This window comes from Rhinatrema bivittatum, chromosome 1 (assembly GCF_901001135.1).
Source record: "Rhinatrema bivittatum chromosome 1, aRhiBiv1.1, whole genome shotgun sequence".
Taxonomy (NCBI): Eukaryota; Metazoa; Chordata; class Amphibia; order Gymnophiona; family Rhinatrematidae; genus Rhinatrema; species Rhinatrema bivittatum.
This window is the reverse complement of record NC_042615.1, coordinates 389456848-390033563: the sequence shown is the minus strand read 5'-3', so window position 1 is coordinate 390033563 and position 576716 is coordinate 389456848. Positions and strand designations below refer to the sequence as shown.

Below are 576716 nucleotides of genomic sequence, written 5' to 3'. Positions count from 1 at the left end.
TTGAGTACTGTGTACAATTCTGGTCGCCACATCTCAAAAAAGATATAATTGCACTAGAGAAGGTACAGAGAAGGATGGACAAAATGATAGAGGGGGTGCAATGACTCCACTATGAGGAAAGACTAAAGAGGTTAGGACTTTTCAGCTTGGAGAAGAGATGGCTGAGGGGGGGATATGATAGAGGTCTAGAATGGGTAAATGTGAATCAGTTATTTACTCTTTTGGATAATAGAAGGACTAGGGGGCACTCCATGAAGTTAGCAAGTAGCTCATTTAACACAAATCAAAGAAAATTCTTTTTTACTTAATGCACAATTAAGCTCTGGAATTTGTTGTGAGGATGTGGTTAGGCAGTTAGTGTAGCTGGGTTTAAAAAGGTTTGGATAAGTTCTTGGAGGAGAAGTCCATTAACTTCTTATTAATCAAGTTGATTTAGGGAATAGCCACTGCTATTACTGGCATCAGTAGCATGGGATCTACTTAGTGTTTGGGTACTTGCCAGATTAATGTAACCTGGATTGGCAACTGTTGGAAACAGGATGCTGGGCTTGATGGACCCTTGGTCTGACCCAGTATGGCAACTTCATATGTTCTTAATACCAGCTAGATTCTTCAAAACATTAGCTTCTCTGTTTTGTAAGTCAGAGTTTCCCAACTCTCTCCTGGAGGCACACCTATCCAGTCAAGTGTTCAGGACTGCCACAATGAATATGCATGAGATAGATTATACATACATTGAGATTCAGTGCATGCAAATCTGTTTCATGCATATTCATGATGGAAAGGGTTGGGAAACACTTCTCTGGGTCTTATCTTTATGTCACTTTTCTTTTCAAACCTGATAAGATTTTATTTTTTCTGTTTTCAAACTTTTCTCATACATACTCACTTTACATTATGTAAAACTTTCTTCCCTACTCTGTCCTTATTTTAATGGCCCAGACTACTCTTTGTTATACATTTATAAAGTGTGATGATTGCTTGGCAGTATAAAGGCACCCTGATCTATTTAGCTTCACAATAATGGGAGTGGCTAAGTAGGAGGAGCTTTCATATTGCTCAACATACCCAATTTGAGACCCTGGGGAGTAGTTATTTGTTTATTTGCTTATTATTTGATTTACATTCTGCCTTTCAGACTCTTCAAAGTGGATTCCATTCTGGTACAGTAGGTATTTTTATTCAGGAAGACCAGCAAATAAAACTAATTGTTGTCAAAGATGAAGCATAAACTACATGGGAAGCTGTATAATGGAGATCTGGATGGTAATGAGCAGTTTATGGACCTGTCCAGTTCAGAGCTGTGAAATACATTACACTACTCCTATGCCTCATTATCCAGATTCGGACATGCAACGTTCCTCGAGTAACTTCTTTCCCCATACAAAAAGGTGGGCCATGACTTCAGCATGAATTAAAAGTGAGAGGTCAAAAATGCCTGCACGCTCTACACTACCTCATTTGCATACTGTCCGAAACTCTTATTTAACCTGGCTCTATAAGATTCAATGGGGAAAATCCCAGTATTTACACAAGCTTAAAAGAATGCTTATTATGGTCAGATAAGAAACCAACAATGCCTTAGCAAGCTGCAGAGCATGAGGTCCTGCTAACATACAAGGCCGGCAAAGATCCACATTAAACAAAACATTTTTATTTTACACAATCTTTATTCACCATCTCTCTCTCACAGCTGGCATCTTCATGAAAGGACAGGCTTGACAGGACACTGCACTCACCCTTCCCTTATGCACAGTATGCATTTCTCAACCCCTCTCATGGCTTCACTGTTTCACATATCAAGATAGGAAAACAAAGCTAGAAGCAGTAGGCACTGAAGGTTCATCTGCCATACACAAGGGCTTCTTCACTGCATCATCTAATCTGCATTTCCAACAGTCATTCATAATAGAGGAGATTCTGCCTTCATAAATCCCACTCTTGTAAGCATCCTGCCTACAACACACCCATTATACTTATTAACTAGTATAGTGCCTTCTAGGATGGCATGTCCTGCATATCTCCTGCTCTCACTGCTCAGGGATGCTTCACAGAAGTAATGATGCCATGCACCAACCCATGGATACATCTGGAAGCAGAAGAGTGACAGTTCTGCTCATTCTTGCTGCATCTTTTCTAAAGCAAAGTGTTTAGAATCACTAATGAGCACATGATCCCTGTCAGCACTTCCTAGGCAGCACAAACGGATTTGTGCTTTTTAAAGTGAAACAGCCTTGTTTGCTTTGTTCATCAAGATCAGAGTTAGAGCTGACAGGGGCCCTGATGCTCTGATTGTGTCAACTAACATGCCATCAGCTTATGATACTGTTGATTATCAACTGCTTTTATAGCACCTGAGTGACTTAGGAGTTTAGGATCAAGTTTTATCTTGGTTCAACCCTCCTATCTTTTAATCATTCCTATTGGGTTAGCTGGGCTGATGACCTGTCAGATTCTAGGCTATTAAAATATAGTGTGCCTCAAGGATCTATTTTGGCCCTGTTACTATTTAATCTATAAAAGTCTTTGATTAAAAATCCCTGAACTGCTAACACTCTGATTATTCCACCAATTGCATTACAGTACCTGGAATTAAGATTGATGATAGATTTACTTTTGATATTCAGATTTCCTTTGTAATTTGATCTTCTTTCTTTTATCTATACTTTGTTTGGACATGCATGATGTATAGACATTGGTCCAAAGTTTATTATTGTAACATTTTATACGAAGGTTAACCTATCACCTCTCTCAAGTGCTTGCAATTATTACAAAACAAAGCCACCAAATTGACTTGTGGTTTAAAACAGTTTGATCATGTGTCACCAGTTTTGGAATAATTCTATTGGTTTCTTGTGTTTGAAAGAGTGAAATTTAAATTATGGCCCGTATTTACGTGCGTAGGTGGTCTTGCGCACGCTGGGCCTATTTTAAAAAGGCCCAGCCACACACGTAAAGCCCCAGGACGCAAGTAAGACCCGGGGCTTCGGAAAAGGGGCGGGGATGGGGGTGGTCCAGGAGTGGGGTGAGGCAGTGTCAGAGGCTCCCAGGGGGATCGTGTGCTGGCAGGCTGCCGGTGCGCGCAATGTGCGCCTGCCCCGAGGCAGGCGCAAAAGGTAAGACAAAGGTCGGGAGGAGGAGGGTCTAGGTTAGGGCTAGTGGGCGGGGAGGTTAGCAAAGGGGGTTGGGTAGTTCCCTCTCAAGCCGCTCCGATTTTGGAGTGGCCTGGGAGGGAACGGGGGAAGGCCGTGGGTGCCGGTGCATGTAAGTTGCACTAATGTGCACCCCCTTGCACACGTCAACCCCCGATTTTATAATACGTGCGCACCTGCGTGTGCATGTTATAAAATCGGGCGTCCATGTGAACACACCGGGTAGAGTGCGCACATGGACCCCCATGCGCAGGTCTTAAAATCTACCCTTATATATCTAGTTTTTAAGGCCTTAACCAATGCTAAAACAGTTTATTTAGCAAATCTTTTGATTCCCTATGCTCTGTTACTCTCCTCCCAATAAGGTTTTCTCAGGCTGCCAGACCCATCAGAAAGACTGGAAAGTGTGTGGGACTCATCTTTTTCACACTAGGTTCCATTATTATGGGATGTTTTTCTTATGTATCTTTATTTTAAAAAAAGGATTAGAAAGTTGGTACATTATACAACTGAATTTTTCTCTGATTTTATTGTTTTTAAAATACATTTTTAATTGTGTGATTGAGTTTACTCCTTTAAAAATTGATTGCTACTGTGAGGGTTTTTTTTGCATTATTTTATTTATATTTATTGTTTTGTTAATTTTAATTGAGAACCACTTTGATTTGAAATGTGGTATTTTAAAATAACTAAACTATACATCTAATAATGTGTTATCCTAGCAGTGGAGTTGGATACAAAGAGGTCCATATTTAACTGTGGGTTGCCAGATAAGTTATCCAGCTATGCTGCTGAATATATCTAAATAAATCAAAGTTATCCAGATAAAGTTATAACTTTAGAACTGTCTTGCAGCATGACCAGACATAGCTGTATAACGTACCTGGATAACTAATTATTGGAGTTATCCAGGTAAGTTATTCAGTTAAGTCAGCCTCAACCCAGAAAAATCCTGGAATGCCTTTGACTTATCCAGATAAGTTTTCATCTGGATAACAACTTAGCAGGAATAGTTGGAGGTGTCATGAACCTGAGGGGTGGACCCTGAGTATGCTGATTGATGGGTCAAGAAACTGTACTGAGTTGTGAAGCAGAGATATGGTAGGGAAGACAAGGTCAAGGCAGGTGGATTTTGTGCAGAGGGAGAGGTCAGGAAAGAGTCTGGAGAGGCAGCTACAGATGCAGATTCGAGGTCAGGCAAGAGTCAGGGCAGGCAGAAATCAGAAGTAGAGCTGAAGTCAGGCAGGCAGGTAGCAAACAGAAGCAGAGCCATGGTCAGGCAGGAGTTTACCCAGGTGGTAAACAGAAGCAGAGTCATAGTCAGGCAGGATTAAAACTGGGAAACAGCAACTGAAATAACTATTAGCACAGGAACAAGGGAAGAAAACCTGTTGCTCAGACACTGGCCCAAAGCACTAGGCTTCCCTTTATGTTGCGGTAGTGATGACATCATCAGCCCATGCCACTAGGAGCCAGGATTGCTGGGTCTATAAAATTGGTGAGTTCCTGTTCAGCCTGTTCAGAGCAGCCAGATACTGTGGAAGGGCAGGATGCCAGGAGCCATGCCAGGTGACTCCAGCAGATCACAGGACACCAAGCCGAGCCAGGGACCAAAAGGTATAGGACACCTACCGCAGAGTGGTGGCCCATGGTCACCGGCATGTTACAGCTGGTAAATGCAGAAGAAAATTCAAAAATCATAGTTTATCCGACTAAGTCCCAAGCTTAGCCAGACAAACTATTCTAATATTGGCCTCAGTGTAAACATGCCGGTATTACATTGATTGAGAGCCATGATGCAACAGCCTTGGCCATCAGCTTTGCTACCTCAGTCACCACCCATCCTCCTTTCAGCTGGTCCTCCTGAAATGAAGGGGAATACCCTGGCAGGTTCATTGCCAATGCCAGTTGTTAACATGTCTTATCTCCTGTCATTCTATATGGAAAGTGTAGGGTTCAAACACTTTGTTGTTGGATCCAATATGTGCTGCTACATTGTGAATGAGTTTTTTCTCTAGACTAATTCTTTGCTTTGCACTGGAGGCATTCAGTCCAATAATAAGTGGATTCTTTATTTTGATAATTTTCAAAGCTGGACCCCAGGAGTTAGTTGCTTCTGGTATGGGGGATCAGATCAGGGGACCATGCCTCTTGGAGACTAGCTGAAGGGGCTGTTGGCTGCTGAAGGGCTCTCAGGTGAACAAGGGCCTAGAGGGTATCCAAGTGGTATTTCCCTGTATGTGTCTGTTTGTGTCCATCATGGCTGTGTGTGTATGTGTGTCTGTGTTTTTTATATGGTGTCCTTTTCTCTCTCTGGTTCGTGTTGTGCCTGTTAGGCTCCCCTGGTTTATTTGTGTGTGTAATTTATTGCAACTTTTCCACAGTACCTGCCCTCCACTTGTGTCCCTCTCTGTTGTGCCTGGATGTCTTGTGCCATTGTTTTCTTTATCTGGACTAGGCAAGGTCATCTTGGTATACTTTTTCTGTGCTCCCTCTCTCAGGGAACACAAATGTTCCCTGAGAGAGGGAGCAGATTATGAAAGGAATGGTCCTTACTATTAAACCAGGGTATGTTGGGTACAATCTCAATCTCTCAAATCTACTGCTAGTGCTCTTAATATCAGAATTTTCCCAAACAAAGCTTCCATCTGGCACTTACATGGTGTAGTATTAGAAAAAAGGGATTTGGCGAGGTCCGAGCTGCTGTGTTAAACATGACCATAGGCCATACACTATGGATGGCCTCAGAGCCCTTCCTTGGGTTTGGTGGGCAAGGATGAAAGGAAAAGAAGCAGAGTAACTTCTGGTGATCCTAGACCCTACACAGCTATTGTTTACTTCAGTGGCATAACAGAAAAACCAGCACTGATTGGTGAGTGGCCATGAGGGTTCCCAGGCTAGGGATAACTGGGGAAAATAAAGGGTAGGTCTGCAAGTAAGAGTCCCTCCTTTTCCTGAGGTCAAGTGGCCATTATGGAATCTTTCCCTCCCTCCCATCTAGATATGAACTTTGCGGGTTTATTGCTCTCTTATTATATACGGTAGATTGTTCGTAAAAGTATATCTGTTCTTATCATAGCTTGGTGTTAGATACGGGCAAGTATCTTAGCTTGGGCATTTCATTTTTGGAGGGGGAGAGCCATTTGTTGAACTGTAATGGTTCACTACCATCTTTGGCAGTAGCCTATGGGCAGCCAAAGGGGAACTGGTATTAATATCAGGTGAACTAGATCATCTACTATAACACCAAATCTTAGGGGTGCAGCAAAATCAACATTGCTCGCCCTGGCCTCCAGCAGAATCCATCCTACCCACAGCCAATGAAGATGGAGAGAGACCCGGCAGGGCTGCTGGCAAAGCCTGACCCACCAGTGGCTAAAGAAGATGGAGCAGAGCCCAGGTGACTGCCAGTGGAGCCCATCCTGCCAGCACCAGAAAAAAATGGAGAGGCCCAGCATGAATGATAGTGTGAGAGAGAAAGCTGTGTGAGTGGGAGAGGGAGTGTGTGTGTATGAGTGAAAGAGAGAGGGAGTATGTGTGTGTGTGTGTGTATATATGTGTATATATCTGTGAGTGAAAGAGAAGAGGAATGTGTGTGTTACTGAGGGAGAGTATATGTGACACAGCATTTGCGAAAGAGAGTAAGTGTGCGAGAGAATCTATGTGAGTGTAAGATTGTAAGTCAGAGAGGGAGAGAGTGTGAATATGAGTGAAAGGTGTCTGAGTGAGAGAGAATTGTGATTGAATTAAAGTATGTTTGTGTGAGTAAGAGAGAATGTGAGTGAGAGTTGTGTGTTAGAGAGAAAGTTCGCTTGAAAAAGAGAGTGTGTTTGTGTGAATGAGATTGAGAGAGAAGAGAGTATGTAACATAGTAACGTAGCTATTCCTTCCTGATAATTCATATAATGCTGCTGCTTAAATGTGCTTTGTTTTTGGATGGCCATAGAAGCAGTCTTACGCTTTTTCCAAAATGTCTGCATATCAGTACCCTAGCCTGTAAAAGTCAGGGCCCAGTGATAGTTGTCTGAATCCAGTTCCCCTTTTCTCCAGCACCTCCCCCCTCCCCCCCACCATCGAAGTGCAGAGTGATACTGCAGTTGCATCAAAATCATGCATGCTAATTGGTTAAGGGCATTAATCCCATGTGTCAAAATCATATATGCTAATTGTTTAAGGGCATTAATCCCATGTGTCAAAATCATATATGCTAATTGTTTAAGAGTAGTAAACCTCATGCCTTCTGTTAGAGGTAGCAACTGCCGTTCCATGTTGGTTACCCCTGTGCACCCTTTTCTTAGTTTCCAATTCTAGCCTTTAGGTATCCACAATGTTTATCCCATGCCTTTTTAAATTTGTTTAACACCTTTGTTTTCACCACCTTGTCCAGAAAGGTTTTCCAGGTATCCACCACACTCTCTGTGAAGAAATATTTCCTGTCATTGATTCTAAGTTATCCCCCCTGAAGTTTCATATCATGACCTCTAGTTCTACTGTTTGCTTTCCTCCGGAAAAGATTTGAGGAACATGCAACATTAAAACCTTTCAGGTACCTGAAAGTCTGTATCATATCTCCCTTGCCCCTGCCAGAGTAAGTGAATGTGTGAGAGAGGGAGTGTATGAGTGAGAGTATGAGTTAGAAAGGGAGTGTGGGTGTCAGTTTGAAAGAGCATGTGTGAGTGAGAGTATTTGTGAGTATGTGAGAGGGATAGTGTGTGAGAGAGAGAAAGGGAATGTGTTAGAGTGTGTGTGTGTGTGAGCATGAACATGTGTGTGTTAGAGAATGTATGCCAATGAGAGAAAGAATAGAAATTTTGTGTGCTCCCCCCCCCCCCCCCCCACCCCACACACACACATTAATCCATAACAATTTCAAGGTGACTAGAAATACAAAGTTTTCCAAGTATGGAGAGTGGGGGATTTTTTTTTATCCTTGTGAGTTTTAATTATTGGGTGTTATTTAATGTGTTTGCTGTTTTGAAATATTTTATTGGTATTTGGGAAATATGAAAATATTTTTATGAGTTTGAATTATTGGATGTTCTATTCATCAGTTTTGAAACATTCATTCTTTTTATTATGGGTTTATTATTATGATTGATGTTTTATATTTCTTCATTTTATTGTTTGATGTTTTATGATGAATGGTGATTTCTGTTTTTTCATTGTTACAGTACATACAATCAGGCTTCTTGTGATTTCCAGTTCAGTATTCGTCTGCACATTTCTTTTTATACTTTATGATCACTTTATTGGTGTGTGTGTGTGTGTGTAAAACCTGTCCCAAAGAGGTTAAACCCAAGTTAGGGTTCTTCAGCTTGAAGAAGAGGGAACAGAGAGGATCTGATAGAAATTTATAAAATCACTAGTGGAGTGCGTGCAACAGGAAACAGTTATTTACCCTTTCAAATGGTATTAGGCCTAGAGTAAACACCATGAAACTAGTAGGCAGCAGATTTAAAACAAGTTGGAGAAAGTATTTATTTCAGTTAATGTACTATTAAGCAGTGGAATTTATTGCCAGGAGTCATGGTCATGGCTAGTAGTATATCTGCATTTTAAAAGGTCTGGACAAGTTTCTGGAGTACACATTTGTAGCCAGATAGGCATGGAGGAAGTTGTCCTCTCTTACACCTGGGAATCAACAACAGGAATGGGATCTCCCTATTAGGTTCTGCCACTGTCTGAGACAGGATGCTGGATTTGATGGACTATTGGTCAGACCTAGCATGGCACTTCTTATGTGTGACCTAGGTGAGGTATTCTGCTAGCATCTAGCTTCGGTTTAGGGATCTATAACAGCCTGGTTTGTTATGTTTTCCTAACAGGAGGTCTATTGCTGTTTTAGGGCGTGGTGTAATATTTGCGGTGTTGCTTTTTCATAGGTAGGGTTGTTACTGTTTGAGTGTTGGTAATAAGTGATGTCTTGGTATAGGAAGTTTGCTCTATTGTACGTGTAATTCAGTTTGAAGTCCAACAAGCCACACTGAACATGCAGTACAACAGGCCTAATACCATATGAGTTTCAAGTGGGTTTTTTTTATCAGGGTTTTCTGATTGGCACCACAGCAATGCTTATAAATATAACATATATGGTGCTGTCAATGATATTTTTACCTCAGAAGATTGTACTTTGAATGTTTTCATGTAAAATCTGTTATAAATGGATAATTTTTAATTGTTTGTGGAGAGGACTGTGAGGGGAGAGCGGAGACGAGGGTGCATGGCTGTAAGATTAGCCTAGGGTACTTAATGTTCTTGTAGCAGCCCTGAGTAGGGGGCATCCACACCCAATAAGGACCCTAACTGGGATGAGGCAGGGGTCCAGGTCAAGGAGACACCTCTGGATCATAATCTAACCCCCACTGGGTTGGTGAGAAGGGAGTCCCACCTTGCTGGTGGGTGGCCAGTGGATCTCCCTAGCCTCCAGAATGGGCAATGTTTTTGGCATTTATGGCTCAGGTTGCCTGAGTTTACTAAAACTGTGGCCCTTATCCAAGATGATAGTGTTGAGTTGTTATTTGAGAAGCATGAGGTGCAGGTACTACGAGTGCTGTCCAGCTGGGTGTGCAGCATGCTTATGTTAATACAGGCTACAGATTGAGATGTGTTGTCTGAGGATCTGTCATGTTTATTATTTCATATGTCTTCTCTCTTCTGTGCACCCTGCCTTTGCAATCTTTATTCATGCTTCTTGATGTTATCCCCCCCTTTAGAGAAACCATTTACATGTTTTGACTGTGTTAAAATATCATTCAGAAAATCCATTTCACAAGAAAATCTAAATTCCAACCACCAGCAGGGAATATTAAAAAAGCTTAAGTAAAGAAAATTACTTATCACAACTCATTTTATTGTGCTGAATCTGACAACTGCAAGTGAGCCTCAACAGAATAACTGGCATCTCCCTTGCCACCCTGCCTTGCTGCTATACCCCCCAGCTTATACCTTGGGAATCTTTATGTCACTCAACCTTGCTGCCATGCCCACATTTAACCTTGAGGTATTCCTGCCCTTCTAGGAGTGTGGGGGAGGGGCTGTTTTGCACCTCTCATGTTGATTTGGTGTCTTGATGCCACTCTTTGTGCTACTTTGATCCTTTATTGGTGCTTAGGTGTTTTTCCTGCCACGCCTTAGGATGCTGATGCCAATTTGGGTGCCAGTTTGCCTCTCATGATGCCATAAAGGGTTTATGCCATGTTAGTGCCCTCTTTTGAAGGCTTGGGGTGTTCATCCCACACTATCTTTTATTTATTTATTTTAAAGTATTTATTACCCGCCCCTCCTAAAAGATCAATGTGGGGTACAATAAAACATACATAATTATTAAAACAAAACATAGAACATATACAATCTAATGTCTATATGAGATGGTATATAATGATATAGACAGTCTATATCACTAGCCTTCTTCTTTGATCCTATGATAATGGCTTGAAGAACTCCTGCCAATGCTGGCACAGTTTTGCCCCTTTATGGAGCCTTAGGCTATTCATGCCACTTTTGGTGCCATTTGGCACAGACTAGGTACCTTAGAGTTCTTTCCCCCTTCTGATGATTTCTTCCATGAAAATTGATGAGAAAACCCCAATTCTGGAGCTCAAAATAAGCTGCAATACTTCCCTCATTGACTTTAATGGCAAATGAAAAAAAATGAATCAAATGAATAAGCAAATATTTTTTTTTGTTTTGAAATTAAACAAATTGGGGTCCCCATGAAACAAATGGATGAAACAAAACATTTTTTTCCTTTTGCACATCCTTAGAAGTTAGATGGGCAAAAGGAAGGCTACCTGGAATTACTCCTGCTCTGAAAAGGAGTAAATGCATTCAGCATAGATTCTAGGAGGTAAACAAAAACTGCACATCTGGGTGTATGACTACCCCTTTAGGGTAGTAGAGTCAAAGATGGAGTGCAGTCTGAGAATAGTGAATACAATGGGTATCTCTTTCAGATCCTTCCAAATATCCTATTAAGTGTTTAAAAACAGCACAAATGGGAGCCAGTTATCCCCTTTAATGACATTACATTTTTGGGAACAACTGATACTCAGCCAGGAAGGTGTGGAAAACATGAGGATGCTAGCAAAGCTTGAAGAGTGGTCTAGGGTCTGGCAACAAAGATTTAATGCTAAAATATGCAGTTGTTCCAGATGGTGGCTATTAAAATAATCAGTGGTCTTCATTCTACAGCATAGGGGGACAAAAATCTAAACATGTGCCCTAGAGGAAACGCAAGATAGGGAAGATATGATAGAGTTATTTTAATACCGTCAAGGTTTCCATGCAGAGCCTCTTTCAACAAAAGGGAGGAGATTCTGGGAAGAGGGCAAAAGGGGATAGACTCAGGAGTAATCTAAGGAAATATTTCTTTACAGAGAGGGTGGTGGATGTATAGAGCAGCCTCCCTATGGAGGTGGTGGAGACAAGAGCAGTATCTAAATTGAAGAAATTATGGGATAAATACAGAGGATCTCTGAGGAAATAGTAGGGATAGCAAAGCTGAATTAGTTGGTTGGATAGGTAGACCAGATAGGCCATATGGTCTTTTTTTGCCATCGTATTTTTAAGTTTCACTTGTTGCCTCTTGGAGACCTAAATGCTAATATCTCCTTAGGAATAAAACACAAAACAGAACAAAGGACAATCTCCAACATTGCTCTGTCCTTCAATGGTAAGAGATAAAGGGGAATTTGACTCAGACAGAAACCAACAAGGGCCCTGACTTTAACGGTTTGGGAAAATAAATATGGGGTGTAAATTGCAAGGCAGATACCACCCCCCTGATGATACCTTTATAGGGGAGACCTGTACGGCTGATCATCATCAATCAAATAACCTATTTTTTAATGAATTATTGTAACAGAATAAGATATTTAAATAAGCTCAACCATTATAAAATTAGTTAAAAAGTAAAAATAGGAGTAAAACAAGAGTATAGGAATTGTTCAAATAAAAGCCTCACTGGTATTAATGTTTTTCTTGTCAAAGTTTGCTTCCTAGTCGTTGTCATCTCCATGCCAGTAGTGTTATTTTATTCCTGTTCCTGTTCCATAATATGCTTTCTTAAATAGCCATGTCTTTAATTCTTTTTTAAAAGTTTTTAAATTACTTTGTAATCATAGTTCAGTTGGTAATGAATTCCATATTTTAGGGCCCGCTATCGATATAGTCCTGGCTCTAACCTCGCTCAAGAGAGCAGTGCGCATTGATGAAACTGTTAACCTTGTATTTGCTGATCTAAGGTTACGTTGAGGCGTATGTAAATGAATTTCTGTTTGCTCTCCGTAAAAAGGCTTAAGACATGGTTATTTAGACAAGCCTTTCCCGAACCCAACTGACCCACTTAACTTTCTCAATAGACAGACTGCAACTACCTATAAGATACCTGACAGCATAATGTAAATAATTTATTCCTCATTGTTATTGGTTAAACTACTCCTTCTCTTCTTCCCCTAGTTCCAGCTTCCCCTGTTTTATTGTAAATTTTACTTTTTTGCTTCTCACCACTTGTTAATTGTTCAAAGTTATCACTCCCCCTGTTACCTGTAAACCAGCATGATGTGATTGTATCATGAATGCCGGTATAAAAAAGCTCTAAATAAATAAATATTGTTTTGTGTATCAGGCAAAGTACTTTATAATTGATCTGATATTTTACGGGTAACCAATGTAATGATATTAATACTAAACTTTTTTGCTCCTGTTAATATTCTTGCAGTTGCATTCTGAAGTATTTGTAGCGGCTGTAGTGTATTATTAGGGAGTCCGAGTAATAAAGAATTACAGTAGTCAATATCTGAAAATATTAAAAGTTGTAGCACTGTGCAAAAGTCATCTTGAGATTGCTAACTCTTAGGCAGATGAAACCTCTCCAATTTGAAGTATCCTCTTAATTTTGAATTAATATGTTTTTTCAAGTTCAACTCGCTGTCAGTAATAAAACCGGTGGGGTAGATTTTTTAGAAATGCGCGTTCGCGTACTTTTGTTGGCGCATCAGTCGCAAACAAAAGTACGCTGGATTTTAGTAGATACGCGCGTAGCCGCGTGTATCTGCTAAAATCCAGGATCGGCGCGCGCAAGGCTGCCGATTTTGGGCAGCCTGCGCGCGCCGAGCCGCGCAGCCTGCCTCCGTTCCCTCCGAGGCCGCTCCAAAATCGGAGCGGCCTCGGAGGGAACGCTTTCGCCCTCCCCTCACCTTCCCCTCCCTTCCTCTACCTAACCCACCCCCCCGGCCCTATCTAAACCCCCCCCCCACCTTTGTCCGCGGATTTACGCCTCCCGGAGGGAGAAGTAAATCCGTGCGCGCCAGCGGGCCGCTGGCACGCCTAGACGCGACCCGGGGGCAGTTCCGGAGGGCACGGCCATGCCCCCGGACCGCCCCGGGCCAAAACCACGCCCCCGGGCCCGCCCCCAAAATGCCACGTCGATCGGCCCCGCCGACACGCCCCCGACAAAAAACCCCAGGACTTACGCGAGTCCCGGGGCTCTGCGCGCGCCGGCAGGCCTATGGAAAATAGGCGCGCCGGCGCGCAAGGCCCTGCTCGCGTAAATCCGGGCGGATTTACGCGAGCAGGGCTTTTAAAATCCGCCCCTAAGTCTCTTGCATCGATGGTCAGTTTAATATTTGTATTTGGGACATTTGTTTTTAAAATAGGGAGGTTATTGTCAATATTTTTCTATTTAATATGATTTCTGTTTTTCCAGCATTAAAGATCAGTTTCATCTGTGTTAGAAGTTGTTAAATAATTGACATTTACATGGCTACCTCTTTTAATGTATCTTCAGTTGTGTTATTGATGGGAATTAGTAGTTGAATGTCATCTGCGTAGATGTAATGAATAATACCTAGACCTGCTAAAAGATGGCAAAGGGGAAGCATATATATGTTAAATAGTGTTGCCGACAAGGAGGATCCTTGTGGGACTCCAGACTCTAGGCATTTTTTTTCCTGATAGTTTAGAATTGATGTTCACGTGGAAAAAAATGATTATTGAAGTATGATGTGCACCATTATAATGTTGCACCAGATAAGCCAATTTCATTAAGTCTATCAATTAAAATATATTATGATTCACTGTAATGAAGTCTTCAGAGAAAATCAAGGAGGACCAAAAGTTACGATTCACCACAATCAAATCCTCTAAGGATGGTATTAGATAATGCCAGAAGTAAGGATTCTGTGCTATAGTATTTTCTAAACCCGAATTGTGGGGGATAAAGGATATTGTTATTTTCAAGATGTTCAGTCAGTTGGATTTGGACAAAGTTTTCCTAATAACTTTGAAATAAATGAAAGATTAGAGACCGGTCTATAATTGAGATCATTAGTATCTACATTTTGTTTTTAAGAACTGGTTTAACTACTGCAGTTTTTAATAAATCTGGAACATTTCCCTCTTTAAGTGATAAATTAAGGATTTCTGCAATGGGGATTGATATTATGTGAGCTACTGATTTTAAGGTAGCTGTAGGAATGTTGTCAATTGGGTGTTTGTAGGATTCATTTTTTTAATTAAAGACTCAATTTCTGATGAGGATGTATTTTCAAAACTGGACCAACTATTGCTTTGGTGAGCTTTAAGTGTAATTGTATTGCCATTTGCATCTGGGATATTCTTTACAATGGTTTGAATTTTTTCTTTAAAATATGTTACCATTTCGTCACAGCCTGATTCTGCAATTGATAACTGTTCAGTTGCATTTTCAGTCAGAAACTAGAAAAGGTGCAGAGAAAGGCAACAATAATGATAAAGGGGATGGAACAGCTCCTTTGGCTAGAGCTCTTAAGACTTGAAAAGAGATGTCTGAGGGGATATGATAGAGGTTTATAAAATCATGAGTGGGGAGGAATAAGCAAAGAAGGAACAGTTTATCCTGTCCATTTCATCAGATGCATCACTAGACTAACATGGCTATCCCTCATAAGCTTTCTAAAACAGATATGCCTTCTTTATTGATTGGAAAGCTCATCTACATCATCTTCGGATAATTCTTACATCGGTTCAAAGCAAGTTATCACAAGATGCAAAAAATCCAGTTTACTGCAGGACCTACATAGCTACCAGAAATCTGCACCTTTAAAAAATATAATAACGTTTATTTGTTTTCATTTCCCCTTTAAATGTCAAATAGAGCCCACTAGGTTCTAACCTTCTATTATGACCCTCCTGATTGTCCCAGCAACAGATTAGAGCCAGGCAAAAAGAGAATTAATATCTCCTGATAGGTGTCAACCAGAAGTAGAGTGGGACATAGTATCTTTATTAAGAAAAGTTAACTGTGACGCATGCAACGTGTTATAGTGTAAAATTATCCAGGCAGAGCATTTTAATACAGTCAGCTTCCATGCTGGCTATTCTGAAATGCTGTTTGAATCCCTGACATACCTGATCACTTTCCTGAGGTCACTTAGAGGTCGATGCAATAATTCTGAGCAGAAAACGGGTACTCAGTGTTGAGTACCTGCTTTCCTGCCATCTCTCCTGGGCATGTGATGGAATATTTAAATAGGTGTCACGCTGCCATGGAGGCACCTGGGACAAATGCGCACCCATAGTGCCTCCTTGGCAGCGGGCGCCCAGGAGAGGTGGCTGTCAGCGGACTAGGAAAGCAGATGCTCAGTTTTACGAGTGTCCCTTTTCCTAACCTGTGCACAGCCATGGGTTAGGAAAATAGACAATTATTACTTGAGTATCCCTTTTCCTAACTTGACTGTCGGCACCCTTTTTAAAAAATTTTTGGTCCTTTTGTTTCCTCTGACTTATTGCCACAATATAGTTAGAGGAAGTATAAAAAAAGCAGTATTTTCTGCTTTTCTGTGCACTTTTTTGGGCTGCTCAGAAATTTATGCCAGCTCTGGGGCAGGCATTAATTTCTGAGCGTAAAAATGTGCGGGTCAGGCACACATTTGCTTTTAATCTGGGCAGAATAGCTAATAGTCTCATCAACATGCATTTGTATGCAATGGGGGGGGGGGGTTGGATGTGCGTTTTGGATGCGCTAATCTCCTTATAGAATAAAGGGTTGTGGATGTGCGTACAAAACCCACATCCAACCACAGTTAAACAGTGCGCTCGGCTGAGCGCACTGTATTGCATTGGCCCCTTATTAGGGTGTATTTCAGAAGATGCCAGCTTATTTTTTCTGAATATGTCCCAGAGGAAATAAGTCTCAAATATGAAGCTCTTTGTATATGTTTACTAAACAAATTATCAAACTAGGAAGCAGGCTGTGTGCATTTAAAATTGCCAAAGATTGAAGGAGAAGAGATCAGTTTTCAATTCTGTATATATAAACAGGAATGAATTTAGGATTTTGCCATCCCTAGACACTTTTGGTGCTTTCACCCTATTTCTTGTAAGGGTCTGTTACAAGGTAACAGTGGGCTACTGTTTGCTGAATGAGATTCAGCAGAGCTGGAAGGCAGCAAATCTTAGCCAGCCTGCTGCCCCCTAAATGTTTTCCACCCTAGGCACAGGCATAATGGGTGTCTATTAACAAACCCAGAGCTGAAAAAAAAGTAATATTTAGCTATTAAACATGTCTCAAATTCTCACAACTGTTTAAATAATGATTTATCAGCGAGTTACAAATACTGACCTAGATTTAACATTTTGCTATAAATTTTGCAAGAATAGTATCCAATACCGCAATGCACGCTATTTTAGCACAACAAGCGTTACATTTATTACATCTGCAATATGATAGAGAGAGACACTCATAAGTAAAATATTTATACCACTATAGGAGGGGCAACTAGTAACTCGGGGTAAGGTTTTGCTGGTGGCCTAGGTTTTGGGGGGCAGTTTTACATGCACAGTCAGAGGTACGAACAGCACAGTACACATCAGTGAAGATCTGATGTGATTTGGAGTGAGGAAAGGAACACAAAGATGAGATTTGTACACTGTACTCTCAACCTAGCTTGATAGCAGTTAGAGAGTGCATCAAACTAGGTCGAGAATACAATGTACAAATCTCATCTTTGTGAACCTTTCATCACTTCAAATTACATCAAGTCTTCACTGATGTGTACTGTGCTGTTCGTAGCTCTGTGTATGTAAAACTGCCCCCCAAACCCTAGGCCATCACCAAAACCTCACCCCGATTTACTAGTTGTCCCTCTTAGGGTGGTATAAAATATTGACTAAGATGAGTGCCTTCCCAGAGGTTCTCTCTCTCTCATGTTGCAGTATCTAATGGGTGCTATTCTTGTGAAATTTATAGCAAAATAATAAATCTAATTATTATAGCAAAATAATAAATCTAATCATAATTATCCTGAAGGAGAGGAGTTCTTCAAACCATCAGGTGAAAGAATAGGATAAGAATTACAGATTTAATAAGCCATCAAACCCCCCCCTGATCCTGAACCATCATGTTATGAATACTACCAAGGAGGGCAAGATTTTCATATTGTATGTATGTCCCCACTCCTATTTTTTTTTTATACCAGGACTGATCTTAGACTGAACATCAGCTGACCTATGATGATATTGATAATACATTTGGAAAGAAGTTGAAAATAAAATCCAAGCTAATAGGCATCCATAAAATATAATGCATGTTTGTTTTTTTTTCACTTTACAATATTTAGTACTGGCATCAACACACAATGTTTCCAGGCCAAAATAAATCTGTTAATATCTCAATGGTGCTATAACTTATTCTGTAGAAAATTTTCTCTTCACAGTGTTGCTGATTAATAAAGATATGTTATGTGCTCTTTTATATTCTGCTTGCTCTTTTCCTGACTAATTCAGCAATGCCACAATCCAATGCTTATGATATCACAATCCATTAATTTGGAAAAGACTATACAGCTCCAAGCTTGTTTGTTGACACAAAAGAATGAATGAACTGATAATAAGGAAGCATTTCTGCTTTACAACAAAGTCTTAGCAATCAGTGACAGGAAATTATATAGACAATTGAAAAATAAATTTAATTTAAAAAATCATATCTTTATATCTAATTTGAATATATTTATAAAATTAAAGATATGCCAACATAAACAGAGTAAGTGGTGAGGAAACTTCTGTCAGTATGTATAGAATATAAGTGCAAGGTTTAGGGCCTTGTCCAACCTGCTGTCATTAAAGTGGCAGCAGGCAGGCATTCCTCTCGAGGCCTCAATCTGGATGGGGGGTGCATCGAAGGAAGGTGGGGTTTCCAGGACAACTTGATTTTGAAAGTTGCCTGTGCCCTGATTGACCATTTTAGTGGTGGTAGTGTTATGTGGGAATCTCGGCCGCTAGGGTTCTCCTTCAATGGTTATCTCAACTTTTCTCAGGTTGCCGTCAGGTAGGTTTTTCTCCCTTGCCTAGTTTTTCAACGTTCTAGTTTCCCTTGTTTCCTGGCATTCCTATGAAGGGTGAATCCTCTAGTAGGTCGGGTGGAGGGGTATGGCCATGTTGGTTTTAGCGGGTGAGGGTAGTGATCTGCACCATCCCTTTGTCAACGTCAGGCACAAGTGAAGTGCACGCGCCATCTCAGTTGTCCTTTAGGCCTGAATGTTACTCCCTTGCCAGCGGGACCATGCTAGTCCATAGATTGAGGCCAAGCTCCCCAGAATTCGAGCGATGGGAGTGGGTGGTCCGGATGTCAGTGGGTCTAGTGATACCTAGGAGTGGGGTGTTTGGCAGAGTTGTGGACAGGCTCAGGTGGGTCTGAGGGGGGCCCTGGCCCATCTACACTGGACGTTTTGGTGGGAAGGCTGGGAGCAGCTCCAGTGAATTGGGATTTGGCTTTAGGCAGCTTGCCAGCAGGGGTGGCAATAGCGGCAGGCCCTGGGGCTGGGGAAAAAGGGGAGGAGGCTATGTCAGGAGCCATAAGGAGAGGATTGAGAAAAGGTGGGTTGACTTTAGGGAAAGGACCAAAGGTAAGAGGGAAAGGACCAAAGGAAGGAGGTAAAGGCAAGGGGGAAGGCTTTTCCTTCATGTTTGGCAGGTGGTCCAGTGGCAGGGGTAAAGGTTAGCAGGGTTCTGGGGGAGGAGTACAGGTCTGGAGCTCCTCAGTTTCCTGATAGCGTACCTTTGCCATTGGGCTGGCAGCATCTAGGGGGAGTAGAGGGGGAATACAGGGGTCATTCACCAGCAAGTGGGGCCCCCATGGGGAAGATGGTTTGGGATTCAATGGACAATGATGGGCAGAGGTGAGGAGGGTGGTGGATGTAGGATGCGATCAGGTACGCAGAGAGGGGTGAGCCCATGAGGTGGGGATTCAGGGGTTCAGCAAGTTTGGGTAGCTGAGAGGGTGCTGGTGGGTGGATGAGGGGTGGAGGTGTCTGGGGGTGTTCAGCTGATCTTCCTTCTGCTGTTGCAGGTGTTACTTCAAAAGATGATCAGCCAGGGCCTTTGCATCAGGAGAAGTAGAGAGGTTCGGCAAGCAGTGCGACACAAGAGGGAGAACAATGCCTGCAAGCAGGAGATGCTGGGGATGCAGTTCGGGATAGTGGAGAAGACAGAATGCAGCGAGCTGAGGATCGGGCAGGACAGGATTCAGACCTGAGTCTTGTCCAGCAAGGAGTGTTGAGTAAGACACAACGGATAAGAGAAAGATCTAGAGACAGTAGTGGGTCATCCTCTTCCTAGTCTTCAACGTCATCCTCAGACCAGTTGAATGTGGGAGTGAGGAGGTCAGGGGAGAGTGGTTCAGGGCAGGACATGGAACATCCTACTTTTGTGGCTTTAACAGAATTAAAGCCATCAAATGTTTTTTCCTGCAATACTCTAGCCCATTTATCTCCTCCCCCCCCCCCCCCCCATTTTGTTTGATCCAAGTTTTGCTCTCCCTTGTTCAATGTAATGCATCCTTTTGCAATGGATATTGTTAGAATGAAAACCGAGGTGATTTGTAACTTGTTACATGAATATCGGTATATAAAAGTGCCAAATAAATAAATAAAGGAGGGGGTCCTAGGCACTTAAGAAGAAGGATTTAGAAGAGAGATACATGGACATTTTTAAGCTGTTGGAAGGCAGGAGAGGGGGCAAGAAAAGGGGTAGGAAGGGGAAGAAGAAGAGGGAAAAGGAGGTTTCCACACCCAAAAGGGTGCCTAAAAATATCATCAATTGGGTTTGTTGTTTCTTGTGGTTGGCAAGTGTAGTTGGGCACTTTGATCCCACTCAGTATGGAGCATTACTACCATATGGGGATAGTATCATAGGGGCATTTAAGGACTACGAAGGGTGGGCTTGGCTGAACTATGATGAATGGTTTCAGGACAAGATGTAGGAAAAACGGTTCATGTCATGGGGCATACAGGACATTAATGTCTAGATTAACCAGAGATTAACCAGTGTCCTCTGATTGTTGATATTTGTAATCTAGATGTCTAGCAAGGCTCTCAGAGGGAATGATAAGGCAAGTGGTTTGGAGCAGCAAAGTAGTTCCTTTCATGAGTCTGGAGCACAACAAGCTTCTTAGTCAGGTTCCAAAACAGGAACTCAGGGTAAAACCCAGCCCAGTTTGGATGTTTGTTGGAGATTCAATAAGTCTTCTTGCTTGTTCCCGGACTGCAAATTATACCATGCTTGCTCAGAATGTGGTGAGACACATCCAGCTTCCAAGTGTGGTAAGCAGATCGGTGGGGGAGTCTAGGGGGAGGTAAATAGGGAAGTGTTGTAAATTAGGGCACCCATGCCAGTTAGTCAATATAAGCAAGTGGCAGGGGAGGTATCCTACAGTGTTGCAGTGGAATTTTTGTGGGAGAGTTTTGATAAGAGTTTCATGATCCCTTATGAGGGTCTGGGTCTTTGTGAGAGGGGCAAGGAATGCTAGGTCAGCAAGTCATTTTGGGAGGGTGGTACAGGAGAAGCTAGCATCAGAACTGGGTTTAAGATGGATTGCTGGCCCTTCTGTAGCCCCGCTTTGGAGGCCATACATTTATCTCCACTAGTAATGGTCCCAAAGAAGGAAGCAGGCAAGTTTAGACTAATATTGAACTTATCTGCTCCTTCGGGTTTGTCTGTGAACGACTTTGTGCCCACACATTATTATTCAGTGTGGTACGCTTATTTCGACGAAGCTGTGACCTTAGTGAGGACAGCAGGGCGCGGTGCCCTCATGGCTAAAGCAGACACTGAATCTGCTTTCCAGCTGCTTCTGAGTCACCTGGAAAGATTCTCCCTGCTGGGTTTTGTTTTTCAGGGCCAGTTTTTTGTGGACCGTTGCTTGCCAATGGGTTGCGCAGTGTCCTGTGCATTTTTTGAGGCTTTTAGCTTATTTATTCATTGGGTGACAGTCCAGGTCATGGGGCTGGATTCCATGTTACATTATTTGGATGATTTTTTATTTGTGGGGCCCAGGAGTGGGAGAGTTTGTAATGAGATTTTGCTAGGTTTTCTAGGGGTGGCTAAGGATTTTGGGGTCCCGATCTCACACAGTAAAATGAAGGGACTAGTGTCAAGGCTCACTTTCTTAGGTATCGAATTAGATTTGGTGGATATGGTGTGTTGTCTGCTGGCAGATAAAGTTCGGAGGTTGAAGAAGTTGGTCAGTTTAGAGCACTTTGCAAAGAAGGTGACCTTGCACCAGATGCAGTCTTTGATTGGTTCCCTCAGTTTCGTTTCTCAGGTTATCCCAATGGGTTGTGCATTTATTCGCAGACTTTCATCTGCGATATTAGGAATTAAGGCCACACACCATTTCATTTGGATAACAAAAAGGATATGGAGGGAACTGGGCACGTGGAATGCATTCCTGGATTCATTTAACAGTTTTAATTATGTAAGAGGAGCAGGTGTCTAATCAGCAGCTGGAGCTGTATTCTGATGCAGGGAGCACTACGGGTTTCGGGGTGTATCAGAGGGGAGCATGGTGTGCAGCATGATGGCCAGATGCATGGTTTGAAGCCGGGGTTACCAGAAACATTTATTTATTTATTTAAAATTTTTATATACCGACATTCATCCAGGATATCATATCGGTTCACATTGTAACGCAAAAACAAACGCACGGCATGGCGCTTTACATTGAACAGCTCAAGGAAACATCAGTTTCCTTGAGCTGTTTCCCATCGTGGTGGCCTTGTTTTTATGGGGTTAAGGGTTATATTACAGGAAGGATTTGTTCCGGTGTAATAACCAAATGGTCATGGCTATAATTAATAGGCAGTCACCTAGGCATCAGCTGGTTTCAGCTCTCTTGTGGGAATTAGTACTGCTGTGCTTGAGATGGAATATCCCCACGCAAGCTAAGCATGTTCCTGGGGGTGGACAATTTAATCGCAGATGCCCTTTCTCGCTGTGAGTGGGATTTACTCAGGCCTTTGGCCCCACATGCGAACGAGGAAGGAGCAGTGGTCTCAGATTTCCTGTGGCTTCTTGGCCTGCAAAAGCATGGGAGATGATAAAGGCTTCGATGGTGCCAGCAAAGTGGGCATCTTATTCTAGAGGTAGAGGTGCTGTTTTGGAGTTTCTTTTTTCTAGAGGGTGGAGGGGTGATCTGGTGCATGATTTTGCCATCATGCAGTACATGGTTTGGGCAAGGAAGGCTGGGTATTCTCTGGCTTCGGTGAGGGCTAAGATCACTGGGTTTTTCCTTTTTTCAAAACATCGCAGGATGGGGCAACCCTGGGACAACATTAAAAGAATGTTGGGTGTTGGAAGAGAGAAAGGGGTAAGGTGCGGGAGGCAAGGCAGCCTATACTCTACAAGGAGCTTAAGGTGATCTTAGGGAGGTTACCGGCTGTTTGCTGGTCGTATTACAAAGCTGTGCTCTTCCGGGTTGCTTTCTTGTTTGCACTTTTTGTAGTCTTGAGAGTGGGGGAATTGGTGGCTGATTCGAAATCTCACCCCGGTGAGTTGGGTTTGTTAAGGGACAGCGTAGAGATCACTGACAAGGGTGTTAAGTTTTCTTATATATAGTTCTAAAATGGATCAATTGGGCAGGGGGAAAAAAGTGCGATTGAGTAGTGCGAGTGATGAATTGGTCTGCCCAGTTTGAGCAGCACAGGCTTTTGTGGGGCTGAGGCCAGCAGAAGGGGGCCTTTTTCTTAGTACATCAGGATGGATCCCCATTGACACTTTCAATTTGCAAGAGTGCTTACCCTGGTTATTTCAAGTCTGGGTTGGAACCCAGATGTTTACAAAACACACTTTTTTTGCATAGGAGTGTTTACCAGTGCAGCTGAGAAGGGCATGTCTGAGAAGGACATTAAGCTCATTGGTAGATGGAGGTCAGGAGTATATACATCTTACATTTGTTAACTGAAGGGGAGCATTGGGGGATTAACATTGATTGTGTGTTTCTTTCAGAGATTCGGGAGGGCGCGGTTGAAATTAGGTGTGCCTTGATCATGGGCCACTCTTTTGTACACTGGGCACATCTTCAGGCCCTGTCTTGACCTTATGGTGTTCATCTGAGCCTAGAGACGGATAGTCAGTGAGTGCTTTGAATGGGACTTTGTGGAATAAAATGGGACCAACTAATTCAGGTAATTGTGGAACAGTTGAGAAGGACAAGGAGGCCAGAGGTCTTGGCCATTCATCTGGAAGGCAACAATGTGAGAAAGGGGTCTTGCCAGGATTTTATAGCCACAGCAAGGAAGGACTTATGCTATTTAATGAATATTTTGCATGGTACTAAGTTGGCCTGGTCAAATATAGTCCGACCTAAGTTTAGGGAGTCGCCTCTGTGGAAGCAACAGTGAGAGGTTAAAAAGGTAAATAAACAAATGGGTCCTTGGCTGGCAACCCAAGAAGGGTTTTGGGTGAAGCATGAGTGGTCATAGGATGGCAGCCCAGGGCTGTTCAGATCAGATTGGGGTTCACTTATCTAACATAGGGATAGACCTTTTTAACAACTCATTTCAAAAGGCTTTCGAATCTGAATTTATGTTTTAGATGCAGGCCGCAGTGGGCGGGAACAAGTATGCTTGTGGTATCCTTGCTGTGACGAGTAACCCGAGCCAAGGGGTTGTAATGTAAGGAACTACTTATTATGTTTGTGGATGAAGGGGGGAGGGGCCGCTGCACAGCCTGTTTGATGGCAGTAGGTCATAGCTTCAGCTGCTGGGTCTCTATGGCTGGGAGGTGGTCTAGGGGCCCATGGAGGTGGCAGAGGTCCGTTGCTGGGGGAGGTGGAAGGAAATGCAAAACGGGCCACCACTGAGGCATGGTGGTAGTTGGAAGTCATTCTGCAAAGAGGGTGTAGTGGGGGGAAAAGGGGGTTTGATGGGGGGGGCTGTTTTATGTATCTGTTAGGATTTGGCTCAGTTTAGGTGTTCAGTTAATAAACTGCAGCCTTGGTTGATCCCGTTTATTGTATGGAGTGTGTTTTGTCAAAGGGCGGAGTGGACTGGAATGGTACAGGCGTCCCGCATGCCTTAGGAAAACAGTGTTAAATGACTAAATGTCTTCACTAGAAGAGTACTTCAAAGACACAAAATCTTAATGATCTGAACATGCAAAAGATGTCACTATCTAATTACTCAGACACTACTTTGTAAAATTATACACATATATTTCAAAAAACTCAACAATTAAACTGTAGTTAACCCTATTGATTGCCTCATATGATTATTTTGTAAAAGTCTCTTTAATGATTGATGGAAAATTCCTTCGGCATATTTTTTACATTTACATGCCTGCATAAGGGCAGCATACTTTATTAATAACTAACATGGATATAGAATATGCTGAGTGCTGCATATTTGCACACTACCTCATCTCCCCTCTTCCAAAACAATATTTGAGACAATATTTGAAAAAACAGTTTTAATGTCTAAAATGTTTAGTCATATTATAAATTTCATATGGGTAACAAAGAAATGCTGGAGCATTTAATTGTCATTTCTTTATCAAAATGAGCCACTGTACATTCTATGAAGTCTAATTCTTCATAATAAACAAACACGTATTACTTATTTTATGAGAACTGATTGAAACACAAGTTGTTTTGAATTCAAAGGTGAAGAGGGCTCATATAATTTAAATGGTTCATACCTATACTCTTTCCTTACTGTTTATAGTTAAATATTTCAATTGCACATAATTGCAAACATAACATTTAGAGAGAAAAAGCAAACTATGTAAAGGTTATGTGCTTAAACATTATATTCTGTGATGAAATAATTAAAAAATAGATAAATATCATATATTAATAGCAATGCCTAAGTGACTGGTATGTGTCTAATTTAAGTTTTTTTTTTAATTACAATCAAAATGTAAAAACATGGTTTTCTTTAGCATTGGATTTGCAGCAGTGCTTTATTCAGCCAGTTTGTGAGGTCAGCTGGTGTTTATGACATGCACTGATGACTATTTCCATAAGTGAACAAGTAGGCTTTGGCATGTTTATTTTGAAGCTTTTATTAGTTCAGCAAGGACCAATAAATATTGCTCTATTGTAGAAAAGGTGATCTAGCTTATAGTCTCTTCACCGGAAAATTATAAACTACTTAACTGCATATCATTCATGATCAATAAATTCATATTAGTCTATTGAGTGAAGGACCTCTAATTTTAAGAATGTGTGGGAATCTAAGTGTTTTCCGTACAAATCATGGTACTTTGTTTTAGTTCAGTTTTACCTTGCTTCATTATCGGTGCATGTCCACATAACATAATAAAAATCACAGCTTAAACATAAAAACTCTCGTGAGTTTAATCGACATACTGTCCAAGATGTTTGATTCTGGTATATTGGAAATGAAAGGTCCCTATCTGGCATGTCTAAATCCAAAATGGGAAAAGGGAAAAAATGAAAAAAATGAAAACCAAAGTGCTTTTTATTTTCAATAAACATTAATTCACTTATTCAGACAATATTTTTATGAAACTGCATGTAAACGCAAACTAGACCTTTAGGCATCGGGTTATTTACATTCATGGTAATACAGGAGCTAATACAATTTCTATCAAATAAGTAGTCCAATATCACGCAAACGTATTCACCCTGTCAACAATAGTTCCCACAAAGCACAGAGACTCTTCACCTGCCATATATTAGGGCTGGGCCTAGTCTGTAACAAAAGGAAAATTCCTTCTCTCTTTTATCATATCATCATAAATAGTACTACTTAGGTTTGGACAGACACTTTCATACTACAAAAGAACATAAAGATATTGTACAACAATTGTTGGCTTTTGTTAGCTAATAAGACGGGTTCTATCAGGGTATTCTCCGTGTTTCATAGTGACATCTATCAGCCAGTGCTGGGGAATCCCAGCGTCATTCAGGTTTCCTTGAGATGTGAACAGCTCCCTACAACATACAGCACTCTGCCTCAGCCGCCACACACCGAGCCTTAGAAACCCAGGCACTACATACCTGTTTTGGAAAGTTTGTTTTTCTACTTTTTCAAAGGTTTCTCAAATAAAGAGATAACAGGGAAATAACTGGCTAAGAGCAGAGGTGCCTGTTATCAGCAGATTGAAACAGAATTACTGTTTATGCCCCGGGCACCTAATAGAGCAACCTTTATATCCTGTCAATTACTTGAACTATGAAACACCACATGGTGCTTCACTAAGAAACTATTGAATTAACCTCAATAATCTTTTTACTGCAGTAATACTGCAGAACCTGAAAATATGTATTGTGTCCAGGAAAATATATCTGGTGCATTATTCGCCAAATGTTTTAACAGAAATCCTACTGAGCTTCAACCGGCGATGATAAAATGATGCTATCATGTCAAATGTCATTTTGAACAGTAGGAATTTTTATGTAACACTCAAAATATAAAAACATGATAAACACAAACCACAAAATCAGATGAAGTCAAGAAAGTAAATCTTATACAGTACTTGGTGTTTTCCAGGCTGACAAAGCAACATCATGAAAATTATATATATTTTTTTTAGGTTAGCATTCGTAAATCTTCTTTGAAAGCACTGATTCAGAAGCTGTGTAAGTACCTCACATCTGTTCCATTTAACAAAACAGCAAACATATAATCTGATAGCAATCATTCTTTCTGGAAGACCCCCAGAGGCCCCCAGAAACTCTACAGCAGGTCTTAATATTCCCTGGAACAGCCAGGGCCCTCATTACACAATAATACTGAAAAAATCTGCATTGGTAGAGAACAATGTCAGTCCTTCAGCTTGGTTTCTTTGGTAGTGCCACAAGTACCTGAAAGTAACACACACATCTAAAGGCAAACAAACGTCAAAAAGTCAGCGAAATTGAAGACAAAGCTTGAAACACTATTTACTCCCAAATTAGAAATAAGCATCCACCAGTAAATAAGTCAAAAAGTTTAACATCATGGGTATGAGCTCTGCCAAGTTTCAATCATAGCCTAATTCAACCAGACGTTTCCCCTCTGCACAGCAATCTACAAAACGCACAGGAATGTCAGGCTACAGAGAGATCTATGCCACAATTTCCTCAAGACTCGGAAGCAGTAAACCGCCACCGGACCTCGACAACACTGCAGTCTTTCTACTTCACACCAGAATGCTCCAACTATTTCCCTTACGTGAAAAAGACAGACTTTGGAAGCGCTCTCCGGCAACAACCACGCAAAAGCCATGGGAGAGAAGGCACTTACCGCATCCCCTGCACAGCACCCTGCCCACCTCCTTCTTGAGGTTCCTGCCGGTCTCCAGGGGCGGGGAGGAAGCCCGGAACACGGAGCTGCTGTTGGTGGGCTCCATGAAGAAGATGTACCTGCTGTCCTCCTTCAGCCTGAAGCAAGAGCCGAAATCCCCCAGGACAGAGATGAGCGAGTCTCTCTCCAAGCCCCCTGCTTTGGCCGCCCAGACCTGGTGCACCCGCACCTTCACCAGGTGGCTCTCGGCGCTGCTGCTGCTGCTGCTGTTACTGGGGCTGCTGCTGCTGCTGGTATTAGTGGTGCTGGTGGCAATGGTAGTGCTGGTGCTGCTGGTAGGGGTTGTGCTGCTGGTAGTTGCGCTGACGGCGGTGGCAATCCAATTGCTGACAGCCAGCAGCTCTTCCCCGGTTCCCGGGGTGGCCACTTCTACCTCCTGCTGCTGCTGCCCCTTCTCCTCGTTCTCCGGCTCAGCTCGCCGCTCCCCGCGGCTGGGAGCCTGCTGCACTCTGCCTTCCACCACCACCCGGGCGCGCTGGGCCAGTTCCTGCACTGAGCCCACACTGGGCGATGAGTAGCAAACTCCGGCCGGGGCAGCGGGGGCAGGAGGGGAGGGGTCGCGGCTACTACTCACCGCCGGGCTGGAGCCCCCGCTCACTCCCGCCGCCACCGCGGTCCAGAGGAAGAAGAGGAAGGCGCCGCAAGATCCCCAGCAGCAGCAGCAGCTGCCACCCCCGGCCAGGGCGGCCCCTGGACTGGGCAGCAGACAGGGGGGCTGCCCGGCAGCCAGCGAGGAAGAGGAAGACAGCGTGTACTGCAATCTCATGCTAACGCTGTTTGCTGGTGCAGGCTTGGCTTTCAGCCTCTCCCCTTCTAAATTATGTTACAGATGTATGAATGTCTCTCTATAAATTTAGTGGGATCTTGCTTTGGAGATTTAATAGCGGATCAGGAGCTGGAGATGAGGAAGAGCAGAGGTTTGCTGGAGCAGGAGGAAAAAAAGCAGCAGCGACAGATGCCCAGAGGGTGAGTTCAGGTGCAAAATGAACAGGAGCTGGCGGCAAGAGGAGCCGGTGCTGTCGCCTTCGCCGAAGCCCAGTGCAGCTAGTTGACTCTGCATGCAGGGAGGAGGAGATGCTGCTGCTGCTGCTGTTGCTGGCTGCCACTGCTCAATGGTTAGTAAATCCTCTCCCTGTGTGTCTGTGTGTGTGTGTATGAATTGTAGGGATGCTGCAGATGCTGCTGCTACACCGATAGAGGAGGAGCCAAGAGGTGGAGTTGCAACCCTGAAAATCACTTCCTAAAGCCATGTGTTCCTCCATTTCTGTTTATGTTCGTTTTTCACTCTTGCTATACGAGTTTCCTTTTCCACTGGCTTCCTTTTATTTTTTTATTGCTCCTAGTTTGTCTTTGTGTGCAGGGGTATTCCTCGTCCCTTTGCTATCCTTTTGCTCTGTTTCTCCATGCTGCATTGCAAGAAGAAAAGAAAAACAACCTTCGGCTAGATAACTTGGCCAAGCTGTACACAGCTGCTGTAGTCACCCTGGGTAGCCAGAAGCACATAACCGGGCCACAATGTGGGGCAGTGTAAAGGCTGCGTTTACCCCCCCCCCCCCCCACACTTCCCAAATACTGCACAATTTACATAACTTCTTCCGAAAAGCAGATTTTATTGATTGGACAAAGATGGCCGCAGCCCATAGACATTGAATAATCAGCAATTAGCAAACATATCAATAACATCATTATAACTGTACAAAACTCCATAACAACTCGTAACCAAATTAGTGACCAGCGAGCCCCCCCCCCCGCTTCTATGTGGTAAGTATAAACGTCAGCTGAGGCGGGCGCACACCCCTTGGCCGTATAAGCCTTGGAGCTGTCCTTTGACACCTGGCCGTTAAAGCCATAGCGTCCGGCGACCCGACCGTGGAAGTCGGGAACGTTTGTTCTAATCGCCCCAGCATTTCCTTCTTCTTCCCTCTTGGCCGTTGAAGCGTTGAGGAATTGCGCCGGATCTGTTAGGCCGCTTGCCCAGTCCGAACCGCCTGTTCGATCCTCCTAAATGCGGGGGGGGGGGGGGGGGGGGGGTTGTCACTTCTGCCAGTCACCATGCCACGGTTCCCCGGTAGCGACACTGCTTACTGGGGACCCCCCAACAATCCACCCAGGCTGCGGCCATAAGGTGCAACACCACTTGAACCTGCAGATCAGAATTAAAATGTCTGAGCCGACGTCCGATAGATGTACACCATCAGGTCGAAAACATCCCTGGACTCCTTTATAAATTCGTGTGTAACAGACAAAACAAAGACATGCATTAATTTTCCCATCCCTTTGTTAATCTTTTCCTAACCTTTTCCATCGCTGAATGAGAGCGCTCACCTCTCCATATTCTGCGAGGGGTGATGCATAACATGTTCCCGCAGTCGGTGATGGTCTGGTCCTGCAATACCATTAAATTTTTCTGCATTTTTTGGATGAGTGCGATGCTTTTGGTATGGGGCATATCATTACCGCCGAGATGTATGCTGACTGCCGAAGGAGTGTCAGGGTTGCGATTGCGTAGCTCCAACACACAGTCGGTAATAACTGGTCCCACAACATCCCTTTCCAAATCAAAAACAACCCTTTCCAAATCAAAAAGGGTCGCTGAGGTGCCATCCCTAGGTGCTCCCCTGTCGGGCACTGCAGGGCCCTCCTATGTGCCCACCGCATTTAAGAGTGCCCAATCATCCACGCAAATGACATCCTCCACCCACGATCTGCGCAAATTAAAGCAAGAGAAAAGAAACACATGAAGCGGGGAGGGTCGATAATCCCGGCTACCCACTACCTGTAAAATAACCCGGCGGCCTCACATATCTCCTGAACCTTCCAGAGCGCCAATTGCCATGACCTCGCCAAACTAGCTGCCGCTGTCGCCGCCCCTATGCGGAAGGAGTGCGATGAATAGCCCTCTGTGCCCAGACCCAAGGATTTTAAAGCCATTGCAATCCCGACAAAACTGGTATCTCGTTAATGGTACCCCAGACGCGTGTACCAACAGAGGACCTCCGTATGTTGTACACCGTATCTGCCAATATGCTATCGAGCAACGAACTGGGCAAGTGGGCTCGCCATACCATTCACGGAGGGTGATATTCGCTCCTTCTCTCAATTGATCTGTTTTGGACCTGTGAATGCGAGGGGTCAGTTTTCCCTCTTCAAGCCTTGTATCTAGCATCTCCCGAAACGCTAGGAGGTAGCTCTTCCGTGTGTTCACTGACAAGGACCACAAAATCATGCTCCAAAGTTCGGAGGGCCAAGTAGCCAAACCACCTTGGGTGTGGGGGTCAGGTAACGGTCTGCCATTGGTGCTAGGCTGTGAAATGTTGTGAACTGCAAGCGGGAGAGTCAGCAATGTTATTGAGTCTACCTGGGACATGGGCCGCTCTAAAGGTGATATTGAAGCACAAGAACGTGAGCATCAAATGCCGGATGAGAGCATTCGATTCAAAAGTGCATGCAGACAGTGCATTAATCACTTCACCGCAGCCATGTTGTCGGATCTGAACACAATGTGAGACCCCACAAGTGACTCTCCCCAGATAAGAAGGACAACCACAATTGGGAATAACTCGAGGAATGTTAAGTCCTTGGTGACTTTGTGCCGGCACCACAGATGTGGCCACCGCTCAGCGCACCAAGTTCCCCAGAAATAAATCCCGAATCAAACGCCTCCTGCCGCATCTGTGAATAACTCCAGCTCACTGTTCTGCCTAGGGGTCCTGCCACAATGCAACGCCATTGAAGTCCTTTCCAAAGGTCTCCCACACAACCCGGTCACTCTTAATTGTACTGGAAACCCTTAGACGGTGGTGTTTTTTCACGCACCCCAGCCGTAGCAAGTGATAACCTGTGTAAAAAAGGCCCTGCCCATAGGAATCACCCTTGAAGCGAAGGTAAGTAACCCGATCAGGGACTGGAACTGCCTCAAGGTGGCCTTAAGGCAGCGCATTTCAGAGATTGCCTCCCTAAGCTTAAACACTTTATCCTCAGGCAACCTGGACCGCTGGGCCACCGCATCCAGCTCAATCCCAAGGGAGGTAATTGTGGCAGCTGGTCCCTCCGTTTTCTCTTCAGCTAACGGGACACCGAAGTGTCTAGCTACCTCTTTTGCGATGACCAGTAAGGTTAAAGCAGTCAGGGCCGTTCCTCCCCACCAACAGGAAATCGAGGTATCTGCCTTCTATCCACATGCTGTTCGATTACCCAATGCAAAATTAACTGAATAATTCAAACAATGCGCCAGAGATTGAACAGCCCATCAGTATGCAGCGGTCAATATAAAACTGCCCCTTGAAATGAAAACCCAGCAAGTGGAAAGAGTCCGGGTGCACCGGCAGAAGGCGAAATGCAGACTAATGTCTACCTTAGCCATGTGTACGCCGGATCCTGCCTCCTTGATCATCTGAATTGCCGCGTCAGATGAGGAGTACAACACCGCACATAATGAGGGACAATTTGGTTGATGACTGAATTACCAGGCGGGAAGACAGGTTATGTATCAGCCGGAAGCGTCCCGGCTCTTTTTAGGGAACCATACCCAGGGGATAATACCAAATTTGGCGAAGGTGGATAAGGGAAGGGGCCCGCTATCCTGCCTAAAGCTAATTCAGCTTGCACTTTTTTCCTTGCCTGCTCCTCATGCATCGCTATTGAACGTGCATTGCATGGAGGGGGTTCCAGCGTAATAGGGGCTATAATTTGACTAGGGATCCATGAAGCTGTGCATGAAGCCAGTATAAATCCGCTCAGCCTCGTCCTGGTAAGGATAGCCATCAAGCCATGGGCACATTGCCTCAACGCTGACCGGGGTTGGGGCCCGTGAACTCAGCCGGGCGTCCCCCCCTGCTGCTGCTGAAAATTGTCTGTGATCTCTGGAGGTGCGACACTGAATGGCCGGGTGTAAACCGAAACCGCAGGTGGAGCAAATGTGTTTGAACTTACAGTTTTCCACGTGCAGTGACCAGCGTCGAACTGTTTGCATGTGTCTCGCCTCCCCGCACCCTGAAATGAACCACTCTCATGTATGAGCCCCTATCTCTCGAATAACTGTACGATGGAACCGCTCTATCCACCCATGAGGACGTCTGTAAAGTCATCTCATCCAACTACAGGTCAATCAATCTGTGCTGCCAAGAGATGGCGGGGTTTTGGGCCATGTTTTTCTGAAAACAAATGTCGTAGTTCAGCCAAGTCCAACCTCCCCGCCTCTGTGCTATCATGATGGTGTCCATGTATCTTATGAGGAAAGGGGGATGTTCAGGCTTGCGTTCCACAATCCCAGTCATGAAAATGTGGAAAGCCCTGATCCAATTCTGAATGTTCTTGGCCACTTTGGGTCTCTTTTCTTTCACCTCACTTGATCCCCCCCTTTCTCTGGCTTAACTTCCATATCAATAATAAGGAGCAAAAAATATATCAATATAATCCCGCTTCCATATTTTCTCTTTAATTGATGCTGGCACACTGTGGGCTAAGGATGCGACCCCACATAAAACATCGCTCACTACTTGTGGTGCTGGATTTTAAGAAGCCAAACTGGCGGGGGCTAAGGGAAGGATTGACGTCTACTGGCAACTGAGGAGTGCGAACTAAGGCTGGCAAACTGTTAACTGTTGATTGCAGCACCGGAATCGAGGGTAGGGTTGACAGGCAAGGGGTAGCCTGAGTAGTAGGGATCCTTTCTGCCTCAGTAACCACTTGCCCACTACTCATGCTCATTCACAGGATGAGAACCCCAGACTACCGCTGCCGAACCTCTTTGCCTCACATTCTTCCCTCTTATGAGGAACAGAACAAAAGCAAAGCGACTCGGCTAACACCCTTTCGGTATCACTGCAATCAGACGACTATAAAGTATCACAATTCGAAGGCTTACCTCGTCCCCTGTCATATGAAGTAGCCTCTGTGCTAGGAGCCATGGAACCTGTAGCCAATGGGTCAGGGGCAGACGAAGCTTCCCTGCAACCTAAGACCATCATGGAAGCCCCAGTGACGCATCAGGGCCAATTAATAGCTTTTCTGGGGCCCACAGAACGCCTTTCCTTGTCCGCTAATGCCCCTAGCTGCTGTGATTTGGCGCTCCTTTTGCGTAACGCTGACCACCGACCCTGCAGAGCTGAGGAGAGTGCTGTTATATCCTGCACTAGTTCGTCTCCTGGTGAGCACTCGGGCTCTCCTGACGAAGCACCTTTGCCCCGTCCGTGAGACAATGAAGGGGGAGACCCCGCCATGCGCTGCTTTACCCACTCCATTCCGTGTGCAGCTGCATGCTCTTTAATTTCTAACAGCCACTGATCCGTGTCACTTACAGCTGGTGCTGCAGTATTGGATGCCCCCTGCTTTTTGCGCCTGCACTGCCCTGCGGTCTGCTTGCTCGCTTTTGGCTTGATGATCCTGTTCTTAACCTCAGTCTCTCTCACCGCCGAACCTTTTGAGCCTGCTACCCCAAGGAGGGCCTGTTGATGTGCCGAGGACCCTTCTGCCGCTGCTGACCGCTGACTTGTAGACACTATCCCCGACTGACAATTACTGCATTGCAAAGTTACATACTGCATTGCAAAGCTACAATTAATCGATAAACCATTTTTTTTAAACCCCTGCTGTTTGTATCCTCGGTAATATGGCCGTAGCCATGTGGCCCAGATGACTTAAATGGCAGCCGTCAAACCCTGCTCCCCAACCTGGCTGCCGCCCTGTGTTCCAAGTGCAGTCCCCAAAATGATAACCGGCATAATGGCTGTTGCCATCTGCTCCCCCCCCAAAATGGCTGCTGCCATGTGCTGCCCCCCCCCCCCCCAAAATGGCTGCTGCCATGTGCTGCCACCCCAGGATACAAAGACATGCACTGCAAACAGGCCGCTGGCCCTTTAAACACAATGTGCACTGCACCGCTGTGGCCTTTGTCCTGTGCTGCTCCCCAAAATGGCTGCTGCCATATGCTGCCACCCCAGCATACAAAGACATGCACTGCAAACAGGCCGCTAGCCCTTTAAACACAATGTGCATTGCACTGCTGTGGCCTTTGTTCTTTTAGGACGCTAGTAATTATAATATAAATGATACCTCATACAACAGCGGGGAGGGGGGGGGAAATCGGTATATACTATATATGTGATATGAGATGGCTATTTAATAATACCAGATGGCTATTTAATAATACCTTTAAACATACCCTGTTTCCCCGAAAATAAGACAGTGTCTTATATTAATTTTTGCTACCAAACATGCACTAGGCCTTATTTTCAGGGGATGTCTTTTTCCATGAAGAAGAATTCACATACCGGTATATTGTTGAACAAAAAAATGAACTCGCTCCTCGAGGGCCTGCTCTCCCTGCCTCGGTGCCTGTATTCAACTACTTCTGCCTGCTGGGATCATTTTTAACTTGCTTCCTTTTCTCCATTGGGAAGAACTGAAAGGTGGAGGCTGCTGCTGACTCAAACCTAGAAAATGACCACGGATGTTACTGAATCCTGAGAGAACGGGGCACATTGTCCATTTCCATCCATTCTTCTCCATTAATTTGTTGAACTTTGAGAGAATGCAGAAGAAAGGAAACTCAGACTAATCTTGAAGGGGTCTGAAGGCTTCAACCTGACAAAGGACAACCTGAAACTCCTGCCAAACAGGACTTCATGTACCAGAATTCCCTGCTTCATGACGGGTTTACTTACAGTCTGCAATACAGCTGTAGTTAGGACATTGAGAAACTCTCTGTCAGCACATTTTCATTTTTTTGGCTTCGCTGTTCTTATTCTCTGATAAGCTTTCACTGTAACCTAGAATAGAACAATGGATGTATTATGTGAAGGGCTGTATTACTATAGACTCGTGAATTCCTTTCCAGAACTGCAAGTCCCAGCAGCCTCTCCTGCAGAAGCTTCACGAAGGTTCCAGGTTGTCTAAGGAGGGGGTCAGTAGCCCCTCAGCTGGGATATGCTTGCTCAGCAAGGCGTATAACGCATGTGTAAAAGATAAGAAATGTAGAATGTATAAAAGCCAGCTCCAATCTGATTAATTTGATTCCTTCCTTCTTATAGCAATTTGTATGAGATTTTATTAATCTAGATGTCCAATTATATCACCAATATATAGGGCAGTTGCTGAACAAAACAAAACAAAGCTTGCATTCTCTTCCCTTTTGGGCTTGCGTGCTCACAGAATCACAGATTGACTGAAAAAGAAGAGTGACACTCTTTATACAGTAATTTAAAAAAATGCAAGCTGCGTCTTCGGTAAGAAGCGTCCGTGAAGCGTTAGGCCCACGCAACCCATTTTACTGTATAGAGCGCTATACAGTATCCTGGGTGCGCTGGCCTAACGCTTAACGGACACGCTGGTACCGGTATCTGTCATTTCAAAAGTCATTTCAAATGACAGGTACCAGGAAGTGGACGGTTCTCCTATGCTTGGGATTGCCAGTCCTCTCTCCTCTCCTCCCGAAGCAAGCAACGAAAGCGGAAAAAAAAAAAAAAGCGAAAAAGTGAAAAAAATAAAAGTTGCAAAAGAGAGAGGAGAGAGAGAACAGGCAATCCTACGGTACGCTCAGGATTGCCAGTCCTCTCTCCTCCTCCCGAAGCAAGGCACGAAAAGCAGCCTTGCTCCGGGAGGAGGGGAGAGGACTGGCAGTGTACGGTAAAGCAACGAAGTGACTTACTTTTTTCACAGCCCTCCTCCGGAGACGGACATCGACGGATCGCGGTTCCCCTGCCTCCTGGCAAAGATGGATGCCTGCACGGGCGAATGCGGCCCCTGTGCGTGCGATTGGGCCGCTCAATGCGTGACGTCACGAAGTTTGGCGTCACGGCATGTGACGTCACACATTGAGCGGCCCAATCGCACGTACAGGGGCCGCTTTCGCCCGTGCAGGCATCCATCTTCGCCGGGAGGCAGGGGAGCCGCGATCCGTCGATGTCCGTCTCCGGAGGGCTGTGAAAAAAGTAAGTCACTTCGTTGCTTTACGCTGCCAGTCCTCTCCCCTCCTCCCGGAGAAAGGCTGCTTTTTGCGCCTTGCTTCGGGAGGAGGGGAGAGGACTGGCAATCCCGAGCGTAGGATTGCCCTTCCTCTCTGCCCTCTCTTTCGTGCAACTTTTTTTTTTTCACTTTTTCGATTTTTTTGCGCTTTCGTTGCTTCGGGAGGAGGGGAGAGGACTGGGGCTGCCCCGGAGACCGGCACCCATGGACGCAGCCAGGGCAGGTGAGCGGGAGCTGGGGGAAAGTTTGCCGCCTCCTCTTACCCCTGCCTCTAACGCAGGGGTAAGGGTATGCAGTAAGTTAGCAGGTTAAATGCGCGGCAAAACAGCAGGGGCGCGCGTTACTGTATGGGAGGGAATACCGTAGCTAATTCGATCTTTTACATGTAATATGTGCTAGGTCTTATATTTAGCAATTTGGCAAAACCTCTATGAGGTCTTATTTTCGGGGGATGTCTTATTTTCGGGGAAACACGGTATATACCTATGTATTGCTAATCCTTGAAATACCAAACCCATATCTAAGTATGCAAATACCCATTACACCAGGGCCCTTGGCCTTAAAAGAATAAACAGGCCACTAGCCTTTTTAGCCGCCCTAAATACTAATTAGTAATGTAACAGGGGACATTACCATGGGGCCGCTGGCCCTATAACAAAACACTTCTAGCTGAAATAAATTTAAGTACATATGGCCCTTTGCAAGGGGCAACAGCAATTTAAAATTACCTGGATTTAACATACTGGCTGAATGGTGGACATATATTGCCGCTAGTCTTTAATTACCCGATTCTATATATATAAATATATAAGTTTATATCTTCTACGTGCAATAAATTAATTAGAACTGTAGTGAATTTAACATTACACCAGGGCCTCTGGCCCTATAGTATGGCAGGCTGCCAGCCTTTTTGATGCCATAAATAATAATAAATAAGCGGAAAAGAATTACCATGGGGCCGCTGGCCCTATAAACAAATACTTTAGATGCAATAAAAGTTAAAGACAGATTTGAGGGCCGCTGGCCCTTAAACATAAGCAATAATAGTACAATTAAACGTATAATAATAAATACAGGAACACTGGCCCTTTAAGGATATAGAATTAAATACCTTTGCTTAACTGTTCAGCTCGGTTCACCAGCAAGCTGTAGGCTCCAGCTAAAGTGGAAGTAAGGAGGAAAGAACGTCATGCCTGCCTACCTGATTTCAAAAGTGAAACTAAAGGGAAACATTCTGCCGGCTGTGCTAGTGGACTGGCTGCATCCCATGCTGTGCCTAGCAGAAAGGCAAGTGCCCTGTTTTTCCAGGGCTGATTCAGGAAAGGCTAAGCCCTAACAGAAAAGGAAAAAGCTGAAATGCTGTACGGGTTGCTCCCAGCCCTGCCATGCCTGGCAGGAACATTAACCACTGCAATGCTGAAATGCTGCCTAAGCTCCTGAAATGTATTCAATGTTGCTTCTGCCGAACTCCCCCCCTCCCCTCCTGAGTCTTAAGCTTCCTCCTTCACATGAACTGCAAAACCCTACAATTGTTTCTAAATGCTGCTGGAGCCTGGCAGAAAAGTGCAGAGCCCCAGCATGGGCCTGGCCAGAACAAAAACTTAAAGTTACTCAGCCACCTGAACTGCAAAACGCTACTATGTTTTCAATGCTGCACAAGGGAAGAAGAAGCCCTGCTGATGAAGCTGCTCTGTGCCTGGCCGAAAAGGGAGGGCACCCAAGCTGGCTCTCCCTTTTCTACCTGCCCCCATCCCACCCCTCCCCTTGCCCCTGCCTAGCCCTGCCTACCTTGCCTTCCACGCCCCCATTGTGTCCTGCTTCCTTAGCTGAGTCGCAGGCTCTTTGCTTTCGGCCACCCCCATAGTTCACAGTTGAGTTAGGATGGGTCCCAACTTCCAACTGTTGGGACCCCTGGGGTGCAAACAACAGAGGGCTGAACCCGATTCAGGAGGAACAGGTACAGGAGGGGGGATTAGCATAGTAGGAGCCCGTTCAGGGCAGGTATAGGAATGGATGTGAAAGATAAGGGGATTAAAAAGTGCAGGCAGGGGGAAGTTAGCCATTGAATGCTTCAGTGGTAAGGCAGAAAGAGGCTGGAAGACAACAAAGGTTTTTTTTATTTTTTTTCAGGGGTACAGCTGGGAATCCTGTTTGTTTCGTGTTTTATAAGGACAACTAGGCCGTGCTTATAAATCAGAAGGAGTGTGGCAGTCCCAGTACAGCTCCCACTTGAAGATCTTTTGGACAGTGTGCCAACCTGCTTCAGAACAGGATAGGAGATTGATCCACGGTGTAGGAAAGGCATAGCATTTGAATATAAGGTACACGGGGTGGCCCATCCAGCAATCCTCAACCTGAGAAAGAGATAAATGGACCTGGAAGAAGGTGATTGCATATGTAGTGCATGTATTTCTGGAACCAGAGAGGTGCAGTAGACTGGACAGACTGGGATTTTCAGTTGCCACCTGAATTTTTAGTTTCATTACATGGCAATAGTGCCTGTGGAGTGGAAATGTGTGTGTGTGATGGGAATAAAGAAGATGCAGACAGCGAGGGACTGGAGGAGAGACAGAGAGAGAGATCAGAAGGACTAGCACAGGACATTGAGGGACCAGATAGCAATATTGACAGAAGAGGAACAGCAAGGGACTTGAGAGAGATCCAGACAGACAGTGGCAAGGGACAAGACAGAGATGCAGACAGACAAGGAGCAGACGGGGACAATGGGAGAGATTCAGACACAGAGCAACAAGGGGCCAGATAGAGGCTCAGATAGATGCGGAGCAATGAAGGACCTGAGAGAGATGCAGACAGATGAGGAGCAGCATGGATATAAAGAAAGTGGTGCAGAGGGCCCCTGTTGGTTCAGAATTCAAGTGGACTGCAACAACAGAGAATGTGAGGATGTTGTGTATGTTTCTGCACACACACACACACAACAGATTCACGAGGCAGTGGCATGGTGGGGTGCCAGAGAGAGATGCAGAATGCAGCAGGGATACAACATGGTGATTGAAACCTGCTAGGTGGTGGTGCAGAAGGCCCTCTCTGGCCCAGAGATTAGGTGGACATCAGGAACAGAGAACATGGGTATGTTGTGTGTGTGTGTGTTTGCGCGCGCACACACACATACACACAGCAGATTCATGAGGTAGCAGATCAAGTGGACTGCAGGAACAGAGAACGTTAAGTATGGTGTGTGTTCATGCACACACACATATAGGCTGGGAGAAGGCTGAGGGAGGGATACTTCTAAGATGATTGTCCTCTTTTTGAAAGAAAAATGCTGTAAGAGCTATAGTAGTAGCTCAGTTTTATAAAAAGATAATTTATATCAATTAATTTATATCAATTAGTTTAATGTAGGAGCAGAGATTTACAGATAGTTAACTGAGGCAGCATGTGGAATGGGCTTTGCAACTAGCCAGGAGCAATAAAGCAGGTAATATTCTGAATTGCTAGTAGTGTTAATGCTTGTATAAAAAGCTGGTTTAGATATACAAAGACTGGCAAATGGCTGGGTTCCCCAGCAATAATAAACTGCATTTTTCTATAAAAGGATCTGACTAGTAACAAATTCACCAGTTAGGAGTTGCTGGAATAATCTGATAACACCAAGCACCACAGGGTCTCTAGGTAGGGGGAGAAGGGAAAGAGGTTGTAGGTATATGTATATGTGTGTAGACAGATATATAACTAGCTAACAAATGCTGCATGCAAAAATTACATAGTTAGGATGAGATATAGTTAATTAATTTTGGCTAAGTTTGTCTACAAGTTGTAACTTCAAAGAGTTAACAAATGGCAATAGCATACAGTACAAGAAAATAATAGTTCAATTACATTTTGCTAAACTTGTAGAGATGGTTACTTTGATGTTAAATTATAACTTAAAGGGCAATGTAAGAAATATGTGTTTTAGTTCTAAAAGTTTCTAGAGGAGATTAATTTATTTTATAATTCCAACAGTCTTAATGAAGGAGTCTGAAGGCTTCAACCTGACAAAGGACTTCATGTACCAGAATTCCCTGCTTCATGACGGGTTTACTTACAGTCTGCAATACAGCTGTAATTAGGACATTGAGAAACTCTCTGTCAGCACATTGCACATTTTCATTTTTTTGGCTTCGCTGTTCTTATTCTCTGATAAGCTTTCACTGCTGTAACCTAGGTTAGAACAATGGATGTATTATGTGATGGGCTGTATTACTGCAGACTCGCGAATTCCTTTCCAGAACTGCAAGTCCCAGCAGCCTCTCCTGCAGAACATGGGAGAAGTTTCACGAAAGTTCCAGGGTGTCTAGGGAGGGGGTCAGTAGCCCCTTCAGCCGGAATATGCTTGCTCAGCAATGCTTAGAACGCATGTGTAAAAGATAAGAACTGTAAAGTGCATAAGAGTCTGCTCCTGGAGGGGAGGGGCATGCAGTTGTACTAAGCCTTTGTCTTAGCTGCATCTTGCTGGCAATAAAAGTCTATCTTTACAGATCAGTTGTCTGGACCTCCTTACTGACTAAAAAGAGACGGTTACATTTGGCGAGCTCAGCCAGGAGGTACCGGGGACGCTATTTTAGCCCCCCAGTTGGTCCAGGGGATTTTGTGGCGGAGTGATCCCCCAGACTTGCCTGGTGAGTGGCCACCGCTGAGTTCAGTGATCAGGTATCTGAGGGGGTCATTCCACGGAGATCCTCTGAGACCTTTGGGCTGGTGATCCGGGAAGAAGGCTTTCGTGATGATCGGAAGAACCCTGCAGGCGAGTATTATGGGGAACAGTGAAATAAGTGAAGAATAGATAAAAGAGTAACAAATAACCGGTCCATCCCCGGCGGACCGAGGGGGCTTTGATCATACCCCACGCAGTGTGTTAGTAGGAATTACGTTCCGAAGACCACGCGCATAAAAAGGAGAAAATTATAAGTGAAGCATACGGTAGTGGGAATAAGTTTCTTGTTGTGTGAAAGAGAGTGAATGGCCTCGCAGTTCTAGGCCGGGCTGACCGCGTCCTAGTCGGGGCGATTGTGACCCTTTTGTGTCTGACGGATACGGACCCCTTACCTATCCGTCTTCCCTTCCCTCCTTTGTCTGTGATTCTATCCTAATGGGAGGGGGCTATTCAACTCCGCTAAAAGCCATGACGGAGCACTATAGTGAAGTGTTTGATAGACGAAAATGTACAAAACCTGGAATGATTCAACGATGCACCCATAGGTGGCCCAGTTTGTGTGTAAATTGGCCTCCGGTAGGAACTTTCGATTTCCAAACGGCCACAAGGGTCCAGAATATGTACCAGGGATTTTTTAATTGTTTTAAACCCTAATAAGAAGAGATTTTGGTTTACAGATGCTGCACAAGACTACTATACAACAATTTAATTTACAGTGTTAAGTTAAAATACTGATTTGATTACTGGAGAATGCATTTACTGGTGTTGAAGTTTAGAACTTGATGGCAGTTAAGGGTTAACGGCAGAGATAATTACAGGAGAGAGGAGGGGATCGAGCCAGAGAGAGAAGAGAAAAAAAAAAGGGGTTGAGCCAGCCTGGGTGAATGAAGACAAAGGGAAATTGTCTGTAATCTGACAAAGGATTGCTACTTGCAAAGAAATACCAGAACCAAGGGTCCCTTACAAATCATTTAGTGCCTTATGATGCAGGATATTTTTAAGACATTTTATAGCAGCAAATTCATTGTTACAGTACAAAAGTGTGATTGTGGAATGGTGGTGCATTCCACTGCGTGTCAGTACGTAGTGCATTCAATATGGCTGTGCGTTTCAATGCTGGCGTTGTTAATCAGAAGTTTTTAGTTTTCTCATATCTTCTATCCCAGTGTCCTCCCTATGCTTATCTTTCACTCGATACATCCACAGGTTAGTCACAGGTTAGTCAATTATTCTCTAATACCATGTTAATTATTGTTCGTACTTGTCTCCTATATATTATCTGTTATTTAAAAGTTACATTGGAATGCATGATAAAGTATGAACTCTCTTTTGCTGACGCAGTTTATTTTAAAGCTGTCTCTGGGAAAATTAGAGGAGAAATGATTAAGAATGGGACCTTTGTTAAAGCTTTGTTAAATATGCAGGGCATAGCAAGCGGCAAGATAGGACAGCTGCAGTTCTGACTGTGGGAATTACAGGATGCCGTTTGTGTTTTTTTTTTTTTTTGTTTTTTTTTTTTACAGAGAAAACGAAGACTTAATATTAAAAATTTTGATTCAGTGGTAGTGGCCCACACACACACACATATATATATATATATATTGCAATTATGTTCTTTTACCACTGGTGGGGGCTGGGCTCTGGCTATTACCATATGTTCTTAGTGTTTGCAATGTAATTGATACAAGGCTTCCAAGGGTTTGATCATCACTCCTGCACACCTAAAGCGCCCCCCCTGGATCCTTGCCTGCAGATCCAGGTTAACTTTATTGAATTAACCCAATGCCAAACTTACAAGTATGAAGGAAGCAATGTTTTGCAGCTTCTCAGCCTCGTCAGAACTGATTTGCCTCCAGGCGCAGGTCACCTATTCAATTTCCAGATGGACTGTGATCTTTTCATCGTATTTTGAGATGTATGGGAACAGGGATCAGGAAGAGAAGAAAAGGGCCCGTCCCTGCAACCAGGAACTTAATAATAGAGACCCGACATCCGAAAGAAGCTGCAGAAGGCCGAAGGCTTTGAGGGCATGAGCCTCAGCCAGTTAAAAGCTATAGCAGACCAAGTAGGTGGAAATAGAGAAGTGGAAGAGAAAAGAGAGAAGCAAGTAGACATATGAAGGAGAAAGTGACTGTTAGCCGCCGCTCTCGAGGACACTCGGACGGGAAGGAGCCAAGACAATGGCAGACCGCGAAGAGGAGGGGGAACAAGACCCCCCCTTTTGGGAAAGAATCAGTGTGCGTACTGCAAAAATGAAGGCCATTGGAAGAGAGACTGTGAAGAATGGCAAAAGAAATACGGGAGCCCTGCAGTGAATACTAACAACAAAAATGGACCTGCACCGACACAAAGGGACCGAGGAGGAAGGAGATCGGACAACCCCCACTGGCAGATGGCGGGGGAGGCGACAAGGAGCATACAGCCTGAAGAGACCGGGAGGGAAGAATCCCCACTGACCCTCTGGTGGAGATCCACGAGGTAACAACAAAAATCAGGGGCCTGTTGGACTCAGAGGCCAACGATCTGTCATGACTGCACCAATCGGCCCCCCCGACGAAAGAGACTGTTTCTATAGTGGGTGCCTCAGGTCAGGTACTCACTGCCCCTCTGCAGAAAGAATGAACTATACAAGTAGGCGGGACCATGGTATCCCTTATCGGATGGAACCTGCTGTGTAAGCCTCAGACCACATTGAGATTTCAACCAACAGGGGAAGTTAAAGCCTCTTTCGGGGACCATCCAGTGATACTCATCTGTCCCCTCCAAGAAGAATGGAGACTACATCTTCCCACAGTCGAACGAACCATCGAACATCGATATGAAAACAACACCCCCCTCAACGAAAAACGAAGACAACTGATGGATAGAGATGAAACAGAATGCACAGGTGATTAATCAACCTCAATACCCCATTCCATATATGGCCAGGCAAGGAATCCAGATACATCTGCAGAGACTGTATGATTTGGGCATTCTCCGGCGAATCCGATCTGCTTGGAACACCCCTTTGTTGCCCGTAAAGAAACCTGGTTCTACTGATTACCGACCGGTACAGGATTTATGGAAGGTGAATAATCAAGTAGCAGATCTAGTAGCCCTCGTACCAAATCCATATTCAATCTTGGCTCAAGTCTCTCCTGCGTCAAAGTGGTACAGTGTCATTGATCTCAAAGATGCCTTCTTCTCCGTCCCGGTGGCGGAGGAATGTCAGAAGATTTTTGCTTTCACATGGGAAAATGCACCTACTGGAATAAAGCAGCAGTACACATGGACTCGTTTGCCTCAAGGGTTTAGGCACTCGGTGAGCAACTGGCAAAAGACTTGAAGATGTACCAAGTCATGTATGGGCCAGTAATACAATACGTGGATGATCTTCTGTTGTTTCGAGAGACGTACCTCGAATGTGAAGTATCCACTCTTCAGCTGCTAAAGACGTTGTACGCAAAAGGATATCGTGCAAGTAAAAAGAAAGCGCAAATCTGTGAGTTGGAAGTAGAGTATTTAGGCTTCCAGATCCGTGGAGGAACCCGTTGTCTGGGAATTTCTCGCACCAGTTCGATAAGAGGTCAACCTGTACCCACTTGCAAGAAAGAGCTCCGAGCGTTCCTTGGAGCTGCAGGATACTGTAGACTGTGGATTGCTAACTATGCAGTTATTGCCCAACCCCTGTACGACAAGTTACGAGGAAAAGAATCGGAATCTCATCCCTTCCAGTGGGAAGGACATGAACTAGCAAATCTGCATCAACTGAAAGAAGCCTTGATCTCACCCCCTGCTCTAGGATTACCTGATGTAATGAAACCATTCCATCTATTCGTCGATGAGAAAAGAAAGGAATGGCCATTGGGGTATTGACTCAAACTTTTGAATCATAGGAGCGACCTGTTGCATATCTCTCAAAAGGAATGGACAATGTAGCAAAAGGATGGCCTGGGTGTCTTCGGAGCATCGCGGCTGCATGCTTACTCATTCCAGAAGCTGTCAAATTAACTTTTGGTCAAACTCTGAACGTAACAACTCCCCATACTATTCAAGGACTACTAGAGACTCATGGACCAAAATGGATGACTAATTCACGTCTCGTCAAGTATTAAGCCTTACTGTGTGAAACACCTGAACTTCAAATACAAGACAGCAAAAACTTGAACCCGGCCACTCTTATGCCGGCACCTGAACCAGTTGCCCATGATTGTGAAGAAGTCATGACTACAATATATTCCAGTAGACCAGACCTGAGGGATCAACCCTGGCAAGGAGCTTGGACTTTATTCACTGATGGGAGCAGCCAAATCATTCATGAGATACGTTCTGCTGGATATGCTGTTGTATCCGAAGATGAAATCATTGAGGCTCAACCTCTTCCCCCAGGAACGTCTGCACAAAAAGCTGAACTAATTGCCCTTACTCGAGCTCTGCAGTTGGCAGAAGGACAAACTGTAAATATCTATACAGACTCTAAATATGCCTTCCTTACAATTCAAGTGCATGGAGCATTATAGAGGGAAAACAATTGAACAATGCATCAGAAGTACGTGAATTACTAGACGCAGTTTGGCTACCTCGCAAGGTGGCTGTAATGCATTGCAAAGCACACACCAGGAAATCAAACCCTATTGTCAAGGAAAACAGAGAGCAGATGAAGCAGCAAAAAGGGGCAACTCGGGAACCCTTCCAAGCAGTATTAATTGCATCGAATCATCAGGCTTCAGGCAGTCCTGGAGCTCATCACCAACGACTGCTTTCGCTCTTAAACTCTGGGCAAAACAAAATACCAAAATTATGACTGCAGTGTACCAGAATAGATTGGTTTTAGATTACCCTCTGGCCCAGGAAGGAGGGTTTGTGGAACATTTAACCTCTCCAATTGTTGTTTACAGGTAGATGACCAAAACAAGGTTATCCAAGACATCACTGATCGCATGGTCAAGATGGCACACGTCCCTGTCCAGCAATGGAATAGTGCTTGGGACTGGACCAATGGATTCCGTGGTTGGTTTTCCATGATCGGTGGATTTAAGAGCTTGTTTGTTATCCCAGCCAGTTTAATTCTGTTTTGTCTTTTAGGACCCTGAATTAATCCTTTCTTGCTCAAACCGCCTTCGTCGGGTGATGAAGGACATTGCTGAACGCAAAACAGCCACGCAGCTTCTGTCACTGTACATGTATTCCTCTGAGCCTATAGAACCTGTTTAACTATCCTCATGTTTTATCCTGGGCCATCTTCCCATACATGACAAGTTCGGGCTACAAAGGGGGGTGGAGCCATTAGGGCCCATCCGTCTCAAACCCGTGAAGAAACCAACGGACTGTTTGGGAAATTAGGGCCCCCTGAGAACTCAAATTGCTAATTTTTCTTGTTTCTGTTTCTTTCAGCTCCACAGTTGCGTTGTGATGGTGTGATACTTTTCATAGAGAATGATAAGTATCAAAGGGGGGAATGAAGGAGTCTGAAGGCTTCAACCTGACAAAGGACTTCATGTACCAGAATTCCCTGCTTCATGACGGGTTTACTTACAGTCTGCAATACAGCTGTAATTAGGACATTGAGAAACTCTCTGTCAGCACATTGCACATTTTCATTTTTTTGGCTTCGCTGTTCTTATTCTCTGATAAGCTTTCACTGCTGTAACCTAGATTAGAACAATGGATGTATTATGTGATGGGCTGTATTACTGCAGACTCGCGAATTCCTTTCCAGAACTGCAAGTCCCAGCAGCCTCTCCTGCAGAACATGGGAGAAGTTTCACGAAAGTTCCAGGGTGTCTAGGGAGGGGGTCAGTAGCCCCTTCAGCCGGAATATGCTTGCTCAGCAATGCTTAGAACGCATGTGTAAAAGATAAGAACTGTAAAGTGCATAAGAGTCTGCTCCTGGAGGGGAGGGGCATGCAGTTGTACTAAGCCTTTGTCTTAGCTGCATCTTGCTGGCAATAAAAGTCTATCTTTACGGATCAGTTGTCTGGACCTCCTTACTGACTAAAAAGAGACGGTTACATTAATGAATTAACAGATTAATTCAGGGATGATTTCATTTGCCATCAGCGCTAACTAATGTACTCTTTGATAAAGCTGGGTAGGCACAGAGGCAGAACTTGTGAAAACAAAAGGTTGAGAATAAGCAGTTCTCAGTTTGTGATGTGTAGGAATGTTAAAGTTGGAGAGGTTCACATTCAGGCCGATACAGTACAGTGCGCTCCAATGGAGTGCACTGTTAGCCTATCATTGGACGCACGTTTTCCCTTACCCCTTATTCAGTAAGGGGCGGAAAACGCACGTCCAACCCACCGGACCTAATAGCGCCCTCAACATACAAATGCATGTTGATGGCCCTATTAGGTATGCCCGCGCGATTCAGTAAGTAAAATGTGCAGCCAAGCTGCACATTTTACTTTCAGAAATTAGTGCCTACCCAAAGGTAGGAAAGTGCACAGAAAAGCAGTAAAAATTGCTTTTCTGTGCACCCTCCGACTTAATATCATGGCGATATTAAGTCAGAGAGGGTAAAAAAAGTAAAAAAAAATTTGAAGTCGGCCGACGGCTGTCGGGTCGAAAACTGGACGCTCAATTTTGCCGGCGTCCGGTTTCCGAGCCCATAGCTGTCAGCGGGCTCGAGAACCGACGCCGGCAAAATTGAGTGTCAGCTGTCAAACCTGCTGACAGCCGCCGCTCCGGGCCAAAAGGAGGCACTAGGGACGCGCTAGTGTCCCTAGCGCCTCCTTTTGCCCGTTTCTACCGCCAGACCTAATTTAAATACTGCATCACGTGCACAGGCAAGTGGCCTGTGCGCGTGCCGGGAGAACGGGCGTTTGCCCGCTCTCTCGCGGACTTTACTGAATCGGCCTGAATATGCGTTAGGAGCTAATACATGAGGAAACTGGAAATGGCTTTTTTCTGCTTGCTTATATACAATAAAAACCGTTCTTGGAACTTTATGGACATTGTAGAGTATTTGATGTCTTTTCTCCTCTATTTATTTCACTAATTTCTATCCCATCATTTTCAATACATCATGTGACTGGGCCAAAGTTCGATCTCTGGACATTGCCCCAGTAACATGACAACGGCAATATTTTCTAGGCAATAAGAGAGCACAGAGGAGGTCAGGAAATGCCATAGGAAAGTGCAGTTATAAAATGGATGGGGCCATAGAGGTGTCAGGGTGATCAACTGATTCCCATCACTCTGGCTGATGACAAAAGCCACCCCAAGATAGATATCATTGTCATACACTTGTGGAGAAATGATTTAGAGATGCGAAGAAGGAGTCAATTCATTGTTCCCTATGGATACAGTCAAGACTACTTTCATACTCTCTCTACTGGATGGGAAGGCTCTGACCTGGGCCCCCCCCCCCTTGTGGGAGTGAGCAGACCACCTTCCGCAGGATCTACAACAGTTCATCCAATCCTTCAAACTGGTCTTTGATGAGCCAGGCCGGTTGGCCACAGTGGGTTCAAACCTCCTCCACCTATGCCAGGGTAGTTGGCCCTTAATAAACTTCGCAATAGAGTTCTGAACGATGGCCATGGAGTTGAACTGGGGAAAGGACAGCCACTGAAGTATTTTCATGGAGGAACTGTCTTTGTGGATCTAGGACAAGCTAGCTGCTTGTGAGTTCCCTGAATCTTTGGATGGTTGATAGACTTGGCCGGGAGGATCGATTGTCACCTCCAGCAACAGGCACAGGAACTCCGCACCCATGCAGACCACTTGCACTAGTCCCCTTGTTTTCGGTACCCTCTCTGCCACTGACGCCAAACGCTATCCAATTGTGAATGGAGGAACCAATGCAACTTAGTCAAAGGCGCCTGACCCCCGAAGAGAGGCTCCACTGACATCAGCTGGACTCTGCTTTTAAGTGCTGGAAAACTACCAAGCCTACAATCTAGTGGGAGGTGATCCTAGGCTTCATGACCCCCGCTCCTCAACTGACACTCCCAGTAACCATTACGGTGGACAACCAGGAGTTTCCCATATTAGCTCTGGTTGATTCCGGCGCTAGGGAAAATTTCATTATGAAAGCCTTCGTCAACCCCTTGCTCCTTCCTATGGTCCCCCAAAGTACACCCCATCCATTCATGGGGTACCTCTGCCTGGGCAGATCACTCTGGCCACAGCACCCTTGCAAATACACATCAACATTCTCCACATGGAAAACATTGCTCTCCACATCATCCCTCCCCTTTGTGCACCCCTTCGAGCAATCCGTAGTGCATGTTCCAACTAATATCTTTGCAATTGATTGTCTCTCTTTCTTATTTAGTATGCTTCCTGGTATGCCTTTTGTTCAATTGTTAAAATTTCTTGCATTTTGAAATTTTGTAAACCGTTATGATGGCTTTACCGAATGACGGTATATAAAACTAAAAAATAAATAAATAAATAAATTGATAAAGCAGTACACCCCATTCTACTGGGACTTCCATGGATACAACTCCACTCATTGCCATTTGATTGGGCTTCTTTTCAGCTGTCCAGTTGGGGCTCTCATTGCCATGGCGCCTGCCTGCAGTGAGTTGAACCACCAATCTGTTTGCCATTAGCAGCCACCCTCATGGGATTACCCCCACTGTATATGGATTATGCAGACATCTTCTCCAAAAAGAAGGCTGAGATACTACCCTCTCATAGGGTATATAACTGTGTCATTGAACTGCTCGTAATTCCATAGAAACATAGAACTGATGACAGAAAAGGACCCAATGGCCCATCCAGACTGCCCAATAAGCTTCCATAGTTGTCAGTTTCCATACTTATCAGTTACTCAGACCGCCAAAGTCAGGGCTCTTGTTGGTTACTGTTTAAGTCTAATTTCCTCCCCCCCCCCCCCCCCCACCACCACCATTGAAGCAGAGAGCAATGTTGGAGTTCCATCAGAAGTGTAGTATCAGGCTTTTTGGTTAAAGGTAGAAACCGCCACATCAAGCACGTTACGCTCATGCTCTTGTTGGTTACTGTTTGAGTTCAATTTCCTTCCCTTAACTCCCACCCCCACATTGAAGCAGAGAGCGATATTGGAGTTGTATCACATCACCCTTTCTGTGATGAAATATTTCTTGACATTGATTCTGAGCCATTCTGTCCAGAGTTTCATTTTGTGACCCCTAGTTCTACTGGATTCTTTCCAGTGGAAAAGGTTTGTAGTTGATTGTTCATTTTAAAACCTTTCAAGTATCTGAAGGTCTGTATCATATCTCCTCTGCTCCTCCTCTCCTCCAGGGTATACATATTTAGGTCTTTCAACCTCTCCTCTTAAGTCATTTGATGGTGACCTCCCACCATTTTGGTCATCCTTTTCTAGACCGCCTCCAACCTGCCTCTGTGCCTTTTGAGATACAGTATCCAGAACTTAACACAAAACTCCAGGTGAGGCCTCACCAAGGACCTGTACAAGGGGATTATCACTTCCTTTTTCTTACTAGATATTCCTTTCTCTATGCAGCCAAGCATTCTTCTAGCTTTAGCTATCACCTTATCACATTTCTTCGCCATCTCACTAGACACTATCACCCCAAGGTCTCTCTCCTGTTCTGTGCAGAGAAGCACTTCACCCCCCATTGCATAGAGTTCCTTCAGATTACTGCACCCCAGATGCATGACTCTACACTTCTTGGCATTAAATTCCAGTTGCCATATCTTTGACCACTCTTCAAGCTTCCTTAAATCACGTCTCATTCTCTTTACTCCTTCCAGCATGTCCACTCTGTTGCACATCTTAGTATCATCCGCAAATAGACAAACTTTACCTTCTATCCCTTTCACAATATCTCTTACAAAGACGTTGAACAGAACTGGTTCCAACACCGATCCTTGTGGCACTTCTCTTCTCTTCAGAGTAAGTTCCATTTAACATCACTCGCTGTCTTCTATCCATCAACTAGTTTGTAATCCATGCCATCACCTTGGCGCTCACTCCCAAGCTTTTCATTTTGTTCATGAGTCTTCTATGCAGGACCATATCAAAGGCTTTACTAAAATCCAAGTAAATCACATCGAGCGCTCTTCCCTGCTCCAATTCTCTAGTAACCCAATTAAAGAAATCAATCAGATTCATCTGACAGGACTTTCCCCTGGTGAATCCATGCTGCTGGGAATTGAGCAAGCCACCAGATTGTAAGTAGTTTACTACCCTTTCTTTCAGCAGTGTCTGCATTAATTTTCCTACCACCGAGGTGAGGCTAACCAGCCTATAATTTCCAGCCTCCTCTCTGCCCCCACTCTTGTGAAGCAGGTCCACCACCACTCTTCTCCAGTCATTCAGCACCACTTCTGTTTCCAGGGATCTATTGAACAGTTCACTCAGCGGACCACCCAGCACATATCTGAGCTTCCTTAGTATACTCAAATGAATCTCATCAGGCCCCATGGCTTTGTCCTCTTTCAGTTTTCCTAGCTCTTCCCATAAATTCTCTTCTGTAAACGGGGTTTCATCAAGTCCACCCCCATCTGCAGCCTTGTTAATCTGCAACGGTCCTTCTCCAGCGTCTTCCCTTTGAACACCAAACTGAAGTATTTGTTTAATATTTCTGCATTTTCTTCGTCTCTTTCCACACATCGATTCTTTTCACTTTTCAGTTTCACTATACCAGTTTGGACCATTCTCCTTTCTCTGATGTATCTGAAAAAAGTTTTGTCACCTCTCTTTACCTCTTTGGCAATCCTTTCTTCCACCAAACCTTTTGCTTTCCTGATTACTTTCTTCATCTCTCTCAGTTTAACCAGATATTCTTCCCTGTGTTCCTCTTTTTGGGATCCTTTATATTTCTCAAATGCTGTTCTTTTTATTTTTATTTTTCAGCCATCTTCTTTGAGAACCTTGCTTTTGTTTACTTTTATTGTTGCAGTTGGGTGCTGCAGGCAGGATAGTGGACCCTTGGGCCAGACTACCCAGGGTGACCGGGTAGGCCGGGAGGCGGAGCCACAGGCTAGCAGTGTTCACCCGGGAGCCAGGAGCCCCCCAGGAGGAGCCCGTAGGGTCCTGGAACCTTGGGACTTGGGATATCAGCTCAGAGTCAATGGTAGATAAGCCTGGGCAGAGAGTGAAGTAAGAAAAGTCCAAAGAGTGAAGGATAGTCTCTAGGCCGGCAGTGCAGGTCGAGGGCCAGCCGATGACAGGACAGCGGGCGGCAGCGATACCTGTAGTAAGCCGGACCGTGAGGCAGGGTTTGTAGAATACTGAAGCGGGAACAGGCTGAAAGCAGAGGCAGAATCGATAGTAGACTGTGGACTGGAACAGGCTGTAGCCTGGAATGGAGTCTGTAGCTAGCTGTGGATTGAAGCAGGCTGTAGACTGGAACAAAGTCTGTAGCTGGCTGTGAACCGGAGCAGGCTGTAGACTGGAATGGAGTCTGTAGCTGGCTGTGAACTGAAGCAGGCTGAAGCGGAGTCAGGAACGGACCAAGGTCGGAGGCAGGAGGCAGGCTGAATCGAAGTCAGGAACGGCCCAAGGTCGGAGGCAGGCGGCAGGCTGAAGCGAAGTCAAGGCAATCCAAAGGTCAGTCAGGAACGAGGAACAAACGAAGCGCAACTCAGAACTACTAGGCAGTAGTGAACCTCGTTGCAAGGCAGCGAGAAGGCGTCCGGACGCCGGTTATATCAGGCTTCGGGCGTGGCGTAATTAGCACAGGCGGGGCCAGACTTCCGGGAACTGTGCGTACATAGTGTACGTCCTCACGCGCGCACGAGGCAGCGGGGAGACGGGCAAGCAATGGCGGCCGCCACGAGGAACCAGCAGAGCCGTAGGCGTCCCGGGCATGCGGAATGCGGCGTTTCCAGCAGCAGAGGTGAGCCCTGTTCAGAGCTAAAGAGGGGGAAGTGGTGGAGACCGCAACATTTATAACATAAAGATTTGTTGCCTTTGTAATTGCTCCTTTTAGTTTGGCCCACAGTTATTCCACCTCTCCCATTTTTTCCCAGTCTTCAAGTTTCATCTCCAGGAATTTTCCCATTTCAGCAAAGTCCATATTTTTGAAGTTAAAAACTCGGGTCTTCATGTGACTTTTCCATATCCTATTTGCAATATCAACCATACCGTTTGATGATCACTGGTGCTAAGGTGGGCCCCCACCCATATCCCTGTTTGTGAGCATTAAGTCGAGAATAGCTCCCTCCCTCGTGGGTTCCATCACCATTTGTTTGAAAAGAGTCCTTTTCAGGGCATCCACTATCTCTCTCCTTCTGTTAGATTCCACAGAAGGGATCCTCCAGTCTATGTCCGGCAGATTAAAATCTCGAACAATCAACACATCTCCCTTCTTTCCCACCTTTAGGGTGTCTTCAATCAGCTCTCTGTCTAATTCTACCATTTGAGTAGGAGACCTGTAAACCACTCCAGTAAAAATGGATGCACCATCCTCTTTTTTTTAGGACGGCCCAAAATGCTTCTTCTCTACCCCCTATTCTTTGCAGTTCAGTTGCCTGGATATTGTTTTGATATAAAGAGCTACTCCTCCCCATTTTCTGTCCTCCCTGTCCTCCCTGTCCTTTTTTAACAAGTTATAGCCTGGTGTGGCCATATCCCAATCTGGAGATTCTGTGAGCAATGTCTCCGTAACAGCAGCAATGTCTAAGCCCCCCTCCACCATTAGGGCTTGAAGGTCTGGGATTTTAGTACCCAGACTATGAGTATTTGTGCTCATAGCCTTCCAGTTTCTCTTGTTCTGTTTACTGCTTTTCTTGGACTTGTTTTTTCTCTTATTCATCTGACTTTTTTTATCTCCTTCACCCTTTTCCTTTGCTTTTGTATTTGTTTTTGTTTTTGATGTTGGGGGTGACGTTCCAATGTCCTCCTGCTATCCCCATCATTTAGTTTCCTCATAGCAGGGTCTACCCATTAACTGTCCCAGAGACTCAAGCTATGAGAGAATATATAAAGGAAAACCTCGACCGGGGGTTCATTCAGCCTTCTACTTTCCTGGCTGCGGCTTGCTTCTTCTTTGACACTAAGAAGGATGGCTCACCATGCCCATGTATCAATTAAAGAGGACTAAATTCAATTAAAAGAAAGATCAGTACCCTTTACCACTCAGCTCGAGCTATTTGACCACCTCCAAGGATCTAGAGTCTTTACCAAGTTGGCTCTCCATGGTGCCTATAACCTCATTCAGATTCGGCCGGAAGACAGCATTCAATACGCGAGATGTGCACTATGAGTGCCTCTTAATGCCTTTTGGGTTATGTAAAGTGCCTATGGTATTTCAGAAGATGATGAATGAGTTCTTCAGAGACCTTCTCTGTGTCTGTGTCATTGGGTATCTTGATAACATCCTCATTTTCTCTAAGGGCCTTGATTCTCACTGCAGAGATGTACATCTATTCCTCCAGAGGCTGAGAGACAACAAGCTGTATGCAAAGTTAAGAACATAAGAACATAAGAAAATACCATACTGGGTCAGACCACGGGTCCATCAAGCCCAGCATCCTGTTTCCAACAGTGGCCAATCCAGGCCATAAGAACCTGGCAAGTACCCAAAAACTAAGTCTATTCCATGTTACCATTGCTAATGTCAGTGGCTATTCTCTAAGTGAACTTAATAGCAGGTAATGGACTTCTCCTCCAAGAACTTATCCAATCCTTTTTTAAACACAGCTATACTAACTGCACTAACCACATCCTCTGGCAACAAATTCCAGAGTTTAATTGTGCATTGAGTGAAAAAGAACTTTCTTCGATTAGTTTTAAATGTGTCCCCATGCTAACTTCATGGAGTGCCCCCTAGTCTTTCTACTATCCGAAAGAGTAAATATGTTTTTGAGAAAGAGTAAATATGTTTTTGAGAAAGAGAACCTCCCCTTTCTGGGATACCTAGTGCCCAGTAAGGGCTTCCACATGGATCCAGATAAGATCAAGAGTATCCAAAACTGGCTGCAGTCAACTGAGCTATGGGCTATGCAAAGATTCTTAGGCTTTGCCAACTATTACCAACACTTAATTCCCAACTACACTAAGGCTGTGGCTGCTCTTATTGCCCTCACCCACAAGGAACACCAGAAGCCTTCATCACCTTCCAAGAATTGAAGAAAGCCTTCCTGCAAAAACCCTGCTCCACCATCTTGATCCCACTCAGCCCTTCATAGTTGAAGTGGATGCCTCCTCGCTTGGAGTAGGGGCAGTTTTGAGCCAACACTTGGATAAGGGCGTTCTCCATCCATGCTCCTTCTTTTCAAAAACTTCTCCCCAGTAGAGCGCACCTATGGCCATTAAGCTCATACTCGAGTAGTGTCATTGTCTTGAAGGTGCTCATCATCACATTACTATTTACACCATTCATAAAAACTTGGAACATCTCCAAAATGCACAATGGCTGAATGCTTGCCAGTCTGGCCCACTGGTCTCTATTTTTTGCATGCTTTGACTTAGAGATAAGATACCGACCAGCCACCAAGAATATTTGAGCTGACGCTCTATCCCAGTTCTTCCTGGGGGAGGATGCCTCCAAGCCTTCCAGACATATTATTGACCCTACCACCATGACCATTCCACCAGGGAAGATGATTGATCCATGCGAGCTCAGAGAAAAAGTGTTAAAGTGTTCCCACGACTACCATGTCACAGGTCACCCTGGGCGGGTCCGAACTCTCGCTGTGCTCCAGCAGTATTACTGCATCTGGTGCCCCAGATGCAAAGAGATGTCCAGGCCTACATAGACTTTTGTTCCACCTGCATACAGCAGAAACATTTGGTAGGATGACCCTGGGGTTTATTGCAGCTGTTACCAGCCCCTAGGGAACCCTGGACCCATTTATCCACCAACTTTGTGGTGGATCTCCCTCTCTCAAATGCCTGCACAATCTAAGATGGCTCATTTCATCCCACTTCCTGGACTTCTCATGGCCCCGAAATTGGCCTGTCTATTCATGCACCACATCTTCTGCCTGCAGTGTCTGCCCAAACATATTGTATCTGACTGGGGTGCTCAGTTTATGGCCAAGTACTTCCTGACATTGGGTGACCAAAAATGACTTATGAGGAGAGTTTGAAGAACCTAAGCATGTATACCCTGTAGGAGAGGAGGAGCAGGGGTGATATGATACAGACTTTCAGATACTTGAAAGATTTTAATGATCCATGGTCAACAACAAACCTTTTCCGTTGGAAAAATATCAGTAGAACTAGGGGTCATGATTTGAAACTCCAGGGAGGAAGACCCAGAACCAATGTCAGGAAGTATTTCTTCTTGGAGAGGGTGGTAGATGCTTGGAATGCCCTTCCGGAGGAAGTGGTGAAGACTAAAATTGTGAAGGATTTCAAAGGGGCATGGGATAAACACTGTGGATCCATAAAGGCTAGAGGATGGGAATGAAGAGAAGAGCCATGGGGGTGGCTTGCTGGAGTGGTGGCTACTACCTGGTGATTACTACTCTTACTCAATAAGCCTTCACATGGTTAATGCAACTCCAACATTGCTCTCTGCTTCAACAGCAAGGGGAAATGTCGAAAAGAAGATTTGCATTCAGACAACAACCAACAAGGACTGAACTACACAGTCTGGGTAAGCGAATAAGTGTGGGGGTAGCTTGCTTATTACGGCGGTTACTACCCTAAACCTATTAAGCCTGATATTTCACTTTGAATGCATATACAGCATTGCTCTCTCCTTCAACGGCAGGGACAAATGTGGAAAAAAGGATTTACATTCAGACAACATCCAACAAGGCATTGATCTGTGCAAACTGGGTAAACAAGCATCGGGGTAACTTGCTTGATGTGGCGGTTACTACTCTTAACCATTAAGCCTTATGCTCACCTTTGATGCAACTCCAACATTACTCTCTGCATCAATGGCAGGGGGTGGCAGGAAATTTGAATCAAACAATTACCAACAAGGGCCCTGAACTTGGTGCCGGTGAAACAGATTTGTATGGGAAAATAAGTGTGAGAGCTTACTGGGCAGACTGGATGGGCCGATTGGTCTTTTTCTGCCATCATTTCTATGTTTCCATGTTTCTATGACCATTGCCTGCTCATCGTTTTGATTGAACTGTGCCTGCCTAAACCATTGCCTGAAGCATGACACTGAGCGAACTCTGCCTGTCTTTGACCACAGCCCGAACCTGATTCCATTCGCTTGCTACCTGACTCCACTTTCTCTATGCTGGCCTGCAACCTCTTCTATGTGATGGATCTTTACCATCACAGAGGCCTGCGCCTAAGTCCAGTTGGTCCCGGCACCCGAGGGCTCAACCTAAGGGGAATGAGGGCTGGCATTGGTGAAGCTCCAGTTGGGCCTCTGCTTCAGTTAGCTCCACTTGCCAATGATGGGAACCTGCAGGGTCCTCCCTGCAGTTAGCACCAACTCCCCCTCAGCCTAAGAGTCCATGATTTCAACAGTAATTGGATAAGGGACAATATCTCTTTTTGAATACTAAGAAAACTGAAATTGTACAAATGGGAACCCATTTGGAAAAATATCAACTCCAAACTGAGATGCAGTCAGTCACAGCTAGTGATTATGTGAGATCTTTTGGGGTCACGTTAAACTCTAATTGGTCATTGGAAAGTCAAATTAATGCTGTGCTCTGCTCTGCTTATGCTCGATTGAGATTAGTGTGACAATTAAAATCCTTTTTTAATTTTCAAGTGCTAAAATCATTAGTCTATGCCCTAGTTATAGCGGTATTAGATTACTGGAATCTCATTTACTGGGAGCTTCCAAGTAGTACAAAACATTTATTTATTTATTTATTTATTTTTAGGTTTTTATATACCGGAAGTTCCTGTATACAATACATATCACTCCGGTTCACAATTAACAGAGAAAACTATCGCAAAAACATGGCTGCAAGATTAGTTTTGAGTTGTTCAAAAAGGGAATCAGCTGCATCTCTTCTTGTGAAATTGTGCTGGTTATTGGTGAGGTTACAGTGTAAATTCAAAGTCCTGTTGCTTACTTTTAAGATCTTGTGTGGTCTCTGTCCACCACATATGTCTGATAAGATCTTATGGAAATCTCCAATAAGAAGCACACATTCACAACATGGTTTTCAACTCTACCTTCTTTCAGTCAAAAGATTTTGATGTGACAATTTGCAAAATCGATCATTTTCTAAGACATCACCTAATTTATGGCATGATCTCTTCTGTCTATCAGAGAGAAACTGACTTGATGCAATTTCAGCGTAAAGTAAAAACATGGTTGTTGATAATTGAGCTTCCAAACTAAACTAGGGAGCAGCTTGTTTAACATTGTTTTGGTAGATTTTGACCTGATAGTTACAAACCTGTTAGATGTTAAAGGTAGAGAAATCATTAGGAAGAGAAAATAAGGATGGCTGTATTGTGTGTTTGGTATTTTGTTTTTATTTGTTATTTTATGTTTTTGGATTTATTGGTTTAAATTTTTTTTTGTGATTATGACCATCAATTTGGAAGATTGTATTATAAAAACTGGAAAGTGATTAACAAATCTAATAAATAAATAAATAATGTATCCATTGTCAGGAACGTTTAGTGCTAAGGCTTAACAAATTAGTATTGCCATGTTTCCTAATGTTGGTGGTTATATATGTGGGATAATAAAAGCTTAAAATGGAATAACAAATGGCATGGTGTCTAATTGGGGGAGGGAGGGAGGGAACAGATGAACAGGGGGTTGGTCAAATGTGTATGGCATGCCAGGATTAGGCAGTGATACACACGCTTCAGCTGCTAAATTGGAGAGTCCCATATGCTGAGTGAGACCTGGGCAATCAAGTATATCTAGTATAAGTATATAAATACAATTTCTATAATCCATACCCAGTAGGACCTGATTCATGAAGGCCTTTTCCTATTCTGTGTAATTGATAATAAACTTGACAAAGCAGGCCCTTAGTAGTTTCAAAACATAAGTTGTGAATAAAAATTATATCTACGTATCTACACACACACACACACATACACACACACACACGCACACCCATGTGTACTACGTTTTATCCCTATAGACACCAAACATACCACTCACAGTGTGCATAATTTGCAATTTCAGTTACTGGAGGAGTAATAAACAATATTTAACACCTTTGATAACAATCCCATTGCTCCACAAACCACTGGACACATGATGAATTGTTAAACTTTGTAATCTATCATTAAAATCATCCATTGTACCTGAAGACTGGAGGGTGGCCAATGTAACCCCATATTTAAAAAGGGCTCCAGGGGCAAGCCAGGAAGCTATAGACCAGTGAACCTGACTTCAGTGCCAGGAAAAATAGTAGAAACTATTCTAAAGATCAAAATCACAGAGCATTTTGAAAGACATGGTTTAATGGAACACAGTCAGCATAGATTTACCCAAGGGATGACTTGCCTCACAAATTTGTTTCATGTTTTTGAAAGGGTTAATAAACATGTGGATAAAGGTGAACTGGTAGATTTTCAGAAGGTGTGTGACAAAGTCCCTCATGAGAGGCTTCTAAGAAAACTAAAACGTCATGGGATAGGAGGCGATGTCCTTTCATTGATTACAAACTGGTCAAAAGACAGGAAACAGAGAGTAGGATTAAATGCTCAATTTTCTCAGTGGAAAAGAGTGAACAGTAGAGTGCCTCAGGGATCTGTACATGGACTGGTGCTTTTCAATATATTTATAAATTTGCAGAAGATACAAAATTGTTCAGAGTAGTTAAATCACAAGCAGATTGTGATAAATTGCAGGAAGACCTTGTGAGACTGGAAAATTGGGCATCCAAATGGCAGATTAAATTTAATGTGGATAAGTGCAAGGTGATGCATATAGGGAAAAATAACCCATGCTGTAGTTATACGATGTTAGGTTCTATATTAGAAGCTACCACCCAGGAAAAAGATCTAGGCATCATAGTGGATAATACATTGAAATTGTTGGCTCAGTGTGCTGCAGCAGTCAAAAAAGCAAACAGAATGTTAGGAATTATTAGGAATGGAATGGTAAATAAAATGGAAAATGTCATAATGCCTCTGTATCGCTCCATGGTAAGGCTGCACCTTGAATACTGTGTACAGTTCTGTTCACCGCATCTCAAAAAAGATATAGTTGCACTGGAAAAGGTATGGAGAAGGGCGATCAAAATGATAAAGGAGATGGAACAGCTCATCTATGAGGAAAGGATAAAGAGGTTAGGACTAGGGATGTGAATCGTTTTAGGACGATTAAAATTATCGTCCGATAATTTTAATATCGTCTTAAACCGTTATGGAACACAATACAATACAGATTCTAACGATTTATCGTTAGTTAGAATCGTGAGCCGGCACACTAAAACCCCCTAAAACCCACCCCCGACCCTTTAAATTAAATCCCCCACCCTCCCGAACCCCCCCCCCAAATAACTTAAATAACCTGCGGGTCCAGCGGCGGTCCGGAACGGCAGCGGTCCGGAACGGGCTCCTGCTCTGAATCTTGTCGTCTTCAGCCGGCGCCATTTTCCAAAATGGCGCCGAAAAATGGCGGCGGCCATAGACGAAAAAGATTGGACGGCAGGAGGTCCTTCCGGACCCCCGCTGGACTTTTGGCAAGTCTCGTGGGGGTCAGGAGGCCCCCCACAAGCTGGCCAAAAGTTCCTGGAGGTCCAGCGGGGGTCAGGGAGCGATTTCCCGCCGCGAATCGTTTTCGTACGGAAAATGGCGCCGGCAGGAGATCGACTGCAGGAGGTCGTTCAGCGAGGCGCCGGAACCCTCGCTGAACGACCTCCTGCAGTCGATCTCCTGCCGGCGCCATTTTCCGTACGAAAACGATTCGCGGTGGGAAATCGCTCCCTGACCCCCGCTGGACCTCCAGGAACTTTTGGCCAGCTTGTGGGGGGCCTCCTGACCCCCACGAGACTTGCCAAAAGTCCAGCGGGGGTCCGGAAGGACCTCCTGCCGTCCAATCTTTTTCGTCTATGGCCGCCGCCATTTTTCGGCGCCATTTTGGAAAATGGCGCCGGCTGAAGACGACAAGATTCAGAGCAGGAGCCCGTTCCGGACCGCTGCCGTTCCGGACCGCCGCTGGACCCGCAGGTTATTTAAGTTATTTGGGGGGGGGTTCGGGAGGGTGGGGGATTTAATTTAAAGGGTCGGGGGTGGGTTTTAGGGGGTTTTAATGTGCCGGTTTTTCGATTTTTCGATTTTTAACGATTTTTAACGATTTTTCACGATATTTTACCCCCCCAAACGGCAACAATACGATTCCCTCCCCCTCCCAGCCGAAATCGATCGTTAAGACGATCGAGGACACGATTCACATCCCTAGTTAGGACTGTTCAGCTTGGAGAAGAGACGGCTGAGGGGGGATATGATAGAGGTCTTTAAAATCATGAGAGGTCTTGAATGAGTAGATATGAATCAGTTATTTACACTTTTGGATAATAGGACTAGGGGGCATTCCATGAAGTTAGCAAGTAGCACATTTAAGACTAATCAGAGAAAATTCTTTTTCACTCAATGCACAATTAAACTTTGGAATATGTTGCCAGAGGATGTGGTTAGTGCAGTTAGTGTACATCGTGCCAGGAATCGACTACTGAATGACTGAGTATACAATTATTTTTCTCTAAGCTCGCACCTAATGGGTGGATAAATCTCAAATTCTTGTTGTAATTAACTACTGCTGTTACTCTTTCAGTTACCTCGGGACCTCAATCAGGAACTCAGGGATGGGACGGGGGTGGGGGGAGGAGGATTAGGGGGGAAGTGGCTGTTTCTGTGTCATAAGATATGTATTATTTGTTGAGCGTAACCTGGGGGGTGTTGCAGTATCCCGCACCTGTTGCGGTCCCGGTCGCCAGGCTAGCAACAGGGTCCCCCGCTCGTGCTACGATCCGCTGAGAGCTAGGCCTGCCTGGCTGCGTGGCAGTGGCGTCTCCCTCATGGAGATGCCGCCGAGGCCCGAACCTGACTCCTCCCCCCGCCAGGGAACGCACGCACAAAGGGACGCTTCTTGTAGGTCCAGCACCCGGAAGTGCTGAACTGCCCCTCTCCTGACATCAGACACCGGCTGGCTATTTAAACCGGCGTCTGTCTCTCCTACCTTGCCTTGCAACGAGGTCGCTCCCAGTGAGTGCTAGTTGCTGTTTGTTCCTGCCTGGTTCCTGATTTTCCCTGTCGTGCCTTGGTTCCTGCTTGTTCCTGATTGTTCCTGCCGTGCTCCGTTCCTGCCTTTCTCCAGTCCCGCCTGTTCCAGCCTCCGCTTCCGAGGTTCCGCTCCAGCTTCTCCAGCGCCCTGCCTTGTCTTCAGCCCGACTCGACCACCGGTCTTCTTCTCGATTCTCCTTGTCTTCAGCCAGCCTCGACCACCGGACTTCTTCTCGATTCTCCTTGTCTTCAGCCAGCCCTGACCACCGGACCTCTTCTCGATTCTCCTTGTCTTCAGCCAGCCTCGACTTCCGGATCTCCTAAGTCCCAGCGACCCGGATCCCTACGGGCTTCTCCCGGGGGGGTCTCGGGTTTCCAGGGCGAAGACTTCGTCACCAGCTTCAGCCTTGTTCTGCCTCCCGGCTTCCTTACCATCGACTGGAGTCCTTTCTCCAGTCAGCCGGCCCAAGGGTTCACTAACAGACTCTTCTCATAACAGTTTGCAAGGCCATGGACCCGGCGGACCCATCTGGCTTGCAAGCCATTCCCGGAATGGCCCAAAGAATCCAGCAACAGCAGCACTGCTTGGAAGTGCTAGCAGCTACGGTGGACCGCCTGGTGAACCGCTTGGAAGCTAACCCTCCAGAGGTGGTACAACCTCCACCTCCGGTGCCAATGCCACAGCCTCCCATGCAGACCCAACTTCCGGCCCCTACTTAGAGAATAGCCACTGCCATTAGCAATGGTTACATGGAATAGACTTAGTTTTTGGGTACTCGCCAGGTTCTTATGGCCTGGATTGGCCACTGTTGGAAACGGGATGCTGGGCTTGATGGACCCTTGGTCTGACCCAGTATGGCATTTTCTTATGTTCTTATGTTCTTACTCGTTACTCCGGGGACGCCAAGACGTGTAGGGCCTTCCTGAACCAGTGTTTCATCCGGTTCTCGTTGCTGCCAGGGCAGTTTCCATCAGACGCCGTCAAGGTGGCTTATATCTTGTCCCTACTCGATGGGAAGGCCATGCTATGGGCATCACCCATGTGGGAACACCAAGATTCCATACTGCAAGACCTGCAAAGTTTCGTGGCTCATTTCAAACAAACCTTCGATGAACCCGCTCGCTTGACTACTGCCACAACGGAAATTCTACAGCTGAAACAAGGGCCTCGTTCCCTGGCGGATTACGCAATAGAATTCCGCACCCTGGCCATGGAGCTAGGTTGGCAGGATGACTGCTTGCGAGGCATTTTCCTGGAGGGCCTCGCAGGTCGCATTAAGGACGAGTTAATGACCCGGGATATCCCCACCACCTTGAATGAGGTAATAGATTTGGCTGGGAAGATTGACCGGCGCCTACAGCAACGTGCCAAGGAAGGCCGAGTTCTTCGTCGGCCGGTTTCCCTGGCACCCACCTTTTCGAGACCTCTAACCTCATCTCACAGGACACAGCCTCCTCCCAGCAATACCTCTTCTAAGGAGCCCATGCAGATTGGGCGGACACCTTTGACCAAAGAGGAGAGGAGGCGACGCCGTACTCAAGGACTATGTCTATACTGTGGCACCAAGGGCCACTTCCTGGCTCAATGCCCGGAAAGGCCGGAAAACGCTCGAGTCTAGGGAGGAAGGAGGAGATCCCCCTAGGCTGTATTAATGCTGCTCCTCAATGTACGGTCCCGGTCACACTGGAGTACCCAGGAGGGTCCTTCCAGACTCTGGCGTTTGTGGACTCTGGAGCTGGAGGAAACTTTATTTTGAAAGAACTGGTGTACCAGCTTGGACTTCCTACTGAACCCAGAAAACCTCCGCTACGGGTTACCTCCATCCGAGGAACCCCCCTACCCGGTGACATCTCGGAGACCACGAGGCCCCTCACTCTACGAACTGGGACACTCCACACCGAAAGAATCTCATTTCTGCTGCTTGAAAAGTCAGTGCATCCTGTGGTCTTAGGACTCCCCTGGCTGCAGCAGCATGCCCCTGTGACTCACTGGGACTTGCTTCAAATCGCCCAGTGGAGCACCTACTGCTTTCAGAACTGCCTTGAGATCCCTCAGAGGCCTTTAGTCCCTCTCTGCCAAGCAGCTTTTAAACTCCCGCTGCCGTACCAGGACTTCTCTGACGTATTTTCAAAACAGAAAGCGGAGCTTCTTCCATGCCACCGACCCTTCAACTGTGCTATTGATCTTCTTCCGGGCACCACTCCTCCGCGAGGCACCACTACCCCCTGTCGCTACCAGAAACCCGAGCGATGTCTGACTACATCACAGAAAACCTCACTAAAGGCTTCATTCGCCCTTCACACTCCCCTGCTGGGGCGGGCTTCTTTTTTGTAGCCAAAAAAGGACGGCACCCTCAGGCCATGCATTGATTACCGAGGGTTGAATACCATCACGAAGAAGGATCGGTATCCGCTCCCTCTGATACCTGAACTACTCAACAGACTACAAGGAGCTAAAATCTTCACGAAACTTGATCTGCGTGGGGCCTACAACCTAGTCCGTATCCGTCTGGGAGACGAGTGGAAAACAGCATTCAACACTCGGGATGGACATTACGAGTACTTGGTAATGCCCTTTGAGTTGTGTAATGCCCCAGCTGTTTTCCAGAACCTCATGAATGAGGTACTCCGGGAGATGCTCCACTCCTTCGTTATAGTATACCTCGACGATGTCTTGATTTACTCTTGAGACCTCTCCACACACCGCCAACACGTCAAACGCGTGCTGCAAGCACTAAGAGACAATCACCTATACGCCAAACTAGAGAAGTGCCAGTTTGAGCGTGAATCACTTCCTTTCTTAGGATACAACGTCTCTTCTAATGGCTTTCAGATGGACCCCGAGAAGGTCTCCGCTATCACTAATTGGCCCCATCCTTCGGGCTTAAAAGCTCTACAATGATTTCTCGGCTTCGCCAACTTTTACAGGCATTTCATACCACACTACTCCCGAAAGGTAGCCCCCCTCACCGCACTTACCCGCAAAGGGGCCAACGCCCATGATTGGCCTACTACCGCTTGTCTAGCCTTCGAAGAGTTAAAGCAGGCATTCTTGGAGGCCTCATGTCTACGTCATCCGGACCCACGGCACCCTTTCATTGTGGAGGTTGATGCTTCTAGCCTAGCGGTCGGGGCCGTCCTCAGTCAACACGATTCTTCTGGCAAGTTAATGCCATGCTCGTACTTTTCTAAAAAATTCTCGCCTGCCGAATGCAATTACGGCATTGGAAACAAAGAACTTTTAGCCATCAAACTTGCCTTCGAAGAATGGAGGCAGTGGCTAGAGGGAGCTAATCACCCGGTGACCGTATACATGGACCATAAGAATTTGGAGTACTTAGCTCAAGCCCAACGACTGAATCCTCGTCAAGCGAGATGGTCACTTTTCTTCAGTCGTTTTGACTTCATCCTCAAGTATCGACCCATGGAGAAGAATGCTCGAGCAGATGCCCTATCTCGCACCACCCAACCTGAGGAAGAGGAAGGACTACAACATATTCTAGATCCTGCACGTATCCAACTAGCTCTCACCCCACTTGACTCCACGACTAAGACCACCGTACCTAAAAGGCTCCGAAAGAGAGTTTTGATCTGGGGACACGACTCCTTGTCCGGAGGGCACGCGGGGAGACAAAGAACACTAGATCTCATAAACCGCTTTTATTGGTGGCCTGGACTTCGGCGGGACGTCTCGCTCTACGTCAACTCTTGCCCCACCTGCGCTCTGCAAAAACCGCTAAATGGTCCCCAGAGGGGGTTGCTATAACCATTGCCTGTACCTATGGAACCCTGGACACATATCGCCACAGATTTTGTGGTGGAACTCCCACCTTCTCAAGGCAAGACTGTGGTATGGGTCACTGTGGACCGTTTCTCTAAAATGGCCCACTTCGTGCCTTTAGCCAAGCTACCCTCTGCAACTGAGCTGGCTTCCTTGTTCACTCATCATGTATTCCGCATCCATGGCCTGCCTCAAGATATTGTCTCTGACAGAGGCCCACAGTTCACTGCCAGGTACTGGAGAGCCCTATGTAAAAAGTTTAAGATACAACTAAGCTTCTCCACCGCCTTCCACCCGCAGAGCAACGGCCAAACAGAACGCATGAACCGGTCTTTGAAATTGTTCTTACGAGCATTTACCAACCACAAACAAGATAATTGGGTGGACCTATTACCTTGGGCAGAGTTTGCCTACAATAATCAAGTACATGCAGCAACTGGGAAATCACCCTTTCAAATTGTGTACGGCAAACAGCTCAAACCACCCTTGCCATTGCCAGTACCTGTCTCCTCACCTGCCGCCCAGTTAACCACTAACTAACTGGGTAAGCTTTGGATTTCCACCCAACGCTGGCTCCAAAGGGTCACACTCACTTCAAAGCGCTATATTGATCGACATCGAAAACCTGCACTCACTTTTCTCCCAGGGGACCGAGTATGGCTCAGTACCAAGAATATCCATCTGAGACAAACCTCTAAGAAGCTAGCACCTAAGTTTTGCGGTCCCTTTCGTGTAGCAGAGAGAGTGGGTCTGGTCTCCTATCGCTTGCGGCTACCTACCACACTACGCATTCATGATGTATTTCACGTCTCTTTGTTGAAACCGGTGGTTCTCTCCAGGTTCCATCCTAAACCACTCGATTCCAGTTCAGCTCCGACGGCCGAGGATCCCACTTTTCAGGTACGAGAGGTTCTGGATACTTGCTTTGTCAACAGACGTTGGGAGTACTTGCTTGCATGCGAAGGATGTGGGGATGAAGACAATACCTGGGAACCTGCCCGCAACATCTTGGATAAGTCCCTCCTGCGACAGTTCCACTTAGACCACCCTGACAAGCCTGGTCCTTTGAAGAGGGGGCGTAAGAGAGGGGGTACTGTTGCGGTCCCGGTCGCCAGGCTAGCGACCGGGTCCTTACCTTCATGCCAGACCCCCAGCTCATGCCACGATCCGCTGAGAGCTAGGCCTGCCTGGCCGTGTGGCAGCAGCGTCTCCCTTGTGCCGACGCCCGAACCTGACTCCTCCCCCCGCCAGGGAACGCGCGCGCGTGAAGGGACGCTTCTTGTAGGTCCAGCACCCGGAAGTGCTGAACCGCCCCTCTCCTGACGTCAGTCGCCGGCTGGCTATTTAAACCGGCGTCTGTCTCTCCTACCTTGCCTTGCAACGAGGTCGCTCCCAGTAAGTGCTAGTTGCTGTTTGTTCCTGCCTGGTTCCTGATTTTCCCTGTCGTGCCTTGGTTCCTGCTTGTTCCTGATTGTTCCTGCCTTGCTCCGTTCCTGCCTTTCTCCAGTCCCGCCTGTTCCAGCCTCCGCTTCCGAGGTTCCGCTCCAGCTTCTCCAGCGCCCTGCCTTGTCTTCAGCCCGACTCGACCACCGGTCTTCTTCTCGATTCTCCTTGTCTTCAGCCAGCCTCGACCACCGGACTTCTTCTCGATTCTCCTTGTCTTCAGCCAGCCCTGACCACCGGACTTCTTCTCGATTCTCCTTGTCTTCAGCCAGCCCTGACCACCGGACTTCTTCTCGACTCTCCTTGTCTTCAGCCAGCCCTGACCACCGGACTTCTTCTCGACTCTCCTTGTCTTCAGCCAGCCTCGACTTCCGGATCTCCTAAGTCCCAGCGACCCGGACCCCTACGGGCTCCTCCTGGGGGGGTCTCGGGTTTCCAGGGTGAAGACTTCATCACCCGCTCCAGCCTTGTTCCGCCTCCTGGCTTCCTTACCATTGACTGGAGTCCTTTCTCCAGTCAGCCGGCCCAAGGGTTCACTAACAGACTCTTCTCATAACAGCACCTCCTAGTATGTTTGTACTGTTGCTATTGCAAATATCAATAAAACGTTCATACAAAAAAAAAAAAGGTTTGGATAAGTTCTTGGAGGAGAAGTCCATTAACTGCTATTAATCAAGTTGACTTAGGGAATGGCCTCTGCTATTACCGGCATCAGTAGCATGAGATCTTCTTAGTTTTTGGGTACTTGCCAGGTTCTTGTAGCCTGGTTTGGCATCTTTTGGAAACAGGATGCTGGGCTTGATGGAGCCTTGGTCTGAGCTAGCATGGAAAAGTTTTATGTTCTTATGTACCCCTAATTTATGGAAGAGATAGACCCTGTAGAGGCCACTTCTCTATGGACAGTTTGTTACATGCTGGGAATATGGTAGCAAAAGTGAAGAAAATATGTTGAATGTCATTTTTAAACTGCTCATTTATATTTATAACTGAGTATTTATCATACTCCACTATGCATGAGCTCATTGCTTAAAGTTTACAAGCCACAGCTGATCTTGAGATCAACTGACCACAGTTTATAAGACATTCTATCTACAGGTCAGTCACAACTGAATGAAACCAGGGAAAGAATATTTTATGTAACAGGATCTGTTATGACTGGGCAGTGGTAAGGCAAGAAGTGGACCCTTGGGCCGGCCTGCAAGTACTACACAGAGCAGGCCGGGAGGCGGAGTCAGTGCTTGGCAAGGATACCCGGAGCCTGGAATCCCCCCGGGAGGGGCCCGTAGGGACCCAGGCCCTGGGGACTAGAGCAGTTCAAGATAGTCCAGAGAGGGTACGTCCGAGGGTGGTCTGGAGAAAGGTCAGAAAATTCAGAGATGGCTGCCATTGGAGAGGCAGAGGGCTGGCTGGCAGGCAGGTCACAGAAGAAGGCGGGGTCTGAACCGGCAGCGGGTAGGAGGCTAGGCCGCGAAGCAGACCAGAGCCATAGCAGGAGGCGCATTAGCAGAGAAGGCCGCGAGGCAACCCGGGATCAGGAGTGGCGGCAGGCTGGCACAGGAGTCCGTGGCAAACCGGGGTCAAGGCAGGCGACTGGCTAGCAGAGAAGTCCGTTAGGCAACCAGGACCAAGGCAGGCTGCAGGCTAGCGAGAAGTCCGTTAGGCAAACCGGGATCAAGGCAGGCGGCAGGCTGGCGAGATGTCAGTTAGGCAAACCGGGATCAGGAACCAGGAGACAACGAGAGTCAGCAAGCAAGGACAGGAACAGGAAGCAACTAGTCAGCAGGAAACCTCGTTGCAAGGCATCTAGTGTGGGACTGGACGCCGGTTAAATCTGGAGCAGGGCGTGACGTCAGCAGGGGAGGCGGAGCCGAGTTTCCGGGTGCTGTGCGCTTAAGAGAACCCTCCTCGCGCGTGCGCACGCAAGGCCAGGCAAGGGTAGGCCTGTAATGGCGTCTTCCTCGTGGGAACTCCTCGGGCGGAGGCCCTGTCGAGCCTGGATTCAAGCGGATTCCTGAAAGAGCTGATGAGACGGTAAGCAGGCCTGACCCCGAACATGAGAGGGGCGGTCGGGACCGCAACAGTACCCCCCCCCTTTACGGCCCCTCTTCAGAGGACCAGGCTTGTCAGGATGGTCAAGGTGAAACTGCCGAAGGAGAGACTTGTCCAGGACGTTGTGAGCAGGCTCCCAGGTATTATCCTCATCGCTGCAACCCTCCCAGGCCAGGAGGTACTCCCATCTTCGATTGCAAAACCGCACGTCAATCATGTCGCGTACCTGGAATGTGGGATCCTCGGCTACGGGCGTAGCAGGAGTGTCCGGGAGTCGACGGTGGAAGTGAGAGAGGACCAAAGGATTTAGCAGAGAGACGTGGAAGACATTGTGGATCCGCAGGGAGGACGGTAACCGTAATCGGTAGGAGACGAGGCCCACCCTCTCGGCTACCTGGAAGGGACCACAGAACTTGGGCGTGAATCTCTTTGAGGGCAGCCTCAGGTGGATGTTTCTTGTACTGAGCCAGACCCGGTCCCCGGGCTGGTACACCGGGGCAGGTCGTCGATGGCGGTTGGCCACTTGCCTGGCCGAGGTGGCAGAAGCGCCCAGCTTGGTCTGGGTGATTTGCCAAAGGGTCTATAGTTGCTGAGCGGTGAGTTGCGCAGCTGGAGAAGCACTGTGTGTGGTGATGGGTAGCAGAGGTTTGAGCTGTTTCCCATACACCACCTGCAAGGGCGAGGCTCCGGTAGCGGCATGGCACTGGTTATTGTACGCGAACTCGGCCCAGGGTAAGAGCTCAGTCCAGTTGTCCTGCCTTTCGTTAATGAACACGCGCAGAAAGGTCTTTAGGGTGCGGTTCATCCTTTCGGATTGTCCATTGCTCTGCGGATGAAAGGCGGTGGGGAAGCTGAGTTGGACTTTAAAGCATTTGCAGAGAGCCCTCCAGTAGCGAGCGGTGAATTGGGGGCCCCGGTCTGAGACGATGTCCAGGGGGCGCCCATGGATTCGGAAGATGTGTTGTGCAAAGAGAAGGGCCAGTTCGGGTGCAGATGGCAACTTGGGCAAGGGCACAAAGTGGGCCATCTTGGAGAAGCGATCCACGGTGACCCAGATTACGGTCTTCCCGTGTGATGGCGGCAGGTCCACCATGAAGTCCGTAGCGAGATGGGTCCATGGTTCCGTGGGAATCGGAAGAGGTTGCAGGAGGCCGTACGGAAGTCCTGGACTGGGCTTCTGTTGGGCACAGGTAGGGCAAGAACTCACGTAGGTGCGGACATCCTGCCGCACATTGGGCCACCAGTAGTACCGGTTAAGGAGCTCCAATGTTCGTTCTCGACCAGCATGGCCCCCGGTAAGAGAGTCGTGGGCCCAACGCAAAACCTTCAGTCGTTGGCGTCGGGGAACCACGGTTCTGTCTTGCATGAGGACGGACATGGCAGAGAGTCGGACTTTGTCAGGGTCCAGGATGAACTGTGGATGCTCTGGATCCTCCTCGGACAAGGAGGATCGGGACAGGGCGTCAGCCCGGACGTTCTTGGCAGCAGGGCGGTAGTGGAGAGTGAAGTCGAAGTGGCTAAAAAACAGGGACCACTGAGCCTGACGGGGGTTCAGGCGTTGGGCTTGGGACAAGAACTCCAAGTTTTTATGGTCGGTATACACTGTGACCGGGTGGTTAGCCCCCTCGAGCCATTGCCTCCACTCCTCGAAGGCGAGCTTGATGGCTAGCAGTTCTTTATCCCCAATGGAGTGGTTGTCCTCGGCTGGCGAGAACTTCTTGGAGTAGTAGGAGCAGGGTAAGAGTTGGCCCGATGAGGAATGCTGGCTGAGAACGGCCCCGACAGCAATGCTGGAGGCGTCAACTTCCACTATGAAGGGGCATGCCGGGTCCGGGTGGCGGAGACAGGTGTTGGCCAAAAATGCTTCCTTCAAATCTGCAAAGGCTTTGATGGCAGCGTCGGGCCATGACTTGACTGGCTCCCTTACGGGTCAGAGCAGTAAGGGGAGCGACTCAATGGGAGTAGCGAGGGATGAAATGTCTGTAAAAATTAGCATATCCCAGGAACCTTTGCAGCGCCTTGAGGCCAACCGGGCGGGGCCAGTTTGTGATGGCAGAGACCTTCTCAGGGTCCATCTGGAACCCCGTGGATGAGATGATGTACCCCAGGAAGGGTAAGGATTCTGCCTCGAAGACGCACTTCTCGAGCTTGGCGTAAAGGTGATTGTCCCTGAGGGCTTGTAAAACTTGCCTGACATGCCGACGATGGGATTCCAGATCCTTGGAGAAGATCAAGACGTCATCCAAGTACACGATGACGTGTGAGTGTAGCATCTCACACAAGACCTCGTTCATGAGGTTCTGGAAGACTGCCGGGGCATTGCAAAGTTCGAAGGGCATCACCAGGTACTTGTAGTACCCATCCCTGGTGTTGAAGGCAGTCTTCCATTCATCTCCGGGACGTATGCGAACAAGGTTGTAGGCCCCTCGGAGGTCTAGCTTAGTGAAGAGTTTGGCCCCTTGGAGCCTATCCAAGAGCTCGGGGATCAGCGGAAGTGGGTAGCGGTCTCTCTTGGTAATGGCATTTAGGCCTCGATAGTCGATACAAGGGTGGAGCGAGCTGTACTTCTTTCCCACAAAAAAGAAACCGGCCCCGGCGGGGGAGCGAGAGGGGTGAATGAAGCCCTTAGCAAGGTTCTCGGCAATGTACTGGGACATGGCGGTTGTCTCTGGCAAGGACAACGGATATACCCGGCCCCGAGGAGGTGTGGTACCGGGGAGCAGGTCAATAGGACAGTCAAACGGTTGGTGTTGCGGTAGGATCTCAGCCATCTCCTTGGAAAACACATCCGCGAAGACTTGGTACGGCTCTGGAAGCAGAAGGGATGAGCAGAGCTGGATCGGTGACGGGGGATGCGGTATCTGCAGACAATGTGTGAAGCAGAAGGGGCTCCACTGGGTCAACTGGAGAGTGTCCCATTGAATCACCGGGGAGTGGCGGCACAGCCATGGTAGTCCCAGGATCAGAGGGTGTACAGCCCGTTCCAAAACCAGCAGCGAGATTTCTTCTGAATGAAGCAGGCCGGTCTGGAGAGTCAGCGGATCCGTGCAGCAGGAGATGGTCCCAGGAAGCAAGGTGCCTCGGATAGACGAGATGCGCAGCGGGGGGGTCCTGGAGCCGTGTGGGTAACGATAGTTGGTTTACCAAGTCCGCTACAATAAAGTTACCCTCGGCCCCAGAGTCGATGAAGGCTCGAGTCTGAAGTTCCCCTCCGGGGTATTTGAGTCTCACCGATATGGTGCATTGAGGAGTTGAGCCCGTATAGCCTAGGAGTAGCTCCTCAGGATGACCTAGGCACGGTCATTTCCCAGACGCTCCGGGCATCTGGCAAGAAAGTGACCCTTTCCTCCGCAGTAGAGACAAAGGCCCTGGGTCCGGCGTCTCCGCTTCTCCTCTGCAGACAGCGGAGACCTGCCCAGTTGCATTGGCTCCCCGGGTGTGGAGAATGCGGGTGGTGCCCTGGGTATCATGGGCCGGGCGTGTCCCTGAGGAACCGGGGGAGACCTTCGGGAAGAGCGTGTCTCCTTGTCTCGTTGCTGGAGCCGGCGGTCCACCCTACCAGCGATGTCGATTAAATCATTGAGGTCATCCGGAAGATCCCGACCGGCCAGCTCATCCTTGATGCGGCTAGCCAGGCCCTCAAGAAATATCCCCCGAAGGCAGTCATCCCGCCAACCGACCTCCATGGCAAGGGTGCAGAAGTCTATGGTATAGTCCGCCACTGAACGCACCCCTTGCCTGAGATGCAGAAGTTCAGATGCGGCTGTGGTTTGACAAGCAGGGTCATCGAAAGCTTGGCAAAAGTTAAGAACAAATTCCTGGAGGTTATGCAGAAGAGGATCCTGCCACTTCCACATGGGAGAGGCCCAGTCCAGTGCTTTACCATCCAGTAAGGAAAAAATGTAAGCCACCTTGACGGAGTCTGAGGGGAACTGTGCCGGCAGCAGGGTGAACCGGACGTAGCACTGGTTCAGGAAGCCTCGGCATGCTTTGGTGTCCTCAGCATAGTGAGTCGGGGCAGGCAACTGGGTCACCGGCATGGGGCTGGAGACCGGAGCGGGAGGCAGAGCTGGACATGGATCTGGCGGTGGTGTCTCCAGGCGGGAGACCAGCTGTTCCACGGTGGCAGCAAGGGCGTCAATACAATGCTGTTGCTGTTGGAGGCGCTGCGCCATTCCTGGGATTGTCTGTAGAGTGGGGGCCTCCGCCGGGTCCATGGCCTTGCAAACTGTTATGACTGGGCAGTGGTAAGGCAAGAAGTGGACCCTTGGGCCGGCCTGCAGGTACTACACAGAGCAGGCCGGGAGGCGGAGTCAGTGCTTGGCAAGGATACCCGGAGCCTGGAATCCCCACGGGAGGGGCCCGTAGGGACCCAGGCCCTGGGGACTAGAGCAGTTCAAGATAGTCCAGAGAGGGTACATCTGAGGGTGGTCTGGAGAGAGGTCAGAAAGTTCAGAGATGGCTGCCAGTGGAGAGGCAGAGGGCTGGCTGGCAGGCAGGTCACAGAAGAAGGCGGGGTCTGAACCGGCAGCGGGTAGGAGGCTAGGCCGTGAAGCAGACCAGAGCCACAGCAGGCGGCGCGTTAGCAGAGAAGGCCGCGAGGCAACCCGGGATCAGGAGTGGCGGCAGGCTGGCACAGGAGTCCGTGGCAAACCGGGACCAAGGCAGGCTGCAGGCTAGCGAGAAGTCCGTTAGGCAAACCGGGATCAAGGCAGGCGGCAGGCTGGCGAGAAGTCCGTTAGGCAAACCAGGATCAAGGCAGGCGGCAGGTTAGCGAGAAGTCCGTTAGGCAAACCGGGATCAAGGCAGGCGGCAGGCTGGTGAGACGTCAGTTAGGCAAACTGGGATCAGGAACCAGGAGACAACGAGAGTCAGCAAGCAAGGACAGGAACAGGAAGCAACTAGTCAGCAGGAAACCTCGTTGCAAGGCATCTAGTGGGGGACAGGACGCCAGTTAAATCTGGAGCAGGGCGTGACGTCAGCAGGGGAGGCGGAGCCGAGCTTCAGGGTGTTGTGCGCTTAAGAAAACCCTCCTCACGCGCGCGCGAGGCCAGGCAAGGGTAGGCCTGTAATGGCGTCTTCCTCGTGGGAACTCCTCGGGCGAAGGCCCTGTCGAGCCTGGATTCAAGCGGATTCCTGAAAGAGCTGACGAGACGGTAAGCGGGCCTGACCCCGAACATGAGAGGGGCAGTCAGGACCGCAACAGGATCTACACTGTGAAGCAATTTATCAGATGGAATCTGCAAGATACATTGCTACACTACATTTAGAAAACAGGTAAAAACATTCTATTTTAAGCAAGCATTTGATAGAAGGAAATATTAGGATAAGAGAATTATAATCTGTTTGCTGTTTATTGATAGAGAAGAGAATGATGTTTGTTCTCTTTATTTTCTGTTACTTCTTTAGATTTTAATTTTATTTGATTGTTAATTGTCCTTTTATGTTTCTAGATTTTATTATATATGTAAAACTGTTTCTGATCAAGTACCTGTTGCGTTCGTGCCTCTTCTTGCCCCTCGCTCCACCCTCTCTACCTGGGATGCGACTCCCTTCGGCTCTGATGGACAGATGCAGCTGCGGCTTCTCTCCACCTCTTGGTCCAGGTGTCCCCGGGCTGGCTTGACGCTATGGATCCACCATGTTCCCGATGACGTAAGGACGCGCGAGCGCTCCAGGCTTTGTATCAGCAAGGGCGCGAACCTTGGGGGCGTCCCCTCGTAGTGAGGTCATCCATTCGCACTTTAAAAGGTCTTTGATTGCTAACCTCTAACGAGTTATCAAGGAACTCCAATGGGACTTGCTTCGGCAGTCCACGATACTTGCAACAACAATCTGAGTCAGCTAGGGGAATCCTTCTCCACTGCTCGGCCTTTTCGGGCTTGCCAGGAGTGCCCGCTCCACGGGGGCTCCACTCTCTCTTCTTGATTTCAGATTGCTAGAACACTCGGAAGACTCCTCATTGCCTGGAAGCGATCGCGGACGTGAACACGGTGAGTTCTGTTACATAGGAATCGGTACTCACTCCATGAGGGCTTACATTCCTATTGCTCTGAAGACTCCCTTCCGTCCAAGACGTTATCGCAGGTACAAAGATTAAGAGTTACATTGGCAAGATTGCAGATAGGAACCGGTAATCGCTCCACGAGGGCCCATGTTCCTAGAATCCTTTACAGACTCTCTTCTACTCTAGAAGCCATTTCATATACAGCATTGTGAGTTCATATTCAGACTGTTTGTGGGAACCAGTGCTCGCCTACGGCTCCTGTTCCTGAATGTAGTGAAGACTCTCTGTGGCATAGAGACCATTGCAGACATCTACTATTGTGAGTGTACCATCTTGTATCTAGTATACCCTGTCTACTCACTACTTCTAGTCTCTCTCTACAGCTCTGCGACCCAGAGATTATATTCCAGTATCAGAAGGACTTCAGCCTTGCCAAACACAGCGACTCACTACTGCCACCCCTGGTGGTCCAGCTTGCAGTCTAATAAAGAACTATTGTGTTTATCTCATATTCTAGCCTAGCCGGTGGTTCCTCTCAGGATCTCCTCCTGGGGCGCTGTCATCCCCCATCGGCCCAGGGATTCACCATTTCCTTCAAGTGGTCATTCTTTTCCCTATTGTCACTCTGTGGGAGCCAACAACTACAAACCACTAACTCCGCTCACGGAAGTATTATATAGACAGCTACTCCTCTTTCTTTAAGACTTGCCAGCAGCTTATATATATACAGATTGCTACTCCGTAGCGGAGGCATGATACATTGCTATCTCAGTAGCGAAGTACAATATACTTATTGTTAGCTCCTCTCCTCAGAAGAGTATCATTATACAGATTGCCAATTCCTCTTCCTTGGAGAGTTGATCCATAAGAGATTGCTACCTCCTTTCCATACAGGAGCATCTAACAGCAGTTCGCTAACAGATCTACAGATAGCTAACACCTCCCCTCTGGAGGAGCAGGTCATGTCATATCGCTACTCCTTCCCCTTTCAGGAGAACAGCAGAACTGCTTGTTAACTCCGCCCTCCTGGCGGGGTGAGTGACAGCAGATTGCTAACTCTTCCCCTCTGGAGGAGGAGAGCATAACAGATTGCTAACTCCCTAGCAGATTGGTAACAGATTGCTAACTCCAGTGAATCCGGCTAATGATATGGAATACATTTAACTCCAGTGAATTCTGCTTTCAAGAAAAGAATTGGAGAAGCCTAAACTTGAAGCCAGTTTAAAAAAAAAAAAAATTTTGGAGAAGCAGTACTCCTGAGGATTCAGCTCAAGGTATTGGATGTTTGTAGGTCATGGAACCGGCTCACCTTTCTGCCTTGCAGGCTATACCGGGCCTGGCTCAACGCCTTTCAGAATAGCAAGAAACCCTGGAGAAACTTACTGCAGCCTTTCACCAGCTTCATACACAAAAGGCACAAAGCACAGTTTCTATACAAGAACACCAGTTACCAGAGATAACTTTAAAGTCAGCTGTTCCACTGGCGGCGCCTGTTCGATTCTCCGGAGAACTCCAGAAGACTCGAGGTTTCCTGAACCAGTGCAGCTTACACTTCACCAACCTTCAATGTTTCCCACAAGTCTCTCCAAGATCAGTTACATTCTGTCTTATTTGGATGGGAGAGCCTTGTCGTGGGCTTCTACCTTGTGGGAACATAAGGACCCTATCTTGCAGGACATAGAAGGATTTATGGACTTGTTTAAATCCATTTTTGATGACCCTGCTCGTATGTCTGTTGTTGGATTTGCTTTGGTGGATTTAAAGCAAGGCAACAGATCCCTGGCGGAATTTGTCATTGAATTTAAAACTCTAGCAGCAGAGCTGTGCTGGGACACCAGATGTCTGAAGACGCTCTTTTGCAGAGGCCTGGACACTCGCATAAAAGATGAGCTTGCTGCTCATCAGACACCTGACTTGCTGGAAGAATTGATATCCTTAGTCACTCAGATTGACTGGCGGCTTCGAGACAAGGTAAAGGAACTCTGGCCTAAGGTGTTACCTGGGTGAAAACCAACCAGTACTCTTACACTAACAAGGGGAACAGCACCTCCTGCTGTGGAGAAGAAAGAACCGAAGGAATCTGGCCATGATCACTTGACGTCTAAAGAGAGAAGATATAGAAGGAAGAAAGGCCTGTGCATGTACTGTGGTCAGCCAGGCCATGATGTTTCTGTTTGCCCTAGTCGTCCAGAAAACAGACAAGCCTGAGTCCCGCGGGAGGACTGTTCTTGGGCCATACAGCAATATCTCCTCCACTCTCTCATCCAGTCTCGATGAACCCTGAACCAGTGACGGTTCAAACCTTTGCCCTGAAGGACTCAAGGGCAAGAGACGACTATCATCTCAGATGTTTTGTGGAATACCTGAGGAGTCCATGTGGTAAATTCGAAGATCCAATATTGTATCACACTATGAAGTGGGCCTTGGATGATTCTTTTCACCACCAATTCTTTTGTGGATCTTATCAACATCACCAGCAGTTTTTCAAGTTCTTGCTGGTAGTCATAGCGGTTGCTATGCATGCCATAAGCTAGGTGGTGCTCTTCATCTACAATGTCTTCTTGGATTACAATTTGAGAATACTACTATATCCTACCTACTTGGAAGTCGTGCTGAAGGACTACAGCACTGTTGATTCTGAAGTAGAAGTCTTCTCTACCTCTCAATTTTGTGATGATCCACTCAGAGATCGTGCTGGAGGTTTACAGCACTGATGATTCTGAAGAAGAAGACATCCCTAGCTACCAGTATTTCGATTGGCCTACTCGAAAGTCGTGCTGGGGTACAGCACTGTTTGATTCCGAAGAAGAAAAAGAAGATATCTCTATTCATCAACTTTACAAAGGATTTCTTGGAAGTCGTGCCCATAACCTATGGCACTGGTTGATTCCGAGGAAAGAAGAAGAGGTTTCTACTCATCAACTTCGTTGGAACATTCGGAAGTCGTGCTGGGGGTTTACAGCACTGTTTGATTCCGAGGATGAAGATTTATCCATCCATCAGCCTGTTCATTTTGCTGGTATTATCATCATCTCTCTTCCAGCATCCTGCGGAAGAGCTACATCAGAAGTGGATATTGGACCATTTCTACATCACCACTTCCACTGAAACCTCAGTGATGTCCACAGCAGCCCATCTCATTGCTGCTGACATCATTATACATTCTACTAGATTCTTCAAATCTACATCTATCTGTGTTATACGAACTTGAACTCAAGACTTTGAGACCTTGAATGTTTGAACAGAGACTGAACTTTGTTGGCCTGAAAAGGCTTCGACCCCAAGAACCATCTTTGGGATCCTTAGACCTATTGGATAAGAGATGCTCATCAGTTCCACCTAGCGCATCTCTGATACTTAATCTGGTACCCGAAGAGGAGATCGCCCTTTGAAGGAGGATACTGTTGCTTTCGTGCCTCTTCTTGCCCCTCGCTCCACCCTCTCTACCTGGGATGCAACTCCCTTCGGCTCTGACGGACAGATGCAGCCGCGGCTTCTCTCCGCCTCTTGGTCCCGGTGTCCCTGGGCTGGCTTGACGCTACGGATCCGACATATTCCTGATGATGTAAGAATGCGCATTTGTGCTCCAGGCTTTGTACCAGCAAGGATGCAAACCTCGGGGGCGTCCTCCCTTAGTGACATCATCCACTCGCACTTTAACAGATCTTTGTTTGCTAACCTCTAATGAGTTAGCAAGGAACTCTAACGGAACTTGCTTCGGCAGTCCACGATACTTGCAACAACAATCATAGTCAGCTAGGGGAATCCTTCTCCACAGTCCGGCCTTTTCGGGCTTGCCGGGATTGCCCGCTCCATGGGGGCTCCGCTCTCTCTTCTTGATTTCAGATTGCCAGAACACTCAGAAGACTCCTCATTGCCTGGAAGCGATCGCGGACATGAACACAGTGAGTTCTATTACATAAGAATCGGTACTCACTCCACGAGGGCCTACATTCCTATTGCTCTGAAGACTCCCTTCCGTCCAAGACGTTATCACAGGTACAGAGATTAAGAGTTACATTGGCAAGATTGCAGATAGGAACCGGTAATCGCTCCACGAGGGCCCATGTTCCTAGAATCCTTTACAGACTCTCTTCTATTCTAGAAGCCATTTCATATACAGCAATTGTGAGTTCATATTCAGACTGTTTGTGGGAACCAGTGCTCACCTACAGCTCCTGTTCCTGAATGTAGTGAAGACTCTCTGTGGCATAGAGACCATTGCAGACATCTACTATTGTGAGTGTACCATCTTGTATCCAGTATACCCTGTCTACTCACTACTTCTAGTCTCTCTCTACAGCTCTACGACCCAGAGATTATATTCCAGTATCAGAAGGACTTCAGTCTTGCCGAACACAGCGACTCACTACTGCCACCCCTGGTGGTCCAGCTTGCAGTCTAATAAAGAACTATTGTGTTTATCTCATATTCTAGCCTAGCCGGTGGTTCCTTTCAGGATCTCCTCCTGGGGCGCTGTCATCTGCCATCGGCCCAGGGATTCACCATTTCCTCCAAGTGGTCATTCCTTTCCCTATTGTCACTCTGTGGGAGCCAACCACTACAGACCACTAACTCCGTTCACGGAAGTATTATAGAGATAGCTACTCCTCTTTCTTTAAGACTTGCCAGCAGCTTATATATACAGATTGCTACTCTGTAGCGGAGGCATGATAGATTGCTATCTCAGTAGCGAAGTACAATATACTTATTGTTAGCTCCTCTCCTCAGAAGAGTATCATTATACAGATTGCCAACTCCTCTTCCTTGGAGAGTTGATCCATAAGAGATTGCTACCTCCTTTCCTTACAGGAGCATCTAACAGCAGTTTGCTAACAGATCTACAGATAACTAACTTCTCCCCTCTGGAGGAGCAGGTCATGTCATATCGCTACTCCTTCCCCTTTCAGGAGAACAGCAGAACAGCTTGCTAACTCTGCCCTCCTGGCGGGGTGAGCAACAGCAGATTGCTTACTCCTCCCCTCTGGAGGAGGAGAGAGTACCAGATTGCTAATTCTCTTGGTAACAGTACCCTGGTATTGTCTAGGAAATAAATAAATAAAATAATATATATTATTTTGGTCAGGACATGTGTTTCACCTATTTTGCAAAAATATGTCTCTATGAAATATAAGAAATGTTCAGAAAACATTAGATATATAAACAACAACAACAACAATATAAACCCTAAAACAGAGATAAACTGAAGTATGATACATTCCTTGGAAATGTCTTCAAATGCTAAAATCATACAAATCTTCAGGTAAACGTATAAAAATAAAAGTGTAGAAATGTTAGACAATAAACAGACTGCCATTTTTAATTCAATGTTGGAATCTACAAACATGTGTTACCATTGATAGAGATAAACCTAGGAGAGCAATGTCTCTGAATAATTACTGGGCAATAAATGCCAAGTTAAAATACAGAGACTGTATTTTTACTAACATTACCTGTGAGACTTGCTAAACCTGGAAAACAGTGAGAATTGAAGTAAGTACATGCATGGTCCCAATTATAGCCTTAAAAAGTAAGAATTTCCTATGTCCACATGGGATATCTTCTGAGGCAAACACATCTGTACTGAGCTAGTAGATTATGTTTGAATAGAGAAAGCAGCATCTGAATAGTGAAGCTGAAAATTAGACAAAACTGGACTAAATAGAAAAGAGACAAAGGGACTAGCCACCAGCAAGTGACACTAGCATATACACCCCTGGAGAAAGAGAAAGTAACTAAGAGTTGTGGAAATAAGAAATAAAGAATAAGGAACAATCCAGAAATAAACTTCTAGTCAGTAACTGCAGTCACCAAGTGCAATATGTTCTGAGTCTACACACTAAATTGAAGGAATCCATCTACTCTAATGAAACTCACATAACTAGAGAAGAACCAACCATTACTAATGGCAGGCAGCAAAATAAGATGCAAAAAGAACTGTAGGCAAATGCAAGAAGCATGACAGATACAATTGGGGGAGCTAAAACTAGTATCAGCCAGAGATGGATACCATAGAATCTCATGATTAGAGGTGAACAGAATTATTTGCATTTTATTCAGAAAAGGTTTTTTTTTTCCAATCATATTTATTAGGTTTTAGGAAAAGGGGACTTCCTATACAATAAGATCTCAGAGCATGCAGGAGGATAATCAGAGGAAGGATTTGAGATAGTGTACACCACAAACAAAAAAAAAATAGATGCAGCTAAATCAAGTGCACTCTACCATCAAATATCACAGAGTAGAAATAAATTACTTAGCCAGATGGGGAAAGCAGCCATACTAGATAAGTAATAATGATAATAGGAAACTTGAATAATCCAGAAACAAACCTGGAAAAGGAAATAGGTAAATCAACAAGCGGGGAAGAAATGTGGCCAATGTTTAAAAAGGGCTCCAGGAACGATCCAGGAAACTACAGACTGGTTAGCCTGACTTCAGTGCCAGGAAAAATAGTGGAAAGTGTTCTAAACATCAAAATCACAGAACATATAGAAAGACATGGTTTAATGGAACAAAGTCAGCATGGCTTTACCCAAGGCAAGTCTTGCTTCACAAATCTGCTTCACTTTTTTGAAGGAGTTAATAAACATGTGGATAAAGGTGAACTGGTAGTTGTAGTATATTTGGATTTTCAGAAGGCATTTGACAAAGTCCCTCAAGACAGGCTTCTAGGAAAAGTAAAAAGTCATGGGATAGGTGGCAATGTCCTTTCGTGGATTGCAAACTGGCTAAAAGACAGGAAACAGAGTAGGATTAAATGGACAGTTTTTTCAGTGGAGGGGGGTGGGCAGTGGAGTGCCTCAGGGATCTGTATTGGGACCCTTACTTTTCAATATATTTATAAATGATCTGGAAAGGAATACGACGAGTGAGGTAATCAAATCTGCAGATGATACAAAATTATTCAAAGTTGTTAAATCACAAGCGGAGTGTGATAAATTGCAGGAAGACCTTGTGAGACTAGAAAATTGGGCATCCAAATGGCAGATGAAATTTAATGTGGATAAGTGCAAGGTGATGCATATAGGGAAAAATAACCCATACTATAGATACACAATGTTAGGTTCCATATTGGGAGCTACCATCCAGGAAAGAGATCAAGGCATCATAGTGGATAATACATTGAAATTGTCGGTTCAGTGTGCTGCGGCAGTCAAAAAGCAAACAGAATTTTGGGAATTATTAGAAAGGGAATGGTAAATAAAACGGAAAATGCCATGGTGAAGCCACACCTTGAATACTGTGTACAATTCTGGTCGCCGCATCTCAAAAAATATATAGTTGTGATGGAAAAGGTACAGAGAAGGGCAACCAAAATGATAAGGGGAATGGAACAGCTCCCCTATGAGGAAAGACTAAAGAGTTTAGGACTTTTCAGCTTGGAGAAGAGATGGCTGAGGGGGGATATGATAGAGGTGTTTAAAATCATGAGAGGTCTAGAAGGGGTAGATGTGAATCGGTTATTTACTCTTTCGGATAGTAGAAAGACTAGGGGGCACTCCATGAAGTTTGCGTGTGGCACATTTAAAACTAATCGGAGAAAGTTATTTTTCACTCACCCAAGGATCCACCAAAACACACATAACCACAATACGGAGTTAGCGCGCACTAACAAAAAAACAGTTTTTGTTACTTTTTGTTAGTTTTTGTTAGTGCGCGCTAACTCCCGTTAGCGCGCACTAAGCTGAAAAATGATTTTTCACGAAAAAAAAAATCACGATCCGTGGGAATACGAGATTTTCCCTAGGCCACACGAACCTGAAAGCTGAAACGAACGAGCACCCGATGCACATCTCTAATAGTTAATGTCTTCATTAGCATGGAATTTCCATGTGAGGGTACTAAGCTGACCACATATTTTTGAACGCTCATTTTGTGAGCGTAAAGCTACAATGGCAGTATGGTTTACACTCACAAAATGAGTCTTAAACAGTAGGTAAACCTGTGTGTTTGGCTGAATGCATCAGCTCCTAAGTTTGTACCTGAAGCAAGGTAAGATGAATTGACTTGCCCAAAAAGAAACAGTAGGATGTGAATTGTGGTTTCTCTGGTTTGGAACCCACTACTCTAACCACTAAGCTACTCCTCCATGCCAGTACAGCCACAAACGAGAAAAAAAAGCCTTCCATATTAAAACAGCAAGCTGCAGAACAGAATTTTATTAAGCTGTTGCATCTTATATTTATTTATTTATTTAGTTTCAAGATTTCTGGGTTGTACCATCCTGCACTCTGGGCGGCTTACAGAATTCACATACATAAAATTATTAAGAAAGTAATTAAACTTAATATAAAACATATTTAAATATAACAATAATTTAAACAATAAATTAAACATAACCATTTAGACAAACCAAAACAATCAAAATTTATGAATTTACAGGTCTTATGATCTCTAATTATAAGCAAAAAGCTGTAAAGATGAGTTGATGAGTTGACGATTGAGATATACAAATCCGCTTAAAGCAAGAGTCTTAGCCAATGCACACTAAGATATAAATTAGTCGCTAGGATGCGCTTCTCAACAAAGTCAATCAAATGCAAGCCTGAATAAATGGGTCTTTAAATCTTTTCTAAATGTTTTTGGACAAGCTTGCTTTATAATGGCCATTGGCAATTGGTTCCATGGTGTCGTCCCTGCTATTGAAAGCATACGTTCTTTACTTTCAGCAAGACACATGAGTTTGTGGCTTGAGATATAAAGTAAGCATTGATCTTCTAACCTAAGATTTCTTACTGGTCTGTGTAATTTGATTACATATGGGCAGTCATTGTTTAATGCATTATTTTTAATTGTTAGGGTCTTAAACTGTACATGGTGATTTTAGAACAGGAGTGATGTGCTCAAATCTACAGGTAACTGATACTGTTCTAGCAGCTGAATTTTGATTAGCCTGAATTGCTTTCATGGTGTACATCAGGAGGCGCAAAAAAAGAGACATGCAATAATCTAAACACAGTAGCATGAGCGACTGTACCATCATCCTAAAGTCACCATAATCTAAGTACTGTTGTGTGTCCTGGCTGTATGGGTACCACGACTGGGCCTGCTCACCTGGCATTACCGTCCACTAGCGCAGGCTTGCCCGCTGCCGTGAACCCCCGGCATCCCCATCGCTCACCCTACAGGCCTCACAGCGGAGCTCCCTTCGGGGCTCCGAGTCCTCGGCCGGCTCGGCCCCACCCCTAGGCACATGCATGGCCGACCATTCTTAAAGGGAGCAGTGTGGGAAAACCCCAGGAGGTGCACGCTGATGACATCATTCAGGCACCATATATAAGGCAGGGCTCAAACCCCTGATCCCTGCCTTGGCAATCAGGTCGACACCGTTGGTGTAGTGAGTTTGCCTTCGTGTTCCAGTGTCTCCTGTTCCAGTGTTTCCTGCTTCTGTGTCCTTCTCAGGTAGTACCTATCCGGACTGATTTCTTGGTACTGACCTCTGCCTGCCTGACCATTCTTCTGCCTGCCACCTGGATCTGACCTCTGCCTACCTGATCATTCTTCTGTCTGCCGCCTGGAACCGACCCTCGCTTGCCACGACTACGCACAGAATGACTCTGGTATTGACCCCTGCTTTGGCTGACCTCTCTTGGAGTGATATTCTGGCCTTGTCCCTTGCACTTCACTCGGACACTCTCTTCCGGCCCCCGGTGACCATCGGGCCTACGCATTTGGATAACAACCGCAGCTTCCACGTGGCTGGACCTGCAGGCGCTGCCTGCCTCATCCGGAAGACCTCTATGAACTGTTGCCTTCCTGAGGTCTCCGGAGCTTCCGGTTCTGGTCTAGTCCACTCACTCTGCATCAGCCATGCACCCTTGCTCGTGGTGGGCACATCTCTCCAATACCTCTCTGGGAGGTCATCGGAGGCCCACCTAAGTGTAGGCGGCCAGGGTACCTAAGGGTTCAACCTGCAGAAACCCCGGACTGTTATTGGCGAAGCTCCAGCTAGCCTCTGTCTCCTTGTGTGCTCCACCTCCTGGTGGCAGGCGCTCTCTGGGTCCCACCAGAGAGCCGTACCAATCCTGCACCAGGCCAAGGGTCCACCTCCAGCACAGCAAGTAGGGCTTTAAACATCATAGCATGCAAATTTTCTAAAAGGATTTTCCCACCAAAAGTTTAACATAAGATTTGAGATTGAGATTAGAATCTATAATAATTTATATATGTCTAGGTTGTGAGCTGATTGATACAGAATGTTCTCTAAAACTGAATACAGATGAAAATAATTTTTATTGGACCAGAATAAGTATAAGCAAAATATATTGCAGTGCTATAGCTTTTCATAGAACATAGGTTTTTTCCGAGGCTTATTCTTATATTGGTTCAATAAAAGATATAACAAATTATTAAAATTCCAGTTGTCTCCAGGGCCACTATAGATACTAGAATCCTACACATTAAGGAATGTTCTTTTTGGCAAGTAATCTTCCTCAATGTATTCTTTTTTTTTTTTTTTTAATTCTTTATTTATCAAGTTTTATAAATTATATATTATAATCTGCAAATAGGAAATACATGGCTATAAAAAAGGAATTTAAACAAATCTGTTAAGGCAATAATACCAGCTCACAAAACATTATATCCATTTTAACCAAAAATCATATAACAAGGAGGGATCCTATGAGAACAACAAGAGAGGATTATTTTATCAATAATTTCAAGGAAAAGCCCTAAAGCTTTATCTCCAGCATTACTATTTTCATTTCACGCTATTATAGGAGTTGGAATAGATGGATTTTTTGCCTCAAGAAAAACTCTTAATTGCTCAACTGAGAAAAATATGTATAGTTCTGGTCTCTTTCTCAGAACACATTTACAAGGGAATTTTAATATATAGGAAAAATCTAAATCAATTGCTGCTTGACGTAGAGTTAAAAAAACTTCTACATTTAGCTTGCGTTGTAGGGGCCAGATCTGGATACATTTTTACTGTCGCACTCATGAATATCACAGGAAATAATTGAAAATATTTTTTCATAACAGTTTGAATATCCATTGAGGTAATAAAAGACACCAGTAAAGTTGCTCTATCTAATATTTCTATAGATGAACTTTCTAGGATCTCAGTCAGATTTTCTTGCAGGTTCAGTCTAGTAGATGATATCCAGGGTTTAGGTAAGAAGTAACATTTATTAACAGAAGGCATATTTTCCTAGTTAAGCCAAATATTTCTTGGAAAAACCTCTTTAATGTTATAAACAGTATTTCTCCCAATACTTTAGGGAAATTTAGGATCCTTAGATTTAAGTGTCTAGCACTGTTCTCCAAGTTCTCCACCCTTCTGTCTAGTGCTTCCCTGTCCTTGACCATTGCAGCCTTGAAGTTCATATTTTCAGTGTCTTTTCTCTCCAGGGTGATCACCTTTTGTGATAATATGTTTACTTGAGTTTGAATTTCAGACATAACTTGATTATTTTGGCAAATCGAGTGGTTCAGCTTCATATTTAGCGTATTCACAGCAGTCATAAGTCCAGCCATTAAGTCCCATATAGCGTCTAATGTGACGACTTCAGGGCATACCGGGATTGCTAGGGGTGTAAACTCAGGAGGGTTTTCTCGCAACAGCTGCAGGTTTTCTGTTGGGAGTTCCCCCACTACGGCCCCTAATTCCAGCCAAGTACCTGAAGTTCCAGCGTTGTTCAATTCACCCGGGACGACTCCTCCTTGCACTAAGGCTTCAATCACAGATCCCTTCTCTGCAGGTGACCCGGATGTGGTGCTTTCGAACTGCGATCCGGGGTAGGACAGCAACCCTGCTCTGAACGTTGGCACTTGCCTCAGGTCTGGGCTCAACAACGTCTCCTCCGGTATCAGCGGTCCTCTCTCCCCAGCTGACACAATGGGTTCCTCAACTCGCAGAGTTACTGCTGGTGAGTTAAAAAAATCATGTGATTTCCTGCTGCATCATTGGTGAAGGTAGTGATACAGTTGGGTACACACGTACCTTACCCTTTCGCTTTGCTGGCATCTGTTTTATGAGGTAAAAATTCCAAAATCGGCAGGACTCTCACTCACTCTGAGCTCAGTGTATGGCCATCTTGGATCCCTCTACATCCCTCTACCTTCCTCAATGTATTCTGAAGCTCTGGGGGCCTTCTAGTTCCCATCCTTTCACTCAGGAAAATTAAAGGGCTGGATCCTAGTATTGTCTTCTCTGAGGTTTGGACATTGTTTAGTGTGAGATTATATATTTCCTGTTAATAATGCTGCTCTGCTAGTATGCATGTTTACTGTTTGACTAATAATATCTATGAATGCTGTTTTATGTTCTGAAACTTCCAACAAAAATAATTTAAAAAAAATTAAGGGATGTTTAAACAGTTACCTATCTTGGGATAGAAGTCTTACCCCATCCACGTTTCTCAAAAGCACTGCATTCAAAATGCATTATAATAATCCCCACGTTTTGTCTGTCTGGAAAATGCAAGAGGCTGCAGTATCTGCAGAGGCCACAAGATGTCAGCGTCTTCTATTATACTAATAGATTATTTATGTCTGTCTTCAGCAGGCATGCACATGTAAAGTTGAGTTGCAGGGCACACATGTAAAGTTGGGGTGTGGTTTTGGGCTGCATCAGGCCGCAGTGTCATAGCACTGGAGCAAGTCACATCAGAGACAGGATTGCCAGTAATATGTAGTGGGGAGAGGAAGGCTTTGTTGCAGGGAAAGTAGACTTGAACCGGCAGTAGTTTTGGGACTAACAGAAGCATGCTACATCAAGTATGATGGTGATGAAGGTAGAAGTGAGGTGCTTGGAGTTGGGGCAGCAGCAGAAAAGCATGTGGCTTTGGCAATATTGTGCTTCAGGGAAAGTGTGAGGTCGTGGCTGGTGTGCCATGGGGATGGTAGCAAATGCCCTGTCAGTTGTAAAGGCAACAGGAGATGGGCATCAGGAGAAGGCATTGGAGGGGCTGGGAGATTGATGGGTGTTTGGAAGAGTGTGAGAGAGGGGATTGGAAGGGGAAATAAGAGTCAGTTGAAGGGAGTGGAGAAGAGATGAATAGATGGAGTTGGCCTGGGGGCTGAGAGAGGGGATCAGCTTTGGGGGATGATGAGAAGGAATCAACTGAGTGCGTGTATGTGTGTGTGTGTTTGTGTGAGAGAAACCCTCCCTCTCCCCAAATCCTGGTCCTCTTTCCCCTCCTTAACTGGATGCTTTCCTGAATGTTTGAGTCTCATAGTCTTCAATTAAAGAATAATCCTATATTTACAGAAGTATTGTTAAAATAAAGATATTACTTTGACTGCAAATGTTTTGCAGCTCTCTGCAAGTATTAAATTATAAAAGAGTTATGAATTTCACATTTATTGATCTTCCTTTAAAAAAAAATGTTTTTTAAATTATATTTTTATTTCACACAGTGGAAGGAATTGGGCGAATAATGCTATACTTAAGCACTACTTTTTGTCTGAAGCCACTGATGCTTAATGATCAAAATATATTGATAGCAAGTCAGTCTGATGCAATGCCCCTTCCTACATATTAATATGGCATGGGAGCCAAAGATAGTGTTTTACTAAGGAAGGTAATTAGTAATCATGAGAGAGTATAATGAATGTGGGATAAAAAATGGGAGAGAGGTGAAACTTATTTCAAATTTTGAAAGAATCCATTGAAGGCTCTGTTAGTGTATGAAATGTACTATGGGTCAATGTTTATTTATTTATTTTTTTATGACATCACTACCGAAGCCCAGGACAGTTAACAATAAAATATCCATAAAAGAGATAAGTAAAATTGCAATTAAAACAAAGAAAAATGTAAAAAAAAAAAAAAAAAATAGAAATAGAAATAAAATACATTAAAACAAGGACAACAAAAATTGTTGTCAAGACCATCTCATATAAATCTCCCATTTGTGTAAATAATTATGGCCTACATTACAACAGATAATAAAACCATTTCTGGTTAAAAACAACCTCAAAAAGCTAAAACAAAAAGATTGTTTCCTCGCACAGACCGAAATCTGACCACAGCCAAAAGCCATTCTAAAAAAAAGAGGACAAAAATCTGCAAATACTGTAATCCTCAAAACACACTGGGGCAGATTTTAAAAGGGTTACACGCGTAACCCTTTTAAAACCCTCCTGCGCGCCAAGCCTATTTTGCATAGGCTCGGTGACGCGTGCAAGCCCCAGGACACGCATATGTCTCGGAGCTTGAAAAAATGGGCGGGCAGTGGGCGGGAGAAATATATCACACTGCATGTACTTCTGAGGTGACACCAATGGGTCTCTCACTCAGTTGAGCGCCCTTAGTCTGACAGCCTTTTCAGGAGTAGACTTTAAGAAAAAAAAAAAGAGGCAAAGTGGTTGAAGGACAAGGGAGGCTCGGCAGTGAAAACATTTGCCCCCCTCATCCCCCACCCCACCCTAGCCAGCTACAAAAGGCTAATTTAAAAAAAAAGGGAGGTTTTCTTTTCTCCATTCTTCCTTACCAGATCTTTCTCTCCCAGAATGCTTTGTTGGCATCTTTCCCTTCTTCCCTCTCACTTCTCTGGGGAGTTTAGTGATATGCGGTGATGGCACAGGCACAGTGGGTTGAGCAGCCTCTGGCTAGGTCCCACTCACAGGCTTGGTTCTTCTAGCTGTATGGTAGGCCGCGCTGGTGTTCTCGTGCACTTGTTTGTGCGCATAATTGCTACATGGCAGTGTGGTAATGTAGCGCAAATGCACACTTATTTGAGCGCACAAGGCCATGGCCTTTATTTTCAGAGTGCCTATTTGAGCCTTAGTGCCTACTTGAGTGCATGCTTATCACCTACTCGAGCACATTCTGAGTGCCTACTGGGTGGCTACTTGGGTGCGTGCTAAGCACCGACTTTTGCGTGCACTGAGAGCATGCTTGAGTGCACGCTGAGAGCCTACTTGAGCTCTCACTGAGAGTCTACTTGAGTGTCCGCTGAGCATCAACTGGAGCATACATTGAGCACATGCTTGAGCTTCCTCTGAGCGCCTACTTGGGTGCAATAGCCTGATCACATGACCCATAAAATCCTCTCTTCTCAACACACAAACACAAACCCATTTTCCCTCATTCTACTTTGGGACAACTCTCTGAAGAACAAGGATACTATTTATTTGTTTATTGATTATGATTAACTGCCTTTTTGAAATTTAACTTCCATCCAATGTGGTGCACCATATTAAAGCACTGCGAGGAAGTAAGGAACAAACACAATCTTGTGTATGTATAGGGACCCTGAAACTTTATTTGTAACTATCAGGGATTTTCTTCTGCGCTTCCCCTCATTTTAGACCCCTTCCCCGAATCCAATCCAGCCATTGCAGCAACACTTCTCAAACAGAGGCCACAAAGTGCAGCTTCTTCTGAGGCCTGTTACATGTGTCGTCTTAATCTGGTCACTAGGGGCCTCATTTTCTAAAGTATCACAGGCCTGTGATACTTTAGGTAATGAGGGGCGGGGGGCCGAAACAGGGGGTGGTCCTGCGCTAGCCGGCAGCGATCGCACCGCCGCGGTGTGATCGCTTCCGGTTTCGCACCCTATAGCACCACCATAGAAGGTGTAGTTATTGGGCGCGAAATAAGACGCGAAAAGGCCCTTACCTTTTCGTTGTCTATGGCGTCTTCGCGGAGTCGGCCCCGGTGACGCCCCGACTCCTACTCTTCCGGGGCCGACTCCGCCCCCATCTTGGTATTGCATGCGATAAGGGACTTTTCGCGTGTGAAACGTCCCTTATCGTGTGCGATCCGTCTGGTAAATGACCCCCTAGGTGTCAATATTGCCTGATGATCAGGACTCCCTCCCCTCAGGACTGTGAATATTGCTGTGAATTATTTTTATCTTGGTCTGACAAAACGGTATCACAACTTGCAAACAATCCAGTATTATTCTGACCAATATCTCATTATTCTCATTTCAAAGAAAAACCAAATAAGAGAAATCCTACAAGAAGGAAGGCCAAGAGAAACATACTTTCATTCCTCACATTCAACCTTAACACCACTTTCTCATAATATTCTTTTTTGGAGATGACCATGTGATGTGCTAAAGTGATCAAGTCATTGACTTGGACAAGAATTATTTTGAATTTAAAAGAATGCACCATTCAAATAATGAGGCCATTGTACTAACCCATGGGATTTCATGTGGGTTAGCAGCTTCATTCACACAGAAGACTTCTAATCATTCACTTTAGTTGTGTAGAAAACGTCAATGCAAAAAGGGCTGAAAACATAACCTAATTGAGGTGTAGTTACCTTTTTTTGTGAAAACCAGTGTGCAAAGATATCTCCACATCGCCTTTCCCAAAATTCTGAGATAACAAGCTGCTTTCTATGATATTGTAACATAGCAGTTCATTATTTCAGAATTTTTGTAAACATATATTTAGTGGACTAGAGTACATTTTCAAAGGGGTTTCATGTATAAGAATAGCATATATGCAAATTTTAGATACATGCAGAAAATAAATTGTTAAAATAAATAAGTAAATAAATATGCACGCATAAGTAACATGTTCTCATGGATATGCTATCTTACCATGGGAAAAAAGGGACGTGCTCAGGGTGTTCCATTGTGAGGTTTAGAAGAATGCACAGTACTTACCTTTTTGAAAGAGATACACATGTATACATTACACAACTTATTTGTACACCTGCTAATTGACTTGTGCAAGTGAAATTGGACTTGTCTGCAGTTTTTGGGTGGCAGGCCTGGGTGAACTTGTAAGGGTTCAGGATGAACTGCTAGAGAGTATAGATGAACTGGAGAAAGACTGGAGAAGGTGGAGGTAAATACTTTCAAAAAGGTATACACAAATACTTCATAAAATACCTGCCTCGGCATAAATCTGGGTAATTATGCATATATGTTATATTCTTTAATGCACTTAAAATATATGTATGTATAATTATACAATAGGTAAAGTATGTGTCTAGGGATCTGTGGTAACGGGCAGTCATGGCTTGGGAAACAGACGGTGGGATAAAGGAGGTAGACTCTGGCTGTTTCCTTATGTGCAATTTTTACAGTGAAAAGCAAAACAGAAAATAATGCAGCACACTTTATTTATTTATTTTATTTTATTTATTAATTTTTATATACCGACATTCATGAACCCATATCATATCAGTTTACACTTGAGGGCAAATATACATTTAAAAACATTTGCATTTCAAAGAGATAAAAGAAAGGTATAAATACATAGTTTCTTAATAAAAATAATAAAATAAAAATAAAACAAATAAAAACTAAAAAAAGTTAAAATTTTAAAAGATAATAAGAGGCAATTAAAGTTAAAATTTTAAAAGATAATAAGAGGCAGTTAAAGTAATAAATATTAAAAGAGCATAAAAGTCGAAATAGGTTATTGGAAGGCCTGCTGGAACAGCCATGTTTTTATGCCCTTTTTAAACATTTTCACATCTGATTCCATCCGTAGGTCTTGTGGCAGGGAGTTCCATAATTGGGGTCCGGCAATCGAGATTGCTCTTTCACGAACAGTATACAGATGTGCACTTTTGGGAGATGGTATTGGCAAGATCCCGGTACCAGTCAATCTTGTCATTCTTGAAGGGGTATGGAAATGTAAGGCCGAAGTTAGCCATTCGACCTTGTCATTATAAATTGTCTTGTGTATTAGCGATAAAGTATTATGTTGAATTTGATATCTGATGGGTAACCAATGGAGGTCCTTCAGTATGGGGGTAATGTGCTCAGATTTTCTAGTACCAGTTAAAAGTCTAGCTGCAGAGTTTTGAAGTAGTTGCAAAGGTCTCATAGTATTAGCAGGTAGGCCCAAAAGCATAGCATTATAGTAATCTAGCTTCGAAAAGACAAGAGCTCGCAAGATAGTTCTAAAATCATTCAAATATAAAAGTGGTTTCAATCTCTTTAGAACACAGGTTGCCGGCATGTGCAAAGCCCCGGGGTGCGCGTAAGCCCCAGGGCTTTGCTTGGGGGCATGTTGGGGGTGTGCCGGGGGGCATGTCGGGGGCGGCACGGCAATCGGGGCGTTCCGGGGGCGGGGCTGTGGGCATGGTGATGGCCCGGGAGCATTCCAGGGGCGTGGCTGAGGCCTCTGAACCAGCCCCCGGGCCGGGGAATGGCACGCTGGTATCCAGCCGGCACGCGCAAGTTATGCCTGCCTCAGGCTGCTTGGCTCAGTATGCACAGGTTGCACAACTGTGCACCCCCCTGTACATGCCGACCCTGGATTTTATAACATGCGTGCGGCAGCTGGGTTGCGTGAACAAATCTATGCCCACGCATAACTTTAAAAATCTACCCCAATGAGTTTTACTATTGCACATTTAAGTATGTCAGGAAAGATGCCTTCAGTGATTGAAAGATTAACAATATCAGCTATTGGTCTGGAAATTATGTTGGTGACAGGCTTTAGAAGTTTAATAGGAATAGAATCAATGGGATATGTTGCTGGATTTAGATTTTTTATGATGCCCTCAATTTCAGTTGAGGAAATTGTTTCAAAAAATGTCAAAGCAATTTTTGTTTTAGAAGGAAGAACTATCTGACTTGATTCACATAGAGGAATGTTTTTTAATAGGTTAAGAGTTTTGTCTCTGAAGTCGAGGGCAATTTCGTTACACTTGCTATCAGGGAATTCATGTGAAGATGAGTTGTCAATGGAGTTAGTAAAATCAGTTACATAGGAAAAAAGTGCTCTGGAATTATATTGATAATTATGTATTTTATTTGAGAAATAATCTTTTTTTTATTTATTAGTGGAAGCATTATATTTATGGAGAAGTATTCTATAGTTACTTAAAGAAGTGACGGTGGGAGTTGTTCTCCATTTCTTTTCAGCATTTCTCAAAGAGCGCTTCATTAGCTTAAGCTCGGGTGTGTACCAGGTGGATTTCTGTTTACAATTGATAATTGTTTCTTTCCTAATTAGTGGACAACAGATATCGGCTACCTCTTTAGTAATGGAATACCAAGAAGTTGTGGTATTATTACTATTTAATATATCTAACTTTTCCAGAGCTTTTGGAAGGTGTTCAATTAAATCATCTAATCGTTTTGTTAGGCCGAGTTATACGGTTTGGATACTGAATCTTAATGTTAGTGCAAATTAATCGGTGATCTGACCATGGGATTGCAGTAGCAGTTGGGATTGAAATATTGTCTATATGAGAATTAATAAATATAAGGTCTAATGTATGTCCGGCCCTGTGGGTAGGGCAATTTACCAGTTGATGGAAGCCAATGGCTGTCATCGTGGTAAGAAAAGCTTCACAGTTATGAGACAGAGGATCCATATCTACATGCAAATTAAAGTCTCCAAAGATAATTGTAGGAATATTCAAATTTAAATTTTTGACAAAAAAATTCAATTAGTGGGGAGACATTTAATTCTAATAAACCAGGAGGAGCATAAATTAGACATATTTGAAGTACTCTTGATTTCAAAAAGGCAATTTCAAAATGAGGTGGAGAATCCACAGATTGTAATGCAAATTTGAATTCTTTTTTGGTTAACATCATAATACCGCTGCCCCTTTTATTAATCCTAGGGATAGAATGAATGTCATAAGTACTTTTAGGCAATTGATTTAAGAGAACAGTATCAGTATTTTTAAACCAGGTTTCCGTTACTCCACAAAGGTCAAGTTTTTTTTCTAATAAAAGGTCTGAAAGGACAGGCATCTTTGACAAGGGATTGGGCGTTGACTAGAATTAAGGATAACATAGATAGGCCTAATAAGGATGAATTGGAAATTAGGGGGACAGAAATAAGCTGTCTTGGTGTAAACTGGGATTTTGACTTTCTTGAGGTGTGTTTTGCTCTGGCAAGAGAGATGATTGTGGGTATATGCATGTTCTCCATTGTAATGATCAGTTCTATTTGTCAAACAGTCTATGAGAAAAGGAAGCTAAAAACATAGCTTAATGTATAGTTAGAGAGAAAAATTTCAGGGAAAAACAAAGGGGCAAAACCAAGGGGCATGCCCCTTTGTCTCGCTCCTTCAGCACGTGGCACCTCCAGCCTTTGCTATTGCTGTAAACCTCCTTGTGGAGCCGAGATGCGTTCACGTCTGCATCAGCATCATCAGCAGAGAGGGGGGGAGCACTGCGAGTCTTCCTGGTGCCAGGAGCTGAGGCAAATAATAGCAGAGAAAAAACAACGGTAATCTGGGCCTCAGAGGAGGCAGAGGTGAGTCCTACCAGCAGATGGAGAGATGCGGATGTCTGCTCCGGCCCTTCGCTAGTGCTTTAAACCTCCTTGTGGAGCCGATGACGTATTCACGTCAGCATCATCAGCAGAGGGGGGGGAGCACTGCGAGTCTTCCAGGTGCCGGGAGCTGAGGCAAACAATAGCAGAGAAAAAACAACTATTGAGTAACACCTCTCCCATGGCATCAGCTTCCAGCTAATGTATGTCACAGGACATTCTTTGTAACACTAATACTTATACATAAACCACACACATAGAGAAAAATTATAGTGTCAGTTTTTGTCTATTCATATAAATACATGAAAACATATCTAGACAATTAAAACTATCTATCACACTCACACATATACATCCATCCACATCCAATCATATCATTAAAGATATACAATTTGTCTTAATTTCTCAAACAAATATTAGTGTAATACGTCAAATCTTGTACGTAGCTCCTCCAACCAGCTTCAATCTCATCTATTTGTCTTATGTACTCATCGCACTGTCCAACAACCTGTGCGCTCCTGCAACCGGTTTCAATCTCATCTATTTTCCTTATGCTCTCATCACACTGTCCAATGACCTGTGCTATCCCATGTTGTTCTCTGTCCAACAAAGATCTTTGTTTCACCCTATTTTCTAGGGCTTCATCAGGGACTAATATTAAAATATTAGCATCACAGCGATAATCTTCAAAATATTCTGCAATTATAAAGACACAAAAAATCCTCATAATACTATCAATCGCATCTACACTAACACCTTTTGATCTCTAAGTTTAGAAACTCACCGCTATGCATTCTTCTTAATAATTAAACATGCTTTTTCACCCTGCACCTACAAACCCAAAAACAGACAATGCATTATTACTTGAGCAAAAGCTAGCTCAAACTCAAAACAGACAGTTCTGGATAAAAATAGATTGTATATATCATCTAGATAAAGGGAGGAGGAGGAATAATGGGGAGGAGGAGGAATAGCCTAGTGGTTAGAGCAGTGGGCTATGAACCAGAAGACCAGGGTTCAAGTCCTGCTGTTGCTCCTTGTGACCTTAGGCAAGTCACTTTACCCTCCATCACCTCAGGTACAAAACTTAGATTGTAAGCCCTCTGGGGATATGGAAATACCTACAGTACCTGAATGTAAACCAATGTGATATCTCAATTGATTGAATGTCAGTATATAAAAATAAATAAATAGATGGACACCTCCTATTCCACTGTTACAAGCCTTTCAGACATTGGTCTTAAATGATCTAGATGGGATAGATAAATAAAATGAGTTTCAATCATATAATTTATCCAAAGATCAATGGAAAGTTATTAGGGAGCTACATGAAGATTCAACTATTAAAATAGTTTCTGCAGATAAAGGTGGTGGTATTGTTGTGTGGAATGAAGATGACTATGATAAAGAAGTTTTGAGACAGTTGGAAGATATTAGATTTTATGAGGAATTGGATATTAATCCCATCTCACAGCTTCATCTAATGGTGAATATGATTTTGGAAGAGGCTGTTAAGGATAAGGTAATTTCTAGTAAGGAGTTTAATTTGTTAATGGTGCTTCATCCTACTATACCATATTTTAATATCATGCCCAAAATCCATAAGTCTGTTTCTGCTCCTCCGGGTAGACCCATAGTTTCAGGGATAGGGTCAGTATTAGAACCTTTGGCAAAATTTATAGATTATATTTTACAACCTAGGGCATTGCTTATACCCTCTTATGTAAGAGACTTGATTGATTTTATCAATCAGTTATCTGCTTTGCTTACTGTGGAAGAGAATTGAATTTTGGTTACATCTGATATAACAGCTCTTTATACTAATATCCTGCAAATGGAAGCATTAGATAATATTATTAGAAAGGAGATTGGTGATATGGATGTTTCAGAGAAGTGATTTAAGTTTTTATGAAGATCGCGGAGATTACCTTAACTTGCAGTTATTTCTCGTATAAATCCAGGTACTTTTTACAAACAAAAGTTATCCCTATGGGGTCCCCTATGGCACCCACTGTAGCCTATTTATATGTTGTGCGTTTTGAAGAACAGTCTATCAGTCTGTATGGTTTAAACAGGTAGTATCATGTAGTAGATATAGATGATGTGTTCCTGATTTGGCAAGGTCAGATTGAAGATCTTCAGAGTTTTTTTTACAAGAGGTAAATCCAGGTGATCAGAATTTGATGTTTACTGTATCCATGAGTACAGAGTCTGTATCCTTTTTGGACATTCGAGTTCATATACATAAATCTAGAATAGTCATGACAGTGTATAGAAAACCTACAGACAAGAACACCATATTACACTATCAGAGTTTTCATTCTCGGCAACTTAAAAATAATATCCCAACAGGACAATTTTTATGTTATAGGCGATTATGTTCCACAGTTGATGAATTTAAGATGCAGGCTCAAGATTTGAGTCATAGGTTTTTGGCCATTGGATATACTAAATCTGTTATCAAAAAAGCTTATAAGTGTGCATTGTACGCTAACAGAGAAAATTTACTCAATAAATCTCAGCATGAGGTTCCTTCTAGGACAATTTGTTCTATCCCATATTCTAAGTTCTCTAGTATTAAAGAACTAATACTGAAATATTGGCAGATTTTATCCCCATCGGGCAATTTTTTGGAACCTCCTATATTTGCTTTTAAAAAGTGCTGTAGCTTATGGGACAATTTGAGACAACAGAATGACCATAGAGATAAGGGTGATTTGGATCATGGACAGGTTCCTTGCAGCACGTGTTCGGTGTGTCCGCATGTGTTAAGTTTAAAATCTTTTCAACATCCTAATTTAAGTTGTCCATATGTATTACCTGAATTATTCTCTTGTGATATTAGTGGGGTTATTTATGCTGGGTCTCACCCTATTCTCCCTAACTCTACTGAATGCACAGTCACTGGCGAAAACCCCCCAGCTCTTATATGACTATCTCTTGGATGAGTGGCCAGACCTGTGTGCCATCACAGAAACATGGTTAAAACCTGAAGACATGGTCCTCCTCAATCAACTCCCCTTACAAACCTTCGACGTCCTCTCCATTCCCAGACCGAAAAAAAGAGGAGGCAGCCTACTACTCGCAGCCAACAAAAAACTTGGTCTGTCGCTTCATTCAACCACCTCATCACATTCTCTGGAATTCACAGTCTTCAAATCCTCCCAATTACAAATAGGACTTACTTATGCCCCCCCTGGATGCCTGGACTCAGACCCTTCTCCATTAATAGAATGCATTGTAAAACATATCAACATTGATGCGCCGGCCATCCTGTTAGGAGACTTCAATCTTCATGTGGACGCCACCCCTCGTTCCTCCAATTGCGAATCCTTCCTCAACACTCTCAACTGCATGGGATTCAAACAGCTCATCAACGAACCCACCCATAAAGCAGGACACACTCTGGATCTTATTTTCATTAACCAAGGCCTTACCCTTGCCTCGCACATCGTCTGTCTGCCAATTCCCTGGTCGGACCACAAACTAATCTCCACTTCTTTCCGAAACCAACAACCAACTCCCTCGGCTACACAGAAATCCACAGTCCAATTCAGAAAGCTATGTAACCAGGAAACTCTCATCTCTCACCTAGCGTCTGAGTTAAACCAAATTGACCTCATGGATGCAGACACTGCTTTATCCTCTTGGTCAAAAATCACAAACAAAGTGGCAGACGTGACCTGCCCTCTTATAACCAAAGTCATCCACTCCAACAATGACAAAAAAAACCCATGGTTCACCCCACATTTAACAACCTTGAAACGTGAACTCAGAAAAAAGGAACAGAACTGGCAAAGGAACCCCTCGTTTTCTAACTTATCGGCCTTTAAATCTCTCATGCACCAATACAGGCTCGTCATTCTCCAGACAAAGAGAGACTTCTACTCTCAAAAAATCCACCACTTCATCTATGACCCAAAAGCCCTCTTCTCCCTGGTCTCTTCGCTCACCAAACCACCAACATCAGCTATTCCAGATGACAAAGCCGCAATCAAAGCCACCGAACTTGCCACATACTTCAAGAACAAAATAGTTAACTTACTCACCTCCCGTACAGATAATAAAGTTCCGGCCCAACCTCATCTATTCTCCTCCGCTCCGCCGCTCAGCTCCAATCATTCTCAACTTCCCACAGCCTCCTCGCTACGAACGGCAAGCTTAGAGGATTTCGAGCTTACATCCGCTTTAGAGATAGAAAACCTACTAAAGAAACTCAAGCCAGCTTCACACCCACTTGATGTGATTCCAGCTAATCTTCTTATAGCAAGCGCCAAAGATGTTGCCAAGCCTATCGCTCAGATCATCAATGCCTCACTATCTCAGGGTCTTGTCCCTGACCCTCTCAAACTTGCCATCTTAAAACCCTTATTAAAAAAACCAAATCTCTCTTCAGACAACCCAGCTAACTTTCGCCCGATTGCTAATCTTCCGATCATTGCTAAAATCCTGGAAAGAATTGTCAACAAACAACTCTTTGAATTCCTTGACAATAAAAACATCCTCTTCCCGGCGCAACTTGGTTTCCGCAAATCCCGTAGTACCAAAACACTTCTTTTATCACTGTCAGACAACATCCTCATGAATCTAGAAAAAAAACAGCCCTGCTTGCTCATCCTCCTTGACCTTTCGGCCGCCTTTGACACAGTCAACCATGAGTGTCTCATCGAAAGATTATCCGAGATCGGCATCAAAAACAAAGCCCTATACTGGTTCAAATCTTTCCTCCAGAACAGGTACTACAAAGTCAAGATTAACAGCAAAGAGTCTCCACCGTTTAATTCCACCCTAGGAGTCCCTCAAGGTTCATCGTTATCCCCAACTTTATTCAACATCTACCTTCTCCCGCTTTGTCATCTCCTATCTGAACTAAAGCTAACCCATTACCTATATGCAGACGACGTCCAAATCCTCATTCCGATTACGGATTCACTACACAAAATCGTACTCTTTTGGAACTCCTGCTTACTCTCTATTAATAACCTCCTATCAAACCTCAACTTGATTCTCAATGTTGACAAGACAGAGTTCCTCTTGATCACTCAGGACGGCAACCTTTCACTAAACAGCTCACACCTTACAACTCTCCCAGTTTTTTCCCCCCAGGTCAGAAACCTTGGGGTCATCATGGACAATCAACTGAGCTACACAGGCTTCATCAACAACAAGGTAAAAGAGTGCTACTACAAACTCCAAGTTTTAAAAAGGCTAAGACCCCTCCTCCATTTCTTTGATTTCAGATCAGTGTTACAAGCTATCATTTTTTCGAAAATCGATTATTGTAATTCACTCCTACACGGCCTTCCAGTCAACTCCCTAAAGCCTCTCCAGTTGTTACAAAACACAACAGCAAGGATTCTCACAAAGTCCAACAAAAGGGACCATATTACTCCAATTCTAAAGAAGCTCCACTGGCTCCCAGTCAAATATAGAATCCTCTACAAACTTCTATCAATCATCCACAAAGCCATTCACAACAACACTCCACTGGACCTTAGGATTCCTCTTCAACTTCACACTTCCTCCCGTCCACTAAGATTAGCACAGAGAGGCACTCTTCACGCACCTTCTATCAAATCATCGTTAAGAAAAAGAGCTCCCTCCACCGCGGGACCCAAACAGTGGAATTCGCTTCCACCTGAGCTCAGGCTGGTACATTGCCCAATCACGTTCAAAAAAAGACTTAAGACATGGCTGTTCAGCCAAGCTTTCCCATAATTCAAGATTCTTCCACAGCTTCCACAGACTGTCCCTACCCAGGGCCTATGTTCATGTTTTAATCAGACATAGTAACTTGTCTCCCTTTCCCCCTCCATTAGTTAACGTCCCTCCCCAGTTGGCTTGAAATCCCTCAAGTCCTTCTTTTAACTGTACACATTATTATTATTTTTTTTCCCTAGTTATGTTTATCCAAGTTGTTCTCATCCTTGTTCATTGTAAGACATTTTCTGTCATTATTTATTGCCTGTTGGAATGTAAACCGGAGTGATAAGTAACTCTGTTACCTGAACCTCAGTTTAAAAAAGTTATAAATAAATAAATAAATAGTGTGCCCTGTCGTTTGGTTTATATAGGACTGAATGTAAGATCCGTTAAAGCACAGATTATTGAGCATAAAAGTTGGATCAGACAGTTAAATGAGCATGCTCCATTAGTAGATCATTAGGTGGAACTGCATCATACTCTGGAAGATGTTAAATTTTTTGTAGTTAAAAAAGTCAGATTGGGCATGGCAGGGATTTATCAGCAAAGATTTATTTTTAAATGGCATATGTCCATACCAGATGGTCTCAATGGTCCTATAGAATGGACTGCTTTTATGGGATAATTTAGAGGTTTTTCAGGTATGATGGATATTTAGTTGTTCTGGTTTGATGTGTAATGTGGTTATGGTGCTTTAAATATGTTAATTACAGGTTGGATAGAGCAGTGGACATTGGGCAGGTCTGTGATGGACGGTTTTGATGTGTGTAATAAATATAAATGGTTGATTCCGTTTTTGAAATGCCTTTCTTCATATTGGGATTGGGATTGGGATTGGAATTCATTGGCACTGTACAGTTGATGTGCGTAGGTAATAGAATGGAGATAGTTATTAGTATGAATAGGCGGACAGGTGTAGGTCATTTTAATTTGATTACTAGTAGAAACGGGGGATAAAAAGAGGAGTAGGGTGGGCGTGTAGGCAACGTGCAAGAGATCATCTGTGAGGACGTCATTTCCGGCAATACGTGAGTAACGCGACTATGGCATCGTTGTACAAGGTATGAGTTTTGAGCTAGCTTTTGCTCGAGTAATGCATTGTCTGTTTTTGGGTTTGTAGGTGCATGGTGAAAAAGCATGTTTAATTATTGAGAAGAAATTCAAGTGAAATGTTTGGTTTTGAGATACCATGATGAGACGAGTATTTATAAGTTGATATAAGGAAGTTGATAAGGACGGTGAATACGTAGCGGTGAGTTTCTAAACTTAGAGATCATAAGGAGTTAGTATAGATGCGATTGAGAGTATTATGAGGATTTTTTGTGTCTTTATAATTGCAGAATATTTTGAAGAGTATCGCTGTGATGCTAATATTTTAATAGTAGTCCCTGATGAAACCCTAGAAAATAAGGTGAAACAAAGATCTTTGTTGGACAGAGAACAACATGGGATAGCACAAGTCGTTGGACAGTGCGATGAGTACATAAAGAAAATAGATGAGATTAAATCTGGTTGAAGGAGCTACGTACAAGATTTGATGTATTACACTGTATAAATATTTGTTTGAGAAATTAAGTCGAATTGCCAAATTTGTATATTTTTAATGATAGTGATTGGATGTGGATGGATGTACATGTGTGAGTGTGATAGGTAGTTTTAATTGTCTAGATAGGTTTTCATGTATTTATATGAATAAACAAGTACTGTATTGAACAATATTTTTGACACTATAATTTTTCCTCTATGTGTGTGGTTTATATACAGGACATTCTTGGCCATCTTTTTCTTGGATTTAGACTGTGCCCAAGCTTACTTCTGAGGCATCGGTCTGCACCATGAAGGTTTTGGTGAATTTTGGACTTTTCAGGACCTGTTCAGAGCATAATGCTTCTTTCAGAGCCCAGAAGGCCTCCTCTGCTTCAGCTGATCACTGGACTTCTCTGGTGCTTTCTTGAACAAAGCCTTGTAAGAGGCTTCCCCTTCTCCGAGTAATTGTGAATAAACCTTACGTAATAACCCGTGAGGCCTAGGAATGTTCTCACTTTCACTTTTGTTTGGAGGAATGGCACCTGGGCGACTACCTCAATCTTCTGGGTCTATGGATGGACCTTGTCCTTTCCCAGGGTGTAGCCAAGATACTGGATTTCTTGCCCTCCTAGCAAGCACTTCTTAGTGATGGCCATTAGTCTTGCTTTCTTTAGACTGGTTACTTCGGCCTGGAATTAGCTCAGATGTGTCTTCCAATCTGAGCTGTACACCATGATGTCATCCAAGTAGGTGGCTGCATACCCTTGATGTGGGAAGAGCAGGCAATTAGCCAAGCAGTAAAACATTTTGGGGGCACCATGGAGTCTAACAGGGAGGACGGTGAACTAAAAAGTCCCCCTGGGGTTGAGAAATCAGTCTTCTCTTTCGCCACTGGTGTGAGAGGCATTTGCCAATACCCTTTTGTAAGGTCAAGGGTAGAAATGATATCAAATCTTCACCAAGGTGTACTGTTCTGTTTGTATGTCTCAGTCTACATGAGAAACCCCTAAACCCTAAACCACCACCAACAGCTCACCTCAACCTATTAGATGGCCCTCCAATAGAGATATAAATAGTTGCACACTGTAAGGCCCTCCCCAGAGGTGCTCTCTTTCTCCCAAAACTGCCAAAATGCAATTCAAAAAATGTATTGCAAATTTGCATTATAGGCATATCACACAACCATTTTGGGCATATTGCACAGCCTAACACCTGGAAAAAAAAGTGTAGTTATTTCCAGCGTTAAAACCGTGCAATAGCATGCATTATGCTATTGCATGGTGCAATATTGCCTCTCATTTTACTAAATCCCGCCCAAACCCCTCCCTGATCCCTCCCCTCACAAAAATTTGCATTTGCACCATGCGTAACTCTTCTCATCGAATGCGTTATGGCATTAACACGTGTTAATGCATTATTGCGTGCGTTAACGCCATAACACAATTTGATGAATGACCAAATGGGTTAGAAACTGGCTGAGTGAGAAGCAACAAAGTAAATTGATAAATGGGGGTTTACTCTGAGGAGGGGGGGGGGTATTGCTAGTGATGTGCCTCAGGGATCAGTCTTGAGACCGGTTCTTTGAGGCAGTGAAGAGAATTGTAAGGGCTATATAAATTGGATGGATGGGCAGACTAGATGGGCAATATGGCTTTTTTCTGCTGTCATGTTTCTATTCTATTATCTCATTGCTCGGAAGTCCTCTAGTTCTATACCCATGAAAAAAGTTATTCCTGATTAGTCTGACAGAGTTTGGGGAGTGGCCAATGCATGCAAACAAGCTCTCATTAGCCTTTATTAGTCATGGACCAGTAACTGAATACAAATAATTTTCTGCTCTTAAAAGGACCTTGTAGAGTTCTCTCATCATAGATTTGCCAACTGCAGGAGCATAGAAACATAGAAACATAGAAATGACGGCAGAAGAAGACCAAACGGCCCATCCAGTCTGCCCAGCAAGCTACACACTTTATCCATTTTTTTTCCCTTTTTCTCTCCCAGTCTGTTACTATTGGCTTCCAGTACCCTCCAGCCCTAATTCCCCTCCACCCCACCACCAATTTAGAGATCAGCTCCGTATCTGCATCCAAGTGACATCCAGCTCAATTAGGCGAAGCAACCGCTGTAACAAGCAGGCCACACCCTTGCCCCATATTCTTACCCACCCCTCTTTTTATTTTTTTGTTTGTTTTTTTATTTTTATTTTTTTGGAGATAGCAGCCCTCCATCCTTCTGCTCCGTGAAGGTGGAACACTAACTACTGGCCACTGGCATCCCGTTCCGTGAATGCCTCTGTGGCTACTGCCGCTCCGTGCAGTGTTTGAATGCCTCTGTGGCTTCTGCCGCTCCGTGCAGTGTTTTGCTGCCTCCACTTTATTCACGCCCTCTAGACTTGATGGATCCACAGTGTTTATCCCACGCCCCTTTGAAGTCGTTCACAGTTTTAGACTTCACCACTTCCTCCGGAAGGGCATTCCAGGCATCCACCACCCTTTCTGTGAAGAAATACTTCCTGACATTGGTTCTTAGTCTTCCTCCCTGGAGCCTCAGCTCGTGACCTCTGGTTCTGCTGATTTTTTTTCTGACGGAAAAGGTTTGTCGTCGTCTTTGGATCATTAAAGTTTTTCAAGTATCTGAAAGTCTGAATCATATCACCCCTGCTCCTCCTTTCAGGGGTGAGCATCATAAACAAGCATCATAAACATAATGGATTACAGCCCCTTGTTTGTAACTCTGCAGAGAATACAAAATATCTAATTTAAATAAAAATTGCAAAAGGCAAGTATGCAGTTTTCCAATTTCATACACACTTATAATCATAGAGAAACAGAATGTTCTATTATTATTGATCTTTTGTTTCATACATGTGCATGCGATTAATGGCCATCAAGATTCCATTGCTAAATATATTGCATAGAAGGAAATATGCATTTCCACATTAAATATCTGGAAGAATACATTTCTAAAACAGACATTTAGGGCTCAGTAAAACAAAACAAGAAAAAGTTAATCAATTTTTGAGAAATGTGATGAATGAAATACATTATTAAGATGATAAAAACAAGGACAATGTGATGACTGGTTACCTGAAGATTCATTTTATTCTACTTATACAGAAGTTCCTTGGGCGGCAGATTTTGGTGTGTAATGTGTTGTGTTCCATGGCTGCGGACAGCCGCAACCGCGTCCCCCTACCTGACCTGGACCGGCAGGCCGCCACAGCAGTATTGGGTAAGTCGCGGGTAACTGAGGCCTGTAGTCTCCGCGCGCCGGCGCAGACATCCGCGATGGTCCCCAGGCTTGGGAGCCGTCCCTGCTCCATCCTCGCGGCGTCGAGCGGCTTCCCCCAGGGGCCGGGAATCCAAGATGGCTGCCGCCATCTTAGGCACGAAGCCACGCCTCCTCACCAGATTTAAAGGGACCTGGTCCCTTTAACTATCTACAGCTGTTTCCAATGAGCCAGAGCAGAGGAAGTATAAAAGGAGGCTTCCTCTGCTCGTTCCTTGACTTGGCAATGTCTCCTGGTAACGTTGTTTGAGTCTGCTTGCTTCGGTGAGTCTTCTTGTGCTTTGGATCCTTGCTTCTTGGTTCCTGTCTCGTCTTAGTGATTCCTGGTTCCTGACTTCAGATTGGCAAGCGGTGATTCCTGGCGTGTGACTTCGGACTGGCAAGTGGCGATCCCTTGGTGTGTGACCTCGGACTGGTAAGCGACGACCCTCTGGCACTTGACCTCAGACTTCTTCTGAACATCGTCTCCAAGGGCCCACCTAAGTCCCAGTGGCCCGGGTCACTACGGGCTCCTCCCGTGGGGACTGCGGGCTTCCAGGGGTGAAGCTCCAGTTAGCCCTTGCACCGATCTCATGACTCCTTGACCTCTCAAAGGTCCACCTAAGTCCCAGCGGCCCAGGTCCCTACGGGCTCCTCCCGGGGGGACCACGGGCTTCCAGTGGCAAAGACTAGGTTGTCTCCTCAACGTCACGACTCCTCGTCTGCCTCCACAGTCACCTCAGTCTCCAGTGCCGAGGGTCACCTACTCGCATCTTCTGTTCTGCTTCGCCACCCGACGGGAGAACCTACGGATCTACCTCCTAAGGTATTCCATCCTCCCATCAGCCCAAGGGTTCACAAGCCTGAGCATAACATAATGAAGGACTGGTTTGGTTTAAATAATGTCTCATGGATGCGTATGGAACGGGAACAGGCGGCAGAAGTCAATTTGACAATGCTTCACTTTTTGTCTCCGATCTCCCTTAATTGCAGTCGCATCTCCAGACCGAATCCAGTTTTAGCTCACACTCTTCACATATGGGATCTAGTTACTAAATTCCTTGACAAAGATCGGGAGGTTATCTCTCCTATTACCCCGTATATGATAATCCCACCATTTCGGGATGTACTTTTGTCCGCATAATCAAGAAATGGAAAGATAAAAGGCAATCTTTAGCGCTCAGTTATGGAATGACCTGAAGTTTCAGTCTTTTCAATCTCTTTGCCAGGAGTTTGATTCACATGCCACATATTTACATGCCACATATTTACATCTGAAATTAGCACTAGGGACTCATCTTGATGCTTCAGCTAAGGGTGCTGCAGCTATATACCAGGGCATTTTCACAGACAAATATGGTAACAAGACCCCACAAACTATTATAGATGCCTGGAAAGCAGACTTAAATGTTACTGTAGATACTAGGGCCTGGAAATCTATATGGAAGTCAGCTCAACACATCTCACCGGATGGATCGAATTCATGTTCGAACTTACCACACTCCTATTTTTTATTCTAAAGTTTTTTCAGGGGCTAGCATTACCTGCTGGATGGGGTGCGACGAGTCAGGCACATTTGTTATGGTTTTGATGAAAGTTGTGAACCCCGGGCTCGGATGAGTGATGTCTCCGCCCACAGGGAGGAGCCCTGTGGGCCTCACCATCGGTGAGTGTGGTCTCAGTAACGTAGGACACAGCTGTGAGAGAGACTTTATTAGGGAGAAAAGATAATGCCTAACCCAAGGAGCGGGTAATGCAATAAACACAGTTCTTGAGCAGATAAAGTAGTCAAGATGGTAATGTAGATAAGAAAATCCAGTAGTGGACCGCAGCGTAGGGTACACTAGGAGATTCCTGCAAGCTGATGGAGATACCTCTGAGTGCAGATCTGGTAGTGGCCCGCAGCGCGGGGTATCCCAAGGAAACTGTATGGTAGGTGACAAGGAGGCAGAGGTCTGTGATGCAGGAACCAAATCATAGATCTTGCATAGAAAGAGCAATACCCTGAGGTACAGGATGAGTAGAATCGAGATGCTGAAGAACGGTAGTGGCCCAAGGCATGGGGTACACCGTAGAGACTTCAGCAATGTTGAAAGAGATGAAGATGGTACTCACACAAGGAAGTTCCAGCAGAGATACCCGGGGAGCAGGTCAGGAAAGTCCAAGTCAGAAAGGCCCTCCGAGGAGCGGATAGCCAAGACGCGGAAGAGCCCCCGTGGAGCGGGTACTCAGAGCGTCCAAATACCATGAGGAAAATCTGGAACAGAAGATCCAAGTTAGAGCGGATTTAACAACAAAAGAACTCCTTGCTAACTCGTCTTAGCAATGGGCCAGTCGGTTTAAGTACACTAGCGGACTGAAGTCATCGAGAGGGGATGCCCTCGAGGTTCTCGCCATGACGTATACATAAGGAGGCTCTGTATGTGTGCGCGCGCCTAAGAGATGCCAGAAGTAAGATGGCGGTCGGCAGCGCCCACCGTGTCCCGGGGACACTGGGGAGGTCGGCGTTGGTTGGCGGAGGCTGCCATTCTCCCAATGATTGACGGTGCAAGGAAAAAAGAGGTAAGCATGAGAGGTCACAGCCGTCTACGACCGATGGGCGCAACAACATTTTTCTATATGTGGTGGAATTGCCAGAATATGCGTGCCATTTATTTACATCTGAAATTAGCACTAGTGACTCATCCTGATGCTTTAGCTAAGGGTACTGCAGCTATATACCAGGGCATATTCGCAGACAAATACAGGATTGCAGATATCCAAGGCCTTCCTATTTTTACAGTTCCGGTTAAATATCGCTCTCTGGTAAATCAGCTCCTTTTGGCAGCCCATTTTATCATAGCCACTTTTTGGAAATCTGATCCTAGTTTAGAATACTGGCAGGCCTAGGTACAGGACATAGCAGATGTAGAGAAATTGCTATATGCTGTCAAAAATGAAATCTTTAAATATAATATGGAATGGGGTCTCTATCGCACATTTTATGGTTTGACATAAGCTATCCATATTCCTGTTTTGCATAGGAACTGTTTGCAGAGTATATTGTATGGTAGACTTTAACGATCCACTTATAGTGGAAACATTTATTTTTCTTTTATCTTATGCCTTTTCAAGTTCTCGTATTCTATGAACATTTGTATGGATTCAGTGTGCTGTATTGTTCAGAGATTAACAGTTGTATGCCAAAAATTTGATTATATAAAGGCTTATTTAAAAAAGTACATTCATTAAAATGATTTAAACAAAGATTTTAAATGGGACAAGTTTATTCTCCAGTTTTCACATTAGTCAGATTTCCCCCTCACTTGTTACTAAGCAGCTGTTTTTATTAGAAAGCCTCATGATGCTATCTGAATGTCAACCAATAGGCTTCCCATGAGCTTTTTATAACTCAACAAAGCCTCAAGCAAGTATTTAGTCAACTATAAGTGTAAACACTGCACCTTGTCTCAGAAATCCATTCTGAATAAAGTATTTCAGGGGAGGGGTAGAAGAACAAACATTGAACGCAACTAAAAGATTTGTGTTCCCTGCATATGCACAAAGCAGCTGCTGAGCTCGGGAGCCATTAGAATGCCACCAACCAACAAATCCAATCAAGTTCTGTGTTTGTCCTATTAACGCGGCAAACTGATGACTAGAACAAAAAATAATAGTGTAGTCAGAACAAGATAATAATAGACATTCAGATCAAAGAGAGATGATTAAAAACTGTTCCTTCTAACCACCATTTCTTTGCATGCAGCTTGCACCACATTGGCAAGTCTTGACAGGTGGCAAAAAAGACAATTAAAGGACACACTTGCTTTTTCAGCCATCAATCTTTTTTAGTTAAGGAAACTGCAGCAGATCTATACTGTTCCTAATTTCTCTGCCAAGCTGTATGTTGTCATTTTCTAGTCCGCCACTTCTTTTACTCCTTTCTCCATGTCCGTGCCCCTTCTATCCTTTCTCCTTTTTATTAGTTTCTGGTGCCAGCAACCACAGGTCATGGTAGTATTCCTGAGCAGAGTCACATCTTTACCCTCCACCCCAGGGCAATATGTACATACACAAGAACATCAATGTGCAAAACAGATTCAGAAGGCTGGGCATATTACAAATGGATCTACCAAAGCAACACTTTACTGATCTAATGTGGGTGGAACCAGAGGACAATGACTGATGTATACGTAACACATTACTTCGTTGCTTCAGTGGATACTTTCCTCATCCTTGTGAGATGAAAGCTGAGCATGTGGCTCTATTACAAATACTCCATCATAACATGCCATGCAAGCTGCACTATCTCTAGCAGTTTACTACTGTCAATGAAGTCCACAAAAAAAAAAAAAAAAGGCATCATGTCATGACTAGGTTCTTCACTCTTGGTTAATGGCCAGAAACGACCTTTTAAATTCCCCTTCAATCATAGTCTGTGGGAAATTATTGCAATTGTGAAAATGGCAATTTGCTGTAGCTCTTAGGCAGTGCATATAAGAGGCTAAGGAAGTCTAAGCCTTGCCTAAATAATTTGCCTAAGAAATTAAAGCTCTAAAACAAAGTCACAATGAAAAGACACTAGTATTTAAAAAATGTTGTTGGTCTACTACGTGCTCCTTTATTTTAAATAACACTTAAAAATGAAAGGAGAGAAAAGTGTGTGGCAGATGGCATCTGTCGGAGCATCTCATGATGCCTGGCCTAGCTCTCCTCTGAGCCATCACTTCTGTTCTTCCACTACTGCCAAATGCAAGCACCGTCCCCCAAACTACCAGCAGTGTGTACACTGCTTGCAGCTTTCTCCCTGCCACAAGCCCTGGACCAGCAGCCCATGTTCAGCAGCCTCTGAGTGGCTGGTATCTAGTGCTGCATGTGCCAGAAAGGCACAGCATGCACTGACCGGTACTGCAGAGCAGGGGTTGCTGCAGCCCAGGATCCCCTTAAACCACCTTGAGTTTATGTGCAGAAAGGTGGTATAAGAAGAAAACTAAATTAAACCACTTCTGTCTTCCTAAGCTTGTAGGTATCAAGAGCAGCAGATGACCAGAGTATTGCAGGGCTGCTAGGGACTGAGCATTAGGGATGTGCATTCGTTTTGAACGTATGCGCAATCCGCAACGGATAGGTCCTTTTTTGTTGCATTTGTGGGTCTGTGAAACGTATGGCAAACCCCCACGAATGCAACATATCATTACCAAATTTTTTGTGTATCTTAAGGAGTGAATATAAAAAAACTAACTAAAACCCCCAACCTTCTGCCCCCCCCCCCCCCCCAAGACTTGCCAAAAGTCCCTGGTGGTCCAGCGGGGGTCCGGGAGCAATCTCTTGCACTTGGGCCATCGGCCAGTATTCAAAATGGCGCCGATAGCATTTGACCTTACTATGTCACAGGGGCTACCAGTGCCATTGGTCAGCCTTGTTACATGGCAGGTGCAATGGATGGCCGGCGCCATCTTGTGCTCCTACCATGTGAAAGGTAGGAGCAGCCGACGGCCCGAGTGCAGGAGATCCCTGCTTGACCACCAAGGACTTTTCGCAAGTCTTGGGGGTGTCAGGAGGGTGGGGGGATGTAGTTAATTACATTTAAAGGGTTGGGATGGGTTGTTTTTTTTTGTTTTTCCAACTTTAATGGAAAACGAATACTGCATGCAACTAATGGACGAATCGGGTTTCCCCCTATGAAAACGGATGCAATGGATTTGGGACCCGGCGCAATGAATACCGAATAGCAACGTATCTTTTCCTTCTGCACATCCCTACTGAGCACCAGTCTGAGCAGCAGCATCAGGCAGCCTGCACAGGAGAATGGTCTGTTCCTGAACCCCTGTTACTCGCTTCTCAGGAGACCCCCTTTTGTGGAGGGGCTTTCTCAACCAGTGCTGTATGCACTTCTCGCTACAACCAACTTACTTCACTAATATACTGGCCAAGACTACGTATATCATGTCTCTTTTAGATGGGAAAGCCCTGGCCTGGGCTTCACCTCTCTGGGAATGCAATGACCCAATCCCCAGTGACTTGCCAGGTTTTCTTGCTTTCAAGTCAGTATTTGACAACTCAGCGCTGGATCAGCTCTTTTACACCTCCAAAAAGGAGCTAAGCCACTTCTGGACTATGTTATTGATTTTAAGACCCTGTCTTCAGAGCTTCATTGGGACCTGGGGTGCTTACGTGCAATTTTCATAGAGGGTCTTCACTCCCGCATCAAGGATAAATTGGCAGCACATGATTTGCCTGACACCTTGGACTCACTCATTGACCTTGCAGGCAGAATTGATCACCACCTGTATGAACGTTCATCGGAGGTAAAGAAACATCCATCAGGGAGTATGCGCTCACGACTAACACCTGCAACCCAGACTCAGCCTTCTCCTATCACTGAAGAAGATGAACCCATGCAATAAGGCCATAACCATCTAACTGCCAAGGAGAGGCACTACCGTAAGAGATCAGGTCTCTGTATGTACTGTGGACTACCTGGCCATGCGGTTCAATCCTGTCCCATCTGTCCAGAATCATGCAGACCTAGGATCCGCGGGAGGACTCTTCCTAGGTCTTACTACACCATCTCCTCCACTGATTCTCCCAGTCTCAATCATTTCCGGTACTCTTGAATTTCAGACTCTTGCACTTGTTGATTCCGGAGCAGGTAACAATTTTATACTTAAAAGACTTGTGGAACATCTTTGGATTCCTATCATTCCGACACCAAGTCCGCTGCTTCTCTCCTCTATTCATGGCGAGCCACTACCAGGAGAAGTTTCCTACAACACGCAACCAATATGCCTGTGCACTGGTTCTCTTCATACCAAGACCATCTCATTTTTGGTCCTTGACAAAGCCATTCATCCAGTAGTACTTGGCCTACCATGGCTGCAAGACCATACACCCCAGTTTGACTGGAGCACCCTGGAACTATCACAATGGGGAGTGGCCTGTCAAGACAGATGCTTGAAGAAAGTAACACCTGTGCCCTGCATGTCAACCACCACTTCTCTCCCAGGTTTACCGCCACAATACTCGTCATTCCAAGACGTGTTTTCAAAAAAAGCAGCAGGCGTATTACCATCACACCAGACCTTCAACTGTGCTATTAATTTAAAATCTGACTTGGAGTCCCCTAGAGGAAGGGTATACCCACTATCTCTCTTAGAGACTGAGGCCATGTCGGCTTATATTCAAGAAAATTTGCAAAAAGGATTTATCCGGCCTTTCAAGTCACCTGCCGGAGCCACATTCTTTTTCGTTGGCAAGAAGGATGGATCCCTTCATCCATGTATAGATTACACAGGACTTAATGAAATCACTATAAAGGACCCTTTACCTCTGATTTCAGAGTTATTTGACAGACTCCAGGAAGCCAAGATTTCCACGAAACTAGACCTAAAATGGGCATACAATCTGGTCCACATTCATCAAGGGGACGAATGGAAGATGGCCTTTAATACTCGCGATGGCCACTTCGAGTACTTGGTCATGTAATGCTCCAAAATATGATGAATGAGATTCTGCAAGATATGCTTTACCAATGCATGGTTGTGTATTTAGATGACATACTAATTTTCTCCCAAGATCTACAAAGTCATCAGATAGATGTTGCCAGAGTCCTGCAAAGAGTACAGGATAACCGTCTTTACGCTAAGCTTGAAAAGTGTGCCTTCCACCAGGAGTCCAGTAGAGGTTTCCAGATGGAGATTTCCAGATGGAGCCACAAAAGACCAAAAGCATACAGGACTGGCCTCAACCCATTGGTCTCAAAGCACTCTGCTGCTTCCTCGGCTTCACCAATTATTATCGCACATTCATCCACCACTACTCTACCACTTACTCCCATGACAAAGAAGGAAGCCAACCTTTCGCAGTGGTCTCCAGAAGCTGTTGCTGCCTTCCAAACCCTCAAGAAGGCTTTTCTCAAAAAACCTTGCCTTCGCCAACCAGACCCTTGACGTCCATTTATAGTTGAGGTTGATGCCTCCAATGTCAGAGCTGTTCTTAGCCAGAAAAGTGATACCCATACACTGCACCCTTGCTCTTTTTTTCCCCGGCGTTTTTCTCCAGCCGAAAGAAATTATGGCATAGGAGATAAAGAGCTGTTGGCTATCAAGCTCGCATTTGAAGAGTGGCGCCCATGGCTTGAGGGGGCACAACATCAGATAACTGTATACACAGACCACAAAAATTTGGAAAATCTGCATCATGCACAGCGACTCAAAGACAAGCCCGATGGTCTTTGTTTTATAATCGGTTTGACTTTCTTCTCAAGTACCACCCTGCTGACAAGAATACATGTGCAGATGCTCTCTCACGCTCCTTCAGTTCTGAAAATGTTCTGGATGCACCTCGCCATATAATCAACCCTGATGAAGTGATTCTGGCCGCTACCCATTCGGTTACAGCTAGGAAGATGGTGGAACCTCAGACCCTGAGAAAGAAACTTCATAAATGGGCTCATGATTCCTGATTAGCCGGTCACCCTGGGCAAGCCCGTACACTATCCACCTTAGAAAGATACTACTGGTGGCCTTCAATGAAGGAAGACGTATGAGTGTACGTAGAATCTTGCGCCACCTGTGCAAGACAGAAGCCTCCGGCCGGCCGCCCTTGGGTACTTCTCCAGCCTTTACCAACTCCATAGGAACCTTGGACGCACATCGCGACAGACTTCGTCATTGACCTGCCGGTATCCAACGGTAACAACACCATATGGATCACAGTAGACCGCTTCTCGAAAATGGCGTACTTCCTGGCCTTACCCAGACAACCATCTGCCCCAGAATTGGAAAAGCTGTTTGTATGGCATTTCCGTTCTCCGCTGCCTGGCACCTGTAACTTACAGCTTGCAACTACCCACTTCCATGAAGATACACAACGCCTTCCACGTATCTCTCTTGAAGCCACTCATCCTCTCCGAGTTTTCAACAAAGACTCCAAACCTACAACCTCTTACTGCTGAAGAGGACATCACGTACCAAGTAGATGACATTTTGGATGTTCGCAAACGTGGAAGGCAATGGGAATACCTCATATCCTGGGAAGGATATGGGCCGGAAGAAAATAGTTGGGAGCCTACTAAGAACATCCTTGACAAGGATCTAATTCAACAATTTCATCTAACTCATCCAAGGAAGCCGAAACCCCCTGGGAGGGGCCCTAAGAAGAGGGGTACTGTTGTATCCGTCGGTCGCAGACGGCTGCGACCTCTGCTGCTCACCTCTCTTTTCCCTGCACCAGCGATTCTCAGAGCCATGGCGGCCTCAGGCCGCAAACGCCGCCTTCCTTGGCATTCCCGGGATGGTGTGGGCGATCCCGTCTGCTATCTTGAATCAGGGATTACCTAGGGCACGCGCGCGCGCAAGCCAGGGCCTCTCTTATTCACGTCATGGCAGGAACCTTGAGGGCATCCCCTCTGTATGACGTCACCCACCAGTGTATTTAATCCATCCAGCCTATGCTTCCTATGAGTTAGCAAGGACTTCCTACCTGCTTATTCCACTCCTCCTGGATTTAGAACACCTTAGGTACCCGCTCCTCGGGGGCCTTTTTACGTTCTGGCTATCTGCTCCTCGGAGGGCCTTCCTGCTTGGAGAATCCATCTATTCATGTTCGGGATCCTGCCTAGTTCAGCCTTGTGCGTACGCTTCTTGTTTCTACCATCTTGCTGATGGAACCGCCGGTGTACCCCATGCTTCGGGCCACTACTGTGCTCATCTCAGCTACCTTCGACACTTCGGAGTGAGTACCATCATCTACCTTGCTCTGCTGATCTCCTGCACTTCTCTGAACTACTACTTGCTGATTCTCGGCATACTCCGAGCTGCGGGCCACCACCAGATCTACCCTGAGAGGTGTGCCATTGGGAGAGGAGTTCCTGGTGTACCCTGCTCTGTGGGCCACTACCAGGGAAATCATCATTGAGCAACATTACTACTCTGGACGGTGTCTTCATTCCACTCGATGGGTATTACCCACGTTCCAGTCTAATAAAGTCTCTTACTTCTGTGTCCGTCTCAGCTGAGGCCACGCCTATTGTAGTGAGTCCCCACAGGGCTCCTCCCTGTGGGTGGAGTTAGCTCTCACTACGATCCAGGGGCCACAACCATACCAGATTATAACAGATTGCCAACTCCATGGACCCGGCTCAGGTCTCAGCCCTGCAGGCCATTCCTGGCCTGGCCCAATGTATTGCTGATCAACAGAGGACCTTAGACATTGGTTAATGCTTTTAATCAGTTGAATTCCCTACTGAACAGTTCTATTACATCTGATAAAGATGCTTTGTTGCAAGTGGTTTCCGCACGAACTGCAGTATGTTTACCAGCCCCCACTCGCTTCTCAGGAGACCCCCGTTGGGTAGGGGCTTTCTCAACCAGTGCTATATGCACTTCTTGATAAACCCGCCGTCGGTTTTCGTGACCGGCGTGGGGCAGTCACGAAAACCGCTTGGGTTCGCGTTAGCAAGGATGCGACCCTGGCACATCCTTGCTAACGTGATCCCCAAATTTGAATATTGCATGGCGCCTCCCTTTGGGGGGGCCATTCGCACGTTAAGAGAGCAGGCGCTGACTGTTCATCACCCGCTTTCTACGCGCCTTTATTGCATCGGCCCCTAAGGGTGCCATTGACCAAGCTGTGCTAGACATTTATCATGTGGTAAAATGCCTTAATGCAACTGTGATGGTGAATTGGCAAACCTCGCTAGTCTTTTCTCTTGCGACAGCTGTTTTGGGGATTTTTACATTTTTGAATCTTCCCCCATCTTTTGTCCATCCCACTTTTGGATGGCCCTAAGTCTCTTTATAAGAGAAGACCATTTTGTTTGGATGGAGTTCTTGGGGGGTCTTGGAGTTTTGGAGCTGAGGAAGGTGTTTTGAGGTGGTATTCCTAGGTAGGTCTCATGGCTCACCAAGTCGAGAGTTTTTTCTTGCTGGAAGGGCTGGATTTCCAGTTACTTTACTCCTGTGACCAGATATAACCCTTTTATCATGTATTTGTATTGTTCCATTTTGGCCTGGATACTATTTTTTCAAGTTGAAGTAAACATGTTTTTTGTTTTTTTGGAACACCACTATAGTCTACTAGCTATGTTTTCTCCACGGATATCCTGTCTTTAAGATCTTCTAATGTGACTGAGAGGGTAGTTGAGCGTGAGCAACTGAAAGTCCCTCCTACAGCACTGATAGCTCCAGAAGTCTATACCTCCTCCCCACCAATGGAACCCCAGCATCCCAGTGGCTATCATTGTGGTGCGATAGCAGAGTGAAATAGGGGTACATGGCATTAATAGACAGCCATGGGAACTGTGTGGCCCCTTTATTTAAACAAAAAAATGGAGGGGATTACACAGTGATTAATGTGTGGCATTTCAAATACCACCCGTTATCCTCCCCCTGAGAACATGAGTAAGGTAATGAGCAGACTCACATCCAAATTCATTCAAATCAGCTCATTACTAGCTTATTTAATGCATATAAAATAACATGGTTTGTTGAAAATTTGCAAGCAGCATTATTCTCAGGAAAGTCAGCTAGCTGTAACCCGTTTTTGGAGGATTGCTACTTCTAAGGGCATATGACTCATTTATCTCTTCTGGGGCTGCTCTGGCTAACTATTCCATCCCATGCTGACTCTTTATCCCTGGTGGGGGGTGGGGGGGACGACTCTTTTTATGGGAGGATTTCTCGCTTATGGCTCAGATGATGAGAAAAGGTTACAAGTATACATGATGTACTTAGGTGCGTCCCAGAAAGTGAGAGGCTAGAATAACTCAGACAGGACCAGGTCTGGTGTTAAAATAAAGTTTACTGATTGGTAAAGTTAAATAAAGTCAATTTGACCAAATTGATGAATATTCATCTGAATGGTGTTACAAGATAGTTCTGGGTAGGTAGGTATCCTTGTCATTGACCTCTGCGAAGAGCGCCACAGTGATTTTAAATGTGCATAATTCTCCCAGTAGCTGCATGGGAATCCTATTGGAGGTGCCCCATCTTTACTGAAAAATCCCACCTTTAGTCATCTTCTCCTGGACACCCAGCCTATCCTGGACCCTCAGGTGGAAATCCAGATGGGATCTCCTGATTTTATTCTTCCTTCCTTTAGTCAGTTCTTTCATCCTTTATTCTCTGATGTTTCTGGGAACTTCTCTTAAAGATAAGTCAATGGGATCAGGCTATAACCCCTGTATTGAAATCCCAGTGGGGAGGTGGAATCCAAAAACTTCCCCACTTAACTCAAATCCAAAAAATGTTTTAAAGCTTAATGGGATACATCTTTCTAGACTGACATTCATGCTGTCACAAGTAGGGATGTGAATCGTTTTTCTGACGAATTAAAATATCGTACGAAATTTCTTAATTCGTCAAAAATTTGTGAAGAATGAGAAACGATCGCATTTCCCCCGAATTTTCATCAAAAATTGTTTTTTCGGCTTAGTGTGCACAAACTCCCGTTAGCGCGCACTAACAAAAATAGCAAAAAATAACAAAAAGTAACAAAAATTAACGGGTTTTGTTAGTGCGCGCTAACTCCCGTTAGCATGTACTAAGCCGAAAAAATGATTTTTACTAAAAAAAAAAATGCTGATCCACGGAAACCGAGATTTTCCCGCGGCCACACGAACCCGATAGCAGAAACGATGGGGCACCCGATTCACATCTCTAGTCACAAGTGCTTGCCACATTCAGGTTGTGAATAGGCACATTGGTCTTCAGCCCCTGTCCTCTGAGTACAGCCAGCAAGGATGACTTTCTCCAAAGAAACAGGGTGAAATACAGTCCCTTCTAAATCCACTAGCCTTCACTGTCTCTTGCAGCAGGATCTATCTTTGGTGCATGCCTACCAAGGGTTTAGAGTAAGAACCCTTTTGCCCCTAAAGGGTATTAGGCTTAAACAATCTACCTCGCTGTAACTTAAAATGAGAAGGACCCTCTGGCAGGGAGTGCATGATAAGGTATCTCTTCTAAAAGAAAACTCCTTGGGACAAGGCTAGGAGGCCCTACCAGAGTGTGAAAAAAATACATCCTGACTCTCTGACTACGTCCTCAAACTGAACCCCATAGTGCATTAACATGGCTGGGCTAAATAGCAGTGAATCATCCAATCCAGAGCTTCCAGCTGGGAGGGACTGAGAGGTATGGATGGCTTCTTGCAAAGTGTGTTCTAATGCAGGGACAGTGACATCTGGTGGCCAAACCCAGTAGGGGTGCCACATATTTAACTTTCTCTGGGAGCATTAGGATGGCTAAAATGTGTTCGGATGCTCCCAGGTCCATCATTTAAAGGGTCCAAGTGGCCCGAGGAATCTTCCACCTCCCTCCAGTATGAGCATACACCCTTGTCTAAACCCCACCACTACCACCACCACCATGCTCATGAGGCAGCTGAAGTAACAAAAAAAAATTGTAACAATTTTCTGACCTGGGTGTAGGCCTTTCCCCCTCCTCCAAACCCCTCACCTTTTAGTCAACCACTCCTAAGAAATAACCCACCCCCTAACCCCAGCCAATGCTTACCGATTAAGCCCTGGCATTCCAGCAGGGCCTGAAGCACCACCTAGGGCTCTGGATCCAGGCACCGGGATTTTTCAAAATGGTGCCGGTTGAACATGGTCAAACGTTTTCCCCTATCACATGAAAAATGGCAGGACTGGGCCCAAAGCTCTAGAAGATGCTGCAGGCCCTTCTGGACTGTCAGGGCTTCATTGGAAAGGACCAGGGGTTCGAGGGTGACCTAGAGTGAGCTCTGGGGAGGGAAGTTGACTAAAAGGGGAGGAATTTAGGGGAAGGGTGGGGCCTTCACCTTTGGGGGCAAGGTTGTTAAATTGTTTTACATCATGGATGTTTAGGGGAGGGAGACGAGGGGTTTTTTTTGAGACCCCCAAGATTTTGCTGATGCTGGGGAGGCAAGAGATTTCTCATGCCATTCTGGCCTTTAAAAGGATGGTGGCTTCAGGCTGTGGGACCATCATCCTATGAATTGTACTGGGGGCAGCTGTGGTTTTTATTGCCATGCAAAATATCACGTTTCAGTAAAATGCCATACCAAGTATTGCAGCTTAGTGAATCCCATGGTATTTTCCCTTTAAGGCCTTACTAAATGACCCCCTTAGTTTGCACCAGTAGGCTCTACCAAGGGAAGGGATGCAACACCTGGCTATAGGAAGTTGCAGTCAGGGATGGGGCATGCTTTACCCTGCCAGGAGAAGCAGTGACACCATGAGTAGTCTTAGAGTAACCAGCAAAGCCGGGACCAGCTTTTTCTGCTCCCAGGGCAGATATTCAGAAGAATTACGCCCCCTCCCTTTCAATTACCAGTGTCTGCTTTGAAACAGCACTTTCTCGTTTAGCAGCAAAAGCACAACAGTCCTTCTAGGAGTGGCAGCTTCAGCAAGAGCCCCCCTCTCTTTCCTTCTATCCAGCATCCCCCTCTTTCTCTTCGCCCACGCCATGCCCAGCAGTCCCTTTCTCTTTCCCTCCCTCTCCTTCCTCCCTTCCCCTGTATTCTCCTCTCCCTCCACTCCACTCTGTGCTTTCAATCTTCCTTTTCTCCACTCTTTGCCCTGCAGCCCCCTACCACCTGCCCAAGGTCTTTCTCTTTGTCCTCTATCCCACTACTTGTCTTGCATCCTCCTTTCCCACCCACCCCCAGCAGCCCTCTCCCTCTTTTTACCCCCTTAATCTATTGCACAGCAGCAGTCCCTTCTTTGGTTCCCCAAGCACAGCCCCCTCCCCTCTCCCTCTTTTTGTCTCTCCTCCCTCCTATACTCCTCCGGCTGCAGTGCTGTAGATCTTTCTGCAGTGGGAGCAGCAATAGCTGAAGAAACTTAAAATCAACAGGGCCAGTGAGCCATGAGGCAGCCCCTACCTTTCTTCTACACAAGCTTATTCATTGCAGTATCCTGAAAACATGAGTGGCTGAGGGTCCCTCAGAACAGGTCTGGGAACCATTTCCCTAGGTCCTTCAGCCTTGTGCACCCTTCTCATAATTAAATAATGAAACTCAACTATCATATGTCCCCACCACAACCCTTTCCAGAACATACCTGTAAGATCACATAACTTGACATCGTACTTTAAAATATTAAACTTTGTTTTGCAAAATATGTTTCAGAAATCATGGCACAGTGTCTGATGAATATGTGCTCTGTGATTTTTGAAAAAAGACTGCAAAAAAAAATAAAATCTCAAGGACTACCTAAATTAATCAATGAAAAGATATTCATACAACTTTGGTTGAAGGTAGTTTCTGAAATGGCTGGGCTGGGCTGAACTGGAATATTTTCCCTTTATGAATCACCATAGGAAAAACATTCAAATTAGGTTTTCATTTCAATTACAGTGAGACAAATTCCCTCAATTAACAGGCATTCTGTGAAGTAACACACAAACCCTGCAAAAAGCCACTCAAAATCTATATAGCAAGCCTGCCATACCAATACAGCATTAACTCCCAGAACTCAAACAGCAACAACCTTACATGAAAAGGCAACACTGCAAATATTCCACCTGGGCCTAAAACACCAATACACTTTCTAGTGGGGAAAAAAAGAACAAGCTGGACTATTCCAGATCCCTAACAGAACCTACCTGCTAATAGAATATTTCACCTCCCTCACACAGACAGACCCTCATCAAATACTGAAAAAGGGGTCAAAATTAGAAATAGACATATGCAGATAAAAACTGTGCCCCCCTCCCCAAACACACACCTTTTCAGTTCCCTGCAGATAGGAGGTGAGGAAGGGGAACAAGAGAGGAGAAGGGGCTGGATTAGGGAGGGTCCTTCTTTGCTTAGCACTGAGCTCTGTCTACTCCAGGCTCACATCCACCCTTATCCAGTACCTTGCATGCTGCCTGGGAGTGGAGAGGCTTGAGTAGGAAGCAGAGGGCTGATCTCTGCTGCCTGATTTTGGGCACTGGCCAATACAATCATTGGGGCAGAATCTCTTGTGCTTATGTCCATAGGTAAAAGCAACCTTGCTGATGATACCCCCTTGGACTTGAATCTGGGTCAGCTGCCTCACCCCCCCCCCCCCCCCCCCCCCCCCGATCCCTGCCCTCCCCCAGACTTGACTCTGGTAACAGATTCAGGCTGGACTCTGACAGAAATCTTGCATAAAATTCTTTTTTTTAGTTCAGATCTTTTTCTTACAGAAAACCAAAATAATACATAGTAAAAACAAACAAACCAGGAACCATAAAAAAAATGTACAAAAGAGAGAATTACAACTGTAACATCATTATACCAGCCCCTTAAACAGGCTCAAATTATGAAATTGACAAATATATATAGTAAATATTAGGTAAAGAAAACTTGTTAGAAGTACTAATCTACCAACTGCCACATGTTACGAACAGGTTAGTGGAACCAAAAAATAGAAGACCGCCTACCTTGCCTTGTAGAGGTTCAGGAGTGCAAGGAACAGTCCGGACCGGTTCAGGCAGCAGATGACAGAATCAGAGCAGCGTAATCCAAAGGCAGGCAGCAGGTAGCAGATCCAAGTAACAGTCCGGGTCGGGGCAGGCAGCAGACAACAGAACCAAGGCAGCAGAATCCAAAGGCAGGCAGCAGGCAACAGGAAGACAGGTCCAAACAGTCCAGGTCAGATCAAGAAGCAGAAACAAGTAGCAATCCAACACAAGCTAACCTGTGGTCGAAGCACTGCTGTGCTGGAGAGCTCCTCTTAAATATGGCTTTTTTCCCGCGCTTAGCGGGGACTTCCGCCGGCAGCCAACATCAAAAAGGGGGCGGAGTCAACCTGCGATTCGCGCGGTGCTGCGCCGGATCAGAAGCATCAAGCAGGGATGCCGGCGTCAACAGGAGTCTTTCTGCAGGTAACACCACATTGCTAACAAATTAGCAATCCTATAACAGCATCCCGCTGCCACCTTTTCATATTTGTAATACATACTAACTGTATTCCACCAGAAGTGGACATTTAGTTCAGTTACTTTCTTCCAATTAAGGAGAATCATTTTAAAAGCAACAGAAAGTAAAAAATCCTACAACTTTGCCTTCGGGCCTGGTAATTTAGGCTGAATGGCAAGAGATTAATTAATAATAATAAAAATAATAATATAAGCTCTAGGAGTAGCAAGGTGTAACATGTGCATGATTTTTTTCCCAAATATCCTGCCAGACAGAATTAGTTATTCTACAAAAACGTAATAGATGAGAAAGCATGGCTTTAGCTGCACCACAGGATCAACAGGCATATATGAAGTAGAAAATCCTGCTTTATAAGGTCCAGAGAGTCCATGTTGCATGGTGTGCTAGAAAAAGCATAGATTGGGTGATATGGGAGAAAATATACTCCAATAGTAAATCCATGGAAAGTCATCAGCCAACCCCAACTCTTGTTCTATATCTTCTCCAAGCTGATGCATCGAACAAATTTTGCTTTTTTCAAATGTTTCTAAATATGGCTGTGGTATGGCCATGAGGAGATAATGAAGGCAGAAGAGGGAGCACTTGTGACTTTTGAGAAAACAATCCCACATCTAATTTTAAAGCTCGAACACAGGATTGTAATTGCATCCATTGAAAATTTAGGTTGTGGGGGGGGAAGCAAGTTTAGCTATTAGTTGTACAAAGGACAAAAAGTGTCTTTTTGCCATCAGTTGATTCAAAGTCCATATTCCAGATTGGTACCAGTTAATTGATTTTTGACTTATCATTAAGTCACATTAAACCAAATAGGTGTTACGACTGATGTTTTCCAAGTTGCATAAACTTCTTTATTAACTATAAAAAACCCAAACAAAAGCAATTCTGCTATTCTTTGCAGTTCAACAACTCAAAGGTACTTTTTAAACTTACAGTTTAGTTGTGTTTTCTTTCTGTCCCTGGGCCTCCTGTTACCTCCTAGGCCTGGCTAGTTATACACCTTCCCAGGGTCCTCTGCCCAGACCAGGATTCTCTGCTGTCTTAGGCTTGTTGTCCGGGCCAGATCTCTGGATCTGGTCCTTTAAGGTGTTTTGGTGTTTTCTTCTGTATTCTCCTTCATATATCCTCCCCCAGAGCTCAGACTTCTTAGGCTGAGCACTTGCCCTTAACTAGGGGTATACTCCAAAGAAACCCGCATTTCTTTCTTCCTTCCCAGCCCTGTGCTGGGATTTTTAACCCATCTAATGTTTCTCCTCTCTATCCCATTTGGGAAAGCACTCAAGAATTTGTGGGATGCCTTCTGTTCCTCATTTGTCCAAGTAAGTTCCTTTACTTTGTATACCAGTATCCAAAATACCCCAATTCCCTTTGGCAACAGTGCCATCAGGTTCTTGGTGTCAAGTCATCTGGACTGACACAGCTGACTGTAAGCTAACCCCATAGGTTTTTAAACTGGGGCAATTGCACACAAAAACCACTGGATATGGGAGCTTAAGAATTATTCTCACATTCATAATGGTTTTTCCTGCTGGGATTGCCAGCAGAACCCAAATAATTGGGTACTGCTAGTGCTTACTGGTCACCATGTACACAGGTGAGAGTCGCTTTCCTCTTCTAATTAATCCATCCTCTCTAGGCTAAGTCTTTACATATGAGGGTCTTTTCACATCCCAAATTCACTAAGGCCTGGGTGGGCACCTCATTCAGCTCCACTGAAATTACAAAGTCTGAAGTTCCCCACATGGCCCATCTACCAAGCTTTGCAGTTTCACAAAAATATTTGCCCAGCCTTGCTCCCACTCTTCATTCTCCCGTTGAGGATATTTCTTCTACAATGGGACCATGCCTGTGGGATTTATTCCGTTTTGATTTCGACACTGCCCACAAAAGTTTGAGCACTCCCTTCCTCTGGGTGACTGCGTTTTCTCTTGTGCTGCTCCGCTAACTTGCACTCCCATTCCATGTCCTCCAGCCATAGACAGTCCTTGTTAGTATGCTCTTCTGTCTTCCAGTAGGCGCATGCTCACAAGTTCTGTTCTACTTTTACTTCCACACTTCCTACAAAGTGCTCCTCATTCTTTTCCTTACCATACGGGCACTGTTCCTCTTTATGCTGCCCAGCACAAAGCAAGTAGAAAAGGAAAACACCTATAATCTCATTACTTGTTTGGGCAGACACCTTCCAAACCAGCGATCATCTTCCCTTGGAAGGGTTCCTTTACTATTGGGAACTTTAACCTTTGGGGCTGGTTGAGTCACAAGGCTGACCTCTATCGGTTTGCCCTTTCGTAGTGGCAGTCTCTGGCCAAGTGGCCTCATTTCCCACAGTTGAAACAAGAAGAGGAGCCTGACAGCTATGCTCTAAGTATGGCGGCAGAGCTGTCCTGCTCTGGGAACTGTTGTTGGTGTCCTGTTCCCTCACTGCCACAATAGGAAGCCTGAGTGGGTTGTCTTTCCAGCCTTCGCACTACTGGCCTCAGCTGAGTCTAATGGAAGGCATCTGTTACTGTGAATGCTTTCTCTAGAGTGAGCCCTATGAGTCGACACACCCAATTCCACATAGGTCAGTGAAGCCATCCAGGAACTGTTCAAGAAGGCCCTGATTGGCTACCTCGAGGTCTGTCTTCACCTCTGGGTATAATCATTTCCATCTGGTTTCTTTTAGCTGATGAAAGAGAATATGTGGGGTTTCCCCAGACTGCAGAGTACTTCAGAACTGCTGATGGTAGGTCTCCCACTCTTTCCAGGATGGCAGTTTTGATCGCAGAATAGTTTGCTCTCCCATTGGGATTGGCCACTTGAAAGGCTGCTTGACTCTTCCAGCAAGTAGATTTGCTAGGTATGTGGCCCATCTGGCTTCTGGCCAACCCATCAGGCAAGCAATTCTTTCAAAATTCTTCAAGAACATATCTGGGTCTTCCCCATCTTCATTTTAAACAGAATAGGAAGTGGGGGCCAAACCTGCATCATTGTGGCTTGCATTGTTTCTGCCAGCTGGGTCAATACTGTTTCCTGGTTGCTCATTAATGCCAGCTGTTGGGCCACTTGTTCAGTCAGGAAGTTGGCTGCCCCCAGGTGTCCTGTTCCCCATTTGTGAGGGCCTGCATGGCTCGCTCTATGTGAGTCCACTGACCCCGTTCCCTTAAAGGTTTGCTGAAGGGCTCAGTCAAACACAACTCCCATTCTTCTTACAGAAAAAAAAATAGAACTAAACCTACCTGTTTGGCACTGACTCACTATAAATATAAGTTCCTGACTCCAGGTGAAGCTATCCTTCTTAGTCTGTTTTTAAAATAAATTTTTGGCTGCTGCTGCAGCAAGGCCCAATAAAGGAGAAAATAATGGAAGGAAAAAATGTCCCCTTTTTTTCATCTTTTGGCTTGGTTTCCTCTGCATGTGCAAGCTTTAGCACAGAAATAGAAACAGAAATAACGGCAGAAGAAGACCAAACGGTCCATCCAGTCTGCCCAGCAAGCTTTCACTTTTTTTTCCCCATACTTATCTGTTTCTCTTGTCTCTTGTAAGTTACTTTTTGTTCTATTTCCCTTCCACCCCTACCATTGATGTAGTTAGCAGTGCTGGAGCTGCATCTAAGTGAAATATCTGAAATATCAGTGCTGGAGCTGCATCTAAGTGAAGTATCTAGCTAATTGTTTAGGGTTAGTAACCACTGTCATAGCAAGTTACTCCCACACATGTTTATCCAGCCTGTGCAACTCAGTCCTTGTTGGTTGTTGTCTTAATATAAATCATCTTTACATCATACCCCTGCCATTGAAGCAGAGATCTTTTCATCATTCCCCCTGCCGTTGAAGCAGAGAACTATGTTGGATATCATTGAAAGTGAAGTATCAGGTTAATTTGGTTTAGGGTAGTAACCGCCGTATCAAGCAAGCTACTCCCCTGCTTTTTTGTGGATGCAAATCCTTTTTATTTTTCCATTTCCTCTTGTTGTTGAAGCATAGAGCAATGTTGGAGTCACATTAACCATGTGTATGTTTATTTAATTAGGATATTAATCTCCAGGTAGTAGCCATCATTCCCGCAAGCCGCCCCCATGCCTCTTCACATCATTCATATCCTCTATACTTTATGGATCCACATATTGACACCATATGTGGCAATCTGAATAGTCTTATAGTAACCAAAGGACAGATTCAGGCTGGACTTCAGTGGAAATCTTCCATAAACTTCTTTATTACTGACAAAAAAGTAAAAAAAAAAAAAATAAACTCTATTTTTCGAAGTTCAACAACACAAAGGTAGTATTACAACTTACAGTTCAGTTGTGTTTTCTTTCTCTAGGCTTCCTTCTCTCTCCTGGGCCTCCTTTCCCTCCTGGGCTTGGCTAGTTATACACTTTCCCAAGAACCTCTACCTAGACCAGGATTCTCTACTGTCTTAGGGTTAAGGTGGACCGGGCCAGATCTCTGGATCTTGTCCTTTAAGGTGTTCTGGGGTTTTCTCTTTTACAGCAGAGATGAGGAGGGCATTACCCTGCAATCAAGAGCTGCAAGGAGCAGATCAGGAACTGCATCAAGAGACTATAGCTATGCTCTCTGCCTCCAGAGGATATGGGCGCAAGACCGTGCTCCAGCAGCAATTCAATCTCTGATCATCACTGACCATGGGGAACAGGAGAACTGGAGAAGGCCAGGAGATGGAGGCAGTGCATTTGTAGCTCACACCACAGAAAGCCAGCAATGACAAGGAGGAAGAAAGAGGAGGGGAGAGGTTGCCACCTTCTCCACTTCCAAAAGATACAGTACTCTTCTAGTGATTCTCTGCTAGTATGTGTATTGCAGAACTCTCATTTAGTTAGCTGCATTGCTAGTGCTATACGTAAGCACTGGGATGTATTATCTACACATCTTATTTTTGAGAAACCGCCGATAGTCGTGTGCAGAAGAGGGAGGAATATTAAAGATCTTGTTGTACGTTCTTATGTACTGACAGAGTATTTTTCAGCATCAGCACCTGTCAAGGGACAAAAAATGTGCGGTCAATGTAACTATTATGTTCAGGCAATTACCAGCTCTTGGTGGATTGAACCAATTATCTATGAGATAATACTGACTGTTCTTCCACTTTTGTTATTTATTTTTTACAATGCCCCTGTGATAAGGTTTACGTGAGCCGCAACTCACACCCAGTAAGAAAATGTTTGACAGAGCATAAGAGTCGTTTACACACACACACAATTTCTGCTTCGGTGGTACCTCATTATCAGCAATACAACCAGAGTTTTAAGGTCTTAAAATGGGGGATATTAGAACATATTCCAGTGGATTTTAGGAAGAGTAATCATGATACTCGTCTTAATTTTAGGGAACATATAGGGAAAACATTTAGGGAAAAATAACCCATGCTATAATTACACAATGCTGGGTTCCATATTAGGTGCTACAACCCAAGAAAGAGATCTAGGCGTCAAAGTGGATAACACATTGAAATCGTCGGTTCAGTGTGCTGCGGCAGTCAAAAAAGCAAACAGAATGTTGGGAATTATTAGAAAGGGAATGGTGAATAAAACGGAAAATGTCATAATGCCTCTGTACCGCTCCATGGTGAGACCGCACCTTGAATACTGTACAATTCTCATCGCCTCATCTCAAAAAAGATATAATTGCGATGGAGAAGGTTCAGAGAAGGGCTACCAAAATGATAAGAGGAATGGAAGAGCTCCCCTATGAGGAAAGACTAAAGAGGTTAGGACTTTTCAGCTTGGAGAAGAGACGGCTGAGGGGGGATATGATAGAGGTGTTTAAAATCATGAGAGGTCTAGAACGGGTAGATGTGAATCGTTTTTTTACTCTTTCGGATAATAGAAAGACTAGGGGGCACTCCATGAAGTTAGCGTGTGGCACATTTAAAACTAATCGGAGAAAGTTCTTTTTCACTCAACACACAATTAAACTCTGGAATTTGTTGCCAGAGGATGTGGTTAGTGCAGTTAGTATAGCTGTGCTTAAAAAAGGATTGGATAAGTTCTTGGACGAGAAGTCCATTACCTGTTATTAATTAAGTTGACTTAGATAATAACCACGGCTATTACTAGCAATGGTAACATGGAATAGACTTAGTTTTTGGGTACTTGCCAGGTTCTTATGGCCTGGATTGGCCACTGTTGGAAACAGGATGCTGGGCTTGATGAACCCTTGGTCTGACCCAGTATGGCATGTTCTTATGTTCTTATGTTCTTATCGTTTTGGTCACCTGTCTGTGTATCTTTTCTAATTCTGCTATATGTTTTTAAGATGCAGTTACCAGAACTGCACACAGTTTTCAAGTTGTGGTCAAACCATGGAGCGATACAGAGGCATTATGATATTCTTTGTTTTATTCTCCATTCCTTTCCTAATAATTCCTAGCATTCTATTTGCTTTCTTAGCTGCCACTGCATACTGGGCAAAAGATTTCAATGCATTATCTATGATGATGCCTAAATCATTTTCCTAGGTGGTGACTGCCAATGTAGAGCCTTCTATTGTGTAATTGTAATATGGATTCTTCTTCCCTATGTGCATCACTTTGCACTTGTTTACATTAAATGTCATATGCCATTTGGATGCCCAGTCTCTCAGTCTCACAAAATCATCTTGCAGTTTCTCACAGTCCTTTTGTTATTTAACAATTTTGAATCATTTTGTATTATCAGCAAATTTGGCCATCTCACATGTTATTCCCATCTCGCAGTCATTTACAAATATGTTAAAAATCATTTGTCCCAGCACAGATCCCTGGGGCTTGCCACTATTCACCTTTCTGCAATGAGAAAATAGACTATTTACTCATTTAGCCCTACTCTCTGTTTTCTATTTTTTAACCAGTTCTGAATCCACAATAGAACATTGTCTCCTATCCCATTACTTTTTAATTTCCTCAAGAATATCTCATGAATTACTTTATCAAATACTTTCTTCAAGTCCAGATACACTATATCAACTGGCTCACCTTTATCTACATTTATGTATTTATATATTTTTCAAAATTTATAACCCGTGCCCTCCAATAGTTTGAGGCAGCTAACAAAAAAAACATGCATAATAAAACAAATCACAATATTTATTTATTTAAAATCTTTTCTATACCGTCGTTTAGTAATGTACCATCACAACGGTTTACATAGAGGCACGTATATTTAGTTTGGTTAAAAAATGTGTCTATGAAATTTTTTACAGTGTCGGTACAGTGTCGGTACATGCTTATATAATATAAGATAGGTGACATGGATCTAGTCCATTTATATGATTAATAGGGAACTCATACAAGAATGTGCTTAAACTGAAGTTCTCTAACATCTGAGACTCAAAGATATATACATTTCATTTTCATCCTGCAGAGAAGAGTGACACACTGATATTATTAGGGAGAAGAGGGGAAAAGAAATATTAGCAGTCAAATACTTTTTTGAAAATAAATGTTTTGAGTGCTTTCTTCAATAGTACTGTATCTGTAATTTTGCTCATATCGTGGGGTAAGGAATTCCAGAAGATGGAGCCCACTATTGAGAAAGCCCTTTCCCAGGTCTCTGATAGTTGAGGTGGCATCTAGAAAGTTCTGACTGGACAATCTGAGCATTCATATCAGAGTATGGATTTTTAATGAAGGATTGATCCATGGACTATTGACATTATGGAATAGATTATGGATTATGACTGCGAGTTTATAAAGAATCCGTATTTGGACCAGCAACCAGCACAGAGACTGGAGAATGAGTGTAATGTGACTGTTTATTTTTACACCAGTAAGGATGTGAGCAGAAGTTTTTTAAATTAATTATCAGATTTATAAGGTGGTTTGAGGGAGTCCAAGGTATTACAGTAGTCTAAACCAATAAATATGAGGGACTGTAAAATAGTATGGAAATCACTGGGATTTGAGTAGCAGGCAGATTTGGCCTAACATATGAAGTTTGGCAAATGATGATTGTACTACGGTTTTTATGTGTGATTTCATTGAGAGGGCATGGTCAATGAATACTCCTAGATTTTGAACTTTGGTAAGAATAGGTATGGAAAATTTCTGAAAAAAGAGGAAAGTAGGGGTGTTATTACGAGGAAAACATAATAGGATAATAATTTCTATATTTGATAGATTCAGTGATAACCTATTAAGGTGGAGCCAACTGCGAACAAGACTATTCACACCTTCAAAAAACACAAGCAGATTAGTGAGGCAAAACTTTGCTTGGCTAAAAAACCCATGTTGGACTTGACCCATTAAAATATGACTATCTATATGTTCCATAATTTTGTTCTTCATAATAGTTTCATTCATTTTTCCTGGCACTGACGTCAGGCTTACTGGTAGGTAATTTCCTGGATCACCTTTGAAACCCTTTTTAAAAACTGGCGTTATATTGCCCACCCTCCAATCGCTCCATAGTGAGACCGCACCTTGAATACTGTATACAATTCTGGTCGCCGCATCTCAAAAAAGATATAATTGCGATGGAGAAGGTACAGAGAAGGGCTACCAAAATGATAAGGGGAATGGAACAACTCCCCTATGAGGAAAGACTAAAGATGTTAGGACTTTTCAGCTTGGAGAAGAGACGACTGAGGGGGGATATGATAGAGGTGTTTAAAATCATGAAAAGTCTAGAACGGGTAGATGTGAATCAGTTATTTACTCTTTCGGATAGTAGAAAGACTAGGGGGCACTCCATGAAGTTAGCATGTAGCACATTTTAAAACTAATCAGAGAAAGTTCTTTTTTACTCAACGCACAATTAAACTCTGGAATTTGTTGCCAGAGAATGTGGTTAGTGCAGTTAGTATAGCTGTGTTTAAAAAAGGATTGGATAAGTTCTTGCAGGAGAAGTCCATTACCTGCTATTAAGTTCACTTAGGGGCGGATTTTCAGAGCCCTGCTCGCCTAAATCCGCCCAAAACCGGGCGGATTTAGGCAAGCAGGGCCCTGCGCGCCGGTGAGCCTATTTTACATAGGCCTACCGGCGCGCGCAGAGCCCCAGGACTCGCGTAAGTCCCGGGGTTCTCCGAGGGGGCGTGTCGGGGGCGGGCCCGGTCGTCGCGGCATTTAGGGGGCGTGTCGGCAGTGTTTTGGGGGCGGGTATGGGGGCGTGGCTACGGCCCGGGGTGGTCCGGGGGCGTGGCCGCGCCCTCCGTACCCGCCCCCAGGTCGCGTCCCGGCGCGCAGGAGGCCCGCTGGCGCGCGGGGATTTACTTCTCCCTCCGGGAGGCGTAAATCCCCCGACAACGGTAAGGATGGGGTTTAGACAGGGTCGGGCGGGTGGGTTAGGTAGAGGAAGGGAGGGGAAGGTGAGGGGAGGGCGTTAGAGGATTCCCTCCGAGGCCGCTCCGATTTCGGAGCGGCCTCCGAGGGAACGGGGGTAGGCTGCGCGGCTCGGCGCGCGCCGGCTATACAAAATCGATAGCCTTGCGCACGCCGATCCTGGATTTTAGCGGATACGCGCGGCTCCGCCCGTATCTACTAAAATCCAGCGTACTTTTGTTTGCGCCTGGAGCGCCAACAAAAGTACGCCTATGCGCGCTATTTGAAAATCTACCCCTTAGAGAATAGCCACTGCCATTAGCAATGGTTACATGGAATAGACTTAGTTTTTGGGTACTTGCCAGGTTCTTATGGCCTGGATTGGCCACTGTTGGAAACAGGATGCTGGGCTTGATGGACCCTTGGTCTGACCCAGTATGGCATTTTCTTATGTTCTTATGTTCAGGTACGGTACCTGATTTTAATGATAGATTAAGATCAATAATAATAGGTCTGCAATTTCATTTTTCAGTTCTTTCAGTACTCTAGAATGTATACCATCCAGTTTGTCAATTTGCCCTATTACATCTTCCAGGTTTATTGAGATTTGTTTCATTTTGTCTGAATCATGACCTTTATATATCACTTCTGGCATGAGTATCTGCCTATAGGTAAAAATTAAAAAAAAAAAAAAGGGAACAATTTGTCTACACTACGAATTAACTCACAAACAAAATGTAGAAGCAAAGATCCTCACATCAATTTATATATATATATCTACAAACAAATTTTTCATTCACATCCAATCATTACCACACATTTTATATTTAAATTTTTATGAAAAAATATATTTGGATTTTTTAAAGTGAAAGGGCATCAAACAGACAAGTCAAGGGATAATTTTATACTCTTGACTCTGTCCTGACCATCATCACATGCCCAAAATGTCAAATTATTTCTATATTTTTTTCAGACAGTGAAAACAGCTTTTAAGTGTCTTTCTGTATTTTTTCCAAACAATAAAAACAACCTTTCAGTATCTCCAACATAGCATGCACAATTCTAATGTCCCAAAACAGCATCAGCAATCAATAAGCCCCATTGTACTTATCTTTTCATTCAAAGTAGAATAGCTTCTTATCCTTGTCTTTTACAAGTTATTCCATCTTAGATCTATTTATTTATTTATTTATTTATTTATTTAATATTTATTTATTAACTTTTATTTACCGACATTTGTGAAGCACATCATGCCGGTTTACAGTGAACTTAAAGGAGGAAAATTACAAAAAACAATAAAAACAATAATACAGTAAGACGGGGGGAGGGGGAAGTGGGAGAAGGAGGGGATCAGAGAGGCAGTAAAGATTGAGAAAAAAAATAATAAATGAACTATATACAATTGAAAATATGTACAATTACAATCAGCTTATGTATTACTAAGAAGGTGCTCTAAAAGACCAGCAATATTTTATCAATTTGACGGTTGTTCTCTTAAATATAAAGTAGTTAGGGTCGCGTGGAGGAATAAGGGGAAGTGTGGGGGGGTGTAGGGGGCAGAGGAAGGATAGGACAGGAGAGGGGGCAAGCGGTTTGAAAGACAAGGATAAGAAGCAACTTTACTTTGAATGAAAATATCAGTACAATGGGACTTATTGATTGCTGATACTGTTTTGGGACATTAGAATTTTGCACACTATGTTGGAGATACTGAAAAGTTGTTTTTATTGTTTGAAAAATATAGAAAAAAATTGGATGCTTTGGACATGTGATGATGGTCAGGACATATTGCACAACTAATGGTCCAAGTGAATCCCTCGCAGGCTTTTTGCTTCAAATATTCCTGAAAAAGTTGTTGTTGTGAATTTTTGCTTCTTCAGCAAGCTTTATTTCAGATTCTGATAAGGAAGGTTATCAATGTTTTGAATATAACTTGCCACTGCTTATGTTTCCTATTTATTTATTTATTTTAAATCTTTTCTATACCGTCATTAAGGTGGGTACCGTCACAACGGTTTACAGTAAGGCACAAATAATAATGTTATTAAAATTTATCAGTTTACACAGGTGCCATTAGGTTCGGTAACATAGTTTTTTAATCAATGCTAGATGTTAAATGAGTGTGATCACTATTCTGTCCAGGTCAATTCTATAGCAGTTTGAGTTCAGGACTCATTCTATAAATGTAACTTATCCTTAGTGATGAATTCTATTAAAAACGATCACCCTTATTGATTCCTGTTTGTGTGGGTGTTTTGTCTCTTGCACTTCCCTGGTTTGAACCTTGCAAGTCCTTGGAATCTATTCTCCCTTCTCTTTTGAAAGGCTTGTTTAAATAGCCAAGTTTTTAGATTTTTTCTGAATGTTTTGTTTTCTCGTTGTAGTCTTAATTCCAAGGGCATGGAGTTCCATAGTATGGGTCCCGCTAAGGATAACACTCTCTCTCTTACCTGGGTTAGTCTTGCTGTTTTGACTGATGGAATAGTTAGAAGTGCCTTGTTGGCTGATCTTAGATTTCTGTTGGGGATGTGTACACGAAGGGCCGTGTTGAGCCAGTCTGCGTTTTCATTGGGGCGGATTTTAAGAGCCCTGCTCGCGTAAATCCGCCCAAAACCGGGCGGATTTACGCGAGCAGGGCCCTGCGCGCCGGTGAGCCTATTTTACATAGGCTCACCGGCGCGCGCAGAACCCCGGGACTCGCGTAAGTCCCGGGGTTTTCGGAGTGGGCGTGTCGGGAGGCGTGTCGGGGGGCGGGGCCGGAGCGCGCGGCATTGCGGGGGCGTGTCGGCAGCGTTTTGGGGGCGGGTACGGGGGCGTGGCTACGGCCCGGGGGCGTGGCCGCGCCCTCCGTACCCGCCCCCAGGTCACGGCCCGGCGCGCAGGAGGCCCGCTGGCCCTCCTCCGGGAGGCGTAAATCCCCCGACAAAGGTAGGATGGGGGTTTAGACAGGGCCGGGCGGGTGGGTTAGGGAGGGGAAGGGAGGGGAAGGGGAGGGGAGGGCAAAGGAAAGTTCCCTTCTAGGCCGCTCCGATTTCGGAGCGGCCTAGGAGGGAACGGGGGTAGGCTGCGCGGCTCGGCGCGCGCAGGCTATACGAAATCGATAGCCTTGCACGCGCCGATCCAGGATTTTAGCCGATACGCGCGACTACGCGCGTATCTACTAAAATCCAGCGTACTTTTGTTTGCGCCTGGAGCGCAAACAAAAGTAGGCTATTCGCGCTCGTCTGAAAATCTACCCCATTGTGTATTAATTTGTGTATGGTGCATAGTGTTTTGTACTGTATTCTTTGTTCAATGGGAAGCCAGTGTAACTCGTCCAGTGTTTCTGTAATGTGGTCTCTTTTCCTTTTTCCTGTTAATACTCTTGCAGCCGAGTTCTGTAATATTTGTAGTGGTCTTATGGAAGTGTATGGTAAACCTAGTAGAAGGGTATTGCAATAATCAGTGCTTGCAAATATTAGCACTTGCAGTACTGATCGAAAGTTGGCGGTTGTTAGAAGTGGTTTAAGTTTTCTGAGGACCATGAGTTTGGCGTATCCTTCCTTTACTTTTATGGATATATGTTGTTTTAAGCTTAGTTCTGTGTTGATTATTACTCCTAGATTTCATACTTTCTCTGCAAGTATTATTTGTTTGTTGTTAATGAGTGTGATTGGGTTGTGTGAGATCTCCATGTTTTTTTTCCTTTCTAAATGAAGGAATTCTGTCTTCTCTATGTTAATTACTAGCTCCATTTGATTTAATAGTTGTTTGATAATGTCTTTTCTTCATTTGGATCCCTTTTCTTCATTTGGATCCCTTTTCCATTTTTTGGAAGATGTTCATCATGGCTAAACTGGAAAATGTATTAGAGTTAACTGACAAGCTTAAACTGTTATGGCTGTCAGCTGTGGCGGTCTGCAACTGGGGCCGACTGTCATGGCCGCCGGCCGCAGCGGTCTGCGGCCGGGACCTACTGCTTACCCACGGGGTTGGGCTGTCTCAGAGGCTCCTGCTGGAGCAAGCAGCCTCCCTCGACGCTCTCCCCGCAGCCTTGGCCGCTGTTGAGGCCGGTCGCATGGCCCCTGCTTGGCCGGGATGACTCCTCCCCCTCCGGGTTTGTTAGAGCTGCGGCTGAAGTTTTTATTTAAAGGGGCCATGACAGGAAGTTGTCGTGGCTCCTTCCTGAGACACCTCCCTCGACTCTGGAATTTAAGGCAAGGTCTGCACCTCAGACCTTGACTTGGTATTGAGGCTCCTTTGATGGTTCCGTGCTCCTGGTTCCCGCTCCTGGTCTTGTTCCTGCTTCTCGTCCTGCTTCTGCTCTCCTCCCTCGTTGGACTGATTCTTGGCATCTGACCTTTGGACTGGCTTCCATTCTTCTCTTGGCTCGACCCTGGACCGGCTTCTGACCCTTCTCCTGGATTGCTCTTGGACTGGCTTCTGACCATTCTTCAGCTTCCACTCCTGTACTGACTATGACCTGCTGGAGGCACCAGCTGTCTGGAATCCACAACCTGCAGGCAGCGCCTGCATCCAGACCTATCTTCAGTCTTCAGTGAGTCTCCTAAGTCCCAGCGGCCCAGGTCCCTACGGACAACTCCTGGGGGGACCACGAGCTTCCAGGGCGAAATCTTAGTTCAGCTGCTCATTCACCAGGGCTTGCCTTCTGACGGTAGGGACCTAAGAGGGTTGACTCTCTCTTTGGTAGTACTAACTCTACCTTGGAACAGGGGTCCACCTTCTGATTCGTAACAGAATACCAAGTCCATGGACCCGGCAGAGGTTTCAGCTCGCCAGGCCATTCCTGGACTGACCCAGTGTAATAAAACTGCTGTTAGTTAGACTGCAGAGTAGCAATCTGTTATTAATGGCTCCTAAAGAAGGAGGAGTCAGCAATCTTGTAGTGTCTCAGATATCGTCTTGCTAAGGAGTAGCAATCTGTAATGAATCTGATATAGTTGTGGGTGGATCCCTGGGCCGGTGGCAGATGACCACGCCCCCGGGAGGATATCCCAAGAGGGACCACTGGCTAGGCTTGAGTATGGAGATAGACACACACCAGAGGTGGCAGTAGTGAGCTGATATGCCCAGCAGGGCTGTAGTCCCTCAGGTACTGGAACAGCGATCCAGGATGGCTGAGCTGTTGAGAAACTGTAGAAAGTGAGTAGGCAGAGTAGGCAGAGTTCATGAACAGAACTAGATGACAAAACTCATGTAAGGTCTCAAGGAAGCTCAGGAGCTGGAAGGTTTAGGCCCTCAAGGAGCGAGTACCTGGTTGCAGGGAAAAGCTCTGAGAGAGCAATGGTAACTCACAAATGTTTGTAGCAGGGATAGCTTCCAGGCAGTAGAGTATCTTCAGAGTGTCCAGGAACATGGGCCCTCGAGGAGCGAGTACCGGTTCCTATCTGTAATATGAAAGTAAAGAAAAAGAGCGAGGCCCCCAAGGAGCAGGTACCTCTGGTAAGTCCGAGGAGGCAGAGTAGCTTGGACAGCCGAAGTGAGTCCATGCTAACTCAGTTTGTTAGCGATATAGAGACCTTTAAATATTGGAAGCGTATGACATCATCTCAGGGGGACGCCCCTGAGGTTCATGCTCTTGCTGGTAGTTCAATCAGAGCGCGCGTGCGCGCGCGCCCTAGGTCTTCAGGCAACATGGCAGATCTGCAACGTCAAGCTGGTCCAGGGACGCCAGAGGGAGATGGCATGGAGATGCCGCGGCAGCCAGTCGTCCATTAGACCCGGAGGGAGTCACCACAGAGGTAAAGAGGGCAGAGTGAGGACGTCGAGCAGCGACGGTCGCAACAGTACCCCCCTTCAAAGGGCGATCTCCTCTTCGGGTACCAGGCTTAGATTTAGAAGGATGCGCGAGGTGGAACTGATGAAGCATCTCTTTGTCCAAGATATTGGTCTGAGGCTCCCAAGAGTTTTCTTTGGGGCCGAAACCTTCCCATTTTAGAAGATATTCAAAAGTCTTGCCTCTTTTACGAATATCTAGAATCTCTTTGATCTTAATTTCTAAGTCATCTTCTGCATAGATGATAGGTGGATCTTGAGATCTGGAAGAATCTTGCAGAGTGTTATAGATGACATCAGCAGCAATGGATTGAGCAGCTGTGGACGTCACTGAAGGTTTCAGTGGAAGTGTTGAGGTACGTCCAAGATCCACTTCAGTAGTGACTCTCCAGTAGAAGTTGCCGGATGAGAGATGAAGTAGAATTCAGCAGCAACAAGTAGCTGCTATGGACGCTGCGGCAGCCAGACGTCCATCAACCGCGGGAGGAGTCACCAAAGAGGTAAGGAGGGTGGAGTGGAGACGTCGGGCAGCGATAGCCGTAACATTCTGGCACTAGTACATTACCCTCATTTCCTCCAATTTTATTATGACAAAGTCACCTTGCAAACTCATCCTTCCTTTGACCCCCAAGATAGCCTCAGCCTTCCATTTTAACCAAACAATTACTCTACCAATTTTCTTCCCAAGACTTCATGCCTCACAAAGAGAGTCACTGTTCCGTATGCTGGATTGTAAGAGAGCTTTAGCTTACTACAAACAGAGAACTAACTGCCCTGGCAGACTGTCACAACTTTTTCTTTCTTACAATCCGAATGCTACAGGACTACCAGTGTCCAAACATGCACTGTCTACTTGGTTGACACAATGCATGCATTTCTGTTATAACAAGCAACCAATCACTCTATCTGCAAAGCCTAAAGCCCATCAGGTGCAGATGGCGACTTCCATTGCCCACTTGAAACAAGTTCCTCTCCAAGATATTTGCAAAGCAGCAACATGGTCATTCCTACATACTTTCACTTCCCACTACTGCCTGCAACAACAAACTAAATTGGACGCCCTAATGGGCCATGCAATTTTAACTCAAGGCACTAACTCACAGAGATGTCCACAGAAATACAGGCTTCTTGGCAAAAAAAGAGGGACAAACAGCTCACGCGATATTTATGCATTATAATGAGCAGATGGTCACCATGACCTATTTTCGTTACCTCCTCTCCCTCCAAACATACCTACTTGCCTATGAAGTCTTAAGCTGGGGACTCCCAGAAAGCATTCACCCCTGCTTATCTGTGGAAAAAAAAGCAAATTTGCTTACCGAAAACGGTGTTTTCTGTAGATAGCAGGATGAATTAGCCATACATCCCCACCCACCTCCCTGGATACTGTATGTCTTCTTTCTTTCTCCTCTCTTATTACTAATCCTTTATCCTTCTATTCTATGCTTTGGAATGAACTGGCAGGAGACCGTTGGCTGTGCGAGAAAGGCACCACGCAGGTGTGAAGCAGCAAATAAAAAATTAGCTGCAAAAAGAAGTTCCTGCCAAGAGCCGCCAGGGGACGCTCCCAGAAAGTATGGCTAATTCATCCTGCTATCTATGGAAAACACCATTTACAGTAAGCAAACTTGCTTTTTCGGCATGGAAATAGATCAGGGAAACTATTGGCCCATCTGGTAAAGTCCTGGGAGGGGAGGACTCATATCTTAGCTCTGAAAGAAATTAGGGGACAAGTTAAGACCTCCACTAAAGATATAGGAGATATCTTTTATCATTATTATCCGGAGCCATGCGAACCTCCGGCAATACAGGACTATTTAGCTAAAAAAGATCTGCACCCGGTACAGGAGAAGGATTTAGAGCATTTAAATGCTCCAATTCGGTCAGCAGAATTGGCTATGGCAATCCAGCCTTCAGCACAATCACCAGGTCCAGAAGGACTGCTTAATGAGTTTTACAAGATTTTGTCAGACCAAATTTGTCTACCTTTGGTGGAGGTCTTTGGTTCCTTGTCGGACCCACTGTTCACTATGTGGCGGGTTAATAAAGCTACATTAGTAGTCCTCCCCAAACCAGGCCACGATACTACTTTACCCAGCTCATATAGGCTATATCCCTTATAAATTGTGATATTAAACTTTTGGCTAAGGTGATGGCAGACCGCTTGGCATCTATTCTCCCTAATTTGCTATTACCAGTCCCAGGCGGTCATTAATGTTCGGTGGGTTCTAGCATCCTTGGATCTTTCTCTCAAAAGGAAATTGTATTCCCTATAGGTCTGTTTTGATGCCGAAAAGGTATTCAATAGGATAACTGGCTCTTTTTATTTGAGACTTTAAAAAGGTATAGCTTTCAGGGCCAATTTATCTCTTTCCTCACTATATTATATTCAAATCCACAAGTGGCAGTGCTAGTCAATGGGGAGTTTACCAAAGAATTTGTGTTATCCAGGGGTATCCCCTTTACTTTTTGTGATATCTTTAAACCCTCTTCTGCTGCTAATAGACTTCAACTGAAATTGTTGGGATAAGGTTTGGAACATCGTCCTTTAAAGTGGTAGCTTTTGTTGATGACGTGTTGATTCATGTAGCAGACCCAATTAGATCTCTGTCGAGCACTGTGGTGGTAATCACACAATATGAGCCCCCCAGCTGGATTTAAATTGAATTTGGATAAGTCAGAGGCTATGATGATTGGTGCAGGGGGGAGGTGGAATGGGGATATACGTTCCTATTAAAATGGGTGGGGGATCAAATTAAATACTTGGATGTATGGCTTCCTAAGGATATTTCTGCCTTATATGCTGTTAATATTTCAAAGCTGCAGGTGAAAATGGAGGCGTCGCTCTCCTACCATTGTCCCTTACAGGCTGTATTCACTTATTGGAAATTACTTTTACCTCGGTGGTTATATGTCTTAGAGGTACTCCCATTTACTTTGTGCAACTTCACTCTTAAGAAGTTTCAAGGATTGCTTAACTGGTTTCTTTGGAGGGGGAAGAAGCCCAGATTGGCCCTTAAAGTGTTGATGAAACCAGTTTCTAAGGGGAGGGGGGGGGGGGGGCTGGGTGTTGTATCTCTGCTATCTTTTTCTAATATTTGTAATAAATATGACATATCTCCCAAGGACTTTTTTCTTACTATCAAGTGAGATACTACATTCGGACCCTCAAGTTCCTAGAATTGGGCAACCCAAAATAGCATTTTCTTCTGGACTGTTGTAATGTGGAAGAACCCCAATGCCACTCCATAACCTTTTTTTTATAAGTCTTTGAAAAGCAATTACAAAATGTGGTCTTTGGAGATGGCTTGGACTTAGTGGCAATAGGAACTGCAAAGTATTTTTTCACTCTCCACTTTTATTGTCGCCTTCATGGATACTTCTAAAATTGCGTGCAACATTTTGCTTAGAGAGACTAGATACAAGGTATTTTACAGATTGTACTTCTCTCAGCATCGAGCTTATTTAGCCAAGATTTAAGACTGATTTCTTTTTAAAGTGCAAAAAGGAGGTGGCATATATGGGTCATTCTATTTGGCAGTGTGAGCATCTCCAACCATTCTGGAAGAAAGTGTTCCATTTTGCTGCCCGGGTGATAGATCTTCTGATCCCATTTTCTTCTCACATAACTTTATTTGGTATCTTCCCTTTCTCTTTCAAGGGCACTTTATCTCACAAACTTTGGATCAACAAAGTCCTTCTACTAGCAATTAAAGCAGTGCTGCAGGTGTGGCAGAAGCCCGAGGAACCGTCTACCATGCATTGGCACACCACTATTATTCATCTTCTCATTATGGAAATGTTGTCTAATAGACATACATCTTTCCTATCTAGGAAAAAGATGAAATCTGTTTTTGATGTTTTACCGCACAGATCATGCAGCAATTTTCTTAATTACTTGGAATATTGAAGGACTCTTTATTTTCTTTTAATATGCCTTCTCAGCAGTGGGTGGATGTGGGGGAAGGGGAGGGTTGGGTGAAAAGGGGGTGTTGGGGCTTAGAATATATCAAGCACAATCTTGTTTATGATGCATGTGGTAATGAACAGAGTCCATTATGTATCATATGCTGAGTTCTGTTTATATATGTGTTTGTAAGTTGGAATAAACAGATTAAACATAAAACAAATCAGAGAAAATTAATTTTCACTCAATGCACAATTAAGCTCTAGAATTCATTGCTGGGTTATGGCAAAAGCAGTTAGCGTAGCTGGGTTTAAAAAAGGTTTCGACAAATTCTTAGAGAAGTCCATAAACCAGGTAGACCTTGGAAAAGCCAGGAAGACCTCGGTATCCCTGGGCAATAATAGCATGGGATCTATCTATTGTTTGGGATCCTGCCAGGTACTTGTGACCTGAATAGGACATTTTGGAAACAGGATTTTGGTCTTGATGGACCCTCAGTCTTACCCAATATGGCAATTCTTATGTTCCCAGCAGCCCTAGCAGAGGACACTGTGAGCAAACTAGGTTCAGCTTTTACATCCCCTGCATTTTTTTCTAACAGCAGAGGACCTGAAGGCTCATTTGCATTCTTTTTCTAGCAACCCCAACAGAGAACTCCAATGAGTACCATGAGCTATCTAGTCTTTAGCTTCCTCAGCCCACACACTGTTTCTAGCAGCTGAGAACTGGAAGGCTCATTGGTATACTTTTCCTAGCAGAAAACACTGTGGGCCTTCTAGGTTTCAGTTTTCACAGCCCCTTCAGTCTTTCTACCAGCTGAGGACTAGAAGGCTCATCCGCATACTGTTGAAATGTGGATCCTTGGGCCAAGGCGGGGTTGACGCTACCTACAGGGGGCGAAGCCCGCTGTAGGTCCCCACTGTAGGCAGGCAGCCTGGGATGATGCGAAGACCCTACCGGACCTTCACCACTACCAGTCTCCATTCCCCATGGGTTGAGCCCTTGTGTGCTGGGGCTGGCTGGACTTAGGCACGGGTCTCCATGCAAAGGTTCCAGGTGAACATTGGACAAAAGCAGTCAGACAGCCCAGAGTCAGGGCAGGCAGCGAGTAGAGGAATCCAGGAGACTAGGCAAGGTCAGGGCTGGCAGCAAGCAGGGGAATCCAGGAGACAAGCCGAAGTCAGGTCAGGTAGCAGATAAGAGAATCCAGGAGACAAGCCGAAGTCAGGTCAGGTAGCAGTCCGAGGAGCAGAAGGGGAGCTAAAGCACGAACTGGATCAAGAACTGAGGCGGCAGCAGAATCAGGAACTGAAGCGGGAGCAGGAACTGAAGCGGAGTCGGAGCAGGAACTGAAGTAGGAGCAACACACTACCCATGCGGAGCTAAGCTGTTGATGAGGCGATTCTGGGAGGGCTGAGCTGCTCTTATATAGGGCCTTCTGCTGATGTCATCAGATGGGGCCGCGGGTGAGTTTCCCGCCATTTAAAGGTCTGGGTGAACTGTGCACCTAAGGGATGCTGTTGAGGAAGGCACGTAGGCGTCGGCATTGGATTGCTGCGGAGGAGGGCAGCAGCGGCAACTTCCTCGGGCTGCGTCCATGGGGCAAGGTACATGGCATTGGCGGGGTGGGGGGGGGGGGGGGGTGAGTAGGACTGGCTGCGGAGCATGGCAGCCAGCCAGCACAAGACATACTTTGCCTACCAGCCTCAGCAGAGAAATCTAGGTTTCAGCTCCTGTAACCCAGTTTCCCCATGCCCCACTTCTTCTTTCCAGCAGCAGAGGGTCAGAATGCATGTGGTAAAACATCACATCCTATAAATTTTCAACAATACATTTATTTATCGAAACACGGGTCAATAAAATGTGTAACTGTGTGGTTAGATTTTTGTCTCTGGTGGATCATTGATAGGCAAGTATAAAATAACCAATAGATTAAAAGTACTTTAGATTAGTTTGAACATGCCTACTCCCTTGGAGATTTTAAACAAAATTAAGATGCAGACAGCAGGCCAGCACTGAGAAGTGGACTATCCAGTTTTTTGTACTGACTGCAAACTGTGATGGGGCTGAGTAGGTTGTACTGGGGTTTGGAGCAGGAGAGCAAATTGTGCTGGGGCTAGCAGGAGATGCAATTCATAGGGCCTCTGGGGAATCTCCACAGGTGTCAGCTAGCACTTTATATGTGCTTATATAATACTGAATTATGTTGTTGTAGATGATGGAGGGGAGGAGGAGGAAGAAAATGGTGTGAGGAATGGAGGCTCTTTGGGATGTGCATATGGTTGTTCCTTTTTTTTTCTTTAGAGTTGGCAGTTCTAGATTTATCAAACACAAAAACAAAAATGTGGCGAGTTATTCCGCTTAATGATCTCTGTTGCTGGTATCTTGTGTAGGGGTCCTGACCAATCTTCTGGCTACAACCCTCAATTTATCCTTTTTAAAATGGTGTCCCTTTTTTTATATACATCCAACATCATTTTTTTAAAGTCTTTTTCATATATGCAAGTAAAATTCTTCTTAAACTAGAAGTCTACTTATCCGTTACTCTCTCTGTGTTACCAGCGCACCTCGTATTACAACATTGTACATGTTTAAGTTGTATGACTTGTCTTATATGGGGCCCGATGTGCCATCCTGTTTGGCGCTCTTAGCTCCCCACATTTTTGTTTTTGTGTTTGATGTATTTCTAGGGGGAGGTTTGACGGGGCTCACAGTATTTTATAGTTCTAGATGTATGACAGTTTATTCCTTTCTGAGAACTCAAGTGTTAATGAATGGATTTAATTGTTTTGTTTTTAAATATTAAACATGATTCCATAGCACAGCAAATATAGTATATTACAGTTTTTTTCTTCTTGAAATACATAGCAGTATTTTGGTTTGTATATTTAAATGTGTAAGTATTCACTGCCTGTCAGTTTGCAATGGATACTGAATTCCAAACAGATCAGGGCTTATTTTGACATTGTATGCAAATGAGCAAAGCGTAACTCTGTCACATATTCATCCTTCTGAGAGCTGGCATTTAATCAGTTTTAAAATGTCTGAAGTGGTCTGAAAAAAGAAAAAATAGATGATTTTACAATCTTTAGTTTTCAATCACTCTTTAAATCTTTTTTGCTTTAAAGAGAGAACTAATTAGAACATTTCCATTCTATCATTCCCAATGCATGACTTTATTATGCATCTCTCTGTTTTGTCAGAGAGCTGTGACACTATTTCTCATTCTTGCTAAACTGTAGTATAACATTCTCCATAATGTTCTACTCTAGCAGGAAGATACTCTTTTGAGCATTGGGACATTATCATTTGGTTTCAATTTTTCATTTGTTTCAGATTTGTATTGGGTTTTCAAAAGACAGAGATGAAAATGAATTAAAACGTTCAGGGCTGAGCTTATCCTTAGAAGTGTCCTATGTGAGTGGGGGGAGGGGGGGTGATAGTGCTTTATGGGGGTAGCTCCTTTCTGGATATCTGAAGAGTAAGGGAGTCCCCAGTAGTGAGTCAGTGGAGTTTGGCCCTCAGGTTAGCCCTGCTTTTCCAATACCTCCATGGTCCCTTCCCAGTTCCTGCTCTTGCTCCTCCACATCCCTCATGGGCCCTTCCAGGTTATCTCTCCTACTTCTACACCTGAAGAGTTTCCTAGCCTGCTGGCATTGCACAAAAGTTTTTAAAATTCATGGATCAGCTGTGATGATATCACGATGAATGAACTTAGCACACTTGATCTGTGAGTTGAAAACTACTTGCATGGTGCCAGCAGACAGTCTTCAGCTACAATGGGAGGTGGGATGGGTTGTACTGGTCATCCCCTTCATCTTCTCTTCAGTGGCTGACAGGATGGGCTCTGCCAACCATCCTGGTCTTCTCTTCTGTTACTGGTAGGATATGCTAAAATACTTTGCCCAGCCTCAGGACCTGTGAGCCAATGTGTGCTCACAGCCCTGCAGTGGCCCACCTCTTGCATGAATTTATTTATTTAAACATTTATATTATGCTATTTCTGACCAAGTCATCCAGAGCAGATTACAATGATAGTCATAAAAATTCGTAAAACAGACATCAAAATAATCATTCAGAATTTTGAAACTACAATCAGATAAAACAAAACTGAAAATATATAAAACCACATTGTCCAAATGCTTCTTTAAAAAACAATGCTTTAATGTGCTTTCTAAAAGATTTCAAATCTTGCTCTTCTCTTAACTGCACAGGTAACATATTCCATAGGGTCCCAGCTGCCAATGTGAATGCTCTTGTCTGTGTTTGCTGCCATTTGTAACCTCTAACAGGCAGGATTTGCAAGAGTTGGCTTCCTGCAGAGTGTAGTACCCTGGTTGTGTTGATCCAATTTATACCCAAGGATGCTCAGAGGTCAAAAATTTAAAGATGACTAACATCCTAAATTTAGACCTCCACTTGATAGGCAGTCAGTGTAGGTCCTGCAAGATGTGGGTTATATGGTCACACTTATTCGCCACAGACAGAAGACGAGCGGCGGCATGTTGGACTAACTGTACAACTCATAGGAGTTTGTTAGAAAGACAAACACATAATGTGCTGCAATAGTTATGGCTATAATGCTGTTCAAAACAGATTTCTCAGTGGTCGTTACATCTTCAATTTGTAGAATGCAAGTTTGCCACATGTTGAACATTCTTCACTATCTGCAGTGTCAGCATGCTACTAATAGCTAAGGGTGTCACTGTGTATGTGTTGGCTCTCTGTGTGTCCTTTCTCCACTGTGGTACTGGATCAACTTTTTTCTCAGTTGTACTGCTAGTGGTAGGGTCATTTCATTGTCAGTTGCAGTCAGACCTTTTTGTACTGTTGAGTGCAGAATCAGTAAAGGTTCTTCATATTATTTCTGAGATAGCCTTTGGGTCTCTTTTAGGGTTTTTTTTAGTTAAATTATCACTCACTTTTCTGAGTTATTCCAAGTCCTAAAGTATTAGACTAGACTACCTGAACTGAACTCATTGCAATGCTTGCTCACACTTACAGTGCTTCTGTTATTGTGATTATGTGTGTACTGCAAATCCTAAGTGGGCTGTGCTGAACACTCAGATGCTAGACAAGATCCATAGCTCAGAAAATATTTTGGAGGCAATTGAGGGAATGATGGAAGGATGGCATGAGCTAGTTAGAAGCAGTGAAATGGATTTCAATTGATTTTTTTTTATTACTGATAATAAATATTACCAAGGCACTGGCTGATGGTGGATTTAAGGGCATCTGATACTTTCCACATATGTTACACCTGGTAGTAAGGGATGCTTTGGGGCTTGGAGGTAAGGAAGATGGCAGCTAAGTCCTGACATGGTTGATTGAGAAGTGCTGCAAAGTAGCAGGCAATTTCAGTTGGAGTGGGAAAAGTGGGAAGCTGCTCAGAGACAGGCAAATAGCTGTTGGGGTACCTTTGCACAATCTTGGTCAGGGAATTCCACTTGTCTTTGTTGCAGAAGTTGTATAAAAAACAAGTAAAGCAACCATACATACAGGAAACTTTTTCACTTGGATTTAATAAGAACATGCGCTGTTGCTTGGTCTTCCGGCCTCTTCTACCAAACCTCTTCAAATGCTGCAAAACACTGCAGCCAGGATCCTCTCAAACTCCCGCCGCATGGACCACATCACCCCAATTCTAAAAATACTTCACTGGCTACCCATTCGCTACAGAATTCTCTTCAAGACACTTACTATTATCCACAAAACCTTATTCCAGGAATCCTCGCTCCAACTTACTATACCCCTCAAACCACACTCCTCTGCAAGACCCACCAGATCTGCATACAGAGACTCCATCCAGGTTCCCCCCAAAAAATCCGTTTTGCACAACACTATTCAAAAACGAGCACTATCAACTGCTGGGCCGCATCACTGGAACTCTCTCCCACCAGATCTCCGCCAGGAACATTGCCACATCACTTTCAGAAAAAAATTAAAAACTTGGCTGTTCGCCCAAGCATACCCTTGAAGAAGCCTCAGGGTCACCCACACAGTCACATACCCCACGGTTGCGTCCCTTTCCGCAACTCAAAGGAACTGTTTTTCGCCTTATTGCACTTTGATAAAATTTGCCTAATCGTAGACACAATGTAAATTTGTATATAATTACTACCTTGTAAGCACTTTCTCCTGCTTATATGCCCTTCTCTCCAGTTAGAAATTGTTTAACCTATCCTCTTCTAACAGCCTAGTTCCACTTTCCCTGTTATAATGTAACTTTTTGCTTTCTTTGTTAACTGGTTCCCCCTAGTTTATTGTAAACCGGTACGATAAGACCTTGTCTTGAGTATCGGTATATTAAAATAATTTAAATAAATAAATAACATAAGAATATGCAATACTTGGTCAGACCAAAGGGTCCATCAAGCCCAGCATCCTGTTTCCAATAGTAGCCAATCCAGGCTACAAGTACCTGGCAAGTACCCAAAAACAAAGGGGTAGATTTTAAAAAAGCGCGCCTTCGCGTACTTTTGTTGGCGCATCAGGCGCCAACAAAAGTACGCTGGATTTTAGTAGATACGCGCGTAGCCGCGCGTATCCGCTAAAATCCTGGATCGGCGCGCGCAAGGTTGCCGATTTAGTGTAGCCGGCGCGCGCCAAGCCGCGCAGCCTGCCGCCATTCCTTCCAAGGCCACTCCAAATCGGAGCGGCCTCGGAGGGAACTCGCTTTCGCCCTCCCCTCACCTTCCCCTCCCTTCCTCTATCTAACCCACCCCCCCCCCCCCCGGCCCTATCTAGACCCCCCCCCTACCTTTGTCGGGGGATTTACGTAAATCCCTGCGCGCCAGCGGGCCGAGACGTGACCTGGGGGCAGTTCCGGAGGGCGTGGCCACGCCCCCAGACCACCCCGGGCCGAAACCACGCCCCTGGGCCCGCCCCCGAAATGCCGCATCCCGCCCCCAAAACGCCACGCCGATCCGACACGCCCTCGACACGCCGCCCTCGAAAAACCCCGGGACTTACGCGAGTCCCGGGGCTCTGCGCGCGCCGGTAGGCCTATGGAACATAGGCACACTGGCGCGCAAGGCCCTGCTCGTGTAAATCCGGGCGGATTTACGCGAGCAGGGCTTTTAAAATCCGCCCCTAAGTCTATTTCATGTTACCATTGCTAGTAATAGCAGTGGCTATTTTCTAAGTCTACTTGATTAATAGCAGGTAATGGACTTCTCATCCAATAACTTATCCAAACCTTTTTTAAACCCAGCTACACTAACTACACTAACCACATCCCCTGGCAACAGATTCCAGAGTTAATTGTGCGTTGAGTGAAAAAGAACTTTCTCCAATTAGTTTTAAATGTGCTACATGTTAATTCATGGAGTGCCCCCTAGTCCTGTTATCCAAAAGTGGAAATAACCGATTCACATCTACCCATTCTAGACCTCTCATGATTTTAAACACCTCTATCATATCCCCCTCAGCCATCTCTTCTCCAAAATGGAAAGGACCTTATACATAAAGGATTGCAAACTTTTAAACTTCACTGATTGTGGTTAAACTCAAAAAAGCTTTATTGTGAAAACTTCACTTTGAGATACCACAAAGTACATCTGTAAAATCTATTATCATAGGTCCTCCATTTTTCCATTTTCAACACTTGGATTTACAAAAGAAGTTGTCTAAACTGCAGACACCTCTTCATGATTTGGCTCTGACCTCTGAAATTGGGTTAGAATGTCCTCTTGAATGTCAGAATTGGGCACACACTGAACAAATGGTGTATGTCCTCTAGCCTTTCAAAGAATATACTGATGCACTGAGTTTAGCCATGGCCACTTTGCGTGGCATCATCCCCGTAGTAAACTATCTGGAGCAGAGGAATTTCTATATCAGCCAGATTTGTCAAATGATGTGTTGGTGCTTGTTAAATGTTTAAAGGAGCAAGTTGTTAAAAGGTTAAAACTTCTCGTCCAGCAGGATTGCTATATGTTTGCCACTATGTGTGACCCATGTGTGAAAGGCAGTATCGCTGTCACACTCAAGTAAAATGCTCTTACACACTGGAAAAATAAATTAATTACAAGAGTCGAAAAGATATTGTCAAAGAGGATCAGTGGCAGTGAAGAAGTCAGTTCCATGTCCAGCTCTAGTAGTATCAGCTGCTCCCCATTAGTTGCATTATCATCCACTCCCTTGAGAAAACAGTCTCATCCTATCTTTGCTGAACTGGCTCCCATGTCAAAGGCGACAGCATCAGCAGTTGAAAACAGAAGCTTAAGTGAACACTACCCTCAGGAGAAGCTTTCAGGGATTTCAGTCAAGCATTACCTGTCTGAGCTAATTGAGAACATGCCTACAGATCCCTTGGTATATTGGGCACACAAGGCTTTAGTCTGGCCCAACTTGCCAAAGTAGCACAGCACTTTATTTATTTATGTGTTTGTTTTATTTCTTTCCTGCCCACCAACCATTGTGCCTAGTGAAAGGGAAATGTTGTGAGTCCACATCACTCACATTTGTCTCCAAATCTGGTAGAACAATTGGTTTTCATCAAAATAAACCTTCCTTTGCTTGGTTTACCAGAAATTCCCTGTGATTGGCAAGAAGATTGAGAGAAAGTTTACCAAAAGGATCAGGGAGCACACAATTCCTGATCCTAAAAGGCCCTTCTAACATATTTCCTTCCAAATGTTATGACCTTCTCCTTTCAAAGCCCCTGGGGTAGAAATCTCTCTTTCTCATCTGTCCTCTCTGGGTAGGCAATCCCTGAAATGCCTCTTTTTTAATCTTCTCTGGGGTGGAACTCACTCTGACACATGAAATGCCTCTTTGTAAGCCTCCCTGGGTAGGAAATCCTCCCTCTGACAGACTCTGTCTGCCCTGAGAACCTTGGGTCACAGACTCGCTGCCCCGATTCCTACCACATTGTGACTCTGCCTCTGTTCTGAGAAACCTGGGTCAAAGACTCACCGCAAAGATTAGTTTCTACATTGTGACTCTGTCTGCCTTGAGGACCTTGTGTTACACTCACACCTCATATTAATTTCTGGATTGTGACTCTGTCACAGGTCACAGACTCAGACTCACTTCCAAAACCAATGAATGAGTGAATGAAGCATCAAGCATGAATGATTTTGAAAGCTATGTGAATGGACAGCAGCAAGGCTGAATCTTTGACTGTTGCTCACAAGTTTGCAACTTGTGCTAATTTAAGAACATAAGAACATAAGAAATTGCCATGCTGGGTCAGACCAAGGGTCCATCAAGCCCAGCATCCTGTTTCCAACAGAGGCCAAACCAGGCCACAAGAACCTGGCAATTACCCAAACGCTAAGAAGATCCCATGCTACTGATGCTATTAATAGCAGTGGCTATTCCCTAAGTAAATTTCATTAATAGCCGATAATGGACTTCTCCTCCAAGAACTTATCCAAACCTTTTTTGAACCCAGCTACACTAACTGCACTAACCAGATCCTCTGGCAACAAATTCCAGAGCTTTATTGTGCGTTGAGTGAAAAAGAATTTTCTCAGATTAGTCTTAAATGTGCTACTTGCTAACTTCATGGAATGCCCCTTAGTCCTTCTATTATTCGAAAGTGTAAATAACCGATTCACATCTACTCGTTCAAGACCTCTCATGATCTTAAAGACCTCTATCATATCCCCCCTCAGCCATCACTTCTCCAAGCTGAACAGCCCTAACCTCTTCAGCCTTTCCTCATAGGGGAGCTGTTCCATCCCCTTTATAATTTTGGTTGCCCTTCTTTGTACCTTCTCCATCACAATTATATCTTTTTTGAGATGCGGCGACCAGAATTGTACACAGTATTCCAGGTGCGGTCGACTCTCCGAGTAACTAGTTGCTGTCCCTGCATTCTCCAGTTCCTGTGTTCCTGTTCCAGCTCCGCTCCTGACTCCGTGCTCCTGTTCCTGCTCCACTCCTGACTCCGTGTTCCTGCCTTGCTCCGCTCCTGCTCCCAAGTTCCTGGTCCCTCTCCTGTTCCTGCTTTGGCTTGACTTCATGGTTTTGACTTCGGCTTGGCTTCTGGTTCTCTCTCTGCTGCCCGTCCTGACCTTTGGCTCATCTTCCGACCTCGCTAGACTTCAGCCTGCCCAGACATCTGGCCTGGATCTCCTTCTCGCACCGCTGCTGCCTGCCACGACCTCTGGACTATCTTTGTCTCTCCCACGCTTCTGCCTGCCTCGACCCGGACTGCTCTTTGGATTCTTCATTGCCAGGAGACCCTCGCCTAAGTCCTGCCAGCCCCGGTACCCAAGGGCTCAACCTGCGGGGAATGAGGGCTGGTATGTGAAGGTCCTGCCCAGTCTCCTGGTCCAGTACCGCCTCCCGGCTACGAGTCCCGCTGTAAGCCTGTTAAACTCCTCCCTGAGGGCCCCCCCTCCCCCAGGCTTCATTATATTCTTCTAGTGAATAGTAAATCCTCCTTTGGCAAGATCAGACATGCAGGGAATCCTCCCTAGTGAGGTGGGGCTTCTCAGACTGCACCATCCTGGAGCTGGTCATGGATGAGGGCACATGAGTATCATCATCAGCTATGATACAAACTAAATGAAACACCACCACCCCCCCAAAAAAAAAAAAACCAAAGTAAATGAAGATCAGATCAATTGAAAGTGATTTTGAATGTCATTTGAATGAATGAATACAACCATAAAGATGAGGTGTGTAAGAGAACATGTGTGTCTGTAAATGTATGTAAGAAAGAGAATAGAATCTGTGTGACATCCCTCACCCCAAACCATGACAACCTCAGGGTAAAGAAAGTGATGTGAAGGCAGGTAGTAGATTGCAGTTTGTGCTCTGTTGCTGCTCGTCAGCCCTCTCATCCCCTCCCCACTTACTGTAAATATCTCTGCCTTCCTCCTCTTCCTCCCTCCTCACCCCCACCCCCACCCCCTCATCCTTAATCCTTCCACCTCACCTGGCACCCTGTCACATCCCTTTTAGCTGCTGGATCATGGTACTATCTTACCACACCTGGTGGTTTCCAACATTGCTCTGATAATTTCCACCACTTCCTTCATTCTTCCCACCCAAAAACTGCAGGAAAAAAAGAGAAAGCAGGTTCAACATTTGAGGGGTTGATTAGCAGGTATACAAACATGCACACATGTTTGATGTATAAACCTACTCCATTTATAAAATGCATAACTGTGTGAGTACTTCCAAATCCTGCCCCAGACAGCCTTTGTTTATTCACATACATTTTGACATGGCAGCAGCAGTACGCACATACTCTTGCCCTTTTGAAAATGTTCTTACCACATGCGGAGGCTACTAACACATCTATATGCCGATTTTACACACCCAGCCACCACATAATTCTTTGAAATTTGACCCCTTAAAACCTCAAAGAAAGCAATTAGAATGCTAGGAGTTTTTCAGAAAAGAATAGAAAATAACACTGTAAAAATTGTAATCTCTGTATGGATCCATGGTCTCGCCCTCTCATCATGCAACCACACTGAGTATTGCGTGCAGTTCTGGTTATCCCATCTCAAAAAAGATAGAGCTGAACTAGAAAAGGTGCAGAGGAGGGCAATAAAAATGATAAAGGAGATGGAATAAATCCCTTATAGTTAGGGCGTTTCAGCTTGGAGAAGAGATGACTAAAAGGGTTAAAATCATGTGGTCTGGTCAAATTAAAAGGGCAGAACTTCCCAAACCTCTTCTGAGGACCCCCACAGCCAATTGGGTTTTGAGGATATCCACACTGAATATGTATGTGATAAATTTTTATATACTAGATATCTTATACAAATGCAATTTTATCTCATGCATAGTCACTGAAACCTGTTTGTTGTGCACAAGGACAGGTTTGGGAATCCTTGTAATAGGGAATGTTTGAGAAAATTCCATACAGGACCTTAAACTGCTTTTTTAGTAGAGTTGCAACCTGGCTGCAACTGAATTGTTTGAAATTGAACAGTGAACCCCCACCCCCCAGCAATTTAGTAGGTGGGATCCTCTCCTTTTCCAGAGAGGTTTTCCAAAATTGAAATCAGGAATACATTGATCAAACTTTCTACTGAGATAAGAAATATGGAGTCATTTTGAATGTCAAAATATCCATGGCTATTCAAGCCTAAGTCTTTGCCCATTTTAGATTAATTAAGCAGCTTAGACCATTTCTACTGCCATAGGACATAAGAATAGTTATGCAGAGGGGATTGCCTGCTCGAGTGACTGCATGTTGCCCTCTGGCCAGACCATTGGGCACAGAGGAGGACAACCGGGGTCCTGATTCTCATCAGGATATCAATGGCTCGCCTACAGCGTGCTGCTGACGGCACGCCAAAGCCGCGTGCCAAAATGGTACGCCCCTTCTGACATTTTTTTCATCTTAGTTCATCGAATGACTTATGAGGAGAGATTGAAGAATCTAAATATGTACACCCTGGAGGAAAGGAGGAGCAGAGGTAATATGATACAGACTTTCAGAAAGTTGAAAGGTTTTAATGATCCAAAGTTAACGACAAACCTTTTCTGTTGGAAAAAAATCAGCAGAACCAGGGGTCACGATTTAAAACTCCAGGGAGGAAGACTCAAAACCAATGTCAGGAAGTATTTCTTCTCGGAGAGGGTGGTGGATGCCTGGAATGACCTTCCGGCGGAAGTGGTAAAGACCAAAACTGTAAAGGACTTCAAAGGGGCGTGGGATAAACACTGTGGATCCATAAAGTCTAGAGGATGTAAAATGAAAAGTGGGTGGCTCATGGGAATGACGGTTACTACCTGGTGATAATACCCTTATTCAATAAACATACACACAGTTAATGCGACTCCAACATTGCTCTAAGCTTCAGCGGCAATGAGGAAATGTGGAAAAAAGGATTTGCATTCACAAAAAAGCAGGGAGTAGCTTGCTTGTTACTGCGGTTACTACCCCAAACCAAATAAGCCTGATACTTCACTTTCAATGCATATAAAGCATAGCTCTCTGCTTCAACGGCAGGGGAGAAAGTCTGACACTTCACCCATATCCAGCATAGCTCTCTGCTTCAAGGCAGGGGGGAATGAAGAAACGTGGATCTATATTCAAGCAACAACCAACAAGGACTGAATTACATAGTCTGGATAAACAGATAAGCATGGGTGTAGCTTGCTTATTGTGGTGGTTAATACCCCTAACTAATTAAGCTATTTCACTTAGATGCAGTTCCAACACTGCTCTCTACGTTAATGGCGGAGGTGGAAATGAAATAGAATAAAAAAGGTTACTAAGAGCCAAGAGTAACAGATAAGTATGAGAGAAAAAAAAAGTGCGAAAGCTTGCTGGGCAGACTGGATGGGCCGTTTGTTCTTCTTCTGCCGTCATTTCTATGTTTCTATGTTTCTATGTTAGGTTGGAATGGAGAAAAAACACAAGGGAAAGCTGAGTTTGGTTTCCCAAGTTGCTACACCTACTCAAGGAATGCTGGATCATCATTTTAGAAAGGTTTCTGCCCAAATGGAAGATCATGGGAAGGAAGATTTGGGAGAAACAGGTGAGCTTTCCTTAAGTGGAGGTGGTCGGTCTCCTCCCTCAGCACCCCATTTGGGATCATCCAGGGTTTTAACATCATCTGGAACCTCTATTAAAACTTTACAAATAGACTCAAATTTATAACAAGGATCTTGGTATCAGATTCCTGTGTCTTTATCTATTAGCTCTCCGATTGTTCAGTTTTATGAACAATTTTATTCTTTGGATTTGTAAGAGCAGTTGGGAGCTGAAGGTTCAAAACGTATGATTCCGATTCCAAAACCTGTTAATCAGATTTTGGACAGTAAGTCATATTTGTTAGGTGATGTGGAAGAACCTTTGAATGTGACAGAGACATCTGGAAGGCAGTTTCAATAATGGAATCTGCTTTGCTCCATCCTGTCTCACAGTAGTGTTGTTTATATTCTTCAGTTACCTCTAATAAGTTTCTAGATTTGGAACACAGAGTAGCTGCGATTGAGAGTTGGATGGCTAATAATAACCAGTCTATAAATAATTTGCAATCTATTAAAATTGCAAATCTTAGATAGTTTATTGCTGAATAATAAAATTGAACAATGGGATAATGCTATGAGGTATAAAAATTTAAGATTGGTGAATTTTCCTAAAACTTAATTAGTTTCACCGATGGAATTATTTAAAAAGTCTATAACTGAAGTTTTGCAGATTGTTCGGAATACTCTAAATGTTATCTTCCTGAATTAAAACAGGTGGAGGGTCCTGAAGGGGGAATTGATGTTCTTGCTATAAATGATAGTGTTGATTTATCGGCATATCTCCAGGATCTCCAAGATACAATACCTAATAGAGCTACTTTATTGGCTCTGGGGTGGATTTTAAGAGCCCTGCTCGCCTAAATCCGCCCAAATCCGGGCGGATTTAGGCGAGCAGGGCCCTGCGCGCCGGTGACCCTATTTTACATATTCTCACCGGCGCGCACAGACCCCGGGACTCGCGTAAGTCCCGGGGTTCTCCGAGGGGGGTGTGTCGGAGGCATGTCGGGGGCGGGCCCGGTCATCGCGGCATTTAGGGGGCGTGTCGGCAGCATTTTGGGGGCGGGTCCGGGGGCGTGGTTACGGCCCGGGGCGGTCCGGGGGTGTGGCCACGCCCTCCGTACCCGCCCCCAGGTCGCGTCCCGGCGCGCTAGCGGCCCGCTGGCGCGCGGGAATTTACGTCTCCCTCCGGGAGGCGTAAATCCCCCGACAAAGGTAAGGGGGGGGTTTAGATAGGGCCGGGGGGGGTGGGTTAGGTAGAGGAAGGGAGGGGAAGGTGAGGGGAGGGCGTTAGAGGATTCCCTCCGAGGCCGTTCCGATTTCGGAGCGGCCTAGGAGGGAATGGGGGTAGGCTGCGCGGCTCGGCACGCACCGGCTATACGTAATTGATAGCCTTGCGCGCGCCGATCCAGGATTTTAGCGGATACGCGCGGCTCCGCGTGTATCTACTAAAATCCTGCGTACTTTTGTTGGCGCCTGGAGCGCCAACAAAAGTACGCCAACGCGCCTTGTTTGAAAATCTACCCCTATATTTGTTATAGATATAAAGAATTAATATTCAAGCAATATTTCAAATTTAAAGAAGTGAAATTTTGTGTTCAATAGGTATTTATGTATCCAAATGTTTCTCGTGAAACACAACAATGCAGGAAGTTATTTATTTCCCTTAAGCAGCGAACGGTAACTTTGGGGGCTACATTTTTCCTTAAATTTCCCTGCAAGTGTATAGTAACCTACCAAGGTAACACTTTTGTGTTCCTGGATACATCTCATTTAGAAACTTTTTTGATTGATAGAAACTTTTTTGATTGAAACAGTTTGTGAAACAGACCTGAGCAGTCTGTTTCACAAACTGATCAGGTCACTTGATTTGGGATAGGAGCCAGAATTGTATTTATTTTTGCAGACTTGAGTTTATTTATAGTAACTGTTGCGTCCGTCGGTCGCAGATGGCTGTGACCGCTCTGCCTTACCTCTTTTTCTCCCCTTTCCCTCTCTTTGGGCAAGATGGCTTTCTCCGGTGCTGAGTGCCGCAGGCCTTGGCGTTTTCAGACCAGCATGGGCGCCCCCATCCGCCATGCTCACTCCCGTGGTCTCCTAGAGCACAAGCATGCACATCTCTGATGCTCAAATACCCATCATGGTGGGAACCTCGAGGGTGGCCCCACCGCATGACATCAGTACCTCCGGGTATAACTAGCCTCTGCTTCCCCTACCAATTTGAGTTAGCAAAGACTTCGCTTCGCTACTCTGCCTGCTCTAAGCTGCTAGCTTAGATGCCTCCTTTCGCTAAGGGCCTCGCTCTAGCAGAAGCTCTAGACACCCGCTCCTCAGGGGTCTTTCGCTTCCAACTCCCTTCGGGGTCCTCACTAACCTAGACAACCGCTCCTTGCTGGTCTTTTCTCTTATTCGTTTCCAGGATATTCGACCATTGGGTACTCACTCCTCAAGGGCCTATCTTCTTCATATCCTGCATCACAGACCTTTGGTCCCTCCATTCTACCATCAGGAAGATGCCTTTACTCTGTGAGTACCTCTACAAACCGGTGCTCCAACTCCACCCACCAGTCAAGGCATTACCCGTACTGTGGGCTCCTGCCTATCGTGAACATCTGGGTGAGACTATACTTCTGAGCCTGTTGAGCGTATATGGATCAGTGCTTACCTTCCTGCTTTACCATCTATTTACAGCAGTACATTAAAGACTCTATCCATTCTGTGTCTGCTAACTGTGTCAGCCTATCGCAGTGGTTCCCCACGGGGCTTCTTCCCGTGGGCGGAGTCATCTCCATTGCGATCAAGGGTCCACAATGCCTCAAACACAACAGATTGCTAACTCCATGGACTTGGCTCAGCTCGCAGCCCTGTAGGCCATTTCTGGCCTAGCCCAGCGGATTACAGAACAACAAAAGTCTTTGGAGAACCTTGCTACTGCCTTCAATTAGCTACATGTTCAACTGAACTCCTCAGCCCTTCCTGTGAAGGAGTTGCTGTCACCAGTGGTAACCCTTAAGACCACTGTGCCTTTATCTACACCTACCCGCTTTATGGGTGAAGCCAAGATGTGCAGAGGGTTCATGAATCAATGCAGCATGTATTTTGCTTTACAGTCTACCCTCTTTCCCACTGAGGCTTCGAAGACCACCTACATCCTGTCATTCCTTGAAGGACGAGCCCTGGCCTGGGCTTCACTGCTATGGGAATGTGAAGATCCTATCCTGAATGACCTATCAGGATTTCTACAACTTTTTAAGTCTGTGTTTGATGATCCGGCTCGCCAGATCATCGCTGGATCTGCCTTGCTCAACCTTCAGCAAGGTAATAAGCCATTTTGCCATTGAATTTAAGACTCTAGCATCCGAACTGCATTGGGACACTGGATGCCTATGTGCCATATACATGGAGGGTCTCAACTCTCGCATAAAGGACAAACTAGTGGCTCGCAATTTGCCTGAATCCCTTGAGTCCCTGATGGAGCTAGAAGGGAGAGTTGACCGCCGTATCCGCGATCGTACTCAAGAGGCTAAGAGTCCACGAAAGTCTACAGTTGGGGCTAACCGTCCAAAACCTGTGCCTATTGCTTCTGCACCCCTAAAGAAGGAAGAGCCTATGCAACTAGGTTGAAGCCACTTGACCTCTAAGGAGAGACGTTACCGCAAGTGCAAGGGCCTGTGCATGTACTGTGGCCAATCGGGCCACGCAGTCCAAACCTGTCCCATTTGTCCGGGAAACTGACGGGCCTGGGATATGCAGGAGGACTTCTCCTGGGCCTTACCTCTCCTCCATTATCTTTACCTGTATCCCTGCTCTGCGGAGGTCTCGAGTTTCAGACTCTCGCTCTCATTGACTCCGGTGCTGGAGGTAATTTTATTCTAAAGCGCTTGGTCGAACATCTGAGGATTCCTACCACACCAATAGATAAGCCTCTGCTAGTGTCATCCATCCATGGAGAACCGCTTCCTGGAGAAGTTTCATTAACCATTCAGGCCACTGGCCTGCGCACTGGAGCCCAACACTCAGAATCAATTTCCTTTCTAGTGTTGGAAAAAGCCATGCATCGGTGGTGTTGGGTCTGTCATGGCTTCAATACCATATGCACAATTTAATTGGGCTACCTTGGAACTGTCCCGGTGGGGACCAGACTGTCATGGTTGGTGTCTTGCTGAAGTTTTACCGCTCATCTGCATGCCTACCACTCCATCATTACCTGGCTTGCCTGCACAATATACCTCCTTTCAGGATATTTTCTCTAAGTAAGCAGCCGATGTGCTTCCTCCACACAGAGAGTTTGATTGTGCCATAAATCTGAAACCAAACTCTGAACCTCCCAAAGGAAAAGTCTACCCTCCTTCTGTAGCTGAGACCAAAGCTATGTCTACCTACATACAGGAAAATCTGCAAAAGGGATTTATCAGAACTTTCAAATCCCCTGCTGGTGCAGGCTTCTTTTTTGTAGGGAAAAAGGATGGCAACTTATGCCCCTGCATCGACTACAGGGGTCTGAATGAGATTACCATCAAGGACAGGTACCCCCTGCCCTTAGTATCTGAACTGTTTAATAGACTCCAAGGGGCCAAAATATTCTCCAAATTGGACCTAAAAGGAGCTTACAACTTGGTGCGTATTCGAGAAGGAGACGAATGGAAGACTGCTTTTAACACCCGTGATGGACACTTTGAATACCTTGCCATGCCCTTTGGTTTAAGTAATGCACTTGCAGTCTTTCAAAATATGATGAACGACATATTACAGGACTTACTGTATCAATGTGCAGTAGTATATCTTGATGATATACTGATCTTTTCTCAGGATCTGCAAAGTGATCAGGAAGATGTTAAGATAGTCCTAAGATGCCTGCGTGAGTACCACTTTTACGCAAAGCTTGAGAAGTGTGACTTTCACAAAGAAGCTGTACCCTTCCTGGGATATATAGTTTTGAAGAACAGTTTTCAAATGGACTCCAAGAAATTTGAGAGTATCCGGGACTGGCCTCAACCCACAGGCCTGAAGGCATTATGTCGCTTCTTAGGATTTACCAATTACTACCGATCCTTCATTAAAAACTACTCATCATTGACAGTCCCTCTAACTGCTATGGCCAAGAAGGGAGCCAACCCTGTCAATTGGTCTCCTGAAGCCATCTCAGCCTTCATGACACTCAAAGAGGCTTTTCAAAAGAAGCCGTGTCTCTGCAACCCTGACCCACACCGTCCTTTCATCGTGGAGGTTGATGCATCCGATGTTGGTGTGGAGGTGGTTCTAAGTAAGTACAGTGAATTCAATGTGCTCCATCCTTGCTCCTTCTTTTCTAGGCAATTCTTGCCTGCTGAGAGAAACTATGGGATAGGAGAGAAGGAGCTTCTCGCAATCAAACTGGCTTTTGAAGAGTGGTGTCCCTGGCAAGAAGGCGCACGACACCAAATAGTAGTATACACCGATCACAAGTTTCTAGAGTAACTTCGACATGCTCAATGATTCAACCACTGTCAGGCAAGATGGTCCCTGTTTTTCAACAGGTTTGATTTCTTTCTGAAATACAGTCCAGGAGAAAAGAACACCCAGGCTGATGCCCTATCATGCTTCTTCTTACCTCAGGACATGCCAGATGAACTCCGTCATATCATCGATCTCGCAAGAGTGGTTCTCGCAGCCACCTACACGGTACTTGCTGGGAAGACGATGGTGGCCAGAAGTTTAAGAAAAAGACTGTTGAAATGGGCACATGATTCTCATCTGGCAGGCCATTCTGGACAGAGTCACACCTTAGCAATGTTGAAAAGATACTATCGGTGGCCAACCATGAAGAAAGATATGCAAGCGTACGTTAGTTCCTGCGCTGTCTGTGCCAAGAAAAAGCCACCACCCGGGCGACCTTGGGGTTTATTACAACCTCTATCATCACCGGATGAACCTTGGACCCATATCGCTACTGATTTTGTGGTGGACCTGCCATCATCCAGCGGCAACAACACCATATGGGTTACGGTTGACTGTTTCTCTAAAATGGCACACTTTGTAGCATTACCAGGATTATCCTCTGCTACTGAATTAGCTAAACTCTTCATTAAATACATCTTCCGACTTCATGGGATGACCAAACATATCCTATCTGACAGAGGAGTGCAATTTACTGCAACGTTTTGGAGAGCATTATGTCAGAAGTTTGACATCGCTTTAGATCTAACCTCTGCCTACCATCCTCCATCTAACAGTCAGATTGAGAGGATGAATACGACGCTGAAACAATTTTTTGCAATCCTAAGTCAACTCTAGACAGAACGACTGGGCTGAACTGCTGCCTTGGGCAGAATTTGCCATCATTTCACATCCTGCTTCTTCAATGGGGTCTTCCCCTTTCCAACTTGTCTACAGGAGACAACCTTTACCTCCGCTGCCTATTCCATTGACAGTAGCCTCTCCTGCTACCCAGGCTACCGCAGCAGAATTATCCCAGCTTTGGAGACAGACAAAGGAGCTCCTTTTTAAAGCAGGACAAAAGGCAAAGAGAACCTATGATGCCCATCATCAAAAGGCACCCCAGTTCCAGCCAGGTGACAAGGTCTGGTTAAGCACAAAATACCTCCGACTCAAGCTCCCTTCTGCAAGATTTGCTCCTTGCTTTGTGGGACCTTTCGCCATCCTTCAGCGATTAGGAAATTTAACATACAGTCTCAAACTGCCTCCATCAATGAAAATGCACAATGCATTTCATATGTCTCTACTAAAGCCAGTGATACTCTCCGAGTTCTACAGAAAAGAACCAGAGCCCACCAGCTTGGACAGAGAGGATGACATTGAATATGGCGTAGATGACATCCTCGATATACGTAAAAGAGGCAAGACATGGGAGTACCTCATATCTTGGGAGAACTATGGCCCAGAGGAAAACTCCTGGGAACCACTGGCCAATATTACAGGCAAGGAGATGCTACGCCAATTCCACCTGGCACACCCACACAAGCCCAGACCACCTGGAAGAGGTCTTGGAGGGGGCCCTTTGAAGGGGGGTACTGTTGCATCCGTCGGTCACAGATGGCTGTGACCACTCTGCCTTACCTCTTTTTCTCCCCTTTCCCTCTCTTTGGGCAAGATGGCTGTCTCTGGTGCCGAGTTCCACAGGCCTCGGCGTTTTCAGACCAGCATGGGCGTCCCCCATCCCCCATGCTCACTCCCGTGGTCTCCAAGGGCGCGAACGCGCACATCTCTGATGCTCAAATTCACGTCATGGCGAGAACCTCGGGGGCGGCCCCACCGCATGACGTCAGTACCTCTGGGTATAACTAGCCTCCGCTTCCGCTACCAATTTAAGATAGCAAAGACTTTGCTTCACTACTCTGCCTGCTCTAAGCTGCTAGCTTAGACGCCTCCTTTCACTAAGGGCCTCGCTCCAGCAGAAGCTCTAGACACCCGCTTCTCAGGGGTCTTTCGCTTCCAACTCCCTTCGGAGTCATCACTAACCTAGACAACCGCTCCTTGGGGGTCTTTTCTCTTATTCATTTCCAGGATATTCGACCATTGGATACTCACTCCTCGAGGGCCTATCTTCTTCATACCTTGCACCACGGACCTTCGATCCCTCCATTATACCATCAGGAAGACCCCTTTACTCTGTGAGTATCTCTACGAACCAGCGCTCCAACTCGACCGACCAGTCGCAGCGTTACCCGCACTACGGGCTCCTGCCTATCGTGAACATCTGGGTGAGACTATACTTCTGAGTCTGTTGAGCGTATTGGCATCTCATGGATCAGTGCCTTACATTCCTGCTTTACCATCTATTTACAGCAGTACAATAAAGACTCTATCCATTCTGTGTCTACTAACTGTGTCAGCCTATTGCAGTGGTTCCCCACGGGGCTCCTCCCCGTGGGGGGAGTCATCTCCATTGCGACCAAGGATCCACAATGCCTCAAACACAACAGTATCCTATTTGTATTTTTCTTCTTTTTTTTCCCCCTAGATGTGGACTTGTATTCTTTTTTTTATATATAGAGACATATTGTATGTAACGATCTTTGCTTGATATATTACTTCTTTTATTTTTGCCTTTTGTAATAACCAGAATTTACCTTATGTTTTTCATGTTAATGAAGAATAAAGTAATAAAAAGAAAATTAAAAAACAAAAGATTAGTTATGCAGGAGCTGACGCTAACTCATTTAGATTACTGAAATATTATTTACATAGGGCTTCAGAGAAGAATTCAGGGATGACTGCAGATATTGCAAAATACTGCTGTGAGGATCATTACTGTCAGTATTCAATGGGGTGGATTTTCAGAGCCCTGCTCGCGTAAATCCACCCAAAACCGGGCGGATTTACGCGAGCAGGGCCCTGCGCGCCGGTAAGCCTATTTTACATAGGCCTACCGGCGCGCGCAGAGCCCCGGGACTCGCGTAAGTCCGGGGTTTTCGGAGGGGGCGTGTCGGGGGCGGGCCCGAACCGCGCGGCGTTTTCGGGGCGTGTCGGGAGCGTTCCGGGGGCGGGCCCGGGGGCGCCCTCCGGACCCGCCCCCAGGTCGCGTCCCGGCGCGCAGGAGGCCCGCTGATGCGCGGGGATTTACGCCTCCCTCTGGGAGGCGTAAATCCCCCGACAAAGGTAAGGGGGGGGGTTTAGACAGGGCCGGGCGGGTGGGTTAGGTAGGGGAAGGGAGGGGAAGGTGAGGGGAGGGCAAAGGAAAGTTCCCTCCGAGGCCGCTCCGATTTCGGAGCGGCCTAGGAGGGAACGGGGGTAGGCTGCGCGGCTCGGCGCGCGCCGGCTATACAAAATCGATAGCCTTGCGCACGCCGATCCAGGTTTTTAGCAGATACGCGCGGCTCCGCGCATATTTACTAAAATCCAGCGTACTTTTGTTTGCGCCTGGAGCGCAAACAAAAGTAGGCTATTCGCGCTCCTTTTAAAATCCGCCCCAATGTGAGCAAGCATCACCTTGTTGTTAACCCTTCAGTGGCCCCGTATTGCATCCATTATCCAATTCAAAATCCTATCACTGGTATTCCACTCCATGACAAATATTGATCCCACCTACCTGGCAACTAAGATCACCTATTATTTTCCTTCAAGAGCATTATGCTGTAGTCAGGAAAATTGATTACAAATTGGCAAAAACCATTGGCAAAAACCTTGGCAAAAACCATTACTAGGGTTAAGACCAAGAATGATCTTTAACTAGTTTAGCACTTAGGGACTGACATTCAGGAGAAACCAAATAGGAAATGAGATGAAATTTCCTATTTTGTTTCATTTCATTCTCAATGCAAAACGATTGAAAATCTGACAAAATGTCATTGGTTTATACGTTTCATTTTGAGAACAAAAAAATTGATCCAATGGGCCTAAGCCCAGGCCAGAATCTAGGGCCTCATCTAGGGAATAGGCCAAGGCTCAAAGCAGGGGCTTTGGTATAGACCTGAGCACGACACTGGGGGCCTGGACCTGGGCATGGGCCTAGGACCAAAGCCAAGACCTGATTCAGAGGCTAGGTCTCAAAGCCTGGGCCTTGGCCTAGGCCAGGACCTGAGTCCAGGCCCAACACCAGAGCCTAACCCGGAGGCTAGGTCCTAACACCTGGGCCTTGGTCTATACTAGGGTCTGGGTCAGGCCTGATGCAGCAATCCAGTTCAGAGACTGGTCCCGACACCCAATTCCAGGGCCCGACCCAGAGGCTGGGTCCTGAAGCTTGATCCTCAGCCTAGGCCAGGACCTTGGTCCAAGTCTGGAAACCAGGTCCCGTTTAAACCGGGCGACAAGGTGTGGCTCAGCACCTGGTTTATCCGACTCAAGCTGCCATCTGCTCGCTTTGCTCCCAGGTACATTGGCCCTTTTCCGGTGTTCCGCCGGTTGGGTCCAGTCACCTACAAACTCCAGTTGCCTTCCTCTCTCAAAATCCACAACGCCTTCCACATTTCACTACTGAAACCATTGGTATTGTCTGACTTCTCTAAAAAACCACCGGATCCTCAACCACTGTCATTGGAGGCGGACTTGACATACCAAGTTCAAGACATCCTTGATTTATTTATTTATTTATTTTTAATTTTTATATACCGGAATTCCTGTATGCAATACAAATCAATCCGGTTTACAAGTAACAAAAAGGTTGCCCTGGTCTGGGAGGTTAGACCGGGGTTTTTTACATAGAACTTTGAACAATAACAATCAACCAATGAACATTTTTACAAGGAACAATGAAAGTATCAATAATATTTAACAAATAATAAATAACCTTGTTCGTGTTTTGAATAGTATGTGTGTGTTCCCCTTTTTTTACAATGGACTTTAGTAGTGTATATCGACTGCAGTAAACGGTTATATAATATGTCCTCTGTTAAATGACTGTTAAATAGGCATTGCGAATAAGCAAGTACGTGTAAGAAATTAAGTGTCAAGCTATTCGTGACACCCTACAATGGTTGGATCTGAAATTCAGGAGGAGGTGCTTAGTTACACTCTGTGAATTGGAATGCTTGCCTGAAGAGCCAGGTTTTTAACCTTTTTTTGAATTCTGGTAGATTGGGTTCGAGTCGTAGGTCTGGTGGGAGCGCATTCCTTTGGTGTGGTCCTGCCGTGGAGAGTGCTCTTTTTCTTAGTGTTGATTTGGCAGGAGCTGCGACTAATGTGCCTTTGTAGGCGCTTCTGATGGGTCTGGAAGATAAGTGTGGCTGAAGTTGAATTTGTAGAGATATAGGTGCGGCGTTATGGATTGCTTTGTGAATGATGGTTAAGGTTTTATATAGGATTCTCTGTTTGATGGGTAGCCAATGGAGGTTGCTCAAGATGGGGGTAATATGGTCTCTTCTATTAGTGTTAGTTAGGATTCTGGCTGCGGCATTTTGTACCATCTGTAGGGGTTTGATGCTGTTAGAGGGGAGGCCAAGTAAGATTGAGTTGCAGTAATCAAGTTTCGAAAAAATAATGGATTGAAGAACGAGGCGAAAGTCATTGAAGTGAAGGAGTGGCTTTAGTTTCTTTAGGACCTGTAGTTTAAAGAAGCAATCCCTGGTGGTTGTGTTAATGAATTTTTTTAGGTTAAGTTGGTTGTCAAGCCATGCTCCTAGATTCCTGACGTCTGCAGAGAGCTCCATGTTTTGTGCCAAGCTGGGTGCGTGGGTGTTCGGTTTGTGAGAAATCAGTAGCAACTCTGTTTTGCTGGAGTTTAGAATCAGGTTCAGGCTGGAGTGTAGATGTTTAATTGGTTGAAGACAATTCTCCCAGTAGGCGAAGGTTTTTTGAATTGATTCTGTGATGGGGATGAGGATCTGGATGTCATCTGCATAGAGGTAATGAGTAAGCTTGAGTGGTGATAGGAGATGGCAGAGGGGGAGGAGGTAAATGTTGAACAGGGTGGGAGAGAGGGATGAACCTTGTGGTACACCTTGGTCTGATAGGATGGGGTCAGATTCCTTGTTGTTAATTCTGACCTTGTAAAACCTGTTTGATAGGAACGATTTGAACCAACTGAGAGCTGTGCCTTTGATTCCTATGTTTGATAATTGTTCTAGTAGTTGTGAGTGATTTACCGTGTCGAACGCTGAAGATAGGTCTAACAGGACCAGTAAGAAAGACTGTTTTTTCTCCAGGTTCAAAAGTAAATTATCAGTGAGAGAAAGCAAAAGAGACTCTGTGCTTAGTAATTTACGAAAACCATATTGTGCAGGGGAAAGAATGTTGTGCTCCTCGAGATATTCGGAAAGTTGTTTATTTACGGCTTTTTCCATCAGTTTGGAGATCAGGGGCAGGTTTGCAATGGGTCTGAAGTTGGCTGGGTCCGTGGGTGATGCAGTTGGTTTTTTCAGTAGGGGTTTGAGGATTGCGAGTTTTAGTTGATTAGGAACTGTGCCCATGGCTAGAGAGGTATTGATGATTTCAGCAATAGGTTTTGCGACGGTGCTAGGGATGGCGGTGAGCAGATTAGTAGGGAGTGGGTCCGAGGGATGTGCAGATGGTTTAATTTTTTTAAGTAAATTTTCAATCTCCATGGCTGATGTGGGCTCGAATGACTCTAGTCTAGAATTCAGCATGGGTAGGTATGTGCTATGAGGTGTTGGAAGAGTTTGATGGGTTGTAAGGGAGCTAGTAAGGTTTGAGATTTTTGTCTTGAAGTAAGTGGCTAATTCGTTGGCTTTGCTGAGCGCTAGTTGGTCTGGAATGGAAGGTGGCGTTGGTTTGGTGAGAGATGAAACGTAAGAGAATAAAGCTTTAGAGTCGAAGATGAAGTTATGAATTCTTTTTGCATAGAAGTCCTTTTTTGTTTTATGTATGGCGTTTCTGTAGGTGTTGAGGGTGGCTTTGTAGTCCAGTCTGGATGTGGGTGAAGGGTTGTTTCTCCAGCTTTGTTCTTTGTTTCGTAGTTTTTGTTTTAGGGTTTTGAGTTCCGGGGTGAACCACGGTTTTCTGTTGTCTCGTGCCGGTTGGATTACTTTTGAGGAGGTTGGGCAGAGTTGGTCCGCTATTTTGTTCGTGAGTTTGATCCATGAAGTGGTGGCTGTGTTGGCGTCTGAGAGGTCTATTTGTTTGAGATCTTTAGTGCATTGTTCGGTGAGTAACTCCAGTGAGCATGGTTTCCTGAAATGAATGATGGTTTTGGATATGTTTGGTGGTGGTGTGTTTTTCATTTTGAGGGTTGTGTCTATGATCTGGTGGTCTGACCAGGGGATTGGCGTGCAGATGTGATTGGTATGGATGGACCAGCTCTCGTTGATAAATATGAGGTCTAATGTATGACCTGCTTTGTGAGTGGGCCCGCTGATTATTTGTGAGAATCCAAGGTGACTGAGGGAGGTGAGGAAGGTTTCGCAGTTAGTGGATTGAGGGATGGAGTCCACGTGAATGTTGAAGTCTCCCAATATGATGGTTGGTTTGTCTGAATTTAAGTGTTTGGCTATCATCTCTATTAGAGGGGAGGGGTTAGCCTCTAGAGTTCCTGGTGTGGCGTAGATGAGGAATATTTGTAGATGTTGAGATTTGAATATGGAGCATTCTAGTTTTGAAGTGGAGTATGATAGTTGTAGGGTTATGCCCAATTGTTTTTTTGCAGCAAGTAGAATTCCTCCTCCTTTCTTTTTCGGTCTAGGTATTGAGAAAAGGTCGAAGGATTGTGTTGGAAGTTGGTTTATTAATGATATGTCAGTGGGTTTTAACCAGGTTTCTGTTATTGCACATATGTCAGGGTTGTTGTCAATAAGGTAATCATTGAGAAGGTGCATTTTTTTGGAAAGTGACTGTGCATTGAATAAGGTTAAAGTGAATAATGAGAGGCCTAGAAGTTGTGTAATGGGAGATGCCATGATGTTGATGAGTCTTTGTTGTCTGGGTGTCTGAATGGGGTCTGGTGGAGAGTTATTTCTGGGTTTTCTCTTGAGTATGGGGATGGAGTAGCTGTGTATCATTGTATGCTGATTTGCTAGGGTTATGAATAGGGGTACGTCTGTAACTGGGTACGTTCAGATTCTGCTAAGATGGATGCTGGAACTGTTGGAATGGAATGGATGCATTGAGGGTTGGAGTGGATGCTGGAACTGCTGGAATGGATGCTGGAATGGATGCTGGAATGGATGCTGGAACTGCTGGAATGGATGCTGGAACTGCTGGAATGGATGCTGGAATGGATGCTGGAACTGCTGGAATGGATGCTGGAACTGCTGGAATGGATGCTGGAATGGATGCTGGAACTGCTGGAATGAATGCTGGAACTGCTGGAATGAATGCTGGAACTGCTGGAATGGATGCTGGCATGGATGCTGGAATGGATGCTGGAATGGATGCTGGAACTGCTGGAATGGATGCTGGAATGGATGCTGGAATGAATGCTGGAACTGCTGGAATGGATGCTGGAACTGCTGGAATGAATGCTGTGAGGGCTGGATTGAATGCTGATTTGTTTTGATGGACGCTGGGGGTTAGTAAAGGGTGCTGTATTGTGGCTGGAATGGATTGGTTGAGGTGATTGGCAGGGGTTGGTGCGTGATGGCTTTATCCGGTCCGAAAAATCCGTTTGTCCATAGCCGTTGGCATTTGTGTAAGTTATCGTGTCATCTGTGGACAAGGATCGTGGCTTCCTTGGGGCTGAGACGAAGGGGCGAGACAAAGGGGCAGGCCCCTTTGTCGCTACGTTCTCTCTACTGAACTACAGCCATGTTCCCTGCTGCAGCTGACCTCGCCTCCTGATGGTGTGGACCTGTGGGGCTCCACCCCTCAGGATGTAACAACCCTCACCTCGAGCCAAGGGTCTACAAAACCCTTGAATCCTAACAAGTGCTTTGTTAAAAACCTGTAGACTGCAAAGAAACCTATGATCTGCTAATTGCAATCTGTTAGATGTCCCCCTCACCTCAACCAATATATCTAGACAAAACACGTGAGCGAACTTTCACAATAGCTAGCCCTATACTCTGGAGCAACTTGCCTGACATTATTCGGATGAAACTCTACTTCAACTCATTTAAGAAATTGTTGTGATTCTGTTTGCAGGAGGGCCCCATGAATGGCTCACTTACCTCTCTGCACAGCTTTAGGCCACAACTCTCAATGACAATGGTGCCATCGTCTTGCCTCTCTGCACAGCCGAGGAGTCAGTGCCACTGCCTGTTCCAAGTAGCACTGAGACACTGCTGTCACCAAAATGTCCTCCTGTGGCCTGGAGTACCTCCAATGCTGTCGTCTGTTTCCTTTGCAGTCTCTCTCTTGCCAGCATTTTCCCTAGGAGTGTACGTGTGCCTCTGTTGAAAATTTAAAGGGCCCACAGCAAGAAATGCTGCAGCGCCCCAATGATGTCATCTCCTGCCATCCCTATAAAAGGGATCCTATGTCTGGCTCCCATCACCTTCACAAAGGTCTGCTAGCACTTTCAAGCTCCTCCATGTTGCCTATTCTATGTTTCTGGTCTTCTGTTCCTGTGATATGGTCTCTTCATTATGTTTCTGAATCCAAGTCCTTGCTTTATTCCTAGTTCCAAGTCTTCATCCTTACCAGAGTCTTCAGAGTCTTCATTTGTTGGTTCCTGAGTCAGAATTCCGAGTTCCTGAGTCTGAGTTGTGAATCCAGGTTCCTCAGTCCTGTCCCGGTCTTCGGAGTTCTTGTTCCAGCTTCCAACTTGTTCCTAAGTCTAGTGCCTGCACCACTATTGTCGTCTGCGACCAGCCCACAGGTTATATAGGGCACGCAGCGGTGTTGGACCTCCTCTGAGCCTTCGTCATGTCCCAAAGCCCTGATGCCACATCCTCGTTAAGTTCCAAGTCCAGAGTCTGCACTGCCATTGGCGTGATCCATGGCCATCCCAAGGGCTGTGCAGGGCGCGCTGTGGTGCAGGGCTGTTTCAGAGTTTCATCATGTTTCCAAGTCTTCAATGCCTTCGTCAGTTCTCATGCTCAATCCACTTCCAAGCAGCAGTCCAAAAGGCTTTTGAGTGGCCGGAGGGCTAACCTAGAGACCAGCTTTGCATTGCTGGGTGTTACGATTGCCACCCAAGGGAAGCTCGTGGGTTGGCCCTCTCACCTTCCCAGATGGACCTCAGCACTCAGTTCTCCGTCGTTCGTGGCAGTTGGCCGCCGGCTCCGTTCTCGGGCCCCTGCCAGTTTCCCTGGCCCTGCCATGCTGCCCAGAACCTCCAGCCAGGATTCGTCCTCCAGGCAAGCCTCTCCACTTACTCGTGGAGAGACGCTGCCGACAGCACCGTGCCCTTTCCTAGGCACACACTCGTGCAACTCTAACGCGGGTCTGCGGCGGGAACCTGGCTGCAGACCCGGATGCTGACGTCATCCCCTCAGCGTACTTAAGCTCGGGCAGTGCTCCTAAGCATTGCCTTTGCAACAGGTCTCCTCAGTTCCCTGTTGATCGAGTGCTCGTTGCTTCTAGAGATTCATCTCTGCCTTGTGTTCTTGATTCCTCGTTGTTCCTGGTTCCTGTCTCCTCGTTCTTCACAGACTTTGACCCTGCTTTGCCTGACTCTGCTTTATGCCTTCTCCAAGCCTGACCTCTGCTACGTCCGACCTCACCTGCCTTCTCAAGCCTGACCTCTGCTATATCCGACCTCGCCTGCCTTCTCCGCCTGACCACACCTGCCTTCTCCGTACCTGACCATTGCTATGTCTGACCACGCCTGTCTTCTTCGTGCCCTGACCATTGATATGGATAACTTTGCTATAGACTTTTTCTTGTCCAGAGTTCTACGTTGCTCGCCGCAGCTTCCATTGGCCACCAGCCTCCATCTGAGTTTGACAGCGACGCCTCAGCTTCTATCCTCTGTCCATGGACTTTCAGGGCTTCTGCCTTTCTTTGCTCAAGCACCTTCAGTTGCTTCTTGTTCCCTGGTGCTTTGGTTCCAGTTCCACAACCCATTTTGTATAGACTTATGCCACCCGCTGGCTGCTGTCTCTGGGCTGAACCATCTGTCCTCAGTATACTATCTCGAGGCCCGCCTAAGTCCTGCCGGCCCCAGCACCCAAAGGCTCAACCCAAGGGGAATGTGGGCTGGTATAGGTGAAGCTCCAGTGGCCTCTAGCTTCATCCCACTATACCTGCTGATGGTGGGGACCCGAGGACTCTTGCCACGGGTTGCATGAACCCCACCTCAGCCCAAGAATCCACCTCCAGCACAACACTGGGTCTCCCTTCCTGGTGCATGCTGGACATCCAAGTGTTCCTGTTCCAAGCCAAGTGTGTTCCTAGTTCCAAGACAAGAGTATTCCCATTCCATTCAGCCATGCCTGGATGCGTTCACCTGCCAGTGGTGTGGACCACGGCTAGCCCCGGGGTTGTGCAGGTTGCGCCACGGCCCCGGGGTTCACACTTTCAAGTGTCTGTCCGCACTCTCAACAGAAACAACTAAAAACCTTCCTTTTTTACAGAATCATTCAGAGAACAGCTAACATTTACTCAATTACCAAGCATTTTCCCCATAAATACAGAATGGAAGAAAACCATAGTAAATCAGGCCCTAACTTGCAGGGTCATTCTTTATTCTGCGATAGGCAGTTATCGCATGCGTTAGGGCCTTATTGCACGTGATAAGGCCTACCGCACGCAATAATGGTCACATCGCAGAGTTGCCATGCAAATTAGGGGAAGGGGAGGAGTGGGGGTGGGATTTGGGCAGGGTTATGGTCCAGTAGTGCTGCCAGTGATAATGTTTTCTACATTATCGCCGGCAGCAGCATGAGAAATAACACCACCTTTTCCCATGGTGCTATGGGGGTGACAGTGTGCGGTGTGGTTGCACTGTGGCAGGTGAAACTGCAATGCCATGATGCGGCCAGCTACCCACTAACACCCTGCCCCTCTTTTTTTCCGTGACTCATCATTCTGCTATAAATATAGCAGCATGATGAATCTAGGGATTGGCATCCAATTTTGGCCTTACAGGAGATAAGTTTATAAGAATGTTCTCCCTTTTTGAGTTTTTAATGCAGTATGGAGCTCTGATATTGTTCTGCACCTTGATATTGTTCTGATATTGTTCTGCACTACTGTTTTAGCATGTTTTTTAAGTAAGTATGAATATTTTTTTATGAATCTCACCAGTGTTTAAATCTCAGTTATTATGCACAGATTGTTACAAATATTACGCATATAAAATTATGTGTATTTTTAGAAAATGGATAGAGAAAATATGCTTGAGATGTGGGAGAGGAGAGAGAGAGAGGGAGAGAATGTGTCTGTAACACGCCCCTCCAATTCCCAATTTACCTCCTGAAAACTCACCCCAAATCAAAGTGCCCCTTACAATGGTCCATATATTAAGGGGCGGATTTTCAGACTCCGCGAATAGGCCTACTTTTGTTTGCGCTCCAGGCGCAAACAAAAGTACGCTGGATTTTAGTAGATACGCGCAGAGCCGCGTGTATCTGCTAAAAACCTGGATTGGCGCGCGCAAGGCTATCGATTTTGTATAGCCGGCGCGCGCCGAGCCGCGCAGCCTACCCCCGTTCCCTCCCCTCACCTTCCCCTCCCTTCCCCTACCTAACCCACCCACCCGGCCCTGTCTAAGCCCCCCCCTTACCTTTGTCGGGGGATTTACGCCTCCCAGAGGGAGGCGTAAATCCCCGCGCGTCAGCGGGCCTCCTGCGCGCCGGGACGCGACCTGGGGGCGGGTCCGGAGGGCGCGGCCACGCCCCTGGGCCGCCCCGGGCCGTAGCCACGCCCCCGGGCCCGCCCCCGGAATGCTCCCGACACGCCCCGAAAACGCCGCGCGGTTTGGGCCCGCCCCCCGACACGCCCCCTCCGAAAACCCCGGGACTTACGCGAGTCCCGGGGCCCTGCGCGCGCCGGTAGGCCTATGTAAAATAGGCTTATAGGCGAGCAGGGCTCTGAAAATCCGCCCCTAAGTGTCAGGCTGAGACTTATAAAAAGTCTTTATTTCTCTTTCTCTCTCACTCACATCTCAGGCCCTTCCCCAGCCCGAATTTGCATTATGGGCTTAACACTATTGAAAAAGGTGTAGTTATTTTCATTGTTAAAACTGTGTGATATCATGCATTATGGCGTTACGAAGCCAGCCCCCTTTACGAAATTCCTGCTCCCCTGACTCCTCCCCAATCCTCCCCTATAAAAAATTTGCATCGCACCATGTGTTATGGTGCTTTTCCCATGCATTAAGGCATTTTTTGCATGTGAAAACACCATAACGCAAGTTGATAAATTACCCTGTAAGTTTGCTTTACAGCCGCATTGCATTATAGCCATATTACTTTACAGATATAAAACTAAATTTTTAAAGTGGAACCAGTGAGGCAGGAATGCCTGGGGTTTGCTTCTGCCCCTTTTACCCTTGTACCAGGCCCACAGAAGGGGTAAGAAGGAATGAGGAATGCAGGGTCTGTGTTTTTCCTTTTCTTTTTTATTTCTCGGCAAAATTTTTGCTGAACCAAAAAACCTGACAATTTTCCGGTTTTTTGGAGCCAGAATGGATTCATTTCATTTGAAATGAAACAAACAAAAAATGGGCACTTTCAGTTTGGATTGCACATTTTGTTTCAAATGAATACACATTCCTATTCTGTACTCAGGAGAGAAGTGGAAGGAATGTCTTCTAGAATATATGACCTGTGGATTCTCAGATGACAAATAACAGAAAAAAAAAAAAAATTCATCATAGACTTGTGATTCCAGTGGAAAAGAAAAAATTGTTAGCTTTATTTAGATACCAAAAGAGGGATTTTCACATGCAAGGTCTCTCAAGAGTATCCTGCTAAATGTGTGGGAGTCAGAGAAAACCCCTGGTGCTGTTGGAGAAGTACTGATTGATGAACAGATTTCTGTGACTGTTTGGAATTTTTTATCCTATGGATATGATAGAAGAAGGTGTACATTTTGCCAAATTATCAGGTCACAAGTAATTCAGTAAGGGGTCAATTTTAAAAGGAGAACGTACGTGTCCATGTGCGTGTGGTTCCCGGCATACGCACATGCTCGCACCGATTTTATAACATGCGTGCGGATGTGCGAGCGGCGCGCACAGGGGAGGATGAATTTTAGTAAACTATGCGCAGCGACGCATTCAGGCCTCCCCTAGTTCCCTCCCAGTCCGCTCCAATTAAGGAGCGGACTGGGAGGGAACTTTCCTATTCCTAACCCTACCCTTCCTACTTCTTCCCCTCTCCTCCCCAACCCCTAGGGGTCAGGAACCTTTTTGGCTGAGAGAGCCATAAACGCCACATATTTTAAAATGTAATTCCATGAGAGCCATACAATATGTTTAAAACTAAATACAAGTAAATGTGTGCATTTTATGTAAGATCACACTTTTAAAGTACAATAAGTCTCTGAAAATATTACACCAGGCCTTAAGACACCAATACATCTCCTATTAGGAAAACGGACCAAGTCAGGCTGCTAGAGTCCTACACAGAAACTACACGCCAGCAGAAAACCTCACCTGAATCACGTGCTGTCCCTCACCTAACATAGAATAAAGAGACCAAAACGCATAACAAGAAGCATGCAGACAAAAACTGAATTGGAAACTGCAACAAGCCAGAGTCTCTGTATGCAGTGTAACAAAGGAAAAAAGAAACATCACACATCCTTATAAAACAAATCAAGAAATATAAAATCATCAGCAGTAAAACTGTACTAACAAAAAGAACATATTTCGAAACAGCTGATGAGTGGAATATCCAATAATTAAAAACTCATATAAAACATTTCCAGATACCAACAAAATATTTCAAAATAGCAGACACAAAGATCCAGTAATGAAAAATAATAAGGATACAAACATTTTTTTGCTCTGCATACCTGGGAACATTTGATATCCAGGTGTCCTGAGATTGTTCTGAATTAGCAGGAGGTGGGGTGGTTTGCTTGGAACTTTCTCCTCTCTCAGTCACATACCAGCGCTCTCTCTCACACTGGCTCTCAATGACACACCTATACACACATGCTCTCAGTCACTCACATATACAAATGTTTTTTCTCTCTCACTTATATAGGCTCTTAATTACACATTTACACAAATGCTGTCTATCTTTTCACGCTTACACACACACAGGCTTTCAATCACATAAATACATGCTGTCTTTTTCTCTCACACACAGACTCTCATTCATATGCTTACAAACATGTCCTCTCTTTCTCTCATTTACACACAGGCTCTCAATCACATACTCACATGCTCCCTCACCTAAATCAGCTCTCAATCACACACAGACACACATGGTCTCTCTCTCTCATTTAAACACAGGCTCTCAATCACATACTCACATGCTCCATCACCTAAACCAGCTGCCAATCAGACACAGACACACATGATCTCTCTCTTACTTATACACACAGGCTCTTAATCATACATACACATGATCTCTCTCACACACAAAGGATCTCAATCATACACACATACTCTTTCAAACAAACAGGTTTTCAATTACAAACTTACACATACAGGTTCCCAATGGTAAACTTACATTCATGCTCTCTCTCTCACAGGCAGGATCTCAATCACAGACATACTCTCTTTCACATATACAGGCTCTCAATCATTCACATACATGCAATCTCTCACTCACACACACAGGATCTCAAACACACATGCTTGCTCGCTCATTCACTCTCTCTCTCCCCCTTCCCGCCCCCCCCCCCCCCCCGGGAACTCGCGGCAGCAGCAGCCACCTCCCAACGCTAACCTCCTTCATTTTCAGCCCTCGCGGAGGCGAAGGCGGAGTCCCATCGGCCGCGGTTGAAGATTTTCATTTTCCTCCGAGCCGCGCTGCAGTCTTCTTCCCGCGCAGGCACCCGATGCTCTCCACTTCCTCTTCCGGGCCGCGGGAAGAAGAGAGCACCGGCGTGCTCTCTTCTTCCCGCGGCCCGGAAGAGGAAGTGGAGAGCATCGGGTGCCTGCGCGGGAAGACCCGCGCAGGCACCCGATGACTCCAGCGCTGGCACCCGGCTGACACCCGATGACTCCCGCGCAGGCACCCGGATGACTCCAGTCGGCGTGCTCTCTTCTCCTCCCCCCCGCGGCCCGGAAGAGGAAGTGGTGAGCATCGGGTGCCTGCGCGGAAGAAGAGACCACGCTAGTGTGGTCTCTTCTTCCCGCGCAGGCACCCGATGCTCTCCACTTCCTCTTCCGGGCCGCGGGGGGGGGGGGGGGGGGGGAGGAGGAGAAGAGAGCACGCCGGTGCCGCTGACTCCAGCTGTCCTGCCGCGTTCCGCCCGGGCTGACAGCATTTTAAGCCCGGGCGGCGGAGGACCGGGGAGCAGCTGGGTCAGCGGGGAACCGCGAAGTATGGCGACACGTGTCTGCGAGCCAGATGCAGCCCTCAAAAGAGCCATATCTGGCTCGCGAGCCATGGGTTCCCGACCCCTGGCCCTAACCTAACCCTAACTTTCCCCATTTTTTTTTGTTGTTTTACATACTGCTTCGTTGGAGCAGAAGCAAGTTACATGCACTGGCCGGCTGCCAGTACGAGCTTCCCCGGAACAATGGCTAATGGCCGCTGTCCTGGCCGGCCTCCATCCCACTCCGCCCCTCCCCGCCCAGACCATGCCCCCAGCCCGTCCCTTTTTCAGGGCCGACACTTGTGCACGTATCGGGACTTATGCGCATGGCCAGGCCTTTTTGAAAATGTGCGCAGCATGTGCAAGGCCCGGCCACGCACGCAAGTCCTGATTTTTACATGCACTGCCCTTTGAAAATTCTCCTGTACATTTTTTTTCATTTTTGGAATAATCCCAATCCTGTGTTTGGCTGTGTATTTTGTTACTGCAGGTACAGAAAATGTCTAATGCCTTGAAGGCCTGAAGCAAGAACCCAGGGGCCCTATGAAATATGATGGCTCCGTAGCTCCCAGCTGTACGCATATGTCCTAGGAAAGTGGAAAACAGGAGGTTCTTTTCACAACCAAGGATTCTCTATGCTCATCCTATACTTTCTTGAATTATGTTACTGTTTTGTCTTGAGAGACTAATCCATTCATACACCACCCTTTCTGTGAAAACCATACGTTGATTTTCACAGAAAATAACATTTCAGTGGTCAATCTACTTATAGGAAATTCTACTGCATTATATGGAGGTACCCACATGTTTCTTTCTCACAGACTTCAGCAGAAGTCTTGAGCTATACTGTACATAAAATTCTGTTGGAGTGGGTATTTAAGTGAAACCCTTAAGATACAGTGTGTAATAGATCCAATCAGACACTCTAATATTTTTGTGCAGTCGGGCACTGCAAAAAGAAAAAGAAACAATTATCGCTTTGAGTTGAGAATGTCTTTAGTTAGAGAGAGGAGAGTGAAAGTGCATCATCCCACACACAGCTTAATATGACAGCATTAAAGGAAAACTAGTGTAAGTGGCACCAACCACGTCTCACCTTTCACTCTATGCTCTAAGAAAATTGCTTTTGTGCCTTTAAAGTTATTTCTATTGGCAGGGGTTCAGCTTGTCCTATTATGCTTGAAGAACTATGGCTGCACAGTATGCTTGATTTTCCAACCTTTCCTTTGAGTAGGTAGCAAAAAAAGGTGCATCATATGGGAAATTCACATCACTGCATGTTGTAGGTCTGTACTTTGTTCCATTCCATTATAAATTTAGATGCAGTGTATGGAAGGAGACTGCTACTGAAACTTCTTGCTAATAAAAGTATAAAGCGACCTTAAGATATATACAAAAATTGCATCAAGGTTTCTGATTCAAGGCAGGATCAATATGCACAGCCCAGGTTAATTAAGAATTTCTCCTAAAAAAAAAGTGCCCATATCAGTACAGAAAAATAACAGAGATTCGAAAAATCGGGGAACAACTAGTCTCCAAATGATTAGAAAAAATTAGCTAGTTGACAAAATGCATTTTATCCATTAATGAGAGAAAAATGTGATGTGTTTGCTAAAATTATACACTTTATTGATCAAATACTTTTTTATTATTTTATCTTTTTATTAAAAGTTATTAAATTTTGATGAAGGGAAGACCTCAGTATTGGCACAATTCTGATAGTACAGAAGTTTATCAGCCAATTGTTGCAATTACCGGTCTTTATCCTTTATTTTAACTTAAAATGTTCTGTCAAAGAATTTTAGAAAAGTGATTGAAGAGAAAATAGGTTGTTTTATGTGACATTAATTTTTCAAAAACCAGCTCTCATAGAAAACAATGCTGAATGGTGATCAGAAACGATTCAATTTTGACTTGCTGTTCTGAATCAGTTCACTTGCGATATCACATTTAACTCCAATCTGTATTATTTGGTAAATCCCAGTATTGCTTTTAAATAGCCCATTTCATCTTTTATTTTTCAATGTGAAAAACCTCATGACTCATAACAGTGATGTAACCCGACATTGATAAGCAAGGAAAACTTATCTCAGAACGTGAGGTTCTTTCTTTCTCTGTTACTGGATACTTACTTATAACAACCAGGGTTTAAGGTGAACCACCAGTACCAACGCTGTCAACGTTTCGCTTCAAATGCTGCTTCAGGGCGGGCTCTGAGGTACAAAAACAATTCAAATGTCAACTTTATGGTATAAAAATTTTCATTGACTCAACATGTTATAGTAGGTAGTACTCACGGTTATTGTATGAACTTTTCATTTCAGAACTCGGGCTTAGAAAAATAACAGACACATATACAACATGTGCATTGTGAATGTGTTGTGTTCCGCGCCCGCGGTCATCCGTGGGCGCGCCCCCTACCTGACCGCGACGGCGACCCGCTGTGGCAGCATCAGGAGCAGAGCCTTGGTCCGGTGCTGTTGTTCCTGCTTCGGCGCGGGCCCCCTGGGGTGACCACTGGGCTGGGAGCCGTCCCTGCTCCTCCTCCCATGCGGCATCAGGCAGCTTCTCCCCCGCGGCTGGAATCCAAGATGGCCGCCACCATCTTAGACCTGAGGCCACGCCTCCTCATCAGATTTAACGGGACCTGATCCCTTTAACTAGCTTCAGCTGTCTCCAATGAGCCAGAGCAGAGGAAGTATAAAAGGAAGCTTCTTCTGCTCATTCCTTGACTTGGCAATGTCCTTCGTATTCGAGTCTGCTTGCTTCGGTGAGTCTTCTTGTGTTTCGGACCCTTGCTTCTTGGTTCCTGTCTCGTCTTGGTGATTCCTGGTTCCTGACTTTGGATTGGCAAGCGGTGATTCCTGGTGTGTGACCTCGGACTGGTAAGCGACGACCCTCTGGCACTTGACCTCGGACTTCTTCTGGACCATCGTTTCCAAGGGCCCACCTAAGTCCAGCTGCCTGGGTCCCTATGGGCTCCTCCCGGGGGGCCACGGGTTTCTGGGGTGAAGCTTCAGTTAGCCCTCACACCAAACTCTCGACTCCTTGACCTCTCAAAGGTCCACCTAAGTCCCAGCGGCCCAGGTCCCTACAGGCTCCTCCTGGGGGGACCGCGGGCTTCCAGTAGCGAAGACACAGTTCCTCTCCTCGACGTCACGACTCATCATCTGCCTCCACAGTCGCCTCAGTCTCCAGTGCCAAGGGTCAACTGGTCTCGTCTTCTGCTCCGTCTCGCCACCCGACGGGAGAACCTACAGATCCACCTACTCAGGTATATTTATTTATTTATTTATTTAAATTAATTTATATACCGGAGGTTCCTGTATAATATACATATCACCCCGGTTCACAAAGAACAGTAACTATCGCTACAAATAGCGGTTTACATAGAACAGAATAAAAGAAGTTTTACATTGAACAAAAACAAAGTAATAAGTTTTACATTGAAGTCAGCATGTGTAAATTTCTGATTAACAAAGGAAGAAAAAAATAGATCTGAATAACTCGTTGTGGGCTTGAAAAGACTTTTCTTCGTGTTCTTGGCTCTAGGGGAAAGCTTGTTTGAAAAGCCAAGTCTTAAGTTTCCCTTTAAATGTAGAGTGGCATGGTTCTAAACGAAGGTCTGGAGGGAGCGAGTTCCAAAGTGAAGGGCCTGCTGTGGATAATGCACGTTTCCTCAGAACGGATTTCATAGGTTGTGTGCCATCCTCCCATCAGTCCAAGGGTTCACAAACCTGAGCATAACAGAATGTCTTTGCTAAATGGTATTGCCCTAATACAAGCGTGACCAATTCCAGTCCTTGAATGCCACAAACTGGTCGAGTTGATTAGGGTCCACTTTGACATTCAGAGTGTGACGTATGAACAGAACAGTGCACTTTTGTGAAGATTTGATGACCTTCGGAGTGAGGAAATTCACCAAAAGATTAGATTTCTGCAATGTTCTCTCAACCTAGCTTGATATTATCCAGGTAGAGAGCCCATCAAGCTAGGTTGTATGTTTGGTAGCAGAACTTTACTACTTGTACACAATTTGACTTACTGTAACAATATATAGCCTTTGTATGAATAAAATAACTCTAAATAAACAATATATTCAGGTAATTTTTTCTTTTATTTCCTTTGTATGTACATTTTGTATGATTTTTGGGACAAAGGGAGGGTATCCTGTACCTTAAAAAGTTGATGTGATAGAGAAAAACTAGGGTCATTTTTGGATTCAGATGTAAAAAATTAGTCAAAAACAAGTGTCAGATGTAACTCAATGAAAATTGTGTTCCCCAGTGTTATCAAACACGACTGGTTTGCAACTCATAAGGACTGGAATTGCCCACCGATCTCTTTAGGTCCCACATACTCATATTTCTGGGAAAATTCTGTATCAAAAAATAAAAAGTTATACCCACAATATTTTAAAATTTTGCAAAATACAGTATATTTATCAAAATAATACAATATAGAGATTGTCTTGCAATAATTTGTTACAATGCTGAAAAATGTTATTGATCAAAAACAAAAAATTTTAATAGAATGGCCCAGAATTCCACCAGAAGTACTGTAATAGTTATCCCTACCACTACCCCCAGCCCCCAAGGTTCTTGTCTCACAGCTCATCCCCATCTGCCTTTCTTTGTCCCCATTTCCATCTCCCTCTCCCCAATCAATCTTTTGAATGTCACTCTCCTTCAGTCTCATTTCCATGCCACCCCTACCATCCTCTTTCACAGTCTCTCTTTTTCATCTTCTGTTTCTCTCTCCTACACTTACCCCCAGTTTCTCCCTCTTTTTCTCCAATGCCCACCCTCATCCTCTCTCCTACCCATGCCTCAGCCTCTTTCTTTCTTCGCCACTCCGTACCTCTTTTCTTCTCCCTCTCCTACCCTTTAGTGATGTGATGTAATTTGGAAACAAAAGGGAAAATGCAGCAAAACATGTTTTATTTGTGTTTATTTTATGTCATTTACGGTAATTAAAGCCTTTGGGGGAAGCATTAAGCATAAGAGAGCAATATATTTGTTTTTTTTAAGCTGAGTCACAAACTGTAAGGTGCCAGTATGGGATGGAGCAAGGAGCTGGAGCAATCAGTTCCAAAAGTTTTTTTCAATCAGACTATCCCAGCTTACCTTATTCTTTTGTAGCTCCTGACTGTTAGGGGAGCGGTCCCCATTCTGGAGAGGTAGTGAACCCTTGGACCACGGCGCGACTGCAGAGAGCTCCGAAGAAGCGCCGAGGCAGGTGAGGTGTGTCCAAGCATGGGCGGACAAGCTGAAGACCAGGGGCCCTGTCCTCTGCTGAATCTGAGCGCATCGAGAGAGACCCAACAATTCAATGCTGGTCTCTGGAGTATCCCTCCGGCCACTCGATAGCCCTTTCAGACCTGCCGCCTTGTACAGCAGATGCGACAGGATGGATAGAGGCTGAGGGCAGGAACAAGAAGACTCAGACGAAGACTCAGGATATAGTAACGACTCAGGTTGCTTGGAGGTTTCAGGCAAGGTTCAGGATTATGGAAAAGTACTGAGTGAGTGCTGCCTCGCCACTCGCCCTACACAGCCACCCAAGGTAGGTCACGGACCACGCCGAAGGTGAAGCAGACTCTGGCAAGTCTTTAGGCATGGATGGAAGCAGACACTAGGGACTCCGAAGACCAGGGCAGGATTCAAGATACAGGATTCAAGACTCAAGATTCAAGACTCAGAATTCAAGGCTCAGGATTCAGGATTCAAGATACTCTGAACTAGGCATTAAAACAAGGGTCTTCTGGGAGGCTAACACTGCTGACTGAAGAAGGCAATGCACCACCTCAGGACATGGAACATCAGGATATCTGGACACAGAACATCTGGCCAGGACATCAGGTGAACTGGACATCTGGAACATCAGGACATCTGGACTTCGGATTTCCAGGACACTCAGTCAAGAGCATCAAGGAGGTGCTGAGAGACGAAACATCTGAGCATCAGAACATCTGGAGAACAGGACATCTGGAACATTAGAACATCTGGACTTTGGACCTCCAGGACACTCAGTCAAGAGTATCAAGGAGGTGCCAAGAGACGGAACATCTGGGCATCAGGACATCTGGAGAACAGGACATCTGGAACACCAGGAACATCAAAGCAATAACATTAGAAACCGACAAGATGGAGACACAGGATCTGACGAGAGACAGGAACACAGAAGAAGATGATGAGGGAATTCCCACAAAGAACAGATTGCCTTGAAGAAGCTGGCAATGTAGAGCAGTCCAGGAGCAGACTGGCTCCTTGCAAAGGCATCGAAGGACCCTTTTTATAGGGCTGGAAAGGAACATCCAGGATGGCATCATCAGGAGGGGCCGCGGGACACTCCCACCATGGGCCCTTTAAGAACTGGAGAGAGGCGCAGCCTCACGCCTAAGGGCAGGACTCTGAAGAGTGGCGTCCATGCCACAAAGAAGGAAGCTGGAGGCAGCACAAGGCCACAGAGCAGGGCCCAAGTCGGAGGCAGCTTCCTGTCGCAGAGGAGAAACCAGACAGTGGCTCCTGCCGCATGAGCTGCAAGGCAATGGGCAGCTCCGTCGCACAGGAAAGGATGGTAGCAGTGGAATCCCTGCCCGCCGCAGAGAGAAGATGACGTCGGCGGCCTCTGAGCCGTGTAGGCGGAATGGGGACGGCTCTGATCGCTGCGAGAGGAGCAACGATGTTGGCGGCCTCCAGCTGCGCAGGCTGAATAACGGCAGCTCCGACCTCCATGGAGTGCAGGAAAGCAGGCAAGCAGGTGGCGGAGAGGTGAGAGGCTGCTTGCAGCCTAGCAGTGAGCAGAATCGTAACACTTACCCAACTTCTACTTGGTGGCAATGGCTCACATGAGAGGTCATAGGCCATTACAGCATCCATGCTCCACATTCTTCTTCCACAGTGGGGAAAGGTGTAGTCTTTCAAGACCATTAAGGTTTCTCTGGAAGTCCTCTGCCCAGTCCAGCAAAAGTAAGGCCTTATTCATCATGTTTTTGAAATTCATTTGAAACGAATGCACATCCCTTTCTCAAACCTCTGAAGAAATCCCTCTCATATAGAACAAGGAGCCTGAGTTTAACTTCCTCTGAAAATCTTCAGGAAACTTTAGGAACCACCCTTAGACTCCAAGACAAATGACTCCATGCACCCCATATTATGGAACTCCATGCCCCTTGACCTGAGACTTCAGAGTAACCATAAACCTTTCAAAACACAACTCAAAACCTGGCTTTTCAAACAAGCCTTCAAGAAAGAGAGTGATGCAAGCAAGTACATAAGGATCAGTGGACATAGAGCACCTAGCGCACAAATTCCGGTTACTACTGGAATTTAGTTCACCACTATTTTTAACTGTAGTCAAACTAACAGGATGAATTGCTATAAAACATACAATCCCCCAAGTGATTTTCTTTAAATGTAAAATCCTTATCATAAACCATATTAGTCTATATATTGTTTGTTACCAAATAGTAATGGCACCATCTATGTAAATTATGATCTATATTCTCTTTGAAATAGGTGCCCTATTGTAAACCGTTATGATGGTAAATAACTTAATGACGGTATATAAAAACTCTTAAATAAATAAATACACTTTGGCCTTCAACCAACTTCTAATGGCAGGAGGTAAAACATGAAATCTTCTCCACTTTGAAAGAATACCAGTACCTCTATGTTGAGACAGATACCCCATGAAGAATAATCCTAAACCACAAGGGCACAAGAATTTTGTTAAACTTTTGATAGCTCTCAATAGGATTGCCAACCTGCAAAGCTCTACTCTGACCTCCCTCTCAGGATCTGTAGAGAATGTCTACTAGAAAGGGACAATTTTGGAACCCTTTCACACTTGTTATTATTCAGTGTAAAACAGAAAGCTAAGTTGTAACAAATTGCATTTTGGGTTAGTTATGTGTGAATGATTTCCCAGAGTCAACATAAAGGCTGTGAAGGTCAGAGACTGAATTTTAATAGCCAGGCCTGTGTATCAATCAGGGGATGCACAAATAAGTTGGGCTTGCTCGCACTGAGCGGATTTTAAAAGCCACCTGGATACGCATGTAAGTGCCGTAGCATGCACATCATGAAAGTTTTCAAAAAGGGGCGGGACATGGGTGTTTCAGAGTGTGAACCTGAGATGTGCATGTAAATATTTATGCAATCCAGTGCGCGCCGAGGCCCCCTGCTGTGTAACTTCACTTCCTTTTTGCATGTAAAACCTATTATTTCCTAGCATCCAGACAGATGGATTCAGGACCAGTGAGTTATGGACCTCTACCAACAGATGTAGATGGAGCAAAGCTGACGTCACAGTATCTATACCCCTGCAGTGACATCAGCCTGCTAGTTTCCTCCTTCTCTAGCAGACGGCGGATTGCTTTAATTTTAGAAGGAGAAATAAAAGGAGATTTAATTTGCCCTCCTCGCCTACAGTGATACCAAATGGTCCCTCCCACAGTTGAGAATTCCTGAGGTGATTTCCATGGTCCCTCAGAGTCCTTGGTCCGGTTGCAGGTTTCTCAGGTGATTTACTACTCTTCAGTTTGTCAATCAGGCCTACCACATCTTCTAGGTTCACTGTGATTTGGTTCAGTCCATCTGAATCATTACCCATGAAAACCTTCTCCATTATGGGTACCTCCCCAAAATCCTCTTCAGTAAACACCGAAGCAAAGAAATCATTTAATCTTTCCGCGATGGCTTTATCTTGTTTTTGTTATTATTGTTATTTCTACTATTCCTATTATAATCATGTGACAAATGTAAAGCCTGTTGCTAAGTTCTGTTCTCTGTAAACCGATGAGATGTTCCCAACGTTCGTCGGTATATAAAAGATATTAAATAAATAAATAAATAAATCTTCTCTAAGTGCCCCTTTAACTCCTTGATCATCTAACGGTCCAACTGACTCCCTCACAGGCTTTCTGCTTCGGATATATTTTAAAAAGGTTTTACTATGAGTTTTTGCCTCTACGGCCAACTTCTTTTCAAATTCTCTCTTAGCCTGTCTTATCAATGTCTTACATTTAACTTGCCAACGCTTATGCATTATCCTATTTTCTTCTGTTGGATCCTTCTTCCAATTTTTGAATGAAGATCTTTTGGCTAAAATAGCTTCTTTCACCTCCCCTTTCACCATCCCGGTAATCGTTTTACCTTCTTTCCACCTTTCTTAATGTGAGGAATACATCTGGACTGTGCTTCTAGGATGGTATTTTTTAACAATGATCATGCCTCTTACACACTTTTTGCCTTTGCAGCTGCTCCTTTCAGCTTTTTTCTATTTTTCTCATTTTATCAAAGTTTCCCTTTTGAAAGTTTAGCACAAAAGCCGTGGATTTGCTTACTGTCCCCCTTCAGACATTAATTCAAATTTGATCATATTATGATCACTATTGCCAAGAGGCCCTACCACCGTTACCTCTCTTACCAAATCCTGTGCTCTATTGAGAATTAGATCTAAAATTGCTCACTCTCTTGTCGGTTCCCGAACCAATTGCTCCATAAAAATGTCATTTATTCCATCCAGGAACTTTATCTCTCTAGCATGCCCCGATGATACATTTACCCAGTCAATATTGGGGTAATTGAAGTCTCCCATTATTACCGCACTACCATTTTGATTAGCTTCCCTAATTTCTCTTAGCATTTCACTGTCCGTCTCACCATCTTGACCAGGTGGACAGTAGTATACTCCTATCACTATAGTCTTCCCCGACACACAAGGGATTTCTACCCATAAAGATTATATTGTGCATTTAGTCTCATGCAGGATGTTTATCCTGTTGGACTCTATGCCATCCCGGACATAAAGCACCACACCGCCTCCCAGGTGCTCCTCTCTGTCATTGCGATATAATTTGTACCCCGTTATAGCACTGTCCCATTGGTTGTCCTCCTTCCACCATGTCTCTGAGATGCCAATTAAGTCTATATCATCATTCACTGCTATACATTCTAATTCTCCCATCTTTCTTCTTAGACTTCTGGCATTAGCATACAAACATTTCAAAGTTAGTTTTTTGTTTGTATTTTCATTCTGCTTTTTAATTGATAGGGATAAGTTAGAATTTTTTAGCTCAGGTGAGTTTTTAGTTACAGGCACTTGGACTACTTTTCTTATTATTGGAACCTCACTGTCGGGATGCCCTAATTCTAATGCATCATTATTTTCCTTTGAAGATACCTCTCTCCGAACCATGCGCTGCTGAGCGACTGTCAGCTTTCCCCTTTGTTCTAGTTTAAAAGCTGCTCTATCTCCTTTTTAAAGGTTAGTGCCAGCAGTCTGGTTCCACCCTGGTTAAGGTGGAGCCCATCCCTTTGGAGGAGACTCCCCCTTCCCCAAAAGGTTCCCCAGTTCCTAACAAAACTGAATCCCTCTTCCTTGCACCATCGTCTCATCCATGCACTGAGACTCCGGAGCTCTGCCTGCCTCTGGTGACCTGCGCGTGGAACAGGGAGCATTTCAGAGAATGCCACCCTGGAAGTTCTGGATTTAAGTTTTCTACCTAAGAGTCTAAATTTGGCTTCCAGAACCCCCCTCCCACATTTCCCTATGTCGTTGATGCCCACATGTACCACAACAGCTGGCTCCTCCCCAGCACTGTCTAAAATCCTATCTAGGTGACGCGTGAAGTCCGCCAACTTCGCACCAGATAGGCATGTTACCAGGCGATCCTCATGCCCACCAGTCGCCCAGCTGTCTACATTCCCAATAATCGAATCACCAACTATGACGGCCGACCTAACCCTTCCCTCCTGGACAGTAGGCCTTGGAGAGATATCCTCGGTATGAAAGGACCTGGAGAACAGGTCCTTGCTACAGGATCCTTTCCTGCTACACCAGGTTGATGGTCTCCAAACATGAGACTTCCTCCAAGGCAGTACCAGGGCTGCCAGTCTGAAGTTGGGACTTGGCTACTATGTCCCTGAAGGTGTCATCTTTATATCTCTCTGCCTACCTCAGCTCCTCCAGGTCTGCCACTCTAGCCTCCAGAGATCGGACTCATTCTCTGAGAGCCAGGATTTCTTTGCATCGCATGCACATGTATAACTTCTCACCAGTGGGTAAAAAATCATACATGTGACACTCGATGCAAAAGACTGGGAAGCCCCCCTCTTGCTGCTGGACTGCTGCCTTCATCTCAATTTTGATCAGTTCCTAGTTAAGTTTTAGGTTGCTATGGGAGTAGGAATGTGTCTAATTAATGTCCTTTAAATGTATTAGGGTAGGTGGTAGGAAAGTTCCTTCCCAGTATGCTCCTTAATTGGAACAGACTAGGAGGGAACTGGGGAAGGCCCCAATGCATCGCCATGCAAATATGGACCAAATTGCCCCCCCCCCCCCCCCCTGTGCATGCCAATTTTATAACATGAACGCACCAGGTAGCATGCACATAGACGTGCGTACGCATTTTTTAAAAATCTACCCCTTAGCCCTTAGGGCTAATGTTATAAGACATTCTATGATATACCAAACATGAGATGGTATAATTAAGAAATATTAAGAAAATAATATCCCAAGGGTTAAATTCTGAGGAATTACTATTTCAAACTTACTACGGATATGCATGTTACCATAATTATCATATCATGTGATATTTGTGAATGATTCTATTACTAAGCATTGCAATATCAAAAAAGTTAAAGCAATCAAATGAAGCAACAGTATTTTGTATAGAATATTCATAAAGGTAATCCAAGAAATGAAACAAGAATATGCAGCATAGATGGTCTTTTGCATTTCTACTTGATCTGGCTTGTGAATTCATTCTGATTATAAACAGACAACAGCTCTAACAATGTCTGTCTACAATGTACAAAGTATGTTCGCTAAAGAGGAAAAGCACAGACTATTAGTTTATTGCTCTCTCTGTGTAATTAGTCACATGACCCACATCAGTTATTACCTAAACCCTATCTAAGCTCAAGTACACCTGGATTTTCATTCACCCAGAAATCTGGCCAATTTAAAATAGCAAAACATACTTCTAATCTACCAGGAGCATCCGCAGCTTAGTCTCAGTATCTTCTGTCATCCATTCAGGTAGTTGTACACATGGTTAGCCTATTCTGACTTTTGGGGTCCACCCGCTTATCAGAGTACATAGGCCACTTTCATTGTGTATTCAGTGTCGGGCTCACTGCGCTCAGTATAGCCTGCATAATAACAGCTCCACATGTGCAGTTATTTGGGTATTTCTCCACCCTGCGATGAAGCATCTTCCTATTAGCATCTCCCACTGGCAGTGCAACTTGCTAATAATTACATTTAGGTATCTGGAACAGTTAAACTCATGTGCGGTATGTACTCCCCCACCCACCAGTGGTGCAAGAGGTGAAAAACAAAAGCAAACCCCTGTTTCAAAAATCTATCCTAGTTGTTTCTTACAAAGAAAAAGTACTATCTGAATATTGGGTGAACATGCAGACAGCCTATACCAGGAACACAGAGAATAGCAGCAACTAGGAACCAATAAACTGCATCAATTCAGACGTTATCATTATGTTAGGTTCCATATTAGGAGCTACCACCCAGGAAAGTGATCTAGGTGTCATAGTGGATAATACATTAAAATCACCTCAGTGTGCAGTGACAGTCAAAAAGCAAACAGAATTTTTGGAATTATTAGGAAGGGAATGGTGAATAAAATGGAAAATGTCATAATGCCTCTGTATCACTCCATGGTGAAACTGCACCTTGAATACTGTATACAATTCAGGTCACTGCATCTCAAGAAAGATATAGTTGCGATGGAGAAGGTACAGAGAAGGGCAACCAAAATGATAAAGGGGATGGAACAGCTCCCCTATGAGGAAAGACTAAAGAGATTAGGACTTTTCAGCTTGAAGAAGAGACTGCTGAGGGGGGATATGATAGAAGTGCTTAAAATCATGACAGGTCTAGAATGGGTAAATGTGAATCAGTTATTTACTCTTTCAGATAATAGAAGGACTAAAAGCACTCCATGAAATTATCATGTAGCACATTTAAATTCTGGAATTTGTTGCCAGGGGATGTGGTTAGTGGGTTTAAAAAAGGTTTGGATAAGTTCTTGGACGAGAAGTCCATTACCTGCTATTAATCAAGTTGACTTAGAAAATAGCCACTGCTATTACTAGCATCAGTAGCATGGGATAGACTTAGTTTTGGGTACTTGCCAGGTACTTATAGCCTGGGTTGGCTACTGTTGGAAACAGGATGCTGAGCTTGATGGACCCTTGGTGTGACCCAGTATGGCATGTTCTATGGAAGAAATCTCTCTCATTAATTTCTGAAGCAAAAACCAATAAGATAAGAAGGAAGCTTATCTCATCTATTATATCAGATGTTTGTATAAGCAGCTACAAATATGTTTCAACTAAATCTGCCATATAGGTTCTTTCACTAAATACACAGTATCTCTAATATTTCATTACATATAATAGGGATAACAAATAAAAACATATGAACACATTTAGTCACGAGAAAGGTGTTCTGGCCTATTGATTCAGGATCAGAAGAATTTTCTTTTAATCTTGTCTCTTCTTTCTTGTAGCGGGATCTTTGCTATCAGACATGCGATTACATTGCACATCTGCCTAATGCTGAAATGAAAGAGATAGTTTAAATAGACACTTGCTCCTTCTCTGTCTCTATTTTCATATCTGAACCATAGAGAAATGCTGATCCATTTCACACAAGTATTTACCCAACGCTTAAAGAAAACAAATCTTATTTAATTTCTATACAACTTCAATGCTAGCCATAAAGAGCGATATACATTCTCTGTTGTTACTGTGACAAGATACAGATTTCACTTCACAGCAAATGAGACTAAACCTTCTTAAACAATCTATTAAATTAAATTCATTTTCTGCAGAAATCATCTTTAATTCTCCATTAGTTTGTTCATAACTTCTAAACTGAAAAATCAATTCACTTAAATGAGTTTTCTCTTCCATTTGTATTTACATATGAGAAACACTTTCCTGTATCCCCCACTCACCCCCTTTCTCTCTGCTGTTAACCCCTTACTCCCTGTGTCCTTTCAAGTTTTAAAACTTCAACCCTATTAACTGCTTCTACAGCAACTGAATCATCAATATCCCCAAAAGATGAGTCCCTGTGTTCCCCCATGACCCAATTCTAAATCCCTACACAAATGTATGGGTCTATTAGAGATGTAAATTGAGAATGAGCTGTGATTTCTGGATCTGAAGTCATTCCCTCCTCTGAATTGGGCAGATAGCACTTCTTCACTGCGATGATAGTCAAAACCATAATGACAATCAGACAAAAGCATAAGACCTGATTTCAAATAGTTTGTGACATTTGTCAACCTTCGCTGGAAAAGACAGCAATCTCTGAAATCAAATCAAATCAGAATTTTGTCCTAATGCTTAATGTCCCTCAAATCTGCATCCTCTGTATGGCTCAGTAATTGTGCTGGAACAATAAAGAGTGTGTAACTAGTCAGCCATACACACGATCAAAAACCTGGTCACTGGGAGTAGTGCTAGACTTATACATGATCCTAGTATTAAAGGAAAAAGGACAAGTATTCTTTTTGTCACTTTCTGAATATGTCTAACACTCTAGAAAACAAACATTCATTAATGCCATCCGCAATAAAGTATTACAATGACATAACATGCATATAATCCTGTCGTAAGATGCCAAGTATGCATGGTGGTTGTAGGAGGGTATATTTTTATATTATGTCATAGAACACTACACTCAATCTGGTAAAAAAGAACTTAGTTTACTAAATGTTGCTAATATATGGATATTGAATCAGCAAAAATAAGTAATATAAAAAATGAATGCAGTATCACAGAAAGCCGTACATAAATCAATACAGGTATACAGGATCAATTTAATATAGACAGAAATCAATTTAATCTTACTAGATAAACGAAGCTTGACCGACGTGCCGCAAATGCGCAGTAGAGACCAGCTCTACCGCGCATGTGCGGGCGAGCACGTCGGTCTGAGCCAGCGTCAGAAAGAAAAAAAATGGCGGCGTCCAGTGGCAGCAGCGGGCGGCGACGGCAGTAGCGAGCGGCGGCGGTACCGGCAGCGGGCGGTAGCGAGCGGCGGCGGCGGTAGCGAGCGGCGGCAGCGGCGACGGCGGTAGCGGGCGGCGTCCAGTGGCAGCAGCGGGCGGCAACGGCGGTAGCGAGCGGCGGTGGTACCGGCAGCGGGCGGTAGCGAGCGGCGGCGACGGTAGCGGGCGGCGGTAGCGGCCAGTAGCGAGGGAGGGAGAAGAGAGAGAGAGGGAGGGACGAACTGAGTGGGAGGGAGGGACGGAGAGAGAGAGTGGGAGGGAGTGACTGAGTGAGAGGGAGGGACTGAGTGGGAGGGAGGGATTGAGTGAGGGGGAGGGACTGAGTGAGAGGGAGGGAGTGGGACTGAGGGAGAGGGGGGACTGAGTGAGAGGGAGTGGGACTGAGGGAGGGAGTGGGACTGGGAGAGAGAAGGAGGGAGTGGGACTGAGGGAGAGTGAGTGGGACTGAGTGAGAGGGAGGGAGGGAGAGGGGGGAGGGAGTGACTGAGTGGGAGGGAGGGATTGAGTGAGGGGGAGGGACTGGGGGGGAGGGACTGAGTGAGAGGGAGGGGGGACTGAGTGAGAGGGAGGGAGTGGGACTGAGGGAGGGAGTGGGACTGAGGGAGAGAGAGGGAGGGAGGGAGTGGGACGGAGGGAGTGGGACTGAGTGAGAGTGAGTGGGACTGAGTGAGTGAGAGGGAGGGAGAGAGGGGGGAGGGAGTGAGTGAGACTGAGTGGGAGGGAGGGACTGAGTGAGAGGAGAGGGAGGGTGGGGAGGAGTGGGTGAGGGGGGGAGGTGTGGGTGAGGGAGGGAGGGAGGTAGGGGGTGGTGAAGAGTGAGGGGAGAGAGAATGAGGGGGAGGTGAGAGACAGAGGGATGTAGCCCGTTTTAACGGGCTTAACGGCTTGTATAGACAGAAATAAAGATAAAATATTATACAAAGGACAATTCCCTTATTCATCTTCCCTCTATAAGACAGTGACCTTGAAAAACCTGGAAGACTGCGAGCTCAGGGACCCCAAAAGAACCAGCTGTTTCGCTCTTTGCTACTTTCAGATCATCCAAATAAAATGAACAAATGCAATTCCTTATATATCCCTCTGCAAGTTAGGTGTTTCAGTTTGCTCTTTATTCAGGAAGGTATTTCAGTACTAGTTTTTGATTTTCTCAATACAAATAACTTAATTCATTATCAGCTCATTGGTATCGGTACTAGTCTTTAGTATTTGATTTCCCCAGTTGTTAAGAGATAGCAGATGTTCCCTGGGACCATCTTATCTCTTTATCAGCTCATTGTTGCCAGAGAGTCTTAGGATTTACATGATAGTGTCATGCCTTTATACAATCCCTGTACTCAACTTATATGCAATAATCATCAATCATTAGAGCCTTTTCTGATCTATCAAAAAGACTTCCGGGGAACCAACTAAGCTGCCTAAAATTATCTTCTTACACGATCCCCCGTCCCTTTTTCATATGCACATTTTTATTCATGGTCCCTGATTTATGTGTGTGTATATATTGCCATTTTTAAAAAAGCATATACTTGTGTATGTGCCATTTAATGTGCGCATGTGCTCTTTTTTGCTTGCTCATCTTTTGAAAATCGATCTAAATCGTTCTTGTGAGTTAGTAGATGTTTATCTGAGTTCTGTTTGTTATCAAATATTATTTCTATGGGGTTTTTTTTGCTTCTAATCTAATCACCTTCTCTCCTATTTTTTTATTTCAACGAGCTCTCTGGATAGTTGACAAATTTTGGGGTGGCTTGAGGGGAATGGACACCCTATGCATTAAACATGATTTCTGTTGTGCTGGAGGTGGTCCCTTGGCCTGATGCAGGATTGGTACGGCCCTCCGGTCGGACCCAGAGAACACCTGCCACCAGGAGGCGGAGCACAAAAGGAGACAGAGGCTAGCTGGAACTTCACCAATAGAAACCTGGGGTTCCTTCAGGTTGCGTCCTTGGTTACCCGGGACGCCTGGACTTAGGTGGGCCTCGCAGGATCATCTGGAGAGGAAGTGCATAGCACGAACAAGGGTGTGTGGTCGAGGTCCAAACCAGAATGTCTAGCGGACCCAGGAGGCCAGAACAGAGAGTCCGAAAGGAAAGCGAGGATCAAGGCCAGAGTAGTTCAGAGTAATTCAGAATGGTCAGCCGAAGCAGGGGTCAGTACCTGTAGTCAATCCAGAAGTAGTCTGTGTCCAGGCAGAGGTCAGTTCCAGGCAGCGGTCAAGAGTGGTCAGCAAAGGTTGGTTCCAGGCAGAGGTCAAGAGTAGTCAGTGTTCAGGCAGAGGTCAGTTCCAGGCAGCGGTCAAGAATAGTCAGGAGCAAGCAATGGTCAGTACCATGAGATCAGTCCAGAGGGTACTACCAGGGATGAAGAGACGAAGGAACAGGAGACCCAGGAGACGCTGGAACAGGAGATGCTGGAACAGGAGAAACAGGAGACGCTGGAACAGGAGACACCGGAACAGGAGACACTGGAACAGGAAACACTGGAAGGCAAACTAGACACACAGGAGTGTACAACCCAATTGCCAAGGCAATGAGCTAGGGGTTGAGCTGCAGTTTAAATACCCTGCTCAAGTGACATCAGTCTCGGGTGCTGCCCAAGGTTTTCTCGCGCTTGGCCCTTTAACTTGGGAAGAGCTCTGCACGAGCGCACAAGGGGGCAGGGCCGATGCTGAGGAGGACGCCAAGCCCCGGCGCAAGGACAGCTGTGATGAGGAAGGCTGCAAAGGAGCCGGGGACGCCCATGGAAGTCACGGCCAAGCAGCGTATGGACTCAGGACAGAGCTGGTGGGCGGTCGGGCCAGGTAAGCAGGACCTGCCACGGAGCAGAAATGGCTGGGAAGCACAACAGTAAACCCCCTTTTAGGCCTCCCCCTTACCGGCCTGGGTTTGTCAGGATGAGTCCTGTGGAACTCCGCGAGGAGGTTCTTGTTGTATATGTGGTGGGAGGGCTCCCAGGAGTTCTCTTCCGGACCGAAGTCCTCCCATGGCAGGAGGTATTCCCAATGACCTCTCTTTCGCTGGACACTCTAGACTTGCCTAACTTGGAGGACATCCTCGGATTTGGCAGAGATCTGTGAAGGAGTGGGAGGTCTGCGAGAAGGCTAATTCAAGACCAGAGGCTTCAACAGGGAAACATGAAAAGTATTGTGGATTCCCATAGAGGTAGGCAAACATAATTGATAAGTGACTGCTCCAATCCTGCGGATGATTGGAAATGGCCCAATGAACCGGGGAGCCAAGCGCTGAGAAGGCAGATGTAACTTGATGTGTTTTGTACTGAGCCAAACATTCTGGCCAGGTTGGAACAGAGGCACCATGCGACGGTCAGTACCTCAAAGCGTTTGGCTTTCTCGGCTGCCTGACCCAGTCTGTCTTTGACCTGATTTCAAAGACGGAGAATCGCTGTGCCGTGGACTGGGCCGCAGGTGAGGGTATGGAGAGTGGTACTGGAAGGGGCAGGCGTGGCTGGCATCCAAAGGCCATGGAGAAGGGAGCGACATCGATGGCAGAGGCGAGATGAGTATTGTGGGACAACTCGGCCCAGGGCAAGAGGTTCGCACAGTTGTCCTGTTGATCATTCATGTAGGATCTCAGGAAGTTCTTTAATGAACGGTTCATCCTCTCGGCTTGGCCATTTTCTTGAGGGTGGTCCACGATCGGAAATGATCTCCTTAGGTAGGCCATGTAGTTGGAATACGTGATGTAGGAAGAGTTTTGCCAACTCAGGAGATGAAGGGAGACTTTGGAGTGGAACGAAGTGAGCCATCTTTGAAAAGCGGTCGATGATAACCCAGATGACCATATTGCCCTTTGATGGGGGCAGATTGACGATGAAATCAGTAGAGATGCTTGACCAGGGTTCAGTGGGAGCCAGAAGAGGCTGAAGGAGTCCCCAAGGATGGCCTGTGGGAGGCTTCTGCTGCGCGCAGATAGGTAGGAATCAACATAACTGCGGGAGTCCTTGACCATGTTGGGCCACCAATAATGTCTTCTCAACATTTCTAGAGTCTGAGCTCAGCCAGGATGGCCAGCCAACTTTGAGTCACGGGCCCAGCAGAGGACACGCTCTTGGAGATGGCGTGGGACCACCGTTTTCCCAGCTGGCACCGTGTGGGTAACTGCAAGGTTTATACAGGCTGGGTAAATGATGTGCTTGGGGGTTTCAGGCATATCTTCTGGTTCAAGGGAGCAAGAGAGAGGATCTGCTTGGGTGTTCTTTGCAGCAGGGCTGTAGCAGAGCTCAAAGTTAAAGCGTTCGAAGAACAGTGCCCAGCGGGCCTGTCTGGGATTCAAGAGTTGAGCTTCTTTTAGGTGTCCAAGGTTTTTATGATCTGTGAAGATCATGAATTTATGTTGGGCTCCTTCTAACCAGGGACACCATGCTTGTAGAGCCAATTTTACAGCTAAGAGCTCATGGTCACCAATGGTGTAGTTTTGCTCTGCGGGTGAAAACTTGTGAGAGTAGAAGGAGCAGGGTACAAGGACCCCTTTGGGAGAATATTGGCTCAGAACCGCCCCTGCCCCAATGGCAGAGGCATCAACCCCAATGATGAAGGGGCGGTTAGGATCTGGGTGACATAGACAAGGTCCAGTGCAGAAGGCCTCTTTCAAGGCGTGGAAAGCAGATTGAGCCTTGGGGCTCCAGACTTGAAGTTTACTACCCTTCCTTGTCATGGCTGTGAGTGGAGCAGCGAGCGAGGAGTATTTAGCGATGAAGTTCCTGTAATAGTTTGTAAATCCAAGGAATCTCTGTAGGGCGCGGAGGCCTACTGGCTGGGGCCAGTCTCGAATTCCCTGGAGTTTCTCAGGATCCATGGTAAAACCATGATTGGAGATAATCTAGCCCAGAAAGGGAAGGTGAGTCTGTTCGAAGATACACTTCTCTAACTTTGCATAGAGATGATTGTCTCTAAGATGTTGGAGGACTGTCTGGACATGTGCACAGTGGGACTTCAGATCTTTGGAAAAGATCAGTATATTGTCTAGATATACCACGACAAATGAATAGAGAAGTTGCTGGAAGATCTCATTCATCAAGCGCTGAAAAACCGCAGGTACGTTACAAAGTCCAAATGGCATTACTATGTACTCGTAATGGCCATCCCTAGTATTGAAAGCGGTCTGGCTGGATCCGCACCAGATTGTATGCCCCTCGGATATCTAACTTTGTAAAGATCTGGAATCCTTGGAGACGATCAAAGAGTTTGCTAATGAGTGGCAGAAGATAACGATCCTTACAGGTCATGGCGTTTAGCCCACGGTAGTCAATGCAAGGGCGTAAACTGCCATCCTTCTTTCTCACGAAGAAGAATCCGGCTCCTGCCGAGGAGGCAGAGGGTATTATGAAACCTTTATTCAGGTTCTCCTTAATGTACTCAGACATTGCTTGAGTCTCTGGTAGCGAAAGCGGATAGGTTCTGCCCTTGGGAGGCATGAAACCTGGCAGGAGCTCAATGGGGCAACTGAATTTATGGAGTGGAGGCAGGATATCTGCATTTTGTTTGGAGAACACTCTTCAAAGTCTGAGTATGGATCCGGTAACTCAGTGAGGGTTGTAGATTTCAGGACGGTGACCGCTGAAGTCACCTGTCGCAGACAACCGTTCTGGCACTGGGATCCCCACTGAATCAACTGCAGGGATTGCCAGTCGAATTGGGGTCCATGTACCTGGAGCCAAGGAAGTCCTAGGATCATCTGGTGCATAGAACACTTTAAAACGTACAGGGAAATCTCCTCTTCATGATTAGTTCATATGGAGAGGCAGAAGGCCACGGTGCGGTGAGTGATGCGTCCGGGAAGGTGTTCTCCCTGGATGGATGTGATGTGAAGGGGCACCTCCAGAGGCTGAAGAGGAATCTGGAGTAAGGAGACGATATCGTCCAGGATGAAGTTACCACTTGCTCCAGTATCCACGAGCGCGGTTGTGGCAAAGGAGCATGACCCCATGGAAAGGGACACCAGAAGCAGCAATTGAGGGCCAGTAACAGTGGCACCCAAGCTAGGGACCCCCACAGGGCTCAGGCTTTGCAGTTTTCCAGATGTACAGGGCAGGATTGTCAAAGGTATCCAGAACCGCCACAGTAAAGACAAAGGCCTTCCTTCTTGTGACAAAGACGCTCCTCAGGAGACAGGCATCCACGATTAATCTGCATCGGCTCCTCTGATAATGGAGGAGGTGCCGGTAAGGCCTTCAACTGGGGACTGGTAACACGGACTGGACGTGAGGCCGGTGACCGGGAGACCTTTACCTCCTGGTGTCGCTGACTTAGGCGATGGTCAATCTTGCCAATCAGGGAAATCAGGTCATCCAGAGATGTGGGAATCTCGCGAGCAGCCAGCTCATCCTTGAGGGCAGGAGACAAGCCGTCTAGATAGATTGCCCTAAGGCAGTCCTCTTGCCACCCCAGTTCTGTGGCTAGTGTCCTAAATTCCACTGTGAATTTGATGAGTGAATGCAAACCTTGACGGGGGTGAAGAAGCTGATGACCCACAACTGTCTGATGACTAGGGTCTTCGAAGGTCCACTTGAAGAGGGTTATGAAGTGGGAGAGATGGAGTAGAACATCATCTGAATGCTCCCAGAGTGGGGAAGCCATGCCAGGGCCTTCCCTTCAAGGCATGAGAGGATGAAGCTAATCTTGGTAGTCTCACTTGGAAACAATGCAGGCTGCAGCGCAAATTGTATAAAGCACTGATTGATGAAGACTCGGCAGAGGCGTGGATCCCCATTGAAATGAGGTTGAGCTGGAAAGGCTAGAGATACCCGTGGAGGTGGGGTTGGAGCCCTACCCCCAGACATGGCCATGACAGCATCTTGGAGCTGAGACCTTAGGCTTTCCACAGATGAAATCAAAGCTTCAATGGTTCGCTCTTGTTCTCGGACATGGGCGGCTAGGCCAGGGATGGCCTGTAAGGCAGGAGGCTCCACCGAGTCCATGGCCTTGGCAACCTGTTGTGCTGGAGGTGGACCCTTGGCCTGGTGCAGGATTGGTACAGCCCTCTGGTCGTACATGGAGAGCACCTGCCACCAGAAGGCAGAGCACAGGAGGAGACAGAGGCTAGCTGGAGCTTCACCAATAGCAATCTGGGGTTCCCTCCTCTGAACTTCCTCTCCAGAAGATCCTGCGAAGTTCCAGCATCTCCTGTGTCTCCTGTACAATTCGCACCTTGGTATATAGGCCCATTTCCTATACTATGTCGCCTGGGTTCAGTCACCTACAGCTTGCAATTACCATCATCACTAAAAGTACATAATGCCTTCCATATTTCCCTGCTGAAACCGCTCATCTTGTCCAAATATTCCAAGAAGACTCCTGAACCGCAGCCCCTCTCTGCAGAGGAAGACATAACCTACCAGGTAGATGACATCTTGGATGTGCGATGACATGGGAACTGATGGGAATATCTTTTTTCCTGGGAAGCTTTTGGACCAGAGGAAAACAGCGGGGAACCCGCAAGTAATATTCTGGACAAAGACGTTATCAGGCAATTCCATCTGGCTCACCCCAGGAAGCCGAAACCCTCAGAAAGGGGCCCTAAGAAGGGAGTACTGTTGCACCGGTCAGTCACAGGAGGCAGCGACCTCTCATGCTAACCTCTTTTTTCTCTGCACCATCAATCATTGGGAGAATGGCGGCCTCCGCCAACCAAAGCTGACTTCCCCGGTGTCCCCAGGACAGCATGGGCACTGCTGACTGCCATCTTACTTCCGGCATTACTTAGGCGCGCACTTGTGCAGGGCCTCCTTATGAATATGTCATGGTGGAAACCTCGGGGGAGTCCCCTCCCAATGATGTCAACACCGCTAGTGTACGTATACTAACTGGCCCATTGCTAAGACGAGTTAGCAAGGAGTTCTCTCGCTTGTGTAAAACCGCTCTGCTCCAAATTCTCTACCTGGCTTCCGGATGCTCTGAGTACCCGCTCCTCGGGGCTCTTTCACGTCTTGGCTATCAGCTTCTCAGAGGGCCTACTGCCTGGGACGTCTGACCCTCCTCGGGTATCTGCACTGGGACTTCCTTTTGTGAGTACATTCTCCCAACTTCTACCAACTTCTGAAGATTCCATGGCATACCCCATTCCTCGGGCCACTACCATTCTTAAGCCTGTCTATGCTACTCTATCTGTACCTCAGAAAACGGTACCAGCAATACAAGGTCTTCGGCCTGGTTCCTGTATCTTCAACCTCTGCATATACAGTACAGTTTCCTCGGCATACCCCATGCTGTGGGCCACTACCGGATCTGCACTCAGAGGTATTACATCTATCTACAGGAACTCACGGGTGTACCCCGTGCTGCAGGCCACCACTGGACCTTGGAATCTACATCATCATCCTGACCACGAAACTTTCTCAAAGACTGTGTTTATTACTTTCCCCGCTCCTCGGGTAATTTTATTTTACTCTTTCCTTAATAAAGTCTCTCTTACAGCTGTGTCCTGAGACCACGTCTACCGACGGTGAGGCCCACAGGGCTCCTCCCTATGGGCAGAGACATCTCTCATCTTGGCCTAGGGGTTCACCAATTCCTCAAAACCATAACAAGAAAGACTAGGGGGCACTCCATGAAGCTAGCATGTAGCACATTTAAAACTAACCGTAGAAAGTTCTTTTTCACTCAAAGCACAATTAAACTCTGGAATTTGTTGCCAGAGGATGTGGTTAGTGTAGCTGTGCTTAAAAAAGGATTGGATAAGTTCTTGGAGGAGAAGTCCATTACCTGCTATTAATTAAGTTGACTTAGAAAATAGCCACTGCTATTACTAGCAACAGTAGCATGGAATAGACTTAGTTTTTGGGTACTTGTCAGGTTCTTATGGCCTGGATTGGCCACTGTTGGAAACAGGATGCTGGGCTTGATGGACCCTTGGTCTGACCCAGTATGGCATGTTCTTATGTTCTTATGAATATTCCTCAGATATCTCTTGAGCAGTTAGAAAATGTGAATGGCCACTTAACCATATAAGAATTAAATTCTGGTATACAGCAGACAAAACTATATATATCTCTGGGACCCAATGGATTCAGTGTGGAATATTTTAAAATCCTAATAAAGAAAGTTGCAGCTTCTGTGCAGTCTTTGTATAATGTATTAATAAACGTAGGCACCTTTCTCCTAGGATAAGCAGGATGATAGTCCTCACAGATGGGTGACATCATTAGATGGATCCCGGAATGGAAAACTTTTGACAAAGTTTCTAGAACTTTGACTGGCACACTGAGTATGCCCAGCTTGCCACTATCCGCACGTCCATGTGGGGTCCCTCTTCAGTCTCTTTTTTCTGTGAAGAAGTTGCCTCATGGTAATGGAGCTCTGCTCTTAGCTCATCCTTTTTAAAGTATTTTTCCTGGTCACTTTTTGACGTTCTCTGCGCTGGGTCCCTCTTTTTTAGTCGTGCCATCCAGCATGCGGTAGATGCTTAAATTTTCCCTGTGTGGTCGATTCCCGGCGCGTCACCTCTCGATGCCTACGGCCATTGACAACTTGCTGGCTATTTTTCATGGCGCTGTCCGGTTTTCACCGACGCTTCCAGTGCCCGTGGACCATGTCAATTACTGATCCACATGAGGTCTGCCTGGGGGCATTGCACGACATCCGAGGGTGCCATCTATGTGACCAGATGACCCCCAAAGGCTGTCGTGCCTTGCTGGATAAGATGGAAAAGCTTTTTGCCAGAAGTCTGATCCATCTACTCTGGAACTGGGGCTGTTGATGCCTAGAGGCCAAAGGGAGCATTTAGATACGCCGTCCCTCTCTACCCTCTTGTGAGACAGGAGCTGGTGATAGACTGTCTCCAGTGTCATTGCAACTCAAAGACGTCAGGATCTTCTCCTTCGTTGGCTTCAGGAAAAGACCAGGCCGAGCACCGAGGGCAGTCCCGTAAGCATCATCACCAGTAACTGTCGGCACACGGCTCTGGGAAGGGTGCAGCATCGGCAGCTATGGTGCCGCCACCGAAGCAACCCTGTGGGGAAGATGCACCATTCTCTACCAGACCCGGGAGTCCAAGGTGATCCCCACCGGTTACAGTTCTGGGCACCGAGCCTTCTCAGGTCTCCGAGAAGGCTCTGATGACATCTCCTCTTCCTCCATCCATCTTAACTACAGAAGACTTTCAGGAGGAGCTGGACTGCAGGTTTCAGCAGGCAGTGCTCTGAGCCCTGAGGGGTATCAAGCCACCGTCTCCACCAGTCCCCATTCTGGTGCTGGAGCCTGTGCCATCTCTCTTGGTGACCCTGCTAGAGCATCAAGACGTCCTTCTGGGCATGCTTCCAAAGCAGCCGGTGCCCAGCAGACCATTGGTTCCCCAACAGCCACCAATGCCCCTTCCGGAGCAATTCCTATTATTGAGTCTTCCATGGAAGAAGAATCCATGCGGCTAACAGTGCCCTCAGGGGCCTTAGTGCAGTGCCCGGGGTTCCCCCATCACATTCCTGGACCATCGGGGATCTTGGTGCCATTAATGCCCTCTGGGCCATCAATGCGCCCAGTGCCATCAATGCCCATGGTGCCCTCGATGCCAAAACCAAGAGGCTTGGGCAGGGACCCTCCACACCGGTCCCTGAGGGACCTTGGCGAGGAGGAGCCTCATATGATCCCTGGGAAATGCATATCCAAGTCTTCCTCAGAATACTCAGACGACCTTCTTTCTGAGCTGCCTCCACTGGATGAGAGGCATCGGTCTCCCCTGGAGGTTCTTTCCTTTGCGGGCTTTGTTCAGGCTATAGCCGAGGCCATCCCATTCCTGCTCCTCACTGTAGAGGACGCTAGGCACAAAATGCTGCAAGTCCTCCAGTTTGTTGATGCCTCAAAGGAGATAGTGGCTGTCCCAGTCCATGAGATCTTGAAGGAACTTCTCCTTAGGATCTGGGAGCACCCTGTCTCCATTCCTCCAGCCATTCGGAAAGCAGACGCCATTTACCTGGTGCCACAAGCCTTAGGCTTTGAGAGGCACCACCTCCTGCACCAATCTGTGGTGGTGGAGTCTGCACTCAAGAAGGCAAGCGCTCTCACACCCACGCCTCTGTCCCACCAGGTCGGAAACACAGGGCACAAGAAGCCCTAGGTAGAAAGGTCTTTCATTGCACGTACTGAATCCTACCAACTATATATGACCCAATAGTTGGTAGGATCTTTGGAAACTGGTCCAGGAATTGTCGGAGCGCCTGCGCCAACAGCAGCAGGATGCTTTCATGGCGGTAGTGCAGCAAGGCCTGGAGGTGGGCAAACACGAGGTCCAGTCCACCTACAACGCTTTTGAAATGGTGGTGAAGGTGGATGCAGCAGGCATTGGTGCCCGCAGAATGGCCTGGCTTCGTGCTGCAGACCTTTGACCAGAGATCCAGGAGAAGCTAGTGGATATACCCTGCACAGGGGAGAATCTCTTCGGAGATAAAGTTAGGGACGTGGTGGCCCAGTTAAAAGATCACCATGAGACCCTGCAACACCTTTCAGCGAGTACCTCAGATCCACCGTCCTCAATCAGGAAATCCTCATGACAGGGCTCCAGGAAGTCCTTTTACTACCAGGGAAGGTTCTACCCTCCTGCCTCTCAGGCACACCTGTCACATGCCAGCTCTTGGGGTCGCTCACGACAACAGCAGACCCCTAGCCTCAGCCCACCCCCCCAGACGAGGGAGCATGTGCCAGATTGCCGTACCCTCAGCCCCTTGCCCCTTAGTCAGGGGCTGGATATGTCTATTTGTGGACCTCTGGCACAGCATTATGTTGGACCAGTGGGTTCTTACCATCATTCACTGAGGGTACCTTCTGAACTTCAGGGATGTTCCCGTGGACTCTCCCTGTGTCCATTGTGGGGTCTGTTCTCTCATCAGGAAGTGCTTATGACAGAGCTCTCCGCCCTACTAATGGCTGGGGTGGTTGAAACCGTCCCCCGTCACCCCCCCCCCCCCCCCCCCCCCAGCTAGCAAGGCCAGGGGTTCTACTCTGTATTTCTTCATATCAAAGAAAACAGGGGTCCTGCACCTTATTCTTGTTCTGAGGGCTTTGAACAAGTTTCTTCAAAGAGAAAAGTTCAAGGTGGACTCTTTGGGCACCCTGATGCCTCTCCTGCAAAAAGGATACCGGCTCTGCTCCCTTGACCTAAAGGATGCCTATGCCCACATCAAGATCTTCCCCAGCCACAGGAATTATCTCCGCTTTCTAGTGGGCAAGAAGCATTTCCAATACCATGTGTTACCCTTTGGCTCGCTTCGGCTCCACGGGTCTTCACCAGATGCCTGGCAGTTGTGAGGGCACACCTGCACGGGCAGGGAGTGCACGTGTTCCCCTATCTGGATGATTGGTTAATCAGAAGCAACACCCAGCAGGGGGCGTTCCGCTCCCTAATGCAAACTGCCCATGTGCTGCAGTCTCTGGGGTTTGTCATCAACTACCCCATCTCAGCCCATCTCCATATCTGGGCTTTATTGGAGCCACACTGGGCATGGTTCAGGCCAAGGCATTTCTGCTCCATGATCAAGCACTTGCCCTGGCATCCCTGTCATGTTTGGTCTGCCGCAGTCATCAAGTTTCCGCTTGCCTGTTGCTCCATCTAGTTTAATGCTAGAGCTGTAGATTTACTTAATGTCCTCCTTCCAGCCATTAAGTCACTGTGTCTTGGCCCCTGCAATCAACTGTTCCCCCAGCTCCCACTGACAAGGAACTCACAGTCCCTGAAATGCCGGTCTACGATGATTCTCTCACAACCTCACCTGCTCGAATGCTGACTGAGCATAAGGGTTCCATGGCTGTTGCAATGTGCTGGATTCTACAAGAACCGCAGAGGTGGCTATGGTCTGATTTCTCCATTGGGCAAACACGTAGGAACCACAGGAATCACTTAGGAACCCATCTCCATATCTGGGCTATCCATATCCAGATATGGAGATGGGCAAACACGTAGGAACCACAGGAATCTTTCAGAAATGTACTTCAATCCATAAGAACATAAGAACATGCCATACTGGGTCAGACAAAGGGTCCATCAAGCCCAGCATCCTGTTTCCAACAGTGGCCAATCCAGGCCATAAGAACCTGGCAAGTACCCAAAAACTAAGTCTATTCCATGTTACCGTTGCTAGTAATAGCGGTGGTTATTATCTAAGTCAACTTAATTAATAGCAGGTAATGGACTTCTCCTCCAAGAACGTATTCAATCCATTTTTAAACACAGCTATACTAACTGCACTAACCACATCTTCTGGCAACAAATTCCAGAGTTTAATTGTGCATTGAGTGAAAAAGAACTTTCTCCGATTAGTTTTAAATGTGCCACAAGCTAACCTCATGGAGTGCCCCCTAGTCTTTCTATTATCTGAAAGAGTAAAAAAACGATTCACATCTATCTGTTCTAGACCTCTCATGATTTTAAACACCTCTATCATATCCCCCCTCAGCCATCTCTTCTCCAAGCTGAAAAGTCCTAACCTCTTTAGTCTTTCCTCATAGGGGAGCTGTTCCATTCCCTTTATCATTTTGGTAGCCCTTCTCTGTACCTTCTCCATCGCAATTATATCTTTTTTGAGATGCGGCGACCAGAATTGTACATAATATTCAAGGTGCGGTCTCACCATGGAGCGATACAGAGGCATTATGACATTTTCCGTTTTATTCACCATTCCCTTTCTAATAATTCCCAACATTCTGTTTGACTTTTTTGACTTCCATAGCACAGAATTGTCAAACATGCTGTCTCCCATTGCTCAATTTGAGCCACGAAGCCAGCTCTTAAGCTCATTCTAGCAGTGAAAAACACTGGCAGGCCTATCTTTTTCAATTCTCTTTGTCTCTTTTTTTTTTGGACATTTTAAGGCCTATGGGCAGAAGGGGAAGGAGGAAAGGAGGGAAACGGGATAGAAGGATACTAAGGATTTTCACCCCAAGAAAAAAACTTTTCAATAAGCAAAGAAAGATTTTTTTTTTTTTTAAGAATTCTTCCTTCCAAGCTCTGGGAAGCTCTGACTTAGTCTCTGGGAGTAGGAAGAGACTAAGTCAGGCTTGCACTACTGGCTTAACTTAGAGGCCTGGCCCCAGCCTGTTTCAGAACTCTAATCTAGATCCTGCTGTACCATCAGTTATCCTCCCATTTGCTGGCAGCAGAGAATACTGAATTTCCACCAAGCTATGCCTTCTCTAAGTACTGGTGATGATTCACACTAGGAAAGACAATGCTTTCTGCCTCCATCTGCTGGTAGAGGAGCATAACCCATCTGTACTGATTAGACTAGTATAAGTATAGTAGGATGAAGTGGAAACAGGAGTTTAGTAGTTGATGTGACTGTGAGAGGAGTTTCTGTAGTCTGCCTGTGAGGAGAGCAGATTTTTGAGTGTAGAAGATTCTGGTTTGCTGGAATAATAAAGGGAGCATCCTTTTGTACAGACTGGAGAGCCAGCTAGGGGAGATAAGGATCCTCAGACCAAAGGGACACCATCCTATTCTGAGAAAGCCACAGCCTGAGTGTAAAAAGTTTTTTATCCACCCTTAGCTGGGAATGAAAGGAAGGAAGGACTTGAGAAGGAAAAATCTTCATTTTGGTCTATACTCAAGTGACATGAGAATTAACTACTTATAAATCTGTGAAGCTAACCAAGAAGCTATTTTACAGGTGTCTTTATTACTTTTGGAGTATATGCTGATATTTTTCTGTTTTTAGACTTTTAATAATTCTCTTTTTTCATTTTGGAACACAGCCCAGATGTGGATAGTTGTTTTTTTGTTGCTGTGTGACTCCTCTTGGGCCTTATAGCAGTACCTATCTCTCAGTGGATGAACCCTGATCCCTGAGCTACAGTCAGGTTTTTCCCACCCCTGCAGTGCCTGAAGATGAACTCTGGTGAAGAGGTTGCAATCATATCTATCCTATCTTGCCTTTTCTAGGGTGTCCATGTTTAGATGTTTAAGTCTGTCCCATATGCTTTAGAATGAAAACCACTGATCATTTTAGTAGCCACCCTCTGGACTGACTCCAATCAGTTAATAACCTTTTAAAGGCGCAGCATCCAGAATTGTACCCAGTATGCCAAATAAGGTCTCACCAGGGACTTATACAGCAGCAATATCACCTCCTTGTTACTGCTGACTATTCCTCTTTCTAGGTATCCAAGCAGTGGTTGGACACGAGACAAAAGAATGCATCATACAGCTGCAATCCTTTTTCGAGCGAGGGTCCTCATTATCATGGTGACACCCTGCATGGGGACCTTTCCCATTAAAAAAAAAAATGACGGCTTGATGCATCTTGGTCTAAGTTAGCAGGATAAGTAGCACTGCCTCGATCCGACACTGAGTTATCCAGCTAACTACTTAACTAGATAAGTGACTTAATGGCCAAGTGGTGATCACTGAACATAGCTGGATATTCAGTGGCCACTACTTAGCCGGATAAATTTTAAGTCCTACTTTTCCAGCTAAGAATCATTTGAATATTGCCTTCAATGTATCCAAAAAAGGCTTTGTCCCCTTTATTTAAATGCATTTACTATTTTTCTTCCATTTGTAGCTTCACTCTCCCATTTCCCCACCTTCTCTTAGCTTTTCAGTTATTGTCCCCATCTTCCTCTTTGTACACTCTCTTATAGTTTATGAATGCTAACCTTTTTTCTTTACCTTTTCAGCTGCTTCTTTACAAAACCATAGCAGTCTCTTTTTCATCTTACATTTATTTATGTTCCTAACAAAAAAAAAAATGAGTTCCCTTATAATAACTATTTTTAGCTTTGCTCACTACTGTTCTTCTCCTAGATTTTCCCTTTCAAATAATCAGCCCTTTAGGAATGCTCCCATTTTAACAAAGTTAGTTTTCTTGCACTCTAGGACTAGGGTTGCCAACTGGCTTCAGATTTTCAGGACAGTCCTGTTTTTGCTCCCCTGCATGCAAGTACTTATAGTCTTGATTTTCTTAAGGAATGCAATAGGGAATATCAGAATAAGTCCCAGGATGCAATGAGATAAGACCAGGTCTGGATCAACCTGTCCTGAAAATCTGGAGCCAGTTGGCAACCCTATCTAGGACCCTAAGCTACTCTCACATCCTCAACCATTGTAGGTACTATTTGTATTTATTTATTTATTATTTAAAACAGTTTATAGTCTGCGCTTTTCAAGAAAATCCTGTCCAATGCAGATTACAATAAACAAATCCACAACTGAAACATAAAGGTTTTAATGAAAGCAAAATACAATAAAACAATAGTACAATTATTCAACCATATGCTTGCTGGAATAAAAATGCCTTCAATTTCTTTTGAAAGGTCAAATAATATTTTCCTCCTTAGATCATCAGCAATAAGTTCCACAACTGGGGACTAGCAAAACCAAAGAGCTTGTTTTAGGTAATCTGTAATTTGAAAATATTAAAATGTGGAACTAATTGCAAGAAAATTGTGATTAGCAGATCTTAATGTACTTGACAGTGTAAGGAGCTAAAAGATCATCACGTCCTTTCAGGTCTTAACCATACAGCACTTTATGTGCTAATGTCAGCACCTTAAAATTAATTGTTGCTGAATAGGAAGCCAATGTAACTTCTGTAAAGAAGAACTAATATGATCCCTGTAGCTGGCACCAGTTATAAGTCTTGCAGCAGCATTTTGCACTAAATCTATTTAAAGCTCTTAACCACTTCTTTGGTATACCAAGATATAATGAATTACAATATTCTGGTTTACTAAGTATTAGTGCTTGTACAACATTCTGTGGACTATTCTTGTCAGTATAATGTCTTAACAGTTTAACCATTTTCAAATGAAAAAAATCAACTTTTTAATACTTTCCTTATCTGAGTCTGTAAAGTAAGGGGAGAGTCTAATATTATACCCAGATTGCGAGCCTCCATCTCATTTTCAACTTGAAGAGCGGAGGCAACCAAGGAAATACCTTTTCCCCCATCCAAATAATTTTGTCTTTGATAAGTTTAACATTAATCTGTCATCATTCATTTTTGTGGATATGGATATTTAGCCGAGGGGGAGTTGGTACTACCTGCAGGGAGGAGCCCCGCAGGTTCCCACCGTCGGCAGGCGGAGCTGGCAGAAGCAGAGGTCCAACTGGAGCTTCACCAATACTAGCCCACATTCCCCTTAAGTTGATGCCTCAGATGCTAGGGCCAGCTGGTCTTAGGTGTGGGCTCTGTGGAGGTGAAGATCCATCGGAATGAAGTCATAGCAGGCCAGCACTGAGAAGATAGCAGCATCAGGAATGCAGTGGTCAGGACAGGCAGCAGACAACAAGGTCAGGTTCAGACTGAGGTCAGATGCAGGCAGTGTTCTTGCAGGGTCGTGGTTCAGGCAATGGTCTGGGCAGGCAGCCTTCGGTCAGAAGCGGAAACAAGTAGTGGTTAGGGGCAGGCAGAGATCAAGCAACGTTGAGGTCCAATCTGGGGTCAAGCCAGAGGTCCACTCCAAACAAGCCAGAAATAGTCTGAGGTCAAGCCAGAGGTCAATCCAAAGAGACAAGGAACAAGGAGGAGGAAGGAAAATGAGGGACCACCGGGACAAGACAAGACACTGAAGACAGACAAAGGAAAGACTAACCACGAAGGCACAAACTCAGAAGATGATCAGACTGCCAACACAGGACCCAGGAACATAAACCAAGAACAAGGCACAACAGGAGCACAGGAACACAGGAGCGCTTAGACAATGCACACATCCAGGGAAGTCAAGCTATTGTTGAGGTACTGGTGGGGTCTTAGTCTCAGCCCTTACAGGGCTGGCTTAATGATGTAATCAGGGAGCACCTCTGGCAGCTTTCCACCATTGGCCCTTTAAAGTTGTGGCAGTCGGCGCATGTGCACCCTAGGGAAGGCAGGTCCTGCAGATCCAACGGTGTCCTGCTGTGAAAGAAGAGAAGAATTGCAGTGCGGTTTCCTGCCATGTTCAGAGGAGGGCCCGAGACCGAGAAGCAAATGGGAGACTGGAGGCAAGTGTGGCAAACAGCCGCATCTTATATAACAGAGTACTGTCAAGCTAGGGTGAGAGGACATTGTAGAAATCTCAACTTTGTGAGACTTTCCTCACTCCAAATGATGTCAAATCTTCACCAAGGTGTACTATGCTGTTCGTACGTCTCACTCTGCATTTAAAACTGGTCTCTAAACCCTAAACCACAACCAACACCTCACCTTGAGCTATTAGCTGACCCTCCTATAGTGATATAAATAGTTGAATACTGTGACGGCCTCCCCACAGGTTCTATCTCTCTCTTTCTCTCTCTCTATTTCTTTGCCAAAATACAATTTGCAATCTTTAACGAAATTGTATTATGGCCATTTCAGGCATTTCACACAGATTAATGCCAGGAAAAAAAGGTGTGCTACGATTCCTCCTGTAGCTGTGCCACAGGAGGCATCGCACCTTTTTCTGGAGGCCACTCCGAAGCCAGGGCCTCGCCTGGGCAGTTGTCCGGATCCTGCTCCGCCGCCTGGGAGGCTTTCAGTGTTGTTCGGGGCCTGCTCGGGGCCTGCTCCACTGCGGCCTGGATGCTCTGGTGTGGGCCACGCCCTTCTCCTAAGGGGCTGGCCCGTGGCTCCTCTCCACTCTTATAGAGCCAGTGAGGGATGGCCCATCTGGACTCCTCTCAGGGAGTTGCCTGCTCCTGGGGTATAAAAGCTCTTCTCCAGCACTCATGCTTTGCCTTGCACTGGAGTTACATGATTCTAGATGTCTCCTCTTCCAGCGCGCCGTCAGGCTTTCGTTGTTCGTTTCAGCTTGTCTGCTTGTCCCTGATGTTCCCTGATGTTCCTTGATATTTGTTCCTGATCCTGATGTTTTAATCTTGCTTCAGACTGTCTGTGTGCAGTAACCTGCTTCAGACTGCCGGTGTGCAGTACCTTACCCTGGACTGCTTGTGCAGTGCTTTTCCTTTCCTGCACTAGTTCCAGTCCCGCAGATGTGGGACAGGGTGGTCCGTGACCAGACCAGTGGTACTGGCTGTGTAGGGTACCCTGAGGGACCGTACTACTGTCTGAAACTTCTTTGTTCCGGAGTCTACATCTACAGTCTATGGTTCCTGAGTCTTCGTCTGTTTCTGAACCTCCATCTGCTCACGCCCTGAGTCCGGCCTGCTGCCTCTTGCAATCCCAGCAGCAGGTCCGAAAGGGCTGGGAACGGTCGGAGGACAGTTCATCACCAACAATCCACAGTTGGTTCCAGAGGCATGCAGGTCTGGCTGGGGGTTGGGCTGTCTCTCGCCACCCACGCTACACCTACCCTTGGCACGGGATCGTGCCAGGAGCCCAAGGGCACACTCCCTCTAGGAGGACTGCTCTTCCAGTGCTCCCCATAACAAGGTGTAGTTATTTCCAGTATTAAAAACATGTGATATGACCCTCATTTTAATTGATCCCCCCCCCCAAACCCCTCCCCAATCCCACCCATTCAAAAATTTGCATTCACACCATGCGGGAACATGATTATCCCATGTGTTAATGCCATAACGCATTTTGATGAATGACTATGAATGAGTTATTTATCATATATAATAATATGTTATCCATTTCTTTCTTTGATCAACAGGCTGGAAGTTGTTCTCAGTTGTGAGAACTTCTAATTTAGAAAGCGTAAAGAGAGAAAATTCATTCTATTCCTCCGCAATCATAATAGATTTCCCATTTGTAATCACTGATGTTAGGTTCCTCTTCTCCTCCCTTCATTCCTTGTATTGGTTAGTGCTAAATTGTTGTTTTTCATAGCCTGCTCAAATTCTACACAAACTCTCTTGATCTTATTTTTAAAGTGCTCTGCATAATCAGTACAGTCTTGAATAGAAGCACTCATATCTCCTGCCTTTTTTGCCACTGACATTTCAATCTATTAACAATGGAAAATAATTCATTTGGGCAGCTAAGACAGGTTGTAATGGCATTCTCTATATATGCTTTCTTGGCCTTTATAATGGAATGACTATTCCGAGTTGCAGGTTCCTTTCAAAGTATCTTAGCCCCATGTGCCCTGCCTTTATGCCAACTCATCTCTAATCTTCTTCCCTCATTTCATTTCTCTTAAAGCTCCTGAAAACCATGGAGAAAACTCATGTCTGGAAAAAATTCAAATCAGGCCCATAATATATGCAGTATCAAGACAATGTGCAAGATATAGATAAAACCACTATCACCAGTCTTCCACAATTACATGAGCTACAACTCTATAAATTAATGGCCCCTCCCTCCCACACCAGCACAGCTCACATAGCAAGTCTACATTGAAAACAAAACTGAATACCATGTAAGTACCAGCTGACTTCATTTTAGCAGGCTATGCTTATGCAGTACTGCTTTTACCCTCATTTCATACCTGGACATTCAGTTCTGATTTCCCTAAGCGAGGCAGGCCAGCACATCCACACATGCAATGGGTAAGACCAGGATTACATCAGCATAACCAACAGAAAGTCAGTCAGTTGGCAAACCTAATGCCATGCAGGGTAAGTTTTGTTACATCTAAGATTCCAAATTATTATAAGGATAATACTCAAACCACCCTTATTGCTACATGGTACATGGGTACTTTTTACCCACAGGTTTTATACCAATTTTCAACGTGAACAGACACGTATACTTTCACATTGGCTAAGTTCTTGCTTTATTTTTCTAAATTTCTTGGGGAAAGTTTTTAAAGCTTGTAACTTTGTACCTGTGTGCAGGTATCTTTAACCCTTTTGACTGGGATGGCCCAGAGAGCCACCTGGCGTCAGCCAGTTTCCTCAAAAAGATGGTACAAAGTCTTTCATAAGTAGATATTCTATACAAGCAACACCCAGGAATGAGCTCTGACTTCACCTATATTAGAATGCGGAAAGAACGAGTGTCCAACTCTTGGATCGACTGGTGGTATCTTTCCCATTGGTTGATGCACCAGGCCATGAGTTGCATGGTGGAGCTGGGCCCCCCCCCCCCCCCCTCTCCACAATCTAGTGACCCTGAAGGTTGTGCTGAGCCCTGCCCCACCCATGTCAACCCACTGGCACTTCAACAATTGACTCCTTGTGGACAAGAAATTGATGGCAGTAATCCAAAATTTCTGTGTGGACTGGCACTGTTGGAAGGTGGACTTCTCCTCAGTCAGTGGTGGGACATGGGGAAGGTCTGCTTCTGGGTTCTCTGCCAAGAGTATGCTGGGGCATTAACATGGAGAGGTGCCAACTTCTTTGGGGACTTTCAGAGGAAGTATTCAAGCTTGAGAACCACCTCTGCAATGACCAAGACTAGGAGGACACCAAGCTGTGCTTCTCAAGTATGACGAGAAGAAGCATATCCTGAAACTTCTTAAAGTTTGGCAAGAGTGAGGGGCCTTTATGTGGTTGTGTGTCCAGTCCTGGAGGAGATGGATCATAGTTTGTGTTTCTCTTCTATGGGCAGAAGAGACAAAGTGGGAATAAGAAGTAGAGAACATGCCTGTTCTCTGCTGACAGTACCTTCTTCTCCAAGCCTGATAGGATCCAAGTGAAGATCTGAAATTTCTATGCGTCTGTCTTCTCATTGGACCTGGTGGACCCAGATGCCTGCTGTGCCCTGTAGGAGGGACTTCAGGTGGTGAGCAAGTCCAGCCACATCTGGTTGGACATATCCCTATGCCTGGGAGACCTCTCCATCAAATGCCAAGAGAGAAGTCCCCAGGAATTGACTACCACCAAATTTGTCAGCTGCTTGTTTGATATACTAGGACCCAATCTCTTGAGGGTCCTAATTGAAGCCCTACAGCCTGAGTACTTCCTGTTGACTTTCCTGCCTAATGGGGGGACCCTGTGACCTAAAAAACAAGATCTTAGCTAAAGCATTCTCCCTGTGGCTGGCATCCATGTTAGCAGAGATGATCCACCTGGACCAGACCTACACAATCCCCAGATGGACCATTTTTGAGAATATTTTTGAGCCAAGATCTTATCCATCAGGCTAGCAGGACTAGCTTGTTGGTGTCCACTTTGTTCCTCACTCAGGAGAAGGCCTTTGACTGGGTGGATCACAGGTATCTTACGGGACACTGCAGGCGTTCGACTTCTGCTCCTTGTTTGTGGGGCTCCTCCATCTCTTGTACTTAAGGGCAGAGTGTTTCATCGGTGTCAACTGGTTCTTGGTGGCATCCCTGGCCTTTGGGTGAGGGGTAAGTCAGGGGTCCCTTTTGTCAGGCCAACTGTATGCGCTAACCATGGAGTCATTCCTGTGACTGCTGTGCAGGTGGCTCACAGGGTTAGTGATGCAAGAACAAGACATGCTGGTCAATCTGTCAGCCTCTGCTGATGACATCCATCTTGTGGCTCAAGACCCACCTGACTTGAAGAGGGTGCAGGACTGCCAACAGGTCTATTCAGCAGTATCTTCATTCAAGATCAACTGGGCCAAATGCTCAGGGCTACTGGTATGGCTACAGAGGATGGACATTCTTCCTCACCTGCTTGAGAACCTCTTGTGGGGCAGGGAGAGTCATGGCCACCCGCAGGTTTTTAGCGCTTTTTACTCCAATAGACCATATCTGTCCTTTTAACAGACAGAAGGAGGACCTTCTCCACCTGGAACTGATATGTCCCAGGTTGACCCCATTTCTGCCCTTTTTAATGGTACTATTTTGGGGGTTTTGGTTCAGTTTTACTTGTCATCTTCTCCTATATGAGCATGCAATCAGGAAGGGCCCTTTGCTTACAAGGGACATCCTGGTCGGCTATCTCCTATTCACCGCCAAAGAGGCAGTCTGGCATTCAAGGCAGGAGAGGCTGGATGGGGGCAGTCTCCTAGAGTACAGGGCCCTTTTCAGGACCCTGGTGTGTGCCTGTATAAAAGTAGAGAACTTCTGTCCAGTGTCCACCAGCTGAGCAGGGGAGTTTGCCTGATTATGGGCAGTGGAGAGAGCTCTGCTCCCCTCCCCAGTATGAATTAGTTTTGTACATCTAGTTTTTCTATGATTTAGCGTGGCTCCTCCCCCTACTATCCTTTCACCCTCCCCTTCCCTTTTCTCATCCCAGTTGAAAAAGTCCATGAGTGGTTCTCCCTAACTTTTCTTTTCTTGAACTTTATCAGAGCCCCTGTAGCTCTGTTGCCAAATCCCTGGGCTCTAACCACCTGGGACTGTGGGTGTGAATCTCCCTGTCCCTGACATATACTTAGGGTGATCTGAACCAGTCCTTTTAATATTTTTTGAGGGTCTTCAAGTTTTTAGCATCTGCAGCCTCCCATACAGAGAAGTGGGGATCACAGTCACATCTGGCCCATATCAATTTTAAATTCTACTTTGAGGCCATGGGGTTTCTTTGTGGTCATCTCCAGTGACGGAACAGCCATACTGGGTCATGCCATACTGGGTCAGACCAAGGGTCCATCAAGCCCAGCATCCTGTTTCCAACAGTGGCCAATCCAGGTCATAAGAACCTGGCAAGTACCCAAAAACTAAGTCTATTCCATGTTACCATTGCTAATGGCAGTGGCTATTCTCTAAGTGAACTTAATTAATAGCAGGTAATGGACTCCTCCATGAACTTATCCAATCCTTTTTTAAACATAGCTACACTAACTGCACTAACCACATCCTCTGGCAACAAATTCCATAGTTTAATTGTGTGAGGAGTGAAAAAGAACTTTCTCTGATTAGTTTTAAATGTACCACATGCTAACTTCATGGAGTGCCCCCTAGTCTTTCTATTATCTGAAAGAGTAAATAACCGATTCACATTAACTCATTCTAGACCTCTTGTGATTTTAAACACCTCTATCATATCTCCCCTCAGCCATCTCTTCTCCAAGCTGAAAAGTCCTAACATCTTTAGTCTTTCCTCATAGGAGAGCTGTTACATTCCCTTTATCATTTTGGTCGCCATTCTCTGTACCTTCTCCATTACAACTAAATCCTTTTTGAGATGCGGCCTCACCATGGAGCAATACAGAGGCATTATGACATTTTCCATTTTATTCACCATTCCCTTTCTAATAATTCCCAACATTCTGTTTGCTTTTTTGACTGCCGCAGCACACTGAACCGATGATTTCAATGTGTTATCCACTATGATGCCCAGATCTCTTTCTTGGGTGGTAGCTCCTAATATGGAACCTAACATTGTGTAACTATAGCATGAGTTATTTTTCCCTATATGCATCACCCTTGCACTTATCCACATTAAATTTCATCTGCCATTTGGATGCCCAATTTTCCAGTCTCAGGAGGTCTTCCTGCAATTCATCACAATCTGCTTGTGATTTAATTATTCTGAACAATTTTGTATCATCTGCAAATTTGATTACCTCACTCGTCATATTTTTTTCCAGATCATTTAAAAATATATTGAAAAGTAAGGGTCCCAATACAGATCCCTGAGGCACTCCACTACCCCCTCCCTTCCACTGAGAAAATTGTCCATTTAATCCTACTCTCTGTTTCCTGTCTTTTAGCCAGTTTGTAATCCACGAAAGGACATCGCCACCTATCACATGACTCTTTACTTTTCCTAGAAGCCTCTCATGAGGAACTTTGTCAAACGCCTTCTGAAAATCCAAATATACCACATCTACTGGTTCACCATTATCCACATGTTTATTAACTCCTTCAAAAATGTGAAGCAGATTTGTGAGGCAAGACTTGCCTTGGGTAAAGCCAATTTTCACATCCCCATAATTCTCTTCATGAAGTATTGTTGCAACTGTATTTTTAGAGTATTCTTCAGCAGTGTAATGTCCTGTTTTTTGACAGTGTCTGCATATCCTATGGTGACCCCCCTCTGAGGTATGTTAAATCACCCAGTCCTAAGGGAAGGGAGATCAATCCTAGAAAAAACAATTGCATAAACCATGCTGGTTCACAAATCTGAAGTAGGTGAAACAATGTCCCAAAGCCCCAATTACCATGCCAGGTTCCCCAAATCTCACAATAAATCCATTCACACTGAAAACACAATAGGTTTTCTTAAACAGTTTTACTTAAAAGTGGGAATGAAAGAGAAATGGAAAAATAACAGGGAAAAACCACGAGAACATAAGCAATTTGCAAGAAATCCACTAGAAAAGCTTTCAAATTATATGCAACAATGAATAATAGTTCCAGTAATTTGACACTATGTGAGTATAAATGGGAGAGAAAAAAACATTTATACTCTGGTTCTACATGGAACAAAAGGACAATGGTGCAGCCCCTTTCAAAGTCTTAGTTTTTTCATGTGTAACAGCTGTCCCCTTGCATAACATTCTATCCATGTAAATGTTTTCTCAGAGTATGGATGGAATAATAAATTTTAGAGATCTCAATAATAATAATGATTAAAAAAAATACTCTTTGATGGCGGCTTTGATTGTGGCCAGTACTCACTGCATTCTGGTCTTCTGCAGCCAGATTTTTCTTCAGTGTAAGGGCAAACCAAGGCTCCAGTTCTAGCACAGCATCCCAGAGGCACTTGAAGCTCCAAGCCTCCATTTGTTTTGTTTTTTTTCTTCTTTACAGCTGAAACACATTCTTGCTATCTGCACAGTACCAAACTTCAAACTGAAACACTCTCCTCTGCTTTTCTTTGATCAGGAACTCCTGAGTCTCTGTTGCACCGGAAGTGGACCCTTGGGCCGAGGTGGGGTTGGCGTTACCCATAGGAGAGATCCTATGGGTCCCTACCATCGGCAGCCCAGAGACAGCAACTGGTGTAGTTATCAGTCTGTACTGGACGAGGCAGAGTCCTAGAGACCCGGGCGCCAATAGGAACACAGTCTGACAGAGGGCGCCCGAGCAAAAGCAGGCCGAAGCCTGAATGAACCATGTCCAGGACAAAGGCTGAAGAGGAATCTTAAGCAAGCTGGGTTCTGGGCTGGCAGGAGTCTGGAAGCAGTGGCAAGCGAGGCTGAAGTCTAGACAAGGAGAGAGTCAAAGGATGGTCAGAAGAAGCAGAAGTCCACGGCTGGAGAGAAGCAACGGCATGGTCAGGCAATGCAGAGGTCCAGGGCTGGAGAGAGGCAACAGAGTAGTCAGGCAATGCAGGGTCAAACCAAATTAGCAATCGAAGGAGAGATGAAGGAACAGGAACACCGGAACAAGGAAACAGCAATGAAGGCAATCAGGATCGGGAACCAGGAACTGAAGAAGCAACGAGTACTCGACTAGTGAGGGGACCTGTTGCAAAGGCGGAGCGGAGCCCGGCCTTATATACCAGAGCTTAGCCGATGTCATCATCCAGGGCCGCAGCCAGGTTCCCGCCGTGTGCCCTATTAAACCATCAGCTTTAATAGGGCCACCCAGGGGTGGCCCAAGCATGGAGCTGGTGGCCCACAGCCACCAGAGACGAGGGACCATAAAAACATAAGAACATGCCATACTGGGTCAGACCAAGGGTCCATCAAGCCCAGCATCCTGTTTCCGACAGTGGCCAATCCAGGCCATAAGAACCTGGATCACTTTAAAAGAGGTGAGGGGGCCGAGCCGTGGGTGTGCTGTGGCCGGCGCGTGTAACAGTACCCCCCCTCTATGCCCCCCCTTGGAGGTCTGGGTTTGCCCGGATGGGCACGATGAAACTGGAGGAGGAGTTTCTTAACCAGGATGTTACAGGCTGGCTCCCATGAATTTTCTTCAGGTCTGTAACCCTCCCAGGAAAGGAGGCATTCCCACCAGCGGCCCCTACGGCAGACATCAAGGACTTCATGGACCTTGTAAGTGGTGTCGGTCTCCGTGATCAGCGGAGGACGTGCAGGAGCCTTTCGTTAAGGCTAGGATAGGACCACCGGTTTTAGGAGTGATACGTGAAATGTATTGTAGATTCCCAATGTAGGCGGCAGCCGGAGTTGATAGGTTACCGTTCCGACCCGACGAATGATTGGATAAGGTCCAATATACCTTGGTGCAAACCTCTGAAAAGGTATCTTGAGTTGAATATAATGGGTGCTTAACCAGACTTTCTGGCCAGGAAGGAACTCAGGAGCCGAGCATCGATGGCTGTCAGCAGATCTCTTGGCCCAGGAAGCGGCCTGGCATAAGCGAAGATTTGTCTGGTTCCAAAGTGCCTTGAGGGCATCGGCAGTAGCTTGCGCAGCAGGAGAAGGCACTGACAATGGTATGGGTAGTGGTGGTCGCAGTTGTTTCCCGTAAACGATGGAAAAGGGCGATGTACCTGTGGCAGCGGCAATGTGGGAGTTGTGGGAGAACTCCACCCAAGGAAGAAGCTCCAACCAATTGTCCTGATGATTGTTTATACATGCGTGGAGGAAGGACTTCAAGGACCCGTTTGTACGCTGAGCTTGTCCATTGCCTTGAGGATGGTATGCTGTGGTTAAACTGATGTTAATGCCACACATTTTACAAAGGGCATGCCAATATCTGGCAATGAATTAAGGGCCTTTGTCAGAAACAATGTCCTTGGGTAAGCCGTGTAGTCGGAAGATGTGTCAAACAGGCGTGCCAATTTGGGTGCAGATATTAGGCCCAGTAGTGGAACAAAATGGGCCATTTTGGAGAATCTGTCAATTGTAACCCATATGACCGTGTGGCCTTTAGATGGTGGTAAGTCCACGATGAAATCTGTGGAAAGATGTGTCCACTGTTCTTCGGGAGCTGGGAGTGGCTGAATTAAACCCCAAGGTCACCCAAACGGGGGTTTCTGTTGAGCGCAGGTACTGCAGGAATTGACGTACGCTTTAGCATCAGAAACCATAGTGGACCACCAGAAGAACTGCTGAAGCAGTGCTAGGGTTCACGCTCGCCCTGGGTGAGCAGCAAACTTAGAGTCATATGCCCACCAGAGGATCCTTTCATGGAGTCGACGGGGTACCACCATTTTTCCTGTAGGAACGGGATGAGTAGCCGAAAGACAAATGCAGGCTGGGTCAATAATATGACCGGATTCATTGGGTTTGTCTTCAGGTTCAAATGATCGAGGCAGGACATCTGCCCAGAGATTTTTCTCTGCCGGGAGGTAGCGAAGCTCAAAGTTAAATATGGAAAAGAATAAAGCTCATCAGGCTTGACGGGCATTAAGACTTGACTCAAGTGTTTCAGATTTTTATGATCTGTAAATTTATGTTGGGTGCCCTCTAACCATGGGCGCCATTCCTCCAAAGCCAGCTTGATGGCGAGTAACTCGTGGTCTCCAATGCTGTAATTTTGTTCTGCAGCAGAGAATTTGCGCAAGTAGAAGGAACACGAGACTATGGATCTGGAAGCAGAGCATTGGTTTAGGACTGCCCCCTCTCCAATCGCAGAGGCATCTACTTCAACCAGGAAGGGGCGATTAAGGTCCAGATGATGGAGACAGGATCCAGTTAATAAAGTCTCCTTGAGACAAAGAAAGGCGGAAACAGCCTCCGGGGTCCATTTTCGGGTGTCCTGACCCTTATGGGTCAGGGCTGTAAGAGGAGCCACTAACGTAGAGTAGTGCAGTATGAAGTGGTGGTAGTAATTGTGAATCCTAGAAAACGCTGATGTGCCTTCAGGCCCACGGGTTGTGGCCAGTTTTGGATTCTCTTTTTAGTTTCACAGGATCCATCGAGAATCCTTGTTGGGAGATTATGTACCCCAGAAAGAGCAAGCTGGATTTTTCAAATAGGCACTTGTCCAATTTTGTGAACAGATGCTTCTCCCGAAGACGTTGATGTACAGTACAAACATCGGTACGGTGTGTGGCCAAGTCCTTGGAGAAGATAAGAATGTCATCTAGGTATGCCACAACTTTGATATATAAGAGATCCCTGAAGATTTAATTAATCATTCACTGGAAAACTGCAGGTGCATTACAAAGGCCGAAGGGCATCACTAAATATTAGTAATGTCCATCTCTGGTATTGAAAGCAGTCTTCCAAATGTCATCAGGGCAGATACACACCAAGTTATAGGCGCCGCGTAAGTCTAACTTGGTGAAGATAAAGGCTCTGTGTAGCCGATCAAACAATTCTGATATCAAGGGCATAGGGTACTTGTCCTTAAGAGTGATCGCATTCAGACCATGGTAGTCAATACACGGTCTTAAAGATCTGTCCTTTTTCGTGACGAAAAATAACCCTGCGCCAGCAGGAGAGGTAGATGGTCAAATGAACCCCTTCGCAAGATTCTCCCGGATGTACTCCGTCATGGTCTTGTTTTGGGAAGCGATAGAGGATAGGTTCGCCCTCGGAGGGGCGTGGTTCCAGGCAGATCGATGGGACAATTAAATTTCCGAAGAGGAGGTAGGAGGTCCGCCTTCTGCTTTGAGAACACTTCTTCGAAGTCTGCATAGGGAGCAGGTATGCCTGAGGAACTGGTCACCAGAGAAAATGGTGCCCCCAATGGTGGGGGCACCATTTTCTGAAGACAAGTCTGGTGTCAGGCGGAGCCCCATTATGTCAACTGGAGAGACCCCCAATTGAATTGGGGGGGGGGAGTGATGTTGGAGCCAAGGTAGTCCCAGTACTACCGGGTGGATGGACTTCTCTAGAACCAAAAGTTCAATTTCTTCAGAGTGAGAGCACCAGTAAGAAGTCAAACTGGCTCTGTAGTTAAGGAGACTCGACCGAGTAAAGGTTCTCCATAGATTGAAGCAATGCACAAGGAAGTCTTTTGAGGACGGGTATTGATACCCAGGGGTTGGACCAAGTCTCTAAGGATAAAATTACCAATTGCTCCGGAATCCACCAGAGCAAGGACAGGAAACGATCAAGTGTCCCAGACTATAGTAACAGGCACCGATAGCTGAGGGACCGGGGACGTTGCACCCAAGTTCAGGACCCCAACTGAACTTAGGCCAGGAAGTTTCCCGGATGGACTGGGCAAGTCTGTAGATGATGGCCAGGTGCTCCACAGTACAGTCTCAGGCCTATTTGTCTCCACCGGAGGCGCTCTTCCAGGGACAGGTGCCTATGACCCAACTGCATGGGCTAGTTGGAACCAGCCACAACAGAATTCCTACCAGTAGTAGGGTTGGTAGCAAGTGGTGAGTGGGAATGGACCCGAGAGAGTTTCTTGGGTATCCGATTCTCCCGGTGACGCTCTTGGAGACGATTGATAAGATCCTCAAGAAAGGAAGGGAGCTTTAGTGCTGCCAATTTGTCCTTTAGTTGTCGGGAGAGCCCGTCCATGTAGATAGCTCACAGGCAGTCCTCCTGCCAAGCGAGTTCAGACGCTAAAGTCCGGAATTCAATGGTGTAGTTGAAGAGGCTTCTTTGGCCGTCTCGCAGATGTAGTAGACTAGTGCTTGCCACGGCATGCAGCCCAGGATCATCAAAGGTTCGCCGGAACACAGTCACAAACTGAGACAGTTCCCTTAGGAGTGAGTCTGAACGCTCCCACAAGGGAGAAGACCACGCCAGCACTTTCCCTTCTAGGCGAGACAAGATGAAGGTGACCTTGGTTAATTCATCTTGAAAGATAGAGGGTTGAAGAGCAAATGGCATATAGCACTGGTTAATAAACCCTCTACACAGTTTGGAGTCACCGTTGAAATGAGGCTGGGCTGGCAGAGCCAGTAGGGCTCTGGAGGTGGAAGTAGATGGCTGTGGCAAAGAGGAAGCCGTCGCTGGAACTCAGTTGCTGGACATCGCATCTAGCCGTGTATGCAGACACTCGAGGGAAGAGGCCAGGGCCTCGAAACTGTTGCTGTTCTTGTACCTTTAGGGCCAGGCCAGGAATAGCCTGGAGGGCATGCAGCTTCGCCGAGTCCATGGCCTTTGCAACTTGTTGCACTGGAGGTGGACCCTTGGGCCGAGGTGAGGTTGTCACTACCCGTAGGAGGGATCCAATGGGTCCCCACCGTCAGCAGGCAGAGAGGGCTGATGGACGGAGGCCGGCTGGCACTTCACCAATACCAGCCCTCATTCCCTGTGGATTAAGCCTTTGGGTGCCGGGGCCGGCTGGACTTAGGTGGCCTCCGTCAGTGTTCGTTGATGAGTGGATCGAGGTCAGCCCAGAGGCAGCAACTGGTGTAGGTATCAGTCTGTACTGGAAGAAGCAAAGTCCCGGAGACCTGGGCGCCAATATGAACACAGTCTGACAGAGGGCGCCCAAGCAAGAGCAGGCTGAAGCCTGAATGAACCATGTCCAGGACAAAGGCTGAAAAGGCGTCTTAAGCAAGCTGGGTTTTGGGCTGGTGGCAGTCTTGGAAACAGTGGCAAGCAAGGCTGAGGTCTAGACATGGAGAGAGTCAAAGAATGGTCAGACAAAGCAGAAGACCAGGGCTGGAGAGAAGCAATGGTGTGGTCAGGCAATGCAGAGGTCCAGGGCTGGAGAGAGGCAACGGAGTAGTCAGGATCAAACCAGGTTAGCAATCCATAGGAGAGATGAAGGAACAGGAACACCGGAACAAGGAAACAGGAGTGAAAGTAATCAGGATCGGGAACCAGGAACTGAAGAAGCAATGAGTACTCGACTAGCGAGGGGACCTGTTGCAAAGGCAATTTGAGAGAGTGGAGCCCGACCTTATAGACAGGAGCTTAGCCGACGTCATTATCCGGGGCCGCGGCCAGGTTCCCACCGCGGGGCCCTATTAAAGGATCAGCTATGCGCACGCACGCACCTAGGAAGGAGCGCGACGTTGGTCGGGACGGCGTCTCTCCACGGGCCACGCAGAGAGGCCCGACGTGGAGCATCAGGAACTGTAACAGAGTCAGAGGCCCAAGGAGCAGCCCGAGGATGGAGCCGGCGGCCCACAACCACTAGGGACGAGGGACCAGGTGCTGGATCACTTTGAAAGAGGTGAGAGAGCCGAGCTGCGGGTCTGCGTGGCCGGCGCACGTAACAGTCTCACTGGAGAAACCACAATAAGACTCATCCCTACTACAGGCAGCTGCCTAGGATCCTTACAAACCCTCTCTACATTTGACTCTTCTTCCTGGGCTAATTCTAATTGCACTCTAATATCCCCATTGGCTTACAAAACCTCATTGACTTACAAAATCAGCTAAGCTCAGGAAGTGTCTTACCAGCCTTGTGGGGCAATGTGCAGGCCTGACAGTTCATGAATTTAGGGGTCACACCTTGGGACAACCCAAAACATTCTCCCCCTTGCCAGAATTATGGCATCCTAATACCCTTTCCCCCATTTTATGCATTTTATTTTCAGTTTTTCTCTCTTTGCTTCTCTCTCCATAGTGTGGAATCTTCACCTCTCCTCCAAGCTCTGCATAGCAACCATGTGAGATGTTTGTTTCCAAACCATCATTGGACAATTAGTTTTTGGACAGCCTTGAATTTATTTCTCAGTGTGGCATCCCTTGTGAGGTGGGACCACAGTTGTCTTTGTTTATTGTCCAGAGCAGGGGCCACCTTTAATGGCCCTGCCATGGAGTTCTGCAATACCAGCCTTGTCAGTTAACTCTTGGTGTGCTGGTTTCTCTTTGTCCTCTGCAGGTATACAGTGCATGCAGAACAACAAAAGTGCAAGTAGGATTCAAGTAACTGCATCTGTAAGCACAGATTGCAACAAGAGCAGTAAGATGCAGGCTCTCCTTTCCTCTAGGTCAAATTCCTTTGCACATGGGATGTGTACTTTGGAATGTAGACACTCCCACCCTATCTTGACCAGAACATTCTCATCACCAGTGGGGTGACTGACCGCAGCATGAGCAGTCTGTTGTCTTATTTATGTAATTTCTTTATTTAAACCTTTTTGTATACCTCTTATACACTGATGGAGGTCTAGGCGGTTTATAGGAATAAAAATACATAATAGAAATTAAAAGAAGACAAAACTTTAAATCAAATAAAGTTAAAAATAAAATAAGACTATTACAATCAAATTGGATGTAAAATAAAATAAATATTAAATAAAAACATTGACTGACACGAATTGATTAAGTCTGCAGCAAAAATGAGTGAAAAAAGTGGTTGTGAAAAGACATTATTCAGGGTTGTTAAGCTGATAAGCAATAGAGTATAAGTAAATTTTTATTTTTTTCCTGAATTCTATTGGATTGGTTATAAATCTTAATGTGGTTGGAATGGAGTTCTGGAGCAGGGGACCTGCCACAGAGAAGGCACGTTTTCTGGTAATTTCTAATCTGGCAATTGATTCAGGAAGGCCTATATATAAGGAATTGCAATAGTTTAAACCTGAAAGAATGATGGCTTGAAGCACAGTTCTGAAATCTGCTGGAAAGAGAAGGGGTTTTAGACTTTTTAGAAGATTCCGTCTGTAAAATGAGTTTTTTACTAATTTAGATATGTTGTCTGACATAGTTTTGAATCTACAATGACACCTAGATTTCATTCATGGGTTACAATGGGGATCTGGTGATTATCAAAAGTAAGATGAGATAGGGGACCACATGGTGTGTTAGGAATAGTGGATAGATGTATCAATTTAGTTTTAATCTAGTATGAGACTGCCAAGTTTTTATAGTATCTAAATAGAAATGATTAATGAGAAGTTATGATTGCAGGAGGAGGAATATGGAATGAGTAGTATGTCGTCTGCATAGATCTTGAAGTCTATGCCTAGACCAATTAGTATGTAACATAGAGGAAGGAGATAAATGTTGAATAACATTGTGGATAGTCAAGAGCCTTGGGGGACCCCGGTTGTGGTGGTATACCTTGTGGAATGGTAGGAGTCTAAATTAGTTTGTTAAGGACGGTTAGATATAAAGAAGTCAAACCATTGTAGAACAGTATCTCAAATTCCTATGAATTCTAGACTAGCAAGGACCAAGAAGAATTAGGATAAAGTCAGTGTTGGCATCGAAGCTGCAAATGATTGTATCAAAAGCAAATAAAAGTAGGGTCTCTGTGCTATGCCCTTTACTGAAGCCATGTTGATTTGGATGTAAGATGTTATTATCTGTGATGCATTCGGTTAGTTGGTGAAGAACGGTTGATTCAATTATTTTAGCGAGGGTGGGCAATAAGGTAATTGCGCGAAGATTAGCAAGCTGAAATGGGTGAGTTGCTTTTTTCTTAGGTATGAGTCTGAGGTTTGTTTGAGAATGTTGGGGAAAGTTCCCGTGTTAAATGATGAGTTAACTAATTGTGCTATGGATGGTGAAAGGAAATCTCGGCTGTCCTTTAGAAGTTGGCCTGGGCATGGATTGTATGGTGAATTTGAAACTTTCAGTTTGGAAGGCAAACAGGATATAGTGGAAGCATCAATTTCAGAGAAGGTAAGCCATGAGCACAAAAGTGGAGGAAGGTTTATTTTCAGAATTGGCAAATATGAGAATTCTGAGGAAATATTATATGATATTTCTGGAAAATGATAAGCAATTTTTGAACATAGGTCATTTGATGTGAATGTGTCCTCTGAGGTGGGATGGAGCCAAAACTGGGGACTTTGATTGTAGGGAATTTGTATGACATTGTAGCCCACTGGAGTGACTTCCTCACTCCCTCTATATATTCCTGTTTAAAATAACTCCTAAAAAGGACCTGTTGATCCTTTTTTTAAAACCTGCAGGACTTTTAGCTTGGCAATCTCTAGAATGAGTGTGGGGTTATTTTGCAGAGCTTCCAACAGATGACATACTACCAGTTGGTCCCTCACAAGTTCTTTCATCATCAATACATCATATTCACCGTGTTGGATCAGAATATATAAAGTTTTGATAAAGTAAGAAACAGACTCCTCTGGCTCCTGTTTGCGTGAGTGAAAATGATACAATTCAAAGATAATAATACAGTGGGGTAAGAACTGGTTATTGAGTGCTGCTTTTATCATGTCAAATTGCATCATGTGGACATCTGTGAGTCCCCCAGGGAGGATTACAGTCTCTGCCACTGGGCTGATAGCATACAAAAGTTTATACTTGCTTCTCTTCTGGTTGTTTATCCAAGCCAGAAGTCTGGGGAAACCACAGAAATCAGTTTAACCAAAGGGGGCCAGACTTCCAAGAGCTGGAAGTCAAATTTTGCTAGGGTGTGCAATTTGAAAGCAGGGTGGGGACAGAATAACCATAGTAGCCAAGGTGAATAGCAAAAGAGGAATCACTTGTAAAAATTAGTATAGGCTAAACTATTTCAGCTACAGTCAACTATTTTAGCTGAGAACTGAGCTGATTTATGCAGAGATAGGAGCAACAGGGGTTTCAAGAGGCAGGGTACACTTTTCCTGCCTCCCCCAAGTGGTGCAGGGGAACAGTTGGTGCAACTAGTTTTCACTTTCCTTATAAACTGGCATTTAACTAAGAGTCATAGATTCTTTCTTAAACTAACTTCATTCTCCTCCATTACCAGGGCCACCTTGTGGCCCTGATATTTATACAACTAGCACCATACCTCCAGTCATTAAAACAAAACAAAATGAAACTCCTCCTGCATAATCCTATGCGCTTATGCTGCAGTTGCATTGACTCCTCCAGAACTTTCCCTTGATTCACTATATTAATCACTGTACCATTGAGGCAACACTTATGGGGAAGCCCTAGCAAAAAATGGTTCAGTTCCCTCACTACTCTTCCAACCTCAGTGTGTTCTCCGATGGGAAGGGCAGAGACATTAGTAGGGTACCACTTACATACTTATGCCTTTTCTTTTTACAGGGCTGTGTTTTCCCCTCTTCTTCAGTCTATGTAATTGCAACTCATCTCTATGGTTCTTGATAGTCTATTTTTACCATTGCACCACATGCACTGGAATAAATTGTACTGTGAATGAGAGTTTTTCCTATCATGGAAAAGGGTAAGAAGAGAGTCCTTACAAATGTGTGCAATTACTAAACCCTTCTATCCTAAAATATATTTTATTTAAAAGTTAATGAATGGACCATATCATGAAATAAAATCTCAGTAAGTAAAAACATAAAAAGAGCTTAGTGGTACTTAAGACTGAAAACTCATTTTAACTTCCTAATGAACAAAACATGAGAAATCAATTAAAGTTTCAGTGCTATATGGTTAAATGTGTTAGTGGTGCCTCATGGTATTAGTGTTAGAATCAGCACTTTCCTTATAAACTGAACACATTCCACCTCAGATAAAAAGTCAACATTTTTAAAAGCAAATAACTAGACGAATAGTCCATGTGAAAAATCAATGTCATTAAATCTCAATTATTCCTCAGGGTCTGTAGCCAATTTCCTTTCCTTCCAAATAAGAAAAAAGATAATATCAACATGCACTACTTGTTCATAAAAACAATAATAACTGTATATATTAGCTAAAATAAAGACTATGGGCCCTATGCACTAAGATGTGAGAGATCCGTATTCATTGTCAGCCGGATAACTTGTCCCATATATTCAGCAGGAGAAACGTCCCACTGAATATACCAGCTTAAAGTTATCCGGCTGGAACCAGCCTGCCTCTGAGATCAGCACTGGAGGTGCCAGGAGCAGGGCAGAGGATGCATTGCTCCCAGTTCAGATCAAAAAGGAATCGGGGATACTGGCAAGGATTGGAGGGGTAGGCACCACTGTGTTTCCTTGTGGGTGGAGGAGCAAGAAGGGAGGCAGCATGATGCTGTTTAACAGAAAAATTAGGAATGGGGCTGGTGAACAATGCTGCCCCTTCCTAAGTCTTTGCAAAGGTTTGGGAGGAAGGGTGGTGGTGGTAGGAAAATATGGCCTGAGGGCCTTTGTATTAAGCTTTGGGAGGGGAAGGATCGATTGGCCCTCTGAATCTTTCTTTGGTTTGATAATGGCAGCGCTACTTAACCAGACATCTTTCAAGATATCCAGTTAAGTAGCACGTTATCTGCCCACACAAGGCCAGATATCTTTGGATCTGCTAATAAGCTGGATATATCCAATATTTAGCTAGGTTCACCAGAGAACTCAACCCCTCCTAGGAACACCACTGAAATGTCTTTTTTTATCCAGATAAATAGTTATCCAGCTATAATTTAGCTTGATAAATGGCTTTTGAATATGGACTTCTACATATTTAGCCACTATCCAATTGAGAAAGTTAGCCAGATAACAGAGTTGAAATAGTGGGTGCACCCTGAGAAGCAATGCCAGGGGCATCAGTCACACTCTGTGCCTGCGCTGACTGCTCTTCCTCATCATCATCACTAGTTTCCTCTCTCTCCTCCAGCATTGAAGTGGAGGCTAAGACTGAACTAACCAATCTTCCTAAACCTTCTTCAGCTATTATGTCTTCCATTTCTGATGAAGGGAATCCCATACAAGATGATTCTTCATCGGAATCAGAAGCAGTGACTGCACTATATCCTCAGCTCTAGCTAGAGTATGCTCTCGCACTGCTGCTTTTGGGTCTCACTCTTTTACTTTCTCACTACCCCAACTGCCTCCTCTTCCCTCACCTCCAAAACTGGATCAGAAACAGGTGGTGGTGGTGCATCATCTTTAAATTTAAGTTTTCTCTGGCTGGAGCTGCCTGCCCCTCCAGAGATTTTGGATTGTAACAGGTCCCTTTTTAACTTTAATGAGGGACTGCCTCTTGAAGTGCCTCCTCTGCCAGTGCCAATCATTCAACCTATACCTTTCCCTGACATCATGGATTTTAATTCACTGCCTACTGGGGATTTGGATTAAAAGGATTATTTCTTTATTGGTTGAACTAAACACCACTGTACCAATATATGTGAGTGTGGAAAACCACAAACGCACACAGACAGACAGTGCAGTGTCTTGCTGTACACTACAACTGAGACTGCTCTATGTGCACAAAAACAGTACTGAAACTCCAGATAAAACACTGGAAGCCTCAGCCTGACTACTCCTGCTGTGAGTCTGTAAGCCCAGTTCCTATAGTACTCACTGTGATGCTGCTTGTAGTTGAACAATACCCACTGCCAGACAGTCAGTGCAACTCTCACACTATCTCCCACCCACACCACTCACACCACCTAAACCCTGCCTGCAACCTACCCCAGGGGGGTAAGATCAGCAGCAAAATGCTACTGCTGGCAGCTTGTCTCAGTGGGTGAGACAGAGAGACAGTCTGAGTACAGTAAAAAAAAAAAAAAGTACAGTAAAAAAAAGCCTGGCTGCCTGGCACAGCAGCACAAAAGGACAAAAATATTTTTCAGCAATAGCTCTGATTTTCAGCAATTGAATAGATAATTCAATCAGCAAACACTTCTCAGATAGAACCCAAGAAGAAAGTACACTGTGGTACACTTGCTGAAGGTAGAAAAACACCAGTATGAGCATCACAGAGCAGTGATTGGCTGAATTAAAAAAATGCTTCGCTCTGATATGTTGGCATTCTGGTCTCCTTGCCAACCTGTTCGACCCACTCTATGACAGGGCTGTGAGGTCACTTATGACTCACAGGAAAGGGCTGGTTGCTATGGAAACTCCCACATGACCTTCTCCTATTGCAAAAGGCTGCTACGAAAGTACTGTGAACCAAACAAATGAAACTAATTTTATATGTTTCATTCATGTGGGATCGCCATTCATTTCATGGTCCCATAAATGAAACGAATAGGGACCTTTTTGTTGCAGATGTGACATTCATTGTAAATGAATGCACATCCCTAGAAAATTTAACAGAAGGTTAGATTCATAGGTTGCAGGTACTCAGCCATACCAATTCTCTAGTTTTGAGTTGAAGTATTGGTCGACTCCATTTGTCCACATGCTTCTTACATCCTTTGGCAGCCAAGTAAGGAGTTGGGTGAGTCTTTTGATACAAGTCCTTAAATTCCTGACCTATCGTTGTTGTTTCCCGTGGCCATAGACGGCTGCGGCCACGCCCCCTACCTCGCCCGCGGTGGCGGGCCGCCACCGACGGCATCAAGGAAGCCGAGGGAGTCAGGGCCATCTCGCCCTCGAGCCAGCGCGGGCCTCTGTGGTGGCTGTCGGCAGGGGAAGCGCCTTGCTCTCACCTCGCGGCATCGGGATGCCTCGCTCCTCCGTGGCCCGGATCCAAGATGGCCGCTATAGGCACGAGGCCGCGCCTCCTCAATGAATTTAAAGGGGAAGTATATAAAATAGGCTCTCCACAGTCATTCTTTGACTTGGCAACGTCCTTTGTCATCAGGTCTGCTTGCTTCGGTGTGTTCTTGTACTTCAGATTTATTTATTTATTTTTATTTATTTATTTATAGTTTTTTATATACCGCCGCTCATCAGAGATATCACGTCGGTGTACAGTGAACAGGAACTTACGCCGGAGCGTTATACATTTAACAAGGGTTAATATATAGGTATTTGAACATAAAACAAGTAGAAGCAATTAAAAACAAAACAATCATTTAGGTGTAACTTAACTGAAATGAGTTAAACAGAAATGAGTTAAACAAGATCCTTGTTCTTGGCTCCTATCTCGTCTTGGTGTTCCTGGCTCCTGACTTCGGACTGGCAAGCAGCGATCCCTTGGCGTGTGACCTCAGACTGGTCAGCAATGACCCTCTGGCACTTGACCTTGGACTTCTTCTGAACCACCATCTCTAAGGGCCCACCTAAGTCCCAGCGGCCAGGGTCCCTACGGGCTTCTCCCGGGGGGACCGCGGGCTTCCAGGGGTGAAGCTCCAGTTAGCCTTTGCTCTGAACTCTCGTCTCCTTGACCTCTCAAAGGTCCACCTAAGTCCCAGCGGTCCGAGTCCCTATGGGCTCCTCCAGGGGGGACTGCGGGTTTCCAGTGGTGAAGACACAGCTCCTCTCTTCAATGTCACGACTCTTCGTCTGCCTCCACAGTCGCCTCAGTCTCCAGTGCCGAGGGTCAGCTGGTCACCTCTTCAGTTCTGCCTTGCCACCCGACGGGAGAACCTTCGGATCCACTTCCTAAAGTATACCATCCTCCCGTCGGCCCAAGGGTCCACAAGCCTGAGCATAACAATAGTGTTAGCTGCAGGACATGGGATTGACACCAGGATGAGGAGCAGTGCCCATGGATGTCTGCCAAACACATTCTGCAAATGTAACAATGCTGATGAACTTCCCATATGGTTGTTGTGGCAGAATTCTGCCCATTGAAGAAGAGAGGCCCAGTCATCCCGACATTCATTAAACTTTGCTCTTAAGAATTAATTAAAAAGCTGGTTGATTCTCTCTGTTTGGCTGTTGCTTTGCGAATGGTCTGCAGAGGTAAAGTCCATGGAGATCCTGAACTTCTTACAAAGGCTTTTCCAAAAGTGGGCTGTGAACTGCACTCCTCAATCTGAGAGAATATGTATAGGCAGCCCATGCAGAAGAAAGATATGTTGAACAAAGAAAAGGCTAATTCTATTGCAGATGTAATGCTGGGGAAGCGTGAAGTGAGCTATCTTAGAAAACCAGTCCACCACTATCCAGACGGTTGTGCAATCATTAGAGAGGGGAAAGTCAGTGACACAGTCAGTGGCCAGATGAGTCCAGGGTTCCTCGGAGGCTGGCAGGGTTCCTCAGAGGCTGGCAATGACCAAAGGGTGAGCATGGGCAGTGGTGTACCTAAAGTATTTGGCACCCAGGGTGGATACTTCCTTTGGTACCCCCCTGATTCACTTCTCTGTCCCTCCTCCCTCCACCTGTTCACTTCTCTGTCCCTCTTCCTTTCCTCCCACTCAGTGATTTCCAGTTCCCCTCTCCCTTACACAGGATCCATCTCTCTCTTGCACATACCCCTTCACACAGCTCCCTCTCTCACAAACAAATATGCGCACACACACACACACACACACACACACAATCACAGTCTCTCTCACTTCCTACCCTGCTCCCGATCAGAAGCACAGCAACAGCTTCCTCCATCATTTTTCTTGAGACGGCACCAGGGCTGGTGCAGCCCTATGTCCTGCATCTGGGGTGGGGAGAGTGGGGGCAGCGCTGTTCTTCCTTCTGCTTCGGGTCACAACTGCATGACCTTTCCTTCTTCCCGTCCGCACAGACCCACTACTTCCTCTTCCAGGCTGCAGGGTGTGGGAAGAAGAAAAGGCTATGCAGTTGCTGGCCCCAGACCCATGGTGCTCTAGGAGGCCGCCTAGTGCTCCCACCTCTAGCAGCCCGGTGGCCTCCCTCTTCTTCTATCGTGAGCAGGATGAGCTCTGCTTGCGGCCGCCAACCTCCTGGCTGTCACCCGGGGCAGACTGCACCCCCCTTAGTACGCCACTGAGTGTGGAAACTCTTATGTATTGCACAATTGGGGCAGGATTTTATGTAGCACTGTATATCACGCTTCACTTGAGGCCACCAGTAATGGCGGAGGAGTAACTCCAGGGTTCTAACAACTTCAGGGTGTTACGATCGTGGACCCTTGGGCTGGTTGGAACAGAGGATGGAGTGCTGTAGAGGTCCACAGCAAGTGTCCCAACCGGGAGGCGGTTCGGGGAACTCGGAGCAAGCTGAGACACTGGACTAAGGCGGAGTCCTATGCGAGCAAGGACTCGGCAACCCGAGGAAGGACGGACGACGTTGGGCCCTGGTGACTGAAGAGTCTTCACCCTGGAGACTGGTACTCCCCCGGGAGGAGCCCTTAGGAGTCCAGCCGCTGGGACTTTTGGAGATTCACCCTGGAAGCCGGAGCCCCCCCAGGAGGAGCCCATAGGGGCCCGGCTGCTGGGACATAGGCGAATCTTCGGGGCCGGCAAACACCAGGAACCAGAGGAAGCACGAAGGCCAAAGTCGGAGTCCAGGAACGAAGCCGAGTCGGAAACCAGGAGTCGCAGGAGGAACCAAGCCAGGGATGAGACAGGAGAACATAAGAACATAAGAAAATGCCACACTGGGTCAGACCAAGGGTCCATCAAGCCCAGCATCCTGTTTCCAACAGTGGCCAATCCAGGCCATAAGAACCTGGCAAGTACCCAAAAACTAAGTCTATTCCATGTAACCATTGCTAATGGCAGTGGCTATTCTCTAAGTGAACTTAATAGCAGGTAATGGACTTCTCCTCCAAGAACTTATCCAATCCTTTTTTAAACACAGCTATACTAACTGCACGAACTACATTCTCTGGCAACAAATTCCAGAGTTTAATTGTGCGTTGAGTAAAAAAGAACTTTCTCCGATTAGTTTTAAATGTGCCCCATGCTAACTTCATGGAGTGTCCCCTAGTCTTTCTACTATCCGAAAGAGACAGAGTCGGAGACGGAGCCGGGTCAGAACCAGAGGTCGGAGGACGACAAGCAAAAGACAGAAGCTGAAGACGAAGTCATGGGCAAAGCCGGGTCAAAACCAGAAGTCAGAAGGAGAACCGGAACCAAGGGATGAGGCGGAGGAGAGTCAGGAGTCAAGCCAGGTCGGAGACGAAGAGCAGTCCAAGGAACGCAGCAACTAGCAGACAGGAGACCTGTGGAACCTCGTTGCAAGGCGAAGAAGGAAACAGGAAGCAGGGCAGAAATAGTCTGGGCGTCTGACGTCATCCTGGGACGGCCCAGAGGTATTCCCGCGCTGGCCCCTTTAAATCCTCAGCCCCTGCATGCGCGCGCGCCTAGGGGGCGGAGCCAGCCGCGGCGAAACACCGGTGTCTCCCTCGAGGAGGGAGAGCCGCGGCAGAGGCCTGAACAGGCCTCGACGAATCTTCTGCGGACCGGGCCGGCCTCGGGGTAGGTAGGGGACCCGGGATACGCCCGGGGCCGTAACACAGGGTGCCCAAAGTCATAGGCCCATTTAAGTACTTTTTTTTGCAATCTTTTGGGGACTACAATCTTCCTCTGTGAGACCGCTCCTGCCACTAAAACGAGAATCCTTGCCAGATCGATGATGTGGCAGGGAGTTCCAAGGAGTCTTCGGTCTCAAAGGATCATGAAAAGGCATTGACCTGTTGGTTCTTATTTATTTATTTACATTCTTTTATATACCACTTATACAATTTTTGTAGGTCTAAGCGGTTTACAGGAGTAAATATACATAATTAAAGTATTAAAAACAAATTTAAAATAAGCAATGATAAGTGTTTACAAAAGACAAATCATAAAGACACAATGAGCCAAAATAAGTTGAACAATACAGGTGAAGAAGAAAAGAAAAGATTGTGTCATACTGCTTGTAGCTTGATAAATTCCATAGAGCATAGATATGTTTTTAACTTTTTCTTAAACACCTTTGGGTTTGTCAAAAGCCTAAGCGAATCTGGAATTGAATTCCATAGGGTAGGGCCTGCTACTGAAAAGGCACGTTTTCTTGTTAAGTCGAGCCTCACAGTTTTAATTGTCGGAACTAGTAAAAGGTTTTTATCTATAGAACGGAGGTGACGTGGTGGTTGATACAGCCACAGTGAGGAACACAGCCATATGGCAGACAGTTTGTAAATTAGATTGTGAATAATTGTCAGATGTTTATATTGAATACGTTGTCATATAGGGAGCCAGTGTAATGAGCAGAGGACCTGGGTAATGTGATCTCTGGTTTTTATGTTGGCAAGGAGACGGGCAGAGGCATTTTGAACTACGGTAATTGTAATAGGCGAGGAATAGTGTCAGGGAGCTCTAGGTATAGTGAATTACAGTAATCTAGTCCTGTCAAAATCAGAGTTTATAAAACAGTGCGAACGTCGGTGTTACGGTTGGGCGATAGCCAGGTGTGGTGAACACCACCTACAGGGGTGACTCAGGCTAGAGAGAACAGGAGTCCCAGTAGAGTCTCTGATAATGGCTGGAGAGGAATCTCTGGTGCTGGCTGTGTGGCCCGTGCCATCCAGTGCTCCTACCATGTGACAGGGGCCAGCCAATGGCACAGATACCCTGGTCCCTGTCACGTGCCCAAGGGAACTTTTGATTAGTGGCAGCCGACGGCCCGAGCGTGGGAGATTGCTCCCGGGACCCCCGCTGGACCACCAGGTACTTTAAAGATTTGGGGGGGGGATGCGCAAGGATTAAATTTAAAGGGTCGGGGTGGGTTTGGGGTTTATTTTTAAGTGCCCTTTCTTCCCCCCCCCCCCCCCAAAATGATAAGAGGTGGGGTTTTCCTATCGGGTTCGGGGGCCCCCCGAATTCTGACGAGTTTGAAAATATAGTCCGATATTTTCAATCGTCAGAAAAATGATTCATATCCCTAGAGCTGGCTGGAAGCAGTCTGATGCAGGCTGGAGTCTCTGATACCAAGTGCTGGCTGGAAACAGTCCGTGGTGCTGGGAGCTGGCTGGAAAGAGTCTGGTGCAGGCTGGAGTCAATGGAGCTGAGTAAGTGTTGGCTGGAAACAGTCTCTGGAACAGGGTGTGTGGGGGTAAGGGTGAGCTTCAGGAAACTCTGGAACAGCATGGGGGTACGCTTGGATGTAAGTGCAGGTAAGCGTGGTCTGAACACTGGAACTGGGTGCAGGTATGGGTGGAATCAAGAGATCATGCAGGTAAGTGTGAAACTGACTGTAGGTAAGTGTGAACTGGAATGAGAGAACCAGGGAGAGCAAGACTGACAATGAATGGACTAAACAAACCAAGACAATACTAACACTGAACATAAACAAAAAAGCCTGAAGGCAGCAAGCGGGGAGGCAAGACACAAAGCCTGAAGTCAGCAAGGCAAGGAGGCAGGACACAAAGCCCGAAGGCAGCAAGGCAAGGAGGCAGGACAAGAAGGGCAGGGCCCCAGGCCATGGAACAAGACAGGGAGCAAAATGCCCGAAGGCACACAGAAGGAAACAGGAGGCTAGAGCAGGGAGCCCAAGGGAACTCGATGCCGAAGCACTGAGGCATTGGCTAGGTGGGGTTAAGTAGGAAGTCCAGGTCTTGGAGCAGATAGGTAGGACAGACTGGGCCAGCCAAGAGAGCGTGCTCGTGAGGGGCCTCTGGTGGTGAGGAGGCTGCACAGCAGCCATAGTCGTAACAGTCGGCAGAGTATAGTAATGGTTTTAATCTTTTTCATAAATGAATTTTGTAAAATGAACTTTTGACAACTGAGGAAATGTTGGCAGACTGATAAATTTGAATCCAGAGTAACTCCTAAATTGTGTGCTCGATTTAAGATAGGAATGGTACAGTTTTCAAAAGTAAAATCAGATGGAAGATAGATGGAAGATAGATAAATGTATAATTTCAGTTTTTGAAGCATTCAGTTTTAGACGGTTATGAGATAGCCAAGTATTTATAGTTTTGAGGTACAGATTAATTAGAGACAATGTATTAGACCAGGTTGAAGTATATGGTATAACAAACTGTATGTAGTCGGCATAGATTTTGAAGTCTATGCCTAGACCAGCCAGCAAATGACAGATAGGAAGCAAGTAGATATTAAATAGAATGACAGATAGAGAAGAACCTTGCAGGATGCCAGAAGCAGTGAACTACCACTTTGAATGATGCAGCCCAAGATTAGCTTGTTGTAGACATTTGAATATAAAGGACTTAAACCATTGAAGAACGGTGTCCTTAGTACCTATGAATTGTAAATTTGTGAAAAGGATGTCATGATTTAGAGTGTCAAAGTTGGCTGAAATATCAAGAAGAACTAGAATATAATCTAAATTGGAATCAAATCCACAGGATGGTACCTGAGTTCAAAGTTGAAGCGATTGAAGAATAATGACCATCTGGTCTGTCGTGGATTCCGGCGCTGGGCCTGCAATAAGTGTTCCAAGTTCTTGTAGTCCATGTAGATCGTAATTGGGTGTCGAGCCCCCTTCTACAGATGGCGCTAATTTCATGGCCAAGAGTTCTCTAGCCCCAATAGTATAGTTCTTTTCCACGGGAATGAATTTCTTGGAGAAGAAAAAGAATGGCATGAGGGTCCCTTGATCATTGTGTTGAGCAAGGACAGCCCCAACCTCAATGGTAGAGGCATCTTTCTCCATGATAAACTTTTACTGGATGCAGATGTTGGAGACAGGGGTCCCAGAGAAATTCCTGTTTGAGGCGGCCAAAGGCCTGAATGGCTTCTGCAGACCAGTGTCAGTGTACGTCTTGGTAAGGGCAGTAAGGGGAGCCAGTATCTGATGGCGGCAACCCAACTGCGAGGGGATCCCAGTTCCGTCTTCAGAACCTGGCGGCACTGATGGCATGTGTGATTAGTCGCAGCCCTCCTTGCGACCAGCCAAAATGTGTCAGGGTGCTGGAGTCACTACAGTTCATCAACTACTCCAAGTCCCATTTCAGCCTGTCACCTCAATTGGAATTCATCACAGCTCTGCTAGACATGGCTCACGCCAAGGCTTTCCTGCTTTGGTAGAGGGCTATCACCCTGATGGCCATCGTGACAGAGATCCGAAGAAGCCAGCAAACAACAGCTTGGTACATGTTGAGGCTGTTGGGCCACATGGCTGCAACCGTGCATGTTACTCCTATGGCACGCCTGTTTATGAGAAGAACCCAATGGACTCTGAGGTCCCAGTGGTTTTAGGCCATTCAGGATCTTCAGGAGTCCATCCAAGTCACTCCAGAACTCTGTCCTGGTGGCGAGAAATTTCCCAATTTGTGAGGGGGTTTTCTTCCATATCCCTCCAGTGAAAATTGTTCTGACAATGGATGCATCCACCCTGGGATGGGGAGTGCATTTAGATGGGCTCAGCACAGGAATATCGGCTTCAAATCAACTTCCTGGAGCTCTGGGTAATACAGTACAGGCTATGGGCTTTCAGAGATTGGCTGTCCAACAAAATTGTGTTCCAGATGGACAATCAAGTGGTGATGTACTGCATCCAAAGCGGGCCAGATTTGGTCGTGGGCACTCTCTCATGATATTGTGCTCAGAGCCACATATCTGGCTGATCTGGAGAATGGGGTAGTGGACAGACTAAATGGATCCTTCAGACCTCATGAATGGTTCCTGCAGGGACAGTGGAACACCTTTTTGTTTGCAAATTGCTTCCAATTCCACCCCAACTATCATTATCTTACATACACTGGTACTAAAGAGGAAGGAGGGTAAGGGATCTGTGCACAAAATTTAAAAATTCTGCAAATTTTATATTGGTCAAAATAACACAAAATACATCAGTCTTTGAGTAATGACCGTAAAATGTAATACAGAAAAGTTATTACTCAAAGGTGCAGTCTTAAATATTTTGAGCAGAATTCCCATAGAACAGCACTATGAGAGTGTCTCTTCCAACCTCGCTCCCTACTCTCCTAGCCAGACCCCTTTCACTCTGTCCTCTCAAGCTCTAACTCCTCTGCTCGCTATCATTTCTTCCCTTCCCCTACAGACTCAACCCCTTCCACAATCTCCACCTCTCAACTCTCCACTCCCAGAGTTTGACCCCTCTCCAATAAGCCCCTCACATAGTCTCCCTGTCCTACTTATATACCCTCTCACATAGACGCACTCTCCCTCTTATACACATACATCCTCACAGAGGCTTCTAATGTCCCTCTCTCACACACACACACACACCCCCTCACACAGGCTCTCTGTCTCTCAGGCACACACATCCACATACCCTCATACAAATTCAATTTCTCTCTCTCTCTCTTTCTCACATAGACACCCTCACACAGGCTTCTCTCTCTTTCACACTCACACAACCCTGCACATAGGCTCCCTCTCTCATACACACTCCTTCACATGGGCTCCCTCTCACACAAACCACACACCCTCACAAAATCCCTCTGTCACACACACCCCTATTCAGGCTCAAAATCACACACCACAAACCCTCCAATGTGCTGTCATTCTACTCACACACACACACACACACACACACTCTCAGGCTGCATCGCTCTCATCACCTGTAGGCAGGTCTCCTAGACCTCTCTCGTGTTCAAGCTCCTTGGCCACGAGCAGGATGGGCTCCACTTGTGGCCTACCATGCCTCTGTTGTCTTTTGCAGCGAGCAGGATGGGCTCTGCTCGCGGTTCACTGGGCCTCTCTCGACTTCAACCATTGATGAAATTAGACAGGTGGAGGCAGAGACAGGAGATTTACAGAGCCTTGGGTGCCTCATTCTGCTCCTCTTGCTCTCCTTCCAGGCCCCAGCATTGTTCTTTGCATGATGTCATTAAAACAACAATGCTCAGACCCAGCAGGAGAGGAGGAGCAGTAGAATGAGACACCCGAGGCTCTGTAATGCTCCTGTCTCTGCCTCTTCCTTTGTAATTTAATCAATAGTAAGTGAGGAGATCTGGGGCAGGCAGGCAGTCAAAGGACAATGCAACAAGCATTGTCCCACTGCCACCAATGCTTTTTGTTTTTTTTAGAAGATTTCTGTCCTGCAGCAATTTGAAAGCAAGATAAGGAGGAGTCATGTCATCCATTTTTTTTTTTTTTGGAGGGGGAGACCATGGCCCCCTTTCCAATGCCTATTGGTCCCTGGACCAAGCTAATTGACTCTTCCACCTCTGGGGAACCATGGAGGTGGATCTGTTCTCAGCCCTTTGGACTGGAAAGTCTCTTTGTTCTGTTCCACATATAGGACACATGGTAAGCTAGCCTCATATACTTTTGCTCTTCTGTATGCATATCCTCATACGTTTTCACTCTCAGCTAAAGTCTTCTGTATGCGTATACTCCACTTCCACTGTTAGTGAAGACTTTGTTGAAGCTCGGAGAGGACAAAAGGATTATGATCCTCATAGCCCCTCATTGGCTGAGATAGATTTGGTTTTTGCTCCTCCAGGAGTTATCTCTCTAGAAACCATTCAGACTGATGACTTTCCCGGTTTTCATCAGGGCAGGTTGCGGCATCCCAACCTCCAGGCCTTCTCGCTCACAGCTTGGATTTTGAGAGGTTGATCCTGCAACCCTTTGATCTCTCAAAGAAGGTGTCACATGTCCTCATAGCTTCCAAAAAGCCTTCCACCAGAAAGTCCTATGGACTGAAGTGGAGGAGGTTTTCTATGTGGTGTGAGAAAAAGGTTTTAGACCCTTTCTCCTGCTCAACACAAAAACTGCTTGACTACCTTTTACATCTATCTGATTCTGGTATGAAGACCAATTCAGTTAGGGTTCATTTTATTGCGATTGGCACATATCACCACTGTGTAGAAGGTAAGCCCTTCTCTATATAGCCTATAGTTTTATGTTTTATGCAAGGCTTTCTTCATTTGAAGCCTCCTTTAAGATCTCTCACTGTATCCTGGGACCTCAACATAGTGTTAGTTCAGCTGATGAAAGTTCCTTTTGAGCTGTAGTGCTTCTGTGACCTGAGGTACCTGACTTGGAAGGTCGTATGTTTGATTGTGGTCACTTCAGTGTGCAGGGTCAGTGAACTTCAGGCCATAGTGATTTATCCCCCTTACACCAAGCTTTTTATGATAGGATGGTCTTGCTTACGCACCTTAAATTCCTGCCTAAGGTGGTATCAGACTTCCATCTTAACCGATCAATAGTCCTTCCAACATTTTTTTCCCAGGCTTCATGCTATCCAAGGTTAACAAGCCTTGCACAGTTTGGACTGCAAGAGAGCCTTAGCCTTCTATCTGGAGCAGACAGAAGCCCATAGGCAGTCGACCCAGCTTTTTGTTTCTTACAGTCAGAGCAAGCTGGGGACCACTATTGACAAACAGATGCTATCCAATTGGCTAGCAGACTGCATCTCCTTATGTTAAGCCCAGGCGGGAATGCATCTTGTGGATCATGTCAAGGCTCACTTTCTCCGAGCTATGGCATGTCAGTCGCTTAGTTGCGTACAGTCTCCATGGAGGAGATCCACAAGGCTGTGATGTGAAGTTCTGTCCACTTATTCACATCACATTACTGTTTGGACAGGGTTGGCTGACACAACAGCAGAATTGGCCAGACTGTCCTTCTGAACTTGTTTGAGGTGTAGAACCCAACTCTGTTCCCACCTAGGGCCTGTTGATTTTGTTCAGGCAGGCCACCTCTTAGGATATTTTCACTGTTATGATCTGCTATGCTGATGGGAGGAGCAAGCAGATGGGAGTTAGCAATGTGTTATGCTTCTGCTTCTGAAGAAGGAGGAGTTAGCAATCTGTTATGAATTAGGCTGTGGAGTTAGCAATCTGGTAAGGACCACTCCGCCAGGGGGGCGGAGTTAGCTATCTGTTACGGATCTTGCTAGGGAGTTAGCAATCTGATAGGCTTGGCTCCTGTAGGAGGAGGAGTTCAGCAATCAGTTAGTGCTCTGCTCCCCCAGAGGGAAGGAGTAGCAACTGTTATGCTTTGTTCCTGTAGAAAGATGAGCCAGCAACATGTATGATCCCCACAGGGAGATAGCTATCTGATATGGATCAGCTTCCGCAGAAAGAGGAGTAACACTTAGTAGAAATAGTGAATCCCTGGGCCGATGGCAGATGACAGTGCCCTCAAGTAGAGATCCTGAGAGGGACCACCGGTTAGGCTGGAGTACTGAGACAAACACAGATAGTTCTTTATTAGACTGGAAGTACAACCACCAGAGATGGCAGTAGTGAGTTGATGTGCCCGGCAGGGCTGAAGTCCCTCTGATACTGGAACTACAATCTCTGAGTTGCTGAGCTGTAAGGAAAGACTATAGGTGGTGAGTAGACAGGGTATGCTGGGCATAACCAGTGGTAGATGATACACTCACAATTGTAGATATCTGCAATGTCCTCTTATGCAACAGAGAGTCTTCAGTATTCAGGAACAGGAACCGCAGGCGAGTACTGGTTCCTGAGGGTAGTCTGAAATAGAACTCACAATAACTGTGTATGGAATGGCTTCTGGAATAGAAGAGAGGATAGGAGAGATTTAGGAACATAGGCCCTTGTGGAGCAAGTACCGGTTCCTATCTGTTAATCTGTAATAGTAATCCATAAGATATGCAATATCTTCTGAGGAAGAAGAGAGTTTGAGAAAGGTATTAGGAACATAGGCCCTCGTGGAGTGAGTACCAGTTCCTATCTGCAATCTGCAATGGTAACTCACAATCTCCGTACCTATGATAACGTCTTAGACAGAAGGGAGTCTTAGAGATAAGGAACAAGGGCCCTCATGGAGCGAATACCAGTTCCTGTCTGTAATAGGACTCACCTTGTTCACATCTGCTATCGCCTCCAGGCAATAGGAGTCTTCTGCATCTTCGGGAACGTAGGCCCTCGAGGAGCGAGTACCGGATCCCGTTCAACAATCTGAAATCTGGTGGTTTGAAAAGGCCAAGCAGTGAAGAAAGATTTCCCCTTGGTGACTCGGATCATTGTTGCAAGTAGCATGGACTGCCAGAGCAAGTCCCGTTGGAGTTCCTTGCTAACTCGTTTGAGGTTAGCAAACAAAGACCTTTTAAATTGAAAACGGATGACATCACTACGGGGGGACGCCCCCGAGGTTCACGCCCTTTCTGGTACAAAGTCTGGAGCACGCGCGCCTTTACGTCAACAGGAACATGGCAGATCCGTGATGTCAGGCCAGCCCAGGGACACCGGGACCAAGAGGCGGGGAGAAGCCACGGCTGCATCTGTCCATCTGAGCCGAAGGGAGTCGCCACAAAGGTAGAGAGGGTGGAGCGAGGGCGAGAATAGGCACGAACGCAACATTCACATATACAAAAAAGGCCTGTTGCCAACAAAATTATAGTTGTTGGTGCTCATTGGCACAGTTGTTGTTCCCCCTTTTTTGTTGAGGGACTGCCTGTAGCTATGGATTCACCCATGTGTGAATTGACATCCTGCTTGTCCTCGGAGAAAACAGATTTGCTTACCTGTAACAGGTGTCCTCCAGTGGCAGCCGGATGTCAGTCCTCACGAGACCCACACGCCTTCTCGTAGAGTTGGGTCTTCTCTTCGTCGGTTTTTCTTATGTTTCTATGTTATTAGACTGAAGAGACCCCGTGTGGACAAGTGGTATACTGCATGTTTGGGCTTGCTCAGAGAGGCTCAGTCAAAGTTGTAGAGTCTAGACACTTTGACATAAGTTTTCTGTGCCAGGGTCTATCAGATGATGTCATCCATGTGTAAGAACTGACATCCTGCTGTCCTTGGAGAACACCTGTTACAGGTAAGCAATTCTGCTTTTTCCCACACCCATGCATTCTCACACCCTTACTCCTCTCCTACACACACACGTACACTCACACACTTACTCTGCTTACTCTCCCACACACTCCCGGGAAGATGTGTGCCCTTGCGGTGTGACGAACCCCTTCTGGGCAGACAGGAGGAATCTTTCTGGAGAGCCTGACCCTCCACCGTACCTGCATGCTCAGTGAGGCCACCAATGCAATGGTGGTCTCTGAATAGTCCTATGACTACTCCAAGCCCTTTCGGACCTGCCGCTGGGTAACGGCAAAGAGCGGCAGGCCGGACAGCGGTCAAGAGCAGGCAGAGACATCTGTTGCTGGATGAGGGATGAAGACACTGATGAGGCACAGACTAGGAACTGGAACACAGGTGATGAAAATTCTAGGGCCTGTGCCAAAGTGCGCCCTCCACAGCCAGCTAAGGCCAGGCGTGGACCACGCCATGGACAGGTAAAGAAGAGTTCATTCATAAGGACAGAGGCAAAGGGAGAAGCAGACACAAGGACTCCGATGATCTGAAGTAGATACAGATTCAGATTCTAATCCAGATTCAGATTTCAGAATGAAGGTCCCGGAGGTTTTGCTGCCAACCGGAAGAAGACATCTGGCAGGAGGTCAGGAACAACAGGAACAAGGTTGAGGTCTGGAAGGAAGATGGAGGCTCCTTGGCAACGGTAGATGGAAGAGTCCCACCGAGCACCCTACACACCCCAGCCGGGATGGTCGCGGACAACTCGGGCCACTGCGCACCCTACAAAACCTCACCGGGCTGGTTGCGGAACACGCAGGGATGGAATGAGCGAAGCTTCAGGAGACATCGGACATGGAGGACATCTGGACATCAAAGACGAAGGACATCAGGAAAACTGGGACAATGAGGACATCCAAGACAAAAGACATCAGGGAATGAAGAGACAAGACGGTCATCCAGTGAAGAAACCAGGAATGAAGAACATCAAGGGATCCCAGGATGAATACAAGAAAGCCAGGCAGGAGCAGGAAGCCGAGAAGTCCAAGAAGAACTCACTCATAAGAACATAAGAACATAAGAAATTGCCATGCTGGGTCAGACCAAGGGTCCATCAAGCCCAGCATCCTGTTTCCAACAGAGGCCAAAACCAGGCCACAAGAACCTGGCAATTACCCAAACACTAAGAAGATCCCATGTTACTGATGCAATTAATAGTGGCTATTCCCTAAGTAAAATTGATTAATAGCCATTAATGGACTTCTCCTCCAAGAACTTATCCAAACCTTTTTTGAACCCAGCTACACTAACTGCACTAACCACATCCTCTTGCAACAAATTCCAGAACTTTATTGTGCGTTGAGTGAAAAAGAATTTTCTCCGATTAGTCTTAAATATGCTACTTGCTAACTTCATGGAATGCCCCCTAGTCCTTCTATTATTTGAAAGTGAAAATAACCAAGTCACATCTACTCGTTGAAGACCTCTCATGATCTTAAAGACCTCTATCATATCCCCCCTCAGCCGTCTCTTCTCCAAGCTGAACAGCCCTAACCTCTTCAGCCTTTCCTCATAGTGAAGCTGTTCCATCCCCTTTATCATTTTGGTTGCCACTCCTTGCCAAGACAAATCTGGAATGAAGGCAAGAAGCTTTTGTAGGCTGAAGAAGGTGGAGTCCTCCAAGATGTCATCTGGTGGGGCCAGCATGACCACACCTTCGCTGTCCCTTTAAGAAGGAGGAAGAGGCACGGCCTTGCCCCTTAGGAGGAAGCAGGAAGCAGAGGTAGACAGGACCATGGAGAGCAGCATCCCTGCCGCTGAAGAGCAAACTGAAGCAGGAGCAGAGCTAGGCCGCAAACCCCGGCCTAGCGATGATGGAGGCGGCTCCCTGCCGCAGAAGACACTGGAGGCAGCCCCAGCCGCAGGGGGATACTGGCGGCGGATTCCAGGCTCGAAGAGGAGCTCTGGAGCGGCCTCCCTGGCCACAGAAGAGGAAGGATGTCAGCGGCCCCTGCCGTGTGAAGGCAGGAGACTTCAAAGCAGCCTCCAGGCCATGGAGGAGTGACATCAGTGGCTGGTCCAGGCCGTGATGGCGGTGATTCCATGCCGTGGACCGCAGCAAAGATGGCGGCAGCTCCAGGCCGCGGACAAACAGCGGCGGCCTCAGGGGAGCTGGCTGGTGAGAAGAGACGGTAAGAGGCCTCCCGTGGTCGGAGCCATGGGAGGAATTGCAACATCCCTTCCCCTGGACTGGCTAACCAAGGGCACTATAGCATCACCATGTAAAGTTTTTGCACTTGCTGCCAGCCCTTACCCAGCTTTTAGTGACCAGCTTTACCCTTCCTCCTCCCCCTTCAGGACAGTCACTGGCTCCATTTGCTCTGTTCATGGTTAGTCGGTCAGCCCACTAACCTTGTCCGAGACCATCCCTGTCAGCTCACACAGACTAGCAGAGCAAAGAACTTCCCCCAACTCCCAGCAGCAAAAAAAAAAAAATCACAGATGATAAAACAGAGCTCTCTCCTGTTCTTCGGCTGCTGTCAGTCTGTCATAAGGTTATAATAATGTTGCAGCTTCTGCTTTTATTTTTTGTTGACTGTGATTTGTGCTTTCCCTGTCCATAAGAGATACCTGGGCCATGACATCATCAAATTCTCCAGGGGTGGGGTTGGGAGAGGATTGAGACTGAACCAACGGAGCCTGTTATGAAGAGTGAGGAGCTGTAGCCAGTGGAGAGGTGACAAGACCCGCAGAGGAGGTCTCTATCCCATGCACTTTGCAGCTAACTATTTTATAATAGTATTTAGAGGATAATTCTGCAGGTAAAAGCATTTCACCCACATAACTGCCCACCCTGTATGTGGGTAAAATTATGTGCATAGTTCCATAAGCGCGTACTTTTACCCACTTTGTAGTGGAGTAATTTCCAGGGTGGGATTAAGTCAAGGGAGAAAACTACACATGCAGATTTGGATTTCAAAACTATGCACGTAGTTTTGGCTGGGAAAAATATCTGCAGAAAAAGGAGGTGCAAATCTCTGTGGATACTTGTTCCTGAGGCAATATTCGCAGTCAAGGTACATGCATAGTTTTACTTTAAAAACTGGAACAAAGAACCTGGGTAAAGAACAGCTGCAGATTTCGCAGCAATGTGGGCAGTTTGAAAGGTGCCTTTTATGAATTATAGATATGTTTAACACTGTTACCTGACAGATATCACTCATAATTCAAACACAATTTTAAAAATTTGCACTCTAGGAATTTAAATATCAGTATCTTAAATTGTGTTTGGATTTGTGTTTGGATTTCACCTGCTATACAGTCTTATCCTACATGTATGACGCCTCCCCACCAGTAGAGGCCCTCAGTATGCCTTGTCACTAGTCTTGTCAAGCTCCTCCTCACTGTCCTTGCCATACCCAAGTCCCAGCCCTATGTAAAGTCTTCTTGCCATTTGGGCCTATTCTGTCTGTTCCAAGCCATGCTGCCTTTGAGCTTCTGTGTTTGATGTATGCCCTAGTATGCCTTGTTCGTATTGTCCTGTATGTTCCAGTTTCCAGTTCTTCCTGCACCAGAGTCCTGTCCTTGTCTTGTCTTACCTTTGTCTTGTCTGGTTCCAGATCCTGCTTAGTATCCGACTATATTCAGTGGAGCCCTTAATGCGCGACTGAATGTCCATGAAAATTTATCTGGCTAACTTTGGCTGGATAAATTGTCCATTTGCCATAGTGCTGGAGGGAAATATTCAGTCACTTACCGGCTTACAAAGTTAGCCAGATAAGTTTAACTGGATAGATTTATTTTTATATTAAGCGGCATAGCTGGATAAATTTATCCAGCTAACTTTAGGACTACTCTATGGCATGAATAGAATTAGCCAGATAACTTATCCAGCTAACTCTGAAAATTGGAGTTATCCAGATAACTTTATTACACTAATTAAACTCCACCCCTGAATGCCTCCAGAACACCCTCATGTTATCCAGTCACAGTTTAGCAGGATAAGTAATAAAAATATTAAAATTCATGACTTAGACAGATAAGTCATGTTAGCCAATTAAATGCCTTTGAATATGGACCCCTATATTTCTTGCAATTGATTCTCATTGCACTTTTTAAGTCTCTCTTCTGCTTTCAACTTCTCTCTCTTTTTCTTATTCCATTTTCTGGTTCACATTTTGATTTCTTCATGTGTCACACCTTTCTCCATCCTCCATTTCATCTTATCTGTCTGTCTGTCTTTTATCCATCTTTCCTGCCTTTGTTGCTCACCCCTCTATCCCTTCTCCCCCTCTTGTTTCTCATCCTTCTCCCTTTCCCTCTCACCAACCAGGTCTCAACCCGCTAACTCCCACCATTCCATTTGTGTTTCAACCTCTGTCTTTGCCTTCCTGTTCTGTTATTTTCCATTCCTCTTCGCAATCTCTCACCCTATATCTGCCACTTTCTGTCTTTTCCACTTTTGTAGTCTCATACATGTTATCATATAAATCTCCCTTTTTCTAAGGCATTACCATTAGTCCCTTTCCCATCCCTCTCTACCTCTGTTTTTCACTCTAGTTCCTCCTCTGTCAATCTTTCTCCCAGCTAACACCTCTACTTTCATTTGTCTCTTTACCTGCAGCTACCATGTCCACCTACAGATCTACCTCCAGTTCTCTCCCCTCTTTCTGTCTCATCCCATCAACCTCCTCCAACTCTATCTGTCCCATCTAGTAAGAGGAGGAGAAAATCTGGTGGGTCAGAAAACCTACGTGCATATTCTCTAATGGTCGTCACTTCTCCTCCTCTTCTTCATTCTCCCTTGTATAATTGCTGTTTTAAAAGGAGGTATTCCATTAGAGAAGGCAAAAGGAGGCAGAACAGAGTCAGCATTTGGGAGCAGGCTCTCGCACCCTCTATTCTCATCATGCTGGAGAGGAGAGAGAGATGGGTGGTTCTGCCAGCCTCAGCTTTGTAAAGCTGCAACATGAACTTTTAGTCAAACATTCACCAGGCACTGCTGACTACACACTTTTTCCCCTCTGGGACTTTATATTTTTTGAATAATGTCCAACTTCCCTCCTTTAGGGCCCAATTTTTGTTGGTTACCTTAGAGGTACAAGTTGATTCCATGTTCTCAGGGATAAGATGAAATAGTCCTGGTTTTGCCCATTGAATTTATGGTTTTCTTAATAAAATGAAATTACAAGGCCATAGATACACTGGGACAAAGCCAAAACTAACTTTGATGGCCTGAAGTCATTTAGGAATATATTTCACTCCAGAGTTGTTCATTTTACATTTTCTTTCTTGGTAAATATTAATTTTTGTGTTATCTTTATTTCTTGAATTGCACCTTATAAACACCCCAACAGTTACCTTATAGGTAGTTTATTTTATCAGTGTTTTTGAATTCAGAATTCATAACTCCCCTCCCGTTCGGGGAGTTACCTATTATTATAAAAAAAAAATGATATGACACTGTTGGTTCCAATGCCTGTAATGCAATCTAGTAGCACATTAAACTTATGAAACTTCTGTAAACCCTCCCTTCATGGAGTGTATCAAATTTTGGGGGTCACAAAGTTCCTCAAGTTGCTCTTTTATATCGCAGACCTCTCCTTTTCTCAAACACGCTTCACAAGAGTCCCTGGAGACACCAGGGTTCACCTAGTTGGAGGGAGGTTGATCCTCCTGGGCCCTTGGTGCAGTCATGGATGCAGTCATCGATATCACCCCACTCTTCCTTGTCAGTGTCAGTGGGATCCTCAGTGAGGAACGTCGTCCTGCCACTTGGGATACTGGTTTCAAAAGAACCATGGTGTTCAAAATAAAATGTACTTACAGTTTGATAATAATCCAGGCTAGTATGGAAAAAATGTGAAATAGCATCAGAAAAATCATTAAAAAACAAAAAAGCCATAATCTTTGTCCGTGGTAAATTCCCAACTGAACCAGCTTTCACTTCTAGAATTCCTTCCCCTTGGAGGGTACAGTAATTTTTGTTGTTCCAACAAGAAACAAGGGATGGAAAAATGACAAAACTCCTTGTTCAAAATATAGATCTTCCAGAACAGATAACTCCAAAAATCTCAATGTTTCAAAAATCTGCATGTCAAAAATCTCCAACCTCTGCTGTACCCTGGTCACAAAGGCAAAAGATCCAGAACCCAGCCCTTCAAGATCCCAGGGGTTGCCCTTTTATCAGGTAACTGATTCAAAATCCAAACACTTTCAAAAACTTCAGTCACCAATGGTTCACTCTCAAAATCTCCAGTTCTCCTGGATCAATCCTTGGGGAGGAAAGACCCAGATCACATGCTTTGGGGGGAATTTATATCACAAAAAGATGTGGGTATAGCAGGGGGAAGACCTCAAATATGCAAAAATCCCTAGATGACTACAGAACAAAACAGTAGCATGCTAAGCCTGGTCGCACTACATAGCATGGAAGAAGATCCTCTTGACATAGCACAACAGGCATATAATCAAGCAATGTGATTGCATAGAACAGTAATCATCTTTTATTCAGGTCTTCTACAGGTCTGGATTTGCACATATTTTGTATTTTCTGTGGATAATTAGAAATCAAGCTGAATAAGTTCACAAACTATCATGAATTTCTGTATGACATCTTCAAATGAGTCTTTGAAAATGACAAACTATTTGTAATACTCTTCTAACATTCCTTTCTGCTATTCTCCCAAACTGTTCTATCAATATGCTAAAATTAATATGCCTTTGAATATGGGGGGGGGATGGCAAAGGGGTGCATGCTCTTGTCATTTGCTCTCTTGAGCTTTCTATACCATTTATTTTGTGGTCTCAAGTGCTAAATGATATATTTTCAATATGCAATATAACCACAGGTCATTGACTGACGTGATATATAATTCTATAGCACACAGTGTCCCAATGACAGAAAATAATGTACCTCTCTGCTGCATATTATGGTATGGCAAATGCAAGACTACTCTCACTTTCAATATTGATGCTCTTTTTCTGTTGGAGGAATATGACTCATCCCTTGAAACTGCATTCTCTGGAGCTGAGAATGAATAGAATTTGTACTTGTTTTATTGGCAGTGTTTTGGCTCAGCATGCAGCCCGCTGTATTAGTGATTGACAAACTCTGTTTGGAATCTGCTCAATTGTGTCCAATCAACACAACCTGGACTTTGTTTTTCTTAATGATGGAAGGTCACTAATGCATATCTAATCGGATTTCACCTTTTGATTCAAAGATGCCCTTGAGTTCACCAGACATTTAGCAAGAGCAGCAGCATCCTGCTCAGACTGAGGCTGCATCCAAGAAGATTGATGAAGTCACCTATGCTATCTTTCCTTATTTTAAATCCTTCATATTTTTACAAGGTCCTCTTCAGAAATGAATTTTCCCTATTCACTGTAAAAAGAAAAAGTTTTGGGCTTGATTTAGCAACATTTATATAACCTCTAACCATGTCCAGATAAGGTTTTAATAAGATAATTTCCTGAAAACTGGTATTCTTGCAAAACAAGATATGCAGAAAATAAGCTACAATATTCCTTTCCTGGAAAAAAGGGATAGTGGGCTCATCCTAGAAAATAAGAGCTTTTTTATCCATGTAGATTTATCAGTTTTATTCCTTATTACAAAACCTTACTCTACCTTACACAGGACATGGTTAAATATGTATTCTGATTCTGATGTTATTTTAACATGGAAATAAAGGTTCTCCTAGAAAGGTACTCCTCACATGTGGGTGACATCATCTGATGGAGCCCGGCATGGAAAACTTTTGTGAAAGTTTCTAGAAGCTTTGACCAGCACACTGAGCATGCCCAGTATGCTGTTATCTGTGCTTCCACTCAAGGTCCCCCTTCAGTCTCTTCTTTTCCACAGTACAGTTGCCTTGTGGTCCATGGAGCTCTTTGATTTCTTGTTTTTTCTTGGCAGTATTAGGTCTTTTTCCCATTTTCCTCGTCAGGTCCTCCTTCGTGGTCGGTGCCTCCTTGGTGCAGTAGATTATTTTTGCCTTTTTTCCAACTTTGCAGTCGATTCCCAACTACTTGATGTACAGTGACCACCGGTCATTGACTGCACGCCAGTGTTTTTCCATGGCATAGACTGGTTTTCATCGGTGCCCCCAGTGCCTGCAGCCCATGTGTATCATGGATCCACATAAGGTTTGCATACTCTGCCTGGGGGCCTCACACGATGTCCACGGTTGTCATCTGTGTGACCAGATGACTCCTAAAGGCCGTCGGGCATGCCTTGATAAGATGGAGAAACTTTTCGGGTCTTCACAGACTGCTCCTTGTACGCCTGTGTCGGCACCATTGTCAGCGAGAGGTCGCGGGGAGCCTCTCGATATGCCCCCTCTCACCATTACTCTTGCTGGCTCTTCAAAAGATCGCGGGAATAGTGATAGATCCTCGGTGATTTCACCACTCTCCCGGACATTGGGGTCCTCTGCCTCCTTGGCACTGGGGAAGGACCGGGCAGAGCACTGTGAGAGATCCCACAAGCATCACCACCGATCGCCATCGACACACAGCTCCGGTTCTGGTGCGACCCCGGCTGCTGCCAGGCCACCACCGAAGCATCACCAGCCATCAGAGTCCCCATCCTCCAATGCCCCCGGGAGTCTCAGGCATTCCCCACTGTTATCGGTTCTGGGCACTGTGCCACCTCGGAGACCCAAGGAAAAGCCAGTGATGCTTTGTCCCCCTCCCTTAGTCCTAGCCACACTGGACTTTCAGGAGGAGCTGGACCACAAGGTGCAATCTGTGGAGCTCAAGGTGCTGCAGAGCATTGAGCTGCCCACGCCATCAGCCCCCATACTGGTACCTGAGTCTCCACTCTCGATTTTAGCACCACTGCTGGAACATCTGGATGTCTTTTAGGTGCCCTACTGATGTAACCAGTGCCCGAGGGACCTTTAGTTCCCCAACAGCCACTCCCCCGGAGTGATCCTGATCCTTGTATCCCCCGAAGAGGAAGATATGACCGGTACCATGTTTCCTAGACCACGGTTCCCCAAGCCCATGCTGAGTCCTTCCTGCCTTCCGCGGCCTCTGGTCCCCTCGATTCCAGGGGAACCATCGATTCCTGTGGTTCCCTCAAGGCCTCTGAAGCCATCGGAGCCCAGGGCTGATGTCTCCTCATGGCCCTCGCCCGCGGATCCTAGTGAGGAGGAAGGGCCTTACAACCCTTGGGAAAATGATTCCATGGAGTTGTCCTCCGAGTATTCAGATGACCCCCTCTCAGAACCCTCCCTGCTGGAGGAACGGCGCAGGCCACCCCTGAGGACTTGTCCTTTGTGGGGTTTGTCAAGGCCATGGTGGAAGCCATTCCCTTTCAGTTGCTCACAAAGGAGGATGTACAACATAAGATGCTGAAAGTACTCCAGTTTGTCGATGCTCCTAAGGAGATCATGGTGGTTCCTATCCATGACATCTTTAAGGACCTCCTCCTCCAGATGTGGGAGCACCCTATTTCTATCTCCCCAGTCAACTGAAAGGCTGATACCACCTATTTGGTGCAGCAAGCCATGGGATTTGAGAAGCGGCACCTCCACCACCAATCGGTGATCGTGGAGTCTGCCCTGAAGAAGGCCCGTGCCCTCGCACACACACCTCTGCCTCTCCAGGGCAAGAGCATAGGGAGCTCAATGCCTTGGGCAGGAAGGTCTTCCAGGGAGTCATGTTGATCACCTGTATTGCCGCCTACCACCTATGCATGCCCCAGTACAACCGGAACCTCTGGAAATGGGTCCAGGACCTCGCAGAGGGTTTGCCTGAACAGCAACAAGAGGCTCTTGGCCATTGTCTTACTGGGTCTAGAAGCTAGCAAGCAAGAGGTGCGTTCTACCTATGACGTCTTTGAGTCGGCGGCCCGTGTAGCCATGGTGGGCATCAGCGCCCAGAGAATGGCCTTGCTCAGAGCCTCTGACCCGCACAGGGGCTTAAGCACTCTAGCCCTGACAGTGCAGACGCTTCAAGCCTTGGGGTTTGTTATCAGCTACCCCAAGTCTCACCTCTGCCCATCTCCTCAGCTGGACTTCATAGGGGCCAGACTGGACACGGCGCAGGCAAAGGCATTTCTGCCCTGAGATCAGGCTCTCACCTCGCCAAACGGGCAGCATTTGTCCGCAGGACCTGTCGGTGCGGGCCCCTATCTGACTGGGGACGGCACCTGATCTCATCTCGCAGAATCAGGGCGCCCTGCGTCATCTGAACCTCCGAGTGTTGGTTCTGATGGCTTGGATGTTGAGCGTGTAGTCCTTCAGCTTTTGGCGGTCTCGGACTGTTTCTCTGTTGTGTCCATCGGTTCCCGACGCCCTCTCTCCCCACTCCTTACCTCTTTGGCGCCTCCCTCTTCGTCCGCCAGAAGATTGGCTGCCACGGCGTCCTTCTGCCGAGGTCCTCCGGCGTCCCCGGACCGGCTAGACGCTGCAACCCACCATATTTCCTGGAGGACTAGGGGCGCGCGCGCAGCGCAGCCCCAACTGAAGTACCAGCGATGGCACGAACCTCGGGGGCGTCCCCCGAAGATGAGTCACTCACGACGGATATATAAGGTCTTAGAATTTGCTAACACATCGAGTTAGCAAGGAATGACTACGGACTCGCTTTGACTTTCCAAGTTACTCTGCCTCCTCGGATTTACTAGGGGTACCCGCTCCTCGGGAGCCTCGCTCTCTCCTTTGTTTTTCAGGTGACAGTCTGGAACCGGTACTTGCTCCTCAAGGGCCCTCATTCCCAGACTTACTCGGTACTCTCTTCTGCCTGGAAGTCATCACTGCCAACTACATCAGTGAGTTACTATCGCTCTCTCAGAGCTTTCCCTGGAACCAGGTACCCGCTCCTCGAGGGCCTATACATTCCAGCTCCTGGGCTTCTATGAGACATTGTGTGAGTGTTACCATCTGGTTCAGTACATGAACCCTGCATACCTTGCCTACTCACTATATTTTAGTTTCTCTACATCTCAGCCTCCAGGGATCGCTGTTCCAGTATCTGAGGGACTGCAGCCCAGCCAGGCATTCCAGCTCACTACTGCCACCTCTGGTGGTTCAGTATACTGTCTAATAAAAGAACTAGTGTGTGTCTGTCCTTTGGAACAAGCTCCCTATCTTCCTGCGGCAGGAACCCTGCCCAAAAAAATTTAAACACAACCTAAAAACTTGCCTCTTCAAGCAAGCTTTCTTTTAACATCCTAACCTGGCACTCTACTACTTGTAATTGAATTCCTTAATATTATTATTATTATATTTTATTACTTTACCCCCCAGTTTACTGTAAATAGCTCCTCCCTTCCTTCCTTATAATATATTTTTTGCTCCTTTTTCATTCAATCCCCCTCATAAGTTAAGTGCTAATGCTGTCTTGTTATTAATTATCTATGATGTTCCTTGTTACATTTGGTTCCATTTTCTATGTAAAGCTCGGTTGGCTATAGGTTTGTTTTAATGTAAACCGATGAGATGTTCCCAACGTTCATCGGTATATAAATCATCTAAAAATAAATAAATAAATAAATAAATACTACTCTGAGCCTGACCAGTAGTTCCTCTTGGGATCTTTCCCCAGGGGCGTGGTCATCTGCCCCCGGTCCAAGGATCCACCCACAACTCTCCTAAATAACAACAGTCTTCCAGGTGCTGGTGGCATCTCGGAAGCCTTCCACCAGGAAGTCCTACAGCTTAAAATGGAAAAGAGTTTCCATCTGGTGTGCGGGACATGACTTGGATCCATTCTCATGTCCCCTTCCCCAGCTATTCAACTACCTGTGGCTCCTCTCCGAGTCTGGGCTTCAAACAAGCTCGGTCAGGATTCACCTTAGTGCTGTCAGTACGTACCATTGGGGTGTTGCTGGCATGCCCATTTTGGTGCAGCCTTTAGTAGGCTGTTTCATGCGGGGCCTCCTCCAGCTGAAGCCCCCTCTTCGGTCTCCTGTTGCGTCCTGGGATCTCAACATGGTCCTGGCACAGCTCATGCGCCCTCCCTATGAGCCGCTGCAGTCCTGCGATCTGAAATTCCTCACCTGGAAAGTTATATTCCTGGTGGCGATTGCTTTGGCTCATAGAGTCAGTGTTATTTCCAGTAAGTCTTGTTTATTATAATTTAATCTTTTTATTTTATTTACATTGTTATCTTTTTTATTTTTGAATAATATTTGTTTTATTTTACTATTAACTATCATTGCACATCGCAATGATTTTGTTATAAGCAAAGCAATTTGTCAAATAAAGTTATCTAACTGACATACAGAATTGTTCAATGATAAAATGAGATGGATCGCTTCTTTAGAGGTCACAGGACAAAAATGATATCACTCTTCTAAGTCAGGATCCAAAGGCAGTGCATCCAAAATAATGTTTGATGCAAATTGATCACTAATGTCAGCAAGTTTCTTTTGAAAAAAGTTGGCAAAGAAATCACAGCTGATTGGAGAACAGCAAGGGTCAATTGATATTCCCCCAGATAGAAATTTAACTGTTCTAAACAGTTTATTTGGCCGCTTAAGGGAAGATTAAATGCAAGTGGAATAAAATTGCTTTTTCACTTTTTCAATAGTCTACAATCAGTCAAATGAGACAAATAGAAAGCCTTGTGTTCAAAGAGTTGTGGCTTACACAAACATCTCTCAGAATGGTGAAATAGACATTTGGTGGAAGAAAACTGGGTGCTGGGTGCAAGCGAGCCCCTGAGCCTCATCTGACAGGGGCAATAGAATCTAAAGCCTTAGTCAAAGCAGCCTGCCAGGTATTGATAGCTGAAATCGCATGGCAGCAAGAAGCCCCAGATAATTCCAGAATCAGGCATGGGGACGGTTGATATCTGTGTGACCTCTTTTTGCGTGGGGGTATGAAGTTGAGGAAATTATTTGATGAGTAACAGGAACAGTTATTCTGGATTTAATCAGAACATGTCAGACCAAGGGACCTTGAGATATGAACATTCCCAATTTATTGCTTGAACCCACCCTTGATTCTGAAAAATGAAATGAAGTGTAGATGAACACAGATAAGTTGGGGTATGAATTGATGTGGCGAAGACTGCCTGTGTCTGGTCCTCAAGGGGCGCTGTCTTAGGCTGGATTAGTTGCAGGAGACATGACACAACTAGTGGGTTTGGCAGTGTAGAATTGTGAAGTCAGTCAATCGGTCATATCCTGGGCTACTTCTTTCTCTAAAGCCTGGGGATATGCCCCTAGCAATGGCTCCCTCTCTTGTCACCCCTCAGCCTAGCAACTAACTTCACCTCCCCCAATGCTTAAAGGTGGGGAGCTTGAAACATTATAGATCTAAACCCTTTAATCAATCCCTTGTTTATCCCAGTCATCACACAACCACTCAAATCTATTAAAAATACAATTTGTATATCCTTGTCTTTTAGTTCCACAACTGGGTTAGAAATTCACCTCAACGTATCACAGGGTTTAGCTTCAATGCAAAGCTTTACTGTTTGTTAGGGACTGAGACAGAGTTAACAGTTGAAAGAAACATTTAAGCTTGCTACAAACAACTTCCATTAATCCTTAGTAAGGCTGCATTCACAGATTATGGTTGCAAAACATCCTCCACTCTGGGCTTTTTCCAGTGTACTTCTTTAATCAAACCTCCAGGTATTTTAATTAGTGCTTTCCATCCCCTAAGGTTGCAGTTTTCCTAGCAGACACCAGTTAGGGCTGTTCTGCAAACTGCAACTTTTCTGCAGCAGTATTCTGGGTTTAAGCATGCAGATTCCCTTAATTAACACCCTTCAAACACTCTAGAACAGTATTCTTGGTTCAAACAGTTTTCTTGTTAGGAATTTCCTTAACAATATTCCAATGAGTTGCACACAGTCTGAGCTGTGTTGGTGAACCAAACCAAACTTCCTTTAGGGACAATTCCTCAACAATAAACCCAGAAGCAATGGCAATCCTTTCTCCCACTGGGTTCTATTATCCCTTTAGAGAGCTTGGTTCTACTTTTGAACCCTGATGTTATACTTTCTCTCTCTAGTTCAAGGAGGAGCATTTCCCAGGCAAGCCTCCTTGTATTTCAATGTTTACTGCGACCTCAAAGTCATTACAGGGTCATGATATAACTGGTTAGCAAAAGAACCCATAACTCCTTCATTCATAAGTGGCTCAATGCTGCACAGCTAACCTTAGACTCCCTGTTCCTTTCCTTTCATCATAGGCACTTAACAGACTGATATATGGAACTCTCAGTTACTCTGTCTCACCAGATCTCCCCTCTGTCTCCTCCATAGCTGTGCTGGAGAAGCACTACCAGGAACTTCTTGCCCTCTGCCCCCTTCAGTGCTACTGCAGACTAGGGATGTGAATCGTTTTTGAACGATTAAAATTATCGTCAGATAATTTTAAAATCATCCAAAATCGTTAGAGTGCACGATACAATACAAATGCCCCCGATTTATCGTCAGGGGCATTTGTATTGTATCGTTAAATAGGGCGCGGGAAAACCGGCACACCAAAAAAACCCTAAAACCCACCCCGAACCTTTAAAACAAATCCCCCACCCTCCCGAACCCCCCCAAAATTTTAAATTACCTGGGGTCCAGTGGTGGGGTCCCGACGCGATCTCCAGCTCTCTGGCCACGGCTGCGTTGAGAAATGGTGCCGGTGGCCCTTTGCCCTTATCATGTGACAGGGCAAAGGTAGCGCCGGCGCCATTTTGGTTCCTGGTTCCCGATGTCACGCGTGCAGGAGATTGCCCCCGGACCCCCGCTGGACCCCCAGGGACTTTTGGCCAGCTTGGGGGGGGCCTCCTGACCCCCACAAGACTTGCCAAAAGTCCAGCGGGGGTCCGGGAGCGACCTCCTGCACGCGGGCCGTATTGCCAATCTTCAAAATGGTGCCGGCGCTACCTTTGCCCTCACTATGTCATCTTTATTTCTTATTTTATTTATTTTTATTTATTCAAACTTCTTTCCACAATTTTCAAAGTGGAATACATAGTCCACATACACAATAAAACAAACAATAAAAACATTAATAAAACATTAACAATAATAAAGTACACTAAATTCCAGAGTAGCTGGTCATTTCAGAGGACTAAACCAAACAGAAAATACCTGTGCAGATAATACAATGTCCAAATGTTTCCTGAAGCACAAATAGTCTCCCTCACCACAGAGTCTTAAGGAGAAGGAATTCCATAAATCAAAATCAACAATACAAAAAACTTTTTTCCTTGTTTCTTGCAAGCGGTTCTGATTTAGAGAAGGAGTCATTAAAAGACCTTGGGAAGATGATCTTAAAATGCATGATGGAACATACCAATTCAATCTCTCTTTTCAACAGAAGTCATCAAAATGAATTGATTTGTGCACCAAGGTCAAAAGCTTACACTGTACACAAACAGAGATTGGAAGGCAATGCAAGTCCTTCCTTGCATCCCAGTGCAAGCCAATCTTTATGTGAATGGCTGCATTTAGGACTAATTGCAACAAGTGTAACAAATACTTTGTCATACCCTTATATAGTGAATTACAATAATCGAGATGGGTGAATACAATCGTCTGTACCACCGTTGTAAAAACCTCTGTAGACAAAATTGCACGTAATGGTCTAAGCATTTGTAACTTATAAAAAGCAATTCTACTAACTTTCTTAACTTGGGACTGAAGTAAAAGCTTAGAGTCAAGTATAACACTTAAGGGTCTGACCTCATAGGGCAATTCAACTGTAAAACCACAAGTGAGCATATTGGCTGAAATTGCAGGAAGTTCTCTCTTCCCAAGCCATAAAACAAAGGCTTTTTTACATTTGAGAACTAAATCATTTGTATTTTAGCAATTTTTCACTTGTGAAATGGATTTATTAAAAATATTACAAAAATCTTATTACATTATTTTGTTTTTTATTTTACTGCTGAATCTTCTCAGTTTTTCTGTAACAAGTACTGCTTATGTTAAATTTGAAATGTTGATAAATAAAAAGTTTAAAAACAAGTTAAGTACAGGCAGCTGCTGCCCCTCCTGCATTTTGGGGGATGGAGGAACAGAGAGTGTGTGAGTGAATGAGTCAGTGAGAGTCTGAGCCAGTGAGCATGTGTATTTGTTTGTATGGTAGAATGTATAACAGATTTTGTGTGTGTATGTCAGTGAGCATGTGTGTGTGTGTGTTTGTGTCAGTGAGCATTTCTACGTGTGTGAGTCGTGAACATTGTGTGTGTGAATCAATGAATATTTGTGTGTTTGTGTGAGTCAGTGAATCTGCATGTGTGTTTGAATCAGTAAGTGTGTGTGTGAGTGTGTATCAGCATTTCTGTGCGTGTTTTCAGAGAGCATTTGTGTATATGTTTGAGTCAGTGAGCATTTGTGTGTGTGTGTGTATAATAGCTGGGAGGTAAAAGGCCGCTAGGTGGAGCTATTTCTCTTTGCAATTACCACATGTACACAAGATAGATAGATAGATATACGCTGTACTTGCAGCAATTTCAACTTTATTGCCACAATAACTGAATATATATATATATATCAGATTAAAAAATAAAAACACTGTGTAATGCAAATGAGTATAATAATAAAAAATAACATAAGGAAAAGAATGCAAATATAGTAGAAGATAAGATGCAAGAAAGTATATGCATAGATAATAAGTAAACCAATGAGTATATTGAATGGAAGGTAAGCCCTATTACCCAGACTTCAGGGGAATAGAGGGAAAGAAGAAACCAGTATAGGCAGAGCTAGGGTTGGGGGAGGGGACAACTATATCTCCCAGAGAGCCACAGGGCTGAGGGAAAGGGAGATTGCACAAGCCGAGGAACCAGATGGGATCCTAATTAAGAAGGAGAACCAGACTCCGAGGAGAGCTTGGGAAGAGGAGGAGCGGAATTCTGTGGGCCCAGACACCTGAGAAAACTCTCATTACTACAAACTTCCACAACTGGATTCAATGGGAGGAGTAGAAAAAGGCTGAAGCCATTACCACCTGAAAGTGAGTAATTGAGCCTGTGGGTTTATTATAAGTGGGAGGTGACAATCTGCCCAGCTACATATAAGTAACTGTGCTGGAGGGAAAGAGACAAGGCTCTCCCCCACCCCCCTCCAAGAAAAAAAATATGAAGGCCCTGTCAGGCTCTGCCCTCCTCACTCCCCCCAAAATCCTTAAAATGTTACCAAGACCAACCCCCCCCCCCCATCAGTGTTTTCAAAATTCCAAAATCATAAAAAACATAGAAACAGAAAATGACAGCAGAAAAGGACCAAATGGTTCACCAGTCTGCCCAGCAAGCTTATGGGAGCATTTGCTGTGCCATACAGGTCACACCCTTACTTAGTTTCCCAAATCATCAAAGTCAGGGCCCTTGTTGTCTCGCTATTTTTTTCAATCCCATCTGGGCCTGGGATGAAGAAAGAAGGATGCTTTGTAAGCCTAGGCCTCGCAGCCAAAAAAAGAAGATTGCTCCTTCAGGCCCAGCTATGTGGCCCAAGAGAAAGCTGCCATAACAGGCCCAAGCCAAGTGATTGAAGAGAGAACATTGCTTGGGGCCATACCTCGCTGCCAAAGAGAAGATGTTGCCATGTTGTACCCGGGCTGTGCAGCCAAAGACGTTGCCACTTCAGGACCGGTCTGCATGGCAAGGCCACATGATCAAAGAAGAGATGTTGACACGGGGCTAGGCTGCATGGCCAAAGATAGAAAGTCAAGCCAAATGGAGAAAGGCAGCTGCGGTATCAGCGGCAGGGCCAAAGAGAAGAGATTGCTGCCTCCGGCAAAATGCACATTCAGGAGAAAGAGATGAGAGCTTGTATGAATATGAACAGTAGCATGTGCAAGAGGTGTGTTTGTGAGTAGCAACATTATGAAAGCTTGTGTGAGAGAGCAATACTATGAGTGAAAGTTTGAGTGTCAGAGCAATAGCTTGTGTGAGAGCTTGTGTATGCATGTGAATGGCACTGCATGAGTGCAAGGAGGTAGCTGCTGCTGCTGCCTGCACATCCCAGAGACAGAGAGCATGCAAGAACATATAGGGGAGAGAGGGCATGAGAGAGAGTTTCTATTAGAACATGTCTGTGAGTAAATGTGAGAGAGAGAGGGATTGGGAGCTAGGGATGTGAATCGTTTTTGAACGATTAAAATTATCGTCAGATAATTTTAAAATCGTCCTAAATCGTTAGAGTGCACGATACAATACAAATGGCCCCGATTTATCGTCAGGGGCATTTGTATTGTATCGTTAAATAGGGCACGGGAATTATTTGGGGGAAGGCGGGAAAACCGGCACACCAAAACAACCCCTAAACCCACCCGACCCTTTAAAACCAATTCCTTACCCTCCCCCACCCTCCTGAACCCCCCCAAAATGTTAAATTACCTGGTGGTCCAGTGGGAAGGGGGGGGTCCCAGCACGATCTCCCGCTCTCGGGCCATCGGCGCCATTTTGGCTGCCACTAATTAAAATGGCGCCGCTGGCCCGATAAAAAAAACAAACCACCCGACCCTTTAAATCGACCCCCCTTAGCCTCCCCCACCGTCCCAACCCTTTTTTTTTTTTTTTTAGGGAGGCCTGCGCCGTTAAAAAAAAAACCCCCCACCCGACCCTTTAAATCGACCCCACCCTCCCGACCCCCCCCCCCAAAAACCTTTTAAAATAGGGGACTGATGAGTAAAGATAGCCGGCGCCATCTTTAAAGATGGCGCCGGCCATCCAGTGCTCCTACCATGTGTCAGGGGCCGGCCAATGGCACGGATACCCTGTCACATGGTAAGGGCAAAGGGGCATCGGCGCCATTTTTTTTTTAGAACAGCTGATGCCAGGGAATGGGAAATCTCTCCCCAAGGCCCCCCTGGATCTCTCCCCGAGGCCCCCCCTGGACCGCCAGGTAATTTAAGTTTTGGGGGGGTCGGGAGGGTGGGGTCGATTTAAAGGGTCGGGTGGGTTTTGTTTTTTTTAGCGGCGCGGGCCTCCCTAAAAAAAAAATTAGCGATGTGAATTGGAATTGGAAATGATTCCAATTCACATATCTTAACGATCAGATTCCCCCCCCCCCCCCCCAGCCGAATCTGATCGTTAAGATGATCTGGCACACGATTCACATCTCTATTGGGAGCCTGCTTGTGTATGTGCCTTTAAGAGAGACAGATAGAGATTAGAAGCCTGCTTGTATGTGTGCCTGTGAGCGAGAGATTGGGAGCTTGCTTAGGTGTGTGCCTGTGATAGAAACAGAGAGAGAGAAAGAGATTGGGAGCCTACTTGTATGTGTGTCTGTGAGAGAGAGATTGGGAGCCTGATTTTGTGTGTGTGTGTGTGTGTGTGTGTGTGTGTGTGTGTGTGTGTGTGGGTGAGAGAGAGAGAGAAAACATTGAGTTTCCCTGTGTGTGTGTTCCTGTTAAGAGGGAGAATGGGGGCCTGCTTGTATGTGGCTGTACGACAGATTTTGGGAGCCTGCTTGTGTGTGTGCCTCTGTGAGAAAGAGAGAGCTTTGGAGCCTCCTTCTGAGGGTGCCTGTGTGTGTGTGTGTGTGTGTAAGAGAGAGAGAGATTGGGAGCCTGCTTGTGTGTGTGTCTGTGAGAGAGGGTGAGAAAGAAAGAGAGATTGGGATCCTTCCTGTGTGTCAGCCTGTGAGAGAGAGAGACTGGGAACCTGCTTGTATGTGTGCCTGTAAGAGAGAGATTGGGAGCTTGCTTAGGTGTGTGCCTGTGACAGAAACAGAGAGACAGAGATTGGGAGCCTACTTGTATGTGTGTCTGTGAGAGAGATTGGGAGCCTGATTGTATGTGTGTGTGTGTGTGTGTGTGTGTGTGTGTGTGTGTGTGTGTGTGTGTGAGAGAGAGAGAGAGAGAAAACATTGAGTTTCCCTGTGTGTGTGTTCCTGTTAAGAGGGAGAATGGGGGCCTGCTTGTATGTGGCTGTATGACAGATTTTGGGAGCCTGCTTGTGTGTGTGCCTGTGTGTGAGAGAGTTATTGAGAGCCTGCTTGTGTCTGTGTGTATGTGAGAGAGAGAGATTTGGAGGTTGCTTGTGTGTGTGTGCCTTTGAGAGATGGGAACCTGCTTGTGTGTGTGTGTGTGCCTGTGAGAGAGATGTGTGTGTGCCTGTGAGAGAGAGAGATTGAGAGCCTACTTGTTTGTGTGCCTGTGTATGTGAGAGACAGTAAAAGAGATTGGGAGCCTGCTTGTATGTATGACTGTGAGTATGTGTGAGAAAGAGAGATTGGGAACCTAGCTTTTCTTTGGCTGTATGAGAGAGATTGGGAGCCTTCTTGTGAGTGTTCCTGTGTGTGAGAGCGAGAGAGAGAGAGAGAGAGAGAGAAGTTGGGAACCTGCTTGTGTGTTTGCCTGTGTGTGAGACAGAGAGATTGGGAGCCTGCTCTTGTGTGTGTGCCTCTGAGAGAGATTGGGAACCTCCTTCTGTGTGTGCCTGTGTTTATAAGTCTGTGAGAGAGAGAGGTAGATTGAGATCCTGCTTGTATGTATGCCTGTGTGTGTAAGAGAGAGAGAGAGAATGGGAACCTGCTTGTGTGTATGCCTGTGAGAAATATTGGGAGCCTGTTTTTGTGTGTACATGTGGGAGAGAGATTGGGAGCCTGCTTCTGTGTGTGCCTGAGAGAGAGTTTGAGAGCCTGCTTGCATGTGGCTGTATGAGAGAGATTGTGAGCCTGCTTTTGTGTGTGTGGGACTGTAAAAGAGAGATTGAGAGCCTCCTTGTGTGTGTGCCTGTGTGTTTGTGAAAGAAAGAGACTGAGATTGGGATCCTGCTTGTATGTGTGCTTGTTCGTGAGTGAAAGAGAGATTGGAAGCTTGCTTGAGTGTGTGCCTTTGGGAGAGTGATTGGGAGCCTACTTGTCTGTGTGCCTGTGCATGTATGAGAGCGATTGAGAGAGAGAGATTGGGAGCCTGCTTGTGTGTGTGCCTGTTTGAGAGAGAAAGAGATTGGGAGCCTGCTTCTGTGTGTGTGCCTGTGAAAGATTGGGTATGTGCTTGTAAGATTGTGTGTGTGTGTATGTGTGTGTGTGTGTGTGTGTGTGTGTGTGTGTAAGAGAGAGAGAGAGATAGAGGTAGATTGGGAGCCTGCTTGTGTGTGTTGTTCCGCTCGCCGCCTGCGGCAGTCCCCCAGTTTAGCCCTCTCGCTTCTTTGCACAGGCTTCAGTCTCCAGCTCCTCATCGCTGGCGGCGGTGGACCGCCAGTCCCGACCTCGGACTTCCACCAGCGCTTCCGGGCCTGCTCCGCTTCCTGGGACTTCCAGCCAGGATTCCTCCATCCGTCGGGCCTCTCCGCGAGGTTCGCAGAGAGATGCCGCCGGCAGCGCCGCGCACCAGTGAAAACTTTAAAGGGCCTGCGGTGGGAACCTGGCCGCTGACCGGATGCTGACGTCAGTTCCCTCAGTGCTTAAATGCTCAGGCCTTGCACTGAAGCGTTGCCTTTGCAACAGGTCTCCTTGGTCTCCTGTTCCAGGTTTCCTCGTACTCATTGCTTCTCAGTGAGCTTTACCTTGTGTTCCTGTTTTCCAAGTTCTGGTTCCTGTTCCGTGTTCATCTCATCTGTGTGCTGATTGACTCCCCGGTTCTGATCATCGCTATGCCTGACCTTGCCTGCCTTCTCCAAGCCTGACCACTGCAAGCCTGACCTCGCCTGCCTTCTCCAAGCCTGAACACTGCTATGCCTGACCTTGCCTGCCTTCTCCAAGCCTGACCACAGCTACCCTGACCTCACCTGCCTTCTCCAAGCTTGACCACAGCTATGCCTGACCTCGCCTGCCTTCTCCAAGCCTGACCACTGCTATGCCTGACCTCGCCTGCCTTCTCCATTCCTTAACCATTGCTACATCTGACCACGCCTACCTTCTCTGTGTCTTGACTATTGCTACGTCTGACCACACCTGCCTTCTCCATGCCTTGATCATTGCTATGTTTGACCATGCCTGTCTTCTCTGTGTCTTGACCATTGCTAAGTCAGACCATGCCTGCCTTCTCCGTGCCTTGACCATTGCTACGAATGACTTCACCTCTGACTTCTAGAGTCCAGAGTTCCACATTACTTGCTACATCTTCCAAGTTCCGCCAACTACTATTCAAGCTCGAAAGTGATGTCTCTGTCCCTATCCTCTGGACACAAACTATTAAGGCTTCGGCCTTCCTTTGCTCAAGCACCTTCAGCTCCCTCTTGTTCCTTGGTGCTTGAGTTCCTGTTCTGCATCCGGTCTGGGATAGGACCACGCTACCTGCTGGCTGCTGTCTCTGGACTGAACCAGCTACTACCTGTACCTAATCTAGAGGTCCACCTAAGTCCTGCCGGCCCCAGAACCCAAAGGCTCTGGGGCCGGCAGAGGGGAACGTGGGCTGGTATAGGTGAAGCTCCAGTGGCCTCCAGCTTCAGCCCACTCCACCTGCTGACAGTGGGGACCCGTAGGCCCTTGCCTTCGGGTTGCGTCAACCCCACCTCAGTCCAAGGATCCACCTCCTAATGCAACATATGTGCCTGTGGGAGAATGTTTGGGAGCCTGCTTGTGTGTGTTTGCCTGTATGTGTGTGTGTGTGAGAGAGAGAGACATTGGGAGCCTGTTTTTGTCCATGCATGCAGGAAAGATTGGGAGCTGCTTGTGTGTGCCTGAGAGAGAGAGAGATTGGGAGCTTGCTTGCATGTGTGCTTGTGTGTGTGTGTGTGTGAGAGAGATAGAGATAGAGATTGGGAGCCTGTTTGTGTGTGTGTGTGTGTGTGCCTATGTGAGACAGATTGGGAGTCTGATTGCGTGTATGTGCCTGTGTGAAAGAGACTGTGAGTCTGTGTGTGCGTGTGAGAGAGAGTGAGAGAGAGAGAAATTAGGAGCCTGCTTCTGTGGGTGTGCCTGTGTGTGTGAGAAGAGACATTGGGAGTTTGCTTGTATGTGTGCCTGAAAGAGAGAATGGGAGCCTGCTTGAAGTGGATGCATGAGAGAGATTGGGAGCCTGCTTGTGTATGTGCCTGTGTGTAAGAGATGGAGAGCCTGTTTGTGTGTGTGTGACTGTGTGTGTGTGAGAGAGAGAAATTGGGAGGTTGCTTGTGTATATGCCCTTGAGAGAGAGATAGGGAGGCTGCTTGTGTGTGTGCCTTTGAGAAATGGGAACCTGCTTGTGTATATGCCTGTGAGAGAGAGAGATTGGGAGCCTACTTATGTGTGTGCCTGTGTGTGTGTGTAAGAGAGAGAGATTGGGAGTGTTGCGTCCGTCGGTCTCAGACTGCTTCGACCTCTGTGCTTCACCTTTCTCTCTGCTCTCCCCGCTAGCCTTGGGAAGATGGCTACCGCCATGTCTGCTTGCCGCTCTCTCTGGCGTCCCCGGAACGGCTATGGCAAGGCTATCCGCCATGTTTCTCCTGAGGGCCTCCTAGGGTGCGCGCGTACATGCCACCCACGTCTTTATCTACATCATGGCGGGAACCTCAGGGGCGTCCCCCCCCCCCCTCGAATGACATCACACCATCCAGGTATTTAGCCTGCCCTTCATTTGCTAATAACTCGAGTTAGCAAGGATTGGATTTGCCTCCGGTCTAAGCTACTCTGCTTCTTCTGTGCTGCCGCTGGAAGCTGTCTGCCCTTCAGGGTATTTCATCTAACCTGGGTACCCGCTCCTCGGGGGCCCTTTGCTTTCTTTCAGGTGCCTATTTGGGATATCAGGTACTCGCTCCTTGAGGGCCTGCTCTCCCTGCCTTGGTGCCTACAGTCCAACTACTTCTGCCTGCTGGTATCTACAACATTACAGCTACCAACTTAATGAGTAATCTAACCTTTGTCAGTCTGTCTCATCTACAGCTCAGCACTGGGAATCTGCATCTGGAACTCCCTATACTATCATGTGCTGCTAACATCTACCATTGTGAGACGGGTCTCCTCTGCCGAGGGTCCCTGGACTGCTACTGCTGGATCACCTCACTACTGCCACATCTGGTGGTATCATATAGTTGTATAATAAAAGACAAATCTCTGTGTTTGCGTGTCTCGAGTCTAGCCTAGTTCTGCAGTTCCTCACGGGGCTCCTGCCCATCGGAGTGGCCATCACCGCAGTACCCAAGAATCCACTCCAACACCTCAAAACCATAACAGGGAGGTTGCATGTATGTGGCAGTATGTGAGAGATTTGGAACCTCCTTGTGTGTGTGTGCCTGTGAAAGTGAGATTGGAAGCCTGCTTGTATGTGTGCATGTGTGTTTGGGAGATTGGGAGGTTGCTTGTGGGTTAATCCCTAGGAACCTACTTGTATGTGTGCCTGGGTGTGAGAGAGAGTGAAGGAGGTTGGAAGCCTACTTGTATGTGTACCTGTGTGTGTGTGTGTGTGAGAGAGAGAGAGAGAGAGAGAGGGAGATTGGGTCCTGCTTATATATGGCTGTATGAGAGAGATTGGGACCCTGCTTGTGTGTGTGTGTGCATGTGAAAGAGAGATTGGGAGCCTGCTTGTATGTGTGTTTGTGTGTGTGTTTGAGAGAGAGGTTAGGAGCCTGCTTGTGTGTGTGTGTGCCTGAGAAAGAGAGGGAGAGAGGGAGATTGGGAGCCTGTTTTTGTGTGTGTGCCCACGAGAGAGAGAGAAACAGATGGAGCCTGCGAGCCTGCTTGTGTGTGTTCCTGTGTGAGAAAAATTGGAAGTCTGCTTGTCTGTGTGTGCCTATGAGAGAGTTTGGGAGCATGCTTCTTTGTATTCCTATGAAAGAAAGATTGGGAGCTTGCTTGAGTGTATGCCTGTGTGAGAGAGAGAGATAAATTGGGAGCCTGCTTGTATGTGTGTGCCTGTTTGAGAGAAATCAGGAGCTTGCTTGTGTGTATGCCTGTATGAGAGAGAGAGATAGATTGGGAGCCTGCTTGTGTATGTGTGCCTATGAGAGAGAGACAGACAGACAGAGCCTGCGAGCCTGCTTGTGTGTGTTCCTGTGTGAGAAAGATTGGGAGTCTGATTGTCTATTTGTGCTAGTGAGAGAGTTTGGGAGCATGCTTCTTTGTGTTCCTATGAAAGAAAGATCAGGAGCTTGCTTGTGTGTGTGCCTGCGTGAGAGAGAGATAGATTGGGAGCCTGCTTGTATGTGTGTACATGTGTGAGAGAGATCAGGAGCTTGTTTGTGTGTGTGTCTGTGTGAGAAAGATTGGGAGCGTGCTTGTGTCTGTGTGTGTGCTGTGAGAGAGAGATTAGGAGTCTGCTTGTGTGTGTGTGTGCCTGTGTGTGTGAGAGAGAATGAGGGAGGGAGATTTGGAGCTTGCTTGTCTGTGGCCTATATGTGTGTGTGAGAAAGAGAGAGATTGGGATCTTGCTTGTGTGTAGTTGTATGAGAGAGATTGGGAGCCTGCTTGTGTGTGTGTGGGTGTCTGAAAAAAGAGAGATGGGAAGCCTGCTTGTGCATGTGTATGTATGTATGTGTGTGAGAGAGAGGGTGATTGGGAGCCTGTTTGCATGTGTGCTTGTTCATGTGTGTGAGAGTGAGAATGGGAGCCTGCTTGTATGTGTGCCTGTGGGAGAGTGATTGGGAGCCTCCTTGTATTTGTTCTTATATGTGTGTGTGTGTGTGTGTGAGAGAGAGAGAGAGAGAGATAGAGAGATTGGGAGCCTGCTTGTTTGTGTGCCTGTGTGAGAGAGAGAGAGATTGGGAGCCTCCTTGTGTGTGCCTGTGTGTGTAAGACAGAGAGAGAATGGAAGCCTACTTGTGTGTATGCCTGTGAGAGAGAAAGATCGGGAGCCTGTTTTTGTGTGTGCTTGTTGGAGAGAGATTGGGATCCTGTTTGTGTGTGTGTAGCTGAGAGAGATTGGGAACCTGCTTCTATGTGTGCTTGTATGTGTGTGTGTGTGTTTGTGTGAGAGAGAGAGATTTGGAGCTTGCTTGTGTGTGTGCCTATGTGAGAGAGAGATTGGGAGCCTGCTTTTGTGTGTGTACCTTTGTGAGAGAGATTTGGAAAATGCTTGTTTGTGTTCCTATGAAAGAAAGATCAGGAGCTTGCTTGCGTGTGCACCTATGTGTGTGAGAGAGAGAGATTGGAAGCCTGCTTGTGTGTGTGCCTGTGAGAGAAATAAGATAACGTTTATGTGGCCCTTCCTCCCCAATTCACAAAATCTCAGGATAACTGGAATTCAAAAGATCTCAGTATTTAAAAATCCTTGTTTTACTTATTGGGTGGTGTTTGATGTTTCTCCTGTTTTGAAATATTTTATTGTTGATTTGGAAAATTTGTAAAAAGATTTTTTTTTAATTTTTTATATTTGTTGGTTGTTTTAACATTCTTTTTCTTAGTATGATTTTAATATTATAAATGGTTTATGTCTTGATTTTATTGCTTGATATTTTGCAGGAATGATGATGATTCTGTTTTTCTACTGTTGCTTTGCATAATACATAATGGGGTAGATTTTAAAAGAAGCGCGATCAGCCTACTTTTGCTTGCGCATCAGACTCAAGCAAAAGTACGCTGGATTTTAGTAGATACGCGCGGAGCCGCGCGTATCCACTAAAATCCTGGATCGGCGCGCGCAAGGCTATCGATTTCGTATAGCCTGCGCGCGCCGAGCCGCGCTGCCTCCCCCCGTTCCCTCCAAGGCCGCTCCGAAATCGGAGCGGCCTTGGAGGGAACTTTCCTTTGCCCTCCCCTCACCTTCCCCTCCCTTCCCCTACCTAACCCACCCCCCCGGCCCTGTCTACACCCCCCCCTTACCTTTGTCGGGGGATTTACGCCTCCCGGAGGGAGACGTAAATCCCCGCGCGCCAGCGGGCCTGCTGCGCGCCGGGCCGCGACCTGGGGGCGGGTACGGAGGGCTTGGCCACGCCCCCGGGCCGTAGCCACGCCCCCGCCCCCAAAACGCTGCCGACACGCCCCCGGAACGCCGCGACGACCGGGCCCGCCCCCCGACACGCCCCCGACACGCCCCCCTCCGAGAACCCCGGGACTTACGCGAGTCCCGGGGCTCTGCGCGCGCCGGGAGGCCTATGTAAAATAGGCTTCCCGGCGCGCAGGGCCCTGCTCGCCTAAATCCGCCCGGTTTTGGGCGGATTTAGGCGAGCAGGGCTCTGAAAATCTACCCCATAGGCTTGTGGTTTCCAAATCAATTTTGTTGGCATGTTTCTATTTATCCTTTATGTCCTATCTATTTTGTTTTGGTGAATGTCTGTTTTGTGTAGCTTTAATTCTTGCTGTGAAAATGATGGTACTTCTCATTACTGGCTTTTATGGCATTATGGTCATCCCTTCTTCATTTCTATTTTAACAAAAGTTTTTCTTTATTAATTTGACCTGCATGCAGAAAGCAGTTTTGAATGTTATTGCTGAAAATATTTTTTCATATACATTTTATTTTCACTGCTGTTAGTAGATATCAAAATCCCAAATCCACCGGTGTTGGTAAAAATCACACTCTCAAAATTATCCTATTTTTATTATTTTTATTATTATTTATAAATTTCTCTAAATAGAGGAAAAGTTCACAAAAACAAATTCTTATCAAGACAAAAATCCTTCTATATCAAGAAAAATTTAGAAAAGTTTATTATGGTGGAAAGTGGTTGTTTCATAAATCTGAATCAAGAGGTACCATCCTGGTTACCCCTGTTCTTAGTTCTAATCACAAACGAACCACGTCCACCTGTTGCTCTTTAATTATTTTTTCAAACTTTCAAAAAGATATGGATTTTTGTCCAAAAAATGGGAATAGCCCACCACTCACAATCAATTTATTTTTAAAATATGTCTCAATTTTTTCTGCATCGACGCTGAACTCTTTAAATTCAAATCCAGTCCAGAAATACTTAACTTGATAAACGCTAAATGCTGATCAATTAATTGCTGAGGAAGAAATCCACGGTAGCGCTGTAGCCCCAATGTGGCCAGGTTTCAAAACAGATTCTTCTTCAGGGGAAACCGCTTACCCCCAAAGTCATCTCAGCTCATTTCAAAATCCTTAATTAATCAAAATCTGGATAATTTCCGCTCTTTTATTTTACAGTGTGAGAAGATGTATGCAGCGTTATATGAACGAGCTGTAAAAAGAGCGGAAATTATCCGGATTAATTAAGGATTTTGAAATGAGGCCGCCATTCTTCCCATGATTGATGGTGCAGGGAAAAATGAAGTGAGCATGAGAGATCTCAGCCGTCTGTGACCGACGGGCGCAACAAGTATCAGTGTAAGCGGAGTGGTTTATCCTGGATTAAATCGTATTTAAACCAGAGTGAACAACAAGTCTATATTTCTGAAACCACCTCTGATTGGTTTACTTTACCATCAGGGGTACCTCATGGATCAACATTATCAACTATCCTTTTCAATTTGTATTTGACCCATCTGTGCTCTTTCTTAGACAAAATTTCTATTATTTTCAGAATTTACGCTGATGATATACAGCTGTATTTTCCTGTGGTTACTAATTACGAATCTACTCTGATTTTGTTTAAGAAAATTCTGCTTTTAGTTCATGACTGGATGTACCATAATCATTATATCTGAATGATGATAAAATGAAGACCATATGTTTCTCAAGTGATGGTGAATTAAGAACTTAAGAACATAAGAAATTGCCATACTGGGTCAGACCAAGGGTTCATCAAGCCCAGCATCCTGTTTCCAACAGTTGTCAATCCAGGCTACAAGTTCCTAGCAAGTACCCAATCACTAAGTAAAAACCACGCTACTTCTGCCAGCAATAGCAGTGGCTATTCCTCAAGTCAACCTGATTAATAGCAGTCAATGGACCTCTCCTCCAAAAACCTATCCAAACCTTTTTAAACCCAGCTACACTAAATGCACTAACCACATCCTCTGGCAACAAATTCTAGAGTTTAATTGTGCTTTGAGTGAAAAAGAATTTTCTCTGATTAGTTGCTAACTTCATGCAGTGCCTCCTAGTCCTTCTACTATCTGAAAGAGTAAATAACTGATTCACATCTACCTGTTCTAGACCTCTCATGATTTTAAAGACATCTATCATATCCCCCCTCAGCTGTCTTTTCTCCAAGCTGAACAGCCCTAACCTCTTTAGCCTTTCCTCATAGGGGAGCTGTTCCATCCCCTTTATCATTTGGGTCACCGTTCTCTGTACATTCTCCAGTGCAACTATATCTTTTTTGATATATGGTGACCAGAATTGTACACAGTTCTCAAGGTGTGGTCTTACCATGGAGTGATACAGAGTCATTATTACATTTTCTGTTTTATTCACCATTCCCTCCCTAATAATTGCTAACATTCTGTTTGCTTTTTTGACTGCCACAGCACACTGAGCAGATGATTTCAATGTATTATCCACTATGATGCCTAGATCTTTTTCCAGGATGGTAACTCCTAATATGGAACCTAACATTTTTATTTATTACTTTTTTTTTTTATATATACCATTCAGGTACTGTAGGTATTTCCCTATCCCCAGAGGGCTTATAGTCTAAGTTCATGTAACTACAGCATGGGTTATTTTTCCCTATATGCAACACCTTGCACTTGTCCACATTAAATTTTATCTGCCATTTTGATGCCCAATATTCCAATCTCACAAGGTCCTCCTGCAATTTATCACAATTCACTTGTGATTTAACTACTCGGAATAATTTTGTATCATCTGCAAATCTGATTACCTCACTCATCGTATTCTTTTCCATATCATTTATAAATATATTGAAAAGCACTGGTCCAAGTACAGATCCCTGAGGCATTCCACTGTTTACCCTTTTCCACTGAGAAAATTGACCATTTAATCCTACACTCCCTTTCATTTGTTTTAACTAGTTTTTTAATCCATGACAGGACATCGCCTCCTATCCCAAGACGTTTTAGTTCCTTAGAAGCCTCTCATTTGGGACTTTGCCAAATGCCTTCTGAAAATCCAAATACATCACATCTACCAGTTCACCTTTATCCACATGTTTATTAACCCCTTCAAGAAAATGAAGCAGATTTGTGAGGCAAGATACCCTTGGGTAAATCCATGTTGACTGTGTTCCATTAAACCATGTCTTTCTATATGCTCTGTGATTTTGATCTTTAGAATAGATTCCACTATTTTTCCCAGCACTGAAGTCAGGCTCACTGGTCTATAGTTACCCAAATCGCCCCTGGAGCCCTTTTTAAATTTTGGGGTTACATTGGCCACCCTCCAGTCTTCAGGTACATGCTTCGGCACTTTAAATTTATGCTTGATAGCTCCGATTTTAGGGCAGTAGTACAAGCATTTCTCTTAACTGTTACAGACTACTGCAATTCATTATTCGTTGGCCTACCAGCTTCTTCAATGAAAGCCTTGCAAGCTTTATGGAATTCAGCTGCCAGACTGATAATTAATGGGAGGCCACTGGTGGGACCATATATTTCCTATGCTACGTGAATTACATTGGCTCCCTGTTAAGCAGTGGGTGGAATTTAAGACTCTCCTAATGATCTTCAAAGTATTAAAATGTGATGAGACCCTTCTTATCTGGCTAACTTATTTTCCTGGTATGAGCCAATATGTAGCTTGAGATCTGCCAATACCGAACGAGGGTATATAAAACTCTATAATTAATTAATTAATTAATTAATTAATTAATGTTTTGCTTCAAGTGCCCTAAGTTAAACATGCCCGATTGTCTCAAACACGTAATTGTGCTTTCTTGGTCCAGGGTTCTTCTTAATAGAATGCCCTCCCTGAATCAGTACGGGTCTTAGAGGATATTGTTTATTTTCGAAAGAAGCTCAAGAGTATACTTTTCAAGAGGCATACCCTGGTTCCAAATACTAGTTGTTGTACAAATGCTGATGCTAGTAGCTATATTTTTATTTAAGTTTAATATGCTTGCATTTTATTTTATTGTAATTTATGTAAAGAAGATTTACTTTGTAATCCGCATAGCATGAGTTTGATATATGCAGAATATAAGAATATAAAAATACATAAATAAATAAAATAAATATAGGGAGACAGAAGGTTTCCAATCAAGCCAGACACAAAACTATGCAAAAAAATGTGGAGTTCCTACACTAAAGGTGCTAGCAAAGCTTCTGACATTATACATAGAAGATTTCCTAGCAAGCTAGTCATAAACTATGCAGAAATTATTGCAGTGCTGAAACTAAAGTTGCTAGTGTTACGATTCCTGCCCGGGGAGCTACTCTCCGCGAGCAGGCCTCACCTCTCACGCGGCAGGGAACGCCGCCAGCAGAGCCTCTTCATGTGTCAGGACGCCGCCGACTCCATCCTCTGCGGCCTGGGTGCCGTCTCCATCTTCGGCCCTGCACCGCAGGGCTATCTTGGCCGGGAGCCGCCATGCCGCACTCTTCTGCACGGCCTAGTGCCACTGCCGACGCCCCCAGTTCCTCGTGCGGCCTGGAGCCCCTGCCGGCCTGCCTCCGCGGCAGGGAGCCACAATGTCACCTTCCGAGTCCTTGTCAGACGTCAGGAGGCCGTCCAGAAATCTGCCTGCTCCTCCCTGCGATGTTTCTTCGGGGCGCCAGTCCTGCTTTTCTCTTCCTGCTTCAGCCTTCCTTAGGTGCTGGCGCGCGCCTCTTCACTCTATTTAAAGGGCCAGTCCCAGGAAGTGCTGCTGGCTCCACCTAATGACAACTTCCTGCTTCAGCCCTATAAAAGTGCCTTGCTTTAGTTCTTCCGGGCCTTTGGATCGGGTTCCACAGTCGTCTGTGTCTTCTGACTGGTCCAGGTCCTCCGTGGTCTTCTGCTTTGACGGCTTCGTTTCCATGTTCCAGAAGTCCGTTGTCCAGGTCTTCAGTCGTCTCCATGTTCCTGATGTCCTTCGTCTAGGTCTTCAGTCGTCTCCCCGTTCCAGATGTTCTTCGTCCAGATGTCTTCGTGTCCCTGGTGCCTGATGTTTTGGTCTTCTGTTGTCTCGATGTTCCTGATGTATTTGCCTTCGTCTATGCCTCCATGCCGTGGTTCCCCGATGTCCACCTTCCTGGCGTACCTCTGTCGTGGTCTGTGACCAGTTCCAACCGTGAGGCTGTGTAGGGCCAGTTCCAACCGTGAGGCTGTGTAGGGCCAGTTTCATAGTTGTCCCAGTCTTCAGAGCCTATTGCAACTTGCGTTAGTCCATGTCAAGTCTCTGTTTGAACTTGCCCTGAGTCCGGCGTGGTCCGCGACCAGTCCCGCGGGGGGGGGGGGGGGGGGGGGGCTGTGTAGGGCGCGCCCCAGTGCAGGCCTCTTCAGTTGCTTTGTCATGTTCCGGTATCAGCTTCCACTATTCCTCCTGGAGTACTGCCTCGAGCCCAGTGTGGTCTGTGACCAATCCTGCAGGTGGACTGTGTAGGGCACACTGCGTCACAGTCTCGCACCAGCTCTTGATCCTGCTTCAGCCCTCATCTACAGTGTCTTGCTTTAGCCCTCATCTACAATGTCTCGCTTTAGCCCTCGTCTACAGTGTCTTCGCTTCAGTCCTCGTCTGTGGTGTCTTGCTTCAGTCTTCGTCTATGATGTCTTTCCTCCAGCCTTCGTCTACAGTGTATTCACCTCAGTCCTTGTTTACAGTGTCCTCACTTTAGTCCTAGTCCAAAGTCTTCTGTGTTCCAAGGACTCCGTCTGCCCTCGTCCTCTGTCTGGCCTGCCGCCTATTGCCGTACCCAGCGGCAGGTCCGAAAGGGCTTGAAACAGTCGGAGGACTGTTCATCTATCAAAATTGCGTTGTTGGTCATCCTGGGGCATGCAGGTCTGGTTGAGGGTCAGACCTTGTACCCTAGTCCTTGCTTCAGCCTTGTCCTGCTTTCGTTACCCATGCTCGCACCAGCTCACCTCCCGCGGTGTGGTTTGGGGGCTCCTCCCTGGGTCATGCCATGGCCCAAGGGCTCACATCCCAGCTTTAGAGATGACCGTGCCTCCGTGCCTCGGAGTGTAACAGCTGCCGGAGGCCGCGCTCGTAACAGGATCCAAAGGCCACAGTGCCCTCGGGATGTAACAGCTAGCAAACCTTCTGATGTTCTTTATAGGGAGGCAGAGGTCATTGCATATGTATGCTGTTTTAAAGGTCTTTTTGGCACAGTGTGAAAATAAGTATAGTATTTGCTATAAATAGATATTTGATAATGAGATATATAAGCATTTATTAATAAAAAAAAGATATTTAGGGTTTAGAGAAGTTTGGTAATTGATGTGACATCTTGGTATTGGTGTCTGATCACTGCTTGAGGCCCATTGCAGGTGAGAGACACTAGATTATATTGAATCCAGCACACATTTCTCTGATACCATTCCCTTGAGAAAAATCATAAAAATGTATTTTAAAATACATAGGTAGACTGTATTTAAAAATACATAGGCAGACTGAAAATTTCCTAGCAAGCCAGCCACAAACTATGCAGAAATTATTCCAGTGCTGAAACTAAAGGTGCTAGCAAAGTTTCTGACATTCTTCATAGGCAGACAGAAGATTTCTAAGCAAGCCAGACACAAAACTATGCAGAAAATATGGCAGGGCCTAAACTAAAGGTGCTAGCAAATCTGACTTTCTATCAGGCCAATACAGTACAGTGCGCTCCACTGGAGCTCCACTGGAGCGCACTGTTAACCCACATTTGGACGCGAGTTTTCGACGCGCTAGCTTTACACCTTATTTAGTAAGGGGTGATAGCGTGTTGAAAACGCGTGTCCACCCCCCCCCCCCCCACCCCGAGACTAATAGCGCCCGCAACATGCAAATGCATGTTGATGGCCCTATTAGTCATTCCCGCGCGATACAGAAAGTAAAATGTGCAGCCAAGCCACACATTTTACTTTCAGAAATTAGCGGCTACTCAAAGGTAGGCGCTAATTTCTGCCGGCACCGGGAATGTGCACAGAAAAGCAGTAAAAACTGCTTTTCTGTGCACCCTCCAACTTAATATCATGGCGATATTAAGTCGGAGGTCCCAAAAGTTAAAAATAGTCAAAAAAATTAAAAAAAAATAAAAAATTTTAAATGGGCCGGCGGCTCACGGGTATAAACCGGGCGCTCAGTTTTGCTGGCATCCGGTTTCCTAACCCGTGGCTGTCAGGGGGTTTGAGAACCGACGCCTGCAAAATTGAGCGTCGGCTGTCAAACCCGCTGAGAGCCGCCGCCGCTTTTTACCGCAGGCCCTAATTTGCATAGGCTACCCTCCTGAATCGCGCGCCTAGGAGAATGGCCTGTGCTCATGCCGGGAGAGCGGGCGCTCGCCCGCTTTCCCCCGACTTTTTTTGTATCGGCCTGTATATCGGCAGACGGAATATTTCCAAGCAAGCCAAGCAGAAAACTACGCAGAAATTATTGCTGGGATTAAAGGAAAGGGGCTAGTACAGCTTCTGATGTACTACATAAGCAGACCCAAAAAGCAGAAAGGAAAGCGATCTATAAAAGCCGTCAGGATGAACAAAAAGAGATAGATGCCTGTAGTCTTATACAAATCCTTTATTGAAGTGGAGACACAAGGTAGCTCGACTCTGGCCGAATTTCGCTGTTTCAAAACGGCTGCCTCAGGGGCTAAAACATAAATAAATAATTTAAGAGTAATACAAAAACTATAAAAAATATTAAAATTTACATCATGTGTTAATAAATAAATGAATAAATAATAAAACTCAACATCTATTTATAAACAAATAAAAGTAATGGTGACATATAGAGGACATATTCATTTAAAAATGCTTTTAAGAACCTCACAGTTAACAAAATTCTAAAAAAACAATATTGGTGTAAAGAGCAATATTACCTTACATATATCGTCTTGAGTTCCCAGTTTTTTATTCACACAAAAAATGTGTAAGATGATCATATAATTGAATATATGATCCACAACAGTATTGAATCTGTAATAATGCGAAAAGATGATGGCCATATTACATAAAGCATAATCCAAAACAAATCGATATACAACCAAATTGATTAATTAAATGAACTGTACTTCTTGATATATCTGAGCTATCTTCCTTCAAAAAAACTTTTTATTTTAATAAATATTAATTGAATCAATAAAAAAATGATGTGTCATCCATTGTTTGTGCAACTATATTTTGTGTGATTATTTCAATAAAGTATTGTTAATTTATCTACATTTTTTTGCGTGTATGACCAAAAAACGTAACAAGCAATCAAATTAAGTGGAAACCACCTATTATTGTGATAATCATGTTAATTGCGGATGGATGCAAATATAGAAAAAGGTGATGTAAAAGGTGAAAAATTGATCAATGTGAATCATATAAGTTGATATATAGAATTATATAAAATTTTAATACCCCAATAGAAATTCATACTTAAAACCAATGAACAATAAAACCCAAAAGTGATACATATAATTGTTTGTGTTCTCTAACTGGAATAAATATGAAATAATATAATTAAGAAAAAATAAATTAATGAACAAAGTGTAATTCATAAAAAATTAATTGTTCAAAGGACAACAATGTATTAACTAATACCACAAAAATAATTTTTATGAATTATAATAAAAATGAATATGTTTACACTATTTGATTAATTTATATATCATCATATGTATGTAAAATTATTTTTAGTGACAGTTTGTTATTAACATTTAAATGTAATCAACAGCCTATTTGATTGTGAAAAAAGCGGGGAAAACATTTGAAAAAAGACAAGCAATTAGGAATTATATTATGTTTGTGTGAAATTACCAAAGTGAATCTAAGTATGGGCAGAAGATAATTATTAATAAGCCTATCTTATATTAATCCATATTAAGATAAATATTTGTACAAATACAAATTAAACTATTTAGATAAAGTTTAAATGTGGAAACTATAGAGACAGTAAAAAACCTCTATCCAAAATCTTTGATTTAATCACTAAATCAAAAAGTGCCCATAATATATATGCTAATGAATTTATGCTAATGATGTTTTGTTATTGCAAGAACACCATAATTTGACTAAACATGATCAATAAATAAAAATTACAAACCAATATCATTATGGTCAATATAAAAAAGTATTGTTAAATTAACCAAAAAGATTTATGAAACAGATTTTTTATAATGTATCAAAAATAAAAAAATGAAACAAAAATGATGTGTTTCCTCACTAAGCCCAAACTTTTTACTGCAGGCCCTAATTTGCATAGGCTACCCTCCTGAATCGCGCGCCCAGGAGAATGGCCTGTGCTCGTGCCGGGAGAGCCTGTATATCGGCAGACGGAATATTTCCAAGCAAGCCAAGCAGAAAACTACGCAGAAATTATTGCTGGGATTAAAGGAAAGGGGCTAGTACAGCTTCTGATGTACTACATAAGCAGACAAAAGGTTTCCCAGCAAGCCAGTCAGAATGCTATGCATAAATTATGCAGATATTAAACTAATGTTATTAGCAACATATTGTGTCTGGTTTGCTTAGAATCCTTCTCTATATCTTTTTAGAACAGCAGAAGAGTTGCTAGCACATTTATTTTACCCGTGCCACAGTTTCTATATAATTTTGTTCCTGGAATACTAGAAAGTAATCAATATCAGAGATAAATGTGACATTACAGCCTCCAGGCTCTTGCCCTCAATGGGCTACAACTAGTATCATCAACAGGTACCAGATTTTACGTCATTTACTGTTTCCTGTATTGCATTTTTAAATTTTAAATACTATATTTTTCTTATTATTTATATTACTTGTGTCCAAACCCTTTAACCAAAAATCCCCACCATTATAAGTACTTACCCTTAACTTTGAAGATTTTTATTCTACAGGCTTTCAAATTGTTTTATTTCTGCCTGCTGCAGTTTCACTTTTCCCACTGTGTTTTCTTCATTCAATGCACCCAACATCGACAATATTTCGGCATCTCCCGATGCCTTCTTCAGAGGGTATTTCTTTTTCTATGATTAAAAACACATTACTCTCACCCACATTCCTTTTTTTAAAACAACTATTTACTTTTTAAATGACCCCAGCAGTACAACTCACCCTTTAGCTATAGCCGACACGCTTAGGGGCGGATTTTAAAAGGCGCGCGAATAGCCTACTTTTGTTTGCGCTCCAGGCGCAAACAAAAGTACGCTGGATTTTAGTAGATACGCGCGGAGCCGCGCGTATCCACTAAAATCCTGGATCGGCGCGCGCAAGGCTATGAATTTTGTATAGCCGGCGCGCGCCGAGCCGCGCAGCCTACCCCGTTCCCTCCAAGGCCGCTCCGAAATCGGAGCGGCCTCGGAGGGAACTTTCCTTTGCCCTCCCCTCACCTTCCCCTCCCTTCCCCTACCTAACCCCCCCGCCCGGCCCTGTCTAAACCCCCCCCCTTACCTTTGTCGGGGGATTTACGCCACCCGGAGGGAGGCGTAAATCCCCGCGCGCCAGCGGGCCTCCTGCGCGCCGGGCCGCGACCTAGGGGCGGGTACGGAGGGCGCGGCCACGCCCCCGGGCCGTAGCCACGCCCCCATACCCGCCCCCAAAACGCTGCCGACACGCCCCCGAAACGCCGCGACGACCGGGCCCGCCCCCGACACGCCCCCGACACGCCCCCCTCGGAGAACCCCGGGACTTACGCGAGTCCCGGGGCTCTGCGCGCGCCGGGAGGCCTATGTAAAATAGGCTTCCCGGCGCGCAGGGCCCTGCTCGCGTAAATCCGCCCGGTTTTGGGCGGATTTACGCGAGCAGGGCTCTGAAAATCCGCCCCTTAATCTCACAGCTCCTGCATTATGGCGACAAACGCTCATTTTCCCACCGGAAGACCAATATTTTAAAGAGCAGCACCACCTCACTTTTAACCAATCAAAACCCCTATCCTACGTCTATCTGAACACCGACCAATCCACTTCCTTGTTTAGCCCCGACAGCTGCACCGTCCCTAGTTTAAAGATCCATTGCTGTTCACTCTGGAGCAACCGTGAATTCACATCGCCCCCTCTCGATCCACGTTGCATGACTTCCAAAATCATGGATTGTAGTTCTTCAAAAACATGTCCCTTGTCTAGACAGTGTTGAACTAAAGGAGCTTTAATTTTCATATATTTTAAAGCACTCTTGTGCTCAATTAAGCATGTTTTTAGTTGCCTCATTGTTTTACCTATATATAGCAGCACACACGGACACCAAACAACATATATCAATTTACTAGACTGACACATTGTTCTTATTCTTGGTTTATAATTTCACAATTTAGGAAGACTGATAAAACAGCAAGGGAGGCTCTCTAACCAAGCCGTGGAGGCTTCTAATTCTGTATTGTTGCCTCCACAATTTAGGAAGAGACAATCCTATATTTGAATGTGCTTGTGCACAGACTGAACACGATTGACAAAAGAAGTGACCAACTTGCTCCAAGTTTGGAATCATATGCTCTTGGTAAAAAGAACAGACCACTTGATCCTTTATATTGCTACCTCGCTGGAAGGCTACTAGCGGTTTCTCCTTAAACATTGAATAAAGCTGGAGTATATGCCAGTGTCTTTTAATACTCCATGCTACTTCATGAATGGCTGGTGAATACAGGAGAACACAAATAAGGCTCTGCCGGTTATCTTTTTGCACTGGATTCAACAATAGATCTCTATTATTCCACCATGCTCTTTTCATCACCCTGTTAATCACTTTTAAAGGGTATCCTCTTTGCACAAATTTCAGTCTCATATCTTTTGCTCTTATTTTGTATTCTTCTGCTGTAGAGCATAAACATCTGAGCCGTAAAAATTGGCCAAAAGGGATACTATCCTTCAAACATCGGGGATGGCAGCTGTCATAATTCAAAAGTGTATTACGATCTGTTGGCTTACAATAAATTGTGACAAAGAACTGATTGTCACATAAAGAAATCTGAATGTCCAAAAAAGGTACTGTAGTAGCTCCAGAATAATGAGTGAACTGAAAATTAGGATCACAAGAATTTAGCCAATCCAAAAATTGCACTAATTTCTCCTTGCCACCTGTCCATAGGATAAGAATGTTGTCAATAAATCTTCTCCAACATAATATGTCATCCTTATATGGTGACCGTTGTATCCAAATCTGTTCAAAATATCTCACATAGAGGCTGGCTATGGGCCTCATTTTCAACGGAGTTTACCGCGTGCGATGCAAATTTGTCAGGGGGTGGAGTTGGGGCGGAGCATATGCAAAACTATCGTGTGCGGCAAAACAGCCGCAGTGTTAGCGCGGCTAATAGCTACAACCCTGAAATTTGCATTACGGGGCCACTAAAGGGTTATTGCAGTCCGAGAGAGAGAGAGAGAGAGAGAGAGAGAGAGAGAGAGAGAGAGAGAGAGAGAGAGAGAGAGAGAGAGAGAGAGAGAGAGAGAGAGAGAGAGAGAGAGAGAGAGAGAGAGAGACTTACTATAGTGTCTATGCCCTAGACAGGTATTTCAATCCCTATGGGAGGGCCACCTACTAACTCGGGGTGGGGATTAGGCATGAGCATCGGGGGTTGGGGGCCACTTTCGCATTCCACATGAGACGTACGGACAGAACAGTGGTCTCTAGTGCAGATTTGCTGGCCGTCGGAGTGAGGACGCTCACTCCAAGAAGAGATTTGGGCAACGTTCTCTCCACCTAGCTTGTTGTTGCCCAGGTAGAGTGTCCATCAAGCTAGGTGGAAAGAACGTTGCCCAAACCACTTCTTGGAGTGAGCGTCCTCACTCCGACGGCCAGCAAATCTGCACTAGAGACCACTGTTCTGTCCGTACGTCTCATGTGGAATGCGAAAGTGGCCCCCAACCCCCGACGCTCATGCCTAATCCCCACCCCGAGTTAGTAGGTGGCCCTCCCATAGGGATTGAAATACCTGTCTAGGGCATAGGCACTATAGTAAGTCTCTCTCTCTCTCTCTCTCTCTCTCTCTCTCTCTCTCTCTCTCTCTCTCTCTCTCTCTCTCTCTCTCTCCTCTCTCTCCTCTCTCTCTCTCTCTCTCTCTCTCTCTCCCGGGAAACAGGCTGTCCGGGACTATCATGGCCCGCAATGATTGAAGTGCAAAAACTGGCAAATATCGTGGGGAGCCCCTGATTTCTGATGATTTTGAAAATATCGACAATATTTTCAATCGTCCGAAGCCCGATTCACATCCCTAGTTTTAATCAGGTCACCCGAATCCCTAATATAATATGGTAACTGCGGGACCAACGGCAGAACTACAGAAGGCCCTATGTGTCCAAGGGCACAGAAGGAAGATGAAGAGGAGGCGAGGCTGGCTCGGTGGTAGAAGGTCTTCACCCTGGAAGCCGGCACTCTCCCGAGAGGAGCTCGTAAGAGTCCGGCCGCTGGGACTTAGGCGATTCACCCTGGAAGCCGGTGTCCCCCCAGGAGGAGCCCGTAGAGACCCGGCCGCTGGGACTTAGGCGGTTCTTCGGAGACGAGGTCTTGACGGAGTCCAAGGAGGAGAACCAGAGGGTCACCGAAGCCAGTCCGTGTCGAGAGCCAGAGGATTACCGAAGCCAGTCCGTGTCGAGAGCCAGAGGAAGAGCAGGAGCCGAAGCAGGATCAGGATCAGCGCAACTGGGAGCAGGGACACCCTGGAAACCTTGTTGCAAGGCAGGGAAGGCTTGTAACTGCAGGGCTGATATAGCCCTGCAGCGTCTGACGTCAGGGGAGGCGGAGCAGGGCTTTCCCGCGCTGGCCCCTTTAAATCTAGGGCTCAGCCACGCGCGTGCGGCTAGGGGGCGGGGCCAGCCGCGGGAGGACGCCGGCAGCCATGTCGGCGCGGCAACGCCACGTCCTGAGGCCTGCAGGAGCTGTTCAGAGTCGGAGGGGGCCGGAGCCGGGTGCAGGTAAGCGGAGGCGGTCCTGGCCAGCCCGGGAGCGCAACAGTACCCCCTCTCCTACGCCCCCTCCTCGGGGGCAGGGGCTTATCCGGGTGAGACCGATGGAACTGGCAGAGGAGGTCTTTATCTAGGATGTTGGAAGAGGGTTCCCATGAGTTCTCTTCAGGACCGTATCCCTCCCACGAGAGGAGATACTCCCAGCGACGACGGCAGAACCGAACATCCAACACCTCCTTTACCGTGTAGGTCGCTTCCTGGTCTGATGAGATATCCGTGGGCTCTGGCGGAGGAGCCCGAAATCGGGAGAGAACCAGTGGCTTCAGTAAAGACACATGGAAGACATCATGGATCTTGAGGGTCGAAGGCAGTCGTAGCCTATAGGACACTGCCCCAATATGTTCGGCCACCGGGAAGGGTCCAATATAACGAGGCGCCAATCTCATGGAGGGAGTCCGCAATTGAAGGTGTTTGGTGCTCAACCACACTCTAGATCCGGGTAAGAAGACCGGAGCGGCCCGTCGAGACCGATCCGCGTACTGCTTGAAGAGGGCTGCGGTCCTACTAAGTTTCTCCTGGGTGGTGTGCCAGAGGTGGCGGAGCTGGCTGGCCGTCAGTTGCGCCGCTGGAGAAGAGACTTGTAGAGATAATGGTAGCGGAGGCTTGGGAACCCTCCCATAGACCATTTGGAAGGGAGGTTGTAACGTAGCGGAGTGTTTGTGGCGATTATAAGAAAATTCAGCCCATGGTAAGAGAGAGACCCAATTGTCTTGGAGGTCTCCAACAAAGGCTCGAAGGAAGGTTTTCAGGGTGCGGTTAGTCCGTTCCACTTGTCCGTTGCTCTGAGGGTGAAATGCTGTGGTGAAATCCAATTGTATCCCGAATTTCCTACACAGTGCCCTCCAGTATTTGGCTGTGAACTGGGGACCCCGGTCCGAGGTAATGTGCGAGGGCAGTCCGTGTAATCGAAAAATATGATGGACGAACAGGTCGGCCAGTTCTGGAGCTGTGGGCAGCTTGGCAAGAGGCACAAAGTGGGCCATTTTTGAAAACCGGTCAACCGTGACCCAAATTACGGTTTTTACCCTCTGACGGAGGCAGTTCCACGATGAAATCTGTGGAAAGGTGTGACCATGGTTCAGTGGGAATAGGAAGCGGCTGGAGCAGGCCCCAGGGACGGCCCGGTAGTGGTTTCTGCTGTGCGCACGTGGGACACGATTGGACGTAGTTTCGGACATCTTCCTTGACCCGTGGCCACCAATAGAACTCTGTTAGAAGCTCAAGAGTCCGAGCAATGCCTGGGTGACCAGCCGTCAGAGAGTCGTGCGCCCACGCTAGGACCCTCCTTCGTGAACGGGCTGGAACTACCGTCTTCCCAGCTGGCCCTAGGTCTGTGGTCACCAGTTGAACCTTGGCCGGGTCCAGAATGAATTGAGGAGCTTCCAAGCCATCCTCAACTTCCGTGGCGCGAGAGAGGGCATCAGCCCTAATGTTCTTGGCCGCGGGTCGATAATGAAGAGAGAAGTCGAATCGACTAAAAAAAAGAGACCAGCGTGCCTGCCGGGGATTGAGCCTCTGGGCGCGGGACAGGTATTCCAGATTTTTGTGGTCAGTGTAAACTATGATGGGATGCTGAGCTCCCTCCAACCACTGGCGCCACTCCTCGAAGGCTAACTTAATGGCCAGCAATTCTTTGTCGCCAATGCCATAATTTCTCTCTGCGGGCGAAAACTTGCGGGAGAAGTAAGAGCAGGGCCAGGACTTGCCATTCTTGGCGGTCTGGAGCAGCACAGCCCCCACCGCAATGTTTGAAGCATCCACCTCTATAATGAACTGGCGCTGAGGATCAGGATGGCGGAGACAAGTGTCCTGCAGAAAGGCCTCCTTGAGATCTTGGAAGGCCTGTACAGCAGTGGAAGGCCACCTTCGCGCATCAGCACCCTTACGAGTGAGGGCTGTCAGGGGAGCCACCAGGCTGGAGTAGTGCGGAATAAACTGGCGGTAGAAATTGGCGAAGCCTAAAAAGCGCTGGATCGCTTTCACTCCCAAAGGTTGCGGCCAGTTCTTGATGGCGGTTACTTTGTCCGGGTCCATGCGGAAGCCAGTAGAGGAGACGATGTAGCCCAGGAAAGGTAGTGATTCTTGTTCAAATTGGCACTTCTCCAGTTTGGCATACAACCGGTTCTCCCGTAGTTTCAGCAGAACTTGACGTACGTGTTGACGGTGCGTCGCTAGGTCTTGGGAATATATCAAGACGTCGTCCAGATACACAATGACCGAGGTACATAACAGATCACGAAGGACCTCGTTCATCAGGTTTTGGAACACTGCCGGGGCGTTACAGAGGCCAAATGGCATGACAAGGTACTCGTAGTGTCCGTCCCTGGTGTTAAAGGCGGTCTTCCACTCATCACCCGGGCGGATCCGTACGAGATTGTACGCCCCTCTGAGGTCCAGCTTGGTGAATACTCGGGCCCCTTGCAGACGATCCAGGAGCTCCGGAATCAAGGGCAACGGGTAGCGGTCACGACGAGTGATTTGGTTCAGACCCCGGTAATCGATACAGGGGCGAAGGGACCCGTCCTTCTTCCCTACAAAAAAGAACCCGGCCCCAGCTGGGGAGTTGGATGGTCTGATGAAACCCTGTTCCAGGTTCTCCTTTATATAGGCCGACATAGCCTGAGTCTCTGGCAGGGACAGTGGGTAGACCCTCCCACGGGGTGGAGTGGTCCCTGGCAGCAGATTGATAGCGCAATCAAAGGGTCGGTGCTCCGGGAGTAATTCGGCTTTCTCCTTGGAAAAGACGTCCCTGAAGTCGTGATACTGTGGTGGAACCGTGAAGGGGGTCGTGAGGAGAGGTAGCGTTTGCAAAGGACGAGCGGGAAGGCAACGATGGAAACACGCCGAACCCCAGGACGTAATCTGAAGCGAGGCCCAATCGATCACTGGCGAGTGTTCCCTGAGCCAGGGTAGGCCCAGAACAACTGGATGGATAGATTTTTCAAGAATGAGAAAGGATATCTCCTCCCTGTGCAGGGCTCCGACCTGAAGCTTCAGAGGAGTTGTGCGAGTTGCGATGGTACCCAGAAGTGGAACCCCCTGGATAGAAGAGACTCGCACGGGCGGTTCCTGAGGCAGGACCTCGAGCTGGAGCTGCTGCACCAGTTCTTGGAGGATAAAATTCCCCCCGGACCCAGAGTCTAGCAGGGCTAAGGTGTCAAATCCTCCCTCAGGCAAAGTCGTACCGGTACGGTACATGGGGAGTTGGGTGAAATATTGCCTAGAATCAACTCCCCGCTAGACTCTAGGTTCGGGCGTTTCCCGGACGCTCGGTACAGCGGGCCAGGAAATGTCCCTTGCCCCCGCAGTAGAGACACAGTCCTTGGGTGCGACGGCGTCTCCACTCTTCAGAAGACAGGGGGCCTCTTCCCAATTGCATAGGCTCTTCTGCCGAGGTGGTCGCAGGCAGTAGGCGGGGAAGATCGGGTACGAGGCGGAGTGGTCCTGCGACTGGTCTGTCCCGGCGTGGGTCTTCGTTCGCGGAAGCGACGCTGGATGCGTCGATCGACTCGCCCGGCCAGCTCAATCAAATCTTGAAGATCGTCAGGAAGGTCCCGAGCCGCAAGTTCGTCCTGGAGCCGTGGTGACAGTCCTTCCAGGAAAATTCCATGCAGACTGTCTTCACCCCAGGCCAGCTCAGAGGCGAGGGTCTGGAACTCCATCGCGTATTCTTCCAGAGGCCGGTTCCCCTGTCTCAGCTGGAGCAGTTCCGAGGCGGCTGTGGAGGCGCGAGACGGTTCATCAAAGACCCTCTGAAAAGACTTGACAAACTGCAGTAGGTTGTTCAGTCGGAAGTCCTGACGTTCCCAGAGGGACGAAGCCCAGGCCAAAGGTTTTCCATCGAGGGAAATGATATACGTCGTCTTAACTCGATCCGTAGGAAATTGTGCGGGCAGCAGGTCAAAACGGATATAGCATTGATTGAGAAATCCTCGGCATGATTTTGGATCTCCTGAGTACCGGGCTGGTGCAGGCATCTGTACAGGAGCGGTGGAACCCATACTGGCCTGGGAAGAAGATGCCACAGGGGCGGCTGCGGAAGCCCCCTTCACGCGATCCGCCAGGCGTTGAACAGTCGACATCAAGGTGTCAAGGCAGATCTGTTGCTGCTGTAGCTTCTGGGCTATGCCCGGAATGGCTTTGAGTCCAGCAAGGTCGGCCGGGTCCATGGCCTTGCAATCTGTTAGCTTCGTGGACCCTTGGGCCGACCGGAACCGATGGATGGGATGCTGTGAGGGTTTGCAGCAGTGGTCCCGACCGGGAGGCGGCAGAGGCGGGCTAGAGGATGGCCAGAGGAAGAACTACAGAAGGCCCTATGCATCCAAGGGCACAGAAGGAAGATGAAGAGGAGGCGAGGCTGGCTCGGTGGTAGAAGGTCTTCACCCTGGAAGCTGGCACTCTCCCGAGAGGAGCTCGTAAGAGTCCGGCCGCTGGGACTTAGGCGATTCACCCTGGAAGCCGGTGTCCCCCCAGGAGGAGCCCGTAGAGACCCGGCCGCTGGGACTTAGGCGGTTCTTCGGAGACGAGGTCTTGACGGAGTCCAAGGAGGAGAACCAGAGGGTCACCGAAGCCAGTCCGTGTCGAGAGCCAGAGGATTACCGAAGCCAGTCCGTGTCGAGAGCCAGAGGATCTCTGAAGCCAGTCCGTGTCGAGAGCCAGAGGAAGAGCAGGAGCCGAAGCAGGATCAGGATCAGCGCAACTGGGAGCAGGGACACCCTGGAAACCTTGTTGCAAGGCAGGGAAGGCTTGTAACTGCAGGGCTGATATAGCCCTGCAGCGTCTGACGTCAGGGGAGGCGGAGCAGAGCTTTCCCGTGCTGGCCCCTTTAAATCTAGGGCTCAGCCGCGCGCGCGGCTAGGGGGTGGGGCCAGCTGCGGGAGGACGCCGGCAGCCATGTCGGCGCGGCAACGCCGCGTCCTGAGGCCTGCAGGAGCTGTTCGGAGTCGGAGGGGGCCGGAGCCGGGTGCAGGTAGGCGGAGGCGGTCCCGGCCATCCCGGGAGCGCAACAGTCCTGGCGGATGTTGTAGATTCTTATATACTTTGGGTAGATGGTACATAAGAATCTACAATATCCGCCAGAATGATACGATGTCAATGGGCATTAATGGGGTATTTTACCATCTACCCAAAGTACATAAGAATCCACAACATCCCTTTTGGTCTTTGCAACACACCGGCCGTGTTTCAAAACATGATGAATGAAATCTTCAGGGACATGCTTTACACCTGCGTAGTAGTATATCTTGATGACACACTGGTCTTTTCCCAAAATCTCCAGAACCATCAAATGGACATCACTAAGGTTCTCCAGAGATTGAGAGACCACCACTTATACGCCAAAATGGAGAAATGCTCTTTTCATCAAGAATCCGTTCCCTTTTTAGGCTATATGGTGTCCAGTCAGGGGTTTCAGATGGACCCACAAAAAACCAAGAGCATTCGAGACTGGCCCCAACCTACTGGACCTAAAGCTCTGAGAAGATTCTTCAGATTCACCAACTACTACAGATCCTTCATTCATCGCTATTCCACCTTGACCGCACCTCTTACAGCCATGACGCGAAAAGGAGCTAACCCTTCTAAGTGGTCACCAGAAGCCGTGAGTGCCTTCCAACAACTCAAGAAGGCGTTCCTCCAAGAACCTCTTCTATGCCACCCTGACCCCCAACGACCTTTCATCGTCGAGGTCAATGCCTCTGATATTGGGGAATCGTATTGTTGCCATTTGGGGGGGTAAAATATTGTGAAAAATCGTAAAATCGTGAGCCGGCACATTAAAACCCCCTAAAACCCACCCCCGACCCTTTAAATTAAATCTCCCACCCTCCCGAACCCCCCCCAAATGACTTAAATAACCTGGGTGTCCAGCGGCGGTCCGGAACGGCAGCGGTCCGGAACGGGCTCCCTGCTATTGAATCTTGTTGTCTTCAGCCGGCGCCATTTTCCAAAATGGCGCCGAAAAATGGCGGCGGCCATAGACCAACACGATTCCACGGCAGGAGGTCCTTCCAGACCCCCGCTGGACTTTTGGCAAGTCTTGTGGGGTCAGGAGGCCCCCCCCAAGCTGGCCAAAAGTTCCTGGAGGTCCAGCGGGGGTCAGGGAGCGATTTCCCGCCGCAAATCGTTTTCCATACGGAAAATGGCGCCGGCAGGAGATCGACTTGCAGGAGGTCGTTCAGCGAGGCGCCAGAACCCTCGCTGAACGACCTCCTGCAGTCAATCTCCTGCCGGCGCCATTTTCCGTATGGAAAACGATTTGCGGCGGGAAATCGCTCCCTGACCCCCGCTGGACCTCCAGGAACTTTTGGCCAGCTTGGGGGGGGCCTCCTGACCCCCACAAGACTTGCCAAAAGTCCAGCGGGGGTCTGGAAGGACCTCCTGCCGTGGAATCGTGTTGGTCTATGGCCGCCGCCATTTTTCGGCGCCATTTTGGAAAATGGCGCCGGCTGAAGACAACAAGATTCAATAGCAGGAGCCCGTTCCGGACCGCTGCCGTTCCGGACCGCCGCTGGACACCCAGGTTATTTAAGTCATTTGGGGGGGGTTCGGGAGGGTGGAGATTTAATTTAAAGGGTCGGGGTGGGTTTTTAGGGGGTTTTAATGTGCCGGCTCACGATTTTACGATTTTTCACAATATTTTACCCCCCCAAACGGCAACAATACGATTCCCTCCCCCTCCCAGCCGAAATCGATCGTTAAGACGATCGAGGACACGATTCACATCTCTAATAACCATGGACTTCATCGTTGATCTACCAAAGTCCGACAGCAATAACACCATCTGGGTCACAGTTGACCGTTTTTCTAAAATGGCCCATTTTGTGGCGCTACCCGGATTATCTTCAGCTCCAGAACTGGCGAAGTTATTCATCCATCATGTTTTCTGCCTTCATGGCCTGCCAAGACATATCCTCTCCGACAGACGGGTCTAATTCACTGCAAAGGTTTGGAAGGCTCTATGTAGAAAATTTGACATCTCTCTGGATTTCAGTAGCGCTTACCATCCACAGGCAAGCGGACAAACTGAAAGAATGAATCGCACGCTAAAGCTGTTTCTCAGAGCCTATGTCAACTCCAAGCAAAACAATCAGTTTGAGTTGGTTCCGTGGGCCAAATTCACTTTGAATTCTCATCCTTCAGCTTCCACAGGGTCATCACCCTTTCAACGCATCTATGGATGTCAACCTTTACCTCCTCTACCGGTGCCATTGTCAGTATCATCACCCGCAGCCCAGGCATTGGCACAAGAACTGCATCAACTCTGGCAGCATACCAAGGACCTTCTGCAAAAAGCTGGACAAAAGGCCAAAAAGTTCTATGATGCTCACCACCGAGCAGCCCCACAGTTCCAACCAGGAGACAAGGTATGGCTCAGTACCCACTTCATTTGCCTCAAACTGCCGTCTGCTCGATTTACGCCCACATACATCGGGCCTTTTTCAGTCCTTCGCCACCTGGGTCCCGTCACCTACAGCCTACAGTTACCTTCTTCACTGCCATCCACAACGCCTTCTATATCTCCGTTCTAAAACCACTTATCCTATCAGAATTCTCAAAGAAGACACCTGAACCTCAACCTCTTACCGCTGAAGAGGATATCACCTATCAGGTTGAGGATATACTAGATGTAAGAAAGCATGGAAGGCGAGGGGAGTACCTGATATCCTGGGAAGGATTTGGTCCTGAGGAAAATAGTTGGGAGCCTGCAAGCAACATCCTCGACAAGGAGTTGATCCGGCAATTCCATGTTTCCCATCCTAGGAAACCAAAAACCCCGGGGAGGGGCCCTAAGAAGGGGATACTGTTGCACCTATTGGTCACAGATGGCTGTGACCTCTCATGCTCACCTCTTTTTTCGCTGTACCATCTATTCTCGGAAGAATGGTGGCCTCCACCAGTCACCGCCGACCTCCCTGGTGTTCCCAGGAGGGCGTGGGCGCTGCTGACCACCATCTTGCTTCTGGAGTCACTTAGGCACGTGTGTGTATGGGCCACCTATGTACACATCATGGTGGGAACCTTGGGGGCATCCCCTCCGCATGATGTCATCTTGCTACCTGTATTTAAACAGACTGGCCCAATGCTCCTACAAGTTAGCAAGTTCTTTTCGTTGCTGAATCCGCTTCTCCTTGGACTTCCGGTTCCTGTTCCTGTCTCAGTGTGTGAACGCTCTGAGTACCCATTCCTCGGGGGCTCCCCTGCATTCCTAGGTTATCCGCTCCTCAGAGGGCCTTCCTGCCTTGATCTCTGGGAACATTTCCTCGTGAGTATGTCTTCGCTTCATCTCTGCCAAGCCTTACTGGGATTCCAGCGGTGTACCCCCGTGCCACGGGCTACTACTGCGTCCTCACCAGCAGGATTCTCTTCACCTTACCCTGCACTGCAGGATATTGTTTCTTCATCCTCAAGTACCTTCTGAGCTCCAGGACCTCAGACTACTTCAACACTATCATCACCGTAATCATCTCCGGCGTACCCCGCACTGCGGGCCACTACCGGATCTGCACACCTAAGGTATTTGCTACACTATTGAGAAGGACTGCTGGCATACCCCGCTCTGCGAGCCACTACCGGATCATCTCATCTGAGGTATCACCCTGGGAATACCCTAGCTCAAGAACTGTACTTTGACTGCATTACCCGCTTCACGGGTTCTGCTCCAGAACTGCAACCTTTAACTGCATTCCCCGCTCCATGGGTTATGCTCTCTCTTTCTTTCTAATAAGTCTATCTTACAGCGAAAATAGACTTTATTAGATTTCTTTCTAATAAAATCTATCTTACAGCGTAAATCCTAGCTACTGAGACCGCGCCTATCGGCGGTGAGGCCCACAGGGCTACTCCCTGTGGGCGGAGACATCTCTCACCTCGGCCTATGGTTCACATCCATACCAAAACATAATAAGTAAAGAATCACCTGAGCTAAATGATTCCAAATTATCCCTATACACTGGAAGGAGGTTGTTAATACAAACATAAACATTCTTTGAAATGTCTGTATGCCAATGCCAGAAGTCTAGGAAGTAAGATGAGTTAGTGTATAGCAGTGAATGATGAGATCAACATAATTGGCATAAGAGACTTGGTGGAAGGAAGATAACCATGGGATAATGCTATATCAAGGTACAAATTATATCACAATGATAGGGAGGATCAACTTGGTAGAAGGCGGTGCTTTATGTCTGGCTGGGTGTAGAGTCCAATAGGATAAAGATCACACATAAGGAGCTGAAGAGCCTGGTGTGCCAGGAGATCAGGTAAAATCTCCTGTGCCTGCAAAGAAGACGTCCTTAAGCCCCAACTGGAAGGGGTTTTTAGATTCTGCCTTAAAAGATCTTGCGTTAATAGATGGGTTTTCTCAACCCGGCTTAATTAACTCTCAATTCGGAGTGGACTCAGCTACCTCCAGGTGTCTAAATGGAGGAGCTAAGGAAGCTGTTGAAATCAACAAGATTGTTTGGTAATACATAAGCAGATAAAAGATTCCAATGATCGAATTAAATTTCTTGAAGTTCAGGAGAAGAAAAATCTGGAATTTAAAGCAGCTGTAGTTAAAGATAAAGAACAATTATCCAGAAGAATTGAAATGTTAGAAAATAACTCCAAGAGGTTCAACCTAAGATTTTTAAATTTTCCTAGGGTAGTGGGCGAAGAGCCCCTTATCACATTAAAAAAGTTTTTGGTTGAACAGCTTGGATTTACTGAAGGTCACTCTCCTACTATTAATAACTGTATCTTTCTTCCTCCTCCAAGAAATGCTGAATTTCTTGAAATTTTCCCAATATGTGATAAACCAAGGGAAGACCCCTCCAGATTGATTGATACTTAATGGTATTTGGGGGTTTTTTTGTTTGTTTTGTTTGTTTGTTTTTTAAATCTTTGCTAAAAATTATTTGGAAGTTGTTTGTTTCTTAAACATGACCATGTGTTTCTGTGTACAAATAATATGTTTAAATGTATTATTTGAAAAGTGATAAATAAAGAATTAAAAAAAAAAAAAAAAAAAAAGATCACACATGAGACTATTTTATTTATTTATTTAAAAACATTTGTTACCCACTGTTCCTGTGTCCGGGCAGGGTACAATAAAAACACACATAATAAATAACAATAATTACATCACAATGAAGTTAAGATTTAATTAAATAACATACATTATAAATCAGATTACAAGATACCAAAACATAAAACAAATCAAATTAATACATTGAATACAATATTGCTGCGAGAAGACATTGGAGTTAATAAAGCAGGGAGGACTGCATGTATCTTACTTGATGATGGGGATGCCAGACGGACTATAGATTATTATCTGTGTTTGGGAATGCTTTTTTGAAGAGATGTGTTTTTAGGGCTATTTTGAAAAACTTTTTTCATGAAAGCATTTCACTACTTTTGGTAAAGTGTTCAAAGAAGTGGACCATCTGAGAAAAAAACGTTTGGCTTGCTGATGTAAGAAAACAGGAAGGAGCATGAATTTTTAATACAGAGGAAATCCAGGGAGAATAAATATTATGAATTGTGGAGTGTATGATCATGACCAGTTTATATTGTATACCGTATGTTATTAGGAGCCAATGTAGTGATTCAAGGATGGGGGTAATGTGATCATGGATAGGAGTTCCAGTTAAGAGTCTCGCTGCAGTATTCAGTATAACTTGTAATGAACAAATGGTATATGCTGGGAGACCAATGAGAATGGAATTACAGTAATCTGTACCGGAGAATAATAGTAATTATAAAACAGAGCAAAAATCAGAGTGTTCAAGGAGTGCTTTGAGGTAACGAAATAGCCGTAATTTGTGAAACAATGATGAGTGATCATTCTGATATGGTCGTCTATGGAAAGAGAGGTCAATAATGACTCCAAGATTGCGAACAGTTTGTGAAAGAGTAATCGTCTGATTATCAAAAGAAACTCCAACTCCGACGCCAGCGGCCTTGCTCTCCGGCGTCTGCTGAGCAGGACGGAAAATCTCCTCAATCCTCGGTTGTTGAGAGGAAATATCAGGAGTCGAGGTAAAAACCTCGCAAATTTTCGCTTTTCTTTTAGAATGAGGCATGAGAAAATTTAAGGAAATTCAAATAAGAAAAGCAGAAATGAAAAGACCTCAGGACTAGGGAGTTCCCGTGCTCACAGTGTGGCAGCCATCTTGGTTCTCCCGCTATAGGTGAAGGTTTTGACCAGTCTCTGCTTCGCCTGGGTCCACCTGCAAATGGTGGGAATCCACAGAGCTCCTTCCTACAGGTAAAGTCAATCCTGCCTCATTATGCATTATCCTTCGAGTTACATAATTTACTCCTCTCTAATATCTCTATAAAGTTGATGCCTAGTAATCTATTATAACTAATGTATTTAATGTATTTATCATATGTATTAACGTTAATATATTCTTAATTCTTCCTTTATTTTCCCTCTCCCTCCCCTTCCCTGTTTGCATTCCCTGATCCAATTTTTCCTTGTTATAATCTCCTAATGTCCTTTCTAAGTTGAATATTAATTGTAAAAGCCACTGCCGCTATTTTCTATCTGTTCCAGCGCTGCTGCTAAGTTTTGTTGAATGTACACCGACATGATGTTACTAAACGAATGTCGGTATAAAGAACCTCAAATAAATAAAAAATAAATAAGGGTCCAAAAGATACAACACCTATGTTTCCTATGCCTACACCGGAACCTGGTGCTGAACCCAGAGGAGTAGAAACACAGGAAAATTCATTGCTGGACCTGCAAGCCCCTTCCACATTGCACAGGCTTTTAATTATTAAAGAAACCCATGGGAGGGTCAACACAGTGTTAGCAGGCCCTATGCCTGTTTACATTGCTGCTGCTGTGAGGTTGGCGGAGGACACAAGGAGGAGGGAAGGATTTTGGCTGGGGTGGGAGTGTTCTGGGCCCTCTGGCTCCAATAACATTGGGGGGGGGGGTAGGTGGAATGGACCCCCTGTCCCCCTTACTTATGGGTGCGATAATGTTCAATTTGGTCCTGGGATTGGCTGATTTCCCTATAAAATGGGCTGGCGATACCATTAAGTATCTTGGTATTCAGATTCACAAACATCCAAGTCAATGGTATCACATTAATATTCCCCTGCTTATTGAAAAAATGCAGCAGAAGTTAGAGAGTTGGCGAACTTTCCCTTTGACGCTGCAGGGTCATATAGTAGCCATCAAAATGGTTGCTGCCCTGAAACTAATATACCTTTTCCTGATGCTCACTGTAGTCTTACACTTGAAGGAGCATGGCTCTTACAAAAAGTTCTGGGGGGCCTTTTTTATGGAGAGGCAAGAGGGCACAGCTATCCTACTGGATTCTCACTGCCCCGCGAGCACAAGGGGGGGTTAATTGTCCCTGATTTCAAGCTCTATTCCTGGGCGGCCAATTTACGCTTTCTTGGGGATTGGCTCCATAATACCCTCTGAATATACAGACAGTGGACTTGATATCTGCCCATATGCAGTCTTCTGAACCCTAAATTTGTTTTACATGCCTCCACTCGAGAGTTGCAGGAAGCACAGGTACACTCTGGGTTAGTGAAATCTATGCGGTGGATTTTGGGGGAGACACGTGTGCTTCTGCACTTGTCAAAACATGTTTCGCCGCAATTCCCGTGCTTTAATGTACCCCCTTTTCCCTCTACCACCACCGCTCCTTCCCCCTTTTCGCTCCCTCCCTCTCTACTCCCTTCCTTCTGCACCAGCATTTAACTGTAAATAAGTGCACTTTGCCTCCTTTATACTGTAAATATGTTTCATATGCTAAGTTCTTAAGTGCACATTCCTCCTTAACATTGTTTATAAGTTCACCTGCATATCTAATCCTAACATGATTGCAAAATGTTGTAACTCTGCCGTTGACTCTCTTCTCTTGTACTCCTGTACAGTTAGCCCCCTTCCTCGTTCATTGTAATTTCCTTTCTTAGTTACTTGTAAACCGACATGATGTGTCCTACGAATGCCGGTATAAAAAAGTGTTAAATAAATAAATAAATAAATAAATAAATAAATAAATTCCCTTTTCGGGGAAACCCGCGATTCCCATCACACTGCCAAATAGACAGTCTATCTGTATCTTCAGACTGGCTCTTAAAATAGTTTATAGATCCCACATCGGGCAAATTTTATTCTTTTGAGGCCAGTCAGGAGAAGCTGGGTTTTAAATTCACCCAATTCCTGCTATATGGATAGCTATGAACATTCTATCTGCGACTTATGAAGGGGGTGGAAGGGACACTCAAAAATCCCCCTTATACTTTTTTACTTAAGTTATTTGTGGCCAGACAAGGCTCTCTTTTTTTTTACCAGTGCAGCAAATCTCACTTTATTCTTATTAATCTCCTTGGGAAGTGGCAGGCAGACCTCCAAGAAGAACAGCATGTTCCAGGATTGCTATACCTCAATACACAAACTAACTACTAATGTTAATCTTAGGAAAATGCAATTTTTCACAGGGCAGTGTATTCCCCAACACGTGTCTACAAGGCAGACCTCATTTCTTCAAGTGAATGTGTGAAATGTGGCTGTTCCCAGGCCTCCCTCATTCATTGCTTGTGGCAACTTGAGTGCATACAAGTTTTTTGGGAGTCAGTTCGTAAGCAGGTTTCAGCCCTCTGGCCTAGTGGTTTGCTGGTCATGTTATTTCTATATTTTAAATATTGACAGTAGAGATGAGTCTTTGAATGTTGATAATATTCTGTTTTTTTCTAAGGTTTGCCTAATTGCCAAAAAATGCCTTTTACTGCACTGGATAAAACCAATACCCCCTACTGGGGACATGTGGAACTCTTTAATGACAGAACTGTTTCAAATGGAATATGGATCACTGTTCCCTCATCTTTCACGAAAGAATAATTTATTTTTCAAGGCCATCTGGGGTGTCTTTTACCAATCCCTGCCAGCCAGTGTGCAGAAGCTCTTTCCCTTGGATATTTAAATATGGGACCCTGTGATTGGACTTCTCTGCAATCATCTATCTTTGAATCTTTACCCGCCAAGGACGAAATAACTGCTCCAGCTCCTGGGAGGGGGGGTACGGGGAGGGGAGTTTATAAGGGGGGAAAATTGGATAGGAATGCTGTCTTGTTGTTTGCATATATATGTTTTTCCTTGTTCTATGGAAATTTTGCAGTATTCCTTAATAAAGATACTTGGGGAAAAGAAAAATTGGTCCTGACCCTAACAGCAGTGGTAAGGCAGCACTGGGCTTTCAAAAAGGCATTGGGGATAATCTGCATTGAAGAACCATGGTTATAGCCCACGTTTCAGTGAGCATGGAAGGCCAGATGTACCCACTTCTACCCCATGTGAAATCTTCTCCTGCACTGCGATATAAACCGTGAGACCAGCCTTTTATAAGTATATTTTTAAAAGAAAACTCTGAAGTGTTGCTTTTTGCCTCTTTTAACCTTGAATTGGGCAAGCAAATAAGTTCTTGCATGTGTTGCTTATAGGATGATTGCCAAGTTTGCCTCTCACCATCCAATATGGACTGCATCATGCAGAAAGGAGTGCAGCTTATTCAGCATTCCAGTTTTTGGAAAGAAAATGTCTCTGCGAAGGCAGCACTTACAGTACCTAGGGGAGAGGTGTGGTGGAGGAAATCATCATTAAGGGTGACACCTAGTGGATGTATTTAAAACTGGAAGGTGAGCTTGGGCATGGCTCTTGGCCTCAGGACTGCTGCTGTAGTGATCAGACTAGGAGCAGTGGGAGCAGTGCTGCAGGTATGGTCAGGCACAGAGTACCAGTAAGAAATTTTCTGCTGATATGCAGTACAGGAAAGAGTCAAGACATGGAAACAGCGTTTAGCCCTTCTCCTTCAGTCAGCCTACAGGAGGAGGCAGCAGGCGAGGGGGCTCATGAAGGAGCAACGGAATTGTTTGCTTCTTTTTGTGTGCTCTGACTCCCAATCCTCATGGTCCCTCTGTCTCCTCGCCTCATGGAGAAACAAGAGGGGAGGGACTGGAAAAGATGGGGAGGGGGGGGGGGGGGGGGTAAGTAGTGGGCTGGAGGAGACATTCTGCTATCCCAGGACTGAGAGCTCATTGGAAAGGTGTAAAATCAATGGTACAAGTAAGCCAGTAGAAAAAGGTATACGGTACCAGAAAATGTAATGCCTGCGTGGGCTTGTTTTTTAAGTAACGTGATCAAATGTTCTTTGCAGGCAGGTCACAAAAAGCAGCAGTATTAAGGCCTGCATTGAAAAGGTTTCACCAGATATAATGATGTAACTGTTATAGACTTATTTCTAATTTGCTTTGTTTTAGCCAAATTAGTTGGAAAAGGTTCTACTTATTCAATTAAAAGATTTCATGGATTCTCATCATGTGTTGGACGATCATCAGTATGGTTTCCGTTAAACCATAATACTGAGACTTTACTACTCTATTATCTGATATCTTTAGGTGGGGCTTTGATTGCAAACTGGGTTCTTTTTTGTGCTGTTAGAATTACTGAGCATTTGCATCACCAACCATTCTATTTTAATAAGGCGCCTGGGGGACGTTGTGAATGGTGGTGCTGTTTTGAAGTGGTTTTCTTCTTTTCTGGAAGGTCGAACTCAGTCTGCAGTTATTTCAGGGAAAAAATCTGATTGCTTTCAATTAAAAACAGGGGTCCCTCAGGGGTCGGCTTTATCAGCCTCCTTATTTAACATCTAATAACTCCCTGATTTGTCCTATCTTCTCTTCTCTCAATGTGGGTTATTGTCTCTTTGCAGATGATTTACAATTTTTTGTACCCATTAAGGATTCTATCAATTGCTCTCTTGAAAGAATTGCTGAATATTTGACTACTTTGAAGGGGTGGCTGATGAATAACAAGCTTTTATTAAATATGGCTAAGACAGAAATCCTCTGTGTTACTAGTTGCTGGACAGTAGATAGAACTGTGATCCCAATAAGGAATCTTGGTGTCATTATGGATACCACTTTGTCCTTGAAGTCTCATATTACTAAAACGGTTAAAGGGGTCCACTTTAAACCTACAAATGTTGAGGAGATTGTGTCCTTTTTGGATGAAACTGATCTAAGGTCTGTGGTGCATTCATTGGTACTAACATCCTTAGATTATTGTAACACTCTTTATATTTTTATTTATTTTTAAAATGTCTTAACTGCCCATCATCATTTCTAGGCAGTTTTCAGTGAAACATTCATAAAAGCAAAATATAAAGGATATAGCAGTAACAGACAAAAAACCCCCAATATCAAACAATAAGAATTAATACAAAAAAAGCACTAAAAAAAAAAAAAAAAGCACTCAACCTGCCTTTACTTGGATCTCATTAATCTCAACTTTCTTACCTGACCTTCTTTAACTCCTCTACAACAATTTCAATGATGTTTACTCATCGAATCACAAAAGGCTGTTTATAAAGAAATGCCTTAACTGACTTTCTAAACTTTAACAGGGAAGATTCTGTTTTGATCAAATCTGGGAGAGAATTCCAGACAGTAGGCCCTTGAATATAAAAAGAGTGTTCCCTGAATTCATCCAATCGAATTTCTTTAAAAGAAGGGTCTTAAAGTAGTTTCTTTTTCTCTGATCTTAAATACCTGGCTGGCTGATACAATTTCGAAAAAGCATTGAAAGAGGGAGAAGCAGAAAACCATTAAAGTCTTGCAATCTGTTCAAAACTCAGCAACCAGAATCGTAGCTGGGATTCCAATTTGTGAGTTTATCACTCCATTTTTTAAGGAATTTAATGGGTTACCCATTAAATGGAGGGTCTTTTTTAAGATTGTAATGTTAGTGTTTAAGGGCTTGAATGGCCTAATGCCTGCAAGCTGTAATGCTGCATTGAAGCTTTACCATCCAGTTAGGTCTTGAGATCTGCGAGTTAGAACCTATTGGATGTTCCGTTGTTGAGTCTTACGAAATACTTTTTTATGAGCAAGGTCCTGAACTTTGAAATGCTCTGCCTTGTGAGTCAAATGAGCCGTCTTCTCACTTTGAAATTTAGGAAAATGTTGAAGGGTTGGTAGTTTTCTGAATGATGTGTGATTTAGCAAGAAGGAAATACTAAAATTAGTATTACCATATTTAATTTAAGATAATTGATGGTTAAAAAAAATGTTAAAGGCACAGATTAGGACAGTGGATAATGTAATCTAATTTTAAAGCAAATTACAGTGGAAAATGAAAGCAGTGAGACCAATGAGAATGATGGGATAATAGATAAAATGTTCATGAGATGAAGGTGTTTTCTGCTGTTTTAATATGTTGATGTGTTTGGTCTCGTTTTAGTTTTTAGAATTTATAATTTGTTCAACAGATTTTATGAGTGTATCATTCACCGCTTAGAAATTATGATTTGCGGTATATAAATAACAAATAAATAAATAAATCCGCAGAAGCTATAAAACAGAAAAATCTCCAGCACTTTTGCTGAGCCAGCACAAACTGTGGCCTAATATCAGGGCAGGGGCAGGGCAAGTGGGGCAGCTACACTGACACAGAAAGCCTGTCCACGTCTACCACTTTCTGTTTCCATTGGAGAAGCAAGTAATTAAAAGAACAAACAAGAAACAGATGGCCACAAGCACACTAAAAGCAAGTACCAATGCAACTCCGGCTACTCCATATCCTACCCCAATTTGCCAGTACTGCTCTTTGCTGCCTGCCTTCAATGATTTATCTCAGTCACCTCTCTTCACCCAGGTTGCTACCCAGGGAATCATCTCCCCTGCCAGTCCAGGTGAGAAAAGATTATCTGTAGCAGTGGGCATGCCCTATGTAGGGCTAAAACTGCCTCTGGGGCTTTTCTTTCTCTGGGTTAGGCTGGCCCAGGGAGGGTTGCAGGGGGATAAGAGGTTGCTGTCCTGGCATGTATGTGCTGCAGCTATTCATTTAGACTGGGAGAGAGCAACTGGGGCTGAGGTTAGGGGAATGCCCACCTAGGTCAGTCTGAACAGGCTGATCTGGTTCTGTTCAATAGATCCCTAGAAACGGGAGTGGTGCCGAGTGATTGGAGAAGAGCGGTGGTGGTCCCGCTTCACAAGAGTGGGAACAGGGAGGAGGCTGGCAACTACAGACCGGTCAGCCTCACTTCGGTGGTGGGAAAAGTAATGGAGTCACTGCTGAAAGAGAGAATAGTGAACTATCTACAGTCCGGAGAATTGATGGACCAGAGGCAACATGGATTCACCAGGGGAAGATCCTGTCAGACAAATCTGATTGACTTTTTTGACTGGGTAACCAAGGAATTGGATCGAGGAAGAGCGCTCGATATCATATACTTGGATTTCAGCAAAGCTTTTGACACGGTTTCCGCACAGGAGACTGGTGAATAAAACCAGAGAGCTTAGGAGTGAGTGCCGAGGTGGTGACCTGGGATTGCAAATTGGTTGACGGACAGAAGACAATGTGTGATGGTAAATGGAACCTTCTCTGAAGAGAGAGCGGTTTTAAAGTGGTGTACCGCAAAGGATCGGTGTGTTGGGACCGGTCCTGTTCAATATCTTTGTGAGCGGACATTGCGGACGGGATAGAAGGCAAGGTTTGGTCTTTTCGCGGATGACACTAAGATCTGCAACAGAGTGGACACGCCGGAAGGAGTGGAGAGAATGAGACGGGATCTAAGGAAACTGGAACAGTGGTCGAAGATATGGCAGCTGAGATTCAATGTCAAGAAGTGCAAAGTCGTGCATATGGGGAGTGGAAATCTCGAATGAACTGTATTCGATGGGGGGGGAAAGGCTTGATGTGCACGGAGCAGGAGAGGGGACCTTGGGGTGATAGTGTCTAATGATATGAAGTCTGAGAAACAATGCGACAAGGCTATAGCAAAAGCCAGAAAAATGCTGGGCTGCATAGAGAGAGGAATATCGAGTAAGAAAAGGGAAGTGATTATTCCCTTGTACAGGTCCTTGGTGAGGCCTCACCTGGAGTACTGTGTTCAGTTCTGGAGACCGTATCTACAAAAAGACAAAGACAAGATGGAAGCGGTACAGAGAAGGGCGACCAGGAAGGTGGAGGATCTTCATCGGATGACGTACGAGGAGAGATTGAAGAATCTAAATATGTTACACCCTGGAGGAAAGGAGGAGCAGAGGCGATATGATACAGACTTTCAGATACTTGAAAGGTTTTAATGATCCAAAGACAACGACAAACCTTTCCGTAGGAAAAAAATCAGCAGAACCAGGGGTCACGATTTGAAGCTCCAGGGAGGAAGATTCAGAACCAATGTCAGGAAGTATTTCTTCACGGAGAGGGTGGTGGATGCCTGGAATGCCCTTCCGGAGGATGTGGTGAAGACCAGAACTGTGAAGGACTTCAAAGGGGCGTGGGATAAACACTGTGGATCCATAAAGTCAAGAGGCCGCCAATGAAGAGTGTGTGACTCGCCAGAATGATGGCTACTGCCTGGAGCCAATACCCTTATTCAATAAACGTACACATGCTTACTGTGACTCCAACATCGTTCTAGCTCAACAGCAAGAGGAAATGTGGAATAAAGGATTTGCACTCACAAAGAGGGGAGTAGCTGGCTGTGTTACGGCGGTTTACTACCCCAAACCAAATAAGCCTGATACTTCAATTCTATGCATATACAGCATAGTTCCTCTGCTTCAACGGCAGGGGAGAAGAAAAACTGATACTACACACATCCAGCAGAGCTCTCTGCTTCAAACGGCAGGGGAGAAGAAAAAAAGGGTTCACACTCACAAAGCGGGGAGTAGCTGGCTTGTTACGGCGGTTACTACCCCAAACCAAATGTGCCTGATACTTCATTTCAATGCATATCCAGCATGGCTCTCTGGCTTCAACAGCATGGGAGAAGAATAAACTGATACTTCAAGCATATCCAGCATAGCTCCCTGCTTCAACGGCAGGGGAGAAGAAAAACAACCATAAGTGCTGTCAAACATAGTCTGGGTAAACAAATAAGCATGGTGTAGCTTGCTTATTGCGGCGGGTTACTACCCCTACTACCCCTAACTAATCAAGCTAGATATTTCACTTGGATGCAGCTCCATCACTGCTTTCTACATTAATGGTGGGGGTGGAAGGGGAAATAGAACAAGAGCTAAGAGAAACAGATAAGTATGAGAGAAAAAAATGTGTGAAGCTTGCTGGGCAGACTGGATGGGCCGTTTGGTCTTCTTCTGCCGTCATTTCTATGTTTCTATGTTTCTATGTTTCTATGTTTCTATGGTATTGCACTATTGCATGCATGCAGAAGTTGTCTGTACTAAGATTTCCCTCAAATTGCAACTCTAAGCATGCACTGTGGCAAAAGCAGGACTTGATCAGCCTGTTGGATTGACCTGGGTGAGGTAGTCATCTTACAATGTCAGTTTCTGTGTCTCTTCTGTAATTCATTTCCAGATGGCTGGTGCAGCCCCAAAAGAACAATACAGGAGAGGTACATGCAGCAGCTGTGTTTGCATGGAATCATTGCCATCAGGGTTGGGGCAGGGTCAGCTGTTGAAAGTGGTAATGTATGTATTTTTCCAGTGTTGCACTGCAGAGTCTGGCTTTTTGGAGTTTCCATTTCAGTTTTTTGTCTACACAACTTTATTTCTAATTTGTGGTACCTTATTCTGTATTTGGTGAGGGTCTGTCTGTGTTCTGTGTGTGAGGTCAAGCTGAGATCTTCTACTAAAGTGTAGTTTCTGTGCAAGGATCTACGACTCTCTGAAGCTGCTCCTGCCCTGTGCTCCACTATGTGTACAGCAGCATAGAAAGGGACATGAGATAGGACAACTGATGTTAGACCCTCCACTACTCAAGCTGAAGTGATTTGTTCTGGACACATTAAAAATGCAGTTAAAAATCTCCATAAAATCTCCTGGCTAGGATTAGTTTTGTTCTGTTCCTTTACTTTTGTAGATTTGTTATGAAAACTGTAGATTCTGTTTTATATAGGGTTTCTGATTAGGTTTTAAACAATAAACCCTGATGAGAAACCCTGGATCAAAAAAAAAAAAGGGTGTTTATTAAGTAAACACCAGAAAAAAAAAAAACCCACATCCCCTAGTATTCTCTCATCCCTTCTTTGTCTACCATGGAGCCTCCACTTTGTTTTTGTGCCTTTTCCACACTCTCGACTCCTGAGCTGCACAAATGTATGCATTTGATTCAGCCAGAAACTGTACCCCACAATATAGCATAGCAATGACAGCAAATAAAAAAACAAATGGTCCATCCATTCTGCCCAGCAAGTTTCTTATGGTAGTAACTGCCTCTCCTTTCAGGTTACCCCCATATTTCTATTAAGGATAGTAACTGCTGCTCCATACAAGTTACCCCCATGTTTCTGTTAAGAGTAGTAACTGCCGCTCCATACAGGTTACGTTCAAGCCTTATGTTAAGGGTAATAATATTTACAAACAAAATTGAGCAACTGTCAAACCCATAATAAAATTCTGCTAGCAAGAATTTTACGGGGTGAGCAGCCTTCATGATAATTCAGACACTGCTGCTTGAATGTGCATTGCTTTTGGACTTGGCCATAGAAGCAGTCCTGCGCTTTTCCCCTAATGTCTGCATATCAGTACCCCGGACTATAAAATGCGGGGGCCCAGCGTTGGCTATCGTCTGAATCCAATTCCTCTTTTTGCCCCCTCTGTCAAAGCAGAGACCAATGTTGCAGTTGCTTCAAAAGCATCAAGGCTAACTGGTTAAGGGTAGTAATCCCCATATCTTCTGTTAAGGGTAGTAACTGCTGCTCTGTGCAGGTTACCCCCATGTACCCTTTTCTTCATTTCCAACATCTAGTCTTTAGGGATCTACAGAGTGTATCCCATGCTGTTAGGTTTGTTGGCCTCAAAACCAGCTGTAACCAGCATCATTCACCCTGATGCCAGCAAGTCTTCTCCGATAAGGTAAGGAGGCCACCGACAAGCAATACCACCTCCACTCACAAATGCCACTCCACATGACTTCCATGCTGTGCTCCTGCCACTTCTCTCAGGACCTTCTAGGTATGTGTGCTTGATTTCTTCATTCTTAAAGGAGCTGTGGCAGAAAGGCAGCGATGTGCTCTATGATAACATCATCAGCATCCTCCTATAGAAGGCTCCAGAAGATGAACACTAGATGCCTCAACAACAGATCTCCTGGTGTACCCTGTGTCCCAGTGCATGTTGCTTCTTTGTCTCCTTTCTCTTGCTTTGTCTTTGTCTCTGTTATGACCATCGGCCGTGGGCGGCCGCAGCCGACCCAACTCACGTCATGTCATGCCCTGCTCTCCACTCCTGGTAAGCTCGCGGCTGTGGCTTGCTGCTACCGCCGCATTCCTCCTGGCTTTCGGGACTCCATGTGGCAGCTGAAATGCTGCCAACCTATTCTCCAACTCTGGGCCTCCCTAGGCACGCGCATGCGCCACCTGGCCTCCTTTTAAAGGCCCTATGGCGGGAACTCCAGGGATGTCCCTGGCTGATGGCAAGTCTGAGATATTTAAACACCTCCTTTGGCCTACACTAACCGACTTGACAACGAGTTTCCTGAGCTCCTGTGGTGCTTGTACCATCCTCTGAACCTGCGGTTCCTGCCTTGGATCCCTGCGCTTCAACCTTGGACTCTGGCTCTGGGTACCCGCTCTTTGGGGGCCTGCTCTGCGCTTCCTTTCCGGGACTTTGTCCTGTGCTGCCCCGCTCCTCGTGGTAGCCTCAGCACGATTTTGCCAGAGATCCTGTCTCTATGCTTCCCCGCTCCTCAGGGTAGCCTCAGCGCTACCACATCGGAGTTCCATGCTTTCCCCACTCCTTGGGGTAGCCTCAGCATTACCACACCGGACATTCAGTCTCTATGCCTCCTCACTCCTCGGGTGGTCCCAGCGCTACTACTCCAGAGATCCTGTCTCTACGCTTCCTCGCTCCTCGGGGCAGCCTCAGCGGTACTACACCAGAGAGCCTGTCTCCACGCTTTCCCGCTCCTCGGGCCTGCCCTGTGTATCTCTGCCTTGGAGATCCTTCCTCTGATTTATCCTGTCTCCTGACCTGCCCGGCATTGCAATACTTTGAACTGTGCTGTCAAGCCCCGCTCCTCGGGGCACCCCGCAGTATTGTCTCAGTGCAGGTGTCTGCGATCACGTGGCTGTGACGCAGACAACTCGTCTATGCCTCCTTTCTCCTGGGCCACAGCTGTGGTACAGTTGCTTATGTTTCCATTTCACCTCGCCTCCCGACAGTGAGGCCCTGAGGGGCTCAACCCCTTAGGGAGAGTCAACTCCCACCTCGGGCCAAGGGTCCACGAAACTTACAAAACCTAACAGATTGCCAAGTCCATTGACCCGGCAGAGGTCTCAGCTATCCAGGCCATCCCTGGCCTGGTGCAAAGAATCAGCGAGCAACAAAAGTTCCTGGAAACACTAGTAGCTGCCATAGACAACTTGAGCACTCGTTTAGATGCCGCAGTGACTACTACCAAGATGTCTCCCAAGCTCAACCCTTCCACCTCTATGCCGGTTCCTCGGCCAACTATGCCGTTGCTGGCACCTCCACGCTTTTCTGGGAACCCTCTTATGTGCAGAGGTTTCCTGAACCAATGCAATATGCACTTCTGTTTGCAACTAGCTTACTTGCCAGATGTGATTACCAAGTCTACTTATATCCTTTTTCTCCTGGATGGCAAGGCCTTGGCCTGGGCCTCACCCCTCTGGGATCATGCGGACCCGGTTCTTCGAGATGTACCCAGGTTTCTTGCCTTATTTCGCTCTGTCTTCGATGACTCAGGCAGAAAATCCACTTCCGGATCCTCGCTTCTACATCTTCAACAGGACACCCGGCCGCTGACAATTTACGTCATAGAATTCCGGACTCTGATATCAGAACTTCATTGGGACTCCAACTGCCTTCGATTCATTTTTCTCAAAGGACTGAGATCTTAAATCAAGGATGAGTTGGCGGCCCGCGAATTACCTGCATCTCTGGACTCATTGATAGATCTTGCCGGATGGATTGACCGCAGTCTGCAGGAGCGTTTGGAGGAGTCCCAAGTGTCCAGACGTTCTATGCCTAACTTGTCCCGCACTCAACGCTCGTCTTCACCTAGGCTGAACTTGGCTCAACGCAAAGCTGAGGAAAAGCCTATGCAAATGGGCCGGAGCCGGCTTTCTCCCAAGCCACCGCCAACAATCAGGACTCTGTCTATACAACACCACAACAATACTCAACCTTTCTAATCCCCTCTACTACACAATAAACAAACAACCACTCAAAGGGAATTTGTAATGAATATTTCTTATGTTCGGTAACACTTAACCTCATGAAAACCACTGTTGGGTAATCTTTTATGTTAGTGCATACAGTATTTAATTTTAATCTGAATCCTTTAATATAAATTTTGTTTTTTTCATTTTTTATTTTTTCTTTACAAATCTTCTAAATTATATACCATCCGAGCTCTCCTTTTCAGTTTGCCAGACCCACTCAATTTATTTTACTTATATACCAAATTACTTAGCTCCATTTTCACCGTGGACCTTGGTCCTTCTTTTTCTCTTTTATTGCTTTATCGTACCATGGCCCCAGATTTAGTAAATTTGTATGAGCAGCTTTTGAGAAACATTGGTTGAATGACAACCCTTTTGTCCCACACATTCGATTGTGTAAACGCTACATAGATGATATCCTCATGATTTGGCATGGCACGGAAATGGAGGCATTTATAACATGGTTGAATGTTGCGCTTCCCAGCCGCGCTGGTGCCACAACCGGGCCTGCTCACCTGGCTTGCCCGTCTACCAGCTCCTCACTCGCAGTCTCCGCCAGCGCTGCTCGTCCATGGCACCCCCAGGCGTCTCCAAGTCCATCGAGGTCCTCTTTCTCGCAGCGCTCCTCGTGTCGGAGCTCGGCATTGGCCCCGCCCCCTAGCGCGCGCATGCGGAACTCCCGGACGTTTAAAGGGCCAAGCGCAGGAAACTCGTCCGCGGCTCACCCCGATGACATCACCTGAGCCCTGTATATAACCAGGGCTCAAACTACTGCTCTTCACCTTGGCAATCGGGTCGACACCGTTGGTGTGATAGTTTGCCTCTGTTCCAAGTGTCTCCTGCTCCAGCATCTCCAGTTCCTATGTCTCCTTGTTCCTGTGTCCTTCCCAGGTAGTACCTATCCGGACTGACTTCTTGGTACTGACCTCTGCCTGCCTGACCATTCTCTTGCCTGCCGCCTGGAACTGACCTCTGCCTGCCTGACCATTCTCTTGCCTGCTGCCTGGAGCTGACCACTGCCTGCCTGACCACTCTACTGTCTGCCGCCTAGAACCGACCCTCGCTTACCTCAACTACGCACAGACTGATGCTGGTATTGACCCTGCTTTGGCTGACCTCTCTTGGACTGATACTTGGCTCTGACCCTTGCGCTTCACTCGAACATTCTCTTCTGGCCCCCGGTGACCATTGGGCCAATGTACTTGGATAACAACCGCGGCTTCCACGTGGCTAGACCTGCAGGCGCTGCCTGTCTTATCCAGCAGACATCCTTGAACTGTTTGCCTCCCGAGTCTCCGGAGTTTCCGGTTCAGGTCTAGCTCAACCACTTTGCATCAGCCACGCACCCTTGCTCGTTGGTGGGCACCTCTCCAATACCTCTCTCGGAAATCACTGGAGGCCCACCTAAGTCCAGGTGGTCCAGGGTACGCAAGGGCTCAACCTGCGAAAACCCCAAACTGTTATTGGTGAATCTTCAACTAGCCTCTGTCTCCTTGTTTGCTCCGCCTCTGGGGTGGTAGGCGTTCGTCTGGTCCGACCAGAGGGCCGTACCAATCCTGCATCATGCCAAGGGGTCCACCTCCAGCGCAACATGTTTGCCAAGGCATTGATTCGGCAGAGTCTCCTGCCTTACCAGGCTATTCCTGGTCTGGCTATCGTGTCCAAGAACAACAAGTCCTGGAAAAACACTGGCCTCCTCCGTGGAAAGACTATGCTTTCAATTGAGGAGTCTGTCATGGCCAAGCTCAGGGAGTCTTGCCAAAGCCTATCCTCTCGTGCACCGCTGGCCCTCCCAGCTCCACCCCGTTTTAATGGGGATCTGCGCCTTTGTCGAGGCTTCATAAACCAATGCTATAAGCAGTTTTTTTTTTTGCAGCCCTCGCTGTTTCCTGATGAAGCAACTAAGATCACCTTTATCCTTTCATGCCTTGAGGGGAAGGCCCTGGCATGGGCTTCCCCAGTTTAGGAGCATTCTGATGCCATCCTTCGCCAGCTCCCCCAGTTCATCTCCGTCTTCCGACGGACCTTTGAGGACCCAGGCCGACAAGCAGTCGCTAGCCACCACCTGCTTCACCTCCGTCAAGGCTCACATCTACTTGCTGAGTACACAGTAGAGTTCAGAACACTTGCTATGGAACTAGGTTGGCAGGAAGACTGCTTAAGGGCACTCTACCTCAAGGGACTGTCTCCGGCTCTAAAGGATGAACTGGCCACCCGTGAAATTCCCATCTCCCTGGAAGAATTGATCTCCTTGCTCGGTAGGATTGACTTCTGCCTCCGACAATGTCATCAGGAGGTGAGGGTCCTTTGAGCACCTACTCCACGACCACCAAGTGCAGCGAGTTCTCCATTGAAGGCTTTTCTGGCCCCTCAGCCACCCGAGGAGCCCATGCAAATCAATTGCGGTCGGTTGACCCCAGAGGAACGTCTCTGACGCAAAAAAGCAGGCCTCTGCTTATATTGTGGCGGTTCTGGACACCTTCTTCAAACCTGCCCCGTGAGGCCGGGAAACTCCAAAGCCTGAGCCCAGCAGGGGTCCCAAACTTTGGCACTACTGTTTCTGGCCCTCACCTATTGCTCCTTATCTCCCTCCTAGGAGAGACACTTTCCTTTGCTACCACCGCCCTCATAGACACTGAGGCGAATGGAAACTTTATCATGGAAGATATCATTAAAATTCTTCAAATACAGACCCAACCACTAGCAGTACCTCTCCGTAATCCCTCGATCCAGGGGGAATACCTCCCCGGTAGTATTACTCACCGTACCATGACCATTCGCCTCACCGTTCGAACACTCCAGGAGGAAGAAATCTCTCTTCTGATCCTGAGACGGTCCACGCACCCTGGAGTCCTTGGACTTCCCTGGCTCCAGTTACATGCACCCCACTTAGACTGGCAGTCCCTACAACTCACACAGTAGGGCCCTCAATGTCAGAACCGCTGTTTACGACAAGTGTCTCCATCCATGACCGTGCTCAACTCTACAACTCTTCCTGGACTGCCTTCTCCATACTCAGACTTCAAGGATGTCTTCTCCAAAATAAACGCCACCACTTCGGGAATTTAACTGTCCCATAGACTTACTACTCGGAACCATGCCTCCCAAAGGCAGAACCTATCCCCTATCACTTCCTGAAACACAAGCCATGTCTGCGTATATCTAGGAGAATTTAGATAAAGGATTCATCAGACCCTCTAATTCCCCGGCAGGAGCCAGGTCTTTGTAAAGAAGAAGGACGGCAGCCTGAGGCCCTGCATAGACTACAGAGGCTTGAACTGTTACGAACGTGGACCCTTGGGCCAGCTGAGACTGCAAGTGTTGCACTGTGGGGACCCACAGTGAGTGTCGCAGTCGGGAGGCGGCGCTGAAGAGAGACTCCAAAGAAAGCTTCACCACTGGAAGTCCGAGGTCCCCCCAGGAGGAGCCTGTAGGGACCCAGAACTCTTGGATTTAGGTGGGACCCTATGCGACCAAGGATCCAGGAAGCGGCCGAAGAGGTGGTCGATGAGGACGGCAGGACCCAGGAGGCTGGAAGAGTCTTCATCCTAGGAAGCCCGTGGCTCCCCCGGGAGGAGCCCGTGAGAGCCCGTGCCACTGGGACTTAGGAGAATCCTCTGGGCCAGCAAGAACCGGATACCTGTGGAGACAGAGGAAGCTGAAGTCAGAGTCCAAGAATGAAGCCAGGTCAGAAGCCAGAAGTCAGAGGTCCGAAGCCAAAGCCAGGGGCGGAAGCTGGAATCAGAGTCGTTGGTCGGAGCCAGGTCAAAAGCAGAAGTCAGAAGTCTGAAACCAAACCAGGGGCGGAAGCTGAAGATGGAGTCAAATGGACGAAGCCGGGTCAGAAGCCTGAAGTCAGAAGAGAAGATCCAAGATCCAAAGCAGCAACTAGAAACTCAGGAACTGAGTGAACCTCATTGCAAGGCCCCGTCCTAGTCAAGCTGCAGGGTTTAAATACCCTCCAGCGTCTGACATCATCAGGGGCGTCCACTTAATTTTTCCCGCGCTGGCCCCTTTAAAACTCCAGCCCCCGGGTGTGCGCGCGCCTAGGGGGCGGAGCAATCATGTTGGGTCGGCGGCATCTGCCTCGCGCAGGGAGAGCTGCAGCAGGACGGCAGGACGCTGGTCGGGCAGGACGCTGGTCGGGCCTACCTGGTGCTGGTCGGGCCTACCTGGCCGAAGAGGTCTTCTCCAAAGACCTAAAGTCCCATCGTTCCCACGTCCAAACAGTCGTTCAACGCCTCAAAGACCATCATCTCTATGCGAAATTTCAGAAGTGTATTTTTGAACAACCCAGTCTTCCATTTCTAGGTTACATCATTTCCAACCGTGGGCTTCACCATGGACCCTGATAAACTCCAGGGTATTCGAGACTGGCCACAACCAGTGGGCCTCCATGCCCTACAAAGATTCCTTGGGTTTACAAACTTTATCGCTAAGTACTCCTCCTTAGCTGCTCCACTTACCGCCATGACTAGGAATGGATGTCATCTCCGAGTGTGGAGTCCCAAAGGCCCAGTCAGCATTCCACGCCTTGAAGGAAGCCTATTATTCTGGTCCATGTTTACGTCATCCGGATCAAAACCATCCCTTCATTGTCAAAGATGACGCATCTGCCATCGGAGCTGGAGCAGTTCTGAGTCAATACTCCACTAAAGGAACCTTAGTACTGTGCTCCTTCTACTCACACAAGTTCTTCTCCACTGAACAAAATTACACTATAGGGGACCGTGAACTCCTAGCCATGAAGCTAGCCCTCCAGGAATGGCGTCCTTGATTGTAAGGGGCACAACACAAGTTCACAATATTCACTGACCACAAGAATCTAGAACACCTAAAGGAGGTCCAATTATTTAATCCCAGACAAGCGCACTGGGCCCTGTTTTTTGAACGCTTCAACTTCAAGCTCCGCTATCACCCAGCAGCTAAAAACCTCCGGGAAGATGAGCTCTCTTACTCCGACAAGCTGGAGGATACACCCAAGACTCCTAGGCACATCATTGATCCAGCTTGCATATCCATTGCAGTCACCACCACAGTGTCAGCCGGGAAGATGGTGGTCCCCCGCCATCTCCACGAGTGTGTGCTCCATTGGGCTCATGACTCCAAGCTAGCTGGTCACCCTGGCCGAGCCCGGACTCTCGAAATGCTTCGAAGGCACTATTGGTGGCCTAATATGATTAAGGACTCCCGCGACTACGTGGACTCCTGTCCAGTTTGTGCACAACAAAAACCTCCAACTGGCCGTCCCTGGGGCCTCCTTCAACCTCTTCCGGTGCCCACTGAACCTTGGTCAAGTCTCGCTACTGATTTTATTGTGGACCTGCCTCCCTCAAAAGGAAATACTGTAATCTGGGTGATCATTGACCGGTTCTCAAAAATGGCTCACTTTGTCCCACTGCCTGGTCTCCCTTCAGCTCCAGAGCTAGCTAAACTCTTTCTGATCAACGTATTTCATCTGCATGGAATCCCACAGGAAATTGTCTCTGACTGGGGCCTTCAATTTGCTGCCAAATATTGGAGATTACTTTGTAAGAATTTTAATATTACATTAAACTTAACCTTGGCCTACCATCCGCAAGCTAATGGCCAAGCCGAAAGGACAAGCCATTCCTTAAAATCATTTCTATGGTCATATGCCAATGACCAACAAGATAACTGGATAACCTCCTGCCTTGGCCAGAACTATCCCACAACACCCATATTGCCTCCACTACGGACGTCTCACCTTTTGCAGTGGTCTTTGGTCGCCAACCACGCCTACCCCTACCGGTTGCACTCACTGTACCTTCACCTGCAGCTCAGTCTACAGCGCAAACTATACGCAGACTCTGGAATCAAGTAAAGGAGAGACTCAACCAAGCAGCCGAATGGACCAAACACTTTTCCGACGCCCATCGTCAGGCCACACCACTGTTCCGGCCTGGCCAGAAACTCTGGCTCGGTACAAGACATATTTGGTTACGCCTACCATCTCAATGACTAGCCCCCAGATTCAAAGGGCCTTTCCAAATTCTTCGATGCATTGATGCAGACACCTATCAGTTGCAACTCCTGGCCTCCATGGGAATCCACAACACATTCCACGTGTCACTGTTGAAACCTTTGTTCCTGTCCTGCCTTCCCAAAAGCCTCCTCCACCTACACAAAATGCTGCTGAGCCAGAGAACATCCTACTGGTAAAGGAAGTCCTGGATGTCCGGCGTCATAGAGGCCATTGGGAATACCTCCTGTCATGGGAGGGCTTCTGTCCGGAAGAGAAATCCTGGGAGCCCTCCCACCACTTCTACGACAAAGACCTCCTTACTGCCTTCCATCAGAATCATCCTGAGAAGCCCAGGCCGGTAAGGGGGAGGCCTAGAAGGGGGGGGGTACTGGTTGCACTTCCCGGCCACGCTGGTGCTGGTGTCTGGGCCTGCTCACCTGGCATGCCCATCTACCAGCTCCTCACTCGCAGTCTCCCGCCAGAGCTGCTCGTCCACGGCACCCCCGGGCATCTCCAGGACCATCGAGGCCCCCTCCTCGCAGTGCTCCTCGCATCGGGGCTCGGCATCCTCCATGGCATTGGCCCCCGCCCCCAACACGCATGTCCGGAAACTCCCAGACATTTAAAATGGTCAAGCAACGGGAAACTCGTCCGAGGTGCACCCCAATGATGTCACCTGAGCCCTGTATATAAGCAGGGCTCAAACTACTGCTCTTCGCCTTGGCAATCGGGGTCAACAGCCGTTGGTTGTGATAGTTTGCCTCGGTTCCAAGTGTCTCCTGTTCCCAGCGTCTCCTGTTCCTGTGTCCTTCCCAGATAGTAGCTATCCAGACTGACTTCTTGTACTGAACTCTGCCTGCTTGACCATTCTCTTTGCCTGCTGCCTGGAACTGGACCTCTGCCTGCCTGACCATTCTCTTGCCCTCCACCTGGAACTGACCACTGCCTGCCTGATCACTCTACTGATTGCCGCCTGGAATCGACCCTCGCTTACCTCGACTATGCACAGAATGATTCTAGCATTGACCCTGCTTTGGCTGACCTCTCTTGGACAAATACTCTGGCTCTGAGCCTTGCTCTTCACTTGGACACTCTCTTCTGGCCCCCCGGTGACCATTGGGCAATGTACTTGGAGAACAGGAAATTGTCTCTGACAAGGGCCCTCAATTTGCTGCCAAATATTGGAGATCACTTTGTAAGAATTTTAATATTACATTAAACTTAACTTTGGCCTACCATCCGCAAGCACATTAAATACTGTGTACAATTCTGGTCGTGACATCTCAAAAAATATATAGGTGCAATGGAGAAGGTACAGAGAAGGGCGACCAAAGTGATAAAGGGGATGAAACAGCTCCCCTATGAGGAAAGGCTAAAGAGAGTAGAGCAATTCAAATGGAGAAGAGACAGCTGAGGGGTGGGAGGGGGGGGGGATATGATAGAGGTCTTTAAAATCATGAACGGTCTAGTATGGATAAATGTGAATCGGTTATTTACTCTTTCGGATAATAGAAGGACTAGGGAGCACTCCATGAAGTTAGCAAGAAGCACATTTAAAACTAATCATAGAAAATTCTTTTTCACTCAATGCACAATTAAACTCTGGAATTTGTTGCCAGAGATGTGGTTCATGCAGTTAGTGTAGCTGGGTTTAACAAAGGTTTGGAGAAGTTCTTGGAGAAGTCCATTAACTGCTATTAATCAAGTTGACCTAGAGAATAGCCATTGCTATTACTGGCATCAGTAGCATGGGATCTATTTAGTGTTTGGGTACTTGCCAGGTACTTGTAACCTGGACTGGCCACTGTTGGAAACAGAATGCTGGGCTTGATGGACTCTTGGTTTGACCCAGTATGGCAATTTCTTATGTTCTTATGTTCTTAACAACCGCGGCTTCCACGTGACTAGACCTGCAGGTGTTGCCTGTCTCATCCAGTGGATCTCCTTGAACTGTTACCTTCCGGTTCAGGTCTAGCTCATCCACTCTCCAAGTGAACTCAACAGCAGGCAATGGACTTCTCCTCCAAGAACCTATCCAATCCTTTTTTAAACACAGCTATACTAACTGCACTAACCACATCCTCTGGCAACAAATTCCAGAGTTTAATTGTGCGTTGAGTAAAAAAGAACTTTCTCCGATTAGTTTTAAATGTGCCCCATGCTCACTTCATGGAGTGCCCCCTAGTCTTTCTATTATCCGAAAGAGTAAATAACCGATTCACATCTATCCGTTCTAGACCTCTCATAATTGTAAACATCTTTATCATTCCCCCCTCAGCCGTCTCTTCTCCAAGCTGAAAAGTCCTAACCTCTTTAGTCTTTCCTCATAGGGGAGCTGTTCCATTCCCCTTATCATTTTGGTAGCCCTTCTCTGTACCTTCTCCATCGCAATTATATCTTTTTTGAGATGCGGCGACCAGAATTGTACACAGTATTCAAAGTGCGGTCTCACCATGGAGCGATACAGAGGCATTATGACATTTTCCGTTTTATTCACCATTCCCTTTCTAATAATTCCCAACATTCTGTTTGCTTTTTTGACTGCCGCAGCACACTGAACCGACGATTTCAATGTGTTATCCACTATGACGCCTAGATCTCTTTCTTGGGTTGTGATTCAACAGGAGATATATATGTGCTGTGGTGTCCATGCTCACTAATATACAGTGAGAAAACTACTTGTAAGCTGAAAATCCAGATACAGGAACATATGAGCCGCATCAGGACCCAAAAAGAAGGTGCCCCTTTAGTGGAACATTGGCAACAGGCAGGGCATCAAGCCGAGGAATTCAAAGTTGTGGCATTATTTCAGTTAGAAAAAGCACCAAGAAGAGGGAATGAGAATTTGAGACTAACACAAATTGAACAAAAATGTATATATCAGTGGGATACAGTGGCTCCATGGGGGCTGAATCGAGAAATTGATTGGACATTATTTTTCTAGCAACATAACACGAGGGATCTCATGTGAGGACAACATAGACAGGAACACAGAAGCAGCCAGAAAAAGCGAGAACAGTTTACTATTGATCTGTAGGGATGACAGGAACACAGTAGCAGTGAGAACACTGAATAATCTAAGTAAAGGTAGGATAGGAATATCTCTCATAGAATGTTAGAATAACGAGATATGCTGTCACTAATAAAGCAATAAAGTCAAGGTCTTTTTTGATTAAGCTCACGGTTAGTGGGCTCAGTATGAAGTTCACCTGTTCTCAATCAGGTCCGCATTTGTGATAACAACAAGCTAGCAGGTCCTCGTCAGAAATAAAATGAAAATGACAATGACAATGAGGAATGTCATGGATCCCAAGCAAATGTGACAAAAACTGCATTTGCCATATACGATTAAGAAGAAAGGCTGAGGGATTTTAGATTAAGTCCGCTACCGGCGGGCATAATACAAGCCACAATGTTTTCAATCAGGTCCGCATGTAGTGGTTACAACATGGCCCTAGGTCTTCAATTAGGTCTGCTATTCAAAACGACTGCAACGGGGAGGTTTAAGAATCCCAAGTTAGGAAAAAGAGTTAGATATATAAGAATGTCAAACAGCAAGGTGTCTAGTTAGGTAGGCATGTGCATAGGAAAGTGAAAGATAACAGGTGGCCTTAGATAGGTTGGTAGGAGGCAACCAGTGATATATTTAGATTGGACGTGACAGGGAATGGATAAGATAAGAAATGCACATCATAGCCTCGGTTTGGAAGAAATCGCAGAGATTGGTTAATGGGTGTTTAAATACGAGTGTTGCACCTGTCGGTTGCAGGCGGTTGTGACCTCTTTTGCTCACCTCTCTTTTCCCTACACCAGCGATTATTGGAAGAATGGCGGCCTCCACTTGCAAACGCCGTCTTTCCCGGCGTCCCTGGGACAGCGTGGGCGATTCCGTCCACCATCTTGAATCGGGGATTAATTAGGGCACGCGCGTGCGTGCCAGCCCCTCTCTTATACAGGTCATGGTGGGAACCTCAGGGGCGTCTCCTCCGCATGACATCACCCATCAGTGTATTTAAGCTATCCAGCCTATGTTTCCTTCGAGTTAGCAAAGACTTCCTCCCTGCTGAATTCCTCTCCACTTGGAGACGCTTCGCTATTCGCTACACTGAACTGTTCCTGATCTCCGGGGCTTGGATGCTTTAGGTACCCGCTCCTCGGGGGTCTTGTCGCTTTCTGGCTATCCACTCCTCGGAGAGCCTTCCTGCCTGCAGAATCCATCTACTCTTGAATGGGACCCAGGCTCGTTCAGCCTTGTGAGTACACTTCATGTTTGCTACCATCTTTCTGACGAAACCTCCGGTGTACCCCGTGCCTCGGGCCACTACCGTGCTCGCCTCAGCAAACCATCTTCTACACTTCAGAGTGAGCACCTTCATCTACCCAGTTCTGCTGTCCTCCTGCACTTCCCTTATCAACTACAGTGCTGATTCTCGGTGTACCCTGCACTGCAGGCCACTACCGGATCTACCCTGAGAAATGTATCATCTGGAGGAGGAGTTCCTTGGCGTACCCTGCTCCGCCGGCCACTACCATGGATATCATCACTGAGCAACCTTACTACTCAGGACTGTGTCTTCCTTCCCACTCGGTGGGTACTTCACCTACGTTTCAGTCTAATAAAGTCTCATTACTATCTGTGTCCTTCTCAGCTGAGGCCACGCCTATCTTGGTGAGTCCTCACAGGGCTCCTCCCTGTGGGTGGAGACAGCTTTCACTATGATCCAGGGTCCACAACCATACTAGAACATAACAGATTGCTAACTCCATGGACCCAGCTCAGGTCTCAGCCCTGCAGGCCATCCCTGGCCTGGCCCAAGGTATTGCTGAATAACAGAGGACCTTAGAGACATTGGTTAATGCTTTTAATCAGTTGAATTCCCATCTGAACATTTCTACAACGCCTGATAAAGATGCAAGTGGTTTCTGTATGAACTGCAGAACCTCTCGCTTCTCAGGAGATTCCCTGTTGTGTAGGGGTTTTTTCAACCAGTGCTGTATGCACTTCTCGCTACAACCAACTTACTTTCCTAATTTAGTAGCCAAGACTACATATATCCTGTCTCTTTTAGATGGGAAAATCCTGGCCTGGGCTTCACCACTCTGGGAACGCAATGATTCAATCTTGTTATGCTCCGGCTTGTGGACCCTTGGCCGACAAGAGGATGGTATACCTTTCGGAAGGTCCATACGCTCTCTTGTTGGGTGGCGAGGCAGAACAGGAGGCGGGACCAGCTGACCCTTGGCACTGGAGGCTGAGGCGAATACGGAGGCGATGAAGAGACGAGATGAGGCGCTGAGTCTTCACCACTGGTGGTCTGCGGTCCCCCCGGGAGGAGCCCGTAGGGACCCGACCGCTGGGACTTAGGCGGACCTAGGGAGGTCAGAGCAACTGTGCAAAGGCCAACTGGAGCTTCGCCCTGGAAGCCCGCGGTCCCCCCAGGAGGAGCCCGTAGGGACCCGGGCCGCTGGGACTTAGGTGGGCCCTTGGAGACGGAGTCTTGGAGGAGTCCTAGGTCGAGTGCCAGAGGGTCGTCGCTCACCAGTCCGAAGTCGTGCACCAGAGAATCGCCGCTTGCCAATCCGAAGTCAGGAACCAGAAAATCACCATAAGCCAATCCGAAGTCAAGAACCAGAGAATCACCATAAGTCAATCCGAAGTCAGGAACCAGGAACACCAAGACGTAACAGGAGCAAGAAGCAGGAACTCACCGAGGCAAGCAGACTCAAACAACACTCGCAAGAGACGTTGCCAAGTCGAGGAATGAGCAGAGGAAGCCTCCCTATATACTTCCTCTGCTCTGAATCATTGGAAGCAGGTGAGTCTAGTTAAAGGGACCAGGTCCCTTTAAATGCAAATGAGTTGACGGCGGCCATCTTGGATTCTCCTGGCAGTGAGATGCTGAGCCCCGGGGAGGCTAGGAGGGCTCCCGGCGAGTGGGTACCCCGCGGGCCCACTTCAGCCTGCAGGAACGACTGCCCTGGGTCCGGGCTTCCTTCGGGCTGTTTGCCGCGGTGGGTCGCCGCTGTGGCCAGGTAGGGGGGGCGCGCCCGCGGTCAGCCGCGGGCGCGAAACACAACAAATCTTCAGTGATTTGCCAGGTTTTCTTGCTCTCTTCAAGTCAGTATTTGACGACCCAGCTCGCAAGACAGTCACTGGATCTGCTCTTTTACACCTCCAACAAGGAGTTAGGCCACTTCCGGACTACGTTATTGAATTTAAGACCCTATCTTCAGAGCTTCACTGGGACCTGGGGTGCCTACGTGCGATTTTCCTAGAGGGCCTTAACTCCAGCATCAAGGATGAATTAGCAGCACGTGAATTATCTGAAACCTTGGACTCACTCATTGACCTTTGTTAAGCGCCAGGCCATTCTTTATGACGCTTATGTCCAGGGATACAAGAACACTTAGAGTATGGTAGAAAGCATAATTTTTTATTTATTAATATAAGTATTCTTGGGAGATGCTGATGCCATTTCTCTCACAAACTGACTACCAGCATATCATCGTATACAGAACGTGATCCTTCTTTTATAGATAACATACAATATTGTACTGGGTTAGAAGATTCTAGAGTGCGTGACTACCTTGAGGATAATTTACATAGGTTGTCATGTCAACAGCATGATAAGATCATCCCTAGCTACCCCTGAGTATTTCTCCAAGGTGGGCCCATTTACCATCACTCTTTAGATAGTCCTTTGTTCTGTTAGAATCTTACTGGTCAGAGCAATTAACACATCTGAAGTTGTGTTTACAGATACTCCTGAGAATAGTGCCTCTTATTGTGACAGTATAGCCTGAAAGTTCCCTCCGTTGGCAGCTAAAAGGTATGCTGACCAGCGTAGAAGACCGTACCCATCTCTCAGACCGGGCCAAAAGGTTTGGTTGAGCTCGCAGTTCATCCGCTTGAAGCTGCCATCATCGCGACTGGCCCCGCGATTCATTGGGCCGTTTCCCATCATCCGGCAGGTGGGTGCTGTCTCGTATCAACTTCGTCTTCCCTCGTCCCTCAAGATACACAACACGTTCCACGCCTTCCTCCTGAAGCCTCTAGTATTGCCGTGGCCTTCCAGCACGCCTCCGACGCCTCAACCTGTTGCCTCCGAAGATGACCTCACCTATCAGGTCCAGGTGGTCTTAGATGTGAGGAAACATCGGAAGAAGTGGGAGTATCTGTTGGTGTGGGAAGGCTTCGGTCCCGAAGAAAACTCCTGGGAGCCTTGGCTAACATCCTGGACCGGAATCTGTTGGAGCAGTTCCACAAAGACCACCCAGCTAAACCCAGGCCTCCACGGAGGCGCCCTAAAGAGGGGGGTACTGTTGTGTTCCGCGGCCGTGGCAGGCCACGACTGCGGTCCCCTACCTTGCCCGCGGCGGTTCGCCACCGCAGGAGCCCCGGGGGAGAGCACTGACTTCAGGCCCGTCGTTCTGGCACGGGTCTCAGTGCTACTTGCTGCAGGGGGAGCCATCCCTGCTCCCCCCTCGCGGTGTCCAGCAGCGTTTCTCCTCCGTGGGGGAAATCAAAGATGGCCGCCGCCATCCTTAGGCGCGAGGCCATGCCTCCTTCACAGATTTAAAGGGACATGATCCCTTTAACCAGCTTTACCTGTTTCTGATCAGCCTGAGCAGGGGAAGTATAAAGGGAGGCTTCCTCTGCTCATTCCCTGACTTGGCAACGTTCTCCAGCGCTGTCTAGTCTGCTTGCTTCGGTGAGTTCCTTGTGCTTTGGACTACATACAAGAGAATTTAGCAAAAGACTTCATTCAACCTTCTATGTCTCTTGCTGGAGGGGGGATTCGTTTTCGTGGGGAAAAAGGATGGTTCCCTCTGGCCGTGTATAGATTACCGTGGCTTGAATGAAATTACCCAGAAGGACCGATACCCATTGCCACTAATCTCTGAACTGTTTGACAGGCTTCATGGGGCCAAAATATTCTCCAAGTTGGACCTGAGAGGGGCCTACAGTTTGGTCCGGATACGCCAGGGCAACAAATGGAAAACCGCTTTTAACATCCGTGACAGCCATTTCGAATACCTGATAATGCCCTTCGGCATTTGTAATGCCCCAGTGGTGTTCCATAATATGATGAATGAGGTATTCAGGGACATGCTCTACCAGTGTGTCATGGTCTATCTGGATGACATCTTGGTATTCTCACGAGACTTCCAGAGTCATCGCCGAGATGTCTACAAATTACTTCAGTGCCTAAGGGACAATCGCTTGTACGCCAAGCTGGAGAAATGTTCCTTCAAAAAAGAGACTGTTCCTTTCCTCGGTTACATGGTCTCGAGTCAAGGCTTCCAGATGGATCCTCAAAAGACCAAGAACATCCAGGATTGGCCCCAACCAACGGGTCTCAAAGCGCTTCATAGATTCCTGGGATTTACTAATTACTACCAGTCATTCATTCTACATTATTCCACACTGACTGCTCCTCTCACAGCCATGACCCACAAGGGAGCCAACCCCTCGCAGTGGTCACCCGAGGCTATACTAGCTTGTCAGAAACTTAAGGATGCATTCCTTAGAGAACCATGCTTACGCCATCCGGATCACCGACAACCTTTCATCAACGAAGTTGACGCATCCGACGTCGGTGTTGGTGCAGTCCTGAACCAGCATTCTGCCAATCACACCTTATATCCCTGCTCATTCTTCTCTCACCGCTTCTCCCCTGCGGAAAGCAATTTGGAATCGGGGATAAAGAATTATTGGCAATTAATCTCGCCTTTGAAGAGTGGCACCCCTGGCACGAAGGGGCTCAGCACCGGTCACGGTATATACAGACCACAAGAACCTTGAGTACCTGCACCATGCACAATGCCTTAATCACCAACAGGCCTACTGGTCTCTCTTTTTTACCCGGTTCAATTTCTTGCTATGGTACTGGCCAGCCGATGCCCTTTCCCGGTCCTTCACCACCGAGGACGTTCCAGATATTCCACATCACATCATCGATCCAGACAAGGTTCTTCTCTCTGCCATATGCCATGGAGTCGTGCCCCACATATGCCCATCAGAAGTCACCGATGGGTCGACCCTGGGGCCTCTTGCAACCACTGCCTGCACCCAGTGAACCGTGGACACACATTGCCACTGATTTTATAGTTGATCTTCCTCCTTCCAATGGCAATAATACCATTTGGGTCACGGTGGACCAGTTTTCAAAAATGGCACACTTTGTGGCTCTACCTGGCCTTCCTTCGGCCCTGGAATTGGCGAGACTGTTCATCCGCCTCATATTCTGACTCCACGGACTCCCGAGGCATATACTCTCCGACCGGGGAGTGCAATTTACGGCCAGGTTCTGGAGGGCCTTATGTAAGAAATTTGACATTGCTTGGACCTCACGTCGGCTTATCACCCACAGGCCAATGGTCAGACCGAAAGGACAAATCGGACCTTGAAGCAGTTTCTCCGGGCATACGTAAACTTGCGACAAAAGTGACTGGTCTGAGTTGCTACCTTGGGCAGCATTTGCCCTCAATTCTCATCTCTCTGCATCCACCGGGTCTTCACCCTTCCAAGTGGTATACGGACGTCTGCCTCTGCCTCCACTTCCATTACCCCTGTCCATGGCCTCTCCTGCAGCGCAAGCCACCGCTAAAGAGTTGCATCAACTCTGGGGTGACACTAAACACCTTATACAACAAGCTGCCCAGAAGTCCAAAAAATGCTATGATAACCATCATCGGGCAGCTCCTCAAGTCAGCCCCGGTGATAAAGTATGGCTTAGTACTCGATTCATTTGTCTGAAACTACCTTCAGTCCGCTTCGCTCCCAGATACATCGGGCCATGTCCCGTACTTCGTCGTCTGGGCCCAGTTACATACAGCCTATGCCTGCCCTCATCACTCAAGATTCATAACACCTTCCACGTCTCATTATTTAAACTTCTCATTCTATCTGAATTTTCCAAAACACTGCCTGAACTTCAACCTCTGACATAAGAGGAAGACATCACTTATCAAGTACAGGATGTCTTGGATATATGGAAACGAGGAAGACGATGGGAATATCTGATATCATGGGAGGGCTTTGGGCCTGAAGAAAACAGCTGGGAGCCTGTAACTAACATTCTCGATAAAGAACTGATCAAGCAGTTTCATACTTCTCACCCAAGAAAACTCAAACCCCCGGGGAGGGGCCCTAAGAAGGGGGGTACTGTTATGCTGCGCGGCCGCAGACTGCTGAGACCGCTTCTGCTCACCTCTATTTTTGCTACCTTGGCTCTATTGGGCAAACTTGCGGCCTCTGCCAGCTACCACCGGCCTTCCGGCCTCCGTTTCCGGGCCTACCAGAGCAGCATGAACGCTGCCGACCGCCATCTTATCTTGGGGTTCCCTAGGGGCACGTGCGTGCTCCCCGACCTGCTTTAACCATGTCTTGGCGGGAACCTCGGGGGCGTCCCCATCAGATGATGTCAGTCAACTCAGATATTTAAACTCACCGGCCAGACAGCAGTGACTTGGCAATGAGTTCACTTGCTGTATCTACCTACTCTCGCTTCAGCGTTACTCCAGTTCCTGTTCCCGTGGTATGAGACTATCGGGTACCCACTCCTCGGGGGCCCTCCCTGTTCTCTTGGCCATCTGCTTCTCGGAGGGCCTTTCACATAGACTTCTGCCTGCCTCACTTCCCGAGGCTTTCTACGGAACTAACTCTTGTCTTCAGTCGCTGTGAGTACCACATTGTGGAATCCTGTTGTTGGTATCTATGTGGGAATCCTCTCCGGTGTACCCCACTCTGCGGACCATTGCCGTGATTTTAGAGGAGCCATCTCCGGGTTTACCCTGCTTTGCGGACCTGTGCTGTGAGTATCCCTAGAGGGACCCTCGCCGGTGTACCCCGCTCTGTGGACCACTGCCATGTTCTCCCACCGAGGAACCCTCTTGTCTTCCATCTCTATGGACCCAGTGTATTACAGTGACTGAACCTTTCCTGGCTCCCCCACTCCTCGGATAGTGCCGCAGCTATTGCCTGATTCTTGTCATATGAACTGAGTCTGACGTCAGCATCTGCGCTGTCGTTCTGTGGCCTGCCTCCTGGGGTCACCCTCACTTTCTCCACCTATACATCTGCTGTATATCATCCCCAGCCAAGGCTCTGCCTCCCAACGGTGAGGCTCAGCGGGGCTCCTCCCCTGAGCGGTACCACCTCTCACCTCAGCCAAGGGGCCCACTTACTTACAAATCCTAACACTACAATAGTACCTGCCCTGCGAAAATACTGACAAATACCCATTTTCCACTTTTTACAAAGGTAAAAAGTGTGCGTGGACATTGTTAAAAAAATACATCCTAGAAGCGCAGTCCAGATGTATTCCACACATTAATAAAGGTGGAAGGAAGGCAAAATGATTACCGGCATGGTTAAAAGTTGAATTGAAAGGCTATTTTAGCCAAAAGATCTTCATTCAAAAATTGGAAGAAAGATCCAACAGAAGAAAATAGGATAAAGCATAAGCGTTGGCAAGTTAAATGTAAGACATTGATAAGACAGGCTAAGAAAGAATTTGAAAAGAAGTTGGCCATAGAGGCAAAAACTCAGAGTAAAAACATTTTAAAATATATCTGAAGCAGAAAGCCTGCGAGGGATTAAAGGGGCAATTAAAGAAGATAAGGCCATCGTGGAAAGATTAAACAATTTCTTTGCTTCGGTGTTTACTGAAGAGGATGTTGGAGAGATACCCATTCCGGAGAAGGTTTTCATGGGTAATGATTCAGATGTACTGAACCCAAATCACGGTAAGCCTGGAAGATGTGGTAGGCCTGATTAACAAAGGCGATCTGCTGCCAGTACTCAAAATGGTGCCGATCGCCTTTGCCTTCACAATGTCACAGGGGCCGACCGTCGGTACCTGTGACATAGTGAGGGCAAAGGCGATCGGCGCCATTTTGAGTACTGGCATCGGACGGTCGGCGTGCAGGAGGTTGCTCCCGGATCCCCGCTGGACTTTTGGCAAGTTTTGTGGGGGTCAGGAGGCCCCCCCAAGCTGGCCAAAAGTCCCTGAGGGTCCAACGGGGGTCCCGGAGTGACCTCCTGCACTCCGGCCATCCGAAGCCAGTACTCAAAATGGCGCTGATAGCCTTTGCCCATACGTCACAGGGGCTACCGGTGCCATTGGTCAGCCCTGTCACATGGTAGGAGCACAAGATGGCGCCGATGACCATGTGACAGGGGCTGACCAATGGCACCAGTAGCCCCTGTGACAAAGGCTATCGACGCCATGATGAAACTGGCTCCAAGGGTGTGAGTGCAGGGGATGGCTCCTGGACCCCCCGCTGGACCACCAGGGAGTTTTGGGGGGGTTCAGGAGGGTGGGGGGTTTGTTTAAATTTTTATTTAGGTGGCCGTATAATTCGGCGAAGATTCGTGTATTCGTGGGGAAATGCGATACGTTTCGCTTCCCCACGAATACTATGAATAGTGCAATTTACGTTGCGGATCGCCAATACAGTGAAAACGAATGCACACCCCTAAAAATTTGTAACCTGTCATTAGGGATGTGAATCGTTTTTTGACGATTTAAAATATCGTCCGATATATTTTAAATCGTCAAAAATCGTTAGGGCCATGATACAATACCAATTCCCCCGATTTATCGTCAAAAAATCGTAAATCGGGGGAAGGGGGAGGGCAGGAAAACCGGCACACTAAAACCCTCTAAAACCCACCCCCGACCCTTTAAATTAAATCCCCCACCCTCCCGAACCCCCCCCCCCCCCAAATGCCTTAAATTACCTGAGGGTCCAGCGGTGGTCCAGAACGGCCTCCTGCAATTGAATCGTGTTGTCTTCAGCCGGCGTCATTCTGCGCCGCCATTTTGGCAAGTCATTTTGGCAAGTCTTGTGGGGGTCAGGAGGCCCCCCCAAGCTGGCCAAAAGTCCCTGGGGGTCCAGCGGGGGTCCAGGAGCGATCTCCTGCTGTGAATCGTTTTCCATACGGAAAATGGTGCCGGCAGGAGATCGCTCCCGGACCCCCGCTGGACCCCCAGGGACTTTTGGCCAGCTTGGGGGGGCCTCCTGACCCCCACAAGACTTGCCAAAAGTCCAGCGGGGGTCCGGAACGACCTCCTGCAGTCGAATCGTGTTGGTCTATGGCCGCTGCCATTTTGCGCCGCCATTTTGCAAAATGGCGGCGCAGAATGGCGCCGGCTGAAGACAACACGATTCAATTGCAGGAGGCCGTTCCGGACCGCCGCTGGACCCCCAGGTAATTTAAGGCATTTGGGGGGGGGGGGGGTTCGGGAGGGTGGGGGATTTAATTTAAAGGGTCGGGGGTGGTTTTAGGGGGTTTTAGTGTGCCGGTTTTCCTGCCCTCCCCCTTCCCCCGATTTAGCTACGGACCGCCGCTGGACCCCCAGGTAATTTAAGGCATTGGGGGGGGGGGGTTCGGGAGGGTGGGGGATTTAATTTAAAGGGTCGGGGGTGGGTTTTAGGGTGTTTTAGTGTGCCGGTTTTCCTGCCCTCCCACTTCCCCCGATTTAGCTACGGACCGCCGCTGGACCCCCAGGTAATTTAAGGCATTTGGGGGGGGGGGGGTTCGGGAGGGTGGGGGATTTAATTTAAAGGGTCGGGGTGGGTTTTAGGGGGTTTTAGTGTGCCGGTTCACGATTTTAACGATTTTCACGATACTCTAAACACCCAAACGGCGACGATACGATTCCCTCCCCCTCCCAGCTGAAATCGATCGTTAAGACGATCGAGGACACAATTCACATCTCTACCTATCATTAAAATCGTCCATTGTACTTGAAGAATGGACGGTGGCTAATGTAACCCCAATATTTAAAAGGGCTCCAGGGTCAATCCGGGAAACTAAAGACCAATTAGCCTGACTTCAGTGCCAGGAAAAATAGTGAAAAGTGTTCTAAATATCAAAATCACAGAACATATAGAAAGGCATGGTTTAATAGAACAAAGTCAGCATGGTGTTACCCAAGGCAAGTCTTGCCTCACAAATGTGCTTCACTTGTTTGAAGGGGTTAATAAACATGTAGATAAAGGTGAATCGGTAGATGTAGTGTATTTGGATTTTCAGAAGGCATTTGACAAAATTCCTTATGAGAGACTTCTAGGAAAAGTAAAAAGTCATGGGATAGGTGGTGATGTCCTTTTGTGGATTACAAACTGGTTAAAAGACAGGAAACAGAGAGTAGGATTAAATGGATAATTTTCTGAGTGGAGGAGGGTGGGCAGTGGAGTGCCTCAGGGATCTGTACTGGGACCATTGCTTTTCAATATATTTATAAATGATCTGGAAAGGAATACGACTAGTGAGGTAATCAAATTTGCAGATGATACAAAATTATTCAGAGTAGTTAAATCACAAATTGCAGGAGGACCTTGTGAAACTGGAAAATTGGGCATCCAAATGGCAGATGAAATTTAATGCGGATAAGTGCAAGGTGATGCATATAGGGAAAAATAACCCATGCTATAGTTACACAATGTTAGGTTCCATATTAGGAGTACCACCTAGGAAAGAGATCTAGGTGTCATAATGGATAATATATTGAAATCCTCAGCTCAGAGTGCTGCGGCAGTCAAAAAAGCAAACAGAATATTAGGAATTATTAGGAAGGGAATGGTAAATAAAACAGAAAATGTCATGCCTCTGTATCGCTCTATGGTGAGACTGCACCTTGAATGTTGTGTACAATTCTGGTCTCTGCATCTCAGAAAGATATAGTTGTGATGGAGAAGGTACAGAAAAGGGCAACCAAAATGATAAAGGGGATGGAACAGCTCCTCTATGAGGAAAGACTAAAGAGGTTAGGACTGTTCAGCTTGGAGAAGAGACGGCTGAGGGGGGATAAGATAGAGGTGTTTAAAATCATGAGAGGTCTAGAACGGGTAAATGTGATTCAGTTATTTACTCTTTTGGATAATAGAAGGACTAGGGGGCACTCCATGAAGTTAGCATGTAGCACATTTAAAACTAATCGGAGAAAGTTCTTTTTCACTCAACACACAATTAAACTCTGGAATTTGTTATTTATTTATTTAACATTTTTATATACCGAAATTCATGTAGCAATGTTACATATCAATTCGGTTTACATTATAACATTAACAAGCATGTAAGAATGCGATTACATCGAACAGGGAGATAAACTTGGATCAAGGAACTGGGGAATACAGTACAATGAATACAATAAAGTAATAAGATTCTTTTGTGGATCTAAGACTAAACCTGGCTAAATATCTAGGAGTCACCAGATGCCAGATGATGTGGTTAGTGCGGTTAATGTAGCTGGGTTTAAAAAAGGTTTGGATAAGTTCTTGGAGGAGAAGTCCATTACCTGCTATTAATCAAGTTGACTTAGAAAAATAGCCACTTTTATTACTAGCATTAGTAGCATAGGTTATACTTAGTTTTTGAGTACTTGCCAGGTAATGGTAGCCTGGATTGGCCACTATTGGAAACAGGATGCTGGGCTTGATGGACCCTTGGTCTGACCCAGTATGGCATCATGTTCTTATGTTTTTACCTAAACTTACAATTTATAAACACCTAAAATCAGAAGCCTTAGTTATATGGCAATCGATTGTCTGAGATGGTATGAGAAAATGCTTTCTAGCGAACACATTATAAAGGCAGATAGAACTAAAAATCTCCATAGCTCTTCCTGGCACCTAAATACTTGCTACTTGTGAAACTGAACAGATTTCTAAACCTTGTTTCTTGTAAATTACTCTGTTCTGTTCTAAATTACTCTTTTACAGGTTTGTCATATAACCTGTAGAACACTTAAAGAGCAGTGCTTTTCAACCAGGGTGGTAAGGCACGCTAGTGTGCCTTCAGGCCTGCTCAGGTGTGCCACGGAAAAGTCACCACTACCCAATGCACAGAAACCAGCATCTGGGCTCTGCTTTCAATACCTGATAACAACAAGAGACACCAGCAGTGGCTCTTAATCTTGTAGTTGTGTGTGATCATGCATGCCTCTTCTTCCTAGCTATAGTAGGAGCCCCAGAGTGTAGTAATTAATTGTTAACATGCAAGGAACAGATAGCTGGGACCTGCTTTGTGCGGCACACAGATTACACACAACACCTCCTCATCTTCCCTGACTTTGAATCATTCTAACCTCTGTGTTTACTGCAGGTTGAGTGAGACAGGGAGAGTGTGCACTGAGCACTGGATGTGACTCACTCTGAAAGTAGGCTGCAGTGGTGAAGGAACTCTGGCAGTCATATGCAGTAGCCAAGGTAACTAACCGAACCAGTTGCCCCACCACACTGACTATTTTTTTAAATCCTTTATTTATATCATTTCACAAAACAATTACAAGCAAATACAGTTAAACAGTAAGTAAGTCATTGCAGATTACAAATACTGGGCTTGATGGACAGGATGCTGGGCTTGATGGACCCTTGGTCTGACCCAGCATGGCAATTTCTTATGTTCTTACTGGCAAGTAGAATAAACAATACAAAGGAAAATACTTTAAACTGCAATCACAAATACATGACCACAAAATTTATAGGGTGAAGGACCCAATGGGACATTGTCTCTTAAAAGGAAAAAACAATCATGAAAAGACTGCAAAAAAAAAAAAAAAAAGAAATTACCAATTCCACATTCCAGCAGTCTTGAAACTAAGGAGTAGATGTGGGGTTTACAATAATCTTTCTGACCAATAAGGATTTTAACTGATTGGGTTCATAAAAAGAGTATTGGTTTCCATCTAATTTAATTAGACACAAGTTGAAGGAAGAATTCTCCTTGGAAACCAAGAACAGTTTCTCTCAACTGGAGGAAAGTCTTTTGCCGGTTTTTAGTCTGTCTTGAAACATCTGGGAAAATCCAAATTTTTTCACCCATGAATCAGAAGAACAAGAAATCAACAAGGCTGTCCATTCATGAATCACTTCTTCAGATTACTCTAAAAAATTAGTCAAGTTTAGAGAGCCTGAAGAAATCTGAAACATATCAGTATTACTATTTGCTACGTGTTCTTTTCCCCCTTTAGCAGGAACATAATCCATCTTAATAAAGGTAGGTAAATGATCTTCAGACAAACCTAGAATCTACTGAGACGCACATTTATCTTTTTGCATTTGGCGTGAATGAGTAATAGCCTCATTCACATGCATTTCCATGTGATGAGCGCTAATTCATTCACTCCGCGTTGGATGAGCGTTAAATAGGCGCTAATCCCCGTATTGCATTAGGGGTGGATTAGCGCCAATTTAACCCACGTCCGACAGCAGGTTAAACAGTGCGCTCGGCCCCTAATTAAGGCTGATCTAGCTTCCTGTTTATTTAGTTCCTGAGCTTCAAGGTTCTTCAACCTTTGATCATGTTCTACATGTTATTTGGGAAACTACAAACTGTCCCTTCAAAGAATCCAACGAAGATGAGAAAAGAGTCCATTTGCTTAGTCACAGTACTTTCTAAAAGCACTAAAGCCTACCACATATCTTCAAGCCCAATATTTGTTGGCCTCTGCAAAATGGGCTCTGGGGGGTTTTCCCAGTCTGTCCAGGTGATGAAATTCCAGGGAGAACGTCCCTCTCAGTCTCCTGAAGAGCAGACCCACTGGAAGACTGAGGAACCCTGTCAAACCTCAGTACAGGAGGTATTCAGAGTGCAGGCTTAGAGATATCTCTATCTCTAGCTGACCCTGCGTAGTCCCATTAACACTGCCAGCAATGAGAAGCCCACCTGAGTGTGAAGATACCTGGTGTCCTGTGAACATCTGAGGAATGGTAGATTGCTGAGAAAGGGAAGGTAAGGTATGAACCTGACCTCTCCTTTTACCCATACCAAAGAAAAGAAAGGAAATATCTCGAAGGACAGAAGGAAGCAGCCAGTCCTAGCGGCCTCCACAAAATTGAACCCAGGAGTGTGGTTTCAGCAGCGCGCCCGCAAGGCCCCTCCCAATGACATCAAGCTGCAGCTGGGGAGCAGGCAGGCGGCGATGTTCCGGGTGCAGGAGCAGAGGCCGCAGATAGAAGGAAGTCTTTCACCAGACTTCTCCTTTTTCTTGCACTTGTATAGATAGGAAACTTGACCATTGTGAATGGTCCATAGGTGTCTTCGCCCCTTCTCTCCCTTTTTTTTTTTTTTACATTTGGAAGAGTGACTGGTGGGGCTTTCACTGCTTCCTTAGATCTTCTACTGGCCATTTGAGTCCTCTCCATTGCCTGCCCTGTGGAAGCTGATTTGTCACACAACATTTTTTTTAAATGTAAGTGTGCCTTGGGGGTGAATAGGTTAGGAAACATTGTTAAAAAGTAGTGGATTATTTGTACTTGTATAAGAAAGTTGTTAGTAGTTAAAAAAGTTCTTTGAAAATCAAATGTTGATTGTTCTTTTTCCTTCACTGCCCTCACTCGTGTACTCTAAGTTTCTTATAAAGATTGCTTCTGAGGCAAAAATTTAATTTTTGGCAGATTCACTCGTTCGGTAAAGAGTGATTGTTTACCACTTTACTTAATTAAAGCTTCTTACTATTTAAGCCCATCTATAAACCACCTACCTAAGGCGAGCAAAGCATGAATTGTGGCAGTTCAGAGATTACTCAAGAGAGCAGAAAATTTAAAAAAGCAAGCCAAGCAGGGCTTGAGCTCCAAAGCTGGGCGGCAGGTGGCGCTGTTCCCGTGAGCCAAAGACCAGGGCAGTGGGTGGAGAGAGTGATGTATGCTAATACCAGAGTCCTGCTTCCAGCCCACTAAGACGCGAAGTGTGATTAAATTTAGTCACTTTTTTTCTCCCCCCATTTCCTTTCGGGAAGGAATAAGAAAAAGTCAGCTGTCCAGGTAGTAGAAGAAGAAGGAAATGAAAGAGCATGGAGTTTCTGGTGAGTTTGTTTTTTGTTTCGCTCCCCTGGGACTGTAGGATTCCAATGAGCCTGGGCAAGGCTCCTTTTAGTTGCCGTTCGGCTGGAATTTACTGAAGGTTTTTTTGCTGTTTCTCCACTTTCGCATGAATATATATATTTTGGGGGTTTTAAGCTTTGTTGACACCCCAGATTTGCGACAGGGCATTTTTATCGTGCTGTATCTCGCAACTTTGTGTTCCTGCCTCTTTATTAGATTATGGCTGGCTCAATTTGTGCTTTTTGTTTTGAAGGCTTTCTGTATTGCGAACGAATATAATTGAAGTTATAAGCAGGTTGTATATGCAGAGCTTATGAGCTAAAGAAATAAAGGTGGGAAAGCCACTCGAATTTCATTTGCGTGGGGAAAAGATGACTACCGAGCCGTCAAGTCTTTAGCAGAGGGCTCTGCTTGTGGCGCGTTAGTGTGAGTGGAGGTAATTCAGGACCTCCTGCAGCGTCTCAGCCATTTCAGAGTATTGTGGTCCAGTTCAAAAAGGTCTGGAATGTTTGTTTCAAAAAAGAAGGTGGCCCGCTTCTGCATTAGGGGTGTTTCGCTTGTGCTTTGCCTCGCCCCACCTCCTGCCCCGTTAAGTGTCTCTTGATGTGCGCCCCCTCCTTTCCTGATGGTGCGCCAAACCTCTCCCCCCACCGCTAGCAGGGACTTTTTCATACATTCGGTGGGAGTGACTAGAAGGTGGAAACGAAAATCAGAAAACAGCGAAAATAGCAAGAAAACTTTAAAAAAGTGTTTTTTTTTTTCCTCTAAGCACGTTTAGTGTTCCTTTTCCCACTAGACTTTCGAAGATCATTTAACCTTTGCTGACTTTTTCAATTTTTTTTCTTAAATTTTAATTTTTGAGTCGAGCTGAAGAGCTCCTTTTTAAAATCGGCATGCTGGAAAAAAATGTCTTGTTTGCTCTCCCCTCTCCTTTCCTTCATTTACTGTAGTAAATCTCTCGTGACTTGATATCAGTTCTTATGAAAGGCTCTTCCAGATTTGCATCCCTCCATCCAAACACTTTTTGTTTTCTTAAAATAATTTAGGTGGGCTTTCATTATGAGACCCCCCTCTGCCATCTCACTGCTGGTGTAATGAGGGGGTGTGTTCAGAGTTTCAACTTTCTGTGCTACTCAGGTTATTCATGGGGTTTTATTTTTTTTTTCGATTTGTGGTTTTATTTATTTTGAAATCTTGTTGCCAGTAATTTCTATTGCAAATCATGTGGATTTGGGAATTTAAAACTTGTTAAACTTACCGCACCGGCTATATCAACTGTTGGCACTGCAGAAACTGAATGAGGAACCACCTTACAGGTGTGCTGACTGGGCTTCGGGCTTCTGAAGAGAGAAAACCAGTGGCTCCTGTGTATTTTCCTACCATTCTGCAAATGTAATTGTGTTAATTTAAAACATATTATTTTAGAAAGCTTCTAATGTAGTGATCTTCATTGAAAAAGTGACTGAAAAATTATGCACAAGGCCTAATTTCCACAAGGCAGGCCCCAATATCCACCAGTGTGGCACAAATAATTTTTTTAAAGCCACACACGTGAGATGCAGCAGGCTGAATATCTTCAGGTATCAAACTAATTACCCAGCTCAGACATTTTGCTGAATAAACAAGTATTGCATCATTTTACTAGACTATATGGTTAGAAACTGCTTTGCAAATGGAAGGGTCTATTTTTAGCTCCCTAAAGCCAGTGTGTTAAACATTACCATTTAACGGTCTCCTACCTACCATTTAACAGGATAGTTAACAGGAACATTTGGTATATAATGGAGCTTTCCATTTCTGTTATTTCTAAAGCTGTTTTTAACCTAATCTTCACTTTTTATTGCTTTGGACCTTATTTATCAAGGCCTTATACCTCTGTAAATGCTGTCTATTGGCTATTTGAATTAACTGAAGTTAGGCTATTTGCATAGGGGGTGGCCGCAGTGGTCCCTGTGTTTGTTTATTTTCTTTAATGAATACACAGTTCTAAAAATCTTTAAAAAAAAAAATAAACATTTGCCTTTGTCCTGTCTGTTTTTTTTTTTTTTTCCCCGAGTCATGTGTTTAAAGTATTTAGCACACCCAAAAAGAACCGGAACGATTTCCACAAAATACGTAAATATCAGAAAAGGAAATGTATCAGATCAAACTCATATTGTGATGCCACTTCCCAAAGAATTCTCTTTTTAAATATATGGCTGCGGCCATATATTTAAAAAGAGAATTCTGATATATGTAGGTTGTCCAAAAATTCAACAGCAAGCTATTAGAAGAAATTGCTTCCTCAAAAACTGAAATATGAGATTTACCATTCTTCTTCATCCAAATAGTCAAAAGTAATTGCAAGTCCTACTGAAATAAGCATTATGGGGCCTAAGTAATGAAGGGTTTTCTCATTTTTTGTGTTTTTTGGGGAAAATGCTTTTTATGCAGTCCCTTTTATATTTTTTTTATATGTTCAATCATTGTGCAGCCATATACAGTTCATTATTTAGAATGATCAAGAGAAAAATCGGACATCAGTTGTCAAAATCCTTTTGCATATCATCCATCTGCATCATGAGCTATAGAGTAGTGGGAAAGCAGTTTTCAGGGAAGGTTGCTAAACTTAAAAATTGACCTGTAAACTGTAAAACTAAAAATGTTTCATGATTTTTGTGGTCACAGAACATCTTATAAGTACAATCGCACACTATGGGGATCAATTAAAGGATTTCTGTACCTTTTCATACGTTTTTGGCCATGTGCATTAGAATCTGTTAACATGTGTCCTGCCATATGCCTTTTGCATACTTATTTGAGTAATCATTTTAATAAACTTCCAGGAAGCATTGCTTAGACATTTTTCACAATTTTGTTCGTGGAGCTTTCACTACTGCTCTGGAATTTGGAATACACTGATCTAACTGGCCTAGGAGTCAGAATTGGCTGATGTCATAGTCGTCTGCTGCTGAAATGGTTAATGATATCACGAAGGGATTCTTGATATATAGTCATACCAAACCATCTGAAATAGCCACATTAGGAGTTAAATGGAAAAAAGTGATAAATTGTGTACTACAACATTTAAATGATTGTCCTTTTCAAAGTAGACTTTCTGTTCAACCCATAACTAACTTATGGCTTGGAAATTCTAGAAACACATGAGTTCACTTGTGGTCTATGAAAATATAACTAATTTCTATATAGTCTCGCCAGTTATCTCCTGTTTGATAACAGGTAGGGAAAGCATGCAAAGACATGACTTCAGGAATGCTTTCTACCGTAGATTGTAGAAAGGGGGGCAATGGAGTTCTGACATAACATGTTGAATATAATCCTTTGCTTTAGTATGGTTTTTCCACTTGTTACAGCCATGGGGTAAAGAGTGTGAGAGTAGCTTGGAAGGCACAGTTGTGTCTATAGCCGGGGATGGCAACTTTTAAACAGCTGCCCGGGCACACATGTACACACGTATGCTGGCTCATGCCAAAGGACATGGCCATTTTATAACATATATGCACACATGGTATAAAATAGGCTTAACGTGAGTACATGTGCATAATTTTATATGGTCGCACGCATGTAAATGCTGTCTCTGCCGCATAGGTGAGGGAATTTTATAAGGTATGTGCACTGACTCCGTTATTTTTTTCACAGTTCATTCCCAGTTCAGCCAGTTAAGGGATAGGACTTTCAAACCACCTTGTTATTAGCCTGTCTTTCCTCCCTGTTAGCCCCAGCCCTTAAAACCCAGCTGACTGGCCTAGCTTTTTTCATTTTATTACTTGCACGCCATAGCAGTGGTAAAGTTGCGCGGCAGTGGACTCCAGAGTGCACTTGGGCGCTTAAATACATGTACATTTCATGTTAAAGTCCTGGAACGCCGATGCCCTGCCCCCTTTTTTTGGAAATTCACTTGTGCCCATTCTAGGAACTACATGCATACATGGGCGCCTTCTTAAAATCCGAGCAGTGCGTGCCGGCCGGACATACTTGCATATCTCCTGGCTTTGGCGCACGCTGGGCTTTTAAAATTCACCTGGTAGGTAGGATTGTAGTGCTTATGGAAGACAAAGGCTGTGTAATGTTGTAAGCGCTCCATTCCAGAACCTCCTCATCAGCAGCTTGGCCTGGAGCAAAACTGAAGCTGTGTTTCGGTTTGCTCAATTGCCGCAAAATATTTTGATGACAAGTCAAACTTTAGAAAGCAAGCAAGCAAGAGTGGGCTCCATACACCTAGACATCTGAACAGTGATAAATCTCAGGTGTGTGTGTTGAAGGGTACGCCATCCTTTGTCATCTGCTTCAGGTTTTTTTTATCTGTCTGTATCTGCTATTGTTGGGGGGGGGGGGGCCCTTAGAAAGCAATGTGCAATATAAGAAATATATACATAATAAAACCTCAAGAAAAGCACATTTTATTCTTAATTCATTCTGTTTTGTGCAGACATAAGAACCTTTATAAATCTTTCTGCAGTGGATTTTAGTCAGTGATTTCTGTTTATTTTACCTGTCCAAATTATCCAATATCATAATTACAAATTTTCTAAATATGACTGGTACCCATTTGATGTACTCAAATACCCAAGCTAGCAAAAACACCAAGAGCTAAGTGCAAAATATATCAAACATCCATTCACTCCCCTTAAGGCTAAGCAGATGTGTAATACAGATATTTTGTGGTGCTGCTTTCTAGCATCTTATTCTCAGTTTTCTCATTTTTGTGCTTTCTAACTTACTGAAGATTGAAAAATTATGTAAAAAGTATCTGTATCTGTCTGAGGGTACAATCTTTTCAAAGAAGGGACCAAAAGTCACCAAATTTGACATGCAGGAAGATAATAGAAATCTCAGGTAAGGGCAAAAACCAGAAACATTAGTTTGGTATTTTCAGAGCTGTGCAAAAAATTCCCACCCCATTTTTTCTTTTGTTTTAGAATTTAAAAAAACATTAATTCATTTTTTTTATTATGACCCTGATTTTGTTTAAATAATGCTTTGCATATATCCATTTGATAACTTGCCTAGGATGCCAATAAGGATTGGCACAGAAGTGCCTTGAATTGCCTAGATTTAGTCTCTTTAGGAATGAAATATAGAAATCTGAACATAGAAGGAAAAATCTCAGCAGTTAACATAGTTTTTATCTAAAAAAAATTGTTTGCCTAAAGCTTCTGTTTTGATCTCACTATAACTTTTTAATTCCATATAGATATAGGGTGAAAAGATAATTTCAGTTTTTACTGTTGTGCAAGTTTGTACTTTTGGTCCAAAGTCCATGTGCACCCAAATGTATGATAGCTTCTGTGTTTCCTTTTTACAATTTTTATCTCTATCTTAGAAATAAAGTTCAGTAAATAAGTTGTAGGCGGTTAGCTCTTTATTGGATTTAATGTTTAATTTTTAAAAGCTACCATATACTCCCTTCATCAGGTCAGTATATCACCTGCAGCAGAGGTGGCCAACTTTTAACCAACCAAGAAATCGGGATTTGCACAGTACTAAAGAGCCTCATCAAAAGATGGGTTGGGGGAGGTGAGGAGGCTCCTGCTTCCAACAGTCCCTTTCTCAATCCTAATCTCCCCCCCCCCCCCCACACACACAAGTCTCTTACAATCCTTCCATCCTGCCTGTCGTCTTTCTCTCAATTCTCCCTCCAGTCTTTCTCATTTACCCCACTGTCTCTCTGCCCCTCAACTCTGTGTCTACCAGTATCTCTCTCAATCCTACCATCCTGTCACCACTTGTCTGACCAACATCTTCTTTCTCTCAATTTATGCTCTGCCCAGTCTATTTTTCTCTCTTGTCCCCATCACGCTCTCAGTCAGCCTCAGCATAACATTCTCTAAACCCCACAAGAACGATGACAGGGCTAAGTGGCTGCAACATCAGCACTTCTATCCCCATTCCTTCTGCTTTTCTGTATTCAGTATCTCTACCCCCGCTTACTCACTCTTGCTGGGTCTTTCACATACACCTCCATCGTTGCCCCTACTGGCACTCATGCCATATCACCTCTCCCCCAAAATTCACCCCTTTTCAAGTCACTCTCCCCAGAAGCATTCACCCCAGTGTTGCATATGTCTCTCAAATTCTTTTCCCTCCAGTCACTTCCCTGGTTCTCATCACACCTCTAGTTTTCTCACAGTTTCCTTTCCACTTTCACTTCCTATGATTGTCATCTACACATGCACACTCCCCTCCCCCATCCCCCCCCCCTTTTTGCCATGCTCTCTCTTTCTCACACACCTGTTCAGTACTACTTCTGCCCCTCCCTGTCACCATTCCTGTTTTTTTTCACTCACCACCACAGACTTGTTTTTTTGAGCATATACCTTACCCCCTCACTTTCTCACATCTGGCCTTTACTATTTCTTTTATATCCCTTCTACCCCCATCCCTAGCTCTCTCATTCCACCTCTACTCCCTCCACATGGTTCTCATACAACACTTATCCTGGCCCTGGTCCCATTACATTTGTTACAGAACATGAGGCAGTATAAAATTTGGGGAGAAATAAAGGGCCACACAGTCAAATTTCATTTCTGAATTCAGGGAGATGGGGAGGGAAACTATTCATCCCCATCTTCTGCACAGCATAAGCTCCTCCTTGTGCTGTTCTCCCCAATTCTTGCAACATTTATCTCTTTTTTCATAAGCATTCACTCCTCCTTGCACTGCTTCTTTGTCAAGCATTTACTTCATGCACTGCTCCCCTAAGTATTCATCAACTACATTCACCCTCTATGAACATTCATCCCAAATTATTCTGGCCTGACTAGAGCTTTGGAGGATTCCTTCCTCCCCTCTATCAGCTGAATCCCAAGTCATGGGAGCACATTGAGCTTCTGGGGCTTGTACACTGCAGCCTTTCTCCTCCAGATAGCAAACCAGAGAAGAGTGTTGTACATCAGGTAACAGGTGGGGTGGGGGTTTGAACAGGGTGAGGAGGTCTGGAGTAGGGAGCTGACTGGCTTTTGGCTATCAGCTCCAACATCACCCCCTCTGGGGTGGTGGGAGGGTGGAAGAAGAGAGGTGAGTAGTAAAGTAGGGGTAAGCAGAGAAAACTCTGATTCCTGCTTCAGCCTTTCTCTTCTGTCCCTGCAGCACAGACCTGTCAGGAGGAGGAGGGGAAGCTGGAGCACAGTGGCTCTTTTCTGCTGTGATCCATGGTATCTGCTTCCTGCTTCAGTTTCTCCCCACTGTCTTCTGCAGTGTTACTCGGTTATCAGAGAGCAAGAGCCACATATTTGCAAATGAAAGAGCCACACGTGCCCAAGCCTGACCTACAGTTTGACCTTCTATATCTACTTGGGCTAACACTGCAAATGCAGTACTTTATATGAGATCTCCTCCTTTAAAACTAAAGTAGCGCCAGTTGCTTTCCAGAAGTAGGGCATGTACTGTCAAACATGTTAAGCACGTTTTGGGCCTGACTGATTTCTGTTAATTTGCAGCACTATACACCCCTTTGCACTTTTGTCTGTGTTCCAATACAAATCAGATTATTTTGGCACCCAGAAAGCATCCAAAAATAATAGGAAACTGGGTTGAGTAAACTTATTCTTAGCATGAACACCCTTGTTTAAAGTGTAACTTTGGCAATGGCAGCAACAGCTATAAAAGGCTTTTTGTACTAAGGTTGTAATCTCCAGGTCTTTGGCTCTTTACAGTTTTTTACTGGAAAGTCAATTCTAGTTTTTTGATTTTCCATCCATGTAGGATGTATCTGAAAACAACACAGACCATTTTAAAACAGCAGAGTTATCCTGTACATTTGTTTTCCAAAATATTAGCTTGCCTGTGCACTCCATTCCTCTATTGGTATAACTACCCAATTCCTATTCTCTTTGCTTTTAATATAGATTAATATCATTTTTTAATTCCCAAAACTGTATCGTTTTAATTATGACAACATACCTTTTTTTTTTTTTTAATCTACTTCCAAGTGTACTCTTCAGTTGTTCTTGCTGTATTAAGGCTTTATGTTAGCAATCCAATGCCTCCTTGGGGATCTGATTAAGATCATTAGGTCAGTGCCCCTAATTTACTTATATTCATAATGGTGAGGCGGGGAAAAGGGGGCTTCTGAAATTTTCAAAATTTATTTTACATCAGAAACTTAAACATCATAGACACACACAAAACATGATGGCAGTTACTCTTGACTGTCCTCACTCTAAGCCTTCTAACAGGTAGGTATTCCTTTCCACTGGAGAATGCTTGTCTCTTGTACATTCACTCCTTCATCGTATTCCCTTTCCTTCATTTCCTCTAATGTGTACATATTTAGGTCTTTGTCTCTTTTTTTCTAGGGCATATTGTGCAGACTATTTTGGTAGTCCTTCTCTGAGCTATCTTTACTCAGATTGAAAAGGGGTAGTGCAAAGTGAATCTCAGGATGAAAGGTAAAACAAAAAGGAATGTAAAGCTTGGGAGGATTCTAAATCTGGCAATAGGATATCATTATCTAATGATGTCAGCTTCTGGAAAAAATGTATTCATGGCATTCTAAATACTTTTGTCTGTACGGTGTTAAAACATGAAAGCCTAGCGGCAGGCAGCCTCTTATAGGACCTCCTCCTCTTTATTTTTCCTTTTTTTTTCTTGCAGCTCAATTTTTAACTGGCATTTATTGGGGGTTATGGTGCAGTGGGGGGTTCTTAGCTGTCTGGGGATTTTCCACACATTTGTGTGTTCTCATTATCCTCAGTACCTAGCCTAGTACAATACCTAGTACATAAAGCCTACAGCAGTGATAATCTAACCACAGTTCTCTTCAAAGTAGAGTACATATGGATCCCAAATTTCACCCATACTTTCTGTTGTCTAATGATTGGGATTTCTTCTCTGCCCCTTCTCTTGATAACCTTCTAGTTTTTTTTTTAAAAAAAAAGTGTGATTGTAAAAGTTTTCTGAAGGTGTAGTGCAGTTACATACAAGACTTAGTGCTTGCTTGTGTGACTGAGTCAAACAATCACTCTGTGATCTGGTAAGTTTTCACACTTTTGATCCAGGGAAATCTCTTGCCTTCAGCACACAGGCCATGGAATTTCCAGGAAGTATTTATTCCTGAGTTAAGATATGAATTATCATCACAATGCAATGCAACATCTCATGCAAACAGTCATGACACGTGAGTTGCTGCACTGTGTGAATTGTGGTGATGTCACTGATTTCACATGGGCTGACCAGATGGCTGGCTGATAGGAGATGATTCTTTTTAAACATGAGAGAATGGGAGCCTGGCAAAAGGGGGTGTGTGTGTGTGAATGGGAGCCTGGCAAAAGGGGGTGTGTGTGTGAATGGGAGCCTGGCAAAAGGGGGGGGGTGTGTGTGAATGGGAGCCTGGCAAAAGGGGGTGTGTGTGTGTGTGTGAATGGGAGCCTGGCAAAAGGGGGTGTGTGTGTGTGTGTGTGAATGGGAGCCTGGCAAAAGGGGGGTGTGTGTGTGTGTGTGAATGGGAGCCTGGCAAAAGGGAGGGTGTGTGTGTGTGTGTGAATGGGAGCCTGGCAAAAGGGAGGGTGTGTGTGTGTGAGTGAATGGGAGCCTGGCAAAAGGGAGGGTGTGTGTGTGTGAGTGAATGGGAGCCTGGCAAAAGGGAGGGTGTGTGTGTGTGAGTGAATGGGAGCCTGGCAAAAGGGAGGGTGTGTGTGTGTGTGTGAGTGAATGGGAGCCTGGCAAAAGGGAGGGTGTGTGTGTGTGAGTGAATGGGAGCCTGGCAAAAGGGAGGGTGTGTGTGTGTGTGAATGGGAGCCTGGCAAAAGGGAGGGTGTGTGTGAATGGGAGCCTGGCAAAAGGGAGGGTGTGTGTGAATGGGAGCCTGGCAAAAGGGGGGGTGTGTGTGAATGGGAGCCTGGCAAAAGGGGGGGTGTGTGTGTGTGTGAATGGGAGCCTGGCAAAAGGGGGGTGTGTGTGTGTGTGTGTGTGAATGGGAGCCTGGCAAAAGGGGGGGGGTGTGTGTGTGTGAATGGGAGCCTGGCAAAAGGGTGTGTGTGTGTGTGTGTGTGAATGGGAGCCTGGCAAAAGGGGGGTGTGTGTGTGTGAATGGGAGCCTGGCAAAAGGGGGTGTGTGTGTGTGTGTGAATGGGAGCCTGGCAAAAGGGGGTGTGTGTGTGTGTGTGTGAATGGGAGCCTGGCAAAAGGGGGGTGGTGTGGGTGTGTGAATGGGAGCCTGGCAAAAGGGGGGGGGTGTGTGTGTGTGTGAGGGAGCCTGGCAAAAAGGGGGGGTGTGTGTGTGTGTGTGATGGGAGCCTGGCAAAAGGGGGGGGGTGTGTGTGTGATGGAGCCTGGCAAAAAGGGGGGGGGGTGTGTGTGTGTATGGGAGCCTGGCAAAAGGGGGGGGGGTGTGTGTGTATATGGGAGCCTGGCAAAAAGGGGGGGGGGGTGTGTATATGGGAGCCTGGCAAAAGGGGGGGGGGGGTGTGTGTGTATGGGAGCCTGGCAAAAGGGGGGGGGTGTGTGTGTGTGTGTGTATGGGAGCCTGGCAAAAGGGGGGGGGTGTGTGTGTGTGTGTGTGTATGGGAGCCTGGCAAAAGGGGGGGGGTGTGTGTGTGTGTATGGGAGCCTGGCAAAAGGGGGGGGGGGTGTGTGTGTGTGTATGGGAGCCTGGCAAAAGGGGGGGTGTGTGTGTGTGTGTGTGTGTGTATGGGAGCCTGGCAAAAGGGGGGGGGGTGTGTGTGTGTGTATGGGAGCCTGGCAAAAGGGGGGGGGGGGTGTGTGTGTGTATGGGAGCCTGGCAAAAGGGAGGGTGTGTGTGAATGGGAGCCTGGCAAAAGGGAGGGTGTGTGTGTGTGTGAATGGGAGCCTGGCAAAAGGGAGGGTGTGTGTGTGTGTGAATGGGAGCCTGGCAAAAGGGAGGGTGTGTGTGTGTGAATGGGAGCCTGGCAAAAGGGAGGGTGTGTGTGTGTGTGTGTGTGAATGGGAGCCTGGCAAAAGGGAGGGTGTGTGTGTGTGTGTGTGAATGGGAGCCTGGCAAAAGGGAGGGTGTGTGTGTGTGTGTGTGAATGGGAGCCTGGCAAAAGGGTGTGTGTGTGTGTGTATGGGAGCCTGGCAAAAGGGTGTGTGTGTGTATGGGAGCCTGGCAAAAGGGTGTGTGTGTGTGTGTATGGGAGCCTGGCAAAAGGGTGTGTGTGTGTGTGTATGGGAGCCTGGCAAAAGGGTGTGTGTGTGTGTGTATGGGAGCCTGGCAAAAGGGTGTGTGTGTGTGTATGGGAGCCTGGCAAAAGGGTGTGTGTGTGTGTGTATGGGAGCCTGGCAAAAGGGTGTGTGTGTGTGTATGGGAGCCTGGCAAAAGGGGGGGGTGTGTGTGTGTGTGAGTGTGAATGGGAGCCTGGCAAAAGGTGTGTGTGTGTGTGTGTGAATGGGAGCCTGGCAAAAGGGGTGTGTGTGTGAATGGGAGCCTGGCAAAAGGGGGGGTGTGTGTGTGAATGGGAGCCTGGCAAAAGGGGGGGTGTGTGTGTGAATGGGAGCCTGGCAAAAGGGGGGGGGTGTGTGTGAATGGGAGCCTGGCAAAAGGGGGGGGGTGTGTGTGAATGGGAGCCTGGCAAAAGGGGGGGGGTGTGTGAATGGGAGCCTGGCAAAAGGGGAGGGGGTGTGTGAATGGGAGCCTGGCAAAAGGGGGGGGGGTGTGAATGGGAGCCTGGCAAAAGGGGGGGGGTGTGAATGGGAGCCTGGCAAAAGGGGGGGGGGGGGTGTGAATGGGAGCCTGGCAAAAGGGAGGGTGTGTGTGTGTGTGAATGGGAGCCTGGCAAAAGGGGGGGGGGTGTGAATGGGAGCCTGGCAAAAGGGGGGGGTGTGAATGGGAGCCTGGAAAAAGGGAGGGTGTGTGTGTGTGTGAATGGGAGCCTGGCAAAAGGGTGTGTGTGTGTGTGTGTGTGAATGGGAGCCTGGCAAAAGGGGGGGGTGTGAATGGGAGCCTGGCAAAAGGGGGGGGGGGTGTGAATGGGAGCCTGGCAAAAGGGAGGGTGTGTGTGTGTGTGAATGGGAGCCTGGCAAAAGGGGGGGGGGTGTGAATGGGAGCCTGGCAAAAGGGGGGGGTGTGAATGGGAGCCTGGAAAAAGGGAGGGTTGTGTGTGTGTGTGAATGGGAGCCTGGCAAAGGGTGTGTGTGTGTGTGTGAATGGGAGCCTGGCAAAAGGGGGGGGTGTATGTGTGTGTGTGAATGGGAGCCTGGCAAAAGGGGTGTGTGTGTGTGTGTGAGTGTGAATGGGAGCCTGGCAAAAGGGGTGTGTGTGTGAATGGGAGCCTGGCAAAAGGATGGGGGGGTGTGTGAATGGGAGCCTGGCAAAAGGGGGGGGGGGTGTGAATGGGAGCCTGGCAAAAGGGGGGGGGGGTGTGGAATGGGAGCCTGGCAAAAGGGGGGTGTGTGTGTGTGAATGGGAGCCTGGCAAAAGGGGGGGGGGTGTGTGTGTGTGTGTGAATGGGAGCCTGGCAAAAGGGGGTGTGTGTGTGTGTGTGTATGTGAATGGGAGCCTGGCAAAAGGGGGGGGTGTGTGTGTGTGTGTGAATGGGAGCCTGGCAAAAGGGGGGGTGTGTGTGTGTGAATGGGAGCCTGGCAAAAGGGGGGGTGTGTGTGTGTGAATGGGAGCCTGGCAAAAGGGGGTGTGTGTGTGTGTGAATGGGAGCCTGGCAAAAGGGGGGTGTGTGTGTGTGTGAATGGGAGCCTGGCAAAAGGGGGGGTGTGTGTGTGTGAATGGGAGCCTGGCAAAAGGGGGGGGTGTATGTGTGTGTGTGTGAATGGGAGCCTGGCAAAAGGGGGGGGGTGTATGTGTGTGTGAGTGTGAATGGGAGCCTGGCAAAAGGGGTGTGTGAGTGTGAATGGGAGCCTGGCAAAAGGGGGGTGTGTGTGAATGGGAGCCTGGCAAAAGGGGGGGGTGTGTGTGTGAATGGGAGCCTGGCAAAAGGGGGGGGTTGTGTGTGTGAATGGGAGCCTGGCAAAAGGGGAGGGGGAAGTGTCTGTGAATGGCATCTGTTTTCCAACCCGCGGGCAGATTTTTTTTTTTTTTTTTAATTGTTGGGGCCTCCGACTTAATATCGCTATGTATAGAAAAGCAATTTTTTCTGCTTTTCTGTACACTTTGGCAGGAGTTAATTTCTGAGAGTAAAATGTGCAGCTTGGCCGCACATTTTACTTTCTGTATTGAGCGTGACTAATAGGCTCATCAACATGCATTTGCATGTGATGCGCACTATTAGTTTCGGGGGGGGGGTTGGCTGCGCATTTTCCACGCGTATTACCCTCTTACTGTATAAGGGGTGATAATAGTGTGTCAAAAACGCGCGTCCAAATGGGGGCTAATGGTGTGCTTGGCCTGAGTGCACTGTTCTGTATTGGCCTGAATATAACAAGCGTGCGTGTACACGCTCTCCCCCTCCCCTCCACACTGATGCTGCTGAATTCAAATTAAATCAAGCAGGAAGTGACATTGATGTTGTAGAAGTGGCAGTGCTGAGCTAGCTGGAGGGCATCTTTTTTTTTTTTTTTTTTTTTTGTAGTGCTTTATTGTCTCTTTTCAACAAGTAGGCACCAATTTGAAGATCTGGGGAAGAAAGAAAGAAGTGCCAAATAGGCCAAGTTTACTTGGCTCACTTCAGAGGAGATAAAGGAGGACTAATGCAAGTGAACATTACCCTACCTACCTCACTTCTCACATCATTCGTTCATTTAAAAAATGTATATCCTACTTGCTCATCAGTGCTCAACAGATAAAAATATGAACATAAAATCCCCTTCAAAGTTAAAATACACTAACGTGTTACAGAAAATAAACTTATGATGATATTAAATGAGATCCCATGACCTATGGCAAAAATACTATATGGTGTATTTTATGCCACATGCAGAAAATAGTACTGAGTACTGTAGTATTGATAGATACTAATAAATGCAAATAAAATACACACAATAAATACAAATAAACTACACATAGAATATAAAACATTTAGTAATTGATAAAGTAAGATTCCAGTACCTAAGCTAGATTTGTTTTTTTTCTCTACCTTGGTTGTTTTAATGCTTTCTGGGTTTGTTTGTTTTTTTTTTTTTCTTTCTAACTTTTTTTCCTTTTTCTGATTTCTATGCCTGGCAAAAGGGGTGTGTGTGTGAATGGGAGCCTGGCAAAAGGGTGTGTGTGTGTGTGTGTGTGTGAATGGGAGCCTGGCAAAAGGGTGTGTGTGTGAATGGGAGCCTGGCAAAAGGGTGCGTGTGTGTGTGTGTAAATGGGAGCCTGGCAAAAGGGTGCATGTGTGTGTGTGTGAATGGGAGCCTGGCAAAAGGGTGTGTGTGTATGGGAGCCATCCATGTGACAGGCGCTACCGGGCCCGGGCCATGGGCACCGGTAACTCCTGTCACATGGGAAGGGCAAAGAGCCACCGGCACCATTTTGATTACTGGCAGCTGACGGCCTGAGAGCGGGAGATCGCTCCCGGGACCCCCGCTGGACCACCAGGGACTTTTGGCAAGTTCCAGGGGGTCGGGAGGGTTGTAATTAAATTTGAAGGGTTGGGGTGGGTTTGGTTTTTTTTCGTTTCGGGGCAGCTGAAAAAAAAAATCGGCCCAAACCGCGGGAAAACAAAATTTCCTGTGGCAGTCCTATAATGAAGGCCAAACCAAAAGGTTCGGCCAAATCACATCTCTAGAAAATAGTAAGCTCATCTTGTACTTAGGGAATCCACACAATAAGATGGTGGCAAGGCTCTATTTTCTTTTGTAGGGCAGCATGTTCTAGCTGTCCTCCAAATTCTCTGAATTGATACCTCCATGGAGCTTCTTTATTTGGATGGGAGTTTTTTTCCACCTTCCTAATCCATTCTGTATTCTTAAATTGATTTCCCCAAGCTTGGACTACCTATTAATTAGGGACTCAATATTGTTGTTTTGTGCTCTGCCATCAAATGGGAGAGATTCCCTTCTTGAAAGTGGGACCTGAGATCATCAGGATCCAAGGAGAAGGATGACTTGCAGTCATCCTGGTAGGAAGGAGGAGAAAGGGTGGTTGTTCCTGGAACCTTCTGTGGGTTCATACATCTACTGGAGATTTGGAGAGGAGGAGCAAAAGGTATTGCCTTAATACTGAAAAGGAGATGAAGCGTGGGACTTATGCCATTCAGGTACTGTGAGGAGATAGCATGGAAGAGGTAAGAGAGAGAATTCTTTTTGCATTGTCATTTATCTTTTAACATTTCACCTGCACTGGGAGGGAAGCAATCAACTTGTCCTGTTACTATGGGAGGGAAGAAATCATCAATCTACGGACTAAATCAATTGGTTTAAAATCTTAAACCTTAAACTAGACTGTAAGAAGTGACAAACTTATTTAAAAGCACTTGTACTATCTAAAAGTGAATTAATCGGCTGTAACAAGCTTTATTCATCTTAAAACCTATCAGTAAAAGTATTGTTAGGAACCACCAAAAACTGTGTTTCATTTAACAATGATCGCAATACTAGTTTTGCGCTTTTATCATCAATGCTGTAAACAGAGTCTTAAACTGGGAATTAGACTTATCAATGTAAAGGGCCTTGGAAGTAAACTTCTCCTCACATAGGAAACAGTGGAATAACATCTTGTTGCATGGTGGGGGTGTTTCACCTGAAATTCATATTTGAGATATGGTCTCTGGAACTATTATCTGGGTTTAGCCATCAGAGTGGTTACATACAGGTAATGCAAATAGAGGATGGAATTTGACAGCTTTTCATTTCATTTTTGGACACTTAGAACACTTTTTTCTCCTGTAACCCCCCCCTCTTGGTTTCAGAATACCTAATACAGAGGTTACAGCAATGCCCAGGGCCTTTCTCACCTTCCTGGACTCTCCTTCTCTTACACATCCAGACTTTCGGCCCTGGGCCCCAGGGTTCCACATGCAGGGAGGAGAATCACAGCCTCCTGGATCCACAATGCTAATAGCATTTTCATTCAGTCTCTCACTCTGTGTCCACACTGTACTCACTGGGATAACACTCTCTTCAGTAGATGAGCCAAGGATGGAATAAAAAAACAAACTTGTGTAACAGACAAAGTGGTGTTCAAAATAAAAATTTTACTATAATTTAAAGAAAAGTATCCATGCGATGATCGATTGCAAAAATCCATCATGAAAAGCAAAATAGTCACTTCCAAGATCAGTCTCCTAGTCCATCCTTAGCCTAAACCAGTGTCCTTCAAATATTGGAAAAGAGAAACAGCTCCTCCAAATGGGAAACCCCCCACAGCAACTTCTCTTTGGCTCAGAACTCTCTTCCTGAGCACTGCAATCCCCTCTGAATGTTAGATAGGCAGGCAGCGTCAAAACTGCGCCTACCCTGAAAGAGGGGCTTCCCTTCAAGCTGGAGAAAACTCTCAAACCGGCCCACATTCTAGAAATCTAAAAATCTCTCCTTTCTTCACCTCTGCACACAGGAAAAGGCTCTTCTGAACCAGGAGGGCACAAAAAATAGGATTTCTTCCTCCTATCCCATTTGTAGTAGGCTGGGGACCCACTGGGGCTCTCCAGCACCAAAAATGACCAAGCCACAAACTCTAAAAAGGTTGCCAAGCAATTCCAACATCAGAACTGATCTGAGCATGCTCAAGCCCAGTTTATGTAGGGGAGTAATGATCAATCCCCAAAACCAGGGAGAATGGCCAAACAACTAGGGAGGATCCAAAAAATGCAAAAATACCCCAGGAGCTGAAAAGGAAAATGCTTGGTAAGAGTGTGAAGCCACAGTTTACACTCCCTTAAAGGTACTCAAAGCAGTTTTCATTATAAAGATAAAAATACAATTGTAATCCTCCTTTTCTCGGGGGTCACCTTCAGAGACTACATAGGGAATTGATTGCCACTGCCGCAGACCTGGAATCGGATAAAGTCCACCAGAGATTGCCAGTGGGGACCAGACTGACTCTGGGAGGCCTAGGGGAAGAATTGCCCACAGTTCAATACAGTCCAATGACCACACTGATGTTGGTTGCCAAATTAAATTTATTTGTAAAGCTAAAGGGCAGACAGAAAAATGGCAAGTCTTAAACAGAATAGCTAGATATACAGTCCCACAAAAAATGAAACACTCCTTTTCTGAGCAGAAGGAATCCTATTCACACAACACTTCAGCCCCAAGGCCCACGGGACAGTATCATTCATGAATAGTTCAATGTGCTGGAGCTTTCCCAGACAAGGATCTTACCCTTGTATTTGATAGGGTGTCTTCCCTTTAGTAGGCTGCCTAAAACCTTTTTCCTCAGCTTGGAACCTTTCCTATTCCTTGCTTCAAATATCCTTGGATGTCTCACAAGCCCTGTCTTTCTCAGAACTCTCAAGACAACACCCAGCAGATGCCTGGGGGTATCTTATATAGATTCTCACTAAACCCAACCCATTCTCCCTCGAAGGAAATTACCTTCTCTAGTTACTACCTTATCTCCTTTGCTGCACCGGTTCTCTACATCCCCCTTTCACCCCTCCTTAATAGAGAGGAGGCCTGCAGCTTGCAAGAGCTCTGCCCTTACACAGAACTCACTGACCTCTCGCTGAATTCTGCTTAAACCTGAAGAGCAGGAACCCTCTGATTCTTCTAGAAACATGTTAGTGACATAAACACATAAAAAAAACAAAACTTAAAAGACCCTAATGTAGTCTATCACATCTCCTCTCACCAGAGAGAGCCAGACTGCATTGCATAACTAAATCAAACAAATACATTCCCACCCAATAACAAAACTTCCAACAAGAAATCCAATAAATAAACCTCCTCTCAAAAATGCAAAGAACCCCCTAGCAGCAGAGGTATTCGTTTAAGCAAGTTTGACTTGCGTACCATACAGGGGAATAGGATATAGACTTTTAAATACCTGAGCAGCATTCCAAAACCTTTTTCAGTGGAAAGTAGCTGTGGAATTTAGGGGTCATGAAATGCCAGGAGATTAGCCTTGGAAATACTTTTTCATGGAAAGGGTGGTGGGTGCCTGGAATGCCCTTTTCGGAGGAGATGGGGGGAAGTCCGGTAATGGTAATTCTCCTATATGTTGGAGGAGATGTGGTCAGCAGGGTACATTTTCATATTTGGTTGGTCTGTTCATTAATAATCTCTGTTTTGGGACCAAGTAGAGGCTGAAATTAAGATATGTGGTTGCAACTCATTTACCCCAATGTTGGGACTTTTGGGCTTATTGAAGACATCATGACTTCTGTTTGGGTGCTGGGAAAACTTTTATAACCCAATGTATGCTGGCAGCTAGATATAATACAGCTCTGTTTTGGAAGGGGCCTCCAAGTGTGTCACACAGGAAAAAATAATTGGTTAATATTGCAATTATTGAAAAGCTTACTTATCAACTAGGTGGTCCATATTCAGTAGGACGTTTAATGGACAAGTTATCTGGCTAAGGTTAGCTGGATGATTTGTCCTGGATATTCAGTAGGATGAATATCCCCGATTTAAAGTTACATGGTAGCAGCAGCCGGATAACTTTAAACATAACCAAATACTCCTTTTTGAATATAACTGGTTTTGTATAAAGTTCTGACCTTTATGTGGCTGGGTAACCTGCCACTTAACCCGATATCTTTTGAAGATATCCAGTTAAGTGACAATCCTAGTGAAGAAAAAACACCACAGGCCTACAGGACCAACTAGACCGCCCCCCCCCCCCCTTCCTCCCTCAAACCAATCTCCAAGGCATTACCCTGTTGTATCTTCCTGAAAGTGCCCAAATCATAGTATCCGCTTACCGCGACCCGGGCCAGTAACATCTGATGTCACTAAGGAGCTATGTTGGAAGCGCAGGCTTCCCTTGTAGTATTCATAAAACTACAGTGGAAGTCTGCGCTTCCAACATAGCTCCTTAGTGACAACAGACGTGATGGGCCGGTTTCATGGTAGGAGGTTACCATGATCAGGGCTGAAGAGCAACCAGTATTTTAAAGTATGGGGAGCGGAAGAGCTGGGTGGAAGGAGGGCACCCGTAGATTAAAAGATGGAACTTGGAAGTAGGGAGAGGGGGGACGGGTGAAGCTGGTGCTGACCCTGGCCCCTATATTTAAAAAAATTCTGACTTGGGTACTTTGGGGAGGAGGCAGCAACATTGAGATTTGGAATTTGGGTTGAGGGAAGATATCCAGTTAAGTGGCAGGTTATTCAGCCACACAAGGCCTGATTACTTTAGAATACCCCGATTCTTAACTGTAGAGCAGTGAGCCCATCAAACTGTCCATATCTAATGCTTCTAGTGTCTCTCTGGTATGAATGAGTCAGACCAAGCAACTGTTGTACAAAATCATTTTGTGCTTTCTGTAGTTAGTAAAAGAAATTCAGCCTTATCTCTGGGCTGGGTGACTGCATCCAGTATGAAACTGGGTCTAGCTAGCTTTGGAGCTGGACTTTAAGACTATTCAGAAGGGATTGTGTGCAATTTGGGCTTGCTTTATTTATTTATATTTTTTTAAAGATTTGTTATCTTATTCAGTATTTTCTTTTTCATAGGGACAGAATAGGGGAAATGTTTGTATTTTTTGAATAAGGCCTTTGGAATAGTAGTCTGTGTGTGTTTTGTGGGAGGTGGAGTAGTTACCTTAGTTAAGCATCAGGGTATATTTCTTTATTTTGTAGCAGTTTGCATTCCCTTTTGGACTTCTTGGTCAATTTTGCATGGCCCCAACTGGAACTACACTGCCCTGCCCCTTAATCTGCAGCTACCTTATGTTTTGTTTTGGTCCATGTTTTATTCCCCCACCCTTCCTCTCCCTCTCTGTTATAATCCAGCCATTGTATTGACAGCCCTTGGTAGAGAGCCACAGCCCACGCTTCCCTTTGGAACCTAGTAGGCATGCATATTGAATTCCACTCCTAGATGACATTGGTGTGTGACGGTTGGACTTCTTTATACCCCTTTTCTATTCCTTCACCCTTTGAAGCTGAAAATGCTTCCGCAGTATCTGCACCTTCTACTGATGTGATAGCAGGGTCTCCTGTATGTCTATAACATAGCACTGCTAGTGGGGCCATTGGGCCAACACAAGAAATGCTTCTTTGGGCTATGAAATGATCTTGACTTCACAGAAAAGTTATTTTCCATTTTTGCTTTCAGCAGAAAGGGGCAATGCTCTTTAAGAGCTGCATCAGTCATTTTTGTTTAAATAAAATAAATCTTAAGGATAGGTTTTATGCTTTTCTCATTTACTTCTCCTCCTTTATTTTATTTTTATTTTTTTGCAGGAAAACTGTACTTGAGTAGAATGTCATGAAGATGAAGTTTTGATTTTAGTCCTTCAAAACTCCTAGCTATGACTAGGTGACTTTTTTTGAATATTTTTTATTTTGAGCACGCTGAAGTTTTTTTGGAGACCATTATCTGGAGCCTCATCTGAAACATTAACCAGCAAGTGCTAATTACTGGAAGCTGCAGCTATGCTGAAACAGATATTAGCTGAAATGTACATTGACCCTGAGCTCCTGGCAGAGCTCAGTGAGGAGCAGAAACAGATCCTTTTCTTCAAGATGCGGGAGGAGCAGATTCGACGATGGAAAGAGAAAGAGGCTGCGCTTGCCAAAACAGAGGGCTTACAGAAGACACCAAATCCAAAGAAAGGTACAATTCATGACCATTGCTCTTCTGTCATTACACTTCTAATTACTAAAGACTTTACTTGATAAAGATGGCTTCCTCACATGCGTGATCAGCAGTTATTTGAGACATGCTTGTGCAATGTTTATCTGTGCTAATTGCATTTTTATAACTGGGGAAAAAACCATAAACATGGTCATATTTAAATGTAATTGTGCTAAGATATTTAATTTACTTTGTGCTGCAATGAGAAATATCTTTTGGGGAGTTAATATTTTGAAGTTCTTGCTGTTGTGGTCAATTGGTTAACTCGCCATATATAACACAAGTATTAATGCAACATTTTGAGGGATACTGAAGATAATGATTAAGTCACATGTTTGACTGTCATTCTTGCTGGATCTGTCTGGCCTGTATTGTGGTGTCACAGATGACACCTCTTAAACTAATCCAGGTCTACTTCAGGTGAGATGATTGTCCTGAGTCTCTACACTTGATTCAGGGCGATTGCAGAGGACTAGTTTAAAAGATTTCAAAGTTAATTGCCTGCATGTAGTAAAATATTTCTTTGCCGTAAACTTCATGCTTGTGTAACCAAATTCAAAATGGTTTTCAATATAGATGTAACACAGCAAAATTAGCTGTCTCTATGGAAATCAGTTTTGAACCCGTTTTTAATTACAAAGAAAATGGCCTTTAACTGCTCTTAAGACACCATTTCAATGTGTTGCTGAGACAGTAAAATACGGTAGATTGTTGGACTTGCTAAGTGCATAAAGGATGGAGGATGCATGGAAGGGCTTCCCAAAATTGGATTATAGAGTAGACCTGGTATTGGAATTGAAATAAAGCAGCATGGGATGAGATCCTTGGCAAAGAGAAGAGTGGGAAAAGCTATAGGAAAAATGGGTAGAGTAGATGGGTTTTGAGGTCTGTATCTCCGAAGTGGGGGAATTTGGTGAGGGGATATTAGTAATAGATGTGTGTATCTCCTATTGGAATGCATTTATGTGTTTTTCATTTTTGGGGGGAGAGGGGAAAGAAAGTGAGCTATAGATTACACCTATGAAAAAGGAGGATTAGACTGTCAAAAATTTTTTTCCCTTTAAATGATTGAGAGAGGGGTAAATATAGGGTGTGATTTTTAAATATTTGGTTGAGGAAAATTAATTGCATGGCAAACAAAACAACATAAACATAACATCCAACAAAAAAAAAAAAGATTTAAGCTCTTTAAAAGCATAAGAGTTATAGAGGGATGGAGAAAAGAATAATGAAAAGTTAGTGACCTTTTAAAAGCAGGGCTATTTATGACTTTTTTGATACCTTTTTATATTATAGATTCATAATTCATAGAGAAACTAAGTTAAAAAAAAACAAACAAAAAACAATTGGAGTTGTGCTGAAATAACTGGGACAACCTGGAGGTGGTAGCCAGTGCCATCTGAAATAGTTACTCCTGCCTGAGAATATACTTGATCCTGAGGGCTCCTGGAGCTGCTTAAAATGTGCAACAAAATCTGGCTCACTGCGTCCTGGGAGACAGGTCTTAGGATGGAGCTGAGGGCATTAATGGAGTGTCGGTGGTGCCCTCTCCTGATTTGGTTCAAATATTTGCAAGTTGCTTGCAAGTTATTTTTTAAATACATCTGCTGCTGGTATGGACTGCCTGCAAGTCAAAGCAATTACATTATTGAATCCAGCTCAATAGGAAGGGTCACAGTAAGGTGTGCATGTGCTTTGATGGGACTGTGGTGTTCTGTGGTAATCAAGGGCTACTGGTCTCACTCTACAAAATGCTCTAATCAAGGCAGATGATACAGTTTCCCTGGGATAAACCCTTATGCTAGAAAACAAATCTGATAGGGAAATTCTTTAACTGTGAGTCATCACAATTGCTAAGGCCTGCTGTTCAATGCATTTCCTGCCTTGCTTCATTCCAGTACGTATTCATGAATAGTAAAGCTGGAATGGATCAAAACTGAATAAAACACAATTGCATGTAACTGTCCTCAAAACACAAAATAAGGACACCCGAGATAAGGCAGTCCTAAAACTATACTTGCCATAATCAGCTAATGAGATCTATTTAAATCTTTATTGGTAAATATCTTTTTATACATTTACCAAGATCTGAGAACTGTATATAGCAAATGTTGCTTACCTGATGTAACAGGTGTTCTCACAGGACAGCAGGATGTTAGTCCTCACAAATGGGTGACATCGAGGATGGAGCCCACCACGGAAAACTTCTGTCAAAGTTTAAACAGAACTTTGACTGGCCCCTACTGGGCATGCCCAGCAAGGCACTGACCCTGCAGCCAGCAGGGGTCTCCCTTCAGTCTGATTTTCAAAGCTACAGGCAGTGCCTAGAAAGTAAGAATAAAACGAACCCAACACCGCGGGGAGGCGGGCGGGTTTCGTGAGGACTAACATCCTGCTGTCCTGTGAGAACACCTGTTACATCAGGTAAGCAACATTTGCTTTCTCACAGGACAAGCAGGATGGTTGTCCTCACAAATGGGTGAGTACCGAGCTGAGGATGTCCCGACTTGCACCAAATGTACCCAATGGTGTGCAGCAGGCACAATAAGTGAGGAGAAATTTGGGAAAGGGCATCCGCACCCAACCGGGTAGGTGGAAGGGTGTTGGTACATCAGGTTGGAAAAAGGTTACGCAAGACAGACTGGCCGAAGATGGAGTCCTGTCTTCCAGCCTTGTCCAAACAATAATGGGCTGCAAAGGTATGGAGAGAACTCCAGGTTGCAGCTTTGCAGATGTCAGGAAGCGGCACCGATCGAAGGTGTGCCACTGACGTCGCCATGGCCCTCACAGAGTGTGCTTTAACACGGTCTTGAAAAGGAATGCCAGCTTGCTCATAGCAAAAAGAAATGCAGTCCGCCAACCAGGAAGAAAGAGCCTGCTTACCCACAGGTTGTCCCAACTTATTAGGATGGAAAGAGACGAATAATTGAGTGCTCTTCCTATGGGAAACTGTACGGTCTAGGTAAAAAGCTAGAGCTCGTTTACAGTCTAGGGCAGTGATGGCTAACCTATGACACGCGTGTCAGAGGTGACACGCCGAGCCGTTTTGGCTGACACGCGCAGCGTTTCGAGGACTATCAGGAATTTATTTTTTTTTTTTATTGGCTGCGCCGAGCCTTTTCTTTTTCAGCTGCGCCGAGCCTTTAAATGTGTTTTTTAGTTTCCCCCTACCCTCTACCAATGCCCCCGGGCGCAGGGAGGCTCATGCGTCGCAGCGATGAGGCTCAAGACAACGCGCTGATGCTCCTCCTTCCTGCCTGTGCGGCCCCGGAAGTAAACGTTGCCGGAGCCGCGTGGGCAGGAAGGAGGAAGCGAATCAGCGCGTGCAGAAGAGGAGGAGCCGCCGCGGGTCGCTGCGAATCCCAAGTCGCAGCGGCCCAAGAAGAGGAAGAGGCCCGGTAGCAGGGCTGCCGCGGCCCGAGAAGATCAGGGCCGCTGCAGAGCCCATCCTGCGGCGACCCGTGAAGAGGAGGCCCAGAGGTGAGAGAGAGGCTGAGGGCCCGTAGAGTGCATGTATGAGGTGAGTTGAGAGAGAGGACCTGAATGTTTGCAGAGACAGCATGTGAGAGCCTGTGTGTGTGTGTGTGTGAGAGAGCATGTGCCAGTGAGAGCCTGTGTATATGAAAGATTGTATGAGAGAGCATGTGCCAGTGAGAGCCTGTGTGTATGAATGATTGTATGAGAGAGAGCATGTGCCAGTGAGAGCCTGTGTGTATGAATGATTGTATGAGAGAGCATGTGCCAGTGAGAGCCTGTGTGTATGAATGATTGTATGAGAGAGCATGTGCCAGTGAGAGCCTGTGTGTATGAATGATTGTATGAGAGAGAGCATGTGCCAGTGAGAGCCTGTGTATGAATGATTGTATGAGAGCATGTGCCAGTGAGAGCCTGTGTGTATGAATGATTGTATGAGAGAGAGCATGTGCCAGTGAGAGCCTGTGTATATGAATGATTGTATGAGAGAGCATGTGCCAGTGAGAGCCTGTGTATATGAATGATTGTATGAGAGAGCATGTGCCAGTGAGAGCCTGTGTGTATGAATGATTGTATGAGAGAGAGCATGTGCCAGTGAGAGCCTGTGTGTATGAATGATTGTATGAGAGAGCATGTGCAAGTGAGAACCTGTGTATATGAATGATTGTATGAGAGAGAGCATGTGCCAGTGAGAGCCTGTGTGTGTGAGAAAGAGAAATGCATGTGAGAATGAGAACCTGACTGTGTGTTTGAGGGAAGAAGATGGAGAAAAAAGAAACAGAAAAAAAGACAATATAAAAGGAATTGGCAAAAAAATAAGAAAGGGAAGGTGAAAAAAAAGCCTGTGACCAACCAATTAGAAAACTAAGATCAGACAGCAAAGGCAAAAAAAAAAAAAAATGTACTTTTTAGTGATTGGCACATGTACTCTTTGGGAATGTGCAAGAATAGCACTTTCTCAACGGATCTCACAATGTACGAGATCAGCATGGAGAAAGTGGAAGCCCACGGGGCCTGCACAGAGGAGGCAGCAGAATGGACTTCAGTGTCAGTAGCAGCAATCGGCACCTCCGCAATAGCCACGCGGCATCAGTGACAGTGGCAGCAGAGGAATGAGAGAGGTTCTGAGGTTGCTGGCAAAGAAAGAGAGGGGGGGGTCTACCTTTAGTGTGTGAATGTGTATGAATGGGACTCTGCCTGGGGGTGTATGTGTGTGAATGCATGGGTGCCTGCCTGGGGGGTCTGTGTGTGTGAGAATGAATGTGTGCATGCCTGGGAGATGGGGAGGGAGTGTTGTGAACATGAATGGGAGCCAATAAAAGAAACCGACTGACAGATGAAGTTTGTAACGCTTGCTTGGACTTGAAGTGTACGAAATACCAACCTTCAATTGAAGATTTAGCCAATGAAATTCAGCAACAAAAAAGTCACTAAGCAGGTAAGGTAAAGAATTATTTGTTTTTGCTTTATTAACAAATACAGTATATATATTAAAATTATAACTTTGTTGATTAGAGCTACAAATATCACAAAATTATGGATTTTTCTAGAAGTGACACACCACCCGAGTTATGCTCGGTTTTTTAATGAATTTTGACACACTGAGCTCAAAAGGTTGGCCATCACTGGTCTAGGGTATGCAGGGTCTGCTCTCCAGAGTTGGAGTGGGGCCTGGGAAAAAAGATAGGTAGTATGATGGATTGATTGATATGAAACTCAGAAACTACCTTAGGTAAAAATTTAGGGTGAGTGCGGAGTACCGCCCGGTCCCGCAGGAGCTTAGTGTAAGGCGGATAGGTAACTAGGGCCTGTAATTCACTAACCCTGCGAGCTGAAGTAATAGCCAAAAGGAATAACACTTTCCAAGTGAGATATTTAAAGTCACAGGAGCGCAGAGGTTCGAAAGGAGGTTTCATAAGACGACCAAGAACCAGGTTAAGGTCCCAGGATGGGGCCGGAGGACGCAAGGGTGGCTTTAGATGGAGCAAGCCCTTAAGAAAGCGTGTTACTAGGGGTTGTACTGAAATAGGATTACCCCCAATACCCTTATGGAAGGCGGCTACCGCACTGACATGCATTCTGATAGAAGAGGTTTTAAGACCTGATTCAGAGAGATGCCATAAATAGTCCAAGAATTTGGAGATTGGACAGGAAAGGGGATCAAGGGACTGAGAAGTGCACCAAGATGTGTACCTTTTCCATTTGTATGAGTAAGACTTTCTTGTGGAAGGCTTTCGTGAAGCTATCAGGACCCGAGAAACGGAATCTGAAAGGTTGAAAGGACTAACCTTTCAACATCCATGCCGTCAGGGACAAAGCTTGGAGGTTGGGATGGAGGAGGCATCCGTCGTTTTGAGTGAGCAGATGCGGGTCCTTTCCCAGAGGAATGTGCCTGCGGATGGAGAGATCCTGGAGTATTGGAAACCATACTTGGCGTGGCCAGTAAGGTGCTATCAGGATCATGGTTCCTCCGTCCTGGCGTAGCTTCACGAGAGTCTTTGACACAAGAGGGAGTGGAGGGAATGCATAGAGCAGACCGGTTGTCCACTGGAGGGAGAATGCATCCCTCGGCCGAGAGTGCTGGCTCCGAATGAGAGAGCAGTAATCGTCCACTTTGTGGTTCTGAGGGGACGCAAAGAGGTCTATGCGGGGAGAACCCCACTTGTGAAACAGAGAGGTCGCTACCAGAGGATCGAGTGACCACTCGTGTGGTTGGAAGACACGGCTCAGCTGGTCTGCCAATACATTGTCTACTCCCGGCAGGTAAGTGGCTCTGAGGTACATGGAGTGGGAGAGGGCTTCCGCCCAGATCTGCGCAGCTTCCTGACACAGAAGGAAGGAGCCTGTGCCTCCCTGCTTGTTTATGTACCACATGGCCACTTGGTTGTCCGTCTGGATTAAGATTATCTGATGAAAGAGATGATCTTTGAAAGTGCGGAGCGCATAGCGGATTGCTCGAAGTTCCAGGAAATTGATCTGGTGTTCGGCTTCCTCTTTGGACCATAACCCTTGGGTTTGAAAGTCGTCCACATGGGCTCCCCAACCGATGTGAGAAGCGTCGGTGGTTAGGATTACTTGCGGATCCGGTGGAAGAAAGGGTGTAAGCCCTGAAGGAGGTTGACCTGAGTTGTCCACCAGGTTAAGGATAGGCGCAGCGCTGGTGTGATTGTGACTATGGAGGACAGAGGCTGAAAAGCTTGAATCCATTGGTGTCGTAGAGTCCATTGTGTTACTCTCATGGCTAGTCGGGTCATGGGAGTGACTTGAACCGAGGATGCCATGTGCCCTAGGAGAATGAGGAACTGGCGAGCCGTGGCAGTGTTCTGAGACTGGAGCTGGCGAGCCAGGGATATTAGGGTGTGGACCCTCTGAAGAGGAAGGTAAGCCTTTGCCTGTAAGGTGTCCAAGTCTGCCCCAATGAAGGATAAGGTTTGAGACGGGACTAAGCAAGATTTCTCGTAATTGACGAGAAACCCTAAGGAAAGGAGTGTTTGAATAGTCAATTTTAGGGAGGATTGAGCTATCTGTTGGCTGGAGGCCCTGATTAGCCAATCGTCCAGGTATGGGTAGACGTGGACACCTTCCTTCCTTAGGAATGCTGCTACCACTACGAGACATTTGGTAAAGACTCGTGGGGCAGAAGCTAGACCGAAAGGGAGGACACGGTATTGATAATGGTCGTGGCCTACTAGAAACCGCAGATATTTGCGATGGGATTGTGTGATCGCAATGTGGGTATAAGCGTCCTTGAGGTCGAGAGAGCACAGCCAATCCCCTCTTTGTAGCAGAGGGAGCAGCGCGCCTAGGGTTACCATTTTGAACTTCTCTTTTTGAAGGTATTTGTTGAGGGCTCGAAGGTCCAAAATGGGACGTAGTCCCCCTGATTTCTTTGGTATTAGGAAGTATCTGGAATAGAATCCCTTGCCTCGTTGAGAGGGAGGAACGGGTTCTATAGCATTTGATTGCAGAAGAAGGGATACTTCCTGTTGTAATTGAGCCAAATGGGTGGATAGACTCCACGCTTGAAGAGGCGGGGAGTCTGCCGGAAGAGTTATGAAGTTGAGGTGGTAACCCTGTGCGATAATTGTTAGCACCCACTGATCTGAGGTGATCTGCAACCAAGGTTGTAGAAAATGGTACAGTCGACCTCCTACAGGGATGTCCTGAAGAGGGGTTTGGCATGTGTTCCCTACAGGGGAGTCAAAGGCCAGCCGCAGGCCCAGGAGGAGGGGCTACAGTAGGCCTTTGCTTCCTAGGCTGACGCGGTTGAGGCCTAGTAGAGGATCGAGCTGGACGAGGCCTCGCCGATGGAGGGTAATAACGGCGTGGTCGAAAGAATGACTTCTTAGAGTCTTTCTTTGTGGTTGCTTGGAGGTCAGCTCAGGTGGGACAGATGAGAGTTGTTTTAACGTCTCATGGTGGTCTTTTAACTCCGTCACAATCTGCTGAATTTGCTCTCCAAACAAATTATCGCCTAAGCAGGGTAAATCAGCAAGACGATCTTGAACTTCTGGGCGAAGGTTGGATGATTTTAACCAAGCCCAACGTCTGGCTGAGATGGCTGTGGCTGAAACTTTTGTGGAAGCATCGAATATGTCGTAGGCAGTCCTAATCTCATGCTTCCCTGCCTCAAATCCCTTGTGAAGAAGGGCTTGAAGCTGCGGTTGGTATTGGTCTGGCAACGTGTCAGCATAGTCTTGCATCTGCTTAAGGATGGCTCTGTTGTACTGAGTCATGTAAAGTTGATATGAAGCTATGCGTGAAATCAACATAGCTCCATGATAGACTTTCCGTCCAACACTATCGAGGAACTTGTTGTCCCTGGTAGGTGGGGTAGAAGAGTGTGGCTTAAGACGCTTGGCCTTCTTCTGCGCGGACTCAACCACAACAGAGCGATGATCCAGTTGAGGTTTTAGGAAACCTGGTGCTGACTGGACAAGGTAGGTGGAGTCAGCTTTTTTGTTAACTGGTGACACTGATGAAGGAGATTCCCAGTTTTTCTTGAGCAGATCCAAAAACACCTGGTGTATAGGGATGGAAGCGATGATTTTTGGAGCATCCAGAAATTGAAGGAGTTCCATCATCTGGTGTCTGTCATCAGCTTCAGATTGTAGTTGAAAAGGTACAACTTCTGACATCTCTTTCACAAAATTAATGAAAGAGAGATCCTCAGGAGGAGATCTTTTTCTACTCTCTGTAGGAGATGGTGGTGAAGGCAAATCTGTGTCAGAAGATGTATCATCATCATCACCCCAGGTATCGTAGGGATCAAGCGGGGCTTGTAGTCCTGATGGACCTGGCTGAGGCTCTGAAGGCATCGATGGAAACCGAGGTGGAATCGGTGCCGTAGGTGGAACCAGAAATGGCATCGATGGCTTCGGTGCTGCCGATGGAATCGGTGCCTGGCGTGGAATGGATGGAACCGAAGGATATATCGGTGGAGATATACCAGAAGGCACCGATGGAACCACCCCGGAAGGGGGAATCCGGAACGGTGTTTCTCCTGCCGATGAAAATCCAGTCGGAGACGGTGGTGTTGTCGATGGTACTGGAATCACCGATGGAAGGGCCGTCAGGAGCGCCTCCATGCGGCTCAGTAGCGGTGCTAGCGCTTGTATCAACGGCTCGGTGGTCGGTTCCCTCCTCGGTGGCGAAGCCGGTGCCGGTGTAGGGGGCGGCACTGGAACCGGTGCCGGAGACGGTTGCCGATGGAGGTTGCAATTTCTTCATCGCTTTCTCGATGGCCTCCTGGACCGGCCGGTCCAGTTCTGCCCGGAGACCAGGGGTAACCATACCCGGCTCGACGGGAGAGGGAGGCTGAGGCAGGGCCGGAGGGACCACCGTAACCGTGGGATCACGGCCCCCGCACCCCGGAGGGTGAGGGTTTCCTCGATGCCGGCGAACGAGACGTGGAGGGTGTCCGGTCTGTTCGCGGCTTCTTTGTCGGTGGCTCGGCTTGAGCAGAGGTCGATGGCTGTGGATCCTCGACAGGCGAGACTTGTGCCGTCGATGGCGGTGCTTTTCCTTCCGATCCCCTCGCCCATCCGGGGAAGGGACGGGAGTCGACGGCCGAGAAGCGATCGATGGCGGACGGTCACCGGAGGGTTGACGATAATGGTACAACTTCGACGGTGCCGGTTCCGATGACGTCGATGCTATCGATGGCGTTGGGGTAGGTGCATGGAAGAGGAGCCCCATCTTCTCCATCCTGGCTTTGCGACCCTTGGATGTCATTAAGGCACATTTGGTGCAAGTCAGGACATCATGCTCACTACCCAAACACATTACACAAACCCTGTGGGGGTCTGTGATGGACATAGTCCGGGTACAATCCGGACAACGGCGGAACCCCGTTGCCATGGCCTGAAGCCAAAATTTAGGCTGGGGATCGGTAAGTGCCAACAGGCCTCAAGGGCCAAAATCGACGGTAGTCGATGGAAAAAGGCAAAAAACTTACCGGGTTCCGTAAGATGACTAAAAATTTGTCGAAGGGAGACCCCTGAGGGGCAAATTTTCTTAGGAAATTAACTTCCAAATTCCTGTCAGGAACGTGGTTAGAGAGCTCCTTTCACCGCGTGGCAACTGCTGCGCGGAAAAAAGAAGACTGAAGGGAGACCCCTGCTGGCTGCAGGGTCAGTGCCTTGCTGGGCATGCCCAGTAGGGGCCAGTCAAAGTTCTGTTTAAACTTTGACAGAAGTTTTCCGTGGTGGGCTCCATCCTCGATGTCACCCATTTGTGAGGACAACCATCCTGCTTGTCCTGTGAGAAATCAACTTATCTATCCCTCACTTCACTATGCATAGGGAACACCCCTCAAATCCATATTATGCAACCCACAGAATCACACCAGACATGACAAACAGGACAACATAAACATAACATCCAACAAAAATGGGGGGAGAGAGCAAAGAGAAAAAGGAAAAACAAAAAATTACAAAAGAAAAAACATTACTTAAAATCATCTAAATAAAACCTCCACATTGATGAAATCCATTGAACCCGAGGCTCATTGAAAATGGGTAGCCGGACATTAAGGCTCATGTGTTTGGTTTTCACAACTGGTTTGAAGATTCCTGTGTGAGTTCTGTGGTGATTTTCTTTGAATGGATTACAACTTTTTCAATGAATTTCCAATGGTGGGCCCAGGACAGAGACTGAATGAAAGGGGTGGGGGGAAGCACAGTAATTCTTTGCACAGGGTAGCAAAAATCTAGCCCCAGCCCTGCATGCCTTAGTTCTTTTCCTGAAAGCGAGGTAACACAGCTCGTCGTTGGCGTAGTGGTACCTTTTTTTTTTTTTTTTTTCAATATTTAAATGTCTGAAGTCTTTTATACAAGATAATCTGGCAGAGATCAGAGAAGGAGAGGAAAAGAGCCATTTCGGAGGACTGGAGTTCCCTTGTGGAGGAGAGAAGTTGTGAGAAATACTATTTTGTTTTTTTTCATGCATTTGTAAGCAAGGCAGAGAGTGAATTTTATCCTGCTTTTGACTAGGAACCAGTGCAGTTGATGTAGTTTTGGTTTTATGTGGTCAATTGATTTGGCTCCTGCCAAAATTCTAGTTGCAGGACTTTGTTGGAACTATATTGCATGATGCCATCGCAGTAGTCAGTTCAGCTGGTGATTAACACATGGATTATAGTAGCAATGTTGCATTTATCAAGGTGAATCTGGTACAGGTACATAAAGGAGGTCTTTACCACTTCAGTGATGTGAGTTTCCATGGTGAGGTTTTCGTTGAGCTGAATCTCTAGGCTTTGTACTGGCTCCTTAAAATGTAAGGGAGTACCTGACAGGGAAGGTAGCGGTTTGTAGGAGATGACCCTGTTGGTTGAGCCAGAGGAGTTCTGTTTGGTTTATTTTGAGTTTGTGATAGTTAAGCTGTATCTGGATTTAAGTACACGAACAAAATATGTGCCCAGAACTGCAGGCTAAACTGTGTGTGTTGATCGTTCCTTGTTACATTGGGCCCTCTGTCATTGCAATGATAATCTTTGACTGTAGGCCATGTACCAGGGCTCCTTCTGGAACTTTGCAATCACTGGCCCTAAACCCAGTCACCAGATCAGGGGTTCTCAAATGGTCCTATGGCCCGCCCCCCCCCCCCCCCCAGCCAGTTGGATTTTCAGGATATCCCTAATGAATATGCATGAGGATTATTTGCATGCACTACTTCCAGTGTATGCAAATATTTCTCATGCAAATTCATTAGGGATATCCTGAAAATCCAACTGGCTGGGGGGGCCCCATAGGACCGGTTTGAGCACCTCTGCACTGGATGTTGCCATTGCACAGTGACTGGCTCCCATTGACCTGGGGAGGGAAAAACCTGAGTCAGGAATTAAATCCAAATTCCTCTGCATGGCTATGCCCATCACATCAACAGGACCAGCCCAATTTAGTGTAAAGTTGATTTTATTAGGGAGTTCACCGGGACTAGATTTCACTATCTCGAAAATATCTTGTGTCTGAGGAGGTACAGTGAGAGAGTGCCAGCAGCAAGCATGTGACTGCTGGGGAGAAATGCTGTGGATCAGGTTAAGCTGGTTTCTTGAAAAACCCCAAAGTAAAACAATGCAACATGCTGAACTGATCAGAGCACACAGTTAATATTCAGATGAGTACAGTCATGAATCTTTTTCAGTATGTACATTTTAAAAGTAGGAATATTGTGGATTGCAATCCAGCCTATAGAGATCTGCTTTAGAATTCCAATTTTTATTGGACAAAAATATACAAAACAAGAACAAATTTCCAGCCATCTTAGCCAGTATATGATAACATACATATACCAGAAAACATCAAATAAGTCAGCATGATCAGGAATAGCAGTTAGGTTTTCAAAAGCAAACCCTAATCCTCCCCCAGTCCACAGACCATCCCTATAAACTACAATAAAATATAAAACCCAAGGAAAAAGGGGATTCCATTTTACCACATCTGTTACTGAAGGATAATCTCCAGACTGCATTGTACATGAGGAAGAATGCATGGGGGTAACTTGCTGGTGCGGCAGTTACTACCCTTAACCAGTATGTCTTGATACTGTTGATACAACTCCAACATTGCTCTCTGCTTCAGCGGCAGGGAGAAAGGGGAATTGGATTCAGACAGAAACTGAGGGCCCTGACTTTTATGGTATGGGAAACTGATGCACAGACATAAGGGGAAAAACACAGGACTGCTTCTTCAGCTGAGTCCATAAGCAAAGCATGACAAACAGCACTGTCTGAATTTTCAAAAAGGCTTATCACCCAGTAGAAATGTTGCTAGCAGTAATTTTTATAGGTTGTCATAAGGGTTGGGAATAACTGCACGGAGCAACAGTTACTACCCTTAAGAGAAATGTGGGGTAACCTACATGGCACAGCAGATTCTACCATAAGTCTGCTGGGCAGACTGGATGGACCCTTTTGGTCCTTTTCTGTCATCATTATTATGTTTATAAGGGTATCATTTTTTGTTGAATTGCTGCTGCAACTTATCCCTCCTATAAGCAGTACGTTTCCCCATATAATAAACTTTTCCTAAACGGGTACATAAAGCAAGTTCAGCTTCTTCCACTAATAAGCCAACTTACAACAGTTGGTGATAGTTATTTGTGCAAGTAATGCTTGCTCAAGAATCCCAAGATTAGGAACATGTGTTCCCAACAGGAAATATTTTGGGTCATTTTGAATGCTGGCCTGAGGACAGTGGAGGCCCAAGTTATCACTTCTCCCAAAATGTTCATACCTCTGGGCAGCTCATTCAAACATGAAAAACATCCTATATGCCCACATCAGAACCAACATTTATCATCAACAGGATGTAGTTTATGCAGACATTCCGGAATAAGGTACCATCTAAAAAGCTCTTTATATCCATTTTCTATCAGGAGTGTGGAAATAGAACACCTGCTAACAAATTAATAATAAACATCCCAAAATGTCTTGTTCTTTACCTCCCCAAAATCTTTCTCCCAGGCCATTATATGATTGGTCTTTGCTTTCATTTCCTTGTTTAAATAACATATATTTTTTAATTTTATCCGCCTTGTCACAAAAGCTTTCAAGCAGTCTTGCCTACTAAATAAGTCAATTGGGTTTCCTTCTGGCACAAAAAGTTTGCACCCTGAAAGTATGGAAACCAGTCCCTCATACAGTAAGAACTTCCTCTGTAAACTATTAAAAGGAATTGCTCCTCTTCCCTCCCAAGTCTTCTCAAACATGGTGATACCTAATACCTGCCAATGTTTGAAATCTCCAGAATAAGCAACCAGAGAAGAACCTCTTATTATATAGAAAGGGTGAGCTATGATGATCTTCACTATTTCCCATCAAAACATTTTTCCACTTCTTCCATAAAACCAGAGTAAAATCTGTATAAGGGGATAGATGTGAACCCTTGGGTTGGGATGAGCATTGTCTCCGCCCACAGGGAGAAGCCCTGTGAGCCTCACAGTTAACAGGCGTGGTCTAGGCAGCATAGGACAAGGCTATAGAGACTTTATTTTAAGGAAGGAAAGCAGAACCCACGAAGCGGGGTTGTTAAACACAGTTCTGGGCAAGGAGGTATATCCAAGAGATACCACAGCTGATGTTCTGGTAGTGGCCCGCAGAGCAGGGTATGCTGAGGAGTCTGTACACGAGATGAGAAGACTGAGATACAGAACCTGGAACTGGAATGGATAACTGTAGCTTGAATACCCAATAGCTCAGGATATCTAGGCAAAGGCTTCACTGAAGAAGGAGCAGTAGTGGCCCGGGATACTGGGTAACCCGCAGGAAGGCTTCAGCAAGCTTGACTCGTAGAAGTCTGTAAGAGGTACTCACAGTGGAGGTCCAAAGTAAGGTCCCAAGGTAGAACAGGAGAGTTTCCAGGGTAGAAAGGCCCTCTGAGGAGCGGATAGCCAAGAACGAGGAAGGATCCTTGAGAAGCAGGTACCCAGAGCGTTCAATACCCAAAGGGAAATCCGGAAACAGGAACTCCAGTGTAGAGCGGGTTCAGCAACGAAGAAACTCCTTGCTAACTCATCATTGCAGAGGGTTGGTCGGTTTAAGTACAGCATCATGTTGACGTCATCTGGAGGGGACACCCCCTACATTCCCGCTATGATGTGTACAAAGGCAGCCCTCGTGCATGTGTGCGCGCCTTAGGTGATTTCAGGTTCAAGATGGCAGCGCCCACGCCATCCTGGGGAGGTCGGCGTTGTCTGGCAGAGATTGCCACTCTTCCTAGAATTGACGGAGAAGGGAAAAAAGAGGTGAGCATGACAAGTCGCAGCTGTCTGCGACCGGGTATAACACATTGTCTTTGGGGAAGCAACATAAGAGCATAGAGACCCTCACCCCCCCAAAATAATTCCTGTCAGTCTGAACCCATTGCTTAAGATCATGTATTCTATGACAATCTACTATAGCCTCTAAGCTATGGGACCACAAAATACCACCAGATATTAGGGCCTCCCAAATATCCATCTATTTTTTGATTATAACTGAGCAAGCTACTTGAGGATGCCTGTGCCTCCAAATAAAACTAAAAATCCTCTTTTGCCACAATTTTAGGACATTATAGGGAATGAGCATCGGAAAAATCTGGAAAAAGTAACATAAGCAGGGAAGATTATTCATCTTAACAGTGGCAATTCTGCCCAACCATGAAAGCTCATACCTATCTCATTCATCCAGATCTTGAGAAAGCTCCCCCCAATAGCTTATCAAAATTTAAGTGTATATACTTGACCATGGATAGTTCCAGTATTCAACCCCAAATACTTCACACTGCCTTTGCCCCATTTAAATGGGAATTGTTCCCTTGTTAGACTGAGATTCAGTTTTTCCATTTTTATTTTCATTCATCTTAAAGCTGGACAACTACCGTATTTCTAAGCTCAACTAGCAGAGCATTGAGAGGTAGATTTTAAGTGTTGCTCGTGCAAAGACGACCATGCGCGAGCAATGCAAATCTTACGAAGCTGTGAAGTACATGTGTCTATACCCGTGGACGCGTCAAGAATAATGAGGCAGAAAAGGGGCGAAGAATGGGCATGGCGGGGTGGTGCCAAGACTTATGCGTGTAACTCTAAACTTTAAAAAACTGACCGGAGCGTGCGTCCAAGCGTTATCCGCGTAACTTTACTGCTCACTGATGAGGAGCAAGTCTAAAGATCTCGTATTTTAGGACTTTCAGCACAGCGTGAAGGTTCGGGGTCAAGTAGGGGGCTTACAGGATGAAGAACCAGTGGGGTCTTGAAGACTTCAATATCAGCTGGCCAAACTGATGGACTAATTGGGAAAAAAATGGTTTTTGCCTTGCGTGAGCATGTTTTAAAATCCGCCTGCATACGTGCATAATGGGCCTATTTTAAAAAAGCCTGTTCGCGTGTAAGTCCCAGGGCTTGCAAAAAGGGGCGGGGTCAGGCTCCCGGCACAGCAGCCATATTTACCGCTGTGCCGGGGATAGCGTGCCAGCAGTTGGCCAGCGCGCGCAACTTACTTCAGCCCCAGGGCTGGGGAAGGGAAAGGTGGAGGGGTAGGGAAGTTCATTCCAAGACGTTCCGATTTTGGAGCGGCCTGGGAGGGAACGGGGGAAGCCAGCGCGGCTCGGCACAAGGTGCACAATTGTGCACCGCTTTGCGCGTGCCGACCCAGGATTTTATAACATGCGCGCACAGGCATGCGCATGTTATAAAATTAGGCATACATGTGTGCGCACTTGGTAGTAAGCGCACATGTACGCCCGCGTGCAACCTTTTAAAATCTACCCCAAAATGCACTAAAGCCCTAGTGGAAATACGCACAGGACGTTTACTTGAACTGCCTCTTAAGATTATGCGAACACATATGTGCTACAGAGGGATTTTACATGATATGCGCATACGTGCGCGCACAATATAAAATTGCTTGCATGCTGATATATGCGATTATGGGCGCATGTGCATTCATTTTAAAATTAGCTAGTAAGAGAATAAATGGGGTCAGGTAAGGTCAGCATGAGATCTGCAAACAAGGAGAGCTTATATTCCACTGGCCCTACTGTTATGCCCTTGATTGCCTGTGAGCTGCATATCCTGTTCGCTAGAGTTTCTAATGCCAAAGTGAAAAGAGAAAGTGGGCAACCCTGTCTAGCTCTTTGCCAAATGAGAAAATCCTGGGAGTATCCCCCCTTCACCTTGATACAAGCCATGGGGTGATCATATAATTGATGAATCCACTGAAAGTAAATTCACTGCTACCCTGCATCTTTTCCAGCATCTTAAATAAAAATTGCCAGTGGACTCAATTTGAAAGCTTTTCCTGCATTAGATCTTTAATACAGAAGGTATATCTCTGTCCCTTGCCCACCAACAGGCCGATACAGTAAAAATCGCCGGAGAGCGGGAGCGCGCATAGACCACTCTCCTATGCGCGCGATTCAGAAGAAAAAAAATTATTCAAATTAGGGCCCACGGTAAAAAGAGGCACTAGGGACACTAGCGCATCCCTAGCACCTCTTTTTGGACAGGAGCGGCGGCTGTCAGCGGGTTTGATAGCTGACGCTCAATTTTGACTGCTTCGGTTCTCAAATCCGCTGACAGCATGGGTTCAGAAACCGGATGCTGGCAAAATTGAGCGTCCGGTTTTCAACCCGCGAGCCATGGGCCGATTTTAAATTTTTTTTTTTATTTTTTTTTTTAATTTTTGATTATTTTTAACTTTTGGGACCTCCGACTTAATATCGCCATGATATTAAGTCGGAGGCACTTTCCCAGTGCCATGATATTAAGTCTTGGCACTTTCCCAGTGCCAAGAGAAATTAACGCCTACCTTTGGGTAGGCGCTAATTTCTGAAAGTAAAATGTGCGGCTTGGCTGCACATTTTACTTTCTGTATCGCGCGGGAATAACTAATAGGGCCATCAACATGCATTTGCATGTTGCGGGTGCTATTAGTTTCGGGGGGGTTGGAAGCGCATTTTCGATGCACTATTACCCCTTACTGAATAAGGGGTAAAGCTAGCGCGTCAAACGCAGGTTAACAGTATGCTCCGCTGGAGCGCACTGTAATGTATCGGCCTGTTGGGGAGTACCGTGATCCAAGCTGAACTGGAGCTCTTGACCAGTTTACCATCCTTATAAATTGAGTTAAACATCAATGTCAATGGCCTAACCCAGAGCTTTCCAAAGTGTGTGTCGGGACACATTAGTGTGTCGCCTGTAGTGTGGAGGTGTGTCGCCCGGTCCACAGGGCCAGCGGAAGCAGGGAACTATAGCAGGAAGATCGGTGGGCAGTGGTGGACCTTACATCACCACGGCCCGAAGAAAAGGGTCACGTTCACTCCTCCTCCTTCCTGCCTGTGCAGCCCTGGAAGAAAAACGTTGCCGGAGCCGCGTGGGCAGGAAGGAGGAGGAGCATCTGCTGCGTACAGAAGAAGAGCAGCATTAATGGGCCGTTGCGGATCCCACGTCGCGACGGCCCGAGAAGAGGAGGAAACCCGATAGCAGGGCCGCTGCGAATCCCACGTCGCGGCAGCCCGAGAAGAGGAGGAAACCCGATAGCAGGGCCGCTGCAGATCCCATGTCACGGCCAGGGAAGATCAGGGCCTCTGAAGAGCCCATCCTTCGGCAACCCGTGCAGAGGGACAGCATGTGCCAGTGAGAGCCTGTGCTTGAGCAAGAGAGCATGTAGGAGTGAGAGAGCCTGTGTGTGTGAGAGTGAGACAGCATGTGCACGAGAGAGACAGTATGTATGTATGTAAGAGAGGCATGTGAGAGTGAGAGCTGTGGATGTGTGAGATTGCATGTGAGTGAGAGCCTGTGTGTGTGAGAATGTGTGAGATAGCGTGTGAGAATGAGAACCTGATTGTGTGTTTGAGGGAAGACAGATGGAGAGAAAAAAAATAGAAAAAAAGACCCTGTAAAAGGAATTGGCAAAAAAACAAGAAAGGAAAGGTGGAAAAAAAAGCCTGTGACCAACCGATTAGAAAACTAAGATCAGACAGCAAAGGTAAAAAAAAAAATTACTTTTTAGTGATTGGCACATGTAATCTTTGGGAATGTGCAAGAGTAGCACTTTCTCTATGCCAATCTCACAATGTACGAGATCAGCATGGAGGAAGTGGAAGCCTGCAAATATTTATTATGAGATAGGTTGTGTTGTGAAACATTTTATTTATGTATATATTTAAGGAAACATACATAAATTGTTGAAATACATTTTGTTCGTTTAACCTTTAACTTCTGGTTTGCTGGTAGACTGAATTACTGTGTCACGAAATTATGTTTGTCTAAAAAGTGTGTCACCAACATGAAAAGTTTGGAAAGCTCTGGCCTAACCGGTACTGCCCTGAACATCTTATGAAACATTGCATAAAATCCATCTAAGCCTAAGGAGCTAAAATGTGGGTAAATCTAAGATTTACCCACATTTTAGCTCCTTAATAACTTGATTTCTGCAAGCTCCTTTTTTAGCCTCTCCTGGCATTCAGGAGGCTAAGAGGGATGAAAAACACTATTGTTATGATTCTGCCTGCAGCTAGGGCCGCGGGCAGCCTCTCACCTCTTTCTTCTACCTTCTTCCATGGCCCAGAGGCCGCTGACGCCCTCTCTGCACGGCTGGTGCTGCTCCGGTGCTGCCCTTGCAGCCAGGAGGCTGCCGACGGTGTTCCTACACGGCCAGGAGGCCGCCATTACCTTCTCTCCTCCTAAGGGGGGGGCCTCTGTCCTTCCTGCACCCTTGCGGCTGGAGCTGCTGGTTGGTCCCTCCTATGCGGCAGGGAGCTGCCTCCAAGGTCACTGGGTCAGGGGTTGCAGCCTAGTTCTGTTCTTGCTCTGAGCTGGCAGGATGCTGCTCTCCAGGGTCCTGCCTTAGATGCGAGGCCGCACCTCTCTTCCATTCTTAAAGGGCCCATGGTGGGAGTAGTCCTGTGGCCCCTCCTGATGACCTCATCGTGGGTGTTTCTTCTCAGCCCTATAAGAAGGGCCTATCTTCATTGCTTCGCTGCCTTCGCAAGGAGCCAGTCCTCCTTAGGACTTCTCTTCATTCCAGTTCTCCTAGGCACTCTGTTCCTTGTGGGAATTCCTTGTCTTCATCTTTGTCTTGGTCTCTCGTTGGGTCCTGTCAAGCTCCAATGTTCCAACTTCCTAGATGTCCTATCTTCCAGATCTCCTGATGTTCCTCTGGTCCGTCTCTTCAAATCTTCGAAACCTCCTGATGTCCTAGATGACCTCATACCCAGATGTCCTTCTCCTCGGCAGCGCAAGCCTCCGGAAGTTCCTTGTTTTTAATGTTCCAAGCTCCGTGTTCCTTCCTCAGGGTCTTGGATCCTGAGGTCCTACTCCAAATCCTGAATCCTATCTGGGTCTTCGGAGTCCCTTGCGTCTGCCTTTGTCCATGCCTAAGAACTCTACCTGAACCTGTTCCGTTCCTGCGTGACCTGTGCCTTGTCTTGATTGGCTGTGGAGGAGGGCATGTCTAGGTGCAGGCCTCTCCGGAGTCTTGGGCTTGTCCTGAGATTGGAGCCTGCTTCACTGTCCGCGTGGTCCACGACTTTCCTTGACTGCCTGTGTAGGGCACACGGTGTGGCAGTACCTACTCAGTGCTCTCCTTGATCCTGAACCTCATTTGAATCTTCAAGCAAACCTGAGTCTCGTCTCACTCCTTCAAGTATCCTGAGTCTTCGTCTGAATCTCTATTCCAGCCCTCAGCCTCTGTCTATCCTGACGCATCTGCCGTTCCCGTATGACAGGTCCGAAAGGGCTATCAAGTGGCCAGAGGGCTACTCCAGAGACCAACATTGTGTTGCTGGGTCTATTTCATGCATTCAGGTTTGGCAGAGGCCAGGGCTCCTCATCTCCAGGCTGTTCGCCCATGCTTGGGCATGTCTCGCCTGCCTCGGCGCTTCCCCAGAGCTCCTCTGCGGTCGCGTCATGGCCCAAGGGTACACAATCTTTCCAGAAATGGGACTGCCGCCAGCACTCCCGTAACAACTATCAAGTTAATCAGTGGTATCAGACTTGCTAACTGTAGTATCCAGAGAATACAACTCTTGATAAAATTGAGCCAATCTCTCTCGAATGGTTTTCTGACAACCTGAACGTCTTCTCCCTCGTTCCTGGACCTTTAGAGTTTGATCTGAAGAATACCTTTCTACATTCTTCTGGACAATAAGCACACTTCCTTCTTTACAAATTCGAAATTTTTCTGCTTTATCAAATCTAGTTGGAAGACAATTTGTTCTACAGCCAGGTATTTTCAATTTATTTCTAATACTCTAATTCCACCAGCATTTTTTTGAGTCCGACCCTCTCTTATGTTGTAATTCTAACTCAGCAATTTTAGGAGTAGCTCAGAACTCAATGTTTTCTTGCTCCCTCTTCTTAAAAGTGGCCTAGAGAATAATTTTCCCCCTCACTATAACTTTAAAAGCACTCCCAAAGTATTATGGATGTGACACCCCCCTTATTGTTGGTTCACAAGTACCGGTATTCTGAATTTCCACAGAACAGGAATACTCCTTATGTAGCAGACTATCATTCAGTTTCCAAAATCTTTTGCCTCCCATCATTTTGGGAGCTAGTGAAATCTAGCCAGATGGGGGGGCATGGTCTGACCAGGTAAGCTGGCCGATCCTAATGCCTTTAGTTTTAGAAACAAGTGATTGGTCAATCAAAAAATGTGTGCATGAGTTATGACTTTGACTAAAATGAATAATCACAAGGATTCAAAAGCCTCCAAACATCCACAAGACTCTTAACTATTCACAAGATTTTTAAGGTGAGTTCTGAGATTTGGAGCCCTCTCCCTTCCTGGCGGAGTTATCTATGGAAGGATCTTCAGTAATACTAAAATCCCACCCCCCATAATTAAATGGCCTTCCACACATCCCAATGGTATATCTGATAACATACCAAAAAAGAAACCTTGGTCTATATTTGGGGCATAAAGATTGACTGACTAATGTATAAACCTCATTCCTATATTCAAATTTAATAAGATATCTTCCTTCCAAATCTTGTCTAACCACTTTTACATCCACCCTCCTAACTTTAAAAAATAGAATGCCCACCCCATCATTTGTTTCTAGTCATATAAGAAGCAAAAAATGTATAAGACAAAGCAAATGAGTGCAACAAACCTTCAACCTTCTTTAAATGAGTTGCCCAACAAAAAAAAAATAGTAGCTTTTAAAGTAGAGTTCTCCTTAAGCATTAATTGCTGTTTAAATGGGGCGTTCAGCTTCTTTACATTTAGGAAAACAATTTTACTCCCCCCATTTTGACATTCCAAAAACATAAACAAAAAATAAAATGGAAGCAACAGTTGCAGCATTACAAGGGTCCTATTCTGATGTCGCCATATCATACCCCATGTCTAGGCCCTTATTCCTAAGTTATGAGTCCTTACCCCCTTCAGTATCAGGACCCTATCTATCCCCCCATTCGGAAAGCACCCTCTGCTTCCCCTCCCCCCTCATATCAGGTCTGTCCATTAGTTCCACTAATGCTCCATAAAAAATATCACACTGAACTCCCAGCCTGCCTATAACAAGTCAAACTCATATTATGAAATCAAATGTACATATCCCCAGCTTCACCCATTTCATCATGTTATGACCAGTGTGAAAGATGCAAGCAAAAATGTCCCACTCATAAAACAGGGAACAGTGACCTCTGCTGAGGCATTTAAACTGTTGCCAACTAAAGCTGCATTACTTAGTCATGTTGTTGCATCTCTCAGATATATGGATTCATCAGAATCCCTCCTAAGCCTCTGACCATCATTGGTGACCCATTACCATTTGGACTGTTCTCCTTTGCTCCTGGAACCAGAACCTGCAGCCACTATATCCTCACACAGCTTAATCACCAAACCATTAATGTGTAGTATTGTAGCAGCTTCCATAGCTGTTTTAACTCTGGAGGAAATGCTGCTAATAGTAAAAGGCTGAATGGGAAAAGCCACTTGTATGTGATGTTTCCTTATGAAGAATAGTTTAGTTTAAAATGTCTTTTAATTCCCTCCTTTTGTGAAATGTAGTAGGGGAGAGATTGTTGTAAATTTCCAGAGGGAACCTGTCATTGTATAGATTCTAACTTTCTGGAAAGAGAGAAGACCTTATCTTTAGAACATACATGAGAACATAAGATATGCCATATCGGGTCAGGCCAAGGGTACATCAAGCCCAGTATCCTGTTTCCAGTAGTGACCAATCCAAGACACAAGTACCTGGCAAGTACCCAAATATTAAATAGATCCTATGTGGGACCACATGATGCTGTGAAAAGAGAAGGATGTCGTTTCCTTTGCTCTTGGACCCTCTCTCTCCTAATCCACCCCCATTGAGTCAATTTTCTTATTTGGCTTCAATCTGCATCGGAAAGTGAAGGGCTCCTTTTAATTGCCAACTTTCTTCAGACATGTCAACTCATGGGGGGAAAAAGGAGAAAAATAAAGACAGAGCCAACGTGCTAGAAACCAAGATAGCAGATGAGCAGGCTGAGCCAAAGCTGACTAAAACCGGGGAGATTTCAGAAATAAAAACCAGTGGTGGAGGCTCTTGAACTGGAATTAAGAAAAATTATGGACAAGCTGGAGAAATTCTCCACTACTGTGTCCCGTTTTGAACGCCGCTTTTTGGAGGTGGAGCAGAGAATATCTGATGTACAAGATGATCTGCGGGATGCTAGGTCGGAGGTGAAATGATCAATAAGCAGGAGGAGTGGCTGGAGGATCTGGAAAACTGATCCCGCTGAAACACTATTCGATTCCAGGGTCTGCTGGGAGTCACTGGCTGAGAGAGAGCTGCAGGGCTTCCTGGAAACGTGGTTGCTGCAGGAGTTGGGCCTCTCTAATGTGTGTGGTTCTCTGCAAGTGGAGCATGTGCACAGGCTAGGACCTCATCAGGAGAATAGCAACAGGCCGAGGGTGGTCATTGCACATATACTGGACTTCACTCACAGAGGAAAACAATTGGCCTATGAAAGGAAGATGATTCTAGCTTTTCAAGGTTACTCTGTGAAGCTCTTTGCCACCCACTGTGAATTTGCTCCTCTTAGCTCCAAATTTTTTCAATGGGAGTTCGATTACTTTACTTTATCTAGCCAAGTTGAGAGTGTAGTACTCTGGTGGGATTCTCTGGTTTACCTCTGTAGCGGACACAGACGTTTGTGGAAGAGCTGGAAGCGAAATAAATTGCAGCATACCAGGATGTCATTCTATGATGATCCTTTGCTTCACCAGCAATTGTTTTCTCATAGTTTACTAGTTTGTTTGCTTAAGATTGCTTTTCTTCTTTCCAGAGGTGATTTATCCCTGTTGCTAAATAGTATGCCTGTCTGATATTAGCTATACTATAATCTGTCGCAGCCGTTTATATTTGGGGACTCATAACCTGGAACCAGGAGACTGTTTTCTAATTAACTTTTTTTTTTTTTTGTTGCTGGCTGAGCCAATCTTTTGATGCTCATATTCTCTACCTCTCCACTCCTTTTGGAAGTTTATACTGCTTTCAGCTGGTTAATGGGAAAGGATCTACGGGTCTAGAAGATTAATGGAAAACGTTTTATTAGGATATGGGGAAATGGAAAGAGTCCTGTAGTTTGGGGGCAAAGGATAGGGAGGGGTGAGTGTTTTAGTGTATAAGTGGTCTCAAGTAGGTGTGGTGGATAGGATGATAGAGGGTGAAGGAGGAGGGGACGGGGGATAACTTGGTTCGGTTGGCGGGTATAGATATATAGACTAGAGTCTTTTTGGCTGCTACAAATTTACTAAGATGAGAGTGCAGATACTGTGGGCCTGTGCTGGATGTCAAAGGGTCACTTTTTTTCTCAACTATGCATATCCTTAGGTTTGGGAGATTAAGATATGTCCAGTGCTGATTTGAAATTTATTTTCCTGGAATGTATATGGTGTTGGCTCACCAATTAAGCGTACCAAAATTTTCACTACCTTTAAAAAGAAAAAGGCTGATGTGGTATTCTTACAAGAAACTCATCTCAATGATGTGGAGCATCAAAAATAAGAAAGATGGTGGTTGGAGGATGTTAGATATGCCTCAGCAGGTTCTAGAACTGCAGGGCTGGCTATTTTGCTGCATAAAAATTTGCCATTGATTGTGCATCAAGAAATTATAGATTTGAATGGCCATTATGTGATTTTTTTGGTTGCTGAATTGTATCACAAGCCTTTGATTCTTTGTAACATTTATGCATCTAACAGTTATTATCATGGATTCTTCACTACCTAACACAAACCTTTGCTACCATATGTAGAAGATGGAGTAGTAGTGGTGGGGATGGGATTTCAATCTGGTTCGTGATCCTACCTTAGATAAATCTAATTTCCATATGCGTTGAAAAATTGAGGTAAAGGAATTTGTTTTTTTGGAGGAGGGTTTAGGGGTGCTTGATGCGTGGTGACTCCTAATCCCTTAGAGAAGGATTTCATACATTTGTCAAGAGCTCAGTCCTCACATTCTCGAATAGACTACATTTTGGCCTTCCCAACATAAGTTTTCTCAAGTATAGACAAAGGCATAAATGCTGTTACAGTGTCGATCATGCCCCAATTTGGTTACATTTACGATGGGGGGTGGAGAGATTTTTTACCGGCATTGGAGATTTCCATATTTTTTGGAAAGGGATCTACATTTTCAGGAATTCCTTAAAACGAGATGGAGTGAATTTGAAAGTCATAACAGGTGCCATAGAGATGATCCTATCTTATTTTGATTTTCGGCTAATGTTGTCCTTAGCGATGACGACATATCTTATGTTGTGCATTGTAGGAAAGATACTGATATCCTGCTTATTCAATTGGAGAAGCAGCTGCAAAAGGCCAACAAGAATTTAATCACCCATAATGCCAAAGATATCAAGAAAGCATATTTGCTATTCGCATTGCACTAAATTCTTTGATATATCAACACGCCAAGAAATAAGTAACTTATTATAAGTTTAAGCTATATCAATATAGCAGGAAAATTGATATCTAACCTTTATTAAATTGAGTTCTGGACCCAAATATATCTCAGCTTTTAAAACAAGGACAGGGGTTTGCTGAACTCTAATCAAGATATATTGAAACCTTCAGAGGAGTTTTATAAAAATTTGTACAATTCAGGGGGGCAACATAGGCCTTTGTAGGTAATTTTTAGAACAGGTAAACATGCCTAAATTTTCAGTGGATCAATTTGAGTGGCTGAACAGGCTACTAAGTTTCATGGAGATACAGGGGAACATTTGAAATGTGAGGAGCCTGAAAGCACTGGGGCCAGATGGGTATAGTGCTAAAGGGAAAGCAACGCCATGTTCATTTTCTGATTGTCAGTTTTGATGCCAAAAAATGTTTGGCAATTTTTGTTCACCCTCTAAGTCTCAAATGGGTTTAACAGGAAGATTTCAACAGGCAATAAAATTGTTGTACAATAAGCCTGAGGCATCCATAATTGCAAATGGGGGGGGGGGGGGGGGTTCTAATCCTTTTCCAATAAAGAGGAACTCGACAGGGGTGCCTGCGTTCTCTGGCACTATTTGTGTTATCCTTGGAACCACTTTTGCGTTTCATTCAGCTGCCTAAAGAGATTGCGGGAATGAAGATGGGCACTTCTGTTTTCAAATATGTGGCATTTGCTGATGACATACTGGTGTTTTTGACTGACCCTGAGTCTTCAGTGCAGGCGTTTTGATGCAAGCTTTCCAAAGGTTTGGGGAATTGGCCTGAAACTAAACATTCATAAATCTGAGGCTTTGGCCTCTTTGCCTTCTCTTCATGAGCAGTGGCCGGAAAGGTTTCCATTAAAGTGGGCATTAGGCCCAATTAGATACTTGGGCATTTTGATTTCTCCAGACCTGGTTGATTTATATAAAACAAGCCGTTAAGCCCGTTAAAACGGGCTACATCCCTCTGTCTCTCACCTCCCCCTCTTTCTCTCTCCCCTCACTCTTCACCACCCCCTCCCTCACCCACTCCTCCCCACCCTCCCTCTCCTATCACTCAGTCCCTCCCTCCCACTCAGTCTCACTCACTCCCTCCCCCCTCACTCAGTCCCACTCACTCTCACTCAGTCCCCACTCCCTCCGTCCTCTCCCTCAGTCCCACTCCCTCCCTCAGTCCCTCCCCCTCACTCAATCCCTCCCCCCCACTCAGTCACTCCCTCCCCCCTCCCTCTCACTCACTCAGTCCACACTCACTCTCCCTCAGTCCCACTCCCTCCCTCTCTCTCCCAGTCCCACTCCCTCCCTCAGTCCCCCCTCTCCCTCTCACTCAGTCCCTCCCCCTCACTCAATCCCTCCCTCTCACTCAGTCACTCCCTCCCACTCTCTCTCTCCGTCCCTCCCTCCCACTCAGTCCGTCCCTCCCTCTCTCTCTCTTCTCCCTCCCTCGCCACCGCCGTCGCCGCTACCGCCGTCGCCGCCCGCTGCCGGTACCGCCGCTGCTGCCACTGGACGCCGCCATTTTTTTTTCTTTCTGAAGCTGCCTCAGAGCGACGTGCTCGCCCGCACATGCGCGGTAGAGCTGGTCTCTACTGCGCATTTGCGGGCCGTCGGTCACAGGCCATTTATAAGGTAGATTAATATATTCCTTCTCTTAGATTTCGCCAAGCGGAAGCTGCACTCATTATTTAATTTACCCTTATCACTGGGGGGAAGAATTAATCTTTTTAAGATGGTGATATTTCCCAAGTGGCTTTATGTTTTGCAAAATCTTCCTGTTTTGAGTGTTTCAAAAAGATCTCAAATTGATGATATTGATTTCCTTCTTTTGGCAAGGGAGAAAGGCACGGATCCCACTGAAATGTTTGAAGGAGTCCTGGGTTGAAGGGGGATCGGATGTCCTTGACTTGGAATCTTATAATTTGGCTTGTTTATTGCGTATCATGCGAGACTGTTTTATGACGTTATTTTATGTGAATTTAATGGGGCAAAGGGCAGTACTGTATCCTTTTGATATACTCTATGCAGTTCATGCTCCCTATGGTAAATTGCCAAGCAGGTGGTTTAATAATGTTGTGTTGGGACCTCTGAAATAGGCCTGGGTCAAACTGATATCTTTATTTCACAAGTCACCTGTTTGCTCTCAGATTTTATCTATTGAGGGAAATCCAGATTTTTCGCCTGATAGCTCCACATTAGATTTTCAGAGATGGAAGGAGAAGGGTGTAACCCAGGTAAAACATGTTTTGGGTGGAGAGGACAAGATCCTGTCATTTTTGGATTTGAAACAGTATGGTCTCACTGACAAGTAATTTTTCTTACGTACAATTGAAGCATTATCTCATCTCTGTCTGCAAGTGATCTGAACTCCACTTTTCTGGATTCATTGGAAGAATTTATTTCAACCTGATGTAGCAAAGAGGTTGTATTTTTCTGTATTGCATAAGGGGCTACATAAGCGGGCCTCTCAACTGCACTTTGAGTCTTTACTTAAAAGTTGGAGAAAAGATGGCAATTTAGCTATTTCAGAAAGAACACTGTCAGCTAGTTTTAAGACCATAAAAGAGCTCTCATCCAATATGTACATTAGAGAATGCCTTTATAAATTCTTGTGCAGGACATATCTCATGCACCCAGGCATTTAAAGTGGGTTTCTCTACTTCTGATATTTACATACGGTGTGGTTCAGAAGTGGATACTTTCTCACATGGTTTTTTGGGCTTGTTTGCAAATTAGGCCTCTATGGTCTCAGATATCCAGTTATATGTCAAAGATTGTAGGATATGTAATTCCATTTTCCCCTGAAGCTTTTTTATTATGGACAATTTCCACCATTGTTCTTCAAGCTATGGGGTGATCATTTGTTCGCAAAGAAAGCATGTTGTATTGGAAAGAAAACCATTCTGTTAAATTGGAAAAGTGAAAAGGTGCCTTCCTTTTGGCAATGGAGGAATCTGCTACTTGAGATGATGCATATGGAACATATGGCGTCTCCCTTCAAACGTTGGACTTTATTTTTGGCAACTTTGTGGGCATATATTCATCCACTCATCCCTTGAGCAAGAAGCATAATCCTTAATAGTGGACCACGAACAATTTTCTGGTTAGCACACTGGTCTGTAGGAATATTCCTGTACTCTTGTCTGTTGTACAAATTATTTCATTTTAATTGGACAAGGGTGTGGGGGGGTGGAATTCAATGGGGGAAGAAAATATTAATGTACAAGTGTTATTTGCCTTCAAGGTACTTAAGAAATGCAGTACTTGGAGATGTTTGTCTGTTACCCGTTGTTACATTGAATAAAAAAGATGAAACACAAATAGATCCCATGCTACTAATGCCAGCAGCAAGTAGTTGTTTTCCCTATTGATTATTAGCAATTTCTGGAAAAATTGTGAAAACAAGCTACCACATCATGCAGGACATTCTTCCACAGTTGGCCCAACAAGCGATGAGCTCTGTCATGATTATCTTGCCTGCCTGATGTGCCTCCTTGTCAGCTGCCAGGATAGCTTTGCAGATACTTACCATGTGCTCATAGTCTGCAAACTTGGGGACCCTCTGGAATTCCTGTGAATCTGAGATTGCACCGGCAGGAACTGTTCTCCAGATCTTCCAGCTTCTCACTAGTCTCCATGTGTGGCTGCTCCAACTTTTATGCCTTTGTTAAGAGACTGAAGTAAGGGGTGAAGAGAGGGTTTAGATGTTTGGACATCACAGTAGAGATTTAAACTTATTGTACTTTGAAGAGTAGTTTTTGTAAAAAGGTTTTTCCACCTTTACCAAGCAGTCTGGATAATGGAATTGCATCTGTGATATCCTACCCTTCGAGGGGTAGGATTGTTGGACATGGATGCTGGTGCAGGGGAAAGAACCTCAAGAAAGACAGGCATTCATAAGGAAACTGTGGTTTTTCTTACATTGATTTTCTTGTTTTTGATTTTCACAATTATTGCCTGGATTTTGATTTTTAAACTAAATTTTTGTTGAACACCAATTTGGACTCAGGGAGGTCCATATTCAAAAAGCATTTAGCTTGCTAACTCAGACATTAACTGGCTAAATGAATATTTGGGCATTTATTCTAGCTGGCTAGAATTTAGCCGGCTAAATAAGAGCCATGAGCCAGACTCTAAGCCAATAGAAAGTGCCCAGAATCAGTGGGAGCCAGAAACATGTGACCATAAAGACCAAAAAACAAGACAAGACAACCGGATTATAGGGGCTTGTAATCCTGTGACATCACACTAGTTTATAAGCAAGAACTGAGCTATATTTTATATATATATATATATATATATACACACATCTATATATTACAAGTCCCTATAATACAAAGGATTACAAGCCCCCATAATCTGATTCAGCTTTTACCTAATGTCATTCCAGGACAGAACGAATACTTCCAATTTTATACTTTAAAAGCATTTATCTGGGGAGGAAGTGACATTACTATGCTCCCTGCCTGATCCACCTAAATCCTTAACTTCTGCCCTGCTATAATATAGAAACATAGAAATGACGGCAGAAAAAGGCCAATCGGCCCATCCAGTCTGCCCAGCAAGCTCCCACACTTATTTTCCCATACTTATCTGTTTCATCAACCACCAAGTTCAGGGCCTTTGTTGGTAACTGTTTGATTCAAATTTCCTGCCATCCCCTGTCCTTGATGCAGAGAGTAATGTTGGAGTTGCATCGAAGGTGAGCATGAGGATTAATGGTTAAGGGTAGTAACTGCCGCATCAAGCAAGTTACCCCGATGCTTGGTTACCCAGACTGCACAGATCAATGCCTTGTTGGATGTTATCTGAATGTAAAACCTGTTTTCCACATTTCCCCTACCATTGAAACAAACAGCAGTGCTGTATATGCAATCAAATTGATGTATCAGGCTTAATTGGTTTAGGGTAGTAACCGCCGTAATAAGCAAGCTACCCCCACGCTTATTTGTTTACCCAGATTGTGAAGTTCAGTCCTTGTTGGTGGTTGTCTGAATGCAAATCCTCTTTTCCACATTTCCCCTTGCCGTTGAAGCAGAGAGCAATGTTGGAGTTGCGAAGGCTTATTGAGTAAGAGTAGTAATCATCAGGTAGTAGCCTCCACTCCAGTACTCCACCCCCATGGCTCTTCTCTTCATTCCCATCCTCTAGCCTTTATGGATCCACAGTGTTTATCCCATGCCCCTTTGATATCCTTCACAGTTTTAGTCTTCACCGCTTCCTCAGGAAGGGCATTCCAGGCATCCACCACCCTCTCCATGAAGAAATATTTCCTGACGTTGGTTCTGAGTCGTCCTCCCTGAAGTTTCATTTTGTTTCCTCCTAGTTCTACTGATTTCTTTCCAGTGGAAAAGGTTTGTTGATTTTGCATCGTTAAAAACTTTCAGGTATCTGAAGATCTGTAGCATATCTCCCCTGCACCTCCTCTCCTCCAGGGTATACATGTTTAGGTCCTTCAACCTCTCCTCATAAGTCTTTTGATGAAGACCACCCCCCATTTTGGTCGCCTTTCTCTAGACCGCCTCCATCCTATCTCTGTTCTTTTAGAGAGAGTCTCCAGAACTGAACACAGTATACCAGGTAAGGCCTCACCAAGGACCTGTACTAGGGGATTATCACCTCCTTTTTCTTATTGGTTATTCCTCTCTCTATGCAGCCCAGCATTCTTCTGACTTTAACTATTACCTTGTCACATTGCTTCGCCATCTTGAGATAGCTAGACACTATCACCCCAAGGTCTCTCTTGCACTGTGTACAACAGCCTTTTATTTATTGAATTTTTATTATAAATAAAAGTATCCACTTGCTTAGGTAATTACTTAAGTACAGAGAGGCAAATATTTGCAAGGTAAATAATAATTATTACAATAACACTTGTCAAATTTTTACTGCACTTAATAATAAAAGAAAAACGGGAGAGCTTGGAAACTATGGAGCAATCTAATTAAGAAATTTAAATGCTAATTTTTACATGGCATTCTAAACAGGTCCGTCACTTTTCTTTCTTTCTATCACGCAAGCATTGGATCTAACTAGGAGGATTATGAGAGTTCAGAAAGGATTTTAACTGTAAAGGTTCCACAAAGACATATATTTGATCCTGGTAAAAAAAAAATATGACACTTACAGGGAAAGCACAGTTTAAACTTTGCACCCATGTGTAACACCTCCTCCCTCATATTCAAAAAAGATTTCCTTCTGATCTGGGTTTGTTTTACCAAATCAGGATAACACCATATTTTCTAACCAAAAAATAAAGCTTGACTATTTCGAAAGAAATGTTATTTTTGTCCATTAGAAATGCAAAGGAGACTAACAAAGGTCTCCTTTGTGCTACTACCATTTCTTGAGAAGATTCCAGTAACATTGATAAATCAGGCAATGATTGTTCATCTTGATTACCAGAACTTTGTTGATTTGAATAGAGGTAATAAGCCTTAGTTATTACAGGCTTTATTTCTTCTGGTACTTTCAAAACCTGTGCAATATAAAACTTAAACAAATCCAACGGCGCAATGTTTTATTTTTCACAACTGGGAAATTTAAGAACCGTAAATTATGTGCTCTCATATTGTTCTCTATTCTTTCCAGCCTTCTATTAATTTCATTTTCACTTTGGATTATCGTAGTCTGAACTTTCTCTACTTCAGTTAGCCGGACTTCAATTTTTTCCATATCTTGCTTTACATCAATGACTTCCTTAGTCCCAATATTGCTTTTTCTAATGATTGAAGCGCACCCCATATTGTGACCAGGGATATTTCCTCCATAGGTTGTAATATCGATTCCAGTTTAGGCGCTTCCTGAGTTCCATTACCTCCTCCTCCACACAATACTCCGCCAGCGCTATCCTCTAAGCCTGCAACATCAAGCCTTGCGGTAAAGTCCTTCATCTGCTGCTCCAGGTTAGTAAGTCCTACAGTTGTTTTACGCTGCAACACTGCTCCTTCTCAGTCTCGAGTTCCCTCGGGCGGGTCGGCGGCCTCCATCTGCCTCAATAACTCCACATGGCTCGGCAGCGCTGGTCTCGCTGGTGATCCAGGGCTCAGATATTTCTATCTCGGAAGATGGCTCATGCTCCATAGCCGACCCTCCAGTGACCTGGTCTCCCGGTGTTAATGGCGGTATTGCCGGAAAGAAGCTGCCTATAGAGGGCTGAGATGTTTGAGGTGTAGAAGTGTTCTCTACATCTCTAACCTGTGCTTTTCTTTTAGTATTTATTTATTTATTGGTTTTTATATACCGCCGCTTATCAAAATATCACGTCGGTGTACAGAGAACATATTAACATACGCCTAAGCGTTATACATAGAACAAGGTAGTAAAAGTTAACTATACGCCTAAGCATTATACATCAAACAAGTTAATAATGGTAAAACTATTATAAAAAACAACTCAGTGTGAGGGAGGCAAACAAGGGTAAATTTAGTTAAATATGCATAGCAAAGTGTAATTAGTGTAAAAACAACTTAGGATATTACTTAAGAATAGCTTAGATATTAACATTGGTGGAAATAACTTAGTAAGACGGGGAAGGTTGGGGGGTGGCAAGGTAGGAGAAAGGGTAAAAAGTTGGGAGAGAGAAGCTGTAACCGTCGTTACATGTTAGGGGAGGCGATACGTGTGAAACAGGAAAGTATCATAGGGGTGGGTGGCAAGGATATATCGGGAAAGTGGATACCTATATGAACCTATAGGGCTATAAGGAGATGAAAAGAAAGGGTGAGAGGCAGGATTAAAAGTGAAAGGAATGGCAAGTATGAGGCATGATGAGAATAGAAAAATGCTGAAATATTGGGAGCCTCTCTCCTGCACATCTGCTCAGAGCACCATCTTAGAAGCTCTCCTGTGCAACAGCCTTTTACCCCCCATCACATATAGCTCTTTTGAATTACTGCACCCCAGATGCATGACTCTGTACTTCTTGGCACTGAACCCACCTGCCATATCTTCGGCCACTGTTCAAGCTTCCTTAAATCATGTCTCATTCTCTCTATTCCTTCTGGCGTGTCCACTTTGTAGCAGATCTTAGTATCATCCACATGTTGGAGATGTTGCTTGTTCCAGTGCTCTCTAAGGAGCATGCTCAGATAAAGCAGAGCAGAATATGAAAATTACACAAGAGGCTGCTTTAGTACCTTGTCAAATAGTAAACATGGGTTAACCTGTGTTAAGGTGTGATGAAAAAAGGCATCCATCCACTCTTGCAGAAATACGCAGACACATTCAAAATAAATCCTCACCTTGGGACTTTAGAACTAGACATTTTTGACTAATCTCATTCTCCAGTTACCTTCAAAATACCTCATGAAGAGTCTCCATTATAACCAAAATGCCATCCAGTTAGCTCTAAACATTCTTGTTGCGCTGGAGGTGGATCCTTGGGCCGAGGTGGGGTTGACGCAACCCATAGGATCCCCACCGTTGGCAGGCAGAGTGGGCTGATGGATGGAGGCTGGCTCGTTCCCCGCGGGTTGAGCATTTGGGTACCGGGGCCAGCTGGACTTAGGTGGGCCTCCATATGTCGTCGTCGATGGAGAACTGAGAGGTCAGCCCAGAGGCAGCAATAGTGGAATAGAGAAGTCTGTACTGGACGAGGTGGAGTCCCGGAGACACGGGCGCCAATAGAACCAAAGTCAGACAGGGGGCGCCCAAGCAAGAACAGGCCAAAGCCTGAATAGGCCAGTCTATGTCCTGGACTTGAGACGTCGTAGAACAAGCTGGAGTCCTGGCCGGTGGCAATCACGAAGCAGTGGCAAGATAAGGCGGAGGTCCTGGCTTGGAGAGAGTCAGTAGCGTAGTCAGACAATTGCAGAGGTCGTGTCCGAGAAAGCAATCCGATGAAAGGTTAGGAATCAAGAACAAAGGACATCAGGAACTTGTGAGTATCAGGAACCAGGAACGCAGGAGGGATCACCAGGAGGCAACAAATACACGACCAGCATGGAGACCTGTTGCAAAGGCAATCATTGGAAGCCAAGCCCGGCCTTAAGCACTGGAGCTCTGGTGACATCATCATCCGGGGCCAAGTTTCCGCCACGGGCCCTTCATAAGGATCAGTGATGTGTGTGTGTGTGTGTGCGCGCACGCCAAGGGAAGGGGCATGGCACTGGACTCTCTGTGGGCCATGTGGAGAGGCCTGACGCGGAGCACAAGAATCTGTAGCTGCAGCTGAGGCATCGGGAGTGGCTCGAGGATGGAGCCGGTGGCCTACCGCCGCCAGGGATTGGATTCGCCAGAGAGAGGTGAGAGGGTCGTGCCATGGGTCTGCCGTGGCAGGCTCGCGTAACAATTCTCAATTGGAATACTCCATCAGAGTTAAACTTTTTGCCAATGAGAGTGATTAGAAACTGGTTGCATTTAACCATGGGAGAAAATGCATTTCATTCTTTGTTCTTTTTCACATAGAAGTATGTGTATTGTCAAAGCTAACTCAAGAGCTTTGTAGACATTTATGTTTACATTCCCTGGATATAGAAATGCTGTATTTCTAAGGCCAATAAAACATTAGATTGATGTGCTTGATTTAGTTTATTAAAAATTAGAATATATGCTACAATATGTTCATTCCTGGGAACTTTTGAGTTGTGGTCATTCTGAGATTGCTGTTGATTAGTGGGGGAGGGGGAAGAATAATGCATTTATCACTTTCCTTCCCCCACTACTCCATAACTTCTCTCTCCCCCTCCCACCACCAGGGATGCTTCCTTGTCCTCCTAGACCAGTAACCTGTGGGATGCTCCCTCCCACCAGCAGATGGGGCAGAATGCGAAAGCTTCCTCTGATGTCAGTACCATAAAGACTGCCCCAGCAGTAGTCTCTGCCTCCAGCAGTTAGGACTGAGCACAAACATCACTGGTCCAGCAGTGTAAGAAGGGCCTAAGGCCGCTTTTCCTAGAAGCTGGGGCCAGGGTGGGGACCCCGCAGGACAACAGCCTCCATAGGTCTGATCTTCCCTCCCCAGGGCAACCAGTTGTTTTGGTCTCCTGGTTTCCTGATGAGATCGCCTGTGTGTAAAAAAAACCCCAAAACAAAACAAACAAAACTGAGAAGCAGCCTGGCCCAAACCATTGCTGCCTGCCCCAGGTATGGACAAGGGAAGGAAGTGCGCCAGATGTGTGGCCCAGCAGGTCCCTAGCATCACAGGCTTTTTCTGCTGCAATTGTTCCTGTGAAAAGCGGGCCCCAGTGGAGGAAAGGGATGGGGCTGGGCCACTTGAACAGCATGCACCAGGCAGCACATCCTTTCCTCTGCCTCTGGAATCAGTTTCAGGGTGGTCAAGGCATTCCTGTGCAGCTTCGGAGGGTGGGGCAGCCCCAGGCAAGCAAAGTCAGCGACTAGAGCCTCCAGGGGAGAAGGAGCCTGAGTTTTCCTCAGGCTTCATCTTGGCTACCCTGTTTCCCCAAAAATAAGACAGTGTCTTATATTAATTTTTGCTACCAAAGATGCACTAGGCTTTATTTTCAGGGGATGTCTTATTTTTCCATGAAGAAGAATTCACATACCGGTACCGGTATATTGTTGAACAAAAAAATGAACTCGCTCCTTGAGGGCCTGCTGGGCGCATCCATCCTTAAAAGCGACTATTGTACCTGCTACAAATAAAAGGATTTAACTGGCCATGTCAGATTGAATAAAAGTCTTTTTGAAATAGTTATTCAGTAGTCAGTGACATACTTTTCACACACACAGAACAGTTCTTCTACCCACGGCATCAGTTAACTTGTGCTGGATGGAATTAGACACACCTAGATCTCATTCCAACTCTGCACTTTCCTTTCTTCACTGGCTTTGAATTTAACAATTTATAAACCACATTTTCTTGATGCAACCAATTCGACACAATTTTAAAGCAACACATCACTAAAGCAATATAGTACAAAAAATAAAATGTGTATGAACCTCCCCCACCCCCCGAGAGGAAGATAGAGGCTGCTGCCATTGAATTGAACTGCAGCAGGAAGAGGCAACGTACCATCTGCTACCGTGTTTCGCGCCTTGCTTCGGGAGGAGGGGAGAGGACTGGCAATCCCGAGCGTAGGATTGCCTGTCCTCTCTCCCCTCTCTTTCTTGCAACTTTTTTTTTTTTTTTTTTTTTTTTTTTGCTTTTTCGATTTTTTTTTTGCGCTTTCGTTGCTTCGGGAGGAGGGGAGAGGACTGGGGCTGCCCCAGAGACCAGCACTCATGGACGTGGCCAGGGCAGGTGAGCGGGGGCTGGGGGAAAGTTTGCCGCCTACCCTTACCCCTGCCTCTAACGCAGGGGTAAGGGTAGACGGTAAGTTGGCAGGTTAAACGCGCGGCAAAATGGCAGGGGCGCGCGTTACTGTATGGGAGGGAATACCGTAGCTAATTTGATCGTTTACATGAATTATGTGCTAGGTCTTACTTTCGGGGGAGGTCTTATATTTAGCAATTTGGCAAAACCTCTACGAGGTCTTATTTTCGGGGAAACCCGGTATGCACCAAGTCTATCTCCAGATGAAAGATGAGTACAATAAGGCTGCTTCTTATTCAGGGGAAAAGAACAAGCCACTTTTAGGCTGGGAAGATTGGAGTTCCGAGGTGGAATCCCAGGAGGGATTCGAGGAGGAGGGAAGGCTCTTCCCAGGAAGAGACTTTAGGTGAGGAAGAACCAGTGGCTAGGGATTCAACTGTGTGTGTTTAGGGAAGATGAGCTGGGGGCACTAATTACAAAAGTCTTGCAGGTCCTAAATCTGAAAGAGGAAATCCCATTCTGACAGGGATTAAGAAACTTTACAAAACCTTTCCCCATCCGTTCAGCAATCTAGGATATGCTGACAGCGGAGTGGGAAATCCCAGCATTTAAGCTTAGAAACCATAGAACTATGCAGAGGCTGTATGTAATAGAACAGCAGGATAAGGAAAGGCTTCTAGGTCTGCTTAGAGTAGATGAGGCAATCTCAGCAACAGCAAAGAAAACTACTATACCAGTAAAAAGTGGAACAGCCCTGAAAGAGCCCAGGACAAGAAAGTGGAAACCTACTAAAAGGTTTTGAGCTTTCATCCCTGGCCCTCCAGGCAGCTATTTGTGGAGGTTATGTAGCCAGGGCCCTTCTAATCTGGCCTCAACAAGAGAGCCAGGGTCCTGAAGATACAGGCCCCTTGGAGGATAGGGCAGGGTAGGCCTTAGTGGAATTGGTGGCAGCCTTTGTAGCAGATACTATTTATGACCTTTATTCGAGTTTCAGTGAAGTTAGCAGCAACAGATGTCATGGCTAGCCGACTTTTTATGGCTAAACATTTTGGCAGCAGATTCAGCATCCAAGACCAGGGAAGTCTTCTGTTTGGAGAAAACTTAGAGAGGATGGTCAAAGACTGGGAAGGATCTAGGCCCCAAAGGTTACCGGAAGGAAAGCCCAGAGGCTTCATGAGGGGAGGCAACTGGAGACAGTGGCCCAGGGAGTACAGACAGAGGGGCAGTAGAGGCCAAATCTCTTGCCCAGTCAGGATTTCGGGCAGATCCCAGCCTTTTCAGGGGAACAGAAGATTTCCAAAGGAACCCCGAGCCCACCTTAGTTACAAAACCGCTCAATGACGGGGAGCAAACCCATTCCATGATTCCCCAGGTAGGGGGCAGATTACAGATCTTTTATCAGGAGTGGGCCAAAATAACAAAGGACCAGAAAATTTCTTCATTTCCTCCCCATACAAAGCAAACAGAGGAGACGCGGTCATGCAGACATTAGACAGGTTGGTTCAGCTACAGGTCATTATCCTGGTACCACCAGGACAGGAAGGCACGGGGGTATACTCCATTTATTTCCTAGTACCAAAGAAGGAAGGAAGGTTTCTGCCATTGTTGGACCTAAAGCGAGTAAACAGGGCCCTGGTTGTTCCTCATTTCCGCATGGATTTACTGGCTACAGTAAAGGTGGCCATAAGGACAGGGGAATTCCTGGGAGCCTTAGATCTGTCAGAAGTATTATATTCCTATTTCCATCAGGAGAGATTTCCAGCGTTACTTACACTTTGAGATAGCCAGTCAGCATTTACCAGTTCAGGGCACTCCCCTTTGGACTGTCCATGGCACCAGTGGTGGCTTTAAGTAAGGAAGGGGGTCAAAGCGCACCCTTATCTGGATGACTGGCTAATAAAAGCAGACTCCTTGCAGGTTGGCCGACAGGCCACAGAGAACAGTTCGTGTCCTGGAGAATTGAGGCTGGATGGTGAACAAGGCAAAGAGCCAGTTTCATCCATCTCAGATGCTAGTGTATTTGGGGGTACTTTTCAACACCAAGTTAGGGAGAGTGTATTTAACAGAAAGGATAGGGAAGTTGCAGGAACAAGTGCAGGCCCTGTCTTAAACCCCAATTCCATATGTGTGGAAATATTTACAGGTCCTGGGCTCAATGGCAGCGGTAATCCAGGTAGTGCCATGTGCAAGAGTGCATCTATTGTAGAACTGATTGCCACAAAGTCAGCACTATGACAAAAGTCTGCCACTGTCGTACCGAAGCAGGCAGAGTCTGCGGTGGTGGCTAGGCTCGAACAACCTTTCCGGAGGTGCCCCTCTGGAATCTCCTCAGTGGACAACAGTAATCACAGACACGAGTCATCGGGGGTGGGGAGCACACACTCGGGGCCAAAACTGCTCAGGGGTTTCTGGCCACACCAAACGGTTCTAGGTTCCACAAATGCATTGGAGTTAAGAGCAATCAGGTTGGTCCTAGGCCATTTTCAATCCTAGTTAAGGAACAAAGCTGTCCATGTCCACTCAGACAATGCCACAGCAGTGGCCTATGTGAACAAGCAGGGGGGCACAAAGAGTGCAGCCCTAGCATGAGAGGCACGCCTCACCATGGAGATAGCAGAGAGGCATTTCTTGGATCTCTCTGTAGTGCACATAGCAGGAGTGGACAATTTGCAGGTGGATTTTCTCAGTCAATGGACGCTAGACCCAGGAGAATGGGAGCTGTCAGAGGAGGTGTTCATAACGGGTATATGGGATACCCCACAGTGGGATTTAATGGCAACAAAAAAGAAAACAAAAGCCAGTCCGTTCTTCGGCCAAAGGAAAGTACAGGGATGCAGGGGAGTGGACGCACTGTCCCAACCCTGGTCTGCAAATTAGATGTCTTACGTTTTTCCCCTCCTGATGGCAGGCAAGGTGATCAGGAAGATTTCTCAACACCCGGCCTGGGTGGTATTGATCAGACTGGCCAAGATATCCATGGAACGCAGATCTGATAAGACTGAAGAAGGCAAAGCCAATATCATTCAGAGATAGCAGCACTCCTCAAGCAGGGGCCAGTAGTAATGGCAAATTCAGAAAAATTCTCTCTCTTACAGCCTCACTATTGAAAGGAAATAGTTTAACAGAAGAGGGTACGCAGCCAAAGTAAGTATGACCCTACTAAAGGTCAGAAAGAAGTCCACCTCCTTCAAATTTAACCTCATTTGGACAGTTTTCAAAGCCTGGTGTAAAACTAGAGGTTTGGCCCTGTTGAAAGCAGAGATTGCTTCAATTCTGTAGTTTCTACAGGAAGGGCTAGACAAAGGGCTAGCGAGTAACACATCGAGGGTGCGCAAGTGGCAGTGATTGTGTGTTTGAGGGCCAAGCAGAGGAATCTCTGTGGTTGCTAACACAGATGTGGTATGCTTTCTCATGGGAGTGAAGCAGGTGAGACAGATTCAGAAGGTCATAGTACCGCCATGGGACCTGAACTTGGTATTGAAGATGCTAGTCAGAACTCTTTTGAGCCCATCAGGGAGGTTTCCTGGAAAGATCTAACACTAAAGATGGCAATGTTAGTGGCCCTGTATTTGGCCAGAAGGATCTCCGATTTGCAAGCACTGTCCTATAGGGCTCTGTACCTATCCTTCTCAAAGGAAAAAGTGGCAATCAGACCCACCTTTCTACCCAAGGTGGTATTGGAATTTCATCTTGATCAGCCCATCTCTCTTCCTGGATTTAGGAAGGTGGAATACATAGGGAACTGCAGAGATTGGAGATTCATAGATGTTCACAGGTGCCTCTTTAAAGTACCTGGAAGTGACCAATGACTTTAGAAAGTCAGACTGTTTATCTTGTTCACAGGATCCAGAAAATGGCAGGTAGCATCCAAAGTGCTTCTCAGTGTGCACAGCGCTATACAAAAACATATAAGAGCCTGTACCTACTCAGTAGCGCTTTCAGTCTAATCAAATCAAACATAGGGCAAAAGATACTTAGGGAATTTTTTCTTTTTTTAAGAAAATAGTTAAACATTACTAAGGCTGTAAGGAGGATAATCAGGGTTTTAAGATTTAAAAGCAGCCTTACAAAGCTGGGTTTTTAGACTGGATTTGAATAAGACGAGAGGGAACATGAAGCGCCAACTCAGTCTCTGCTAAACATATGGTGGAGCCCAGTGGAAAGCACCAAATTGGGAATTGGTAGTAGAGGAGAAGGGTATACATAGGAGTGACTAGCCTGAGGAGTGGAGTGCACGAGGAAGGGTGGAGAGAGAGAGGGGTAGTGAGAAGCTGCATAGTGAAGATGCATATAGGTAAAAGGAGCTTGAAGTGTATGTGGAGACTGAGCTTATGTAGTGATGTGACAAGAGGGGTTATATGGGTGTATCGACTTCAGCGAAAGATAAGTTACACAGCTGAAATTTAGACCGAAGTGGAGAGAGAAGGTTCACTAGGAGACCCTTGAGGAACAGGATGAAGTAGTCTAAGCTGGACATGATGGAATAAGAATTCTGGTAGTGTGTTCAGAAAGGAAAGGACAGATTTTGGTAGAGAGAAAGAAATGATATATTTAACAGTGTTTTGTATATGTAGAGAAGGAGAGAGAGAGAAAGGAGTTGAAGAGGACCCTAAGGATACAGAGAGAGGAGGAAGTAGGCTGGTGGTGGGCAAAGATAAGTTTCTCTGTCTTTACTATGTTGAATTTAAGGTGGGGGGAGGACATCCAGGTGGCAATGTCAGATGAGCAGGCTGAGATTTGGGATTGGATTTTTGACAAAATTTCTTGTGTAGAGAGTTAAATCTGAGATCAGAAGAGGGCCTGAGACAGAACCCTGAGGTACCCAATTAATAGTGGGATAGCAGAAGAGGAGGTTCCACCAGAGGACACCCAAAAATGCAATGAAAGAGGTAATAGAACCAAGAAAGTTGGAGTCCTAAAATCCAAGTGAGACCAGAACAGATAGGGCAAGGAGGACTGGTAAAGGTCATTGGTTTTAGCAATAAAAAGATCACTGGAGACTTTTTTGGCAAGGGCTGTTTCTGTACAATGCAGAGGTTAAAAAACCTGGAGTGGATTGAGAATGGCTTGAGATGAAAGAAAATAAACAGTTCTGGTGAACAGCGCATTCAAGTAGTTTGGAAGCAGAAGGGAGGCAGGAGATGGAATGATTAGTGAGGTAGGTATTGAGGGTTTTTTGAGGAATAGTGTAATCATTAGCATGTTTGAAGGCAGTGAGAACAGTAGCAATGGAAAGTGATAGATTGAGGATGTGACAGATAAAAGATGACTGCAAGGGACCTAGAGCTGAGGAACTGGGCAGGAATGGGATCAGACTAACAAATAGTGAGTTTGGAGGAGGAGAGAAGATGATCAATTTCCTCCACTGTGATTTCAGAAAAGGAGGAAAGGCGGGTGGAGACCAGGGGTAGCTAGGGGAGAGGTGAGTAGAGGTGACCTGGTTGAGAATTCTAGAATAATTTTGTAAAACTGATCATGGAAACCGTACACCATAGTCTGGGTAAAGGGGATAATGGTAAGCGAAGAAAGTTTGAGGAAGGAATTGAATGTGGAAGCAAGAGAGTTTGTGTCAGACACAGTTGTCTGTCTTAGTAGGTGCAATAGACTGGAAGAAGGTCAGCATGAATTTGAAATGTATGAAGTTGGTATGGGCACAGGATTTTAGCCAGAGATGTTCTGCAGAACAGGCACAAGTATGTAGGAAGCGAATTCTAGGAGGGGCCAAGGCAAGGGTTTGGTGCACCTTACAAAATGGATAAGGAGAGGGGCAAGAGTGTCTAAAGTACATAAGAACATAAGATTTTTCATACTGGGTCAGACCAAAGGTCCATCAATCCCAATATCCTGTTTCTAGCAGGGTCTAATCCAGGTCACAAGTACCTGGCAGAGTCCCAAAGGGTAGATAGATTCCAAACTGCTTATCCCAGGGATTTCTCCCCCCAATCCACTTTAATAATTGCTTATGGACTTTTCTTTGAAGAACTTGTATAAACCATTTTTAAATGCAGCTACAGGAAAAGCTTATACTACATTCTCTGGCAAAGCATTCCAGAGCTTAATTATGCTTTGAGTAAAAAAAAAAAAAAATTCTTATTAGTCATAAATGTGTAACTTAATTGTGTCCCCTGGTCTGTGTACTTTTTGAATGCGTAACAACTGATTGTTTACTCGTTCCATTCCACTCATTATTTTATAGATCTCTCTCATATCTCCTCTCGGCCGTCTCTTTTCTCCAAGCTGAAGAGTCCTAACCTCTCTAGCTTTTCTTCATAGGGGAATTGTTCAATTCCCTTTATATTTTGGTTGCCCTTCTATATACCTTTTCTAATTCTGCTATCTCTTTTTTGAGTTGTGATCAGAACTACACACAATACTCAAGATGGGGGTCGCATCAAGGAGCGATATATAGGCATTATGATATTCTCTGTTTTATTCTCTATTCCTTTCCTAATAATCCCTAGCGTTCTATTTACTTTCTTGGCTGCTGCTGCACATTGAACAGAAAATTTCAACATATTAGCAATGATGATACCAAGATCCTTTTCCTTAAAATGACTCCAAATGTGGAACCTGCATTGTGTAGCTATAGTTTGTTACTCTTCCCTCCTTTTGTTTTAAGGTCCCTAATACAGGGGTTACACAGTCCCAAGGCCACACTCACAGTTTTGGTCCTCTCATTTTCTCAAATTTTTCTGCAATAGTCAGCCACTGGGAAACCAGGGTCCAACTGGTGGGGAGGAAGGCAGCCTCTGGGGTCCTAGGCTCATGGGGGATGGGTACCTTGTATAGTCTTTCACCACTCAGACCACTCTCCCACAGTACTCACACTTGTAGATCTCAGCAGTTTTCAATAGGCTGGTTTTTGGGTTGGAAGAAAATAGGCAGAAACTTGGACTGCGTGGACTGCTGTTTAAAGCAAAAAAAAAAAAATATATATATATATATATATAATATATATATTTTATTTTTTTGCTTTAAACAGCAGTCCAAGTTTATATATATATATCTGAAACTTAAAATATAGAATCCAGGTAAGAATAACAAAAATTATAAGAAAAAATAAAATTACTCCAAGTGCTTTATTCCTATTCAGCCTCTGAATCGGTGTCCAATCTCCTTCCAAAGTCCTTGCCCAGTGATAGGAAAGAAAAAAACCTCTCTTCTCCACAAATGGCAGGGAGATGGTGGAAAAATAGCTCCCGCTAAGCAAAAAGAAAAACCCTTTTCAACAAAACAGCTCTTCCAAAAATTAGTCCTTACTCTGGGAATCCACATACTTCAGTTTCACTGGACAGAGGGTGATGCAGAATCCTGGTCCTAATGACTCTGCTTTAGTTGGGCATAGCACACAGGAACCAAAATCCAGCCCTCTCAAATTAGGGAGTTACTGTTTTTGAGCTAGTCAGGAAAAATAGCCACACAAAGTCCAAAAACCATCATCTTCTATTCTCTCCAACCAGGACAGTTCGTGAAGGTACTGGCAAGGAAAGAGACATCCCAAACCACTCTGTAGCTGGCTGTGGTGCCCAAATTTGAGGGAGCCACCAACACTCCTGTTCCTTTCCAAAAAGCAAATTATATCCAACTACATGTTTCTTGTTCTCAACCCTATACAGAGGAGCACTGACCAATCCCAAAAAGAGGGGAAAGGGCAAAAATGCAAAAATCTCCCAACTAATTTAAAAAAGGAAAATATTCAGTAAAGGTGCAAAGCTGCTGTTACATAATAAACCTCCCATAGCCTAACTGCCAGCATTCAAACAGCAAAAAACCCTACCCATGAATATTTCAACATTGCAATTCTCCAAGAACAAGCAGGATGGTAGTCCTCACACATGGGCAACATCATCAGATGGAGCCAGTTACGGAAAACTTATGTCAAAGTTTCTAAAAACTTTTAACTAGTTATGCTGAGCATGCCCTACACCACACGTCCATGCGGGGTCCCTCTTCAGTCTCTACTTTTCCGCGGAGCTGTAAGCCTCAAGGTTGATTGAGCTGTTAAAAAGTTTGGCTTTTTGGCCTAGTGGAAAACTTTTTTTCTCTCTATTCCGTCACTGGGTCCCTCTCGGGTAAGTTAACTTTCGCGGTTGATTCCCCCGTGGTGCCTTGGTGCCTGCTGATCATTGACCCCTGCTGCCACATTCCGTCCTTTGGCCCTTTTGTTTCATTCTGCCATGGCCACGTCTGGGTTTTTGCCAATGGCCCCAGTGCTCGCAGACCATGTTGATCACAGATCTGAATGAAGTCTGCATCCTCTGCCTGAGAGCATCGCATAACATCCGGGGTTGACGCTTGTGTGAGTAGATTACCCTGAAGGGACATCAGCTTCAGCTTGACAAGATGGAGCATCTCTTCAGGTTGAAGAAGTCCGACCCATCGACATCTGTATCGGCATCTAAGGACCTTGGAGTCACACCAATGGACACCTTGCCATCGATATCTGTGGGACTGTCTGTTTTGTCGAGGTTGCTGGTGGATAAGGGGCACCGGAGACCAACAACTGTCGATCTTTTCAGGGTCGAGGGCCTCAGGTTCATTGTCTTCATCCTTGGCACCAAGGAAAGACTAGGCTGCGCATCGTGGGAAGACCAAGAAGCATCGGCACTGGTCCTCATTGATGCACAGTGCTGGGCATGGTGATGTACCGGCTTTTGCCATGATTCTCCTGAAGCGATCCCATGGTGAGGAGTGCCAGCCCTCCATCAATGCCCAGAATCTGTGACAGTCTCCACTGGTTTTGGTGCCAGTTTGCCGATCCCTCTCGAGAGTCTTTGCAATGGGAATCGGCCCCCGCAGAATGGCATGGCTGCGGACCTCTGATTTCCAATCGGAGGTACAGGAGTGACTCACTGATGTGCCATGTACAGGAGAGAATCTATTTGGAGATGGGGTGAGGGATGCTATGGCCCAACTTCTGGACCATCATGATACCCTCCGCCAGTGCTCTGGACCCATCGTCCTCTTCCAGGTGGCCATCGAGGCAGGAGCCAAGGAAGTCCTTCTTCTTTTGCCAATGAAAGTCCTCTGCCTCCTCTATCCCATCCTCAACATTAGAGCTCTTGTGGCCATCCCAGGCAGCAGAGAGCTCCAAAACCTCAGCCAGCTCCTCAGTCAAACAAGGGGATGGGGTTTTGACTGGGCTACAGGAAGAATCAGCCAGTCACCCATACTCAGGGTGTTGGACCCTCCGGTTGGGGGCAGGCTGCGGATCTTTGTGAAACAGTGGGTCAGTGTAACCTCAGACCAGTGGGTTCTGTCCATCGTCCAACAGGGGTACCAATTAAATCTATTGGATGTCCCACCAACTTGCCCTCCATGCATGTGTTTGGGACCAGTAGTGCATCAGGAAATTCTGCTAGTGAAGCTCTCCTCCCTCTTAATGGCCAGAGTGTTCAAGCCCTTTCCACCATGGTGAAGAGGGTGAGGATTTTACTCCAGGTATTTCCTGATTCCAAAGAGAACTTTGTCCCATCCTAGACCTGATGGCCTTGAACAAATTTCTAAAAAAAAGAAAAGTTCAAAATGGTTTCCCTGAGCACCTTGATTCCCCTTTTTGCAAAATGGGGACTGGCTATGCATACACCCATATTGAGATCTTCCCAGGTCACAGGACATATCTCGGATTTGTGGTAGGAAAACAGCACTTCCAGTATTGGGTGTTGCCTTTCAAGCTCACATCCACCCCACGGATATTCACAAAATGCTTGGCGGTGCACTTCTGCAGACTGGGAGTGCATGCTTTTCCCTATCTGGACCATTGGTGGTCAAGAGCACATCTCAGGCAAGGGCAACCAGTCCATGCACTTGACCATTCAGATGTTGAAGTCACGAGGGTTCGTTTTCAACTACCCATAGTCCCATCTCAGTCTGTCACCTCAATTGGACTTCATCAGAGCCCTGCTAGACATGGCTCAGGCCAATGCCTTTCTGCCGCACTAGAGGGCTATCTCAGTGGCGGCCATTGCGGCAAAGGTTCAACAGAGGCAGCAGGTATCGGCTTGGTACATGTTGAGGTTGTTGGGCCACATGGCGCAGAGCCCAATGGACCCTGAGATCTCAGTGGCGGCAAGCCACAGAGACTCCAAGATTGCATCCAAGACACCCAGTCCCTCCAGGACTCCTTGTCCTGGTGGCAAGTACATACCAATCTGGAACAGGGAATCTCTTTTCAGTCTTCACATTCAAATTGTTAACCACGGAAGCATCTACCCTGGGGTAGGGAGCTCATGAGGATGGGCTGGGCACTCAGGGCTTATGGTCCGCTCAGGAACATTTATGTCAAAGCAAGTTCCTGGAGCTCCAGGCGATCAGGTCCACACTATGGGCTTTCAGAGATTGGCTGTCCAACAAAGTTGTCCTGATCCAGACCAACAACCAATTAGCAGTGTGGTATGTCATCAATCAGGGAGGCACAGGATCATACTTCCTGTGTCAGGAAGCGGTTCAGAACTGGTCATGGGCCCTGTCCCAGGGGATGGTGCTCAAGGCCATGTACCTGGCTGGGATGGAGAACATGGTAGCCACAGAGCCTTCAGTCCCCAGGAGAGGTCCCTGGACCAGAGGTAGCGAATCGAATATTCCTCCTCTGGGGGAGTCCAGACGAAGATCTGTTTGCATCTCCCTGCAACAAGAAGGCATCTCAGTTCTGCTCCTTGCACAGAAGAGACAGCAAACCAGCCTCAGATGACCTAGCCTGCCATTGAGACACAAGTCATCTGTATGCATATCCTCTGATTCCCTTAGTGGTGAAGACTCTCTCTTGAAGCTTCACGAGGACAGAGGGACTGTGATCCTCGTAGCCCCTCATTGGCCGAGACAGGTCTGGTTTCTCCTCCTTCAGGAATTGTCCATCCAGAGGCCGATTTAGTCTGGAGACTTCCCTACATCTCATCATGCGGGATCAGGGCCAGCTGCGGCATTCCAGCCTCCAGGCCCTGTCACTCACAGCCTGGATGTTGAGAGGTTAATTCTGTAGCCGCTTGATCTTTCGGAAGATGTGACTTGGCTCCTAGTGTCTTCTAGAAAGCCTTCCACTAGTAAGTCCTAATGACTGAAGTGGAAGAGGGTTTCCATGTGGTGTGAGCAGAAGGCCCTAGATTCATTCTCCTGCCCCACACAAAAACTGCTCTGTTACCTTCTACCCCTATCAAATGCTGGCTTAAAGACCGCCTTCATTAGAGTCCATCTTAGTTCGATTTGCACTTAACACACAGTGTAGATGGTACACCCATCTCTGTACAGCCTATAGTTGAAGCCTCCCATAATGCCTCTTACTGGGTCTTGGGACCTCAATGTGGGTTTAGCTCAGCTGATGAAAGCTTCTTTTGAGCCGCTGTGCACCTGTGACCTGAAGTACCAGACCTGAAAGGTCATATTTTTGGTGGCAGTCATTTCAGCACGCAGAGTCAGCGAGCTCCAGGCCTTGGTGATTTATCCACCTTACACAAAATTGTATCATGATAGAATGGTCTTGCATAGACACCCTAAGTTCCTGCCTAAGGTGGTGCGAATGAGCAACTGCACAGTTTGGGCTGCAAGCGATCCTTAGCCTTCTATCTGGAGCGGACAGAAACCCATAGACAGTCTACCCAACTTTTGTTTCTTTTGGTAAGAATAGGTTGGGCGTTACCATTGCCAAACAAACACTATCCAATTGGCTAGCAGATTGCATCTCCTTCTGTTATGCCCAGGTAGGACTGTATCTTGAGGGTCATGTCAAGGCTCATTCTGTCAGAGCCATGGTAGCATTGGTGGCCCACTTGCAAGCAGTTCCCATGGAGGTGATCTGCAAGGCTGCGACGAGTTCTCTCCACACATTAACATCCCATTACTGCCTAAATAAGAATGGCTGACATGACAGTAGGTTTGGCCAGTCTATCCTCAGGAACCTGTTCGAAGTGGAGAACCCAGCAGGTTCTCCACAAAGAATGGGCCCTGCGTAGGTTCTCCCTACGCAGGGCCCATTCTTTGGGTTCAGGCTGTTTCCCTCTTTGTTACCAACAGCACTGTTGTTGTGCCTTTTGGCACCTGGTTGATGTCTGTTGGTCCCCTTTTGTTTTGGGGAGCAACCTATAGCTAGGGATTAACCCAAGTGTGAAGATTACCATCCTGCTTGTCCTTGGAGAAAGCAGAATTGCTTACCTTTAATAGGTATTCTCCAAGGACAGCAGGATGTTAGTCCTAATGAAACCTGAGTGCTACCCTGTGGAGTTGGGTTTCCCTTATTTTTATTTTTCATCGTAACTCTACATTACTAGACTGAAGAGGGACCTCGCATGGACGCGTGGTATAAGCCATTGAACCAATTCTATGCTTTTTCCCCTATGTCTGCATATCTGTGCCCCAGAAGATAGTCAGGGCTTGTATTGGTTGTTGTCTGACTCCAACAGTACTTTTCAGTGCTATTAAGCCTTTAGGCTTTGCTTTACATAAAAAGACAAAACGACGAACCTTCCAGAACATGGTGTCAAAGAAAAAGATTGGTGGGTTCAAGTCCTACAGCCATGGGCAAATAATATCAATCACACACAGACATGAACAGTGTTTACATTTGCCTTTGCTGGATTATGACTGGCTGACCTGCCCTGCATGTGGATGAATGTCCCTAAGATTGCACTGGTTTCAAGCAGAGAAAATTTAGGGATGGGCATTCGGAAGAAATGAAATAGGAAATGAGGAGAAATTTTCTATTTCGTTTCAAATTGTTTTCCAAATGGAACGAGTTAAATTCTGTCAAAATGTCACTCTCATTTTGTTTTAAAATCCTATTTAAAAAGAAGTCACCAGTCTACCCCAGTAGGGCTTCTTGCTTTAGAAGTGTGGTACCAAGTAGAGCTGTTACTAATTATACAGTAGTTGTACTCGATATACCACCATTAGACATGCACTTACATCTGTCATTTATAACCCTGATTTGTTTGTGCCTTCACCCTTCTATAATAATTGATCCTTAGTCAATGGCCATGACTAATGGCCATTGACTAATGGCCCCCACCGCAGATGTGTGAACACAGTCTCCACAGCAGCCTATATGGGGTCAAACTTGGGGCTGCTCACATGGCAGTGCAGAGAATGCTACGGAGTCTGTGGGACAGCCCAACTCTCTTAAATTTGAAAATCTTTTCATGTGGTAGTGTATTAAAATTTATAATAAAATATATGTAGCCTATATTGGTCAATTTTCATATATCAAGTTTTTGATATTCATATATTTTCTGTTTGACATAACTTCAGGCTTTAAATTTTTAATCCCAAATTCATTGTCTGTGTGCACATTAACTAGATAACTAAATCAATAACCAGCAATAAAATGCTGTGAATAAACAAACTCATATGTTCATATACATATTTCATCAAACACATGCCATCTAACATGCTGTCTAAGGAAATTGTAGGTATTTCTGGTGTGTAAATGTTGGGGAGGAGAGAGCTTTGAGATATACAAATAACTGACAAAATCCTTAAATAGATTGTCTGTCTAATGGTTAAAGCAAAAGAGCTTTAAACTTGTTTTACAGTGAGTATGCTTAAAAGATCATAGAACTTAACCAGTTGCATTTTTAAATAATTGGATGTAGTAAATATGAAAATGCTATTTAGAAAAGCATGCACATGAGAATTTTCTAGTGCTTTACAACATAACCAATGAAAATGACCAAAACCTCCATGAGCTTTCAGTATTTTTGAGGGAAAGTAACTTAGAATATTTGGGCCTTCTCTCCTCTTTGTGTTAAGCTGGTAATTTTGGATTTACTTACCTTTACAAATTCAAGCTCATAGGTAAGTTACAAATTGCTTATAATAGGTATTTCCCTATACCTAGAGGACTTACAAAGTTTGTACTTGAGGCAGTGGAGGATGAAGTGACTTGTCAAAGGTAACAGGAGCACCAGTGGAAAAACTGGGATTTCAACCCTATTTTCCCTAGTTTTCAGTCCACTGCTTTTCCTTATACTCTTGCTAATAGGCTATTCCTATTTGGAGGATGTTATTGGTTATTCAGACAGATTGAATCACTATTTTATCATGCTTTGGCACCTCATGTTGAAAAGTGCTAAAAATTAAACTTGGATATGTGTCTGACTAGAGAATCATCTACTCATGAACTTGGTCATTTGGGGACTGATCCAAAAGACCCATTGGTAGGTTTGCTTATGAGATGTCATTGTCCTCTTGAGTTCTAGAATATGTTGATGTAAAAGTGGTTAACTAGTTTATATTTTGTAGCCCATGGGAAATCTGTGAACTGGAAACTTGGAGCAGATGATGAAGTCTGGGTATGGATCATGGGAGAGCACCCAATGGACAAGCCTTATGATGTGATCTGTGATGAAATCATGGCAGAGCGGGCACAGCAGCTTGTGAAGAAAGAATCTGAAAAATTGAGGTAAGAAGGAAGCTTACCCATTCTGCATCCACAGATGAACAGTCAATAGAAAAGGGAATTGGTGGGTAGAGTCTAGGACCATGTTGCTCATTTGATTAAAATCTGAAGGAAACTGATCTGGTATTGTTTTTAAAAGATAAATCTTGATTATGTAGGGATAGGTGGGGCAGTTTTCAAAAGCCTTTTTCCTAGCGTGTAGACAGATGGACTCAGGACAAGTGGGTTTATGCTCCCCTGCCAACAGATGGAGACGGAGCAAGCTGACGTCACAGTATACATAACCCTGCAGTGACCTCAGCCTGCCAGTATTCTCCATCTCCAGCAGATGTTGGACGTGCATCTCCCTACAGGGATTGCTTTGAACTTTTTGGAAGGAGAAATTTGTTCTAAATTCAGGAAAAGAAAGCCCCGCTCTCCTCTGGTGATACCTAAAGGTCCCTCCCCCAGTTGAGAATTCCTGAGGCGATTTCTATGGTCCCTCAGAGGTGTGCCTTGGTCCAGTAGCTGTGTTTCCTGGGGTGGTCTTAGATGCTAATTCACCTGAAAGGTAGCGAGGTGCAGGAGGCAGAGCGTGGTGGTGACACAGATGCCCTCTCACTCTGCAGCCGGAGACAGCCAGTAAGCGCTGAGCTCAGGTAAGGTTTAAGGGAAAAAAAAGGTTTTACCTGAATCGGAGACAATTAGAGGGGTTTCAGGACTTCCTCTGGTCTTCATTCATGGCACACTGTGCCGACATTCATTCCTGCTCCCGTGGGGTTGGGGAACTGGGCAGCCTGGTGGGTTGAGGCCTGGTGAATGGTGTTTCCTTGATGTCTCATCTTGATGTGGCCCATTTTTTGAAAGGAGTAAAGATTCTTAGGCCTCCCTTGAGGTTCTATTGTGGGTCTTAATTCGGTGCTGGACTTTTTGGCGGGCCTTAAGTTCTGACGACTGCGCGGCCTTTCCATACGGTTGTTGACTTTGAAGACTGTGTTCCTGGTGGCTTCTGAGCTGCAGGCCTAGTCTTGCTGGGAACCATTCCTTCTTGTGACTCCGGGGATGTTGCTGCCTACTGTTCTATCCTTCTTGCCTAAGGTAGTCTCGGACTTTTATTTGAATCAGTCCATCTGCCATCCCTGGATAAGGTCAGTGATGCAGAGGAGATATGCCTTTTGCACTCCTTGGATATTAAGCATCTTGTCATGCAGAATCTGGAGGTCTCTGAGTCTTTTTGAAAGACGGATCGCCTGTTTGTTCTCCATGGTGGGAGTAAGCAGGACGCTTTGGCTTTGTGGGCTGCCATAGCTCGTTAGATTAAGGAGGTGGTCATAGCCGCGTGTGTGGATGCTGGAAAGCCGTTGCCTACTCATTAGGGCTTATGCCACTAGGGCTCAGGCAGTGTCATGGGTGGAGGTTAGTCTGTTGTCTTCTGTCGATATCTGCTGAGCTGCGACATGGTCCTCCTTACACACTTTTTCCAGGTTTTATTGTCTGGATGTGCAGGCCTGGGAGGATGCAGCCTTTGCACGTGCGGTGTTGACTGGCCCACGGGCAGCCTCCCACCCTGTTGGGGAGTAGCTTTGGTACATCCCACTGGTCCTGAGTCCATCTGTCTACACGCTAGGAAATGGAAAAATTACTTACCTGATAATTTCGTTTTTCTTAGTGTAGACAGATGGACTTAGCTTCCCGCCCTCAGCTACCAAATGAGTGTGTCAATAGTTTTTTGCTGGTCTGTCCACAGTTGCTTTTGAAGAGAATATTGGAAAGCTGGGGTCACTGCAGGGTTATGTATACTGTGACATCAGCTTGCTCCATCTCCATCTGCTGGCAGGGGAGCATAACCCCACTGGTCCTGAGTCCATCTGTCCACACTAAGGAAAACAAAATTATCAGGTAAGGAATTTCTCCATTACCTGCATAAATGGTTATTTACAAGAAAGCCAATGCAATAAAACGTACGGGAGAGCTGGCACTCCGAGGCGAGTGCCAGCTCTCCTGGGCATGTAATTTTGTATTTAAATTAGGGCCCACGCTAATAAGGAGGCACTAGGGACACTAGCGCTTCCCTATTGCCTCCTTATTAGCAGAAGCAGTGGGTGTCAGTGGGTCCGACAACTGACTCTTAATTTTACTGGTGTTGGTTTTCAAACCCGCTGACAGCCACAGGTTCGGAAAACGGATGCCAGCAAAATTGAGTCAGTCACCAACTTTTGCTTAGGTGTATAACTGATATCAGTATTAGGGATGCAGCACTTGTATGATTTGCTTTATTCTTATTTCAGAGAACCTATCGTGGATTGGGGTTCAAAAACCTCTTTGCCAGCTGGCATGTGGTGTTCCCTAAGGGTCATTTTATTTCCCGACATTTAATGTTTATATTTCTCCATTAGCTGTATTAATATAGAGTCTTTGTTTTGAATGTTATTTTTATGCAGTGATATACAGATCTTGGCTTCTTTGGACTCCAAAAATTCAGAATCCCTGTCTGATTTTAATAACGGTTTATCTGAAGTGTCTACTTGGGATTTACTTTGAGTTTATGTAGATTTAGCCATGTGGTTTTACAGACATAAGAATCCACTTTGTTACTGGTCTGTAGTTATAGTGGAATTTATTATTGAGTCAAAAAAAAAAGTTACTGCATTAAATCTCAAGTTAGATTCTTCTTTGACTTTTTCTTCACATATTTCTTTTTTTAATTCAACGATCTTTTTACTATTTACTCTGTTTATAAACTTCAACCTGTTACTGATCTTAAAATATTAACTCATGTTTTAATTCTCAGTAAGCCTGATTACCGTAATGCCCTCTTCCATGGGCTTACCTCACACTCAATACATTGCATTCAGTTAGTTCAAAATAATGTAACCAAGCTTATTTTTGGTAAGCAAATTTGAACATTAACGCCACTGGTGCAGGAACTTAAATGGCTCCTGATAACCTCTCTTACTGAATTTAAAATTCTTTGTCTTACATTTAGTGTTACACTATCAGAATTTTTCCTGATTTATGTCAGGCAAAAGAAAATTATTCCTTACCTGCTAATTTTCGTTCCTGTAGTACCATGGATCAGTCCAGACGGTGGGTTATGTTCCCCGTCCAGCAGATGGAGTCAGAACAGACTTCGAGGGACGTCACCAACATAAGTCAGTACACCCTCTGCTGGAGCTCAGTATAACGTATAGCAAAGCCAGACAGATCAGGACCATTCTGGATCAAGTTACATAAACATTTAACACATGAATTAACCAGAGAACAATAAACCGCCAACTAGCGGCAAGGCGCCCAACTTGTAGGGAGCTATGAACAATGATAACACGAACTGAAAAACACAGGAGAGAAGTAGAGCAATCGGACCCGAGCAGAAGCAGAAATCCCAAAGTGGTGGGCGTCTGGACTGATCCATGGTACTACAGGAACGAAAATTAGCAGGTAAGGAATAATTTTCTTTTCCCTGTACGTACCAGGATCAGTCCAGACGGTGGGATGTACCAAAGCTTCCCTAAACCGGGTGGGCCCCTGAAAGCCCTGCTCGGAGTACCTGGTCGCCAAAATGTCCAGTGACTGACGGCGCCAGGTGTAGTCTGTAATGTCTTGAGAAAGTGTGCAGCGACTTCCACGTTGCTGCCCTGCAAATCTCTTGAGAAGAGACGGAATGAGTTTCCGCCCAGGAAGCAGCCTGAGAACGGGTCAAGTGAGCTACCACGCCGCGGGGCGGGATACGTCCCGCTCCAATATAAGATGCGGAGATAGTTTCCTTCAACCATCTCGCAATCGTTGACTTCGAAGCCTGGCACCCCTTCTTCGGACCCGACCAGAGAACGAAGAGGTGGTCGGAGACCCGGAAGTCATTAGTGGCCTCCAAATAGTGGAGCAAAGTGCGTTTGACGTCCAAATACCGAAGTGTCCGGGACTCATCAGGCCCGAAGGCCGGAAGTTCCACCGTCTGGTTCAAGTGAAAAGACGAGACCACCTTCGGGAGAAACGGAGGGATGGTGCGGAGGGAGACTCCCGAATCCGTGAATCTGAGATAAGGCTCCCTGCAGGACAATGCTTGTAACTCCAATACCCGCCGTGCCGAACAAATGGCCACAAGGAAGACCGTCTTGAGAGTGAGATCCTTGAGAGTCGCTCCACGTAACGGTTCGAAAGGCGCCCCTGACAATGCACGAAGCACCAAGTTGAGACTCCAAGAAGGGAAAGGGTCCCGTACCGGGGGTCGTATGTGTTTGACACCCTTGAGAAAACGCGTGATGTCCGGGTGCAGGAGGAGAGAACCATTCCCTGGCACGAGAGAATTGAGGGCTGCCACCTGGACCCAAAGAGAATTATATGCAAGACCCTTGTCTAGACCATCTTGAAGAAATTGTAGGATCAATGAGACCGACACCTCCGTGGGCTGCGACCCTCGTGTAGAGCACCAGAGCTCGAAAACCCTCCAAACTCTGACGTAGGCAACCGAAGTGGAAGACTTGCGAGCCCGCAACATAGTGGAAACTACCGCCTCTGGGTAGCCTCTTCGCCGGAGCCGTCTCCGTTCAAAAGCCATGCCGCAAGACAGAAGAGTTCGGCCTGCTCGAAATATACCGGTCCTTGGTGCAGCAGACGAGGGAGATGACATAGCCGCAGCGGACCATCCACCGTCAGCTGTAAGAGGTCTGCGAACCAAGGCCGACAAGAATCACAGGACCCTGATGAGTTTCTATCCTGCGGAGAATTTTGCCCACCAAGGGCCACGGCGGGAAGACGTAGAGCAGACGGTGTGCTGGCCACGGGAGCGATAGGGCATCCACCCCTTCCGCGCTGCGCTCCCTCCTGCGACTGAAGAAGCGTGGTGCCTTGGAGTTGAGGAAGGTCGCCATCAGATCCAAGTGTGGCACGCCCCAGTGGCGAATCAGTAGCCGCATCGCCTCGTCGGAGAGGGACCATTCTCCGGGGTCCAGCTGTTGACGACTCAGGTAGTCCGCCTGAACGTTGTCCACCCCGGCGATGTGTGAGGCCGCGATCCGGGCGAGATGCAGCTCCTCCCATTCCATCAGAGGGGTCGACTCGAGCGAGACATGTTTGCTTCTTGTGCCCCCTTGCCGATTGATGTAGGCCACGGTGGTGACGTTGTCTGAGAGAATCCGGACCTCTCTGTTCTGCACCAGTGGAAGGAAATGTTGGAGCGCCAGGCGTACCGCCCTGGTTTCCAGGCGGTTGATCGGCCACGCTGCTTCTACCGTGGACCACGTTCCCTGCGTGGCACTTCGATCGCAGACGGCGCCCCAGCCCACGAGGCTGGCGTCGGTTGTGACTACCACCCAGTTGGGTACCTCGATGGAGACTCCACGTGCAAGGTTCGCCGGAACCAGCCACCAATCCAGACTGGCCCTGGCGGTTGGTGGGAGAGGTAGAACCACTTGATAATCCTGAGACACCGGTTTCCACCTGGAGAGTAGAGCCGCCTGCAGAGGACGCAGATGCGCAAATGCCCAGGGCACCATATCGATGGTGGAGGCCATCACCCCCAACAGCTGAAGATAATTCCAGGAGGTGGGCTCCGTCAATGCTGAAAAACGACAGACATGTTCTTGCAATGACTGAGCCTTGTCCGGGCGCAGGAACACCTTGCCCTGATGCGTGTCGAAGCTGGCTCCCAAAAAGTCCAAGCGTTGCGAGGGTACCGGGGAGCTTTTGGAGAAGTTCACCACCCAGCCCAGGGAGTGGAGAACCTGGATAACCCTGGCCACCGAGGCTTGTCCGTGATCGAAGGACTTCGCCCGGATCAACCAGTCGTCCAGATAGGGGTGCACCAGTATTCTCTCCTTCCTTAGGGCCGCTGCCATGACAACCATGATCTTGGTGAACGTCCGCGGTGCGGTCGCCAATCCGAACGGGAGAGCCGTGAACTGGAAGTGTTGGCCCAGAATCTTGAAGCGGAGGAAGCGACGGTGAGCCGGAAGGATGGGAATGTGCAGATAGGCTTCTTTCAAGTCCAGAGAGGCCAGGAACTCCCCCTGGTGTACGGCCGCAATCACTGAGTGAAGCGTCTCCATGCGGAACTGACTGACACGCAGCGACTTGTTGACCTCCTTCAGATCGAGGATGGGCCGAAAGGAACCGTCCTTCTTTGGCACAATGAAGTAAATGGAATAGTGACCCAAGCCCACCTCGCCGAAGGGGACGGGGGCAATGGCCCCTATGCTCTGTAGCCGATCCAGGGTTTGTTGCACCGCCATCCTCTTGAGGTCTGAGCCACAGGGGGAGAAGAGAAATCGGGCCCTTGGAGGGCGGACAAATTCCAAGGCGTAGGCATTCCTTATGGTGTCCAGGACCCACTGGTCTGCGGATATACGTGCCCACTCCTCGTAGAAGTCCGCCAGTCGACCCCCCTATCCTGGGAGTGGGGGAGTGGGTGAATCTGGCATCATTGGGCAGACTTTGGGGGAGTGGTACCCTGTCCGGAACAGTCACGCGTGGACCTACGCCCACGAAAGTACCGCGACCAGGACTGGGGCCTCGAGGGGCCTGTGCGAGGCCCGGACGGCCTGTAAGACCTATAGCGCCTCTGTGCTCTGGCCCTGGTCCGACCGGACGCAAAGGACCGGGAAGGTCGATGACGATCTTCGGGGAGTCTGTGGACCGCATTTTCCCCCAGGGACTTGATAAGCTGATCCAAATCATCTCCAAAAAGGAACTTGCCCCTGAACGGTAAGGAGCCCAAGCTCGACTTGGATGAGGCATCCGCTGCCCAATTGCGCAGCCAGAGAAGCCGTCGAGCCGCCACCACCGATACCATGGACCGCGCCAGAACTCGAAAGAGATCATAAAGAGCATCGGCGCCATAGGCTATGGCGGACTCCAAGCGGTCTGCCTGCGCAGCCTCCTCTGGGGGCAAAGACTGGGACGTCAGTAGTTGTACCCACCGAAGGCTGGCTCGCTGTGTCAGAGAGGTATACATGACAGCGCGCATTCCCAAGGCGGAAACCTCAAAAACTCTCTTCAGGAATACTTCCAGCTTATGATCTTGGGTATCCCGGAGGGCAGTACCGCCCGTGACCGGGATCGTCGTCCTCTTGGTGACCGCCGAGACGGCAGAGTCCACCCTAGGGACTCTAATGAGATCCAAGAAATCTTCAGGAAGCGGGTACAATTTCTCCATGGCCCGCGTGACCTTTAATGAGGCTTCGGGAGTGTCTCACTCCCTGGTGAGCAGCTGCAGAAAAGAGTCGTGAATGGGGAAGGCCCGAGGTCTAGGGCGAAGAGCGGCGAGGACCGGGTCCCCTGATTTGGACGAGGTAGCGACCGCAGGTGCCACTGGCGCAGGCGGATCCGGTGGCGGATCAAGGTCCAGTTCCAGGAGGATCTGTGGGATCAGATCATTCAGCTCATCCCTCTGGAAGATGCGTAGCGCCCGCGGGTCGTCCCCTTCAGCAGGCAGATCCGAGAGCGCAGGTTCCGATGGCTCCGGGGGAGTTCCCCCTGATGACGCAGCCGCTCCCGTCCCTCCCGGGGCAGACCGTAGATGAGGGAGCAGTCCAGGGGCCCCCGAAACCGAACCCACCAGGTCGGGGGGCGCCACATACGGAGCCGAGGAGACCCTGGGGGTCTTGGTCGGTGGGGGACCCGGGGGAGGGCCCCCGGAGGTCCCCAATCCCTGCAAATACGCGTTGTGCATGAGGAGAATGAATTCTGGGGAAAAACGTGGGAAGCTGGGAGGGGGGCCCGAAGAAGGGACTTCTGAGGACTCCGGGGCTGGCAATCCCCCCCTCCGGGGATAAATTCGGGAGAGAACCCTCCCGAAAATCCCTCCGCTCCTGTGTAGATCCCAGTGCAGCATCATGCTGCAAATGTAAAATGGCCGCCGTTCCCGCCAACGGCGGCGACGTGGCCACCGCAACACGGGCGGCGCGGGCCGAAGACAAAAAAGGAAAAGTGTCTAGGGACTGCGAGGTGCCTTCCCCCCCCCGGGGAGACACCTCGCACAGATCCCCTCTCTTGAAATCCGGGAGCCCGGCTCGCCGCAGGCCGAGCACCGGGCCGGCCGCGGCATCACAAACGCCGGGTAGAGAGGCCAAAAGGACCACGGCGGGGGGGGGGGGCCCGGGAGCGTGACGAAACTACCGCGGGGGGGGCCGAAAACGGCCTGCGCTACCCGCGGGAGGGGTCCCTGAGCGTGAGGAAATCGACCCCTCCACACAGCGAAACCGCGGGAAATTTTGTCCCGGGACCGCGGGACAAGCCAAGCCCGCGAAGAGGCCGGCACCACTGGCTTTCGCGGGGAACTGCGCTCCGAAGACAGGTGTAGGAGAGAAAACACACAAAAACCTGCACCAAAGCAAAAACTTACCCCCGGCCAGGAGAGAGAGAGAGAGCCTACAGCAAGAAACTTCAGCGAGGGAGGAAGAGGAAACCTTAGCCACGCCTCCCCATAAATTGGACAATTAATTTTTTTTTTTTTTTTAACTTTAAACTTTAACAAACTTGATCCAGAGAAAGAAGTGACAGAAAAAGAGGCAAAGAGAAGAAACCTAAGGCCCTGTCACCCTGGGGAAGCACCGGTTCCCCAACTCTCATCTGCTGGAGTCAGAAAGATACTGAGCTCCAGCAGAGGGTGTACTGACTTATGTTGGTGACGTCCCTCGAAGTCTGTTCTGACTTCATCTGCTGGACGGGGGTCATAACCCACCGTCTGGACTGATCCTGGTACGTACAGGGAATAACTTCTTATCCGCCGGCCCAAAACCACTTTTGGTTCTCTGTACTTTGTTGTTTTAATTCCTCTGATCTTTTCAGTTATTTAATATATTTGTTTGCTTCTCTGTTTTGTTTATAGTCCATAAGTTTTTTATTTGATTGCAGTTGTACTGTTTCAGTCTGTTTTATTAGTCTGGTGTGTGTAATATTTTGTTTAATTTTTTTTATCTTATTTTATGTTAATTTATATTGCCATTATTATAAAATTGTATTTTATGTTTAAATGTTTTTGTACATTGAATTGATTTTATTTAAATAAGAAATTTGATTAAAAAAATAAATAATCAGATAAATAAACAAAACTAAGGTCCATATCCACCCCAGTTAAGCCCCTTTCAGGACAGCTTACTGCAATCATTCTCTTACTTACACACTGTTAGCCCGTGTTTGGACGCATGTGTTTGACGCACTAGCCTTACCCCTTATACAGTAAGGGGTAATAGCGCCCAAAGGCTGGCGTTAATTTCTGCCAGCGCCGGGGAAGTGTACAGAAAAGCAGAAAAAAACTGCTTTTCTGCACACCCTCTGACTTAATATCATAGTGATATTACGTCGGAGGGCCCCCCCCCCCAAATTTTTTTTTAAAAAATGTTAAATCGGCCTGCGGGTCAGAAGACGGATGCTCAATTATGCCAGCGTCCGTTTTCTGAACCCGTGGCTGTCAGCGGGTTTGAGAACAGACGCCGGCAAAATTGAGCGTCTGCTGTCAAACTCGCTGACAGCCGACGCTCCTGTCAAAAAAGAGGCGCTAGGGACGCACTAGTGTCCCTAGCGCCTCTTTCTACCGCAGGCCCTCATTTACATATTCTTCCCCCCTGAATCGCGTGCACAGGAGAGTGGCCTGCGACTTTTACTGTATCGGCCCGACACTGCCATGCATGTAGCTCACTATGCAGCTATGTCTTGTAATCTCAATTCTCCACTCATCTACCCTTACTGCTGCTTAGGTATAACTTCTGATTATTTGGGTATACAGCCTGTACTTATTTCTCTGATTTGACTTTCCTTTAAACAACAGAACACTTTGGAATGTACAGTCTATATTTACCTCTTACTTCCTCAAAGTGTGTGAGATGTGAGCATAGCCTAGACACAAGCATTCTATAGAGGGAAGCATCTTTGCTTCCCACTTCTAAAAGCATCGCATGGGGAGACAAAGAGCATACATTAAGTGGCACTTTCAACTATAACACAGCTTCCAGTAGAAAAGAGGTATCCAGGTAGCTGTTTCACCTTTGTCTCAAACAGTACAAATGTAAATTAAATGAAATACCATCTTTCTGGGGGGCGCTCTTGAGCTGCATCTAAGATGGCTGCTTAATCCCGAGGCTCCACCAGACTTTGCTTAACATCTTGGCAAACCCACTTCATTTTTGACCGATACCTCCTGAAAATAACTTCTGTTTGCTCAAGAAGATGTCCTCCCCAAAAGCTGGCAAGATTGAGGCTGCCTTTGCAGCGGCAGTAGGCTCAAATTGGGTCAAATAGGACCCGCCGACCCCTGAGAGAATCTCAGCAGCAAAAAATATGGTGTCAGCGGACCTAGTGCTCATTGAATTAAAACAATTCAAGGACCTGATACAGCATAATATAGAGGCTACCACTGCAATATGAGGCGATTTACAGACCATGTCTCAATAGATCGCAAACTTTCAGAGCAGGCTCGAGGACGTGGAATCACAGACCTCGTCTCTCCTGATTTCAACTGCATGTCTGCCCTGGATTAATACCGATGTAATGCAATTGCAAAGAGAGGTGGAAGAGCTTTCTAATCGCAATCGCCGAAACAACCTCTGAGTACTTGGCGTCCCAGAAGGAGCGGAAGGCTCTGATGGAATTGCTTTCTTAACCGCAATGATACTGTCCTGCCTGCAGGTAAAATTCAACCTTCCTTTTGAAATCGAAAGGGCCCATTGCATGCCATTTAGGCCTCTTCGAAACTTGAAATATCTGCGGCTTCTAATTTTTAAAGCTCTAAGATATGCCCAGGTCCTTGTAATCTTAGCTGCCGCAAAACGCAACTCACCTATCCAATTTCAGGGCCATACGATTATTTTTGTCCCTGATTTTGCTAAGGCCATGGCTGACAAACGGAAGGCCTTTTTGGCTCATCGCCCCAAATTGCGTGCCATAGGAGCCCAGTATGGCTTGCTGTACCCGGCGCAAATAAAAATCACATATCAGAACCGGACTCAATTTTTCCATCAACCTGAGAAATTGGCGGACTTTCTACAGTCTCTGGTGGAGACAGCTGAGATGGTTACCTGATTTCACCTTTTTTAATTCAGAGGTGAGGTTTACAGCTGGGTCGGGGTGTCACCACCCCACTCATAATTTTTTTTTCTCTTTTTTTCACCAGTGGGTTCACAGATTTTCTTTCATTTTTTTCTAAGTCTGCTGCAAGATGAGGATACTAGCAGCCTCTGACCTGTCAAGATGCTCTTTTGTTTTCAATAGCTTTGGATGGCTTTCCTACATTTTTCAACTCTGCTCACCTCCATAATATGTGAGCTCCTTTTTTTTTTTCTTTTTTTCCACTAGCTTTAGCTTTATTCTGGTTTTCTTGGTTTGCTGGATTAACAAACATCTTTTTATTACTACGTTTTCCACATATCTTCACTCCTACCAGGCTCCACCATTCATTCTCATTTCCATGTGACAACTCATGGCGTCTACGTTTCGCTCCATTATTATTACCTCTTTAAACGTTGGGGGGTTTTCCCCACCCTATTAAGCGGAAGAAGATTTTGACCTATTTGCAATCTCTTCAGCAGATATCGCCCTACTTCAGGAGACACATCTCTCAGCTACCGAATCGGCCAAACTGAAGCAACAATGGGTAAGCCAGGTTCTCTATGCTCCTGCTCAACAGAAGAAAAGAGGGGATGCCATTCTCTTTCATAATCGCTTAGATGCTCAAATCTCTCATCAGGCTGCCAACACTGGTCATTGGCTTTTAGCTCGGATTGATATAGCACAGACCTCATATACCCTCCTCAATATCTACACTCCGAATGCTGCTGATCCTCACTTTTTTCAGTCTGTCTTCACTAACTTATTGTCTCTGGGTTCCTCCTCTTACATTATTGGCAGGGACTTCAATCAACCTTTGGATCCATTTCTCGACAAGAAGACCCCTGCTCGTCCTTGTATCTCTAAATCATGTAAGACTCTTCATCATTTAATGGACTCCTTCAGCTTATCGGATCCTTGGCGGCTATCACATCCCACTACTAAAGATTATACTTTCTACTCCTTCCCACACTCCTCATACTCTGGATTGACTTTTTTTCTCATCTCCAGGTCACTACTTCCTGCATTACAATCGGCAAGCATCTGCCCTATTTTAATATCTGATCATGCTGCTGTCACCATTCAACTTGAATTGTCATCTCCTCTGGTAATTGATAATCAATGGCATTTCAACTCCTCCTTGTTAGTGACTCATCTTTTATTGTCAACCTTCGCACCAAGATTGCCGATTTACTTTCAGTATAATGCGACGCCTGATATTTCCTCCTTAACTTTATGGGATGCTTTCAAGGCCACAATCAGAGGGGAAATAATTGGACATACTATTCATACACAACGTGCTCAAGCCACTGCTCTATCACGTTTGCAAAATACGATATCTACTTTAGAGCAAACTCATATTGCCTCTCCGCCCCTATCCTCACTATCAGACCTGTTAAAGGCTAGATACCAGTACAATTTACAGCTGAACTCCCAAGTCAAGATTGGCGGTTTTCGGTCTAAAGCTCTCTACTACGCAGAGAATAATAAATGTGGTAGATTACTTGCTACTTACCTTAAAAACAGGACGGAAAGGAAACGTATTGCTACAGTGATGTCTTCCACTAATCAACCTTTAACTTCTGATATTGATATCCTTCAGTCCTTTCGTGACTTTTACAACAATCTATATCAATTGGAATCTACAGCTTCTTCTGAAGACATTGGTCAGTTTCTCTCTCTACTCTCGCATCCTGCTTTGACTCCTTCTCAAGCCTCTACCTTGGATGCTCCAATAACTCTGAAGGAGATTGAATCAGCTATCAGCTCTCTCTCCTGCAGAAAAGCACCTGGCCCAAATGGCTTCACCACTAATTTCTTTGAAGCTTTCAAAAAAGACCTTGCTCCCCATCTCCATGATTATTTTTCCTCTCTACTTTCACATGTTGATACTCCTACTGCTTTCTCAGATGCTTGTATAGTAGTGCTCCCAAAGCCAGGTTGTGATATTAAATTGGTGTCTAATTACAGGCCCTTTTGAACACAGACTACAACATTTTTGCAAAAATTTTGGCAACTAGGCTCTCTTTTCTTGATCTCTGGTACATCCTGATCAATCTGGTTTCATCAAAAACCGCTTAATTGCCAACACCCGTCTTTTTTTTTTTTTTTTACAAATACAGAAATATGCTTCCACTCTTTCGTCCCCTGTTATAGCCATCTCTCTAGATGCTGAGAAGGCTTTCGACAGAGTAGAGTGGCCTTTTCTCATTTCAAATCTCCAGTGGTTTGGCATTGGCCTGATTTTTTATTTCTTGGATCAAATTTTTGTATTGCACTCCATCTGCATAGCTTTACATAAATAATAGGATATCTCCACATTTTCAACTCAACAGAGGAACCAGGCAGGGGTGCCCCCTCTCCCCTCTACTTTTTAACCTGGCTTTGGAACCACTACTCCTAGCTATTAGACAAACACCCACTATTGAAGGTATTACTATTGGGGCGGAAACCTATAAGCTGTCAGCATATGCTAATGATGTTTTATTTCTACTCAATCCGGACTCCTCGCTCCTCTCTTTATTTCAGTTAATCTCTGGTTATTCGACTGTGTCTGGCGACAAAGTTAACTAGCATAAAACTGAGATGTTATCCTTAAACTTACTGGGGTCCCTAACTGACTTATCCCATTTCCCTGTCCAAAAGGTTACCAAGGGTCTCAAATACTTGGGTGTTTACTTTTATACTGATTTTCTCACCACCGTTAGTTGTTGTGAATCGCGCATCCTACAACAATTACGAGATGCTTCCTTACGTTGGTCTCCTCTCTACCTTTCTTGGTTGGGCCGATTAGACACTATAAAAATGGTATTGGCTCCTAAAATCACGTATCTGCTGTCAATGATTCCTGCCTTCTTTGCCAAGGATTTTTTTTATACTCATGTAGACCGCATACTTACCCGGTTTTTGTGGAATAATAAAACTCCTCATACATTGTCCAAGTTGAAAAAAATTCCCCAAGAAGGAGGAATGAATTTCCCAGACTTTTACTCCTATCACCAGGCCTTTCTATTACAACAAGGATATTTATTTTATGTCCCATGTTTACTCCTCCGACATTCCTCACTGGCTTCCCCTGAAATTACATTTATTGCACCCCTATCTTGTCAAATTTTTCCCTGACATACCAATCTCGCCTAGACATGCACTTAATCCTACCCTGCGTGCTACGTACAGAGCTCTTCTGGCCTTTGATAAGATTCAGGTGCCGGACTCCAGCCCTTGGCATTTATCCTGCTATGCACCGATATGGTGCAACCCATTGATCCATATTGGTGGTCACCCTATCAAACGGCCTTTGTGGCAATCTCGAGGTATTTGGTTTCTCTCTTCTATCTTCCAGGACAATGTTATTCTCCCCTAAAAGCAATTGCAGCTGCAATATGCATTACCAAAATCTCAGTTTTATGCTTGGCTTCAACTTCGCAATGCCCTTCATGCCATACCTGCCTCTGCTCTGGGTGGGGAAAAATTGCCTTCTGCACTTAAGATTTACCAGACATATGGTGCTTTAGGTCATTTGGCCTTTCGCTTCTACGAATTGCTTAAAGCCTCCTCTACCTCCCGCTCTATTGCCAGCCTCTACTCAGTGTGGACATCTGAATTTTCACATCCACCAACCACTGCAGCTTGGTCCTATGTGTAGAAGGTTTACAGTCACATATCACTGTCTTCCAGTCTCACTCAGACGTCCTTTTTTGTGTTACATAGGCAGTCTGGACTCCATAGAAATTACACCATGCTGGTTTGCTCACTTCTCATGCATGATGGTCTTGTAATAGTGATAAGGGTACACTATTCCACATGCTTTTTTACTGTCCTCAAGTCTCCTCATTCTGGAGACAAATGTGGCAAACTATTTCCATGGTGTTAGGCCTCTCTCAACCTATCACATATTCCCTGATCATACTTAAAGGTGCTGATTCCTCCATTCATCTTTCCACACCATCACGTAAATTGCTAGATTTTCTATTAAACGTGGCTATTCACAACATTATGTCTAACTGGAAGCGCAGTGAGTTGCTTTCGGAACACCTTTGGAATTCAGTCTGTATTTTTAGCAAATATGAACAATCCATGGCTTTCAAGTACCATCGTTTAGTATCTTGGAGTAGGGTGTGGAAACCGCTCAACAACTACATATCACTATTGCAGTAGAATGAATGGTTTTTAACTAAGGATGTTATTACTCTGCCAGCATCTCCCTTCCCACCTCCTCTCTTCTTGGTCCTCTTCCTATATTTCTTTCTCCCTTGTCTTTCCTTTTTCTCCTTTCTTCGTCTTTTCTTTCTCTTCCTTTCTCTCTTCAAAACGGCTCATAAAAGGATTTGTTGATTATAGCTATGTACTACAAATTAGGTAAGACCTTTTGTGTTTTTTGCTTGTAATATATTTTACACCCTCTTTTCTCAATAAAAAGATTTAACAAAAAAAAAATACCATCTTTCTTACCCTATTAGTGTATTAGCTTTTTAAATATAGTGCGGTGCGATCGCACTACATTTAAAAAGCCAACCCACTCCCAGGCGCCGGGCGTCGCGCGACAAAGGGGCCCGCCCCTTTGTGCGCCCCTTAGTGCAGCCCCGAGAGGTCCCCGAGCTCCTAAGTATACTTACTTACTCCTTCTATATATTATTGCTTCTCCCTTGCTCCCCTCTGATCGAAGACTGCATCTTTTCACCCTCCCTGGCTACCAACTTCACACTCACCTTCCAAATCATCTCAGCAGCCGTGGAACAAGGAAGAGAGAACCAACTCAAAGAAGGGGAAGTTACCCACGCTCAATCGGAACCAGGGCTCCTGGGATCTGATCCCATAAGCCTGCCTCCACAACTTCCTGACACACTTTTATCTATTTTGTTTCTCCGCCCTATTTATGGTAACAATCTCAGCCTGCGACCCAAAGAGCAGGCTCACTATATTCAGCGCCGAACCTTCTTGGGACCCTAACCCCAGCCAACCACCGACCCGGACCCAGCGCTTCACCTGCAAATCCTCCTGACCCGTTTCTGAGAATAAAACCACGTGGATGCTAGTCAACTCCATGATCGGTTTATCAGAAGCCAGAAGCCCTAAACCCAAACTCGCACCAAATTCAAAACAACAGTGAAAGGAAGGGACGACCATCCAAACAAAGTATTCTAGGTAATAGCCCTCTAAATACAGGGCTCTACCTCCCAGCATCGCGTGACTAAGGAGAGCGACATAGAAGCCCCCCCCCCTGAGTACTCCCCATCGTACATCCCCTGAAGCATTTCTACTCCAATCACAGTCACTGTTGCTATTCCGCATCCCTTTCTCTAAATTTACACAGACATGCTTTTTTCGGCCATTCCAATCATTCATAATTACAGGAGATACACCGCCACCTTTCCCAGTCTAACACCCCCCCATCAGCAACAACAACACAAAAGACTCATACCCATAATGCTCTCTCCTCTAAACCAATTACTGGGTCTCACCCTTTTCTCCTTAACCCTTTTGAATGCCCAATCTCTCTCAAAGAAAACCCACCTTTTATATGACTACCTCACTGAGGAGAAACCAGATCTGTGTGCCATCACAGAAACCTGGCTAAAACCAGAGGTCACTGTCCTCCTTAATCAACTCCCTCTTCAGTCTTTCGATGTTTTCTCAATTCCCAGGCTGAAGAAAAGAGGAGGTGGACTGCTACTTGCAGCAAAAAAAGACTTAAGAGTTTCACTTCTCGTGTCAACCGCACAACAATCTCTGGAATTCTCAGTCTTCACAACACCCCAGCTACAAATTGGTCTCACCTACGCCCCCCCCAGGTCGCCTTGACTCAGACCAATCTCCTTTAATCGAATTAATAGCTAAACATATCAACACCGACAAGCCAGCCATCCTTTTAGGAGATTTCAATCTTCATGTAGATGCCAACCCTCGTTCTCCGAACTGTGAATCTTTCCTCAGCACTCTCCTCTGCATGGGATTCAATCAACTCATTCAAGAACCTACTCATAAAGCAGGACATACTCTCGATCTTGTCTTCATCAATCAAGGCCTAACTCAATCTTCGCCCATCATCTGCCAGCCAATCCCTTGGTCTGACCACAAGCTAATCTCCACTAAATTACTATACCAACATCACCCAAACCACACATCACCACAGAAAACCACGATCCAATGCAGAAAACTTTGTACCCAGGAAACACTCATTTCCCAACTCCCACCAGAATTAAACCATCTAGATCTTACAGACGCCAACACGGCCTTAGCGTCTTGGATCAAAATCTCAAACAAAGTTGCGGACAAGACCTGCCCTCTTATATCTAAAGTTATTCACTCCAACAAAGTTAATAAAAAAAACCTTGGTTCACCCTAGAATTAAAAACCAAGAAGCTCGAACTCAGAAAAATGGAACAGAAATGACACAAGAATCCTACGCCTTCAAACCTCTCAGTCTTTAAATCTCTCATGCACCAATACAGAATTGTCATCTTACAAGCAAAAAGAAACTACTATTCTCAAAATATTCACCATTTTATCTTTGACCCTAAAGCCCTTTTCTCCCTGGTATCTTCACTTACCAAACCACCGACACCAGTAATTCCAGATGACAAAGCAGCTAACAAAGCTACTGAACTGGCCACCTATTTCATGAACAAAATACCCAATCTACTCGCCTCCTGCACAGATAAGCAGTCTACTATCCAACTTCATCAAGCTTCTACCTCTCAGCCCCTCATCCCCAAATTCACTGAACTTCCCACCAACCTATCCACACAAGCGGCAATCCTAGAGGACTTTGAATCCATTTCATCCCTAGAAATAGAAATTATTTTAAGGAAACTAAAACCATCCTCCCACCCACTTGATACAATTCCAGCCAACCTACTGATAGCCTCTGCCAAAAACTTCTCTAAGCCCTTCGCTCAGATCATCAACACCTCCTTAGCTCAGGGTCTCGTCCCTGACCCCCTCAAACTCGCCATCTTGAAACTACTACTAAAAAAAACCCAACCTCTCCACAGATAACCCAGCAAATTTCCGCCCTATTGCAAATCTTCCAATCATCGCTAAGATCCTCGAAAGAATAGTTAACAAACAACTCTCCGAATTCCTTGAGAACAACAACATCCTCCTCCCAGCGCAACTTGGTTTCCGCAAATCCCGAAACACAGAATCCCTCCTTCTATCGCTGTCAGACAACATCCTCACGAGCCTTGGAAAAAAACAGCCCTGCCTGCTCATCCTTCTGGACTTAACTGCCGCATTCGATACAGTCAACCACGATTGTCTCATCGATAAACTCTCTGAGATTGGCATCAAAAACACAGCCCTAAATTGGTTCAAATCCTTCCTCCAGAACAGGTACTACAGAGTCAAGATCAACAGTAAAGAATCCTCTCCTTTCAGTTCCACCCTCGGAGTCCCTCAAGGCTCTTCGTTATCACCTACTTTATTTAACATCTACTTACTCCCACTTTGTAAACTCCTCTCGGAACTTAAGCTAAAACATTACGTATATGCGGACGATGTCCAAATTCTCCTACCGGTAAATGACTCCCTGGACAACACCGTACGCCATTGGAATATCTGCTTACGCTCCATCAATAACCTCCTTTCAAACCTCAACCTAATACTCAACACAGACAAGACAGAGTTCCTACTAATCACTCAAGATGGAAATTTTCCTCTTAGCAGCTCGCCCCTTACAGCGCTCCCACCCATCTCTCCGAAAGTCAGAAACCTTGGGGTAGTCATGGACAATCAACTGAATTACTCAGGCTTCATCAACAACACGGTAAAGGAGTGTTACTTCAAACTCCAAGTCTTAAAAAGACTTAGACCCCTCATTCATTTTCAGGATTTCAGGTCAGTCTTGCAAGCGATTATCTTTTCAAAAATCGATTATTGCAATGCTCTTCTTCACGGCCTGCCAGACAATTCCATCAAGCCTCTCCAGCTGCTTCAAAATGCAACAGCAAAGATTCTTACAAAGACAAACAGAAGAGACCATATAACACCAATCCTAAAGAAGCTCCACTGGCTCCCAGTCAAACACAGAATCCTCTACAAGCTTTTATCAATTACTCACAAAGCTATTCTTAACATCTCTCCGCTAGACCTTTCTACACCCCTTCAACTTCATACCTCAGCCCGTCCTCTTAGATTAGCGCAGAAAGGCACTCTCAAAGTACCTACATTCAAAACCTTCCTGAATAAAAGAGCTTTCTCCTCTGCAGGTCCCAAACAGTGGAATTTGCTACCACCCGACCTCAGGCTGGAACAATGCCCACTCACTTTCAAGAAGAGACTTAAGACTCTACTGTTCAGACAAGCTTTCCCGTAACCACTCGTCATTCACTACTTCCCCTTGGATCCTCTCAGCCCAAGATTTGACTCTAAGATCATCCTCTTCACCGCATTAGCTTGCTAGTCTTTACATCTGAGCCCCATTAAAACTGTAATAACCCTTCCTCCCTCCAGTTCTTGTAGTGGAAACATTTCATCCCCCTTGTTTATGTTGCTCCCAAGTTCTCATCCTTTGTTCTATGTAAGACAACAACTTTTGTTACTGTCTGTTTTTTGGTTATAATGTAAACTGGAGTGACTCTGTTATTTGAACTTCGGTATAGAAAAAGTTATAAATAAATAAATAAATATTATGATGAAGGCCTAACCGGAGTAATCCAGGAGGCCAAAATTCATCAGTGTTTAACCTAGTTTAAAATAAATAATTAAAAAAGAAAAAACATAACAACAAAAAACCTAACCAAGTTTGAATATAACTGGTTAGGTTTTTTAAGTTATCCAGCTTTGTGTGGCTGGATAACTTCCTACTTGACCGGATATTTAAGTAGCTTTGAATATGGATCTCACAGGTGTCTGATATTTCTGTTGCAGCAAGCATTACCTTCTCCCTGCTCACACAGATAATCCTCTTTGGCAGGTCCTAGCTTACTTACACAAGGCTCCTAGTTTTCATCAGCAAATCCTTTCATTGAAATATCCACACATATATCTCTGAAAAACCCATATTTCGATGGAGATCAGCTGCCAGAAGAATGATTAATCCTATGTTCTACAAGACATGTAGGATGATGTCTTATTTGAGAGCTCCCAGCTGAGAGTTATCAGGGACTCCTTGATGTTTCCATGTCCTTGCTCTCTCAATCACCTACACTACCTGTAATCGGGAAGGACCCGCACGTAACAAGCCTTAGGAGCTGGGCTATCAGCTGAAGTGGGTCAGAACTGTAATTATTCTCACCTGCTTCCCACCCGATATCAGTTGCACTATGTGGAGTTTGTAGGTTAGATGTAGCTACTGAGGCCCAGTAGAAACTTTTTTCCAGATGTATTCTAATATACAAGATAAATACATTTTCAAAAATATGGTTCATTGCTAACTTTAAGTTCTTTTTATTTCTAGGTAAAGCAAAGACAGGCTCCATGTCATCAGGGACAGGCAGAGCTAGGCCAGGTGTTATGCCCATTGAAAGCTATAGGGATAAACACTGGACTGGCCATGACTATCCTTGATGACATGGAGCCTGCAGCTAACCCATTTATGGACCATACTCTTATGGGGAACATGCATGCATATACAACTTTTCAATAATAGAATACATACATTCAACCAACAAGTACAATTTATGCATGAACATTTGCTATCTATTTTTAAAATTATACACACCAAATATGTGTAAATCATGCCCATTTATATGCACAAATATATGCCTTTTACGCACGCATGAGGGTGTAACAGGCTTGCTACCAGTGCTCATCTTCCTAATTGCACCATGTCTAGAAGGAGTGGAGCCCTGCTTAGACTAACTTTCAGCGAAGGGAGGTGAAATTCTGGTGAAGGAAGTCATGAAGGTCTAGAATATCCTGTGTGAGAAGAAGTCTGAGATTAGGCTCCTAGAAGAGAGAGTGGACCTGGAAGAAGATCAGTCACCAGTTCAGTCTAGTCATCTACAATAGAGCATGCAAGACTTGAGCTACAGATGGCGAGACCTCCAATGCCAAGCAAAGTTGTAGCAGGCCTGGAAGAGGATAGAAGGATCTTAATGCTAGATCATCATTTCCGCAGCAGAATGGATGATCTGCAGCACCATTTTGGAGGCAGCTGTTGACAGCTGTAGAAAAGATGGAAGCTTCATGTCGTGAAGACCATCAAGGTGACAGTTATTAAAGGAAAGTCATGTGCTTGTATGTAACGACAATAATGTCTAATACCATACATATATATCTGTAAACCCCATCCTGTTCAGTCCAAGGCACAGGGTCATGCTGGAAGGGCCACAGACCACGCAAGGCCCCATGACCTTCTGGGGTTTTTGCACTGGGGGAAAAGCAGTCTTTTCAAGGCCCTTAGGATTCAGTACTCATAAGGACTCTTCCTGCTCATTAGTCAATCTCTCAAAAAAACTCTCCACACCAATGCTGTTCAAAATAAAATTATGTATTGACTGATGGCAGGGAGATTAAAAAAAAAAAATCAAAACAAGAAACACTTCTGAATAATGTTCCAACAGTGTATCAATCCAAAAAGTAACGAAAAATGAACTATCTTTTTAACCTCTTGACCCCAAACAGGTCATCAGTTTGAGACAGCTACCACTTCTACTCCAGATCTCCCAGTAACTGTTTGGTAGCTGTAATCTTTTCCTGCAAAGTCCTTTCCTTTTTGAGTCGGGCTGATTGCAGCTAAATTAGAATCTCACTCTGGTGAACTTTCCCAGGAAGAATGCCTTTCCTCTGGCACCACCTAATACACTCATCCCCAGCTTGTGGGGGCCCTCTTTTTTTTTCTCTCTTCACCCGTCTGGACTTTCAGGAAACTTTCTGTCCTCAACTCTTCTCTGAACCTTCCCTTCGGAGAGACCAGCCCTATGGTACCACTCAATGAAGACCTAATTCTAGCCTACATCTGGAATCCAGATCTTAGAAGCCTATTTTTGCTTGTTCCTCACACCCGATGCTGCACTCCACCTAGTGGGAAGTAGTGCCCCTTTTTAGTACACTGACATTATGCTACATCAGACAGGCAAGCTCTACTGAGTCTTCTGTCATATTGAGGGCACTCAGACCAGTTGACACAACATACTGCATGTTTATAAGGGGCAGGGACATATTTTTCCTAGGGCCAGAAAATGGATATCCTCTTATATATCTATGTGTACCTTTTTAGAAGATATGAAATGGCCCATAAGTCCTAAAGAAGAGGGGCCAAAAGCGGAGCATATATCTGCAGAGCATTGCAAAACTGTCATGGAGGAGGATACCTAGTCATGCACACCGGACATCTGTCAGCATGCTTATGATGAGGGGGAAGGCACACAAATGGAGGAAAGTATCTTATCTGCTAGAGAAGAAGAGGTGCTATCCATTCCAGTTGAGAGGCACATATTCTGTTTCTGCTATGCGTTTCCTATGTGCAAAAGAAACAGATAGCTTAATTTGGTTTTTACTCGCAGATAGAGGAGGCCACTTCTTCAATTCCAAACTTTAATAGGCAAAATAAATGTCTTACTGTGCATAAACAGAAGATAACAGCAATCAAAGTAGTTTGGCTCATTGAAATAAACAGGTAAAATGATTATTTTGCATTGTGAAATGCCCCTCACCCCTCTGGTCTGAAGCCCTTCTGGCATAGTCTCCAGTATCATGTTGCATCTAAGGAACATGGCTGAGCTTCCAGCAGCTCTTGAGCTCTTTTTACAGGTCCTGCTGGCAGGACTTCTTGTGACACATTCAGATGACATCACATCTTGCTTAGTATAAAGAGGTTAGAACTACTGGCCAGTGCCTTTACAACAGGTGTCCTGCATTTGTTAGCCGTACTAGTTGCCCAGCATGATCTTGTGCATTCCCGTTCTTCCTGCCTAGTTTCTGGTGTCGTCCTTGTGAGTCCTGTGATTCCCTGTTACAGTCTCTTTGTCCTTATCTACCCTGGTCCTTGCAACGTTTTTTCTCATCTCGACCTTGAACTGGACCTGACCTTGCCTTGCTTTCCGTCTGACTTGACCTCGGACCAGCCCCAACCTTGCCCAGCTTAGTCAAATTACTAGCCTTTGTCACCACCTTTGGATCACATCAGGAAAGTCCTGCTGGCCATCAGATCCTGAGGGCTTAACCCAAGGGGGGGGGGGGGGAGGTGGTTGGCTAGTTAGAAGACCTATGCCCATAGTGTGTATGCCACTGCCTGTTAAGGCCTATTTTGTGCTTGAGGCAGCACAAACTTAAGAGTGGCAGAAGGGCTTACTACCCAGCGTGACATAGAGCTGGCCAAAATAAAAATAAGAATATAAGAAATTGCCATATTGAGTCAGACCAAGGGTCCATCAAGCCCAGCATCCTATTTCCAACAGTGGCCAATCCAGGCTACAAGTACCTGGCAAGTACCCAATCACTAAGTAATATCCCTTGCTACTGATGCCAGTAATATCAGTGACTATTCCGTAAATCAACTTGATTAATAGCAGTTAATAGATTCCTCCTCCAAGAACTTATCCAAACCTTTTTTTAAACCCAGCGACACTAACTACAGCTGCTGATACACACACTGACCAGAGCTGACTGAAAAACATGAGGAAAAGCACCCAGGATCCTCTGCTTCTAACGCAGAGGTTAACCCTTTAGAGCCAGCTGCACTGAATACATTAGAAGCAGTGAACATGCAAGCTGACCACCAGTTGGCAGTATAATAGTAAACAAAAACTATACAGATTAAAAGTATAAACAGCTTTAGCAACAGAAACAGATTGCTGTGGAAGCAGGATACTATGAAAGAAGGGCAACAGTGAAGAAGCAGAAAAACACCAGTGGAGACAGGACACTCCCCGCCTTGAATGGTAAGATTCCACTGTTAACTTTTCTTTAATTAAATATCAGTTAATAACATTGCAATTAGTGGAAGGACTCCAAAGTACAAGCACTTCTTCATGAAGCAAGCAAAGCATTGTTTGTGTCTGATCTAACAAAGTTCTTTACATGACCATCTCTGGTAGTCTGTATTTCAACTTTATGGATCTTCTTATTGTCACTGAGTATTGTCTGGGATGAGCACTCCAGGCAGTTCCAGATTCACACCAGTCTTTAGGGTAAGAAGACAGCATGGTTGGGAACTCTGGGTCTGACATTGATGATGGCTGAGGAACCAAGGGTCTGGCATTGATGGCTCAGACTACAACCAACAGAGTGGTCAGAACAAGTATTGTCCTTTTTTGAAAACCAATTGAAGTGGAGTGTTCCTATTGGGTTTTTACTTGGAACATTGATAATCAGAGCAGTTATCTGAGGATGGATCTCAGCAATCAGTTTAGAATTTACCGGTTCAAAATAGACTCGTTTGGTGCTGTCTTGCCACAGCCACAGTTCAAAAGAAATTCTGGCCCTGCAAACATGTAGTCTGCATTAAGTGAACTGCAAAGTCAGATCTCAAGGCCTGATAGCAAGTTCAATCATTTCTGTGGCAATGTAGTGCCACTGTTCCGACTGGGTTGATTTTCTGATGTATTCAACTCTGCTGCTATCAAACACACAATCTCCTGCTCTGATCGTATATGTAACCAAAACCACTTTACTGTCAGTATAAAATTTTGATACGGAACTAAGTGTGAAACAACATATATCTCTAAAAGTAAGAGAAGGTTACGCCAAACTTATGATTCTCAGAAGACTTAAACCACTACTAACACCAAATGACTTCCGGTCAGTACTACAAGCATTAATTTTTTCAAGCACTGATTACTGTAATGCCCTTCTACTAGGATTACCCCACACCACGATAAGACCACTACAGGTATTACAAAACACAGCTGCAAGAATTTTAACCGGTAAAAGTAAGAGACCATATCACCAAAACCCTAATTGAACTACACTGGCTACCCATTGAGCAGAGAATTCAATACAAGACTCTATGCACCATACATAAATTAATACACGACGAAAAGGCAGAATGGCTGAACACAGCCCTTCACGTACACGTCCCTAATAGAAACTTGAGATCAGCAATAACACAGGTACTCGAGACCAGTCGTCCAGGCAAGCACTCAACTTCACTCCCCCTCCTTATACAAAATAGACAATACAACTGTATGGCATAAACAAATCAGGTCGCAGTTTATTAAACCTAACCCGAGCCGCAATTTAACATAATTCCAAAATAACTCCCCCACCGCCACCTCCTCTGCCGCATGCCATTCTTCACTTACCACCGCGGCCCAATGGTAAGCAGCTTGGAGCCCCCCCCCCCCCCTCACCTATCCCGCCACGTCGCCAGCGAGGGTAAGCTTGCGGCCTGAGCATCGGCCCCCCCCCCCTTGCTCTTTAGGCCTTCTCATGCAGCAGCCCCAAACTACACGAGCATTACCCCCCCCTCCAACGTGTCCTTCACAATACGAAATATGGCTCTGGTTTCCGCCTACTGCGACAATCCATCAACATATACAAATAGAAAACATCGTAGCAACTTCAAGGGAGGGAGGGAAGCAAAAACCCAGCCACTTGCTTTGCTGCCGGATTCCCAACTGCCTGCTCCCAGCTAACCCTCCTTCCTTCCTTTCCCTGTTAACCAATGGCAGCACCGCATTTCAAATTGCTGCACTGCCATTGGCCCCTCATCCCTCGCTCTCCTTCCCCCCCCCCCCCCATTCCCCCCCCCCCTTCGGCTGCCTTGCCTCCCGCTCGATCCTCTGTTATCTTCGGCGACCCCGGGACTAGCCCGGTTCGCCTCCACACAAAGCCCTACTAACTATTCCTTCAGTAAAAACAGCCAGACTAACTCAAGTAAGGGATAGGGCCCTATCCCTGGCAGGACCTATAATATGGAACACAATGCCTTTAGAAATCAGAACACAAAGAGACATCAAAGCATTCAAAAAAAGTTTAAAAACATGGCTATTTAAGCAAGCATACCACAAAGGGAATGAAGAGTAGAATCCAGGGAATTGTATGATGCAGTCCGAAGAACTCCCACACACACACACATCAGCTTACTCAAATGGGGTGTGTGTGTATATATTTTATTTTACTTTACCTCTATTAGATTGCAACAACAGAGGACCAGACTTAAGTGTTAATTTATCTTATAGCTGATATGCTTAAAGTAGACATGACTTATCACAACCACTAAATAATATTTAATATGAAACTGTTACAGTATTTGATGGCACCTGTTTAGTTAATTTCAAACTTAAATGTGTTGAGTTATATTATGTGCCTTATTGTGAACCGTTGTGATGGCAACTAGCTTAACGACGGTATAGAAAAGATTTTAAATAAATAAAAATAAATAAATTTAACCATTATAATTTGTAATTCTTTCGTTTAGCACCAGTTCAGCAATTTTCACTGCTAACACTGCCTCACACAATTCAAGTCTTCAGATGGTGTAGCTAGTCTGAGGAGCTAATTTAGCCTTACCAAGGATAAATCCCACACAGGACTTAACTTCATTGTCTGATATTTTCAAGAAGGCCACTACAGTTTTGGTTTTCTCCAAGGCATCTGAAAAGACACAGATTTCCCTGTATTGTGCTGTAATGAGGGAAACATATATGTACTTTGAGTCTGGAATTAATACAAGCCTTGAAAGGAGACTCTGTATGCCTCCCACTCCCGTTTCTTGCTTAGGGGCAGTGGGGTATCCCATTCTCATGTCTCTGCTGAAAGCTCTCTTAACAGATTCTTCTTGCATGGTGACTGGGGCTATATAGGCTGTTTATTGTTGATAGAATTCCATGTCTGGTATATATTCTTTTTCTGGATTTGTAACTGAAAGTTGAATGTGTCTCTCTTTTGAGACGAGGAGGACTAGAAAGCTCATCTGCATATCCTACCCAGCAGCCTCTGGGAGAGAACTCCAGAGATCACTGCAAGCAAATCTAGGCTTCAGGCTCCACAACCCCAGCTTCCAGAGGCCTTGTACCCTTTGCAGCAGAAGGGGACTGAAAGGCTCATCAGCATATCCTTCCTAGCAGCCATTGGGAGAGGTCTCTAGAAGTTACTGCGAGCAAATCTAGGCTTCATGTTCCACAATCCCAGCTTCCAGAGGCCATGTATCTTGTGCAGGAGAAGAGGACTGGAAGCGCATGCTGTTACTACAGGTTTTATTCAGAAGGAATTTAATTCAAAACAAAAGTCAATAAGGAGAATCCCTAAGTAGATATAAGTAGATTAATTGTAGTGTTTTGAGGGCCATTGACAAACAAATATAAAATAAATCAAGACCAAATGTACTTTAGATTAGCTTTACATCTCATCTCCCTTAGAAGTTTAAACTCTATAACAAATCAACAAAATTAAGATGCAGATAGCAGTTCAGTAGCGAGAGGGAAGCTTTCTGGTCTTGTGCACTTAGTGCCACATGCACAGGGCCTGTGCAAGAATGTTAGATGGCCAAGGCGAGCCTTCTGCCTTCTGCCCGCTGCCCCCTGGTCTCAGCCCCAGCTCCTACCACATTCGAACCCGCCAAGTGTATGCTTCTCAGGGCCGCAAGCAGGATGGGCACTGCTCGCGGCCCGTCAAAACTCTCTGCTGCGAGCTGGATAGGCTCCGCCTACAGTTCCACATGGCTGCTGCTGGTCGGTGCCTGAGGCAACCACCTAGTTCACCTAATAGGACGCGCCAGCCCTGCATATATATGATTATCTCCCAGCTGGTTAGAGGCTGTATGTGTGCACTAGCTTCTAGTCCTGAGAGAAAGAGTCCGATCTGTGGCAGCTAAACAAACAAAAGTAGAAGAGATTTTATTTTCATTCTGAATTTTTTTTTTTTTAAGCTTAAAAAAAACTGTACATTTTTTAATGTGGTGAGGAGTGGGGAGATGGCATATGATGAGAAGGAGATCTTCCTCTGCCTCTCCCCTTGCTCACTGAAGAAATTGTGCACAACAATAGTGTACAATCTAGAAAAAAATAAAATGATCATTAGTATATAAAGGAGGGGGGAAGGTAGAAAGGGGAAGCCCATTTTGGTGGACCCTCCATACCACCAAATGGCAAGGAGCACATACCTCAGGAAGTACATATGCAACCCTTTGGTTATCAGACATCGTTTGAGCTACTCAGTAGCTGGGAAGGCAAATTTAATTTTATTTAGTTAAATTTATAACATGCTTGATTGCAGTAGGTGAAATTTCAATACAAAATGGGGTAAAGATAGAATTTCTGAGAGCAAAATATGTGCAAAGATGGTACCAAAAGACACATTGACCCTGATGATAGTAAATTAGAGCTCTGACAGCATTTTGGGGAAGTAAACCATAGGTATAACATACCCTTTTAAAGCATCTAAATGTTTTTTGGGGTTGGTTGTTTTTTTTTTTTTTTTTTTTTTGTTATCCTACAGATCTGTCCAGACTTGTGGGTTATGTCCCCCTACCAGCAGATGAAGGCAGAGAACAAATATCTCTTCTCTGGCATCATCTCTTTTATAGAATGTGGTATAGCACAAGGGATGTCATTCTCTGCCTCCAGCACATGGTGACTGTACTAGTTGAGTAGACTGTGCTCCTAGAGAGACAGTGCAGGGGTGACTTGGTTTCCCCATTAGAGATAGGACCAAGTTAGCGGCCATCAGACAAATGTCAGGTATGAATGTTTTTCTCTCTTCAGGCTAAAATCCAGTTGCCATTTGAGCTTGGTATTAACAGATCGGAGACCTGGTTTGGGAAAATAAAGCTACCCCCTACCCCCCCCCCCCCCCCCCCCCCCACACACACACACACACACAGAAATTCAGGCTACTCCCTTCAAGCAACCAGTTTTGCAGCAAGGACTCTTCTTCCTTCATAGAAACATAGAAATGACGGCAGAAGAAGACCAAACGGCCCATCTAGTCTGCCCAGCAAGCTACGCACTTTATCCATTTTTTCCCCTTTTTTTCTCTCCCACCTGTTACTATTGGCTTCCAGTACCCTCCAGCCCTAATCAATTAGGGGTAGCAACCGCTGTAACAAGCAGGCCACACCCTTACCCCATACTCTTACCCACCCCTGTTTTTATTTTATTTTTTTTTATTTTTTTTTTTTGAGATATCAGCCCTCCATCCTTCCGCTCCGTGAAGGTGGAACACCAACTACTGGCCACTGGCATCCCGCTCCGTGAATGCCTCTGTGGCTACTGCCGCTCCGTGCAGTGTTTGAATGCCTCTGTGGCTACTGCCACTCCGTGCAGTGTTTGAATCCCCCTTCTTTCTCCCTGTGGAACGGCCATGGCAGAGCTGGGAAGAAAGTGCTTTCAATGCAGGAGCTAGCATCCATGCAGCGTCGCAGGCTTATCCTGCAAAGTCTGCAATGGTCTGGAAGAGTCAGCAGGTACGCAGATGCCAGTTTCACCTTCGGAGGTAAGGGACTTGAACAGAGGAGAGCCACTGGAGACCCACGGTGTGGTGGAGGAGGAACCTGGTCAGTAGGCTCAGGCTGGGACCCAATTAGGGCTAGGGCCAATGTTGCTGGGGAGAACCCCTTAGAAAGGGAGGAGCCCCATCCTGCATTTCTCAAGCAGGAGCAGGCATTGGCCCATCCAAAACATACCCACTGAGGGTAGAGCAGCAGAGCAGGAGTTCTCAGAGTTTGTGTTGATTAAGCACAAGGCGCATTGTGCAATAAGGAGCAGCAGATGTAAGGCTGGAGGATGGTTCATGGATAGATGCCCCTCAGCGGAATCCAGGGGTAAGACCCTAGGGTAAAAAGACCCCATTGGAACTTAGAGGGAAGTTCTTTTCCAGCCCAGTCCCTGACCTCCCAGTCTCTGGAGTGGATTTCTGGAAGAGGAGAGGGGGACGAGGAGTGGGGAGAATGAGGCACTGAAGCTCGTTAGAAGGAAAGAGTTTGGACCTCTCACTTCCAGTGTAATGCAAGCGAGTCTGGTCAGCCAAGAAAAGGTTTCAGTTCCACGAGGGGATCTTATTCTGCTAGGAATTAGGAAGCCGCCTTAAGCCTTCCCACTTCATTTGGCCATATACAGATTATTTTGCCAGTGTGGGAGTACCCCACACCATTCCTTAAAGACCAGAAAGGGCAATGGGCATTCTATACCAGATTCACCAGGAAGAAAAGAACAGTCTATAATGCCCAAAGCAAATGCACCGGTAGCTCTGGTCACGAGGAAAACTTGTGAACATCACTGCCACCGAGTCACTAGGCCCACTCACCTTGGCTGATTTGATTTTTCTCTCAACCAAGATACACAGTTTCATAAGTGAATAATCTGATGTGACCCCCCTTAGAGGCTAGCTGAAAACTGGCCTCAGTCAATGGAGTTAAAAGTACACGTACATGTAATGCGAAGAGTAATTTTTATTCTGTTAATGTTTTAGCTTATTTTCTGTTTTTACAAATGTTTTATATGTTTTTATTTGTTGTTTATTATTATTTGCACTACTTATTTGTTAAACTGTTATGGTTTTACCGAATAACAGTATATAAAACCAATAAAATAAGTAAATATGATTCCCATCGAAAGAGGATCAGCCTTGAAGGATTCTAAGGATTGTAAAATAGAATCCCTTCTAAAACGAGTCTGCTCTGCAGGCAGCAATCTGTGGAGGTGTGGCCAAAACACAAAACTAGGGGGACACTGACATAAGCCCGAAGGTGAGTTAATGAACCCAGACAATATAGACCAGGTAGACCATCTAATACATAGAAGGCCAGACTAGCAACAGGGATGCAGCCATTTCAAAAGAGTGGAAGAGTAGTCTGAGAAAACAGGAGCAGATTGCATGGAAATATCAGCCTGGGGGAGTTTTTTCAAACCTGGCCCATGGGATATCTGACACCCTCATGCACTTTCCCTGCAGCACATGTCAACAGCTCCCAAAAGCATGCCAAGTCATGCTTTTGGGAGCCTAGCCTAGCAGAATTGAGCCAAAATATCTTCAAAATAAACATCTTTCCTAAATAACTAAGAAGTAGAGTACATTCTAGACCGGGGTGAGCAGAGCTGTTGCCCCCATTCCATCCATAGTTGGGCCCCTATACATTTGCTTATATCCCTTAGAGATATTCTGGATTCCCGGTCTGGCTCTTGAACCATTTGCAAGTAATGATACTGCCAGCCAGTATCAGACACATACGTTCAGTCATAAACAGATTTTTAGATTGCAGAAACTTTATTGGCACATAAGCACTGACACATACAAAGATAAATACTCTTTCTCAGACCCAAAAACACAACCACACGCACAGAGTATGAGTGTGTGCGTCTGTGTCAGACAGAAAGATACCCACACACATCCTCTCTCATAGACAAAGTGTGTAAGGGAGTGTGTGTCTCTCTGACATGCTACTGTTTCACTGCTGCTTATATGCTCGCACTGCTGCATCATGGGGTAGAGTTCTTGCTTGCTGCCAGCCCTTCCCCATTCTGCAGCAGCCCCCTCCCTTTCCCAATCCCATTCTCTAGGAGACTCGCTGGTTCCTCAGCCAGCTGCTTCTCTCAGAGCTCAGCACAGTCACCTCAAACAGAAGCCTCCCCAATACTCAACAGGCATTACCTCCTGGCTTACTCCCTTCCTTCCTATGCTCTGTAGCTTACCTCTACTTCTCTGCAGCCCTCCCACCACTCTAGTGCATTCCCATTGACTGCAGACTACACAGTCTGCTACTTTTATGGTTCCTCAGGCTCTGCTCTACGTACCTACTCCACGGGAGGGGGAACAGAAGTGACCCATACTGTTCCCTGGGTTCATAAAAAGAGAAAATTAAGCCCTGGCCGAGACTGGGGAGAGCCACTAACTCCAGATGAAATCCAGCTTTTTTTTGTGGAGCCAATACAGCCAGGGCTGCTGCAAGGGTAATAGGTATCATAGGCGAACCTTACACCCTTGCACCCAGTCTGGGCCCCACCTTTCCACAAACAATTAAAAATTATGCATTTCACATGAAAAAGAACATTCAGTGTTCTAAGATAAAAATAATCACTTACAACATATATATTATTTGCATGCACTGCTATGGTACCAAGCAGAAAACTTTGCAAGAAGACACCTGCAGCTATATGGTATTAGGACTGTGGTAAAGCATGTCGGCCTTCAGAATGATTTGAGTAAACTGAATTACAATATAGTAAACCTCCCATATGAAAACAGTAACAACCCTACCTATGAAAAAATAACATTGCAAGTATTATACCAGGCCCTAAAACACCAATATACCTGATATTAGGAAAGCAGAACAAACCAAGATGTTATAGATCCCTACACAGAAATTGCATGCTAGCAGAATACCTCACCTCAGTCACACATGCAGAACACACAAACCCTCACCAAATGCAGAATAAAGAGACAATAGAGTTTAACTAGAAATATACAAAGAAAAACTGAATTGAAAACCATAAAAAGATAGACTGATTGCAGTGAACAATGGAAAAACAGAAACATCACCATTCCTCATTAAACAAACAAAATCAAGATATATAAACCATCAATCATAATAGTAAAACCATACTCATAAACTCATAAAAAGAATAAACATTCAAAGCAGCTGATGAATAGAACATCCAATGATTAAAAATATATAACATTTTGTAAAAAATTTCCAAAGTATTTCAAAACAGCAGACACATCAAATAACACCCTATAATTAAAACTAAGGCTAAAAAAAATTCCCTTGCTCACCATATCTGATAACGTTAGATTCTAGTCACCCTGACATATACATTCTCACATGAATTCCCTTATACTCTCTCACAAACATGCTGACTGGCTCACAAACTTTGGCTCACACACGTGCTCACTAGTTTAAATAGTCCTCTTGCTCACGAATGCTTATTGGCTCGCTCACTCTTGCTCACACACATGCTCTGGAAACTACAGCAAACCTGACTATTTTGCAGTGCAACAATGGAAAAACAGAAACATCATTCTTCTTACAACATTAAGCAATTAAGTCAAGAGATATAAAACATTCATAATATTAAAACCATACTAATAAAAAGAATAAATGTCAAGCAGGCAACAGCCAACATCCAGTAATTAAAATAACTCACAATTTGTTTCTAATATTTCCTAAACACCAAATATTTCAGACAGTAGACACATGAAATAACACCCCACAATTTAAAATAGTATTAAAAAATCTCCAGCTCATAAATAAAAAATTAACATAAATAAAAAATTAAAAAAAAAAAAAAAATCTCCAGCTCTCTTTACCTGGGGCCTCACAATCTTTATCCTCTCTCCCTCCCAAAAAAAACACACATGGTGTCACCCAGGCTCTCTCTTTCATATTTTGCTGTCACATATACAGTGTCTCTCACATACACACATGCAGGCTCTCATGCTCCATCATACATATGCAGTCTCTCACACATACACAGGCTCTGACACTCTCATACACATGCAGGCTCTTTCTCATACACACACCCATGCTCACACTCTCCATACACACAGGCATACCAACAGAACTTTCAGGCCTCCTCCTTTCTCCTGGCCTTGGCTTTGGCGGTTGTGGGATGGCAGTGCTGCTCTTCAGTGCTGAAAGGGAGGTGAAAGGCGGGCACTGCTACCTGCTGCTTCTGCAAGATGGGGGTGGGAGGGACAGGGAGAGGGCCTTGGCTGTGTGTGCCTCTCTTCAGGCTGCGGCAGCATAGGCCTCCCTTCAGGCCATGGCAGGATGGAGGTCTGACATAGCCCCGCAGGTTTCTTGTCAGGCTGCGGCCCCACGGAGCTTTTCTTTGGGCCAGGAAGCTGAAAAAAAAGAAACCCACATGATTGGAACAACTGGACCACCGGGGAATGCCCACCCAATTGGCCTCTGTGAGAAGAGATCTCTTGGGTTCCCATGGGATCTAGAAGCGCTAAATGAGACGAGAGTCCTTCAGCCTGGGAGTGTTCTACGAGGAGTGGACCCGAAATACAAAGGACAAATAGGTCTTAGATAGATATAATTCAGCATGATTATGCACTGGATTTGGCTGCCCCTATTCCAGAAGCCTGTATCATGTTCCCGTACAGATCTGCAACAAAGAGGTGAAGAGTTCTGGCTGAGCTAGAGGACTTCAGGGTAAAGTACCAGGAAGGTCTCTGTGAACTAGAGACAGAATGGGTGAATTGGTGGAGGTATTGGCAAACTGGTGATTTCAAGTATCTGTGCCTATTTATTTATTTATTTACAAGTATTTAAATACCGTCCTTCCAAACATATCTACTTCTGTGGATAAATCAGGGTTTGAGGTGTATTTTTTGGCATGTAAAATATATGCATCTATGTTTATAAAATAGAGAAAATATGCACTTTAATTACATTGCAGAATATTCACACTTACTGAAACATTCCTGTATATGTTGTGGGGTAGACATATGTGTATCTTATAATGTATGCACTCAATATGAAGAGGTTATAAAATACTATAGTAGATTTCTATGGGGCCACGTGCATTTGTTTGAAAGTTATCCAGAATAGTGGGCCTGATTTACTAAGGTTTTCCTCCCATTCTGTCTATGGGGAAAAATGCTTAGTAAATGAGGCCAATGTTTTCCCTAGGGACAAGTGAAGAGAGCTGTAGTAGGTAAGAGCAAGCCCTATCTCAAATGATACTGTTTAGAATGTTTGGCTACGTTTTAGGACTCTGAAGCTTGATCTTTTGCCCTACTGCGTAAGGATGATATGTTGAGAGGGAGCACCCTGGAGAAGTAGCAGAGTTAGAAGTTACAAGGCCTTCTGGGGTGCCTTTCACTTTCCTCTCATTTTTGGTTTAACCTTTTTTTTTTTTTTTCATTAACACTTATCCAGTCCTTTTCTGCTTGCTTAGTAAAGGGATTGAGTATTTAATTTGATAAGAAATGAATGATTGTTTCCATACTTAAACCAAAACTTGAAGTCCCCCGTTCCTTTACTCTACAGTTTTGCACCCATCACAGATGTAATTGAATTATGTCATGGGTTTTGGTTGCTACCAATTCCACTGGTAGGTGATTCCCAGCATCTAACACCCTCTCATTGAAGTATTTCCAGAGTCTTTCTATCATGCGCCCTTCTTCTCGGGGGTTTCTATTTTTATTTATTTAATTTTTATTTTTTTTTTGTTAAACCCTATCCCTCGGGGCTGGAAAATAATCAGGTTCCTAAAATTCGGGGCCTGGTGCCAGCCCTCTGGGCCATGTGGAGGAGCAGTCACCAGGACTGGGGCCAGGCTGGGTGAAGGAGCTGCTGCTGGAGCCACAGAAGGAGAGGGCAGAGGGAGGGAGAGAGGTTAGGTGGGGAAATAGAGGAAAGCAAAAAAATGGCAAAAACTAGATCACTAATTCTCCCTCCTTTTCTTCTCCCTCCCCATCTTGATCCTTCTTCTTTCCTTCTGTTCTCTCACATCAATACCTGAGATCAACCACCCATAAAACTCCCTAAAGAGCAAAATAAATTAACGGACACAAAGCAAAATGGAGAAACTTCATTCTTTCTATTATGCAAAACAAATTTACATTTCTTAGTGTCCAGTCAGATGAATCCAGAACAAGTGGGTTGTGTACCTCTACCAGCAGATGGAGATGGAGCAAATTGACATCACTGTATACCCCTGCAATGACATCAGCCTGCCAGTATTCTCCATCTCTAGTAGATGGTGGATGTGCATCTCCCCACTGGGGAATGCTTCATCTTAAGAAAAGAAGTAAGAAAATAAATTTGTCCTGCTCTCCTGCGGTGATACCAAATGGTCCCTCCCACAGTTGAGAATTCCTGAGGTGATTTCAATGGTCCGTCAGATGAGGGCCTTGGTCTGCTAGCTGATTTTCAGCCGGCGTGGACTTAGCTGCTTGAGCAGCTGAAAGGCAGCGGGTGCAGGAGACCGAGCGTGGCGGTGATGGCACATGCCCTCACCCCTGCAGCCGGAGACTGTATCTGAACACAAAAAAGACGGAATATCTACTTATCTCACACGACGGCAATTTCACACAGCTTAACCCACTTCCTGCAACCCTTCCCTCTTTCTCCGCCGAAGTCAGAAATTTAGGAGTCCTCATGGATAAACAACTCAACTTCAAAAGCTTCATCAATAACACCACCAAGGACTGCTTTTTCAAACTCCAAGTCTTAAAACGACTCAGACCTCTCCTCCACTTCCATGACTTCCGTACAGTACTTCAGGCAATCATTTTCTCAAAGATAGACTATTGCAACTCACTTCTGATCGGCCTCCCTGCAAATACTATCAAGCCATTACAGATGGTACAAAATGCCGCTGCCAGGATTCTAACCAGATCCAAAAAATGGGACCACATCACCCCCATTCTGAAGATCCTCCATTGGCTCCCTATCAATTTCAGAATACTGTTCAAAGTTCTAACCATCACCCACAAAGCGATTTCCAACATCACACCTTTGGATCTCAAATTCCCTCTCAGATTGCACTTACCATCCAGGCCGGTAAGAGCAGCATATAAAGACACCCTCCAGGTTCCCTTTCTAAAAACAACTTCAGGATTGAGAGCCCTCTCAGCGTCTGGTCCAAAACACTGGAATTCTCTCCCTCCAGACCTACGGCTAGAACACTGCCCGGTTACTTTTAAGAAAAGACTCAAAACCTGGTTGTTCAATCAGGCCTTTTCCCATTCAGATAATCCTCTGAATTAAATTCCTCCCGTTCCCCAGCAGTATTACACCCTTCCTATTCATTTATATCTCCTTAGTCAAAAAAAATTTCATGTCCAGATTTTGCCCCTCTACTTAGCTCCTGTTGCCTTCACTACGGTTCACATACCTATTCCTCACCCCACTAGCCGTTTATTATATTGTACAGTGACACCCTTATATGCCCCTCTGTTCCATGATTTCAATTTAGTGCAATACCTTAGCGTCAACCCCTAGTTTTCTGTTTCTTAGTTCAAGACCTAAGCCTAAGCCTCTGCGACCACGGATGTATTATATTTACTCTCTCTGGGACACTGTTTTCTGTACAAATGTTAAATGTTGTTCTGCTTGTTTGTTGGTTAATAAGATATTTATTATTAGTTCTTTGTAATTGTTCACATTTGAAGCTCTGTTAATGTTCTATGTAATTGCTTTCATTTACCGAAGCACTGTTTTCTGTTCAATGTAAACCGAACTGATTTGTAAACCCTTACAAGAATTTCGGTATATAAAACTGTTAAATAAAATAAATAAATAAATACTCAGCCAGGTAAATCTGAGTTCTGGTAAGTTAAAAAAAAAAAACAAAAAAAAAAACATACAGAGACTTAGAAGGAAGGGCTTCTTCCTCCTCTGGTCTTTGTGCTCGGTGTGCTGGTCCGAACATCCTGCTCTGTGGGAGGTTGAGGGACATGGGCAGCCTGGCAGGTTGAGCAACCTTTTTAGGCTAGGCCCCACTTGAAGGCTTTTCGCACTTCTAAGGCTATCCTCTACAGGACTGTCAGTCTGGCGTGTGCATCTAGCTGTGCGCCCAGTTGTGTGCCCAGTTTTTGATCGCACAGTTGGGGTTTGTAGTCTGTGTGCCCATGTTAGTGGTGCTTGCCTCTGCGTACAGGTGTGCATGTTAAGTGGTGGACGTTTAAAAAAAAAAGCTACATGCATGCCTCCAGCCACCGCTCAGCGCACTGGCACCTATAATGGCACATGTATCTAAGAAGTCTAAGTGTCTTTCCCTTTGCACTGCTTGACATATTTGGGAGTCTCAGCCAGGAGTGCCAGCACTCAGGCTGATTCTGTAAAAAGTGTGGGAGAGCCGGTGTTCCGTGTTGACTCCCAATGCACACCCAGGTACCTCTCCTGGGTGCACAATTCTCTATTTAAATTAGGTGTCGTGCTAATAAGGAGGAACTAGGGACAATAGAGCAACCCCAGCGCCTCCTTATTAGCGGTAGAGCTGGAACTCCCTTAACTGGCTCCTCAGCAGGGGAAAGTAGCTCAGAGTGTACACTTCAGGTTCCTCCAGGTCTGGATATCCATACTTTTTCATGGGTGGAGTTTTTTTTTCCAGGGGTTGCAATCCTTTCTTCAGATGCAGTCCTCTGCCCTATCAGTGCTCCTCAGGCAGAGGAGCAGGTAGGAACCTTGCCAGGGCCTTCTGTTAAGTGCCGGACTACTCCTAGAGCGGCAGTGGAACCTCTGGATGAGGATGAGGACACTGGTCCTGCCTCTCTTGAGGATGGGGAAAGTCCTCCCGGATTAGAACCATACAGAACTGTTACAGTTCTTTCATAAAGATGAACTGCCAGCTCTGATTTCCCAGTCCTTGAAAATGCTTGGAGTTTCTGGGGCAGATTTGGGTCTAAGCCAATGATAAATCCTATTTTCGTTTCCTTGCATAAAGCCTCTTGTTTTTTCCCCATTATGGAGGCCATTCAAGAATTGATTGATCTTGAGTGGGGCACCCCAGAGGCTAATTTCAAAGGGGGTCAGATTTTGGAAGGCTTGTACCCTCTGGATCCCCAGTGGTAAGAGAGCTCTTGCATTTTCCAAAGGTAGATGCACTCATGTGTGCAGTCTCTAAGCGGACCACTATTCCTGTGGAAGGAGGAGCGGCCTTGAAGGATGCTCATGATGAAAGGATTTAGTCTATCCTTAAGCAAGCATGTGAAGCAGTAGCAATGACCTTGCAGATCTCTTGTTCATTGGTGGCTCGCACTTTTTTGCTTCTCTCCCAGGAGATCGATAACTCGGGTAAATTCTAGGACAGTTATGGAGCCAGCTGTTGCCTTCTTGGCAGATGTGGGCTGTGATTTGGTCCGCACTTCAGCTAGAGGGGTGGCTTTGATAGCAGCCAGCCGTCAGTTATGGTTGAGAAATTGGTCAGCCGATGTGACCTCAAAGTCTAAACTCACCAAATTACCCTTTAATGGCTCGCTTTAGTTTGGCAGCAAGTTGGAGAAACTGGCCAGTAAGTGGGGCGAGTCTTCAGTTCCTCATTTTGCTGGAGGATAAGAAGCAGGCACAGCACTCCTTTAACATGAGGTCGTGCTAGAGGATCCAAGCATTTTCGACCTTATAGAGGAGCGTCTTTTCACAGGACTTGACCTTTCGGTAGGTCTCAGTCCTTTTGTCTCCAACAACCCAGAAGAGGAACAGGCTTGGGTAGTGGAACTTCTCGAGCCTCCCAATGAAGATTTGCTGACCCATCCCTGGGTCAGCAAAGCCTCTCTCTCTTATCTGAGGTGAGTGGAGATCACAAAGGATCACTGGGTTCTAGACGTGATAAGAGAAGGATATGCAATGGAGTTTCGCAGCATTTCTCGGGAAATGTTCAAGGAGTCTCCCTGCCACTTCCCACAGAAGAAGCAGTCAATGGAGGGTACATTGGCAAAGCTCCTCAGAATGAGTACTGTGGTCCCAGTGCCCACATCTCAAGAAAATATGGGGTGATATTCCATTTATTTCGTTGTGCCAAAGAAGGGAGGGCTCTTTTCATCCCATCCTGGAAACATTGCGCTCTGGGATAATGGCCGTGCAGTTGGGGGAATTTCTGACCTCTTTGGATCTGTCCGAGGTGTATCTCCACATTCCTATCCAACTAGAACATCAATGCTTCCTGTGGTTCGTAGGTCTGGGACACCACTTTCATTTTGGGCACTGCCCTTTGGTCTGGCCACTGTTCCCAGAACCTTTTCCAAGGTAATGGTTGGTAGTTGCAGCAGAGTTGAGAAATAATGGAATCCTAGTATACCCGTATTTGGATGACTGGCTGATTCACTCCAAGTCACTGGAAGAGAGCCACCTGTTGACTCGCAAAGTAGTTTCCCTGTTGTGGGAGCTCGGCTGGGTGGTGAACCTAGCTAAGAGCAGTTTCGCCTACTCAGTTACTGGGGGTTTCATTCAACATGAAGCAGGGCAAGGTGTCCTGCCAGAAGCTCGAATTCAGAAGTTGCTAGCTCAGCTCTGTTGTTCAACACCCTGCACCTAACCGTATTTTCTTACCTGCAGGTCCTTGGCTTAATGACTGTGGCCCTGGAAGTGGTACCATGGGCAAGGGCGCATACATGTCCTCTTCAGCGCTCCCTGCTGTCTCAGGTCTTCAGTTCGGCTCTACCTGCTGATGGAGGTCTCCTCCCAGCTGCAGTAGTGGCCACAGGTGGATAATCTACAGAAGGGAGTTTCCCTTTCCCTACCAGACTGGCTAGTACTGACAACAGATGTGAGTCTCTTTGGTTGGGGAGCTCACTGTCAGGAGCTAACAGCGCAAGGGCGCTGGAGTGCAGAACTCACTGTAATATCAATCAACTGGTAGCCAGGTCGGTCCGGTTGGCATGTCTACATTTCAGCGACAGGCTTCAGGGTCCATCGGTCCGCATAATGTCGGACAATGCAACAACTGTGGCTTACGTCAATCGACAGGGAGGTACCAAGAGCTAGCAAGTGTCGCAGGAAATAGATCAACTTATGGAATGGGCAGAGGTGCATCTCCAGATGATCTCAGCCTCGCACATTGCAGGCAAGGACAATGTAAGAGCAAACTTTATCATCAGGGAGAATCTGGACTTAGGAGAGTGGGCATTGTCATATGAAGCAATCCAACTGATTTGGGATCTCTGGGGTCTCCTGTTCCTAGACCTGTTGGTGACTTTGCGCAAAAGTTCTGCGATTTCTTCCAACCGCAGAAGAGATCCGATATCGTTGGGGATCGATGCCCTAGTACAGAAGTGGCCTGAAGACAATTTGCTGTAAGCCTTTCCTCCATGGCCAATGTTGGGCATATTGATTCAAAGGATTGAATGCCACAGAGGGATGCTACTCTTGGTCACTCCAAAGACCACGGTATGCAGATCTGCAGAGGCTCCTGGTGGATTCGCCTCTTCACTTTCCATTATACAAAAACCTGTTGGCAGTAGGGATCTGTTCTTCACAAAGATCAGACTCTATTTTATCTTACGGTATGACCCTTGAAAGGGCTTGAGTGCTGAAATATGGATACTCTGTGGCAGTGATTTCCACCTTGCTAAGAGCTCGAAAGTTCTCCACTTCCTTGGCCTATGTGCAGGTTTGGCGAGTGTTTGAGCCCTGGTGTGAGGTACTCTTCCTTGTTCGGTCAAGATTCTGCTCATTTTGGAATTTTTGCAGGATGGCTTGCATAAAGGCTTGGCACTTAATTTATTAAAGGTACAAGTAGCGGCTCTCGCTTGTTTGAGGTCAGGTGAATGGTGGATCCTTGTCGACTCAACCTGATGTAGCCCGTTTCCTGAAAGGAGTGAAACATCTTCGTTCTCCTTTGCGGTTTCCGGTGCCCTTATGGAGTCTTAATTAAGAAATGGATTTCTTAGCAGGCCTTATATTTAGACTGCTCTGTCCTTGCGGTTGCTGACTTTGAAAACGGTGTTCCTTGTGGCAATTTGTTCTGCATGTAGGGTTTCCAAACTGCAGGCCTTTTCTTGCCGGGAGCCATTTCTCCAGGTCACTCCAGGGGTGGTACAGCTGCGTACTGTTCCATCTTTTTTACCGAAGGTGGTCACTGAGTTTCACTTGAATCAGACCATCTCCCTGCCATCTCTGGTCAGAGAGAGATGTAGAGCAGTATAGTCTGTTGCAACCCTTGGATGTCAAGAGACATCCAGTTATCTGGATGTTACTGAGCCTTTGTGGAAGTCAGATCGCCTGTTTGTCCTGCACAGCAGTGCTAGACAAGGAGAGCCAGCCTCGCAGGCTACAGTAGCGCGCTGGATTAAGGAGGAAATCACAGCTACTTACATGGATGCTGGGAAGCCATTACCTAGTCAGGTTAGGTCTCATTCCACTAGGGCTCAGGCAGTGTCATGGGCAGAAGTTAGAATGTTGTTTCCTGTCGACATTTTCTAAGCTGTGATGTAGTCGTCCTCACTCACCTTTTCCAGACATTATCGTCTGGATGTTCAGGCCCAGGAAGACATGGCCTTTGTATGTGCGGTTTTGGCTGGACTGTAGGCAGCCTCCCGCCATATTCGGGAGTAGCTTGGATACATCCCGCTTGTTCTGGATTCATCTGACTGAACACTAAGAAATGAGAAATTACTACTTACCTGATAATTTCCTTTTCTTTAGGACAGTCAGATGAATCTAGCTTCCCTCTTTTGGCTGCCATGTTGCATATTGATCCTTCTGTGTGCCTGCCTATTACACACAGGGGTTTACTGGTAAGTGTTAATCCAGTCCCTAGCCTAGTGTTATTAATTCTTGTCTGAGCTCACTGTTACCTGATGACTGAGTATTGACATGTTTACTGTTTTTAATCAAGTTTTTTTTTGCTAGTCTGTCCACAGTTGCTTTTGAAGAAAATATTGGCAGGCTGATGTCACTACAGGGGTATATATACCGTGACGTCAGTTTGCTCCGTCTCCATCTGTTGGTAGAGGTACATAACCCATTTGTTCTGGATTCATCTGACTGTCCTAAAGAAAAGGAAATTAACAAGTACCGTATTTTTCGCTCCATAAGACGCACTTTTTTTCCCCCAAAAATGGGGAGAAAATGTGGGTGCGTCTTATGGAGCGAATGTAGCAGCTCTCCCTCTCGCGCGCCGTCCCCCGCCTCCGCCCAATCAGCATGGTGGTGTAGGCGTGTGTATTCTGCCGGCGGAACTTGAGCTCCCTGCCGGTCTGCTGTTCCCGCGGTGCAGCTTGCTGCGAGGGTCGCCGCGGCGCAGGTCAGTCATCACCTGTTTGAACCGCGTGGGCTACGGAGGCCCCTCCAATTCAAACAGATCCCTGCCGGTCTGCTGTTCCCGCGGTGCAGCTTGCTGCGAGGGTCGCCGCGGCGCAGGTCAGACATCACCTGTTTGACCTGCATGGGCTACGGAGGCCCTTCCAGTTCAGACGGCTGGCATTTGACCTGCGCCGCGGCGACCCTCGCAGCAAGCTGCACCGCGGGAACAGCAGACCGGCAGGGATCTGTTTGAATTGGAGGGGCCTCCGTAGCCCACGCGGTTCAAACAGGTGATGACTGACCTGCGCCGCGGCGACCCTCGCAGCAAGCTGCACCGCGGGAACAGCAGACCGGCAGGGATCTGTTTGAACTGGAGGGGACTCCGTAGCCCACGCGGTTTAAACAGGTGATGACTGACCTGCGCCACGCCGATCTTGCAGTGAGATGCACCCGGAACCGGCAGGGAGCTCGGGCTCTGCCGTCGGAGGCTCTCACTTGCAGTCCAAAGTAAGAACTTCACTCGTTGAGGTTTGGATGTATTGGAGGGTCATGGGGGTGGTATACTGCCTAGGATGGAGGACACATGACACAGACCAGCAAATATAATTACTGCCTGTGCTGATTAAGTGACTACCTGTTGAAATATTAGGAGCAATTGCTCTCCTAATCAATGTAATATAGCCCTGACTATTTATTATTGAACTCTGGAGCAGTCATGAAAGTTTAAAATAACTGGTGTGAGAGAGATGTGTATGAGGGAGAGTCTGAGTGTGTGATTGTCTGTGGGTATGTGTATAAGTGAAGAGAGCTAGTGAATGTGAAAGAGCCTATGTATGTATGTGAGGGACAGAAAACCAGTGAGTGTGAGTACCTGTGTGGATGTTCTCTGCCTTACTATAAAAAAACAAAACAAAAAAAAATCCCACGGACGGCCACCAGGAGGGAGCTCCGTACAGAGCCCATCATGGGGACAGAATTTTTTTTTTCTTAATTTCCTCCTCTAAATCCTAGGTGCGTCCTATGGTCAGGTGCGTCTTATAGTGCGAAAAATACGGTAATTTCTCATTATTTAATAAGCAAGTTGATTCAATTTTATTCAGATTTCCTCAGCGCTTGCTGCAGAATCTACTGAGCTGACACAGAAAACTAGGGGCTGTGTCTATTAGAAGGTAAACTAGAGTCCTGAGACTGTCTGATCTCTTCATCACAGAGCTCTGCTTTGTTTTGCCCCTAGAAAAACACAAGAGGAAGAATTGTCAAAAATATCAGAAACGTTCTTGCTGCATTCCCAGGAAGATACAAGGTGGAAGAACATAACCAACAGGAAAGCAGGAAGTGAAGGGGCCAAGAAAGCTGAAGCAGTAGAAGGAAGAAATGTTCTGGAGGAGAATAAGGTAATGTACTCCTTCCTCTTGGCAGATGCTATGTGACGACGGAAGAAAGGTCACAAATGTTTGGGTGTGAGCTGGGCTTGTGCTGGCTTTTGGAATCGATATGAATTACCAGAGCCCTGCTAATTAAAGAAAAACATTTTATAGATACCTTGTTAAAGGATATGGCTTACTTGGACACACTTGTTTAGCTCACTAATTGCACAAAGGTATGTTATTTGATAAATAGCACAATGCTTATTTAACTACCAATCACTCGAAAATTAAATTTCATTACAGTTTGACACATTATTTAAGCAGGGCTGTAAAGTCCAGCTCAAACCTTTAATGCTAATTTAGATTTTTCTGTGAACATTATTATTTATCTTCCTTATTGCATTACCATTTTTTGTTCTCTGTCTCCAAATGGGAAGAATTATTTGATTATATATATTTTTTAATTACCAAGAAAAGAACAGACTAGCCCTGTTCACAAGGAACACCTATTGCCAGGGTGCAGGTAGTTATGGGTTTGACATTAATGGCCTGACGGAAGAGCCAGGCTTTTATTAGCTTCATGAAATGGGAGTAGAAGCAAGTTCAGAGTACTCAAAAAAAATAAATAAAAAAAAAAAAAAAATTCACAGGCAGTTTATTGCAATCAATTTAGCTTCACTGCCAGTTTTCTAGGGTGGGAGAGATTGGTATTAAATGCCTGGCGGCAGAGCTTCCTTAAGCAGGAGTAGTCATTCATTTAATGCCGGTGTTTTTATGAAGGCAGTATGCGAGGCTCTTAGTGGTCTGGCAGGTGTGTATAAGGACGATCTTTCTCTTGGGTAATTTGGTCCATCTCCTCTACCTAGACCAGTATTTCCCAACCAGTGTGTTTTCAGACTTGGTCAGGTGCAGTTGGTTAGATCCCGATCAACACCTATGTTCTGCTTTCAGCACCTCACGACAAGAGGCACCAGCAGTGGTTCCTTTAACATGTAGGGAGCTCCTTTCTAAGAACATGTGTAATCATGCATGCCTCCTCTTCCTAGCTACAGCATGACCCCTAAAGTGAGATAATTAATGGCCAACAACAGGCCTTGCTTTGTTTGGTGCACACAGTCTTTCCTCTTCTGAGCTTCCTCCTTTTGAGTCCTTTTAGTCTCTCTTATCCCCAGGCTGAATGAAACAGAGATAACATGCATGGAGCACTGGATATGTCTCATTCTATAGAGGAGCCCTGGCAGCCATATGTGGTAGCCAAGGTAAAGAACAGAGCTAGCTGCACGCATCATCAGACGTCTCCCCTTTCCTGCACTTGTGCATAGTGGGACCTGCCCCATTGGGATAACTTCCTGTGTATCTCTGGACCTCTTTTCCTTTGTTTTATATTTTTGAAAAAGAGACTGGTGGGGCTTTCATTGCTTCCTTAGCTCTTCTTTTAGCCATGAGTCCTCTCCATGCCTGCACTACCTGCCCCCCTGGAGGTTGGTGTGCCACATAACATTTTTGTTAATGTAGGTATGCTTTGTAGAGATGTGCATCGGGTGCCCGATCGGTTTCGTGTAGCCACGGGAAAAGTTCGTATTCCCGCAGATAGGCATTTTTTTTTTTCATATAGAATCGTTTCCGGTTTAGCATGCACTAACGGGAGTTAGCATGCGCTAACACAAACCCGTTAGCGCACACCCCTATCCTTCACATTTAATTATTTACAACCCCCACCCCCCAAACCCACCTCAACCCTTCAGATCTAATTATTTACAATTCCCCGCCCTCCCAACCCCCCCCCCCCCCAAAACTTGCCTAAAGTCCCTGGTGGTCTAGTAGGGGTCCCGGGAGCGATCTCCCACTCTCGGGCCATCGGCTGCCAGTAAACAAAATGGCGCTGGTAGCCCTTTTCCCATACCATGTGACAGGGGATATCTGTGCCATTGGCTCTGACCACTAGGCTACTACTCTAGTTCACATATTAAATGCTGTTTATCATGGAAATAAGCTGCTTTGCATGCATAAAATAGCCTAAAGTATGCAAAGCAGTTTATGCATAGGCAGTCATTACTTGGCTGACTTAGAAAATAACAGGGCTGATTTTTTTTTCACAAGGGAGCATTGGGCTTCTTATGCAGGTCCCTGATGCTCCCACAAGAAAATTAAAGGGCCAAGGTGCCTGAAACCTTGCCCCCCCCCCCCCCCCACAACGCTATCAAAAATCACTCCAGGAGTCTTCAGAGACCCTTGCTGCCTTCCAAAGTGGCACTAGCTCCCTATAAATTTAAAAAAGAAATTCTGGGATTCCACCTGCATGGTGATGGCACCCTCCTTTTCACACCCTTCTCCTTAAAATGGAAAAAAGCCCATTTTGATTACTGGCAGCCGACGGTCCGAGTGTAGGAGGTCGCTCCCGGACCCCCGCTGGACCACCAGGGACGTTTGGCAAGTCTTGGGGGACACTCCTGACCCCCACAGGGGTTGGTCGGCCCCTGTGACATAGTGAGGGCAAAGGCTATCGGCGCCATTTTGATTACTGGCATCCGACGGCCGGAGTGCAGGAGGTCACTCCCGGACCCCCGCTGGACTTTTGGGAAGTCTTGAGGGGGGTCAGGAGGGTCCCCCAAGACTTTCCAAAAGTCCCTGGTGGTCCAGCAGGGGTCCAAGAGCGACCTCCTGCACTCAGACCGGTGGCCTCCAGTAATCAAAATGTCGCCGATAGCCTTTGCCCATACTATGTCACAGGGGCTACCGGTGCCATTGGTCAGCCCCTGTCACATGGTAGGAGCACAAGATGGTGCCGATGGCCATGTGACAGGGGCTGACCAATGGCACCGGTAGCCCCTGTGACATAGTAGGTCAAAGTCTATTGGCGCCATTTTGAAACCAGGACCAAGGTTGTGAGTGCAGGGGATGGCTCCCGGACCCCCCGCTGGTCCACCAGGGAGTTTTGGTAAGTCTTGGGGGGGTCAGGAGGGTGGGGGATTGTAGTTAATTTAATTTTAGCAGGGGAACGAATAGAAATCAATGTATTAACATATTGGGGCGCCATACGGCTAATGCAACGTATCTTCCCCCCGACGAATCCGAATCCCGAATGCAACATATGGTGTCCCTCTGCACATCCCTAGTTTATATGGGTATATTCAGTGGCGTAGCTGTGCAGTAGGTATCCTGGCTAAGTTAGCCAGATAAGTTCTGAACATAAGAACATAAGAAAATGTCATACTGGGTCAGACCAAGGGTCCATCAAGCCCAGCATCCTGTTTCCAACAGTGGCCAATCCAGGCCATAAGAACCTGGCAAGTACCCAAAAACTAAGTCTATTCCATGTAACCATTACTAATGGCAGTGGCTATTCTCTAAGTGAACTTAATAGCAGGTAATGGACTTCTCCTCCAAGAACCCATCCAATCCTTTTTTAAACACAGCCACACCAACTGCACTAACCACATTCTCTGGCAACAAATTCCAGAGTTTAATTGTGCGTTGAGTAAAAAAGAACTTTCTCGGATTAGTTTTAAATGTGCCCCATGCTAACTTCATGGAGTGCCCCCTAGTCTTTCTACTATCCGAAAGAGTAAATAACCGATTCACATCTACCCGTTCTAGACCTCTCATGATTTTAAACACCTCTATCATATCCCCCCTCAGTCGTCTGTTCTCCAAGCTGAAAAGTCCTAACCTCTTTAGTCTTTCCTCATAGGGGAGTTGTTCCATTCCCCTTATCATTTTGGTAGCACTTCTCTGTACCTTCTCCATTGCAATTATATCTTTTTTGAGATGCGGCGACCAGAATTGTACACAGTATTCAAGGTGCGGTCTCACCATGGAGCGATACAGAGGCATTATGACATTTTCCGTTTTATTCATCATTCCTTTTCTAATAATTCCCAACATTCTGTTTGCTTTTTTGACTGCCGCAGCACACTGCACCGACGATTTCAATGTGTTATCCACTATGACACCTAGATCTCTTTCTTGGGTTGTAGCACCTAATATGGAACCCAACATTGTGTAATTATAGCATGGGTTATTTTTCCCTATATGCATCACCTTGCACTTATCCACATTAAATTTCATCTGCCATTTGGATGCCCAATTTTCCAGTCTCACAAGGTCTTCCTGCAATTTATCACAATCTGCTTGTGATTTAACTACTCTGAACAATGTGGTGTCATCTGCAAATTTGATTATCTCACTCGTCGTATTTCTTTCCAGATCATTTATAAATATATTGAACAGTAAGGGTCCCAATACAGATCCCTGAGGCACTCCACTGTCCACTCCCTTCCACTGAGAAAATTGCCCATTTAATCCTACTCTCTGTTTCCTGTCTTTTAGCCAGTTTGCAATCCACGAAAGGACATTGCCACCTATCCCATGACTTTTTACTTTTCCTAGAAGCCTCTCATGAGGAACTTTGTCAAACGCCTTCTGAAAATCCAAGTATACTATATCTACCGGTTCACCTTTATCCACATGTTTATTAACTCCTTCAAAAAAGTGAAGCAGATTTGTGAGGCAGATTTCTGGGTGATGAGCAAAGATGATTTGGTGGGAATCCAAAACTGTAGATTGTACTAGAATGAGGATAGACATCTTGGTATCGAGGGTGGAGGAGCCATGGCCAGTCATGAATTCTGAGGGACCAAAACAAAATAAGGATGAAAATAAGTAAAAACAGACTAATAATGTTTGTAAAACTTTGAAGTTTTGAGATGGGGGTAAAACATTATTTAAACTGAAAATAACTCTAGGCATCTTTGATCTTTTAGTGTAGTTTGTGTATATAAGTTTCTTCCTCACAGCCAGAAGGATCATTTTTTGATTAACTACCATCCCAGAAACATATAATTTTAAATGGAACAAATGATCATACTCATGGCTTCTTAATCTGTTTCCTTTCCTTCAGATGAAAATTTTTATCAGTGACTAAGTTTTCATAACTACATCCAAGACGTAAGAGACTACATTCTGTTTTCCATATTCAGTTTTTTCCCTTCCACTGAGCGAGACAGTTTTTTTCCTCAAGTTAATCTTTAATGAACATTGCTAAAGGTAGTGATATGGAGCTCATGTGATTTGTGAAGTTGGGTAATTCAGTGAAAAACCCTTCTGCGTCAGGCTAAGGGAGTTATACTGACCTTCACTTCCTGATCTAAGCTATGTATGTTTAGTTTGAGATAAGCCCTTCTGTGCTTTTTGTCTTGAGTACAAGCAAGTTAGAGGAAGCATATATTATTTTAGTTAAGGCTTCCTTAGTAGGTCTGTTTTCTGTTGGCTCATCACAGAATCAATAACTTAGCAGTGATAAAGGGAAGCATTACCTTAGAGAAGTTAAAGCCGTTCTCACCTTCTCACTGCCGTTCTCACCTTCCCCTCTCTTTCTCCCTCCTTACCTCAATGATCATTTCATACTGGTAAAAATCATCTTAATGTAAAATATTTCACATACTTTCACATACACATACTCAATCCTCCCCTCACAATCACCCATCTTCCCTCAATGTTCATCTCACACTGGTAAAAATCTTTTGAATGTATAAATGTATTCACATACAATTTTTTACCCTATCCCAAATAGATTTCTATCTATTACTCTTCTTACTGCTCATGTTTGAAAACACCTAGTTATATATATAGCCTTCCCATGATATAACTTCCCCCTGTTAGGCTTGAAGCAATTGTATTATATGTTTGTGCTATTTTCTTTGACTTCATTTGAGATTTGTTTGTTCTATTGTCAATTGATTGTAAAGCTTATTGCTGAATTATGGTTCATTGTAAACAGAGGTGATGTTTGTAACGTGCCGCGGTATATAAAAATCTCTAAATAAAGCAATGGTTCTGCCGATAGCCTTTTAAGACCATCAAGGATCAGACTTGAGCAACAGATAAATGAAGTCTGTGAGTCGGTGAGCTTCTACAGTCTTGAAATGGGGCATCTTTTTCCCAAGGCTTTAATTTGGGCAGTTGCTGGATAAAATGATGGCCAGGGCAAGGGTTGCTTTCTTCACCCCCTTTCCCTTTATGAGAAGTGTTGCTGCACCTCAAATACATATAAACAGTAACTATTTCCCTCTTCTGACTCTTCGTGCAGACAGTGCGGAGTGACCGGTGATGATTCTTTGTGACTGGCTGGTTCTCTCTATAGCTAGGCTAGCTGACTGAGGAGCAGGCTTGCTGGCCCCCTCTTATGAGCCTTCTCTGACAATACATCTTTTTGTCTGATTGGATGAGCTAGCTGGCTCCCTAACTGTGTGTGTCTTCTCTCTCTCTTGCTGTACAGGTTGGCTGGCTTGCTCTTTCTCTAGACAGATGTTTTGGCTAGAACTGGGCTGGGATGGTTGGGATAGCTATAGGCAGGCTATATCTTTTTTTTTTTCTCCAGAGCAGAGTCATGACTTTTTTCTTTTTAGTTTGGCTCCCTGAGAGCCTCTAGGATGTACTGCTCACAAGCATAGACTGAGGCTTGACCTAGTGTTATTTCTGGCTTCTGCCAATATGGTGCACTGACTACAGAGGAACCCAAAAGAAACAGATGGTGAAGCTGCAGCCTGTCATGGCAATTAAAACTATCCTTCCCTCCTTCAGTGAATCAAAAGTTTGCCTAAGCACCTCGGGCTGTTGCCCTTCTTGCCCACTGTATGCAATGAGCCTAGTTTAATTTCTTCTGGGAGGGTTGAGGGGGGTAGGGGAAGAGGAGGCTCACTAGGAAAAGTTCATTTCTGGGGATAAGAGGTAAAAAGGAGGTCTGGCAGAGAAGGGGTGGGGGGGGGGGAGGAGGTTCAGAGGTTTGGGGCAGAGAGAGCAGCATAGAATTAACAGTGCCTACAGCCAGCAAAAACCCAAATCTATCTCAGTTACCCAAGGTAGATATCGCAAGAATCCAAAGTTATTAATTTGCAAAAATTAAGATACCAATCCCACGGTGAGGTTTTGGAGGTGCTTTCACACTTGCTTTCACAAGGTTGCATGATGGGGTTTTGTTTCTTACAGGCAATTTTTGTTTTCAGTTTCTTTCCCCCTCTACTGCTTGCTTGCTTGCTTGGCTTGAAGAAAACTGAATCTATGCATGAAGAACAAAATCTGAGCAAAGGTGGTGTCATTAACAGAAGACCTTCTTATTTAAAATGTGTTAATGCTGATTGCTAAAAGACTTTAGGTATTCACGTACAGGATGCATGGGATGCAGTTTATGTGAATGGTCAGAGGCTGGTTTTAGTAACATAAAACAATTTTTGAGGTCTGTACTGTGGCTACTTTATTGTGAGATATTTGTAGTGACGGAGGATGGAAATGTGTATTACATCATTTGTGTACTACTGGCTACTCACTAAAAATAAAAAGTTGGCAGCAAGAAATCATTCAGGGGATGTTTTTGTCGTTGTGAGAGAACAGAGAATGTACTGGATTCCTCCATGCCTGCCTAATTGACCATTGTAATACGTTTATATTTAGCAGAGATTTAACCACTGCTACTTTCTGACTATCCCAGAATGAGTACATATTAAATATTGCTTACTCAATAGCACAGTAAACCTGACAATATAAACTCTGGAGGCTCTCCATGAGTTGTGGTCCCTTTGCTCCAGAGATGGCTGAGATCCTGAGAAGAAAACTACATAAAACATTGGGATCCATTGATATTTACCATTTTAGCCTGGAGAACATCATGATGTTGCTATGAGGAAGGTCAGCAAGGGTTGGGGATGTTATGGAGAGAGAAGGATGTCATGGTCCTCACTTAAGGGTGCCATTTAGGGACTCGATTTAAGTCTTGTCATTATTGGGTTCCAGAGGGAGTCCTGATGCGTGACCTCTGGCCAAAAGATTGTCGCCACAAAGACTAGATTAGATATATTGTGGGAAGAGGGGTTATAAAATAGAGGAAAAGTGGCCAGGAATTTGCAAATGAAACTCATGATGCCAGATGCCAGCTTTGATTATTGCTGAACTGGAAACTGTTGGGTAAAAAAAAAATGGTGAGGTCATCAATCTTCTCTCCAATGGGTTTTTAACATTCTTTCATTACCTCTCTAGATCAGATTGTAGTATCTTCCTAGCAGTTCCCCAGTATCCTCCTTTAGCTCTGCATTACCAGCCAAATCAGCCTTGTGTACAGAACATGGGTGCCAAGGCTCAACCATGTCATTCATCTTGCATTCTGTTGAATTTATTCAGTTCCTTGCATATCCAGATTCATGGACTTTCTTTCCAGTGTTTTGGGGCCTGTTATAGCAATATTTTTGTATTTATTGCAGCAGGGAAGTGTTTTTATTTTCCAATACTGTAGAGCTCCAAATGGCTTATCGTCCACCTCAGATGGACATTAAGGGGGGCAGTTTTAATACTGTCTGCTTTTGGGACAAAGTCCATGGGTATTTTTCACCTGGAGACTTTGCCCCAGTTTTCAAAAGCAAAAGTATATACATACTTCTGCTTTGAATCGTGCTGTGGGTACAAAATATCCGTGGGCATTAGTATCTGCTTTTTGTACTGGTGGTGTTTTTTTATGCAAAATAGCATGCATAGAGTTGAAGATGCAATCTGTGCATGTTATCATTCTCCCCTTGACCTAAACGCATTTCTGGAATGCTGCCTAAACGTGGCTGAACGTTCATGTGCGGTGGAGCAGTGTCTACTTTTAGCCAAATTGGGAGGTGATTTTACGTTGCATAAATTATTTATATACATAAATGGCTTTGAAAATTGTCCTTTAAAAACCAGGGTTTTTGGGGAGTTTTTTTTTTTTTTTTGGGGGGGGGGGGTGCGGGGGAAAGCAGTGATGTCACGGTACTTGAAACTCATTTATTGCACATGAATAGTCATGTTCTATTTCATGTTTGAATAACAGAGCTAGTAGCTTCAGCTTTTCCCTATTCTTTTCCTCTTAGCTTTCTTCCAGATATAAATTCATCCCAAGCTTGAGTGCCTGCTTCTGTTCTAGCTATAATTTTGGGTGGCAGCATGTGGCCTGTATGAGTAGCACAGAATGACATTGTTTTTTGGCCCATCTCCCCCCTCCCCACTTGTAAATTGCTCCTTTGCTAGTTGCTACCACATGATCCTGCCTTTAACCAATTACTTTTCCCTCTAAATTTTTTTTTTTTTTTAATCTTTTTGGCATAGTGGCAGTACATGACTAGTTCTTGAACTCTGTAACAGGCAGGGGAGCTGCCAAGTACTATGTACACTATTTTCTCTTGATCAGAATTATAAAGCGCTTTTGTATGCTCTTGGCCACAGACCCCTGGTTTCCTGCAGCAGATTTTTGAAGATTCTGTGGCAAGAGTTAGCAAATTCTGTGGCAAATGTTTCAAAATTCTGCAGCGGCTATGTGATTCTATTGCATAGAAATTCACATCTCTGATTAAACAAAAATGTTCATGTTTAATGGAAAACCTTTTGCTTTTTTATAATTTTAACATAAGCTATTTGTATATTTATAGAAAATATCACATAATATACAGAAAAAAAACAAAACCAACTTGATTTCCTGGATCTTGGTTGCCTATTTGACAATATTGGTCTTGTACTTTTAGGTGTGCATTATCTGTTAAATAAAATGTTAAAGAAACCCAAAACACTTAGTTAATATTTCCATGACATGATCCCAAGTCCAGAATAGGGGAAGGGGGAGGGAGGATGTTACTGGCAAGGCCAAACAGCTTAATTCCTAAATTAGATAACAGTTCTTTGCACCATTACTCTAGTGCACATAGGGGTAGATTTTATAAACTTGCGCGCACACGATGCCCGATTTTATAACATGCGCGCGCAGGTGCGCACATGTTATTAAATCAGGGGCCGGCGTGTGTAAGGGGGTGCATATTAGTGCAACTTGAGCGTGCCGACGCCCGCAGCCTTCCCCCATTCCCTCCCAGGCCACTCCAATTTAGGAACGGCCTGGGAGGGAACTTCCCTACCCCCTAATCTATCCTTCTTACCCCACCCCAAAAGTTATCTTACCCTTTGGGCCTGCTCGAAGCAGGCGCAGGGTGCGCGCACCAGCAGCATGCCGGCAAGCGATCCTCTTACACAGCGGCAAATGGCCGCTGTGCCAGGGATCTTTCACCCTGCTCTGTCCCTGCCCCTTTCTCGAAGCCCCAGGACTTACACGCTTCCCGGGCCTTTTAAAATAGGCCCGGCGTGTATAAGGCCTCCTACGTGCGTAAGGCTTTTAAAATCCGGCCCATATGACTCATAATCGCTGTGAAAAAAAAAAAACTATATACAGAGGGGCCGATGCAATAATCTTCGCGGAAAGCGGGCACTGATTTTTCAGCGCCCACTTTCTTAACACACACATGGTGCCCGCAAAGGGGGCGCCATGCAATATGTAAATTAGGGGGTCACGCTAGGAAGAAGGCGCTAGGGTCGGTTGCACCTCCTTGCTAATACGATCCGCCGCGGCTGCCGTTATGAGGACCGACGCCGGTAATCTCAGCCTTGGTTTTCATAACATGCCTGTCTGCCAGAAATGAAGTTTTTTCTGCTTTTCTGTACTTATTTTCAATGTGCTCAGCTATTAACGTCTGCTCCAGGCAGGCGTTAATATCTGAGTGATAAATGTGCGTCTGAGACGCACATTTATCTTTTTGCATTTGGAGTAAATGAGTAATAGCCTCATTCACATGCCTTTTGCATGTGATGAGCGCTAACTCATTCACTCCGCGTCAGACGCGTGTTAAATAGACGCTAATCCCCCTATTGCATTAGGGGGTGGATTAGTGCCTATTTAACCCACGTCCGACAGCGGGTTATACAGTGCGCTCGGCATTGCATCGGCCCCAGAGTTATCACTCAAACTATTTAAGTGCTCAAGATCATAAAAAAGTATTCCCCTGATGTAAATGTATTGTTGTTTAAGGACATTTATTAAAAAAAACAAACACACAAAAAAACCCAAAAAACTAAAAAGCACCTCCTCCCAAAACCTGTGCTTGAATTCCAAACAGGTCTTCCTCTTTACCTGTGTTGATTTGAACAAATCAGGAAAAATATTAACTCTGCCAAAACACAGGGAAAGACCAATTCTTGGAACAAAGCCTCATAACCAAATCTCTATTCATCTCTAAGGCAAAGGAAACCTGTAAGGTCCCTCTAATACCATGACTTTTTCAGATTGCTCCAAAAGAGCAGACACATCTAACTGTCAGCTAACACTAAAGACTCAGTCACCTTCTTAAGCAGCTGGTATCCATTTTTTTTTTTATGGCACAAAATAACTTTACACAAAGGTGGAATCATTTGTGGAGAAATGTTCAATATATACAAGAAATGTTGTTATCTTATAAGGAGAAAGCAACTTCATTCAGGGGAGATTTTTAATATTCCTAAAATTATTCTCCAGAGACTCCAGGAGTTATCTTTAAGTATAGCACTGGAAGTCTGAAGCAAGGAAATTTGGGTGGAAAAACATCCTAGCATGGCTGAGTGATATTCCAACAGGAAATTCTGAACTTCACACTTGTTAGATACACCCAAACATTAATATAATTGTCGCACAAACTTCTAGGATATTTGTTGCACATGCCAAAGATTCCCAATACAGTGGTTTGCAAAAGTTTTCAACCCCCTAAAAAAGGCTCGCCTACCTACACACAGCCTCTCACACCCCCCCCCCCCCCCATACCCACAGACACCCTGGCTCTCATCCATATACCAGGTACACACACACGCTATAACCCCCCCCCCCCCCTCACATGCAGTCAGGCAGTCATGCCCCCCCCCATCATCACCCAGTTTCTCACCCAGCCATATACACACACACACACAGGGCCTAGGTCTCTTCTTCAGCCACCAGCGGGATGGTCCACTGGCAGTGATAGGTCCTCCTCCCTTTGTCTGTCAGCGGGATGAGGTCCGCTGTTGGCCACTATATCTTCCTCCTCCCTTCAGTTGCCAGCTGGATGGTGTCCACTTGCAGAGCTAGGTATTCCTCCTTTCTTCTGCTGCCAGTAGGATGGAGTCCGCTGGGGGCCACCGCGTCGTCATCTCTTTGGCCACCAGTGGGATGGAGTCTGCTGGTGGCCTTTGCAGGACAGGCTGCGCGGCGGCCTATTGAGTTGTGAGGTGAGAGGCACTAGAAGTCATGTTTATCCAAACGTCTTCTCCTGCTGCCGCAGGGCTGATCTCGTGGTAAAAGCTACAAGATCGGCCCCGCGGCAGCAGTAAATGACTTTCGGATAAATGCAGCTCCTGCCTGGGATGGGTTATAGGGAGGTGTGATATCACTGATTGGATCAGGCAGGGGTTTGGTTTATCCATGCTGGATTTGATCCCTGCGCAGGGAAGTAAAAGCTGTGTGCAGCCATGAGAAAAGTGCATGGCCACACATGCGCACAGCTTAGATGGAACATTGATCATGATCCTCAGTCAGGAAGTCGTTTACCGGAAATGTTCAGTTTTAAATAGAAGCTTTTTTCATCTTGGTGTCAGGCAGGGTCCAAAAGATCTCCTTCACTATTTGTCCTGCCTCTCCTCTTTGAGTCTCAGGACATCATCTGTCAAAGTGAATCTTGCTGCTATTATCACTTACTATACTCAAGTGAATGGAAAGCTGATTTCCATCCTTCCTCTGTTATCAAAGTTCATGAAGGTTTTGTAGCATACAAGACTTCTGGTTGCAAAGCCATTAATGTCATGGGATCTCAGTGTCACCTTGGCACAACCGGTGAAATCTCCTTATGAGTGGTTGGAATACACTTCCTTAAAATTTCTTACCTGGAAAGTGGTATTTCTAGTTACCATCGCTTCAGCTAGAAGTCAATGAGCTACAAATATTGGTTTCTTACTTGCCGTATCTACAGTTTTCCATAACAGGGTGGTGGTCCGCATTCACCCAGAGTTTCTGCCCAAAGTGGTTTTGGCATTTCATTTGAATCAAGCCCATGTTTTGCTCTTGTTCTTTCCAAGATCTCAGGCACATAAAGGAGAGAAGGCCCTCCATTCACTGGACTATAAAAGGACCTTGGCCCATTATCTGAAGAGAGTTCAACCACACTATCAGGCTTCTGAACATTTCATATTCTATGATCCTAACAGAATGACAATAGCTATTGCCAAGCGTACATTGTCCAGCTGGCTAGCAGACTTTATCTCGCATTGCTATGCTTTGGCCTCTAGATTCTAAACTATGTCATGGCTCACCTAAGATGTTGTCCATTGATGACATCTGCAAAACTGCAACTTGATCATCACTTCACACCTTCATGTCCTATTACTGTCTGGACAGACTTTCAAGAAACTATAGTAGCTTTGGAGAAACAGTTTTGTGCAGCCTTTTCACAGAGTAGTGCACTCTACTGGGGGGAGGTCAAGTCTAGGTTGCTTTTATTTATTTTTTGTGTAAGTGCTCAGCTTGCAACCCTCAGCTTGGAAATCTCCACATATCCTGGCTAATTCAGTTCCGCTTATCGATAAAGTAAGCTAATTTGCTTACTATAAACAGGGTTCTCTATAGATTGCAGGATGAAGTAGCCATGCTTAATACCCACCCACCTCACTGGAGAGTTGACTAGCTAAGCTTTGTAATCAATTAAGAGGCTCCCAAGGCATTGTGTGTACAGGAACTCCCACATGGGCTCAGAAGTAAAACTTTACACAGTTAGAGAGGTGGGTCTGTTCTACACTGTCTGCTGATCACCTGTGTGTCATGGCTAATTCATCCTACTGACTTCATAGTAAGCAAACTTGCCATATTTGATTTCAGATAAAACTACACCTCCAATACCTAAAGCACATTAACAATGTAATAACATTGCATGATTGACAGTGTCATATGCTGCAGAGATGACTTAAAAAAACAATAATATTTTAGTCTAGTTCCTTAAGCAAGTAATCAGTCACAGACACTAATAACACTTCCATGCTATGTTTTTGGTTTTTTTTTTATGAAATCCACATGCATGTAAATCTATCTCATTCATATTCATTGTAAATATCCTGAAACCCTGGCCTGTTTGTGGCACTTGAGGATTGGAATTCATCATCACTGGAATAAGCCCTTCAGATAGACCTACTAATCAGTGAAAATTGTCTCTCAATAAACAAATTATTGAGGGAGAACAGGGATCCAGAATATTAAAAGAATGTTTTAATTCTGTCAAATCTTTTGATTTCCGACTAACCTGTATCTTCAAAATGATCCCATCGAGAGATTTCTTCTCCAAACACTACTGAAGAATCTGGTGGCAAACTGGAAAGTGATCATTCAGCAGATCATTAAGATAAGATTAATTGATAGGAAGCAGACTAAACTTTTTAAAAAGTCAAAATGAATGCCCTCTTACTGTACAGTACCTGAGTGGTATAATTTTGCAGAAGATTTATATATTTATAAATATTTGATATTCTGCCTTTTACCAAGAATGGCCTCCAGGTGGATTAATCAAACAATCCAGAATATTGTGGAGGTCAATACAAGATTTCCTTCTTCCTGGAACAAGGAGCAAAAAGGAAATGCAAATAATATGAAAAAGGAAGGTGAGGTTAGGAAGACTAAGTCATCTTCTAGGAGTAGGATCAAGGGTCGGGAGTAATAAGTGTAAAATCATAGGTGCATTAACAAATAAGGTTGTCTAGTGCTGATGACTGAGAATCCCATGGGTGTTTAAGTAATAGTCATTGCTGAAAGTTCTGAGATCGTCAATATGACTTAAAGCCTCTGTTGAGGAATCTAGTGGAATGCCTGTTTTGAACAGTCATGCCTTAGTTTTGGGGTTTTTTTGCTGGAAAGTGAAGAACATTGTTTGCACGTGGGTAGCTGTGCTTTGTTCCAGAGTTTTGGTGCATAGGTCTTGTACAAGTCACTATGGCAGCAGCCAGAGGAGGTGAGGAAAGTAAGGCCAAGGGAAGGAATGGCATTCTCTTTGTGGGAGTATAGGAGAGGAAAAGCTGGGAAAGAGATATCGGTACCTATTTATTGACTCATTTAAAGATGGAACTAGTTTTTTATTGTATCCTGCGTTCTAATTGGAACCAGTGCAGTAAATACATGATTGGTCTTGTGGGCAGATGTGTTAGTGGCTGTATTCTGCAAGAGTTGGAGGCATTTCAGACTGTATTATGAGATATAGATAAATAGAGAATTGTAATAATCAGTGTACTGAGTCGCACTGAAGACATACATTTCAACTCTACTGAAATATAAATAAACTTTTATCAAGGGAAAATAATTTATTGGACTTTTCTAATTCTATTTTCTATTTGGACTTGTATCTCACCTTATTGAATACAGTGTGTCTTATAAACAGATTACAAAATACAGTAAAATTCAATATCACAAACAGAATTCATACAGCAAAATAAAATTCATAATAAAAATAAATACTAATTCAAAACAAAACATTAAGTGCAGTTCATAAACTAACTCAGTTAGATCCTACTCTATTATATTTTAACTGCATTCATTTCCTAGTTAAACATAATGCAATTAATAATCTGTATAAACCACTCACCACACTAAACCACATTCAAAAATGTCCCATATAAACAAAATTCCCCAGCCTGATGGTAGTCACCTTAACCACATACAGCTCCAAAGAGCCTATTGACTGGGTCCCATTCATCCATGTAGCTCTCTCTCCAGCTATTAACTTGTGTCATTAGGAAATTATGTGCTGATACAACTTGACCTGTATTGAAGATAACAAAACTGAGTAGGCATATTCAGTTGTTGAAAGAAAAGAACCTTGATGGTGCCTATAACAGGAAGACTGTCATGCAAAGGAATCTACATCAACTGTCATATCGCCTGTTCCTGAAGGGAAGAATTTTTAGTTACTCACGTTAAAAGGCCTATATTTGTGAGTTTGGGCTGAGCACAAGCAACTTGTATTTTAAAATGGCCCAATTATGTGTGTGTACGTGTGCAACCCAACGTGTGGAGAAAAGGGGCAGAGGTGGAGTGTTCCAGGGCAGGGACCAACATTTACACATGTAAATACGAATTTTAAATCCAATGCCTTCAGTGCGACTCAGGCTATTGCCCGCACTTATTTCTGCTCTTGATGAAGTGTAAGTGAAGAAAACTTGTTTTAGGCCTAAAATGACTGGGTGAGAGGTCTGGGTAAACTAGGCTGAAGAACCAGGAGAATCTCGATGACCAAGAGAGAGAGTGGGCAAACTGGACTAATTGGTCAAACTGGCTATTTCCTTCATGTGCGCATGTTTTAAAATCAGCTGCGTACATTATAGCCAAGAACTTCCTAAGGAAGGTACACAAATACATATACATGTGCTAGGTGCATTTTAAATCATACACACACACTTGCGCAGACAATTTAAAATTCCTGTGCGTGTCCTCATGCACACACATGTGAGTATGTGGGCACACGGACTCTCTTTAAAAATAGCTTCTGAGAATCCCCTCAGCAGATGAGACGAGACATGTGAGGAGGTTTACAATAAAAATTTTCCAGTGAGACATTGTCTATCAACATGCATAGTAAAGGCAAACTGGAAAAGTTTTTGGATAATCTTATCAGAACACCAACACTAGATGTGAGCAGACTGAATTAAACCATCTTGTTATTCACCTTCAATTTCTTCGTGTTTGGTACTCTGTGGTCTGATCTTCACATCATAAAAAAGTTAGACATGAAACAATAGTGTCGATTTAGAGTCAGTGTCTGTCAGAACAACAACAAAGATGGTAGGATACCATTTCTTGTGTAACAGCTACTATCCTCCGGACATAATATTTATTAATACAAATGTTATGTTTTCATTGACAACATATTCATTACTCTCACCTTCTTCCATAAAACTGGAAGCAAACATTGCAATGTGAACTTTTATTGATGTCTTTTTGATCATCCCTACTCTACTGATTTACCTGTCAGATGAAGATTTGAAATATTGAATACCAGTTGTGGGGCAAAGTTTAAGGACTAACAGATAATGGACTGTTTCTTTCTGTCCATAAACCTCTCTTCTGAATTTATTTTACTAAAAATGGTTTTATTTTTTGTACCAACAGGTTAGTTAAAACTTTGAATCTGTACTGCCCTTCTGATGCTGGTGGCGACTGGAATGACTGTAAGATGGAAAGGGGGTTGTGGTTAGTGGCGGCTTTTGTGTGTTTTTATTAAAACTCAACTTCTGGGTTTGGTGTATAACATTCTGTTTATGCTGCGGTCAGGATTTAACACAGTCTCTGATTTTGCATTAATGGGGTCTGTGTGATGAAGGATATGAGAGACTTTTAAACTGAAACCTTTTTAACAAAGATACTAGAAATGATATGGCTGTGACAAACAAGTTTAACAAAATGCTAAATGATTTGCACAAAAATTTGTTGAAATCTGTACTGAGAATGTTTGTTTTTTAACCCAAAGAAAAAAATTAATATAGATTACAAAAAGGAGTCTGAGCATTGGCATTTTTTCGCAAAGAATTGTTCTATCCACACAGGATAGAAAACCCTAGAAGAAATCCACCACTTCTTTATTTAAAATGATTTTAATTTGCTTAAGCTCCTCTTTCAATCTAAAATTTAGTATGTAAAATTATAGTGTATGCATGGGTGCTTCAAGCTCTCTCATTGCCTCCATCAGAGCCTCTTTTCTCAGCAGTTCTTAAGCTATATTCTGAGCCTGCTCTGGTTTATGGGCTTCTAGTGCTTTGCCCATAGTTGGGTAGTGGACCTCTTGATATTTTCTGTACTCAGTATTAGGAGACTTCTGTTTTTGATGAGGATATGCAGTGCAGCATGGAAACGAAGATAAAACCCTGTATATACTTTGAATCTCCAGTCTGCTCCAAGTAAAGAGAGAGGTGTCCATGATGTTCTGGCGGACTCCATAAGTCGCATGGGAAAGCTTGGCATTCAGCAAGTAAGTTTTTTTTGTTTTTGTGTTTTTTTTTGTTTTTTTTTATATTTTAAAACTGGATTTTTCAAACCTTATCAGGTCAAAAAATCTGAGTATTTTGAAGTAGTGGCGGTTAGTTACACAGCTCTTTTCTCCTTCAGTGCATCAGCTTCTCTGTGTCTTATTGTGCCTCCTGAAGGAGAATATCTGCCAAGGCTATCTTTAGTGCATATCCAAATTCTTGAACCTGAAGCACAGTTAGTTTAAAAACATAGCATCTCCGCTTATACATCCAGCAAGACTATTTCGTTTGAACATAAAATATAATCAGGATACGTGGTTGTCCGTGGTGCTGCAGGAAGGGCTTCAACATGGACTTGCATGGTCCCTGCAAAACTGCAGCTGACCCTGGGCAGAACTGGGGGCAGCGGCTGCTTGGGTAATACACTTTGTATGCCCTCCACCCTCTGCACTGATCAGCCAGCAGAGGAGAAAAGCGGTGGTGCTTTGCGTTGCGTCGCCCTTCCATGCCACCCAGAGCCTGACTCAGAGTCTGAACTGTGTTGCACTATAGTGTCCTCATGTTCAACTGAGAGATGGGTCCTGAGCGACAGGAGGAGCAGGAGGATTCAGGCTAAATGTGTGTGAGAGAAATGATTGACATAAGGTTGGAAAGGGGAGCAAAAAACCTGAAGCCTTCCTCTATCTCCGGTCCTCCTTTCCTCCTTACTCCCCATTCCTGAATCCCATTCAGTCTCCCTTTCCTGCATTGATCATTAAGATTCCTTTTATTCCCCCACCCGAAAAGAACAAAATAAATTACCCTGGCACATACAAGAGGTTGGAAAGATTTTGTTTATAAGCATAAATGAAAATATGCATTATTTAATCTACAAATCTATAAAATAGGTGGCCGAAAGTCAGAAACGTCACCACAGAATTTTCTAAGTGTGCTGTTGAATCTAACCGTGATCAACTGCAGAGAACTGACTGTAATAACCAATAATTGTTAGGACCGGTGGCGGCCTGTGCCCGGGGCCAGGTGTCATGGCCACTGGCAGCGGGGAGCCAAGACGTCGGCCGTGGCGGCCCTGAGCTGGATACTAGGGGTTGGGTTTCCGGAGGCTCCGCGGAGGGTAGGGGGCCTCGTAGGGATTGCTTTCGCGGCCGCTACCGCTGCTAGGTCCGGCCGATTGGGCTCTGCTTGGCCAGGCTGACTCCTCCCCCTTCTGTCCCTACTAGAGCCGCGCGCACGGCTGCTGTAAGATTTAAAGGGTCCACGACAGGAAGTTGTCGTGGCTCCTTCCTGAAGACTCCTCCCTGGATTTTTGCATTTAAGGCATGGTCTGCTCCTCAGACCTTGCCTTGGTATCAAGGTTCCTGGCTGGGTTTCGTCCAGTGCTCTGTGTTCTGGTTCTTCATCCCTCTCTGCTTCTCCTCCCTGTTGGATTGACTCTTGGCTCCTGACCTTGGATTGGCTTTCGTGTTCCCCGTGGCTTGATCTTGGACCGCCTTTCATCTCTTCTCCTGGCTTGCTCCTGGACTGGCTTCGGACCCCCCTTCTGACACATCTCTGGATTGGCTTTCATAGAAACATAGAAACATAGAAATGACGGCAGAAGAAGACCAAACGGCCCATCCAGTCTGCCCAGCAAGCCTCACACATTTTTTTCTCTCATACTTATCTGTTTCTCTTAGCTCTTGGTTCTATTTCCCTTCCACCCCCACCATTAATATAGCGAGCAGTGATGGAGCTGCATCCAAGTGAAATGTCTAGCTTGATTAGTTAGGGGTAGTAGGGGTAGTAACCGCCGCAATAAGCAAGCTACACCCATGCTTATTTGTTTTACCCAGACTATGTTATACAGCCCTTATTGGTTGTTTTTCTTTTCCCCTGCCGTTGAAGCAGAGAGCTATGCTGGAAATGCGTGATGTATCAGTCTTTCTCCCATGCCGTTGAAGCAGAGAGCCATGCTGGATATGCATTGAAAGTGAAGTATCAGGCACATTTGGTTTGGGGTAGTAACCGCCGTAACAAGCCAGCTACTCCCCGCTTTGTGAGTGCGAACCCTTTTTTCTTCTCCCCTGCCGTTGAAGCAGAGAGCTCTGCTGGATGTGTGAAGTATCAGTTTTTCTTCAGCCCTGCCGTTGAAGCGACCCCTCTCGTGTATCGTACCCTTGGACCGGCTCTTCGACTCCTTCAAGACTACCATGACCTGCTGGAGGTGCCAGCCGTCTAGCATCCTCGACATGCAGGAGACGCCTGTATCCAGAGCATTCTTTAGTCTTCAAGAGAGTCTCCTAAGTCCTAGCGGCCGGGTCCCTACGGGCTCCTCCTGGGGGGATCATGAGCTTCCAGGGTGAAGTAGTCTTTCAACATCCACAATATTCGGCCTTGCGCTTCGACGGTAGAGAACTAAACGGGGTCAAGTTCCTTTTGGGTAGCGCTGACTCTACCTCAATACAGGGGTCCACCTTCCAGTTCATAACAGAATACCAAGGCGATGGGACCCGGCAGAGGCCTCAGCTTGTCAAGCCATTCCAGGACTAGCCCAGAAAGTCATGGAGCAGCAACGCATACTGGAATCCATGGCCTCTTCCTTGGAACGACTCAACGCCCGTCTTGATTCTATAGCTGCGGCTCAGGCAATCCCTCCACCATTACAATCGGTAATGCCGAGTAATACCCGTTCGATTCCATTACCGATTCCTCCACGTTACAGAGGCGATCCTCGCTTATGCCAGGGATTCCTCGACCAATGCAGCATGCATTTTCATCTTCAAGACTCCTTGTTCCCGGATGACTTTACAAAAACCACATATATCTTGTCTCTGTTAGAAGGTAAAGCCCTGGCATGGGCTTCTCCCTTTTGGCGTCAGTCAGGTCCTGTCCTACAAGAGCTTCCTAAGTTCTTGGAACTGTTTCAAGCGGTATTTGATGACTCGGGGAAACAGGTGGTCGCTGGTTCCAAGCTTCTACAACTTCGGCAAGGAGGTCGACCACTGGCAGAATATACCATTGAATTTAGAACTCTTGCCTCTGAGCTCCATTGGGAGGAGAACTGTCTTCGGTCTATATACTTGGAGGGCCTGTCATCCAGAATAAAGGATGAAATGGCAGCCCGAGAGTTACCTCGATCATTGGACGCTATTGTGGACTTGGTAACCTGGATCGATCGCCAACTACAAAAAAGAACTTGTGAGGGATCAAGCACGAGAAGACTCATGGCGGTCACTCCTCCCTCTCACTCAGTTGCCTGTACCCCTCGTAAAGCAGCAACTACAGAAGGGACTGTCGAAGAACCTATGCAATTGGGGCATGGTCCCCTCTCTCCTGAGGAATGGCAAAGACGCTGTAAAGCAGGTCTCTGTCTGTATTGTGGAGGAACAGGTCATCTCATAGCTCGTTGCCCAATACGCCCGGGAAACTCCCAAGCCTAGGCTCCATCGGGGGAGTAACCCTAGGCATCACTTCTCCAGCTCCCCCACTAACTCTGCAAGTCTCTGTACATCTTGGAGATCTCCAGTTCTCTACCCTAGCTTTAGTAGATTCTGGAGCTGGGGGAAATTTCATTCTGCAAGAGGTAATACAGCAACTACACATTCCTACTTGCCTATGCCAAAAACCGTTAATCATATCTTCCATTCATGGAGATCCCCTGCCGGGGAGGATAACTCATCATACCGTTCCATTGGAGTGTCACATTGCACCGAATCACACTGAAAGTATTTCTATGTCCTCCAGAGAGCTATCCACCCTATAGTTCTTGGTATTCCTTGGTTGCAACAGCACAATCCACAGTTCGACTGGACATCTTTAAAACTCATCCATTGGGGTCCAGCATACCTTAAGACCTGCATTAAAGGATCTAACACTTCCAACAGCTTCATCTGCTCGGCCCGTCTTGTGGGTTTGCCGCCTCAATACCAGCAGTTCGCGGACGTTTTCTCCAAAAAGGCTGCCGACATCTTGCCCCCTCACTGAGAATTCGATTGCAGCATCAATTTCATTCTGAGAGCCACACCGCCCCGCGGTAGGGTCTATCCGTTATCCATCTCGGAGACACGTGCCATGACTGAATATATCCGAGACAACTTACAGAGAGGATTTATTAGGCGCTCTAAATCCCCTGCCGGGGCTGGATTTTTTTTTGTTGGGAAAAAAGATGGAACTCTGCGCCCATGTATAGATTTCCGTGGGCTGAACGCCATTACTATCAAAGATCAGTACCCATTACCGCCAATAGCTGAACTCTTCAACCGTTTTACAGGGGGCCAAGGTGTTTTCCAAATTGGATCTTCGAGGAGCATATAATCTTATTAGAATAAAGGAGGGTGACAAGTGGAAGACAGCATTCAACACCAGAGATGGACATTATGAGTATCTAGTCATGCCCTTCGGATTGACTAGCGCCCAGGCAGTATTTAAGAATATCATCAATGAGATATTTTGAGATTTGCTTTATATCTGCGTTGTAGTCTATTTAAATGACATTTTGATTTTTTCCTCCAATTTACAAATACATCAACATGATGTTACTCTAGTTCTCCAATGCTTAAGAGAAAATCATCTGTATGCTAAACTCAAAATGCATTTTCAAACAAGGAGTCGCTACCTTTTTTGGGATATATCATCTCCAACCAAGGTTTTCAGATGGAGCCATCCAAATTGAAGAGTATTCAAGAGTGGCCCCAACCCAACGGTTTACGAGCTCTCCAGCGTTTCCTGGGTTTTGCTAATTACTATTGCAGCTTTATTCCGAAGTTTTCCAAATTAGCTGCACTGCTTACGGCACTCGCCCACAAAGGGGCGAACATCAAATCCTGGCCTTTAGAGGCTGAAGAAGCATTTCGGGCACTCAAGGACTTTTCCTCAAAAGACCTTGCCTTCGGCATCCAGACCCCAGACGTCCATTCGTGGTAGAGGTGGATGCCTCTTTTGAAAGGGTAAGAGCAGTCTTAAGCCAAAATGATACCACAGGGCCCTCTCATCCTTGTGCATATTTTTCTAGGAAATTTTCACAGGCTGAACATAATTACTCCAAAGAGTTAGATCCAAAGAGTAATTACGGGATCAAAGAGCTTCTTGCCATTAAACTGGCATTTGAAGAATGGCGGCAGTGGCTGGAGGGAGCTCAACATCGAGTAACAATCTATACTGACCACAAGAACTTAGTATACCTTCAACAAGCCCAACTTTTGAACCCGCGTCAAGCTAGATGGGCACTTTTTTCCACACGCTTTCACTTCGATCTGAGATATCGCCCTGCTGACAAGAATATGAAGGCCGATGCCCTATCTCGATCCTTCTCTGCCGAAGATATTGAGGAGCCAGTTCAACATATTATAGACCCGGCTTGCATCACCCTTTCAGCAATGATTACCATCCCACCTGGTAAAACCTAAAAGACTGCGAAATAAAGTACTGGCCTGGGGGCACGACTCTCAATTAGCCGGACACCCGGGAAGAGCTCGGACGCAACAGCTTCTACAACAATATTATTGGTGGCCAGAGATGCATAAAGATATCCGAGCCTATGTGGACTCTTGCCCAACATGCTCTCAACACAAGATTCTCACCGGGAAGCCATGGGGGCTTTTACAGCCATTATCTATTCCCAAGAAGCCCTGGACACATATCTCCACGGAGGGAAGGAGGGAGAGATAGGTACATATCTGCATGGCCCTGGACATGAGCGCCAACTTTTCAAAACTGTTGAGGGTACTAAACTCAAATCAAATAACCTCTCCCTGGACACAGTGAAGGAACTTGCTGAATATTGGGCTGCTCAATCACCCACATAGCTGACACCTATTGCCCTGGATATATTTTGTTTTTTTGTATTGATCAATCTAAAATAAAGAGGTTGGAAGAAGAGCTTCAATACCCAATTCCTGTCTGGTTTTAAGTTACTAAAACCATGACCATTTTTAAAAGAAGATGAAATAAAGTCTATACATATTCAAGACATATACTGAGAATGAATTAAGCAGACTGTTGAAGGGCCTGTGTAGTATGTGAGATGTAGCTTTAACCATTTGTATTTGAATAGCCTCTACTGGCTTAAACAAGTCCCTCTTCATCCTCCTTGCAATATGTTTTTAGAGTTAGGGACTTGAAACAGCCTATATAGTATAAAGCTACAATGAGCACCTATTTTAAAGTCTGTTAGCGAAGCCTCAGGTTTAACTATCCAACCACCTGACTGAAACCTAATTAATTTTGTCACCTGAATGGACATACATGTCGTCTTGGTTATTCTTCATTTGTTTTCATAGTGACCTGTATGTCAGCATCAGAAAACTGTGGAAATTGCCTTGAACTCTTGGCAATTTCAGGTCCCTAGCACATACTCCTCATCTGGTGTTCAGATATCTTCAGTAATATTTCATTTTATTTTATGCATAAGAGAGAACGCACTAAAACAGTCTTTCTGCCACTTTCAGGAAATACAAAATGTTTTATAACTTCAGGTCATACATGAATAATCAGTCATTGATTGGTATACAATTTCTTATTTGTTGTTGCTTTATGGTGTTAACATATTATTCCTATGTAACTATCAGTTTCTAGCAAAAACAGTTACTCCTAAGTGAACAGTAATTTCCAGTCTAGACTGGCTGCAACTAGCTAAACATCTCTAACTTCATCATTTTTAAGGGTCACTACTGGTTAGAACAAATGCAAAGCAGTACAACGTTTTCTGGATATTTGAGACTTCTGCAGAAGTTAGTTAGGAGGTGAAAAACACAGTGGCCAAGGTGGCCTTCTAAAATTCCACACCTGTTTTGGAGGTTAGTATGCAGAAACGTCATGCACCAGGGTCAAGATGTAGAGAAGAATCTTGCAGCAAATCCTTATTAATTGACTGAAGGGAATGAGTATTTCAACCATACTGTGTAAGAGAGGATCTCTGCAGAAAGTGATTGGCAGATGTAGAGGCCGAACAATTGTCCTTTGGCTACCTTCCAATAGTACTTTACACTATATGCTCCTTTGTGATTTAGCTTTGGATATTCAAGTGCTACGTAATATTTACAACACTCAGATGAGGAGTAAATATACATGATGATGGATTTAGGGAAGCTAAAATCTTAATCAGATGTGCAAATTTATTTTTCTTCAGCCATTGCTTAGTAGCTGTTCCCCCACCCCCATTATTTGGTATAAAGCATGTGCTTCTGGCTTTGTCTTTGGGTGCTGCGGGATGGCCACGCAGCTTTTCGCTTCTGGAGGGGAGGTGCGAAAAGGCCTTTGCTTCTGGCAGACTCTCCTCACTGTAGATTATTCCTTCTTCCGACCCCATTGCTCCTGCGATGTGGTGTGAGGCTCTGCATGGCTCCACAGGCCAGACTGCTGAGGGCGAGTTCTGCCATGGCCCCACTGGCGTTTCTTCACACCATGGCAGGATGGGCTCCACCACGGTCCCACAGTCTGTCTTCGGGCTTCGGTGGCCCCTCTACTTTTCTTTTTGGCTGTGAGTGGGCAATCTGAGCAGGAGCTAAGAAAAGGAATCCATTTGACTAGAGTGGCTGGCATACCCAGGGATGCCAGATTTTCGCTGATAAGCCAATCTGCCCCTGCATGGGCCATGTGCAGTCTCACATTTCCTACAACAATGCACCTCCGCAGATGTTCTGTCAGGAATCTGCGGAAAGGGAAGGGTGGAATCTGTTCTTACTTGGGAGAGTTACCCTTCCCATAAAGTAGGATTGGTGGTCCCACACTCCCCCCACCCCATCTTACTACTCCCAACTTTACAGAATGATACTTATCATATAGTTCCTAATAGAAACTGCAATTTCATCATGGCACAGCTTGCTTTACGGCAATGCTATCAGGCATGGGCTGTATGCCTTATGTTTTACTAGGTTTCCAAGAAATCAAACAGAAAGAATCTTTAAATTTGCAGTCCCCATACCATTCCCCCCCTACCTGCAGCCTGTCAGCAAGGCATATTATAAAGTACTTACAGGCCTGCATGCAAATGAATATGGGACTGGCTAGTGCCACAGGTACTTCTATATTCGCAGACAAGTTGGAACTATAAAGTATGTGTAGGAATATATATCTGTCTCTCTTACTTTCAATCATATAGTAAAAAACTATACCTGGTTTAAATAATAATATTCAACTGAGAGAAACCCAGTATACAAAGTATCAAAAACCACAAGAATCCACCTTCCATAATAAGTTATTACTCTATTAAAAAGTTTTAACCAACTAATTTGTCACATCGTAAATTTTAAATGTATGATGTAAAATAAATATTTGCAACTGAGTAATTGATTTAACATTTTTTTAGAATAATATAATTTATTGTGGAAGGTGGATTCTTATGGCTTTGATATGATATATATGTATATACAGTGACTTGCAAAAGTATTTGATCCCCTAAAATGTCAGCAGATTTGTGTGGATTACAAATGACAGATTGTTCCGGACAGTATATTTATTGCAAATCAGTATGCTCTTAAAGTAAATTTTCAAAGCCACAATTCATTATTTCTCTGCATTTTTTGTAAAATAAAATTAAAAACTGAAAAATGCCACTTGCATAAATATTCAACCCCTGTGCTGTGGAAGCTCCAAGTTTACACAGATGAAAGATATTGCCCTAACAATTGCCTTAAAATTGGCTTCTACCTGTGAATCCTTAAAGGTCAGCTTTTCAGGATAAAATACCCCTAATTCCAGTACCATTAGTCAGACTGTGAATCTGAAGGAAAACTGTGAGCATGAAGAAGACCGGAGGCTCACCTTTATACTGCACCCAGCAACCCCCGGGAGAGGAGTCCAGAGGTCACCGCAAGCGATCCAGGGATTGAATTCCAGAGGCCCTGCATCCTTTGCAGTAGAAGAGGACCAGAATCTCAAACCCTTCAATTCTTTGAGTGTAGATCAATTTAATGGTGGTTAAAGAGGATTGGTAAGTATTACGGATGTGCATTAGTTTGCGACGAAACAGGAAATAGAGGCGATATTTCCTATTTCTTCGTGTTTTGGGGGGGGGGGAAGAAACGATAAGGAAACCCATGAAATTTTGTGTGCTTTTCTTATTTTTTGGGGGTGGGGGGCGAGAAAGGGTACATTTAAAAAAAAACCAAAAAAAAAAAAACCCCCAAAACAAACAAACCCCAATCCCACTCCAACCCTTCAAATTTAATTTATTGCAACCGTACCCTCCCCCCCCCCCCCCCCCCCAAAAAAAAAACTTGACAAATTCCCTGGGGGTCCAGGTAACGATCTCCCACTCTCGGGCCGTCAGCTGCCACTAATCAAAATGGCGCCGATGGCCCTTTGCCCTTACCATGTGACAGGCTAATGGTGCCATTGACCGGCCTCTGTCACATGATAGAAGCAATGGAGGGCTGGCGCCATCTTTAAAAATAGCGTGGGCCATCCATTGTTCCTACCATGCTCAGTAGAATCTATATGGGAAGAAATCCCATGTGTGTTGGGTAAGAGTATAGTGATAGGAGTATACTACCGTCCACCTGGATAAACTGGTCAAACAGATGATGAAATGCTAAGTGAAAGCAGGGAAGCTAACTAATTTGGCAGTATAATAATAATGGGAGATTTCAATTACCCAAACACCACACGGGCTGGATCTGCACTTTCAATATAAGTCCAAGAACACAACAAATTAAAGGCACGGCGATGGGTGCCACAATGGCCCCTAGCCTAGCCTGTTTGTATGTTGCCAGATTTGAGGAGCAATTCATTTACCAATCTCCATGGTCACAATTTTTTATAACCTGGTTGAGGTATATCGATGATATTTTCTTAATCTGGTCAGGCACGGATGTACAGTTTTTTGTATTCTTAGATTGGCTTAATAACTGCAATAGTCACCTGCAGTTTAATTTTGATATTCAGACCCACACTATCCCATTTCTTGATATCTTGATTTCTGTTTCGAAGGATGGTTTTAAAACGACCATCTTCCGTAAACAGACTGATAAAAACACTCTTTTACAATATAATAGTTGTCATCCACGTTTCTTAAAACAAAATATTCCTACGGGACAATTTCTGAGGCTGCGACGTCTATGTTCTTCAAAAGATGAATACATTTCCCAAGCTAAGCAGATGATGCTTCGGGGGTACCCTTACAAAACTTTAAAACGGGCTTTCAAACGGGCATTATATGTTAATAGAGATCTTTTATTCTTACCGAAAAATACATCTGAAGATAATTCTATTAATTGTATTTTGCCTTTTTCAGTACAGAGCAGGAACATCTCGGACTTGATTCGTAAGCATTGGACAGCATTATCATTGGATCAGTTTTTTCAAGCATCTCTTCGATTCACGTATCGAAGGGGTAAAAATTTAAAAGATATGTTGGTCCATACTGTTCAATATCCAGTCACCTCTGTGAATAGTGGTGGCCACAAACCATGTGGCCACTGTACAGTTTGTTCTTTAATGATGGTTATATCTGAATTTATTCATCCTGTAACATCTAAAGTTATTTCGCTTCGAGACACCTCCGATTGTACAACCACGGGGGTTGTATATATAATATACTGTCCATGTAATAAATTTTATGTGGGTAAGACGAAACGAATGATGATAACCCGTATTATCGAACATAGATCAAATATAAAAAATAGGAGGGAGAATGAGCCTTTGGTGGAACATTGGATACAACAACAACATCAAATCACAGATTTAAGATTCTTTGTTTTGGATGTGGTCCGCCCCCCATCACGGGGTGGCAATTTTTCTGAATTATTGACACAAAAGGAACAGAGATGGATCTATCTTCTGGACACAGTGACCCCTGGTGGCTTGAACAATGAAATAGTGGAGTTTTTTCACTTAATGGTTACCGACTTACCTGCCGTGATCTGATTGGCTTTCCATTCTCATAATCTGATTGGTTCCTGACATTCGCGCCAAAATGTGGTTTGGCGTTTAAAAGGCCAGCCTGGCGATTTGGTATTTGCACTCCCTGTTAACTTGTTGTCAAAATTATTGAAGGTATGTGGAATTTTGTATATGATCATGATATACCATTTTCGGTCTGTACCCTATATGTTTTATAGGATCCATGTTAAAAGTTTAATTTCATTTTATTTTTAGATTTGTTGTTTCATGGTGTTGTCCCTCCCGACGCAGCCAGTGGGCGAAACACGGGGTCTGTGTCGGGGGACCCCTACTTGTGCTTGGAATAATACACAAAAAATTTACAGTGGAGTTGCCATATGAACCGTGTTAGAATTCTAATAAATTTTGGATCTGACAAGACTTCTGCACTTGTGTTCTTAGATTTCAATTACCCCAATATTGACTGGGTAAATGTAACATCAGGACTTGCTGGAGACATAAAGTTCCTGGATGTAATAAATGACTGCTTCATGGAGCAATCGGTTCAGGAACCAACAAGAGAGGGAGCTTTTTTAGATTTAATTCTTAGTGGAATGCAGGATTTGGTGAGAGGTAACTGTGGTGGGGCCACTTGGCAATAGTGATCATAACATGATCAAATTTAAACTAATAACTGGAAGGGGGACAATAAATAAATCTATAGTTCTAATATTAAACTTTCAAAAGGGAAACTTTGATAAAATGAGGAAAATAGTTAGAAAAAAACTGAAAGGTGCAGCTTCAAAGGTTAAAAGTGTTCAATAGGCATGGACATTGTTTAAAAATACAATCCTAGATGCACAGTCCAGATGTATTCCACGCATTAAGAAAGGCAACAAATTCCAGAGTTTAACGCACAATTAAACTCTGAAATTTGTTGCCAGAGGATGTGGTTAGTGCAGTTAGTATAGCGGTGTTTAAAAAAGGATTTGATAAGTTCTTGGAGGAGAAGTCCATTACCTGCTATTAAGTTCACTTAGAAAATTACCACTGCCATTAGCAATGGTAACATGGAATAGACTTAGTTTTTGGGTACTTGCCAGGTTCTTATGGCCTGGATTGGAAACAGGATGCTGAGCTTGATGGACCCTTGGTCTGACCCAGTATGGCATTTTCTTATGTTCTTATGTGGAAGGAAGGCAAAATGATTACTGGCATGGTTAAAAGGTGAGGTGAAAGAGGCTATTTTAGCCAAAAAAAAATCCTTCAAAAATTGGAAGAAGGATTCATCTGAAGAAAATAGGATAAAGCATAAGCATTGTCAAGTTAACTGTAAAACATTGATAAGACAGGTGAAGAGAGAATTTGAAATGAAGTTCGCTGTAGAGGCAAAAACTCATAAAAACATTTTAAAATATATCTGAAGCAAGACTGACCAAGGGGTTACAGGGGCTTTTAAGAAAGATAAGGTCATTGCAGAAAGACTAAATTAATTCTTTACTTCCGTGTTTATTAATGAGGATGTTGGAGAGATACCAGTTCTGGAGATGGTTTTCAAGGGTGGTGAGTCAGGCAAACTGAACCAAATCACTGTGAACCTGGAAGATGTAGTAGGCCAGATCACCTGGACCGGATGGGATGCATCCTAGGGTACTGAAGAAACTCAAACAAAATTTTTATTTATTTATTTAGCATTTGTTTATATACCGAGGTATAGCATACATTGCCTTCACTCCGGTTTACAATACAACAACCGGTTACATTTAAATTCATAATAATAATAATAAAGTGACAAAAAAGGAATCAGAACAATAACAATACAAAACATTAAGATCAAGTAAATACATTGAACATTATAACATTAGATATGAGAGTGTGCAGCACTTGAAGTTGACAGTAAAAACTGTACATGAAAGACAGGATTCTGTGATGCAAGGAGAATGAAAGAAGAGGGGATTGCAAGTAAAAAGAGCGTGTAGAGGATGAGATAAAGGAGTTATGTTCTGCTGTCATTGGGTGCACAGCCATTGTAAGACTGTGAAAGAAGCCATTCTTTTAGATCTTTTTTAAAAGATTTAAAATTTTCTTGAGAATTGAGGTGTTGAGGTAGTGAGTTCCATAATTTTGGGCCGATGATAGAGATGGCTCTATTTCTAGTGGAGGATAATTTGGCTTGTGGAAGTGAAGGGATATCCAGCTGAATTTTATAAGCTGATCTTGTACGAGCTGAGGTGTGTAGATGTATAATATTGTTCAGGGCAGTGTAGTCTGCTTTGTGAATTGACTTGTGTAGGATAGTGAGGACTTTGTATTCTATTCTTTTTTTAACTGGTAGCCAATGTAAGTTGTAGAGTATTGGGGAAATATGGTCAGACTTTCTTTTACCAGTCAAAACTCTGGCAGCTGCATTTTGGAGTAACTGCAGAGGTCTTAAGGTTGAATTAGGAAGGCCTATTAAAAGGGAATTGCAGTAGTCCAAGCTGGAGAAGATTAGGGATTGAAGAACGGTTCTGAAATCCTTGGGGTGCAGCAGGGGTTTTAAGTGTTTGAGTATTTGAATTTTGTAGAAACCATCTCTTGTTCTTGTTGTGATGAGTTTTTTAAAATTTAGCTCATTATCTAGCCAAAATCCAAGGTCTTTAACGTTTTCCTTGAGTTGAATTTGAATGTTGTCAAATTGGAAGGGAGGAGTAGAAGAAATGCCGGAGATTTTTCTTGTAATTAGTATACATTCTGTTTTGCTCATGTTTAAGCATAATTTTAGGTTATTTAGCAGTTTCCGTATTGCATCAAGGTGTGAGGATGCTTTTGAAAATGCTTCTTCTAAAGACGAAGTAATGGGAATGAGAAGTTGTATGTCATCAGCATACATGTAGAAAATGATGTTAAGGCTTGTTAAAAGATGGCATAAAAGTAGAAGGTAGATATTAAAAAGAATGGGTGATAACGCCGACCCTTGAGGAACTCCAGTTTCCAGAGGGATAGCATCAGAAGAAATTCTTTTCCAAAATTTCAGATCTATTAGTTAAAATTTGTAACCTATCATTAAAATCATCCATTGTACCTGAAGACAGGAGGGTGGCCAATATAATCCCAATATTTAAAAAGGGCTCCAGGGGCGATTATAGACCAGTGAGCCTGACTTCAGTGCCAGAAAAAATAGTAGAAACTATTCTAAAGATCATAATCGTGGAGCATATAGAAAGACATGATTTAATGGAACACAGTCAACATGGATTTTCCCCAAGGGAAGTCTTGCCTTACAAATCTGCTTCATTTTTTTGAAGGGGTTAATAAACATGTGGATAAAGGTGAACCGGTAGATATAGTGTATTTGGATTTTCAGAAGGTGTTTGACAAAGTCCCTCATGAGAGGCTTCTAAGAAAACTAAAAAGTCATGGGATAAGAGGTGATGTCCTTTCGTGGATTACAAACTGGTTAAAAAACAGGAAACAGAGTAGGATTAAATGGTCAATTTTCTCATTGGAAAAGGGTAAACAGTGGAGTGCCTCAGGGATCGGTACTTGGACCTGTGCTTTTCAATCTGTTTAAAAATGATCTGGAAAGGAAATTGACGACTGACATCAAATGTACGAATGGTACAAAAATATTCAGAGTAGTTAAATCACAAGCGGATTGTGATACATTACAGGAGGACCTTGCAAGACTGGAAGATTGGGCATCCAAATGGCAGATGAAATTTAATGTAGACAAGTGCAAGATGTTGCATATAGGGAAAAATAACCCTTGCTGTAGTTACACAATCAGGTTTCATATTAGGAGCTACCACCCAGGAAAAAAGATCTAGGCATCATAGTGGATAATACTTTGAAATTGTCGGCTCAGTGTGCTGCAGCAGTCAATAAAGCAAATAGAATGTTAGGACTTATTGGGAAGGGACTGGTTAATAAAAGGGAAAATGTCATAATGCCTCTGTATCGTTCCATGGTGAGACTGCACCTTGAATACTGTGTACAATTCTGGTCACCACATCTCAAAAAAGATTTAGTTGTGATGGAGAAGGTACAGAGAAGGGCAACCAAAATGATAAAGGGGATGGAACAACTCCCCTATGAGGAAAGGCTGAAGAAGATAGGGCTGTTCAGCTTGGAGAAGAGACGGCTGAGGGGGGATATGATAGAGCTCTTTAAGATCATGAGAGTTCTTGAACGAGTGGATGTGAATCTTATTTACACTTTCGGATTATAGAAGGACTGGGTGTATTCCATGAAGTTAGCAAGTAGCACATTTAAGACTAATCGGAAAAAAATAATTTTCACTCCACGCACAATTAAGCTCTGGAATTTGGTGCCAGAGGATGTCGTTGGTGCAGTTAGTGTAGCTGGCTTCAAAAAAGGTTTGGATAAGTTCTTGGAGGAGAAGTCCATTAACTGCTATTAATCAAGTTAACTTAGGGAATGGCCTCTGCTATTACTGGCATCAGTAGCATGGGATCTTCTTGGTGTTTGGGTACTTGTCAGGTTCTTGTGGCCTAATTTGGCCTCTGTTGGAAACAGGATGCTGGGCTTGATGGACCCTTGGTCTGACCCATCATGGCAATTTCTTATGTTCTTAAGACAAAAGAGCATTCTAAGGAAATTAAAAATAAAGTTATGGGCATGCATACGATAGGAAAAGGCTATAACATAATATCCAAGTGCTTGGATGTCCCAGTGAGCACTGTTGGCTCAATTGTGAGGAAATGGAAAGTGCATCATACTACTCAGAAAAGGCCATCCCTCAAAACTCAGCATCAGAGCAAGAAGGAGGCTTGTAAGGGAAGCTACAGAGGCCAACAATCACTTTAGAGGAGGTAGAGAGTTCAGTGTCTGAAACTGGAGTGGAGGTGCTTCAGTCAACCATATCGAGAGCTCTGCATACAACTGGTCTGCATGGGAGGGTACCTAGAAAACAGTGGCATAGTGAGAACTGATTTTTTGGGGGGGCCCAAGGTTAACATTGGGCAGTAGGGATGTGCATTTGTTTCATCCGTTTCCTATACAAGCATATAATATGAAACGTATCAGACGAATGCATATCTAATTGACATGTAATGGGAAACAAATGAAACGAATACACATCCCTAATGGGGCAGTAGGCATACAGGCCCTACTAGTTGTAGTCTTATCAATTAAATAATGCCTTAGAATGCCCCTGACAATAGATGTCTAAGTAGTCTGCAACAGCCATCATGTATCATGAGTGACTCTTTAAAAGATTTTAATTCTATTATTTCAATCACTTACCAGCATTAAAAATGCCCTATTAATCTGTATTAATTTTTTATATTTGCAGTTTGTTTAATTTTTACATATTGTATATTTTATAAAGAACACTTAACAAAAACATGAGATCCAATCAGGTAATAAAACAGTTATCATTGTATTCCTTTATGAATTCTCTTTCAAAAACGGAGTATATCATAGCTACAATAAAACAGCAATGATCATAAGAACTTCAGATTTGCAATGGGCGCACAACAGAACTAGGATAGTTCATATTACAACTCAACAAGCAAACCAAATATTAAAATTCTGGTGTCACCTCAGTAACAGTAAAATAAACTCCCTCCACCGCCAAACACTGTGACTAATAAATACAAATACTGACTAAGACCAACAGGAGAGACCATATTACCCCCATTTTGAGGGACCTACATTGGCTCCCAATAAAGTACAGAATCTTATACAAAACACTAACAATCATTCACAAAACCATACACAAGGGCTTTCCTCTGGAACTCAACATTCCACTTCAATTTCATCTACCAACCAGACCAACGAGAACAGCTTACAAAAACACTCTCCGAACACACATCAAAACTTCTCTAAGCAAACGTGCCTTGTCTTCAGCAGGTCCATCAATTTGGAACTCTCTACCTTCTTTACTCCGGACAGAACTTTGCCCAATCAACTTCAAAAAGAGACTAAAAACCTGGCTATTCGAACAAGCGTTCCAATCATGATAATAATATACATCAACACCTCCACACTAGCCAATAGACTATCTAAAGACCTTCAAACCAAGCTTAAAATATAACATATTACAATAAGATAATTTCAGGTTTTTCCATCCTCTATTATGTTCTAAGTTTTTACCCATGTATTCTGTCCCAAGTTTTAATGCCCTGTTCTATGTAATTTGCATTCTTCATGCTTGTTTTTTCAGTTACAATGTAAACCGAGACGATATGCAAATTCTGCATGAATCCCGGTATATAAAAATGTTAAATAAGTAACACAAACCCTTATAAAAATATAATAAAAAGCTACCTAGAACCTTGCCATATCATACCATAACAGCAGTAACTCTCAGGATTCAAACATCTATGATAAGGCGGCAAGGCAAACATTACACCAGGCCCCTAGAACACTAATACACCACCTACTGGGCAAACAACAAGCTGGACTGCTACAAATCCCTACAAAAAACTATGCGCTAGCCGAAATACTGTACCTCTATCACCCATGCAGAGCACAGACTGACCCTTACTTAATACAGAATAAAGGACTACAAATTAGAAACAGAAACATGCAGATAAAATTGAAATGGAAAGCCCAATAAACCAGGCTCTGTGAACAGTGGAATACAGAAAAAAAGCAAAATACAAATATATAAACCATGCACATTCCCAAAGAATGGCATATTCCAGTCGATGAAATTCAAAATAAATTTTTTTTTTTAACCTTTGTTGTCTGATCATATTTTTCTAATCGTTTAGTCCCAGTCTCTCATTTCCCCTTTTCTGTCTTTTCTTAAATCCTTGTTCATGGGCTCTTTTGTTATTTCTGTTGCTTCTCTCTCCTCCTGTCCTTTACTGCCTCCTGATATATACACACAGGCTCTCTCTCACAGACTCCGATTCTTGCATGTTTTTTTGGGTTTTTTTAAACACACACAGGCTCCCACTCCCACACACTCTCTCTTACCTAGGCTACCACTCTCACATGCAGGTTCTCACTCATACACGCAGTTTTCTATTCACACATACATACACAGGCTCTCACTCTTACATGCTGTCTCCCACATGCAGGCTTCCATTCCCACATGCTCTTATACCAGCTTTCTCTCACTTCCACGTGCTTTTTCTCATACATTCACACACAGGTTCTCCACTCCCATGCTTTCTCATATACACACACACACACGTTTCTCACTCCTATGTGCTCTCTCATACATACATACATACATACATACATACACAGGCTTCTCATTCCCATGCTCTTTCACACGCACAAACATGTACATGCTTCTCACTCCCATTCTCTCTCTCTCTCTCATACATACACGCTAGGGGTGTGCATTCGGTCCCTACATATTGGCAATCCGCAACGGATGTGGCCATATTCGTTGTATTCGTGGGGAAGCGAAACATATCGCGATTCCCCACGAATACATGAATCTTCGCCGAATTATTCGGCCGCCTAAAGAAACCAATTTAAACAAACCCCCGACCCTCCTGACCCCCTCTCCAAGACTTACCAAAACTCCCTGGTGGTCCAGCGGGGGGTCCAGGAACCATCCCCTGCACTCACACCCTCAGCTGCGGGTTTCAAAATGGCACCAATCGCATTTGCCCTCACTATGTCACAGGGGCACATCCGACGGCCGGAGTGCAGGAGGTCGCTCCCGGACCCCCGCTGGACTTTTGGCAAGTCTTGTGGGGGTCAGGAGGGTCCCCCAAGACTTGCCAAAAGTCCCTGGTGGTCCAGCGGGGGTCCAGGAGCGACCTCCTGCACTCCGGCCGTCGGATGTAAAGACCTGCATTTATTGTTTAGCCTTGATTTTCTTTATATTTAAAGTTTAGGAAGTCCATATTCAGCTGCACTGTGGTTCGGCTAGTTAACCAAATAAACATATCCGACTAACTTAGCCTATATATTCAGTGAAGCTGCCATGCTGCTGAATATATCCTGTTATCTTAAAATTAGCCAGATAAGTTTATCTGGCTAACTTTAAGACAGACGTACTGGTCAACGAGTTAGCCAAATAAATTATCCGGTTAACTATGAATATCAGAAACTAGATAATTTATCAGACTAATTCAAGTTCTCCCCTTAATGCACATTCTCTTCCCACCACTTAGCCGGATAAATATTTAGCCAGTTAAGTGGCAGCCACTGACTACAACTGAATATTTAAACCATGCCACTTAGCCAGATAAGTCTGAACTTATCCAGCTTAGTGGCGCTGAATATCGGCTTCAAGATGTTTAATATACACATTCGGCTCGATACAGTAAGGCCGCGGTAAAAACAGTGCGGCAGTGTCAGGCGCACCCTTCCTCCCCGCACCCACAGTTCTCTTCACTAACTCCCCGATACTCTCCTCTAATCGCATGCAAATGCATGCCGCGGCTGTGAAGCGTTAGGGAAGGGTTATGCCCGCGCAACCCATTTTACTGTATAGGCGCTGTAACAGCGCCTATACAGTAACCTGGGTGCGCTGGTACCTGTCATTTCAAATGACATTTGAAATGACAGGCACCAGGAAGTGTAAAAAAGTGTAAAAAACAAAAAACCTGTGTGTTATATAAAAAAAATGTTAAATACCTGTCGGAGGGCCGTGGGTCCAGGCAGCCGGTGGGCGGCGGGCAGCCATCAGCGGCATCCGGTAGTCCCTTCTCCCGATTTCGCACGGGCGGGTCGGCAGCGGGGGGGGGGGGGGGGGCGCCATCAGCGGCATCCGGTAGTCCCTTCTCCCGATTTCGGACGGGCGGGTCGGCAGCGGGGGGGCGGGCAGCCATCAGCGGCATCCGGTAGTCCCTTCTCCCGATTTCGCACGGGCGGGTCGGCAGCGGGGGGGGGGGGGGGGGGCGGCAGCAGGATCCGGGAGCGGCGGGTAGGCAGCAGCGGGGTCCGGGGGGCAGCGGCAGCAGGATCCAGCGTGTTCGATCGGGCAGGCAGGTAGGTGGCAAAATAAAGATGGCCGCCTGCACGGGAAAAGCGTGCAATTGGCCGCTGAAGACGTGATGTCACACCCCGTGACGCCAAACGTCGTGACGTCACGTCTTCAGCAGCCAATTGCACGCTTTTCCCGTGCAGGCGGCCATCTTTATTTTGCCACCTACCTGCCTGCCCGATCGAACACGCTGGATCCTGCTGCCGCTGTTCCCCCCCCCCCCCCCCCCCCCCCCCCGCTGCCGACCCGCCCATGCGAAATCGGGAGAAGGGACTACCGGATGCCGCTGATGGCTGCCCGCTCCCCCCCCCCCCTGCCGACCCGCCCGTCCTAAATCGGGAGAAGGGACTACCGGATGCCGCTGATGGCTGCCCGCCGCCCACCGGCCGCCTGGACCCACGGCCCTCCGACAGGTATTTAACATTTTTTTTATATAACACACAGGTTTTTGGTTTTTTACACTTTTTTACACTTCCTGGTGCCTGTCATTTCCAGCGCACCCAGGTTTTTTGTTTTTTACACTTTTACACTTACCGTAGCAGGCCCGAGCCTTGCTACTTTTTCGTTTGTTTTTTTTTTGCTTCGGGAGGAGGGGACCGGAAGGGACCAGGGCGGGTAAGCAATGTTTTTACACTACACTACACTACACTAACTCCTACTAGGGGGAGGCGGTAAACTAGCAGGTTAAGGCCGCGGCAGAACAGCGAGTTACGGAGGAGATAATATTAGCGCCCGTTACAGTATCGCAGGGGAATAGCTAATTCCTTCATTATACAGCTTTTTCGTTCATTTACATGCTGGGTGCGGAAAGGGTTTAGGAAGCGCTAAGGACGCGTGAAACTGGAGACTGTATCGCTGAATGGCCTTACTCGTCTGTATTGTGCGGTCCCAGCACGTTACAGACGGGGAATCTTTAACTCAATGTTACTGTATCGACCTGATAGAGCAGGAAATTCATACAGACAATCTGTGTTTGCCTATGGATATCTTACTTAATTCCCTATAAAGCTACAGTTATTTAAAGTTATTAGATTTGTTAACTATAAACTGCTCCATATTAAAACACCTTTCCCCTAGAACACCCTCCCAAAAAATCTTGTACAGTAACTTGTTCATTTTCTTCTCACATTTAATCCACATAAGAAAATAAAAAGAATTCAAGGAGATGCAAAATAGTTTGTATCCTTTAGCATTTTATTTTAGCTAATAACTGAAGTGTTTTATTAACAGAAAAAAGAAGCTGTGATAAGGAAACATGAAGAAGAGATCAAACGACTGGAAGAAGAGCGAACCCAGGAGATCTACATGAACTGGAAAGAGACTCAAGAAATCGTGCAGAAATTAGAAAAAGATGATTCTGTGTGGCAGGAGTCCTGTAAGTGCACCAGGAAATGAACCTGGAACTATGCGATGGCACAGTGGTGGGGAAACCTTTATTGATTGTCATAAAGTGGAAAAGATTTATAGAAATTACCATGTTGATGGGTGCCAATGTTGGTGATACATTCTGTGCATTTATTTATTTATTTGTTTACATATTTTTATATCCCACAAATCCAAATGTTTGATCTGCGTGGCTTGCAAAAATACAGTAGTAATACTTTCATAAACACAATATCAAACTTCAAAAATTGCAAAATCAAGCAATGCCTCTTGCATGTTAGTATAGTAGGCCATGAAGGCCAAAGATTCACCATAAATACTTTGCCTCATCAAATTCCTTTTTATTCAGTATGCACTGTCCTGAGATGTCCTAACAACTTTTCTGTGTATAAGATTCCTTTCTCCCCCCATTTGTGCTACTTTTTCAGTAGAGCTTTACTATAAACTTGTTTTTTTTTTCCAGAAAACATTTATTTTTAAAACCCATATTCTGAGCTGTTTTAACAGTAGACTTACCAAGCAGCAATGCTTTGCTATATCATGTACAGATATTACTGCTGTGTTCTTAAGCTGCTTCTGTTATTCCCCTGGTAGCAGCCATATTGGTAAGAATTTCATATTTCAAAGGCAGTTAAAGCCAAGTAAATAAATAAAAATGACTAATTACCTCTCACATGCTGGCGTTCATTAGTCCACGTTGACTTTGGGATCTTCCTCCCACACACTGCATGAAACGGTATCAAATCCCGATTCATGTGTGGTAATTAATTTGGGATGCTATTCTAAACATGAAGTAAGGTTAAGGGAAGTTGTAGGAAACCTGTTCATATAAAAAATAACTGAGCAGTAATCATTTTAACTGGTATTGACTGGTGTTACTACTTGTATTGTATTGTATTCTTTCAGTACCAAGCAGTAGATAGAAGATGGTTTTACCCTCTAATGTATCAGTACATTTTCTTCTTGGATGAATTCTTTATTTTTTTTAATTTGCTATGCTTAGCAGTATAGAATCTATTAGGGTACATTAGGATAGCTTGACTAAATGGTTTTCTGCCATTGGTTCAAAGGCATTATATACAAATTCAGTGACATACTGTACTATTGCATTCCAGCTTTCATTAGGTAGCCTTTTCTTTTGCTGTATGGAGACTTTTATTTGTGCTGCCAGTGTGCCACGCCCTCTGTTCCAGTTTATGTAGGATCTTGGCTATTCTGAGCTAGCTTACTCTTAGAGCAGGTGTTGTAGGAGTACCATCCTTTTTATCCAAGGACAAGAAGGATGGTAGTCCTCACACATGGGTGACATCATTAGATGGAGTTCTGATGCATAAAACTTATGTCAGTTTCTAGAACTTTGACTAGGCACAGTAAGCATGCCCTATAGCATGTGTATACACAGGTCCCTCTTCAGTCTTTTTTTTTTTTTTTTTCCACAGAGCTATAAGCCTCGCAGTATGATTGAGCTCAAAACTTTGGCTTTTTGCACATAAGCCAGTTGACTGTACCCAGGACAATGGACCTTCCGGTTGGGGATAGGTTGCAGTTCTTCGTGAATCAGTGGCCCAGTGTAATCTCAGACCAGTGGGTTCTGTCCATCATCCGTCAGGGGTACCAATTAAATCTATTAGGTGTCCTGGCCTCCATGCCCACATTGAGAGCCGGTAGCGCATAAGGAGGTATTATAAGCGGAGTTCTCCTCCCTCTTAACGGCCAGAGCACTTGAGCCCACATCACCAGGGCAAAGATGGCATGGATTCTGCTCCCAAGTACTTCCTGATTCCAAAGAGAACAGGACTCCATCCCATCCTAGACTTAAAGGCCTTGAACAAGTTTCTAAAAAAAAAAAAAAAAGAAAGAAATTTCAAGATGGTTTCCCTGGGCACCTTTTGTAAAACTGGGACTGGCTTTGCTCCCTCGACCTGAAAGATGTATACACTCACATCAAGATCTTCCCCAGTCACAGGAAGTATCTCAGATTTGTGGTGGGAACACAGCCTTTACAGTATCGAATGTTGCCATTCGGGCTGTCGTCTGCCTCACTGCGCACCTCCGCAGACTGGGAGTGCATGTCTTTCCATATCTGGATGATTGGCTGGTCAAGGGCACGTCTCAGACAGGGGTCAGTAGGTCAATGCTCTTGACCATTTGGGTGTTGGAGTCACTAGGGTTCATTCTCAACTACCCAAAGTCCCATCTCAGTTTGTCCACTCAATTGGACTTCATAGCGACCCTGCTAGACACGGGTCATGCAAGGCCTTTCTGCCCCACCTGAGGGCTGTCGCTATGGTGATCACGGTGGCAGACATTCAACAGATGTGGTTATTTTAATGATATGAAAGCAAACCAGTGAAACCAATTGCATTTTTTGTACTAGACATTCAACAGAGCCAGCAGGTATCAGCCTGGCACATGTTGAGGCTGTTGGGCCAAATGGTCACAACCATCCATGATACTCCCCTGGCACTTTTACACTTGCGAGGAGCCCAGTGGATCCTAAGGTCACAGTGGTGCCAGGCCACTCAGAGCCTCCAGGATTGCATCTGAGTCACCCCCGTCTCTCAGGGACTCTGTCCTGGAGATGGGTACTTTCCCATCTGGAACAGGAGATCTCGTTTCGGAGTCCCCTCACTCAAATTGTTCTATCTACAGATGCATTTATCCTGAGGTGAGGAGTTCATGTAGAGGGGCTCAGCATCTAGGGTATTTGGTCCGCTCAGGCACGTGCTTGTCAAATCAACTTCCTGGTGCTTCAGGCAATCCGGTTCACGCTATGGGCTTTCAGAGAGCAGCTGTCCAAAAAAGTTGTCCTGATCCAGACTTACAACCAGGCGCTATGTGATATGTTAACAAACAGGGAGGGACGGGGTCGCTACCTCCTGTGTCAGGAAGTGGTCCAGATCTGGTCATGGGCCCTGTCCCACGGGATGGTGCTCAGGGCCATTTTTTTGGCCAGGACGGAGAACGTGGAAGCGGACAAGCTGAGTCACGCCTTCAGATCCCATGAGTGGTCCCTTGACCAGGGGGTAGCAAATTGGTTATTCTGCCTCTGAGGGAGCCCAGTTGTTCGTGTCCCCCTGCCTTAGTTCTGCTCCCTGTACATGTCAGATGGCAAACCAACTTCAGACGCACGTGCACGTCATTGGGGCAAGAGTCTTCTATATCTGTATTCTATGATTCCCTTAGAGGTGAAGCCTCTCTTGAAGCTTCGTAAGGACAGGGGTCTATGATTCTCATAGTCTTTCATTGGCCAAGACAGGTCTGGTTTCCACTCCTGCGGGAGTTGGCCATCCAGAAACTGATAGTCTGGGGACTTTCCCAGATCTCATCACACACGATCAGGGTCGGCTGCGGCATCCCAACCTCCAGGCCCTGTCGCATACTGCCTGGATGTTGAGGTTGATTCTGCAGCCGCTTGATATTTCAGAGGATGTGTCTCAGGTCCTGGTAGCTTCTAGAAAGCCTTCCACTAGAAAGTCCTATGGACGAAGTGGCGGAGGTTTTCCATGTGGTGTAAGCACATTTCCTGATCATAGCTGCTTCAGGGTGGTATCTGAAAAATACAGACACATCTGTATCTATATATAAAGCACATATTAAATTAATCAGTGTAATGCACACTCACAATGTATGAGAATTCAGCACATCTTATTCTCAGAGCTGCCTGAGCTCTCTCCAACTTGTTAGGCAGAAACATTAGCAGTAAATTTGAATGTTTAAGATCATAGCCAACATATCCTGTGCCTTGAGAGAGGTTCATTCTGGTCATTGTATGTGCAAAATAAACCCATCTGGAGACAGAAACTGGAGCAAAGACTATTCCTCATGTGAATCGGTTATTTACTCTTTCGGATAATAGAAAGACTAGGGGGCACTCCATGAAGTTAGCATGTGGCACATTTAAAACTAATTGGATAAAGTTCTTCTTCACTCAACACACAATTAAACTCTGGAATTTGTTGCCAGAGGATGTGGTTAGTTCAATTAGTATAGCTGTGTTTAAAAAAGGATTGGATAAGTTCTTGGAGAAGTCCATTACCTGCTATTAATTAAGTTGACTTAGAAAATAGTCACTGCTATATTACTAGCAACGATAACATGGAATAGACTTAGTTTTTGGGTGCTTGCCAGGTTCTTATGGCCTGGATTGGCCACTGTTGGAAACAGGATGCTGGGCTTGATGGACCCTTGGTCTGACCCAGTATGGCATGTTCTTATGTTCTTAAAATGCTAAAACATGCACAGTGAATTAAAAAGAAAAAGTGATCTTTAGAGCATGTGCATTGCTTTTCACCACAAATTAATCAGTGTCTTACTGATTTGGAATTCATGAATGAATCTTGTTAACAAATGTGTATTATTGCAAAATACAAAAACATTTTTGCAAAAATGATACAGTATTCAAGATTCATTGGATTGTAAACTGATGTTGAAATGAATTTCATGAATCAGAAATATATATATTGCTTACTAAAATGAGTGATCAGATTATTGACATGTCAAAAGCTCAAATGCACCATGTATGTATAAAGAGCTAAATGGGTCAAAAAAAAAACCTCAGCAAATTACAAAAATGAAACCCATTCTGTTGTGCTATTGAACCCATATTTCAACTGAATTCATCCTGTAGATCCAGCATTGTTCTGAGTTAGCAATCTGTCCCAATCTCCACTTCTAACATGTCTTAACTTGGTCTATGGTGAAACATCGTAAATTCGAAAAATCATGTTTGTTTGGAATACATTGTGGAATAATGGGTGCTTCCATTCTTTGTTCTAATGAATGGGTTCTTAAAGCTTTTGTTTTCCCAATATATAATAATGAACGTGGGCACTAGATTGCATAAACTACATGATCAGAAGCACATGTAGTAAATTGTTTTAAGATATATTTTCGCTAATCTTGTGGATTAATAAAATCTGAAATCTGTAAAGTGTTAGCACAGATTGAACATTTACCACATCGATGGTGTCCATGAGGGACAAGTCCACTGATTGTAAGTGCCATGAAGGTCTTGGATGTCTGGAGTAATACTGGACTTGCATATTCCTTTAAATTCTTCGACCAGGTATACGATACACAAATCTTGTGATCTTGAAAACAAGAATGTAAATGCAATATGGACTGATGTTTTCTGAAAATGTTTACAATGTCCAGCATAACTGTAGAGAAAGGGTAACAATAGTCATTTCCTCAAGTCGCATAGTTAGAATGAATATTCAGTAACAATTCTCTATCCGTAATGCTAGTTTGTAAGCCTTCTTGACATGTGACTAGGGATACCCCCTGTTTAGCAGTTTTTCAAATAATTTACATGAGTGATGCTTCAGTTCCGGTACAGTTCCTTTGATCCTTAAAAATTGAAAAAAAAGGAAGACTATTCCTCAAATGTCTAGGATGAAAACTTGAATAGTTTATAAAAGTATTGCAATCTGTGGATTTTCTGAACAGTTGTTACAAGACTTCCTTCCTCACTCTTCTTTACAATGATATCTAAAAAAGAGATGCATTCAGAATTGATAGTCCATTGAAAATTGGATGTGTCCTTCACAATTATTGAACCAACCATGAAATGATTTAAGGTCTGTAACTGTACCTCCCCATATTAGAAATACATCTTCTATAAATCTTTTCCATAACCTTATATTTCTTCTAAATAGTGAATACACAATCCATTCTCTTTCAAATTCTGCCATATATAAATTTGCTAAAGATGGGGCCATCATGGCACCCATTGCTTTTCCGGAAATTTGCTACTGAAATATGACTTCAAAGATGAAAAAATTCCATGTGGATGTGAGTCTTGCAAAATGTACAATGAAGCCAGTTGATACTGCATTTGGCCATACTCTGTTGCTTAATATTCCTTTAATGACTTTGAGCGACACATTTTGAGGTATTGATGTAGATAGTGACTTCATGTCCATCATGACCAAATACAGTTCTCTTGGAACTCTTGAAGGGTATTCAAAACATGAGTCCCTGATACAGAAATTGTCACAAACTAACAGCTTGAGAAAGGTGTCTACATATACTGAAAGTCTCCCTAATACTGAATCAGTGGCAGAGATGATGGGTCTCCCAGGAGGGTTATTAAAATCTTTGTGTATTTTTGGTAATGTATAAATTGTCGGAACATATGGATATTTTGATTCAAGTAAGAAAGTGGCGAACATTGCTCTTCTGGAGGTTTGCTGCTGATATGCCTTCAAAGATGAAAAAATTCCTTGTGGGTGCGAGTCTTGCAAAATGTACAATGAAGTAGAGATATGATTCGGCCGAACCTTTTGGTTCGGCCTTCGTTATTGGCCTGCCGTGGGAAATTTTGTTTTTCCGTGGTTCGGGCTGATTTTATTTAGTCTGCCCCAACCTTTCAGATTAAAAAAAAAAACAACCCCCCCCCCATCAAACCCACCCCAACCCTTCAAATTTAATTAATTGCAAGCACCCCCCAAGACTTACCGAAAGTCCCTGGTGGTGCAACGGGGTCCCGGGAGCGATCTCCCCCTCTCGGGCCATCGGCTGCCACTAATCAAAACTGCGCCAATGGCCCTTTGCCCTTCCCGTGTGACAGGGCTATCAATGCCATTGGTTGGCCCATGTCACATGGTAGGAGCAATGGATGGCCTGCGCCATTTTGATTAGTGGCAGCCGTTGGCCCGAGAGGGGGAGATCGCTCCCGGGACCCCGCTGGACCACCAGGGACTTTCGGTAAGTCTTGTGGGGGGTCGGGAGGGTGGGGGTTGCAATTAATTAAATTTGAAGGGTTGGGTTTGGGGTTTTTTGGGTTTTTTTTAATGTGCCCTTTCTCCCCTCCCCAAAAACAAAAAGAAAACCACATGAGATTTCATGGGTTTTCTTATCGTTTCGTTGCCCCTCCCCCCCCTGAAACGTGACAAAATAGGAAATATCGAATCTGTTTCCTATTTCGTTGCAAATGAATGCACATCCCTACAGTGAAGCCAGGTGGTACTGCATTTGGCCATGCTCTGCTGCTTAATATTCCTTTAAGAACAGAAGAAATTACCATACTGGGTCAGACCACTGGTCCATCAAGCCCAGCATCCTGTTTCCAACAGTGGCCAATCCAAGCTACAAGTATCTGGCAAGTACCCAGACACTACGTAGACCCAATGCTACTGATGCCAATAATATCAATGGCTATTCCCTAAGGCAGCTTGATTAATAGCAGTCAATGGACTTCTCCAAGAACTTATTCAAACCTTTTTTTAAACCCAGCTACACCAACTGCACTAACCACATCCTCCGGCAATAAATTCCAGAGCTTAATTGCGCATTGAGTGAGATAATTTTCTCCAATTTGTTTTAAATGTGCTACTTGCTTCTATTATCTGAAAGACTAAATAACCAATTCACATTTACCCATTCTAGACCTCTTATGATTTTAAAGAGCTCTATCATATCGTTACTCAGCCATCTTTCGCCAAGTTGAATAGCCCTAACCTCTTTAGTCTTTCCTCATAGAGGAGCTGTTCCATACCCTTTATCGTTTTGGTTGCCCTTCTCTGTACCTTCTTCAGATTAACTATATCTTTTTTGAGATGCAGCGACCAGAATTGTACACAGTACTCAAGCTGTGGTCTCACCATGGAGTGATAGAGGCATTATGACATTCTCTGTTTCACTCATCATTTCCTTCCTAATAATTCCTAACATTCTGTTTGCTTTTTTGACTGCTGCAGCACACTGAGCTGACTATTTCAATGTATTATCCATTATGATGCCTAGATCTTTTTCCTGGGTGGTAGCTCCTAATATGGAACCCTACATCTTGTATCTACAGCATGGGTTATTTTTCCTTATATACATCACCTTCCACTTGTCCACATTAAATTTCATCTTCCATTTGGATGCCCAATCTTCCAGTCTCGCAAGGTCCTCCTCTAATTTATCACAATCTCCTTGTGATTTAACTACTCTGAATAATTTTGTATCATCTGCAAATTTGATTACCTCACTCGCCATATTCCTTTCCAGAAGAATATATAAATATACTGAAAAGCACTGGTCCAAGTACAGACCATGAGGGACTCCACTGTTTACCCTTTTCCACTGAGAAAATTGATCATTTATTCCTACTCTCTGTTTCCTGTCTTTTAACCAGTTTGTAATCCATGAAAGGACTTCGCCTCCTATCCAATGACTTTTTAGTTTTCTTAGAAGCCTCTCATGAGGGACTTTGTCAAGCACCTTCTGAAAATCCAAATACACTATAACAACTGGTTCACCTTTATCCACATGTTTGTTAACCCCTTCAAAAATATGAAACAGATTTGTCAGGCAAGACTTCCGTTGGGTAAATCCATGTTGACTATGTTCCATTAAATCATGTCTTTCTATATGCTCTGTGATTTTGATCTTTAGAATAGTTTCCACTATTTTTCACAGCACTGAAGTCAGCTCCTAGTCTATAGTTTCTCGGATCGCCCCTGGAGCCCTTTTTAAAATTAGGGTTACATTGGCTACTCTCCAGTCTTTAGATACAATGGATGATTTTAATGATAGGTTACACATTTTAACTAATAGATCTGAAATTTTATTTTTATTTCCTTTAGAACCCTGGGGTGCACACCATCTGGTCCAGGTAATTTGCTGCTCTTTAGTTTGTCAATCTGGCCTACTACATCTTCCAGGTTCACAGTGATTTGGTTCAGTTCATTTGACTCAACACACTTGAAAACCATCTCCAGAACCGGTATCTCCCCAACATCCTAATAGGTAAACACAGAAGCAAAGAATTCATTTAACCTTTCTGCAATGGCCTTATCTTCCCTAAGAGCCCCTTTAACCCCTTGGTCATCTACGGTCCAACCAACTGCCTCATAGTTTTCTTGTTTTGGATATATTTTTTAAAGTTTTTATTATGCCTCTATCGCCACTTTCATTTCACATTTTCTCTTAGCCTGTCATATCAATGTTTTACACAAGTTAACAATGCTTTTACTTTTTCCTATTTTCTTCAGATGGATCCTTCTTCCAATTTTTGTAGGTTTTTTTGCTTTTTTTTTTGCTAATTAGCCTCTTTCACCTTTCCTTTTAACTATGCAGGTAATCGTTTTGCCTTCCTTTCACCTTTCTTAATGCGTGGAATACATCTGGACTGCGCTTTTAAGATGGTATTTTTAAACAATGTCCATGCATGTTATAGACTTTTAACCTTTGCAGCTGCACCTTTCAGTTTTCTTCTATTTTCCTCATGGGGTGAGTGGGAACGAAAGAGGGCAATAGAATTAACTCCCTCTGGCTTGTTTATTATCTCACATACACAAACTCTGAAGAATATATCCCACTAGTTCACCTTTCTACAAACCTAAGTCCTAAGATTTACCAAAACTATTTTTACTAAATCGCTTTAACCACCATTAAGTTGATCTTCACTCAAAGGATTGAGAGGTTTGAGCCTTCCGTTCCTCTTCTACTGCAAGGGGTGCGGGGCCTCTGAAAGTTAGGGATTTGGCGTTGCCTGCATGTTTGCTATGACCTCTAGAATCCTCTCCCAGAGGATGCTGGGAACAGTCTGCAGATGAGCCTTCTTGTCCTCTTCTACTGCAAAGGGTGCGGGGCCTCGGGTGCGGGGCCTCTGGAAGCTGGGATATGGCATTTGAAGCCTGGATTGCTCGCTGTGACCTCTGGAGTCCTGTCCTGGGGGATGCTGGGAACAGAATGCAGATGAGCCTCCGGTCCTCTTCTACTGCAAAGGGTGTGACATTCCTGTTTTTAGCTCTCAGCTAAGAGGTTTAAAGACTACTTTTTCATGTACTCTGTGGGAGTCTAGGACTCTCTCAAGTTCTTCATGTTTATTGAGGGTAGATGGGGCCCTGTGGACTGTTTGCCTCAGAGGCAACTCCCTGCTAGAACTGGCAGAGGTTCGTATGGTTGGGAAGTCTCCCAACTGTATTTTCTACAACATGGAAGCAGTTTTCTTTGTCTTGCAGCCCAGAGGTCTGCCTCCTTGTGTTTACTTCTTCTGACTTTGTCAGACAGTCCAGATCCCTGGCCAAGGTGCTTCCCTTTCGCCTTGTTTCCTCTGATGGTGAAGTACATCATTTAGCTGCGCTTCAGTCACAGTTCACTGCCATGCTCAGCATCTTGGCATGGGCCTCCCACTGGAGGAGTAGCTGTTCATGCCTTGACGCTGGTTTTTATCCCATCTGACCTTGGAGGTCAGATTTTGTACTGGTAGTAGTTCAGCAGGTAGTATCTGCTGCAGACCCTGATACTTCTTGCCACTTATCCGGGTGAACATTTGGTTTCCATGCTCGCTGTTCCTTTTGGAGATACTTTGGGCATTGCTCTGCATGCCCAATCTGTCTTGATACTTGGTTGATAAAGAACTGCAGTTTTCCTTCTGCAACATAGTAGACTGAGTCAATAAAACCCAGCTATGATCACAGATTTAATATGAGAGACCACAGACAGTTTAGAATCAATTACCCCTAGACTCCTTGCATGGGGTACAATTTTAAGCTCTTCACCAGCATTCTTTCAAAGAATTGTCAAGAATGTAGTTCCAAACAAAGAATTTATTGAAAAGTTTTAAGGAATAGCAAAATTATCCCAATTTCCTTCAACTTAGATTTTTATAAAGGATTTTGTGCAGCGTCTTCAAGAAACAGTTTATTTTGCGTACATAGTATACAGTTGAAATATCAGTCAGTCTGATTCACTAAAGTATATTACCATGTTTCCATGCATTATGTTCCACATCATTCATTCTTTCTTGTGAAGTCTGTTCACTCATAATGAAGATAAGATTGCTGGACTGGATCAGACCAAAGGTTCATTAAGTCCAGTATCCTGTTTCCAACAGTGGCCAATACAGGTCACAAGTACCTGGCGGGATCCCAAAGGGCTAGATAGATTCCATGCTGCTTATATATATATCAACACCAGACAAAGTTATAGATATTGTCACTAGACTCCCTGTTAACATGTGGTAACACATGTAGTAGTACATGTTGGTGAATTAGTCTATTAATGAATTCATTCATTGCTAGTCATCAATGATCTGTTAATCAGGAGTGTACATATTTTGATGATCAAAACCATTCTAAAAGCCAGATCTGCTGCTGGCAAAACCCTTAAAGCAGAATTTACTGGTCTATATATAAATGTATATGAGGTACTGTTTTATTGCAAAGAAATATGTAAATGCCTCCAAAAGGCAAGGGGCTAAACTTAAATTTTGAAACTTATATAATTGAAGCCATCTAAAGTATGAATGTTAGCTGAAAGTGACTGAAGCAAAAAAACACTTAAAGGCATTGTAAAGGAGTGTCCGTGCTGGTTTTATATATATAACCAGCACTGGTTAAGGAGGGTTTTCCACGGACACTCCTTCACAATGATATATGCCTGTGAGATAGCACAAGTGGTCTGTAACTCCCAGAGGACAGACGCACTCTAGACTCTGACTCCTTTTCTTATATATATGTATGTATGAGTGTGTGTATGTATATATATGTGTATGTATATATGTGTGTGTGTATGTATGTATATAGATAGATATAGAAATAGAGGTAGATATAGATATATATAGCTAGATATATATGAACCATATGCCATATATATATCTATTTTTTTTAATTAATTAATTGCAAAAGATGTAAAATGAAGAACATGCCTTGGAACAAAAATAAAAGAAGTGATAGTTAGAAATGAGACCAGCAGAGGGTGCCTTAATTCCAAAAGTCAGCTGTAGCATCTGTTTCCACAAACTAAACGCTTTCCTGAAATTCCTTTTAAAGTACTTATTAAATTTTTTTTTACAGGTATTCTGGCTAGATTTATAGACTTTCAGGCATTCTGGTCTGTTAGAATGCCAAACTGAAAAGCCAATACAAAGTACTTGCTGGAGCGATTAAAAGCATTCACTTCAAATTACTTTACAAATCTATGTTCTTTACAAGTTGTGTACCTTTTTTGGAACCTACGAAAGCTTTGTCTGGAGACTATGCCTGTGAGCTTTTGAGATCACATGGAGTTGCAGATCTGACCTAGATAGTCTCAAAAGTTCATGTGTATCAGAATTTGCGCAGAATTCCCCCCCCCCCCTTACTAAGAATTGCCATTTTCTGCATAGAACTGCCAAATTCTGTGCAGAAAATGGCAGAGGGTGACCCCTGCATGCCGCGCACGAAGACGAAGACCCCAATGCGCCATTCCGGTGAAGATGAAGGCCCCCGTGTGCCGCGAACGGAGTGTGTTGTGCTCGTGGCGAAGATGAAGGCCCCGGTGAGAGTGTGTGTGTGTGTGTGGAGAGGGGTGTGGGGGAGGGGAGAGTGGGGGGGGGGCAGCAATGCTTGTGTGGGTGCCAGAGAGAGGGAGCCTATATGAGGAGATTGTGAAGGAGTGTGTATGTGTGAGAGATTGGGAGCGAGTGTGTATGAAAAAGGGATCGTGTGTATGTGAGGGTGCCAGCCTGTGTGAAGGAGTGCATGAAAGAGAGACATAGGTAGCCCTTGTGAGGATGTATGTATGAGAGAGAGAGAGGGAGCTTGTGCGGGTGTGTATGCAAGAGAGAGGGACCCTGTATGAGGGGATGTGTGTGTGCGAGAGAGTGAGGGAGCCTGTATGAGGGGCAGTACTGAGAATGGGGTCAAACTCTGGGACTGGTGATAGAGTGGAAGGGGTTGAGCCTAGAGGTGGAGGAGAGAGATAATGGCAGGTGTTGGGGCCTGAGAGGGCAAAGTGTCCAGGGGAGTAGGGAGAGCGAGTGGAAGGGACACTCTTACAGTGAATTTCTAGGGAAATTCCACTCAAAATATTTAAAATTTTGCATCTCTAAGTAATGACTTTTCTCTGTATTAATTTAAAATGTAATTTCTTAAAGACTGTCATGTAAATTGTGTTGTTTTGACAAATATAAAGTTTGCAGAATTTTTAGTTTTTGTGCGCAGAATTCCCCTAGGAGCAACTAGTCTAACACGTTGTAGCACATCCTGCAATCCAGTTTTCTGAAGGCACAATACAGCTACTACAACAAAAAATCAATTTTATAGAAATTAGCAGAGAGATGTTACTGCTTGCAGTTTACTAACGAGTCTATTAAAGAGCATCTCAGGAAGCTAATCGTTGAACCCCCATGACTCAGATTTCACGACTGACACACAAAACCTTTCCTTGCACAGGTCTTTCTTCTGAAATTTGTCTTCACTGATGTTAAATTTTCAAAATTGTTCCAACTACTATGAGTCACATTATTGGGGGGGAAAAAGGGTAGTATAGAAATATGAAAATGAAATGAGTTATTTAGAATAATATGTAATAAAGCAATTAAAAATCCCTAGCACAAATTGACCCATCCTCTATTCTCATTAGGAAGTCACTAAGATAAGGCTGCAATTAACAAAAATCTTTTGCTAGCAGTTTTGCTTTAACACACAAGGAGGATAACTTTCAAACAAATGCACGTGGAAGCATATACATGTTTATTGGCCACAAGCAGATATACAGAAGTATTTTATAGCATATGTATATGATATGTAAATTTTATAAAATGCAAGTATATCTGTACCCTGCAACATATATAGGCTTATGTGCGATAAATACAGTGCATTGAAACTACATATATAAATGCATTGCATGCAGGTACTTTTCCTACCTATTTTAAAATGTGTGTATTTTTTACACGTGAAAGCAAAGTAGGACTTATTCATATAATTGGGCCAATTTTAAAACATGTACATATAAATGAAATTAACCAGTTTACCAATGAGTCACCAGTTTGCTTACTCCTTCTTTAGGTCACAGAGACCTTCCTGGTTCTTCACCCTGAACTCCCCCCAGCTCACCGACCTCTCAACCAGTCAGTGCTACACAATAAAAGCATTTAATATCACTTATGACAGATAATTAGCTGTTATAAAATTATGTGAGTAAGTTGGGAAATGTATAGATCTAAATGTCTTTTAAAATAGCAATGTAAGGGGACATGTGATGCAGTGTAGTGAGTAGGACGTATTTTTGCTCCGTTCTCAAGCCCTTTCCATCTTGTAATTGTATGTTTTTATTGAGTGCAGTACCTTTTTTAGATGTCATCACATTCTGATTTACTCATATACATGGGAAACCTTGGTAATGGACAAGGCTGCTACAGTTACAGCAGCATGTAGATGTTAAATTTGATAGTCTACCATAAACTCTATACTCTTACGACCCAAATGGCAGATGTCACTCAAAAGTTGAAAGACTTGGAGCAGAGTCAATCCAATATGGAGAGTCCAGAAATTAGATGATAGCCATCAGGAATGGCATAATTCGAGGGACGCTATTCTTTCCAAACTGGTTGACCTCAGAAATCAATTGTGACAGAACAGCCCGTTTCATTGGATTTCCTGAATCCTTATCAGATGCATTTCTTCAGCTACTCTTGGAAATGTTAAGAACATAAGAAATTGCCATGCTGAATCAGATCAAGGGTCCATCAAGCCCAACATCCTGTTTCCAACAGAGGCCGAACCTGGCAATTACCCAAACACCAAGAAGATCCCATGCTTCTGATGCAATTAATAGCAGTGGCTATTTCCTAAGTAAACTTGATTAATAGCCATTAATGGACTTCTCCTCCAAGAACTTATCCAAACCTTTTTTGAACCCAGCTACACTAACCACTAACCACATCCTCTGGCAACAAATTCCAGAGCTTTATTGTGCATTGAGTGAAAAAGAATTTTCTCTGATTAGTCTTAAATGTGCTGCTTGCTAACTTCATGGAGTGCCCCCTAGTACTTCTTTTATCCGAAAGTGTAAATGCTATTGGCTCTAAATCTGAGTTTACTGGGAGTTTTGTGTGGAGTGAGTATATACATTGGGTCAATGCTTAAGTTCTGCATCTTGTCCTTGGGTGGTTATTGTGAAATTGCTCAGTTTCCATCACATAGCTGAAATTCTACAGGCCTATTGCAAGGTAACAAACTATAACATACCAATAACAGAATTCTCATGTTTCCTGACTTTTTGGTAGAAGTCTTGACATGGCACAAAGCTTTTCCCCCTATAGGTACGCAATTTATGGAAAAAGTTGCACACCATATCATAATATCCAGCAAAACTTCAGGTTATATATCAGGGGAAGCCCTGAATTTTTTTATATTTTTGCCGAAGCAACTTTATTTCTACAAAATCTAGACTCATGATTGTTTGGGGCATGGACAATTCCTAAGTCTATCACTGGTATTGATTCCTGTGACTGGCTGTTTTATATTTTTGTTGGTTTTGCTTTTGACAAGATCTGGCTTCACTTTGTTTATGAGTGGCTTGAATCTCCCTTAGTTTTGTGACTGCTCTTTATTTTTTGTTTGTTTCACTTTGGCTTTACTATGGTATTCATTTCATTCGATCTAATTCTTTTGTGAACTTGGTGACCCGATAACTTGGGCCTTGGACATCTGCTGAATCCTTCAGGTTGCAAATATAGCCAGCCATAGAATCCCTATTTCCTCACTTTTTAATGTTTTCTTCTGAATCTGGCTGTTTTCTTTTCATACTTCTCTTTCAGATGGATTGGGGTTTTTTGGGGGAGCACCTGCAGACATTTTTCATATGTACTTGAGTTTTCATAATGTTCTTTGCAATCTATATTTTGCATTGTCAGTGTTTTTGTAGCTTTTACTTACTATTGATGTTTAGTCCTTTTTCTAATAACTAATAACATTTTACCCTTTGTGATCGTTTACACAATGATTTTTGGCTCCTGGGATGTTGGGGTATTTTTTTGTTTCTCTGGGGCACTAGTTGATTTTTGTAGGCCACACTGTGTTTTGGTGCATAATTGTCCCAGATTTGGTATTTATTTATTTTATTTATTTAGACTTATATCGCATGGTTCCTTTCTTTTGGAGGAAGGTATTAATATTGTAGTATTAATATTAATATTGTATATTAATAATAATATTAATATTGTATATTAATAATATAATATTAATATTAATACAATATTATATTATATTATACAATATACAATATTATACAATATTATATTATAATACAATATAATATAATATAATATATACAATATATACAATATAATATAATACAATATTATATACAATATTATATATTATATATATAATATATATAATATAATATATATATTATATATATAATATTATATACAATATAATATAATACAATATTATACAATATTATATTAATATAATATTAATATTAATACAATATTGTATATTATTAATATTGTAGTATTAATATTGTAGTATTTTGGAGGAAGGTATTAATATTGTGGGGATTGTTTTGTTTGGAATTTTGGGCAGGGTATGAACTTAGGAGGTTTTACATGCCTTTTTATTTTTAAGAAGATCACTTTCATGTTTCTGTATCTTTTTTTATGTATGGAGTCTTGGACTAGGAGGCCTCCATTTCTTTGTCTGCTTTTAGTTGTATTCCTCATTCTTTTTCCTCCTGTGCCTAACACATTACATTGTGTGACCTGAAACATTTCTGGTATTGTGTTCTAAAATGTTTTAAAATCCTTCACCATTTGTGTTGTCATAAAATTAACATTGATTTATTATAACATTGCTTTATTATAAGAAACTAAACTCTCTGATCTTAAGAACATAAGAACATGCCATACTGGGTCAGACCAAGGGTCCATCAAGCCCAGCTTCCTGTTTCCAACAGTGGCCAATCCAGGCTATAAGAACCTGGCAAGTACCCAAAAACTAAGTCTATTCCATGTAACCATTGCTAATGGCAGTGGCTATTCTAAACTAAAATAATAGGTGAGAGAGGTTTATTTTGCTACTACCTGCTCTGCTCAAGCTGGAGTAGCTGTTTTAATAGATTAAGCAATTGAAAAGGTAATGTTTTAAGTTATTGCTGACCCCTAAGGGCCATTACTTGATAATACAAGGCACTTTGTTTGGCACCCCTTTGCTGATATATAACATCTGTTCCTCAAATGTTCACATTCCTTTTTTTCAAAACATGTTTCAGCTTACAAGTTGTTTTTTAATTACTTCAATACTGTTTGGAGGGGATTTTAATAGTGTGCACAATGAATCACTGGATAGAAGTAAACCACCTGGGGTGCAGTGCAAGCACAGACTTCGGTGTGATTCTTACTTAATTCATAGTCTAGATTTAATTATTTGGCAGGTACTACTTCCTATGGAAAGGGACTACACGCATGTATCTCATGCCCACAGTAGTCATCTAGATTCTATTACTTACCCAGCCCCTTTTTTCTAATGTCTCATAGGTGCAGAATAGCTCTATAGTGATTTCTAAACACGCTTTGGTCTAGTTGTCTCTTGAGAATCTTTTAGGCTTAATTGGCATTTTTCTTCCCATCCTTCATGATCAATCTTTTCGTGCTTACCTTGGTCACTGATGGAGAGACTTTTTGCGTTTTTAATGGACATCATCAACAGAATCGCTCTCTCTTTTCTGAGAGACTGCCAAAATAGTTCTTCAGGGTGATGATGATAATGTGGCCAGGAAGCATAAAGAGATTGATCATTCCATATCAATCTTGGAGAAACAATTATATCTCAAAAGGCTCTGTTTTGTATTTCATCCCTCCCATGCTAATAAAGCCAAATATTTGGCCATTCAGACAGCATCTAACTATTTAATCCATCATCATACTAAAAATAATTTACTTTCTTATATACCGTTTTGTTTTTCAATTTGGTAATAAAATGAGCAGAATGCTTGCCCAAATTGTTTGAAGTACATATCTACTATGAAAGATGTTTGAGGTACATAGCTACTATGAAAGATGTTTCTGGGGAAATTATGAATTCCACTACAGAGAGTACATCTGTGTTTGCACAACATTATCAGTTGTTTTCTCCTAACTCATGACCTCTGTCTCAGATCAATAGTTACCCTCTTCCATTCAACTACCTACTGTATCACCTCAACAATTGCAGTTTCTGAATGAACCTAAATATAAGGAGTTATTTTGCAGGCAAAACTGCATAAGGCTCCGGGCTTTGATGGATTTCCTGTGATTTCTATAAGATTTTCTCCAGTTCTACAGTCACTCCTCTATTGCTTTTCTTTCAAGACTTATTGAAAAATGAGAAATTTTTCTATATTGCTAACAAAGCTATCATTATGGTCATCCCTAAACCTGGTAAGGACCCCTTAAACCCACAATCATATAGATCTATATCTTAATTTTGACACTAAGCTGTTGGCCAAAATATTGGCAGACAGGCTTTCTCGAATACTCCAGGATTTGATTTTAGACTCATAAGTAGGATTTGTTAAGAGCCGCCAATCGGTGCTTAATGTTGGTAAGATAATTGCGTCCACTGAGCATTCAAACGGATCACGGTTGGATTCACTATTGATAAGTTTTGATACTGAAAAAACATTTGATAAGGTAGATTGGGAATTTTTGTTTACAGTTCTGCTCCATTATGGGTTTTCTGTTTTTTTTGGTTTTTTTTTAATGCACTTAATCTCGCGTCTATATTCTTCTCCCATTGTGTCCATGGTAGTGAATGGTATGCTTTCAGACAATATAGACCTTCAAAGAGGAACTAGACAGGGGTGTCCGCACTCTCCTTTACTTTTCTTGTTGTCTTAAGACCCTTTTTTGGTATAAGAACATAAGAAATTGCCATGCTGGGTCAGACTAAGGGTCCATCAAGCCCAGCATCCTGTTTCCAACAGAGGCCAAACCTGGCAAGTACCCAAGCACCAAGAAGATCCCATGCTACTGATGCCAGTAATAGCAGAGGCCATTCCCTAAGTCAACTTGATTAATAGCAGTTAATGTACTTCTCCTCCAAGAACTTATCCAAACCCTTTTTAAACCCAGCTACAAATTCCAGAGCTTAATTGTACGTTGAGTGAAAAATAATTTTCTCCGGTTAGTTTTATGTTTCAAAATAATCCGGATATATCTGGAATTCTGTTAAGAACTACCACTTTCAAGTTGTCTACTTTTGCAGGTGATTTGCTTTTATGTATAATCTACACTGTGCAGGTTTTACTAGTGGTCTTACGGGAATTCCAGAGATATGGGGCATTCTCTCATCTTACATTGAATTTAGAAAAATCCAAGGCCCTCCCGATTGAATCCTTTACCACTCATCATTGGAAAGGATATTTTCCTTTAAAGTGGACCGCTGATTCCTTCAAATATTTAGGAGTGTTTCTTAGTAAAGACCACAACATATTAGGTGAATTTTCAAAAGATGTGCTACGAGAAACATGTAAAGTAAAACAAACAGATTTCTTTGGCTTTTTACAGGCCAGACATTATGTATGGAGTCTAAATTTGACTTTACTGACTGGGGAAAAATGGTCACCTGTGTTAGAACTCTTTGTCTCAGACCCAGCTCGTCCAGCATTGTGAATTTTACATAAATGTTTACAACCCACGGACCCTTCTTTTGATGATCAGTCTTTATTGCACTCTTGGCAACAGGATTTACATTTTACTTTGTCAAACAGTTTTCTCATTGTTTTTTTTCTATTAATGTTTTAGCTATTAATGTTTTACCTACAAGAAACTCAAGTGTTCCTTACTTATTTTTATATTTCCCAACATAGAGCTGTTTTGGCCAATATAGCTTCTAATGAAATCTGTCTGAAATATTCTAGTCATGGTACTCTAGATGAGTGGTTCTCAACCTTTTTTCTATCGGGTCATACCTAAGAGATGAGGCTCACATACGTGTCACACTGAACTCATGACGGGACTTAATATAAGCATATGCTCTGCATCCACAGGAGTCCCCCCACTTCCTAGTAATGGGTACAGAACAGAACTAAAACATTTCTCTGTACAACTCATCATACAAAAGAGATATTCTGATTCTGGTGTCATCTTAATAATGTGTACTTAATAAAGGGATAAGGGAACCCATACAAAATAAATCATAACAAGGGCTTAATTTTTTATCTTATAGATGTCAGCAAGCCAGACGGCGTGTTCAATACAATTTGAACCCCCCCCGGTCTTTTCTATCATCCACCTTGTGTTTAAGTGAGCCAAATAGTGAAGCTAAATCAAGGTTCCAAACTTATCTTCAAAACCACCAATTTCATTGACTGAATATTAACTCCAAATATCTACAAGAAATATACATTCCGTTAACTAATTTTTAAATCCTGATGATGAAATTCCAAAGGAAGCCAGACACGGCTGATGTTTCACTTGAAAAAGCTTCATCAGGGGTCACATCAATAAATGGTTTTGCAATTCAAAAACTATAAAAAAAAATAAAATAAATCAACAAACAATATCAGCATTTCAGAAAATGTGTTTTAAATATTTTAATACTTACATGCACAGTCCCACAAAAAAGGAATACCGTGCCCCTCATCACCCCTCACTACTCAATCATCCCTTCACATGCTCATATCCCTGTCTAACATTCAACACCCCCTCCCACATCCTCGTCCCCGTGCTCCCTCTCTCCCCTATTCAACTTCTTGCCCTTCCCTCTCCCCTTCCCTACCCAGAATACTTCTGACCACCTCTTTCCTATCCCTTCCTGCTCAGCATCCCCACTCCCAGCTCCCCTAACCCCCAACCCAGCAGCCCCCAACTCTCTCCTCCACCTTTCCATACCCAGCAACCTTAACCTCCTTTCCATACCCAGCAACCCTACCCCTGACTCCCTATCTCCCCATGCCTTCCTACCCAGTAGACTCTTGAACTATTTTCCCATGCCTTCCTGCCCAGTACATTTCCCCCTCCTCCTGGCTACCAGCCAGCAGAAAAGACTTATCCAGTCCAGATTCTCCATCCCTATCAGCAGCAGATGAGGGCAAGAAGTATTGAGGAGAGGAAGATGAGGAGGAGGAGGAGGCAGCAGTGGATCTACAGAGCACATAGCTTTCTCCTTCATGCTCCTGCTTTCACATCCAGGCTCCAAAGCGTGAAGAGAGCATCTGCAGCCTCACTGCCAGGCCAGGCAGAAGAAGATAAAGTTGGTATCCTGCCGGACCCATATGAATAGGAGTTGGTGATATTGCGTTCTGATCTGGATGAAGGAGGGAGGAACAACCTCTCACTGGCCAGGAAGAGGAGAAGGAAGCAAGAGCAGCTTCCAGTCACACCCAGTAAAAGAGATGTCAGCCAACTCCTGCCCAGAATGATGAGGAAAAATCAGTCTTCTGCTGGCTCTGCGACACGCCTCCTGGGACTTCGCGACACACCTGTGTGTCCTGACACACATGGTTGAGAACCACTGCTCTAGATCATGCTATTTGGTCACGTGCAGTCGCCCAGAGATTCTGGCACAGAGTTCTTCTGTATATGGCCAATATTGTCTGTTTCTTTGTTATTTGTAATCCTGCTTTGATTTTGTTTGAGAATATTTCACTTCTTTTCTACAAGAAATATCAAAAACTGTGGTTTACAAAAGGTTTCCTGTTAGGTTTTGTTTTGTTTTTTTAACTTATTTTTTTCCTGGAGAGTTACATGTGTATAGTTGCATGTATTTGAGAAATGCATTATTTACTTTGGCTATTATGGAAAAATTCCATACTAAATGGTACACACCTAGGCATACAGTGGAGTTTATACAGGTTTCATTTCCTTATTTAGCTACTCTTTCTTGAGCACAAAGCCAAGATGATCTGGGTAAATTGATCTCTACTTTGATTTTGTTTGCTTGTTACTAGCTATGTGCATGGATTAGCAATTTTCTTCCTCTCTGCAGAATTCTGCAATGGGGGTTTGGGGTATTTGAAGGAGGTAGAGAGGATAATTTTCTGTTTTCTATTTGGAGATTTCAGTGTTTGTATTGTGCTGAATTTGTACTTATTCAGGACATGGAGTGTTAATGAGCAATCGCTTTCATGTCATTTTGTCTAATATTGAAAAATGTAATAAACATATTGAATGTTAAAATAGCAACTTAAGTGCGTACGTGTTGGCCCAAACTACAGAACACCCCTAGACTGCCCCTCTTTTATGCACTTGTGTGTGAAAGTGAAAATGCGTATTTTTTACTTTTATAAAATACTGAATACGCAAATAGAGGCAACTTATATGTATTTTGAAAATTCACCCCATTGTTTATAAATGCAGGCTGACAGTATCAAATAGCAGGAAAGGTGACAAATGAACTAAAACCTCCTGGCTTATTGGAAGAAGTATGAGTGGCATGATGACACTCAGGACATGTCAAGAAGGATTTATAACAGGGCAAGATCACCAAGAGTTGGGCAAGGTCTCCTCCAATGTTCTTTGTAGGAAGGTTTTTATTATATCTACTTATAGTATATTATTTTCTGTTTGCCATGGCAGTTTAAAAGCTCAGATTCTTCAATGTCACCTACATCTTGGAAAAGGCAGATTGAAGCCAGAAATCAAGCTCATTTAACTTTCATATACAAAGCATTTGGAAACTAGCTTCAAACTGAGCTGACTGCAGTCCATCATTACGTAATTTTGAAGCTATGTCCACATTAGTTAACTGAACAGTTTTGTCTTTGACATGCTAAGATTTGCATGGATTAACAAAAATATAAGGTGATACTTTTTTTTAAATTGAACTATACTGTGTGTGCGCTAAAACTCTTTTAAAACAGCAATACAAATTAGGTTCCTCAGATTATCAACATATCCAGTTTTGACCCTTCTACTCTTTTTGTCTATTAGGACAAAATGAAAGAAAACCAAAAAAGTTTTATTTCTTAGGTTTCCCATTCTTTTGGTTTCTAGGGAATAGACCGAGACCTAAAGTAGGGGACCTTGGCCTACTCCCGAGTGCGATGCCAGTGCATAGGCTGCGACCCAATTCAGGGACCTCAGCCTATGCTGGAGTGTGATACTGGGGCCTTGTCCAAGACCTGCACAAAGGCCCAGGCCTGAAAGACTTTGTCGGAATCAGGAAGTTTCCCAACCCCCACTTACCATCAGGAATCTGATAATGTGCTGGGACCTAGCCCGGAGATCTATTCCTAATGCCTGGGCCTTGGCCTAGGCCAGGGCCTGGTCCAGACACCTGGGCCTGGGGACAAGCCCAACCTTGACATCTGGGGCTCAGCCTAGGCCATGGCCCAGGCCTTGTAGGTCCTCAAGACACAGTATTCCTTCCTTCATCTTACTTGAAATGATGGTGTCCCCTCAGGACACACCGGAGTTCATAAACTCTGATGCATCCTCCCCAATGGAGGGCATCATTTTGATGTACAGAGCAGAGGCCCAGGGATCAGGCCTCCAGGTCAGGCTTGGGCCAAGGCCCAGGCATCGGGAGCTGGCCTCGGCTTTGTCTGAGGACCAGGTGACTGGACTCGGCCTCTGAACCAGGCTTTGGCCTGTGCCCTTGCCTAAGCCAAGGCCCAGATGTGAGGACTAGGCCTCCAAGCCTGGGCCTTGTGTAGGGCCTAGGCGAGGGTGGGGTGACCTACTACAGCATAGGCCTCGTTTGTGGATCCTCCCCAGACCGAGTAAGTGGGGGCCGGGAAGGATCCTGGCCCTAGCATTTTTCTGGTTGGGAAGTATGGGTAGTGGGCATGGGAGGCTTCAGGTGAACTGATTTGGGGGGAGGGGGGTTCCAGTTTTTGTTTGTTTTTTAATGTTGCATTTTTTTTTAAACTAAAGAAACGAAATAAGCATTAAACAAAACAAAATTTGTGGGGAAACCCCCCAAAAATAAAATGAAAAATGAAACAAAATGTTTATTTCTGCACACTCCTAGTAATTCCTCAGCTGTTTTTGCTATGTTCCTTCATGTGGCAGGGTGAGAGTTTCTGATTCAGATGGGTCAACACGGAATTAATGGCCATGTTTCAAAAACTTTCAGCACCAACACTTCAAGAGTGCCGCAAATAGACTGAATAAAGTATCATGATGAATTAGCTTGTTTTAATTGTGATTTGAATTATTCATTTTTTGCTAGTTTTCTTGAATTCAGTAAAGAAATATCGGAGAAGACCACATTTCTTTACTGGCACAGGCAGCAGTAGGAGCTAATGAACATTATCCTTTGTATTGTATTGCAGTGAAAAGGTCAAAAGCTGCTGATGAGCGGAGACGCTTCATTGCCAAGCAAGCCCGAGACGATTACAAAAGGCTGTCCATGCAAGCTATTGAGAGGGGGAAAGTGTTGGAAACCTCCAAGAACTTTGGCGGGACTGGACTGAGGCAACCGCCGCCGCCTCTTCCTCCAAAGCCTAAAATTCTAACACCTGAGCTGAGTAATGGTGTCCTGAGCAGGTACGTGATCTAAAATAATAACGAGAGGTGCTAGCTAGTGAAAATAGACCTTCACTAATAAAACCTGTGGTCGCTTGCATGTACTGCGAATGCTGTCATTTCCAGATCATTTTCAATCTCTTAATTTTTTTTATTTTTTAAGAAGTGACTAAAAAAAAAAGTTTCAGTTCAATAGAACAGAGAGGCTTATGAGATCTTAGTAAATGAACATAAGTATTATAGTCTCTGTGTGTGTATATTTCCCTTCCCATGTGCAAGTCTGGAATTGCTCCATCTAGCTGCATGAAATTTTGCGTTGGGTGCCTGAGTGTAACTTCAGGCTCTTTTACTTTTGAAAGTTGGTGTGTGATTTGTGAAAGCCCAGAAAGAGAGCAAAGATGGCACTTTGACATTGAAAATGAATGGGGGTCCAGCTATCTAGAATGTCACAATTTCTACTGGAGCTCCAGTTTTAAAATTAAAAGGGCTATAAGAAAATGCAAAGCAGTCGCCCATCGCCTATTTCCTATGAACTGCTCCTAAGTTACCAACTGAGTTGTATCTTTGAAGCTTACTGAGCTCATTAATAGGAGCTCTGATTTAATCAATTTTCCCTGGTCAATTTTTTACTCATCTATTCCACCCTCTAGTTTCCTACTTGCTAGTATTGCAGTTTGGCTGTGAGTAAAAGGCCACTTCTGATATAAAATTTACTCTTTGCTCAGCCACTGAAATCTTAAACCTCTTAATCTCTTATGCCATCACTATTTCTCAGTGAGAAACTATATAATGTTGAAAAAAGGACAGCAGAAGATTATTTCCACTTAGAAAGGGTTAAATACTGCTTGTGCATTTTATGAGCACCAGAGGGGGAAGAGGGAGAATTGCCTAACATGGGCTTGAGAATCACTTTTTGAACCTAACCCTTTTTCTGAGTATCCCTCCCTCCCATTTGTGCTGTTTATTCCCTTTAGCTCTTTCCAGTATAGGGCTACTATTAAGTTCTCTTTTTTTGTTTTATCCTAAGCTTTATTGTAGTTATTTACAGCTTCCAGCACCAGATTCCCTCTAATTTGTTCAAAATAATAGTTCTGCTAACTGATGAAAGGTTGATTCTCATTGTAATGAGTCAAAGGTAGGGTATATATCCAAGGTAAAGGCTATAATCCAAGGTGAGCTTGGATAATAGAAGTTTTTTTTCTTATAAACATCTTTTTATTAAGCAATATTGGACCATATTTATTAGGTACATATACCAAGTACTTCAGAAACATCTTGACCATGTTTCTGCAATCCCTCATTACACATTCAGAACAACATCAAAATGGCATTATAGAGAGGAATGCCATCATAAGAAGCAGCTGGAACATTATCATTTCTATAGACCATATTATCTGTTATGTATTATGGTTAGAGCAGTGGGCTATGAACCCAGGAAAACGGGGATTAAATCCCGTTGCCATGCATTGTGACCTTGGGCAAATCACTTCACCCTCCAGTGCCTCAGATACAAACTTAGGCCTGGATTTTCTAAGGTCGCAGACCTTAGAGAATCCGGCGGGGGTGGGGGGCGAAGCAGGGGGTGGGCTTTCGCACCCAATAGCGCCATCGAAAAAGGTGGTGCTATTGGGCGCACTCCTGGCAGTGAAAAGGGTTCTTACCTTTTCGCCGCCAGCGAAGTTTCCGCCACATCTGCCCCGACAACACCCCGACTCCTCCTCTTCCAGGGTCGACTCCGCCCCGATCTAGCTATCGCACGCGAAAAGTCCCTAGCCCAGAGATCGTGTGTGATATGCCATGAAAATGATCCCCTTAGTGAGCCCTCTGGGAACAGGGAAATACCTAGCGTACCTGAATGTAATTCATTTTGAAGTGCCTAAAAAGTGGAATATAAATCAAATAAGTATATGTTTATGCAGATTAATATTATACTGTACATGCTTCTGAACATCCATTGGCAAAGAACTAAATTAGGCCTCCCCACAATTTATAGAATTCACTTTTCACTTTCTCGGACTTCAAAATTGATATCTTACACTCCATGTAAAGCAGATCCAGTATCTCTGGCTTCCATATTGAAAGGACAAGTCTTTCCTTGTCAAGCTGTTTTATCAAAATATAGTGCTGAGCTGTTAGGGTTGCTTTAAGTAAAAAGAATGTGTGATACTTGCCAGTAAATGTGTTTTCAGATATGTGACCAAGAAGGCAAAAGAATGTTGTTTTCGGCATAGCCTTCTGGTCAACGTCATATGATAAGAACCTCTAAATATTGCTGAATACAATGTGGGAAGGAGGTTCTGGAAGCCAAATTTAGGCTCTTGGATAGAGAGTTGAAATCCAGAACCTCCAGGGTGGCATTCTCTGAAATGCTCTTTCATGTTCAGGACTCAAGGTCAGGCAGAGCTGTAGAGTCTCAATGCAGGGAAGAAGGCTTTAGTTTTGTTAGGCTGGGCAACATTTTGGAGAAGGGGGAGCTTATTCCAAAGGAAATTGCAGATGTTACTGATAATTTGTAACATTATTGGTAATTGCCAGGTTCTTGTGGCCTGGTTTGGCCTCCGTTGGAAACAGGATGCTGGGCTTGATGGACCATTGGTCTGACCCAGTATGGCATGTTCTTATGTCCATCAGACCTGAAGATTGGAGGTGGCCAATGCAACGCCAATCTTTAAAAAGGGGTTCTAGGGCTGATCTGGGAAAACTATAGACTGGTGGTGAGTCTGACATCAGTGCCAGGAAAAGTCATGGAAACTATTCTAAAGAACAACATCACAGAACACATAGAAAGACATGGTTTAATGGGACATAGCCAGCATGGATTTACAGAAGGAAAAACTTGCCTTACCAATTTGCTACACTCTTTTTTTTTTTTTTTTTTTTTTTTTTTTTTTTTAAACGGTTAATAAACAGATAACGAACTGGTTGATGTAGTATATTTGGATTTTTTTTTTTTTTTACTTTGAGTTTTGATAATCACAAAGCAAAAATACTTTAATACAGAAACACAATTGAGAAAAATTATAAAGCTATAAATCAAACAAGGAAAAATCACACAATCTTAATAGTCCAAAATCATTAAAGATGGGGGCAGAAAATGAGGAGATTAATTAGGAATTCAAACATAAGAAATTGCACTGCATGAGATTGGTACAAAATCCTGAATGTTATTAATTTAGACTAGATCTGGAACTAAAGATAAGGTAGGTTCCGTGATAAACTTTTTAGAATCTATTAGAGATGTGCTTTGTTTAAATATATCGGTTTGGGCTTCGGATCGGGCACTTCATGGAAAATTTTGGTTTTCCACGGTTCGGTTTTTTTTTTCGGCAATTTTCAACGAAGTGCATTAGTGTGCACTAACAACCAGTTAGTGTGCACTATTTCTGCATTAGTGCGCAGTACACCGAACGAGATAATGTGCATTAAGACCCATTAGTGCACACTAACAGGTTAGTTAGTGCGCCCTAATAGATCTTACAACACACTAAGTATATAGTAGTGCGCTGTAACTAATGTTAGTGTGCTCTAAAAAATGCTATTTTAAAATTAAAAAGTATCAATTCAGAGGAGTTTGTTAGCTAGAAAAACAGTGAGCACTAATTGGTATTACTGCGCACTAAGAGATATGCAGTGTGCAGTAACTCCATTAGTGTGCATTAACACAAAATACGAATTTTGCTGAAATTTCGGCAAAAATCGCTTCATATATTGGTGCTACTGAACCATAAGGAATTAGACAATATCGTTGACATTGTCTAAGTTCATGAAAAACAAATGCACATACCTACATTCTATGCTGTTCAGGGGCATAAGAACACATAAGAATTCTGTTGGTACTTTACCATGCATTTACAGGGAAATCATAATAAAGTGGCCCCAAGGGCAGGGTTTTCTGGCACATAGGAAACCCTTCCTCCTTTCTTCGGTGGCTTGGACCAAATCTGGAAAAATTCTAACATTTTGCCCCATAAACTGTGGAGACATAGTTGAAAAATAAGCCTTCATAACAGTACTCAGATCTTACTTAGTAAAACAAAGACACCAAAAGTGTTGAATGCCCTGCAACCTCGTATTGAGAAAATTCTGAAGTCCGTTAACTCAAGGTTAGTAGGAATCTGAATGTTTACTTTACTAGTACTGATGAGAAAATAGACTTTTGTAATTGAGGAAACCAGATGTGGGGAAATATTCAAAACCTCCTGGAAATATCTTCTTAAAGTAAGACGAGGCATTTCACCTATAACTGGAGGGAAATTAAATGGAGATTCAAATGTCTAAGTCTATTTTCAATAAATTTTATTCTTCAGGACATACTGTCCCACTCCTGAACTTCTTTGACTGATTTAACTTCATCTTGTAAAGCAACTATTTTCCCAGCAGTAACCTGATGAAATGTATCATGATTAGCCGATTAAAGATTTCAATTTTGCAGGTATAGTCAACTTTCAAAGAACAATGGGGAAAAAGCAGTTCCAAATTATGCCATTAGATCCCACAAGGTTTCTAATGTCACAATCTCCGGCTTGGAAAGTGGCATGCAAGCACTGCAAGAAATTGCACCTGCAGTAACCAGAAGGAAAATTACTCCACTGGAAGAAACTGGAGCTTCAGCAGGGGCTGGCAAAGGCTTCTGTTCTGATGAAATCAGGGAAAAACGCCAAGCTCACTCTTCTTCAAAAAAGAAATACCGGAGAGCATCTGATGGCGTGGAGCACTCATGCGGCCATCTTGCCCCCCTGTGTATCTGGATTTTCAGATTGCTTTTGACACAGTGCCCCATGAGAGACTCCTGAGGAAAAATTAAAAACTGATGGGATAGGAGGCAGTGTCCTTTTGTGGATTGCAAACTGGTTAAGAGAAAGGAAACAGAGTAGAACTAAATAGTTGTCTCAGTGGAGAAGGGTAAACAGTCGAGTGCCTCAGGGATCTGTACTGGGACTGATACTTTTTAATATATTTATAAATGATCTGGAAAGGGGAATGATGGGTGAAGTAATCAAATTTGCAGACACAAAATTATCCCGAGTTGTTAACTCATAAGCAGATTGTGAAAAATCGCAGGAGAACCTTGCAAGACTGGAAGACTGAGGGGTAGATTTTAAAAGGTTGCGCGCAGGAATACATGTGCGTGCACTACCCGGTGCGCACACATGTATGTACGATTTTATAACTTGCAGGCGTGCGCAAGTTATAAAATTGGGGGTCAGCGCGCGTGCATGGGGGTGCACAATTGTGCACCTTTCGCACGCAAAGCCGCGCTGCCTTCCCTGTTCTCTTACCCCCCACCCCATCTTCCCTTACCTCCCCCGCCTTTTTCCCCGAACCTTTTTCTTTTTTTCGATTCTGTTTCAAAACTTACTTCAGCCCTGGGGCTGAAGTAAGTTGCTCGCGCCGGTCAACTGCCGGCGCGTGATCCCAAACACAGCGGCAAATGGCCGCTGTGCCTGGAGCCTCTGCCCCCACCCTCGGGCTGCCCATGCCCCGCCCCATCCCCACCCCTTTTTGCAAGCTCCGGGACTTACACGTGTCTCAGGGCTTTACGCGCATCACCGGGCCTTTTTAAAATAGGCCCGGCGCGCGTAACCTTTGGAAAATCTGGCCCATAGTATTTAAATAGCAGATGAAATTTAATATGGACAAGTACAAAGTGATGCACATGGGGAAAAGTAACACACTCTGTATTTACACAATTTTAGGTTCCATATTAGGAGTTACTGCCCAAGAAATAGAATGGCATCATAATAGACAATACTTTTGAAATCTTTTGTTCAGTGTGTAGCAGCAGTCAAAAAAACAAACAATGTTAGGAATTATTAGGAAGGGGAATAGAGAGTAAAATAGCAAATGTCATAATGCCTCTGTATCTCTGTGATGCTGCACCTAGAATACTGTGTGTAGTTCTGGCTGCTGCATCACAAAACAGATATAGTTGCATTGGAAAAGGTACAGAGAAGGATGACCAAAATCATGAAAGGATGGAAAGGCTAAAGAGGTTAGGGCTATTCATTTTGAAGAAGACATGTCTGAGGGTGGGGATATGATAGAGGTCTATAAAATCATGAGTGGACTAGAATGTGTAAATGTGAATCGGTTATTTACTCTTTCAAAAAATATCAAGACTAGGAGACACTATGAAGTTAAATAGCGCATTCAGAATAAATCTGAACTTTTAAGCTCTGGAATTCATTGCCAGAAGATGTGGTTGAGGAAGTTAGTGTAGCTGTCTTTTAAAAAAGGTTTAGACAAGTTCTTGAAGTCAATAAACTGTTATTATTAACCAAGTAGACTTAAGAAACAGCCTCTTCTTATCAATGAGTGATAGCAGCAAGGGATCTATTTACTGTTTGGGATCTGGCCAGGTATTTGTATCCTGGAATGACCCCTGTTGGAAACAGGATACTGGGCTTGATGGAGATGAGATCTGGAAAATTCTTATGTTCTTATTAGTGCCTCACATTTAAAGTCACATCAGATAATTAGCAGGTGTAAAATTACATGAGTAAATTAGCAAATCTATGTGCATGTCTTTTATTAAAATAGCAACTTATGCATATACATTTTGGCCCCATCCTGAAACATCCCTAGTCCACCCCTTCTTTACACATTTATATGTGTGCATGGAAGTGAAAATACATGCATGTTTGGACATTTTATAAAATACAGAATGCACAAGTAGAGGCTACTTATATGTATAAATGCTAATTTTTACATGCGTAACATTTTGAAAATTCACCCCTAAGGCATTAATAGTATATATATCCTCTTGAGTAATTTGAACTTTGAAATCTTTTTCCCCAGACATCTGCTAATGCGGGAAATATTTTGTAATCTTTAGCACGGTGTAAAAATTTATAAAGACTAGATACCAGCTTTATATGATTGCCTCACCCTCTAAAATGCTGGCAAAGAATACTTAGAAAAGACAGATGGAATGTTTTTGCATTATAATTACTTAATTGATGATATCAAAGAAATTTTCTTCTGAAAACCAGTTTCAAAAACAATAATCAATTGATTGTATGTGTCCTGTGTTTGAATAGAAGTCTTTCTACAGTATAGACTACATGTTTTGCAGCCATGTATTCACCACGTCCATTAAACACCAAAGTGTTTGATAAAATGCCTTTCTTCCCTTAAAAGAAAAACCTGGAGGGAAATATTAATTTTGAACTCGCATTTGGAGTACATGCTGATGGTTAGAAAACTAAAAGTGATGAAATATCTTCTAGATGTCTTTTTAAAATATTAGTTTTAGAAGAGGAAATTGTCATGGAGCCTGTCGATTGCTTGAGCATGAGCTCCTCCACCCAGCAAGTTCATAACAGCTGATACCTCAGGCATCTGGGTATAATTTTCGCCTCTTGCTCCCTATCACCTATCTGGTGTTTGCCGGTCACTCCATTGAAAATCGGTAGATTTTCGAAAGTTTTCATGTAAGAAGCTGGGCTCTGTGATTGTGGCCGACTCTGACAAAATGGCGGCGAGCGATGGGGCAGACTCTGAAACCGAGCAGGACAGCACCCCTGTGCTTTCAGACTCTGACTTACCTACTAGAGCTGAGTTTAGAAACTGGTTCTTTGATTTTCGACAAGATATTAAGACTTACAAGTGTGAATTGATGGAAGCAATGGGAGAACTGAAGGAGGAAATATCTGACTTGGGATGTCGGCTCTTTGAGTTTGAGACACACACTGACTCTTTAGATACCGAGATCAAACAGCTGAAAGGAGACCATAAATCTTTGTCTGGAATGCATTTCCTTATCCGAGAAAGTGGAAGACCTCGAAAACTGCTCCTGCCACCTAATCTACATTTCTGCAGTGTATCTGAATCCCCTGAGTACCAAGATAGTGCGGAGTAGGTACTACAAATATGTCAGGCCCGGCTTACTATGACGGACTTTGTGGATTCTTTCCCTAAAGAAAATTTTAAATTGGAGAGGGCACACAGTTCTCTTGGACAGTGGCTATCGAATGGCCCCCTTGACATAATAACCTGCTTCCACAGTTACATCATCAAGGAGAAAAAATATAACGTGGCCAGAAACAAACATCATAGAAATGGGAAGGCCATGAGGTAATGATTTTTTTGCTGCTATCTCTCCAATAATGCTATGTAGACAAGATCTGCAGGAGATCACCAGTATCCTACACAAAGATGGGGTTCACTATTGCTGGCTCCATCCTTTTGGATTGTGGTTCTCTATCAAAGGCATTTCTCACGGAGTGAAATCTTTTTTGAAGAAGCTTCTGCAATACTTGAGGAGGCTGGTTATTCAGTTCCGGAATGGGGTCGCGGCTCTCATAACTCACTTCAACGAAAGGAAGACACCCCCCCCCCCCCCCCCGATGGCAACGCATTTGAAAGGGAGGAAAAAGATTGCACAGGAACTCAGAAGGATCCACTACTGCTGCAGATGCAACTGACTCTGGGTTTGGCTTCCTTATTGTCTTACTGTCTCTAAAGACTTAGGGCGGTGATGCCTGAAATGTTTGCTTTTGCTTTTACAGTTGTCTGGGATGTATACTTACCTTGTGGGCTCGCTGGGTGGAGAACCGCAGACCTTGTGGCTTAGTCCTCCTCTGCTACTAATGGAATCATCATGTTCTCTTGACTATGCCATAGAGGGATGGGAATGTGGGAGGGGTGGGAAACAGCTATTTTTTATCTCAGTATTTGTCTTTTGTTACAGGCATTTCAATTGTTGATTTCTCAATAGGAAGGCCATTTTTCCATAATAATGTTTGTTTCCTTGATAATGGGTTGCTGCTCAGTTAGTGTGATTTTAAATTATGGGCCTGTATCTTTGTATAAAGAATAGGTTCTTTTTAATCGTTTTTAATAGGTTCTTTTTAATGTTGTATTAGACAAACACCTTAATTTTCATCCACACATCAAATCCCTTCTAAAAACCGGCTTCTATAAACTCCACATCCTCAAAAAGCTCAAACCCCTCCTCCACCTTCAAGACTTTCGCCTTGTATTGCAGTCCACAATCCTATCAAAATTAGACTACTGCAATTCACTTCTCCTAGGCCTGCCCTACGCCACAATTAAACCACTACAAATCTTGCAGAACTCCATGGCACGAATCATCACAGACACTCGTAAGAGAGAACACATCACACCCATTTTAAAAGAACTGCATTGGCTCCCCATCCCTTTCCGTATAAAATACAAAACCCTTACAATACTCCATAACATGCTTCACAAAAATGACCACGAATGGCTCAAGGAAACACCACGTTTCCGTACATCCAATCGTCCATCCAGAGCCTCCACGGCGGGCACTTTACACATCCCACCCCTCAAAATAGCACACCACTCAACTACCAGAGAGAGAGCCTTTACCATAGCCGGCCCCTCCCTCTGGAATTCTCTTCCCACGTATCTCCGCCTTGAACCTTCCTTACCCAACTTCAAAAAAGGCATCAAAACCTGGCTTTTCTTACAAGCATACCCTGACTCCAATCAGACCTAAACCCCCTCCACTGCCACTTCCAATTCCCTTACCCCTTCTAATCCGTTGATGCATCCTAGGGAATTGCTGATTTTGTAAATTTGTTAATTTTTATTCTCAGTTTTTTTAACACAGTTCCTATCAATTTCTCTCTCCCCTAGCACTTCACTACCTTTCTCCTTCCCGCAACTTCTGCGCTTACTGTCACCTGACCCCCATCCTCTCCTTTTTCCTTCACTGCTCCACCTCCCCCCTCCCTGTTATTTGTAATTTCCTCTTCCTCCTTTACAATGTTGACTGTGAACCGGCATGATATGTCCTATGAATGTCGGTATATTTTAAAAGCATTTAAATAAATAAATAAATAAATAATAAATAATCATCAATCATGGCCTCTTTTAAGATATTCTCTTTAAATGTTATGCACCGTAAATGGCATTTATTATTTTCTGATTTACAGAGGTCTCAAGCTATGATAGCTCTATTGCAAGAAACATATTTAAAATCTAGATACAAATATCTTATGTGTTGAAATATGTATACATCTCAATATTGGGCAGCATGTACCATTCATGCTAGATATGTGGGCGTGGGGATCCTTATTAGAAAAGATTTTCTATTTGAATGTGTATCATGTCATAGGGATCTCAGGGGCAGATACATTATTTTAATGATCTGGGTGGGAGAGTGAAAATACACAATTGTCAATTTATATTCTAATTCTGGGCAAGTTTCGTTTTTTACTGAATTGAGAGATCTTGTTATCTAAAAATGAAGGCTATTTTCTTATTGGTGGTGATTTTAATATTACAATTAATCCAGCTTTATTTTTTTATTTATTTATTGTTTTATATACAGTCATTCGGTTTCGCCATCATAACGGTTTACAGGTTTCAATAGATAAAAATATTAATGAGTTAGTAGAGGCATTATAATACAGATTCCAGATAGAGAATTAACAAGGTTAAATATGCAATTTCACATGGTTGCAAGTAGTTACATAGAAAGGTTAAGGCTAAAGGTTAACAAGGTTGAGAGAGATAATTCTCCTGGCTCTGGGTTGGCAGTTAGGAATGATTGCGAGTTAATACTGAGTGTACTTGATGTATGGCAATTTTGCTATCCCAGATCTCGTAATTATGCCTTTTTTTTCCAATGCACATAAATTCTATTTACTGTATGCGCATTGGAATAGACCTTCTATTGGTAGATAAAGGGATTATAAATGTTATCACCAAGAACATTGATATTTCAAACTTTGGTTCAAACTTTGGTTCTATGTAAACCGACGTGATATGTACCAGTACATGAACATCGGTATATAAAAGCCCTTAAATAAATAAATAAATAAATATTGTCACTTAGTCGGATCATGCCCCTTGTGTGGTTGTTAATAGAATTTAATTATGATAAAGGCCAACTATTTTGGAGGCTTAATGATAATTTATTGGAACTGAAGTTTTTTCAAAACAGCTTCAGGTATCCATTAAATATTATTTAGATACTAATGATATAGAAGACACATTCCCAGTGATAATTTGGGATTGTTTAAAAGCTATTCTGAAAGGTCAATTAATAGCCAGGGCAGCCTATGTAAAGAAGCGGAGGGAAAAGGATAGGATAGTCTTATGTTCCCATTTGACCCAATTAGAAACTATCCATAAGCAGACTGCCTCTCCTAGCTTACGTCAACTAGAAAGTTGCAGATCAAAATTGGCCAAGATGGATACTGCTCTTATAACCCACCAATTAGACCGCATAAATCAGAGATATTTCGAGGGTGGGAACAAAGCTGGCAAATTGCTAGCGAACAAATTGAAGGTGAGGTCTATTCAAAACAATGTAGTTAGCATCCAGCTAACAGATAAGGAATATTTATGATTTCTACTTATTTCAGAGTGCTTTTGTGATAGAATATATTGCTCGCTCTCTCTCTCTCTCTCATATTGAGATTGTATATTAATTTGCTGTGGGTTAATTATTTCAAGCAAAAAAAAAAATCCTCTTGAGATACTCCTGTCACTATAATCACTCTACACTTTAATCTCTATCTTTAACTACATATAGCTGTTATTAAAAATCACTGTTTGTCTAGATATAAACATTGGGGAAAAAAACTGATGTGGCGCTGAAAGCATTCCTGAAACAGCCTTGCTCTAACCAGCTTGGGCAGCAGACTCACAGAACCAGCAGGGGGCAATTAGATCATTTGAGGGCTGTGCTCAGCCAGAATACAGGAAATACTAAAGCTTCTTGTGTCCAGCTAAGTAAAAAGTTTAACATAGTAAGCCAATCTGGGGGAGGCTATTCTCAAACGCAATAGCAGATACAGGGTCCTGAGAGCATCCTTGACCAAGGGTAACTTTAACACCCACCCACCCTTGGGGTTGGGTTTCTGATATAATCTGCCTGAATACATAATTTGTCAACTATATAGGCTGGTAATTTGGTAATTCCTTAAGTGTTATCCATCAAATTTATCAAAATGAGGACTATCCAATGCAACTGTTGTGGAGCCTTTATATTGAGGGTAATCATATGGAAACTTAAGGCTAGCCCCATTTGTTCAGAACGCTCTACCTCGGTAAAGGAGCTGGCTGAACTTAAAGCTGAATTAGCTTCAATAAAGAAAGTCTCAGTCACTTTACATTATTCAGGAATTAATTTCCCATTACCACAGAATAACCAAAAGTCAAGGAAAAAGAGTTTTACTGTGGGCTCAGGTAGGATAAGACCTGTAACCCACAGACACCAGTTATTGACAGCTGTGCAGCCCACAACTCTACCCCCCCCCCCCCCACACACACACACACACACTCACACAGGGCATTAAGGAACTAAAAAAAAAACCAGTATTACAGTGGGCTCTGGTAGAATTAGACCTGTGATCTGGAGACACACACTGTATCAAGTGCAAAAAGTACAAAATGCCTTCTCTGTATTAAATACTGAAGAAGTTCTTGAGAAAAAGATTGAAGTGTTATCTGAAAAGAGAGAAGAAACCCAATGCATACAGAAATTCCAGATCAGAAACCAAAGAAAAAAGCTCACTGGGATGGATGACTCTGTCATCAGAGGCACTAATCTTTTCCCTTGCACAAATGCAAAGGGAAAAGTGGATAACAAAACTCAACTAAAGAGGTCACAAAAGGAGTCTAGGAACAGCAGTAACCTGAACAAAGAAAGCTGGAAAGCTGTGAGCACAAATGCTCATAGTTTGGGCAATAAAATCCCAGATCTGCAAGCCCTAATGGTGGAGGCGGACTTGGACGTTGTTGCTGTCACAGAAACGTGGTTTATGGAATCTCATGACTGGGATACGGCAATACCAGGCTATAACTTGTTAAGGAAGGACAGAGAGGATAGGAAAGGGGGAAGAGTGGCTCTTTGTCAGAAACAATATCCAAGCATCTAAGCTGCAAGGAAGATGGGGCAATGAAGAAGCACTATGGGTCGACCTAAAAAAAGATGAGGCATCCATTTTTATTGGAGTGGTTTACAGGCCTCCAAACCAAAAGGAAGAGCTGGACAGAGATCTGGTTGAAGACATCCAAAAGATCGGAAAGAAGGGAGAAGTGGTGATCATTGGAGTCTTTAATATACCAGAAGTAGACTGGAGAATCCCATCTGCAGAATCTAATAATAGTAGAGAAATAGTGGATGCCCTGCAAGTAGCTTTGTTCAAACAAATGGTAATGGAACCCACGAGAGAAGGAGCTATACTCGACTTAGTGCTCACTAATGTAGATAATGTCTCACCTCAGCACCAGTGATCATCAAACGATATGGTTTAGTATCACAAAAAGAATACGGAAAAGAAGCACAAAGACCCAAGTTTTGCAGTTCAAAAACACGGACTTTCATGAAATGGGGAAGTACCTGAACTAAAAGGCTGGGAAAATGAGAGAGATGTGGATCAACAGTGGACCAATCTAAAAGGAGCAATTACCAAGGCAACTAATTTATGTTAGAAAAGTAAAGAAAAGCAAAAGAAAAATTAAATCTATCTGGTTCTCAAAGGAGGTGGCTGACAAAATAAAGGCTAAAAGAACAGCGTTCAAGAAATATAAAAGATCCCAAAGGGAGGAGATCAAAGAAGAATATCTGGTAGAAATGAGGGAGATGAAGAAATTAATCAAGACATCAAAAAGTCAAGCGGAAGAAAGGATTGCCAAGGAGGTAAAGAGAGGTGACAAAACATTTTTCAGATACATCAGTGAAAATAGAAACGTTCAAAGTGGTATAGTGAAATTGAAAGGTGGAAAGGATCAATGTGTGGAGAGAGACGAAGAAATGGCAGAAATATTAAACGGATACTTCAGTTCTGTGTTCACTAAAGAGGACCCTGGAGAAGGACCGTCGCTAGTTAACAAGAAACTGGAGGGGAGTGGAGTAGATGTAACGCCATTTACAGTAGAAAATGTATGGGAAGAGCTGGAGAAACTGAAAGTGGACAAAGCCATGGGGCCTGATGAAGTTCATCCCAGGATACTGAGGGAGCTCAAAGATATGCTGGCAGGTCCGCTGTGTGACCTGTTCAATAGATCCCTAGAAACGGGAATGGTGCTGAGTGATTGGAGAAGAGCAGTGGTGGTCCCGCTTCACAAGAGTGGGAACAGAGAAGAGGCTGGTAACTACAGACCAGTTAGCCTCACTTTGGTGGTGGGGAAAAGTAATGGAGTCGCTGTTGAAAGAGAGAATAGTGAACTATCTACAGTCGGGAGAATTGCTGGACCAGAGGCAGCATGGATTCCCCAAGGGAAGATCCTGTCAGACAAATCTGATTGACTTTTTTGACTGGGTAACCAAGGAATTGAATCAAAGAAGAGCGCTCGATGTCATCTACTTGGATTTCAGCAAAGCTTTTGATACAGTCCTGCACAGGAGACTGGTGAATAAAATGAGAAGCTTAGGAGTGAGTGCCAAGGTGGTGGCCTGGATTGCAAACTGGTTGACGGATAGAAGACAATGTGTGATGGTAAACTAAACTCTCTCTGAAGAGAGAGCGGTTTTAAGCAGTGTACTGCAAGGATCGGTGTTGGGACCGGTCCTGTTCAATATCTTTGTGAGTGACATTGCGGACAGGATAGAAGGTAAGGTTCGTCTTTTTGAGGATGACACTAAGATCTGCAACAGAGTGGACATGCCGGAAGGAGTGGAGAGAATGAGACAGGATTTAAGGAAGCTGGAAGAGTGGTCGAAGATATGGCAGCTGAGATTCAATGCCAAGAAGTGCAGAGTTATGCATATGGGGAGTGGAAATCCGAATGAACTGCATTCGATGGGGGGAGAAAGGCTGATGTGCACGGAGCAGGAGAGAGACCTTGGGGTGATAGTGGCTAATGATCTGAAGTCGGTGAAACAATCTGACAAGACGATAGCTAAAGCCAGAAAAATGCTGGGCTGCATAGAGAGAGGAATATCGAGTAAGAAAAGGGAATTAATTATCCCCTTGTACAGGTCCTTGGTGAGGCCTCACCTGGAGTACTGTGTTCAGTTCTGGAGACCGTATCTCCAAAGAGACAGAGACAAGATGAAGGCGGTCCAGAGAAGGGCGACCAAAAAGGTAGATGGTCTTCATCGAATGACTTATGAGGAGAGATTGAAGAATCTAAATATGTACACCCTGGAGGAAAGGAGGCACAGAGGTGATGTGATATACAGACTTTCAGATACTTGAAAGGTTTTAATGATCCAAAGACAACGACAAACCTTTTCCGTCAGAAAAAAAATCAGCAGAACCAGGGGTCATGATTTGAAGCTCCAGGGAGGAAGACTCAGAACCAATGTCAGGAAGTATTTCTTCATGGAGAGGGTGGTGGATGCCTAGAATGAAGACCAGAACTGTGAAGGACTTCAAAGGGGCGTGGGATAAACACTGTGGATCCATAAAGTCTAGAGGATGTGAATGAAGAGTGGGTAGCTCGCAGGAATGATGGCTACTACCTGGAGATAATACCCTTATTCAATAAACATACACACGGTTAATGTGACTCCAACATTGCTCTAAGCTTGAAAGGCAAGAGGAAATGTGGAAAAAAATATTTGTATTCAAAAAAAAGTGGGGTGTAGCTTGCTTGTTATGGCGGTTACTACCCTAAACCAAATAAGCCTGATACTTCACTTTCAATGCATATCCAGCATAGCTCTCTGCTTCAACGGCAGGGGAGAAAGACTGATACTTCACGCATATCCAGCATAGCTCTCTGCTTCAACGGCAGGGGGAATGAAGAAAAGTGGATCTATATACAGACAACAACCAACAAGGACTGAATTACATAGTCTGGGTAAACAAATAAGCATGGGTGTAGCTTGCTTATTGCAGCGGTTTACCCCTAACTGATTAAGCTAGATATTTCACTTAGATGCAGTTCCAACACTGCTCTCTACATTAATGGTGGGGGTGGAAGGGAAATAGAACCAAAAGGTTATAAGAGCCAAGAGTAACAGATAAGTATGAGAAAAAAAAAGTGCAAAACTTTCTGGGCAGACTGGATGGGCCGTTTGGTCTTCTTCTGCCGTCATTTTGTTTCTAGGTTTCATTTCTATGTTAAGATTAAGGATGAGTCTGGTAATATGCTTACTACAAATAAAGAATACCGAATTGGACGAATCCGTCCCTTCTGCAGGAAAACAAAATTTTCGGGCTATACATTTTATAAATGAATAAAATAAATATAACAGAGCAGTCCCAACTGCAGTTCAGCAGCCCTTGTACTGCTTTAGAGAAGCAAGATCTTCCAGGGTCACCGTAATTTAGTTCAGTTCATCTGAAACATCACATTTGAAAAATGTCTTGGGGGAGATACTGATTTTGGAGATGGTTCTGGAGATGATTTTCAAGGGTGATAATTCAGATGAACTGAATTCTCCATGCGAGATAAGACATCACCTGGAGGGCAGCTCCTGGCTACAGCACCACTTCCTGCTACACCAAGGTGATGATGTCCTGCTAAGAACATATGTTACCATACTGAATCAGACCGATGGATCAAGCCCAGCATCCTGTTCCCAACAGTGGTCACTCCAGGTTACAAGTACCTGGCAAATACCCAAACATTAAATAGATCCCATGCTAATGATGCTAGTAATAGCAGTGGCCATTCCCTAAGTCAACTGGATTAATAGCAGTTTATTGACTTCTCCTTCAGGAACCTATCCAAATCCTTTTTTTTTAAACCCAGGTGCCCTAACCACATCCTCTGGCAAAGAATTTCAGAGCTTAATTGTACATTGAGTGAGACATATTTTTCTCTAATTTGTTTTAAATGTGCTACTTGCTAACTTCATGGAGTGCCCCCTAGTCCTATTATCTGAAAGAATAAGTAATTGACTCACATTTACTCATTCTAGTCCTCTCATGATTTTATAGACTTCTATCATAGCTCCCCTTAGCCTTCCCTTCTCCAAACTGAACAGCCCTAACCTCTTTAGCCTTTCCTCATAGGATAGCCATTCTATCCCCTTTATCATTTTGGTCACCCTATATCTTTTTTGAGATGCGGCAACCAGAATTGACAGTCTTCAAGGTGCGGTCTCACCAAGGAGAAACACAGAGGCATTATAACATTCTCCGTTTTGTTCACTATTCCCTTCTTAATAATTCTGAACATTATTTGCTTTTTTTGACCGCTGCAGCACACTGAGTAGATGATTTCAATTTATTATCGACTATGATGCCTAGATATTTATTCAGGGTGGTAACGCCTAATATGGAACCAAACATCATGTAACTACAGCATGGGTTATTTTTCCCTATATGCATCACCTTGCACTTCTTCACATTAACTTTCATCTGCCATTTGGACACCCTCTCTTCAGTCTCGCAAGGTTCTCCTGCAATTTATCATAATACACATGTGATTTAACTGCTCTAAATAATTTTTTATCAACTGCAAATTTGGTCACCTCACTCGTTGTATCCCTTTCGAGATCATTTATAAATATATTGAAAAGTACCAGTCCCTGTGGCACTCCTCTGTTTACCTTTTTCCACTGAGAAAAATGACCATTTAATCCTTTTCTCTGTTTCTTGTCTTTTAATCAGTTTGCAATTCATGAAAGGACATCAACTCCTGTCCCATAACTATTTAGTTTTTTTAGAAGTCTCTCCTGAGGGACTTTGTCAAATATGTTCTGAAAATCCAAGTACACTACATCTACCTGTTCACCTTTATGTACGTTTATTAAACCCTTCAAAAAAATGAAGCAGATTTGTGACGCAAGACTTCCCTTGGGTAAATCCAATGCGCCTGTGTTCCATTAAACCACATCTTTCTATATGTTTTGTAATTTTGTTGTTTAAAATAGTTTCCATTATTTTTCCTGGCACTGAAGTCCGGCTCACCGGTTTATAATTTCCCAGATCATCCATGGAGCCTCTTTTAAATATCTGGATTACATTGGCTACCTTCCAGTCTTCAGGTACAATGGATGATTTTAATGACAGGTTACAAATTTTTACTAATAGATATGAAATTTAATTTTTAAATTCTTTCAGAATCCTGGGATGTATATCATCCAGTCCAGGTGATTTGCTATTCTTTAGTTTATCAATCTGGCCTACTACATCTTCTAGGTTCACCATGATTTGATTCAGTTCATCTGAATTATCACCCTTGAAAACAATCTCCAGAACCATCTCCAAAATCAGTATCTCCCCAAGACTGTTTTCAAATGTGATGTTTCAGATGAACTGAACTAAATTACGGTGACCCTGGAAGATCTTGCTTCTCTAAAGCAGTACAAGGGCTGCTGAACTGCAGTTGGGACTGCTCTGTTATATTTATTTTATTCATTTATAAAATGTATAGCCCGCTGATCCACAGACCTCAGCAGGATATAATAGACATATATAAAACACAAATTACTGCAAAACAAAAATCAAAATAAAACCAATATAACAAAGCAAAAAAATGAAACATAAAAGCTTTTTCATTTAACCTGAAATGTCACATCCCTTCTTATTGCAGGAGCTAGGGAGGAAACGGGTTTTCAAATGTTACCTGAAATGTAATAAATCCTTTATAGCCTTTAAGATAGTCAGGGAGCTCATTCCACAACTGAAAGCTAGAAAAGGAGAACATTCGCTTAGGGCATTGAGCCAGGTGAATAAATTGGACAGTGGTGACAAGCAAGCCTTTTGATGCAGAGTATATCGGGTGCATAGGCAGATAACTGATAGGCCTGGGTAAACTGTGGGGAGCAAGATCATTCACTGCTTTTGAAAACGCGTGTAAGAACTTTAAAACATTTTTACCCATTGTATGGGGAGCCAGTCAAGATGAGCTAAAATGAAGAGGCATTCCCAAAACCAGACGAGCGGCTGAATTTTGAGTGGCTTGGAAAGCTGTTAGAATAGACTGAGGGAGACCCAAATAGAGAGAATTACAGTAATCTAATAAAGTAAGGATTAATGATTATGTAACAAGATGGAAGTCAGATGGAGATAAGATAGGCTTGATAGTATGTAATATAATGAAGTTTGAAAAAACAGTTCCCTGTACGTACTAGGATCAGTCCAGACAGTGGGTTATGTCCCCCGTCCAGCAGATGGAGTCAGAGCAAACTTTGGAGGGTGCTGGCATATAAGCCGGTGCGCCCCTCCTGTATCCTCAGTATCTCTCTGACTCCAGCAGATGTGAGGAGGGGAACCCATTGTTCTCCCTACTTAGTGGCTTGTCACTCTTTTTCATTATTCTATCTTTCTTCTGGTGGATCAAGCTATTAGCAAAAAAAAAAAAAAAAAATAGTAAAGGATTCAGTTTTGTTCCTTTCTGTGGCGGGCCAGCTCGGCTGGCTTCGCCTTAATACTTGCCATCTGGACTGCCTCTTCTTTCCCTCTCTCCTTCTACTACCTCGAAGGGGTACAGGGTAAATGTTTTGGGGGAAGATTTTGTATTTCTTCTTGCAGCTTCCGTTTGGTGTTCTCCGGAGGTGGATGCTGGTGGGGCCAGCCTCTCCCCTCACCCTAGTCGCGGTCTCTCACCCTCTCCCCGCGGTCCCGCGACGTCACATTCCCCGGGACCGCAGGCGGCACAGACGGCTCATTCCCCTGCCGCCCTCGGGGCTGTTGGGGCTGTGCTTGAGTCGAGCTTGGGCGCGGACGGCCCGCTCCTCCCGCGGCGAGATTTCTCGTGGCTGCCTCGGGTGCCTTGGGCCCCCCCCCCCTCCCCGGACGCTCGCTATGCCGCTCGTCCGTTGCTCTGCTTGTGGCGGCCCGGGACAAGCCGCATCGAAGGACGGTCTCTGCGGCAGGTGCCTCCCCGGGGGGGGAGACTAGCACCGCTCCCTCAACTGCTTCTCCGCCTCGCTCGGAGCGCCGCGGGCCTCGAGGGTTGGCCCCGCCCTCGTCTTTGGCGGGAGCGGCGGCCATCTTGGAATTGGAAACTTCTGACGCCGAGGAAACCACGGAGGATTTTTTGCCACTGGCGCCCCCGAACCTGGATCCGGGACCTCTTCCCTCCACCTCCGGGGTCTCCAGGGACCCCCTTCCCACCCCACCAGCGGGGCCACCCGGTTTCTCGGCGGATTTTGTGGTGATCATGCACCAGGCGTACCTGCAGAGCCTGAATCCCCAGGGGGGCTCGGTCCCCGTGCCCTCCCCCGCTAAGGTTCCAAAGGTCACAGGTGTGTCGGTTGCGGGATTGGGAGCCGGGGGAGGCACCCCTAGGGCTCCCCCGAGCACGCCCGTGCCCCTGCCAGGCCCGGGGGGCGACCCGGCGGACGACGAGACACTTCTAGCAGCGCACCTGGAATGCGACGACCCACGGGTTCTGCGGATCTTCCGCAAGGAGGAATTGGCGGATCTCATCCCCCACGTGCTTCAAGAATTAGACCTTGACCCCCCGGTCGAGCCCCCGGGGCCTCCAGCGCCTTCTGTGGCCTCCGCTACTTCTAAGGGAGACCCTGTCTTAGCGGGTTTACGTCCCCTGGTGAGAACGTTTCCGATTCATGATTCATTCCTACAGCTCCTCGTGAGGGAGTGGGATAGCCCGGAGGCGTCCCTTCGGGTTGGCAGGGCCATGGATAAGCTCTATCCCCTCCCGAGCGATTTTCTAGATCTTCTGAAGGTTCCCAAGGTGGACTCAGCGGTCTCCGCCGTCACAAAAAGGACCACGATTCCGGTCACGGGGGACACTGCCCTCCGTGATATTCAGGACAGGAAGTTGGAAGTCGCCCTCAAGAAGATTTATGAGGTCTCGGCACTGGGGGTCCGAGCGGCCATCTGCGGTTCCCTTACCCAGAGGGCCGGTCTTAGATGGGTCCAACAGCTCCTCACCTCCCAGCAGTTGCCACCGGATGAGGCGGCCCAGGCTGACCGGCTGGAGGCGGTCATTGCTTACGGAGCGGACACATTGCACGATTTGCTGCGGGTCCTGGCGAGGACCATGGCATCGGCGGTGTCCGCCAGGCGCCTCCTGTGACTCCGGAATTGGTCGGCGGACGCTTCCTCCAAGGCTAGCCTGGGAGCTCTCCCCTTCAAGGGCAGGTACCTCTTTGGGGAAGACTTGGATCAGATTATCAAGACCTTGGGAGAAAACTCGGTCCACAGACTGCCCGAGGACCGTCATCGGTCATTTCGTCCGTCCGCAGGGACTCCTAGGAACAGGTATCGCACTCAGAGGCGCTACAGGGGTTCCAGACAGCAAGGTCCGAGGACACCGTCAACCCGGTCGCAGTCTTGGACTCGGGCCTTTCGGGGCCGCAGACCCTCCAGGGACTCCTCGGCTCAGGGAGCCCCCGGCAAGACAGCACAATGATGCCAGGCTGGCCCTCTCCTCGCTACCCCAGATTGGAGGTCGCATCGCCCAGTTTTACGGGGAGTGGGCCAACATCACCACGGACCGCTGGGTTCTAGACATCCTAAGACACGGTTACGCGTTGGAATTTGTCCGGTTGCCCAGGGACAGGTTCATCTTTTCTCCCTGCGGCTCCAGCGTCAAGCGGCTGGGGATACAGCGGACGCTGGACCGGCTCCTGGATCTAGGAGCCATTGCGCCCGTTCCCTCAAGAGAGGTGGGCTCAGGACATTATTCAATTTACTTTGTGGTTCCCAAAAAGGACGGTTCCTTTCGCCCTATTCTGGATCTCAAGGAGGTCAACAGGATGCTGCGGATCTCCAGGTTTCGTATGGAAACGCTCCGCTCCGTCATCGCGGCGGTTCATCAGGGGGAGTTCCTAGCCTCCCTCGATCTCACGGAAGCATATCTTCATATTCCGATCCGCCCGGACCATTGGAGGTTCCTTCGCTTCAAGATCTTGGGTCAACACTTCCAGTTCCAGGCGCTGCCCTTCGGTCTGGCAACCGCGCCCAGGACCTTTACCAAGGTCATGGTGGTTGTGGCGGCAGCACTACGGAGGGAAGGCATTCTGGTCCACCCTTATTTGGACGACTGGCTCATCAGAGCGAAGTCCTTGCCGCAGGGGCGGGCGGCGGTCGACAGAGTGGTATCCTTCCTACAATCTCTTGGCTGGGTAGTGAACTTCAGCAAGAGCAGTCTGCTACCGTCCCAACAGTTGGACTTCCTGGGAGCGCGCTTCGACACGGAACAGGGCAAGGTCTTCCTGCGGCCGGACAAGGCGCAAGCCCTGAGAGAGCTCATCGTCAGGTTCTCTGCTCTTCAAGTGCACACGGCGCGGGACTACCTTCAGGTCCTAGGCTCCATGGCGTTCGCGATCAGCCTCGTCCCCTGGGCCTTTGCTCACTTGAGGCCCCTGCAAATGTCCCTTCTCTCGAGATGGAAGCCGGTCTCCCAGGACTATCAGGCGATTCTTCCTCTCCTTCCGGCCGCCAGGGCCAGCTTACGGTGGTGGCTGGATCCCAGGAACCTATCCCAAGGATGCCCCCTGGAGACTCCGGACTGGATTGTAGTCACGACCAATGCCAGTCTGTCAGGCTGGGGAGCAGTGTGTCTCCGGAGCTCGGCGCAAGGCCTGTGGACGAGGGAACAGGCGGCCTGGCCAATCAACCGCCTGGAGACCCGGGCGGTACGGCTGGCTCTCGTGCAGTTCCTGCCCATGCTCAGAGGACGAGCGGTCCGAGTTCTCTCGGACAATGCGACTACGGTGGCTTACATCAACCGGCAAGGGGGCACCAGGAGCAGACTGGTGGCGCTGGAAGCGGCTCGATTGATGGCTTGGGCGGAACGTTTCCTGGAACGTCTGGAGGCCTCTCACATCGCCGGGGTGGACAACGTCCAGGCGGACTATCTGAGTTGTCAGGTGTTGGATCCGGGAGAGTGGTCTCTCTCCGACTAGGCGATGGCTCTCATTGTCCGACGCTGGGGGACGCCCGCGTTGGATCTCATGGCGTCAGCGGTCAATGCAAAAGCTCCTCGGTTCTTCAGCCGCCGGCGGGAGCGCGGCGCGGAGGGCGTCGACGCCCTCGTCCTTCCATGGCCTCCTCAGCTCTTGCTCTACGTCTTTCCCCCTTGGCCCCTCGTGGGCAAGGTGCTACGGAGGATCGAGAGACACAGCGGTCGAGTCATCTTAGTGGCTCCGGAGTGGCCGCGGCGCCCGTGGTTCGCGGACCTTCTTCGCCAGGCGGTGGGCGAGCCCCTTCGACTCTCGCACCTCCCACGTCTGCTCCGCCAGGGCCCAGTATTTTCGGAGCAGGCGGAACACTTCTGTCTTGCGGCGTGGCTTATGAGAGGAGGGGTCTCCTGCGCAAGGGCTACGCTGGTCCCGTGGTAGATACGCTCCTCCAGGCGCGGAAGACCTCAACATCGGTCGCGTATGTGCGGGTATGGAAGGTTTTTGAGGTCTGGTGCTCGGCGCGGGGTGCTCTCGCAACAGCGGTCTCCCGTCATCAGGTGCTGGCGTTTCTACAGGAGGGGCTGGAGATGGGCCTCTCCTACAATTCCCTGCGAGTTCAGGTCTCGGCGCTCGCCTCGCTGGCTCGTGCTTCGGGAAGGCCTGATCCGTCGTCTCATCCGGTCATCCGGGGAGTTAAGCACCTACGCCCGCCGGTGCGCCCGCTCTGTCCTTCGTGGAATCTCAACCTAGTGTTGCGGGCCGTAGGGGGGGCACCCTTCGAACCGCTGCGGCAGGCTACACTCAAAGACATCACCCTGAAGACGGTCTTCCTGGTCGCCATCGCTTCGGCGCGGCGCATCTCCGAGCTGCAAGCTCTGTCGTGCAGGGAGCCCTTTCTCCGGTTCACGGACTCCGGGGTTCACATCCGGACTGTCCCTTCGTTCCTGCCTAAGGTGATTTCCTCTTTCCACGTGAACCAGGTAGTGGAGCTGCCGGCCTTCCCGGCTGATGCCCCCATGTCTCTTCAGCGACTGGACGTGAAGCGCTCCCCTCTATGTTATTTGGAGGTGACTAATGAGTTCCGGGTCTCCGATCACCTTTTCGTGCTTTGGTCGGGGCCTAGAAAGGGGCGTCAGGCGTCCAAGACTACGATTGCGCGCTGGCTCAAGGAGGCGGTGACTTCGGCGTACATCGGTTCCGGGAAAGAACCCCCGATGGGTGTCAAGGCCCATTCTCTCCGTGCCCAGGCCGCCTCCTGCGCGGAGTCCCAGCTCATCTCTGTGCAGGAAATCTGTCGAGCGGCGACCTGGAAGTCTCTTCACACGTTCTCCAGACATTACCGGCTTCATGTACAGGTATCTGAGTCTGGTTCCTTTGGGAACAGGGTTCTTCGAGCAGGCTTCCCGGGGACCCACCCGGTTTAGGGAAGCTTTGGTACATCCCACTGTCTGGACTGATCCTAGTACGTACTGGGAAAAGAAAATTACTTCTTACCTGCTAATTTTCGTTCCTGTAGTACTATGGATCAGTCCAGACGCCCTCCCTGGTCGTTTCTGGGATCTGGGGGGAACCTGCTCGCTCATCTCTCCTGTCTTACTGTTCTCATGGGTCTTCGCCCTTCGGGGCTTTCTGACTGCGAGTTTGTGTTTTTTTTATATGTTTGGACAGTTCTTATTGCACGTTGCATAGTTCTTCACTGTTTACAGTTTATTATTCCGGGATTTGCTTGATCCATCTGCCTTGTTCTGTCCAGTATTCTGCCTTGGCTTTGATATTCTCGATACTGAGGATACAGGAGGGGCGCACCGGCTTATATGCCAGCACCCTCCAAAGTTTGCTCTGACTCCATCTGCTGGACGGGGGACATAACCCACTGTCTGGACTGATCCATAGTACTACAGGAACGAAAATTAGCAGGTAAGAAGTAATTTTCTTTTACAAAGAAGCTGAGTTTGTGAATGTAGAAAGAAATCTGAATCTAACTGAATTCCTAAGTCCTGGGCTTCAAGTTTAATTGGGATATTAACATCTTTAAAGGCCCAACTGGAAAGGACACCCAGAATTTCAGAGCGCGAGAGAAACACAATCTCGGGAGGTTTTTTTAAGGTTCAACAAGGCTTTTGCAATACTGCCATTCATTGATTTTTGAGAAACAATATTCCAGTTTACCAAATGCTGCAGTCATAGAGGACTTTATAAGAAAGAAAAATTGCAGATCATCAGCATAGAGTTTGAAAGAGATATCTAACTGTGAGTGAATAGGACATAATGGGAAAAGATAAATATTAAATAAAGTAGGAGAAAGCAAAGAGCCTTGGGGAACACCCATTTGTGCAATGTTCTCTCAAGCTAGCTTGATGGACTCTCTACCTGGGTAACATCAAGCTAGGTTGAGAGAACATAGCACAAATCTCATCTTTGGGTGAGTTTCCTCACTCTTAAGGTCATCAAATCTTCACAAGAGAGCACTGTTCTGTTCGTACGTCTCATTTTGAATGTCAGTGGCCCCTAACCCCTACACTATTACCTAAACCTCACCTCGAGTTACTAGGTGGGCCTCCTATACAGATATAAATAACTACCTAGGATGAGGGCATTGGGGCAGATTTTAAAAGCCCTGTGCGCGTAAATCCAGTCGGATTTACACGCACAGGGGACTTGCGCGCCAGCGAGCCTATGTTGCATAGGCCGCCGACGCACGTAAGTCCCGGGGCTTTGCTCGGGGGGGCGTGTCGGGGGCGGCGCGGCATTCGGGGGCGTTCCAGGGGCAGGGTTATGGGCGTGGTGCCGGCCTGGGGTGTGGTCGAGGCCTCCGAACCAGCCCCCTGGCCGGCGTGCGCAAGTTACGCCTGCCCTAACTTTATAAACAAAAGTAGGGGGGATTTAGTTAGGGCTGGGAGGTGAGTTAGGTAGGGGAAGGGAGGGGAAGGTGTGGGGCGGAAAAAAAGTTCCTTCTGAGGCCGCTCCAATTTCAGAGTGGCCTCGGAGGGAACGGAGGCAGGGTGCTCGGCTCGGCGCGCGCAGGTTGCACAATTGTGCACCCCCCTGTACGCACCGACCCTGGATTTTATAACATGCGCGTGGCAGCGCGCACATGTTATAAAATTGGGCGTAGATTTGTTCGCACCAGGTTGCGCGAACAAATCTACGCCCGCGCATAACTTTAAAAATCTACCACTGCATGGCTAGTCTCTCTCCCTCTCCCTCACCCCCTGGTTGTAGAAGGGCCCTGACAGCTAGGCTGCCTCTCTAGGAGCTTAAAACGGCATTTGTGAAAACATCGCTAAGTGCGTTAAAGCCCTATCACACGGCTTTACGCAAATGAAAAAGGTGTAGTTAAAATACGCATTAAAGCTGTGCGATAAGGCTTCGCAAAATAGTGAACCCAGCCCACTTGGTCACAAATCCTGCCCCAAACCCCTCCCTTTTTTTTTATTTGCATTGCACCATGCATTATGGCGCGTACACAGGCATTAAGGCTTTTTCGCATGTGTTAAAGGGGCTTAACGCATGCGAAAACGCCTTATAGCAATTTGATAAATGACCCTGATAGGAATAGTGGAGATCGGTATATAATTTGCTAAATCAGAAGAATTAGCATTACACTTTTTAAGAATAGGAAGAACTGTTGCCTCCTTTAAATTAGAGGGTAGTTTTCCATAAATGAGAGAGGCCTGAACAATAGCCTTAACCAAGTCACCCACCTCACTCTTAACTCATGCTCCACAGCTGTGATTAAGATGATTAACTGGGCAGAAACTGTCCTTCAATAAACCCAGTATTCAGTTGATTTCCATAGTGGAAGGGAGAACATAAGATATGCCATATTAGATCGAAGCCCAGCATCCTGTTTCCAACAGTAGCCAATCCAAATCACAAGAATCTGGCAAGTACCCAAATATTAAATAGATCTCAAGCTACTATTGCTGCTATAAATTAATAGCAGTTTATGGATTTTTCCTCTAGGAACTTATCTAAACCTTTTTTTAAACTCGGTTACACTAACTGCCATAAACACATCCTCAATGAATTCCAGAGCTTAACTATGCTCTGAGTGAAAAAGAATTTTCTTTGATTTGTTTTAAATGTTACTTGCTAATTCATGAAGTGCCCCCTAGTCTTTCTATTATCTGAGAGTGTAAATAACTGATGTACATTAACCTGTTCAAGTCCTTTCATGATTTTGTAGACCTCTATCATATCCTCCCCGCAGTCATCTCTTCCAAACTGAACAGCCCTAACTTCTTTAGCCTTTCCTCATAGGGGAGCCATTCCATGCCCCTTATTTTGGTCACCCTGCTCTACACTTTCTCCAGTGCATCTACATATTTTTTGAGATGTGGTGACCAGAATTGCACACAGTATTGAAGGTGCAATTTAACCATGGAGTGATACAGAGGCATTATGACATCCACTATCTTATTTGCCATCCCGTCCTAATAATTCCTAACAAACTGTTTGCTTTTTTGATCACCACAGCACACTGACCAGACTATTTAAATATATTATCCACTATGATGTCTAGATCTCTTTCCTGGGTGGTAACTCCTAAGATAGAACCTAACATTGTTTAACTAAAGCAAGGGTTATTTTTTTTCTCTCTATGCATCACTTTGCACTTGTCCACATTAAATTTCATCTGCCATTTGGAAGCCCAATTTTCCAGTCTCACAAGGTCTTCCTGCAATTTATCACAATCTTCTTGAGATTTAACTACTTTGCATAATTTTGTTTCATTTGTATATTTGATCACCTCACTCGTCATAACACTTTCCAGATCATTTATAAATGTATTAAAAAGCACCGGTCCAAGTACAGATCCCTAAGGCACTCCACTGTTTACCTTTCTCCACTGTGAAAGATCATTTAATCCTACTCTTTCCTGTCTTTTAAATATTTTGCAATCCACAAAAGGACATCGCCTCCTATCACATGACTTTTTAGTTATCTTAGAAACCTCTCGTGTGGAATTTTGTCAAACGCCTTCTGAAAATCCAAATACACCACATGTACTGGTTCACCTTTGTCCACATGTTTATTAACCCCTTCAAAAAATATAAGAGATTTGTGAGGTAAGACTTCCCTTTGGTAAATCTATGCTGGCTGTGTCCCATTAAACCATGTCTGTCTAAATGTTTTCAGATTTTATTCTTTATAACAGTTTCCACGATTTTTCCCAGCACCAAAGTCAGGCTCACCATTCTATGGTTTCCCAGATCACCCCTGGAGCCCCTTTTAAATATCAGGGTTACTTAAAAAGGGCTCCCAGGGTGATTCTGACCAAAGAGAAAACGACAATGAAATATTGGTGGAGGATACTAGCATCCATGGGCAGACCTTTTATAAGTTCCAAGATCTTACTAATAACAAATCCTGCAAAGTCATTGCTAGATAGTGAAACTGGAATGGTAGCCGCTTGGTCTGGTGTTTTTAGCAAAGAACGGACAATGTGAAATAATTCTTGTGGGTGAGAAATGGCAGCAGCAAATCTTTTACAATAAAATTCTCATTTGGTAGATTCTATAGCAGCTCTGTGAGCTGCAATTTTAGACTGATAAACGTCCTTATTTGCTATGATTTGTTTTTTTGCCATCTTCTTTTGGCTCTCCGAACCTCTGTTTTCTGAATTTTTAATTCCATTGAAAACCATGCGGCAAAATGCCTATGAGAAGAGCAAATTAATTTCATAGCCACTATTTTATCCAAGACCGGATGAAATGAAGACTGCTATCTATTTACTAGGATCTGTACATTGGAATCTGAAGAGGTATGCAATGATGGAAACCAACATGCAAACAAATGTTCTACGTCAATAAGGATGCACCACATAACACCACAACTCTCAGAATGAACCATAATTTTAAAGCCTGGAATACTAATTATACAATGAATCAAATAATGATCAGACCAAGGGACTGGAGTACATGAAACTAGCGACGATTGATGAGAAATCACAATGCACGAAAATCAGATCTAATGTATGAGCTAGTCTATGTGTTTGTGAATGTACAATCTGTTTCGACCCTAATGAGAACATAGATGAAAGAAAAAATTCACAGCTGAAGGATAATGGAGGATAAATATCCCTGAAGATCTTTTCTATGTACCTCTGTCTGCCTCAGCTCCTTTAGATCTGCCACTCTGGTCTCTAGAGATCAAATTTAATTTGATACCAGGGAATGACCAGCAACAATATTAAAATTAGTCATTAAAATCATGGTTAATTGCATTTTATTCAAAATTGCTAATTGACTCCTATTTTGACTATTTTCCTTCTAACAGGGAGGGGGTATCTATTTAAGAGAAATACACATAACAACATGAACAGTAAACAGAATCATATTTGGAGGAGCATCATTCCATGCCAAGACAAGAAAAAAAAGAAATATATAGAAAAATGAGTCCTTAGAGAGGTGAAATTAATATGAACCATGGAAAGCAAAAGTGAATACAGCAAACAAATCTGCTGTATGCCCAGTGAAATCCTACTATAGGCTAGTGGTCTTAATGCAAACAATGTGTAAGATGTCTAAAGTCACGATATGAGGGCCAATGATATTAACCTCTCCAGGAAGCATAAAACCAGCAAAAATACCTGAAGAGGTATAACTTCCTCTGGTAATGATTCCTCAAACGGGCAATTAAACATCTGATGACAAACCAAGTATTGTGTGCCAAACTTAGGATAAAATAGAAAAATTGTCCTCCAATTTAAATCCACATGCATTTTGGCTGCCCTCACAGGCTTATGAGCATGCTCTTGAGATCTGCCAGCCCCAATCATGAAACGCCAGCACTGGGTGGGCGAAGAGCTTCCCTTTCAGAAAGGTAATCCTGAGCTGCCCCTGGGTCCACGAAGCATCGTGTCCCAGTGGGGGTGTTCACCCGAATCCAGGCGGGGCCGACCAAGATGGCCTTTTCTCCCAAGGCATACAATTTGACACAGAATGGCGCCATAACTCTGCGCTGCTGCGCCACGCTCGCGGATAAATCTTGGGAAAACAAGGACCTTCTGATTTTCATAGGTCAGCGTTTTGCCCGAACGCAGCGCTGCCAGTATTCCAGCCTTGCGTGCATAGTTCAAAACCTTAGCTATTACGATTCGGGGTCAGACATCCATTGCTCGTTTCTGGCCTAGACGATGTGCATGCTCAATTCGCAGCGGGCCAAGGGTTTGCGCCAGCCCCAATGCACTAGTTAGCCACAATTCCAGAAATCCCGCCAGCTCTCTCTCCCAAATTGATTCAAATTGATTCAAATTGATTTAATTATAGTGTGTGTTTCAGTTCTTGATAGTAAGTTAATTTCGCTGTCTGCTGCATAAGTTGAAAAAAGAAAAAAAAAACCAAAAAAAAACCCCCACCCCCCATACCAAATCGCTCTCCAGCTTGTAAACTGTTTAAGTCTCTCTGTTTTGAAATTAGCTGGCATAAATAAGTTGTTCAAACAAAAATTGGGGCATAAAGACTGTTTTTTAAAACAATTGACCAAAGCAAGGAGCCGTCCAGAAGTGCCCTGCTTAACCCAGCTTGTCCCAGGCTTACCTGTTTGACTCCCTCCCACCCTGCCCCTCTACCCACCCACCCCTGGGGCTTGTTTTCTAATAAAGACTGCCTAAAGTACCATTGGCGGCGAGATAAATTAGTGCATTGGTAAAAGTCAAGAAAATACAATTCACAAATTCCCATGATGAGGACTATCCAATGTAACTGCTGTGGGGCCTTTATTCTGAGGGAAATCATCTGGACACTCAGAGCTTGCCCAATTTGTGCACAACTCTCTTCCTTGAAAAAGGAGCTGACTGAGATTAAAGATCAATTAGCTTCAATTAAAAGTAATACACCCTCATTGCATTACTCAGAACATAATTCCCCAACACCACAAAAAAACCAGGAGTCAAGAAAAGGAGATTCATTAGGCTCAGGTAGGACCCACAGTCACCCATTCTTGACAGATGGGCAGCCAACAGGTACACCCCCCCCCCACTCAAACAGGTCATTAAGTTCTTTAAAATCCAGGAATACAGTGGGCTCAGGTAGAATTAGACCTGTGATGAGGAGACACACAATGTACCAAATGCAAAAAAAACAAGCCATCTCTATATTAAAAACTGAAGAAGTTCTTCAGAAAAACATTGAAGTGTTACCAGAAATGAGAGAAAAAACACAATGCATGCAGTATTTCAAGATCCATAACCAAAAGAAAAATCTAATTCAGATGAATAACTCTGTCAACAGAGGCACAACTAAAAAAAGAGAGAGTGAAGTGAATAGCAAATCTCAACTAATATCTTATAAGGAGTCCAGGAAAAGCAATAACCTTAAAGAGAGTACCTGGAAGGCTATGACCACAAATGCTCATAGTTTGGGAAATAAAATCCCAGATCTGCAGGCCCTAATGGCTGAGGCAGAATTGGACATTGTTGCTATCACAGAGACATGGTTCACAGAATCTCATGATTGGGATACAACAATACCAGGCTATAACTTGTTAAGGAAGGACAGAGAGGATAGAAAAGGGGGAGGTGTGGCTCTTTATGTCAGAAACAACATCCAAGCATCTGAGCTACAAGGAAGTTGGGGTAAGGAAGAAGCTCTATGGCTCGACCTAAAAAAAGATGACGGAGCATCCATTTATATTGGAGTGGTTTACAGGCCTCCAAACCAAAAGGAAGAGCTGGACAGAGACCTGGTTGAAGACATCCATAAGATAGGTAAGAAGGGAGAAGTGGTGATCGTGGGTGACTTTAATATGCCAGATGTAGACTGGAAAATCCCATCTGCAGAAACTAAAAGTAGCAGAGCGATAGTGGATGCCATGCAAGTATCTTTGTTCAAACAAATGGTGTTGGAACCCACCAGAGAAGGAGCTATACTCGACTTAGTGCTCACTAATGCAGATAATGTCTCAGATGTCCAGGTGGGTACCCACCTCAGCAGCAGTGATCATCAAACGGTATGGTTTAATATCACTAAAAGAATAGGGAAAAGAACCACAAAGACCCGAGTTTTACAGTTCAAAAACACAGACTTTGAGGAAATGGGGAAGTACCTGGAGGAAGAACTTAAAGGATGGGAGAACGAGAGAGATGTGGATCAGCAGTGGACCAATCTAAAAGGAGCAATCGCCAAGGCAACTGCTCTATAAGTTAGAAATGTAAAGAAAAGCAAAAGAAAATTGAAACCTATCTGGTTCTCAAAGGAGGTGGCGGACAAAATTAAAGCTAAAAGAACAGCATTCAAGACATATAAAAGATCCCAAAGGGAGGAACACAAAGAAGAATATTTGTATCAACTGAGGGAGACAAAGAAATTAATCAAGTTGGCAAAAAGTCAAGCGGAAGAGAGGATTGCCAAGGAGATAAAAAATGGTGACAAAACATTTTTCAGATACATCAGCGAAAAGAGAAAGATCCAAAGTGGTATAGTGAAATTGAAAGGTGGTAATGATCAATGTGTGGAGGGAGACGAAGAAATGGCAGAAATATTAAACGAATACTTCAGCTCTGTGTTCACTAAAGAAGACCCTGGAGAAGGACCATCTCTACACAACAAAAAACTGGTGGGAAGTAGAATAGATGAAAATCCTTTTACAGTAGAAAATGTGTGGGAAGAGCTAAAGAACCTGAAAGTGGACAAAGCCATGGGGCCTGATGGGATTCATCCAAGGATATTGAGGGAGCTCAGAGATGTTCTGGCGGCTCCACTGTGTGACCTGTTCAATAGATCCCTAGAAACGGGAGTGGTGCCGAGTGATTGGAGAAGAGCGGTGGTGGTCCCGCTTCACAAGAGTGGGAACAGGGAGGAGGCTGGCAACTACAGACCAGTCAGCCTCACTTCGGTGGTGGGAAAAGTAATGGAGTCACTGCTGAAAGAGAGAATAGTGAACTATCTACAGTCCAGAGAATTGATGGACCAGAGGCAACATGGATTCACCAGGGGAAGATCCTGTCAGACAAATCTGATTGACTTTTTTGACTGGGTAACCAAGGAATTGGATCGAGGAAGAGCGCTCGATATCATATACTTGGATTTCAGCAAAGCTTTTGACACGGTTCCGCACAGGAGACTGGTGAATAAAACGAGAAGCTTGGGAGTGAGTGCCGAGGTGGTGACCTGGATTGCAAATTGGTTGACGGACAGAAGACAATGTGTGATGGTAAATGGAACCTTCTCTGAAGAGAGAGCGGTTTTAAGTGGTGTACCGCAAGGATCGGTGTTGGGACCGGTCCTGTTCAATATCTTTGTGAGCGACATTGCGGACGGGATAGAAGGCAAGGTTTGTCTTTTCGCGGATGACACTAAGATCTGCAACAGAGTGGACACGCCGGAAGGAGTGGAGAGAATGAGACGGGATCTAAGGAAACTGGAGGAGTGGTCGAAGATATGGCAGCTGAGATTCAATGCCAAGAAGTGCAAAGTCATGCATATGGGGAGTGGAAACCCGAATGAACTGTATTCGATGGGGGGGGGAAAGGCTGATGTGCACGGAGCAGGAGAGGGACCTTGGGGTGATAGTGTCAAATGATATGAAGTCTGTGAAAAAATGCGACAAGGCTATAGCAAAAGCCAGAAGAATGCTGGGCTGCATAGAGAGAGGAATATCGAGTAAGAAAAGGGAAGTGATTATTCCCTTGTACAGGTCTTTGGTGAGGCCTCACCTGGAGTACTGTGTTCAGTTCTGGAGACCGTATCTACAAAAAGACAAAGACAAGATGGAAGCGGTACAGAGAAGGGCGACCAGGAAGGTGGAGGATCTTCATCGGATGACGTACGAGGAGAGATTGAAGAATCTAAATATGTACACCCTGGAGGAAAGGAGGAGCAGAGGCGATATGATACAGACTTTCAGATACTTGAAAGGTTTTAATGATCCAAAGACAACGACAAACCTTTTCCGTAGGAAAAAAATCAGCAGAACCAGGGGTCACGATTTGAAGCTCCAGGGAGGAAGATTCAGAACCAATGTTAGGAAGTATTTCTTCACGGAGAGGGTGGTGGATGCCTGGAATGCCCTTCCGGAGGATGTGGTGAAGACCAGAACTGTGAAGGACTTCAAAGGGGCGTGGGATAAACACTGTGGATCCATAAAGTCAAGAGGCCGCCAATGAAGAGTGGGTGACTCGCCAGAATGATGGCTAATGCCTGGAGACAATACCCTTATTCAATAAACGTACACATGCTTACTGTGACTCCAACATCATTCTAGCTTCAACAGCAAGAGGAAATGTGGAATAAAGGATCTGCACTCACAAAGGGGGGAGTAGCTGGCTTGTTACGGCGGTTACTACCCCAAACCAAATAAGCCTGTTACTTCAATTTCTATGCAAATACAGCATAGTTCTCTGCTTCAACGGCAGGGGAGAAGAAAAAACTGATACTACACACATCCAGCAGAGCTCTCTGCTTCAACGGCAGGGGAGAAGAAAAAAGGGTTCGCACTCACAAAGCGGGGAGTAGCTGGCTTGTTACGGCGGTTACTACCCCAAACCAAATGTGCCTGATACTTCACTTTCGATGCATATCCAGCATGGCTCTCTGCTTCAACAGCATGGGAGAAGAATAAACTGATACTTCAAGCATATCCAGCATAGCTCCCTGCTTCAACAGCAGGGGAGAAGAAAAACAACCAATAAGGGCTGTATAACATAGTCTGGGTAAAACAAATAAGCATGGGTGTAGCTTGCTTATTGCGGCGGTTACTACCCCTACTACCCCTAACTTATCAGCTAGATATTCACTTGGATGCAGCTCCATCACTGCTTTCTACATTAATGGTGGGGGTGGAAGGGAAATAGAACCAAGAGCTAAGAGAAACAGATAAGTATGAGAGAAAAAAGTGTGTGAAGCTTGCTGGGCAGACTGGATGGGCCATTTGGTCTTCTTCTGCCGTCATTTCTGTGTTTCTATGTTTCTATGTTTCTATGATTCGGGCAGCCCCACAAAATGGAGGTTAGATCTGCGAGATCCATTTTCCAGATCTTCAAGCCGCTCCACCTGTTTATCATGGGAGGATTTAAGGGATGAGATATCCAGCAGCATGGCCTGCTGGCCATCTTGTAGGTCAGGTATATGCTGCTGCACGTCGGTAAAATGCGTCTTGAAGGTAGAAATGAAGGCCGAAGGTTCCATGAGTTTAGAGGAAATAATTAAAAGAAGCTTGGGCCGAATAATTTCCTGCATCACCACTTTAAAATCGGTGAGTGCCGCCGTCTGCAGAGGCTCAGGGGCCCTCTCATCTTCATCAGCATGCTGATTGGTAGGCTGGCCCTTATCCCGATCCTTATCTTTCTTTTTTTGCTGATGGGATGCCATCTCACCTCGCAGGAGCGTGCCAGTGATGTCCACAATCAGAACTGGAGGTATGAAAAGCTGTGTCAGCGCCTTAATTGTAGCGGATGAGGCTAGATGCAGAGCGGGGGGGTCCCTGGAAGGGAGAGACGCGTCTGTTCCCTTCACTGCATCACGTGATCTCCCCTAGTATGCTATATTTTTAACATGTTATGTATGTATGGTTGTGAGCCACCCCAGATAGGGACGGTATATAAGTATTTATTGATTGATTGAAATGTTTTATATATCGTCACTCTATGTGAGAATCACTAGTTCATAATGGTATACAGGTAAATAAATTAATTTATTTATTTATTTTGGAGCTTTTATATACCGAGGTTTAGCAATTAGCCTTCACCCCGGTTTACAGTAAAACAAATTATTACATCGAACAGGACATGGAACATAAAGTGGCAGAGATTACATCGAACTGTTAGAAGAATATCATAGAACAAATCTTAAACACTTGAACAAGGTCACGTCGTGATTAACTAAACTTTAACGGCAACAAGAACTGGGAAACGGGTTTCTAGAAAAAAAACAGGACTAGAGCAAAGCAATATGAGAGTTAAGGTGGGCGGACGGAGGGGGTAAGAAGTGGGGTGGGGGGGTGGGGTATGGGAGGATCGGAAGGCGGGAGAAATGGATTGCTGCATAAATAACATTAATCTTAACCATAATCAAAGTTAATTTTTCCTTAACTCTCACAATTCTTAACAGTAGCAAATACTAAGTTATACAAGCTTGCAAAATTAATCCAAAGTCCTATTTCTAAACACACACAATTCTTAACACATGCAAATACTATCCTTAAAACTACAATAAATACAGCCAGTAATAGTTAAGCCCTTTAAAAAAAATTTTTAAGATTTTAAGAGGTTTTTTTCCCAGCAAGTACAATTTACCAACAGCACTTGAAGGTTCTGCAGTCAGCACTCCCTCTGGAATTGTTGTATGGTTTGCACACATTCAAAAGATAGGAATGTAAAGCACAAGATATGTTGTTTTCAATTTGTGTACCTTGAATATTCCACAATTATTTTCTTATGCAGTTCTATATTTAGAATAAAATATAGTAATACAGTAATGATGGCAGAAAAAGACAAAATGGTAAATCCAGTCTGCCCACAAGTTTCTTATGTAGTAACTGCCGCTCCATCCTGGTTACCCCCAAGCCTTATGTTAAGGGTAGTAATATTTACAACTTTACTGTTAGCAACACTTTTTTACAAGGCGAGCAACCTTCTTAATAATAATTCAGACGATGCTGCTTGAACGTGCTTTGCTTTTGGACTTGGCCATAGAAGCTGTCCTGTGCTTTAATCCTTGGACTGTAAAAGTCGGGTACCGATATGCAGATGTTAACCATGATATAGCCAGGTTATGTTGTGTTGATTTGTTAGGTATGATTAGTAATGTTCAGAAGTTTGTAGTAAAAAAAAAAAAAAAGCTAGTTTGTTTTTCAATAAAATATTTTCTTTTTAAATCAGAGTAATCATTATATACTCATGCATATACAGTTTGTAGATGTATGTATGGTATTGTAGAGTGTCTCTTTTCACATACAATTTCATTTCCAAGGAGTTTAAATGGTGCTGCCTAAAAAAAAATAGGGAAGTGGCCCTTTTTTCCCCCCTGTATGGTGAAAGTTTAAATGTGTGTGTTCTTAAATTCCATGAGTACCACTTGGTATTGGTATACAGACTGAGGATTCTTTCTTGAGTATAATTTAAACTATTAATTCCCTGGGAGGCTGTCTCATTGATTTTTAGATGATGAATTGACCTGCAAAACATTTTATTAGCAGTAAATTGATTATCAAGTTCATTTTTTCCTATGATTCCAAAAGTATATCCAATGCAGTGCCTGTATTCAAATGCTCTTTTTTGTATTTTGAGTTCAATTGTACATGGTTTTGTTTTTCTTTCGGCTTTCTCTGCTTACTCTATCTATTGTCCCTGGTTCTGTCCTGTCTTCAGTAGTATACACTCACATGTTGTTCCTGCTGCTGTGATATTTCAATTCAAATCTCTTAAACTTACTGTAGTTCTGTAACTAGACATACAAGATCCCCAGTTACCATAATGATCAGAGTAACCAATGTGGTATAGGATACCTGAACCTTTAAAAAAAAAAAACATGAAAGCAGAAATGTTGGAGAGTGGCAAGTAGAGAAAGGAAAATTTGATCAGCAAAGTCAAAACCAAAAAATATATGTAGGCTTAAGTTATAGAAGGACAAAAATAGAAAGCTTTTGGTTCTTAACCTCCACATACTTTCTCTGATTTTGCATTCTAACTACTGGTCCAGATTTCCATAGGGTTTTGCTAATGACTGAATACTTCTTTCAGCTGTGTTCTCACAATACCATTGTGTTCTTACCAAAATGTCTTTTACTTTGGTTTGACTTTTATCCTCGATTGCAACAGAATAAAAGATCGCATGAACCAGGGCTGGGATTGTGCTTTTGGCCACATTTCATTGCTGGTTTTTTTTTAAGAATCTGGCTTTTGATTTGTGCTACAATGTTTTAAATAAATTATTCTTCACATGGCAGAAGGCAGGGAGTAAAGAGGTCAGTATCCAGTGCCACCCGGGAAAGCATCATCAGATGGTTTAAAGAGGAACAATTGTCTCTCCGAGCAGGATGCGACATATCAGGTGACCATATAGCGCCCTGGTTCCATGGTGAGTACAGTAATTTAACTTGAAATGTCTTGTACCAAAACGCACTCTGACTAATGACATTGCACTATCTATTTGGTTGTTGAATACAACACAGTAACATTTAGTTATTTAAAAGCATTTTATCTGGTTCAAGCCCTAGTTCTAGGTGGGTTACATGTAAAACATGCATAAAAGTGCATAAATCACTTAACATACATCAATTAACATCAATCACTTAAACAAGCACTGCAGCTCCAAGATGGAAATAGTCTGGTCAGTAGCAATTTTATGTGAAAGTAAATCAAATTCCCACACAGAACTCAACCCCCAATTCTATTGTGTCCCCTTTAGGGTTGCAGCTACTGCTATGTGCAGGTTTCCCAAGCCATCCAGGAAATACAGTGAAGCCTTATCACTGCTGGATTTGCAGCTGTTGCTCATTACTTCATTCTCTTGCTACTGGTTCTCCTCTGTATTTATCCCATGTTATTTTGATTTCTGTCATTGTCCTTGTCACAGTCTCCTCCAGGACAGCATTCCAAGCATCCACCTCCTCTCCTTAAAAAAAAGTATCTCCTGACGTTGTTCCTGAACCTGCCTCCTTAGAGCTTCATATTGTGACCTCTAGTTCAACAGCTTCCTTTCCTTTGAAAAAGATTGCCTTACTATTCATTTATTTTATTTATTTATTTATTCAACTTTATATACCGGCTTTCAAATACATGTCAAGGCGGTTTACATTCATGGAGTTTGCAGTAGCAAATTCAAAAAATATATATGAACAACTTGTCAGTTTAACTTTTACATTCTTTCAATAATCTATTAGTCTAAAAAATAGTATTAAAATATACAATTAAAACATTAAAAAACCCTTTAAAATATATTTAAATTTAAAATAATTCTAAAGAAAATAGGGGAACCCATCCACGTTCAGCCCTTTGCCTAAACTTACCCAACCTCCCTTATCCTTATTCCTCTTTTTATACCCTTGTAACCATTTTGATGTTGTACTTATTCCTTCATCACTCCTCCAATTTATATTTCTGGTAACCGATCAATTAACTTGCGTAAACGCCTGTTGAAATAACCAGGTCTTTATCAGTTTCTTGAAACTGTTGATGTTATCCTCTAAGCGAATGTCAACCGGGAGGGAATTCCACAGCTTAATTCCATTTAGGTATTTAAATATCTGTATTATATTCCCCTGTCTCGCCTCTCTTCTAGGATGTACATATTACGCTCTTTCAGACTCATCTCATAGGGCTTCTAATATAAACACTGCACCATTTTGGTTGCCTTTCTCTGTACCATCTCTAGTTTCTCATCTTATCTGAGATATGGCCTTCAGAAATGAACACAGTACTCCAACTAAGGCCTCACTAATGACCTGTAAAGAAGCATTACGATTCCTTCTTTTTTTTTTTTTTTCTACTGCTTATGCCTGTCCCTATGCATCCAAGAATTCTCCCGGCCTTGGCTATCACCTTTACTTACCTTAGGATACTTGGTTTACTTACCTTAGGATACTTGGTCAGATGATCTTCTCCTGATTGGTGCACATCAGCTCCTTACTACCTACCACATACTGCTCTCATTGATATCTATACCTCAAGTGCATGACTTTGAACTTTTTGGCATGGAATATTAACTATCAAGTGTTAGACCACTTCTCAAGTATTTTAGATCACTTTTCATGTTGTCTACTACTTCAGGGTGTCCAATCTGTTGCAGATCTTGGTGTCATCTGCAAAAAGGTAAATATTTCCTTCCAATGGTTCTGCAGTATCACTGACAAAGATATTGAAAAGAACCAACCCCAGGACTGATCCCTGAGGCACTCCACTTATCACCTTTCTCTCAGATTTAATTCCATTTACCATTACCCAATGTCTTTTACCACTAAACTAGTTTCTAATCCAAGCTACTACTTTGGGACCCATCCCCTTTCTATCAGTTTATTAATGAGCCTCCTATTCAGGGCAGTATCAGAAGCTTTGCTGAAATCCAACTAAACTACATCAACACATGTCCTTGATCTAATTCTCTAGTTATTCAATCAAAGAAATCAGTGAGATTCATTAACACGATCCACCTGCAGTAAAACTATTGCCTTGGATTCTGCAATCCACTGGATTGCAGATAGTCCACTACCCTTTACTTCAGAAGAGTCTCAATCAATTTTCCCACCACCAAGGTGAAGCTATCTTGCCTGTAGTTTCCAACGTTTTCTCTGTTATCACGTTTATAAAAAGGCGCCATATCCACCCTTCTCCAGTCCTGCAGGACCACGCCAGTGTTCCCTCAAAGCTATGCACATAACTTTTCTCATGGGCACGAACAGCACAGGAAGACCGATGGGACCATGATGGAGCTCATCCCATCATGGCCTGAAGTAAAAAGACAGGCAGGGGCTATAATGAAACTCATCCGACTATATCCCAAAGCAAAGAGCCCAGCAGGGCTCTGGTGGAGCTCATCTCAACATGGCCCAAAGCAAAGAGGAGGCTGGCAATGGCTACATTAGAGCTCATCCCACTGTGGCCTTAAGAGAAGAGGAGGCCGTGTGTGTGTATGCGTGTGTGTGTGTTTATGCGTGGGTGTGTGCGTGTCTGTGATCCTGCATGCGTGTGTCTCTGTATGTCCATGTGAGAGCCTGTATTTGTTTGTGTGATAGCTTGTGTGTATGTGTGAGAGCCTATGTGCATATTTGTGTGTATGTGTGCCTTTGCATATCTGTGTGAGAGCATGTGTGTGTGCATGTGTGTGTGAGAGCCTGTATGCATATATGTTTGTGTGCCTGACTGTGAATGCCTGTGTTGTGTGTCAGTGAGAGCCCATGTGCGCGTGTGGTGTGAGCATGCCTGCGGGAGCCTATATGTCACACAGGCTTTTGCAGGCATGCATACACAACCAAAGGGGCAGATTTTAAAAACCGCGCGGGCGCAGATTTCTTCGCGCAACCCGGCATGAACAAATCTACGCCCAAATTTATAACATGCGCACGCAGCCGCGCGCATGTTATAAAATCCAGGGTCTGCGCACGCAAGGGGGTGCACAATTGTGCAACTTGCGCGCGCCGAGCCACGCAGCCTGCCTCCGTTCCCTCCGCCCCCCCCCCGCACCTTCCCCTCGTTTCCCCTACCTAACCCGCCCCCCAGCCCTACCTAGAACCCCCCCTTTCCTTTGAAGTTATGCTCGCCAGCCAACAGCCAGCCCGCTATCCCGGGCAGCGGCAAATGGCCACTGTGCCTGGAGGCTCAGGCCACGCCCCGTCCCCGCCCCTTTTTGGAAGCCCCGGGACATACGCGCGTCCCGGGGCTTGCGCACGCCGCCGAGCCTATGCAAGATAGGCTCAGTGCGCGCAGGGGGAGGCAGGAGTAGGTTTTCAGGGGTTGCGTGCCTATCTTATGTGCGCAACCCTTTGAAAGAGAAGATAGTTTGTGCACCTTATGTCCCCAGTCCATGACAATCTCAAGGTGACTGGAAATCAAAAGATCCCAGATATGGAAAGCAGGAGATTTTTTTTAATCCTTGATAGTTTTAATATTGAGGTGTAATTTGATTCTGTTTTGAAATTTTTTTTAGGAGGGAGGGAAATATTAGAACATTTTTTATTGTAGGATATTTATTAAATATTTTGAAATATTTTATTGGTGTTTGGGAAATACAACAAATTTATGTAAGTTTTTTAAATTACTGGATGTTCGTTGGCTGTTTTGACATTTATTCTTTTTATTAGTATGGTTTTAACATTATGAATGATGTTTTATATCTCTTGATTTTATTGCTTGATATTTTGCGATGAATGATGTTTCTCTTTTTCCATTGTTGCACTGCATAATTGTTGTGGTTCCCGGCCGGTCCCCTTACCTCCACCAATGCGAGCTGACGTCCCTACTGGCCGGCGTGGCGTGCCCCGCTCCAGGGCCAGTTGACCGCGGCCTCCAACACGGCTCTGAACGCCGCCACCGTCCTTCCTACGGAGCTCTCCCTAGGTACGTGCGTGCGGGAGACTCCGCCTCTTTAAAGGGACCATGGTGGGAAAATTTGGCCCAGCCCCGACGGATTACTTCAAGACTGAGGGGTATTTAAACCCTGCCTCCAGCTCCTTGCCTTAGAAACAGGTAGTCTCCTCGGAGTGCTAGTTGCTGCATCCCGACGTCTTCTGGTTCCTGCCTACAGTTCCTGATTCTGTTCCAGTCCTTCGTTCCTGAAGTCCAGTCCCGGCGTTCCAGTTCCTGCTTTCCTGCCCATGCCGGTGTTCCTGACCCCGTTCCTCTCCTCATCCTCATCCTCCAGTTCCTGTGATTCCTTCTTGGCTTGATCTCCTGGTTCTGACTTCGGCTCGTCCCTCATCCATGCTTATCTGCTGCCTGTCTTGACCTCTGGCCTGGTTCTTTCTTCATCTGTTTGCTGCCTGCCCTGGATCTTCAGATTGGACACTCGTTCTGCACCTCTGCTGCCTGCTCTGACCCGGACTCCTGACCTTGCCTTTGCCCACCGTCACTTCCGTCTCGTAGAGGCGACCCGCACCTAAGACCTGCCAGCCCCGTCACCCAAGGGCTGAACCTGCGGGGAACGAGGACTGGTATAAGTGAAACTCCAGCCGGGTTGTCCTCACCTGTACCACCAGCCAGCGATGAGAACCATTGAGGGCCGTCCCTCCGTGGTCCAAGGGTCCACAGTCATAACAGTTTGCTAAGGCCATGGACCTGGTGGATTTGTCCAGCCTACAGGCCATCCCCGATATGGCCCCACGATTGCAGCAGCAATAGCAGTGTTTGGATGTCTTGGCAGCTACAGTCGACCACCTGGATCCTTCCTCCATGTCTGGGGCCTCTGCCCCTCCACCGATGATCTCTTCACCACCTTCTCCACTCCTGCATCTACCTGCCCCACCTCGATACGCCGGGGACCTGAAGCAATGCCGAGGGTTTTTAAACCATTGCTTTATGAGGTTTTCCCTCCAACCCACACAGTTCCCCAGTGACCAGGTTAAAACCACATTCATCCACTCCCTGCTGGATGGCAAAGCCATGACCTGGGCCTCCCCATTGTGGGAACGCGGGGATGCTATCCTTGGAGACCTTCCCTGGTTTGTCCAGACGTTCCGACAGGTGTTCGAGCCAGGATGCCAGTCTACTGCCACTTCTGAGCTGCTCCACCTCCGCCAGGGTTCCCGTACTCTAGCCGAATATGTCATGGAATTCCACACCCTGGCGTACGAACTGGGTTGGCGGGACGATAGCCTGTGGAGTATCTTCCTTGAGGGGCTGGCTTCCAGAATAAAGGATGAGCTGGCTGCCTGGGAGTTACCTGAAGAACTGGAGGCACTCATTGACCTGAAAGGCCGAATTGATCGGCATCTTCAGCAACAACGCCTGAGGGAGCTGAAGCCGGGACGTCATGTGATTTCCTTGGCTCAGTCTTTCTCTCATCCGCTGGCCTCTCCAGCCTCGTCTGAGACCCCGCCGGTTCGAAGTGAGGAGCCTATGCAGATAGGCCGAAGCCATTTAACCGCTGAAGAGAAGCAGCGGCGTAAGTACCTCGGACTTTGTTTGTATTGTAGCGATAAGGGCCACCTACTTGCCCAATGCCCAGAATGTCCAGGAAACTCTTGGATTTAGGTGTCATCTCTGACAGTACCAGTGACCCTCCAATTCTCCGGGGGATGTTTCACGACTCTGGCCTTTATTGACTCTGGGACCAGACTAAATTTCATTCTGGCTGAACTAGTCAAGCAACTGCAGCTTCCTGTGGTCCGCTGCACACCACTGCTACTGATCTCTTCCATCCAGGGGGATCCTCTCCCTGGGCGAGTCTCCTCCTGCACTGCTTCCGTGACTGTCCGTACTGGAGTACTTCGTGAAGAGGAGATATCCTTCCTTAACCTTGAGAAGGCCATTCATCCAGTGGTGTTGGGACTCCTGTGGTTGCGTAAGCACTCTCCTACCATCAATTGGAGTCTCTACAGATTGCTGCATGGGGTTCCGATTGCTTCTCCACGTGCCTACGGAGTTTGACTCAATCTCAGCTCCTGCTTGCCGCCAGAAAAGACGGAGACCCTGCCTGAGCACCGCCCCTTCGATTGTGCATTCGACCTCTTACCCGACAAGGTTCCGCCTCATGGTCGGGTATACCCGCTGTCATGAGCAAGCGATGTCTCAGTACATCAAAGAGAACCTTGATAGGGGCTTCATCCACCCTTCCACGTTCCCAGAGGCACTGGATTCTTTTTTGTGGCCAAGAAGGATGGCTCATTAAGACCCTGCATTGATTATCGGGAGCTCAATGCCATTACTCGCCGGGATCGCTACCCACTTCCACTCATTGCAGAGCTCTTGAACAGTCTCCAAGGAGCCAAGATCTTCACGAAGTTGGACATTCATGGGGCCTACAATCTGGTCCAAATCAAGCCTGGAGACGAATGGAAGACTGCCTTTAATACATGGGATGGCCATTACGAGTACCTAGTAATGCCTTTTGGTTTGTGTAACACGCCGGCGGTCTTCCAAAACCTAATGAATGAGGTCTTCAGGGACATGCCCCACAATTGTGTGATCGTCTATCCTGATGATGTCCTAATTTACTCCAAGGATGTGACTACCCATCGTGCTGAAGTTCACTGGTTTCTCCAGCGGTTAAGAGAAAACAGTTTATTCGCTAAATTGGAGAAATATTTCTTAGATCAGGAGTCCTTGCCCTTCTTGGGTTTTACTGTTTCACTTCAAGCTTCCGAATGGACCAGGACAAGCTATCCAGCATCCGGGAGTGGCCTCAACCTGTGGGACTTCATTCACTGCAACGGTTTCTTGGCTTCGCCAACTTCTATAGGAACTTCATCCCGCGGTATTCTCACATCGTGGCAAGACTCGCTGCTCTAACCAGGAAGGGGGCTGACACCAGACATTGGCCTCCTGCGGCTATTCTAGCTTTTGAAGAACTAAAACTGGAACCCTGTCTCTGTCACCCAGACCCTGCTCGCCCATTCATTGTGGAGGTGGACACATCTGATGTGGCAGTAGGGGCAATTCTGCCAGCACTCCACCCAGGGAGCCATGCTACCATGCTCATTTTTCTCCTGCAAATTCTCCCCGGCAGACAGAAATTACAGAATCAGGGATAAAGAGCTACTGGCCATAAAAATGGCATTTGAAGAATGGAGGCAGTGATGGAGGGGGTGCAACACCCCATTATAGTATACACTGATGATAAAAACTTAGAATATCTCAGTAAGGCACAGCATTTGAACCCGCGCCAGGCCCGCTGGACTCTCTTCTTCAGTCTATTCAACTTTGTTGTACGTTACTGACCAGTCATAAAGAACGCCAGGGCCGATGCCCTGTCCAGACTTCATGACACAGAGGACACTCCGGACTTATCCCGTTGTATCCTGAACCTTGCAAAGTCCTACTGGCAGTGCCCCTGGGGAAGACTGTGGTTCCATTCTGCCTTTGACCGAAGGTTCTAGCCTAGGGTCATGACTCTCTCACTGCCGGACAACTGGGCATAACTCATACCATGGGGGGTATGAAATAATTTCAGACCTGAGGTCAGCAGCCCAGCTGTCACAAGCCCACTCAGGTCAAGGATCTGGCTCTCGGTTGGTTCTGTTTTCACACAAACAGTTTAAATCCTTTTTAACAGGAAATCATAGCTTGTTTCATACAGGTTCTCTAGTGTTTTAGTGAAGATTTACTCTCTAGACCAAGAAATTAAAATGCAATGTGTGTTGTGTGTTGTATCATTTCCCCGATGGGGAAATTTGGGTAGCAAATACTTGCACTATGTTAAATTCTTGGAATTGCAATTGTTTGTACATGTTATTTGAGTGCATAATAAAAATCGTTTGAACATAAAAGAACAAAGCAGAGCCACTAAAATTAGCAATCTAGGGGGAACCCCTAAAACATTATGAATCATGATGTGACAGGTAAGCCTTAGATATTTATTATTTAATATACTTATTAACTGCTTCTCCAGTGCACATCAGACTATCCAAAGCGGTGCACGTGGCCGAACCAGCATTATTTTTAAAAGACATAAGATATATATTATTTACAAAAGTGTGAAGAAAACTGCTAACCTCCAAAACCCGAAAGGGCTTTATCCTCAGTAGATTTTATGAGAGATATATGGGCAGTGGCCAGTTAGCTTTGTGCTATTAATGTCTTTTTTTGAACTGAAAATCTTTTTCTTTTGAAAATATATTTATCTACCTTTTATGTGTATGACCTGTAAAAGAGTAACATTTGGAATTGAGTGCAATATTTTTATGTAGTTCTTGCTGACTTTCTAGTTTTGAATAGGGGGAGGTCAGTAATCTTGCATTTTGGGTGTGGTTTACTTAAATTTTTGAATGTAAATGCAGAGAGGTATGTTGGTGTAATCCAGGGTTGATTTATCCCAGATGTAGATCCAGAGGCCATATCTCAAATCACCATTTTAGGTGGCACTCTTCCCTTGGTATTAAATTACTTAAATTTCCAGGGTTCCCTATGTAGGGTGAAAGAACTTTCAAGGCCCTGTACATTGCAATGAGTATTTTCCCAAAATAAAGTTCTTATACACAGCAGTGATAACAGCACTGATGAGTATTAGTCAGTAGGCAGTAAAAAAAAACAAACTGGAATTTGACTTATTTTCCAATATTACTTTTACTGAGATGTTGTGAAGCAATGTCGATGTTCTTTGCAGCTGTTTTGTTTGCTTATTGATGTTACAAGTGCTTTTCAGTAACTTTGTGATGTCTCAAGATGGTAAAGCCAATTAATTCAGTCTTTAATCCACTGTTTTCCCATCCCATTGGTATAAGGCATTTCACCAATGTAGGTGAAATGTTAAAGATGAAATCCATTCTTACACAGTCATTATCTCCGACCTCTCCAAGCTGTCTTCTCACACTCCTTAGTCTCCTCACAGTACCTGAATGGCACAAATTATTCCCCCTTTTAGTAACAGAGCAATACTATTGTTACTCTCAAAATCTTCAGTAGATATTCTTGTGCCCTATTGGGATCCATCCACACTCCTCTCTCCGTCTTTTATTCTCCTCTGGATGGCTGCAAGTCATCTCTCCTTTGGATACAGATGATCCTCAAGTTCTTACTCAGTGAAGTAATTTCTCCCATTGATGTTAAAACAGGAAAACAGAAGTAACTATGTCCCTAGTTAATGGGTATTCAGAACTCAAATAATTAGCATAAAAATATAAAAGGGATAGGAAGGATGGAAAGAAACGCCCATCCAAAATAAAAGGCTCCATAGAGGCAATAAGAAAAATCAGAAGACAGCCATGACATACTGCCCCTGCAAAAGGAAACAGAAAATCCACAACACAAGATGGTGGTCTGAGTAATTATATCAGAGAAGCTCATCAGGTGCACTCTTCCACATGGGGGAACTACATACTCAGTATATTTTGTTGCCACACAAATGGTATAGCTTATATGGTTTCTGGTAGGGATGCAACATTATCACTGCATTAGTATATCATATGGCCCCATACAAACCACAAATGAGAGGATTGTAGATGTAAAATAGCTTCCTATTTTTTTTTTCTGTCCGGATTGTTTGCATTCTGTGTCATCTCAGGTCTCTTTCTGAAAGGTCATGTTAGTGACACAAGGATTACACACACCATCTGGCTGAAACTCTCTTGGGGATATGAATGTTGCTTCCAAACATCCTAAAGTCATATCTTTAAAAAAAAAAAAGTTTATAAAGGTTTCCCATAGCCAAGTATAATATAGGGAAGGGAACTTTCAAACAACTCTGTGCGTCCCCATGTACATGTGTTGGTGGTCATGTGGAGATCTATGACAGTACTTTATAACCCACACATTTGAGGTATGGGCAGATTATAAAATACTTGTATGTCTACCCCCAAACATATGTGCATACTGTATATATGGTTATGCACAAATACCTTCAATGCATTGAAAGTGTGTACTTTTCCTCCCTATTTTAAAAACATATGCATGTACAGTATATTTTATGCACAAAAAAATCATGACTTGCTCACAAAGCTTGTTTACATGCAGAAGTTGGTATATTTTAAAACATGCGCACTTAATTGTAATAAGTTTGCTGAAAACTCTACCAGACCTTCAAATCATTGAGACTTCCTAGTTCTTCATTCTGAACTCCCCCAGTTCACCCAGACCTCCAACCCAACTAATATTATATATTTAATCTATTTACCTTGCACTTTTAAAATTTAAACATAAACATTGCCTTCTTAGCCTATTGTTCCAAAAATTGTTTTAATGTTTTTTCCAAATATTATTTGTCTTAATCTATGTTCCTTGTAAAGCCATTTAATGCTGCATTAATGTTCTATGTAAACCGATATGATGTTCCCAACGAATGACTGTCTATAAAAAATATTAAACAAATAAATAAATAATAAACCATAGATGAGTTTGATATCAATTACACAACATAATTACACGACTAAGTTGACAAATGTACACATGCAAGTCTCTCATAAAATTGCAACTTGTGCATATAGCTCTTGGCCCAGACCCAGTATACCCCTAGACTATCCCTTTTTTTTTTTTTTGTGCGTACATAGGCGCAGAAAACCGAAAATACATTTGGACTTTTGATATTTTTAAAATAGCATATACTTGAGTACAAGCTATTTATATACGTGTATACTAATTTTACATGCGGAAATGTTTTGAAAATTCACCCCTGACTGTTTCAAGACAAAAAGAAGGTTAAGGGATTTTAAACATGCATGGATCCAAAATTTCAGCAGAGTTTGTATATGTTAAAATTCAACCATAATACCTCTGAACAGTGAAATACAGAATGACAAACTTGTACCTGTTTAATGTGAAGGATTGAATTTGACCTCTTCTCCAAGGACAAGCAGGATGGTAATCCTCGCACATGGGTGACATCAGATCGAGCCCAGCATGCCACTAACTACGCATCCACGCGGGGTCCCTCTTCAGTCTCTTCCTTCTGCAAAACATTTGCCTCGTGATTGTAGAGCTCATGCTTTTTTCTTCTGCAGTTTTTGATATCTCCGGCATTGCGAAGGTCCTTCGAGTGTTTTGTTTTTTTTTTTGGGGGGGGGTTCTCTCACTCTGCAATCTGTTAAGTCATTCGGTTCTTCGTGGTTCATTGCCGACGGTATCTTTCCCCCCCACCTCTCGGTGGCCACCGACCATCAACCGCGTGCCGCTTTCTTTTTGCAATGGCATTGTCCGGCTTTCGCTGGTGCCCTGGACTATGTCCCTCACAGACTCCCGCAAGGTCTGTGTCCTTTGCCTGGGGGCAGCCCACGATGTCCGCGGTTGTGATATCTGTGCCTGACCCCCAAGTGCTGTCAGGCCCTTTTGGACAAGATGAAGTTATTCGGCCCTAAGCGTTCGGATCCATCATAGGCATCGGGGACCTGCACCCCGCTCGGGAAGGAGGTCCGGGCCTCGACCCCTTCAAAGTCACCCCCGCTGCTGCTCCTCTGTCCCAAGGTGGGAGCAGGGAACCATGCACATTCTGTATCATCTCGTTCCCAGTTGGGTTGTTCTCAGTCTCCATCGGTTCTGGGAAAGGACCGAAGTGAACATCAAGAAAAGTATAGGAAGCATCGCCATCAGTTGTCTTCCTCCAAACCAGATTACGGCAGGCATCGGCCGCATTGGTGCCGCCCCTGAATCGGTCTCGGGCGGAAGAATCGATTCCCACCGATCCTTTTGAAGCCTCTTGGTAGCCTCCGCTGACATTGGTGGAGGGCTCGGTGTCTCCCAGCGCTCCAGGGGATATTCCAATTCCTCCACTACCTCCTCTGCTGCTTTTGAGGAGGAGTTTGAGAGGCATGTGTGGTTGGCGATTGGCCAGGTCTTACAGGGCCTCGAACCTCTGGTTCCACCGGGGCTGCCACCGCCACAGGAGTCGACTCCACTGGTGCTTGTGCCGTTACTGGAATGGCTTGATATGTTCTATTTCCTGCCAACACAGCCGACTCCGATGCCACAAGCCCCTTTGCAGCCTAAAGGAGCATCGAAGCTGCTGCCACCAGTTCCCATTCCAGTGAAGGATTCCTCAGAGGAAGGGCTGTTTGGTTCGTGGCACCCCGATTGTGCATGGCGACCCGCGACCTTCCAGCTCTCCTGGGGCCATCAGGGGTCTGTGCCATTGGTGCCCCAAAGCCATTAGATCCATCCGTGCTTTTACGGCCTCGAGCCCCTCCAGTGCTATTGGTTCCCTCTCAGTTACGATGAGGCCTGCGCTCCGGACACAGTTGGGTGCTTGGCCCCCCACGTCTCCGGACGGACAAAGTGAGGGGGAGGCCCCTTATGTTCCCTTGAAAGGGGAGGCATCCATATCCTCCACAGAGGAATTGGAGGATTTGCCCTCCGAGCCCTCTCCACCAGAGGAGCAGTGGAAATCACTCCCAGAGGATCTTTCCTTCGCTGGATTCTTTAAGGCCATAGCAGAGTCAGTGCCTTTCCGGCTCTTAATGGAACAGGAATCTAGGCACAAGATGCTAGAGATCTTGCAATTCTTGGATGCCCCGAAGGAAATGGTGGCTGTTCCAGTCCATGACATCTTCAAGGACCTGGTAGCCTGCCTATGGGAACACCCCATCTCTGTGCCTCCAGTGAACTGCAAGACAGATGCAGTTTGCCTGGACCAGCCTACCACTGGTTTCAAACGCTGTCAGCTCCCCCACCAGTCGGTGGTGGTAGAGTCCTTCTTCAAGAAGGCAAAGAGGCATCAAACTCATGCTTCACCCCCTCCCCCCCCCCCCCCCCCCCAGGGCGGTAACATAGAGCTCTGAACACTCTAGGGCGCCGAGTATTCCAAGGCACAATGTTAATGGCCAGGATTGATTTGTTACCAACTGTATATGGGCCAGTACTCTCGGGAGCCTATGGAAACAGGCCCAGGAGTTTGAAGAAGGCCTCCCACAACAGTTTCAGGAGGAGTTCCATAGGATAGTGCAACAGGCCTCAAGTGTAATAAAACATGAGATACGCTCTGCATATGACGTCTTCGAAACGGCCATGAGAACCACCGCAGCAGGCTTCGGGGCTCTAATCTACGCCCTGAGGTGCAGGACCGTTTGGCAGATTTGCCTTGTACAGGTGAAAGTCTGTTGGCAAGTGGATTGAGGAGATGGTGGCACAACTGAAAGACTTCCTTGTGACCCTTCAGCAGTTGTCGGTCAGTACCTCCGACACCCAGCCTCCCAAGAAGCCCCCTCGGCAGTACCTGAGGCACCCTTTTTACAGGCTGAGCAAGTACTAACCACCAGCCCCTAGGGCTAGACCTCAATGGCCTCCAGCGAGACAGAGATCCAGGCAGCCGCTTGAGCCCCACCCGACCCCAGGCCCACCACAGAACCCCGCCACGGGATTTTGACTGGTAGCCAGGGAGCGTGAACCAGTCCCCTCTATGTGGCGTCAACTCCCCGGTGGGAGGTGAACTAGCGCTGTTTGCAGACTGATGGACTTCGATTACCTCTGACCTCTGGATCCTGTCCATCATGCGCCATGGCTACAAGTTGCAATTCATTGAGTTCCACCCCGTTCACCTCTGTGTCTTCGATGGACAACAGTAGGGAATTTGCAGATGCTTCAAGTAGAGCTCTCCGCCCTCATGATGGCTTGGGCAGTCGAACCAGTTCCACCAGGCCAGCAAGGTGAAGGGTTCTACTCCAGGTTTTTCTTGATTCCCAAGAAAACTGGTGGCCTTTGACTCATTCTAGACCTGTGGGCACTGAACCAGAGTGTGGAGGCAAGACCGAAGGGCAGCACCCAGAACTGATCGTGCTTCCCGTCTACCATACATACGCCCATATCTCCTGAGAAATGGAGATATGGGCATATGTATCTTTGAGATCGAGGGAGCAGAGCCAGTCTCCTGCTTTCAGGAGGGGAATCAAGGTGCCCAACAAGACCATTTTGAACCTTAAAATGGTCTTGTTGGGCACCTTGATTCCCCTCCTCGGTACACCAATTTCTCCGGTTACTGGGTCATATGGCAGTAACTGTGCATGTCGCACGATTTGCTCGGCTTCACATGCGAAGGGCTCAATGGACGTTACAATCCCAGTGGTGTCAAGCTACCCAGGACTTACTAGCTCATGTACTAATCACCATGTCCTTCAGCAGTTCCTCATGTGGTGGTCAAACCCCTCAAATCTGGATTGGGGGATGGCCTTCTGAAGCCCACAGCCCCAGATTGTCCTCACCACAGATGCATCCCAGACGGGTTGGGGAGGCCATGTTGCAGGCCTCCACACCCAGGGGCTTTGGTCCTGGCAGGAGAAGCAATCCCAGATCAACTTCCTGGAGTTGCAGGCAGTCCGGTACGTCCTATAGGTATTCAGAGAGCAACTTCTCAACAAGATGGGCCTTGTTACGACCAACAACCAAGTAGCTATGTGGTATCTGAACAAGCAGGGAGGAACAGGGTCGTATGCCTTCTGCCAGGGGTCAGTCCAGATCTGGTCGTGGGCCATTGAGAATGGTGTTCTCAGAGCTGTGTACCTCCCTGGAGTAGACAACGTCCTTGCAGACTCCTTGAGCCGTGCCTTCCAGCCCTCAATCAAGAGGTAGTGAACCACATCTTTAACTCATGGGGGTCTTCGAACATAGACCTCTTTGCTTCCTCGGAGAACAGGAAGGTAGATCGCTTATGCTCCCTAGGCCAGGTGAGCAGGGGATCATTGGCGGATGCATTTTCAATTCACTGGGGCACCGGGCTGCTATACACTTACCCTCCCCTGCCACTCATCTAAAAAACACTCCAAAAGCTCCAGCAGGATGGAGGGTGCCATGATCCTGATCGTCCCTTTTTAGCCTCGATAGGTCTGGTTCCCGCTTCTACGGGACCTTGCCACGCGCCCCCCAATCTGGCTGGGGACTGTTCTGGATCTACTTTCTCAGGATCTGGGCAGACTCCGCCACCCCAGCCTCCGAGCCCTGTCTTTCATGGCTTGGATGTTGACCGGGTGACTGTTCAGGCCCTGGGCTTCTTGGAGGATGTATCCCGACTCCAGTTGGAGTCCAGAAAACCCTCCACAGGGAAATCCTACAGTCTCAAGTGGAAGCAGATTTTGGCTTGGTGTGTGGGGGCATGTTCTCGATCCCTTCTCCTATTCCCTACCAAAGCTTTTGGACTACCTGTTATATCCCACTGCTTCTCCTTGTCATCTTGGGCAAGTCACTTTACCCTCCATTGCCTCAGGTACAAAAAACTTAGATTGTAAGCCCTCTGAGATAGGGAAATACCTACAGCACCTGAATGTAATCCGCTTTGAAGCGCTGAAAGAAGTGTGGAAAGCGGAATATGAAAAATAAATAAAATTGATAAAAATCACTCTCTGAGTCTGGTCTGGAATTTGTTGCCAGAGGATGTGGTTAGTGCAGTTAGTATAGCTGTGTTTAAAAAAGGATTGGATAAGTTCTTGGAGGAGAAGTCGATTACCTGTTATTAATTAAGTTGACTTAGAAAATAGCCACTGCTATTACTAGCAGTAGTAACATGGAATAGACTTAGTTTTTGGGTACTTGCCAGGTTCTTATGGCCTGGATTGGCCACTGTTGGGAACAGGATGCTGGGCTTGATGGACCCTTGGTCTGACCCAGCATGGCATGTTCTTATGGTCTGCAGACCACATCAGTGAGGGTTCACCTAAGTGCCACTGCGGCATACTATCAGGGTAAGGATGGTTCCTCCATTTCCACTCATCCTCTTGTAGGGAGGTTCATGAGAGGCTTGTTACAGCTTAAGCCCTCCACTCGGCCGCCAGCCATCTCCTGGGACCTCAGTGTTGTCAGTCTCAGCTCATGAAAGCTCCATTCGAACCATTGCAATTCTGCGACCTAAAGTACCTATCCTGGAAGGTCGTCATCTTGGTTGCAATTACTTCCACGCGCAGGGAGAGCGAACTTCAAGCTCTCGTGTCATACTCCCCTTATACAAAATTTTGTCATCATAAGGTGGTTTTGCATGCACACCCGAAATTCCTTCCTAAGGTGGTCTCGGAGTTCCATCTTAATCAATCCCTTGTGTTGCCTTCCTTTTTTCTGAAGCCACACTCTCACGGGGTGAGCGAGCTCTGCACACCCTGGATTATAAAAGGGCTCTGGCCTTTTACTCAGAACAGATGGCACCTCACTGCCTATCCACTCAACGTTTTGCCTATGTCAACAAAAACAGATTGGGGGCCACGGTATTTAAGCAGACCTTATCCCCTTGGCTTGCGGTCTGTATTTCCTTCTGCTATACTCAGGTGGGCTTACAGCTTGACTGTCACATCGAAGCTCACTCCGTATGAGCCATGTCAGTCTTGGTGGCTCACTTGCGTGCAGTCCCCATTCACGAGATTTGTAGAGTGGCAGCCTGGAGTTCCTGCCATATGTCCGCCTCACATTATTGCCTGGATAAGGATGGACAGGTGTTTCAGACAGTCCGTCCTTCATAATCTCTTTCAGCCATGAAAACCCAACTCTCTCCCTCCATGGGCCCTGTCCTTGGGTGCAGGCCTGCTCCTCTGGTTCTTGCAGCTATAGTTGTTGCGCACGTTGGCACCTGTTCTTTGCTGCACGTGTTGGGAGCAGCCTGGAGCTACTTACTCACCCATGAGTGAGGACTACCATCCTGCTTGTCCTTGGAGAAAGCAGAGTTACTTATCTGTAACAGGTGTTCTCCAAGGATCTTAGTCCTCACGAAACCTGCCCACTGCCCCACAGAATTGGGTTTGTTTTATTTTTTTTGCAAACTCTGTTATAAGACTGAAGAGGGGGACCTCACGTGGACATGTGGTTAGTGGCATGCTGGGCATGCTCAGTGTGCCAGTCAAAGTTTCTAGAAACTATGACAAAAGTTTTCCGTGCCAGGCTCCATCTGATGATGTCCCCCATGTGTGAGGACTAACATCCTGCTGCCCTTGGAGAATACTTGTTACAGGTAAGCAACTTTGCCTTCAGAGATACTTCTCTGACTGATGGAAGCTCAATTGGAAAGCAATTTCTCATTTACTATGTTATCCCCTCTTTGGATAGGTATTATATCCAGGTTGGAAGCAGAACACCTTCTGAAGTCAACAGCACCAGGAAGCTTTCTAATCAGAGTCAGTGAAAAAATCAAAGGCTATGTTCTTTCCTACTGTTCAGAAGGAGGACCTAAGCATTTTATGATTGATGCGTCCAGTGATTCCTATAGTTTCCTGGGAGTGGACCAACTGCAGCATTCTACGCTGGCTGATCTGGTTGAATATCATAAAGTAAGCTGCTTATTGCATGAGGTTTGTTAGAAGAAAGAGGTCTTTAGTGGAAATGTTTCTGCTTAGTCAGCATAACAATTAGAAATAGGAATTAAACATGTATTCTGTCTTGTAATGTTTATTTTCAGTTTTAATCCATTCTGATTCTTACAGAGGCAGGCTCAGAGTCAGTCATACACATGTAGGGGAGGGTATATTGATTTCCTGTGGTCTGCTGTGATTCTGTTATTATGGTAATGACTGCAAAATCCAGCCCTTACTGCAGCATTTTCTGTTCCCTGCAGAATGACCATGGGAGCTGGAAGTAAAGGCGGATGCAGCCCATGCATCTCTCCTGTCTCCTCCATCCCTTTCCACTCTGATCTTGGTTTGACATAGGAGAAGGAAAACAAGTGTGCTTAGGATTACTTCTTCCTCTGTTGCCTGAAACTATAATGTTGCTCTTTGACACTCTGGCCCTGGGTAGCAGTGAGGAAACAGCCTGAGGCATTGCACTTCCATTGCTCTTCTCCTTCCACCAAGCCCCAGGTCAGGAGGGGATGAGAGAGATGTTAGGGAGATGGGCTGGGCAGAGGCAAGGGGCTCAATGTATATATGAGGGGATTGGAGAGAGTATTGGGTGGGGGGGGGTGAGCAACTGGGGAGTGTGAGGACTGGCCAAGAAAAATCCTCTGGGCCGGCATGGCATGTTGGCACACTGACTCCAGCCTTTTCTTTATACAATTTCTCTTTATTAATTCAAACAGCAAACTCAACTTCATAATCCCTGCCTACCTTCGCAGTCTTCTTTGCGACACACGTCCCACAGCTGTTCAGGAGCTCCTGCTCCTGGAGGGATGGGGCTTCTCTATCCCAGCTGGGCTTCCTCTCTTATTTCCCTCTAGCTGGTCATTCCCTCTGAGCTCCTCCTGCCCTGCAGGGTCCCGCCCTCAGAGAACTCTCCCTTTTGTGGATTTAAGGTGAATCAGGCATCTAGCCTGGTCCGGCCCAGGTTTATAGAGGAAATCAGGGGCACTCTCTCAAAGGAGATCGGGGGATGTGGTATGTGAGGGGATGGGATGGGAGTGTGTGTGTTAGGGGGTAGTGAAAGTGAGAGAAGTGATCAGCATTAGGAGAAGGAATATGAGAATAGATCTGCTCTCCGTTCCTTCTTCTCTCGATCCTTGATCTCCTGAATCCAGGATCCCTCCTTTCCCCCACCTCGATTTCCCCTTCATCTTCCTTTTCCTCACCCCCTCCCTTTCTTTATGCCACTCTCCACAGAAACCTCTTTTATCTCCCTTTTTCTAAAATTGTTCCAGTCTCCTCCCCTTTCCTGATTCTTCCCCCCCCCCCCCCCCCCCCCCCCGAAAAAATATTCAGGCAAACAGGAAATGTCAGAAGACTACTTTCTTTTTATAAAGTGAAGTACAAATTTTCATTATTTAATATGCAAAAGTGCTACAGAAATTTGAAAACTTTATCACAGCTTTTTCTAACTCTTGCTGCAGAATCTAAATTTAAGCTGTTGTAGGAAATCCAGGGCTGTGGATATATTTAGACATTTAAAAGCAAAATGGATTTTAGATTACAAATAGAAAGTTAATACAGTCTTAGCTTGGCAAAAATAAAGCCTAAAAAATAATTGGGTAGAGAGAGCTTTTATGTTGTTAACAAATGTTCAAAGATGATTTCTCTTTTAATGAAGGTTCCTTTCTTAGTATCCTCAGTTGAAGCCTGGTGACGACACTCAAGTAATTACAAAGTCTGCTTCATTAAACTTTTGTTAACCATAAGTGTTATCGCCTACTGGTTCCTCCGGCCCTGACCCCAGGTCACCTTGGGCTGGGGATGCAGATGCTGTGGAGGTAGTATTCACAATCTCTTGGGAGGTTGGAAGGTAGTTGTGGTCATTAAGAGTAGACTTAGAACCCATTCTGAAGGGAGCTAGCTTCAGGACTGTCACTGCAGTGACTAGACTAGGAGCAGTGGGAGGGTAGGCCTATTAAAATGGGGAAAAATCTCTGGGCAGTTGCGTGAAGGCTCATGGTGCTAGGATCACCAGTACTGGTTCCAGCTGAGCTGGAGCTAAAAGGGGAAATGAGGAACTACCGTACCTTAAAACAAACAAACAAACAAAAAAAGTTGTCATTCCTAGCTAATTGCTTTCTTCCCCTCCCTCTCCATGTCCCAGCCATCACCATTATGGTCCTTTGCCAGGAACCATAAACTGTAGACTTAGCCGCAGATGTACAGTGGGTTGGCTTTTTTTTCGCTTTCTGGATTTCTACGCAGAAATTATTAGGCAGCTAGAAGTGACTTAGATTTAGATGCATTTCTTCTAGCCATTTTTAAAAAGTTGTTTAAGCTGAAACTTAGTTTCAGTATCTGATAGAATATTAGCTAAAGAAAAATATTTATTCTTCTGGAAAGTCATGCTCAAGAATCATTCTTTGTCACTTTTTTAATAGAGTTCTGGTAACTGATTATCAGAAGAGACAAGAATGGAAGCTTGACGGAAGCATTTTCTTTATTTAAGATAACAAAGAAGTGACTCAATGACTAATATCTAACTAACAATTCCCTCTTGTTCAGTTCTATGGTTTTAATTTCTTTGCGAGATTCTGTGGCTTTGGCAACATCACATGATATGATGTTTGTTACAATTCTTATTACAAGGCTTCTGACTCAGCCCTGTGAGAGGTGGCAGATTTATTTTCATGGATCACTTAATTTAGGCATCTCTCATATCTCTACCAAAATGAATTTTGTTCCCAATTCAGGTGCCATAGGCCAGTAGAAAGGTACTTTGTTGTTTTAAGCTGGCCAAAGTGGTCCTGTCTATGACAGTGGCCCTGGTTTTGGCTACTTGCCACCGAGAGGGGGTGGCAAAGGTGTTAATTTGGTGGTTGCTGATGCCCTATAACAATATCTTGAATATCTGCTCAACCCCATATTGTTCATGCCATGCAGTGACCAGGTATCTTGGGATGCCATCTCAAGAATGACTATCGTCCATATTCCATCCTATTGGTGATTTCTTCTGGTACCTGGAGGGGGAGAGGGAGGGGCAAGCCTTTGAAATCCTGGAAAAGCAATGCAGGGAAATGGCAGCTGGGTCACCATACAGATCCCTCTGCTGGGGAATCAAAAGCCTGTCTCATTCGTCTCTCGCAACCCTGTACTCAAGGATGTGGTTGTGCTACGGGCCCACCGCTTTCTCTATATGAGTACATTCTTGCGTTTCACATTTGGTTGTGCATCCTCATCTCTGAACTTGCTCATCCCCAGAATTTGCACCCCTGACAGGGATCTGCCTTCGTCTGTTGCTTCACAGTTTTCATAGTGCAGGTAGTGCTGCACAGTTTCTCTTCAGCTATTTAAGTGCCATATTCAAGGAATGTGCTCGGTGAAAATAATTCAGGCATACCATATTCCCCTCAGAGTTTCTAATACATATAGAACAGCCATAGCGATTGCATCAGCGCATATCAGGCTTCCCATTCATGAATTTTGTGTTCTCAGCAGTCTCCTGTGGTCCATGCAACTCTGCATTAAAGCGTTTTTGGCTATACCACTGAGTTTCAGGACCCATCGCTTTCCTGTACTGGTGCGCAAGCACTAACAGGCCGATACAGAAAAACGCGCGGGAGAGCTGGAGAACGCACAGGCCACTCTCCTGGGCACGCTATTCTGGAGGGTGACCTATGCAAATTAGGGCCCGTGGTAAAAGGAGCGGTAGCTGTCAGCAGGCTTGATAGCCAACGCTCAATTTTGCCGGCGTCTGTTCTCAAACCCGCTGACAGCCATGGGTTCGGAAAACGGATGCCGGCATAATTGAGTGTGCGTCTTCCGGGCCGCGGGCCGATTTAAAATTTATTTTTTTTAATTTCTTTTTTTTTTTAATTTATACTTTCTTTTTTACTTTTGGGGCCTCAGACTTAATATCGCTATGATATTAAGTTGGAGGGTGTACAGAAAAGCAGTTTTTTCTGCTCTTTAGTACACTTTCCCGGTGCCGGCAGAAATTAATGCCTTTGGGCAGGCATTAATTTCTGAAAGTAAAATGTGCGGCTTGGCTGCACATTTTACTTTCTGTATCGCGCGGGATTAACTAATAGGGCCATTAACATGCATTTGCATGTTGCGGGCGCTATTAGTTTCGGGGGGGCTTGGACGTGCGTTTTCGACGCGCTATTACACCTTACTGAATAAGGGGTAAAGCTAGCGCGTCCACCGGACATGCCTTTATCTTGAGGCCAGTGGTGGCTGGACATGATCATGAGCTGATTGGCATGAACTGAGGGTATCTTTGCGACAGTAGAAATTGGGTTGGGACACTCAGCATTAAGGTACCATTACAAATTGTGGTCACGCTTGTATGTGGGTGACGTGTGGTATTATGCTTAGCTAGTGACAGGTAGGGGCTTGGTTACCCCTGCAGTAATGTGCAATATTTGTCAATGTTATAGCTCAACCATCTTTTCTTATGGGCAGCATTGACTCTTTTGAGATATGGCTGTAGCTGGGTTGGTGGGGGAGCCCATGACAAGCAAGTTGTTGCTGGTGTCGGGGGCGCTTTGACCTCATTCTGGGGTGCCCGGCGAATGCAATGTTCAAAGCTGGCTGGGCAGAGAATACCAGTAACACTGTATTCTTTTTTTTTATGTTGCATCAGTGGGTAAGAGTGAGATGAATTGCTTGGCCTGCTTACCACCCAAATTATGTTGGCTTAATGAGTGAATCCTGCTCTTTGATGGGCCAGGACGTTGTTGCACTGCAGACAGCTAGTCGGTGATGAAGGATCGATCGCATTGCAGGATAACCAGTGGGGCAAGGCTTCGATGGCCCTGTGTCCCCACAATGCGATTCATCACAGTAGCATGATACTATGGAGCATTTGTGAGTTGAATTTCAGTTTGTGTGGTTACTAGACATGTGAATCGGAACCGGAATCTGTTCTGATTCCGGTTCCGATTCACATCGTGGGTTTTTTTTCGTCTGGCCCGATCGCAGTTTTGTTTATCGGCTGCGCCCAAGCCGATAAACAAAAAACCCACCCCAACCCTTTAAAACTAATCCCTTAGCTTCCCCCACCCTCCTGACCCCCCAAAAACTTTTTACAGGTACCTAGTGGTTCAGTGGGGGTCCCGGGAGCAATCTCCCACTCTCGGGCCGTCGGCTACCACTAATAAAAATGGCACCGATGGCCTTGCCCTTACCATGTGACAGGGTATCCATGCCATTGGCCGGCCCCTGTCACAAGGTAGGAGCACTGGATGGCCCGCACCATTTTTAAAGATGGTAAAAATTCATGTTGTATGCGTTAACCATTGAGTCTCTAGACTATTTAGAGAGTCTCCTGTTTAAAGGAAACAATTCTTAACTAGTTCAAACAACATACAGATATCCTCTCTAGGTTCTGTATCTTTGGTCTCTTCACTGTGGGCCACACATTTCATATGTGGAGGTGGTGCATGTATGTTTATAGATTCTAGTTAAAATTGGAAGAGAAGATACTTTTCTTCATAGGAATTTGTCTGACTTTAATATCTGAACTGTGTCTTTTGGGTTACTGGTGTGATATTCGGTTGTCATCTGATTCCAAGAGATTGATTACACACTTCATCCATGCTGCTATTGCTGTTTCCTGGAAAGAGATTTGCATTTGGATATGACAAATTCTTGAAGCTGTGACCATATTGGTTTTGAAAAGGAAATAGATCATGACTGTGTGGGAGGTCTTTTGGGACCATTACATTGGAGTCTAATTTGTTTTCATTAGAAGATCATTCTGCATTTTTTGTGCATGGACTGCTGGTTAATCTGTGTGAGGTAGTTGCAGGGATGTTTGTTTTTTTGTATTCTGATGCTGGTTTGAAAAATAAAGTAAAATGCAACTCATCAGAGGTTTATGCAGCGTTGATCTTTATAAGGGAAAAATGGATTCTTGTAATATGACAGACCTCATTTATGTACAGTACAATTGAAAAAAGTATCAGTTACCTTTTAGACTTGAAAGATAATTCAAGATCATAGCAACTGTATCTCTTATCATTCCTCTGAAATAGAACCCTGCAATTGTAAGGTTTTCTTCTGTTAAAGATTTGGAAGCCATTGCATTGTATTCTTATTTATAAAAAGGGCGTTTGATCTGCTGAGTCACCAGGAAGTGAGCAGCTTTTTTTTGTTTTTTTCAATACTGCTGAAGAAGTTATGATGGTTAAGAGGGTATTGCTATTAAAGTATCTGGAAGTGAACATAGTGGTTCAGAGGATGACTTATGAAGAGGAGTTAAGTCACTGTTGTACGACAGATGTTTGAGTTTCTCATTTTAGAAGTCTAGTCTTACTAGCAATGGAAAGTCTCATAAAATAGTACTTTCACAATTGTGTTTCAGATCGCCAATACAATGAATACTGAATAGTCATATAAAACTGGCACTCTTATATGGCTATACTTTGGCAGTCCACAAAAAGTACAGTAAATGTCAGTACTTTAATGTAACATCTTGCTTTTACAGTGTAGCAGGGTTATGTGCTGGTGTGATGGAAGATCAGGGCTTGGGACCCAGCCACCTATGTGACTGACTTAATTAAACCTGCAGAAGAAGACTGTCAAAAAAAACATAAGTGCTGGGAATAGGGGTTGTGTGCACATTACTTTTCCATCCATAATTGGCAAACTGCATTTGGTAAGCCTAAAGGTGCAGCCTGTGCAATACAGATGCTAAGCCAATACATTGCTCTTGTGTCTTTTGGGTTTTTTTTTTATAGCTAACAAAAGATGCAACCAAGACCACAGATTCTGGTTTAGACATGTTCCGTTTTGAGAGTTTTTGCACAAATGACTATAGCTCTGAACTTAGCTGGATCCTTATGACTATATAAGTTAATCAGTTGTGCATCATTTCTGGTTTTGTTTTTTTGTTGTTTAACAGGAAGAGCCAATCACCTCCCTGGGGAAGGAGCACCTTCTTTATCCATGCGGCCAGCAGGAACATACATGTGACTACAGTGATCTCTTTGACTGAAAATGTTTGCTTACATCAAATAAGTCATAGCTGGCCTGTACTTGAACAGACAGTGGAACAATTATGTATCCATGCAGTCAGAACTGGCATACAATACCTGACAGCACAATGAATATAAATCAATGGAAAACATTACAGCAGTTGCTTCAGGTGTCTCTTTGATTTTGGAATATGTATAATAATAAAGAAGATGCTAAAGGAAAGTCCCTTGTGTTCATGTAATTACTGTCCAGCAGAGCAGAAGTGCAAGGTGCCTTACTCTGAACTGAAATTTTAAGGTGAGCACATCACAGCCTCTGACGAAAGGAATTATGGAAGCTTTCAAAGGCCCAAAGGATTTCTTAAGTTGATCCAATAACAAATGTAAAATCTTTTTTTAAAGGCTACATTTTTCATGATTGTACTTTTTTCTTATAAAACAGTTTGACAGTTCACATGAAAGAAAATGTTGAAAATCTCATGAGAAGACTTTTTCTATCAAGCAGCATTCCTATAGACTGATTCTTTCCAGCAAGAGAGGTCATAGGTTTTCTAGAAAGCAAACAATAGCATGAACAATGGTTTGCCAGATTAAACTGTCTTCCTGGAAACTGGAGAAGTATATAAGACATAGTATTCTCTAAAATATTGTTTTTAGACCAAAGAGTCAGGATATATGCTCTAACTTAGCCAGGACACATTGTCTTCATATTAAGCCATTTGTGCAAAATAACACCAACTGTCCTTCAATGCTTGTCCCAGAAATTAATAACATTTGGTCCTTTTTGTCTAATGATCTATGACAAAGACCTAATGCAAGGATGTGATTTTAAAAGCATGTGTAATCAACAAGCCTTCATCACAGGGGGAAAGTGGTAGATTATAGGGGTGTGCATTTGATCTGTTCATTTTCAGCGGTTTATGTGCGTAATATTTTGCGTGCATAAAATGTGATCTTATGTGCGTAAAATTCAATTGTATGCATGTAAAACATCTGTGTGTATAAACTTCAAAAAATGAATGGAACAAAAAGCACGGAGAGGAGAGGTGCCTTTCATGAGAGACTTCATGTAGATTAGACAGTAGCAGCTAGCAGGGAAGGGAGTTCACTCATGGGGAGGCAACACTGGACTTGGTTAACTTGTGCATGGACCTCAAGAAACACCAATTGTATTTTGTAACTGCTAAATTTTTATTTACAGTCATGCTTGCCTCCCAGCTGACAACTATCCCAGTAGGTGTGTGTGATGAACATTGCTTGGAAATGTTGTGGCAGTGTGAATGGAGCCAGTGCATGCTCAGCCCTTGCACCTCCCTACCATTTTGAGCAGGAGGGCTCATCCAGTACTGGAGGAGAGAGAGACACTGAAGCAGCAGCAGCATTCTTTAATTGTATGGAAATTGTATTGTAGCCCTCTTCTGGTATTTATCCAGGAAACCAGGGATCATGGGGCTCTAAGTCCTTGCACACTGCCCACAGCTGCAGTGGATAGATTTTATGAAGTGGGAGAGGAAGGGAGCCTTCCAGGGCCCAAGCATAGTGGGTGACTCTTAAAGCTTTACTGCAGGAAATCTTCAGGTGAAATTAACTGGCACCATACCCATTCATTTCTTCACATCCATATCTAGACTCAGATTTCCAAAACCTCTCTTCGTCTGTGCAAGCGTCCTCAGTATTTGGGGTCCCAGGAATATCTCACCCTTCAGTGCATGAAAAAAATAATCCCAGGTGGGTTGGGGGTCTTGTGATTGTGGGTAGAATTCCCTTCCCAAAAAATACCTGAGGGTACTGTTCTTCAGACCATCCAAATCTCTCAACGTCTCTTTTCCCAGAGCGAAGACTCCTGGAAAGGAGAATGAAGATGTTTCATCTGGAAACCCTTTCTTGAAGGGCCAGGAGCTTTGGATGAAGGGTCCCTCACAGAGTAGCAGGAAAAACATCCTTTCTTCCCCACTCTTTGGCAGGAAGGGTGGCAGACAAAACTTCCTCCCAAACCAAAAGGCAAAACTCAGAAAAATGGCTTGAAACAGATTGTCCCAAAACAGTCACCATTGTCCATACACAGGATGTGAGATGAAACAGCCGATCTTCTCTCTTTTTATCCTGGATAGCCAAGGATGTTAGACCTAGCCCAGCACGGATAGGAAAATCAGGAGTCTCCTTTGACTGCTAACTTAAAATGCCACGCAGAACTGACGTAGACTGGAGCCTACGAAGCTGCAGCCACCACATATGGGTACTGTTGCTATACATTAGGGGTATAGCAAGCCACTTGCCTACAGAACCCAAGTGTGGTGGCTGCAGAGTCATAGGCTCAGGTACCTGCAGTGCTGGGATGTAATCTTCTTTGAAGTTCTGAAAAGCGGAATATAAATCAAGAATAACTAAATTCCACTTAGAAAAAGATGACAAATCTGTGTTGCACATTAACAAGGGGGAGAGAATAAAAGAGGCAACTTTCACTGAAGTGCGTAGTGACCAACTATGCTGGTACTCTTGTACCCCAGATAAGCGGTAGCAAATTTCCAAACTACTTGAGTAGTTTTTCTTTGAAAACTCGCTAAGAGAGGTACAAAAATAATCACCACCTTTGTCCCTATTATATCTGTGAGTAGTACTTTCCTAATGGTGACTGAATAGCTTGACTGGGATATGTGAAGTTCATTTACATAATGAAGCCCTATAGGAGGGGAGGTTTGTCGTCTATAAGAAAACAGCTGTAGGTGGAGTAGGAGAGTTCTGGAAGGAGCTGGTGCAAGGGAGAAGCAGCAAATGACTGGCCTGCTCATTAGAAAAATTATTTTTTTCCAATGGAAAGGAAGTTTGGAGTAGATTTTATAAAATGT

General features: G+C 45.1%; 1 protein-coding gene and 1 long non-coding RNA gene across 6 annotated transcripts; one reads left to right on the top strand and one right to left on the bottom strand.

Annotated features, from left to right (window-relative positions):
* Positions 1 to 278065: 278065 nt before the first annotated feature.
* Positions 278066 to 332388, bottom strand: LOC115091478. Its single transcript, XR_003856719.1, has 4 exons — positions 332238 to 332388; positions 280323 to 280480; positions 278369 to 278465; positions 278066 to 278139 (listed from the first exon to the last, which is right to left on the bottom strand). It is a non-coding gene; the product is annotated as an uncharacterized LOC115091478 (long non-coding RNA).
* SH2D4A (SH2 domain containing 4A) lies at positions 332085 to 574093 on the top strand. Of its 5 annotated transcripts, XM_029601672.1 has the most exons (11): positions 332602 to 332763; positions 333310 to 333375; positions 353576 to 353948; positions 404782 to 404941; positions 448711 to 448870; positions 466594 to 466674; positions 487602 to 487746; positions 511719 to 511932; positions 549518 to 549648; positions 566658 to 566878; positions 573798 to 574093. In XM_029601672.1, exons 3-11 carry the CDS (start codon positions 353768 to 353770, stop codon positions 573888 to 573890), a joined length of 1386 nt encoding a protein of 461 aa, XP_029457532.1. In that variant the 5' UTR covers positions 332602 to 332763; positions 333310 to 333375; positions 353576 to 353767; the 3' UTR covers positions 573891 to 574093. The 5 variants fall into 5 exon arrangements, with proteins under 5 accessions (XP_029457544.1, XP_029457532.1, XP_029457537.1 ...); XM_029601684.1 differs by lacking the exons at positions 332602 to 332763; positions 333310 to 333375 and adding an exon at positions 332085 to 332303; XM_029601677.1 differs by lacking the exon at positions 333310 to 333375.
* Positions 574094 to 576716: the final 2623 nt, after the last annotated feature.

Coding starts and splice junctions, on each gene's coding strand:
- SH2D4A (XM_029601684.1), top strand. CDS start 353,768: ATGCTGAAACAGATATTAGCTGAAATGTACATTGACCCTGAGCTCCTG. Junction 404,942..448,710: donor AAAGAATCTGAAAAATTGAG/GTAAGAAGGAAG, acceptor TTTTGCCCCTAG/AAAAACACAAGAGGAAGAAT. Junction 448,871..466,593: donor ATGTTCTGGAGGAGAATAAG/GTAATGTACTCC, acceptor TTGAATCTCCAG/TCTGCTCCAAGTAAAGAGAG.